The sequence below is a fragment of the Trachypithecus francoisi genome, unplaced genomic scaffold (assembly GCF_009764315.1).
Source record: "Trachypithecus francoisi isolate TF-2019V2 unplaced genomic scaffold, Tfra_2.0 Lachesis_group17, whole genome shotgun sequence".
NCBI lineage: Eukaryota > Metazoa > Chordata > Mammalia > Primates > Cercopithecidae > Trachypithecus > Trachypithecus francoisi.
The window spans coordinates 12,106,195-12,663,053 of NW_022681462.1; the positions used below are offsets into that span (position 1 = coordinate 12,106,195).

The 556,859-nt window shown below is 43.3% G+C and overlaps 3 protein-coding genes, 2 long non-coding RNA genes and 2 other non-coding genes across 15 annotated transcripts in view; 6 read left to right on the forward strand and 1 right to left on the reverse strand.

Moving 5' to 3' along the window:
• LOC117063069 (WD repeat-containing protein 35-like) overlaps window positions 1-2,143 on the forward strand; it is a 20,333-nt gene extending 18,190 nt beyond the window's left edge. Inside the window, exons 8-9 of the mRNA XM_033176835.1 lie at window positions 1,342-1,582; window positions 1,917-2,143. Coding sequence (XP_033032726.1) covers window positions 1,342-1,582; window positions 1,917-2,067 — 392 coding nt within the window. The 3' untranslated portion in view covers window positions 2,068-2,143. The remainder of the gene's footprint in view (window positions 1-1,341; window positions 1,583-1,916) is intronic.
• Window positions 2,144-26,944: 24,801 nt separating this feature from the next.
• COMMD1 (copper metabolism domain containing 1) lies at window positions 26,945-268,852 on the forward strand. 7 transcript variants are annotated; one of them, XM_033239186.1, is made up of 4 exons: window positions 27,044-27,157; window positions 100,617-100,633; window positions 127,929-128,210; window positions 268,619-268,852. In XM_033239186.1, the coding sequence occupies exons 3-4, from the start codon at window positions 127,947-127,949 to the stop codon at window positions 268,727-268,729; spliced, it is 375 nt and encodes a 124-aa protein (XP_033095077.1). In that variant the 5' UTR covers window positions 27,044-27,157; window positions 100,617-100,633; window positions 127,929-127,946; the 3' UTR covers window positions 268,730-268,852. The 7 variants fall into 7 exon arrangements, with proteins under 7 accessions (XP_033095073.1, XP_033095074.1, XP_033095075.1 ...); XM_033239189.1 differs by lacking the exon at window positions 100,617-100,633 and adding an exon at window positions 53,910-53,974 and having other exon boundaries at window positions 27,045-27,157; XM_033239182.1 differs by lacking the exon at window positions 100,617-100,633 and having other exon boundaries at window positions 26,945-27,157.
• LOC117063209 lies at window positions 152,657-152,764 on the forward strand. The gene has a single exon (XR_004428808.1). It is a non-coding gene; the product is annotated as a U6 spliceosomal RNA (small nuclear RNA).
• A 59,750-nt stretch (window positions 268,853-328,602) lies between the features above and the next one.
• B3GNT2 (UDP-GlcNAc:betaGal beta-1,3-N-acetylglucosaminyltransferase 2) lies at window positions 328,603-365,195 on the forward strand. Of its 2 annotated transcripts, none has more exons than XM_033239191.1 (2): window positions 328,603-328,731; window positions 362,682-365,195. In XM_033239191.1, the coding sequence occupies exon 2, from the start codon at window positions 362,691-362,693 to the stop codon at window positions 363,882-363,884; it is 1,194 nt and encodes a 397-aa protein (XP_033095082.1). In that variant the 5' UTR covers window positions 328,603-328,731; window positions 362,682-362,690; the 3' UTR covers window positions 363,885-365,195. The 2 variants fall into 2 exon arrangements, with proteins under 2 accessions (XP_033095082.1, XP_033095081.1); XM_033239190.1 differs by lacking the exon at window positions 328,603-328,731 and adding an exon at window positions 335,484-335,752.
• A 35,556-nt stretch (window positions 365,196-400,751) lies between these two features.
• Window positions 400,752-459,738, forward strand: LOC117099711. Its single transcript, XR_004443962.1, has 3 exons — window positions 400,752-401,141; window positions 411,698-411,761; window positions 459,693-459,738. It is a non-coding gene; the product is annotated as an uncharacterized LOC117099711 (long non-coding RNA).
• On the forward strand, window positions 403,984-404,087 carry LOC117063171. Its single transcript, XR_004428784.1, has one exon. It is a non-coding gene; the product is annotated as a small nucleolar RNA U13 (small nucleolar RNA).
• Window positions 419,795-430,872, reverse strand: LOC117099710. Of its 2 annotated transcripts, none has more exons than XR_004443960.1 (2): window positions 430,727-430,872; window positions 419,795-420,004 (listed from the first exon to the last, which is right to left on the reverse strand). It is a non-coding gene; the product is annotated as an uncharacterized LOC117099710 (long non-coding RNA). The 2 variants fall into 2 exon arrangements; XR_004443961.1 differs by having other exon boundaries at window positions 430,619-430,872.
• Window positions 459,739-556,859: the final 97,121 nt, after the last annotated feature.

The window sequence follows — 556,859 nt, forward strand, 5'->3', positions numbered from 1 at the left end:
TTCTTCTACTAAACTTTGTTGTAAATACTTGACCCCAGAACCAGTTTATAGGATTCTGATTGTAAAACACACGAATATATTGTTTTAAGCTTGTTTTATGAAATTTTTGATATACTATAACGAAGTATTTTTAAGATTCCAAGGTCTAGAGAAGAAAAAGATACAATTGATTATGAATCTAATGTCAAGTCTAATACTGTCTTAATATTAAATCGAATATTAAGTCTGCATTTTTTTATTATACTTTAAGTTCTGGGGTACCTGTGCAGAACGTGCAGGTTTGTTACATAGGTATACATGTGCCATGGTGGTTTGCTGCACCATCAGCCGTCATCTACATTAGGTATTTCTCCTAATGCTAACCCTCCCCTAGTCCCCCACCCCCAACAGGCCCAAGTCTACAGTGCATTTTTTTTTTTTTTTTTTTTTTTGAGGCGGAGTCTCACTCTGTCGCCCGGACTGGAGTGCAGTGGCCGGATCTCAGCTCACTGCAAGCTCCGCCTCCCGGGTTTACGCCATTCTCCTGCCTCAGCCTCCGGAGTAGCTGGGACTACAGGCGCCCGCCACCTCGCCCGGCTAGTTTTTGTATCTTTAGTAGAGACGGGGTTTCACCGTGTTAGCCAGGATGGTCTCGATCTCCTGACCTCGTGATCCGCCCGTCTCGGCCTCCCAAAGTGCTGGGATTACAGGATTGAGCCACCGCGCCCGGCCGCATTTTAAAGAAAGATTTTTATCTCCAGTATAATTGCAAATAAGATGCTGTAACTCGAATTGTCTGAACTGACAACTTGGAGACTCATTTTCACAAAATCCTATTGTTTCAGTGAGACAAACGACAAAATCAGTAATACAAAAGCAATAATCTGTCCAGAGAAACACAAAGAAAAAAACATATTATTTTATACTGTTTTGCTTATATTGTTTTGTTTTTTTTTTAACAAAAGGAAACCTGGTATTATCTTGCAGTTTATGATTAACATAGTGTAATACTCATTTGCTGTTTCTGAAGTGCCACAGAAATTTCTAACATAAATTGAAGAAAAATTGACACCAAAATTTGTGTGTGTGTGTGTGTGGTGTGTGTGTGTTTCTGAGCTGGCACAGCCATGTGTAGCATTTGGTAGCATCTTTTCACAGGATGAGCTGTTAGCCAGCTTCACAGACCCTTGGATATCATGTAGCTTAGTTCCTCCTCCTGGTGCTCCCATCTCTCAACACTGTTTGCTTTCAGTTTGTTCATGCAAGTTCAACGAAAACACCTTAACTTAGATTCTTCCTTATGCATGTTCATAATATCATAATAATTATTTTTAAAAACCCAAATTGTCCTGTTTTTCTTAGCTCTTCATCTGAAAGACTATGAAGACATCATCCCTCCTGTGGAGATCTACTCTCTGCTAGCACTCTGCGCATGCGCCAGCAGAGCCTTTGGGACTTGTTCAAAAGCTTTCATTAAACTTGAATCTTTAGAGACCCTCAGTTCAGAACAGAAACAGCAGTATGAAGACCTCGCTTTAGAAATATTCACCAAACATGCTCCAAAAGATAACAGAAAACCTGAATTGGGCAGCCTTATGGAAGGGTAGGCTAATTTTAATTAGTGGATGTCATTCTACCTTATTAGAAGCTTGGGTTTCTACGTGTACAATGTTTAATGTAGGAAGTAAAGCGCTAAATTTTGAAGCAATTCACATTACCATTATACCCTATTTTATTTATTCTTACAAGTGTATTCATGCTTTTATTTTTTCATTGTAAGAAAGGTTTTTTCTTGAAAAAACTTTTTTAAATAAAAGTATTTGACATTAATCTTGGAATTTTTATTCTTTAGGTTTTTTTAAGTGCATTAAATAAATTAAGTTAGACTAATGAGAAGTTTTAAAGTATAATGAATTGTGTCTCCCCTTGTTTTACAGTGGAGAAGGGAAACTGCCAACATGCGTTGCCACAGGAAGCCCGATCACTGAGGATCAGTTCTGGATGTGCAGTGTATGCAAGCATGGTGTCCTTGCTCAGGAAATAAGCCACTACAGCTTCTGTCCCTTATGCCATAGTCCAGTGGGATAAAGGAATGATAAACGGTATATAACCGTAAAATATAGGTAACATCAATAAATGGCTATATGCTGTATGTGTAATAAGGTTTATTTCTACGAGTTTTGTATGAAAATAAGCCTCATTATTTATAGTTGAATTTTTGCACAAAATACATGTTAATAAAATAATTTTTTAAGGCAATACAACTGTGAAATAATAAGGCTGATTTTCATATAAATGTATGAAAATCAACCATATTTTCTGTCTCCCTCTCTCTTTTGTCTATCTTGTATTTGGTTACATGATACCATGGGAATATTCCAAATAAATATTTTTCTCACAGTGTCAAGGTAACTGAATTCGTTAAAAATGTTGAAGGGAGTGGAGAGTGGGGGAGGCATGGGAGTGAGGCAAAGTTGAATTTAGAGAATTTTTATAACCCATGTTACAAGGAAGTTAAACAATTGTAATAGTGAAATGAGCTTTCTCTGTAGCCATAGTTAATTAAATAAGCGTTGAATGTCTTCTTTTTTTTTTTTTTGAGACAGAGTCTCGCTCTGTCGCCCAGACTGGAGTGCAGTGGCCGGATCTCAGCTCACTACAAGCTCCGCCTCCTGGGTTCACGCCATTCTCCTGCCTCAGCCTCCCATGTAGCTGGGACTACAGGTGCCCGCCAACTCGCCCGGCTAATTTTTTGTATTTTTTAGTAGAGACGGGGTTTCACCGTGTTAGCCAGGATGGTCTCGATCTCCTGACCTCGTGATCCGCCCGTCTCGGCCTCCCAAAGTGCTGGGATTACAGACTTGAGCCACCGCGCCCGGCCGAATGTCTTCTTTATTATATATTCAGAAGTGAGGCGATGGCATTTTAAGACATTTTTTTGCAATCTAAATTGTTTCTAATAGCCCTATTCTTCTATTTTAAAACCTGTCCTTTTAGTTTCATTCAAGAGATGGCATTTGGAATTTACACTTTCATATGATTGTGCAGAAAACTTGGCTCTATTTATAATGAAAATAACAAACAAAAATATCCATTTTGTAGTTATAGCTTCTATTGAAACATTGTCACTAAGCTGGACCCTTCATTTACACAAGTATTGTTGAGGGAGTGATTCTTTCTTGATACGCATCTGTTTTCATGGATTATTAATTTAGAAGATAAACAGTTGTGATCTGTAATGGACCATTTCTTATGTCTTGTATATAGCTAATAATGTTCTCTGTTTATTTCTCATGAATTCCCATTTTGTGGCTAAAGACAGAACTTTGCACTATTTCATCAAGATTATTTTATTGAGGTTTGGCTTACCTTTAGTAGAGGCAATACATAGAGAGATACGAAACTTTGTTATTGCAGCTGCAATGCACTTTCTCAATCTGATGTTTTTGTCTTGTAGAGACCCAGGCAAGTTCAGCATGTTGCAGATTGGGAATGGTGAGCTATGAGATTTAGAGCCTAGATGAGCTTAAGATAGATAGTGGGCTCTATATTATGTCTTTATAATGAGAGCTATCAGCTCCTAAGATATTTCTCTAAAGTTAAAAAAAATTAAATTATACCTCCAGCTGATTGAAGTCCACCCTTTCCACACTGATGTGCAATTATATGAAAAAAAAAAAAAACAAAAAAAACAAAAAAGCAAGTCCATATATGCAGGTACCAATTTCTGGTTTCTTTTTCTGTTCCATTGATCTGTTTGTCTTTCTTTGGCCCAAAGCAGAATGTCTCAGTTATTATAGTTTTTAAAATAGGTCCTGCTATCTGGTACAAGTCCTACTTTGTTTTTCTTCTTCAAAAATGTTTTGTCACTCTCAGTCCTTTGCACTTCTTTTCTACATATACAACCATATAACCGTGCTTAATGACTGCTTTTTTTAAAAAAATACTTCTCAATTGTCATATCTGTTATTTTTTTTTATCATCTTATTGCATTGGCTAGGATACCCAAAACAATGCTGAATAATTAAAGTGATGATACTGGGTATCCTTGTCTTATTCTTAATCTCAAAGGAAATTTTTCAATATTTTAAGAAATCATTGCTTATTATATTTTCTGTAGACATTCTGTTGGTAGGTTTTAATAAGTATGTCTTCTTGTCCTAGTTTGCTAGGGAGTTGAATTTTATTAACTGAATTTTCTACATCTGTTGAGATTTTTCTTCAATTTGTTGATGTGGTGAGTTAAGTACTACAAGCAAGAATACTTGATAATGCTAAAAACTGCTATTCACAATAACAATGTAACATGTAAGAGTATCTGTAGACATAACACCTAATATCTATGCTCATAGCAGCCACTTTTATAAAGCAGAAACTGCAGTGGATGCAACAAAATCAATTAATAGAAATACAGTAATAATGACTTCAATGCAATGTTGCTGTGACGATCTCTTCTAGAAAACACACTTGCCACTTGATTTTTCCCTATTTTTTATGTGATGAAATACACATAGCATAAAATTTACTATCTTAACCATTTTAAATTGTTTTTAAATTTAATATTTTACAAGACATGGTCTAGCTCTGTCGCCCAGGCTGGAGTGCAGTGGCACAGTCATAGCTCACTGCAGCCTCAAACTCCTGAGCACAGTAATCCTCCCACCTCAGCTTCTCAAAGTGCTGGGATTACAGGCATGAACTCTTGCACCTTGCCTATATTAATCATTTTAAGTGTACAGTTAAAGTGGAATTAACTATATTTATTAAGTACATTCATATTGTACATATTTCACCACTACCACCACCACCACCACCATCCATCCATCCATCTCCAGAATTCTTTATCTTGCAAAACTGAAACTGTATGCTCATTGAACAATAACTCCCTATCCCCATTAAAGCTGTCCCTGGCAACCACATTCTACTTTCTGTCTTTATGAATTTGACTACTCTAGGTACCTCATAAAAATGGAATCATTCAGGCTTTTTGTGGTTGGCTTAATTCACTTCATGTAATGTCCTCAAGGTTCATCCATGTTGTAGCATGTGGCAGAATTTCCATTCTTTTAAAGACTGAATAATATTCCATTGTATGAGTATACCACATTTCGCTTATCCACTCATCTGTTGATAGACACTTGGATTGCTTCCACCTTTTACCTAGTGCAAACAATACTGCTATGAACCTGGATATGTAAATATCTCTTTAAGACCATGCTGTCAGATATTTTGGGTATATACTTAGAAGTGGAATTGCTGAATCAAATAGTAATTTTATTCTTAGTGTTTGAAGAAGTGTCATACCATGTGATTGCACCATTTTACATTCTCACCAATAGTGCACAAAGATTCCAGTTTCTTCACATTCTCACCAACACTTATTTCTTCTTAATAGTTTCCATCCTACTGGAATGGTGAGAAGTGGTATTTGATTGTAGCTTCGATTTGCATTTTCCTAATTATTAGTGACATTGAACATTTTTTCATGTTCTTATTGGCCATATGTGTATCTTCTTTAGAGAAAAGTCTATTCAAATCCTTTGCCCATTTCTACATTGGGTTGTTTTGCTTTGTTGTTGTTGTTTTTGGAAGTTCTTTATATATTCTGGGTATTAATCCCTTATCAGATATATGACTTGTAAATATTTTGTTTTATTCCGTGGGTTGCTTTTTTACTCTGATGGTGTTTTTTTTTTTTTTTTTTTTTTTTTTTTGAGACGGAGACTCGCTCTGTCACCCGGGCTGGAGTGCAGTGGCCGGATCTCAGCTCACTGCAAGCTCCGCCTCCCGGGTTTACCCGATTCTCCTGCCTCAGCCTCCCGAGTAGCTGGGACTACAGGCGCCCGCCACCTCGCCCAGCTAGTTTTTTGTATTTTTTAGTGGAGACGGGGTTTCACCGTGTTAGCCAGGATGGTCTCGATCTCCTGACCTCGTGATCCGCCCGTCTCAGCCTCCCAAAGTGCTGGGATTACAGGCTTGAGCCACCGCGCCCGGCCTCTGATGGTGTTTTTTATGCACAAAAGTTTTTAAATTCTCATCAAGCCCAGTTTGTCTAGTTTTTTCTTTTGTTGCCTGCGCCACTGATGTCATATTCACAAAATCATCGCCAAATTCAGTGTTGCTAAGTTTTTGCCATATGTTTTTTCCTAAGAGTTCGTAATTTTAATTCTTACATTTAGGTCATGATCCATTTTGATTTAATTTTTGTATGTGTTGTAACAGTCGACTTCATTATTTTGCAGTGGATATCCAATTTTCCTAGCACCATTTGTTTAAAAAACTGTCTTTATGCCAGTAACACACTTGTTTTGGGTAAGGTAGCTTTGTAGTAAGTTTTGAAATCAGGAGTGAGTACTTAAACTTTGTTCTTTTTCCAAAATTGTTTTGGCTATTTGAGAGCCCTTGTAATTCCATATGAATTTTAGGATGGAGTTTTCTATTTCCGCAGAAACATCATTGGGATTTTGATAAGGATTCCATAGAATCTGAAGATTGGTTTATATAATATTAACATCTAAACAATATTGTCTTCCAATCCATGAACATGAGCTGTCTTTCCATTTATGTCTTCTTTAATTTCTTTTAGCAATGTTTTATAGTTTTAATTGTACAAATCTTTTACTTTCTTGGTTAATTCCTAAATTTTTTTTTGTTTGTTTTTGATGTTACTGTAGACGGAATTGTTTTCTTTTTTCTTTCTTTTTTTGAGAGGGAGTCTTGCTCTGTTGCCCAGGCCGGAGTGCAGTGGTGCGAGGCACAATCTTGGCTCACTGCAACCCCCACCTCCCAGGTTCAAGTGAGTCTCCTGCCTCAGCCCCTTGAGTAACTGGGATTACAGGTGCCTGCCACATGTGATTAATTTTTGTATTTTTCATAGATACAGGGTTTTGCCATGTTGGCCAGGCTGGTCTCAAACTTCTGACCTCAAGTGATCCACCCATCTTGGCCTCCCAAAGTGCTGGGATTATAGGTGTGAGCCACCGTGCCTGGCTGGAATTTTCTTAATTTCCTTTTGGGATAGCTTCATCGTTAGTGAATAAAAATGCAATTGATTTTTGCATGTTGATTTAATATCCTCCTACTTTCATATCCTCCTACTTTCATATCCTCCTACCTTGCTGAATTCATTTATTAGTTATAACCATTTTTAAATGGAATCTTTAGTGTTATCTATATGTAAGAGCATATCATTTGTGAAGAGATAATTTTACCTCTTCCTTTCCAATGTGGATGACTTATTTTTAAATTATTTTCTCGCTTAATTACTCTGGCTAGAACTTCCAGTGCTGTGTTGAATAGGAGTACAAAAGTGAGCTTCCTTGCTTTGTTCCTGATTTTGTAGGATAAGCTTTCAGTTTTTCACTATTGAATATGATGTTCACTGTGTTTTATACACGTCTTTTATTATGTGGAGGCAGACCCCTTCTATTCCCTGCTTGAGTGTTTTTGTCATGAAAGGGTTTTGAATTTTGTCAAATGCTTTCTCTACCTAAATGGAGGTGATCATAAAGTTTTTTCCCTCCATTCTGTTACTGTGCCGTATTACATTGATTTTTTTTCCTCAACTGCTATTGATTGATTTTCATGTGTTGAATTATCCTTGCATTTCCAGGAATAAATTCCACCTGGTCATGGTGTATAATCCTTTAAATATGCTACTAAATTCAATTTGGTAGTATTTTATTGAGGATTTTTGCATCAAAGTCATAAATGATATTGATCTGCAGTTTTCTTCTAGTGTCTGTGTTTGGCTTTGGTGTCAGAGCAGTATTCGCTTTATAGAGTGATTTAGAGTTTTCTTTCCTTTTCAATGTTTTGGAAGAGTTTAAGGACTCGTGTTGGTTCTTCCTTAAACATTTAGCAGAATTCATCAGTGCAGCCATCAGGTCCAGGGCTTTTCTTTGTCAAGAGGTTATTTTTAGATTACTGATTGAATCTCCTTACAAATTACAGGTTAATATGGTTTGTCTGTGTCCTCACCCAAATCTCATCTTGAACAGTAGCTCCCATAATTCCCACATGTTGTGGGAGGGAGCCGGTGGGAGATAATTGAATAATGGGGCAGTTTCCCCCATACTGTTCTCGTGGTAGTGAATAAGTCTCACAAAATCTGATGGTTTAATAAGGGATTTCTCCCTTCACTGTTCTTTCATTCTCTCTTGTCTGCCGCCATGTAAGACATGCCGTTTGCTTTCTGCCATGATTGTGATGCCTCCCCAGCCACGTGGAACTGTGAGTCCATTAAACCTCTTTTCTCTTTAAAAAAAAAAAAAACAAAAAAAACCCAGTCTTGGGTATATCTTTACTAGCAGCATGGAACAGAATAATACACAGGTCTATTCATATTTTCTATTTCTTCATGATACAATCTTGGTAGGTTTTGGCCGGGCGCGGTGGCTCAAGCCTGTAATCCCAGCACTTTGGGAGGCCGAGACGGGCGGATCACGAGGTCAGGAGATCGAGACCATCCTGGCTAACACGGTGAAACCCCGTCTCTACTAAAAATACAAAAAACTAGCTGGGCGAGGTGGCGGGCGCCTGTAGTCCCAGCTGCTCGGGAGGCTGAGGCAGGAGAATGGCGTGAACCGGGAGGCGGAGCTTGCAGTGAGCTGAGATCCGGCCACTGCACTCCAGTCCGGGCGACAGAGCGAGACACCGCCTCAAAAAAAAAAAAAAACAATCTTGGTAGGTTTTTTGTTTCTAGGCATTTGTTCATCTAGTTTGTCCCATTTTTCGGCACACAGTTGTTCATATAATCCTCTTTATTTCTGTAGAATTGATGGTAATGTTCCCATTTTCATTTCTGATTTTAGTAATCTGAGTCTTTTTTTCCTTAGTCAATTTAGCCCAAATTTTATTAATTTTTGTTAATCTTTTTAAGAACCAACTTTTGGTTTTGTTGATTCCATTTTTCTGTTTTATCTCTGTTTTGATTTTTTATTATTTTATTCCCCTGCTAGCTTTGTGTTTGCCATTTGTTCTTGATATTTAATGTTAATGTTTTACTTTTTTATAAATCTGTTAATATTCCAACTTTTTTAAATATAATTGCTTTCCTTTGTAATCCTATGTTTTAAAACACTTGAAAACACTGAAACGACATAGGTTTCACCACACTTGCAAAGGTGCCATAGCACAAAAAAGGTTAAGATTCTTACTCCTATTTAGAACCCCTTCCCAAACTCCCAATTTTCATTACATATACTGCTATTTTCCTCTTAGATCCCTGGTTTTTAGACACATAAATATCCCTGTTGTTCCTTGAACAGAACAAAGCATAACTTCTACTCAGGTGCGGGGGCTCATGCCTGTAGTCCTAGCACTTTGGGAGGCTGAGGTGGGCAGATGTCTTGAACCCAGGAGTTGGAGATTAGCTTGGACAACATGGGGAAACTCATCCCTACAAAAAATACAAAAATTAGCTGCCAACCACTTCCACCCAAGTTCAAGGGATTCTCGTGCCTCAGACTGTGGAGTAGGCTGTGATTACAGGCACCTGCCACTACGCCCGGCTAATTTTTTGCATTTTTAGTAGAGACGGGCTTTTGCCATGTTGGCCGGGCTGTTCTCGAACTCCTGACCTCAGGTGATCCGCCCGCCTTGGCCTCCCAAAGTGCTGCGATTACAGGCATAAGCCACAGCGCCCGGCCATCTCCACCTTTTCTTATCTCCCAAAAGAATTAACATCTCTGGCTTTATGTAGAATAGTGTATACTGCCACATTAGTGTTTGAGTCATTCCCCAGAGGAGAGGGGAACTACCCCTCCATTTTTTTTTTTTTTTTTTGCAACATCTCATCTTCCTTTTGCTGTTGCTTCTCCCCACACACACACTTGGTTTTCTTCTATCCTATACTTCAGATTTCTGTTTCGTGTTTTTTTTCATATTGAAAAGATGACACTGCCCCAAGAAGCAAAAGTAAATGGGAACTGAAAAAAATTTTCTTAAAAAAAATTTTCTTATTCATTTAATCTCTTAAATCACCTGGAATGAATATTATGTCAACTGGGAGCTTAAATGCTTAAATGTATTTTACTCCAAATGGTTAACGAATCCTCCCAATAGCACTCATTTGAATAATCTGTCCTTTTCTCCATATATGTTACATGTCTTTTACAAAATACAGCCTATGTGGGGCATGTTTCTGGGCTTTTGTTCTATTGAGCTGTCCATTTGCTTACACCAGAAATGCCAGTTTATTTTTTGTACTTTTCCAATCTTTTAATTTCTATCAGTGTTTTTTTTTTTTATTTAACATTAATCCACTGTATCTGTCTTTTTTCAGTGGTGGTAAATGGAAAAAATTAAAAATCTAATGAAAGCAGCCAAAAAGCACACAATTTATGTCCTGTTAAGACTTCTGCATGCAAGTATCATGCTCCAAATATATTTTTCATCTTTACTTTTTCTGACGGAAAGGGCGCAAGTACTTTGGGAAGCAAAACAGAATTGACAGACCCCGAAAAGATACACAGCAGGCATGTAGGGTAGCGTGGGTGGCAACTGTTCTTACATAATTTTAATTTGAATTAAACGTAATGTAAGTAATAAATTACTTTTTGGATTTCCCTTTGCCACAAACAGGGAATATAACTAAGATCAAAGATTCCAGACTCTCGACACAATATACTACTAATCGTAACACAGTTCTAGAGAATCAAAAAAGGTAGAGAAGTTTGGACCGCGGAACAGACCTGGTGGAATGTCGACCCAAAGCGTTTCAGGGTAGACAAAGCCTACTGAGAACACCCTAAACGCGGAGTTTTGCTAAGTAGGGACGCTGAAAGGCAAGGGAGCGACAGGAAGCCCGCAGGCTAATTCGCTATTAAGAAACAGAACCCTGGCCTCTTCCACCTCCAGCGTCATCGGCCCCAATCCACTGTAACAAACGGATAGTGTCTCGCAGCATCAGACAACGGACTTGGAAATCAGTTACCGACCACGCATCTGCGCCTCTTCTAAGAAACGAGGAAGGCGGGTCCAAGCGCGGTAACAACATACTTCATAGAGCCCACTGCAAACGCCCTCCCAGCAGCGGAACAGTTATCTCGCGAGACGACGGGTCCCCAGAAGTCACAAACCTAGCGCCAAGATTGGCTGTCAAGGTAGAGTCCAGGGTGCGGAAGTGGCTTTGTGGTGCCACCTTCAGCCGCTCAGAGGTCAACCCCCATTCTACACCGAAAACTAGGCCTTGCCTGCTATGGAAGGACAGCAAGGGCAAGAAAGCCGCGCAACCCTAACACTCGCCCAGACTCATTTCAACAAGGGCGAGTAGGCGGAGTCCGACACGCTGTACTCCGCTTACATTCGCCAGTGCGCCTGCGCGGCCTCCAGCGGCGAGAGTCCCGGGAGGTAACTATCGCGAGACCTGGGGCCGCAGCGACCCCGGGTGTAGGCGACATTGCGGCTCTCTGGGCTCGTGTTTTCGCTGCTGGAGCTCACGGGCGGCGCGTGTCATAACCCAGCACTACGACGTGCGTCTTTCTAGAAAGGCCTAGGCGAGGCCTAGGATGAGGGCGGCAGAGAACGCGGGGAGGGAGCCCAATCGCGAGGAGCCGTCTGCGGGGAGCTTCAAGGAACCGAACTCCCTGAGGGCTCCTCGGGCGCGGGCCGCCGCTTTTCACCCCGCCGTCTCTCATTCCACGTTCCTCATTCAATTGTACAAAAAAGGCCTGCAGTCTACATTTGCTGTCTAGCAATAAGCTGTCTAAATTTTTTATTCCAAATATGACTCAGCAAAAAAGACCGTTTGTTTAAAACATGCATAGAAGCGATACGATGAAGATACTTTAACTCGCTTGCTAGTGCTGTAAACTTTTATGACTTGTGTAATGTATTATTTCCTCAAGCACTGTAAAAACCCACCCAGAAACCTCAAATCACTAGAAATACCGCTGCATGGATTTCTGAAAATAAATAGGAACATTTCTGTGGATTTAAAAAACGTTTTAAAAATATTTGGTCTTAGGTGAGAAAATGCTTATCTATTAAATATTCTCTAGTTTCTCCGAAAGGTACTTCCTAGGCATTTTTTAATCAGTTCTAAAAAGGTGGAGCCATGGTCACTAGTCTTTTTTTTTTTTTTTTTTTGTCAAACTTAAGAAAACAAAGTCAGTAGTCTTATCTACCAGAATTTCTTTTCTTTTTTTTTTTTTGAGACGGAGTCTCGCTGTGTCGCCCAGGCTGGAGTGCAGTGGCGCGATCTCGGCTCACTGCAAGCTCCGCCTCCCGGGTTCCCGCCATTCTCCCGCCTCAGCCTCCGAGTAGCTGGGACTACAGGCGCCCGCCACCTCGCCCGGCTAGTTTTTTGTATTTTTAGTAGAGACGGGGTTTCACCGTGTTAGCCAGGAGGGTCTCGATCTCCTGACCTGGTGATTCACCCACCTCGGCCTCCGAAAGTGCTGGGATTACAGGCTTGAGCCACCGCGCCCGGCCATCTACCAGAATTTCTTTGTTTTTGTTTTTGTTTTTTTTTTTTTGAGACGGAGTCTCGCTCTGTGGCCCAGGTTGGAGTGCAGTGGCGCGATCTCAGCTCACTGCAAGCTCCGCCTCCCGGGTTCCCGCCATTCTCCTGCCTCAGCCTCGGAGTAGCTGGGACTACAGGCGCCACTGCAAGGCCCGGCTAGTTTTTTTTTGTATTTTTAGTAGAGACGGGGTTTCACAGTGTTAGCCAGGATGGTCTCCATCTCCTGACCTCGTGATCCACCCGTCTCGGCCTCCCAAAGTGCTGGGATTACAGGCTTGAGCCACCGCGCCCGGCCCTACCAGAATTTCTTAAAAGAACCTAATCAAAAAAATACAGTTTTCAAATTTCCTTGTCCATTCATTCTTTTCTCTTTATTCACTTTATTCTGTGCTAACTTTGTCTTATTTCTCTTTCTATTTATCATATCGCTCACAAATCTGTGTTCTTTCTTAACCCAGATATTCTTAAAAGTATGCAAGTGCAGGCAGTGATTAATCTCTCTTTTGGGTATGAGGAAGCCCCCTCTGTTCTTATTTTTAAGGTTATATTTTGATTTTCTGCTTGTGACCAGCCTGGCCAACATGGTGAAACCCCATCTCTATTAAAAATACAAAATTAGGCCGGGCGCGGTGGCTCAAGCCTGTAATCCCAGCACTTTGGGAGGCCGAGACGGGCGGATCACGAGGTCAGAAGATCAAGACCATCCTGGCTAACACGGTGAAACCCCGTCTCTACTAAAAAATACAAAAAAAAACTAGCCAGGCGATGTGGCGGGCGCCTGTAGTCCCAGCTACTCGGGAGGCTGAGGCAGGAGAATGGCGTAAACCCGGGAGGTGGAGCTTGCAGGGAGCTGAGATCCGGCCACTGCACTCCAGCCTGGGCGACAGAGCGAGACTCCGTCTCAAAAACAAAACAAAACAAAACAAAATTAGCCAGGTGTGGTGGCGCACACTTATAATCCCAGCTACTTCAGAGGCTGAGGCAGGAGAATCACTTGAACCCAGGAGGAGGAGATTGCAGTGAGCTGAGACCGCGCCATTGCACTGCAGCTTGGGCAAAAAGAGTAAAACTCCATCCCAAAAGAAAAAAAGGAATACTAAAAAATGCTCAAATAAAACATGGAAGAATGCAGAACAGGGGAAACAAAGGAATGGAAAACAGAGGCACCAAATAGAAAACAAGTAATAAAATGGTTGACTGAAACCCATATATCAGTAGTTATATTAAATGTAAATTACCTCAATGCACCAACTAAAAACAGAGATTGTCTAAATGAACCTCAAAAAACCCATGACCCAATATGCGCTATTCTAAGAAACTGGTGTCACATATGATATAGAGATTAAATGTAAAGGAATGGAAAAAGGTATAACAGGCAAACTCGAATCAAAAGAAAACTTGGACGGCTTTATGGATATAGGACAAGATAAACTTCAGAGCAAATAAAGTGGCCAGGGATAAAGAAAGTCATTTCGTAACAATAAAGGAGTCTGTCCATTAAGAGGACATAAGAATTCTAATTGTTTTTGCACCTAACAATGGAGCTTCAAAATACATTAAGCAAAGCCTGTAAGAAGTAAAAGAATAGACAAATCCACAATTATTATTGGAGAGTTCCACACTCCAGTCTTGGAAACAGATAAAACAGACAGAAAATCAACAAAAACATAGAAGATACAGATATGGAAGAATTAAACTTCAAGGTCTAATACAATATAACATTTCACCCAACAACAGAAGAATACATATTCTTTTTAAGGGCACAAGGAGGATTAACAAAGATAGACGATGTACTGGATCATAAAACAAACAATAACCAATTAAAAAGAACAGAAAATAATACAAACTATGTTGTCTGACTGTAATGAAATTAGAAATCAATAACAGAAACAAGATAACAAGAAAATCTCCAAACAGTTGGATATTATACAATGCACTTTAAAATAATCCATGGATCAAAGAGGAAGTCTAAAAGAAAATCAGGAAATGTTTTGAAGTTTTTTTTAAAGAAGAAAATAGAACATATCGAAATTGTGAGATGCAGCTAAAGCAATGTTTAGAGGAAATTTTATAGCATTAAAATGCTTATATTAGGCCAGGCAGGGTGGCTCATGCCTGTAATCCTAGCACTTTGGGGAGGCCCAGACGGGTGGATCGCTTGACCTCATGAGTTTGAGACCAGCCTGGGCAACATGGCAAAACCCCATCTCTACAAGAAATACAAAAATTAGCCAAGCATGGTGGTGCATGCCTGTGGTCCCAGCTACTCAAGAAGCTGAGGTGGTAGGATGCTTTGAGTCCAGGAGGCAGAGGTTGCAGTGAGCTGAGATAGTGCCACTGCACTCCAGCCTTGGGGACAGAGCAAGACTCTGTCTCAAAAGTAATAATAATAATAATAGTAAATGCTTATATTAGAAAAGAAAGCTCTCAAATCAATTACCTCAGTTTTCATCTTATGAAAACTAGGAAAAGCAAGAGTAAAATAAGCCCAAAGCAAGCAGAAGAAAGGAAATAATAAAACTAAGAGCATAAAAATCAATTAATTGGAAACAGAAAGATAGAGAAAAATTAATAATCCAAAAGTTGATTTTTTTAAATGATCAATGAAATTGACAAACTTTTAGCAAGACTGACAGAGATAATACAAATTACCCATATCCAGACTGAAAGAGGCCGTATCACTACAAACTCTACAGACATTAAAAGAATAATAAGAGAACAATATAAACAACTTTATACACATAAACCATATACACATTAACTCAACAACTAAGATGGAATGGACCAATTCCTCGCAAACCACTGTTAAAAGAAAAACTTCAGCTAAATTAAATTTAAAGGTGTTTAACTGAGCAAGGAATGATTCGCAAATCGGGCAGCCCTCAAAATCACAGCAGATTAAGAGAGACTCCAGCGCAGCCATGTAGTGGAAGAAGATTTATGGACAGAAAAAGGAAAGTAACGTACAGAAAATGGAAGTGAGGTACAGAAGCAGCTGGATTGGTTACAGTTCAGCGTTTGCCTTATTGGAACACGGTTTGAACAGTTGGCTACATTTGTTTGGCCAAAACTCAGTGACTGGCACAGGTGTGGGCTATGTTCGGTTTATACCTCCACTTGTTATAGTTCACGATGTACAGAAAAACCTTTAGGTGGAATTTAAATATTCAAGGAGGCAGCTTTAGGCTAAACTTGATTTAACACCACAAACTACTAAAATTCACCCAAAATTAAATAGGAAGGGATGAAGAGGGAACAAGCCCCACCTCATTTTATGATGCCATCATTAGGCTGATATTAAAATCAAAGACATTACAGAAAGAAAGCTACACATTAATGTACCTTAATGACAGAAAAATCTTCAATAAAATTTAATTCAGTAACAAAAAATTGACCACATCATGACCAAGCAAGGATTATTTTGGGAATGTGAGACTGGTTCCATATTTGAAAATCAATGTCAGCCAGGCGCAGTGGCTCACACCTGTAATCCCAGCACTTTGGAAGGCTGAGGTGGGCGGATCACCTGAGGTCAGGAGTTTGAGATCAGCCTGGCCAACATGGTGAAACCCTGTCTCTACTGAAAATACAAAAATTAGCCAGGCATGGTGGTGGGCACCTGTAATCCCAGCTACTCAAGAGGCTGAGGTAGGAGAATCGCTTGAATCCAGGGGGAAGAGTTTGCAGTGAGCTGAGATCTCGCCATTGCACTCCAGCCTGGGCAACGAGAGCAAAACTCCCTCTCAAAAAAAAAAAAAAAAAAAAGAGAGAGAAAATAAAATCAATGTCATCTACTATCTTAACAGCCTAAGAAAGGAAAACTACATGATTGTTAATTGATACATAATTACCAATCGTGTATCAATTGAGAAAAATAGAAAAGGTAAATGCCAATTTATGACTGAAAGAAATAAAACCTCTCAGCAGACTAGGGATACAAGGGACTTCCCTCAACATGATAGAAGGTATCTTCAAAAAAAAACCTACAGCTAACATTATCCTTAGTGATGAAAGGCTGAATGCTTTCCCCCTAAGATTAGGAACAAGGCACAGCTGTCTACTCTTACCACTTCTACTCAGCATGGTTATGGAAGTCCTACCCAGTTAGCAAGAAAAAGAAAGAAAAAGCACACAGTTTAGAAAGAAGGAAAACAACACAACAACAACAGCAACAAAACCTTTCTTTATTTGCAGATGACATGGTTGTTTACAAAGAAAATCCTAAATAATCTGTCAAAAAAAAATCTAGGACAAATAAGTGAGTTTAGCAAGGTTGCAGGATTCAAAACTCAATTGTATTTTTTTATTACTTCTTTTAATTTAAATTGTTTAAGTGCTTAGTTATTTTTTAAAGCCAGGGTCTCACTCTGTTACCCAGGATGGAGTGCAGCGGTGCAATTATAGCTCACTGCAGTCTCCAACTCCTGAGCTCAAGTGATCCTCCCACCTCAGACTCCCAAGTAGCTGGGACTACAGGCATCCACCACCATGCCTGGCTAATTTTTTTATTTTTTGTAAAGACAGGATCTGGCTATATTACCCAGGCTTGTTTCAAACTCCTGGCCTCAAGTGCTCCTACCACCTCGGCCTCCCAAAGTGCTAGTATTACAGGCGTGAGCTTGAGGCCAGGGGTTCAAGACCAGCCTGGGCAACACAGCAAGACTGTCTCTACAGAAAATTAAACCTTAAAAAAAATTTTTTTAAAAGAAAATTCTAGGAGAATTAGTGAATATTATTCCAATCTGAGGGACTAGGCAATATAATAGAAGACACTTTGAGGCAAATAGTTTTTAGGTTTAGGAGCAGGTCAGAAACCTAATGACAAGGACGTCCATCTGGGTGACACAGGGAGCAGCCAGACATTGAAAGACAATGGGAAACAAGCAAATCTCTGAGTAAAGTACTGGCAAGATTTCCAAGGCTGGGGCTCGAGCCAGGCTCCTGGCCCAGCAGGGTGCTGCGACTGGAATCCAGAAACAAGGATTGAAAGTCAGACTGGTCCTTGAAGGAAAGCGACGGACTGACTCATTGTTCTTGAATGTGCACAGGGTCTCAGTTCATCTCCAGGATGGAAAGTACTGTTCTGAGTCCCTCACTAGTGCAGAGAGAGAAAGCAGTGTACCTCCAGGGATGTCTTGGAGATGGGGAGTGGAGGATTGGGACGGTTTTCATTGTAAAATGTGCCGTGAACAAAGAAATGCCTCCATAACATGAATGTTATTGAGTATCTGAGTTGTGATGTAGAATGTCATGTTTCTGAGATTTCTCGGGGACAATCCATACCATCTGTATCAGTCAGGATCCTGGAAACAGACAGGACCATCACAGTGGGTGAGGAGAGTTTATTAAAGGGGATATTTATAAAGGCAAGGCTTAGACAAAATAAGGTGGATGGATGCTGGGCATAGTGGCTCACACCTGTAATCCCAGCACTTTGGGAGTTCAAGGTGGGAGTCCAGGGGTTCAAGACCAGCCTGGGCAACATGGTGAAACGCCGTTCTACAAAAAATACAAAAATTAGGTGGGCCTGGTAGTGCGCGCCTGTGGTCCCAGCTACTCAGGAGGCTGAGGTGGCAAGATGGCTCGAGCCCGGGATGCAGAGGCTGCAGTGAGCTGAGATCTTGCCACTGTACTCCAGCCTGGGTGACAGAGCAAAACTCCGTCTCAAAAAAAAAAAAAAAAGGGGTGGGGGATGCTGTAGTACCCGCAGGCTAGTAACAGCAGGGAGCTATGACCCCCCTAATGCTTGAAGGGGGAAAGAGTAGGGGTGGTTGCTAAACCCTTGAGGGAGAACTGGGTTGTGTGAGTCCTTGACAGGAGCCATAGCTTTCGCTAGAAGAAAAGCCAACGTGTGGCTATGTGGCAGTGGGGGAGCCAGGGAAATAAGCACCCCTTCCTCACTGTCTCACCAACTTTCTGTCAGGACCAGCACCCCTCCACATGTGTTGAACCCACTAGAAGTGGGGAAGTAAGGGAGCCCAGTGATGCAGTCCAGGTGGGTCCGCCTCTCAGGGCACAGAGCTGGCTAAAAAAGGCTAGAGAATGAATCTGAAGGGAAAAATAGAAGACTGTCTATGGCGTGCACATTGTTATTAATTTGACTCAAAGAGGGTGTCCAGGCCTGAGTATTTTGGCTTTCTCATCTACTTTTGCCTCTGTTATTACATCTTGGATTTTAGGCTTACCATAGGCCCTCTGTCCACTAAATTCACACACTCTCAGGGAGGGTCAAAGCTGAATCATCTCCGAACCCCTGGGTCGCTATTAATTTCAATCAAAGCCAGAAAAGGAAAGCTGGGACAGGAGAGAATAACTGGGAGCAAGCGCATAACTGGAGCTCTTACTCCTCTGAGCATGGTGCCAGTTGTTTAGCTGAGGGAGCAGGCAGCCCTACAGTGCCCTGTGAGGGAACAGAAGCACAGCCCTAGGAGGCAGCCTTCCCTGGCTGGAGGAAGGGGCTGAGCATGAAGCAAACCTCTGTGAGGGGGTTGTTATCACTCTGCCGGATTCTGCCCAAATAAGTAAAGGCTTCATTCCAATTTCCACTGGAGCATAACTATCAGAAAATAATGAAAACTGGCCCAATGAAAGGAATACTCTGTTGGCAGCTTTCTGCTGCTTTTTTTTTGGACTTTTACCTTCTTGCTTTTTAAGTTTTTGCCACTGGCAGAATGAGATATGGTTCTTTTTTGCAAGAAAAAGAACCATAAATTTTAGCGTAGAGAGACAGATGTAAAGAGAGACGTCTACAAAGAAGCTAAGTGTGTTACACTTAAATTGCCTTCTACCAATGCATTATTTCATTAACATTAAAAATGAACAGTTGAGGCCCGGCGCAGTGACTCATGCTGGTAATTCCAGCACTTTGGGAGGCTGAGGCAGGCAAATTGTTTGCACCCAGCAGTTTGAGACCAGCCTAGGCAACAACAACAACAAAAAATTAGCCAGGCATGATGGTGGGCACGTTTAGTCTCACTATTCAGGAGGCTGAGGCGGGAGGATCATTTGAGTGTGGGAGGCAGAGGTTGCAGTGAGCCAAAGGTTGCAGCGAGCCGAGCTCGCACCATACCACTCCAGCCTGGGCGACAGAGCAAGACCTTGTCTCGAAAAAAAAAGGGCGAGCGCAGTGGCTCATACTGTAATCCCAGCACTTTGGGAGGCAGAGGCAGGTGGATCCCCTGAGGTCAGGAGTTCGAGGCCAGCCTGGCCAACATGGCGAAACCCCGTCTGTACTAAACATACAAAAAATTAGCCAGGCGTGGTGGCGGGCGCCTGTAATCCCAGCTACTCAGGAGGCTGAGGCAGGAGAATCACTTGAACCCAGGAGAAGGAGCTTGCAGTGAGCCCAGATCGTGCCACTGCACTCCAGCCTGGGCGACAAAAGGGCAAGTCCGTCTCAAACAAACAAACAAAGAAAAAACAGTTGTTATGATTGTGGAACATGCAGTGGAAGTGAGATGTAACTTCTTTGTAGTAATAGCCTATGTGCACATTTTCAATGAAAAGTATGTATGGCTTTTATAATTATTTTCCTTTTTTCTATGTTATGTTTGCTCTGATTATATTTATTGAAATGTAAAAATAAAAATCAGCAATTGATATACAATACATGAGAATCAAAGGAAAATCTGGTGGTGTTTCTGATGCCTCTTGAACATTTCGAGATGTTTGAATAGGTGTCTGTGAATTTTCATTTACAAAGTTAGACTATTAGTCCAAAAATAGATTAGATTATTATTCCAAAAATAGAGAAATACCGTATTTTCAAAATGCGGTATTTCTAGTGATTTGAGGTTTCTGGGTGAGTTTTTAAAGTGCTTGAGGAAATGATACATTACACAAGTCATAAAAGTTTACAGCACTAGCAAGCGAGTGAAAGCATCTTCATCGTATCGCTTCTATGCATGTGTTTTAAACAAACTGTCTTTATTTGATTAGTCATATTTGGAATCAAAATTTAGACAGCTTATTGCTAGACAGCAAATGTAGACTGCAGGCCCTTTTTGTACAGTTGAATGACATCAGAGCAGATTATTTTATCTATAGATCAAAAACAGCAACAACACCCTTTGCAGGCTGAATTTGTTTGTGACAGGGTCTCACTCTGTTGCCCAGGCTGGAGTGCAGTGGAACCATCTCGGCTGGCTGCGTCCTTCGCCTCCCGGGTTCAATCCATTCTCCTGCCTCAGCCTCCCGAGTAGCTGGGATTACAGGTGTGAGCCACTGCGCCTGGCCCAGGCTGAGCTTTTAATTCTTTCCCTTTTCTGCACTAGCAAAGAGGCAAGAAAAGGTTGGTTTTTCTTTGTTTGTTTGTTTGTTTTTGAGACGGAGTCTCGCTCTGTCACCCAGGCTGGAGTGCAGTGGCGCGATCTCGACTCACTGCAAGCTCCACCTCCCGGGTTCACGTCATTCTTCTGCCTCAGCCTCCTGAGTAGCTGGGACTGCAAGTGCCTGCCACCATGCCCCGCTAATTTGTTTTTTGATTTTTAGTAGAGACAGGGTTTCACCATATTAGCCAGGATGGTCTTGGTCTCCTGACCTCGTGATCCGCCTGCCTCGGCATCCCAAAGTGCTGGGATCACAGGCTTAAGCCACCATGCCCAGCCAAAAAAGGTATTTTGTTTGTTGATGTTAAAGTATGATTTAAGACATATTCAAACTTCCCTTTATATTATCTCTACATATTAATAAAAATCTTTAAAATTAATAGCAGATATTGCAATTTGTAAAAGCATCAATTATGTCTTTACTTTGGTGATTTTAAATGATAGTTTCCCTGAATACTCAAATATGTAGCACAGATAGCTCCATGGAGATGACAAACTGCAGCTCAAACACAATTCAATTCCTTTATTCTCCAGTGTGTGTGATCTGTTTCCATGGAAATTACATGTTGACCAGGAATTGTAAAAATACTATATGCAAACATATCTTAGAAGCAGACCTTTTTAGAGAATAATTGTGATTTACTTTGAGTCACTCCATTGAAACTGTTCAAATAATAGAAAATAAAACTGTATTTTTCTTCAGCAGAGACCCTTCTGCAATTTCCCTTAGTTCTGTATGTTAATCTAACAGTATTGGAGATTATAGAGACTTTAATTTGCCTTTTGGTGAGAGTAAAATTAAATCTTAATGATTTAGGTAAATTTATTCATCCAAAAAAGATTAAGAACTTAGTCTGAGTGAGCAAGGTGTTGTTCAGGGTACTAAAAAGAACACAGAGCCATATACCAATACCATAATGGTGTAAAATGGGATGACTATGGTAAAGCTGATGATCAATGTGCTCTGGAAGTGTGAAGGAGGAAGGGAGATAAAGGAAGTCTTCTTGCATGACATGACGTTTGAACTGGGTCTTGAAAATGAGAACCTGAGGCTGGGCACGGTGGCTCACACCTATAATCCCAGCATTTTGGGAGGCCAGGGTGGGCAGATCACTTGAGGTCAGGAGTTCGAGACCAGCCTGGCCAACATGGCGAAACTTCATCTCTTCTAAAAATACAAAAATTAGCCAGGCATAGTGGCACATGCCTGTAATCCCAACTACTTGGGAGGCTGAGGTACAAGAATCACTTGAACCCAGGAGGTGGCAGCTACAGTGAACCGTGATCTCCCCACTGCACTCTAGCCTGGGCATCTGAGTGAGACTCTGTCTCAAAAAAAAAAAAAGAAGTAAAAAAGACTTGAGTAGAAGATGCTTCCTGGTGAGGGAAACCATCTAAGCGAAAGCATGGAGGTGGGAAAACCGAAGGCATGTTTGCGGAATGCTGAGAAATCCAACTGGCTGATATGTAAAGGACACTGTGGGAGATAAGATGAAAATTCAAGCCTGTGGCTAGGCCTTGAATGCCGTGCTAATTTGGATATTACGCTCAAGAGCAGTGTTGTTCTATTAGGGGGACTATAATCTGGACTGTCGGAAGTTGAATGTTAAAAGATGAAAAAGTAAGGGAAGGAAAGAGATCAGTACATTGAGAAGAGTGGCCCTGAAAGGAGGAAGAGAATGGAGAAATAGCTTGAAGGACTAGCCGCCTTGAGAAATGGTTTATTTGAGACATATGGTGGTTTAAAAATATGTCCACAAGTTTTTTAAAATTCCTTTCTTTAAGAGGCAGTGATGAATTCTGCTCCTTTAAATGTGGGCTGAATGCGGCAACTGGCTACTAGCAAATAGAATGAGGCAGAAGTGACAGTGTGCCACTTCTGAGACTAGGTCATAAAAGGCACTGGGACTTCCTTCTTGCTTACTTTCTCAGATCACTCGCTCTGGGGAAGCCAGCTGCCATGTTGTGAGGATGCTCAACCTTGGAAGTGGATTCTTCAGCCCCAGTAAAGCCTTCTGATGATGACAGCCCTGATTGTAGCCTCGTGAAAGATGCAGAGCTGGAACCAGCAGAAGCTAAGCTGGTCTCCTATTCCTGACCTACAGAAACTATGAGATCCTGTGTTTGTTGTTGGATCTACTAAACTTTGCGGTAATGTGTGATGCAGTAATAGATAACTAATGCAGGAGGTTGGAAAAGGAGAGTCTTTTTTTTCTTTTTCTTTTTTTTAGACAAAGTTTCACTCTTGTTGCCCAGGCTGGAGTGCAATGGCATGATCTTGGCTCACTGCAACCTCCACCTCCTGGGTTCAAGTGATTCTCCTGCCTCAGCCTCCTGAGTAACTGGGATTACAGGAGCACACCACCACACCTGGCTAATTTTTGTATTTTTAGTAGAGGCAGGGTTACACCGTGTTGGCCAGGCTGATCTTGAACTCCTGACCTCATTGATCCACCCGCCTCCGCCTCCCAAAGTGTTGGGCTTAGGGGCGTGAGCCACCACGCACAGCTGTAAAAGGAGAGTCTTAAACATGCTTGTGGATTGAGAAGAAGGAGCCAGTGGAGACCGAGAGTGAAGATCACACAAGGAGAGGGGAAATCATAGTTAGGTCAAATTCTGGAGGAAGTTTCTAGGGGGTAGGATCATCAGTAAAGAGTGAAGTTATTTTTGGAAAGGAAGAGTGAGGATCAGAAAAATTTTCAGATTGGAAAAATGGAAGATGACATCAAGTTCTTGATTCCTTCATCAAAGGAGGAGATCAGGTCTTCTGCTGAGATAAAGGAACCTCTGGGATCAAGAGCTCCAAGAGCAGGAAAAATTGGAAGAACTACTGTTCGATATCACATAGACAATCAGATAAAGCAAAGAACACAATTCTCTCCAGCTAGGCTTAGCACCCTGGGAGAGGAAGCTGAGAAAGCAGACAGTGGAGCTTACCCAGGGGTAGGGATTAATAAGGCAGATATGAAAGATCAAGTGGGCAGAGGATTCTGAGATGCTAATGTAATTAAAGTGGCTGGGCATGAAGTCTAGACAGGGTACAAGGGCATCTGAAATTATAAGAGGAGTAATGAACCGAGAATATAAAAGGGCGGAACTTCCACAGCAACTATAATCTGTATAACACATCTCACGCTTTATTCATAAACTCCCTTAGTATCATGACCTTTTTAAACATGTATGCCTAATTGCCCCAGTGAGATAATAAATTCAGGGTAATGACCCGAGTTTACACATTTTGTACCATCTTAGAAGCTAGCACTTTGCTTCATAAGGATTCACATATTTGTTGAATCAATGAATAAAATCATTCTAGCATTGTGTGTGTGTGTTCTACTGTTTTTTTCTTCCTTAACAATAAGCATCTGATTGAAGATAAAGATCTGCTCCTGTTAGAGAGTCAAAGTATTCCATCCTTGTCTTTAAGAGCCGGGGTTTCGGGATGTTTTTAAGAAGTATTATATAATTATTTAAAAAGGAACAATACCCGATTGGCTAAAGACAATAAGCCTAATTATGCCGATGTGAAGCAACCTTGAAATAAACCTTCGGTGATTTCTTTTCAATCTGACAAAAAACAGAATAAAAGTGGAAAGGTTTAGAGGGAAATAAGAGACCAGCATTCTCCTGGAAAATCAAGGGAAGTAGAGGCCTCCGTTTAGAGGAATCTTGCAGAAGCTAGATCCTCAGTGGGGGCTCTGAGAAGGGTGTCTGGTTTTGGAAGATTACTAGTACAAATGGATCCTTAGCTTCAGTGGACATTGATGTATCCTTTACCTGGCACACTCTTCTGTCATTGCTTCCCTGGGAAAAGTAGGCTTGTAAAGTCTATTAAGAAAAAGTTGAAAAATAAGCTTTTAAACTACTAGATAGAGTCATTGACTGTAATGATATATAGGTAGTCCTTCCAATTTTACCACCTGCTCTTCTATGTATTATACATTCTCACTCCAACCCACCTTTCATTCAGTTCGGGTTTTTCTATATCAGCTGATGAATTGATATTTTGAACTACAGTCTGGTGATACAGCCAAGAGTTTCAGTTCAGTTTTGGCAGTCACTACCTTTCGTGATGAGTTTGTTTATGCAATTATTTGAATGTTCGATTGCATTTTGCTCCTATTTTATTAATAAAATGAAGGGAAGCCAGCAGGCACAATGGCTCATGCCTGTAATCCCAGCACTTTGGGAAGTTGAGGCAGGTGGATCACCAGAGGTCAGAAGTTCTAGACCAGCCTGGCCAACATGACAAAAACCCATCTCTACTAAAAATACAAAAATTAGCTAGGTGTGGTGGCAGGCACCTGTAATCCCAGCTACTCAGGAGGCTGAGACAGGAAATTCACTGAAACCTGAGAGGTGGAGGTTGCAGTGAGCTGAGGTCACACCACTGCACTCCAGCCTGGGTGACAGAGGGAAACTGTGTCTCAAAAAGGAAAAGAAAATAAAAGAGAAAGAAAGAAAGAAAGAAAGAAAGGAAGGAAGGAAGGAAGGAAGGAAGGAGAGAGAAGGAGGGAGGGAGGGAGGGAAGGAAGGAAGGAAAAACCAAAAGGTTGATACCAATGATGGCAAGTGTAGTTTTCATACACTTAGTATGATTGAGACAAAGATAGAAATCATTTGGCTATTAAAAAGAAACAATTCAGCTATAATCAGATGCTGATTTTCCTCATTGAAAAGGAAAAAAGTCAATAGAAGAACACATGTAAAGTGCTGGGATTAAGTTACCAAAAATTGTACCTGAAACTGAGGTGTAATGAGAAATTTTATGCTGGGCACGGTGGCTCACACCTGTAATCCCAGCACTTTGGTAGGCCGAGTCAGGAAGAGCATTTGAGCTCAGGAGTTGGAGAGCAGCCTGAGTGACATGGCGAAAACCTGTCTCTACAAAAAAAAATACAAAAACTAGCTGAGCTTGGTGGCATGAGCCTGTATTCCCAGCTACTTGAGAGACTGAGTGGGAGGACGGCTTGAGCCCAGTCAGAGGTTGTAGTGAGCCAAGATCATGTCACTGCACTCCAGCCTGGGCAACAGTCTCAAAAACCCAGTCTAAAAAAAAAAAAAAAAAAAAAAAAAAAAAAAGGTTGAACCCTCAAGGCTACTTCCAAACACAATACCTTAATCATATTCAAGAGAATAATGATTTTTGTATGTGGCACAACAGAGATTTCCATAATGTAACTTTAGACAGCTGTTCTCTCTTCATTAGTTTAGTTGTCCAAATATAAAAGAGTTTGTTTATACAAACATTTTACTAATCTTTTAAACTGTACAATTCAGTGGGTTTTAGTATATTCACAAGGTTGTGCTTCCACTTCCAGAATGTTTTCATCATGCCCCAAAGAAACTCTGTACCTATAAACAGTCACTGCCCATTTGCTCCCTCTTCCAGATTCTGGCAGCTATTACAGTACTTTCAGTCTCTGTGGATTTGTCTATTCTGAACATTTCATATGAATGAGATGTCCAATATTTGGCCTTTTATGTCTGACTTCTACTTACCCTGTTTTTAAGTCTCATTCATGTTGTAGCATGTATCAGTACTTTATTCAATTTTATGGCTGAATAATATATTGATTTTTTGAAATTATATGGGTGGGAGGTTGTATTAGCTATGCATTTAATATCAGGATAGTAAAAAAGGTGTTAACAAAATATTTGTTATATAAAAGAACATTGGATCAGAACCACTGATCTAGCTGGAAAGACAAGTGTATATAAAAAGGCAATTAACAACCCACACAAAAACATTATGTAATCAGGAGATAGTTAAATTTTCTGGAACAAAGGATGACAGGTAAGGATTAGGCAGAGATTAAATCTGAGTGATCGATCCTATTCAGCTAATGGGTTGGCAAGGCCTGGAATGAGATGCAGCCATCTAAAAATTAAAACTGCCAACCTTCTAGGCTGCTACCCCATCTCCAATAATCTCTGCGAGCAATCTTTCTTTCCAGTAGGCTCTGCAGTGATGAAGGGGATCAGGGGAAGCAAAGTGACCCTCCTGGAACCAAACGGATATTTCCGTGGAGGTATCCTAAGCGGATGGGTTTTGCAGAGCAAAGCTGTAAGCTGCCAACTCTGACCCCTGGGGAAGCCTTGCCTCCAGCTTTCCGGTGGTGCTTTTGCACAGGCTGTTTAGGCACATCTCGGCCGCCGTGGCGGGGCACGGCTCAGCTGTTGCGGGGCGGGGCTTTCGCAGAGCATGGCGGCCGGCGAGCTTGAGGGCAGCAAGCCCCTGAACGGGCTGCTGAATGCGCTAGCCCAGGACACTTTCCACGGGCACCCCGGCATCACAGAGGAGCTGCTACGGAGCCAGCTGTATCCAGAGGTGCCACCCGAGGAGTTCCGCCCCTTTTTGGCAAAGATGAGGGGGATTCTTAAGGTACTGCTCTTTTCTATAGTCTCCGGCTTGGAGCAGAGCCCCTTGGCCGCTGGCTTCAGACTCGCCCCCTCGCTTTCCCCCGTCCCCACAAGCTGAAAGGCTTTTCCTCCTCAGATCTCTACTCCGTGGGCTCCACATTGGGCTCCTTCTGATTTGCTCGTTCCGTCGCCCCTTCTCACTTTCCTAAGGGTGAGCTTTTTATGCTGAAGTTCCCAGTCCCCCGGTAGGACTGACTGACACCCACGGGGGTTTTTCCTTCAAGACATGTCTTCTGAGTCTCTTGGTAACAGTCGCGTTTCCTCAGCAGATCTGTGGGATCTGGATTTTTTAAAATTAAGAGTTTTAGGTCGGTAGCTTTCCCCGGTTGTGGAAGTTGGGAGCGTTAAAATGAGTGTCTGCTGGATAAGGGGTGGCTTTAACCCGAGTGGCATCTGTCAAGCAGTCCACTGCATGGTTAAGAGAGCATAATTTCCAGCTTGAAGTCAAAGTATAGACTAGACCGTCCAATAGAAATATGTGAGCCAAAAAGGTGAAATTAATTTTAATAATCTATCTTATTTAATCCAGAATATCCAAAGTATTATCACTTCACATATAATCAATATACAGAATATTGACAAGATTTTCTGTTACCTTTTTCACTAGGTCTTAGAAATCCAGTATTTTACACTTAAAGCTCATATCTCGGACTAGCCACGTTTCAAGTGCTCAGTAGCCACATGTGGCTAATAAACATCATATTGGACAACTCTAGTTTTTATTATTATTATTATTATTTATTATTTATTTATTTTTTTGAGACAGGCTAGAGTGCAGTGGCGCAATCTCGGCTCACTGCAACCTCTGCCTCCCAGTCTCAAGCGATTCTCCTGCCTCAGCCACCCGAGTAGCTGGGACTACAGGCACCCGCCACCATGCCCAGCTAATTTTTGTATGTTTAGTAGAGACGAGGTTTCACCATATTGGCTAAGCTGGTCTTGAACTCCTGACCTTGTGATCCACCTGTCTCAGCCTCCCAAAGTGCTGGGATTACAGGCATGAGCCATGGCACCCGGCCTTGGACAACTCTATTTAGATCGAGAACTAGTTATAGGACTGAAGCTAGTGTCAATGTACTCTAGAGACAGACTATAAAAAGAATGACTGACTTTTGTAGGTCTCCTATGTGTTGGAACTGTGCTGAGATGTTTTACATGTTGTTTCATTTGTTTCTTGAAAAAAACCTTATATAGTGGACACCCATTGTAAAGGTTTAAGAAACAGGCCCAGGGAATCTAAACAGCCTAAAATTACATTTTGATTAAAGTCAATGTTGAAATTTAATCCACTATCCTTTTGAATTTGCTGTTTTTTCGAAACTGTTTATTATTTAAAAAGGCACTTCTGTATTTTTTAAAACTGATTTTGCCTACAAGATTTGAATGCAGAAAAAAAAAGCAAATGAAATGTAAGGAGTTATATCTCAGGTGTGATTCTAGACTTTCTAAGTAATCTTAGTTGATATCAATCATAAATCACTAGTGAATGCTTCCTATTTACTTTCTTTTTTTAGAGAGTCTTGCTTTGTCGCCAGGCTGGAGTGCAGTGGCCCCATCTCGGCTCACTGAAATCTCCGCCTCTCGGGTTCAAGCCATTCTCCTGCCTCAGCCTCCCGAGTAGCTGGGGTTACAGGCATGCGCCACCACACCCAGCTAATTTTTGTATTTTCAGTAGAGACTGGGTTTCACCATGTTGGCCAGAATGGTTTTGATCTCCTGACCCTGGCCTCCCAGAATGCTAGGATTACAGGCGTGAGACACGCCGCCCGGCTGAATGCTTCCTATTTCTATCACATTTTACTCTTTGAGCAGTCGGAGAGAGTTTCCTAGAAAATTTGACATCTGGGTTTTTGAGGTGTTTGGTTTCTTATGGGGATGAGGCCTATAGCTCTTCTTCTGCAGGCTAAGAGACAACAGCACATGTGTGGGTAATGCCTTAGAATCCCCAAACATTGGGGAGTACTTCTCCTCTCTAGGTGGACCACATTTTGATTCATTTGTTTTGTTAGGAGATAAAACAGCAGGATACCCAGAGAAGAATTTGCCTGAAAACTCTTTCTCTTAGTTTATTTTTATTTTGAGATGGAGTTTTGCTTTTGTTGCCCAGGCTGGAGTGTAGTGGTGTGATCTCCGCTCACTACAAACTCCGCCTCCCAAGTTCAGGTGATTCTTCTGCCTCAGCCTCCTGTGTAGCTGGGATTACAGATGTCCACCACCATGCCTGGCTAATTTTTTTATTTTTAGTAGAGACAGAGTTTCACCACGTTGGCCAGGCTAGTCTTGAACTCCTGACCTCAGGTGATCCGCCTGCCTCGGCCTCCCAAAGTGTTGGGATTACAGGAGTGAGCCACTGCATCCGGCTTTACTTTATTTTAAATACATTGCTGAATAATATCCAGGATACTTGAAGTTTTCGAGTGGTTCTGTGTTATGGAGCTGGCATGGCTGTCTTGGTGTTGGGAGTAGGCAACAGAAGATTTGCAGGTGCCTCGCAGCACAACCTCTGCATAGCCGATTAGTCTGAGGAACGAAGGGATATGCCTTTGATTGTTTTACTTAGGGCTGAAACCCTGGGCTCAGGATGACATTCAGTTCCAATCTTTATTTAACTCTTTTTTTTTTTTTTTTTTTTTGAGACGGAGTCTCGCTCTGTTGCCAGGCTGGAGTGCAGTGGCGCAGTCTCGGCTCACTGCATCCTCCACCTCCTGGGTTTAAGTGATTCTCCTGCCTCAGCCTCCCGAGTAGCTGGGACTACAGGCATGCACCATCACGCCCAGCTGATTTTTGTAATATTTGTAGAGACGGGGTTTCACCATGTTGGCCAGGATGGTTTTGATCTCTTGACTTCATGAGCTGCCTGCCTCGGCCTCCTAAAGTGCTGGGATTACAGGCATGAGCCACCGCATCTAACCTTTATTTAACTTAAAAGCAATACTGAGGGTTAAATTTCTCTAATTATTATTATTTTTTTTGAGATGAGTCTCGCTCTGTTGCCCAGGCTGGAGTGCAGTGGCGTGATCTCGGCTCACTGCAACCTCTGCCTCCTGGGTTCAAGCAGTTCTGTACCTCAGCCTCCCGAGTGGCTGGGATTACAGGCGCCTGCCACCATGCCTGGCTATATTTTTGTTTTTTAGTAGAGACGGGGTTTCACCATCTTGGCCAGGCTGGTCTTGAACTCCTGACCTTGTGATTCACCCGCCTCCACCTCCCAAAGTGCTGGGATTACAGGCGTGAGCCACTGAGCCCGGCCAAATTTCTCTAATTGTTATGGAAACAAAAAAAAACATGATTTTTATTTATTTTTATTTTATTATTATTTTTTGATATGGAGTTTTGCTCTTGTTGCCCAGGCTGGAGTGTGAGTAATGGCGCGATCTCGGCTCTCCACAACCTCCGCCTCCCAGGTTCAAGCGATTCTCCTGCCTCAGCCTCCTGAGTAGCTGGGATTACAAGCATGCACCACCACGCCTGGCAAATTTGGTGTTTTCAGTAGAGATGGGGTTTCTCCATGTTGGTCAGGCTGGTCCTGAACTCCCGACCTCAGATGATCTGCCCACCTTGGCCTCCCAAAGTGCTGGGATCACAGGCGTGAGCCACCGTGCCTGGCACAAACATAATTTTTACACTGAAAGGTTTTGCAGATAGAACCTCTGTCTGCAGTGAGAGGGAACATACACAAATAAGCATGATGCAAGGATGTGATTGTATTTGTAAATAAAATTGTGAGTAAGCACCTGAAGATAGATTAAGAGATCTCAGTTCTTTCTGGCAGGCTTCTTGGAGATGCCATTTTTGCTTCTTTTGAAGAGAGTATAGCATATTTTAGACTGAGATGAAGGGTAGCGTATACAGCATTCTGAGTTAAGAACAGCACAGGTAGGGCAGGAAAAGAGCGGGTTCAGGAAATGGTGAATAGTCCAGTTTGATCACAATATGTGGAGTCTTGGTGGAGGAGGCAAGAAAAAAATGAAACAACCTTCTATTATAATCTTTCTAACTTTTATTCCTGCTCTTAAGCAGGATGTACATTTTTTGTATAAATGACAACAGAGTTCATACTTTCAATTATCTATGTAATATCATGGTCTGTGAAGAAAGTGAAAATGAAGGGTAACAACAGGGTAGAAGCAAAGGAAGGAAGGACGGGACAAATAACTCTCAGCAGTGGATACAGTGGACACACGTGTTAACAGCCTCCTTATTGCCAACTGCCTGGCAATATATTTCATAGCCCATGTTTCAGGTTCAGGTGCTCCCTGAGCTGTGTAGCCCTTCTCTCTGACTTTCATGTTGTGTGCCAAGGTGTTATGTAGTGATTCCTGGCATTTGTACTGGTTCTGTTTTCTGTTTAGAATGGAACTCTCCTATCCTACTTGACTGGGACATTGACTCTCTCTAGCCTTGCCTGTTAATCACAAAAGGACAAACCTTTCATCTGCTTGTAGATACATGAAGCTAGCCATTCACTTGCTCTAGTTTTTATTTTTGGGTAGACCCTAACAAGCAATGAAGTCAATTAATTGGGAATGGTGTGTTTATTTAGGGAGATGACATCCTATGTATAAATACTCTTGTTGCTAAACGCTGCCTTTTTTTGTTTGTTTTGTTTTGAAACGGAGTCTCACTCTGTCTCCCAAGCTGGAGTACAGTGGCACGATCTCGGCTCACTGCAACCTCCACCTCCTGGGTTGAAGCAATTCTGCCTCAACCTCCTGAGTAGCTGGGATTACGGACACCTGCCGCCACACCCAGCTAATTTTTATATTTTAGTAGAGACAGGGTTTCACCACATTGGCCAGGCTGGTCCCGAACTCCTGACTTCAAGCAATCCACCCTCCTCGACCTCCCATAGTGTTGGGATTACAAGCGTGAGCCACCATGTCCAGCCCAACACTGCTATTTTAATCTACTTTTTTTGCTCACATTATAATTCGACTTCTTATAGGTATGAGTTTGCATGATGTTTATTTTTATTGCTGTTAAGCTTGTGGATATGCTCAATTCCAGTAAATCCCAGTTTACTGAAAGAGCATAGTCTAACTGTGAAGATCCATCACCTTTTGTATACCTTAGTCTGTATTCACTACTGCCTTCTGGTGATGATTTTGCACTTCCTCATTGGAACTTTAAACCAGAAATTTTAGGCTGGGTACTGTGGCTCATGCCTGTCATCCCAGCACTTTGGGAGGCCAGGGCGGGCGGATCACCTGAGGTCGGGTGTTCGAGACCAGCCTGACCAACATGGACAAACCTCGTCTCTACTAAACATACAAAATTAGCCAGGTGCGGTAGCGCATGCCTGCAGTCCCAGCTACTCGGGAGGCTGAGGCGGGAGAATCGCTTGAACCTGGGAGGTGGAGGTTGCGGTGAGTCGAGACCACACCATTGTACTCCAGCCTGGGCAACAAGAGCGAAACTCCATCTCAGAAAAAAAAAAACTTTAATGAAAATTCTCATTACGTGTTGTCTGTTACTAATTTATATACTCTGGTACTCAGTTATAGCAATCAAATGTTAATTTATTCAGGTCGGGCTCAGTGGCTCATGCCTATAATCCCAGCACTTTGGGAGGCCAAGGTGGGCGGATCACCTGAGGTCAGGAGTTTGAGACCGTCCTGGCCAACATGGCGGAAACCCATCTCTATTAAAAATACAAAAGATTGGCTGGGTGTAGCGGCAGGTGCCTATAATCCCAGCTACTTATGAGGCTGAGGCAGGAGAATGGCTTGAACTTGGGAGGTGGAGGTTGCAGTGAGCCGAGATGGCACCATTGCACTTCAGCCTGGGCAATGAACAAAACTCTGTTATTTATTTATTTAGAGACAGAGTCTCACTCTGTCACCCAGCCTGGAGCACAGTGGTGCAATCATAACTCACTGTAGCCTTGAACTCCTGACCACAAGTGATCCTCCTGCGTCAGTCTCCCAAAGTGCTGAGATTACAGGCATGAGCCATCCTGCCTAGATCCTATTTTAGAAGTCTAGAAATACTTGCAACAGCGTATAGTGGCCTTCCTGTTCCACTCCTGCCCTCTACAATTTGTCCTCTGCATAGGTACCAGTGATCCTTTAAAAAAGTGCATTATACCTCCTTACTCTCCTGCTCTCAACCATTTCATGTTCCTGGCTTCACATCAAACTTAGAATAAAATTCAGTCCTTTTGCCCTAGGCCGCAAGTCCTTACATGATCTTACCCTTACTCACTTCTCTGATGTCATTTTCTCATTTCCAGCACTCTAATCTTGTCCTTATTTAAACACGTGAAATGTTTTTCCTATAGATATTTGTATGGCTTGTTCATTTGTTTAATTCATTCTTTACCTGAACGTCATTTCCTATGAGTTCTTCCCTGACTTATAAAGACCCTCATCCTTCCTTCCTCTTTCTTTTTACCTGGCTTTACTTTTTCTTCATACTTAGTATTACATGAAATTATATTATGTATTTATCAGCTTATTTATTTGTTAACTATTCTACTAGAATGTAAGTATTAAGAGGGCAGGACTTTATTATTATTATTGTTTCTCCTTTATTCCTTATACCTAATACTGTGTCTGGCATGTGGTAGGCACTTAGTAAAAGTTTGTAGAATAAGAGAATGAATTGAGAGTGTTTAAATGTGGAGATTGCTATTAAGATTGGCATAGAGAGAAAGCATATACCACTTACTATAAGAGGAAAGCTAGGAAATGTACTCTAAACCAGGGGTCAGCAAACTGTGTCCCGTGGGACTAATCTGGCCTGTTGCCTATCTTTAGAAATACAGTTTTATTGTAGGCCAGGTGTGGTGGCTCACGCCTGTAATCCCAGCACTTTGGGAGACCAAGGTGGGCAGATCATGAGATCAAGAGATGGAGACCATCCTGGCCAACATGGTGAAATTCCATCTCTACTAAAAATACAAAAATTAGCTGAGTGTGGTGGCATGCCCTTGTAGTCCCAGCTACTCAGGAGGCTGAGGCAGGAGAATCGCTTGAACCTGAGAGGTGGAGGTTGCAGTGAGCCGAGATCACGCCACTGCACTCCAGCCTGGCGACAGAGCAAGATTCCATCTTAAAAAAAAAAAAAAAAGTTTTATTGTAACATGATTACATACTGATTTATTTACATCTTGTCTGTAGTAGCTTTAGCCACTCTAATAACAGAGTTGAATGACACTGATAGAGGTCATGTGACCTTCAAAGCCAAAAATATTTACCATCTGAATGTTTACAGAAAAAGTTTGCTGACCTGCGTGGTGGCACAGGCCTGTAGTAGCAGCTACTCCAGAGGCTGGGGTGATAAGATTGCTTGAGCCCAGGAACTCAAGGCTATAGGGCATGCATGGTCATGCTTGTGCATAGCCACTGCACTCTGGTCTAGACGACAGAGGGAGACTCCATCTCTAAAAATTTAAAAGCAAAGAAGTGGCCGTGCACAGTGGCTCATGCCTGTAATCCTAGCACTTTGGGAGACCAAGGCGGGCGGATCATGAGGCCAGGAGTTCGAGACCAGCCTGGCCAACATAATAAAACCCCATCTCTACTAAAAATACAAAAATTAGCCAAGCATGGTGGCACGCGCCGGTAGTCCCAGCTACTTGGGAGGCTGAGGCAGGAGAATCGCTTGAACCTGAGAGGCGGAGCTTGAGGTGAGCCAAGATCGCGCTACTGCACTCCAGCCTGGGCAACAGAGCGAGACTCCATCTCAAAAAAAAAAGAGAAAAGTGGCCGGGTGTGGTGGCTCATGCCTGTAATCCCAGCAGTTTGGGAGGCCGAGGTGGGCAGATCATGAGGTCAGGAGATTGAGACTATCCTGGCTAACGTGGTGAAATCCCCTCTCTACTAAAAATACAAAAGATCAGCCGGGCATGGTGGTGGGTGCCTATAGTCCCAACTACTCGGGAGGCTGAGGCAGGAGAATGGCGTGAACCTGGGAGGCGGAGCTTGCAGTGAGCCGAGATCGCGCCACTGCACTCGAGCCTGGGCAACAGAGGGAGACTCCATCTCCAAAAAAAAAAAAAAAAAAGTGTGGTGTGCTAACCTCTGCTCCAAACATCTGTTCTCAAACTCATAATGTTTATTAATATTTGGAAACAATATATATAAATTACTTGGTTACTTGGTAAATATCTAAAAACTGGAAATGGGCATTGTTTGCTGTTTGGTCCCTTTGAGAAATTTCACTAGCTTGTTCTGTAGACTTGTGAGATCTGTAGTAAATTAAAAATGACCTCCAGCCTGGCCAACATGTGAAACCTTGTCTCTACTAAAAATACAAAAATTAGCTAGGCATGGAAGCATGTGCCTGTAGTCCCAGCTACTCGGGAGGCTGAGGCAGGAGAATCACTTGAACCCTGGAGGCGAAGGTTGCGGTGAGCCAAGATTGTGCCACTGCACTCCAGCCTGGGCAACAGAGTGAGACTCTGTCTCAACACAAACAAAAAATAGTAATAAGATATTAATGATAATAAGAAAATATTATAAGAAATAATTGTGGTTGGGCGAGGTGGCTCATGCCTGTATCACAGCACTTTGTTTTTGTTTTCTGGGGTTTTTTTTGTTTTTGTTTTTTGAGACAGAGTCTCGCTTGTTGCCCAGGCTAAAGTGCGGTGGGGCAAACTGGCTCACTGCAGCCTCTGCATTCTGGGTTCAAGCGATTTTCATGTCTCAGCCACCTGAGTGGCTGGGATTACAGGTGTGCACCACCACGCCTGGCTAATTTTTGTGTTTTTTGTTGAGACGGGGTTTTACCATGTTGGTCAGACTCCTGGCCTCAAGTGATCCACCCGACTGGGCCTCATGTTTGAGATTACAGGCATGAGCCACTGTACCTGGCCGAATTCCTTTCTTTTCTTTTCTTTCTTTTTTTTTTTTTTTTTTTGAGATGGAGTTTCGCTCTTGTTGCCCAGGCTGGAGTGCAGTGGTGCGATCTAGGCTCACTGCAACCTCTGTCCCCCAGGTTCGAGCAATTCTCCCACTTCATCCTCCCACGTAGTTGGGATTGCAGGTGTGTGCCACCATGCCTGGCTAATTTGTATTTTTAGTAGAGAAGGGTTTCATTATGTTGGTCAGGTTGGTCTCCAACTCCTGAGCTCGAGTGAACTGCCTGCCTTGGCCCCTCTAAGTGCTAGGTTTACATGTGTGAGCCACCACGCCCAGCCCGGATTTTTTTTATCTGTTTTTTTTTTCTATTCTCTTTCTTCCACTCTGATTTTTCAAATGTTAGACCTCCTAGACAGATTATTCTAATTTTCTCTTATTTTCTACCCCATTTTTCATGTGTTTTTTCCCCACTTTTTGATTGACATCCTTAACTTTATCTTATAGCCTTCAAACAAATTTAAATATTGATTAAAAGTTTCTTGAGAGACATAGTCTCACTCTGTCACCCAGGCTGGAGTGCAGTGGCATGATCATGCCTCACTTGCAGCCTTGACCTGTTGGACTCAAACAATCCTCCCACCTCAGCCTTTTGAGTAGCTGGAACTGTAAATGCTCACCACCATGCCTGGCTAATTTTTTTATTTTTATCTTTTTTTTAGAGACAGGATCTCCCCGTATTGTCCAGGGTGGTCTCAAATTCCTGGGCTCAAGCAACCCTCCCTCTTTAGCCTCCCAAATGCTGGGACTACAGGTATAAGCCACTACACTTGGCCTTTTGTAGCCTTTATGTAACTTATTTATTTTATTTAGTTTTTTGATTATTACAAATAAAATAGAGATGAGACAAGGTCTCACTCTGTCGCCGAGGCTGGAGTGCAGTGGTGTGCACATGGCTTACTGCAGCCTTGATCTCTTGGGTTCCAGTGATCCTTCCACCTGAACCTCCTGAGTAGCTGGGTCTACAGGTGTGTGGCACCACACCTGGCTAATTTTTTTGTATTTCTTTGTAGAGACGGGGTTTCATCATGTTGCCCAGGCCGGTCTCAAACTTCTGGACTTAAGTGATCTTCCTGCCTTGGCATCCCAAAGTGCTGGGATTACAAGCCTGAGCCAGCACACCTGGCCTCTTTTGGCCTTTTAATTGAATTTTTCATTTGATCATGTTTTAAATTTCCAAGAGTTATCTTCTCACAAGAGCAATATACTACTATGTTCAGCCAGCAATCTCTTCTTTATTTCAAACACAAGATGGAGTATACTGTACATAACTTTCTGCATTTTGCTTTTTAAATTTTATTTATTGATTAAAGATAAGGTTAAGCTCTGTTGATCAGGCTGGAGTGCAGTGGTGCGATCATAGCTCACTGCAGCCTTGACTTCTGGGGCCCAAGCGATCTTCCTACCTCAGCCCCCTGAGTAGCTGGGACTACAGGCGCGTGCCACCATGCCTGGCTAATTAAAAAAAATTTTTTTTAGCGACAGGGTCTCCCTATGTTGTCCAGGCTGGTTTTGAACTCCTGGGCTCAAGTGATCTATCCACTTTGGCCTCCCAAAGTGCTGGGATTACAGGCATAAGCCAACATGTCTGGCCTGTATTTAGCTTTTTAGAAATTTAATCGTCTCAACTGTGATTTTTAAATGCACTATTAGGAATGTAGTATTAGGAATTTAGTCCATTTGTACCCAGCACTCGAAGCTCTTTTTAGAGGCTTTTGAGAAACATTGTATTGCTAAGACATTTTGGGGTGTGATGTAAATTATGAAGAAATTAAATGCCTACAGAGGAATATACCTCTTTATATTTTAAATATTCCAGTGGTTTGATGTTTTGCGTGTTGTAGTGTGTATTATTTTAAAAGCAAAATTTGATCCTACCTGCTAAATACCTGGAAAATTTTTATGGAAAGCATTTGCAGTAAAACAGAAGCTTAGAAGTGCATTTAGGGCTGGGCACAAAGGCTCACTCCTGTAATCCTAGCACTCTGGGAGACTGAGGTGGGTGGATCACTTGAGGTCAGGCGTTTGAGACCAGCCTGGCCAACATGATGAAACCCTGTGTCTACTAAGAATACAAAAAAATTAGCTGGGCACGGTAGCATGCATCTGTAATCCCAGTTACTGGGAAGGCTGAGGCAGGAGAATCGCTTGAACCCGGGAGGCAGAGTTGAGATTGTGCCACTGTACTCCAGCCTGGGAGACAGAGCCAGACTCCAGCTCAAAAAAAAAAAGGGCATTTGGTATCAAGTTTACGAAATGGCTGAAGTTCACTATGCGTTAGTGATGAGTTTTTTAAAATCAAAGAATGGCGTTATTAATGGTATTACATGTATAACCTTTTTGATATTTTAGAGTGAATTTAAGGAGAAACTTCGCTCATACATTTTGGATAGCATATGTTAGTAAGAAGTTAACTTGAGTATAAAATAATGGATGTAAAATATATAGTCTTAAAGTTTATATTAGGAAACAGAAGAGACTGGTGGTAACTTTTGACTTCTTAGGTCATACTTTTTTAGGTTTCATTTGTATTCTGTCTACATCCTTACCTATAAGCAGTAATTCTGTTTTTCTACTGTAGGTGGCAGTGGAATATCGGCTTGCCAATGTACTGATAAAATATGCTAGAAGCAACATCATGTTGAAATGTTCTTTCTCTGGAATGTTTCTAGTTCAGAAAATGCTGAAAAGTTGGCTACTCAACAATAAAAATTTCTTATCCAAAAAGATGTCTAAATATTTGACTTGATTTTTTAAATTTAGAAATACCATTTTCTGGAAAATTTAAAGTTCTATAAATATATTCCTTTTAATTCTCTAGTTTTTAAGCAACTAAGTTTTGCTAATTTCACTGAACATTTTTGAGACTTTAGATGGTAATACATGAGACATATTCTTCATTCTCTGAAGAATAGACAAATGACTGATGTTACTGTATCACTGGACATCACATGATAAAGCAGCAATTGCAGATTACCCAGCTGGGATTTGTAGAGTATTTTAATAGACGCAGGTGACCTGTAATGAGGCCAAATGTCCTGTAAATCTTTTTTCTTAGTTTAGGGCAAAACCCATTTAATTAATCTATTTTTGGTTTTCCTTTTCTCAAAGCAACTATTCTGGGCCTGGAACCTTGACTTGGGTTAAAGGAGTGGCTGGGTTAGGAGATTTTAAAGGAAATGTTTATCTTTGATTTACCTATTAAATGCATACTAAACCCCTAATATTCTGAACCTTGCTGTATACACAGGTAAATGTCACTGTCCCTATCTTATATATGATAAATGCCAAGAGAAAGATATAAATGATGCAGTCTGGTGGAGTGGATCCTTAAACTGCAGAAACATGAAAAAAAAATCATGATTTTTTTTATCTTAATAAAACACCCACATTTTTAGCTCTATCTTAATTTAGAATATAGTTTTTATAAATTTGGACTTCTATTATGCTTCATCTTTGACAAAAATTTATGTTTCAAGTAAATGTTTAAAACACTAATTTAGGCCGGGCGCGGTGGCTCAAGCCTGTAATCCCAGAACTTTGGGAGGCCGAGGCGGGCGGATCACGAGGTCAGGAGATCGAAACCATCCTGGCTAACCCGGTGAAACCCCGTCTCTACTAAAAACACAAAATATTAGCCGGGCGTGGTGGCGGGCCCCTGTAGTCCCAGCTACTCGGAGGCTGAGGCGGGAGAATGGCGTGAACCCGGGAGGCGGAGCTTGCAGTGAACCGAGATCGCGCCACTGCACTCCAGCCTGGGCGACACAGCGAGACTACGTCTCAAAACAACAACAACAACACAACAACAACAACACTAATTTTAGAAATTTGGAGATGGTTTCTGTTACCTGTGCTTTATTTGTAAGATTAGCTTTTCTTTTGAGATGGAGTTTTGCTCTTGTTACCCAGGCTGGAGTGCAATGGCTCCATCTCGGCTCACTGCAACCTCTGCCTCTCGGGTTCAAGCGATTCTTCTGCCTCAGCCTCTAGTGTAGCTGGGATTACAGGCATGCGCCACCATGCCCAGCTATGTTGGTCAGGCTGGTCTCGAACTCCCAGCCTCGGGTGATCTGCCTGCCTTGGCCTCCCAAAGTGCTGGGATTACAGGCGGGAGCCACCGTGTCTGGCCTTGGCCTCTTTTTCTTGTTTTGCTTTTTTTTTTTGAGGCAGGGTCTTGTTCAGTCTCCCACGCTGGAGTGCGGTGGTGCCATCGCAGATCACTGCAGTCTCTGCTGCCTGGGCTCAAGTGATCCTCCCACCTCAGCCTCTCAAGTAGCTGAGACTCCAGACATGCACTACCACACCTAGCTAATTTTTGTATTTTTTTTTTTTTTTGTAGAGATGGGGTTTTGCCATGTCGACCAGGCTTCATCGCATTTTTTTTTCCCATTGAGTAGAGAACCAGTTTTTATCTATTCACAGACAGATTGATTTTACAAGTTTTACATAGTTTAATTTGGCTCTGCTTTGTCCATACAAATAGATTGTGAGGTAGGAACTGGTGCCCTGAGTTTTGCTTCTTTTAAATGCCTTTATAACGGAGAATTGTTTTGTTTTGAAGCTGCATAGCACATAATTAAATAAATTTGAATATTTTCCTCCCTAAGTTGTATACCTCTACTATCATTTGTCTCATCTTTTACAGCTTCTCCAATAGTTCTTTTTTTTTTTTTTTTTTTTTTGAGACGGAGTCTCGCTCTGCCGCCCAGGCTGGAGTGCAGTGGCCGGATCTCAGCTCACTGCAAGCTCCGCCTCCTGGGTTTACGCCATTCTCCTGCCTCAGCCTCCCAAGCAGCTGGGACTACAGGCGCCCGCCATGTCGCCCGGCTAGTTTTTTGTATTTTTTAGTAGAGACGGGGTTTCACCATGTTAGCCAGGATGGTCTCGATCTCCTGACCTCGTGATCCGCCCGTCTCGGCCTCCCAAAGTGCTGGGATTACAGGCTTGAGCCACCGCGCCCGGCCGTCCAATAGTTCTTTAAAGGTCTAGTACAGACTGGGTGCATTGACTCATGCCTATAATCCTAGCACTTTGGGAGGCTGATGTGGGAGGATTGCTTGAGCCCAGGAGTTCGAGACCAGCCTGGGCAACATAGGGAGACCCTGTCTCTACAAAAAATTAAAAAATTAGCAGGCATACTAGCCCACATCTGTGGTCCCAGCTACTCAGGAGGCAGGAGGCCAAGGATCACTTGAGCCCCAGAGGTCGAGGATGTGCAAGAGGATCACTTGAAAAAGATCTAATACAGCTAGTGCAGTATTTTTCTGTCTTCTCTTTTTTCTTTATTATTATGTCACTTAAATTTCCACAGGCTCAGGAATTATTCTCCTGTTGTAGACCTATGAATTTCAGCTGGTAGTAGGGCTATGGTTATAAGAGATGACCTCTAAGCAATTCTGATTCTTGAGCAATAATTTTTTTTTACACAAAAGTGTTAATTTGTGCAATGAAGTTGGATACTATGCTAATCAAGTACTCTTTCCCAAGAGAAGGCTCCATGGACCATCAACAGTACTGCAGAGAAGGTTCTAAAAATAAAGAGGGAAAGAAGGAACATACATTTTTTTTTAAACTTTGTAGTTACTTCTGGAGACTCTCTCATACTTACATTTCTGAGCTGGCCAAAAGTGTTCCTCTAGAAAAGGCTAAATTCTTTCCCCATGAAGTTAAAGGCTAAGGTGTTGCGTAGAGTGTTTAATAGGAAATATATATGGTGCTTCATTATGGGTTATTTTTTCCTTTTGCTGATGAAGAAAGGAGTCCTATTTAAAATGATGAGAACTGAGATGGTAAGTAAGTTACTGGGTAAAAGTAACCTGGCAGAATAAAAGCCAGTAACAATGAGCTTCTAGTACTGAAGGGTGTAATGTAGAAGCATCTTGAACATTTAGCGCTCTGCTTGTGTCATAAATAGCCACTTGACAGCAGATCCAAATTTTTTTTGATTTTCCAGTGAGTGTAGAAGGAATCCTAACCCTTAAAGATTTTTCCTAGAGAAAATCCTGGAGATATATATGTTTATATATATATATATATAAATGTGTGTGTGTGTGTGTATATATATGTATGTGTGTATATATGTGTGTGTGTGTGTGTATATATTTAATTTTTTTTTTTTTTAATTGAGATGGAGCCTTACTCTGTCACCCAGGCTGGAGTACAGAGGTGTGATCTTGGCTCACTGCAGCCTTCACCTCCCGGGTTCAAATGATTCTCCCGCCTCAGCCTCCTGAGTAGCTGAGACTGCAGGTGCGTGCCACCATGCCTGGCTAATTTTTGTATTTTTAGTAGAGACAGGGTTTTACTGTGTTGGCCAGGCTGGTCTCGAACTCCTGACCTCAAGAGATCCATCCACCTCAGCCTCCCAAAATGCTGGGATTGCAGGTGTGAGCCAACATGCCCGGCCTAAAAAATATATTTTTGATCTTCAATTATAGTACTATAGAAGTAAACATTTGTAACCATTTAAAATGTGTTAAATTCTTGGGTTTAGTCTTTTACAGAAATATTGAATATTGAATCTGAATATATACTGTTGGTCATTGTTTCTGAGAACTAGACCAACCCAGTATTATTTTGGGGGAATAGTGATTGACAGTTTGCTTTCACCTTTCTTTAACTGCCTGTTTGCATGATTAAAAAAAAAAACCTTGATCTCTAAGAAACAGCCATTGTGTTTCTTAGAGGTGCAAACCAGAAGATCGGTTTTTTAAACCATTATTTAACTTTACAGTTATTCTTGTTCTTTATTTAAATTTTTTTTTCCAGGACCACTGATAAGAAGACTGTTTTTCCGTCAATGTGTTCTGTAGAGTATTTTGGATTTGAACATATTTCTTACCATTTTATTATAGTAACAGATTATACAAGAAAAATTGTAGAAAATAATTAGTTTTATAGCCCTTTTAATACAGAAAATGACTAGGTCTTGGTTTTATAATGTTTTGTATTATGATATTAGAAAACTTGGTGATTTTTGACATTTAACTGTGATGTGGAATTATGTTTTGGAGAAATCTGGGCCAACGCAGGGAAAATTCTTTTTTTTTTTTTTTTTGAGGCGGAGTCTCGCTCTGTTGCCCGGACTGGAGTGCAGTGGCTGGATCTCAGCTCACTGCAAGCTCCGCCTCCCGGGTTCCCGCCATTCTCCTGCCTCAGCCTCCCGAGTAGCTGGGACTACAGGCGCCCGCCGCCTCGCCCGGCTAGTTTTTGTATTTTTTTTAGTAGAGACGGGGTTTCACCGTGTTCGCCAGGATGGTCTCGATCTCCTGACCTCGTGATCCGCCCGTCTCGGCCTCCCAAAGTGCTGGGATTACAGGCTTGAGCCACCGCGCCCGGCTGAAAATTCTTAAGTTTTACCCTAAAAGCAGACTTTTACCTTGTTAATCTGGTTTTGAAGATTGTGCTTCCATCCTATTTTTATAGGATTGTGGCAGTTTTTTTTTTTTTGTTTATTTGTTTTGAGATGGAGTTTCACTTTTGTTATCCAGGCTGGAATGCAATGGCATGATCTTGGCTCACTGCAACCTCTGCCTCTTGGGTTCAAGCAATTCTCCTGCCTCAGCCCCCTGAGTAGCTGGGATTATAGGCATGAGCCACTATGCCCGGCTAATTTTGTATTTTTAGTAGAGACGGGGTTTCACCATGTTAGCCAGGCTGGTCTCAAACTCCTCACCTCAGATGATCCACTCTCCTTGGCCTCTTAAAGTGCTGGAATTCCAGGTGTGACCCACCATGACCGGCCTAGGATTGTGGCAGTTTTATTATAAAAATTTGCGAGGTTTAGTTCTTTCTCCCTGTGCAACTTTATGCAACTTGAAATTGATAAAAATAGACAAATGTGAAGTAATTCCACAGAGACTATTAGTTGTAATTACTTTTAAAGACCCCATACAGGCTTCTGGCCAAAGATTGTATATCCAATATTTAGGAGAAAGATAACAAAGGGGGATATACATCTGTTTGGAGAAAATAATTAAGTTGATTATTCATAGAACCACCATTGACTTTGCTTTGCATGGTTTCTGGGTTAGCATGTAAATTTGTTCTGGAGTGACTAAAATTGTAGATCTTTTTGTTGAATAACAGTGTAATTTAATATAATCCTAATGTAATGTTCTATAATCAGACTTGGATAATGTGGAAGGCAGCAAATTGCTTTCAAGATATCTAGCCTCAAGAGATTTTGCTGAAGCAGATACTAAGCTGTTCTTTCAGGCATTTGGAGTATGAAGATTTGGAAGCTTACTTGATTAGTGGACTCAAAAACAGAAACTGCCACTTTTTATGGGATATCTGTCAAGATTTTTAAATTATTAAATTATAAACCTTTAATATTTCATTAGATTCAGTGTAGTCATTAATTTTCTTCTGTCTGGGTGGGTAAACTAAATGATGGGTGATGCAGAATTGTATTCCTTTTAGTCAGGTGGTAAATAGTGCTTAATTCATTCCTATATACATTAAACTATATGTAAAATATAGTACTAGGTATTGAGGGGCATATACAGATGAGGAAAACATTGTGAATTTCTCAAGGAATACTAAGAGAGATGCACATCTAGCTAAATGATTAGAAAATTGAAAGCAGGCCGGGCGCGGTGGCTCAAGCCTGTAATCCCAGCACTTTGGGAGGCCGAGACGGGCAGATCACGAGGTCAGGAGATCGAGACCATCCTGGCTAACACGGTGAAACCCCGTCTCTACTAAAAAAATACAAAATTAGCCGGGCGAGATGGCGGGCGCCTGTAGTCCCAGCGACTCGGGAGGCTGAGGCGAGAGAATGGCGTGAACCCGGGAGGCGGAGCTTGCAGTGAGCTGAGATCTGGCCACTGCACTCCAGCCTGGGCGACAGAGCGAGACTCCGTCTCAAAAAAAAAAAAAAAAAAAAAAGAAAATTGAAAGCAAAATAAAAGCCTAATGAATGAGTTGTAATAGGATATAGCAGTTACTAGGATATAACAGTTACTAGACTGTAACAGCTTTTAAGTTAGTATTAGGAAATATTTCAACAAACAGAATAAGGGGTTCTGTATAGGAAGAACAACGTTAAGACGTGTAACTGTAGAAATGTGTGTTGAGTTCAAGGATACCAAGGTCACTGTGAACTATGTGAGATAAGATGATAAAGGGGACCTGATAGTCAAGAAAGCTGACACATTTGGACTTTATTTCGTGGGGAGCAGGGAGCCAGTAAAAAAGTTTTAATTGGGCAAGTGACATAACCAGATTTATATTTAGAAAGAGAATTTCTTTTTTTTTTTTTTGAGACGAGGTCTGGCATTCCCCAGGCTGGAGTGCAGTGTGGCTTGATCTCGGCTCATTGCAACTTCCTCCTCCCAGGCTCAAGCCATCCTCCTGCCTCAGCCTCCTGAGTAGTTGAGACTGCAGATGTGCACCAGCACACCCAGTGAATTTTTGTATTTTTTGTAGAGATGGGGTTTTGCCATGTTGCCCAGGCTGGTCTTGAACTTGTGCTCAAGCCATCCACCCACCCTGGCTTTCCAAAGTGCTGGGGTTACAGGTGGAGTCTAGAAAGAGAATTTCTTGAATAGTGTGAAGCGTGAACTGTTTAAGTGTAGCTGCCAAACCATGTCACTCTGCAGTGTTCCAGGTGGGTTTACTTACTGGTGAGGAGACTGTATGGAGCCACCCACTCTTACCCCTTGTAAAGTTTGATTAAATTTCTGATTTCCTTAGCCAGCTATACAGCATCTCTCTCTGAGGGGAAAGTGGACAGGAGAAAAATGGGAGGAAGCAAGGGAGTGGGCTGCTGGGCGTGTTGGGCTTGAGAACGTAAGTGGTGGAGATGGGGAGGACTCAGAGTCGGAGGCGGGATGATGGGAGAGAGGGGGAGAGAGAGGTAGAGCTGGAGCGGAGGCATAAGGTAGGGGGTCATGCTGTTCGGTGGAGGATTAGGATGTTGAGGAGGGGAGAAATCGGCGGGATCAAAGGAGGAGAAGTCGTTGGCTAGGGCTATTGGGGTGAGGGGAGCAGGAGGCGAGTCAGGTTTGGAGCGGGTGAAAAGAATTTGGAAAGTAGAATCGGACTGACAGAGGAAACGGCAGTTACAGTGAGTTAAGAAAGCCCGAATATAAGGAATCTCAGACCATTTCCTATTGCAATGGCGAAAGTGGTAAAGTGCCATTTTCGGGCCATTGGGAGCCATTGTCCAATTGATATTGAGGCCATGCGGTATTGCAGTGAAAGATAAGCCTTTTAGAACAGATCTCTGAATGGAGGCTGAGAGCATTGAGGTCACGGAATGGAGGAGAGGCGGGTAGAGGAAGAAGAGACTGTCGTTGACACGGATGACGGGAGAGGGTGTCCCCCTAACCTGCCGGCTGCTCCATCACAGACAGAGGAGGCAGCACCAAGTTTACAGAATGAGGGGTTTATTTGGGGAGGGGAGTTTGAGGGAGGTCTTTGGTATGGCCGTATCTGGGGTTTGTTTGCTGGTTAATTTTGCCACATATCACCTTGTGACGTTTATTACAGGAGAGTGTAGGTAAAGTTTGTTTATGCTTCCTATGACCTCCCCCATGGGGTCTGGATGGTTTGTAATTGGGGTTTGCTTATCGCAGCAAGGTCTTATAAGTGAAGTCTGCTGGCTTCACTGTGGAGCCTAGACAATGGCTTTTTTGTATTTTTTAGGAGAGATGGGGTTTCACTGTGTTAGCCAGGATGGTCTCGATCTCCTGACCTCGTGATCCACCTGCCTTGGCCTCCCAAAGTGTTGGGATTACAGGCGTGAGCCACTGCGCCTGGTGAGTTAGTGTTTTTTAAATTAAACGTATTAATTTGTGTAAATAATGTACAAGTAAGACTGTCCCCTTTATAAGGTTAGATTTTAGTTATTTCTCTTTGAGAGCCATATCCAGGTACAGTGGAATATACTTTCAGACACGATGATAATCTGTGAAAATACAAAATTATAGCTAATTTGGTTTAAAGATCTTAAGAAAGAAAAATAGAATCTTGGAACCCAAAACTCATTGTGCAAAAGGGAAAGTTAAACTTGGGATCTGAGTCATCAATACAATTTTCCTTTTGTTGCCAAATCGATAGCTATAATATCACAACCCCATGTCATAGCTTCATTTCTTCTACTCTCTTTTCACGTTTATCTTATGTAAAATGTAGATTTACTGAGCTTGAGACAATACATAGTTGGCTTTTTCCTTTACTCCCTCTTTTCTCATGTAAAATATAGATTTTTCTGAGACTAATTGGAGCTTCACAAGAATGTAACCATCTGCCTCACTGCCTGCCTGTTCTTTCTTTTATTCCCCCCTCCTGCTTACTCTTTACTCTTTAAATACCAAAGTTCACAAAACCTCCTTTGGAAAAAGTGTAGGTCACAGGTGCCTCTGTGTTTTGTTTTTCCCCTGGGCACATCTTCAACCTTAGCTAAATAAACCTCTAATCTATTGAGACCTGCCTCAATCACTTTTGGTTTAACAATGTCAATTGTGGCCGGGCGCGGTGGCTCAAGCCTGTAATCCCAGCACTTTGGGAGGCCGAGACGGGCGGATCACGAGGTCAGGAGATCGAGACCATCCTGGCTAACACGGTGAAACCCCGTCTCTACTTAAAAAAAAAAAAAAAATACAAAAAAACTAGCTGGGCGAGGTGGCGGGCGCCTGTAGTCCCAGCTACTTGGGAGGCTGAGGCAGGAGAATGGCGTAAACCCGGGAGGCGGAGCTTGCAGTGAGCTGAGATCCGGCCACTGCACTCCAGCCCCGGTGACAGAGCAAGACTCCATCTCAAAAAAAAAAAAAAAATCTCAATTGTGTATTTGCAACTCTAAAATTGGGCAACACTTCATTCAATAAAATAGAATAAATGTTACCATGAATTGAGCAGAGGGGGTTGGTTTTATAGGCAGAAAGTGCTGAATAAAGCAGAAACAAAGAATAAAATGCAGAGTGATCATTTCAAAAAGTTACTTTCCTTGTAAGGCAGTGATGGGGAGATAGAACGTAGAAAAATAATTGACATCAGGTTACTTCAGGCTACCTTTTTTGTGTAGGGATTGAAGCAAAGAAAACTTCATTCTCATGCTAATTGAAGACTGAAACTGGCCTTTTGGGGAAATTGGCTGTTATGGCTCTGTCCTCATTCCTTGGAAGGTCAGATAACAACTTAGTTTTAGTAGTGGTGATGTGAACTTCAGCCTGGGTGACTCCATTTTGATTTTTATTGTTGTCTGTTGGGACCTAGTGGAGTAGATTAGTCCAAAACAGTGGCCTTCTGAAGGTTTTATTTTGTTTTGTTTGAGACCGAGTTTCACTCTTGTTTCCCAGGCTGGAGTGCAGTGGCTCACTGCAACTTCTGCCTCTTGGGTTCAAGTGATTTACCTGTCTCAACCTCTCAAGTAGCTGGGATTACAGGCACGCGCTGCCACGCCCCGCTGATTTTTGTATTTTTAATAGAGACGGGGTTTCATCATATTGATCAGGCTGGTCTCAAACTCCTGACCTCAGGTGATCTGCCCTCCTCAGCCTCCAGCCTCCTAAAGTGCTTGGACTACAGGTGTTAGCCACCCCGCCTGGCCAGTTTTTTTTTTTCCTTAAAAACCAGTGTGATAGTAACCTTTTATAAATTTTAATTAACAAATTCTGTAAGAAGTAATATAAAGCAGGGAGCTATTTATTTATTTATTTATGTCGAGACAGAGTTTCCCTCTGTTGCCCCACCTGGAGTGCAGTGGTGCCATCTCGGCTCATTACAACTTCCGCCTCCTGAGTTTGCAATTCTCGTGCCTCAGCCATCTGAGTAGCTGGGATTACAGGCGTGCGCTACCATGCCTGGCTAATTTTTGTATTTTTGGTAGAGACGGGGTTTCACTTCGTCACCCAGGCTGGTCTCAAACTCCTGGACTCAAGAGATCCGCCCACCTTGGCCTCCTAAAGTGCTGGGATTACAGGTGTGAACCACTGTGCCTAGCCCAGGGAGCTATTTAATATCTATTTTCAGTATCCTAAAGAGCTAAGCATACATTTTTCAGTTTTGGAAAAGGAATTTGTTGCATATTGACATTTTCAGGAATACAACCTTTATAGGATCCAGGACACGCTACCCCAAAATGTTGTACCTTGACATATTTTTTTTTTTATTTTTAAGACCAGTCAGGTGAAACAGTGGGAATGGAGAAGGAACAAATAAATTTGTAACTGGTTGTGATAAGCTATAAACCTGCCTTGAACATTTTTTAGGCTGAAGGCATTTGAGAAAGTAGCCAAACAGGAAGGTCTCTCACACCTTTTCCTGCCCTAGTCCCCTGAAGCAGGTCATAAAAACCTTGGAAGGATTTTCTGACCTCTTGAAGCAGGTCCCAAGATCTTCATCTGAGATGTCAATCTTAAAAAAAGGATGCTAGAAAAAACTATGTCTATACATGTTGCGTTTACTGAGGAGTAGAAATAAGGATTATAACTTGGAATGCATGGAATGGCAAGCCACCAGTGCATTCCATGAGGGAAGGGTAAGGGAAGCTTTTATTAGCAAAAGAGATTTACATAAGCTGCTTAGGAACGGAGTTCATTGGTTCCAGAGGTTCAAAGCCAGAGTTGTTATCAGTTCATTGGTGGAGATGCCCTTACTGGGCAAGTGTTCTTCTGAAAACATTTTATCTGAATTACATGTCCGAGATAACTGTTTCCAGTTCAATAATTATTTGAATTACTGCAGTCCTAAAGAATGTCTAGTGATAAACCTTATCAAAGCAGGAGATGTGTGAAGGACACAGAACGACTTTTAGAAAGTCCTTGGAAACTGTTCTTATCTGACAAGCATGGGCCTCCTCTTCTTTGGGCGTTCCCGGCTCTATTTTGTCTGGGTCTAGCAAAAGTTAATTTCATCTTGCTATCTGCAACTTTCACAGAGAGGTGCCCTTCTTATACATAGAAGAAAGGAACATCTCTAACTCTGAAGACACATAGATACCAAGAAAAGTCTCAGCAAATGGACCTTAATACATTTCCCCTAGTTTATTACCATTAGATCATACTTTTTTTGCCCTATCAGATTTCTCCACGACTCTCCTCTCTCCATCAAACCTAGCATAACAATATTCAGGTTCAACTGTTTCTTCAAATCTACACTTATGAAAGCTCCTGTGTCATATACAACTTAAATTTGTAAGGCCAGGAGGTGCACTGGCTCACACCTGTAATCCCAGCACTTTGAGAGCCCAAGGCAGGAGGATCACTTGAACCCAGGAGTTTAAGACCAGCCTAAGCCACATACCCAACTAATTTTTTGTTCTTTACAAAAAATTAGTTGGGTATGGTGCTGCATGTCTGTGGTCCCAGCTTTTCTGGAGGCTAAGGTGGGAGGATCAGCTGAGCCTGGGAGGTCAAAGCTGTAGTGAGCTAGTGAGCTGTGATTGCACCACGGAACTCCAGCCTGGGTGACAGAGCAAGACCCTGTCTCAAGAAAAAAAAGAAAAAAAAATTGTGTGCTTTTCTTTTGTTCACCTGTTTTTTATCATAAGGGACTCAGCCGTAAACCTAAGATGGGGGAGGGAAAGATATTTTTCCTCCCCTACAACCTTTTCTGTGTAATTATGTCCAGATGTTATGAAAAGTCCAGGTGACTGCTATTGAGGTTCAGGAAAAGGAGAAATTCTCTGAGAAGGGGAAGCCAGCTGACTGCCAGGACAGTCAGTCTTTGGTTGGCAGAACTTGTAAAGTGACCAGGATTCTGCACTGATACTTTATAAACCTCTTTTGCTCTGGCATCCAGAACTGATTAGTCTCTAAGAGAATGATCCAAAGAGACTTCTAAGGCTGGTCATGGTGGCTCATGCCTGTAATACCAGCACTTTGGGAGGCCGAGCTCGGCAGGCGGATCATGAGGTCAGGAGTTCGAGACCAGCCTGGCCAACATGGTGATAATCCATCTCTACTAAAAATACAAAAATTAGCCAGTCATGGTGGCACACACCTGTAATCTCAGCTACTTGGGTAGCTGAGGCAGGAGAATTTCTTGAACCCAGGAGGTGGAGGTTGCAGTGAACTGAGGTAACGCCACTGCACTCTAGCCTGGGTGACAGAGCAAGACTCCGTCTCGGAAAAAAAAAAATAAATAAAAAATAGCAAGAGACTTCTAAGAGACTGTTGGATAAACCAGAGGGTTGTGTGTGTGTGTGTGTGTGTGTGTGTGTTGTTTGAGCTCACCTATCCATCAGAATTATTTGTATCCATTGTTTAAGATACCTTTTTGAAATGTTAAGTCACCTGGAATACTAAGATAATAGCTGGAAGGTTGCTTGATAGGCATGGAATTGAAGCATTGAAGCAGAGGCAACTGAGGCAGTGTGTGTCTTTGGGGTTCTTGGGGGAAGAAACAAGTTTCAGGTACGTAAGTGTTACATTAATTAGGTTCACACTGTGTAGGTATGCTAGCTCATACTGAAGCTGTGAGGCATCTCAGTGGCTCCATAACCAATTATATGTGCTCGAACTCGTGGCTTATTGTGACTGTCAAATATGTAATTAACATTCAGCATACACACAGGCAGTAATTAAAGGAGGATAGGCTGGGTGTGGGGGCTCGTGCCTGTAATCCCAGCACTTTGGGAGGCTGATGCGGGAGGATCACTTGAGGTTAGGAGTTCGAGACCAGCCTGGCCAACATGGTGAAACTCCATCTCTACAAAAAATAGAAAATTAGCCAGGAGTGCATGCCTGTAGTCCCAGCTACTCAGGAGGCTGAGGTGAGAGAGGCGCTTGAATCCAGGAGGTGGAGGTTGCAGTGAGCCAAGATCATGCCACTGCACTCCAACCTGGGTGACAGAGTGAGACCCTGTCTTAAAAAAATAAATAAAAATAAAAATAAGGGAGGGTAATGGACCACAGAGATGGCTTGGGAAAACAATATGCTGACAGACAAGTTGAATGGGTCTTGGAAGTCCTTTGGATGCTGATCACATAGTAGGGTTGCTGCTTCTTTTTGGCAAAGCCTTCAGTGGCAGCTGCCAAAATTGGAAGAAGTCCTCGAAGTTCTCATGGGCAGAGCCTCTAAAGGTGTCTTGGACTAGCCTTATTCTTGCTGCTTTTATGATCCTCCTCAGATTGGTCTATTCTTCATTATCTCAGCTTTGTTTCACTTTTTATGAGTTCATTTCAGGTGTTGGATGGTAATGGGCAACAGTAGGTGCTATATTATTACCTCAGTCCATTATCTATATGTTTATGGCTTTGAGGGGGTGAACAGCTTTACTGTGGGCTCAATGCTACTTGACATAAGTGACTTCATTTTCAGACATTAGGATAACAAATTATGGTATGTCAGTAAGGCTGTTGGAGACTTGGTTGACAATTGGGTAAAATTCCAGAAGGCTTAGTGAAAAATGTTAGTTTCAGTTAGGAAAGACAGCTTTGAGAAATTAGAATTTTGAGAAGATACGTACCAAAGGAACTTTGCATTTGAGGATGGTAGTTGGAGGATTTCTATCCCAGTTGTGTGCCTGTGAGACTTTGAAAGACTCCATGGTCTTTGTTGTTGTTTTTTCTGAGACAGGGTCTTGCTCTGTCACCAAGGCTGGATTGCAGTGGCGTGATCTCAGCTCAATGCAGCCTCGATCTCCTGTGCTCAGTCGACACCCCCATGTTGGCCTCCCAAAGTTCTGGAATTACAGGTGTGAGCCACCATGTCTGGCCTTTTCTTCCCTCTCTGCTTACATTCTTAATTCTTCTCTAACAGTAATGTCTAAATCTGCAAAGTTCTTTGGATAAAATGTACACAAAATGCACAAGTGGATTTATAAAGTCAGTACTTCCATTCATGGCATTTCCTTGTGGTTATTTCAGTCATCTGAATTGCCAAGAGATTTGGATACCACCTATGTTTTACAGGCCCCTCAGTAGTAAAACAGGCAGCTGTATTCTGTGCTTGGAGCTCAAATGAGAGGTGTATATAAAAGAACCATTGGCTTTATATTCTTTTTTTTTTCTTTTTCATTTCTTGATTCACCATAAACATAGGAGAGGTTGGCACTATGTCTAAGAAGCGAAGAAAGACCAAGTGAATAAGTGCTATGGTTTGAGTGTGTTCTCCAGATTTTGTATGTTGGAAACTTAATTCCCAAATTTATGTGTTGATTGGTGGTGGGGTCTTTGGGTGGTAATTAGGATTAGGAAAGGTCATGGTGAGATGGGATAATTCCCTTGACCTCCTTGCTGTACTTGTGACAGGGGTATGGCTTGTTTACTTGGCTGCCGTGTGCCGAAACCCCTTGCATGAGGGAGCATGTGAGCGAGTGCGGGAATGAGAGCAAATGAATGCTGGAAGCAGCTGGTTGCTCCTCTCTGGCGGGAGTAGGTTCTGTGTGGACCCCGCAGCAGCATCCAAGCATGTTACAGCCAGTGCTCTTTCAGCTCTCCTGTCCAGGGATGACCAAGTGCCAACCAGCTTAGTGGAGGGTCAGAATGGCAGCCCCTGCCCTCTTGGCACCTGTGTTCTTGTCTGGCATCTGGGAAGAATCAGGTCACATGAACAGATTGAAGGGTAGTATATGTGGAGGATTTTATTGGTCAGTGAAAGTGGCTCTCAGCAGGATAGGGAGTTGGAAAGGGGATTGTGTGGGAAGAAGGTGATGTTTCCCTGAAGCCCAGCTGTCTCTGGCTGGGCCCCTCTCCAAAGCTGCACATCTGAAATTAGCCGCATCTGTCCACAGTCTCTATTGCTCAGTTTCTTCTCTGCTTGCCAGTCAGCTGCTTGTATCCACAATGCTCAGCCCTTGTATCCCCATTGCTCAACCGCTTGTATCCCTGATGCTCAGCCGCTTGTATCCCTAACAGTCAGTTGCTTGTGTTGCTCTGCCAGCTGAAGTGTTTTTTTTTTCAGGGCGGTGGAGGTGTGGGGGCTAAGGACGTGGCAGGCCAAAAAGTAACATTTGGGCAGAAAACCAGGTCAGCTGTTTTCACTTAGTGCTGTGGTTCCAGGCTTAAGGGTGGGGGTTTAGCCAGAACCCAACCCTTCTGTATCAATGTAGGGGTGAGCCATGATGGGACTGGTGGCTTTATAAGAAGATAAAGAGAGACCTGAGCTGCCGTGCTTTTGACCTCTTCCCACTTGTGATACCGTCTGCCATAGTAGTAAGAAGGCCCTCACCAGATACGGCCCCTCAACCTTGGACTTTGCAGCTTCCAAAACTGTGAGCTAAATACTCAGTCTCAGGTATTCAGTTATAGTAAAAGAAAATGAGGCTGGGCGCGGTGGCTCATGCCTGTAATCCCAGCACTTTGGGAGGCCAGGGTGGGCAGATCACAAGATCAGGAGATCGAGACCATCCTGGCTAACACGGTGAAACCCCGTCTCTACTAAAAATACAAAAAAAAAAAAAAATTAGCTGGGCATGGTGGTGGGCGCGTTTAGTCCCAGCTACTTGGGAGGCTGAGGCAGGAGAATGGCTTGAACCCAGGAGATGGAGCTTGCAGTGAGCCAAGATCGCGCCACTGCACTCTAGCTTGGGTGACAGAGCGAGCAAGACTGTCTCAAAAAAAAAAAAGGACAACGACAACAAGCAACTTTTGTTTTTGTATTTCTTTTTTCTTTTTCTTTCTTTCTTTTTTTTTTTTTTTTGAGATGGAGTTTCGCTCTTGTTGCCCAGGCTGGAGTGCAATGGTGTGATCTTGGCTCACTGCAACTTCTACCTCCCGGGTTCAAGCAATTCTCCTGCCTCAGCCTCCCAAGTAGCTGGGATTACAGGCATGTGCCACAACACCCGGCTAATTTTTTGTATTTTTAGTAGAGATGGGGTTTCTCCATGTTGGTCAGGCTGGTCTCAAACTCCCAACCTCAGGTGATCTGCCCACCTCGGCCTCTCAAAGTGCTGGGATTACAGGCGTGAGCCACCGCGCCTGGCCTTTCTTTTTTGGTATAATCCAAAATACCTAAATCCAGTTTAAGCATCCACAGCTATACATGTTTAAATACAAAATTAATTTGAGATAGGGGTGTGTGTCTGGGGGTGGTGGGGAAATGCGAGAGGTAGTATAGAATGAAAAATAAGTTCCAGTTATTAGTATCTCTTGAGTGGGACAGTTGGGACAGCTGTCCTGGAAGGGCCGTGGGGATGGGTTTTCATAAAGAATGAACCATGGGATGTCCACAGTAAATGAATTTTGCCGCAGGCTTGAGGGAAAACTCATTTGAAGCCTTGAATGCTCCTCTAGAGTATCAAAATGAAGGAAGAAACTTGTAAGTAAAACTTATTTTTGTCTTTTAAAAGGCTTAATGAGTGGCCCTGTATGATGGCTCATACCTGTAATCCCAGCACTTGGGGAGGCAGAGTCAGGAATATTGCCTGATCCCAGGAATTCAAGACCAGCCTGAGCAACACAGGGAGACTCTCCCTCAAAAAAAAAAAAAATTTTTTTTTTATAAAGACTTAACAAGTTTAAGTTACGGAATGAAAAAAATTTCAATTAATTCAATGGTAGGCTGTCATGAAAACAAAACAGATTTCAATTAAGCAAGAAAGGGATGTGAAATTGAGAGGTAAACAAAAAGGAAAAGGGGCTAGTTAGTACAGCGGTCACTGGTTTATCTGTATAGAGAGGGAAAACTGTTTTTCTCTCAACCCTCATTAGTTCTTTTCTTTTTATTTAAATTGAGACAGGGTCTTGCTATGTTGTCCAGGCTGTTCTCATACCCCTAGGCTCAAGCAATCCTCCTGCTTTGGCCTCCCAAATTGCTGAGATTACAGGCATGAGCTACTGTGCCTGGCTGCCTGATAAATTCTTTTTTTTTTTTTTTTTGGAGGCGGAGTCTTGCTCTGTCGCCCAGGCTGGAGTGCAGTGGCCGGATCTCAGCTCACTGCAAGCTCCGCCTCCCAGGTTTACGCCATTCTCCTGCCTCAGCCTCCCGAGTAGCTGGGACTACAGGCGCCCGCCACCTCGCCCGGCTAGTTTTTGTATTTTTTTTTTTAGTAGAGACGGGGTTTCACCGTGTTGGTCAGGATGGTCTCGATCTCCTGACCTCGTGATCCACCCGTCTCGGCCTCCCAAAGTGCTGGGATTACAGGCTTGAGCCACCGCGCCCGGCCGATAAATTCTTAATTGGAATAGATTCCGGTAACAAAGGACAGATTAACAGGAGAAGAGCATGGAAGATGTGGGTGTTCAGTGAACTTCCTGAGTGGCCAAAATGGTTGTATGAATAAGTTCTTTTAGTTTATATCAAGTCATACAGCTTCAGCTTGTAGGGCTTTGGGACAAGAGAAGGTAGAGTCTCAATAAAGATCCCGGCAGTCAGGTTTTAGTTCCTAGTGACTTCAGGTCAGGAGGGTGGGAGAAAAATTAGAAACATTAATTACTGACAAGATATGCAAGACAGCAGGATCCAGTTTACAGAGTGGTGAAAAATAACTCAGAGACGAATAACAGAACTACAGTCTGATAACCCAGACTGGTTGTAGTTTTCTATTGAAATGTAAAATTTCTGGCCTGATGTGGTGGCTAATGCCTATAATCCCAGCACTCTGGGAGGCTGAGGCAGGTGGATCACTTGAGGTTAGGAGTTAAAGACCAGCCTGGCCAACATGGCGAAACCCCCTCTCTACAAAAGTACAAGAATTAGCTGGGCATGATGGCAGGTGCCTGTAATCCTAGCTACTCAGGAGGCTGAGGCAAGAGAATTGCTTGAACCTGGGAGGTGGAGGTTGCAGTGAGCCGACCGAGATCACACTGCTGCACTCCAGCCTGGGTGACAGAACAAGACTCTGTTTCAAAAAAGAAAAAAAGTAAAATTTCTCTGTACAGTCATCCTCAGTTTGATCAAAGATAAAAGACTACTCTTGTTTACAAAACAAGTCTAATCTCATTAAATTTGGTCTAATTATTTATATAAGTGCAGCAAGAATGATAATTGAACATATGCTTGATCTTAGGTTATCGTTTTGTTTTTGTTTGTTTGTTTTTTTGAGACAGAGTCTCACTCTGTTGCCCAGGCTGGAGTGCAGTGGAGCTATCTCAGCTTACTGCAACTTCCTCCTCCAGGGTTCAAGTGATTCTCCCACCTCAGCCTAAGTAGCTGGGATTACAGGTGCATGCCACCACGCATGGCTAATTTTTTGTATTTTAGTAGAGATGGGGTTTCACCATGTTGCCCAGGCTGGTCTCAAACTCCTGAGCTTAGGGGGATTCGCTGACCTTGGCCTCCCAAAGTACTGAGACACCATGCCCAGACCAGCCCATTTTTTTTTTTTTTTTAATTTTAATTCCCATGTTACAGATGAGGGTTATCAGTTTGGATGCACCTATTAGCTTCTGTAGTAGGGTTCTGGAAATTCCTACTCAGTCCAGTGGTATGATTTCAAAGTTATGTAAGCAATGCGATGAGAAATCTATACCCCAAAGTACCTGTATAATTCTTTCCATGGGTCTCTGAGGCACTTATGTTGATTATGAAGCATTCTGGCTTGTAGCTGATTGTGAGCTTTCAGGGAAGCATTTGAATATAAGAGTAATTATGGCCGGGCGCAGTGGCTCAAGCCTGTAATCCCAGCACTTTGGGAGGCCGAGACGGGTGGATCACGAGGTCAGGAGATCGAGACCATCCTGGTCTACACGGTGAAACCCCGTCTCTACTAAAAAATACAAAAAACTAGCTGGGCGAGATGGCGGGCGCCTGTAGTCCCAGCTACTCGGGAGGCTGAGGCAGGAGAATGGCGTAAACCCGGGAGGCGGAGCTTGCAGTGAGCCGAGATCGCGCCACTGCACTCCAGCCTGGGCGACAGGGCTAGACTCGGTCTCAAAAAAAAAAAAAAAAAAAAAAAGAGTAATTATATGTGAATGACAGAAGACCTACAATGGCCATGGTTAAAGATTTTATTAGAGTTCATTATCAAAATAATGGAGTTGACAAATAAATTTGGTTGTTTCTGTGCCATACAACATTTTAAGATAAAAACTGAAATTATGATTGATAACATTATGTCAGAATATATTATGGACAGTGAGTGCATTGGCAAATTTCTAAAAACTTCGTGTAGTTGTTTTAAAAAGGGGACAGGGTCTTGCCTTATTTTCCAGGATGGTCTTGAACTCCTGGGCTCAAGCAATCCTCCCACCTTGGCTCCCGCCATCCTCCCGCCTTGGCTCCCAAAGTGCTGGGGTTTTAGGTGTGAGCCACCACACCTGGCCTTCCATACAGGGTTTGGAGTACTTATATTAATAACATTTTCTCATACAGATATGAACCCAAAATATGAGATGGGTCTTAGTCAATTTGGAAAGTTTATTTTGCCAGGGTTAAGGACCCGCCTATGACATAATCTCAGGAGGTTCTGATGACATATGCCCAGGGTAGTCTGGGTATAGCTTGCTTTTATACAATTTAGGGAGACATAGCAGTCAATACATGTAAGATTTACATTGGTTTCATCTGGAAGGGTGGGGCAGCTCGAAGTGGGGGCTTCCAGGTCATACGTAGATTTAAACACACTCAGATTGGCAATTGGTTGAAAGATTTATTGTCAAAGAAAGGAATGTCTGGGTTAACATAAGGGGTTTTAGACACCAAGGTTTCATCCTGCAGATGAAGGAAGCCTCCTGGCAGCAGACTTTTTAGAAAATAGATTTTAAGCTGGGCGCGGTGGCTCAAGCCTGTAATCCCAGCACTTTGGGAGGCCGAGACGGGCAGATCACGAGGTCAGGAGATCGAGACCATCCTGGCTAACATGGTGAAACCCCGTCTCTACTAAAAAATACAAAAAACTAGCCGGGCGAGGTGGCGGGCGCCTGTAGTCCCAGCTACTCCGGAGGCTGAGGCAGGAGAATGGCGTAAACCCGGGATGCGGAGCTTGCAGTGAGCTGAGATCTGGCCACTGCACTCCAGCCCGGGTGGCAGAGCAAGACTCTGTCTCAAAAAAAAAAAGAAAATAGATTTTAAATGTTTCTTATCAGACTTACAGTCTGCATTAATGTTAGTGCTGGAGGGGTATGATAATTACCCCCACTTCCCCTTCATGGCCTGAACCAGTCTTTCTGGTTAAATTTTAGAGTGCCCCGGCCAATGAGGGAGTGCATTCAAATGGTTGTGAGAGCCTTTAAATTTTCCCCCTTTTGACCAAGATTTGCCAGAGGCAACATCAGTGGCTACCAGATTTTAATTTTGTCCCACAGTGTTGCTGGGATGGCATGGCTGCCTGCCCCTGGTCTATCCTGTCCTTCAGTGGGACTCCCTATGACCGAGAAACTTAGAGTAAACAAGACTTATGGCCAATTAATTATTCTAAGCCAGATAGGAATAGACATGGACAGACATTCATTTACCTTTAAAATTACTATTAATTTTTTTTTTCTTTTTTGAGACAGAGTCTCGCTTTGTCGCCCAGGCTAGAGTGCGGTGGCGCGATCTCGGCTCACTGCAAGCTCCGCCTCCTGGGTTCACGCCATTCTCCTGCCTCAGCCTCCCAGTAGCTGGGACTACAGGCGCCCGCCACTACGCCCAGCTAATTTTTTTGTATTTTTAGTAGAGATGGGGTTTCACCGCGTTAGCCAGGATGGTCTCGATCTCCTGATCTCGTGATCCGCCCGCCTCGGCCTCCCAAAGTGCTGGGATTACAGGCGTGAGCCACGGTGCCTGGCCAATTTTGTTTTTTAAGTAGAAGGTCAACAAACAAAAAGCCAAAGGTGAGGTTACAAAACCGACTTATACTATGCATTGAGCCATAGTATGCTATACTATGCATTGAGTCCTAGCTCAATCTTGTTTTTAATTTTAGTATGTAATCTTGGTTTTAGTTACAGACTTATAGCAATTAGCTATACGAAACATAAGCGTTGTTCTGAAAAAATTAAAAAAAAAATGTATATCTGTACAACTCATACCCAGGAGGCTTTGTCATAAGGTATCATTATCCTGTCAGTAATTATTTTCTTCTTTTACCAGCTGTTCAGGCATCTTTGTACACATCCTTGACTTGGAGGGTCTGACCTTGACATAATTGTATCCCTCAAAACTTGCCCTTACACTCTCATGTAACAGTCCCTGGGCCTAGAGGGAGGGTGCTTATATAGTCTTAGTAGTAAGGCATTTGCAGTGAAAAACAGATTGGGCCCAGTGGGATTGTTACAGGTAGTTAGGCATGAGCTGGGCAGCAGAGAGAGCTGTCCTCTACCAACTAGAATGTCAGGTAGGTGGTTCAGCAATTATTGCATTGCCTGTCTAAAAATGATAATTCGGCAGCACTAGGGAGAGGCCATTTCCTGATGGTCCACACCTGTTAACATCATCAAAATGTTAATTGAATGCAGGCCCCACGGAGGAGCAACTTCCTGGGCATGCATGTTGAGACAAAAAAAAAAAAAAAAAAGTTGATGAGGTATGATCTTCTGAGGCGCACACTTCACCGGAAAAGGGAAGGAAGCCTCAGATGGGTGTGTTTATAACTCCCTAAATACATTGCGTGTGTTCAGTTCCAAAGGATAAGGAAAGCACTGGACAAGTGGAAAGCCCGCTCTAAAGGAAGAAACATGGGAAAGAGGCGAGCTTATAAAATTCCTAGGATCACGGTTGAACAGGGCACTTGACCTTTTCTCTTTAACCTTCATGTGCCCACCTGGGCCTCTTCCAAGCACACTTGCTTTCCTTTTCAAATAAACTTCCATTCCTGCTCTGGAACTTGCCTTGGTCTCTTTTTCTGCTTTATGCCCCTCAGTCAGATTCTTTCTCGTGAAGAAGCGAGGACTCAAGTTGCTGTGGACCTGTACAGATTTGCTGCCGGTAACTTGGATTTCTTCCACTGGTTAACAGGATGCCAAATGAGAGAGGCTGGCATCTCTGGTTTTGAGAATACCATAATTTTGGTTTCCTTTTAAGTAACGAGAAATAAATAACATTAATATTGTGACAATCAAAACAGTATTTGTATGTCAGAACAGAAAAGGGAACCTCTTTCATTAGGGCACCAACTAAAGATATGAAGAAAAATTATAATCTGGTACTCTCTAGAGGATTATTGTGTCCAAGAAATAATTCATAATTCAGTCTACACTCAAAAAAACAAAAGTTAGTGTCAAGTATTATACTTTTCCTTTGAAATAGTTTCTCTCTCTAGACTTCCTTTTCTATTAAAGAGAAATTATAGTAAGATCAATTTGTATGTAAATTAAGTTTTAGGCTTATTATACTTTGCCTGATTATTCACATAAAGTGCAGCAAGAATTGATTGGCTTGGCTGGGCGCGGTGGCTCAAGCCTGTAATCCTAGCACTTTGGGAGGCCGAGGAGGGCAGATCATAAGGTCAGGAGATAGAGACCACCCTGGCTGACATGGTGAAACCACGTCTCTACTAAAAATACAAAAAAAAAAAAAAAAATTAGCTAGGCGTGGTGGTGGGCGCTTGTGGTCCCAGCTACTCGGGAGGCTGAGGCAGGAGAATGGCATGAACCCAGGAGGCGGAGATCGCGCCACTGCACTCCAATCTGGGTGACAGAGAAGACTCCATCTCAAAAAAAAAAAAAAAAAAAAATTGATTGGCTATATAGGCTCCTTTCAAGTTGACTTTGCTGAACTTTACCTAAAAATACACTATTTTAGTCAAAGTCTTGGTAAAATAACCAGTGTCTCCAATTGTTTTGTTCTAAAAGACTCTTACTGAACTTATGCAAATAACTATATTTTCATAAAATCACAATTTGAATTTTGGATAACTCAGAGAGAAAGGTAAATTTGCTTACAAAAACATATTTCACCCAAATGCTCTAAACTATAAATAACTATAAAAAAATTTTTTGGACCGTTCTTTAACCAGAGCAGCAGCCTTCCAAACAAGATGTTTGTTCAACTCAGAACTGCCATTCATTCACAAGCCAAAACAGGTCATGGGAGCTATCAGGTACTGTAGAATCTACCAGCTCCTCAGATAGCTAGAATCAGTACTAGGGACAAAAAAAAAGGGTCCTTGCTTATGAGTATCTCCTTTTTGTATTCCCAGGTAGCAAGAGCCTGTGTAAACCATTTTAATTTTATCATGGAAGTCTTTTGAACACCTTTATTTCCATTAGCATAGGGGTAGCTCCAGCCAACATTCCATAACAAGGCAGTAAATATCCCTTAAGTAGAAATTCTGTAGTCCAGCAGTTGTTATTGGGAAGTACTCACAGTTTTTTGTCATAAGTCCCAATAAATGCTCCACAAAAGGCTAAAAAGTGGAGGATTTGTCCTGTCTAGTACTCCAGCTTCTCCCCTATGTTTTGTGGGCTAAGGCAATCTTTCTAGTTCCCATTTAGTAAGTTCAGTTAATATTTGTCAATGAGCAGATTTACCTGCCTTCAGTTTTATAGTACTAGATAGGGAAAACACCCCCCAGTCACATACAGTACCCATTTTCATAAGACATTTAGGTAAAAGGAGTCACAACTACCTTACATAAAGTCTATTTAAACATCTCAGATTTCTTAATTCTGTGAACCTGTATGTTTTTATGTTCTGGTCCTGGGAACTTTCCTACCCCCAGACCATTTTACCTTTTCTGGTAAAAAAAAAAAAAAAGGGGGGGGTTTGGGTTCCCAGCAGGGAGTTGAGCCAAGGGACTCAGGCCTTTTTGTCAAATTTTTATCTTAATTTGCCTCAGCATTGCCCCAGACAATGTCAGCTTTCTCATGATAACCTTTGCCTTCTGATTTTTTAAAAAACATTTTCCAATCTAGGGCAAATAGTGAATAAGCATCCAAAATTTCTATCACTTTTCTGGGGTGAATTCTTTGACTTCCCTTTTCCTTTCCCATTGTTTTTTGTTAATGACCCCCATTTTTTTTTTTTTTTTTTTTTTTTGAGATGGAGTCTCACCCAGGCTGGAGTATGGTGGCGTGATCTCTACTCATTGCAACCTCTGACTCCTGGGTTCAAGCGATTCTCCTGCCTCAGCCTCTCGAGTAGTTGGGATTACAGGCACTCGCCACCATGCCTGGCTAATTTTTGTATTTTTAGTAGAGACGGGGTTTCTCCATGTTGGCCAGGCTGGTCTTGAGCTCCTGACCTTAGGTGATCCACCTGCCTCAGCCTCCCAAAGTGCTGGAATTACAGGCATAAGCCACCTTGCCTGGCCTACTCCAGTGTTTTATTAAGCATGGGTAAGACCACGAGGGACAGCAAATTTGATAAGGCCTCTCAAGCAGTCATATGATTCTGTGGGAGTGGTACCCATGTAAAAGGGGCCCTGTTAACCTCCAGATTTACCATGACCTGCGTTGTGGACATACTAGGTAGGAGAATATCCCGGTCATTATAAAGCCAGTCCTATGTGGCTTGCATATGAAGCATATCAACTGTTTCATCTGCGGTGCTCCACTTGGTATTTTATAGGGAGAGGCAGGAAGTCCCCTTCTCGGGGCAAACCTTACAGTGGCATTTATTTGGTCCACTAGGCTGGCTGTTCTCTCAGGAATAACTTCCTGTGCATTTGGATCACATACATTCATCAGTGATTGTTTAATAGTGAGCTGTAGGCCCTGCATTAACCCAAACAAGCTCTTTCATTCTGTAGCATTTAAAATTAAGGATTTTGTCCTTAAAATGGTCATTTTTACAGTCCATTATTATAAAAGTTTCTCCAGAAGCTGATGATACCAATCTATGAAACAGTACAGTTCCTTTACATTATACCCTCTGGTTTTAATAGTTACTTGGTTTTGCCCTTCCCCAATATTGACTATCTTCTTGGTAACCACAGGCCTCAGAGGTAACTTTATTTGCCCTGGCATACTTTTTCTTTTTATCCATTTAGTTTTATTTGTACAATTTTTCCTTTAAAGTGACGCTTAAATAGTCTCTTAACTAGTCTCTTAACTAGGGAAAAACTTACATTTTCTTTAGCAAAAAACACATCCTTGTGTGTGTTTGTTTATTTATTCTCAGCTCACTGCAACCTCTGTCTCCCAGGTTCAAGCAGTTAGCCTCAGCCTCCTGAGTAGCTGGGATTACAGGCATGCGCCACTATGCCCAGCTAATTTTTGCATTTTTAGTAGAAATGGGGTTTCACCATGTTGTCCAGGCTGGTCTCGAACTCCTGACCTCAGGGGATCCACCCACCTCTGCCTCCCAAAGTGCTGGGATTACAGGCGTGAGCCACCGTGCCTGGCTGTTTGTTTATTCTTGAGACAGAGTCTTTCTCTGTCACCCAGGCTGGAGTGCAGTGGCACTCATGATCTGCCTGCTTCCGCCTCCCAAAGTGCTGGGATTACAGGGGTTAGCCACTGTGCCTGGGCTTTTTTTTTTTAAATGAAGTCTCACTATGTTGCCCAGGCTGAAGGGCAGTGGCGTGATCTTGGCTCATTGCAAACTCCACCTCCCAGTGGATTCTCGTGCCTCAGCCTCCCAAGTAGCTGGGATTACAGGCATACATCATCACGCTCGGCTAACTTTTGTATTTTTAGTAGAGGCGGGGTTTCACCATGTTGGCCAGACTGGTCTTGAACTTCTGACCTCAAGTGATCTGCCCATCTCGGCCTCCCAAAGTGCTGGGATTATAGGCAGGAGTCACTGTGTCCGGCTGTTAATTTATACTCTTTATCTTTTTTTTTTTTTTTTTTTTGAGACGGAGTCTCGCTCAGTTGCCCAGGCTGGAGTGCAGTGGCGCGATCTCGGCTCACTGCAAGCTCCGCCTCCCGGGTTCACGCCATTCTCCTGCCTCAGCCTCCCAAGTAGCTGGGACTACAAGCGCTCACTGCCACGCCCGGCTAGTTTTTTTGCATTTTTAGTAGAGACGGGGTTTCAACGTGTTAGCCAGGATGGTCTAACGCCTAGCTGAGTACTCTTTATCTTTAAGCCAATCTGGTACCTTGTGGCCAAAAACACATAACAAAGTATGTGTACATACACCTAAACACATATATATATACACTCATACAAAGTCCTTCTAGTTTATGCTTCAGAACTCTAGCCATGAGATATTAATAGAGACTTACCAGTTTGCAAACAATAGCAAAAAGGATGGTTGGATGCAAACAGTGGATTTTATCTCAGTAGAAAAGTAACAGCAGACTTAAAGCAGGCTGAAAAGAAAGCAGAGAGGGCCGGGCGTGGTGGCTCAAGCCTGTAATCCCAGCACTTTGGGAGGCCGAGATGGGCGGATCACAAGGTCAGGAGATCGAGACCATCCTGGCTAACACGGTGAAACCCCGTCTCTACTAAAAAATACAAAAAACTAGCCGGGCGAGGCTGGTGGGCGCCTATAGTCCCAGCTACTTGGGAGGCTGAGGCAGGAGAATGGCGTGAACCCGGGCGGCGGAGCTTGCAGTGAGCTGAGATCCAGCCACTGCACTCCAGCCTGGGCGACAGAGTGAGACTCCGTCTCAAAAAAAAAAAAAAAAAAAAAAAGCAGAGAGATAGAGAACTTAGGAACTTTATAGTTGCAGATTGACCTTCGGGCTCTGCATTTTTCTTGATGTAATTTTCCCATCAATTTAAAATGTGCATAAGAACAGACCTTTAATGTGTAACCGGCTGCAGTATTAGAAAACGTGGCATGCCGTTCCATTACACAACCACTTTCAAGTAGAGGGGTCATAAAACCAAACAGCGTGCCTGAGAGAGACCACTCTCCTTGTGTTTTTTCATTCCTAGATTGTTTCCCACATTTTTTCTTAAAAGGAGGAACTGAGCTGTGCCTTAAGGTTTTGTGGAGTGGGTCAAAGTGTGCTGGTTGTGGGTGGGACTCCATAGTATGTCACCAGTGAGTCATTTCTGCCCTTTTATGTGTCTCAGTTTCTCTTTCTAGACGTCCAGCACCAGTAGGAGGGCTCAAAGTGAGGAATGAGGCTGGGTGCAGTGGCCGACACCTGTAATCCCAAACTGGGAGTCCAAGGCAGGTGGATCACTTGAGGTCAGCAGTTCGAGACCAACCTGGCCAATATGGTGAAACCCCGTCTCTACTAAAAATAAAAAAATTAGCCAGGTATGGTGGCACGCACCTGTAATCCCAGCTACTCAGGAGGCTCAGACACAGGAATTGCTTGAACTTGGGAGGCAGAGCTTGCAGTGGGCCGAGATCCTGCCATTGCGCTCCAGCCTGGGCATCTCAGCAAGACTTCGTTTCAAAAAAAAAAAAAAAAAAAAGCAATGACCAGCTCCTGTATGTACGTCCTGGACAAGAATTTTTTTAAACTAATTTTCTTGGGCGTTCCCTCTAGGGCTGCTGCACGTTGTAGGGCGTCAACCCTGCAGACACTTCCACTTGGTCCCCAGTCACCCAGGGGTGCTTTTTGGTTGGAAGGAGCAAAATGCCCTTTCTTTTTGGAGCTGAGGAAACTCAGTCTGTCATCTATGAAAATGATAGTTCAGTTCCTCACACAAACATGCACACAAGCCAATCGAGATTAATTTCAGGAGGAAAAGCAATGAGAAGACTCTTTAGAATGCACCCCTGGGCCAGGTGTGGTGGCTTATGCCTGTAATCCTAGCAGTTTGGGAGGCCAAGGCAGGTGGATCACTTGAGCTCAAGAGTTCAAGACCAGCCTGGCCAACATAGCAAGACCCTGTCTCTACAAAAAGTACAAAAATTAGCTGGGTATGGTGGTACACATCTGTAGTCCCAACTACTCTGGAGGCTGAAGAGGAGGATCTCTGGAGCCTGGGAAGTTGAGGCTGCAGTGAGCCATAATGGTGCCAGAGGACTCCAGGCTGGGTAATAGAGCAAGACTCTGTCTCAAAATAATAACAACAACAACAATAATAATAATAATAATAGGAGTGTACCTCTGAACTAGAATTAGGATCCTAGATGACAACTTCCTGGGAGCTTAGCTAAACCAGCTAAGACCACTTCCTGTAAACTGTCTTCAGCCACTCTTAACTTTGTAGCTCTCATCTGCCATTACACATGCCAAAGCCAAATCCTTTCATGGTACAAGGTAATTTCTGGTATCTCCAAAAGTCAAAGAATCAGGTAGTACAATACAGGAAAGCAGAACTGTAGACCTATAAAGAAAACAGGACATCCCAAAAAGCGGCAAGTGGTGCTTTTGTTCTGACTTTTTTAAGGGGTTCGGGTTATTAGAAGGCTTCTCTAGATTTTTTTTTTTTTTTGGTAGCAAAGATGGGGAAGGGAAAGGGGAAGGAGGAGTAAGGTGGAAGAAAAGACAGGAAGCAAAGACAGAAACCACGTGCATGGTTTTGTTTTGTTTTTCCTTTTTGCTGCTGCAAGGAGTTTTAGCCAATTCAGATGTCTTGTTCCCCATAATTTGGAATTCTCATTCAGATTTGGCCAAGTTGGTTAGAGCTGGAGCTGGTCAAACCCTATGGGAGAAAGACCAGAACAACAAAAGCCCAACAATATGATTACTGAGTGCTCTAATGGTAAGGCGAAATTAAGACTAGCTGATTGGGCCGGGCGCGGTGGCTCAAGCCTGTAATCCCAGCACTTTGGGAGGCCGAGACGGGCGGATCACGAGGTCAGGAGATCGAGACCATCCTGGCTAACACGGTGAAACCCCGTCTCTACTAAAAAAATACAAAAAACTAGCCGGGCGAGGTGGCGGGCGCCTGTAGTCCCAGCTACTCCGGAGGCTGAGGCAGGAGAATGGCGTAAACCCGGAGGCGGAGCTTGCAGTGAGCTGAGATCCGGCCACTCCACTCCAGCCCGGGCGACAGAGCGAGACTCCATCTCAAAAAAAAAAAAAAAAAAAAAAAGACTAGCTGATTGTTAATTGTAACTTTAGCCAAATGAAAGCCCAATTCAGCTACTTACCTAGGAATGGTTCTCAGGTGGAAGACTGCTCTCTACTATCCCAGAAGCAGGAAAAAACTCAAGCTCCAGAAAGGAGTTAGCCGCTGTCACGCGCGTCCGTGTGAAGAGACCACCAAACAGGCTTTGTGTGAGCAACATGGCTGTTTATTTCGCCTGGGTGCAGATGGGCTGAGTCCGAAAAGAGGGTCAGCAAAGGGAGATAAGTGTGGGGCCGTTTTATAGGATTTGGGTAGGTAAAGGAAAATTACAGTCAAAGGGGGGTTGTTCTCTGGCGGGCAGGAGTGGGGGTTACAAGGTGCTCAGTGGGAAAGCTTTTTGAGCCAGGATGAGCCAGGAAGAGGAATTTCACAAGATAATATCATCGCTTAAGGCAAGGACCCGCCATTTTCACTTCTTTTGTGTTGGAATGTCATCGGTTAAGGCGAGGCAGGGCATTTGCACTTCTTTTGTGATTCTTCAGGCCATCTGGGCATATATGTGCAAGTCACAGGGGACGCGATGGCTTGGCTTGGGCTCAGAGGCCTGACATTCCTGCCTTCTTATATTAATAAGAAAAATAAAACAAAATAGTGTGAAGTGTTGGGGCGGTGAAAATTTTTTGGGGGGTGGTATGGAGAGAGAATGGGTGATGTTTCTCAGGGCTTCTTCAAGTGGGATTAGGGGCAGTGTGGGAACCTAGAGTGGAAGAAATTAAGCTGAAGGAAGATCTTGTGGTAAGGGGTGATATTGTGGGGTCATTAGAAGAAACATTTGTTGTATAGAATGCTTGGTGATGGCCTGGATGCGGTTTTGTATGAATTGAAAAACTAAATGAAGACACAAGGTAAGAGGAGAAAGAACAGGTATTGAAGGACTAAGAATTGGGAGGACCTAGGACATCTAATTAGAGAGTGCCCAAGGAGGTTCAGCATAGCCTTGCCAGCAAAGATCATTTATTTAAGAGGGAATTTACAGTGGCGGTTTGGGATAGCACTAGGAGACATCAGCTGTGATGGCTTGGAGAAACAGTGTAAACCGGCAGTGTAAACACGAGCAGGGCATTTATGAGTAGTTGATAACGGTGAATAGGAGTAAGACTAGACAGAATACAGTAGGGATGAAAGTTTTTTGGGGTGCAGTCTAAGTTGGTCTGGTGTCTGGAATGAGACTGGGACCTAATAAAAAGGAGTGTCCACACAGGAGCTCAAATGGGCTGGAACCTGTAGCATTCCGAGGACAGGCCTGAATTGAGAAAGGAAAGTGGTAAAAGTATTGTCTAGTCCTTTTTAAGTTGGTGACTGAGCTTGGTGAGGTGTGTTTTTAAAAGACCATTAGTCCATTCTACCTTTCCTGAAGATTGAGGATGGTAAAGGATACAAAGGTTTCACTGAATACCAAGAGCCTGAGAAACTGCTTGGGTCATATGACTATTAAAGGCTGGTCTGTTATCAGACTGTATAGAGGTAGGAAGGCCAAACCGAGGAATTATGTCTGAAATGACCACGGTGGCCTTCTCAGACCCTGTGGGAAAGGCCTCTACCCATCCAGTGAAAGTGTCTACCCAGACTAAGAGGTATTTTAGTTTTCTGACATGTGAGTCAAGTCAATTGGCCAGTCCTGGGCAGGGGCAAATCCTTGAGCTTGATGTGTAGGAAAGGGAGGGGTCCTGAACAATCCCTGAGGGGCAGTAGAATAGCAGATGGAACACTGAGAAGTGATCTCCTTGAGGACAGATTTCTAGGATGGAAAGGAAATGAGAGGTTCTAAGAGGCAGGCTAGCGGCTTGTGACCTACATGGAAGAGGTTATGAAATGACGACAGAATAGAATGGGCCTGTGAGGCTGAAAGGAGATAATTTCCTTGGTCTAAGGACTATTTACCTTGTGTGTGAAGAGATTGATAGGTGGAAGTTTCAGTGGGGAGTAGGTGGGAGTGGCCGAGGTGAAGGAGGAAAACTGCCCTGAGGGATAGAAGTTGTAATGCTAGCTGCTTTTTTAGCTAACTTATCAGCATAAGCATTGTCCTGAGCAGTGGGATCTGATGCCTTTTGATGGCTGCTTTTTTAGCTACCTTATCAGCATAACCCTTGTCTTAAGCAAAGGTTGGGGGAAGAAAAATAGATTTTGGAAGTTATGAGAACTGTAGAGAGTTGAGCAAATTTTGTGATTTTTAGGGCCTCTAGCAGTATTAAAGCGGTGGCAGCTGCTGCTCGCAGACATGAGGGCTAGGCTAAAACGGTAAGGTCAAGTTGTTTGAACAGAAAGGCTACACGATGCGGTCCCGGCTCTTGTGTAAGAAGTCCAATGGCACTAACCATGCCTAGCAAGGAAAGGAGTTGTTGTTTTGTAGAAGGGATTGGGGTTTGGGAGATTAGCCGGACACGATCAGCAGGGAGAGTGTGTATTTATGAAAATTATGCCGAGATAGGTAACAGATGAGGAAGAAATTTGGGCTTAACTGAAGTGATGGGAGCTGTCTGTGAAACCTTGCAGCAGTACAGCCTAGGTAATTTGCTGAGCCTGATGGGTGTCAGGGTCAGTCCAAGTGAAAGCCAAGAGAGGCTGGGGTGAAGGGTGTAAAGGAATAGTAACGAAAGTATGTTTGAGATCCAGAACAGAATACTGGGTTGTGGAGGGAGGAATTGAGAATAGGAGAGTATATGGGTTTGGCGCTATGGGGTGGATAGGCAAGACAATTTGGTTGACAAGGTACAGATCCTGAACTAACTTGCAAGCCTTGTCTGGTTTTAGGACAGGTAAAATGGGGGCATCGTAGGGGGAGTTTACAGGGTTTAAAAGGCCATGCTGTAGCAGGCGAATGATAACAGGCTTTAATCCTTTTAAAGCGTGCTGCGGGATGGGATATTGGCATTGAATGGGGTAAGAGTGATTGGGTTTAATGAGATGGTAAGGGGTGACTGATCAGTCGCCAAGAAGAGGTATCCTATACTTGTGGGTTAAGGTGGGGGATACAAGAGGAGGATGCAAAGGAGGCTTTGAACTGGGGGAAAAGGTAGCAATGAGATGTGGCTGTAGCCTAGGAATAGTCAGGGAAGCAGATAATTTAAAATGTCTCGACCTAATAAGGGAGCTGGGCAGATGGAGATAACTAAAAAGGAATGCATAAAACAATGTTGTCCAAGTTGGCACCAGAGCTGGGGAGTTTTAAGTGGTTTAGAAGCCTGGCCGTCAATACCCACAACATTTATGGTGGCAAGGGAAACAGGCCCTTGAAAAGAAGGTGATGTGGCGTGGGTAGCCTCTGTATTGATTAAGAAGGGGACGAACTTACCCTCCACTGTAAGAGTTACCCAAAGCGTCTGTGATGGTCCAGGAGGCTTCTGAGGCGATGGGGCAGCGTCAGTCTTCAGCTGCTAAGCCGAGAAGATCTGGGAAGGAGGCAGAGAGTCTTGGGCCAGAATTCCAGGGGCTCTGGGAGCGGCTGCCGGGCGAGTTGGGCAGTCCGATTTCCAGTGGGGTCCCGCTCAGATGGGACACAGCTTAGGAGGAATCCCGGGCTGCGGGCATTCCTTGGCCCAGTGGCCAGCTTTCTGGCACTTGTAGCAAGCTCCTTGGGGAGGAGGTTCTGGAGGAACTCCTGGCAGCTGCGGTTCAGGCGTTTGGAGTTGTGTGCTGGAGATGTGGGTGGGGTTTGTCTCACAGTGGAGGCAAGGAATTGCAACTCGGAAGTAAGTTGCTACTTGCCTGCCTCTACTCTATTATTGTACACCTTGAAGGCGAGGTTCATTAAGTCCTGTTATGGGGTTTGAGGGCCGGAATTTAATTTTTGGAGCTTTATTTAATGTTGGGAGCAGATTGGTTAATAAAATAAAATGTATATTAAGAATAAGACAGCCTTCTGACCTTTCAGGGTTTAGGGCTGAAAAGCGTCTCAGGGTTGCTGCTAAATAGGCCATGAACTGGGCTAAGTTTTTTATATTTGATGGAAAAGAGCCTAAACGCTAACTGATTTGGAAGAGGTCAGATAAAGAAAAAGGAACATTAACCTTGACTATGCCTTTAGCTCTAGCCACTTTTTTTTTTTAATTTTTTTTTTTGAGATGGAGTCTCGCTCTGTCGCCCAGGCTGGAGTGCAGTGGCCGGTTCTCAGCTCACTGCAAGCTCCGCCTCCCGGGTTTATGCCATTCTCCTGCCTCAGCCTCCGAGTAGCTGGGACTACAGGCGCCCCCACCTCGCCCGGCTAGTTTTTTGTATTTTTTTAGTAGAGACGGGGTTTCACCGTGTTAGCCAGGATGATCTCGATCTCCTGACCTCGTGATCCGTCTCGGCCTCCCAAAGTGCTGGGATTACAGGCTTGAGCCACCGCGCCCGGCTCTAGGCACTTTTTTAAGAGGAAATTTCTGGGCAGATAGGGGAGGGCTGGTTGCGGAATGAAACTGTAAGCCAGACCGGGTATGAGGAGGGGAGGTAATAAAAGGACTATAGGGTGGGGGAGCAGAGGCTGAGCAAAAATTGGGACCTAGCTCAGCCTGGCGAGGAGGGGAGAGGTTAGATGGGTCTGTAGAAAGGAAGATTAGAAGGACTTAGCGTCACTTGCGGTTGGGGCTGAGGGGACAGGCGGGAGGGAAAGAAGGAAGATTTGGGACGAGTTGCATTGGGAACAGAGACTAGGGAGGGACTGATGTATAAAAGAATGCCTGGACGTCAGGCACCTCAGACCGTTTGCCCACTTTACGACAAGAATTATTTAGCTCTTGTAGGATGGAAAAAAATCGAAAGTGCCGTTTTCTGGCTATTTGGAACTACTGTCGAGTTTGTATTGGGGTTAAGCGGTATTGTAGAAGAAAATACGGCATTTAGGTTTTAGGTCAGGTGTGGGTTGAAGAGGTTTTAAGTTCTTGAGAACACAGGCTAAGGGAGAAGGAGGAATGGAGGGTGGAAGGTTGCCCATAGTGAAAGAGGCAAGCCCAGAGAAAAGAGAGAGTAGAGATACGGAGAGAAGGAGTTCGGGGGTTCTTGCCCTCCGGAAAAGCGGGAAAGGGGTCGGGGCGCGGAACTAAGGTATTGGGGTGCAAAAATAAGGTCAGGGCGCAAAAATAAGAGGTCGGGGTTCTTGCCCCTCCCCCAGAAAAGCAGAGAATGGGTAGAGACAGGGAGGGTTGGGGTTGGGGTGCTTGCCCCTCCCCCAGAAAAGCGGGCCTTGCTGCTTAGGGTGAAGGACCAAGGCAGGCATCCCTGCAGCATGGTCAGACACCCCTGAAACGTGGGTGAGTAATCAGAGAGGCGTGCCTGCAGTGATTAAACACCAAGGGAAGGCTGCCTTCCCCAGTCCGTGACCGGCGCCGGCGTTTTGGGTTCCACAGATAAAACGTGTCTCCTTTGTCTCTACCAGAAAATGAAAGGAACTGAAATTAAGGGAAGGGAGAGATTGAAGGGTGGTGCCAAGATTGAAAGGAGAAAGAGGTTGAGAGATAGTGAGAGAGGTTGGAGAAGAGAGTAAAAATGGGGCCGCTTACCCGATTTAAAATTGGTGAGATGTTCCTTGGGCTGGTTGGTCTGAGGACTGGAGGTCATAGGTGGATCTTTCTCACGGAGCAAAGAGCAGGAGGACAGGGGATTGATCTCCCAAGGGAGGTCCCCTGATCCGAGTCACGGCACCAAAATGTCATGCGTGTCCATGTGCAGAGACCACCAAATAGGCTTTGTGTGAGCAACATGGCTGTTTATTTCACCTGGGTGCAGGCGGGCTGAGTCCGAAAAGAGAGTCAGCAAAGGGAGATAAGTGTGGGGCTGTTTTATAGGATTTGGGTAGGTAAAGGAAAATTACAGTCAAAAGGGGCGTTGTTCTCTGGCGGGCAGGAGTGGGGGTTACAAGGTGCTCAGTGGGGAAGCTTTTTGAGCCAGGATGAGCCAGGAAGAGGAATTTCACCAGATGATAATATCGCTTAAGGCAAGGACCGGCCATTTTCACTTCTTTTGTGTTGGAATGTCATCGGTTAAGGCGAGGCAGGGCATTTGCACTTCTTTTGTGATTCTTCAGTTACTTCAGGCCATCTGGGCATATACCTGCAAGTCACAGGGTATGCAATGGTTTGGCTTGGGCTCAGAGGCCTTACAGCTGCCTTCCGTCATTATGGAAGCAGGAAAACTTGCCTTCCTTGTTGGAACAAGTAAAATTTCAGAAAAAGGAGTTGTATAACAAAATAAACTTTAGATCTTGACCAAATTTTGGGAGATCAGGGATTCTCTGGCATGGGGCCTCCCAGGCCTCAGCCAATTATCCTCTTGCTTTGAGCAGTAAAGATAGCTCAAGCTGGTACCAAGCACAAACAGGCGATTTGTCAAAGGTCAGGGGCACTTCCACTCAGAAGCCCTTTCAGGTTGCCAAATGTGAACCCAAAATATCTGAGACAGGTTTCAGTGAATTTAGAAAGTTTATTTTACCGGGGTTAAGGATGCAGCCACGACATAGCCTCAGGAGGTCCTGATGATATGTTCCCAGGGTGGTGAGGGTACAGCTTGCTTTCGTACAATTTAGAGAGACATAATACATCAATCAATATATGTAAGATTTACATTGGTTTGATGTGGAAGGGTCAGACAACTCAAAGTGGGGGCTTCCAGGTCATAGGCAGATTTAAACACATTCTCATTGCCAGTTGGTTGACTGTCAGTAGAAAGGAATGTCTGGGTTAAGATAAGGGGTTGTGGAGACCAAGGTTTTATCCTGCAAATGAAGATTGTAAATGTTTCTTATCAGACTTAAGGTCTGCATTAATGTTGCTGCTGGAAGGGTGTGATGAGGCATGTCCTACCCCCACTTCCCTTCATGGCCTGAACCAGTCTTTCTGGTTAAATTTTAGAGTGCCTTGACCAAGGAAGGAGTGCAGTCAGATGGTTGTAGGAGCCTCTGAATTTTATTTTTGGTTTACACAGATATAACTTAGAGAAGGTTAAGCATCACTTCTACAGTGTTTCCCATGCAATTTAACATATCAAATAAACCTAATTAAAAAAATTAATCAGAGATAAGTTCAGGAAAACCTAGTTATTTTTAACATCTCTTTTTAAAAGATGAAAAACCCAGTGCCGGGCGCGGTGGCTCAAGCCTGTAATCCCAGCACTTTGGGAGGCCGAGACGGGCGGATCACGAGGTCAGGAGATCGAGACCATCCTGGCTAACACGATGAAACCCCGTCTCTACTAAAAATACAAAAAAAACTAGCCGGGCGAGGTGGCGGGCGCCTGTAGTCCCAGCTACTCCGGAGGCTGAGGCAGGAGAATGGCGTAAACCCGGGAGGCGGAGCTTGCAGTGAGCTGAGATCCGGCCACTGCACTCCAGCCCGGGTGACAGAGCGAGACTCCGTCTCAAAAAAAAAAAAAAAAAAAAAAGAAAAACCTTTGAGATTTTCCAGGCGCCCTTTGGAAAAATCCCAAGTTTGATATCAAGATTTTATTTAGGATTTGATTTTGAGAAGGCAAAATATCAAAAGGTTCGAACGTTTGATTAAATAGGGTCCCAGGTCACATTTTTAAAAGACTTGGTTCTCTTAAAGAGGGATATGATAAAGCACTGGAAATTACTCCAATAAGACACAGAATCTTTGTTTCCTAGGCAGATTACTTAAAAAGTAAAGAAAAATCTTTTACACAATCTCTCATAAAGAGCAGACTAGTAGTCCAAGAAATTTAGTCCCTTGAGAGAGAAAATTGAACTCTAGTTTTACATCAATACACTATTGATATTAAAGCTTTCATTTTAAAACTTCATAAATCCGGCCGGGCGCGGTGGCTCAAGCCTGTAATCCCAGCACTTTGGGAGGCCGAGACGGGTGGATCACGAGGTCAGGAGATCGAGACCATCCTGGCTAACACGGTGAAACCCCGTCTCTACTAAAAAATACAAAAAACTAGCCGGGCGAGGTGGTGGGCGCCTGTAGTCCCAGCTGCTCGGGAGGCTGAGGCAGGAGAATGGCGTGAACCCGGGAGGCGGAGCTTGCAGTGAGCCGAGATCCGGCCACAGCACTCCAGCCTGGGCGACAGAGCGAGACTCCGTCTCAAAAAAAAAAAAAAAAAAAGAAAAACCCTTTGAGATTTTCCAGGCGCCCTTTGGAAAAATCCCAAGTTTGATATCAAGATTTTATTTAGGATTTGATTTTGAGAAGGCAAAATATCAAAAGGTTCGAACGTTTGATTAAATAGGGTCCCAGGTCACATTTTTAAAAGACTTGGTTCTCTTAAAGAGGGATATGATAAAGCACTGGAAATTACTCCAATAAGACACAGAATCTTTGTTTCCTAGGCAGATTACTTAAAAAGTAAAGAAAAATCTTTTACACAATCTCTCATAAAGAGCAGACTAGTAGTCCAAGAAATTTAGTCCCTGAGAGAGAAAATTGAACTCTAGTTTTACATCAATACACTATTGATATTAAAGCTTTCATTTTAAAACTTCATAAATCCGGCCGGGCGCGGTGGCTCAAGCCTGTAATCCCAGCACTTTGGGAGGCCGAGACGGGTGGATCATGAGGTCAGGAGATCGAGACCATCCTGGCTAACACGGTGAAACCCCGTCTCTACTAAAAAATACAAAAAACTAGCCGGGCGAGGTGGTGGGCGCCTGTAGTCCCAGCTGCTCGGGAGGCTGAGGCAGGAGAATGGCGTGAACCCGGAGGCGGAGCTTGCAGTGAGCCGAGATCCGCCACAGCACTCCAGCCTGGGCGACAGAGCGAGACTCCGTCTCAAAAAAAAAAAAAAAAAAAAAAAACTTCATAAATCCATTCAGTCGTAGCCAGCTCGACCATATAAAATATGGTTTTTTTTCTCTTGTTTTTTTGTCCCACATTTCCTTTACAACTTCATATATTCCTTCAGGTTTTTGTCCTTTCCTCTTTCACATTCTGGAACAACCTTTCAACACCTCTTAAACAACTACAAAAACTTATTTTGCATTCCTTGGATACTTTTAATAGAGTTGTTTTCCTTCACTGTTATTGCTTCTAGTAGTTTTGTTTACATACATACATTATTTTTAACAATCTTTATTTTACAGGGAAATCTAGGCAGTAGACAGTCATGAATTGTCTGTCGTATACCAGCATTTTTTTTTAGCAGATTAGTAAATTTTATGAATATAGCATTTCACATGTTCTAGAAATATAAACTTTTTCATAATAAAGCTTCTCAATGTGGTCAAAAGTAGATGTTTACTAAGAGACCCAGATATCTTTAGTTTCTCTATAAAAATAAGTAGCTAAAAGCATGTATAATTTAAACATGTTTAGTAACTGTGTTACTGGGGGTCCTTGCCCCCAGAGCTCCCAAGATGGTGGAGGGCCACTTCCACAATGGCGGCAGGCCGCTTTCAAGATAGTGGCAAGCCTCATGTTCTCTGACCTGGGGTTCTTGGTCTCACGGATTCCAAGGAATGGAATCTTGGTCCATGCAGTGAGTGTTATAGCTCTATTAGAAGCTGTGGGTCACAGAAGGGAACCGTGGAACCTACTGACTAGTGTTCAGCTCGATTAGCATGAACCCAGGCACTTAGCCATGCAGGAACAATGGCAAACCTTTAGCCTGATGGGGAGTGGCAGTGGGCGCCTCGCTTGATCAGGAGCACAGTGGACACCCTGCGGGATCCAGAGGGCTGGAAGTCAGCGGCGGGTCTGTGCCAGCGGCAAACACTAGTGGTGACCTGCGAGCAAAAAGCTCAGCTCGACCAGGAGAGCATGCAGTTTTAAGATTTAATAGAGTGAAAACAGAGCTCCCATACAAAGGTAGGGGACCCAAACAGGATAGCCGGTTCGAATGCCTGGGTTTATATCCCGATCATCGTCCCTCCTGCTGTGCTCTCAGGCAATAGATGATTGGTTATTTCTTTACCTCCTGTTTTTGCCTAATTAGCATTTTAGTGAGCTCTCTTTCCTACCTGATTGGTCAGGTGTTAGCTAAGTCATAAGCCCCGTGTTTAAAGGTGGATGCGGTCACCTTCCCAGCTAGGCTTAGGGATTCTTAGCCTAGGAAATCCAGCTAGTTCTGTCTCTCAACTGTTTCAGCATTTTTTTTGACTTAGAACAATCTATATACTCAGTGAATACCTGTCACTTAGTATAACTTAAGGTTTCAAATTACCAAACAGATTTTGGAAAGACTTTTATTTATTTTTATTTTTTAAACAACCTTTGAGCAAATAATTTTTTCTTTTAAAAATTTTGTACTTTTAGGCTGGATGCGGTGGCTCATGCCTGTAATCCCAGCACTTTTGGAGGCTGAGGCGGGCAGATCGCCTGAGCGTCAGGAGTTTGAGACCACCCTGGCCAACATGGTGAAACCCCCTCTCTACTAAAAATACAAAAATTAGTCGGGTGTGGTGGCGGGCGCTTGTAATCCCAGCTACTCAGGAGGCTGAGGCAGTAGAATTGCTTGAACGCAGGAGGCAGAGGTCGCAATGAGCCAAGATGGTGTCACTGCACTCCAGCATGGGCGACAGAGTGAGACTTTGTCTCAAAAAACAGCAAACAAAAAAATTTTTTTTTGTACATTTTTTTTTTTTTTTGGAGATGGGGTGCTGCATGTTGCCCAGGCTGTTCTCAAAATTCCTGGGCTCAGGCATTCCTCCCGCCTCAGCCTCCTGAGGTAGCCGGGCTTATAGGCATGCACCAGGGCCCATCTTATTTCTACTTTTAAGACTTATGAAACACAATTATTTTTGAAATAGTTTGTCAGAACAGATTCAATTTGATTAAAATCACATCTGTACATTTATGATCTTAAACATCTAATAAATATATTAGCTTATTTTATGAGTAAGCCCAATAAAGTTACTATAAATAAATAAATAAAATAAAATAAGTTTAAATAAATAAATAAATAAAATAAGTTACTCAGGATGTGGAGGCAGGAGGATCATTTGAGTCCAAACCCAGAAGTTCGAGACCAGCCTAGGCAGCATAGCGAGACCCTGTCTCTTAAATCAGAATTTTAAAAATGAAGCCATTGAAGTTCTAAATTATGCTTAGTAAAGTTATGCCAACAAGAAAGGAAGGGAAAGAGCTAGGGCTGCAGTGGCAGAGCAGATAGTCAGCAGGCTTTTAACAAGGAAGGGGGTTTCAGTTGACTGAGAAGTTCCCATGAGAAGAGCAGGATAAAGTATAGAGAACAGAGAAGCCTTAAAACAAAGAGCCCAGGGAGAACTAGCCTGAGACGAGTATAGAGAAGCTCAAAACCAAAACTCGGAAGAAGAGTTCCAGCCCAATGAGTTCCTTCCAAAAAAAGAAGCCTTAGATTCTAACCCAGCTTCAGAGAGCACAGTCATTCAAAATGTGACTGAAATTATAAGCCTTTTTATGGCTTACCCATGGAATCAATAGGTGTTCCCAAAAAGTGTGCAGAAGATGGAGCCCCTGATCCAAAGTCACTCCCAAAGATATCCAAAGAGAGAAGAAGTAAAAATCTTTTTCGCTGCAGGAAATAAGAATAGTGTTTGTCAATTCCAGATCAAGGCAGATTCAGTTAAAAGAAAAAAAAAGAATGGTGTTTGTGAAAACCTGTGTCTGTGGCCTCCAACAAAAGTGAGATACTTTTGACACTGGGTAGGTGATGCTGAAATGGGATTTCTTAGTACTAGCAAGGCAGCAAGGAAAGAGATGACGCAGGCCCTTATGGACTGAGATCTTTTATTTAGACAGACTCCCTTGAGAGCTGGCATGGTCCATAGGAAAGTATCTCAGACCCCCAGGCCACTGGCTGCCTGCCTGCAGACATAGACCCACTGACAGGTAGAAAACCAATAACAGAATGCGGTCACTGGATCCAAGCCAAGGTCTCAGGACACAAACTGAAACAAACAGGACACTGTCGCTGTCCCTGAGAAGGAAAGGATCTATTATAAGAGTACATGAACCAAGTGCGACAGCACCTAAAGAACTAGTTCCTAAAGTGTTTTATTGTGTAAATCTAAATTTTGGAAAATCCCTTTTAGAAAAGGAAAGCAGAACCTGTTAACATCCTTGCTCAGCTGGACCCCGAGATCTACGGTCTGACAGGTAAAATGTTTATTTTCACTGGCTGGGTCATAGGTCCTGGGATGTCAGTTGCAGTTTTCAGAACAAGCAGAGAATCCCAACCATCCCAACCTCACTGACAAATCTGTTGGGAGGAATACTTTCCCTCCTCCAATTTGAGTTTAGTTGTTGGAGACCTGCACGTTATCTGATAATAGGCAGGTTGATAGGAGAAAAGACAGATTTATTTATGTTTGTCATGGGAGTGCTCAGTGATGAGTAATTCACTCAATAGTCAGATAAAAGGTTTATATAGTAGTTCCCCCTAATCCTCTAGGGATTAATAGGGGATTTCCCCTATGTTCCAAGAGCCCAGTGGATGACCAAAACCACTGATAGTACTGAACCCTGGCCAAGGAACGCTAAGGTCACTTTTTCACTTAAAGGAAGCACTTTATGACTTCTCTTTGGCATATCCAAGTTGCCAGCATCACTATTCTTGTGCTTTGGGAACATTACTAAGTAAAACAAAGATTACTTTAACACAGGCACTATGACACTGAAATAATTGACCTGATAACTGAGAAGACTACTAAGTGACCTTGGGTAGCATATACAGCATGGGTACCCAGAACAAAGGGAAGATTCATGTCCAGGTCAGGAAGGAGTGGGAGGGTGCAAGACTTCATCACACTACTCAGATGGTGCACAATTTAAAACTTATGAATTCTTTCTGGAATTTTCCAATTAATATTTGCAGTTCTTCACTGACCATAGGAAACTGAAATCAGGGAAAGCAAAACTGCAGATAAGGAGGAACTACTGTTTACCAACTTAAAATGGAGGAGAGGGATTTAGGGCTTCAATCAGAAGGTGTAGATGGTTCTGTTGGCCTTTTTGCTGCCAGTGGCAATGGGCAGACTGTCTCTATGGCAGCTGAATTCCAGGAAACTCCCATGGAGACAGAGTTAATGACAACTGGGTTTTCCAGAGGGAAGTTGGATAAGGGAAGTTCAGGTAATATTTCTTTCTGTGGCTGGGCACAGTGGCTTACCCCTGTAATCCCAGCACTTCGGGAGGTGGAGGCGGGTAGATAGGTTGAAGCCACGAGTTCAAGACCAGCCTGGCAAATGTGGCAAAACTTTGTCTCTACTAAAAATACAAAAATTAGGCATGGTGGCGCATGCCTGTAGTCCTAGCTACTTGGGATGCTGAGGTACAAGAATCACTTGAACCTGTGAGATGGAGATTGCAGTGAGCTGACATTGCGCCACAGCACTCTAGCCTGGGTGACAGAACAAGACTCTGTCTCAAAAAAAAAAAAAAAAAAAAAAACTTTCTGCATCTTCAGTTCAAATTACTTTTATTTTAAAATAATCTTTTTTTTGTTTTTTGAGACAGAGTCTCGCTCTGTTGCCCAGGCTGGAGTGCAGTGGCCGGATCTCAGCTCACTGCAAGCTCCGCCTCCCGGGTTTACGCCATTCTCCTGCCTCAGCCTCCCAAGTAGCTGGGACTACAGGCGCCCGCCAACTTGCCCGGCTAGTTTTTTTTGTATTTTTTAGTATAGATGGGGTTTCGCCGTGTTAGCTAGGTTGGTCTCGATCTCTTGACCTCGTGATCCACCCGTCTCGGCCTCCCAAAGTGCTGAGATTACAGGCTTGAGCCACCGCGCCCGGCCTAAAATAATCTTTATTCCAACTCTGTGGATCTAAGTAGGTCCCCTAATATTGAAATCTTTCTAAACTATATTAAAACTCTTACCTGGAACTTTCATTATTTTAACAGCTTTATTGCCGTATAATGGGGATACAGTAAACTATACATATTTAAAGCATATAATTTGATAAAGGGACATATGAATGTACCCACAAAACTATCAACATGATAGCAAACATGTCTATCACTACTGGAAATTTCTCCAGTGTCCCTTTAAAAATTTCTTCTTCTGATTCTCCCGAAACCATTCCTGTCAGGAAACCAGTGATCTTTTTTTCACTATAGATTTGTTTACTTATTCTACAGTTTTATATAAATGGAATTGTACAATACTCTTTTTTGGTCTAGCTACCTTCACTCAGCATAATTATTCTTGATATTCATTCATGTTTCTTCTATCAATAGTTCATTCCTTTTTATTGCTAAGCATTAGTCCATTGTATGATATAATAAGGCTTATATGACTATTTGTGTATGTCTTTGTGAAACTGCCGTGGCAAAATTGTGACATTAAAAGCAGTTTGACATGGCTGACTCTGTCTTGGTTCTAACCTCAAAGCTGTCTTTGCTCATTCCTGGGTATGGCCAAGCTAACCGTGGGAAGAATTTAGTTTATAGTTTAACTTGAAAGCAAGGATAATATTCCTTTCCTAAAACTTAACCCCTTCCTTGCTCAGGGACCAAAAACCACTTTTGTCAGACTAATGAAAGGACACAAGATTAGGATTATGGGAGGGGTCTCAATTCTGCTAAAATATAGGCATAATTTTTATAATCCTTTACTGCTCAGGAGTCCTGTGGCCAGAGGCAATAGGATTTGTGACTTTCCCAAGTGCTCCTGTAGATAACATCACTAATGTAGAACCTAAGATTGGTCTTTTGAGATTTTTTCAAACTTTCTGGCTACCGACTGACCCCCACCCAGAACCATGACTCTTAACTCAGCTGGTCTTGTGGCCCCACCCAGAGGCAGACTCAGCCCATAAGGAACGTTTTCCCTAAATCTATGATTTCATCCCTAACCAGTCAGCAGCACTCATTCTCTAGCCCCCTGCCCACCAAATTTTCCATAAAAACTCTACCTAGCCTTTGGAGAGACTGATTTAAGTGATAACTTCGGTTCCCCTGTGTGCTTTTGTTTTTCTTTTTTTTTTTTTTTTTTTTTTTTTTTGAGACGGAGTCTTGCTCTGCCACCCAGGCTGGAGTGCAGTGGCCGGATCTCAGCTCACTGCAAGCTCCGCCTCCCGGTTTACGCCATTCTCCTGCCTCAGCCTCCTGAGTAGCTGGGACTACAGGCGCCCGCCTCGTCGCCCGGCTAGTTTTTTGTATTTTTAAGTAGAGACAGGGTTTCACCATATTAGCCAGGATGGTCTCGATCTCCTGACCTCGTGATCCGCCCGTCTCGGCCTCCCAAAGTGCTGGGATTACAGGCTTGAGCCACCGCGCCCGGCCACTTTTGTTTTTCTTAGGTAGATACCTAGGAGTGAAACAGTGGAACATATGGAAAGTGTATGTTCAACTTTTAAAAAAACTGATAAACTGCAGGAGTGATGGTGATAACTGCACCATTTTGCGTTCCTAGCAATAGTTCATAAAAGTTTCAGTTATTTGAGATCCTTGCCAACACTTGCAAAACACTGGGGTTAGTTTCTTTTTTTTGAGATGGAGTCTTGCTGTGTTGCCTAGGCTGGAGTGCAGTGGCATGATCTCGGCTCACTGAAACCTCCTGAGTTTAAATAATTCTCCTGCCTCAGCCTCCTGAGTAGCTGGGATTACAGGGGCGTGCCACCATGCCCAGCTAATTTTTGTATTTTTGGTGGAGACAGGGTTTCACCATGTGGATGGACTAGGCTGATCTCAAACTCCTGACCTCAGGTGATCCGCCAGCCTCGGCCTCCTGACATGCTGGGATTACAGGTGTGAGCCACCATACCCAGCCTAGTTTTTATGTTTCTGAGAGAGTTTTAGGATTATTTAATTTATGTAAGCATTTCTTTTTCTTTTTTTTTTTCTTTTAGAGACTGAGTCTTGCTCTAATCTCGGCTCACTGCAACCTCCACCTCCCAGGTTCAAGCGATACTCCTGCCTCAGCCTCACGAGTAGCTGGGACTGCAGGCGTACACTGCTATGCTGGATAATTTCTTTTGTATTTCAGTAGAGGCGGAGTTTCACCATGTTCCCCAGGCTGGTCTCGAACTCCTGAGCTCAGGCAATCCGCCCACTTCAGCCTCCCAAAGTGCTAGGATTACAGGTGTGAGCCATTGTGCCCGGCTGCATTTATTTTTCTTTGAGCCATTTAGAATAGAGCTCTTATTAATTGGTTAATACCATTTGGAGGTAGGAAAATACATATACATACTATCTATACACACAAACCAATATTCTAATAGATGTGCAGTAGTACCTCATAGTTTTAAAATAATTTTTTTTTTTTTTTTTTTTTTTTTTTTTTGAGACAGAGTCTGGCTCTGTCGCCCAGGCTGGAGTGCGGTGGCGGGATCTCGGCTCACTGCAAGCTCCGCCTCCCGGGTTTACGCCATTCTCCTGCCTCCGCCTCCCGAGTACACTACAGGCGCCCGCCTCGTCGCCCGGCTAGTTTTTTGTATTCTTTAGTAAGACGGTCTCACCGTATTAGCCAGGATGGTCTCGATCTCCTGACCTTGTGATCCGCCATCTCGCCTCCCAAAGTGCTGGATTACAGGCTTGAGCCACCGCGCCCGGCCAATTTTTATTTTTAATTTTTGTGGGTTCATAGTAGCTGTATCATTATAGTTTTTATTTGCATTTCTCTAGCAACCTGAAATAATCAAAATCCACTTTAAAGAGTTTATTTAGGCCGGGTGTGGTGGCTAACACCTGTAATCGCAGCTCTTTGGGAGGCGAAGGCAGGTGAATAACAAGGTCAGGAGTTTGAGACCAGCCTGGCCAACATGGTGAAACCCTGTCTCTACTAAAAATCCAAAAAATTGGCTGGGCGTAGTGGCAGGCACCTGTAATCCCAACTACTTGGGAGGCTGAGGCAGGAGAATCACTTGAACCCGGGAGACAGAGGTTGCAGTGAGCCGATATCGTGCCACTGTACTCCACTCTGGGCGACAGTGAGACTCTGTCTCAAAATAAGAAGAGTTTGTTCAAGTGAAAAGCTGGGAATGGCTGTCCAGGAGACTCCAGAGAAATGGAGTCAGTGCTCTGAAGTAAGTTTTTGCTTATATAGGCAGAAAACGAAGTTTGGTAGAGTATAGTATTTTCTATACAAGGCTGGTTTATGAGTTATAGCAATTTAATTAGTTACATTTTGCATTTTTCCCTCCCATGGCTTGTTTTGTTTTCTTTATAGCTGGTTTTCATTTTCCTTCCAATTTAAAATAATGTATTTAACATTCTCTCTTAGTGTGATAGTCATGAATTTTTTGTGTGAGAAGGGTAAGAGGGAAGTTAATCTATAATGAAGATCAACAGTGAAGAGAGGAGTCTTCCTTGGTATCTTTTAGTCATTTGCAACATTTTATAAACTGTAGGTAAAGATAAAGGATAGTATAATCAAAGAAACAGGTTTGCAGCTGCCTCTGTTATAGCTACTTGTCATGTGACTTAAGCCCTATAAATCACATGACTTTAAGGCTCAAAATAATTTGGCGTTCCAGCAGCTGAGATTTTGAATTACTTATTTCCACATCTCTAATGACCGAGTTCTGTTTATGTGCTTATTAATTATTCCCATATTTCTTTGGTGAAATGTCTGTTTAAATATTTTGCTGCTGGGCGTGGTGGCTCATGTCTGTAATCCCAGCACTTTGGAAGGCTGAGGCAGGAGGATTGCTAGAGTTGAGGTTGAGGATTGCCAGGAGTTCTCAACGAGTCTGGGCAACATAGTGAGACACGGATCTACAAAAGATAAAAGATAAAAAATAAAAAGTAAATGTTTTGCCTATTTAAAATTAGGGTCATTTGCATTGTTATTAGAGTTTTATTTTTATTTATTTATTTTTTTGGAGACAGGGTCTCACTCTGTTGCCCAGGTTGGAATGCAGTGGTGCAATCATGGATCACTGCAGCCTCAACCTCCCTAGGCTCAGGGGATCCTCCTATCTTAGCCTCCTGAGTAGCTGGGATATTAGGCATGCACCACCACGCCTGGCTATATTAAAGCTTTTTAAGAAAATATATTCTGGGCCGGGCGCGGTGGCTCAAGCCTGTAATCCCAGCACTTTGGGAGGCCGAGGCGGGTGCATCACGAGGTCAGGAGATCGAGACCATCCTGGCTAACACGGAGAAACCCCGTCTCTACTAAAAAATACAAAAAAAAACTAGCCGGGCGAGGTGGCAGGCGCCTGTAGTCCCAGCTACTCGGGAGGCTGAGGCAGGAGAATGACGTAAACCCGGGAGGCGGAGCTTGTAGTGAGCTGAGATCCGGCCACTGGGCTACAGAGCGAGACTCCGCCTCAAAAAAAAAAAAAAAGAAAAGAAAAGAAAATATACTCTGGATATTAGTCTTTTATCAGATTTGTACATAATTTACAAATATTTTCTCCCTATCTGAGGCTTGTCTTGTCTGTCTGCCTTCCTTTCCCTCCTTATATTCCTTCCTTTCTCCCTCCCTCCCCTTTCCTCCCCTCCCTCCCTGCTCTTTTCTCCTCCCTCCCACACCTCCCCTTCCCACCCCTCCTCTTTCCATCCCTCCCTTTCTTCTCCTTCCTCCCATCCCTTCCAACCCTGCCCCTCCCCTCACTCCCTCTCTTCTTTCCCATTCCTCTCTCTCTCTAGTGATCCTCCCACCCAGCCTCCCTAGTACCTAGTAGCTGGGACTACAGGCATGTGCAACTGTACCTGGGTTTTTTCATTTTTTAACTTCATCTTTTCTTTTGAACTGCATAAATTTTCAGTGTTGACGAAGTACAGTTTATCAGTTTGTCGTTTTATTGGTTGTGCTTTTGGTGTTGTATCTAAGTATTCTTTGCTAACCAAAGCTTTCAAAGAGTTCTCTTTTTTTTTTTTCTATAAGCTTTAGAATTTTAGCTTTTACTTTTTGTCTTTGATTCATTTTGAGTTTGTATGTGTGTGAGTTACAATTTTCTTGCATTCTTAACAGGGACAAGAATTGATTTTTTTTTTTTTTGAGATGGAGTTTTGCTCTTGTCGCCCAGGTTGGAGTGTGATGGCACGACCTCAGCTCACTGCAACCTCCGCCTCCCGGGTTCAAGTGACTCTCCTGCCTCAGCCACCTGAGTAGCTGGGATTACAGGCGCCCGCCACCACGCCCAGCTAATTTTTTGTATTTTTAGTAAAGACGAGGTTTCACCGTGTTGGCTAGGCTGTTCTCCAACTCCTGACTTCAGGTGATCCACCCGCCTTGGCCTCCCAAAGTGCTGGGATTACAGGTGTCAGCCACCGTGCCTGGCCTGATTCTTAGGGAATGAAAGAATATTACTGTTTTTACATATAAATCCTGAGTATATCTATCACATAAACAGATACACAGTTTATCTGTGATATTACCGTTTCATGAGGGAAGGCAAAATTAGGTTAAAAATGTCTAGAAAGATTTCTTAGGGTTGCAACAATGAAAAGTTGAGAAACAAGGTCTAATTTATACTCTTCGAATGTTGGTACACAGTTGTCCCAGTCCCATTTGTCCAAGAGACTATCCATTCGCCCATTGAATTGCCTTATCAGCTTTGTTGAAAATGGGTTGGTTATTTCTTGACTGAATTCCATTCCACAGATCTGTATCAGACAACTTGGTTATAGTATCACATATAGTAGATAAAATAATTGTACAGATGCATTAAATATTAGCACCTCAAAATTCCTTGTGTTTTTTTTTTTTTTTTGAGATGGAGTCTCACTCTGTTGTCCAGGCTGGAGTGCAGTGGCGCAATCTTGGCTCACTGCAACCCCTGCCTCCTGGGTACAAGCAATTCTCCTTCCTCAGCCTCACAAGTAGCTGGGATTACAGGTGTGTGCCACCACGCCTGGCTAGTTTTTTGTATTTTTGGTAGAGACGGGGTTTCACCATGTTGGCCAGGCTGGTCTTGAACTCCTGACCTTGTGATCTGTCGCCTTGGCCTCCCAAAGTGCTGGGATTACAGGCGTGAGCCACTGTGCCCAGCCCCATGTAACTTTTACTTGAAAGAAGGTACATACTTTTTTTTGTTTTGTTTTTTTGAGATACTGTCTTGCTCTGTCACCAAGCTGGTGTGCAGTGGCGCGATCTCAGGTCACTGCCACCTTCGCCTCCTGGGTTCAAGCAATTCCCCTGCCTCAGCCTCCTGAGTAGCTGGGACCACAGATGCATGCCACCATGCCCAGCTAATTTTTTGTGTTTTAGTAGAGATGGGTTTTCACCATGTTGGCCAGGATGGTCTCGAACTCCTGACCTTGTGATCTGCCCGCCTCGGCCTCCCAAAGTGCTGGGGTTACAGGCGTGAGCCACCACACCCGGCAAGAAAGTGCATACTTTTAACTGAAGGAAGATGGATGTGTGTGTGTGTATGAGTGTACATGTGTGTAAAATTTTTTTAACAGATGTAGTCTCGCTTGTTGCCCAAGAGCGCAGTGGGGTGTTTAAAGCTCACCTGAGCCTTCCGAGTAGCAGGGATTACAGGTGTAGGTTTTATGACCTGCTTCATTGGAGACTTTGGGCGTGGTTTATGAGAGTGGTCTTTCTGCTTCTGTTTTCTAAAATGCTTAGATGACATATTTTGGGGTAGCACTTCCTGTACCTCATCAACTCCATGAAACTGTATAGCTTTATAACTAAAATATTGCCATCTAATTTGAGTAAAGTCTTATCTTTTCTTTATAAGAATAGAATTTTCAGTCTTTTTTGTGGCTGTGGTTTTCTGTTTTTTGCCTAAGATGCTTAGTTCAGTTTTTGGATTGACCCCATTGCTGGTTAAGTTGGAATCTGCAGAAATTAATGTTAGCTGGGATCTTTATCTCCTTTTTTTTCATTAAAAAAATTTATGTGCAATAGTCTATAAAATCTTTGTCTTAAAGACAAACCAACAAGAGGAAACTTACAAAGAAAGGAAAAGGGCATGCCATCTGCCAGTGTTTTATTGAGTTTCTTTGACATAAAAACACAAGCAAACTATTCTTTCTATTTTAGGAATTTGAGTTTATTGTTAAATCCGTTCTCTAATAATCCAAACTCTTTTCTTCATTCCTGTTAAGAGTTATAAATAAAGATTTGCAAAGCATTATTTGCCCTTGGAAAAGCAGAGAACTGCACATGGAATAACCCTAAGTGAGGGAAAGGAGAAAAAAAATGTTTCTTGAGTGCCTACAGTGTGCTTAGTACTATTGCATGCTTTAGAATATTTTCTCATTTGAATCTTGTGATTGTCATTTAAGATGAGCATTATTAGCTGCATTTGAAAACAGATGAAATATTTCTCATTTTAAGTTCAGGGGTACATGTGAAGATTTGTTACATAGGTAAACTTGTGTCATGGGGATTTGTTGTACAGATTATTTCATCACCCAGGTATTAAGCCTAGTACCCTTTAGTTATTTTTCCTGATCCTCTTCCTCCTCCGGCTCTCTACCATCTGATAGGCCCCAGCATGTGTTGTCTTCCCCTCTTTGTGTCCACAAACCCCGTTTTCTGTATTGTGTTTTCTTTCTTTTTTTTTTGAGATGAAGTTTTGCTCTTGCTGCCCAGGCTGGAGTGTAATGGCGCGATCTCGGCTCACCACAACATCTGCCTCCTGGATTCAAGCAATTCTTCTGCCTCAGCCTCCCGAGTAGCTGGGATTACAGGCATGCACCATCATGCCTGGCTAATTTTTGTATTTTAGTAGAGATGGGGTTTCTCCATGTTGGTCAGGCTGGTCTCGGACTCCCGAGTTCAGGTGATCACCTGCCTCGGCTTCCCAAAGTGCTGGGATTACAGGCGTGAGCCATTGCACCCGGCCTATATTGTGTTTTCAAATGCTTGGAAAAATTTGAACAAAACGAATGCAGACCAGTAGGTGTTTGCTATTGAGAGCACCCTCAGGTTCATTGGTAGATGCAAGCTTTTCTAGCCACTTTGGAAGTTACTGTTGGTTGCTTTGATGAAGCTGTGAGGGCATCTAAAATCTGAATATTTTCCCCCTCATCACTACTGCTTGTACAGAACACATATTTCTATGTTTGTTGGTTTGTTTTTGTTTCTTTAAGCCTTTTGGAGCAATGAGGATACCTTGCTTTCTTTTCCATGGAAAAGCCACCCACATATGTATACACACGTGTGCACAATGCCCTACATCAACTGAGTAGCAACAAAATTAAATTGCTGAAAATCATGAAGACTGGCTTATACTATAGTTGGAAGCACGCAGACCTATAACAAACGCATTTATGACCATTTTGGTGAAAGATTAGATATCCAAAATTCCATTTTCCTACCAAAATAATTTTCATTTTAACAATTTTTTTCTAGTCTTTGTTAATACCTATGTTATTTTATTATTTTTTGTTTTTTGAGATGGAGTCTTGCTTTGTCACCCAGGCTAGAGTGCAGTGGCACGATCTCAGCTCACTGCAACCTCCACTTCCTGGGTTCAAGCGATTCTCCTGCCTCAGCCTCTGGGGTAGTTGAGATTACAGGCGCCTGCCACTGCACCCGGCTAATTTTTGTATTTTTAGTAGAGACAGGGTTTCACCATCTTGGCCAGGCTGGTCTTGAACTCCTGACCTCGTGATCCACACACCTTGGCCTCCCAAAGTACTGGGATTACAGGCATGAGCACCACACCCTGTCCCTGTTTATTTTATTTTATTTTTTGAAACAGAGTCACTCCATCACCCAGACTGGAGTGCAGGGGTGTGATCTTGGCTCATTGCAACCTCTGCCTCCCAGGCTCAAGCGATTCTCCTGTCTCAGCCTCCCAAATAACTGGGATCCACGCCACTACCGCCCAGCTAATTTTTGTATTTTTAATAGAGACAAAGTTTCACCATATTGGCCAGGCTGGTCTCGAACTCCTGATCACAAATGAGCCACCCACTTTGGCCTCCCAAAGTGCTGGGAATACAGATGTGAGCTACCTTGCCCGGCCACATATGTTTATTTTTATTTAGTAAACAGTCATAATGTATGAATTATCTGATTTTTATACTCACATATAGACAATTCTGTCATAGGTTTTCTGGGAACAGACCTTATTTTCATTATCCTGCTGTCAGAATGTGTTAGATCATAAATGTTTGGTTTTAGAAATTTACGTTTCTATAGTTTTAGTAATTTTTTTAGAGAAAACTTTTTTCATAGTATTTATTTATGATGACTTTAATATTATATTGCCATACCATATTGTTTAGAACACAATTGGATTGTTTCTAGACTTTCTTGTAGATAATACTTCAGTTAGTGCTTTTGTACACAGTTTTTGCATCCCTTGAGTTTTTTACTGGGGCCTTTTCTCAGAAGTGGGGTTATTAGATTAAAGGCTATGAACACTGATTTTATTTTGTAATGTTGCTTTCCATGCAGATATTTCACTTTATACTTAACTCATTGTACTAGTTTTAGTGCTGTTGGTTAGCATTGTTTGTTTATTTTTGCTCATTTAGTTATAAATGGTGACTTAAGAGTGTTTACATCTCCTTTTGTTTTATTACTGTTTATGATTGTTTCACCACTTGTTTATTGTTTGTACATTCTCTCATGTGAATTGTCTTTTCATATCATTTGTGTATGTATGCATGGAAATCTTGATGTCTTATATAAAAATAATGATATTAGCCTTTTTTTTTCGGTAACTTGTAAAGATTCTCAGGAAAGGAAATAATGCTAGGACAAAGAAAGGAAGGTCCATGTTCAACGGAAACCTTAATAGTATATATAACTATGAATACTGTAAAAATATTATTTTTAGGAAATAATACATGAGTAACAGGAATAAAAGGGGAGGCAATTAATATCTATTGAAACCCTAGTTAGTTTTAAACCTTAGGGTAGGCATTTTATAAATGTAATTTAAAAAAATTTTTATAAGACTACTAGCTAGTTATTTCCCCATTTTATAGGTAAGTAAACTGAGACAGAAAAATAAGCAACTTTTCCAAAGATACACATCTTGTTCATAAAAGCCCTGTTACTGAACTGGCTAATTTCTTCATGGCTGTGACATCATACCCATAATCACATAATTTGAATCTGGAAACTCATGTGCTTTATTTCTGTTGGGAATGAAGTTTTTGGTGTCACAAAAAAAAGAATTAATGTTGGAACAAATGATATCTCGGCAAGGTGAGCTTTACTTTCTGCAGAAAGGGTGCTACTCGAAGCTGTCCATCCATGAGAGCACACCAGAGGAGACAGAGTTATTTATAACCTGACATCTCTACCCTACTGCTGTGTCCAGTTTCCATTGGCTGGAATAGGACATCACATTTTACACTTTACCCGATTGGCCATTAGTTTAAAATTTTTTAATTGGGTAAGGGTAACAGAACAAAGAAAGAAAAGGAAGTTGCCCAGGGATAGTTAAGGAGGCATCTATCTGGCTGGGACTTGTCTAGTTCTGTCCAGGCATGCCAGAGTAAGCTAGGACGGCCGATTTGGAGTGTGTGTGTGTGTGTGTGTACATGCTCACGTGTGCGCGCACACCATATTTTTCCCCATTCTAATTTTGAAACTCCTATTATTCATGGTTGGGCCTTCTTGCTTGATTTCTTTAATTTTCTTCCTTTTTTTCATTTATTCTATTTTTATCTTTTTGCCTTTTGGCTATCATTCTAGAAATTTTCTCAACTACCCTGCTGTGTTAATTTTTCATTTCTGCTGTTTTATTTCCAGATACTAATTTCTCATTTGTCTTTAATGTTCCTTTAAACAAGTAGGGAGTTGGTACTTGTTACGTAGGTGGTCTCTTGTTTATTTCTGATAATGTTAATTATAGGTCATATTTTGAATTTTAAAAAACTCCCTGAATTGTTTGTTCCTGTGAATTTCTATTTTTTTCCCTATTATTTTGTTCTGTTTCACATTGGAGTCTTCTTCAAATAGTGCGTCTTTACTGTCATTTATATTAAAGAGTGATACACTAAGAGGTTGATTAGAGGCCTTGGGAGTATGGGCATAGCTTAAGACCTACTGAACTTAGTCATATGATGCTGAGGTGTGTACCTTACAGTCAGTATCTGTTAAGTTTATTTTCCTGGTCAGATTGCTCCTCAGAGAGGAATTTTCCACTACTCCTGCTTGGAAGTCCAGCTGCCAGTGTTCTTGGAGCCTGTTGTGTAATAAAGAATGTGGTTGGCTTTTGGCTCTGGTTCCTAGAACAGAGGCTTTAAATCGTGGAATTTCTTCAGTGATAGGAGTGACTTTATTATTGACACTAGGCCCCTCATATCATACTTGATAGTTTTTGCCAACCAGGTGACTGATAGCGGGCCCCTAGATAGTTTATGCTAATGAATGACACAGGATGGTGATTGGTAACTCCAGAAAGACTGTGATTAAGGAATTGGGGCTTTCACCCATGCAATATCACCCTGACCTCCAGGGAGGACAAGGGGTAGCTGGAGATTGAGTTAAATCATGTCATTCATACCTACGTAATGCAGCCCCAATAAGATCTCTGGGCACTGAAGTTTGGGTGAGTTTCCCTGGTGAACAGAACTCTGTGGGAACCCCTGAATCCCTGGTGAACAGTACTCTGTGTATATTGTTACTGCATCTGTGTGCCAGCTGGGTGATTTGTCCTGACTCCACAGGGAAAGGCCATAGAAGCTTCACATTTGGGCTCCTCCCAGACTTTGCCCTAGGTATCTCTTATTGTTACTTGTCCTGATTTTTGTCCTTTTTGCTATAATAAAACTATAATTGGGCTGGGCGTGGTGGCTCACGCCTGTAATCCCAGCACTTTGGGAGGCCAAGGCAGGTGAATCACTTGAGGTCAGGAGTTTAAGACCAGCCTGGCCAACATGATAAAACCCTGTCTCTACTAAAAATACAAAATTAGCAGGGCGTGGTGGCATGCACCTGTAATCTCAGCTACTCAGGTTGCTGAGGCAGAAGAATCACTTGAACCCAGGAGGCGGAGGTTGCAGTGAGCCGAGATCATGCCACTGTGCTCTAGCCTGGGTGACAGAGTGAGACCCTGTCTCAAAAAAAAAAAAAAAAAATATATATATACACACACACACACACACACACACACCACACACACACACACACCACACACACACAAGTATATTTGTAAGTATAGGACTTTCCTGAGTTCTATGAGTTGTTCCACCAAATTATTGAAACTGAGAGGGTTGTGGGAACCCCTGAATTTATAGCCAGTTTTTTGTTTTGTTTTGTTTTTTTGAGATGGAGTCTCGCTGTATTGTCCAGGCTGGAGTGCAATGGCACCATCTCGGCTCACTGCAACCTGGGCCGCACCAGTTCAAGCAATATTCCTGTCTCAGCCTCCTGAGTAGTGCACACCACCATGCCCGGCTAATTTTTGTATTTTTAGTAGAGATGGGGTTTCACCATATTGGTCAGACTGGTCTTGAACTCCTGACCTCAGGTGATCCACCTGCCTTGGCCTCCCAAAGTGCTAGGATTATAGGCATGAGCCACCGTTCCCAGCCTGGCCAGTTGTTTAGAAGTGAAGGTGGCTTGGGAACCCTCAAGCTTGTGATTAGTGTCGGAAATGGTATCTTCTTTTAGGAGGATATACTCTTAACTTGTAAAGTTAGGCCTGAGTCTTGGTAGTTTGTATCAGAATTGCATTGCAGAGTCAAAGGAGAAAAGAGGCCCAGGCATCCTGTCATCAGCATGTAGAATTGCACTTTACCTACCAGTTTTCAGAATGAGTCTCTTTCCCTCAGTTGTGCCTGAGATCCTTGAGTCCAGAGCCCTCTGCTTCACTCTCCAGAATGGAAAGCTACAGTCTTCCACCAGGGGTTGGTGATGGGATGGTGGCTGGGCCAAGTAAGCCGATTTTCAACCTCTTCTTTAGTTTCCAACCTGTTTTCCAAAATCCAACAGATTTTTGACCTGTTTCCCTACTTTTAGTCGGAAATAGTGTTTCCCATTTCTTATTTCTATAGTTATCCAGTGGGAATTGCTTCCTTCTCAGCTGCCATAGCAATCATCTTACTTAAATGTTGCAACAATTGGTTACTCTTTTCTGTTCTTTCTCTCATCTCTTTTCCCTATATTTTCTTTTTTTCTCTTTTTCTTTTCTTTTCTTTTTTTTTTTTTTTTTTGAGACAGGGTCTTGCTCTGTTGTCTAGGCTGGAGTGCAATGGCCTGATCATGGCTCACTGCAGTCTTGACCTCTTGGGCTCTAGCAGTCCTCCCATCTCATGCTCCCTAGTAGCTGGGACTAGAGGCATGCAACCAGCATGCCTAGCTAATTTTTTGTAGAGATGTGGTTTTGCCATGTTGCCCAGGCTTGTCTCAAACACCTGGGCTTAAGCAGTCCTCCCCACTTGGCCTCCCAAAGTGCTGGGATTATAGGCGTGAGCCACTACACCCCGGTCTTATATTTTTCATTTTTGTGTTTGTGATAAAGAATTGAGGCTGGGCGTGGTGGCTTACACCTGTAATCCTGGCACTTTGGGAGGCCGAGGTGGGCAGATCACAAGGTCAGGAGCTTGAGACCAGCCTGACCAACATGGTGAAACACTGTCTCTACTAAAAATACAAAAATTAGCCAGGCGTGGTGGCTCAGGCCTGTAATCCCAGCTATTCAGGAGGCTGAGGCAGGAGAATCGCTTAAACCTAGGAGGCGGAGGTTGCAGTGAACTGAGATTGCACCACTGCACTCCAATCTGGGTGACAGAGTGAGACTCCGTCTCGAAAAAAAAAAAGAATTGAGAGATTTGAGAGATTGAGCACTTTTTCTGTACCCTTTGTTACCTGACTTTTATGTTTTTAACTAGTTGACTTTAGAGTGTTTAAGATCTACATAAATATTCTGTTGATATTTAGAATAGCAGGTGGCTGGGTGCTATTCATTTTGCTATAGATGAGTTATAATTAAAAATTTTGAAATTACTGTGATCAGGTTTTTATTAATATGGAAGCATAAACATGGAAATAAAATTTTATGTAAAATTTTTCTGAAAAATTTTTTTATTTTGTAATTTCAAGATGGCAATTTCTGATAAAATATGTTATTTATTAGAGGAGACTATTTGGATTAACAGTATGATCTGTCTGCTAGGCCTAGATACCAAATACAACCTTCACAAAAACCAGAGCTAAAACTATTTCAAAAGAGAAAGTCATAGATGTCATATGTAGGCCTCCCACTAGACTGTAAGCACATTTTAAGAGTGGGTATCTTATATAGGGCTTTGTGGACACTTAGTAAAAATTCGGTGATCAAGACCAACTCTTGGCTGGGCGCGGTGGCTCAAGCCTGTAATCCCAGCACTTTGGGAGGCCGAGACAGGCGGATCACGAGGTCAGGAGATCGAGACCATCCTGGCTAACACGGTGAAACCCCGTCTCTACTAAAAATACAAAAACTAGCCGGGCGAGGTGGCAGGCGCCTGTAGTCCCAGCTACTCAGGAGGCTGAGGCAGGAGAATGGCGTGAACCCGGGAGGCGGAGCTTGCAGTGAGCTGAGATCTGGCCACTGCACTCCAGTCTGGGCGACAGAGCGAGACTCCGCCTCAAAAAAAAAAAAAAAAAAAAAAAGACCAACTCTTTCTAATCTGTATGAAATCTTGTACATGGCCAAGAAAAACCTTAAGCAGTTAGAGTTAGGGATAAAGGTTTACAGATGTACTGGAGTGGTTACTAAATGTGCAAAAATGGTTGTTGCAAGGGGTTGAGTTATCAAGGGCAAGATAAATCTCAGGAGCAGGATTTGGAGTCTCAAAGTCCAGCTACTCTTCTTACATGGAGATTCTCCCTCAGTTGTCTTGTTTTAAGTTAATATTTTGTTAATTCTTCGCTTTTAAGAAAAAACTTTTTAAAGGATTTTCAGACATACACAAAAGTGTTACTGATATTGAAGTATCAAGGCTTGATTTCATTAGTGATGCAAGTTGATTCTATAAAGCTGCCTTGAATATGCTGGGAAGTTGGCTAGGTTTATAGCTAAACATACCTCCTAGTACACATGATTCAAATTTATATCTGAGCACAATGGTCATTTTCTATACGTCAGAGCTGTTCCCAGTTGCTTGAGACTATTTTGAAATTGTGAATATTCAATCTTCAGTTGTCATAGGTGTTCTGTTACATGCTATGGATATATTTAACCAGAGTCCACACCAAATCTAATACTGTGTACTCCTTTTTTCCCATTTCCACCTATCGCCAGATTTGGGGCTTGGTTTACTGTTAAACTGCCTGTCCTTCATAGGTCATTACAGCATCCAGTAAACTGGAAATTTCTTTACATGATGATTATTACATAGTAGGTGCACATGGAATCATTGAGCTTTGAAAGCCATCCAGAGGTGAGTCTGTCCTTGGCCAGATTTTACTTATGAAACCAAATAAATTTCTTTTTTAAAATTATGTGAATTTGTTAAATTAGCATGCAGAATATGGCAGTAATACCCAGTTGAAACACCAGTTGGTTGTGTATTAAATCTAATAATAGGAAATATGAATTTGCCTTTAAAATGTATTTCATTTCACTTCTATTTTTAGCTGTGCCAAATGAAACAAAGTTGGACTTCATGTTAAAAGGCTCCAGTAATGTCCTAGGTCATCAGATAAATAGAAGCCTTATTATTTTATCACGGGTGGCAAAAACAGGACTAATTATACAGACTTGTGAGAAATGAAGTTGCCTATGTACTCCATAGGCCTTCTTTTGGCTACAGTTTCCTTCTTTTGGTATTTTCAAATTGTTAAATTATGTAAATTGAGAAATTTAAAATATTAGATCGTTGTTTTGTTTTTCCATCTATGAAGACCCAGGCATACACAACAGTGGTTTTTAAAAATTTACTGTCAACTTGAAGTATTTTCCTTTCTCTTCCATGAAGGGCAGTAACATTTTTTCTCTTTTCTTATTTTTGGTAACTTTTATCTTCCTGACTTCCATAGCTAGCATCTTATTTTCTTCTTGATGTCCTTTTTCCCTTATCGAAATATAACCAGGATCTTTATTATAGCGGAAATGGGGCCAGTTGATGAAGTCTAATAGGAAACGAGTGTTTTAACTTTCAAATGCAGAAGACCTAAGTTGAAAAGATAGCAGAAGCTTCCAATCTGTCTACCCTCACAGCAGTGTTTCTTACATTTAAGAAGCTGTCTGTTGAGGACCAGTTTTGTTTTTTTAAAAAATGTTCAATTCCTCACCAGAAATACATAAAAACATACATTCCGATTATTAGGTTAATTGACGTAAAAATAGTCATTTTGCCACAAAAGGTTCTAAATGTTTACTTTCTATAATTACCTCATGGTGAACTGGTAGTGAAAGTTTGTGGTCTGGCACTGATATGTAGACCATACTTTGGGTAGCATTGCTCTAGATTTTCTAGCAAATCAGGAAAGCCAAGGATGTTGAGCTCTTGGTTACATAACCAAATTGAAAGCTCTTCAAAAGCAGGTCCATATGCTGTTCATCTTATTTGAGGGATTGGGACAGGGCCTGATACATAGTAGGCAGGTGGTGAAAACTACAATTTAGGCCACAGACTATAAGCTGAGAATAAGTGGGGTTATAAAGCTGAATGGACTAGTACAAATTCTGCGAGTATTCCAAAATATGAATTGTGAAATATTAATAGTGATTTAGGAGGGTTTCCATATCAGAGTATCATCTTTTTCTTTGCTTTAAAAAATATCTAATAAAGTACATTCAATCCTGAATGTCGGTTGAGAACTGGCTCTCATCGCTGACTTTCATAATAATGTTAAACATTTTGCTCTATTTTAAGAAAATAGGCTGGGTGCTATGGCTTATGCCTATAATCCCAGCACTTTGGAAGGCCGAGGCAGGCAGATCATCTGAGGTCAGGAGTTTGAGACCAGCCTGGCCAACACGGCGACACCCTATCTCTACTAAAAATACAAAAATTAGCTGGGTGTGGTGCCTGTAATCCCAGTTACTTGGGAGGCTGAGGCAGGAGAATTGCTTGAACCCAGGAGGCGGAGGTTGCAGTGAGCCAAGATTGTGCCACTGCACTCCAGCCTGGGTGACACAGTGAGACTCCATCTCAAAAAAAAAAAAAGAAAAAGAAAACAAAAGCCAAGTGATGACAAAGATAGTCTATACGGGAAAATAAAATTTAAGAGATTTAGTAAGGTTGAACCATTTGGAATTACCATACTTGTAAGTCCAAAACAGTTGAATACTGTTGTATTTATGTGGCTCAACCTATAGATGTAGCAATATGGAATATAATTGCTTGGGGGTACATGCAGCTCATATAGCAAATTCCCTTTGCTTAATTTTAGGGAAATTGAAGCCCAGAGAAATACATTTGAAACAGTAAAACCGTATTATAACTAATTGTACAGTAAATCACATTTCACGAATTTACTGAAGGTGAAAAGAAAGGACAAAATCAGTTTGCTTTTCTTTTTGGACTATTATCTACACTGAGTTTTAGACCATTTGCCTTTTCTTGGTGTGGGGAGGGAGGGAGGGTATCACTCTGTTGCTGGGCTGGAGTGCCATGGCATAATTTTGGCTCACTGCAGCCTCGACCTTCTGGGCTCAAGCGATCCTCCCACCTCAGCCTTTCCAGTAGCTGTCACCACAGGTGTGCGCCACCATGCCCAGCTGATTTTTTGTATTTTTTGTACAGTTGAGGTTTCTCCATGTTGCCCAGGCTGTTTTCAAATTCCTGAGCTCAAGCAATCCACCTGCCTCTGCTTCCGAAAGTGCTGGGATTACAGGCATGAGCCACCATGCCTGGCCTCAGTTTTTACTTAAAATAATGGCATAAACAATTTGAGATTCGATTCTCAGTAAGGAAGCCAATTTCAAGGGAAGTCTTTATTTAGTCTTTTTTTTTTTTTTTAAAGACAGGATCTTGCTGTGTTGCCCAGCATAGAGTGCAGTGGGTATTCATAGGTACAGTCATGGCACACTGTGGCCTTGAACTCCTAGGCTCAAGTGATTCTCCTGCCTCAGCCTCCTGAGTAGCTGGGACTACAGGTACATACCACCACATCTGGCTTTGATATGTAGGTTTTTTTTTTTGTTCCAAACAAGAAAATGTTTAAGAGCTTTATAAAATATTTATTTATCTAAACTCTTTTGGACAGTTTCACTTGCTTTAGATCATTATATAATTTTTATTCTGGAGGCTATAGAAATATAATTAAGTTTTTTTGACCTGGCATTTGATCTTTAATTGTATAAATTTATATTTTTCGAGGAAGAAATTCTGATGGAATAAATCAGGATTTAAAAAAACATTCTCTTTAAGATTCATTACTAACAACTTAATAGTCACCAGAGGCAAATTGCTTTTACTTTCTCAAGGTCTTAATTTAATTGTGCTCTCAAATTGGCAGTGCTGTGTATTTTATAGGCTCCACTAAAGAACACATCTACACATTATGACATAGCGCGTTCTTGGAACCTTGACAGAACTGTTGACAACTACAGATTTGTTTTTGGTTACTGTGAGAATTTTTTGTAGTAATTGAACTGTTGTTAGTTCCTGGTAGCTTTATATGCTTGTCAGTCTGTTTTCTTCATAAGTCATGATGAATTTAAATCTGTGTGATGTGTTCCAGTTTACTTGATGGGAATTGGAGAAGCACATAACTTTCTGATATTCTTAGTTACTGGTTCCCATTAAGTGACTGGAGAAGCAAATATTTATGTCTCATGTATTATCTTACTTAATTTCCAGTCATTTTTTCTTCCTGGCTAAAACTTAGTAACTGAAGAAACAACCTTGTTTTTTTTTTTTCCTTTTTTTTGAGGTGGAGTTTCACTCTTGTTGCCCAGGCTGGAGTGCAATGGCACGACCTCGGCACACTACAACCTCCACCTCCCAGGTTCAAGCGATTCTCCCGCCTCAGCCTCCCTAGTAGCTGGGATTACAGGCATGTGCCACCACACCTGGCTAATTTTGTATTTTTAGTAGAGACAGAGTTTCTTCATGTTGGTCAGGCTGGTCTTGAACTCCCTACCTCCGGTGATCCTCCCACCTCGGCCTCCCAAAGTGCTGGGATTACAGGCATGAGCCACTACACCCAGTCATGTAACTATCCTTTATTCAGACAACTTCCTTGGTACAATCCAGCAATATGTTTTTTTTTTTTTTCTTGCAGTGTTAAAAACTTCCTGTGTAAGTGGAAAAAGAGTTATTTCCAAGCAGAAGGAGAATAATGATAACGCTGGGCACAGTGGCTTACGCCTGTAATCCCAGCACTTTGGGAGGCCAAGGTAGGTGGATCACCTGAGGTCAGGAGTTCGAGACCAGCCTGGCCAATAGAATGAAACCTCATCTCTAGTAAAAATACAAAAAATTAGCCGGGTGTGGTGGTGGGCGCCTGTAATCCTAGCTACTTGGGAGGCTGAGGCAGGGGAATTGCTCGAACCTGGGAGGTGGAGGTCTCAGTGCGCTGAGATCGCACCACTGCATTCCAGCCTGGGCAACAAGAGTGAAATTCCATCTCAAAAAAAAAGAAAAAAAGAAGAATGATAAATATATTATTTGTGTATAAGAGTTTTCTGCATTTAAAAAAATTATTAAAAAGGATATGCAGTTGTCCCTTAGTGTCCATAGGGAATTAGTTCTAGGACTTCCAAAATCCTCAGATGCTCAAGTCTCTGATATAAAATAGTGTAGTATTTGCATATAACCAAAATACAGTCTCCCATATACTTTAAATTATCTCTAGATTACTTACAATACCTAAAACAACAAATGCTATGTAAATACTTGTTATACTGTATTGTTTAGGGAATAATGATAAGAATAAAAGGTTGGTACATGTTTATTATAGACACAGATTTTTATTTTGACTATCTGGCCGTCAGATGGTTGAATTCCTAGATGTGGAATTCACAGATGCAGAGGGCCAACTGTGTATGACTTACTAGAAATACTGACCATGATAAAGAATATTTCCTGAGATTAATTTTTTTTCTTTCTTGGAAAAATCGGATTACTTAAACTCCAGGTTGTTTTGTATTTGGATCAATAAGATACTCTAGAAGTTATTTATTTGACAATATTTTATCTAGTTTGTTAAAAAAAAAAACAGCTACAAGTTATTAGGCTGCATTAATTTATCTGTTATGTTTGGTGTATATTTAAGAACTATTGCCTTTTAGTCATAGAATTCATGTCTCCAGTATTATTTTTTTGTTTGTCTGTTTCTGACAGGGTCTCTGTTGCTCAGGCTGGAGTTCAGTGGTGCAGTCACTGCTCACTGTGGCCCCTATCTCCCGGGCTCAAGCAGTCCTTCCACCTCAGCCTCCCGAGTAGCTGGGACTACAGGCATGTGCCACCATGCCTGGCTAATTTTTGTATTTTTTGTAGAGACACAGTTTTACTATATTGTTGTTAGGGATAGCGCTCAAAATCCTAAGGAAATTGAACACTTGAACAAAGGATTCTTAGCAAAACAATTTTACTTCTGCACAGAGGCGTGCCTCCTTGGCCAGTTGCCGTGAGAGCACATCTGAACAAAGGGGCACGAGAGCCTTTATTCCTGACACAAGTCCTGCCCCTGTACCCTTTCCTTATTGGCCAGGGTCGGGTCGTACAATCTAAACTAATCCTAGTTGGCTAAACATTTGATTTTTTAAGATAGGGTGGGCACGTAAAAGAAAGTGGAGAGGAAGGGGAAGGGTGTCTGTAATGAGCTAGAAAGTTAGTCCTCTTTCCAAATAAGGAAAGGAATGTGAGCTGGTACTGATAATGCCTGGTACTGTGATGTGCCTGGGCATCTAACAAAAAGGAAAAAAAGTAGAAAAAGGAGAAAAAAGGTGTGGATGGGGGTACTATGAATTAAAGAATAAAAGATTGATCAGATTATTTGAAGAGAAACCTCATCATATCCCACAATTGTCCAGGCTAGTCTTGAACTCCTGGGCTTAAGTGATCCTTTTGCCTTGGCCTCCCAAAGTACTGGGATTATAGGCATGTGTCATTGTGCTCAGCTCCCAGTATTTATTCTTGATCATAAGAACCAAGATTTTTCAAAATAAGCTAAATTTATTAGATTAGCAAGTTTTCTTTACGTTTTTGATGTGGAGCAAAATTGGAGAGAGAGAGGCCGGGAGCAGTGGCTCATGCCTGTAATCCCGGCACTTTGGGAGGCCAAGCAGGGAGGATCGCTTGAGTCCAGGAGTTCGAGATCAGCTTTGGCAATATAGTGAGACTTCGTCTCTACAAAAAAATTCAAAAATTTAGCCAAGTGTGGTGGCACATGTCTTTAGTTCCAGCTGCTCAGGAGGCTAAGGTAAGAAGATTGCTTGAGCCCAGGAGGCGGAGGTTGTGGTGAGCGGAGATCGTGCCACTTGTACTCCAGCTTGAGTGACAGAACAAGACTGTTTAAAAAAACAAACACGCAAAAATCTGCTGAGATAAATAATTCTAAGATTATAATAACTGTAGACATAGTTTAAACAAATCTCATTATCTAAGTAGAAAATTCTCATTAAAGAAAATTTGGGGACTGACGAAAAATGAAGAAAATAAAAATGATCTCTAATTATACTGCTGCTATTATTTTTCTTTCCCTTTTTGTGTGGAGGTGGGAAGCAAGAAGTCTCAGATCGTTTTTGCTTGTTTTAATATATTATAGACCTGAACAAAATAATTTCAAATAATTTATGTAGATACTTTGCCTCCAAGGAGGTGGTGCATAGCTCCCTATTCTTATGGGTGGGTTGTGTGTAATGACTTCCTTCTAAGAAGTAGGGTATGAAAAGGGGAAAAAAGCATTTTATAGCAGAGAAACCTGACAGGCACTGCCTCGGCCAGGTGATCAAGATTAACAACCATAAGCCATGTTGATAGCACATATCCTTGATGTGGTGGGATGCGAATGGCACTTTATCTCTGTGCTCTTTCTCCCCAAAACACATAACCTTAGTCTAACCAGGAGGCAAACATCAAGCAAATCTCAGTTGAGGGACCTTCTTCTACAAAATACCTGGTCAGCACTCCTTAAAACTCTCATGAATTAGGTGCTTATCAGTCTTATGCATAATTTCACATATTTGTTATGTATATGTTTATAGTATTTTTCATCTTACAAAATTTCTTTGGTTTGTTTGTTTTTTAGTAGAGATTGGGTTTCATCATGTTGACCAGGCTGGTCCCAAACTCCTAACCTCAGTTAGGAGTGATCCGCCCACCTCGGCCACCCAAAGTGTTGGGATTACAGGTGTAAGCCTCCACGCCTGGCCCTTATAAAATTTCATTTAAGTAGTATACTTATAGGAAATACTACTTTGTGTATTTGTCTGCAATTTGCTTTTTTTGTTATTATTGTTCAACTTTGGTGTTTGTGCTTTATCCATGCTGATAGATACAGTTCTGATTTGTTTAGTGTATTCTAGTTCATTGTTTGGCTGTCACTATTCACTTTTTTGTTTTGGACATTTGGGTTAATTCTAATTTGTTGCTGTTATCAACATTGCTGCAATAACCATTTTTGTACAGGAACTCGTAGTCCCTAGATACAAGAGTTCCTCTAAGGTTTTTACATTGCAGAGGAGTTGCTTTGTTCTAAAATATATAAATCTTTTTTTTTTTTCTTTTTTGAAACGGAGTCTCACTCTGTCGCCCAGGCTGGAGTGCAGTGGCCGGATCTCAGCTCACTGCAAGCTCCGCTTCCCGGGTTTATGCCATTCTCCTGCCTCAGCCTCCCGAGTAGCTGGGACTACAGGCACCCACCTCCTCGCCCAGCTAGCTTTTTGTATTTTTTAGTAGAGACGGGGTTTCACCGGGTTAGCCAGGATGGTCTCGATCTCCTGACCTCGTGATCCGCCCGTCTCAGCCTCCCATAGTGCTGGGATTACAGGCTTCAGCCACCGCGCCCGGCTAAAATATATAAATCTTAAATTTTTATAGTTAATGCCAAAATTTGGTAGATAATCTCCAAAATGTTATATTTCCAACAACAGTATTTGAGAGATGCTGGTGAGAATGTGGAGAAACAGTATTTACTACTGTGGGGCATTTTATTTTTGCCAGTATAATGGAGGGGAAATTATATTAATTGTCATTCTCTTGATTATTAGGCTGAGCTAATAAATATTTTCACTTATCATTTAGGTTTCCTCCTCTATGAATTGTCTGTTCATATGTTTGGTCAGATTTCTATGTTGTTGTTTTTCAGTTTGAAGGAGTTCCTTATATATTTTTCTTTTTCTTTTCTTTTTTTTTTTTTGAGACGGAGTCTCGCTCTGTCACCCAGGCTGGAGTACAGTGGCATGATCTCGGCTCACTGCAAGCTCCGCCTCCCGGGTTCACACTGTTCTCCTGCCTCAGTGTCCTGAGTAGCTGGGACTACAGGCGCCCGCCACCACGCCCGGCTAATTTTTTGTATTTTTAGTAGAGACGGGGTTTCACTGTGTTAACCAGGATGGTCTCGATCTCCTGACCTCGTGATCCGCCCGCCTCGGCCTCCCAAAGTGCTGGGATTACAGGCATGAGCCACTGCGCCCGGCCTTCTTACATATTTTTCATAGTGTTTTGTTAGCAGTATGCTTTGCATGTCAGTAGTATGTCAGTATGTAGTATGTCAGTAGTATGTATTTTGCTTTGCAAAATCTCAGTCTTTGATCTGAATTTGAAGAATGGTGTTCTTTTGTGTAAGAGGTTATTTTTATTTTTTGCTATTTAAAAAATCAAGTGCCATTTGTATATGATAGTGCTTAAGTCTTCAGTTTGAATTCTAAAAATGTGTATATCTGTATAATCCACACACCTGTTATCCCATCATCCTATCAACACCCCAGAAAATTCCTTTGTACCTCTTCCCAGTCAACCCCACCACTGCCTCAAGTAAGTACTCTTCTGATTTCTGTTCTCATAGGTTAGTTTTACTTGCTCTAGAACTTCATATAATGGGGCTGGGTGCAATGGCTCAAGCTGGTAATCCCAGCACTTGGGAGGCTGAGGTGAGCAGATCACTTGAGGTCAGGAGTTCAAGACCAGCCTGGCAAACATGGTGAAGCCCTGTCTCTACTAAAAATGCAAAAATTAGCCTGATGTGGTGGCACATGCCTGTAATCCCAGCTATTCAAGAGTCTGAGGCAAGAGAATCACTTGAACCCAGGAGACAGAGGTTGCAGTGAGCCACTGCATTCCAGCCTGGGCGACAGAGTGAGACTATCTCAAAAAAGAGAACTTTATATAATGGAATTATACAGTAGATACTCTGAATCTATTTTCATTTAGCATTGTATCTATGAAATTCATGTATGTTGTATCTATTAATGGTTTTTTTTGGCCGGGTATGGTGGCTTATGCCTGTAATCCCAGCACTTTGGGAAGCAGAGGCAGGTGGATCACAAGGTCAGGAGTTCAAGACCAACCTGGTGAAGATGATGAAATCTCATCTCTACTAAAAACAACAAAAATTAGCCAGGCATGGTAGTAGGAGCCTGTAATCCTGGCTACTCAGAAGGCTAAGGCAGAGAATTGCTTGAAACTGGGAGGCAGAGGTTGCAGCAAGCTGAGATCATGCCATTGCACTCCAGCCTGAGCAACAGAGCGAGACTCCATCTCAAAAAAATAAAAAAAGTTTTTTAAAGTAGGCTATTTTTTAGAGTAGTTTTAGATTTATAGAAAAAACTGAATGGAAAATACAGAGAGCTCCCATAAACCCTCTCCCCTTCCTCCCCCTTGCACCGTTTCCCTATTAATATATTGCATTGATGTGGTAGATTAATTATAATTGATAACCCAATACTGATATGTTATTATTAATTAAAGTCCATTTTTTACATTAGGGTTCACTCTGTGCTTCAGCTATTTTTTTCCCTCCCTCCTCCTTCCTGAACCTCTGGCAATCACTGATCTCTTTACCATCTTCACAGTTTTGCCTTTTCTAGATTGTCATCTAGGTGGAATCATACAATATATAGCCTTTTTAGAGTGGCTTCTTTCACTGAATTATATGCATTTAAAATTCTTTCCTGGCCTTTCATGCCTTGATAGCTCATTTCTTTCTTTTTTTGTGTTTTAATTATTTGTCACTAATTTTTCTCTTTGGGAACTCTTAGATAAGCTCATTTCTTTTTAGTACCAAATAATATTTCTTTGTCTGGATATACTCCAGTTTTATTTATCTGTTCACCTACTGAAGGACATTTTGGTTGCTTCTAACTTTTGGCAATTAAGAATAAAACTACTATCAAAAATCATGTACACGTTTTTGTGTGGATGTAGTTTTTCAACTAATTTCGGGAGGCACCAAGGAGAGTGCTGGATCGTGTGCATATGGTAAGAGTGTGTTTAGTTTCTTAAGAAACTGTCAGAGTTTTGTCCAAAGTGGCTATTCCATTTTCCACTCCCACCAGTAATGGATGAGAGTTCCAGTTCCACATTTTTGTCAACATTTGGTGTTGCTTTTTCTGCATCTATTGGTAGAATTGTATGATTTTTCTTATATGATCTTTCCATAAATTTCTTTATAAGCACTGCTTTTGATGCATTTTACAATTTAAATAGGTTGTATTTTCATTTTATTTAGTTCAAAATATTAAAAAATTTCTCTACACTTCTTCTTTGACCTATATATTATTTTAAAATGTGTTGTTTAATCTCCAAGTATTGTGTGGTTTTTCAGCCATCTTTCTAGTTTAATTTCATTGAGGTCTAAGAGCATACTTTGTATGATTTCTACTCTTTTACAATTGTTAAGAGGTGTTTTATGGCCCAGAATGTGATCTGTCTTCGTCATTGTTCTATGTGAGGTTGAGAATGATGCATCTTCTGTTACTGTTGGATGAAGTATTTTGTATATATGAATTAGATCCAGGTGATTAGTAGTGGTGTTCATTTCAGCTATGTTCTGCCAACTGGATCTGTCAATTACTGATAGAAGGGTATTGAATTCTCCAACTATAAAAGTGGATTTGTCAGTTTTTATTTGCAGTTCTATCGTTTTTTGCATCTCATGTGTTTTATACCAGTTAAAATGCATACTAGGGTAGCTTAAAAAAAAAAGGAAAATAAGTCAGTTAATAGAGTAACTAAAAAAAGAAAAAAATGCATATTGTCAGAGTGAATCAAAAGACAAATACCCAACTAACTATATGTTGTCTATAAATAACCCATTTTAAATGCAAAGAACATAGATATAAAAAAGATAAAGATACACCATGCTGACACTAACCAAGAGGAAGTGGGAGTAGCTACATTAATTTCAGACTGAACAGACTTCAGAGCAAGAGAAGTTATAGTTGAAGTCTTCAGCACTCCTATAAGTAATGGACCGATGTAGCAGGCAAAAAATCACCAAGGATATAGCTGAACTGAAGAGGATGATTAATCAACTAAATCTAAGTAACATGTACGTACTACTATAGTGGGAGTAGAAGGGAGAGATGAAGAGGTGGAACACAGGATTTTTAGTAGTAAACCACAATATAAACTATAGGCTTTGGTAAATAATGATGTGTCAATATTGGTTCATCCATTGTAACAAATGTACCACAGTGATGTGGGATTATTATTATTATTATTTTTAGTCAGAGTCTTGCTCTGTTGTCCAGGCTGGGGTACAGTGGTGTGGTCTTGGCTCACTGGAACCTCTGCCTCCCAGGTTCAAGCGATTCTCCTGCCTCAGCCTCCCGAGTAGCTGGGATTACAGGTGCCTGCCACCACGCCCAGCTAATTGTTTCTATTTTTAGTAGAGATGGGGGTTTCACCATGTTGGCTAGGCTGGCCTTGAACACCTCACCTCGTGATCCGCCCACCTTGGCCTTCCAAAGTCCTGGGATTACAGACGTGAGCCACTGCACCCACCTGGCCATGATGTGGGATATTAATGGTGGGGTAAGCTGTGTCTGTGTGTGTTTGGGAGGGTCTTTTGGAACTCTGTAGTTTTGAGCTCAATTTTATTATGAGTCTAAGATTGCTGTAAAAAATAAAGTCTGGCCGGGCGCGGTGGCTCAAGCCTGTAATCCCAGCACTTTGGGAGGCCGAGACAGGCGGATCACGAGGTCAGGAGATCGAGACCATCCTGGCTAACACGGTGAAACCCCCGTCTCTACTAAAAAAATACAAAAATCTAGCCGGGCGAGGTGGCGGGCGCCTGTAGTCCCAGCTACTTGGGAGGCTGAGGCAGGAGAATGGCGTAAACCCGGGAGGCGGAGCTTGCAGTGAGCTGAGATCCGGCCACTGCACTCCAGCCCGGGCTACAGAGCGAGACTCCGTCTCAGAAAAAAATAAAAAAATAAAAAATAATAAATAAATAAAGTCTGCTAATTTTTTTTTTTTTTTTTTTGAGACAGTTTTGCTCTTTTTGCCCAGGCTGGAGTGCAGTGGCATGATCTCGGCTCACCACAACCTCTGCCTCCTGAGTTCAAGTGATTCTCCTGCCTCAGCCTCCTGAGTAGCTGGGATTACAAGCATGTGCCACCACGCCTGGCTAATTTTGTATTTTTAGTAGAGACAGGGTTTCTTCATGTTGGTCAGGCTGGTCTCGAACTCCCGACCTTAGGTGATCTGCCCGCCTCAGCCTCCCAAAGTGCTGGGATTACAGGCGTGAGCCCCTGTGGCTGGCCAGTCTGCTAATTTTTAAAAATGCATTTGAAACCCAATTGTTCCTAAAGATATTCTGTAGTTCCTTTTTTGTAGAGATATTTCCATTAGGTCTGTATTATTGATGTATTACTACTAGGTAAAAATGCAGAGTTGTTTTGCTTTGATATTAAAGTTGACATTGGGCCCGGTGTGGTGGCGCATACCACCACCCCCGGGCTAATTTTTGTATTTTTAGTAGAGATGGGGTTTCACCATATTGGTCAGGCTGATCTTGAACTCCTGAGTAGCTAGGACTACAGGTGCGTGCCACCACACCTGGCTAATTTTTTGTATTTTTAGTAGAGACGGGATTTCACCATGTTAGCCAGGATGGTCTCCATCTCCTGAGCTCGTGATCCGACTGCCTCGGCCTCCCATAGTGCTGGGATTACAAGTGTGAGCCACTGCTCCCAGTCTATCACAGCTTTTAATGCATGCTCATCTTGTTACTTGTTATTGGTGTGTTCAGGTTTTGGATTTCTTCATTGTTCAGTCTTCGTTGGTTATATGTGTCTAGGAATTTATCCATTTCTTCTAGATTGTCCAATTTATTGGCATATGGTTGTTCACAGTAGCCTCTAATGATCCTTCCATTTCTGTGGTATCAGTTGTAATGTTTCCTTTTTTATCTCTGATTTTATTTATATGAATCTTGTATTTTCTTAGTTTGGCTAAAGGCTTGTCAGTCTTATTTATCTTTTCAAAAAACCAACTGCATTTTGTTGCTCTTTGGTATAGTTTTCTTCATTTCAACTTCATTTATTTTTGCTCTGATCTTTATTATTTCTTTGCTTCTACTGACTTAGGTTTTGGTTTGCTCTTGTTTTTCTAATACTTTAAGATGCATCATTAGATTGTTTATTTGAAATTTTTCCTCTTTTTGACATGGGCACTTACAGGTATAAACTTCTTCCTTAGTACTGCTCTCACTGTAGCCCGTAGATTTTGGGTTGTTGTTGTTGTTTGAGACAGAGTCTCGCTCTGTTGCCTAGGCTGGAGTACAGTGGTGTGATCTTGGCTCACTGCAACCTCCGCCTCCCAGGTTCAAGCGATTCTCCCACCTCAGCCTCCTGAGTGGCTGGGATTACAGGTATGTGCCACCACACCCAGCTAATTTTTTGTGTGTTTAGTAGAGACGGGGGTTTCTCCATGTTGGCCAGGTTGGTCTCGAACTCCTGACCTCAGGTGATCCACCTGCCTTGGCATCCCAAAGTGTTTGGATTACAGGCATTCGCCACCGTGCTCAACCTGTTGTTTTTCCATTATTGTTTCAAGAAATTTTTAAATTTCCTTCTCTTTATTGACCCAGTGGTCATTCTGCAGCGTATTGTTTAATTTCTGTATGTTTGTATAGTTTCCAAAATTCCTCTTGTTACTGATTTCTAGTTTTTTTCCATTGTGGTTAAAGAAGATACTTGATATTATTTCAGTTTTTTGAATGTTTTTTAGACTTGGCTTGTAGCCTAACATGTGATCTGTCCTGGAGAATGATTCATGTGCTGGGGAAAAGAGTATGTATTCTGTAGCTATTGGATGAAATGTTCTGTAAAATCTATTAGGTCCATTTGGTCTATAGTGCAGATGAAGTCAAGTGTTTCTTTGTTGAGTTTTGTCTGGATGATCTGTCTGATGCTGAAAGTGGGATGTTGAAGTCTCCAGCTATTACTGTATTGGGATCTGTCTCTTTAGCTCTAATAATATTTGCTTTATGTATCTGGGTGCTCCAGTGTCCGGTGCATATATTTTTAAAATTGTTTTATTGTTTTGCTGAATTGGCTCTTTTTTTTTTTTTTTGAGACGGAGTTTCGCTCTGTCGCCCAGGCTGGAGTGCAGTGGCCCAATCTCAGCTCACTGCAAGCTCCGCCTTCCGAGTTTACGCCATTCTCCTGCCTCAGCCTCCCGAGTAGCTGGGACTACAGGCGCCCGCCACCTCGCCCAGCTAGTTTTTTGTATTTTTTAGTAGAGACGGGGTTTCACCAGGTTAGCCAGGATGGTCTCGATCTCCTGACCTCGTGATCCACCCGTCTCGGCCTCCCAAAGTGCTGGGATTACAGGCTTGAGCCACGGCGCCCGGCGGAATTGGCTCTTTTATCATGTAATGACTTTTTTTTTTTTTGTCTCTTTTGTAGTTTTTATCTTGAAATCCATTTTGTCTGATATAAGTATAGCTACTCCTGCCCCTTTTGGTTTCTATTTGCCTGGAATATCTTTTCCTATTCCTTTATTTTTAGTGTGTGTATGTCTTTATAGGTGAAGTGTGTTTCTTTTCCGCTACAGATCATTGGATCTTGTTTTTTTAATCCATTCAGCCACTCTGTGTCTTTTGATTGGAGAGTTTGGTTCATTTACATTCAATGTTACTATTGATAAGTAAGGACTTACTCCTGCCATTTTGTTATTTGTTTTCTGGTTGTTTTGTGGTCTTCTCTCCCTTTTTTTCTTCCTTCTTCTTTTTAGTGCACGTGATTTTCTTTGATGGTATGTTTTAATATCTTTTTATTTTTTCTGTATCCCTTATATCACAGTTTTTAGATTTGAGGTTACCATGAGCTTGCAAATAATATCTTATATCCCATTATTTTAAACTGATGACAACTTAGCATTGATAGCATACGTAAACAAGCAAAAAGAAAACTAGTAAAAACTCTTTGTCTCCCTGCTTTTTAGCTGTTTTTTGTTTCTATTTTATATTTTATTGTACTATGTCTTGAAATGTTGTTGTAGTTATTGTTTTTGATTGGCTCATCTTTTAGTCTTTCTACTGGCATTATGAGTAGTTCATACACCCCAATACAGTATTATAATATTCTGTGTTTTTTCATATACTTATTACCAGTGAGTTTTGTACCTTCAGATGATTTCTTATTGCTCATTAACATCCTTTCCTTTCAGACTGAAGAATTCCCTTTAGCATTTCTTGTAGGACAGGTCTGGTGTTGATGAAATCCTGCAGCTTTTGTTTGGGAAAATCTATTTCCTCTTCATGTTTGATGGATATTTTCTCCAGAGATTACTATTCTGGTATAAAGTTTTTCTGTTTTTATTTTTTCCTTCAGCACTTGGTCATGCCAGTCTTACCTGGCGTGAGATTGTAAGGCTTCCACTGAAAAGCCTGCTGCCAGATGTGTTGGAACTCCATTGCATGTTATTTGTTTCTTTTCTCTTGCTGCTTTTAGGATCCTTTCTTTATTCTTGACTTTCAGGAGCCTAATTACTAAACGCCTTGAGGCAGTCTTCTTTGTGTTAAATCTGCTTGATGTTCTGTAACCTTCTTGTTCTTGCATAGTGATGTATTTCTCTAGGTTGGGGATGTTGTCTGCTATTATTCCTTTGGATAAACTTGCTACAGCTGTGTCTCTGTTTACCTTCTCTAAGGCCAGTAACTCTTAGAGATGCCCTTTGAGGCTATTTACTAAATCTTGTAGGCGTGCTTCATTCTTTTTATTTTTGTTTTTTCTTTCTTTCTTTTTTTTTGGAGTCTTGCTCTGCCACCCAGGCTGGAGTGCAGTAGCATGATCTCAGCTTGTTGCAGCCTCTGCCTCCTGGGTTCAAGGAATTCTCATGCCTCAGCCTCCCGAGTACCTGGGACTGCAGGCGAACGCCACTATGCCTGGCTAATTTTTTGTATTTTTATTAGAGACTGCGTTTTGCCATGTTGCCCAGGCTGGTCTTGAACTCCTGAGCTCAGGCAGTCTGCCCACCTTGGCCTCCCAAAGTGCTAGGATTACAGGTATGAGCCACTGTGCCCAGCCTCGTTTTCTTTTTTGTGTCCTTTGACTGTGTGTTTTCAAATAGCCTGTCTTCAAGCTCACTAATTCTTTCTTTTGCTTGATCAAGTCTGCTTTTAAGATACTCTGATCCATTCTTCATTATGTCAATTGCATTTATCAGCTCCAGAATTTCCTTTTGATTCTAATTATTTCCATTTTGTAGTTAAATTCATCTGAAAGATTCTGAATTCCTTCTCTATGTTCTCTTGAATTTCTTCAAGTTTCCTCAAAACAGCTATTTTGAATTTTCTGTCCTGAAGGATTACATATCTCTGCCTCTCTGTGATTGGCCCCTGGTGCTTTATTTAGTTCATTTTGGGAGGTCATGTTTTCCTGGATGGTCTCGATGCTTGTGGATTCTCATTAGTGTCTAGTCATTAAAGAATTAGATGTTTATTATAGTCTTCACCATCTAGTACATCTTGTTTTTACTCATCCTCTTTGGGAATGCTTTCCAGGTATTTGAAAGGACAGGGGTGTTGTGATCTAAGTTGTATCTGCATTAAGGGCACCCCAAGTCCAACATCATTGAAGTTCTTACAGACTTGTAGAGGTACCACCTTGGTGGTCTTGAATAAGATCTGGAAGAATTCTTTCTATTGCCAGGCAGAGACTCTTGTTCTCTTCCCTTTTTCCCAAACAGTCTCTTTCTCTGTGCTGGACTGCCTGGAGCTGAGGGATGGGTAACACAAGGACCTCTGTGGCCACTACCACTGGCATTGTGCTGGGTCACCTGAAGTCAGCATGGCACTGGGTCTTGCCCAAGGCCCACTGTAACCACTGCCTGGCTACCTCTCAGGGCCTAGGACTCTACATAATCAGCAGATGGTGAAGCCAGCCAGGCTTGTGTCCTTCCATTCAGAGAGGCGAGTTCTCCTGAGCCCTAGTAGGTTTCAGAGATGCTGTCTGGGAGCCAGGGCCTGGTTTGTAAACCTTAGGAATCTACCTGGTCCTCTGTTCTGCTGCAGCTAAGCTGGCACCGAAATCACAAGACAAAGTCTTTCCCACTCTCTCCTCCCCTTCTCCCAGGCAAGAGAGCCTCTGCCTATGACTGCCAGCATCATAGGCCCATAGGAAGTATTGCCAATGTTCACTTAAGGCCCAAGGACTTTTCAGTCAGCTTGTGGTGAATGCTTCCAGACCTGCAACTCACCCTTTCTGGCAGTGGGCTCCTTTCTGGCCCAGGATAGGTCCAGAAATTTCATCTAAGAGCCAAGGTCTGAAATTGAGGACCCTGAGTCTGTTTGGTGCTCTTCTCCACTGTGGCAGAGCTGGTACCTAAGCTGGTACCTTTATTTTCCCCTCTACTTTTTTCAAGCAGGAGTCTCTCCCCATAGCCACCATAGCTGGGAATGTGGTAGGTCACACCTGAAGCCAGGATGTTTTATAGTCTCACTCAAGGCCCACAACATGTTCTACCTGGTTACCACTGCTGATTATTCAAGGCTGAAAGGCCCTTTAGTCAGCAGGTGATGAATCCCACCAGGAGTGGATCCTTCCCTTCATGTCAGCTGGTTCCCATCTGGCCCAGGGTTTGTCTAGAAATGTTGTCCAGGAGCTAGGGCCTGGAGTGGGGGCCTCACGACTCTGATTGGTGCACTGTTCTACTTTGGCTGAGCTGGTGTCCAAGTTGCAAAACAAAGTCTTCTTTACTGTTTTCTCTCAAGTTGAAGGAAGGAGTCTCTTTTGGAGCTGTGAGCTGTGAGCTGTGCTGCCTGAGGTTGGCAGAGGAGTGATGCAGGCATTCCCTTAGCCACCCCAGCTGGTGTCTTACTAGGTCATGTGTCCCCTGACTCTGCTGGCTCTGATCCCAGCACAGCTTTTAGACTTTCCTATAAGTTTCAGTCCTTGTGGCCTAGAATGCCTTTTGTTTATTGAGGACCCCAGAGCTCTTTAGCCTTCTGTGGTGAGGCTTGCTGAACTCAAGTTCTGGCTTCTGAGATGAGCAATCCCGCTTTGACTAGAGCCAATCTAAATGCACCCTCTGTGGACATTGGCTGAGTTCTGCCTGGTGTTGGCAGCACCAAGTTCCAATGTAAAGCCCCACAATTGCTACACTCTCCCTCTCCCAAACATACAGATTCTCTCTAGTTGGCTGCTGCTGGGGGATGGGGGAAGGGTGGTGTCAGAAATTCAAGGACCTCTCCTACCCACTTCAGTTTGTTTTTCTGCAATATGAAGTTAAAACCAGGTATTGTGATCACTCACCTGATTTTTGGTTCTTGTGAAAGTGCTTTTTTATGTAGATGTCATATTTGGTGTTCTGACAGGGAGGATGACTGGTGGAGGCTTCTGTTTGGCCATCTTGCTCTGCCTTCCAGGGCCTAGACTGGTACATTTGTTAAACAATGGGTGAACCAAGATTGGCATATGATGACTACCCAAAGTCTATAATTTATCTTAGGGTACACGCTTGATATTGTAACTTCTGTGGGTTTTGACATATGTATAATGACATGCATCTGGCATATAGTATCATACAGATTGGTTTCAATGTCCAAAAATCTCTGGGATCCACCTATTATCTCTCCATTCCCCTGCCCCCAAACCCTGGCAGCTATTGATTTTTTTTTTTTTTTTTTAGATGGAGTTTCACTCGGTCACCCAGGTTGGAGTGCAGTGGCACAATCTCGGCTCACTGCAACCTCCGCCTCCTGGGTTCAAGCGATTCTCCTGCCTCAGCCTCCTGAGTAGCTGGGATTACAGGCGTACACCACCATGCCTGGTTAATTTTTTGTATGTGTGTTTTTAATAGAGTCGGGTTTCACCATGTGGGCCAGGCTGGTCTGGAACTCCTGACCTCAAGTGATCCGCCCATGTCGGCCTCCCAAAGTGCTGGGATTATAGGCATGAGCCACTGCACCCAGGCAACTATTGATCTTTTCACTGTATTCCATAGTTTTGCTTTCCCTTCAACATGTATTTATAGAGCACCTACTATGTTCCAGTCAGTTTTGTAGACCTTGGGGATTAAATATTAAATAAGAAGGCAATGACCTTTGGAGCAAGATATAGGCCTGGCAGCTACCCTGAATTTTAATAAATACCACTAGTTTACTAGGCAATCTAGAAGGAGGCCCCTGTCCCAGATTTGGGAGTTAAGGAAAGACTTCATGTAAAAAGTAAGATCTATATCGAAGCCTGAAGAAAGAGATGGTGTCAACAAGGTAAGGGGATAAAGGAATAGCAACTAAGATTTTCTAGGCAGAGAAAACAGCCTAGGCAAAGGCCAAGAGGATAGAGATAGAATGCACACTTAGGAGCTAAAAGGAGCTCAATAGCGATGGTAGGAAGAACAAATGATTGGAAGATTTTAAGAGGTAGGGGGATATGAAGAGAAATGAAGCTAGAGAAGGGGAGAAGTTTCCTGACTGTGAGTCTTCTTGTAAACCATATCGAAGACTTAGAATTTAAATCTAGAGGTCAGAGAATTTCTTATAGATTTTTTTCTTAAATTAAGCTCTTTATTTAGAGATAATTATAGTTTGACATAGAGTTGAAAGAAGTAATTCAGAGAGACTGGGCACACTGCCTCACACCTGTAATCCCAGCATTTTGGGAGGCTGAGGCGGAAGGATTGCTTTGAGTCTAGGAGTTCGGGACCAGCCTGGGCAACATAGTGAGCCCCTGTGTATTAGTCAGTTTTCATGCTGCTGATGAAGACATACCTGAGACTGGGTAATGTACAAAAGAAAGAGGTTTATTAGACTTACAGTTCCACGTGATGGGGAGGCCTCACAATCATGGTGGAAGGTGAAAGGCAAAAAGGCATGTCTTACGCGGTGACAGACAAGAGAAGAGTTTGTGCAGGGAAACTCCCATTTTTAAAACCATCAAATCTCATAAAACTTATTCACTATCAAGAGAACAGCACGAGAAAGATCCGCCCTCATGAATCAGTTATCTCCCACTGGGTCCCTCTCACAACAAGTGGGAATTATGGCAGCTACAAGATGAGATTTAGATGGGGACACAGAGCCAAACCATATCGCTTTGTCTTTACTAAAAAAAAAAAAAAGATTTTATATATATATATTTTTTCACTGCCTAGAAAATAAATAAATATATATATATGCCAGGCATGGTGGTACACACCTTTAGTCCCAGCTACTCGGAAGACTGAGGTGGAAGATTGCTTGAGCCCACGAGGGCAAGGCTGTAGTGAGCCATGATTGTGCCACTGCATTCCAGCCTGGGTGATAGAGCAAGATCCTGTCTCAAAAGAAAAAAAAAGTGATAAATTATATTTTCATTTTTTATTCAAAGTCTTTTTTTTTCTTTAGTATCCTAGCCTAAATTTTTTTTTTTTTTTTTTTTTTTTTGGGCTCTGAGCTCCTTGCTAATTTGCTAGGCTAGATTAGGCAAACAGAAATCAGCACCCTGAATTATTTTCTACTCTTATCTTAAAGAAGTTTATGGTTTGTGAATGTATGTGAGAGAATTTTGTAAAGCAAGAAGTTGGTAGCTTTAAATAATTCTGGACCTAATATTGATCTGCAACATTTAGAATTTTTGATTTAAAATGTTATTGATACAATATGAATGCTTGTTGGAATATGAATTCTACTTCAAGGTGTTAGATGATATATTTGCAGAGATACATAGACCCTGCCCTCAAAGTTTAGATTCTGTTGGGTCGAATAGACTTTTTGACATAATTTCGTTTCATTGAGGTAAGTTCAGGGTTAGAGATATTAGGGCATTTTTGGAAGAGAAAGGGGGCACTTATCTTACTAGGAGAGGAGGAGTATTGGAGAAGCCATACTTGAACTAACTCTTGAATGGTGAATAGCAATTAATCTGATGAAGGTGATGATAGGACATTTCAGAATATTTAGAACAGCACGAACAGAGGCACATAGAAGCATCATACTGGGATTGCTAGTCGGGAAATTACAAACAGGTTAGTGCTGTTTGAGTCTGTCCAGTGTGGGAGGCAGAAGTTATAAAATAGACACTAAAAGATAAGCCAGGGCCTGTTGCGTTGAGTTTGAACTTGATGCTCAGTGGTTCTCAAACATATCCAGTCCAGTGTTTCTTTTTTTTATAGTAAATATTTTCTAATGCTTCTTGATGATCCTTAAAAGGAACTCTTTTAATTATAATTCACATATAATAAAATTAACACATAATTTCTTTTTTTTTTTTTTGAGATGGAGTCTCGCTCTGTCGCCCAGACTGGAGTGCAGTGGCCCAATCTCGGCTCACTGCAAGCTCCACCTCCCGGGTTCACGCCATTCTTCTGCCTCAGCCTCCCGAGTAGCTGGGACTACAGGCACCCGCCACCGTGCCCAGCTAATTTTTTGTATTTTTAGTAAGACAGGGTTTCGCTGTGTTAGCCAGGATGGTCTCAATCCCCTGACCTTGTGATTTGCCCTCCTCGGCCTCCCAAAGTACTGGAATTACAGGTGTGAGCCACCGCGCCCGGCCAACACATAATTTCTAATGTGATGTCATAAATGTAACACAAAGGAAAAGTATAAGAAATCTAAAACAACATAATTTGAAATATATAGTTTAAAATATAAATGTTTAAGCATTATATCCTTAGAACGTGTAATGAATTAATCAGATGCTTGTACCTGTACATAGAATTACTGTGAATACACAGCAAGAAATGCAGGTATATAAAATGTGTTGTATTGGTAGGTAAGATATTTTAAATGGTATTGTCACTGGTAATGAGATTTTTCAAAATACTTAACATCCTCTTTGCTAAGTTCCAACCAAGTCAAAGTACAAGTTGTATTAATTGCATTCCTGGAAATTTTGGTGTTTATTAAAACCGTGAAAAAATACTTTTTTATGTAAAACAAAATACATACTTTCTAGGCTCAAGTAATTATAAACAGGTTTTTCCATACAGTGTCAGATGGGACATTGCAAAGTCATGTGAGACCCAGGTCTGTTTGTCCTGTGGGATGTTCTTGGTCAGGGGTCTGCAAACTTCAGCCCACAGGTCACACTGCCTGTTTTTATATAGCCCATGAGCTAGGAATAGTTTTTACGTTTTTAAAGAGTTGTACAAAAAGGGGAGCAATATGCCACAGATGGCTACAACTTTTACAGAAAGCTTGCCAACTCCTATTTCTTGGGCATCGAAGGATGCCAAGCATCCCTAGCTCCTGCTCACTTAATGCCAACAGCACTCCTTCCAATCACTGTGAAACCAAATGTAGCCTCCACCATTTCTCAGGTGCCTTTGGGAGGGCAGTACTACCTGGTTGAGAACCACTGTTCTGTTTTATCAGTTTTCAAATTTTTATTCCTCTGTGACACGTTTAACATGTGCATGACAGGAATACATGCATGATATAGTTCCCTGCAGAGTTCCTGTGTTTGTAATTTTCTTTTTTTCTTCCATTCAAGTAAACAATTAAAATGAGGGAGGTAATTGTTTAATATAAGGATACTTTGAAAACCCTCTGATTTATACTTATAAAAATCTTTACAAACTTCAATACTTGTACTACTACTACTGCTAACTATATTATGTACAACTTATCTTATACCTCCTAGGAGAGTGCTTCACATCATCCTGCCCGACCACCACTGAAGCAGGTAATAGGCAGCCATGGGATAACTTTAAACAAGCAAGTGCCAGCATCCTATATTTATATTTTAGATATATCACTTTGATGGTGGTATAGAACATAGACTGGAGGGAGTCCACACTTAGTTTAGGTTCAAGATGGTGAGTGCTTCTACCAGCTAGTAGGGACAAACTAGAGGGGACATATTATTAGAGAATTATTTCAGATGTAACAATCAGTAGAACTTGACAATTGAAAGTTGCAGGCATTTGTTTTTCTTTTTCTTTTTTCTTTTCAAACTCATTTTACTGCCAGCATTTGTTTTTAACACTTTGTTGCCTGCCAGAATCACTTTGGAAACTTTTAAACAATACCAATGCTTAGGCTTCACTCTGTAATTCCTAGAAATCAGAATTTCTGGGATAATAGCTGGGCACTGATATTTTAAAATTGTACTTCAGGATTCTAATGTGCAGCCAGTGTTGAAAACCACTGATTCAAGATGTGGAAGAGAGAGAAGAATAAAGGATGAGTACCAGGCTGTCAGCTTAGGCTGCCAGTAGATGGAAGTGGTGTGCTGTGAACAGTATCTGTTTTATGGTGGCTATTCAAGCATTTTTTAAATGAAAATTGATGACTTTGAACCCAAACCAAAATCAGTTTCTCATTTAATTTTTAATTGTTCTAAATTTGGATGAATTGACCCTAGTTCAAGATATTATTGACTGGAACCCAACCAAAATAACTTTTGTCACAGATGAAATTATATCAGAATGGATATCTCTTGATATTATTTGAGAAGAAGAATGATACAAATTACCTGAGTTGTGACATAATATTGTGAAGCAAGGTGCCAGTGGAAATAATTTTACTTAATTATAAGTATATTATACAAAATAATACTTTTCTTTCTTTCTTTTTTTTTTTTTTTTTTGAGGTGGAGTCTTACTGTGTCCCCCAGGCTGAAGTGCAGTGGTGCAATCTTGGCTCACTGCAACCTCCACTTCCTGGGTTCAGACGATTCTCCTGCATCAGCCTCCCGAGTAGCTGGGATTACAGGCATACGCCACCACACCCGGCTAATTTTTGTATTGTTAGTGGAGATGGGGTTTCTCCATGTTGGACAGGCTGGTCTTGAACTTCTGACCTCAGGTGACCTGCCCACCTCAGCCTCCCAAAGTGCTGGATTACAGGTGTGAGCCACCATGCCCAGCCTGTATTTGTATTGATAGGCATAGCCAGAGGTTTGGGGTCCTGCTTTCTGGTAAATAGGCAAAGATTCAGTAAATGTTTATTGAATTGTAATGTGAAATATCTTTAATGTACCAGAAAGTTGTAATATTTGCCATACAATTTTTTATATTAATGAAGAAATGAAAGACAGATTGTTTTTCTTTCAGCTCCAGTCTCACTTGCTCTACCTGTATTCTACCTTGTGTTGTCTACCTTTACATTCTTCTGTTCCCACTGCCACCACCCTCTTTTAGTCAGAACTCTTGATTCTAAATTATAGGAATACAGCTTAAACTACCTTGAATAGTTGATGGAATATTGGGTTGTCTGTAGGAAGGATACTGAGATAGCATTATAGAATTGCAGGAAGGCCTGCAGGAACCAGGCTCTTGGGAACTGTAAAACAGGGATATCGGCCGGGCGCGGTGGCTCAAGCCTGTAATCCCAGCACTTTGGGAGGCCGAGACGGGCGGATCACGAGGTCAGGAGATCGAGACCATCCTGGCTAACACGGTGAAACCCCGTCTCTACTAAAAATACAAAAAAGTAGCCGGGCGAGGTGGCGGGTGCCTGTAGTCCCAGCTACTCGGGAGGCTGAGGCAGGAGAATGGCGTAAACCCGGGAGGCGGAGCTTGCAGTGAGCTGAGATCCCGCCACTGCACCCCAGCCTGGGCGACAGAGCAAGACTCCGTCTCAAAAAAAAAAAAAAAAACAGGGATATCACCCCATTAAAATCCACTCTCATCTCTCCTTGGCTTCATTCTATTTTCTTGCAGACATGCTTTTGCCAAAAGGTTCAAGAAAATGCTGTCTGTAACCCCAGCCTCATGTCCTTCTTGTACTATGACCCAAAAAGACAAGACCATTTCTCCTGCCCTAAATTAGGAAATTCATTTAGACCAGTCAGTGTGCCCAGAGAAAGGAGGACATTGTGATCTGTCTGGTTTGGAGCTTATGCCAGTCCCCATGGCCACTAGCAGATAGGGGCATAGCAAAGAAGAGGCAAGGGGAAGCTTACTCTTGGGACTAAGTTATTAACTGCTGCTGTTCTCTCCGAGGCTCCATTGCCTTAGCCCTCTGATAATTTCCCACTTTAGTCCAACTACTTACTGTTACCAGATTCAGTTTAGAAAAAATTTTTTGAATTAAAAACATTTTTAAAAGAGAGACAGGGTTTTGCTGTGTTTTCCAGGCTGCTCTCAACCTCCAGGGCTTAAACAATCCTCCTGCTTCAGCCTCTGGAGTAGCTGGGACTGCAGGCATGTGATACCACACCTGGCCAGATTTGGCGTTCTAAACCACATGTTGCATCATGATTTCCCAGTTACCTAGCCCTTAGTGGCCCCTCATTGTGTATATATAACAATGTCTAAACTTGATACACTTTAATCTGGCTGTAGACTGCCTTCTCTATCTTATCTCTCTTATTCACTGTTGGCCCTCTAAGCTCTGATAACACTTAAATGTTCCTCACTCAAACATCTAAACCTTAAGTTAAAAATTTGTGGTAATACTCTTCAAATCATTGATGTCTCAGGATCTCTGAAGGCCAGCAACTGAAGCATTGTAGCTACTCATTAGGGACTGGCATCTCTGTATCATTGTTGGCAGAATGTACCAGTTTACATTTTTTTCAGTGGTGGTGATACTGAGTCTACTTCTCTATGTAGTCACTTGTGACAACTAATCAGAGGGACACCTGGCTTAACAGTTGAGGCTGTCCCTGCACTTATCTCATGGTGCTTTCAGAAAAATCAGTTGGCTGCTTGAAGCTTCAGTTTCCTTTTCTATAAGTTGAGAGTGAAGAGCACTGTAATACTATTATCTACCCCATTGCCTTTGAAAATTGATTATGAGGGTCAAGTGTAGTAATACAGACATACCTCGGAAATACCATGGGTTTGGTTCCAGGTGGCCACAATAAAGTGAATAATGCAATTAAGCGAGTCACATGAATTTTTTTGTTTCCTAGTGCATCAAAGTTGTGTTTATGCTGTACCATACCATATCATACTACACTATATTAAGTGTATAATAGCACTATGTCTTTAAAAGCAATATACATTCCTTAGTTAAGGGATACTTTATTACTATTGAAGAGGCCCAAGTGAGAGGATTACTTGAGCCCGGGAGTTTGAGGCTGCAAGTGAGCTATGATTGTGCCCCTGCACTCCAGCCTGGGTAACAGAGACCCCCATCTCTCCCCCTCCAAAAACCTAAAAACTTTATTGCTAAAAAGTGCTGGCCGGGCGCGGTGGCTCAAGCCTGTAATCCCAGCACTTTGGGAGGCCGAGACGGGCGGATCACGAGGTCAGGAGATCGAGACCATCCTGGCTAACACGGTGAAACCCCGTCTCTACTAAAAAAAAAACTACAAAAAACTAGCCGGGCGACGTGGCGGCGCCTGTAGTCCCAGCTACCCGGGAGGCTGAGACAGGAGAATGGCGTGAACCCGGGAGGCGGAGCTTGCAGTGAGCTGAGATCCGGCCACAGCGCTCCAGCCTGGGTGACAGAGCGAGACTCTGTCTCAAAAAAAAATAAAAAATAAAAAATAAATAAAAAAAAATAAAAGTGCTAATGATTACCTGAGCCTTCAGCAAGTCATATTCTTTTTGCTGGTGGAGGGTCTTGCCTTGATGTCTTGTTTTTGTTTTCTAAATATGTGTGCCTGTGTGTGTGTGTGTGTGTGTGTGTGTGTGTCAGAAGTGGGATTTGAATTGCCTTGATGTCAGTGGCTGCTTACTGATAGAGTGGTGATTGCTGAAAGTTGGGGTGGCTGTGGCAATTTCTTAAATAATACAACAATGAGGTGGTTGCATCTGTGGACTCTCCCTTTCATGAAAGATTTCTCTGTATCATGTGATGCTGTTTGATAGCATTTTACCCAAAGTAGAACCTCTTTCAAATTGGAGACAGTTCTCTCCAACCCTGCTGCTGCTTTATCAACTAAGTTTCTGTAATGTTCTAAGTCCTTTGTTGTCACTTCAGCAATGTTCACAGCATCTTTACTAGGACTATATACCAAGAAACCACTTTGTTTACTCCTCCATAACGAGTAACTTCTTATCCATTCAAGTTTGATCATAAGATTGCAACAATTCAATCACATCTTCAGATTTCATTTCTAATTCTGGTTCTCTTGCTATTTTCACCACATATACAGTTACTTCCTCCACTGAAGTCTTGGACCCCTCAAAGTCATCCATGAGGGATGGAATCAACTTCCTCCAAACTCCCGTTAATGTTGATATTTTGACATTCTTCTATGAATCATGAATGTTCTTAATGGCATCAAGAATGGTGAATCCTTTCCTGAAGGTTTTCAATTTATTCTGCCTGGATCCATTAGAGTAATCACTGTCTATGGCAGCTATAGCCTTACAAAATGTATTTCTTTCTTTTTAGACAGGGTCTTGCTGTGTCGCCCAGGCAGGAGTGCAATGGTGCCATCTTGGCTTATTCAGCCTTGACTGCCTGTGCTCATGTGATCCTCCCACCTCAGTCTCCTAAGTAGCTGGGACCACAGATGTGTACCACCCCGCCTGGCTAATTTTTTTGTATTTTTTGTCAAAACGTGGTCTTGCCATGTTGCCCAGAATGGTCTTGAACTCCCAGGCTCAAGCAATCTGCCCACCTCGGCCTCCCAAGTGCTGAGATTATAGGCTTGAGCCACTATGCCTGATCACAAAATGTATTTCTTAAAAAAAAAAAAAAAAAAAAACTTGACGGTCAGAATTACTTCTTGATCCATGGACTGAAGAATGAATGCCGTGTTAGCAGTCATGAAAATAACATCTCTTTGTACGTCTCCATCAGAGCGCTTGAGTGACTATGTGCATTATTTGTGAGTAGTAATATTTTGAAAGGAATCTTTTTTTCTGAGCAGTAGGTTTCCTTAAAATATTAAGCCCACTGTGAGTATTTTAAATTCAGCTGAATATTTTAAATTCAGCAAGCCATGCTGTAAACAGATGTGCTGTTTAGGCTTTGTTGTTCCATTCACAGAGCATGGGCAGAGTAGATTTAACATCATTCTTAAGGGCCCTAGAGTTTTCTGAATGATAAATGACCATTGGCTTCAACTTCAAGTCACCAGCTGCATTGGCCCCTAACAAGAGAGTCAGCCTGTCATTTGAGGCTAGGCATTGACTTCTCTAGCTGTGAAAGTCCTACTTTATGAGAACTCACAAACAAAAAATAAAGTCCTAGATGGTATCTTTTTCCAATACACAGCTATTTCATCTATATTGAAAATCTTTTGTTTAGTGTAACTACCTTCATCAAATAGCTAGATCTTCTGGATAACTCGCTGCAGCTCCTACATCAGCACTTGCTGCTTCATCTTGTACTTTTGTGTTAATGGAGACAATTTCTTTCTTTAAATCTCATGAACCAACCTTGCTTCAAACTTTTCTTCTGTAAGTTTTCTCACCTCTCTCAACCTACATATAATTAAAGAAAGTTAGGGCCTTGCCCTCGATTAGGTTTTGGCTTATGGGAAGGTTGTGGCTGGTTTGATCTTTTGTCCAGACCACCAAAACCTTCTCCATATCAGCAATAAGGCTGTTGTGCTTTCTTTTTTTTTTTTTTTTTTTTTTTTGAGACAGAGTCTCACACTGTCCTCCAGGCTGAGGCTGGAGTGCAGTTGTTGCAGTTGTTGCAGTTGTGCAATCTCGGCTCACTGCAACCTCTGCCTGCTGGGTTCATGCATTTCTCCTGCCTCAGCCTCCGAGTAGCTGGGATTACAGGTGTGCACCACTACGCCCAGCTAATTTTTGTATTTTTAGTAGAGACATGGTTTCACCATGTTGTCCAGGCTGGCCTCAGACTACTGACCTCAAGTGATCTGCCCGATTCGGCCTCCCAAAGTGCCAGGATTACAGGCGTGAACCTGTACTGCGCCTGGCTCTGTTTTGCTTTCTTGTCATTTGTGTGTGCACTGGAGTAGCACTTTTAATTTCTTTCAAGAACTTCTCCTTGGCGTTCACAACTTGGCTAGCTGTCTGGCACAGGAGGCCTAGCTTTCAGCCTATCTTGGCTTCCTCTCTAAGCTTAAACATTTCTAGCTTTTGATTTAAAATGAGATATGTTTGACTCTTTCTCTTGAATATTTAGAGGCCATTGTAGGGTTATTAATTGGCCTAAATTCAATATTGTGTGTCTCAGGTCATAGGGAGGCTTGCAGAGAGGGAAACAGAAGGAACGGCCAGTGGTTGGAGCAGTCAGAACACAAGACATTTATCAATTAGTTAGTTTATCTGTCTTCTATGGGCATGGTTCATGGTGCCCTGAAAGAATTCCAATAGTAACATTGAAGATCTCTGATCACAGATCACCATAACAGATATATATAGTAGTGAAAAAGTTTGGGGCCAGGCGCGGTGGCTCAAGCCTGTAATCCCAGCACTTTGGGAGGCTGAGACGGGCGGATCACGAGGTCAGGAGATCGAGACCATCCTGGCTAATACGGTGAAACCCTGTCTCTACTAAAAAATACAAAAAACTAGCCGGGCGACACGGCGGGCGCCTGTAGTCCCAGCTACTCGGGAGGCTGAGGCAGGAGAATGGCGTAAACCCGGGAGGCGGAGCTTGCAGTGAGCTGAGATCTGGCCACTGCACTCCAGCCTGGGTGGCAGAGCAAGACTCCGTCGCAAACAAAAAAAAAAAAAGAAAAAGTTTGAAATATGAGAAATTTCAAAATGTGACACAGAGACACAAGGTGAGCATATGCTATTTGAAAAATGGCACCAATAGACTTCCTTAGTATAGGGTTGCCACAGACCTTCAATTTGTAAAAAATGCAGTATCTGTGAAGTATAATAAAGTGAAGTTCAATAAAGTGATGCACAATAAAATGAAGTATGCCTGTAGATGTGAAAATGCTATGGTATGCTAAAGAGTACTGTGCAAATTTAAGGCATGTTACTATGCTTGAGCTTATATTTAGTTACTGTGTTTTCTTGGATAGTAGAATAGAGAACCCTGATTCAATGGCAATTAACTTTTGAAAATTTATGGGAAAGTATAAAGTAGTAAATAATTTCACAGTACTATTATTGTGAATGAGCTGTTTGGCTGAAGATGGACTTCAAAGCTAAGATAATACATTCACTTAATAATTTACTTAGTGCATCATATGGATAAGGCATTATACAGTTGAAGTATATCAAACCAAGCCTGGCTATAAGGCACTGTGGAATTATGTAAGATTTTTATCAGACAACCAATTAATTTAATTCTTTTGTTTTATTCTTATTATTATTTTAGAGACAGGGTCTTGCTGTGTTGCTCAGGCTGGACTTGAACTTCTGGGGTCCAGCTGTCCTCCTGCCTCAGCTTCCCAAGTAGCTGGGACTACAGGCACACACCACCACACCTGGCTTGTTTTATTACTTCAAAAAAATGTTCGTTTTATCTCCCCACCATAGAACTGGATATTTAAAAATTATATTCTAGTTATTGATACCAAATTGAGTGACATGGAATTTTTAACAGTAGCTTTTCTGATATTTGATGTTTCCAAAGGGAGTATTTTTGCTATAAAGAGCTTATTCTCATTACTGTCTGCCCCCTCCTCCACCCACTTTTTTTTTTTTTTCAGTGCAGTCTTGCTCTGTCGCCCAGGCTGGAGTGGAGTGGTGTGATCTGAGCTCACTGCTACCTCTGCCTCTTGGGTTCAAGCAGTTCTTCTGCCTCAGCCTCCTGAGTAGCCGGGACTACAGGTGTGTGCAACCACACCCGGCCAATTTTGTAATTTTAGTAGAAAAATGGGGTTTCACCGTTTTGGCCAGGATGTTCTCAAATTTGTGACCTCAAGTGATCTGTCCACCTCAGCCTTGCAAAGTGTTGGGATTATAGGTGTGAGCCACCGTACCTGGCCTCCTTACTGTCCCATGATGACCTTTTATGAAAGTTTATTTCAGTGACTTTTTTTTTTTTTTTGAGACAGTGTCTCTCTCTGTCACCCAGACTGGAGTGCAGTGGTGCAATTTTGACTCACTGCAGTCTCCGCCTCCTGGTTCGAGCGATTCTTGTGCCTCAGCCTCCTGAGTAGCTGAGATTACAGGCATGTACCACTATGCCTGGCTAATTTTTGTAGTTTTAGTAGAGATGGGGTTTCACCATGTTGGCCAGTTTGGTCTCTTAACTCCTAACCTCAAGTGATCTCGCCTCTGCCTCCCAGAGTGCTGAGATTACAGGCGTGAGCCACTGTGTCTGGCCTGTTTCAGTGATTTAAGAGTCACTCAAAATATGATCTGTAGTTAAGAAGCTATCCTTTTTAGTTACTTACTAAATTCAAATTATTTGCTTTTTCTGTCATCTTTATAGTCTATTGCGTCTGCAGACATGGATTTCAACCAGTTGGAAGCATTCTTGACTGCTCAAACCAAAAAGCAAGGTGGGATCACATCTGACCAAGCTGCTGTCATTTCCAAATTCTGGAAGAGCCACAAGACAAAAATCCGTGAGAGCCTCATGAACCAGAGCCGCTGGAATAGCGGGCTTCGGGGCCTGAGCTGGAGAGTTGATGGCAAGTCTCAGTCAAGGCATTCAGCTCAAATACACACGCCTGTTGCCATTATAGAGCTGGAATTAGGCAAATATGGACAGGTGAGTTAAACTTAAGTCAATTTTCCTTTGTAAACTATATTTTTCATTACATGTTAGCTTGTTCATTCAGATTGATTTTATGCAATAACAGCAACAGGAAAAGACACTGTTTCCTAGAATCCTTTTTTCAGAGGTAGAATCATCTGAAAATTTGGGTACTCTTTTTTTTTTTTTTTTTGAGACGGAGTCTCGCTCTGCCGCCCAGGCTGGAGTGCAGTGGCCGGGTCTCAGCTCACGGCAAGCTCCGCCTCCTGGGTTTACGCCATTCTCCTGCCTCAGCCTCCCAAGCAGCTGGGACTACAGGCGCCCGCCACGTCGCCCGGCTAGTTTTTTGTATTTTTTAGTAGAGACGGGGTTTCACCATGTTAGCCAGGATGGTCTCGATCTCCTGACCTCGTGACCCGCCCGTCTCGGCCTCCCAAAGTGCTGGGATTACAGGCTTGAGCCACCGCGCCCGGCCGGCAATTTGGGTACTCTTGTGGACAGAGTCTGGAAACTAGCCTCAGGTCCTGGCAGCTGTCTCAGAAGAACAGAATGGGCCAATAACGTGATTGCCCGGAAGCTGACCACTACTGCATTTGGTTAGATCTCAGAATCCTTGGCATTTGGTTAGAATTTCCAAGGCAATAATAGAGATAATAAATAAAGACCAAGAATTCGGATTAGGCAGCACAATCTCATCCAGTCATCTTTAATAATCAGTCAGGGGTAGGAGGCAGTGTATCTTAATTTAGATTAATACATTGTTCCTAAAGACCCCTAAATGTACTGTCTCTGTCTTTGAGGTCACAAATAATTCTCAATTTAATCTTATGTACAGTGCTTTTTTTCACAACAGTTTCAGCAGTCATTATGGCAGATAATTTTAATGTCTATATGGTTTTTCTTGACGTCATTCACTTTGTGTTCCAGATGACTGTCAGCTCAGACTTTTAATGATCTGGCTTATGTCTTTCGGGGGGAAAAAAATAAATTGGTAATTAGGAAGAGAAAACCCAGGTCACTGAATTAGCTAATCACATTTATTTTCAGATAAATAAGTAAGTGCTTCTACTATATCCAATAGAAATTTATTTATTCTTAATGATGAGAGTATTTTTGAGCTTGTCAGATTTTCTCACATATTTTCTTTTATAGTTTCTTTAGATTTTTCAGTGTTTGCAGTTCTGTACTGACTTTAATTTTAATTTAAAAGATAATTCAGGGCTGGGCACGATGGCTCATGCCTGTAATCCCAGCACTTTGGGAGGCTGAGGTGAGGGGATCACCTGAGGTCAGGAGTTCGAGACCAGCCTGACCAACATGGAGAAACCCCATCTCTACTAAAAATACAAAATTAGCTGGGCATGGTGGCACATGCCTGTAATCCCAGCTACTTGGGAGGTTGAGGCACGAGAATCGCTTGAATCCGGGAGGCAGAGGTTGTGGTGAGCCGAGATCATGCCATTGCACTCCAGCCTGGGCAATACGAGCGAAACTCTGTCTCCAAAAACAATTTTTTTTTAATAATAAAAGATAATTCAGCCCGGGCGCAGTGGCTCACGCCCGTAATCCCAACACTTTGGGAGGCCGAGGTGGGAGGATCACCTGAGGTCAGGACTTTGAGACTAGCCTGGCCAACATGGTGAAACCCTGTCTCTACTAAAAATACAAAAATTAGCCAGCATTGTGGCAGACACCTATAATCCCAGCTACCTGGGAGGCTGAGGCAGAAGAATCGCTTGAATCCGGGAGGCGGAGGTTGTAGTGAGCCGAGATCGAGCTACTGCATTCCAGCCTGGGCTACAAGAGCGAGATTCCACTTAAAAAAAAAAAAAAAAAAAGATAATTCATTAAAAAATTTTCACCGGGCACATTGGCTCTTGTCTATAATCCCAGCACTTTGGAAGGCCAAGGCAGGTGGATCACTTGAGGTCAGGAGTTCAAGACCAGACTGGACAACATGATAAAACCCTATCTCTCCTACTAAAAATACAAAAACAAAACAAAACAATAAAAAAACAAAACAACAACAACAACAAAAATTGCCGGACATGGTGGCAGGCACCAGTAATCACAGTTACTCAGGAGGCTGAGGCAGGATAATTGGCTTTAGCCTGGGAGGTGGAGGTTGCAGTGAGCAGAGATCACGTCACTGCACTCCCTGGGTGGGAGACCCTGCTGCAAAAAAAGAAAAATTTTAAATTTGGAGTACCTTTTTACGCTACTTGTACTTGTTGACTAATTTGTCTGATCCTAAAGTGAGTTCTCTTTCTGGGCTCGGTGGTTCACACCTGTAATCCCAGCACTTTGGGAGGCTGAGGCAGGTGGATCATCTGAGGTTAGGAGATCGAGACCAGTCTGGCCAACATGGGGAAACCACATCTCTACTAAAATACAAAAATTAGCTGGACATGGTGGCAGGCACCTGTAATTCCAGCTACTCAGGGGGCTAAGGCAGGAAAATCACTTGAACCCAGGAGGCAGAGGTTGCTGTCAACCAAGATGGTGCCACTGCACTCCAGTCTAGGCAACAGTGAGACTGTCTTAAAAAAAAAAAAAAAAAAAAAAACCAGGCTGGGCGCGGTGGCTTACGCCTCTAATGCCAGCACTTTGGGAGGCTGAGGCGGGTGGATCACGAGATCAGTAGATCGAGACCATTCTGGCTAACACGGTGAAACCCCGTCTCTACTAAAAACACAAAAAAATTAGCTGGGCGTGGTGGCGGGCGCCTGTAGTCCCAGCTACTCGGGAGGCTGAGGCAGGAGAATGGTGTGAACCTGGGAGGTGGAGCTTTCAGTGAGCCGAGATCGTGCCACTGCACTCCAGCTTGGGCGACAGAGCGAGACTCTGTCTCAAAAAAAAAAAAAACAAAAAAAAACCACTCATCTGTTCTCTTAACCATTATGTTATGTGACAGATATTTTTATACACACACACACAAATCCAACAGATTAGAAAAGTGTAATAAGTACGCTTGGATATCTAAGTTTTACCAGCCGTTTATATCGGCTATTTAGTTTTTATCCTGCCAGTAGTGCTTATTTCATTTTGTCTATATTTAACATTTGGGAAGGAATATGAAAACATGTCTATTTTAAGATTCCTAGACAGCTATGATATTATTTCATTAATACTATCATAGGTTTTTAGGTTACAGGTTGCTTACGTCTGTAATCCCAGCACTTTGGGAAGCTGAGGCAGGCAGATCACTTGAGGTCAGGAGTTTGAGACCAGCCTGGCCAACATGGTGAAACCCTGTCTCTACTAAAAATATAAAAAATTAGCTGAGCGTAGTGGTGTGTGTCTGTACTCAGGAGGCTGAGGTACAAGAATCACTTGAGCCTGGAAGGCAGAGGTTGCAGCAAGCTGAGATTGGATCACTTTACTTTAGCCTTGGTTACAGAGTAAGACTGTGTCTTGGGGAAAAAAAAAAAAGAAGAAAAAAAAGTGTAGCAATGATTGTATACATATGTCAGAACTTATAAAATTGTATCCTTTATTATGTGCAGTTTATTGTACATCACATACTTCAAAGTAGGAAAGAAATGGTCACAATGAAAATGATTGATATTGCACTTCAGCCCATAAAATCCTTTTTATTTGTTTTTTGAGACAGAGTCTCATTCTGTCGCCCAGGCTGGAGTGCAATGGCGCAATCTGGGCTCACTGCAAGCTCCGCCGTCTGAGTTCAAGTGGTTCTCCTGCCTCAGCCTCCCAAGTAGCTGGGATTACAGGTGCCTGCCACCACGCCTAGCTTATTTTTTGTATTTTTAGTAGAGATGGTGGTTTCACCATCTTGGCCAGGCTGGTCTTGAACTCCTGACCTCATGATCCACCCGCCTCGGCCTCCCAAAGTGCTGGGATTACAGGCGTGAGCCACTGTACCCGGCCTATAAAATCCTTTTTATAAAAATATATGAAGTCAAGAAAAGTTGTAAAGAATAAAGTAAACAATAATAGAACCTAGACTGGCAGTAAAATATACAGCCCACATCCTACAGGAAATGTTTTTGTGAGAACTGGATCCTTGGTTAGTACTTAGGCCAGCTTCTAGGTTAGTGTTATTTATGAAATACTCCACTAACTCAAGTGCCCAATTTTTAGAACACCTATAGGCACCCACATCAAAGTTGTTTTCACACTGCTGACATTGGATGAGCTTGTGAGAGAATTAACGATCCTAGGATATCAAGAAGTTGCTTCCAAGAAGGGTGACCAGTTTTTTGTTGAACTCTGATGTGTGTGTATGTCTATTTGTGTCACCCAGGACAATTAAAGTACTGTCTTCAGTTTATGTCATTTTAAAGCAGTAGTTCTCAACCATGGTCACACATAAGAATCACATTCAGAGCTTTAAACATTTTGATGCTCAGGCCTTACCCCGACCAATTACATAAGAATCTGTAGGGGTGGAACACAGGTAACGTTATTCTTTAAAGCTCCCCAGATGATTTCAGTATCCAGGGTTGAGAACCACTGTGTTCAAGGTAGCTGAAATAATTGGATTTGATGTGTTAATAGAACTTGGTGTCATAGTTTTACGTCATTAAGTCAATATATGTTGGCATATTGCTTCTACTTGACGTAATTTGTAGAGTGCTTGGGATTATTTATTCAGGAACTAGTGAAGGTGGATTTCTTTCGTTTCCCTCACTCCTCATTTAAATTTCTCTCTCCTGTTCAGTTTGTCTGTATTACTTTTCTTTGGTCTAAAAAGTACATTTGAAAATCAGCAGCTGAGTACATACATAACCTTGTTTTCTAAACTACAGTATATATTGCAGTATCCTTTGATATATGAGGAAGCCAAAGAAATAGAGAAATAACTAAGGCAGTATACCTTAATGGAAATCTGCAAAGCTAGAGAAAATGAGTAGGAACTACTGACGCAATTACTTTGCTTGTAGTGAATGTTTTTTCCAACAGAAGTAAAAATTTTGCAAAAATAAAACATGATTCAATTGTAAAAACATGCAGAAAGCTTTAAGGTGAATATTTTATATCCAAAAGATGAACATCAAGTGCTTTGCTTATGAGACTGAAATCCTGTCATATTTGGCCATAAATCACTATGAGATCTGAGCCATGAGGACTGTTGGAATTTGGCATATGTCTTTAGAAATGTTTTGTATTTGCTCACCTAACACCTTTGTTGTGTTTTCCTTTCCTGGAACTTCAGTAGAAATTATAATAGAAGTGTTTTCTTTTTCTAAACACTAACTGGGGAGAAGGGATGGTAATTTATACCATTAGTGGAGTCTCATTTATGCTTATTTCTTCTTTTTAGGCTTGAATTTGGGTATTTTATAAAGATGTGTTTTCTTTTATGACTTCTTGTCCTTCAAGGCCAAAGGGACATTTTGTGAGGAAACATTTAGACTCAGTCTCAGTACTGAACCATTTAGTACTGAATTGTTCTTGCACATACATTTTAAGATGCTCTGCATGTAGAGATCCCAAAATATAAAGCTCTTTTCATTATTGTTTTTTAATGTATTTATTAATGGCAAATGTTCTTGCCTTTTCTCAAGTAAGTTTTAGTTCAAGTACTTCTCTAGTTTTGGGTTGAGTTTTCAGCAGACCTATAGAGGAAGACAGATTTTTATATTTTCTGATCTAGTTGTTTTTTCTAACCAACTCATATGTTCACTCCTGTCATTTATAAGCAATTAGATGAGGGGGATATGCACTGATCATACATTACAGAATCAAAATAGGTTGGACTCTATATTAAAAACCCAGCAATTTTGTCTGAAACATAGATAAACCTCTAATCTCAAGGGAAGGTATTCGTTTGTTTTTAATTTATAAATTTCTTTTGAAATAAATACAATAATGCTCTGCATAATGACATTTCAGTCACTGATGTATCACATACAGGATAGTGGTCCCATAAGATGATATGCTGTATTTTAAAGGTACCTTTTCTATATTTAGATATGTTTAGTTACACAAATATAATACTTATCATTGTGTTGCAGTCGCCTACAGTATTCAGTACAGTAATGCCCTGTACAGGTTTATAGCCTAGAAGCAATAGGCTATACCATATAGTCTAGGTGTATAGCAGGCTACACCATCTAGGTTTGTGTAAGTACACTCTATCATGTTCAGACAATAAATCACCTAATGGCACATTTCTCAGAATGTATCCTCATCGTTAAGCTACACATAACTGTACACTGATCTCCTTTTGTAATTCTAGCTAGTAAATAAGGAGTAAGAATCTGCTAAAACCTATAATTGGCTGGGTGCGGTGGCTCAAGCCTGTAATCCCAGCACTTTGGGAGGCCGAGACGGGCGGATCACGAGGTCAGGAGATCGAGACCATCCTGGCTAACACGGTGAAACCCCGTCTCTACTAAAAATACAAAAACTAGCCGGGCGAGGTGGCGGGCGCCTGTAGTCCCGGCTACTCAGGAGGCTGAGGCAGGAGAATGGCGTAAACCTGGGAGGCGGAGCTTGCAGTGAGCTGAGATCTGGCCACTGCACTCCAGTCCGGGCGACAGAGCGAGACTCCGCCTCAAAAAAAAAAAAAAAAACCTATAATTAATAATCTGTTTATGTCTGGGCAGAGTGGCTCACACTTGTAATACCAGCACTTTGAGAGGTTGAGGGAGGCAGATTACTTGAGCCCAGGAGTTTGAGACCAGCTTGGTCAACATGGCGAGACCCCGTCTCTACAAAAAACTTGAAAATTAGCCAGACATGATAGTGCACGTCTGTAATCCAAGCTACTCGGTAGAGTGGGGATCCCTTGTACCCAGGAGGTCGAGACTGCAGTGAACTGTGATTGCGCCACTACCCTCCAGCCTGGGTGACAGAGAGTGAGACCCTGTCTCTAAATGAATGAATGAATGAATGAGTGAGTGAGTGAATGAATGAATGAATGAATGAATAAATAAATAAATAAAATCAGTGTATACTGAGCTTGATCATGTACTATTGTAGCTTCACAAGCCTGAGGAACGTCCACAGCTATCTGCTTTGTGTCATAGGGGAAGCAGCAAAGTCACGTGCGCATGCACACACACACACACAATCTTTCTCTCATACACACACACACACATATATATTTGTTTATAACTGTGTATGTGTGTAAATATATGGAGGGATTTGTAAGGGTAGGATATAGGGATTAAGTAAAATGCCATTTTATTTTATCAACATTCAGTCACCATTTCGAGATCATGTTGTCTTACTCCAAATAGCTACCAAGGGGAACAGATATCGTGTTTGGTTATATAAGCTATAATGCAAGCAATACAAATTTGTTTCTGATCATTCTTGTATTTAAGGTTGATTTTTACTTTTAATAATGTACTAAAGGAAAGCCTCCAAAGAAATTAGTGAAACTAGTTTTCTGATAGACAGTCAACTATCATTTGTCAGCAGGGATTGGTAAAATGTAACAGCTTGAAGATACTTAAATCAGTTTAGAATACATTTTTTATTGTTTGTTTGTTTGTTTACTTACTTACAGAGTCTCCCTCTATTGCCCAGACTGGAGTGCAGTGGCAAGCTCTTGGCTCACTGCAACCTCTGCCTCCCGTGCTCAAGTGATTCTCCTGCCTCAACCTCCCAAGTAGCTGGCACTACAGGCATGCACCACCACACCTGGCTAATTTTTGCATTTTTAGTAGAGACAGCATTTTACCATGTTGGCCAGGCTCATCTCGAACTCTTGACCTCAAGTGATACGCCCACCTCGGCCTCCCAAAGTGTTTGGATTACAGGCGTGAGCCACTGAACCCGGCCTAGAATAATTTTTTAAAAACAGATAAAGGAATTTTCCATTTCGTATTTTATATCAGATTTAGAACATGGAATTTACTTAAACTTTAATTCTGAATGAGTCAACTGTTTTCGTAGCTCTAAGACGTGTTCCATAATAGTTTGTGTTCTAAAGTTATGGTCTTCAACTTACAGTTGAATTTAAAGGTACAATTTATAGAAGGCAGTGCTTAAAGTTTATAACAGAAAAAAGAATAAGACTGGGCGTGGTGGCTCATGCCTGTAATCCCAGCACTTTGGGCAACTGAGGCGGGCGGATCACCTAAGGTCAGGAGTTCGAGACCAGCCTGGCCAACTTGGTAAAACCCTGTCTCTACTAAAAATACAAAAGTTTGCCAGGCATAGTGGCACATGCCTGTAGTCCCAGCTACTTGGGAGGCTGAGGTAGGAGAATCGCTTGAACTGAGAGGCAGAGGTTGCAGTGAGGCAAGATCATACCACTGGGATTACAGGCATGCACCACCACGCCCAGCTAATACTGTATTTTTAGTAGAGAGGGGGTTTCTCCATGTTGGTCAGGCTGGTCTGGAACTCCCGACCTCAGGTGATCTGCCTGCCTCGGCCTCCCAAAGTGCTGGGATTACAGGAGTGAGCCACTGCACCCGGCTCCTTTGGCAGTGATTTAGTACAAGTCCCTGGTGATTGCCATTTCTTTCTCACCACCTCCCACAATGTTGGTTTTCCATTTTTTTAGCCTGCTGTCAGTAGGAACTAGCAAGAAGTAAATTGGCAGAAAAGCTATTATAAGCAAAATGAAGATTCACTTAGCTAGTGATTCAAAGCATCACTATATGTCAGACTCACCTGAGGAGCTTAAAAAGAAATTAAGATGCCCAGACCCCACCTCAAAGTAAGTGGCTTTACTTTAATTTGAGTGAAGGAAGATTTCTTCTCTGAGGTGAGCTGAACTTTGAATGACAAGAAGGAGGCAGCCCCAGAAGATCCGGGGGCACAAAATACAGGCAGAGGGAGCAGCCAAGGCAAGAAATTAGCCTTGTTAAGAATTTTAAGTGTAATGGGAAGCTATTAGAGGGTTTCAAACAAGGAAAGATGTGATGTGACTTATGTTCTAATAGGATTGCCTTGATTCACCTATGGAGAATGGATTACTGGGATCTCAGTACTGGGATACTGAGATCCTAGGGGGAAAATACCACTAAGGTTGAAATTGCTTTTCTGCACATTAAAAGCAATTCTCTTTTGCCTCAAAACCTCCATGTGATGGTAATTAGGTAAAATGGGATTTCAAGGAAAAACAAAATACAAAACAACAAAAAGAAAAACTGTTATCCTTCATTCTCCTAATAAGATGAGGTGTTCAGAAATGAATGGAGCCAATATTAATATTCCACTCCAAAAAAATAGTAGAAATGACTTTATGTGAACTTCTCACAATCTCCATTGCACATTTCCATCTCTGTTTCTCATTTATGACAGGTCTCTTCTTTTACAAGCTTTTTTTTATTAATAATAATATGTTCCAAAACTTGTTTGTCAAACCCAAGGATAACTAATAAAAATCAATATTGTAGGGGGAAAAAAGTGAAAGCAGGAGTCCACTTACTGGGCTCTTACAGTGGTCCAGGTGAGATAACAGCAAGGAAATAAAGGTAATTTTAACGAAGTGAAGTGAGCAGGTAGAGTATATGTTTTGAATATGGGTGAGTTGCTTTGAGTTGACTTGGAAGGGATGTGGAGAATTAGAGAAAGTGAGGAATCACAGATAACAATTTGTTTTTTCTTATAAGACTATGTTAACGTAATTTGGTAATCCTAGTCATTGTTAAACAGTCTTATTGCAGTGTTGACTGTCTAATATACAACTTGAGTTTTCTGATAGCTAAATTACCCCTTCCACTTGGGGAAAAAATATAAAAGAAATCATTTAACATTTGGCAGTTAAGAAGATGTTGTTTGTGCTGAAGTAATTTTATTTTTAAAACTCTTAACTTACAAAGAGATAGATGCACTTGAGATTACTGAACATAAATTTTTTATAGACTTTAAAAGAAAATCATTTTTTCTTATGATGTATCCTTTCTTATGTACACTATACTCAATAAAATGATTTAAAGAGGAAGAGAGAGAAAGATGAATGTCTTCGCAGATTCCCTGACCCTGTGAGAGCAGGGCTTTGACACTGCTGAAGTCCTCAGCCTCTGACTAGTAGCTCGCCAGCATGCAGCCCCTGGTGTTGGACTTCTTTCAGCTGTTCAGGCTGTCTGTTTCTATTCTTGTGGACAGATGGGGTGCTTGAGAGGAAGCCAGGAAGCCAAGCCTTAAGAGGACTTGGAAGCAATTTTTGAATGTAAGTCCCTTGTCCTAAACTCAGGGGTAACAGTGTATCCTGCCCAGCAGTGTTGAACTGCCTGTGTTTGTCTAGTATGTGTGTACTGGCTGGTTGGCTCTGGGCTTCATTCCATGTATGCCACTGCTCTATTGCCAAGATAAATGTAGAAGGCCTCTGGCCCAAGCCCATCCTTAGTACTTTAAAAAAAAATTGTGGTAAAATATACATAACATAAAAGTTTACCATTTTAACTTTTTTTTTTTTTTTTCCGAGACGGAGTCTCACTCTGTCACCCAGGCTGGAATGCAGTGGTGCAATCTTGGCTCACTGCAACCTCTGCCTCCTGAGTTCAAGCGATTCTTCTGTCTCAGCCTCCCAAGTAGCTGGGACTACAGGCATGCACCACCATGCCAGGCCAATTTTTGTATTTGTAGTAGAGATAGGGTGTCACCATATTGGCCAGTATGGTCTTGAACTCCTGACCTCATGATCCACCCCCCCTCAGCCTCCCAAAGTGCTGGGATTACTGGTGTGAGCCACTATGCCCAGCCAGGTTTGCCGATTTTCAAAAATCTTTTTTATTTTTTTTCTTTTCTTTCTTGTCTTTCTTTTTTCTTTTCTTTTTTTTTTTTCGAGGCAGGGTCTTGCTCTATCGCCCAAGCTGGAGTGCATTCGAACCATTCATAATGTTGTATAACCATCACCACTATCTATTTGCAGATTTTTTTTTTAAAATCCCAAACAGAAATTCAGTACACATTAAATAGTAACTCACGATTTCCACCTCTCTTCAGCCCTGGTAACCTCTTTTCTACTTTTTTCTCTATGTATTTGCCTATTCTAGGTACCTCACATAAATAGAACCATACAATATTTGTCCTTTTGTGTCTGGTCTATTTTACACATAGTGTCTTCAACTTTTATCTTTATTGTAGTACATATCAGAATTTCATTCCTTTTAAAGGCTGAATAATATTCCACTGTGTGCATATACCACATTTTGTTTATCCATTTATCTGCTGATGGATATTTGAGTTGTTTCCACCTTTTGGCTCTGTAACTAATCTGCTGTGAACATGGGTGTACAAATATCTATTTTAGTCTCTGTTTTTAATTATTTTGGGTATATGCTAGGAGTGGACTTGTTGGATCACATGGTAATTCTATGTTTTTACTTTTTAAGGAACTGCCAAACTATTTTCTATGGAGATTGCTCAATTTTATGGTTTTTTTCCAGCAGTACATGAAGGTTCCAATTTCTATACATCCTCACTAACACTTGTTAGTTTCTGGGGTTTTTTTTTTTTTTTTTTTTTGATAGTTGTCATCCTAATGTATATAAAGTGGTATCTTATTGTAGTTTTGAGTTGAAGTCCTCAATAATTAGAGATGTTGAACATCTTTTTTATGTGCTTATTGGGGTTGCCCTTTTTGTTTGTTTGTTTGTTTGTTGAGACAAGAGTCTTGCTCTGTCTCCCAGGCCGGAGTGCAGTGGTAAGATCTCGGCTCACTGAAACCTCCTCCTCCTGAGTTCAAGCGATTCTCTTGCTCAGCCTCCTGAGTAGCTGGGATTACAGGCACACACCGCCACGCCTGGCTAATTTTTGTATTTTTAGTAGAGATAGGGTTTCACCACTTTTGGCCAGGCTGGTCTCGAATGCCTGACCTCAGGCAATCTGCCTGCCTTGGCCTCCCAAAGTGCTGGGATTGCAGGTGTGAGCCACCATGCCCAGCCAGGTTTGCCCATTTTCTTTTTTTTTTTTTTTCTTTTTTTTTGAGACGGAGTCTCGCTCTGCCACCCAAGCTGGAGTGCAGTGGCCGGATATCAGCTCACTGCAAGCTCTGCCTCCTGGGTTTACGCCATTCTCCTGCCTCAGCCTCCTGAGTAGCTGGGGCTACAGGTGCCCGCCACGTCGCCCGGCTAGTTTTTTGAATTTTTTAATAGAGATGAGGTTTCACCGTGTTCGCCAGGATGGTCTCGATCTCCTGACCTCATGATCCGCCTGTCTCGGCCTCCCAAAGTGCTGAGATTACAGGCTTGAGCCACCGCGCCTGGCCGGTTTGCCCATTTTCAAAAATCTTTTTTATTTTTCTTTTTGCGTCTTTTATCTTTTCTTTTTTATTATTTTTTATTATTTATTTATTTATTTTTGAGACAGGGTCTTGCTCTATCGCCCAAGCTGGAGTGCAGTGGCCCAATCTCGGCTCACTGCAACCTCTGCCTCCCAAGCTCCAGTGCTCCTCTCACCTCGGCCACCTGAGTAGCTGGGACTACAGGTGCAAGCTACCATGCCTGGTTAATTTTTTGTATTTTTTGTAGAGACGGGGTTTTGCCATATTGCCCAGACTGGTCTTGAACTCCTGGGCTGAAGCAAGCCACTGCATCAGCCTTACAAAGTGGTTGGGTTACAAGCATGAGCCACTGAACCCATCCTCTTTTTTTTTTTTTTCTACACCAAACACCTGAACCCATTTTACCCACTTTCGTTGTTTTCTTGGTGGTGTTGAATTACAGGAGTTTTTAAATATATTCAGGATATCAATCACATACCAGATATATGGATTTGCAAATATTTTCTTCCTGTCTGAGTTTTCATTCCCCTCCAGATCATATCCTTTGATGCATGAAAGTTTTAAATTTTGATGTGGTCCAGTTTATTTTTACTTTTGTTGCCTGTGCTTTTGGTATCCTATCCAAGAAGTCATTGCCAAATCCAATGTCATGAAACTTTTCCTCTGTGTTTTCTATTAAGAGTTCTATAGTTTTCACTCTTAGGCTTTAGGTCCTTGATCCACTTGAGTTAATTTTTTCATATGACATGAGACCATTCTTAAAATTTTGTATGGATTTAAAAAAAATAATTTATGCTACTAGGGAAACAGAAAATAGGACTTCTGAAATTGAAGCTGATAAGTTTTAAGTTTATCGTGTTTCTGAATTTTCTAGATAACTCTGTGTAATTAATTAAACAGGGCTCTTATCACCCAAGATGTTAATGAGTGGTAGTCGCTAGTAATCAGCTCGTATTAACTGCCAAATAAGCTAAACTTCCTTTTTATTGCCAGAGTTATTAACCTAAGTGGATTATAAGTCAATAACAGAGGAAATATATCTGAATTTTATTTTTATTTTTATTTTATTTTATTTTTTTTGAGGCGGAGTCTCACTCTGTCATCCAGGCTGGAGTGCAGTGGCCGGATCTCAGCTCACTGCAAGCTCCGCCTCCTGGGTTCCCGCCATTCTCCTGCCTCAGCCTCCCGAGTAGCTCGGGACTACAGGCGCCCGCCACCTTGCCTGGCTATTCTTTTTTTTGTATTTTTTTAGTAGAGACAGGGTTTCACCGTGTTAGCCAGGATGGTCTCGATCTCCTGACCTAGTGATCCACCCGTCTCGGCCTCCCAAAGTGCTGGGTATATCTGAATTTTAATGAGCCATTTTATAGTCTTGTGGATACAGTACAAAAGCCTGAACTGAATTATGATAAACCTAGTGAATGCAACAGTGTTGATCACAAAATGAGTTTGATCTTTGATCCCGTGATACTGGCCTCCCTCCACGCACACACTTCCTTAGTCTAAAGAAAACAACCTAGTCTTCTTAGAATATCATTTAAAGGCTGGGTGCAATGGCTCGTGCCTGTTATCCTAACACTTTGAGAGGCCAAGGCAGGCAGATCACTTGAGCCCAGGAATTCAAGACCAGCCTGGGCAACATGGTGAAACCCTATCTCTACAAAAAAAAAAAAAAAAAAATTAGCAGGGCATGGTGGTGCACACCTGTAGTCCCAGCTGCTTGGTAGGCTGAAGTGGGAGGATTGCCTGGGCCCAGGAGTTCGAGGCTGCAGTGAACTGTGATCATGCCACTGCACTCCAGTGCAGATGACCGAGTGAGACCCTGTCTCCAAGAAAAAAAAAAAAGAAAGAAAAATGAAGATATCTCTTGGTTATGTGGCTCTGTTCATGTAATTATTTAAAAACGATGACTTCAGGCTGGGCATGGTGGCTCATGCCTGTAATCTCAGCACTTTGGGAGGCCAAGGCAGGAGGATTGTTTGAGGACAGGAGGTCAAGATCAGCCTGGGCAACACAGGAAGACCCCTTCTCTACAAAAAAGTTTAAAAATTAGCTGGGCATGGTGGCATGCACCTGTAGTCCCAGCTACTTGGGAGGCTGAGGTAGGAGGATCACTGGAGCCTGGGAGGGGAGATTGAAGCTGCAGTGAGCCATGATTGTACCTCTGCACTCCAGCCTGGGTGTCAGAGCACGACCTATCTGAAAAAAAAAGTCTGACTTTATGCGGAGGTAAGATCATGGGTAGCAGGCCCATATCCATCTTTTCAGGTACTTCCGTCTTCCCAACACGTGTATATTGATGAAAGGTGGATTCTTATTTTCCCTGCTTAGGTCACATGGCACATGGCTACCCAGGAGAAGTCACTGTTTATTGGAATTAGGGTAATTTAGGGAAGGTGTAAATTGACAGCTGATACCACAGGGAATAAGTGAGGAGCAGTTCACAAAAGGAATTAAGCATGCTGGACAAACAAAACCAATATGATACAAAGGTACTTTTGTCAAAATAAGAAACTAACAGTAGTACTTTGTTACTAACTAAACTCCAGATTTTATTTCTATTTCAGCATTTTTTCCATTCATACTCCCTTTCTGCTCCAGGATCAAATCCAAACTACCACTAAATTGCTAACTAACTAAATTGCGCTTACTTATCATGTCTCCCAGTCACGGCAGATCACTGTTTCAGTTTTTCATGAGCATTATGGTTGTTTATTTCCCAGCTTTATTGGGATATAATTGGTAAATTCAAATGGTATATATTTAAGGTGTAAAACTTGATGTTTTGATATATATGTACATTGTGAAATGACCTTTACAATCTTAAAGAATACTAGCCAAGTACCTATAGTGTATCCTCTAACCTGTGCTTGTCTGTTTTCTCATGATTAGATTGGTTTATAGGTGTCTTAGTGTGTTTTGTGTTGCTATAACAGAATACCTGAGCCTGGATAATTTATTGAGAACAGAAATTTAATTTCTCATAGTTCTGTAGGCTGGGAGTCCAAGATTGAGGTGCTAGTAGGTTTGGTGTTTGGTGAAGGCCTGGTCTCTGCTTCCAAGAGGGTGCCTTGAATACTGCATCCTCCAGAGGGCAGGAACACTGTGTCCTCACATGGTACAAGAATAGAAGAGAGCAAACTCACTCCTACTAGCTCGCTTCCTCCCTCCCTCCCTCCCTCCCTCCCTCTCTCCCTCTCTCCCTCTCTCCCTTCCTTCCTCCCTCTCTCCCTTCCTTCCTTTGTTTTTTTCCTTCTTCCTTTCTCTTTTCTTTTTGAAGGAGTTTCGCTCTTGTTGCCCAGGCTGGAGTGCAGTGGCGTGATCTCAGCTCACTGCAACCTCTGCCTTCTGGGTTCAAGCAATTCTGCCTCACTCTCCCAAGTACCTGGGATTACAGGCACCCATCACCACACCCAGCTAATTTTTTGTATTTTCAGTAGAGATGGAGTTTCACCATGTTGGCCAGGCTGGTCCCAAACTCCTAACCTCAAGGGATCTGTCCGCCTTGGCCTCCCAAAGTGCTGGGATTACAGGCGTGAGCCACTGTGCCCGGCCCTACAAGCTCTTTTCATAATGACATTAATCCATTCATGAGAGTGCAGCCCTCATGATCTAAACATCTCCCAAAAGGCCCTACCTCCCAACACTGCTGCACTGGGGTTGAAGTTTCTAACACATGAATTTTGGGGGAACACATTCAGACCATAGTAATGGATTTTGGGAAAGAACACAACAGAGGTGAAGTAGCTTTCTTGTCACACCATGTTAGGCAATAGATGCAATCCACATGTCGTCACTGTTGATGTTAACCCTTACCACTTGGTTAAGGTAGCATTTATCAGATTTCTGCAGTGAAAAGTTACTATTTTTCTCTCTCCCTACTCTCTTCTTCAGAATTTGCTTTTTTATTATTGTAGAAACAAGTCAGTCCAGCCTGCACTCAAGAGGAGGGAAGATTGGGTCTACATTTTGAAGGAAGTATCAGAGAATTTGTGAACATATTCTAAATCTCCACAATACACTCTTCAGCCACAGATTATTTACATTCATCCTATGTGCAGAATATACTCACCCGTTCCTAATATTCTGCAGAATTCTCATTTATAGCGTCAGCTTACAGTCCAGGATATTGTCATCTAAATTAGGTCCAGTTTTGGATGAGACTCTTCAGGTGTATGTAGTTTCTTCAGCTCCTTGAGTACATTACTTCTCTATGTGAAGACCTGTGAAACTAAAGAAGCAAATTGTTTGCCCCACACATAACCAAGATGCAATGGTTGGCCAGGTATGTGATAACTAGTGTAGACATTCTTGTTCAAACAGAGGGAAAATGTTGGTACAAAGGTGTCGTTATGTCACACCATTTTTGAAATTCAGCTGGGCACAGGTTGGTAATTCCTTGATTAAAATTAAGATCTGGAAATAATTCTTTATGGCTCTTAGCTCGACCTTCTGGGGCTTTTGTTTTCACACTCTGAGTTTTCTTTTCTGTGAAAACTAGGAAAGTAGGCTTTTTTTGCCAGCTGTGTACATTCCTCTATCCACTTCCAACCTGTAGATGTTTGGGAGTCCAAGGCCTTCTTTTCATTTTGTACTATTTCTGTCTCTTTCAGTTGAAATGGGCAGTGTTTCTGCCAATATAACTTTCTTCAAAACATTATGGGTCTCCCATTAATATTTGGGCTCACTTCATTAGACAAAAGTCACACCCAAAAATCTCTTTGAGATAAGCCATTCTCATTCTTGAAATTCTGCTGAGGGGCAATAGCTTTTAGCTTCTTAGAAACTCTACTCTTTGGTTAAAATAATCTGTAAGTCACACCTTTAAAATCTTTAGGAGGCCTTTTGTCTAACTGAATAGTACAGAGGCATCATCTTGGATCTTACCAAGGTTGAATTTTGTAGCTGTGTCCTCAGCCACATCATGTTTTCTTGACAGTGCTTGGGATTTGAATTTTGCTGGGAAGCCATTTTTTATTTTAGTATTTTTTGCATGTGAGAGACTGGGAATCTTCAAAACCAGCAAGTGCTGGCTCCTTTTTGTTCTGCTCTTGAGATACTTATTGTGGAAATTTGAATATTTGTTACAGTGGTGTAAACTTGGCAAAATGAGAGGTCTGGGAGTCTTGAGCATTTGTTCAGTGGAAGTTGAAGAGATTATTGAGGAGCAGAAGGAAAGCTAAGAGTGGAGCTTTGAGAAATGTGTATCTTTAATAAGCAAATGAAAAAGACTGAGAGAGACAAAGTTGGAGGGGGTCAAAGATTGGAGAAATGGAAAGGGATCCGAGAAGTATTGACAGTGGCCTGGCCTCCTCACTTTCTTAACATGGTTGGTTTGGTGGAAAGTTTTCCAGTTTCTCTTCATAATAAACTCTTTGAGTCAAGCAGATTAATACCTTTTATATCTTAATGTTTATGTCATTAGCTTTTGTATTAAGCTGAAGAATGAAAACACCACACAAGGCCGGGCAGAGTGGCTCACGCCTATAATCCCAGCACTTTGGGAGGCTGAGGTGAGCAGATCACCTGATGTCAGGAGTTTGAGACTCAGCGTGACTAACGTGGATAAACCCTGTCTCTACCAAAAATACAAAATTCGCTGGGCTTGGTGGTGTGCGCCTGTAATCCCAGCTACTTGGGAGGCTGAGGCGGGAGAATCACTTGAACCCAGGAGGCAGAGGTTGCAGTGAGCCGAGGTTGCGCCATTGCACTCCAGCCTGAGGTCGCACGATTGCACTCCAGCCTGGGCAACAAGAGTGAAACTCCGTCTCAAAAAAAAAAAAAACACCACTACAGAGGCAAAGTTGAAGGGCAAGTCTGTGTAACTTTGCCCTGTATAAGCATAAAGAATGCCATGGTAAAGAATGTTGCATGCTTAAAGTCATACATTCTTTCAAAAGTTGGCTTGTCTTGTTGTTGAAGTGTCACAGTGTTTTAATCTACTGTGTACATTTTTGTTTGTTTGTTTGTTTGTTTGAGATGGAGTCTCGCTCTGTCGCCCAGGCTGGAGGGCAGTGGCACGATCTCGGCTCACTGCAAGCTCCGCCTTCTGGGTTCACGCCATTCTCCTGCCTCAGCCTCCAGAGTAGCTGGGACTACAGGCGCGTGCCACCATGCCTGGCTAATTTTTTGTATTTTTAGTAGAGACGGGATTTCACCGTGTTAGCCAGGATGGTCTCAATCTCCTGACCTCGTCATCCGCCCACCTCGGCTTCCCAAAGTGCTGGGATTACAGGCGTGAGCCACCGCGCCCGGCCATCTACTGTGTTTTTAACATCAAGGTTTTTAAACACTCTAACAGATACTTGATTTGTGTTTTCTTCTGTAGAGTGTCTTTTCACTTTCTTGATAATGCTCTTTGATGCACAAAGGTTTTTAATTTTTATAAACTCCTATTTTTCTTGTTTGTGCCTTGGTGTCAAATCTAAGAATCCATGGCCAAATCTGATTCATGAAGATTTATCATTATGTAGATCTTGTATTTAGATTGTTGATCCACTTGGAGTCAGTTTTTATATAGGCAGTAAGGTAGGGGTTGAGTGAATTTTCTTGTTTTATTTTATTTTAGAGTATGGGAATCCCAACTGGTGAATATATGTCTGTTCTTAGGCATTGAGGACAGATAGTATACAATCGTATACAATACAGGTTTTAGGAGATTTTCTATAATATAGTTTTTAACTCCTCTGTCAGACTCAAGACAATTGTTTGACCCTAGTTCCTGGAAATTGGTTTTGCTTCTTTTTTTTTCTTTTAAATTTTTGATTATAAAAGAGGATAGTTCTAGAAACTATAAGTTAGATATTTTAACATGAATCTTCTAATGTTATTTACTGGTGCTTCATTTTTTATTTATTTATTTTATTTTATTTTATTTTATTTTATTTTTTGAGATGGAGTCTCGCTTTGTCGCCCGGGCTGGAGTGCAGTGGCCGGATCTCAGCTCACTGCAAGCTCCACCTCCCGGGTTTATGCCATTCTCCTGCCTCAGCCTCCCAAGTAGCTGGGACTACAGGCGCCCGCCACCTCGCCCGGCTAGTTTTTTTGTATTTTTAGTAGAGACGGGGTTTCACCGTGTTAGCCAGGATGGTCTCGATCTCCTGACCTCGTGATCCGCCCGTCTCGGCCTCCCAAAGTGCTGGGATTACAGGCTTGAGCCACCGCGCCTGGCCCATTTTTTATTTTTTACATGAAGCTGAGACCAGTGTATGTTGAGGCACTTGGTGAACAAACAAATCATAAGAGTGAAGTATTTTTAACAATGTTTGGATATAGTCTTTGGAATGTGTTTTAATTCTAGTTTCACCATATATATATATATATTTTTGGCCAAATCAATAGCTGCATATCACTTAAAAAAAAAAAAGAAAAACAGTTAATTGGAGAGTACTTCTGAATAAAATGATTTTTGTAAATTCATACTTTGTACCCCCTCTACTTTAGTAGAAATGATAGGTAAATGTAGAAATTTAAAAGACTTAGCCACATTAAGGAAAGATCAACATGTCTATGAACCTGAAATGGAATCAAAGAGTGAGGTGATGAGTGAGGCTTAAAGCCAGGGATCGTTTAGAGTCCAATGTAAATGCTAGTCGCTGAGTTTCATTCCTAAGTAGTAAGGGAAGTAAATGTACTTCGTGGACACCATTTATAGAAAGCTTTTCAGAATATCCAGTTCACTTAAAAAATCTCACACCTGTAATCCCAGCATTTTGGGAGGCTGAGGCGGGCTGATCACCTGAGGTCAGGAGTTTGAGACCAGCCTGACCAACATGGTGAAACCCCGTCTCTACTAAAAATACAAAATTAGCCAGGCGTGGTGGCACATACCTGTAATTCCAGCTATTCAAGAGGCTGAGACAGGACAATCGCTTGAACCCGGAAGATAGAGGTTGCAGTGAGCCAAGATCGTGCCATTGTACTCCAGCCTTGGCAACAAGAGCGAAACTCCGTCTCAAAAAAAATAAACAAATAAAAATTTAAAAAAGCATGAGAATGCAAACACGAAATTTAGAATAGTAGTTACCCCTGAGGAGTGGAAAAAGGAAAATGGAATAAGGAAAGACATAGTAGCCTTTAACACTGTATGTAAACATTTGTTAAATCCAAAACAAACAGAAAAACTGAATGTGTGTATTGTGAGGAAGAAGAGGTACCCATAGGAATTTAGCCTAAATAAACAACTCAAGATTCTACAAATACTTATATATGCAAATATTTATTGTGGATTTTTAAATTTTTTTTATTTTTTTATTTTTTATTTTTTTATTTTTATTTTTTTTGAGACGGAGTCTCGCTCTGTCGCCCAGGCTGGAGTGCTGTGGCCGGATCTCGGCTCACTGCAAGCTCCGCCTCCCGGGTTCACGCCATTCTCCTGCCTCAGCCTCCCGAGCAGCTGGGACTACAGGCGCCGCCACCTCGCGTTTAATGCAGAGTTTCTCTCTTGTTACCCAGGCTGGAGTGCAGTGGAGCAATCTTGGTTCACTGCAAGCTTCACCTCCTGGGTTCAAGCAATTCTCCTGCCTCAGCCTCCTGAGTAGCTTATAGGCGCACACCACCACGATTGGCTAATTTTTTGTATTTTTAGTAGAGACAGGGTTTCACCATGTTGGCCAGGCTGGTATTAAACTCTTGACCTTGGGTGTTCCGCCTGCCTTGGCCTCCCAAAGTGCTGGGATTACAGGCATGAACCATGGCCCTCGGCCTATTGTGGAATTTATGTGGTAGAAAATTAGAAACAACTGAATGTCCAAAAATAGGGGAATGAATGGGAGGAAGGGGAAGAACAGGAGAATACTATACAACAGTTATATCTACTCTTTGTAATACTCTACAGTCATTTTTTTTTCTTTTTTCTTTTTTTTTTTTTTTTTGAGACGGAGTCTCGCTGAGTCGCCCAGGCTGGAGTGCAGTGGCGCGATCTTGGCTCCCTGCAAGCTCCGCCTCCCGGGTTCCCGCCATTCTCCCGCCTCAGCCTCCGAGTAGCTGGGACTACAGGCGCCCGCCACCGCGCCCGGCTAGTTTTTTGTATTTTTAGTAGAGACGGGGTTTCACCGTGTTAGCCAGGAGGGTCTCGATCTTCTGACCTCGTGATCCACCCGCCTCGGCCTCCCAAAGTGCTGGGATTACAGGCTTGAGCCACCGCGCCCGGCCTAAACTGGAATTTTGTATTGAATCTTTCAGGGGGAACTTTGAAGCTGTTTATGAATATCTCCGCATATCTTTTTCGGGGCTTATATAAAGTAAAAGTTACACAAGACCTTTTTGACCTAGTTAGTTTCTTAAGAGTGTTGTTTGTTTATAGGCTTCTGTAAATATGTAATGTAATGTTACCTTATGTAATTAATGTGAGCTACCTTATTTTGAAAATTCAGAATATTTGCCTTATAAGATTTTTTTGCTACACAAATTTATCTGATGCCATTGAATCTATAATTTCTTTTTCTCTCCACTCAGGTTTAAAAATTCAAAATAATTGGTACATATGGGTAGTTAACAAGAAGCAGTCATTAATGGTATTGTAAGTTCTGTTCTGTTCTGTTCTTTCTTAGCAAACTACAATTTTCCTGTTTCCTGTGCAATCTTGATGCTTTAAAAAAAAGGCCAGGCAAGGTGGCTCACGCCTGTAATCCTAGCACTTTGGGAGGCTGAGGTGGGCAGATCACCTGAGGTCAGGAATTCGAGACCAGCCTGGCCAAGAACCCTGTCTCCACCAAAAATGCAAAAATTAGCCAGGCGTGGTGGTGCACACCTGTAATGCCAGCTACTTGGGTGGCTGAGGCAGGAAAATCACCTCAACCCAGGAGGTGGAGATTGCAATGAACCAAGATTGCACCACTGCACTCCAGCCTGGGGGACAGAGCGAGACTCTGTCTCAAAAAACAAACAAACAAACAAACAACAGCAACAACAAAAAACAGGCTGGACAAAAACCAAATGCCACTGCATTCCAGCCTGAGTGGAGGCAGGCTGAGTGAGACTCCGTCTTAACAAACAAACAAACAAACAAACAAACAAAATCAAACAAACTCAACCCCAAAGGCCGAAAGTAGAGAAGGGATGCTAAGTCAATAATAAAAAAATACTAATGTTATTTGCTTTCTGACAGGTAAGTAAAAGATGAATGGGGATACGTTGTTTTTTGTGTGTGTGTGTATGTTTTAAATTATTTTGTTTTGTTTTTGGAGTTAGAGTGTCGCTCTGTCACCCAGGCTGGAATACAGTGGCACGATCTTGACTCACTGCAACCTCCACCTCCAGGGTTGAAGCCATTCCTCTGCCTCAGTCTCCTGAGTAGCTGGGATTACAGACATGTGCTACCATGCCTGGCTAATTTTTTTTTTTTATAGTTTTGGTAGAGATGGGGTTTTGCTGTGTTGGCCAGCCTGGTCTCAAACTCCTGGCCTCAAGTAATCTGCCTGCCTTAGCCTCCTAAAGTGGTGGGATTACAGGTGTGAGCTACCACACCTGGCCAGGATACACTGTTCTTTTTTTTTTTTTTTTGAGACGGAGTCTCGCTCTGTCGCCCAGGCTGGAGTGCAGTGGCTGGATCTCAGCTCACTACAATCTCCGCCTCGCAGTTTCACGCCATTCTCCTGCCTCAGCCTCCCGTCAGCTGGGACTACAGGCGCCCGCCACCTCGCCCAGCTAGTTTTTTTTTTGTATTTTTAGTAGAGATGGGGTTTCACCGTGTTAGCCAGGATGGTCTCGATCTCCTGACCTTGTGATCCACCCATCTCGGCCTCCCAAAGTGCTGGGATTACAGGCTTGAGCCACTGCGCCTGGCCGGATACACTGTTCTTTTACCTACTTTGCACTTAGGGAAACAGGCATGGAGAGGTGAATTATCATACAACTAGTAGAAGGTAGAGCCAGAATTCAGACACAGGCCTGTCTGATTCCAGTAAGACTTTTATAAAAACTCAGCAACCCATCCAGCTACCTGTTGCTGTATTAGGCCGTTCTTGCTTTGCTATAAAGAAATACTTGAGACTGGGTACTTTATTTTTTATTTTTTATTTTTTTTTATACTTGAGACTGGGTACTTTATAAAGAAAAGCAGTCTAATTGGCCTACAGTTCTGCAGGGTGTACAGGAAGCATGGCGCTAGCATTTGCTTGGCTTCTAGGGAGGATTCAGGGAGTTTTTACTCGTGGTGGAAGGCAAAGGAAAAGCACGCACTTCACATGGCGAGAGTAGGAACAAGAGAAAAGGGTGGGTGGTGCCACACAATTTTAAATAACTAAATCTCTAGAGAATTCACTCATTATGGTGAGGACAGCACCAAGCCGTGAAGGATCTGCCCCCTCAACCCAAACGCCTCCCACTGTGCCCCACCTCCAACGTTGGAGATTACATGTTAACATGAGATTTGGGTGGGGACAAATACCCAAACTATATCACTATGTGATTAGTAATCGCTCTCACTTTTAGCCATTCCTCTCTTGGAGCTATACCTTACCCCTTGATACCAAAGCCACTGTATTCTTTAGGGAGATGACATTGTCACAAAAGGTATAGGACAAAGATGGTAGATTCTGGATCCTGACATTTCTAGACTTAAATCCCACTTCTGATAGTAATCAGCCATGTCTCCACACCATTATGATCCTCAGATTTCTCATTCCTAAGACAGTATAGTAACATATACTGTTAAAGATTGTTCTGAAAATCATATGTATATGTATATGTGTATTCATTCTTTCCAAAGCTTGTCTAGTATCATTGTAACTTATTCTTTTTTGGGTTTCTAGTTTCATATTTGCTTTTTTGCTACTTATTTTGATACCACTTGGTTTTGTATATACTTGAATCCTTTTTGTATTTAGTGATAACCATTATCTTAGTACTATTAAGATATCATGTGAAATTTTTGTTCAGTTTTGTCAAAAAATGACTAGCCTAAAAGTGTAAATCCCAATCATGAATATAGGATAGTGTAGCAGTTTCTTTCTTAATATTGCTTATTGTGTCTTGCCTAAGTTCTGAATTATGTGGACTGTATAGGTGTAGCATTCTACATTATGAGCTTGTTTTTCTCTTATGGCTAATACAAAAATCAAGAGTTGTAAGAGTTTATAAAATCATGGTTCTAATATTTACCATCTCTGTAGTAATTTGATCTAATGAGTTGACTCTGTTATTGCTAATGTTTATAACAGCATAGGCAATTATTCTACCAAGAACAATTGTTTTTAATAACATGCCCTACATAGGGCTGTTTTCACTCATAATTTTTTTGTCACACTTGTCAAGTAGGTAAAAGTTAACTGGCAACACTGGAACATCTCTTTTAGAACCATATTGAGTGCTCGCTTCGGCAGCACATATACTAAAATTGTGAACGATACAGAGAAGATTAGCATGGCCCCTGCGCAAGGATGACACGCAAATTCGTGAAGCGTTCCATATTTTTGCGTAGTCTGCGAAAGTCATTTCAGTATCTGCTAACTAGCACTAAGGAAATAGTGTGAATCTAAGCAAAAATGGGTGGCACCCAATGACGAAATTGTGGTTTTCAATACAAAAAAAAAAAAAAGAACCATATTGAATATGGGCATTACTCTGCATATTCTGGAGACATTTAAATCTTCAGTATAATTTTGTGACAGTAAAGGACAGCAATGCCTGCAAGCCCCTATGCCTTAATTTATTTTATTTTATTTATTTATTTATTTTTTATTTTTTTCGAGACAAGGTCTCGCTCTGTCACCCAGACTGGAGTACAGTGGTACTATCTCATCTCACTGCAGCCTCCACTTCCCTGGCTCAAGCGATCCTCCCACCTCAGCCTCATGAGTAGCTGGGACTAACCACACTTGGCTAATTTTTGTTGGTTTTTTAAAGAGACAATTTCTTGCCGGGCGCGGTGGCTCAAGCCTGTAATCCCAGCACTTTGGGAGGCTGAGACGGGCGGGTCACGAGGTCAGGAGATTGAGACCATCCTGGCGAACACGGTGAAACCCCGTCTCTACTAAAAATACAAAAAAAACTAGCCGGGCGAGGCGGCGGGCGCCTTGTAGTCCCAGCTACTCGGGAGGCTGAGGCAGGAGAATGGCGTAAACCCGGGAGGCGGAGCTTGCAGTGAGCTGAGATCCGGCCACTGCACTCCAGTCCGGGCGACAGAGCGAGACTCCGCCTCAAAAAAAAAAAAAAAAAGAGACAATTTCTTGCTATGTTGCTCAAACTCTTAGGCTCAAGTGATCTGCCCACCTTGGCCTCCCAGAGTGCTGGGATTACAGCCATATGCCACCGTGCCTGGCCTTCTATGCCTTCTTTTAAAAATGGGTAATAATAGCAACTAAATTTAGTTCCTGATTTTTATAGTCCCTGTTAGCCTGTTCAGTGCATTAAAGAAAACAATTGAATAGAAAGTCATCTTCACTTTAGAAGTGAGACTCAGTGACTACTGTATTTAGGAAGAATACAGTAGCAACTAACTGCCACTGTGGAGATTTCTGCTACCTAGCTGACTTCAGTGATTGTGGCTTTGTGTAAGAATATTTGCAGAGGACAGGTTGTTAGCATGATTACTCTGTCTTTAAGCTTCTGCATAGATTTGCAGTAAGGTCTTCTTTTTTCAATATAAAAGGAAAGTATGTTGTTTTCTGAGAGAAGATAGATGATAGCTTCCTCTGAACTTTCGCTGGGTAGGGGTGAGTCTTGATACACTTTAATATTTTGTAATAATTTAGCAAAACATTTTTTTAAAAATTAGTTTTCAATGGTTTATCCAACTGTAACTATGTCTTTTGTAATTCAAAAGCAGTACTATTTTCCTTCTAACTGAAGATTTTGACAAAAACTTGAATCTGGGAGGTCATGAGCCATGTTTGCCCCACTGCACTCCAGCCTAGGCGACAGAATGAGAGCCTTTCTCCAAAAAAAAGGAAAATAAAAAGGATTAAAATAATGATGCTAATAAAGCTATTGGATGGGTTTTTTCCCCCAAAAGGATGTTATATTCTACTACATTGGATGGATTATAAAATTTAATATTACAGTTGTCTTTGGTGACTGTTCTTTGAATACATTTCACTAATGAGATATAGTCAAATTATTTTATTGTAGTCACTTAAAGTATTTCCTGATTTTGTTCTAAATGTATGAACACTTGCTTGTTGAGTAGTTCATTTCAGTTATTTAAGTTCATTTTTATTGTGAGGGTACTGATGTCCTATAAACTGCCAGTTTTTGTCTCCAGGCTACTTTTATCTAAATGGTCTTTCTTACTAGTAGCATTCTGGTTGCCAGAAAATAGAGGAAATTGGCTTCACTATCAATTTATGAGATAGGTAGGAAGATATGGTTGACTCTCCAAAGGGATGCTAGAATTCTCTTTAGCTACCATATGATTATTTTGTAATGATTGTAAATGGTTATAGATAGAAGATTCATATATATGAGATACTGCTAGATATCCACTGTACCTAAGAATAGAAATGCTAATAATATTAGGAGATGTACATATTGTTTTTTAAATTCATATTATTTTTTAAATTAAGTACCCAAATCTAATTGTTATACTCTTTGGGCACAGTTACCAATTGGTATCAAGGTTACAAACCCGAGAATACAACAGGATATGTGTATGCATAAAGTTCACACATTTAGATAAATCTAATTTCACTTTATTAGATTCTAATTTTGTCTTGATATATGGAGGCTTTTTTTTTTTTTTTACCCCCTTTTAAATTTTGTATTATGGAAATTTAAAACAAAACAGAAAAAATATATATAATATAATGTATCCATTATATGGGCATAAAGAAAATAATATAATGTACCTATATTTGTGTTACCCAGCTTCAACGGTTATTAACCCATATCCCTTCTTGTTTTCATCTATATTTCTTTGCCCATTGGATTATTTTGAAGCAAATTCCAAAAATCATTTAATCATTAAAAGAGAAACTTTGTCTCTTCACATATATAACCACGATATAGTAACCATTACCGCATCTAAAAAGAAAATTAGAGTTTCCTGTGTTCTGGATTTTGCTGTTTGCATCCCCATGAAGTTCTGTAGCATGTTTCTCTGACCCCTGTATTTCCTGTTAGATCTAGAAAAAGTTCTCTCAACTTCTCAGTGTTGGAATTTTGTATTGGATAATTTTTTTGTTGTGAAGGACTGTCCTGTGCATTGCAGAATGTTTGGGAGCCAAGCCCTTCAACCCCAGTGGTTTGCTGAAAAATTGCTGACAAGAAGCATATTGATTAATAGGAAAAAAAGGCATACACATTTGTTTAAAGTGTATACACGGGAGCCTTCAGAACAAAGACCCAAAGATATAGGGAAATTGTCCATTTTTGTGCTTAGGTCCAACAAAGTATGGACAGCCATGTAGAAATATGATTGGACAAAAAGAGTATGATCTAATGCTAATAGACTTAATGGGGAAACCCAGCAAAGCCTGTCTGTTCAGATTCTTCTTGCCCTCTCAGAGCATGCATTTCCTCCTTCTGGGTGTGGGCAGGGCCCCCTCTGGGATGGGGGTCTTATGGCCTACAGTCAAACAAGGTAGGTCATTTCATTTCTTTATGGCCAGTTTTTACACAGGGTATTGTTAGGCTTTATGGTTGGCTTTTGAGGAAAGGGGTTCTGATTTCTTTTTTTTTTTTTTTTTTTTGAGGCGGAGTCTCGCTTTGTCGCCCGGACTGGAGTGCAGTGGCCGGATCTCAGCTCACTGCAAGCTCCGCCTCCCGGGTTTACGCCATTCTCCTGCCTCAGCCTCCCAAGTAGCTGGGACTACAGGCGCCCGCCACCTCGCCCGGCTAGTTTTTGTATTTTTAGTAGAGACGGGGTTTCACCGTGTTAGCCAGGATGGTCTCGATCTCCTGACCTCGTGATCCGCCCGTCTCGGCCTCCCAAAGTGCTGGGATTACAGGCTTGAGCCACCGCGCCCGGCCGGGGTTCTGATTTCTATGACCCACCTTGGGGAAGGGAGATTCTGGTTTCTGTGGCTGACCTCGGGGGAGAATGGGACTGAGAGATAGGAGAGCAAAAGTGAGAGAAAAACTTAGCTTCTGCAGCTGCTTCTGAAGCCTACAGTTTGGGAATTGTTTTCTGAGCTCCAGTAGATGTTCAGCAGGACTGCAGGTCTCTAGCCGCCAGTCAACAGCACCCCTCCACCAATTATGACAACTAAAAGTGTTCCAGACATTGCCAAATGTCTCCTGGTGGCAAAAATTGCCCCCTGTTGGGAACTCTGCTAATCTAGATGCTTACGAGATTCACGTTCCGTTTCTTGGCAACAATTCTTCATATGTTGTTGTGGTATTTTCTACCTTTTCTAAACATCACTTTTTATCTCTTTTCTTGTATTCAGTCTCTTAACAGACTGTATACTTAAAATGTTTGCTGAAGCTTTAGAAGCCTCAGCTTTAACATTTATTTGAGTATTTGTATGATAATATCCAAAATATATTAGTTATCTTACCATTTATTTTGTATTTTAGAAAGAAACACAATATATTTTACAATTTGGTAAAAATACAATACTCTAGGTGACTGTGTAACCTCTTAAAATTTTTTCATTTACATCCCCCGGGTTTGGATTTAGGGTTACCGTTTATAGATACAGGTGCTTCTTGTTTTAGTATTAGTTTGATAAAGTACCAATTATTTTTAAAAGGGATGATACTTAGTGTCATTAAATAGAATTCCAAATGATTAATAAGAGAGAGAATGTAGGCAAAGTAAACCTTTTAGATTTTGTGAAACATCCTCTGAATTCTCTATATTCTGGCCATACTGATCATTGCCTCACTACTCTTTTATCTCTCTTGGCAATTGACCTTAGTCTCCAGCCCCTTAAGTTCTCACATTAGTTAGACACAACCAGCCCCAATTCTAATGAGCCAGGCCTCTGTATAACAGAAGACAAAATATAATTAAATCCTAAACAAATGATACTACATTTATTGAGTGCTTTTTCTTCTTAAATTAAGTTTACTTAGAAATTGGAATGCATTCAGTAGATACTGTTTTGTGTTTGATCCTTTAAGTGCCCAACTCTGTTGCTACAGATCATAGATACTTTTTCTATCCTATTAATTGGCTTGATTGAAGCTGTTAGGAAGCATAATACTTACTGGTAGGATACAGACTAAAAATGCTGCTTGTCTCTAACTGTGCTTCACCAGTGAAAGTTGTTGGTGATTAAAATGGATTAACTCATATCTGGTTTTTCGTTTCACATTAAACTGAGGAGCCAGGGTTATCTGTCATCTTACATTGGGCTCATCTTTTCTCTGGGGGCCTGCTGTTTATGTTAAAGTAAATTTTGTTTGATTACTTGTTTTCACAATGCTAGATTTGCATGAATTTCATTTTGAAGACCTTTGTGGTTATCAGTGACTTTTAAAATAAAAATAGTTCCACATTCTCAGGAATGTGATCAAGTTGGAATTTGATCTCTAATGAATCATACAGGGAAAGGCTAGTATGATGGGATTCCAGTGATCTTTACTCAGATTATCTCTGACATCTCAGAAACTGGGTAATTTTAGCTCCCTTTAAATTTGCTTTTGAGAACATCTACTGTCACATTAACAACACTTAGTTGATTGTTGCTTCTGTGAAACGGTCTTTTCTGCTACATTGGTCTTTCCTTTATATGCCTTTAGCACTTTAGTATGTATAACACAGTCTAGCACTTCATAGTTTTTTATTTCCCTAGTTAAATTTCTGAAAAGTTTTGAGTATAAAATTGTGTGTTAAATATCTTGTACTGAACATGTAGAAAAGACTCAGAATATGCTTGTGATTGATTGTCAGGTAATTAAGAACTATCCAGAATATATGAATTTTGTAAATATGCTCACAGGAAGAGTTACTTCAAATCTGACTGAGAGAGAAACCACTGACTCCTGACCAGGTGTGGTGGCTCATGCCTGTAATCCCAGCACTTTGGGAATCTGAGGCAGGAGGATCACGTGCGCCCAGGTGGCCAAGATCTCCCTGGGCAATGAAGCAAGACCTCATTTCTACAGAAAATGTAAAAAAAAAAAAAAAAGGTTGACAGGGTGAGACCCTGTCTCTAAAACAAAATAAAATTAAGGGAAAAAACTACAAACCATTGACTCATGTATATAAAAAATCATATCTGCTGTTCAAAGCTTCAGGCATGTTCTTTGAAATTGATAATTGTTTACTTTGGTGGAACCTCATACATCCCTATAGATTTCCCCCTTGCTGCTCCTTTTCTATTGGTTTAGCTTCTTTCTCTCCTTCTCTCCTTCTCTGTCTCTCTCTCTCTCTTTCTTTCTCTCATTCATTCATTCGTTATTTTTTTGATACAGAGTCTCACTCTGTCGTCTAGGCTGGAGTGCAACGGTGTGATCTTGGCTCACTGCATCCTCCACCTTCTGGGTTCAAGCGATTCTCCTGCCTCAGCCTCCCGAGTAGCTGCGATTATAGGCATGTGCCACCATGCCCGGCTAATTTTTGTATTTTCGTAGAGAGGAGGTTTCTCCCTCTTGGTGAGGCTGGTCTTGAACTCCTGACCTCAGGTGATCGGCCCACCTTGGCCTCTCAAAGTGCTGGGATTACAGGCGTGAGCCACCATGCCCGGCCAGTTTAGCTTCTTTAAAACAGACATAAATAAATGTACCTTAACTTACACCTTATGTTTAGATTTTTGAACCATTTATGACTTAGCTGTATTTGGTTACTGTTTTGTACTAGCCTAAAAAAAAAGAAAGTAATTTTACCAGACCTGATTTACTTCTTTTTTTCTTTGGAAACAGGAATAGCTGGCATAAAGAGTAATATGCTACTACAGATGAATGAGGAAACCATAGTTTTAAGATGATTTCTGCTGATACAGGACATGCTTTCATTATGCTTTTATTTACCTTTCTCCTCAGTTAATGAACAAAGGCAAGTCTGACATATTTTTTGGAATGAAAATGTTGAATTAGGATAGCCTTGAGAGAGAACAGAAAAATATCTTTTTTAAAAGTTACTTTTTGGACACAGTGGCCCACACCTGTAATCCTAGCACTTCAGGTGGCTGAAGCAGGTAGATTGCTTGAGCCCAGGAGTATGAGACCAGCCTGGGCAACACAGCAAGACCCCATCTCTAAAGGTAAAAAAAAAAATTTTAAGCTACTTCTTAAAAAGAAGTGCCTTAGGTATAAATAATTCAAATATTTGTTTGATTTGACCTGCTCTCAAGCCACTACATTTAGTTGTTAAATTTGAACTCCAGGTTTCAGCTAGTGGTTATATTAGATAGCGTGAAACCCATCAAATGATGTGACTGCCCACCTTGTCCTCTATATTTATGATGAAAACTGAAGTTAAAAAGGTATCAAAAGAGGCTGGACACAATGGCTTGTGCCTGTGATTTCAGCACTTTGGGAGACCGAGGCAGGAGGATTGCTTTAGGCCAGGAGTTCAATACCAGCCTGGCCAACATAGGGAGACCCCATTTCTACAAAAAAGGAAAAAAAATAGCCAGGCTGGTGGTGTGCACCTGTAGTGTCAGCTACTTGGGAGGCTAAGGTGGTAGAATTGCTGGAGCCTGGGAAGTCAAGACTGCAGTGAGCCAACCTCAGCAACAGAGCAAGACCCTGTCACAAAAAAAAAAAAGAAAGAAATGTATTAAAAGAGATTATGGATGTAGAAATTCAGTCTGTTGGAGTGGAAATGTTAGGTAGGAGACTGTTTTAGTTTGGTTGTTTCCATTAATAGTCACACTTGGCCGGGCATGGTCGCTCACGCCTGTAATCCAGCACTTTGGGAGGTCAAGGCGGGTGGATCACCTGAGGTCAGGAGTTGGAGATCAGCCTGGCCAATGTGGTGAAACCCTGTCTCTATTAAAAATACAAAAATTAGTGAGGTGTGGTGGCAGGCACCTGTAATCCCAGCTACTCAGGAAGCTGAGACCGGAGCATTGCTTGAACCTGGGAGGCGGAGGTTACAGTGAGCCGAGATCACGCTACTGCCCTCCAGCCTGTGCGATAGAGTGAGACAGTCTCAAAAAAGAAAAGAAAAGGAAAATAGAGTGAAGACTCATGTACCTACCACTAATTTCAATACTTGCTAAAATTTTGCCATTTTTGCTTCAACTATTCATGAACATCTAAATGTTTTCAGATTTTTTTTTTCTTTTTTTTTTTGTTTTTTTTGAGGTGGAGTCTCGCTCTGTCGCCAGGACTGGAGTGCAGTGGCCAGATCTCAGCTCACTGCAAGCTCCGCCTCCTGGGTTCACGCCATTCTCCTGCCTCAGCCTCCCGAGTAGCTGAGACTACAGGCGCCCGCCACCTCGCCCGGCTAGTTTTTGTATTTTTAGTAGAGACGGGGTTTCACCGTGTTAGCCAGGATGGTCTCGATCTCCTGACCTCGTGATCCGCCCGTCTCGGCCTCCCAAAGTGCTGGGATTACAGGCTTGAGCCACCGCTCCCGGCCTTTTCTTTTTTTTGAGACGGAGTCTCGCTCTGTTGCCCAGGCTGGAGTGCAGTGGCCAGATCTCAGCTCACTGCAAGCTCCGCCTCCTGGGTTTACCCCATTCTCCTGCCTCAGCCTCCCAAGTAGCTGGGACTACAGGCGCCGGCCACCTCGCCCGGCTAGTTTTTTGTATTTTTTTAGTAGAGACGGGGTTTCACCGTGTTAGCCAGGATGGTCTCGATCTCCTGACCTCGTGATCCGCCCGTCTCGGCCTCCCAAAGTGCTGGGATTACAGGCTTGAGCCACCGCGCCCGGCATGTTTTCAGATGTTTAGGGCTCAACTCATCATTTTATAATTGGGCCACATTTACGTTGACCAGGAAGTTGTTATAGTATAAAACACACAGTATAATTGCCAGTCACTATGTGTATGGATGACTGGTAAGGTTTTCTCGATGTACAAAATACCTGACTTGCCTTTGCCCTTTGATTTCTAAGGGGAAACAGTTCAAAAAAAAAAAAAGTCTCATCCTATGTTTCTGAATACTAGATTGTGAGAGCTTCACTTCAGACACGTATTAAGGAGAACCAAGCGATAAGTGAAACTGTTAGCAGCATGAGACTCAAATTACTTGCTTCATCATCATCATCTTTGCTCTCCTGACAGCCAAAAACTGTTATCCAATGACTATTCTGTGTAAGACATAATCATTTCACATGTTTAATTCTTATGTTTCCTCCTGTGAGGCATGTAGGAAGTTTGGGACATGATTTCAGTATTTTTTTTTTTTTTTTTTTTTGAGACGGAGTCTAGCAGACTCTGTCACCCAGGCTGGAGTGCAGTGGCGCGATCTCGGCTCACTGCAAGCTCCACCTCCTGGGTTTACGCCATTCTCCTGCCTCAGCCTCCCGAGTAGCTGGGACTACAGGCGCCCGCCACCTCACCCGGCTAGTTTTTTGTATTTTTTAGTAGAGACGGGGTTTCACCGTGTAGACCAGGATGGTCTCGATCTCCTGACCTCGTGATCCACCCGTCTCGGCCTCCCAAAGTGCTGGGATTACAGGCTTGAGCCACCGCGCCCGGCCAGATTTCAGTATTTGATTTAGATAAAAATTTGTGCAGGTCTAAGCTTGCAGGTCCACACTACTACAGCACAAACCTCTGCAGCACAGGGCCTTGGATAGAGTGAAGTAGGCATTCACTATAAGTTTAACTGAATAGTGCTTTTTTGTATATTGATACTTAAAGAAAAAAAATGGCACCTCTCATTTAATGGTTTATCTAGACGTTTTCACAATATACTTCTTTTCCCTTTATTCCAATACATATTTATTAGGCTAGAATTCAAAGCTCAACTGAAAACTGCTCAGGCAATTGAAATAAGTTTTTATTGATAGTGACCTCCGATTGGTGAGGATTCCCAGTTCTGTGTTTGTGTGTTGACAGAGAGCCAGAGTATGCATATAAGCTATAGCAATCAAGGTAGGATGGTTTTTTGGCCAGACGTGGTGGGTCATGCCTATAATCCCAGCACTTTGGGAGACATAGGCAAGTGGATCAGTTGAGCCGGGAGTTCAAGACCAGCCTGGCCGACATGGTGAAACACTCTCTGCAAAAAATACAAAAATTAGCTGGGCATGGTGGCGTATGCCTGCAGTCCCAACTACTTGGGAGGCTGAGGTGGGAGGATCTCTTGAGCTCAAGAGGTTGTGACTGCAGTGAGCTGTGATCATGCCACTGCATTCCAGCCTGTGCAACAGAGTGAGACTCTGTCTCAATTAAAAAAAAAAAAAAAGGTGCTGGCATGGTGGCTCATGCCTGTAATCCCAGCACTTTGCGGGGCTGAGTTGTGCAGATCACCCGAGCCTCAGGGGTTCAAGACCAGCCTGGGCAACATGCTAAACCTCTGTCTCTACAAAAAAATACAAAAAATTAGCTGTGTGTTGTGGCGTGTGCCTGTAGTCCCAGCTACCCAGGAGCCTCAGGTGGGAGAATGTCTGGTTCCTGGGAGGTGGAGGCTGCATTGAGTCGAGATTACTCCACTGCACTCCAGCCTGGGTGATAGAGTGAGACCCTGTAACAAAAAAAAAAAAAAAAAAAAAGTTAGGATGGTTTCTTAGAAAAAAGGTGTAGGAATTTTTCTTCTTGAGACAACAAAGCTAAATTAATATGGAATCTTTTCAAGTTTAGTCAACGAAGATAAACCTTGTTATGATTGGTTGGTAAAAATGAATATCTTTCACAGTGACAAATTACATGATAATGCTTTAAATTGTGTTTTATGGACACTGTTTTATCATATCCTTGCAACAATATTGTGAAGTAAGTAGGGCAGCTGTTAGAATCCCTTTTTTCAACAAACGAAAAGGCTGAGAAAAAAAATACTTGCTTTTTAGCTCACATGGGTAACTTGTAGCATAGGCAAGGAGAAAACAAACTTACATTCCAGTTTGCTGTTCTTTTTGAAGACCACATAGTCTTTAAATTATTGTGTATTACAACTGAAGGATATGGTTTTAGGCATAACAGCTAATTTATTGGATGGTATGTCTTTGGTAGTTAGAAGTGTAGCTGATAGTGCCTCCTCTGGAGCTGATGTAAGGGACTTTGTTTTGTTTTGTTTTGTTTGTTGTTGTTGTTTCCTGACCTTATATGATTTAAACTTTGACATCAGTTCTAATGTTCCTGATGCTTTGTAGACGTAGCCTCTCATTGGTGGTTGTATACATAGGCCATCCATCACTTCCACTTTGGTTTTATTCTGAATTTAAGGTTTATTTTCAGAGATAAAGTAAGATTTACTTTCTGTTTGGCCCCTAGGATTAATAAACTTAACCTGCTTGTTGACTACTGCTCATACTCTTGTGGTAGGACTTTTTAAAATAATACTTTCTTCTTCTTGTTTCATGAGCCATTTGTAGAAGAGTGACATATAGTGGTTTATTGGGCTAATTGGGGACAATGAGTTTTTGTTGTACTTTGCATTCAGGTATATTTACTTATGCCTATAAATCAGGTATTATTGCCTCTCCTTTTTCAGATGTCAGTCCATCAACAGTGTATATGCTCTTCACCATTTGCATTTCAAGAACCACTTTGAAACTTGGAAATAATCCTTTATTTTTGCTAGTCATGCCTCTGTCGTAATGTAATGTTCCAAGAGGCTTGGGCTGCTTTGGAGAGGCTTGTCTGGCTTTGCCTGCTCCCTGCCTCATTTAACTACAATAGAATAGCTCATAAGATGCCCTCTGCATAAATTTTATTTGAAGGAAGGTATCTATATTTAACTTGAGAAACAAATAGCTTAGGTAGAATTGTAAATGAGATGGTAATATTGCCAAATAAATGGAATCACCCTGCCCAGCTCCTTCCCATTCTATCACACAGTGCATAGGAGCAGTTTTGTAATTAGTAAACTCCATGTGGCCATAATCTTTGGAATGGTATATATGGGATATAACTTTTGTTTCCATTAATATATATTTATGATTATGAAAGTCTTAGATATGGTAGCTGCGAGAGGTACCATTTTACTGGTTATTAGTCTTATTCATATTTGGATTAGAACTTTATGGATTTCCTTAGGCAATTAGGGAGATAACTTTTAATGGTTTACATTTTGCTCCTTGGAGTTATGATGTTACCCAGAAATCTCAAAGCCCATCATGGGGGAGGGAGGAGCCAGCTGAAATATACATGGCTCTGGCCCTAATAGCTATTTTAGTTGGAGGAGCTCCAATTTTATCTGTTAAATTAGTGGGATTCTACAAGAAAATAATTTGAAAGAGGATTCTGAGGCTAAAATAAAATTTGAAGCCACTGCATTAGTAGAAAGATCTAGGAGTTAGAAGACCTATGTTCCAGTTTTGGCTGTCCCATTAAATAGTTTTGTAGTGTTAGATAAGTCACTTAACATATCTTTCTCTTTTTTTCGCATATAAAATAGAACCAATTTTATCTACCTCACAGAATTGTCTTTGGATAGTGGTTTTAAAAACCAGTGAATCAGGCTGGGCATGGTGGCTCACTCCTGTAATCCCAGCACTTTGAGAGGCTGAGGTGAACAGATCACCTGAGGTTAGGAGTTCAAGACCAGCCTGGCCAAAATGGTGAAACCCCATCTCTACTAAAAATACAAAACTAGTCGGGCATGTTGGCATGCACCTGTAATCCCAGCTCCTTGGGAGGCTAAGGCAGGAGAATTGCTTCAACCCAGGAGGCGGAGGTTGTAGTCAGCTGAGATGGTGCCGTTGTACTCCAGCCTGGGTGACAGAGTGAGACTGTCTCAAACAATAACAACAACAACAACACAACAACAACAGAAATAAGCAAAAAGCGATGAATCAAAATGTATTAAGTAATGAAGATATTGTTAATAATAGCAGCAATACTCCAATGACTGAGAAATTGAAAATGGCTTTGAATTTTGTCATAGAGTTTATCATAATAACTTATGGCTTTCTTTTTTCTAATTTTCTGTTATCTAGGCATGATTGTTTCCTTTTTAAATGTTTTATTTTTTGATATTTTATTTTTTATGTTTTATATATTTATTTATTTATTTTTGAGACAGAGTCTTGCTCTGTTGTCCAGGCTGGGCACAGTCTTGGCTCACTGCAACCTTAGCCTCCTGGGTTCAAGCAAATTATCATGCCTCAGCTTCCCAAGTAGCTGGGCTTACAGGCATGCATCACCATGCCTGGCTAATTTTTGTATTGTTAGTAGAGATGGGGTTTCACCATGTTGCCCAGGCTGGTCTTGAACTCTTGACCTCAAGTGATTTGCCTGCCTTGGCTTCCCAAAGGGCTAGGATTACAGGCGGGAGCCATCACTCCTAGTCTGTTTCCTTATTTTTTAAATGTTAGATTTGTTGGCCACCTTCCTTAAAATTTCATTGCTAATGAAAGACAGTTTATGTATACTCATACACAGCATATATAGTTGTGTGTATGTATTTTGAAAAACTTATATTGATTTTCCTTTACAGTTTCTAAGAACATAAGTAGATAAATGAAGCTTAATTTGGAGAAAACTTTAACTTTCTCTGCCATTCCCAAGAGAAATCAAGTTCAGGATGCTTGCATTGATTTCCAGCCTTTCTAGCCTTCCAGGGCCAGAAGATTGTGCCTGAAAATTGGGTTAGCACATTTTCTGAATCTGACTGCTGTTAAGTTACTCTGTAGTTGGGTTGGATGCTATTTCTTGTCTCCTTTCCTTCAAGCAGAGAATATGCACTACACATTTTTTAGGGAAACCATCCCTAGCTCGTATATTCATTTACATTCTACATCTTATGATTACAAGGATACACATAAAGAGTAGGTCTTATTCAGAAAAGTCCTGGCAGCTGTCCCAGCCTTAAAGAGAACAAGCCTGTGCTCTTCCCTTTTACCTGATGGAGTATCACTATGGCCTTTCTTTGAGGAGTTGATTAGCAAACTTGACTCAAAGAGAGGAAGTGAGAATAGCACCTTATGGTTAGGTGGTGCTGGCTGATTTTCTAGCTCTTGCACAGCATATGCCTCTTAAATATCAGGGGGAGTAAGCTGCTCTAGCATCATACCACCAGGGTTGGATAGCCCAAGTTGCAATTTCAAGTTTTGCTGGCCAGTTTCTGGTACGTAATTATGGAAATAGAGGAAAGCACAATTCTGTCTGACGAAGGAACGTATCTGCTTGTGGAGTATTAGATGTGAGATATGCCAGGTAGTATTTTCTATCTTTTGGAAGTTAAGAAAATTAAATACCTGAAAAGAAGTGTTCTTTTTTTCTTATTTAAAGCTCTTTCTACTAAACACAAATATCCTTAGAACCAGGAATTCCATAGGAACTATGAAATCTAACTGGTCAAGTATTTTCTGGCATAGTAACATTAGTTTTATTGCCCACAGGCCCTCCTGGGAAAAATGTATGTAGTTAGCAATCCCAACAATAGCCATTTGTTAAGAGTACCTCTTGGCTGGCCACGATGGCTCATGCCTATAATCCCAGCACTTTGGGAGAGCAAGACTTGGGGGATTGCTCGAGACCAGAAATTTGAGATTAGCGTGGTCAACATAGAGAGACCCTGTCTCTACAAAAATTACAACAATTAGCTGGGCATGGTGGCACGCACCTGTAGTCCTAGCTGCTTGGGAGGCTGAGGTGGGAGAATGACTTGAGTCTAAGAAGTTGAGGCTGTAGTTAGCTATGATTACATCACTGGCACTGCAGCCTAGGTGACAGAGTGAGACTCTGTCTCAAAAAATAAAAATAGAGTACCTCTGATGTGCCACTTCTTAAAAAACATATTTTAAGGTAAATAAATGAAAACAAAGGTCATACAAGTTAGTAGCAGGGCTAGAGGGTTGAGTACAGTTCTCCCTGGTGTAAAACTCATTTTCTTTCCCTATGTTCTCTCTCAGTAAAAAATCATTAATAAAATATATCTTTTACTTTTCAGAGTATAGTTTCTTTTTAAAACAATTTGCCGGGCGCGGTGGCTCAAGCCTGTAATCCCAGCACTTTGGGAGGCCGAGACGGGCGGATCACGAGGTCAGGAGATCGAGACCATCCTGGCTAACCCGGTGAAACCCCGCCTCTACTAAAAAAAAAAAAACTAGCCGGGCGTGGTGGCGGCCGCCTGTAGTCCCAGCTACTTGAAGGCTGAGGCAGGAGAATGGCGTAAACGCGGAAGGCGGAGCTTGCAGTGAGCTGAGATCTGGCCACTGCACTCCAGCCTGGGCGATAAAGCGAGACTCTGTCTCAAAAAAAAAAAAAAAAAAAAAAAAAAATTTATGTCAAGTGAAATCTACTTGTATTTTTCATGGTGAAATTAGACATAATATCCCTAAAAATGAAAACCCAAAACACAAAATACTTCAGGAAGAAAATTAAGGTTGGAGTTCTTAGAATTATATATCACCAAGATCAATTTGCCTTGCTGAGGGTTTTAGTATACCCCTGTCAGTTTACTTTTTGCTTGTGTTATAGTCTTTAGTACAGGAATTTTTCTTTGCCCCCTTCTCCCCCGCTTTTTTTTTTTTGAGACAGTCTTGCTGTGTCACTCAGGCTAGAGTACAGTGGCGCGATCTCGGCTCACTGCAACTTCTGCCTCCTGGGTTCAAACGATTCTCGTGCCTCAGCCTCTTGAGTAGCTGGAATTATAGGTGTGAGCCACCACACCTGGCTAATTTTTCTATTTTTAGTAGAGTCAGGGTTTTGCCGTGTTGGCCAGGCTGGTCTCAAACTCCTGGCCTCAAGTGACCTGCCCACCTTGCCTCCCAAAGTGGTGGGGTTGTAGACATGAGCCACTGTGCCCAGCCTTTTTCTTGCCCATTGGTCACTATTTTCCTTTTCACACTGCTGTACTCTACCCCTAGAATATTTTGAGGATCTTATTGGTCCATGCCACCAGAAACTTTGCTCTTCCTCTAGATATTCATGACCTATATAGGAATGCAATATTACATTTAGTCAGTAGATGCCATCATCTAATATATGATATGTTTCAGACTGAAACTTCTTTAATTCATGGCTTTAGTTTATTTTAAATTAATCCATTTTTACTCTCTAGATTAAAAATTATGAATCTCTTGATTTGTTAATAATGAAAACTACTTGTAGTTTTTTTGTTAAATAAATTACATTTGTAAAGTTAATGTGTGTTTTCTTTTGCCAGTTTTATTAATAGAAAAGTAATTATTGAGGCGTTTTTATGCATTTTGTTAGTTTTTTGAGATAGGGTCTCACTCTGTTACCCAGGCTAGAGTCCAGTGGTGCTATCATGGCTCACTGCAGCCTTGACCTTCCAGGCTCAAGCAGTCCTCCTACCTTAGCCTCCCGAGTAGCTGGGCACACTTGGCCAATTCTTTCTGTATTTTGTGTGGAGATGAGGTTTCACCATGTTGCCCAGGTTGATCTTGAGCTCCTGAGCTCAAGCCAGTCTGCCTGCCTGTCCTTCCAAAGTGCTAGGACTACAAGCATGAGCCACCACACACCCGGCCTCTTTTATCCATTTCATATGCTGCCATTGAGGTAATGGTGCAACCCTTTGATGCAGATGAGATAGTAGGTCAGTTAAAGCCTTTGTCTCCGAAGGTATTTATAAGAAATTGAAATAACGTCTTTTATTTTTAAGGCCAAACAATACTTCAAACCTATTTTTCTGTGAAGTTTTAAACAGTTGAGAAGATTGTCAAGTATCCTCTAACTTTGGACTAAGGAACTCTGAGTCTACAGTCTTCCACCCATTAAATACACATTGTTTTATTCAAAGATACCAAGCCCTATCATCATCTTGAGATTTGTCCATGAGTCAGACTTTGGAAATACCAGCTAAGCCAGTGACACTGGATATAGCTTTGGGCAAAGGTAATAGTTCGTACCTTGGCCAGTTGGAGATTAAACGAGAACAGCAGTTACTATTCACTGAAGATGCTTCTACTTACTAATGGCTAGGGAGTCTAGGGGTATCTCTTTCAAATATCAGACTTGAGTTCATTGCTATTTCATATTTCTTTGTTAGCTGCCCTTCCTTCAGTTATTTATATTTTTATTTTTTAGGACCAAACCTTGTTGGGAGTCGTTTTTCAGTCTCATAAGGAAGAAAGAAAAGTGTTTAAATTTTTGTTGTTGTTACAGGTATGAGCCACCAAGTCCAGCCAAGTCTTATTCCTTTTTGCGTCACAGGTGCTTATGACAGTAGTAGGCTTAGTGGTGCCAAATATAAACTTGTTGCGTTAATGGACAAACTGAGGGTCAGGTGTTATGAGAGGCAACTGATTCTGGGTAAGGATTTGCCTAACTGATTCTCTCCAGAATGTTAGTTCCCCAAACTAATAACTCTCCTCTAAAATCTTACTAACTACCTTGACGAAGTACAGATCGAAAGAAGAATGTTAATGATGAATATGAAGAAAGTTAGCTGTTCTGAGAGAGGATCCTGTATACATTTATAAGACCAGTGGTAATTTGCTTTTTGGTAACCATGAGAACATTAAGCCATTTGTTTCTGAATGTATCATGCTGGTGTTTTTGGTATGTGTATTTCATTGTTTCTGGTTAGGCTCTGTATCTGTTTTTTCCTGATGCTATTTCAGTTTATAATAGTCCTGTATCACTCACTGTGGCATTGAGGAATATCTGTCATATTGTTTTTGTTATATTTTTGTTTTTCAGTGAGGTGGGGGAGGGGGCAATCCATATATTTTCTGCACAAAAATCGTGATCCTCATGTAGTACAGTTTTATACTTTGCTGTTTTTATGACCTTCTTGCTGCTAATCTCCAGGTGGTGTTTTTGTCTTTTGGCTTCCCTCTTGTTTACATTAAATATGTCAGTAACTGAATTCCAAAACCCTTGCAAACTTTGGCAGCCAATTTATAATCAATTTGTTTATTCTTTTTCTTGATTATGATTAACCAAGACTAGATTTTACTTTGCAGGTTTACTTAAGTTTGTGGCTGTTTAACAACCCTTCATTCTGCTCAATTAGTCTTCGTAACATTAGGTTAGAAGAGAGATGTCATTTTGAAGGAGAGATCTTTATGTTATGTCTGATAACCTAATCTACCTCCTGGTTTATCTCTTGCATTTGCTGTTTGTGTATTTCTGTGTTCTGCCTTGATCCTTTTACTGATTTCTCTGTTGACCTCTGTTTTTTAAGCTACCAGTTTAAACTGGAAGTTAGGCACAGAATTTAGAATGTGAAAATAGTTCTTTAATATATTTTGCTTTTATAGTGCCTTTCCTCCAAAAAAACTTCCTGCTTTTATAAGTAACTTATTTGTCTTCCTGGCATCTTTGCAGAATAGATTTAAGAATTGAGATTAGTGTTTCTTTTTTACATTTGTTTTCTAGCCCAACCAAACATTGTGGGCTAGCAGCCAGTGTCAAAGAAAGGTGAAAAGTTACATTAACGGGATGCATTCCATTCCTTCTCCCTTCACCTACCAAAGAAACGATTCTTTGGTGAGAATGAGATTCTGATCATTTGTAGAATCTTCAAGGAGCAAGCTCCTAACTTAAAAAAAAAAAAAAAAGACCTGTTTTCTTCCTGAATAAACTATCAAAGAGCTTCTATCGTCATAGTTTTGTTAATTTGATCTGTGTTACAGACATTGGGGAACTAAGATTGTAATTGCCCGATGGGTTCTTCCCCACTGCTGAACAGACAAAAATCAATTCACTGAGACCATGGCATTGCAGTAGAGAAAGGATTTAATGAGGTTGGCCATGTGGGAAAATCAGAGTTATCACTCAAGTCAGTCTCCCCAAAGGCCTGCAGGTTAGGGTTTTTGTGGACAATTTGGTGGATGGGGGCTAGGGAGTGGGTGCTGCTGATTGGTTAGGGATGAAATCATAGGAGTGTGGAAAAACTGTCCTTATGTGCTGAGTCTGTCTCTGGTAGAGCCACAGGACCAGTTGAGCTGTGAATCACAGGTCTGGTGGGGTAGATCTGAAAAACGTCTTTAAAAAACTAATCTTAGATTGTACAGTAGTGATGTTATCTATAGGAACACTTGGGGAAGTTGCAAATCTTGTGACTTCTAGCCACATGGCTCCTGAGCAGTAAAGAGTTATGGAAACTATACCTACATGTTAGCAGAGTTCAGGCCCCTCCCGTAATCCTATTCTTGTGGCCTTTGATTAGTCTTACAAAGGCAGTTTTTGGTCCCTGAGCAAGGCGGGGGTTCATTTTAGAGAGGGACTGTTATCATGCTTACTTTCCTTCTTCTTTTTTTTTGTATTTTTAGTAGAGACAGGGTTTCACTATGTTGGCCAGGCTGGTCTCAAACTCCTGACCTCAAGGGATCTGCCTGCCTCAGCCTCCCAAAGTGCTGGCATTGCAGGCAGGAACCACCAAGTCTGGCCTCCTATTATCATCTTTACTTTCAAGTTAATTTTTTTTTTTGAGACAGAGTCTCGCTCTGTCTCCCAGGCTGGAGTGCAGTGGTGCCATCTCAGCCCACTGTAACCTCTGCCTCCCGGTTCAAGCAATTCTCCTGCCTCAGCCTCCTGAGTAGCTGGGATTACCAGTGCCCACCACCATGCCTGGCTAATTTTTGTATTTTCAGTAGAGATGGGGTTTCACCATGTTGGCCAGGCTGGTCTCGAACTCCTGACCTCAGGTGATCCACCTGCCTTGGTGTCCCAAAGTGCTGGGATTCCGTGCATGAGCCACTGCTCCTGGCCTCAAGTTAAATTATAAATTCCTCCCAGTGTTAGCTTGGCCTATATCCAGGAATGACGAGGACAACTTGGAGGTCAGAAGCAAGATGGAGTCAACTATGTCAGTTTTCCTTTACTGTCATAATTTTGCAAAGGTGGTTTCAAGATTATTAATATAGTTTTTACAGGTAAAGAAATCGAGTCCTGGTTAATATAACTTTATTCTAACTGTCCTTCAGCAAGTGCTAAAAATAGTTCTACGCTATAAAGGTACAGAAAAGTAAAGAACTTGGTCTGGCTATGGATAAGATAGGTGCTTGTATGTGCAATTCTGATCAATAAAATTTATGATATTGTGGACAAAAGTGCTAAGTAACTAAAAGTCAAGGTAAATGTGACTAGTCAAGCAAAAGAGTTCATGAAATCGTGACTTGAGATGGGTAGAATTTATCCAGAGCCCTATGCCTTGTAAGAGAATTGGGATTTGTGTACATCGTGGTGTTCATTATATAGTACTATTTTCTGCCTGAAAATTAAAATTAGAGTAGAATGTACCATGAAGCATTCATTGAAGAAGTTAAAGAGAAGAGCTTATGAATCCTTATGCCTACTATATTGTCTTGATCCTCTGAACACAGTTTATTTTCCTTCAATGAATTTTGACAAGATGATTCAGAGAATTTAGCAGATGGCAGTTTTTAATGAGGAAAAAAAACCAGATGCATTTTTTTTCTCTCTCCAATTTATGTTTTATAAAGCAGTCACATTATTTAGTTGTTTAACTCTCTGCAATAGCTACAGCATTGGAGTAGGTGAACTAATATATGATTTACAAAGATAAGACTAAGCAAATGAAGTTCTTGTGAAGCAAATAAAATGTTTGGTTTCTCTCTGGTATCTTTGGATGCAAAGTAGTGGTGATTATTCCTACCACCACCCCAAACTGCAGAAATGCGCCAGAGTTCCTTGCTTGAGAAAGAAGACATTAAGAAACATTTATTCAGTTTTGCTGGATACCAAAAAGTATTCAGGAGAGTTACACAGTCCCTACTCCCAAGTCCCTTACAGTCTAGTTGGGAAGACAGAAATGAAGAACATACCTTAAGTCTGCATATTGCTAGTCCTTTACAATTTATGAACACTTTACTCATATGCAGTCATGTGTCCCATAATGATCTTTTAGTCGATGACAGACTGCATATATGATGCTGGTCCCATAAGACTGTAATGGAGTTGAAAAATTCTTACTGCCTAGTGACACTGTAGCTGTCGTAATGTTATAGTACAATTTATTTAGTGTAGTCTAAGTGTAGAATATTTATAAAGTCTACAGTAGTACACAGTAATGTCCTAGGCCTTCACATTCACTGACCACTGACAGACTCACCCGAGCATCCTCCAGTCCTGCAAGCTCCATTTATGGTAAGTGCCCTTTCTTTTCTTTTCTTCTTTTTTTTCTTGAGACGGAGTCTCGCTGTGTATCTTTATCTAGGCTGGAGTACAATGGTGAGGTCTTGGCTCACTGCAACCTCCGCCTCCTGGGTTCAAATGATTCTCCTGCTTCAGCCTACTGAGTAGCTGGGACTACAGGTACCGGCCACCATACCCGGCTAATTTCTATTTTTAGTAGAGATGGGGTTTCACTGTGTTAGCCAGGCTGGTCTCGAACTCCTGACTTCGTGATCCACTTGCCTTGGCCTCCCAAAGTGCTGGGATTACAGACATGAGCCACCTCGCCTGGCCGGTAAATACCCTTTCTTTTTTTTTTTTTTTTTGAGGCGGAATCTCGCTCTGTCACCCAGGCTGGAGTGTAGTGGCCGGATCTCAGCTCACTGCGAGCTCCGCCTTCCGGGTTTACGCCATTCTCCTGCCTCAGCCTCCCGAGTAGCTGGGATTACAGGCGCCAGCCACCTCGCCCAGCTAGTTTTTTGTATTTTTTAGTAGAGACGGGGTTTCACCGTGTTAGCCAGGATGGTCTCGATCTCCTAACCTCATGATCCGCCCATCTCGGCCTCCCAAAGTGCTGGGATTACAGGCTTGAGCCACCGTGCCCGGCCAATACCCTTTCTTTTATATCATTTAAAAATCTTTTTATACTGTGTTTTTACACTATATTTTTTGTATTCTTATACTGTATTGTACCTTTTCTATGTTTAGATACATAAAATACTTACCATTGTGTTCCAGTTGCCCAAAGTGTTCAGTAGAGTAACATGCTGTACAGGTTTATAGGTAGGAGCAATAGGCCATACCATATACCATATAGCCTATACCATCTAGGTTTGTGTAAATACACTCTGTGATGTTAACACAACAAACAGATTGCCTAACAAATGATTTCTCAGAATGTATACTTGCAAGTGACACGACTGTATTCTGTTTCAAGAGAGTCTTGGAGTCACCATCCAAGTTGCCCAGTTGACAGACTAGAAGCCACATGATTTTTAAGTTGATTTGAATGAGGAACTAAATTTCAATACTTGAGTTGCTAAATGTTATGCTATGGACTATGGACAGTAAAATATTAATGGTCATGCAAGAATGAGAGAGACCATTGTCCATTGATAGATTTTAGAGGGTTTACAAACTCCCTGAAATTATATGATAAAGTTTATACGTAAGTGTGTTTTTCTAAAACGTTCATAGTTTTCAGCAGATTTTTTTCCCGTTTTTGTTGTTGTTGTTAATTGATGTATAATTGGCATTCATGTAATCAGATTTTGAAAATAAGTCTCTGAACTTAGAAAAAAGGTTTCAAAACTACTTGTCTTGAGTATTTGGAAAACATTTCTTAGAACATGAGATCTTGGGGTGATTTCTGAAAAATAAGCCAAGCAAAGAGAGAGCAACCTGGATGTACAGCTGACAGCACCTCTACTTTTCTTTTTTTTTTTTTTTTTTTTTTTTTTGAGGCGGAGTCTCGCTCTGTCGCCCGGACTGGAGTGCAGTGGCCAGATCTCAGCTCACTGCAAGCTCCGCCTCCCGGGTTTACGCCATTCTCCTGCCTCAGCCTCCCGAGTAGCTGGGACTACAGGCGCCCGCCACCTCGCCCGCTAGTTTTTTGTATTTTTAGTAGAGACGGGGTTTCACCGTGTTAGCCAGGATGGTCTTGATCTCCTGACCTCGTGATCCGCCCATCTCGGCCTCCCAAAGTGCTGGGATTACAGGCTTGAGCCACCGCGCCCGGCCGCACCTCTACTTTTCACAACAGTGTCCTTTCTTCCCTTAACTATGCCTCCTGTTACAAGAGTCCTAATTGATTTGGATATAGTGGTTACTGGTCACATCATAGTCTTAATAATTTTTAGATGTTATTGAACTAGTATTTTTCTAGTTAAAATGGGTGAGGGAAATACATTTAAGAAATCACATTACATGCAATAGAAATGCAAGTTTAACCAGAAAATTGAATAATAATTAATTGCCTGATACTAAGGATATGGTATCTACATATTTTAACCCAGATGCTTATCATGGACCAGAAATTTCTGAGAATATAATTACCAGGGGAAAAAAAAAAAAAAAAGACCTAGCCCTTGCTTTCCTGGAGCTTTCAAAAGGAATCACACAAATGTGTGTATAATTTTTTTTTGTTTTTGTTTTTTTTTTGAGACGGAGTCTCGCTCTGTTGCCCAGGCTGGAGTACAGTGGCATGATCTCAGCTCACTGCAAGCCCCGCCTCCTGGGTTCACGCCATTCTCCTGCCTCAGCCTCCGGAGTAGCTGGGACTACAGGCGCCCGCCACCTTGCCCGGCTAGTTTTTTGTATTTTTTAGTAGAGACGGGGTTTCACCGGGTTAGCCAGGATGGTCTCGATCTCCTGACCTCGTGATCTGCCTGTCTTGGCCTCCCAAAGTGCTGGGATTACAGGCTTGAGCCACCGCGCCCGGCCAACTGTGTGTATAATTTAAAAAACTCAGCTATGCTCTTAGATGTCTCTTTTTGGGAAAATCCCAAATAAGATTATTGACCTATATTGGCAGGCCTACTGTCAGATAGTTGTTCTTTTTTTAGGTGAGTGGATTATCCTGGGGGTTTGGGAGGAGGGATTGTCCCCTAGGGGATATTTGGCAATGTCTGGAGACATCTTTGGTTGTTTCAGCTCAGGGCATGCTACTGATATCTAGTGGATAGGGGACAGGGATGCTGCTAAACCTCCTATAATGCACAGGACAGCCCCACCACAAAGAATTTTCCAGCTCAAAATGTCAGTCTTACCAAGTTTCTCAGAAACTCTGCCCTAGGTGGACATTTCAAAGTAACTGAAAAATTAATATTGTTGAACAGGCCTTTATAAGTTAGAGGCAGCACTTACTCAGGTATTCCAGTACTGCAATATCATACCATCTTATGGTTCTAGTGTTTCCTCATTAGTAGGTTTCAGACTTTATGAAAAGTTCCTCTGGTATACTGAATTTATATTCTGCTTTTGGTCCATTTCAATGGAGTGATTAATGTAGTAGGGGATAATGGCTAAGGTTTGAAGTTGGAACTCTGTTTTGTTTTTTTTTTAAATTGCCCTAAATTTAGTGGTATGATTAATATATTGTTATTATCTTTTGTCAATTTTACTGAAATTGCATGAATATATCTAACAGATAAATCAAAAAAACATGATCAGTTTGGACTGACATATAGGAAGGACTTAGAAAGGAATCAAGATAGGTATTTCTGGATGAATCTCTATAACAGTGCTTCACTGGCTTAACATGCAGAGGAAACACCTGGAAATCTTATTAAAATATAAGCTACTGGCCGGGCGCGGTGGCTCAAGCCTGTAATCCCAGCACTTTGGGAGGCCGAGACGGGCGGATCACGAGGTCAGGAGATCGAGACCATCCTGGCTAATACGGTGAAACCTCGTCTCTACTAAAAAAATACAAAAAACTAGCCGGGCGACGAGGCGGGCGCCTGTAGTCCCAGCTATTCGGGAGGCTGAGACAGGAGAATGGCGTGAACCCGGGAGGCGGAGCTTGCAGTGAGCTGAGAGCCGGCCACTGCACTCCAGCCTGGGCGGCAGAGCAAGACTCCGTCTCAAAAAAAAAAAAAAAAAAAAAAAAAAATATATATATATATATATATATATATATATAAGCTACTGATTCTGTACATCTGAGGGGTGGTCTGAAAGTATGAATTTTTATGAAGCTTCTGGGTGGCAAGTCCAGATGAAGCATTAGATCATTGCAAAAATAAGTATGCTTTAAGTATCACTTTAACCAAAAACAAGACAATAATTTTTAAAAGATTTTCCTGCTTTTTATTTATTTGTAATTTCATTTTTTAATTATAAAAGTGACAAAACTAATATTGGAGAAAATTTTAAAAGCAGAATAGAAATCTCTAGTACTAATAATGTCTGCCATCTCAATGAAGTTGCTAGTATTTTATGTATCTTTCAGTTATTTTATCCTAAGCACCAATTAAAAATGTTCTTAAAACACTGTATGCATTATACAACTTTTTATTTGCTTTTGTTAGGGAAAAAGGGAAGAAAAAAATTCTCCTTTATAGTTTTCTCACTTGTCTTCTCTACTACTATGTTTTGTTATTCAGCCTTGAATAATTCATTTCAGGAAAGAATTTTTTACTCCTTTAGGAAGAGGCTTGCTTAGAGAGATCGAGGATCACATGCCTTGCTGTAGAAACTTCATTTGTAAGCTGACTTATGCCATGTGATAGTTAAAAATATATTTCTTATCATTGGGAAAAACTAAAATGAGAAAAGTCTGTCCCTTTAAATTTGATTTTGTTTCTCCTTGAAGATGCATGACTGATGTTCTGAAACTTGACCTAGTCGAAGTACATGAACTTTTTTTTTCTTAAAGAAATACCTTTTCAGAAGAAGATCAGCACTCGTGAATCAAAAACAAAAACAGAAACAAACAGAACCCCTTTTCTTCCTTAAAATTGGCAGTTTTTTTAACAAATATGTAGTTAAAGTACAAGTTTACTTTGATATGTGCAGGTACTTAAAATCTGTAGGTGAAATTGTTGTTTTGAATTCTATTTTCCATTTACTTATTAATTCAGAAATACCCTCTAATGAGAAGACTGTAAAGAAGTTTACAGATTGTTAGAGAAAATTACCCTTTGCTCTATACTTTTAAATGCAGCTTATTTATATTTTATTTAATTATATTTTATTTATTTATCTGCTCACCTTAGACAGGCTCAGTGTATCTCATGATAGGCTTCTAGACTGACAAGAAATTAACTTACACTCTGGTGGGGTTACTATTATTATTATTATTTTAAAACTCCATGTAACTTATAAGCCATCTGAGATCTCTGAGGGTTCAGTAAACCATACATACTTCTCTAATCTCAACTCATAATTTGTAGAAAGCATCATGTTTAAAGAAAAATTGTAGAGTCATTTTATAAAGTAGGAAATGTTATTGCTGTTCTGAAAACTAATATTTTTTCACATGTGCATCTTAATTATCAATCTAAAAGGTCAGTGACTGATGACAGACTTTCTTCTCCTCATCTTTGGTCTTTGTCTTCTGATACTTTACTCTTTCAAGCGTCTTGATAGTTTCTTTAATTTGACAGATTTCTGCGGTAGATTACATAATGTATCCCATTGGTTAGTTAGCCCTGTTGCACTGATGAGTGATTGTTTTCTGGATTTTCTTAGGTCTGACTCTTTCAGGAATTAATTTTTAAGTTTCCTATAGTTATATCATAATTGGTTCCATTGGGACCTCCTGGAATTGATTGAAAGCAACACTGTAAATAGTCCAAAGGTTTTAAAAGCTGTATGTTCAGTAAAGCATGTTAATGGTTTAGTAAGCTCACGTATTCTATCCAGTTATCAATGTGATTAGGCTTTATAGCAACTATTAGCATTCAGTGACTATGCCAAGGACTTAGCTCATTTACTAAGCCAGTTCACTCTGTATACAAACGGCTCTTCAGACTTGCCACATTATATTGGAGGAATAGTAATAAAAAGTTCTGCATCTCCTTTCTCAGATAATTATCATCCACTCTTTCAGTCTTCTTCAATGAGATGACTCTACAGCTCACTCAAAAGGAATCTCTTAACCATCCTGTTTCTCCTTACCTACTGTATCAGTTGGGATTAAGTTCAGCTGCAAATAATAGAGAGCCATATTAACAAAGGCTTTAAAAAGATAGAAACTGGCCCAGCACGGTGGCTCATGGCTGTAATCCCAGCACTATGGGAAGCTGACACTGGTGGATCGCTTGAGCCCAGGAGTTTGAGACCAGCCTTGGCAACATGGTGAAACTCTGTCTCTACCAAAAATACAAAAATTAGCCAGTCTTATAACCTGGTCTTTAAATAAATACATATATTAAAATTAGAAGAAAAATATAGAAGTTTATTTCCCTTTTATGTAAAAGTCCAGAGATAGGCTCTGTTCCACACATCTTCAGGGTCCTAGACTTTTCCATCAGATTGTTCCATTGTTCCTTGGGTATGGTCCTTGTCCTTGTAACCCAAGACACACAGGTCAGGTAGTAGGATGCAGGAAGGGTAAAGGTACATATCTCCTGATACGAGCTATGTGTTAGCATATTCACATAATCTGTCTTCTCTTTTTGAATTTCCATACACCACTACAGAGTTTATTTTGTCACTAATCACTGCAGTTTCTTTATCATTTGGGCCAAAGGGACAGCTAACTAGTGGTCATGGTTTATGGAATATTCTTCCAGTCTTCAAAGTCCTAGGTATAAAACCTACCCTGATCAAAAAATACATTCTTGGCCTGGGTGTGGTGGCTCACACCTGTAATCCCATCGCTTTGGGAGGTTAAGGTGGGTGAATCTCTTGAGCCCTAGACACCAGCCTGAGCAACATGGCAAAACTCCATCTCCACAAAAAGTACAAAAATTAACTGGGTTTGGTGGCATGCACTTGTAGTCCCAGCTACTTGGAAGGCTGAAGTGGGACACTTCAGCCTTCACTGAGCCCAGGAGGTTGAGGCTGCAGTGAGCTGTGATCGTACCACTGCACTCCAGCCTAGGTGACAGAGAGACCCTGTCTCAAAAACAGAAAACAAAAAGTATCATTCTCAATACTTTTTATAATTCTGATGCCTGTCTCACCCCCTGAATACATCAGAGTATTAAAATGTGAGACACAAAATAATGAGAGGAAGATGAGTGTAGGAGCAGGATACTATCCATGGAAACAGAACTTGGAACTTTAAGAAATTGGGGTCTCTGGAAAATAAATGAAGACCAAGACCAGCTAATAGGAAATAGTTTACTCAATATTTTTGGAGGTACTTATCTTGATTTATTTATTTGTGGGTTTTTTTAGTGTCAAATTTTTATTAATAGGGTTTTATGCAATAAAAAAAATAGGGCAATACTTCCACCTTGCTTTCTTAGTGGATAGAAGAAACAATATTACTTCTCAACTTTGATCTATGTAATGGTTTTTGAGGCTAATGAGCTGAAGTCTAAGGTTAGAACTGTAAGAAAAAAGAATGAAGAGAGCCTGTTCCTTCTTCTGAGGTGTTCAGATGAGCTCAAAATTAGGGCTGACTTACCTCAGCAGTGAGATTTTAGGGATGACTGGAATGATTGGATTGACGATAATCATCCAGCAGAACATCTGGAAGCACATTTGACCAAATTCTAAGGATCAGTGGCCATAGAATACCACATTGATGTCACACCAGTTACCCCAGAGAAGAAGAGTTTTTGTGCATAATGTATTACAGTTGGCATAGGTACATGGAGTATTTACATATGACTGAATGTTTCATTTTGTTTTTGTCAATTTAAAATGAGGCCTGGAAACAACCCCCAAAATAGACAAATGGGACTTAAAGTTTCTGCACAGCGAAAGAAATAACTTACAGAGTAAACCTGTTGAATGGAAGAAAATATTTGCAAACTATTCATTGAACAGGGGTCTAACATCGAAAATACACAAAGAACTTAAACAGCTCAACAAGATCCAAATAATCCTACTAAAAATTGGGCAAAGGACATGAATAGACATTTTTCAAAAGAAGATATGTAAATGGCCAACAGGGATATAAAAAAATGCTGAACATCACTACTTATCAGAGAAATGCAAATCGAAACTGCAACGAGATATCATCTTACCCCAGTCAGAGTGCCTATTACTACAGAGACGTAAAATAGCAGATGTTACATAAAATAGTAGATGTCGGCAAGAGTACAGAGAAAAGGGACTCTTGAGCACTGTTGGTAAGAATGTAAATTAGCACATCCTTGGAGATAATGCCAAGATAGTATGGAGTTATCTCAAAGAACTAAAAATGGAACTACCATTTGACCCAGCAGTGCCACTACTTGGTATCTAACCCCCAAAAAAGAAGTCAGCATATCAAAAAGATACCGCATGTTTATCACAGCACCATTCATAATGGCAGGGCTATGAAATCAATCTAAGTGTGCACCAACAGATAAATGGATAAAGAAAATGTAATACATATATACAATTGGATACTATTTAGCCAGAAAGCAGAATGAAATCGTGTCAGGGACAGCTGACTAATGGTCATTTGCATCAAGAACTGGAAGTCATTTTGTTAAGTGAAACAAGCCAGGCACAGAAAGACAAGTAGCACGTGTTCTCACTCATAAATAGGTGCTAAAAAAATGTGTTCAGGTGAATGTAGAGAGGTGGATAGATAATGGAGACTTGGAAGGGAAAGCAAATGGCAGTGGAGGAGGGGAGGATGATGAGAAATTGGTTAATGGGTACAATTTACGTTATTTGGGTGATGGATACCCTAAAAGCCGTGACTTGACCACTATGCAATCTATGTAACAAAATTGCACATGTATCCCATAAATTTGTACAAATAAAAAGGAAAAAAGTAGCTTATAGGAGCATAAACCCTATTGTGAACTTCACATGCAAGGGATCTAGGTTGCAAACTCCTTAGGAGAACCTAATGCCTGGTGATCTGAAATGGAGCTGACATGGTGATGCTAGCACTGGGGAGCGGCTACAAATATAGATTAACATTGGCAGAGAAGTTTGCACAGAGACTGTAATCAATTGCTTGCAGACTCATATCAAAACCCTATCAGTGAGTGGCAAGTGACAATTAAGCTGCATCTGGTAGCAGGTTTTATAGTGGCAAGGAGCTGCATCTGGTGGCAGGCTTTAAGTCAGGCTTTATTTTAGTCTGTTCATGGCCTGCCCACTATTTACCACTTCCATCTGGGCCTCTTTTCCTGCACTGCGCACTTGTCTCACTGACAGTTTTGTTAGCCCACAAGCTAACTCTAGCCAACATAAGTAAAAAGCAAGAGTTTGTTTGAAAAGAGGGAAAGACCTAGTGATGAGACAGCAGAAGACTCTAGGACTGCCAGCAAAAAAGAAAGCTGCATTTAAAAGAAAATACCAAGAGTTCTACTTAAATTACAGGTTCCTTGCAGCAGGTGATTCACATTCTCCAAGCCCACTTTGTATATGTGGCGACCGGGGCTATCCATTGAAGCCATGAAACCTTCAAAACTGCTTTGCCACGCGGAGACCCAGCACCCTGCATTAAAAGACAAGCCTCTGGAGTTTTTCAAAAGAAAAAAATGTGAACACAAAGAACAGAAGCAATTATTGAAGGCCACCACTTCAAATGTGTCTGCATTGAGAGCATCATTCTTAGTAGCTAACCGCATTGCTAAAGCTAGGAAGCCCTTTACTATTGGTAAAGAGTTGATCCTAAGGACATTTGTTTTGAACCTTCAGGAGAGGACACAGTTCAGAAGTTGGCACGTGTACCTCTCAGCTAGCACCATAAGTAGTTGAATTGATTAAATAGAGGATATTGAGGCACAATTGTTAGAGAGCATTAATGAGTCACTGTGGCATGCCATCCAGGTTGACAAGTCTACTGGTGTTGACAAGGCAACAATGCTTGTTTTTGTGTACTATATTTTTCAGGAGGATGTGCATGAGGATATGTTATGTGCACGTTTGTTGCCAACCAACACCATAGCTGCAGAACTATTCAAGTCTTTGAATGATTACATATCAGGAAAATGGAATTGGTCATTTTGTGTCAGCATATGCACAGACACAGTGGCTGCCATGACTGGACAGCTTTCTGGTTTCACTACTTGGGTCAAAGAGTTTGCTTCTGAATGTGAGTCTATGTACTGTGTCATCCATAGAGAAAGGCTAGCTAGCTGAAAAATCTCACCTGAACCTAACGTTTTGCAGGATGTGATTAAAACTAGCATCCACATTTAAGTACATGCCTTTACATGTTGACACAGCTCTGTGAGGAGATAGATGCAGAGCACACACATCTTCTCTTGTGCACAGAAGTGAAGTGGCTTTATAAACGTCCCTCACTGGCCAGAGTTTTTGAGTTACGAGAGTCACTCCAGATATTTCTTTTAGAAAAAAAGTCACCACTAGCAGCACATCTCAGTGACACAGAATGAGTGGCAAAACTTGCTTGTGTGACATTTCAACCTGCTCAACGAACTCAAATCTGTCACTTCAGAGGAGAATGATGACAGTGTTTAAATCGGCAGATAAAGTGGCTGCATTCAAAGCCAAACTGGAATTATGGGGGCGATGAGTGAACATTAGGATTTCTGACATGTTTCAAACATTTGCAGAGATTTTGAGAGAGACTGAGCCAAGGCCTTCTTTCTCCCAGCTGGTGCATGATCACCAATCTCAGCTTTCAAAAGAGTTTGAGCATTACTTCCCAAACACAAAAGACCCCTGAATTGGGAAGGAATGGATCCGCCACCCATTTGTGAATAAGCCAGGTGAATTGACTGCTTGAGATTGAGGATTAACTGCTTGAGATTGCAAATGAGAGATGCCTTGAAAGTATGTTTGAGACAACTTCAAATCTCCATACATTCTGGGTTAAAGTCAAGGCAGAATATTCTGAGATTGCCACAAATGCACTCAAAAGCCTGCTTCCGTTTCCAACATTCTTTGTGAAGCAGCGTTTTCTGCAGTGACAGCAACCAAAATGAGGTTGTTACAGAGTAGAATGGACATAAGCAACACACTTCAGGTGTCACTGTCTCCCACCACCCCCAATCCTGCAACTAAATGGGACCATCTAGTTGCAGGAAAACAAGCTCAGGGCTCCCACTGATTCTACATTATGGTGAGTTACATAACTATTTCATTACATATTACAATGTGATAATAATAGAAATAAAGTACACAAATGTAATGCACTTGAATCATCCTTAAACCAGTCCCTGGTGCCAAAACAGTTGGGGACCACTGACCTGGATTATATAAATGATCTCATAGCCAAAAATGATAATGTAATATCCATATATATGTGTATGTGTGATGTTATTAAACTACCTTGCATTCCTGGGGTAAACCCTATTAGCTCAAGATTTATAATATTTTTGATATATTAATGGATTTGATTTGCTAATGTTAAGATTGTGTGTTTATGAAGAATTTTATTTTATTTTTTTTTAAGACGGAGTCTCGCTGTGTCGCCCAGGCCGGAGTGCAGTGGCCAGATCTCAGCTCACTGCAAGCTCCGCCTCCTGGGTTTACGCCATTCTCCTGCCTCAGCCTCCCAAGTAGCTGGGACTACAGGCGCCCCCCCACCTCGCCCACCTAGTTTTTTTGTATTTCTTAATAGAGACGGGGTTTCACCCTGTTAGCCAGGATGGTCTCGATCTCCTGACCTCGTGATCTGCCCGTCTCGGCCTCCCAAAGTGCTGGGATTACAGGCTTGAGCCACCACGCCCGGCCTTATGAAGAATTTTTTTTAAAGCTTTTCTCTTTGAGCACTGCTTTAAAATTTAGCACATTTTCATGTGTTGCATTTCATCATTCAGTTCAAAATAATTTATTTTTTTTTAAGTTTTTTTAGAGATAGGGTCTTACTCTGTTGCCCAGGCTAGAGTGCAATGGCATGATCATAGCTCACTGCAGCCTCAAATTCCTGGGTTTGAGCTATCCTCCTGCTTCAGCCTCCCGAGTAACTGTGATTACAGGTATGCACCACCATACCTGGCTAATTGTTTGTTTTTCTGTAGAGACAGGGTCTCCCTATGTTGCCCAGACTGGTCTCAAACTCCTAGGCTCAAGCAATCCTCCCACCTTGGCCTCCCAAAGTGCTGGGATTACAGGTTTGAGCCACCACAGTCCAAACTATTTTCTAATTAACTTCGTGGTTTCTTCTTGACCCATGATTTATTTTGTTTTTATTTTTATTTTTTTTCCAAACCCTGCATGTGGCATTCGAGCATGGTTTATTTTAAAATATTATGTTAAACTTCCAAATACTTGGGGCTCTTCTAGGTATCTTACTGATGCTTTCTGATTTAATTTCATTATGCTCTGAGAACATACTCTATATTAAAGTTTACAATACATCTTTTGAGATTTATTGAGACTTACTTTCTGACTTAGCATTTGATCTGTATTGGTGAATAGACCATGCACACTTGAAAAGAACAATTTTGTGGAGTTGTTAGTGTAGTATTTTACAAATGTCAATTAGATTAAGTTGGTTAATAGTGCTGTTCACATGATCTATGTCCATACTGATTCTTTTTTCATCTATTTATTATTTCAGTTACTATGAGAAGGATGTTAGTTCACAATCATAGAGATTTTTAAAAAATCTGTTTCTGCCTTTAATTCTCTCAAATTTTCTTCTTTTTGTTTTGAGACAAGGGTCTCACTGTATCGCCTAGGCTAGTCTCAAACTCCTGCACTCACACAGTCCTCTCACTTCAGCCTTCAAATTTTTTTCTTAAGACCAGGCATGGTGGCTTATACCTGTAATCCCAGCACTGGGAGGCTGAGGTGGGAAAATTTCTCGAGCCCAGGAGTTGACCAGCCTGGGCAACATAGCCAGGCATGATGGTGCACTCCTGTGGTCCCAGCTACTTGAGAGGCTGGGGTAGGAGGATTGCTTGGACCTGGGGGGTCAAGGCTGCAGTGAGCCATTATCGTGCCACTACACTCAGCCTAAGTGACAGATCAAAACCCTGTCTCAAAAAAAAGGAGGGGGTATTAAATAACAACAAATTTTCTTTTCTTTTTTTTTTTTTTTGAGATGGAGTTTCCCTCTTTTTGTCCAGGCTGGAGTGCAATGGCACAATCTCAGTTCACCTCAACCTCTGCCTCCCAGGTTAAAGAGATTCTCCTGCCTCAGCCTCCTGAGTAGCTGGGATTACAGGCATGTGCCACCACGCCCAGCTAATTTTGTATTTTTAGTAGAGACAGGGTTTCTCCATGTTGGTCAGGCTGGTCTCGAACTCCTGACCTTGTGATCCACCCGCCTCAGCCTCCCCAGAGTGCTGGGATTACAGGCATGAGCCACTGCACCTGGCCACAAATTTTCTTCTTAAAGGTTGAAGCTTTATATCAGACATATCTATATTTATGATTATATTTTTCTGATAAATTATCTGTTTTATTTTATTTTATTTTTTTTGGAGACAGGGTCTTACTCTGTCATCTAAATAGGAGTGCAGTAGTGTGATCACATGACTCACTGTAGCCTCTACCTCCTGGGCTAAGGTGATCCTCTCACCTCAGCCTCCCTAGTAGCTGGGACCACAAGTGCAAGCCATGGCACCCGGCTAATTAAAAAAAAAAATTTTTTTGTTTTTTGTCTCATTGTGTTGTCCAGGCTGGTCTCCAACTCCTGGACTCAAGCAGTCCTCCCGCTTTGGCCTCCCAAGGTGCTGGGTTTACAGGCATGAGCCACTATGCCTGTCCTGTTTTATCATTAGAAATGTCAGTCTTTATTTCTGGTAATACTCTATCTTGGAGTATATATCTGAGAATAATATATTCTCTCCCCATTTTTTTCCCCCTGAAACATTATGCCATAAGAAGCTTTTTTAAAGGAACTAAGTTGCCTGGCTGGAGTGCAGTGGCTGTTCACAGGTATGATTATAACCCACTACAGCCTTGAAGTCCTGGGCTCAAGAGAGCTTCCTGCCTCAGCCACCCCAAGCAGCTAGGACTATAGATGCAAGCTAGCCTTTTTATACTTACGTTTTCATCAAATGTCTTTTTCCAACCGGTTTCCGACTTGTCTTTGTATTTGAGATGCATCTATTGTAGATAATTCAGCGTTGCTTTTAAAGTGCTTTCTCCATTTATGTTTAGTATGTTGACATGGTTGGATTTAGGTCTACTATTTTGCTTTCTGTTTTTATTATTGTTTATCCTTTTTTTTACTTCTTACAGCTTAATGAATTTTTTGGGGGGGAAATTCCATTTTAATTTCTCTCGGGTTTTTAGCTACAGCTACATCTTTCTTTAGGATTGCACTAGAGATTACAATATACATTTTTTTTTTTTTTTTTTGAGATGGAGTCTTACTCTGTCATCCATGCTGGAGTGCAGTGGCTCAATCTAGGCTCACTGCAAGCTCCGCCTCCCGGATTCACACCATTCTCCTGCCTCAGCCTCCCGAGTAGCTGGGACTATATACCATATACGTTCTTAACGTCTCACAGTATACTTAGAATTAAAACAATACCCTTTTGCCTGGGGTGGTGGCTCATGCCTGTAATCCCAGTACTTTGGGGGGCTGAGGTGGGTGGATTGCCTGAGCTCAGGAGTTCCAGACCAGCTTAGGCAACATGGTGAAACCCTGTCTCTATGAAAAATACAGAAACATTAGCTGGTTGTGGTGGCACACACCTGTAGTCCCAGCTACTTGGGTGGCTGAGGTGGGAGGATCCCTTGAGCCTGAGAGGTTGAGGCTGCAGTGAGCTGAGATCATACCACTGCATTCTAGCCTGGGTGACAGAGTGAGACCCTGTCTCCAAAATAAATAAATAAAACCATACCATTTAATTTAAGCTTCAAGAATTATACAACCACAGAATTCTGTTTATGACTCTTCTTTTATGCAGTAGTTGTCATGGTTTTTTCTCTTAATGTGATAACCCTGTATTTCAGTATTACAACTTTTACTTTAAGTAGTCATGTATTTCCAGTAGATGAGGCGAGCATGAAACATAGTCTTATATATTTAATTACATATTTGTCGGTTCCACTGCTCTTCATTTCTTTCTGAAGATCTGTTTTGCCATCTAGTTTTGTTTCCCATTAGTTTGAAGAATTTCCCTTAGCATTTCTTGTTGTGCAGGTATGTTGGGCAGGGAGTTGGCTTCGTTTTCGCTTATCTGAAAATCTCTTTATTTCGTCTTTATTCTTGATGGATATTTTTGATGAATATGGAGTTTCAGCCAACCAACAGTTTTGTTGTTTGTCTTCAGCAAAAGACAGTTTTTTGCTCTTCCCTTTCTTTTTCTTATGAGAGTCCAATATGCAGATGTTAAATTTTTTAATATTGCATCCCACATGTTTCTCAGGCTCTATTTTTTTCCCCCAATCTTTTTTTCTCTCTTTTCAAACTGGATAATTTCTTTCCATTTATCTTTTAGTTCACTGACCCTTGCATCATTGCTGTTTTCACCTTTTAGGGAATTTTTTCTTTTTTACCTCAAATATATTTTTTAGTTTTAGAATATCGTTTTGGTTAGTTTATAGTTTTTATTTCTCTTTTGAGATTTCCTACCTGTGTGTTAATTTTCAACATCTTTTTTCTTTACATCCTTAATCATAGTTATCACTGTAGCTTTCTCTGCTAATTCCGACACCTAGGTAATTTCAAGTTTGGTCTCCAACTGTTTCTTTTGAGTGTGTGTCATATTTTCCTGTTTATTTATATAGCTAATAATTTTGTATTGTATACTGGACATTGGGAATGCTGCATTATAGATATTATGGATTCTGTTATGATTCTCTGAGAAATGTTGATTTTTTTGTGTTTGCAGGCAGTTAACTTGACTGAGTCTTAACTCCAACCTCTCTCTTGCCTGCAGTGGGTACCTGCTGAAACTTCTGTTCAGATATTTTAACTTTATCTGGGCTTCTTAGAATCTGTCCTGTACATTCAGAGTTTACTTGTCAGCCAGAAATCTCAGTAGAGTTTATATGCAGAGTGTGGGTTTATGTGTGGCTGGCTTTCTTTCTTTCTTTCTTTTTTTTTTTTTTTTTTTTTGAGGTGGAGTCTAGCTCTATTGCCCAGGCTGGAGTGCAGTGGTGCAATCTTGGCTCACTGCAACTTCCACCTCCTAGATTTAAGCAATTCTCCTGCCTCAGCCTCCCGAGTAGCTAGGATTACAGGCACCTGCCACCACACCCAGCTAATTTTTGTAGTTTTAGTAGAGATGGGGTTTCACTGTGTTGGTCAGGCTGGTCTCAAACTCCTGACCTTGTGATCCGCCTGCCTCAACCTTCCAAGGTGCTAGGACTACAAGCGTGAGCCCCCATGCCCAGCATGTGTGGTTGTCTTTCTTCAGAGGATTTCCTTTCCTTTTCTATCTGATACAGTGTCTCAAACGCTGCACTCTTGTTTCCTCAAGCCGATAAGACTGGAGATAGTACTACCTGACCCAGCACTCACTGAAGCCTGCCATTGGCAAAAAGCTGTTTAAAATTTTTTAAAGTCGGGGACGGGTGGGGGGGGTGCGGAGATCAGTTAACTCTCCCAGCTGATGCCATTTCTAGGTGTCACCTCCGCAGCAGTTTTTATCTGCTGTTGTTTTTCAGTGCCTTCAGATAGTTTTTGTTCTTGTTTTGTCCAGTTTTTGTAATTCTCATTTGTGGGATGATAGGCTAAATATAAGGTACTCCATCATTAGTGAAAGTAGAACATTTTCCTTTAACGTTTAAAGAAAAAAAAAGCCACCTACACCTGTTCTTGGAAAAGGGAATGGAGAAAGATGACTTCAAACAATGCCTTAGAGTTCCTCTCCTTGGGTATTTTAGACACCAGGGACATAGCTGTCATTGATATTCTATATCCATTACTAAAAACTGGACATAAAAAAGCAACATGATTAAGAGGCGAAATCTGAGTGTGTCAAGAGACCTAAACTGTAGTCTCAACTCTTGCATTAACCAGATTCCTCTGATTCCAGCATTAACTTTTTCCTTTAAAAAATTAAGAAATAAATATCTTTGATGCTAAAGCATCACAGGAGGGCATCTAACCCAGATTGGGGATGTCATGGAAGGCTGACATCCTGAGTTCAATCCTGCAAATGTAAAAATCAGTAGGCAAAGAAGAAGAACAGAAAGTATTCCAGGAAAAACTGAGGTCACATCTTCTATGATCCTTGACTTTATTGTGTCTTTTTAAAGTATCTACAGTAGCCTGTATCAACTTAGTTTGTCAATGTATTAATACTAAATTTAGCTCCTTCAAAGCAGTTGGAACTATGGCTACATAAATTTCAGCTTCACCCAAGGAAGGGAAGGAGTGAAATTAGTGAATAGACAGTTACAGCAAAAAACAAAAACAGAAACAAAAAAAAAATATATAAAAATTAAATAGCTGGCTCTAGTGAAATGAGCAAGGATTTTGGAGTCAAACTGACTTGGATTTGAATCCTGATCCTACTGCTTGTAGCTGTATGATCTGGACAAATGACATTAGCTCTTTCTAACCTTGATTTTCTCATCTATAAGATGCCAATTGTAACTCCTAAGGATACTGAGGATTTTTTTTTTTTTTTTTTTCGAGATGGAGTTTCACTCTTGTTGCCCAGGCTGGAGTACAATGGCACGATCTCAGCTCACTGCAACCTCCCCCTCCCAGGTTCAAGTGATTCTCCTGCCTCAGCCTCCCGAGTAGCTGGGATTACAGGTGCTCGCCACCACACCTGACTAATTTTTTGTATTTTTAGTAGAGACGGGTTTCACATGTTGGTCAGGCTGCTCTCGAACTCCTGACCTCAGGTGATCCGCCCAGCTCGGCCTCACAAAGTGCTGGGATTACAAGTATGAGCCACCATGCCTGACCTAGATACTGAGGATTTTTAAATATGTACCTACAGTTCCTGACCAGTGGTTTGTGCCTAATAAATACTTATTACAAATTGTTACCCTGTAAAAACCCTGAGACAAGAGTGAAAAAATAAAACCAATTAATCCATTACTTGCTAGTGAGAAAAAAAAAGGAACAACTATCTCTGTTCATTTATGTCTTAAGATTTATCAGTATCTCCATATAGCTTTCCATAGTATTATTATTATAGGAGGTGCTTTTTATAAAATGTCAGATGTTAGACCAGACACAGCAGCTCACACCTGTCATCTTAGCACTTTGGGAGACCAAGGCAGGAGGATTGCTTGAGCCCAGGAGATCGTGACCAGCTTGGGCAACATAGGGAGACCCTGTCTCTACCAAAAAAAACTTTATTAGTAGAGTGGCCAGGCATGGTGGCTCACGCCTGTAATCCCAGCACTTTGGGAGGCCGAGGTGGGCAGATAATGAGATCAGGAGATCGAGACCAACCTGGCTAACATGGTGAAAACCCGTCTCTACTAAATATACGAAAATTAGCTGGGTGTGCTGGCAGGTGCCTGTAATCCCAGCTACTCAGGAGTCTGAGGCAGGAGAATCGCTTGAACCCAGGAGGCAGAGATTGCAGTGACCCGAGATCACGTCACTGCATTCCAGCCTGGCAACACAGCAAGACTCCGTCTCAAAAAAATAAAAAAAATATTAGCAGGGTGTGGTAGTGCACACTTGTAGTCTCAGCTACTAGGGAGCCTGAGGTGGGAGGGTCACTTGAGCCTAGGAAGTTGAGACTTCAGTGAGCTGTGATCTCACTACTGTACTCCAGCCTTGGTGACAGAATGAGACCCTATGTTAGATGCTGAAGTCTTTATTAGTACAGGAAGGCCAAAAAAAAAAATAAAAGTTAGATGCAGCTTACATTAGTATTGAAAACATCCTTTTGAACCTATAGAATTTGAGTTAGAACAAAAACTCAATGAAAAATATAAAGCAGTACTTAATGGGAAACAGAGGCTACTCGTTGAAGGAAGAAAATAGAACAATGTGCTAGGTGCTTACAGTCTTATATTTCCAAGATGTGTGTATGTACACACACACATATTTGGATACTGTTAATATCAGTAACATGTATCTCTATATAATTAACTCAGTTTTTAGAAAATTACTTGATTCTCATCAAAGGTTAACAGAGGTATATTGCAGTTTGTTTTTGGATTATTTTGGTCCTAGGGAGCTTGTGAATTTATGAGATTTGTTAAGGTCTTTAAACATTGTCCTGGCAGGGTGCTGCTAGTAACACATCTGCTACTTGTAATATTGTGTCATCATCAACTAGTAGTAAAATAATACATTGCCTACCAACTGTACTCAATTTATAAGACACAGAGCAACAAGCCACAAAGGCACACCTGTTTAACCAGCGGTTGTTGAGTAATGACAAACTATTAACACGTCACACCTGAACCATCCCTGGGTAATAACTAATTGAGTTCTGCACTTTGGGTTGTTTTTCCATTAGCAAGCATGCATTTATATAGGTCTCCTCTAGACCTTTTTGTGCCTGTTGGCATGTGTTTATGAGGAAAAATGTCTAGATAGTAAAATGGTTTAGAACTGACAGTGTTTTCAAATATACATGGTTGCTTTACATTTTGATTTTTGCTTTTCATTGTGCTGGTTTTTTTCCTGTTCTTACAACTCATATTCATTCTATGGATGCAAAATGATGTTTCAAATACTAAGTTGCATCTAACATAAAAACATTTCCTTCAAAAGGAGTGAAGGAAAGCCAGGAATGAGGAATTTAAGTCCTAAATGTATATACTTTGGGGCATGTAATATTTTACATATTCATGGAGTACATGTGATATTTTGTTACAAGCATAGAAGGTGTAAAGATCAAGTAGATATTTGAGGTGTCCATCGCTTTGAGTATTATCATTTCTGTGTGTTGGGAACAATTCAAGTCCTTTCTTTTAACTACTATGAAATATACAATACATTGTTGTTAACTGTGGTCACTCTGTTGTCCAAGGAGAGAGCTTATACTTTTTATCTGTGTGTTTGTACCTAATAACCAACCTTTTTTCATCTCCTCTCCCTCCCACATACCCATCCTTCCTAACCTCTAGTATCTATCATTATACTCTCTACCTTTATGAGATCAGCTTTTTAAGCTTCCACATATGAGTAAGAACGTGCAGTATTTGTCTTCCTGTGCCTGGCTTATTTCACTTAACATAATGACCTCCAGTTCCATCCATGTTACTGCATATGACATAATGTTCTTTTTTATGACCTAATAGTATTCCATCGTGTATATATACCACATTTTCTTTATCTGCTTATGGACACTTAGGTTGATTCCATATCTTTGCTGTTGTGAGTAGTGCTGCAATAAATAAGTTGTAAATATTTTTGTGAGGAAATAATGACTGTTGGGTTGGCTCTGCTGAAGTGCCCTGGTAGATATTAATATTGAGCTGGAAGGCCACCGAAGACCATCTTGGAGCAAAAGAATACAGATATTTGAATAAACTGTTTACTATGATGACCTCATTGGGTTGTTAAAGAGTTCCTAAGCTTAAAACAATATGTTCCCATTTACTTAATATGTTATGCTAAAGATAAAGATGAATTGCTATGGTTCTTATCTCAAGAACTATGAAGCATCTGAGTGTGTACCCTACTTTCAAGCTAACAAGTTAGTTTTCCATGGTTTTATGGATGTTGGCAGAAGTTCCAAGATTCCTGGGTCAGCTCTGCAAGACTTTATAACCCACAGTAATGACAGTAGCCAGAACATCAGTATTTGTGCCTTTTGCCTGAGCCCCAATTCTACCAAAGTGGTGCATAAAGGTCCAGGTGATACCTGCACATGCAGTTGGGTACATTATTGGACAGGAATCCTGACTCCTGGTCAGGGATGTTATTATAGTAGACAGTAAGTACACCTGACCTCTGCTCTGGAGGGTGACACTTGTTCTGTCTTCCAAGGCTGCTCACTCTACTAACATTATTGAAAACATAGATTGGAAGAAAGGCAGTCTGTGATTCTGCTCACAAAATTTGCAGAAATGTGAGAGCCCTATGGAAAATTGTCTCAATGCTGTCTGATGTGGTTTGGCTGTGCCCTCAGCCAAATCTCATCTTGAATTATAATGTCCATAATCCCCACATGTGGAGGGAGAGACCCAGTGGAGGTGACTGGATCGTGGTTGTGATTGCCCCATGCTGTTCTCATGATAATGAGAGAGTTCTCACGAAATCTGATGGTTTTATAAGGCCGTTGTCCCTGCTTGTGTTCTGTCTTGCCTGCCACCGTGTAAGATGGGCCTCTTCCCCTTCTGCCATGATTGTAAGTTTCCTAAGGCCTCCCCAGCTATGTGGAACCATGAGTCAATTAAGCTTCTTTTTTAAATAAACTACCCCGTCTCATGTAGTATCTTTATAGCGGTGTGAGAATGGACTAATACACTATCCTTTCCTTTAAGATTTTCTTTTAAAACATAATATTCCCAGATCAGCATGTACAGGACAAATCACATAAATGTGTTGGCTTTTTGTTTTCCTTTTTAAAACATCATTTGGCTAATACCTTGTATCTCTGTAGCACATTTAAAGCCCATTCACAACTGTTTTTGTGTTTTCCTTACAATTTCTCTATGAAGTAAATATAGCAAGCAATGTCAGCATTTAATAGATGAGAACTTGAGACATAGTTTATTGGCTACATAAATATTCCGATTTCCAGTCATACTTTTTTTTTCTAAGCATAGAAATAGAAATCTCCACAATCTTGGCAAATTTCTTAGTCGTTTAATCTGTTTGAACCTCGACATAAAAATCAAATTCTTCTTTATAAAGTAAATATCACCTCTCAATTTAGTACTGATAGATGATAAATATTTCTTAATTTTATTGAGGTCTAACACATAGAGGTGCTCAATAAATATTTATTTATTTATGTATTTATTTTATTTTATTTAGATGGAGTCTCACTCTGTTGCCCAGGCTGGAGTGCAGTGACGCAGTCTCTGCTCACTACAACCTCCATCTCCCGGGTTCAAGCGATTCTCCTGCCTTAGACTCCTGAGTAGCTGGGACTACAGGTGCGTGCCACCACACCCAGCTAATTTTTTTTTTTTTTTTTTTGAGACGGAGTCTTGCTCTGTTGCCTGGGCTGGAGTGCAGTGGCCGGATCTCAGCTCACTGCAAGCTCTGCTTCCCGGGTTTACGCCATTCTCCGGCCTCAGCCTCCCAAGTAGCTGGGACTACAGGCACCCGCCACCTCGCCCGGCTAGTTTTTTGTATTTTTTAGTAGAGACGGGGTTTCACCGTGTTAGCCAGGATAGTCTCGATCTCCTGACCTCGTGATCCGCCCGTCTCGGCCTCCCAAAGTGCTGGGATTACAGGCTTGAGCCACCGCACCCTGCATTTTTTGTATTTTTAGTAGAGACACAGTTTCACCGTGTTAGCCAGGATGGTCTTGATTTCCTGACCTCATGATCCACCCACCTCGGCCTCCCAAAGTGCTGGGATTACAGGCATGAGCCACCGCACCCGGCCTAATATTTCTTAAATGAGTGGAAGAGTGAACAAGACAGTGTAGTCAAAATACAAATTCCAGAGCATGGGACTGTATTTCTTAGAGTAGTGTTGCTACATTAATTAATTACTTTTGGGTACTTTTGACTTGCATGTTTCTAGAATTTTCTATGCAGAAATTAACTTAAACTCTTTTGTATAAACAACAGTGTGGGCATTTTTAGCATTTTTCTTTGAGATTAGAGACTTCAATTTAGTGATTATATTTTCATTTCAAGAAATTCTATTTGGCTTTTTTTCATATCTGGTCATTTAAAATAATATATTCTTCCAGACTAGGCAACATAGTGACACTGTCTCTAATATATATATATAAATTAGCCAGGCATGGTAGCATACACCTATAGTCTTAGCTCCTCAGGAGGCTGAGGTAGGAGGATCATTTGAACCTGGGAGGTTGAGGCTGAAGTGAGTGGTGATCACATCACTGTCACACCACTGTATGCCAGCCTGAGTGACAGAGTGAGACCCTGTCTCAAAAAATAAAACAGAATAAAATAATTTTTATTCTCTATCTGATTATTCCATTTTGTGAAGTTCTTACAGTTCTAAATGCTGTTATTTGTTTCTGTTTATTATCACACATAGTAGCTTTTTTATTTTTATTTTTTAACATTTTATTTATTTTGAGACAGAGTTTTACTCTGTTGCCAGGCTGTAGTGCAGTGGCATGATCTCAGCTTACTGCAACCTCCGCCTCCTGGGTTCAAGTGATTCTCCTGCTTCAGCTTCCCAAGTAGCTGGAATTACAGGTATGTGCCACAATGCCTGGCTAATTTTTGTATTTTTAGTAGAGACGGGTTTTCACCATTTTGGCCAGGCTGGTCTCGAATGCCTGACCTCAAGGGATCCACCCATCTTGGCCTCCCAAAGTGCTGGGATTACAGGAGTGTGCCACCATGCCCAGCCCATAGTAGCTTTCTTATTCCTGTGTTTTATAATTTTTAATTGAGAACTCATGTGATCTCTTTGTTATCTTCTGAGTAGATTTTTGACTTGTTCATTCTTTTGCTGAGGAGAAAGCTCTCTGAAGGTTACAGTTTCATACAGAAGTCTCAGTTCCCTCTCTGGCTTGTATAGCCCTCAGGCATTGTCTTCTGTCTTGTGTAATCAGTAAAATCCATTGATTTTTAACTCCCTCTTTGTTCTTGGCCCTCTTGCTTTTTTTGTGAGCTTAGCCATTTATTTAAAAAGATGTATTTATTTAACCTTTCTAAATGTTTTTTAAAAAGTTTTTTTTTAAAGAATATTTGCGTACCATGTTCTTAGAAACTAATGTCTCCATCTACTTTAATTCAGATAGTATTGTTAAAGTTACTCTGCATGGATGGATGCAAATATATAAGTCAAAGGAAAGCAAATATATAAGTCAAAGGAACACAGCCTTTTTGTGTCAATATTTGTCGTCATAAAAATATATGCTGCGCCAGATACAGTAGTTCATGCCTGTAATTCCAGCCTTTTCGGTGGCCAAGCAGACAGATTGCTTGAATCCAGGAGTTCCAGACCAGCCTGGGCAACATGGCGAAACCCCATCTCTACTAAAAAATACAAAAATTAGCTGGGCATGGTGGCAAGCACCTGTAATCCCAGCTACTTGTGGGATTACAGGTGCTGAGGCAGGAGGATGGCTTGAGCCCGGGAGGTTGAGGCTGTGGTGAGCCAAGATTATGCCACTACACTCCAGCCTGGGTGACAGAGCAAGACCCTGTCTCAAAAACATATATATGATATATTTTCCTGGGTAAGTGGGCGATGAAACTTGAAATTCTATCAATAGCATGCAGAGATAGATTCAGAACATATGAACAAAACTAATTATAACTCCAGGCCACCATGACTCAGTAAAGTACAATAGTGACATTTTATACATACTTTTTTTTTTTTTGAGATAGGGTCTTGCTCTGTTACCCAGGCTAAAGAGCAGTGGCATGACCTCCTGGGCTCAAGTGATTCTCCCATCTCAGCCTCCTGAGTAGCTGAAACAACAGCCGTGCACCACCATACCTGACTACTTTTTGTGTGTGTGCATAGAGACACAGTCTCATATGTTGCCCAGCATTGTCTCAAACTCCTGGGCTGAAGCCATCCCCCTGCCTCAGCCTCCCAAATTGATGGGGTTACAGGCATGAGCCACCACACCTGGACATTATATATACTTACTTTAAAGATAACTTGGAATTTAGTTGTTGCTTTCATTTCCAATGCTTTATCAGAAATAGTACCATTTAGATCGTGAAGGTATGATGTTTATTGTAATTGTTCATTTGTTTTTAGTAAAAGTCTTCAGGGTGAAACTTTTGATAGATTATACATACCTCAAAGCAAAAATTAACGTAGATGTTTCTATGTAATTTAGGAGGAAATTAACTGGAAAGCTCTTTGTGATGATTTGAATTCTGTTATGTGGTTTATTAGAATTTTGAAAGCTATGAAAGAAAAATAAGAGAAAAAGAAATAAGAATGGGAAATAGCTAGTCACAATGGAAGGAGTGTGAGACAGACCCAGATGTAGAAATTGGGTCTTTCAGCTTAGCACCCTAGAGGTACATTAGAATTTCCCACTCAATCTGGCTGTTTTTAGGCATGAAACTGGCATTACTGGGGTTTAATTTGAATTGACTAAGGATACTTGTCCTTATTTCTTCTGAAAGATAAAATTGGAGAGAGGACAACTGGATTCTTGAATTATTTGTCATTTCTAATCTTACAGTTATTTCTTAAAATGACCCACAGATACTCCCTACCCCACGTCCCCCCCCCCACTACTGTGCTCTAGCTCTTAAAATGATCTTTGTTTAGCATTCAGATACCTATACTTAGGTTGAGGGAGGAAAAGAGGGCAAAATGTCTGCATGAAAGTGATAATGAAAATGCCTAAACTCCCAGGGAACAGTGAGGGGAAATTTTGACTACAGCTGCTTCACTTCTGTAATGACTGATCAGGGATGCAAAGCAAGATCAAATTTTTTTTTTTGAGACAGAGTCTCGCTCTGTCGCCCAGGCTGGAGTGTAGTGGCGCGATCTCGTCTCACTGCAAGCTCCGCCTCCCAGGTTCATGTCATTCTCCTGCCTCCCGAGTAGCTGGGACTACAGGCGGCCACCACCAGGCCCGGCTAATTTTTTGTATTTTTAGTAGAGATGGGGTTTCACCATGTTAGCCAGGATGGTCTCGATCTCCTGACCTTGTGATCCGCCCACCTCAGCCTCCCAAAGTGCTGGGATTACAGGCGTGAGCTACTGCGCCCAACCTAAAGCAAGATCAACTCTACATAGTTTTTTTTTTTTTTTTTTTTTTTTTTGAGACACAGTCTAGCTCTGTCGCCCAGGCTAGAGTGCAGAGGTGGGATTGCAGCTCACTGCAACCTCCACCTCCTGGTTCTAGCAATTCTTGTGCCTCAGCCTCCCGAGTAGCTGGGGTTACAGATGTGCACCACCATGCCTGGCTAATTTTTGTATTTTCAGTAGAGACAGGGTTTCACCATGTTGGCTAGGCTGGTCACAAACTCCTGGGCCTCATGTGATCTGCCCGCCTCGGCCTCCCAAAATGCTGGGATTACAGGCTTGAGCCACCGTGCCCGGCCCAAAGCAATATAGATTGATGGGCTATTTGTTATTGTTAAAATCCTAGGTTTAGGCCAGGCTTGGTGGCTCACGCCTATAATCCCAGCTACTTGGGAAGCTGAGGCAGGAGAATCGTTTGAACCCGTGAGGCGGAGGTTGCAGTGAGCCGAGATGGTGCCACTGCACTCCACCCTGGGTGACAAGAGCGAAATTCCATCTCAGAAAAAGAAAAAAGGAAAAAAAAATCGTAGGTTCAAGTTTCAATATCAGATGTGGAAAAAAATACGGAACTTGGTCTTTATAAATACTTAAAATTAGTCTTCTAAATGAAAAATCGGGACAGATCTTCTATTTGTGTATTTCATTCTAGGTGTTTTCCTGTTTGCTTACTTGACCTTCAACAGTCTTTTGTTGTTAGACATTATTTTCCCCAAGCCCCATGGAGTTGTATGACTTCAAGTTAAAGGGGAAAAAAAGTTTATGACTGATGCCTCATAACAAGACAGATTAACAAGAGAAAAGCTTGCAAATTTATTTAATATGAGTTTTACATGACATGGAAGCCTTCAAAAATGAAGACACAGAGACCCAGGGAAAAATATTTTTTATGCCTAGGTTTGATGAAGAATGGACAGTTACTTAGAAGTATGATTGGACAAAAGTGGACATATGATCCTGTGGTAATAAACTGCGGGTAACTAAGCAAGGTCTGTTTGCTTGGATTCTTCCTGACCTTTCTGTAAGATTCCTTTCCTTTGCATATAGGGTAGGACACCTGTCACTTTGAGGATCTTCTAGAGAGAGGTCAGAGACCTTTCTGCTTCTAAGCTTTTCGCTGTTTCTTTCAGCTTAAAATACTCAGTATGCCAAGGTGCCATATTTTGAGGTATAGTGTTGTGTGCCCTGACAAAGTCATTGTTGATGGGACTTTTACTAGAATTGATCTTTATTAATTCTTAATCCCATTTTCTATGCTGATTACCCTATCAAATTCCTGCCAGTGAAGAAACACACTGATCACAATGTAGCCACCAGATAAAGCCATTCAGTTCGTGGTCCCAGTTAATGTAATATAATATTATATAGAGTCCAGAACTAGACCTACAGATATTTGGTCAATTGATTCTCAACCAAGATGATTAAACGAAGAAAGGATATATTTCTTTCAATAAATAGGGTTGGGACAGTTAGACATCTGTATGTGTTGAGGGGAGCAGGAGACCTTGAACCACATACGAACATTGACTCAAAATGGATCATAAAACTATAAAACCTCTCCCAAATATTTTCTCCCAGTTTCTGGCTTTTCATTCTCTTAACAGTATGCTTTGCAGAACAAAATAAGAAAACAGAAAATGTTTGTGATTTGGAGTTAGGCAAAGAATTCTTAGACATGACACCAAAAACGTGATCCATAAAAGAAAAGTAATAAATTAGACTTCATCAAAATTAAAAACTTCTGCTGGAATTCAAAATGACTGCTGACAGTTACTACAAGGAGAGTAGTTACCTCTAAGGGTAAGATTGGAGAATGCAATTGGGAAGGAAGGTGCAGCAGCTTCAAAGATAGTGGTATTATAATCTTAAGATAGGTGAAAAGATACTAAAGACCTTTTTGGAGAATGGGAATACCACTGTCAGTCAATAAATCCAACTATATTAAATAATTTTGTCTAGAGCTATAATATAGGGGATTTAGGAAAACTTTGCTTTGTATAACAAAGGCAGATATTTTCTGGTTCTATTTTTACTTTTTCTGGTGTTAACATCAAATTTTTTGTTTTGGCGTTTTTTTTGTTTTGTAGAGACAAGGTCTCACTGTGTTTCCCAGGCTGGTCTCAAACTCCTGGGCTCAAGCTCTCCTCCTGCCTCGGCCTCTCAAAGTGTTGGGATTACAGGCATGAGCCACCATGCCTGGCCAACATCAAGTTTTAACATGATGTTAACTCTATGTGTTTTAGGACTTTGTAGAATAAGGAAAGAGGCAAATATGGGAGATTTTAAGATTTTCAGTAAGACAGCGAAAATAACAATCTGATAGGAAATAATGTGACAGAAGGAGAGGTTCTCATTGATTAGGGCCAGGCACTTTATTTGACTTAAAATAATTACAGCTCAGATAGTATTAGGAGTAGAAACTCAGGTGGGATATTAATTGAAGGGAACAGAATCGATGCAGGTGGTGGGTAGGACAAGGACTTAAAGTTGACCAAAAATAAGTAACAGTACATATTTCTGGGACCTGAAGGACAAATCCTCACTGGTTGTATTTCTTGGCTGGCAGACCTATAACAAGAAGTTTTCAAGGGAGACTAAATGTCAGTTTTTTATTTTGCTTTAAGAGAGAGATCATTTCCAAGTTGACTTTGTCTTCTCAGTGTAACATTTGGCACTTCTTTTCCTAACATTATCACTTGTGGCTGAGATACAAGCTGTTGAATTCAGACTATAAGCTAAATTGTTGGCTCTCGATTATTCTTGAGATTGAAAATCTTTCTGGCATCAACAATTTAGATCTATCAAAATGTGTTAATAGCAGTAAGTCTTCAACTTAGAGACTTAGAATATACTGCAATATTTCAATTCTGATACTAACCACTCAAAGTTAGCATAGACCCTGTAAGTTAGAGGCACAGTTCCCAACAAGACTGCCCTCACTTCAGATGCCTGTTGCAAGTTGGGGTCCCAGGCCATCTTCATTTCTGACCAACTGGCTATAAATTGGAGGGATCCCTCAAGCCCCCTTCGGGCTCTATAATTAGAACAACTCACAGAACTCAGGAAAACACTATACATTTGACCCTTGAGCAACATGGGTTTGAACCGCACAAGTCCACTTACTAGTGATTTTTTCCCAACAAAAAGTAAATCAAAAATATAGTTGGCTGGGTGCAGTTGCTCACGCTTGTAATCTCAGCACTTTGAGAGGCTGAGGAAAGAGGATTGCTTGAGGTCAGGAGTTTGAGGCCAGCTTGCACAACATAGCAAGACCCTGTCACTAAAAAAAAATATTTAAAAATTAGCCAGGCATGGTGGTGCTTTCCTGTAATCCCAGTTACTGTGGAGGCCGATGCAGGAGGATCACTTAAGCTCAGGAGTTTGAGGCTTAAGTGAGCTATGATCATGCCACTGCAACCCAGCCTGGATGACAGAGCAAGACCCTGTCTCTAAAAAAAAAAAAAAAAAAAAAAACTAAAAGATAAAAGGAAACAAAGTGTTTGCAGGATGTGAAACCCATGTATATGTGTTACTGGAAAGGGCTCCTGATCCAGACCCCGAAAGGGTTCTTGGATCCCAGGCAAGAAAGAATTAAGGATGAGTCCATAGAATAAAGCGAACAGGTTTATATGTAAAAGAATAGGCCAGGCACAGTGGCTCACGCCTATAATCCCAGCACTTTGGGAGGCCAATGTGTGCAGATCAATTGAGGTCAGTGGTTAAAGACCAGCCTGGCCAACTTGGTGAAATCCCGTCTCCACCAAAAATACAAAAAATTAGCCAGGTGTGGTGGTGCATGCCTGTAGTCCCAGCTACCTGGGAGGCTGAGACAGGAGAATCACTTGAACCTGGGACATGGAGGTTGCAGTGAGCTGAGATTGTGCCATTGCATTCCAGCCTGGATGATAGAGCAAGACTCCATCTCAAAAAAAGAGAAAGTAAAGGAATAAAAAATGGCTAATCCATAGGCAGAGCAGAGCCATGGGCTGGTCAGCTGCTTATTCTTATTGTTATTCTTGATTATATGCTAAACAAGGGGTGGATTGTTCATGAGTTTTCTAGGAAAGGGGTGGGCAATTCCTGGAACTGAGGGTTCCTCCCCCTTTTATACCATATACAGTAATTTCATGACGTTGCGGTGGGATTTGTAAACTGTAATGTTGCTGGTGAGAGTATCTTTTAGTATGCTAATACATTATAATTAGCACATAATGAGCAGTGAGGATGACCAGAGGTCACTTTTATCATCATCTTGGTCTTGGAGGGATTTGTCTGGCGTCTTTACCACTTGCTGTTTTATCAGCAAGGTCTTTGTGACCTGTATCTCCTGCCAACTTTCTTTTTTTTGTTTTTTGTTTTTTTTTTTTTGAGACGGAGTCTCACTCTGTCACTCAGGCTGGAGTGCAGTGGCTGGATCTCAGCTCACTGCAAACTCTGCCTCCCGGGTTTACACCATTCTCCTGCCTCAGCCTCCCGAGTAGCTGGGACTCCAGGCGCCTGCCACCTCGCCCAGCTAGATTTTTGTATTTTTTTAGTAGAGACGGGGTTTCACCGTGTTAGCCAGGATGGTCTTGATCTCCTGACCTCGTGATCCGCCCATCTCGGCCTCCCAAAGTGCTAGGATTACAGGCTTGAGCCACCGCGCCCGGCCGCCAACTTCCTATTTCATCTCATGACTAAGAATGCCTTAACTTCCTGGGAATGCAGCCTCGTAGGTCTCAGCCTTATTTTACCCAGACCCTATTCAAGATGGAGTTGCTCTGGTTCAAATGCCTCTGACATATGGAGGGGCCAGTTCTACTTAGGATTACAGTTTAGTTATAAACTATTGTGATCCATTCACTGGAAGAAAATTTTTAAAAATGAAAAAATAATTATAAAAATCAACTATTATAAATCAAAAATAAAATCCTAGGCCTCCCTCACCCCACGGTTGACTGAGCAGACCCTCTTTTGGCCGTGGGAACCCCAGAGCCACCTGAAAAACTAAATTCCCAGCCATGATAGGAAGGAAGGTTGAACATGCCTCATTATATGCCCTCCCTTTTAGAGTTTAGGCACAACTGATAAGCATTAAGTTTAAAATAGAGATCATAAGACTGATAAAATGACTCTTTATGGCAGTAAGATACCAAATTATAAATAAGACCTAAGCCCATGCAAGGCAAGTGTTCAGTCACACCCTCAAACCATAAACATCTTGTTAAATGTTTTTTTTTTTAATTAACCCAGTATAATGTGGCTTACTTTCCAACCTCACTGTAGTATAGTATCACATGACAGATAGTAGACCCTGAAGAAAATAAAAATATTTTACTCCACTATATATATATATATTCTTTTATGAGCCACCTCCCCATGCTGCTGATAGTGACAGGAAGTAGACAAATTCCTAGGCAAACAGGGGCGGGTCCCTGGTGAAACCCAACCTTCAAACCAAAGACAAATTTAAGCCTGAAAACCAAGCTGCCAGTTCTGGGTAAAGTCCCTGACCAGAGTGAGAACTTCCTCGATGCCTTTTAACCAATCAAATGGTGCTTTTCTAGGCCCATCCATGGACTAATCAGCACTTACTCCCCCATTCTGAGCCCATAAAAACCCTGGACTCAGCCACACATTGGGACTACCTGCCTTCAGGTAGGGGTTACCCAGTTTAGGTCCGTCTCCACTGAGAGCTGTTCTGTCACTCAGTAAAACTCTTCTCCACCGTGCTCACCCTCCAGTTGTCCACATAACCTCATTCTTCTTGGACGTGGGACAAGAACCTGGGACCTGCCGAATGGTGGGTACGAAAAGTGCTGTAACGTGTTCCTGGCCAGCTCACCAAGCTGCAGGCAGTGACACACTCTCATCTGCCAGACCACAGGAGTGAAGAGCAGCAATGCTTCTGCTCCCTTGGGGCTCCACATTTGCTGGCATCACTGAATTTTCAGGCACCACTGCATTCCCCACATCTAGATGCTAGTGCCCAAGGCAGAAGCTGCTTGAGGCACGCCTGGTCCAGCCATAGCCTTGTACGGAGCTCATGCCTGTGCCGGAGTCTGGAGCTGTCTGTCCTGCTACAGCAGCCAGTGTGCCTGGCCGTGCACCATGGATGGTCCCTGTGCTCACTCGCTCACACACCCCTTGCCACTCCATGTCTTGCTCACTTGTGGTGGGCATGGGATCCAGGCTGATAGTGCTAGCTGAGTGCAGTCCACCAGGCCGAGTGGGGAAAGCAAGCCCAGTGGCAAGCCCAGCTGGCAAAGTGGCACTGAAAGAATTCTGTGTCACTGCCCTCTGTGGACCACCAGATGGGTTCCCAGGCCCAGCAGCACAGACAGGAAACAGCCCCACAATATATTTCTTTGACATATTTTCAGATGGCTGCCACAGTGCTAACCTATTGAAATGGCCCTGCAAAGCCATCTTTTGTGGGGCAAATATGCGTTTGTAGAGAATCTGTTAATACAACTGGGACTTCCCTTTCTAGGGCTTTCCTGCATCTAGGAGAGATTAACTGAGAGTCTGACGCCTTTAAGTTCTAAAAACAGACATTTACCATCCATTTTCTCTGAGGCCTGCTACCTATGAGGCTTTATCTATATAACAAGAACCTTGACCTCCACCATCCTCTTATCTTCACCTAAGCATTCCTTTCTACCAACCTCAAGTCTTTAGACAATAGCTTTACTCTCTCAACCCATTGTCAACTAAAGAATCCCTAAAACCCTCCCATGACTTGTAACCCCTCACTTCGAGATGTCCTGCCTTTTTGGGCTGAACCAATGTATACCTTACCTGTAATTTCCATTTCCCTAAAATGTTTAAAACCAAACTGTAACCTGACTGCCTCAGGTATACATTCTCAGGATGTCTTGAGACTATACCCTGAGCCATGGTCACTTAAATCAGCCCAGAATGAATCTATCTGTCTATCTATCTATTTATCTGTCTGTCTGTTTGTTTGTTTATTTATTTATGAGATGACATTTCACTTTTGTTGCCCAGGCTGGAGTGCAGTGGTACAATCTCGGCTCACTGCAACCTCTGCCTCCTGGATTCAAGTGATTCTCCTGCCTCAGCCTCCAAGTAGCTGGGATTACAGGTGCCACCACCATGCCTGGCTAATTTTTGTATTTTTAGTAGAGTCAGGATTTCACCATGTTGGCCAGGCTGGTCTTTAACCCCTGACCTCAGGTGATCCACCTGCCTTGGCCTCCCAAAGTGTTGGCATTAAAGGCATGAGTCACCATGCCTAGCTAGAATAAACCTCTTTAAAATACTTTACAGTTTATTTTTTCTCTTAACACTGTACAAACCAGGGCCAGCCAAATGAGGAAACACATAGGGTGAAGTCTAGAAGAATTCCAAACACAGAGCTTCCATGCACTCTTCCTTTGGAATCAGGGCACATCACCCTCCCATCACATCGATGTGTTAATTAACCAGGAAGCTCCACTGAGACTCTCATGTCCAAAGATTTGTATTGAGGTTCCATTATACAGGCATGATTGATTGAAGGCTGGCTGTATGATTTAACTCAGTCTTCAGCCCTCCTCTGTCCCGAGGTTGGGCTAATATTAAGTGGCTCAAAGCCCCATCCCTGTAATCACTTGGTTGGTCTTTCTGGCTTGGCCCACCCCTCATCCTGAGTTATCTCATTAGCATGAGCTCCTGGGGGCCCACAATGAATTGCCTCATTAGTTTACACTACCAGGGCCCACCATGAATGACAAACACTCTCCTGGTCACTTGGGAAGTTCCAAGGTTTAGATGCTTTCTACCAGGAACCTGGGACAAGCCAGTCAAATTCTGTATTATACAACACTCTAAACTCAGGAGGCTAAACAGTATGCAGGGTTGCTGCTTTCTGTGTTTGGGATTGTCTCTGAACAGCAGTATCTAGTTCGTCTTCTCTATCTTATCTATTATCCTTTTCACAGCACAGGAAAAAACAAGAACTAAGTGGTAAAATCATAACTAGGCATTAACTTCCACTCTCACCAAGTCTTTGGAGCTTCTAGCAGGGGAACTATTAATATATTTGTCATTTCTCCCTTCCCTCTTAGCCATTAAGGCATAGATTGCAAGCTGATGGCTTACACTTTTAGGCTGACAGATGCTTCATTTGGTGCACATTTTGTTTGTGTTGTTTTTGTTTTCGTTTTTGAGACAGAGTCTCACTCTTGTCCAGGCTGGAGTGCAATGGTATGATCTTGGCTCACTTCAACCACTGCCTCCCGGGTTCAAGCCATTCTCCTGCCTTAGCCTCCCTAGTAGCTGGAACTACAGGTGCACGCAACAACACCCAGCTAATTTTTGTATTTTTAGTAGAGACAGGGTTTCACCACGTAGACCAGGCTGGTCTTGAACTCCTGACCTCAGGTGATCCGCCCACCTCGGCCTCCCAAAGTGCTAGGATTACAGGAGTGAGCCACCATGCCTGGCCTGGTGCACATGTTTTTCAAAAATTTCAATTACATGTCAGTGTTCAAAAAAACAGAATTCACATTAATGTGAACTTTCCAACTTCTCTTTAAAAAAAAATAAAAACATCACTGGGCCTGTGTTCCTCTATAGCAGTAATTGGCTAAGGTGGAATAGTGGCTGTTCCGTTTTAAATGCAGTTTAGAATGTCTCCAGTTTATCACAGTCACTACCCCCACTTCCTCACTCCCATCCTGCAACTTTATCTTTAAGGAATCTGAGTTTACGAGAAAAATTTTAAAAGCCCATCTATAATGTATCATCCTCTGGCTAGAGCCTCTTATTTATGCTGTCTCAATTATCTCTGGATATAATCATATGAGGTAAGCATTGTAACTCCTCTTTTGTAGTTGAACAGAATGAAACTGGATTCATGAGTTTCCCAAATGAATTTCCCAAGGCTTCATAATTCATGAGGAACTAGAACTCAAATCCCATTCATAGTTCTGCTACCCTGGCCCCAGACCTCTGGCTCCCACCCCATTCTGAGAGCTACAACTCACGATTCAGACACTAACACACATGTTTTAAGTGTGTGGCACAACTTCTTGCTCAGTGTAGCAGCTCAGTAAATGCTAACTGACATAAAAACTAAGCAAATTTCTTGACATCTGATTTGTATGAACCATATGTTGTTACATGGCAATATAATGGTTTGGAAGTCTTAGAGAAAGAGGTTTTCCAGCAGAATTGCTAGACTATCTCAGTCTGAGACCACTCTGTTGTAAGTTCTCTAGACCTTTTTCTCTGAATTCTGTAGGGGGAGAATATAATAAAGGGAATGGAAAAGACCTTGCTGTTGCAATATTCCTTTCCCATTGTCTTAGCCACCCTGGCTGCATCTGCGAGCTTTGCAAAAGGACTCGGCTTCTCTCAGTTTCTCTGACTCTGCCTTACTGTGGTACAAAGTCTCATCCTTTTATCCCTTAACAGATCAATAATTTGTTGAATGCTTACTATGTTCACAATACTGTGTAGATGCAATAATGAATCAGATTCCTGTTGGTGGAAAAGAGCTGTGATGTACATAATGTTGTCTTTGTTGGGAAAGGATGATTGCCAGGAGAGTGGACAGATAAAATGCTGAGAGGGACTAAGATGAGGCAAGAGGTGGTGAGATTGGCATCTGAGAGGGATGCATAAAAGAGGATGTCTTTGGCCTAAGCCTTGAAGAATAGGTAGATAGGAGACAACAGAGATGGGGAAGAGGTCAAGTTGAAAGAGTAGTAAAAACAGTGGCCGGGTGCGGTGGCTCACGCCTGTAATCCCAGCACTTTGGGAGGCCAAAGCGGGTGGATCGGTTGAGCCCTGGAGTTCGAGACCAGCCTGGGCAACATGGTGAAACCCCCGTCTCTACTAAAACCACAAAAACTAGCCAGGCATGGTGGCGTGCACCTGTAATCCCAGCTACTCAGGAGGCTGAGGCACGAGAATCACTTGAACCCAGGAGGCGGAGGTTGCAATGAGCCAAGATCACATACCACTGCACTCCAGCCAGAGCGAAAGAGCAAGACTCTGTCTCAAAAAAAAAAAAAAAAAAAGAGTAGTAAAAACAAAGGAAAGGAATGAGAAAGCAGGGGCATATACTGAGACAAACAAGTGGCTTGTTGAGTATTTATTAAAAGTATTTAGGCCGGGCACAGTGGCTCCCGCTGGTAATCCCAGACTTTGGGAGGCCAAGGCGGGAGAATAATTTGAGCCCAGGAGGGGTTTGAGACCAGACTGAGCAACATGGTGAGACCCTGTCTCCATAAAAATGAAAAACTTAGCCTGGCGTCATTCCTGTGGCCTGAGCTACTTGGGAGGCTGAGGTGGCAAGATTGTTTGAGCCTAGGAGATTGAGGCTGCAATGTGCTATGATTGCACCACTGCCCTCCAGCCTGGGTGACAGAGTGAGACCCTGTCTTAAAAAAAAATTATTAGAAGGGAAAGATTGATGTAACTTGGCAGAGTCAAATGGAAGGTGTTCAGTTACTTACTGTAAACAGATTTGCTCTGTTTAATTTGGTTTAAGAGAAGGAAGAAATATTATTTATTCCAATTTGTAATAAAATTGCACATTTATTTTGTTAGTTATACTTGTTAGAATTAATATTATAAAAGGAACAAATAGTGAATATTAAACACAGCGTTAACCAAATTAGTCTCCTCTTTCTATTTTGAGAAGTGACAGGTGGAAGGGAAAAACACTTCAGTTGAAGGTATTTTTATCTCTCAAATTGGGATTTTCTTTTTCTAGAGTCTGCCAACCAAACAGCATTGACATTGTTATGCATGTCATAGGCAACTTGTATAGCCTCCCACACATCCCTGTTGTCATACTTTACTTCACATTATGGACAGGATCTATTTATGTTTCTCTCTCTTCTGTGGGATTGCAAATTCCAGGACAGGGACCTAATCTTCGTAACAAAAAGAGCCAAACTCTGTAAAATATTATAAGAGATTTATAAATAAATAAATATATTTATTCTGAGCCAAATGAGAGTGGTCACAGCCTTCAGGAGGTCCTGAGAAGCCACGGTGGTCAAGGTGCAACTTGGTTTATACATTTTAGGGAGACATGAAGCTTCAATGAAATACATTTCCAAAATACATTGGTTTGGTACAGAAAGATGGGACAACTTGAAGTGGGTTGGGGCTTCCAGCTTAGAGGTAGATTTAAAATTCTTCTGTTTGACAATTGGTTGAGTTTATCTAAAGACCTGGGATCAACAGAAAGGAATATCTGGCTTAAGATAAAGAATTGTGGGGCTGGGCACGGTGCCTCAGGCCTATAATCCCAGCACTTTGGGAGGCCGAAGCGGGTGGATCACAAGGTCAGGAGATCAAGACCATGCTGACTAACATGGTGAAACCCCCTCTGTACTAAAAATACAAAAATTAGCCGGGCATGGTGGCGGGCACCTGTAGTCCTAGATACTTGAGAGGCTGAGGCAGGAGAATGGTGTGAACCCAGGAGGCAGAGCTTGCAGTGAGCTGAGATCGCGCCACTGTGCTCCAGCCTGGGCTACAGAGTGAGACTCTGTCTCAAAAAAAAAAAAAAAGGTGGGGCTGTGTGCAGTGGCTCACGCCTGTAATCCCAGCACGTTGGGAGGCTGAGGTGGATGGATCACAAGGTCAGGAGTTCAAGACCAGCCTGGCCAGCATGGTGAAACTCTGTCTCTACTGAAAATACAAAAAAAAAAAAAAAATAGCCGGACATGGTGGCATGCACCTGTAGTCCCAGCTACTCGGGAGGCTGAGGCAGCCTGGGCAACACAGCAAGACTCCGTCTCAAAAAAAAAAAAAAAGAATTGTGGAGACCAAAGTTCTTATTTGCAGAGGAAGCCTTCAGGTGGTAGACTTTAGAGTGAACGGGTTGTAAAATGTTTCTTTTCAGACTTAAAAGTCTGTGTTGATGTTAATGCCAGAGAGGTATAATGAGGCATGTCTGACCCCCACCTCCCATCATGTCCTGAACCAGTCTTTCAGGTTAAATTTTAAAAGTGCCCTTGTTACAGGAAAGGGGTCCCGATTCAGACCCCAAGAGAGGGTTCTTGGATCTCACGCAAGAAAGAATTCAGGGCGAGTCCACAGTGCAAAGTAAAAACAAGTTTATTAAGAAAGTAAAGTAGGCCGGGCGCGGTGGCTCAAGCTTGTAATTCCAGCACTTTGGGAGGCCGAGACGGGCAGATCACAAGGTCAGGAGATCGAGACCATCCTGGCTAATACGGTGAAACCCCGTCTCTACTAAAAAATATGAAAAACTAGCCGGGCGAGGTGGCGGGCGCCTGTAGTCCCAGCTACTTGGGAGGCTGAGGCAGGAGAATGGCGTAAACCCGGGAGGCGGAGCTTGCAGTGAGCTGAGATCTGGCCACTGCACTCCAGCCTGGGTGACAGAGTGAGACTCCGTCTCAAAAAAAAAAAAAGTAAAGTAGTGAAAGTACAGCTACTCCATAGACAGAGTAGGGTGTTCCTGAAAGAGGAGGAATGCATGGAATGCATCCACCCTGGGTACAGTGCTTGTTTATAGACAGGATAAAAAGATCATGGGGGGATGTGATCTTGCTACAAGGGTTTGTGATAAAAGATTAATTTTCTTAATTACTGTATTTTGCAAGAATCAGTATTATCTTTAAAGCAAAATTTGGAATGCCTTTGCTCTCCATATATTGGGATATTAGAACACTCCCAAGTCTGGGTCTGTTTAGTGAATATTATCAATCTGTTCCCTTAACTGGAAACATCTGGAGGCTAGATGCTAGGAAGGCAGCCCAGCAAGTCCCAGCCTCATTTTCCTAGCCCTCACTCAAGATAGAGTTGCTCTGGTTTGAACACCTCTGACACCCTGGCTGAGGAGGAAATCCATTCAGATGGTTAGAGGGGTATTCGAATTTTATCTTGGGTTTACATTTTTTGTGTTTTTTAGGTAGCATAGTGAATGGACATAGCACGTACTTAGAAACAAACCACTTTTCCTTCAGACTTTATTCCTGGAGACATCACTTTAAGCAAGAACTTTCCAAGCTTAAGGCAAAATTCTCTCTGCTGGTGTCTGTCAGATGTCAACAGAAAAAAATGGATTGAACTGGAAATTCACTGAGAATTGCTATATGGGGCTTTTATGTAGCTTTTAAATAAATAGGGAGAGGTGGAATGTGAAGCACTGGAAAGCATTATCTCTGAATATAATCTTTCCAAAAGGTCTGAATATAATCTTTCCAAAAGTTAGCATCTCAAAGAATTATACTTCCTGGAAAATGTGAATAGTTTTGCACCTCAGAGTTCCTCCTGTAGTAATGGCTGACATCTGTGTGGTTTGCTCTTGTACCTACCTATGGTATGAATCATATAAACAATATGCTTCCAAAGAATGTCCATAAAGGAAACCAGAATGAAGATGAAGACTTGGGCCAGGAGTAGTGGCTCATGCCTGTAATCCCAGTACTTTGGGAGGCTGAGGCAGGAGAATGGTTTGAGCCCGAGAGTTTGAGACCAGCTTGGACAACATAGGGAGACTCTGTCTCTATAAAAATAAAAGATTAAAAAAGAGATGAATACTAGCACTGTGCCTGCCTTATTCACTGCCCTGTCCCTAGTACCCAGTAGAGTTGGCTGAAAATAAGTATACTTTGAGTAAGTGGATAACCTGTATACTTGATGTTTGTTAATTGGTGCCTGAGATGTACATTTGGGCCATGTTGTGGTCAGGGGAGAAATCATTGGGGAAGTTGTTGAATGGAATTGACTTCCAGCAGAGGGACAGGAGTTCATGGTCCCAATTCTCTTTAAATAGTCACTAAATGGGATAAATAACTCTTAAGTAAATTTTATTTGTCAAACTCCTTTTCAAAAATTACAAAAGAATACATATTCGTAAAACTACTGAAAAATACAAAAATACACAAAATTTAAATAAGATATCCCCAGTTCTACCAATATTAGTATTCTTTGACATCATTTCTCCTGCAAATACAAACATAATCATACTTACGGAGTTTTGGATGATAGTTGGAATTTTTTTTTACCAAAATTGGCTGTATTATATATATTAGGCAAGTTGCTTTACTGAATAGACCATGGGCAACTCTCCAACTCAGTAGATACAAGTATAACATTGTTTCTTTTTTAATAGCTGCATAATACTTATTCCATGTTCTGGGCAAGATGTTAATGACATTTAAGATGTTTCTACCTTGTTGTTTTTTTTAAAAAAAAGTCTTATATATGTATATATACCCTTATATACTGGTGCTTTTGTTTTCTGATTTTAGGATTAGGATTTCTGTTGCAAAGTGTATACATGTGTTAATTTTAATAGCTACTGCTGGATCACTTTTCAGAAGGTTGTAATAGTTCACACGTCTGCCAGCAACATATCAGATTGTTCCTTTGTCTACATCTCTACCATCCCTGAACGTTACGCTCTAGTTTTTCTCAATCTAGATTTTTTTTTTTGAGACAGTCTCACTGTCGCCCAGGCTGGAGTGCAATGGTGCCATCTTGGCTCACCGCAACCTCTGCCTCCTGGGTTCAAGCAATTCTCCTGCCTCAGCCTCCCATGTAGCTAGGATTACAGACATGTGTCACTACACCTGGCTAATTTTGTATTTTTAGTAGAGACTGGGTTTCTCCATGTTGGTCAGGCTGGTCTTAAACTCCCGACCCAGGTGATCTGCCTGCCTCAGCCTCCCAAAGTGCTGGGATTACAAGCGTGAGCTACTGCGCCCGGCCCAATCTAGATTTTTTTTTTTTTTAATTATATCCCTTGTTGCTTTACTCTACATTTCCTTGTCCACCAGTGAGGTTGAGTCTGTTGTCATGTCTACTAGCTATCTAGATTTCCTCTTACGAATTGCCTGTACACATCCTATGCCTCTTTTTTCTCTTGGATGATTTATGATTTTCTTATCAATTTATAAAAGCTTTTTGAATTATAGGAATTTAAAATCTACTATGTATCATAGTTTATTGCTTTTTTTACTTTGTTAATGATTTTTCTTCAGAAAAAATTTCAATTTTTATATATTCAAATATGTCAATCTTAGGCTTTTATTTGAGGTTTCCTGCTTCTTTTTAGATCTCTAGAACCATTCTGTTTTGGGTTTTTCTGTTTGTTTTTGGCATTAACATTAAATTTGTGGCCGGGCGCGGTGGCTCAAGCCTGTAATCCCAGCACTTTGGGAGGCCGAGACGGGCGGATCACGAGGTCAGGAGATCGAGACCATCCTGGCTAACACGGTGAAACCCCCATCTCTACTAAAAACTACAAAAAAAAACTAGCTGGGCAAGGTGGCGGCGCCCGTAGTCCCAGCTACCCGGGAGGCTGAGGCAGGAGAATGGCGTAAACCCGGGAGGCGGAGCTTGCAGTGAGCTGAGATCTGGCCACAGCACTCCAGCTTGGGTGACAGAGCGAGACTCCGTCTCAAAAAAAAAAAAAAAACATTAAATTTGTAACCTACTAGGAATTTGTATAGAGTGTAAGTCAGGAATCTAATTTCCCTTTTTTGGTAGTTAGAAAATGTCACTGAAATGTATCTACTACATTTATCCTTGGACCACAAAGTTAACCTTGTATCCATTAATTTGATATTTATCACTGGATGGAGGGTTAGGAATTAGATATAGGACCTCTCTCACCTGAAAAGTGACCAAATTACAAAAGCTTGTATACATTTCTGATTTGCGATGTTGAATTTTTTATGTCTCTGTGATGTTGAAGAACGGAACATAGACTTTTTTCCAGTTCTAAAGGCATACATGCTTTGCTGATGCCTGAACCAGAATCTCATAAATGTTCTCATACTGCATTGTTTCTGTATCCCTTTAATCTCTGTTAACTTGAGGTGGGGAGACCTTAGAACACTTGAGTGGCAATCCTGGCACCAGCAGGAACTAGGAGCTGCTAGAGGACCTGGAGCCAGGTTGTCCCCCACACCTCTGTGTTTCCTTTAGATGGCGCCCCGTGGTCTGTGGGCAGTGGACTGGCTCTCCCAGTCAAGTTGGAAGCTTTCATTTCTTCACTTTCTGTCCCTGTCCAGCTTTGTGACCATGTGTAACCAAAACAGTTTAAACTTTTTAAGCTGTATTGGCCGGGTGCAGTGGCTCATGCCTGTAATCCCAGCACTTTGGGAGGCTGAGGCGGGTGGATCACAAGGTCAGGAGTTCAAGACCAGCCTAACCAACATGGTGAAACCTCATCTCTACTAAAAATACAAAAATTAGCTGGGTGTGGTGGTGCGTGCCTGTAGTCCCAGCTACTCAGGAGCCTGAGACAGAAGAATTTTTTTGTTTTGATTTTGAACATAGGTTGGTTGGTTTTAAGCTTTAGCTTTTTAAATAGGTAACATATATGCACATGTAAAAAAATCAACAATTAGAAAACCATATACAGTAAAAAAAAAAAAGTTTCCTTCCCTTCCTTGATAGCAGCTATCCAATTCCCCTTTTTAGCATCTCCCATTTTTAGGAGACATCGTTGTTAAATTTGGCCAGGCACGGTGGCTCACACCTGTAATTCCAGCACTTTTGAGAGGCGGAAGCAGGAAGATGGCTTGAGCCCAGGTGTTTGAGACCAGCCTGGGCAATATACTGAGACCCCATCTCTACAAAAAATTTTAAAATTAGCTAGGTGTGCTAGCACATGCCTGTAGTCCCATCTACTTGAGGCAACACCTAAGGTGGGAGGTTTGCTTGAGCCTAGGAGGTTGAGGTTGCAGTGAGCCACGATTGTGCCACTGCATTCCAGCCTGGGTGACAGAATAAGACCCTGTCTCAATTGAAAAAAAAAAAAAAATCCTGGATAATAAATATTTCAGGCTTTGTGTGCCACATTGCCTCTGTTGCAGCTATGCAACTTTGCCATTTTAGCCTGAAAGCAGCCACAGATTTATGAAAATGAATGAGCCTTGCCATATTCTGATAAAACTTTAATGAAGAAGAAGATAGGAGCAAGCCACACTTGCCCACGAGCTGAAGTTTGCCACAAACTTCTGATCTAGAATAGTCCTACTCATCTACAGTAATCTTTTCTCTGTCTCTCTCTTTCTCTCTGTCTCTCTTGAAATATCTAAGTCAGTGTTGTTATAGAATGCCTTACTTCCTACTTACTCATTTTGTCATTCAACTTTTTTTTGTTCCTCTGTTTCCTGTAAGATGAAAGGTAAGTCTAGAGATTTCATTAGATTCACATTAAACATTGTTGTCAAGAATTGTTTGTAAGTGAATTTTTTAACAAGTTTTGCCCAAGGGGAAGAAGGAGAGATTTTTAGAGTATAGAGATTTGTGGATGATACTCAAGTATATAAGGGATCCAGCATCTGAGAAAGGTGTGACCAAAACAAAGGGAGTGACAGAAAATATTCTTAGGTCCTAGAGACTAGAAGAATTTTAGTTTTCATGGAGCTATTCCTGTCTGTTGACCACTCATCAATGAACACATTGCACTCAGAGTACTCAGTCTGATTGGCTACTGAAATTCTGGCTTCTAAAAAATTTAATTAAACATCTTTCTGTTTTCTCCTAATTAAAGCAATTCTTAAAACTTTGGTTCCTGGGTTGTTTTTGTACTGTTTTGTTTTTCTTCATAGGGTCAGCTCTAAACACAACTTCCATTGTCATAAGTCAGGGGAGCACATGGCTTACTTCTCAATTCATTATTAAATACAGTTGACCTTTGAGCAACAAAGGGGCTAAGGGACACCAACTCCCCCACCCCAGCATAGTCAAAAATCTACATATAATTTTGACTACTCAAAAACTTAACTACTACTGTTACTTAACTACTAATAGCCACAAGTAGTTAAGTTCTAACCTGAAGCCTTACATAACAGATGATTAACACTTATCTTTTATGTATTATGTATTATATATACTATAATAAAGTGAGCTAAAGAAAATGTTATTAAGCAAATCATAAGGAGGCTGGGCATGGTGGCTCACGCCTGTAATCCCAGCACTTTGGGAGGCTGAGGCGGGCGTATCATAAGGTCAGGAGGTCGAGACCATCCTGGCTAACACAGTGAAACCCTGTCTCTACCAAAAATACAAAAAATTAGCCGGGAATGGTGGTGGGCGCCTGTAGTCCCAGCTACTCAGGAGGCTGAGGCAGGAGAATGCCGTGAACCTGGGAAGCGGAGCTTGCAGTGAGCTGAGATTTGCACCCACTGCACTCCAGCCTGGGTGACAGAGCAAGACTCCGTCTCAAAAAAAAAAAAAAAGGAGAAAATATATTTACTATTCATTAAGTAGAAGTAGATCGTCATAAAGCTCTTTATCCTCATCCTTCACATTGAGGAGGAAGAAGGGTTGATCTTACTGTCATAGGGGTGGCAGAGGGGTAGGAAAATTTGTGTATAAATGAACCTATGTAGTTCACACTCATTGTTCAAGGGTCAACTGTATTTCATTTTGTGACTTCTCAAAAAGGCTCATTTGGTCTTTTTTTGTAATGAGGTAAAAATATGTCACCATCAGTTGCTTTCTGAATGGTTTTTTGTTCTCTACATGAGGACCATTATTTTTATAACATGTCTTGTCTTAGTGGTATTCTTTGAAATGCTTTACATAGGCTCCATGACTGTTATAAGTGGCCTACATCTAGATTAGACAAACCGAGACTTATATTTAAAGGGTTGTTCTTTTGGTATCCTTTTCTAAGCACAGACTTTAGGGAAACCTAAGTAGGAAAAATGACATCAGAATAATTCCACTAGTCACCTGCCAGAAAACAAAAGGAAAGGGAATAAGTCTACTGGTCATTAATAATTAGGGCCTTTCATCTGTGCAGTTAAAAGAGCTATAAAAACATTATCTCATAATTCTCAAATGGCCCTCTGAAGTGAGCAGGCAAATAACTATAACCCTAATTACAGAAGTAGTTTGTGGTCTTTAAGAGGTTAGAAGCTCCTTCACATAGAGTTAAAAGCAAAGGTGGGGACAAATTTTAAAAACTTTCTGAATCTTTCTAGCCCTCTCTAAGTCCACAGTTGCTGTTCTTAGAACTATAAGGACTGTTGCCTGGCGCGGTGGCTCAAGCCTGTAATCCCAGCACTTTGGGAGGCTGAGACGGGCGGATCACCAGGTCAGGAGATCGACACCATCCTGGCTAACACGGCGAAACCGCATCTCTACTAAAAATAGAAAAAATTAGCTGGGCGTGGTGGCGGGCGCCGGTAGTCCCAGCTACTCGGGAGGCTGAGGCAGGAGAATGGCGTGAACCCGGGAGGCGGAGCTTGCAGTGAGCTGAGATCACGTCACTGCACTCCAGCCTGGGCGACAGAGAGAGACTCCGTCTCAAGAAAAAAAAAATTCCCTTCTCTTCCTGTTAGTGCCGTTCATGTTTGACTAAGCATTTCTGGTAGGTGCTTGATAAATACTTAATGATAATGGCCCGTCTCATCAAAAATATTTACGACTTTACAAAAAAAAAAATGGACACACTACCATTTATTATTTATAAACTAAATAAATGTCCTCAGTATGAATAGTGCTTTGTTCTTAAATGTTCCCCAGAACTAGACAGTGAACCTAGGATCCAAAACTTACTTTGGGTGCAGGTTGCTTACATTGTTAACTCTTTAATAAAGATAATTTCTGTATATAAAATAGCAATCTAATATTGGAAGAATTTCTTTTTTGTTTTTGCTTTTTTTAAATTTGAGATGGAGTCTCCCTCTGTTGCCCAGGCTGGAGTGCAGTGGTGCGATCTCAGCTCACTGCAGCCTCTGCCTCTCAAGTAGCTGGGATTACAAGCATGTGCCACCATGCCCAGCTAATTTGTGTATTTTTAGTAGAGACAGGGTTTCACCATGTAGGCCAGACTGGTCTCAAACTCCTGACGTCAAGTGATTCGTCTGCCTTGGCCTCCCAAAGTGCTGAATTACAGGTGTGAGCCTGCACGCAGCCTAATATTGGAAGAATTTCTGAATAATGTTCTCCAAACAGCAAAATGTGTTTTTAAAGCTTCAACAAAATTACTGAATGAAAATAGATGTCAGTCTTTCTGAAATTCTTCATAATTGTTGTTCACATACCCTAAAGTTTTAATGATTTGGAGGTAGAGTCTGTCAGGGTCATGGCTGCTTCAGGATTTATCAAAGAAAGGACTGAATGTAAATAGAGGGTAGATAACAAATCCTCATATTAGAAAACTCTACTTGGCATACTTGTAGAAAAACAGGACCCAATGTTATTTTCAAACACTCTTCTGAGATAAAGGTATTTTCCTATTAAAAACCTTGATAAGCAGGGCATGGTGGCTCATGCCTGTAATCCCAGCACTTTGGGAGGCTAAGGCAGGTGGATCACCTGAGCTCAGGAGTTTGAGACCAGCCTAGCCAACATGACAAAACCCGTCTCTACTAAAAGTACAAAAATTAGCTGGGCGTGGTGGCAGGAGCCTGTAATCCCAGCTACCCGGGAGGCTGGGGCAGAAGAATCACTTGAACCTGGGAGGCGGAGATTGCAGTGAGCTGAGACCCTGCCATTACACTCCAGCCTGGGCAGCAAGAGTGAAACTCCACCTCAAACAACAACAACAACAACAAAAAAAAAAACCTTGATACATTTCATAAAAATGCCTTCTGATGCATCCACCAGATGTTAGTAGGGAGATAATATCCGTGTTTTCTAATGAGAAATTGGAGACCCTTTGCCTTACTCTCAAAATTCATTAAAATATAGTCTATACTCACTATCTCTACTTTTTCACTTCCCATTCACTCCTGAGTCTCAGGGGTAACCATCTTCTTCCTCGCACTGTTTTCCTTGAACTGTTCTGGCAAAAGTCATGAGTAATATTTTAACTACCAGAGTCCACATCCTCTTTTATTTCTCATTCCAATTCACTTATATTTGAAACTTTGATCTCTCCTTCCTCCTTTGACTTTGACGCTGCTCTCTCCTGTTTCCCCTTCCTTTCTTTTTTCTGTCTCCTTCATTGATGTCTTCCTCGGTACTTCATTACTTGTCTTATAAATACACTTCCACCCTCCACGCCCCACTATCTTTGCTTTCAGTTCTTGTGAGCTGCTTCCACATTCATGTCTTTAGCTCTCCCTTTTTCTCAAAAACTCAGATCTACATGTTTTAAGTGCATCGTAAGCACTGATACATAAATGTACTGTGGGCACTTTTAGCTCAATATGACATTTTTACTTCACATATGTTTTTCCCTGTTTCTTGTTTCAGTTAATGGCATTGCTATCAAACTTATAACCCAGGCTGGAAATGTAAATGGTCTTCATTACTTCTCTCTCCCTCATTTATAGTTCATTTGGTTACCTAGTCCTATATGTCTACAGTATTTTGTGTACCAACCTATTTACTCCCATGGCCACTACCCTAGATCAAGTCCTCTTTTTCTGGTTTCTAATCATTTACCTCTAGTCCTACATATTGCTTTCTGAAATATATACCTGACCATTTGACAGCTCTTTAATGATGTCCATGAAAAGAGCCAAACTCTGTAAAATATTTGAAGAGATTTATTCTGAGCCAAATATGAGTGATCATGGCCTGTGACACAGCCCTCAGGAGGTCCTGAGAACATGTGCCCAAGGTGGTGGGGGTATAGCTTAGTTTTATGTATTTTAGGGGAGGCATGAGACATCAATCAAATACATTTAAGAAGTACATTGGTTTGGTTCAGAAGGGTGAGGCAACTCAAAGGAGTGGGGGAGGAGGAGGTTGCAGGCTATAAGTAAATTTTAACATTTTCTGGTTGACAATTGGTTGAGTTTCAGGATCTAGGATCCATAAAAAGGAAATGTTCAGGTTATGATAAAAGATTGTGGAGACCAAGGTTCCTTTGAAGTCTTATAGTTGCTGCCCTTAGAGACAATAGATGAAAAATGTTTCCAAAAGGTACTAGACTTTTAGCTAATCTCTTCAGGATTGGGAGGTCTTGGAAGAAAAAGATCTAGCTATGTTAATAGAGATTCTTTACAGATGCAGATTTTCCCCTACAAGGATGACTTTGTAGGGCCATTTTCTCTCTCTCTTTTTTTTTTTAAGATGAGTCTCACTCTGTTGCCTAGGCTGGAGTGCAGTGGCGTGATCTTGGCTCGTTGCAACCTAACCCTCCCAGGTTCAAGCGATTCTCCTGCCTCAGCCTCCCAATCCGGCTGCCTCACGCCACCACATCTGGTTAATTTTTGTATTTGTAGTAAAGACGGGGTTTTGCCATGTTGGCCAGGCTGGTCTCGAACTCCTGATCCTTAGGTGATCACCTGCCTTGGACTCCCAAAGTGCTGGGATTACAGGCATGAGCCACCGCACCTGGCCTGCAGGGCCGTTTTCAAGATATGACAGGGAAACATGTCTTGGGGTTAAATATTTTTTGTTTTTTTCCTCGTCTCATGTTATGCCAGAGTCAGATTGGAAATTAAGTCACAATATATAAGGTTAAATAAAACCCATCTGATGAGAATTTATGGTTTGTAGGGCGTGACTCCCCAGACCTCTTAGAAAGGAATTTGGGCAAGATAAAAAATGAGAGCTTTGTCCTCAGTCCCACTTCTTGGCCAAAAAGCATTCCTCAGAATGCATACGAAGGCCGACAAACAGCGGCAGATCCCACGGCGCTAAGAAGGCTCATTCCTAGAGTTGTCTGATTTGGTCATTTGGCAAAGTCCCACGGCACTAGGAAGACTCATTCCTAGAGTAGTCTGGTTGGTAGCAGTAGTTTTAAAATACCTGTGATTTGGATCACTGGGGGATGACACAGTCTAACCTGATGTAATAGCCAATAGTTTAAGGGGTGAGATGGAGTCAGGCCTAGGGTTTAGTCTAAAAAAAATCCCAGGTCATGTTTATTTTGTGAGCTATCATGATCCAGTTCTTTAATTGTGCCTTTTCCTTTTGCTGTATCTGGCATAACATTTACAAGAGATATTTAATCCTAATACAGTGACAAATACCATAAAGATAGCAAAGATTAGGCATCCAAGAAGGTTATAGGTAGAGTCAGAGGGCAGTAAACAACCTAACCAGCCAAAAAAACCACTGCATGCATTGTCATATTCTTTGATCAGGCTCACAGTGTGTTCACCCTCCTTATCAAGGGTCATTTGAACCTTATGATAGTAGATCTTATTTGAGGATTGTAGGACTGACAATAAATCAGAATCTAATAAATTTAATGTCTCTTCTGGCCAATTTGTCTCCATAGATATAACATCCTGAGGAGGGTATAAATCACATGCAAGGAACGCCTGGTCCTCAATGTCTAAATTGTCGTAGGACTTGTTAACAGTGGACAAGTCTATTTTTCCAACCACTTTTGTGTTGCACTATATACTGGTGCTTGGAAGAGAAAAGGAAGTTTTGTTACAGGAGAAGTCATATAATTCTACAATGTTGTTTTTTTGTCCCTCCCAACAGAAGCAGCCCTTCCCCATGTACCAGATGTTATGTCCCATTGGGGTGGATATTAGAGGCCAAGTTTGGGAAAAATCAAGGTTCCAAGTAGTTTGAGGGCATAGCCATTCTCCTTTTCTTTTTTCACAATCTGAAAGGGAGATGGGATGCCATGTGTTATTACCAGCTAAAATAGCCCACCTGTTTCCCAGGGGGAGTTTTTGTATTGTTTATAATAGTCCCAACGCCTGCCAGTTGGACAACAGAGTACCTTTGAACCTCATTTAACTTCGGTGCCTGTGCTCTGAGAATACAACGTTTAAGGTCATATTTACCATCCAAAAATCTCCATAAGTTTGGTGGACCATATGTTTTCCACAGGTGTTTGGATTGTGCCTCAGAACTGAGGATTGTAGGCCATTGCTTCATAGCCACCTCAGATTCCATTTGTAGTAAAATAGACATGAGCCCCTGTTGGGTAAGAGTACATGCTTGTTCCCATCTTTGGGTTTGGAAGTATGTTTTCATGGTTTGTCTGGTTTCTTCTATCCATTTGATGAGTGCTGTATTATCTTTTAAAGCAGCTTCCCATCCTTTTCCCTCTTCCTGGAATAGCATTCCTTCAATGTGGCCTATTTTTGATAGGGAATTTTTTTCTAAAGAATGTCTGTCTTCATTAGTCATGAATTCAGCTTGCCCCAATATGCCTAGCCCAGCTCCAACTCCTCCAGTGAGGTCACACTTTAGTTTTTTGGGTGGCCAATTTTGGTGTATCCACCAGGAATGTTGTTGCCATTGTATACTGATGGCATTTGTACAATTTGGATAAATGGAGTCAATCCAGAACCGCTGGGTATCCCAAACAATTGTTAGGTGAGTGGAGGTTACACCTAAGTAAGCCCATGTCTGGGTATTCCATAATGCTTCCCAGAGGCGCCCTGGTCTTAGGGTGGAATTTGTGCTGTCAGGGACCTCTGTCCACCACTTGACCATAAATAGTTATTTAAGGGTAGTGTCAGTGTAGTTGGTGCTGGATAGGAGGATCCAGCCACAAGCACAGGGCTGGTGGTTATTTGGGCAGGCCATGCTATGGCAGTTTATACAGGAGGCAGCTAGATTTTTCCCATTGTAACCAGGCAATTTCCTCAACTGATAATCCCCAATATCTATTGTTATGCAGTGTTCTACCTGGTTAGACCCTCTCAATGATCGTCCTGAGGCATTATTAGGCAAGTATTCCTGCAGGGCGTCATATTTGGTTGCAGCCCTATAATAGAGGTACCCTAAAAACTGGACATCTCGGGGAATGTTTAGAATGGTGCTGTTCCATATAACACTCTTCACTGCATCCTGATCTATATCATACCAAATGATGTGGGCTTTGCCTGCAGGGAGATTGCTGAGGTTGCAGAGGACCAGGAGAAATTTTCAGGTCTGAAGAGAGGAGTGTGGGGTAGGCAGACGGAGGAGATTGTGGGAATGAGAATGAACAAGTAAAACATTTTCCTGGCTTTAGCAAGGGAATGTATAGCTGCACCCATTTAGAAAGTTATACCAAGGAAGAGAGTGCATCAACCCCAAACAGCTTCTTAGGGGTCTCAGTTAAAACATTCAGGGTTTTAGCAATATTCTATAGCAAGCAAAGTAAGAATGAGAATTATTTTAGGGTTCATGAGGACTGGCCTGGTCCAGCGTCTCTGGAAATGTGTCTGCTTTCATTGTAGCTCTAGAGACTGGCTGAGCCTCCAGTGTTCTCTTGATTCACAGGCAGGTGTCAGAGACTGGTTCAGAAGTCCAGAGGTGGTCAGGAATGTGGTGCTCGTTTTAGGAGTGAAATGTGACTCCTAAAACTTTGAGTGACTCCCTTTAACTTTGTAGTGCAGGGGTTGAAAGTCCCTGATAAGGTCCTTTCCAGTGGGGTTGTAGGGAATCCTTCAGTAGGAGTCTTTTCCAATATACAAAGTCACCTGGCTGTAATCCGTGGTCTTTGGTGTCATCAGCCCCCGGGAGCTCACTGTGGAAAGATTCTGTTACCAGCTTTGTTTTATTTGTTAGGTCTCCCTGTTATGATTTCACAGAGCCATAAACAATGTTTTTGAAAAGGAGTTGATCTAAGATTAAGCAAGACCAGTGGGAGGGGTTTTGGCCAAGGGCGGTTAAAAGCCTCTGTCAGCTTAGCTAATTGAGTTTTTATTGTGCTATTTGTCCGTTCCACCAACCCAGAGGATTTGGGATGGTAGGCACAATGGAAATGTTGTGTTATAGGCCAGATTTTGCAAATGGATGGAACAACTTGTCCAGTAAAATGAGTCCCATGATCACTGTGCAGTTCAGAAGGAATTCCCCAAACTGGAATGCTTCTAACAAAATTTTCCCTACTATTAAGGTGGTAGCCCTCCAACAAGGAAATCTTTCTACCCAATGAGAAAACATACAAACTAAAACCATCATATATTTGAAATTTTGCAATGGTGGCATCTGGATAAACTCCAACTGCCATACTTCAAAAAGTCCTATTGGCAAAGGAAAATGACCTTGGGAGCCATGTAAGGGCTTGCTAGGGTTAGGTTTTGGGCATATAATACATCAAGAGTATACTTTTTGGGCTACCATGGGGGATGGTTTCCAAAAGTATTGTGTTCCCATGATACTATTTTTTCAGAGGCCCAATCAGTCATTTTGTGAATAAACTGAAGGAAAGACAATTGTGCACCTATGGGAACTATGGTTTTTTTGTTAGGCCCTATCCATAATTTTTTACTTGGGTCAAACATACCTCCCTTCCATTTCTCTTGAGGGGTAGATGCTTATTGATATTGTAAAAGAATTGTAGTGAGGGTATTTGTAGGACAAAAATTACATTGCCATACAGGACAGGCCATCTTTCCTAGGGCAGCATTCTTTGCTGCAGCATCAGGTAGATTATTTCGTTTTGTTTTTTGAGTGTTATCCTTTGAGTGCCCAGAAATTTTTATGATTGCAAGTTGCTTTGGCATCTGAATTGCTTCTAGTAACTCCAAGGCTTGGTGCCCATTTCATATGGGCTATTCGTATGAGGTAAGAAATCCTCTCTGTTTCCATAGCATGCCAAAATCATGGACTACTCCGAAAGCATATTGGCTGTCAGTATATATATTTGCCACTTTTCCTTTAGCTAATTTACAAGCTCTAGTTAATGCTATTAATTCAGCCATCTGGGCTGATTTGATTCCTTGGAGTTGGGCACTTTTGATTATATTTGTTACGGAAGTGATGGCATATCCTGCCTGGTAATGCCCCTGGTTGTCCCTTAAATAGGAACCATCCATGAACCACATTAATTCAGCATTCTCTATGGGAGTTTCCTCTAATTTTTCCCTAGGGGAGAGTAAGATATTGGTTAGTAGATTGCAGTCATGTTCCTCTTCCTCTTGTTGTTCACCTGGAAGCAGGAGGCAGGTAGCACGGTTAAGAGTGTTACAGTGCTTCAAAATGATGTTGGGGGCAGAAAGCAGGAGTACCTCATAAGAGGCAAAGCAGCTAACAGAATAGTGTTTAGTGTAGTGAGAGCTTAGAAGAGATTTCACAGAGTTGGGGGCACCCTAGGGTCAGAGGGGACCCTAGGACAAATTCTTCGATATTTTTGCATAAGGTGGCTGCAGCCAGTATAGCCCTCAGGCAAGGAGGGTATCCCCTTGAAACTGGATCTAACCGTTGACTGAAATAACAAGTTGGGCTGTGATTGTCACCATATTTTGTTGTTGTTGTGGTTGTGGTTGTTTTACAAAAGGAAACATTTCAAAAGCATGAGGGGACATTTACATTTAAACAAGGTGATAAACAGGTGTGTTGCAAAAGAAAAAAAATCCATGGCATTAGGTTTTTTATTCAAATTCGGAAGCAAAAATAACCTAAATGGTGCACTATTTTCTTAGGAAAGGGAAGCGGAAGAGTGAGGGGTAAGGGAGCAGTCAATCAACTCAGTATTGAACTTGAGAGAATAAAATCACTTCTGCTCAGCTTTGAGTTTACAAATATGCTTATAAAGAGGAAAAGTGGAAAAATTATACTTAATGTTCAAATTTATTTAGCTGTAGTCTCAATACAATTTCTGTACTTGAAATGGCTTTGGGCCACTGGCTGGTCTATCTCTGAGGTCCAGATTAGCTGGTCAGTTTTCAAATGGCAATTTTATATGCCTTTTCTGTTCAGATTCCAAGGGAATTTAGGTTCAGCTCATGGTCTTTTGGAATGTTTAGAGATTATTGCCACTACTCCATAGTCAAGCTGACCAACTTCTTTTGCTCACTTGTATCATTCTAGCCTTTCAGAACTATTTTCCCCATACACATGTGCAGTAATTCTCACAAAGGAGTTTTGCTTCTTCTGCAGTGTAGAGGAAATGGTAATGAAGACACCTGCACTGGAATCACAAACTTCCTCAAAAAATACATCAGACTACCAGAAATGTCATTCAGGCATTTGATTTGAATAGCAAACTTGGGAGGGAAGATTAGCTGTGACAAAAATATGCGAAATATTCAAATGCAGAAAAAGGGTCTATGCTACTAAAAATGCCCATGACATTAAACACTCCACAAACCCCCCATCTGTTGTTTTAACCTAAGAATTCTATTGGCTAACTTACACAGTACTTTTGATTGATGACCTGAGAAGTTAAAATCTTGAAAGTAGCAAACTCAAACCGAGAGAGCATCCCTTACTTATTGGTACCATGTTATCGAGTCACTTTTTCTGGGTAGCCCTGGTTATTAAATCTCCAAATTCTAAATTACACTATATCTTCCTGTAGAAACCTATATGTATATCAGATTCAGTATTTTGGCTGTATTTCACCAATAGCAATCTCCAATTTATCTTTGAAAATGCAGCCTTTATTTTTAGTTTTAAATAACAATAATCATATGAGTGCAACTGACTCAGAATGCCTTGCTACTGGGAGTAAAAACCTACATAACAAGATAATAATGGATTTAGCCTCAAAAGGATAATCACTGGATCAGACTACCCATTCCTGGAATTTTAAAAAATGATTTATGTTGTCTAGTCGAGTTTCACAGTATGCATATATATATATATATATATATATATATATATGGACACACACACATATATGCTTATGTATGTATCTGTATCATACATGCACATTTCTATTCAAATAGTAAGATTCCATATTCAAAAGTTTGTATCACAATATATGGAAAAGAGTTAAGTAAGTAGTGCAAAGCAACTGTCTCCTAAAAATGTAATATCATTCCTACATTTTAAGAAAGCTATGTAAGTATTTTGCTTTTATGACACTAGGTAGGAATGCCGCACCACTGCCTAGCAGCTTTATTAAAAAAAAAATCAGTAACCTTTCAAAACTGATGATCTTTATCAGCAGAACTAGACTGAATTTCACTACATTTTAGAATGAACAGGTCTCAACAACAAGTCACCATGATTTTGAGTTAATATTCCTAGAGCATTCTCATTTATTTCATGTTCAAAGAGAGTAAAAAGAAGACTGTAATTGGGGTGGCCTAGAGCAGGTGCTTGGGTGAGAGCCTATTTTAGATCTTCTATGTGTTGTTTTTTCCCCCCTTCCCAGTGGATTGGGTCCACCTGGGTCTGTTTTAGATTTTTATATAGGGGTTGGGCCATTAAGGAGTAGTTTGGATTCCAACTCCTGCAATCGCCTGTTAACCCTAAGAATCCTCTTAATTGTTTTTTTAGTTTTGGGCAGGGGAAAGGTCATAATAGCAGAGTTTATTAATCTCAGAGTTTATTAATAGCCCCCTTGGGGAAATATTTAACTTGGGGAGGTAAAATTGTAATTTATCTTTTGACACTTTGTGTCCCCTAAAACCAAGCCATTGTAATAGGTGGACAGTATCTTCTCTGCATTTTGGTAGGGAGAATGAGCATAACAATAAATCACATACTAGATTCATTTGGAAATTCAGTGTCATCTAAATCTGCCTTTAGTATTTGAGAAAAATAAGTAGGACTTTCTGAGTAGCCCTGGGGTAAGACTGTCCACGTGTGTTGGTGATTTTCCCAAGTGAAAGCAAAATGATACTGGCTATTTTGCTCCACAGGTATGCTGAAGAATGCACTACATAAATCAATAACAGAGAAGTGGCTGGCAGTGATAGGAATATTGGACAATAAGGTGTGGGGGTTAGGAACAACAGGGTGTCTAGGAATTATTATTTTATCTATAGCTCCTAGGTCTTGAACAAATTTCCATCCAGCCTTTCCCATTTGGCTTTTTAACTGGGAGAATTGGTATATTGCAAGGGCTGGTGTAGGGTATTATGAGTCCTTTGTCTAAATCGTCCTGAATGATTGGTTTGATTCCTAGTAAGACTTCAGGTCTTCGGGGATATTGCCTTATGTTTGGCAGGGGTTTGGATTTACTTAGGGTTATCTCTTTTTTTTTTTGAGACGGAGTCTTGCTCTATCACCCAGGCTGGAGTGCGGTGGCCGGATCTCAGCTCACTGCAAGCTCCACCTCCCGGGTTCACGCCATTCTCCTGCCTCAGCTTCCCGAGTAGCTGGGACTACAGGCGCCCGCCGCCACGCCCGGCTAGTTTTTTGTATTTTTTAGTAGAGACGGGGTTTCACCATGTTAGCCAGGATGGTCTCGATCTCCTGACCTCGTGATCCGCCCGTCTCGGCCTCCCAAAGTGCTGGGATTACAGGCTTGAGCCACCGCGCCCGGCCATACTTAGGGTTATCTCTATAGGGACTGCTGACTGAATTCTCCCAGTATCTATGGAAGAGTTTGCCCATAGGGAGTCTGGTACCTTAGATAAGAAAAGCTCTAATTCATCCTGTCCAGAATCTTGATTAACTTTCACAAGCATAATATACATGTGGGCTTTTGTAAGTCTTCTGCGTCTCCCAAGTTGAGAATCATTTCTCCCTTCTGTGGAAATGAGATGTGAGCATTATGGGTCTCTAGGAAATCCCATCCTAGTATGTGTATGGGGGCACTATCTACTATAAGAAAAAGGTGATGCCCCCCTCGTTCTCCTAATTAAGATTGAAGGGGATTTGATTTAAAGGCTATAATAAGAGTTTGAAACCTCTACCATTTGGACTTTTTCTTTACTCTGAGGGAGAGGGTTTTTAATCAAGGTAGGCGTGAGGACCCACAGTGTAGCGCTGGTGTCGACAAGGGCTCTGGTATTTTCCCCATCTATGGCTATTTCTACTTCTCCTAAAGCATTAGTTAGAAGTAGGGGGAGGCCGGGTGCGGTGGCTCAAGCCTGTGATCCCAGCACTTTGGGAGGCCGAGACGGGTGGATCGCGAGGTTAGGAGATCGAGACCAACCTAGCTAACACGGCGAAACCCCGTCTCTACTAAAAAATACAAAAAACTAGCTGGGCGAGTTGGCGGGCGCCTGTAGTCCCAGCTACTTGGGAGGCTGAGGCAGGAGAATGGCGTAAACCCGGGAGGCGGAGCTTGCAGTGAGCTGAGATCTGGCCACTGCACTCCAGCCTGGGCGACAGAGCAAGACTCCGTCTCAAAAAAAAAAAAAAAGAAGTAGGGGGAAAACCCTCTCTATTCCCTCAGAGCATCCCTCTTCTGGTTTTTGAGTTGTTCTGGTGCCTTCCTCTGGGGCTCTTAGCTCCCTTTGTGCAAGAGCCCATGTAAGTTTTTTGCATTCTTTTTTAAAATATTCTTTCTTTTTGCAGTAGTGGCAAATTGCTTCCTCTTGGGGGTCGCTTAGATCTCTGGGGACCATGGGACTTGCAAACTCCCAACTTGGTTGCTAAGTTTAGTTGTAAACTCATGATTTTAGAGACTGTTTCCTTTTCTTTCTTTCCTTCCTTCCTTCCTTCCTTCCTCCCTTCCTCCCTCCCTCCCTCCCTCCCTCCCTTCCTTCCTTCCTTTCTTCCTTTCTTCCTTTCTTTCTTTCCTTTCTTTTTTTTTTTTTTTTTTTATAGAGTCTCACTCTGTTGCCCGGGCTAGAGTGCAATGGCGCGATCTTGGCTCACTGCGACCTCTGCCTCCTGGGTTCAAGCAAGATTCTCCTGCCTCAGCCTCCCGAGTAGCTGGGATTATAGGTGTGCACCACCACATGCAGCTAATTTTTTACTTTTAGTAGAGACAGGGTTTCACCATATTGGCCAGGCTGGTCTTGAACTCCTGGCCTTAAGTGATCCACCCGCCTCAGCCTCCCAAAGTGCTGGGATTATAGGCATGAGCCACCATGCCTGGCCTCCTTTTCTTTCTTAACGATTGTGACAGCTAGCTCAGCTAGGGTTGACTAGGTGGCTGGTGGGTAAGGAAGCCCAAGCCACATTTATTCCTCTTTATTAGGTTTGCAAACTCCTTATCTAAACTTTGCATAAACCCAAAATTTAGTGAGGTGTCACTTACTTTCCCCAGGGGTATTCCTGAAAACTGTTTGAATGTCTTTTCAAACCTGATATAAAAGTCAGACACGATTTTGTTTGGGTGTATTTTACATTGTTTCACCTTTGCCCAATCTATAACCTTGGGGAGTATCTGTGCTATAGTTTCACAGAGGCGATTGCAAAGCTCTCTGCATTTCTGTCTTCCAGCAGCATCTATTTTGTCAAAATCTTCTAAAGGCTGTTTCCAATCTGCTACTCTAAACCATTCTTCAGCTTTGTTCTGGTGACCAGTAACTCAATCAGCTGATACAGGTCAGAGAACCCTGGATCATAAGTCTTAAGTGTTAATTGGAATTCCTTAGCAAACCCAAATGGATCTTAAGTCCGATCGGGGAATCCAGGTAGCAGGGCCTTTAACTCTGATTTGGTCCAGGGGGTATACATTATGCTAGGATCCCCTCTGCCTGTAGGTTTTCCCCTAAAAGGAGCAACTACTATATTATTTTCTCCAGCTATTTCTGGTCCCCCTGTGGCTTGAGGCAAGGGAGTAAGTAGGGGAGGGAGAAGGAAAAATGAAATTGGACAAGGAAGTTCATAGAGAGCGGAGGGTCAGGAGGAGCAGAAGGGGAGACAGTTTCTGGAGCCTTCCTGATTTCAGAAGTGGCGAGACAGTTTCAAAATTTTTTTTTGCTAACTTCCTGAAGGGAGGCAAGCTCATCGTTTCCTCTTTTTGATGATTCTCGGTGCCAGCTAAGTATGATTCCCATTCATTTTCTTTGATTTGGGAGCCAATGTTTCTAATCTAGCACACAAGAAAACCAATTTAGGGATATCAAAAGTTCCCCATTTTGGAAACCTTAGACCTAGGTCATCTTTAGTATGATCTTCCCATTTACATAAATACTTGCAAGTCAAAGCACCATAATTATTAAACATAAACCCAGCTGGGGTGCCTGCTGGGGACCACTCTCCTTGCCTTTCCTCTCTTTTGGAGGGTTTATTTGCCATCTCTCTCTCTCTCTTTTTTTTTTTTTTAAGAGCAACTGACCTGTGGCCTAAGGCTTTTGTGTGGTGGATGATATGTGCTGCTTGTGGGCAGCACTTTACAGTGTTTCAACACTGAGTCGTTTCTTTTTTTTTTTTTTTTTGAGACGGAGTCTGGCTCTGTCGCCCAGGCCGGAGTGCAGTGGCCGGATCTCAGCTCACTGCAAGCTCCGCCTCCCGGGTTTACGCCATTCTCCTGCCTCAGCCTTCCGGGTAGCTGGGACTACAGGCGCCCGCCGCCATGCCCGCTAGTTTTTTGTATTTTTTAGTAGAGACGGGGTTTCACCATGTTAGCCAGGATGGTCTCGATCTCCTGACCTCGTGATCCGCCCGTCTCGGCCTCCCAAAGTGCTGGGATTACAGGCTTGAGCCACCGCGCCCGGCGTAACACTGAGTCGTTTCTACCCTCTTACGTGTCGCAGTTTCTCTCTTCAGAGGTCTGTCACCTCTGAGAGGGCTCAAAACACTGGCTGACCAGCCCTTATATGCATTTTCTGGACAAGCCTTCTTAAATTAATATTTGTTGGGGAGTTTCCTATCGGGCTGCTGCATGTCACAGACAGTCAACCCCGCAGACACTCCCACGAGGTCCCCGGTCACCCAGGGGCGCCTTTCGGCTGGGAGGAGCAAAATGCCCTTCCTCTTGGAAGCTGAGGAGCTCACTCTCTCATTTACTTACGAGAAGCATCAGTTCAGTTCCTCACACAAAGTGCGCACAGACAAGCCAATTGAGATTAATTTTGACAGAAAAGGCAGTGAAGAAAGACTGTTTTGAATACACCTCTGAAACCAAAATTAAGATTTTAACCAACTTCCTAGGAGAAAAGAGAGAGAGAGAGAGAAAACAAAACAAAAACAGCTCAGAATAAATCAAGGAGCATCAACAAAAATGGGAGGTCTAGGACTCAGGAGGACTTACCAGTTTCACCAGAGGAGAAGCTAGAACTGGGTGAGGCTTCAGTGGGCCCCTGCTAGTACCTTAGCTCCGGTTTCAGGCAACTCCTTCAGGGTCCTGAGTCTTCTCTGTGGCTCCACATGTTTGGGCACCAGATTATTGTCAACGAAAAGGGTCAAACACTGTAAAATATTTGAAGAGATTTATTCTGAGCCAAATATGAGTGACCATGGCCCGTGGCACAGCCCTCAGGAGGTCCTGAGAACATGTGCCCAAAATGATCAGGGCACAGCTTGGTTTTATACATTTTAGGGAGGCATGAGACACCAATCAAATGCATTTAAGAAATACTTTGGTTTGGTTCAGAAAGGCGGGGCAACTCAAAGGCAGGGGGCGGGGAGAAGGGCAGGGGGCTCAGGGAGGTACTTCCAGGCTATAGGTAAATTTAAACATTTTCTGTTTGATAATTGGTTGAGTTTATCTAAGGACCTAGGATCCATAGAAAGGAAATGTTCAGGTTAAGATAAAAGATTGTGGAGACCAAGGTTCCTTTGAAGTCTTATACTGGCTGTCCTTAGAGACAATAGATGAAAAATGTTTCCTATTCAGATCTTTAAAAGGTACTAGACTTTAGCTAATCTCTTCAGGATTGGGAATGCCTGGAAGAAAAAGATCTAGCTGTGTTAATAGAGATTCTTTACAGATGCAGGTTTTTTCCCCCCACAAAGGATGGCTTTTGCAGGGACATTTTCAAGATATGGCAGAGAAACATGTTTTGGGGTTAAATATTTTGAGTTTTTTGCCTGTCTCATACGTTATGCCAGAGTCAGAATGGAAAGTAAGTCATGACATATAGGGTTAAATAAAACCCATCTGATAAGAATTTATGGTTTGTAGGACATGACTCCCCAGATCTCTTAGATAGGAATTTGGGCAAGATAAAAAAAAAAATGAGAGCTAAGTCCTCATTGGCTTTTCTTGGCTTTTATTCACAACACCTCTGACACCAAAAGTATAGGTTTTTTTCTCCCCTGCATGCCAACCAATTCTCTAATTCTCTGAATACCAACTGGGTGTTCTACAATTAAATTCTGATACTACCCAGAGTTAGTGGAGACCCCACAGGTCTTAACCCCATTTTGGATGCCAGTAAAAAGTATTGAGTTCCTGCCAGGCATGGTGGCTCACACCTGTAATCCTAGCACTTTGGAAGGCCAAGATGGGAGGATCACTTCAGCCCAAAAGTCAAGACCAGCCTGGGCAACATAGCAAGACCCCATCTCTACAAAAAACTTAAAAAATTAGCTGGGCATAGCGACAGGCACCTGTAGTTCTAGCTATTCAGGAGGCTGAGACAGGAGAATCACTTGAGCTCAGAAGGTCTAGGCTGCAGTGATCCCTGATTGCACCACTGCACTCCACCCTGGGTGACAAAACAAGACCCTGCCTCTCTCTCTCTCTAAATATATATGGTCCCCAGGTTACCCACACTTGTATCTAGCTACAAATTGGGCATTCTCATAATCCCTACCCCAGTTCAGTAATATGCTAGAATAGCTCATGAAGTAAAGTTCTTTACTTACCAAGGTATGGATGAGGAATGCAAAACTTGAATGCCCTCTCCAGGTACACCACCCTTCCAGCACCTCAGTGTGCTCACCACTTTGGTAGCTCTTTAAACCCTGTTGTTTAGGGTTTTTATGGAGTCTCTCTTATGTAGGCACCATTTATTAAATCATTGGCCATTGGTGATTGACTTAATCTCCATCTCCTCTCCTCTCCCTGAAGGTCAGCCTATAGGACTGAAATTTCTAACCCTCAAATCATGCTTTGGTCTTTCTGACTACCAGCCCCATCTTGAAGCTATCTAGGGGCCTCCAGCCACCACTCATCTCATTAGCGTACAAAAGATACTCTTATCATGAGATTCTAAGGATTTTAGGAGCCATAAAACAAAGACCATGTATATTTCCTATTGTATCATAGCTTCCCATCACCTGGAGTATGAAGTCCTAATGACATCTCACGTTGACTATAAATCACCTGAACTCCTCTTCCATGAGACTAGACTTTAAAAATTTATATAAACACCCTCTGTACTATTTTTGTACTTTTGATATTCCCTCTGCTTCAAAATATTCCTATATTTCTTATGAAAATCCTAGTACAGATGCCATTTCCTTCATGAAACTCTTAATTCCTCCAGTCAGACTTAATACGCACTCAAATACTTAAACTAAACCTTTTCCCTTTTTTCTGTATTACTTGGACTGTCTGAACTAGAGCTTTTCTCTTATATCTTCGACCTTTTACTTCAAATTGTAGTTCATTGTGTATTGCTGGGTCTCAGAAAACAATACCCCAAAATGAAAGCTTCAAAAGCAGAAGTTTTTCTGACCTCCTGCCCCCCTGCTCTCCTGTCTCTCAGTCTCATTCTACCCTAAGGCTGACCATGGCAACTAGAATCCCTCTTCCCCAAGGCAGGTCATTGAAACCAGAACTCCTTGTCCCCAAAGCCAGCCATAAAACCTAAAAGTATTACTCTAACATTCCCTCTGCCTTTCTGTGTAAAAACTGGCCATAAAGAAATTATCTGACCTCCCTTATTTGACTGTAGGCCATAAGACCCTGGTTCCACAGAGAGTCCTGTCCCACACCCAGAAGGAAGGAATGCATGCTCAGAGAGGCCGAGAAGAATTGAGACAGACAGGCCTTGCTGGGTTTCTCCACTCAGTTTTAGATTCTTTGGTGTTAGACCCTTTTTGTTCAATCATATTTCTGTACCTCTTCCATACTTTGTTGAACCTACGCACAAAAATGGAAAATTTCCTCTGTATCTTTGGCTCTCCATTGTAAAGGCTTCTGTGAATACAGGTTAAATAGATTTGTCTGCCTTTTCGATTAATCTGCCCCATGTCAGTGATTTTTTTCAGTGAACTTTCAGAGGGCTCTTGGCCCCTACAGTATATACATCTCTTCCACACTATCATGAGTTTGTTTGTTTTGGGTGTACACCATATAGAGAACTTAGCATGTAGTCATCTTTGCTTTCAACTGTTAAATTTTATAATTCACTGGGCAGACCAGTTGAGCAATTTCAAAAATTGCTCAGTTCATCTTTATACTACTCCTAAAAAACGACTAGAATAATTTTGCTTCACAGGTCATAAAAGCACAGGAAAAAGTTGCTTCTTTATACATGTTTCCTGAAATCAGCAACATAAACAGAAATGGAACCTTGTATCATCTATAGTAAATTATTCTCAATAATTAGAATTGTAATGTGTGCCATCAGTATTTCTTTTTTTCCAAGACAGGGTCTGGCTCTCTCACCCAGGCTGGAGTGCAGTGGCATGATCTCGGCTTACTGCGACCTCTGCCTTCCAGGTTTAAGTGATTCTCTCACCTCAGCCTCCCAAGTAGCTGGGACTGCACACACATGCCACCACACTCAGCTCATATTTGTATTTTTTTGTATAGGCAGGGTCTCACTTTGTTGCCCAGGCTGTTCTTGTACTCCTAAACTCAAGGGATCCACTCGCTGCAGCCTCCCAAAGTGCTAAGATTACAGGCATGAGCCACTGCCCAAACCATCAGAATTCTTTTTGATGAAGCTTGTTATAGGATAATAATATGGGTTAGCAATATTCACTGCATCCATTAGGCTGGGCACAGTGACTTACGCTTGTAATTCCAACACTTTGGGAGACCAAAGCAGAGGATCACTTGAGGCCAGGAGCTCACAGTGAGCCTGGGCAACATAGTGAGACCCCATCTTTACAACAAGTTTAGAAGAAAACAACAGGCCAGGTGCGGTGGCTCATGCCTGTAATCCCAGCACCTTGGGAGGCCAAGGTGGGTGGATCACCTGAGGTCAGGAGTTCAAGACCAGCCTGACCAACATGGTAAAACCCCATCTTTACTAAAAATGCAAAAATTAGCTGGATGTGGTGGTGGGCACCTGTAATCCCAGCTACTTAGGAAGCTGAGGCAGGAGAATCACTTGAACCCGGGAGGCAGAGGCTGCAGTGAGTCAAGATCACGCCACTGTACTCTCGCCTGGGCAACACAGTGAGACTGCGTCTCAAAAAAGCAACAACAACAAACATATCCCTTACTTTGTTCCATTCTTATGTTCTTCTCACAAGCCAGTCATCATTTAGAAGTGCCTGCTATGTGCCAGGCACAATGCTAGGTGCTAGAGATAAAACTGTAAACAAGGCCGGGTGCGGTGGCTCAAGCCTGTAATCCCAGCACTTTGGGAGGCCGAGACGGGCGGATCACGAGGTCAGGAGATCGAGACCATCCTGGCTAACACGGTGAAACCCCGTCTCTACTAAAAATACAAAAAAAAACTAGCTGGGCAAGGTGGCGGGCGCCTGTAGTCCCAGCTACTCGGGAGGCTGAGGCAGGAGAATGGCGTGAACCCGGGAGGCGGAGCTTGCCGTGAGCCCAGATCGCGCCACTGCACCTCCAGCCTGGGCGGCAGAGCGAGACTCCATTTCAAAACAAAAAACAGACACACACACACACACAAAAACTGTAAACAAAACAATATGTCTTCTAGGTTCAAGAAACAGCCATGTAAAGAAAGCAAATTTATGACTGGGCTCAGTGGCTCATGCCTGTAATCCCAGCACTTTGAGAGGCCGAGGTGAGCAGATCACCTGAGGTCAAGAGTTTGAGACCAGCCTGGCCAATATGGAGAAACCCCGTCTCTACTAAAAATACAAAATTAGCCAGACATGATGGCGCATGCCTGTAATCCCAGCTACTTGGGAGGTTGAGGCAGGAGAATCGCTTGAACCTGGGAGATAGAGGTTGCGGTGAGCTGAGATCGCACCATGGCACTCCAGCCTGGGCAACAAGAGCAAAACTCTGTCTCAAAAAAAAAAAAAGAAAGAAAGAAAAAAGCAAATTTATATAACATAATAGTAGATTGAATTGTAAAAAAATGCTAAGAAAACAGAAAAATCTCTTATTATGGTTGTCAGAATCTGGGCTCAATTGCTTGCTATGAGTTTTAATTTCTATTGAAATCCTTGCTTGTCTGTCACCTTCCTTGCCTATACTAATTTTTGGGGTTCATATTTTGGGTTTCAGATTATTTAGCTATATATAATTATTAAAAGTAAATAGCATTTATTAAACTTAAATATTTATTAAAATGTGTTATTAATGCTACATAATATGTAAATTCTTAGAAAATCATAAGAACATCAGATCTCTGAAACTTCAATTTTTATGAGTGAGAGGGAAGGGGAGGGATTGCCACTTTTTTTTTTTTTTTCTTTTTTGAGACGGAGTCTGGCTCTGTCACCCAGGCTGGAGTGCAGTGGCCGGATCTCAGCTGACTGCAAGCTCCGCCTCCCGGGTTCACGCCATTCTCCTGCCTCAGCCTCCCGAGTAGCTGGGACTACAGGTGCCCGCCACCTCGCCCGGCTAGTTTTTTTTGTATTTTTTTTTTTTTTTTTAGTAGAGACGGGGTTTCACCGTGTTCGCCAGGATGGTCTCGATCTCTTGACCTCGTGATCCGCCCGTCTCGGCCTCCCAAAGTGCTGGGATTACAGGCTTGAGCCACCGCGCCTGGCCGTTTTTTGTATTTTTAAGTAGAGACAGGGTTTCACCGTATTAGCCAGGATGGTCTCGATCTCCTGACCTCGTGATCCGCCCGTCTCGGCCTCCCAGAGTGCTGGGATTACAGGCTTGAGCCACCGCGCCCGGCCCAGGGATTGCCACTTTTAAATGACCAGATTGGGCCAGGTGCGGTGGCTCATGCCCGTAATCCCAGCACTTTAGGAGGCCGAGGCAGGTGGATCACCTGAGGTCAGAAGTTCGAGACAAGCCTGGCCAACATGGCAAAACCCCGTCTCTACTAAAAATACAAAAATTAGCTGGGCATGGTGGCAGGCTCTTGTAATAGCAGCTACTCGGGAAGTTGAGGCAGGAGAATCGCTTGAACCTGGGAGGCAGAGGTTGCAATGAGTCAAGATTGTGCCACTGCATTCCAGCCTGGGCGACAAGAGTGAAACTCTGTCTCAAAATAAAATAATAAATGACCAAATCTCTCAGTAACTCATTTACTGCTGCAAAGACAGCACCAACCCTCCAGCATTGGGGATTACAATTCAACATAAGATTTGGGCAGGGACACATGTCCAAACTATGTCAGGGATTATATTTAAAATACCTTTGAGGCCGGGCGCGGTGGCTCAAGCCTGTAATCCCAGCACTTTGGGAGGCCGAGGCAGGCGGATCACGAGGTCAGGAGATCGAGACCATCCTGGCTAACACGGTGAAACCCCGTCTCTACTAAAAAATACAAAAAAAAAAAAAACCAGCTGGGCGAGGTGGCGGGTGCCTGTAGTCCCAGCTACTCGGGAGGCTGAGGCAGGAGAATGGCGTAAACCCGGGAGGCGTAGCTTGCAGTGAACTGAGATCAGGCCACTGCAGCACTCCAGCCTGGGCGACAGAGCAAGACTCCGTCTTAAAAAAAAAAAAAAAAAAAAAAAAAAAAACCTTTGTAATACGTTAGAGAATGAACTTTTTTTTTTTTCTTTTGAGACAGGGTCTGCCTCTTTCACCAGACTGGAGTGCAGTGGTGTGAACACAGCTTACATCCAGCCTCAAAATCCTGTACTCAAGCGATGCTGTTAACCTCAGACTTCCAATGTGCTGATATTACAGGCATGAGCCATCGTGCCTGGCAGAAAATGAACAATTTTCACTTGGGTGAAACTAATTCTTTGTATATGGCACTTTGCTTGGACCAAGGGCACATATACATCATTTTTAGTCAAATAGTCAATTTGTTTCTATCAGTACCATTTAATCTTATATATGTATTTGCTAATCTTAAATGGCCATCACTTCTAACATTCTTGGTTTTTAACATTCTCTGTGTTCTACTCAGGGTAGCTTTATTTTCCGCTTTTTCTGAGCTATTGCAAAAGATATGTATCTTTGTCTGTCCTACCCTTTCAGCTGACCTACAGGAAGCTGCTTTCCCTATACCCTTGCTGTGTGAATGGTAGAGCATGCCAGCTTTTCAACCCTACTACTGGCCTCAGCTAATTAGATCAGAGGAAACCCTGAATAGGGGGTGACCTGTCCACACTCTAAACAAGTATTTCATGGTTTGGTGTGATGAGTTTCACTCAGACAGAGAGAATAGTTTTTGAGACATAGAGTCATCTCACGATTTTCAACTTACAGACTTAGGGAAGCTGCCAGGTGGTGATGAGCACCAAAACAGAGGTCGCATAGAATTTGAGTTAGGGTATTAATTATTGGCCATCTGTATACTGCAGAAGTTTTCTGGAAGGGAGAAAAGAAAAGAATTGGTAAACAGAAGCAAGACCATGTGGAAAGTGCACATTCGTGTGTGTGAGAGACTGTAAATCAAGAAACAAAGGAAGGGTGGAGAAAAATATTGATCTACATGCTTGCAAGAGTAGCAACAGTTCCTGGTAGGTCCCTAGGCCCTGTGAGACCCAGACTTGCCTCCTCACTATTCTGCAGGTCTACCATGCTCATTCATTGCCAGCTCTACATCTGCTTACGTTGGTCTTCCTGCTTGCTTCTGATCTTTCTTACCACTTCAAGCCATATTGAATATTACCACCAGGTTAGTGTTCCTTAAAATCCTTAAAATTTTAAGGATCATGTTATTTACCTAGGCAAAATTCATTAATGGCTCCCTCATTATCTTATAGGAAAGTTTAAGTGATTTAGTAGTGTGTATATTGCTTTTTCAACTCTGTCCTCTAGGATTTTTCTGTAAAAGAACAAAGTTCATTTAATTTGGAATTTTAGTGTTGCAGGTAAAGGTGAGTTTGAGGGTCAGTAGCTCTATTCTCCTGGCCATTTGTCTCTAGGAATTTTTACTGAGAGTATCAACTGGACTGGTAGCCCCAGAATCATTTGTTGCAGAAGAAAACAAAAGTGGCTCTGAGGTTGAAACGTGAGCTGCTGGAGGCATGTCTCTACGTGGTGAATATGGATGGCAATGCATTCTGGGGCTGTTGTACCTGGTTGAAGACCTTTATGAGGCCGGTCTTCTCCATCCAGCTTCTTGCCAACTTTCAGGCAGGTTGAAGAGAGCTCTGCTTGATGATGAACCTGACAAAATGCCAAACTGTCCAGTAGTCTTTTCTTTGGGTTTTGAATTCTAAATGTTTTTATTGATTAGAAAGAAATAGCCTCTTCGAGATCATTTAATTTTTGCTTTGAAAGCCTTGACTACCACATTGCCAACAGCATTTACTTATAATGTGGTTGGTTAAACCGGCATTCATTTGGGAATTTTTTAGAACTCTAAGTTTTATGTGTCAACATTCAGCTTTATCTTCTATTTTTGAAAAAATGGAAAGAACAGTAACACATAACCCTCGACAAGATATGAAATATAGTGATCCCTTCCTCATAATGGCTCTCCATTATCTACAGACTTTCCTTTAAAGGTTATAAAAAACTCTAGAATTCAATGTCTTTCACATTTTTTCCCACCTATGCCCTATTCCTTCTCAAAAGGAATCCTATCTTTCAGCAAAACAAGTCTGTTTATCCCCCTAGCATGCCAGCCATATTTCTTACCTCAGTGTTTTTGCATATTATGTTTGCCCAGCCTGAACTGTCTCCCATCTCTAGCTTGCAAAGCCCTGCTTAATATTTACTTCCCCATATCAGAATGATAAAGTATACATTGGCATCACATATATTGGCATCACAATGCCTAAAAGTATTTTAGGCAAAATACTTTTTAAATACATAACTCATCCTTTCACAGCCAGAGAATTCTGCACTATAATTTTTGTAGGAGAGGAGAAAACTTTTCTCTGTCCTGTAGTTTCAGTGTCTGGGGTCCTGCCAATTAAATGGACAGAAGACAGATTAACAGGAGAAACAGTTTATTACATGTGCATATGGAGGACTTCATAGAAAAAAAATGAAGACCTAAAGTGTTTAGGCCTGAGATCTTATGTACCATTTTTAACAAAAAGTGGTAAATTGTGGAGATGTACAAGACAAAAAAGGGGTTTGAGCTTTCTAGGAAAGGTAAATATAGGGGTTGTTTTAGGGAGGTTTGTTAGGCAGATTTCTTTCTTGCCATCTTTGAGCTAATAATAAGACTCTAGAATCATCTCAGGTGATTAAGAGTCATTTTGCCCTTCCTGTATAAAAGGTAGGGACACTTCCACAAAGGAGATTTGTGTTCTGCTTTTAGGCAAAGCATTTCTCCTATTTATCAATTGCCTTCAATTCAAAAAAATCATTCTGCGAAGGTGGTATATTTTGGGGTGGTATGCTCTTATATCCTTCCATTTGTAGTAGACCTAGATAACTGTAAACATTGTGCAAATAAAATAAAATTGGGTGTGTGACAAAATGTAGTTTCTGTAATCTTTTGAAATAACAAAGATCTGTCAACACTGGGCCCACTTTTCTATAAATAACAGGCTAGAGCTGAGAAGTTATTATCCTTTTAGATGATACTGTACTCAGCACTTCAGTCCCACCACTCCTCACTCTCCCCATATTGCCCCAGCCAGCTTTAACTCTCTACTTGGCCTGTCTGTCCCACAGGCAATTGAATTTAAGATAGAGATACCCAAAAGGGCAGTATTCCAAGAAGAACAGAGATTATCAAGGTGCTTGATAATGACTTAATAGCTAAGAGAAGTGATTTCATACTTATTTCCTATCTCTTAATTGAAAGTAATTAGCATACCAAGAAATGAAAAACCTTTTAGAAAGTAATTTTCTGATCTGGGTTGGTGAGGTTGAGGGTAATCACTAAAAAGCATTCTGTAAGCCCTGATATCATTTTTTGGGCTCCATTTCCTCCAAAGCTCTTGGGGACAATAGAATGGAAGCTAAAGTTTTAAAACAGCTAATATACAGGAGCAGGAACTCATTTTGGTCTTAAATGTAGCTACGCCCATCTCTTCTCATTTGAATCTTCTTATAAACATTTTGATTAGTCAGTTATAGTTAGCATTTGTCCAGTGCTTTAAATATTTTCAGGTGCTTTTATTCTATTGCCTTCTTAAAACTTTCTAAAAACCCTATGAAGTGGGATAGAATAAATGAAGAAAGTCAGGCTCCAAGAGTTTTAAGTTAATTATGTAAATTCCCATGAGTATTAAGTGATAGAATTGGAAGTAGATCCTATAACTTCAGTCTTCTGATTTCTGGTCTTGTGCTTTGTAATTTTATACTGTCTAGGTCTTCATGATCTCCCTATAAATGATGTCATCCTGTTTTTGTATGTTATCAAAGGACAGAGGTGACTCCACTAACCCTAACAACTAGATAAGAATGTGAGAATTGAATTGTGGAACTGGGTCAGCCTCTATCTGTAATTTATTCAGTTGTCTTTATTCCCTTGAATAAACTGCCTGGGAGGTGGCTAATAGTTTTCTCATGACATGAAAAGTGTTAATCTACATGATCTTGATCTTTTTTTTTTTTTGGTAGAGATGATGAGGTCTTGCTATGTTGCCTAGGCTGGTCTTAAACTCCTGACCTCAAGTGATCCTCCTGCGTCCCAAGGTGTTGGGATTATAGGTGTGAGCCACCACATCTAGCCCTACATAATCTATTGAAATTGCCCTTTTCTGGCAGGGGTGGGAGACAGGGTCTCTGTTGCCCAGACTGAGTGCAGTGGCACAATCACAGCTCACTGCAGCCTTGACCTCCTGGGGTCAGTCTCCCACCTCAGCCTCTTGAGTATCTGGGACTACAGATGCTGTAGCAACATGCCTGGCTAATTTTTGATTTTTTTTATAGGGATGGGGTCTCACTATATAGCCCAGGCTGGTCATCTACTCCTAGGCTCAAGCGGTCTTCCTGCCTCAGCCTCCAAAGTGTTGGGATCACAGGCATGAGCCACCACACCTGGCTGAAGGGCAGACACTATTATTTAAAGCTGAATCCCCATTGTCTACGACTATGCCTGACAGGTATAAGACACTTAGTTAGTTGTTTATGCCTAATTCACTGACTTACAGTTTTGTGATTCTTACATTGACAACTGACTGCCCCAAGTCAAATGTTGGCTGCTTTTCTGACATCGCCTTTCTCCTTGAGGTCTGACAGAAGTGAAGACTGATCAGCCCTGTGAGGCAGTGTGGACATTGACCCTGAGCGACATGAAGTTGAGACAATTATGTTTATGTGATTAAAGTCTCCGTGTTAGGTGGCAAATATGTTTATCTTTGTACACCTTTCTCTCAATTCTGCTTGTACTTTAACCTTTTGTAGTATAGGGAGGAAAAATAATTTTCTCCTCCACCATTCATGCGTTCTTATCTGCGATACCCTTCAAAAAATACAGATTAACAAGAGAAAAACAAATGGAAATTTAATAACATATACCTCTTGTATATATAATCAATAACCCAGAGAGATGAGTATATCTTTAGGGTAGATCTCAAAGGGGTAAACATCAGGCTTAAATACTGTCATTCTCTGAAACAAAAAAAGAGTGGGGAAAGGCCCAGCTAAGATGGCCACAAAAAGCACCATAAAACAAAGGTAAGGTTTATTAATGCAGGTTTAAATCTGTGTATTCTCTATTGATTGAGTCTCTAGTGATTTAGTCATCTTTCTTTCCTGGTGCAGAGAGGGAGATACCTTTACGAATGGAGATTTCTTCTATAGATGTGCATTTCACTTACAAATTTCTCAAAATAATCCTTATGCTAATGAGGCACATTTTGGGGTGGCATATCCTGAGCCTTGTAAAGATGGAGCTTTTCTCACCCATCATAAGGGTCACAGCTGACACTCCAACAAGGACAGGTTAATAAGAGAAAAGCATAATAAATTTATTTCATCAAAGTTTTATGTGACAGGGGAGGCTTCAGAATGAAGATCCCAAGACATAGGGAAAACTGTCTGTTTTTATGCTTAGGTATGATAAAGAATGGACAGTTGCGTAGGAATGTACATAGGGTATATTCTAATGGTAATAGACTGAGGGGGGAAACCCAGCAAGGCCTTTCTGTTCAGATTCTTATTGGCCTGTCTGTGTAGCATTCCTTCCTCCCAGATATGGGGCAGGACCCTCTGGAATAAGGGTTTAGAAGGGAGAGAGTGACCTTTTTAGGCTTTATGGCTTGCTTTGAGGGAGAGGGTTTCTAGTTTCTGTGACCCACGCTGGGGAAGAAGAATTCTGGTTTCTATGACTTGAAACGGGAAAGAGGGGAGGGAGACAGGAGGGCAGGAGAAAGTCAGAGGCTTGGCTTCTGAGGCTACTTCTGGGGCCATCCAGTCTCTTTTAGTTAAAAGTACTCAGCATGCCAAAATGCCATGCTTTGGGGGGAGGGTGTTGAGCCCCAATAGTCCCATTAATAGTCATCAATACTTTCAAGTCCCTTTAGTTCAGAGCTTTCAAAGAGGTGCCATTTTTCAAGGTCTGTGTGTACCATGAAGTGAGAGAGGTTGGGAAGCACTGCCTTATTAAATTGTATTCATAGTCAGATTCAGGACTTCAGTAAGAAGCCTTCTACATGGTAAGTTCTTTGGTAATGTAGGTGAGGAAGATACACTGATGTGTTTGAACCAGTACATCAACAAGTCTACTATTTTCAAGAAAAGCAAATGCAGAAATCCAGATTTTAAAAGGTTAAGAAGGGCTTACTGTTTAGTCCTGAGACTTTGCCAGTTTCTTCATGGTCGAACCTGGCCTTTTCTGATTCCACATATTTGAGTGCAGTGGGTGGTCATGTTGAATAAAGACCTCTCTTAAGACAGGAAAAGAGGGCAAACAGTGTGCCTGGTCCTTACAGGGAGAAAAAGACTCTTGGAAGAGCACAAAGCTCTCAGGATGTTAAGTAACACTGTGAAAACATGCAGGAAGGGATTTATGTTTTGGGGCTTGTCATAGCCTGAAGCAGTTGGTGCTGTTCCCTAACGTGAGAACTCTTTTGTTTCTCCAGAACAATGTCAGGCCCCAGGAGTCTTTCACATCACTATTAAGAGCCAAGTACCTGTTTTGAAGAAAACAGAGCTGGTAGTTAAAATGTTTAGCAGAACAGCATTTACATGCAAAGACTCTTTTCTAACCCTAATCTTCAAAATGCTCTAAATATACTGAACTTTTAAGCATTGTATTAAGATCTCATGAGTGAGGCAATGGAGTGAACTGAGAAGAGATTTTTCTCCTTGAATTAAAGATGTCTACAAAAGCATATATGGGCTGGGCAGCCCATGCCTATAGTCCCCCTACTTTGGGAGGCAGAGGTGGGAGGGTCGCATGAGGCCAGGAATTCAAGACTAGCCTGGGCAACATAGCAAGACTCCATCACTACAAAAAAATAAAAAATAAAAAAATTAGCTGGATGTCGTGGTGAGTGCCTGTAGTACTAGCTACTCAGGAGACTGAGGCAAGAGGATTACTTGAGCTCAGGAGATCGAGATCGTGATGAGCTATGATTGTGCCACTGCACTCTTGCCTGGGCAGCAGAGCAAGACACTGTCTCAAAAAAAAAAAAGTATATATGATTTTCTGGAAATTTACAATAGAGCCATTATGGTTTTTATTTTTATTTTTGAGACAGAGTCTCTCTCTGTCACCCAGGCTCACTGCAACCTTCGCCTCCTGGGTTCAAGCGATTCCCCTGCCCTAGCATCCTGAGTATCTGGGATCACAGGCATCCACTACCACACCCAGCTAATTTTTGTATTTTTAATAGAGATGGGGTTTCACCATGTTGGCCAGGCTGGTCTCAAACTCCTGACCTCAGGTGATCCACCTGCCTTGGCCTCCCAAAGTGCTGGGATTACAGGCATAAGCCACTGTGCCCTCCTGGCCTGAACCATTATACTCTAAGAAATAGATGCTAACATCCTTCAGGGTATAGTATGTTCATTGTCATCACATTGATTTAGCCTGCAGTTGTTTAATAAGTATTTCTCAGGGGCAGACTCAGACTTAGGGCCTTTGCTCTATAAATGGCAGAATTATTGGAAGTTTCATTTTATATTTGTGTTACAGTATTTTTACTCTTCTTTGATGAAGAGAAATATAAAGGCTTTGCTTTAGAATTTTCTTTTCTCTTTTCAGATGGCAAATGTAAACCCTCATTACAGCCCATTTATGGGGATATAATTTTCCATTAGCTTTGCTGGAGGCCTGTCCTCTCAGTTTGAAATGAAGGATTCAGGGATTTTTCTGGTTTGTTTCATGTTATATTTTTACCCCTAGGTAGCATTTTACTCTCATTTGAAGTTCTTATTGACAGAAGGAAAAACAGAAAAATGATAGAATATTTGAGTAATAACATGGAAAACCCCAAATTATATTTGATCCCAAATCTCGAGGTGGGTTTGTACTTCTGTACTTTGAAGAATTGATTCAGCTGCTGTAATTCTTGTTTTGTTGTATTCTAATCTCTTACATAGAGGATTGACTGAACATAAGTAGAATAATTTTATTGGTATTTTCTCAGAGGTGGAGAGGATGAGATTATGATACTAAAACAATAGATTGGAAATGTTCTGCATACCACCTCCCTGGCTCTTATCAAGAGGGCAAGGGAATTATGGAAATGAAGTGTGAGTGGCGTCTTAACTGTGGACTTCCTGGTTTTTCAGTGTTATTTTTGAATATTAAAATTATCTCCCAATTTGATTATAAGAAAATTGCTTGATTTGAATACTGTCCTCTTCTTTCTTAGGATTGCCAGTGATGGGTAGACAGGAAAGACAGAGTTTGCACCCGAGCTCTGGACCCTGCTTTTAGTCTTTTAGTCAGTGCTCATTAGCAGTCCCCTAAGCAGGCTCACGTTCTCAGCTGCTCCAAACTGGAGTCTTGTTTGTGTTTGGTGCCCTATCATACTCTCCACTCTGCTGCACTGGCCAGTGTCATGCCCAGAGCTTGGAGGAAAGGAACATACTTGACTCTGATGCCTCTGGTATTCTTCCACTAGCCAATGCATGTGTTGTACAGGCAGAAGCAGGATATCAGGAGGTAGCCATTAGGAACATCCAGGAAGCAGGATACTGCTGCAGATTTCAGGCTGGCAGCGAGGTTCCTTGGTCAGACTAGATTGCCAGGGGTGCAGTGCATTAGTGTCAGAGTGAAGCACTTATTTTTCCCTTTGGGAAAGTAAACAGAGATAGTGCTTAACTGGCCAATATTTTTTAATATTGTTGAGTATGAGATACTGTGGTAAAAAATCAGAGGTGTAAGACACAGTTTTACCACCAAAAGAACTGTGAAGTTGCTTTAAATTCATTATCATTAAATTCTCACAACAACTTTATTTGTTAAATCAGTTAAAACCACTCTTTTGCAGATTAGGAAACTAAAACCTAGCCAACCACACAGCGAGAAAGCGGTGGAGTCTTTATTTAGATTTCCGTTTAGGTCTGTACGATTTCAAAGCCCATGTTCACTAATCACTGGGAAGAGGAACTAGTCAATAGATTAGGCACACACACAGTGTGTGCAATATTTCTCACGTTTATAAGATCATTAAATTTTCCACTAATTCAGAGGAGGGAGAGGCCTGTTTGATTGGAGTATCAGGAAAATCTTCATTAAGAAAACGGAACTTAATCTAGACCTTGAAAGATAAAGAAGTAGTGAGGACATTCAATGTGGGAATAATAGTGTGAGTAAAAGATAAAAGAGTTATGACATCTAAATCCAGTGTGTGATTATAGATTTGATTCTGGGAAAAAGTCTATTTAGGGTAATACTGAGGCATTTGATAAAATTTGAATATAGACTGGATTAGATAGTATTTGTCAATATTATATAACTGTGGCTATGTAAGTTAGGACATATGTACTAAGCTAATTAGAGATAAAGGGGCATGACATCATGTACTTCCAAGAGGTTGTGTGTGAGAGAATGATTGACAAAGCAAATATAGTAAAATGTAAACAATTGAACAATTGGTGAATCTGGGTAGAATATAGAAGAGTCATAATTTTGGTGGGGTTTTTTTTTTTTTTTTTGGGTTGTTTGTTGTTGTTGTTGTTGTTGTTTTGAGATAGGGTCTTGCTATCACCCAGACAGGAGTGCGTGATCTTGGCTCACTGCAACCTCTGCCTCCTGGGTTCAATTGATTCTCTCACCTCAGCCTCCCAAGTAGCTACAGGCATGAGGCACCATGCCTAGCTAATTTTTGTATTTTTTTGTAGAGATGGGGTTTGCCATGTTGCTCAGACTGGTTTTGAACTCCTGGGCAAGCAGTCCATCGCCTTGGCCTTCCACAGTGCTGGGATTACAGGCATAGCCACTGCACCCGGCCCTGTTGTATATTTTATGTGCTTGAAATTATATAACAACAGTATTTCAGATGTGTTACACTTTATAAGTGCGGCTAAAATTCTTCAGAAACCAGCAAAACCCAACTAAGGCATCTCAGCCAGGACCATATTCTGTTCTTGCTTCCTCCATTGGTAAAGAAGTTGCCAAACCAAGTTGGTGAGATAAACAGAGACTATAATTTTACAGAGAAACTATGTTAAGTTGTAGTTAAGATGTTTTTGTTGGAAGATGTTTTTGTTGGCCCGGTGCGGTGGCTTATGCCTGTAATCCCAGCACTTTGGGAGGCTCAGGCAGGCGGATCACCTGAGGTCAGGAGTTCAAGACCAGCCTGGCCAACATGGCAAAACCCCGTCTCTACTAAAAATACAAAAATTAGCTGGGCATGGAGGCATGCACCTGTAATCCCAGCTACTCGAGAGGCTGAGGCAGGAGAATCGCTTAAACCCAGGAGACAGAGGTTGCAGTGAGTGAAGATAGCGCCACTGCACTCCAGCCTGGGCAACAGAGCGAGGCTCTGTCTCATAAAAAAAAAAAAAAAAAAAAAAAAAAGGCCGGGCGTGATGGCTCATGCCTCTAAATTCCAGCACTCTGGGAAGTTGAGGCAGGTGGATCACCTGAAGTTGGGAGTTCCAGACCAGCCTGACGAACCTGAGCAACATGGAGAAACCTCATCTCTGCTAAAAATACAAAACTAGCCGGGTGTGGTGGCACATGCCTGTAATCCCAGTTACTCAGAAGGCCGAGGCAGAAGAATCGCTTGAACCCAGGAGGCGGAGGTTGCGGTGAACCGAGATCATACCACTGCACTCCAGCCTGGGCAACAAGAGCGAAAACTTTGTCTCAAAAAAAAAAAAAAAAAGAACGACAAAAATGAACCTTGCCTCCAGTTCTGCTGCTGATGGTAATAAGTAGCTATATACTGGATCCTCCCTGCCTCCCTCTTTGCCCCCACACATACCCACAGAAAGAAGGAGTAAGAGACTACCTTGCCTCATAATAGGAACTGAGTCTCTTTATAACATGCTTCTCTGCCTGGGTCTCATGCACATATTAACTCATCCGGGCTGCTGCCATCACACTGCTACATTCATGCTAGAAATCTACCAAAATGGATGTACTCGTTGCCTGTCCATAAAGTGGTTTTTATAGGCTACTTAAGGTTGACTCTGAGTGTTAGACTGGCAACACCCTGCTTTCCTTTGAGTCTTTCTTAAAGTTAACTGAATCTTAGAATAACATTTACATGTGTGTACTTAGTGACTATTAATGGTGGCGTTTATGTTCTATATGGATATGAGTCAGGACTGTGAAACAGTTAAGTGCTCGGGTCCTGAAGCCAGATAGATGTGGGTTTAAAACCAGCTCTGCTACTTACGATTTGTGTAGCTTTGAACAAATTACTCCTTATCTTTCCTCACTTTCCTCATCTGTAAAATGGGATAAAATTATTCTCACTAACTGAAATAACACATGTACAGCACTTCCCATAATGCTTGACATTTTATATGTGTTGAATAAATGTTAACCATTGTTAGTTATCATTATCATTATTTTTTGTTATTTTATGTGATTTCTGGCTCCCCCTGAATTTGCTAATGTCTTCTGATTTGTCAGACTTTTCCAAAATCTCTCCTACTTCTGTCTTCCATGCTGATTTTTCTTTAGTGGCTTTTCATTTTTTAGGCATTTCGTTTTTCCCAAGGGTCCAGAAATGATTCCTGCACCCTGCCCCCCACTCTCTGCCCCCTACTCGTGCCCCCAACTTTTCTATTCTCTCTACTGCTTTCAAAGAATGAGTGGTGTCCAAGTAAGAAAGTCTGTTTCTTCCCTAGTTAGGACCTGACTACCTACTCTGTCTTTTGTAAAGGATGGAACTTTTAAACCAAGTTTATAGAATTGTGTGCAATTTTAAGTAAATGAGGTCTTACTTTCTTTTCCTCCCTAACTTAGATTAGAAGTATAGCAAAGCCCTTAAAGTCCATTGCATTTTCTGTTAAAACCTTTCTGCCAAATATGACTGAAAGAATGTGCTTTGGGTTAGATGGGAAAATTCTGTCATTTTTACAGTTATTCAAAGTGCCTTACCTTCTGGCTTGATCTCTTCCTGTTTAACAGTTCTGTTCTAAGGATCAAATGAGATCATGCATGTGAAAGGGCTTTCTAAACTGTGAGGCACATTGTTAATGTGAGGGATGATTATTGCATTTGAACAAAGGCCCCAGCAACCCAAGTGATGTCAGAATTCAACTTTAGATAATAAAGCAACCTCCTATCTTCCTGTCTGCCTAACACCACCTCCAGAAGTTTGCACGAAGCTATTTGAGCTAGAGAGATTGGTGACTAACTTCATGCATGACTACAATCCTTTCTCCTAATCCCTCATTCCCATATTATTCTCTCTCAGGATGCTGTGCCAGATCCTAAGTTAGTCTTCAGGGCTAGACTTTGGGATACAGCATGGCAAGCAAGGCACTTAATAGGATCTCGTTGTAGGGATTAGGAGAGATTTCTTTTGTGCCATTTTCTAATCCCCTTCCTCACAGGTTTTATCCTGGCAGTCCCCATAAATTAAATTACATTTCAAAATCAAGTTCAATGAGGGTGAGACCAGATATGGCTTCTGCCAAACTGGGCTGGCAGACCTGGGCAATTAAGCAGATAGCTTTGGTCTGTGTGTGTTTTTCTTATTTCTGGACTAAATACCAGAAATTATTATTTGTATCATATGGGCAGCAAATCAGGAAATAGGTGTGAGATCATCACCATCAACCACAAACACTTACCAGATGCTTGATAAGCACAGGACCCTCTAAGCACTGGGGAATATTTTGTTGCATCCCCCCAAAATTCATATATTGAAATTCCAGCTCCCAGTACCTCAGAATGTAACTGTATTTGGAGATAAACACATAAAGAGGCAGTTAAGTTACAATGAGACTGTGGGGCAGGGGGAGAGGGGCTCAAATCCAAAATAACTTGTGTCCTTAAACACACACACACACATGACACCAGCTGTACCTGCACACAAAGAAAAGGCCATGAGAGAAAAAAGCTATCTACAAGCCAAGGAGAGGCCTCAGGAGAAACCACACCTGCTGACACCTTGATCTTGGACTTCTAACCTTCAGATCTATGAGAAAGAAAATTTCTGTTGCATGAGGCACCCAGCCTGTGATATTTTGCTGTGGCAATTCTAGCAAACTAATACAGAGAATAAGAGGCCACCTTGCCTCATATATAAACAGAGATATAAACACATAGGAAGAGGTTTTGCAGTGGGAAACCCAATAAAATTAATGCTCACAACCCATACAACTCCACCCCAGCCAAAACAAAAACAAAAACAAAATCCAAAACTTTTTCCCCCAAAATCAGCATTTTCTGAATTGGAAAGTCCTCTTATCCTTGGTCATTTCAACATTTGCCCTCCTTACATAGCTTTGTTTGCTTTCTTTAGAGAAGGGTCAAGAGAAAGGCTACTTTCTGACTATGCCTCTTTCTGCCTAATGGTGCTGTCATGAGTTAACTTCGAGAAACCACACTGAGAAAACCGGGAATAGATAGATGGCAGAACAAGTTGGTGATCCATTTTGTTGGAGAAGAACGGCAATCCCAGAACTGGTTTGATTAGTACCACTTCTGCTTTCCTCCTCTGCCAAGGAGTTTCAAATTCATCGATGATGCTGTGTTCCTGTTTTCGTATTAGATGTATTATGATGTTTCCCCGACTTAATCTGTAGATTATCATCCTTAGAAAGCAAGTACTATTGCATATTTTGTTCAGCCTATAGTGATGTGCATCTGTTCAGGCAGCTCTGGATGACATTGTTTATTTTTTTTTATTATTATTCTTTTTTCTTTTTTTATTTCCTTTCGAGACAGCGTCTCACTCTGTTGCCCAAACTGGAGTACAGTGGCCCGATCACAGCTCACTACAGCCTTGACCTCTGGGCTCAAGTAGTCGTCCTGCCTTACTCAGCCCCCTGAAGAGCTGGGATTACAGGCGTGTGCCACCACATTGGCTAATTTTTGTATTTTTAGTAGAGACTAGGTTTCACCATGTAGCCCAGGCTGGTCTTGAACTCCCCAGACTGAAGTGATACACCTACCTTGGCCTCCCAAAGTGCTGGGATTGCAGACATGAGCCACTGCACGCAGCTGTGGATTTTTTTTTTTCTTCAATTCCTCTCTGTTTCTTTCATGTAAATATATTGTAGTTTGTTTATCAAAGTTGTTTGCAAATGAGTTGTTGCAAATAGAATGAACCTCATCAGGAATAATGAGGGGCCCTAATCTGAACTTCAAACTAAAATCAACAACACTCTCTTTTTAATGTGCTGAGTTTTGTCATTTTGGTTTCTTTGAGATTTAAGTGAAATTTATTTCTCGTTCAGTGTGATTTGCCTTTCAGCTCTTCAGTGGTTGTTCTTCAGGTATGCTGTCCATTGTCATATGGGAACTAGTTCTACTTAGCCAAAAATAAGATGATTTCCCACACACAAACCAGAGCACCTAAAAATAATTTTTTAACCAAATGTCTTTCGGCCAAAGTTTTTCAAAATACAGAAAATTCTTTTTTCTTTTCTTTCTTTTTTTTAGAGATGGAGTCTTGCCCTGTCACCCAGGCTGGAGTGGAGTGGCGCAGACACAGCTCATTGCAGTCTTGACCTGTGCTCAAGCAGCCCTCCTGCCTTAGCCTCCCAAGTAGCTAGGACTACAGGCATGTGCCACCACATCTGGCTAATTTTTTTTTTTTTTTTTTTACAGACAGGGTTTTGTCATGTTGCCCAGGCTGGTCGTGAACTCCTGAGCTTGGGCAATCCACATACCTTGGCCTCCCAAAGTGCTGAGATTACAGGTATGAGCCACCACGCCCGGCAAAATACAGAAAATCTTAACAGGTAATCATTAAACCCTCCCTAAAGGCCAGGCACAGTGGCTCACACCTATAATTCCAGGACTTTGGGAGGCCGAGGCAGTCAGATCACTTGAGTTCAGGAGTTCGAGATCAGCCTGGCCAGTGAGATGAAACCCCATCTCTACTAAAAATACAAAAAGTAACTGGGTGGGGTGGCATTTGCCTGTAATCCCAGCCACTTGGGAGTCTGAGGCAGGAGAATCACCTGAACCTGGGAGGCGGAGGTTGCAGTCAGCCAAGATCATGCCACTACACTCCAGCCTGGGCAACAGAGTGAGACTGTTTCTCAAAAAAAAAAAAGAGGCCGGGCGCGGTGGCTCAAGCCTGTAATCCCAGCACTTTGGGAGGCCGAGACGGGCGGATCACGAGGTCAGGAGATCGAGACCATCCTGGCTAACACGGTGAAACTCCGTCTCTACTAAAAAAAATAGAAAAAAACTAGCCGAGCGATGTGGCGGGCGCCTGTAGTCCCAGTTACTCGGGAGGCTGAGGCAGGAGAATGGCGTAAACCCGGGAGGTGGAGCTTGCAGTGAGCCGAGATCGCGCCACTGTACTCCAGCCTGGGCGACAGGGTGAGACTCCGTCTCAAAAAAAAAAAAAACCCCTGCCTAAAATGAGAAGTTGTAAAATGAACTAGGATGTGATGATGTTTTGAAAAAACACAGGACTGGGCGTGTTGGCTCATGCCTGTAATCCCAACACTTTGGGAGGCCAAGGTGGGTGGATCACTTGAGGTCAGGAGTTTGAGACCAGCCTAGACAACATGGTGAAACCCTGTCTCTACTAAAAATACAAAAATTAGCCAGGTGTGGTGGTGCGCACCTGTAGCCCCAGCTACTTGGGAGGCTGAGGTAGGAGAATTGCTGGAACCAGGGAGATGGAGGTTGTAGTGAGCCGAGATTGTGCCACTGCACTCCAGCCTGGGCAACAGGAGTGAGACTTCATCTCAAAAAAAAAAAAAAGAAAAAGAAAAAACGTAGAAATTAGCCATTTGTTTATTTATTTATTTTGAGACAGGATCTCACTCTGTCACCCAGGTTGAAGTGCAGTGGCACGATCACAGCTCACTGCTGCCTCGATCTCCCAGGCTCAGGTGATCCTCCCACCTCAGCCTCCTGACTGGCTAGGACTTCAGGTGCCCACCACCATGCCCAGCTAATTTTTTGTATTTTTTGTAGAGACGGAGTTGCCATGTTGCCCAGGCTGGTCTCAAACTCCTGGGCTCAAGTGATCCACCTGCATAGGCCTCCCAAAGTGCTAGGAAATATAGGCATGAGCCACCGCACCTAGCCATATTTATTTATTTTTTACAGCCCTTTAATGCATGAGAAATTAGCCAGTTATTTAATTGTATTTAACTTTTAGTATTTATATAACTTGGCTACATTTTGTTTTATTTTGTTGGATGTTTCTAAAATCCCTTTGTAAATACTGAAGTCCTGGTGCTTATGTAAATCAATACGGAATCAGGTATTTCTAATTAGTTCCCATTCTACCCTGTTAAATGTATACCATTTGGGTTTGAAAGTATCAAAACTCAGGAGTCAGATGTGAGTCAGGAGTTAGCTGGTGACAGGTTGAATCAAAGAGCTGGGAAATTCTGGGCTTCACATAATTGGGGAAAATCTCTAGGTTTCTTTTTTCTTTTTCTTTTTTTCTAGTAGTGAAACAAAGATTGGTGGTATCGGCCGGGCGTGGTGGCTCAAGCCTGTAATCCCAGCACTTTGGGAGGCCGAGACGGGCGGATCACGAGGTCAGGAGATCGAGACCATCCTGGCTAACATGATGAAACCCCGTCTCTACTAAAAAAATACAAAAAATTAGCCGGGCGAGGTGGCGGGCGCCTGTAGTCCCAGCTACTCGGGAGGCTGAGGCAGGAGAATGGCGTGAACCCGGGAGGCGGAGCTTGCAGTGAGCTGAGATCCGGCCACTGCACTCCAGCCTGGGCAACAGAGCGAGACTCCGTCTCAAAAAAAAAAAAAAAAAAAAAAAGATTGGTGGTATCTCTACCTTTTCTTATCCACTGGCCTATAACAGGGAACAGAGTGTATGTCAGACTACTTTGAAATCTCTAGGGGAAAAAGAATAGTGATTACTCTTGGTTTAGCTGTACATAATTCATCCAACCAAAGAACCACTCATTCTTACAAGATCAAAACTATTTTCTCCCTTTCAGAAACAAGGCAGGGTGGCCTGGGCCAAAATACATGTTCCTTTTGACCACATATTGGCAGGACAGGAATATCTATCTAGCTTAATTATGGCTCTAGCTTTTTTCTAACCAAGAAATCTCAAACCAAAAGAAGAACCTCTGGGTCCTATTCTTGGCACAGTCCCACTTTCTCTCTTCTTGGAAATTTAAACAACTTTGAATGGATAGTGTTTTTAGAGTTTCATTGCCTTGTTAGCACACAGGCCCTGAGCCTGCAGATAAAAATGGAAGCACAGCAGCAGGAGGGTATGTGTGTGTATGTGTAAATTCAGACTTCAGTTTTTATTGAGATTATCTTGCTAATGCCCCCTTTGTAAGGTTCCCTAGGTTTTCTTGATGCCTAGCAGCCTTGGTAACTGAGTGATTAGAAAGGCATGGAAGCCAGGTGTGTTGGCATGCACCTATAATCCCAGCTACTCGGGAGGCCAAGCCAGGAGGATTGCTTGACTCAAAGAATTCAAGACTAGCCTGGGCAACATACCAAGACCCCATCAGAAAAAAAATTTTTTTAAAAAGAAAGGCATGGGCCGGGCATGATGGCTCACACCTGTAATCCCAGCACTTTGGAAGGCTGAGGCATGCAGATCACAAGGTCAGGAGTTCAAGACCAGCCTGGCCAATATGGAGAAACTCCTTCTCTACTAAAAAGTACAATAACTAGCTGGGCATGGTGGCTCACACCTGTAGTACCAGCTACTTGGGAGGCTGAGGCAGGAGAATCGCTGGAACCCAGGAGACGGAGGGTGCAGTGAGCCAAGATTGCACCACTGCACTCCAGCCTGGGCAACAAAGCGAGATGTGTCAAAAAAAAAAAAGGAAAAAAAAAAAAAAAGAAAAAGAAAGGGGAAAGGAAAGGAAGGGAAGAGAAGGAGAGAAAGAAAGGAAGGAAGGCAGAACATAATCTAGGCTGATAAGGACTACTAACAGTAGTCCTAGTCATCGAAGGAAGGAAAATATTTGGGAATTAAAATATTTTTCTGCCTTAATTGCACCATAGGGTATGATTTTCCAAAGTAGTGTGAAGTCACAGTTAAAGTTCCTCCCAGCCGGGCACGGTTGCTCACACCTGTAATCCCAGCACTTTGGGAAGCCGAGGCGGGCGGATCACAAGGTCAGGAGTTTGAGACCAGCCTGGCCAACATGGGCAAACCCTGTCTTTACTAAAAATACAAAATTAGCCGGGCATGGTGGCACACACCTGTAGTCCCAGCTACTTGGGAGACTGAGGCAGGAGAATTGCTTATGCCTGGGAGGCGGAGGTTGCAGTGAGCCGAGATTGTGCTACTGCACTCCAGCCTGAGCAATGGAGCGAGACTCCATCTCAATCAATCAATCAATCAATCAATCAATAAAGTTCCTCCCAATAGCTCCTATCTCCTTTACCGGAAAATGTTTTGCAGAGCTGCTGTGATATGGTCAGATTAACCAGTTTAAGTTCACTTTGTTTTTCCATCTTGTGGAAATATCTAAAAGATGAACCAACAAAGGAGGGGGAAGACAAGCAGCAGAGGACCTGGCTAATCTCTGAATAATTAAGATCTGATGTTATTTTATTTTAAAAATGCCTTTTATTTGTTTGTTTTTGAGACAGAGTCTCACTCTATTGCCCAGGCTGGAGTGTAGTGGCACCATCTCAGCTCACTGCAACCTCCGCCTCCTGGGTTCAAGTGATTCTCGTGCTTCATCCACATGAGTAGCTGGGATTACAGGTTTGTGCCACCAAGCCCAGCTAATTTTTGTATTTTTAGTGGAGTTGGGGTTTTACCATGTGGGCCAGGCTGGTCTCAAACTCCTGGCCTCAAGCAATCCACCTGCCTTGGCCTCCCAATTTTGCCATTTTATATTAAACCTGTATGTGTCCCTTGGAAAGCTGATCATTTAGATTTGTTTAGCAGTAACTTACATCAGTGGTAGATCTGAAATTTCCTAGATACCAAATGTCTCTTTCTTCCTTGAGTTTCTAGTAAGCCATTTGAAAGTTCATGTTTCTTGTAAAGTTTATTTTTGAATACAAGAATTTATGGGAATGCAGGCTTTTTAATTTTTAAGCGTTCTAACACTGTCATCAGTTGTCCTCACAAAAATCCTTTGAAATACCTGTATGACATCTCCAGAAAGATCAGTAATTGTCCAGTGATGATTAATGTTTTTATATTACACTAATACTGTAATACTTAGCCCTTTTCTGGGAGATTGTGAGAATATGGATAAACACTTCCTCCAGAAGATTCTGTGGCTCTGAAAGCACCTGGTAGGTGCTGAGGCACTGCTCTGTTCATTTTGTAGAGTAAATTCTGTTACTTCCTGCAGACTCTATCTTAGTCCCACATGGCTCTCAACATTATGTGGGTATCTATTGAGTTTGGGGGTGAGTTATTTTAATTTAATTGCTCAGTAATTAAGTTGCAGTCCTAGACTGACTGATGTCAGTCCTTTTTCAGCCTCAGTAGGATGACTTGCATTGTGATTTGCAGTATGATTTTTTTTGTCTTTTGTTAGCATGCTCTCTGAACATAGTAGATGTGGGACTTATTGGCTGTTGTGTTTGAAATGAGAATGCAACTAGATAAAAATGGCCTCAATAAGGACCATTGGTAGTAATATTTATTGGTTAAAAGAAACTTTGTCAAAGGCCAAAGAAAAAATATTATGTCACACATTTTCTTTCTGTTAAGTATTGTTTTAAGATACAGCATAAGCTATCCATTGTATAAGAACAGGTTATAGCAACAAGGCCATGTTTCAGTTGTCCAGGACTTTTGATGCAAATGCTCTCTTTTTTTTAAGTTTTATTTTAAGTTCTGGGGTACATGTGCAGTATGTGCAGGTTTGTTACATAGGTAAACATGTACCATGGTTGTTTGCTGCACCTATCAACCCATCACCTACATATTAAGCCCAGCATGCATTAGCTATTTTTCCTAATGCTCTCCCTCCTCCCGCCTCACCCCTGACAGGCCCCAGTGTGTGTTGTTCCCTCCCTGTGTCCATGTGTTCTCACTGTTCAGCTCCCACTTATAAGTGAGAACATGTGGTGTTTGGTTTTCTGTTCTTGGATTAGTTTGCTGAGGATAATGGCTTCATTTTCTGTTCCTGCATTAGTTTGCTGAAGATAATGGCTTTGAGCTCCATCTATGTCCCCTGCAAAGGACATTATCTTGTTTCTTTTTATTGCTATGTAGTATTCCGTGGTGTGTATGTACCACACTTTCTTTATCCAGCCTATCATTGATGGGCATTTGGGTTGATTCCATGTCTTTGCTATTGTGAATAGTGCTGCAGTGAACATATACATGCATGTATCTTTGTAGTAGAATTATTTATATTCCTTTGGGTATATACCCAGTAATGGGATTGCTGGGTCAAATGGTATTTCTGGTTCTAGATCTTTGATGAATCGCTACACCATATTCCACAATGGTTGGACTAATTTTGCATTCCCACCAACAGTGTAAAAGCATTCCTATTTCTCCACAACCTTGCTAGCATCTGTTGTTTCTTGACTTTTTAATAATCGCCATTCTGACTGGCATGAGATGGTATCTCATTGTGGTTTTGATTTGCACTTCTCTGATGATCAGTGATGTTGAGCTTTTTTTCATGTTTGTTGGCTACATGAATGTCTTCTTTTGAGAAGTGTCTGTTTATGTCCTTTGCCCACTTTTTAATGGTTTTTTTTTTTATTATAAAGTTAAGTTCCTTGTAGATTCTAGATATTAGGCCTTTGTCAGATGGATAGATGGCAAAAATTTTCTCCAACTCTGTAGGTTGCCTATTTGCTCTGATGATAGTTTCATTTATGAGAGCCATTTATGACAAACCCACAGCCAATATCATACTGAATGGGCAAAAGCTGGAAGCATTCCCCTTGAAAACCGGCATGAGACAAGGATGCCCTCTCTCACCATTCCTATTCGACATAGTATTGGAAGTTCTGGCCAGGGCAATCAGGAAAGAGAAAGAAATAAAGAGTATTCAAATAGGAAGAGAGGAAGTCAAATTATCTTTGTTTGCAGATGACATGATTCTATATTTAGAAAACCCTATCGTCTCAGCCCAAAAGCTTCTTAAGCTGAAGCAACTTCAGCAAAGTCTTAGGATACAAAATCAGTGTGCAAAAGTCACAAGCATTCCTGTACACCAACAACAGGCAAGCAGAGAGCCAAGTCAAGAATGAACTCCCATTCACAATTGCTACAAAGAGAATAAAATACCTAGGAGTACAGCTAACAAGGGAAGTGAAGGACCTCTTCAAGGAGAACTGCAGACCACTGCTCAAGGAAATCAGAGGACACAAACAAATGGAAAAACATTCCATGCTCATGGATAGGAAGAATCAATATCATGAAAACAGCCATACTGCCCAAAGTAATTTATAGATTCAATACTGTTGCTGTCAAACTACTATTGACATTCTTCACAGAATTAGAAGAAAGTATTTTAAAATTCATATGGAACCAAAAAAGAGTTTGTATAATCAGTACAATCTTAAGCAAAAAGAATAAAGCTGAAGGCATCATGCTACCGGATTTCAAACTATACTACAAGGCCGCAATAATCAAAACAGCATGGTACTGGCACAAGAAAAGACACATAGAGATGAATGGAACAGAATAGAGAACCCAGAAATAAGACTGCACATCCACAACCATCTGATTTTCAACAGACCTGACAAAAACAAGCAATGGGGAAAGGATTCCATATTTAATAAATGGTGCTGGGAGAACTGACTAGCCATATGCAGAAAATTGAAACTGTACCCATTCCTTGTGCCTTATATAAAAACTAACTCAAGATGAGGCCAGGGGGCCAGGTGTAGTGGCTCACACCTGTAATCCCAACACTTTGGGAGGCTGAGGCAGGCAGATCATTTGAGGTCAGGAGTTTGAGACCAGCCTGACCAACATGGTGAAATCCCATCTCTACTAAAAATACAAAAAAAATTAGCCAGGTGTAGTGGCACATGCCTGTAGTCCCAGCTACTCAGGAGGCTGAGGCAGGAGAATTGCTTGAACCTGGGAGACAGAGGTTGCAGTGAGCCAAGATTGTGCCACTGCACTCCAGCCTGAGAGACAGAGTGAGACTCCATCACAAAAAAAAAAAAAAAGAATGAGGCTGGGCATGGTGGTTCATGCCTATAATCCCAGCACTTTGGGAAGCTGAGGGAGGCAGATCACTTGAGATCAGAAATTCGCGACTAGCCTGGCCAAAATGGTGAAACCCCATCTCTACTAGAAATACAAAACTTAGCCAGGCATTGTGGCATGTGCCTTGTAGTCCCAACTACTTGGGAGGCTAAGGCATGATAATTGCTTGAACACAGCAGGCAGGGGTTGCTGTGAGCTGAGATGGTGCCACTTCACTCCAGCCTGGGCGACAGTGTGAGACTCTGTCTAAAAAAAAGAAGAAAAAAAAATCTCAAGATGGTTTAAAGACTGTAAAACCCAAAACTATAAAAACTTTAGAAGAAAATCTAGGCATTACCATTCAGGACATGGTCACAGACAAAGATTTCATGACGAATTCACCAAAAACAATTGAAACGAAAGTAAAATTGACAAGCAGGATTGAATTAAACTAAAGAGCAAATTCTTTTTTTTTTTTTTTTTTTTTTTTTTTTTTTTTTTTTTTTTTTGAGACGGAGTCTCGCTCTGTCGCCCGGACTGGATGCAGTGGCCAATCTCAGCTCACTGCAAGCTCCGCCTCCCGGTTTACGCCATTCTCCTGCCTCAGCCTCCGAGGAGCTGGGACTACAGGCGCCCGCCACCTCGCCCGGCTAGTTTTTTGTATTTTTTAGTAGAAGACGGGTTTCACCGTGTTAGCCAGGATGGTCTCGATCTCCTGACCTCGTGATTCGCCCGTCTCGGCCTCCCACATGCTGGGATTACAGGCTTAGCCACCGCGCCCGGCCAAGAGCAAATTCTTAATGAAATCTCGTCTTAGTTGTTGATGTTGTTGTTCTCCTCCTCCTTCTCCTACTCTTCTGCCTGCCTCCCTTCCTCCCTCCTTTCCTTCCTTTCATTCTTCAGATATCAAAGTGCTACCATATTAGATATTTCAAGGCCAGGCACGGTGGCTCACGCCTGTAATCCCAGCACTTTGGGAGGCTGAGGCAGGTGGATCACGATCAAGACCATCCTGGCCTACACTGTGAAACCCCGTCTTTACTAAAAATACAAAAAATTAGCTGGGCATGGTGGCATGCACCTGTAGTCCCAGCTACTTGAGAGGCTGAGGCAGGAGAATAGCTTGAACCTGGGAGGCAAGGATGTAGTGAGCCGAGATCACGCCACTGCACTCCAGCCTGGATGACAGCAAGACTCCAACTAAAAAAAAAAAAAAAAAATTCAGTATCAAATGATAATAGAAAATCAAATATTGGTTCTAGCTTCTCCTATTATTTAATACTTGGAGGGCAACCTTCTTACCAACCTAGGCATGATGACAATCTGCTGTGCTCAACCTTGGAGTTTGTATTTGGTGATTCTGTTTCAGCAGTCTAAAGAGACTTAGCTTTATGTGTGTACTGTTGGCTTTGTGAACCAGAAGAAATAGTGATTGAGACCAGTAAATAAAATAGGAAATGAAGAAACGATACCCTACATAGAAAATATTGGAAATATCAGAGGAATTAATATAATAACCTCTCTTTCCTCTTGCCTGAACCCAACTGTAAGGGGTGACACAATTTTTTGAGAACAGCCTCACAGGACATGGAATAAGACAGAGACAGGAAGATAATGAATATGAAAGGACAAATGGAGAATAATCAGCACAGTTTTCAGGAAAATATAAAATTTTAATTGGGGCCAATGGTTCCTTAGGAAGGAAGTTGGATGATCTTTTGCTACAGAGAAGCTATTTCTGGGATTCAAGGTCTCTTGAAGTAAAGGAGCAGTATCAATGATCATTGTGAGAAAGCCACAGAAGTGTGGGAATGAGTGGTGAACACGGGTTTACTTATGAAGATGTTTTGAACTTCTCTGGCAGGCAATGTTCAGTGCTACTGGGTTTCTTATTTATTATATAATTGCCCTTCAAGGAGCCATTGCCAATTTTAATGTCTCCCATATGTGTTCTTTCTTGAGTGCTTGCTCTCCCTCTTCCTCTTTCTCTTTCTCTCCCCTCATTCCGCTGTGGTTAAACACAGAAGACAGTTGCAGCGTTGTGGGTCAAAGGGTTATTTTAAGCTTATGAAAGGACAGTCCAAACAGAGGATATAGGCTTTATGGCCAAAGTTTGTGCTCAGTAAAGAGTCCCTTTATGTCAACAAATGAAATTAAAAGAAAAATCTGGGGTAGTAAGCTTTATGAAACATAGCCAGCTTTATGTGGCTTTTTTTTTTTTTTTTTTTTGAGATCAAGTCTCGTTCTGTTGCCCAGGCTGGAGTGCATTGGCGCAATCTCAGCTCACTGCAACCTCCTTCTCCCAGGTTCAAGCGATTCTCCTATGTCAGCCTCCCAAGTAGCTGGGATTACAGGTGCACATTTATGTGGCCTTTTTGAATCAGTATTGGTTAATGAAATTCTAAGGCATCCTTTCCCACTCTAACCCTCCCTCCCCCAACTTTTACCCCCAACTTTTATCATTTTTGAAAGAAAACACAAGACATTAGAGCCAACATTGCCAATGTTATATTATAATCCTAAATATGATCCATAAATTAGGGGATAAAGCTTTGTGAAAATTTTGCATAGAAAGTAGTATCACTGTAGAAAATATAGGACTGTTGTTTTATTTTATGTTGAATTTGTTCTAAATGGTTCTATTTAAGTATTTAATATGTGATAAGTCTTTTTTATTTTCTGTTTTAAGCATTTTGTCACTGTAGTATTGTTTTGCAGAAGAATTGCTCAGGACCTAGATAAGGAAGTTTTTAAAATGGACAGTTATACACAAAGAGGTTATGGTGTGTAGGTGGATAAAACCAAACATTTGCTTACTAACAGCCTTCAGTTATTCTGTAGACTAATAATCAATTCTACTCTCTAACCTTGCTAGGAAGTGAGTTTAAACTAAAGCATTCAAGATTTAGGCTTGACCAGTAAGAGTTCCCTGAGGAGTGCTGAGTGGTTAGCAGGGAAGGAGTTCCTTAGGAATATGTGAGATGGCCTTCTCAGGAAGTGTTAGAGCTAGCTCAGTTTTTTTGTTGGTTTGGAGAGAGAATCCTCTCAAGGATTTTGTCATAGGATTTTGTAGCTTTTTAAAATTTCCACTTGGAGAGACAAAAATTTGAATATTTTGCCTTTGCTTTCCATTGTAATTTGGAATGGCTATTTAAACTGTTGAGTTTAATACACTGCTGTACTCCCCAGGATCACAAAGTACATGTTCTTGATAATGATGTGCTTGCTTATCTACTAACCACATTCTGACTCTACTCCGTACTGCATCCTTTACTGAAAAGAAGCAAGTTTGATTCTTGACTCAGATGCTTAAATACAGGAATTTTAGTCGAATCATCTCTTATTTTTATCGCCATTTAAGCCTAAGATGACCATGAAAAAAGTAACAGGTGTTTCAGATTGCTTTTGTACCTTCTGCCTCTGGCTTGATAAGCATCATATCTGCCTTCCTTTCTTTTCTTTCCTTTCCTTTCCTTTCCTTTCCTTTCCTTTCCTTTCCTTTCCTTTCCTTTCCTTTCCTCCCCTTCCCCTTCCCCTTTCCCTTTCCCTTTCCCTTCTTTCTTGAGATAGGGTCTTACTCTGTTGCCAAGGCTGGAGTCCAGTGGCATGATCTTGGCTCACTGCAGCCTTGACCTTCTGGGCTCAAGCGATCCTCCCACCTCAGCCTCCTAAGTAGTTGGGACTACAGGCACATGCCACCATGCCCAGCTTATTTTTATACTTTTTGTAGAGATGGGGTTTCACCATGTTGCCCAGGCTGGTCTGAAACTCCTGGCTCAAGCAATTCACCTGCTTCAGCCTCCCAAAGTGCTGGGATTACAGGCATGAGCCACCACCCCTAGCCCACATCTGCATTTGTGAATATATATACACACATATATATATATGTGTGTGTGTATGTGGTGTGTGTATATATATATTTTTTTTTTTCTTTTTTTTTTTTTTGGAGACTGAGTCTTACTCTGTCGCCCAGGCTGGAGTGCAATGGCACGATCTCGGTTCACTGCAACCTCTGCCTCCTGGGTTCAAGCAATTCTCCTGCCTCAGCCTCCTGAGTAGCTAGGATTACAGGCACCCACCACCACGCCTGGCTAATTTTTGTAGTTTTAGTAAAGATGGGGTTTCACCATGTTGTTCAGGCTAGTCTCGAACTCCTGATCTCCTGATCCGCCCGCCTCGGCTTCCCAAAGTGCTGGGATTACAGGCGTGAGCCACCGCGTCCGGCCTCTAAATATATTTTCAGGTGCATCAGAGGTATTTTCCGTAGGGTACCGCAGCCAAATGCAAAATGTGAAGAAATGTCTACATGTTAAGCCCCAGTTTAAAGGCTCTTGAATTCCTTATAAGATATTTTGATAGCATAACTAGATGAAAGTAGGCCTTGGTAATACAGTTGTAAGTTAACAATTTCAAGTGTCATGTATGTTTATGTGTTGCTTTTGAAGGCTAATATGTTATTATTTCAAGGGGAGGAAGGTGAAGATTGGGATGGAAAATATATCTATTTAACTTTGGACTTCTTTATTTAGCCCACTCTTTCTCTCTAGTATTTGGCATCCCTCAAAAATAAAGTGAGCTTCATTCATACATAGAGGTCCAATCACAAATGAGTCCTGAAACCTACAACAAACTAATAATCCCTTAGTCAGAAAAGATCCTGGCTATTTATAAACAAGCTTTACTCAGTTGCTCCTATCTCTATGAATATTGTTCCTGGTAATCTCTTTACCTTTAAATAGAAAACCAGGTGATTTATTACTGTAACTTACTTTCACTGAGGTGAAATATAAGCTACATCTTCTTTTTTATCAATGTCCTTAATATATATGTTAGTTACTGGTAATCACTAATTTCTGGACCATTGTGTCCAAGGCCAGATGTTTAAAAAATTGTTTTAGGCCAGATGCAGTGGCTAACGCCTGTAATCCCAGCTCTTTGGAAGGCCGAGGCAGGTGGATCACTTGAGGTCAGGAGTTTGAGACCAGCCTGGCCAACATGACGACACCCTGTCTCTACTGAAAAAAAAAAATACAAAACTTAGCCAGGCGTGGTAGTGCATGCCTGTAATCCCAGCCACTCAGGAGGCTGCGGCAGGAGAATTGCTTGAACCTGGGAGGCAGAGGTTGCAGATCAGGCCACTGTATTCCAACCTGGGTGATGGAGGAAGACTCTGTCTCAAAAAAAAAAAATATTGTTTTAAAGTCAAACTAAAGGCCTCAGTGAAAATGAACGAAGAACAGGCTTTCACATCTGAGACCTGTTCTGAATTTTGCCAACTGAACTGCCTAATTTGTCATAAATTTGCTTTTCTTTCCCAAAGGAGATAACCCCTCCTACAGCTTGAACACTTATCAGTATTCTTTCTTTGTTTAAACTTGGTTTTTGCTTTGGACTAAGTGAAAACTTGTCAAAGTTTCTAAGCTCACGTATGAGACTGCACTTCTCTCCTATCCAAATACATGTTTGAGGACAGGACTCCTGTAGGCGAGGAGAGCTGCCTTCCCTATCGTTGGAAGCCTTTCATCCGAGAGGCCCCTTCTTTCCCTTTGTACTTATTTCTCCCTGGGGGATATTCACTGCCATCCATGTAGATTCAGCTTAGCAGCTTAGCAACAGCAAAATCAACTCCTGAATATTATTCTAGCTGATGGCAAAGTGACACCCTCCTTCTGAAGAAGCTTGTTGGCCTTCCTTTCCTACCCCCATCGCTTTGGAGATGGGGGTAGGAAATGTCATAGTATTGTAGAGGAGGAAAAACTTTTTCTCTGCCTTCTTAGGTTCATGTATAAGGCCTGCAAATTAAACTGACAAAAGTTTCACAGGAGAAAAAAAAATTACAAATTTTACTGATGTCAGTATTTTTAATTTTGTATGCACACAAGCTTAACAGAAAAAAAAGAAAATGAAAACCCAATGAGGCAGTCAGACTTGAAAGCTTGCATACCATTTTAACAAAGGAAGATAAATTGTGAAGAGAAGTGACTGTGACTAGACAAAGGAAAAAGGGTTTGGTCTTCTAAAGGTGGTAAATTATGGGAATTAAATATATGGTGAATCTAATGGTATATAAAGAGTTATTTTACTAAGGTTTGTGCAGACTCATCATGGTGTCAGCTTTCCATCTTTTTCATGCCCACAAAACTTCCCTAGAGAGGGATTTATGGCAGTTCTCACTGTCTCTTTTTTTTTTTTTTTTGAGATAAGGTCTCACCCAGGTTGCTAGGCTCACTCCACCTCTTGGGTTCAAGCAATCCTCTAACCTCAGCCTCCCAAGTAGCTAGGACTACAGGTGCACACCACCATGTCGGACTTTATTTTATTTTTTATCTTTAGAGATAGGGTTTCATTATTATTGCCCAGGCTGGTATTGAACTCCTGGCTTCAAGTGATCCTCCTGCCGCAGCCTCCCAAAGTGCTGGGGTTACGGGCATGAGCCACCATGCCTGGCCTGGCAGTTCTCATTTTTTAGAAGTTTCTGCTCTTGGCCAGATAAGGGAAATCTCCAAGACTTCTTTTTCCATCTGTTGAGTCTCGATTGCCTTCAGCGCAAAATAACCTATATGCCAGAGTGGCATAGTTGGGGCTGGTATATTCTGATACTTTTCAGTAGTTAGAGAGGAAAATACAGAGAAAAGAACATTGACTTGGTGACTGTCATCAACAGAGGTACATTAATTAGCCACATCATTTAACATGCCTGGGGCTTAATTTCATTATCTAGAAAACAAGGCAATTGGATTATATGCTCTGTAAGGATTCATACTGCTCTAAAATTACTTTATTATTGTTCTTAAGGATTTTGAATGTAGTTGTTCTTAGATACATAAAATATATCCTTGTCTCTCAAGATAATGCAGATGTAGAATTTGTCCAGTGTACATGAAATTCCTGCTACCATAACTCAGAGATCTTACGACTGGGCAACATACTAAGCCCCGCCCCTCCACCGTCTCTACCAAAAAAAAAAATTTTTTTTAAATTAGCTGGGTGTGGTTGTGCATACCTGTAGTCCTAGCTACTCAGGAGGCTGAGGTGGGAGAATCGCTTTAGCCCAGGAGTTTGAGGCTACAGTGAGCTATGGTCATGCCACTGCACTCCATTATGGAGGGCAAAAATAATAGAGGGGAAAAACAAAATCTTATTTTTTGGTATCTACCATCTACCTAACCTCAGATTGACTGACGAAGCCTCACAGAGGGAATGTATTTAAGGGAGCTGTGAGGAGGGTTGGCTTGCAGCAAGTGGAAGGGCCCCAGAAATGTTTGTTGCTAGTTCAAGATCTGGTTATCTCTCAGTTATCTGGCTCATGTTTCCCAAGCAACTTGTCACAATTTCCAGCATAACCACTAAATCCAAGTTAGCTCACTTCCCAGACTAACTCAAGAGTCCATCAGAGTAAGTCAAAATTCTCTTCATTTTTGTAATCTAAAGTGCTGTGGAGACAGTATAGACTTCGGAGTCATCCAGAGCTGAGAGTTCACCGTCCGATTCTGCCTTTTTATGCCATTTATTTTTGGTACAGGTTAACCTCTTTGTGCCTCAGGGTCCTCATTTTTAAAACTACTCAAGTTCTTACCTTAAAAATTATTAGAGGATCAAATGAGATGACAAAGAGGAAGAGCTTCTCATCTGTCTCCTAGTGAGAACATCTGACATTTGTACGCCTCTTATTTATTAATACGAAACACCATCATAAAAGCACTTTTATTTAGAGCATTATGTGGATATGCTTTGCTGGGTAAAATATCACTTCGATATTAAGGTCTGAGCTGGGCTTGCTGGATTGGGACCCTGGGTATTTTGAGTTTGGTCATGCCAGATGGCCTTGGCTATCTTGTGGTTTCCCTCTAAAATATCCTTTTATGTTTTCCAGGAATCTGAATTTCTGTGTTTGGAATTTGATGAGGTCAAAGTCAACCAAATTCTGAAGACGCTGTCAGAGGTAGAAGAAAGTATCAGCACACTGATCAGCCAGCCTAACTGAAGATGACGTATGAAGGAGTTGGAGTTGTTGAAACCAAGGTGTTCATGATCCCTCCCCACTGACCTTTTTTAAAAAAATTCTTGTGCCCGCATTGGTATTAAATCCTCGCATTCAATCTTCCTGCCTCTGCTTGCTGAGATTTCTTTTTTTCTAGCTTTCATTTACTCTTACAGTCGTTCTAGTGCAGAGGTTCTCACTCTTCAGTGTGCATAAATGTTATAAGGGGTACTTGTAAAAGCATTCACTTTTTTGTTGTTATTGTTAAATTCAGAGTCTTGCTCTGTCACCCAGGCTGGAGTGCAGTGGTGCAGTCATGGCTCACTGCAGCCTCAAGCTCCTGGACTCAAGCGAGCCTCCCATCATCTCAGCCTCTCAAGTAGCTGGGACTACAGGTCCATGCCACCACACTTGGGTAATTTTTTTTTTTTTTTTCTTTGAGACAGAGTTTTGTTCTTGTTGCCTAGGCTGGAGTGCAATGGCACGATCTTGGCTCACTGCAACCTCCGCCTCCCAAGTTCAAGCAATTCTCCTGCCTCAGCCTCCTGAGTAGCTGGAATTGCAGGCATGCACCACCATGTCCGGCTAATTTTGTTTTTTTAGTAGAAATGGAGTTTCTCCATGTTGAGGCTGGTCTCAAACTCCTGACTTCAGGTGATCCACCCGCCTCAGCCTCCCAAAGTGCTGGAATTACAAGCGTGAGCCACCACGCCCAGCCTGATTTTTGTATTTTTTGTAGAAATGGGGTTTCACCATGTTGCCCAGGCTGGTCTGGAACTCCTGGGCTCAAGCAATCCTCCCACCTTGGCTTCCCAAAGCCCAAAGTGCTGGGATTACAGGCATGAGAAAAGTATTTACATTAAAAAAAAAAAAAAAAGCCGGCTTCCAGGGCCCTATCCCCAGAGACTTGGATTCAATAGGATTGGGGCGAGAGGGATCAACAGTGGAAATCCTTGATATAGTGGTTTGTCCTGGGTGGGGTTTTAAGAATTTATACATGATAAATCATGCAGGAATTATTTTTAAAGTAGAAAAAAAGCTTTTATCATGTAAATATAGGGCTGACCAAAGTGCTATGTCCTTAGCTGAGGCATAGGAGCACCTACCTAACCTAGAAAAGATATACCTGACCCCAGTTAAAACCTGAGATGCTTCTGAAACTGATTTGGGCATTTGGATTAGTTCTGCTTAAATCTGGGGCAGCTGATTTGATCTGAACTACTGAGAGACTCAGGTTTTTCTGGAACCTAGAACTAAATTGGTCTCACAACAAAGGGACTCCCTTCACTTGCCTCAAGTCAGGATCGTGGGAAGGGGCAGATGTCTGCTGAGACTGACGTGAGGTCTTTTACCTCAGAAAATTTTACCTGAGTCATTAAAATAAAACCCCTTTCAAAAAATTTCTTTAAGGAAAACGAGTGTAGCCGGGCGCGGTGGCTCAAGCCTGTAATCCCAGCACTTTGGGAGGCCGAGACGGGCAGATCACGAGGTCAGGAGATCGAGACCATCCTGGCTAACATGGTGAAACCCCGTCTCTACTAAAAAGTACAAAAAACTAGCCGGGCGAGGTGGTGGGCGCCTGTAGTCCCAGCTACTCAGGAGGCTGAGGCAGGAGAATGGCGTAAACCCGGGAGGCGGAGCTTGCAGTGAGCTGAGATCCAGCCACTGCACTCCAGCCCCGGCGATAGAGCGAGACTCCGTCTCCAAAAAAAAAAAAAAAAGAAAGAAAGAAAAACGAGTGTAATAAAAACTAGGTCCTACTAGAGAAGTTACCAAACACCAAGAATATTCCAAAGGAGGAGGCTGTCAACCAGCATATTGAGGCTATGGTCCTTGTTGAACAGGTTTTGTCATCTGATACTGATAATATTTAGAAATCTAAGATGCCTTTGGGGTATAATATGTTCAAAAAATGTGGTTCTCTTGGTCTGGTTAGAGCATATGTCCATGCTAATGAGTTTGTTTCAGGACAGGAATAAGTCCTCTTCTGTTAAGCAGTTTCTCCTAAATCAGTTTGGAGACATTTCAGAAGCTCTTCCAACACCCAAGCTGAAATTATTGACTTCTTCTCTGATTAAAACCATCCCAGCAGTTAGCAAACAATAACCAGCAGGTTTTCAATGTGGCCCCTGTGGACCCTTCAGAAAACATCTTGAAACAGTACTGTAAATAGTTTCAAGAAAGGAATGTGGTTTGGAAAAAAAAAAAAGAAAACTATTTTCAACTTGCCTTCTGTTCCCAGGGCTGCTGCCATGTAATCTAGGAGAATTTTGATAAGGTTTCCTGCTGTAAAATGGAGCAATAGAATATCTCATCAGATAATCGGATTCCAGATGTCCTTGGATGGAATAACTAGAGCTACCTAACCTTAGGATTGACTCACATATCCCATGGAAGTCTGTGGAAGTGTGCAGGAACGGCACATGGGCCACAAGGAGAGGAAATCATTGTCATAGTTTGAAGCTCTGTTTAGGTCATCCCATGAAAGTAATAGCTACAAGAGTGGCCATGGGCTTTTAAAATTGTATTCCCAAACCCTAGGTCATTGGAAGAACTATAGTTAATGTATACTGCGTTTTCAAGAATTAAAAAGAAAACCAAAAAACTGGTTGTTGAAGGTGGTCCCCCTATTTAACACTAAGCACTTCTGAATGCAAGTTGTTTCTAACAGGATATATTTTATATTTACTGATGATTTTTAATTTTTTATTATCAAAGGTATATATGTTTATTATAGTCTATTATGAAAATACAGAAACCTACTAAGAACAGTTAATGGCCCATCAATCTAATGTACAGAAAAAAGGCTAGAACTAGGAGAAGAGTTGACTTTCCTTAAATAAATTCCCAAATGTATTTACTCCAAAACTGTGGAGTACACAGTTTTATTTATTTATTTAGAGACAGAGCCTCAGTCTGTCACCCAGGCTGGAGTATAGTGGTGCAATATCGGCTCACTGCAACCTCCGCCTCCTGGGTTCAAGTGAGTCTCCTGCCTCAGCCTCCTGAGTAGCTGGGACTACTGGCACCTGCCACCATGCCCGGCTAATTTTTTTTTTTTTTTTTTGTCTTTTTAGTAGAGACAGGGTTTCACCATGTTGGCCAGGCTGGTCTCGAACTCCTAACCTCAAGTGATTCACCTTCCTCGGCCTCCCAAAGTGCTGAGATTAGAGGCATGAGCCACTGTATCCGGCCTAGTACACAGTTTTTAACTTTGATAAACATTGTCAAATTCCTCTCCAGGAAGGTCATATTAATTCGTATTCCCTCTGAGAAAGTATAAGACTAAATTACCACCTGTCTTGCCTAATTGGCTATCATCATTTTTTGTATTTTCTGGGACTAAGTTCTTAGAAAGTTTTGTAAGGGACACATACATCAAACCAGGACATCTCCCTGGTAACAATACAAGCATGGAGAAAGGACCAGGGAAGGAGAAAACAGGCATAAAGTTCCCAGAGACCCCACTAGGTTTTCTACCTCTGTGATCCTAGATTAAAATCACTTTATTTTGATTTCAGGAAATTAGGGACAAAATAAAAATCTCAGCCTGAACTGGACCTTGTAGACATTATCCCTGCTTGAGCAATAAGCACTCTAAATTCAGTCTGTTTAGAAACATTCCTGTCAGTTAGCCGGAGGTTGTAGCACAGGCCTCAAGTCCAAGCTACTCAGGAGGCTGAGGAAGGAGGACGCCTTGAGCCCCGGAGTTTGGGGCTTCAGGCAACAACAGCAAGAGCCCATCTCTAAAAGAGAAAGAAAAGGAGAGAAAGAGAGAGAGATGAGAGAAGAAAAGAAAAAACAGTCTAGCCAAGCTAAAAGTTAGCTTTTAGAAGAAAGTCAGAAAGTAACTCCAGACTTTGGTAGCGTTGTGTTGATAAGAAGCAAAAGATTTGGCCTTATTCTTAGGTCAGGCTTTCCTTGGAAGCTATAGTTCTTCTCAGCTGTAACAGCAAAGGCCTGAATTCCATTATAGACTCTATTTCCTTTATATAACCTCTCTTCCCCCAGTTTTATTTTAATAATGATTCAAAAAGTTGCAGCATTAAAAAAAAGTAGTTTAACTCTTCGCCCCCAAATGCAAGAAGGTGGTGAAAAGCAGTGGATGACATTGAGTATCTTAAATAGCTGACATCATGTCAAACTATTAATTGAAGTTATTTTTTTACACCTGAGTGAACATTTAGAAAACAATATACATAGAAATTAAAGGGAAATTAATGCTAAACAGATGTTAGAAAATACTGTTTTCTGAAGTGTACAGTAAGTATCTTTTTGTGTGGTTTTTTTTCTTTTATTTTCTTTTTTTCTTTTTTTAATTTTTAATTTATTTATTTATTGAGATGGAGTCTCACTCTGTCAGCCAGGCTGGAGTGCAGTGGCGCGATCTTGGCTCACTGTAACCTTCGCCCTTTGAGTTCAAGTGATTTTCCTGCCTCTGCCTCCCAAGTTCCTGGGATTACAGGCACCTGCCACCGCACCTGGCTAATTTTTTTTTATTTTTAGTAGAGACGGAGTTTCACCATCTTGGCCACACTGGTCTTGAACTCCTAACCTCATGATCCACCTGCCTCAGCCTCCCAAAGTGCTAGGATTACAGGCATGAGCCACCATGCCGGCCTTTTTTTTTTTTTTTTTTTTTTTTTGAGAAGGAGTCTCACTCTGTCGCCCAGGGTGGAGTGCAATGGTGCAATCTCCGCTCACTGCAACCTCCACCTCCCAGGTTCAAGTGATTCTCCTGCCTCAGCCTCCTGAGTAGCTGGGATTATAGGCATGCGCCACCACACCCAGCTAATTTTTGTATTTTTAGTAGAGACAGGGTTTCACCATGTTGGCCAGGTTGGTCTCGAACTCCTGACCTCAGGTGATCCACCCGCCTCAGCCTCCCAAAGTGCTGGGATGACAGGCATGAGCCACCACACCTGACCTCAAAGTGTATAGTAAATATCTAAGCCAATGAATGGGGCAAGATATAGAAGGAATCCTAGGATCAGCTGAGAAATAATTGAATACTTTCCTAAAAGAACAGGATACTGGAAGGGATGGGGCTTTGTGGGACAATTGCTATTTTGAATTCTTAGGTGTCCAACTTTACAACCAAGGTTTTCAAATATTTTAAATGGTGATTTAGTCAGCAGAAGGGAAAACTAAAATAGAACATAATTAGCTTAAGCTTTCCTCTAGTTGTAGAGTATACAGGTTTTGACCGCAAAATTTGAGAAATTGCAATTTTTATCTAAGTGCAGTCAAGTTTTCCTTATTTGGGGATGGTCATAATTGTCTCTCATGGCAACCCAACTGTGTGCAACATTGAACCATCCTTTGTTGCAAAGGAACCTGCCTGGGCATGCTTCCTGTTAGATAAATGGTCCCAACTGGCATAACTTACAAGTTTGGTACACAAACTATCTGATTACAATACTAATGCTATACATGAGCAGGTAGTAAAATATGGGCATTTACATCATTTATTCACCAAGTACTGTGATTAGGCATTTTCTTTCTCTTTTATTATATTTTAAAATTTTAGGCTGGGCGCGGTGGCTCACGCCTGTAATCCCAGCACTTTGGGAGGCCGAGGCGGGCGGATCACAAGGTCAGGAGATCGAGACCATGGTGAAACCCCGTCTCTACCAAAAATACAAAAAATTAGCCGGGCGCGGTGGCGGGCGCCTGTAGTCCCAGCTACTCCGGAGGCTGAGGCAGGAGAATGGCGTGAACCCGGGAGGCGGAGCTTGCAGTGAGCCGAGATCGCGCCACTGCACTCCAGCCTGGGCGACAGAGCCAGACTCTGCCTCAAAAAAAAAAAAAAAAAAATTTTATATAGAGACAGGGTCTCCCGCTGTCCCCCAGGCTAGAGTGCAGTGGTGCAACTGTTACTCACTGCAGCCTGAACTCCTGGGCTCAAGTGATCTTCTCACCTCAGCACCACCACACCCGGCTTGTTTCTGTTTTACATGCTTTTGGCTAGTTTCTGTTTCCCGCTGGTGTTAGGGTTTTAACTTCTATTGATTCACAGGATGCAGGTGGGGGAGAGATGGCAAGGGGGAAAATATGAATTTGATTACTCAAGCGTCACAAGGTGAAACTGTTAGTTTAAAATAATTTTCGGCTGAAAAATTAAAATCATTAAATTATTTCCTTCATGCTGTTATTACACTGTTTTTATATTAAAGAAGTAAGCACAAATATGAGGATTGTATATTATTTCTTTTTTTTTTTTTTTTTTTTTGAGACGGAGTCTCGCTCTGTCACCCAGGCTGGAGTGCTGTGGCCGGATCTCAGCTCACTGCAAGCTGCATCTCCCGGGTTCACGCCATTCTCCTGCCTTAGCTTCCCGGGTAGCTGGGACTACAGGCGCCGCCACGTCACCCGGCTAGTTTTTTTTTTTGTAGTTTTTAGTAGAGACAGGGTTTCACTGTGTTAGCCAGGATGGTCTCGATCTCCTGACCTCGTGATCCGCCCGTCTCGGCCTCCCAAAGTGCTGGGATTACAGGCTTGAGCCACCGCGCCCGGCCTATTTCTATTCTGGCTATTTTTAGAATCATGGCTAACAATTGGCATGGATTTCAGAATGACTGATTTGGAGTCTTTAGCATCTCGTCAAAAATGAGGAAACATCTGGACAGACAGGGCAGAGAATTTATAGAAGGCTGTGGTCAGGAAGGAGTTTCAGGTCTACTGTCTTCCATCTCTATGTTCTACCTTTCAGACCCTTCAAAAGAATAAGTACTTATTTTAAAAATCTGTGTCCTTGCTCAAGCATTTAAATAATGACAGTTCCTGTAGTGAGGATCTTTGTATGCAGATGTGACCTAGGACTAGGCCCAATGTCACTTGCATCCTGCATCCATGTTAGACCTGTCTCTGTGCTTCAGGTTGCTGTCACTCTTTGTAGAGCCTGATGCTGTTTGTGATGACCTTGGCCTCACTTTCCACTCAGTGCCACCCTTCTCTGGGTGCAGTGTGCAAAATGAGTGAGTTGGCTGCCACGTGGGGCTTCCAGGCTGTCCACAGTACCCAGGTCGCCAGCACATTATTCTCATCCTAGCTGGACAACCATTGACCCAAGCTTGGGTCTCGGGTTCTTGGTGCCAAGTTATTATAAATGGAGAACTGATACCGGGGCATGATGGCTCACACCTATAATCCCAGCACTTTGGGAGGCTGAGGCAGGAGGATTGCTTGAACTCAGGAGTTCAAGGCCAGCCTGGGCAACACAGGGAGACCCTGTCTCTACTAATAAAAAAATTAGCCAGGCATAGTGGTGCATGCCTGATCCCAACTACTCAGGAGGCTGAACTTGGAGGTGGAGGCAGCAGTGAGGCTGTGTTTGTGCCACTGCACTCCATCCTGGGTGACAGAGCAAGACCCTCTCTCAGAAATTAAATAAATAAAAAATTTTTGAAATGGAGAACTGAGAAAAGGAACACTAATGCAGTTGTATTCCCATGGAAGATAGTCAAACAAAGCTAAACATAGCTGGCGTAAGGAAACCAGTGGCTGCTAACAGTCGTGGAACTGTGCAACTGAACTAACCCCAAGTCTTACTCCCTCCCTAGAGAGTTGAGGCCAGAAGCATTTTCTGTAGCATCCGTGGCAGAGCTGTGGGGCCTTTCTGGCTCAACTGGGAAGGAAGGTGACGGCTGTTGTTCTTCAAGGAATCGCTTTCCTGCCTCCTGAAGGGAATCACCAGGTCCTAGATTCTGGAAAGGGAAGGGAAAGTGGAGAACACAAAAAGGAAACGTTTTCTTGTTCTCCCATGATATTCATGTGCATGTCCCCAAGCAGATTGCCAGAGGAAATGAAGGTTCTTTTTAAAAAATAATAATTAATTAATTAAATAATTAATTAATTCTGGCCCAGCACGGTGGCTCACACTTGTAACCCAGCACTTTGGGAAGATGAAGCAGGAGGACCACTTGAGCCCAGGAGTTAGAAACAAGTCTGGGCAACATAGTAAGACCCTGTCTCTACAAAAATGTTGACCAATTAGCTGGGTGTGGTACACATAGCTGTAGTTCCAGCTACTCAGGAGGCTGAGATGGGAGGATTACTTGAGCCCAGGAGTTCAAGACCAACCTGGGCATGATGGTAAGACCTCATCTCAATTTAAAGAGGAAAAAAAAAAAAAAAATCCCTCCCATGCCTGTAATTCCAGCACTTTGGGAGGCTGAGGTGGGTGAGTCGTTTGAGCTCAGGAGTTCAAGACCAGTCTAGGCAACATGGCAAAATTCTGTGTCTACAAAAAATACAAAAAATTAGCCAGGCATGGTGGTGCACGCCTGAAGTCCCAACTACTTGGGGAACTGAGGTGGGAAGATCAATTGAGCCCAGAGGTCATGGCTGCAGTGAGCCGAGATCATGCCACTGCACTCCAACCTGGGTGACCTTGTCTCAAAAAAAAACACCACCAAAATCCCTTAAAACAGAGTTCAGTGAAGGTTGTCATTCTGTGCAAAAATGAACTTACCCAGTGGGTTTATATTTACTATCAACCAATATCATCCTATGAATAGCAGAAAAAGGCAAGTGAGGCCACGTAACATTTCATTTTCTCCTGGAGCCCCAGGCTGACCTGGTTTGGCTGGCCAGGGTGGGACTAGAGGTGAGGCTTCAAATCATCTGGGTGCAGGCAGACCACCTAGACCAAGAAAGTACCTTTCAAACCGCTACACTTGTCATCCTAGTTACTCAGGAGGCTGAGGCAGGAGGATCCTTGAGCCCAGGAGTTCAAGACTGTCCTGGACAACATAGTGAGACCCCATCCTGAATGAATGAATGGTGCCTTTCCCCAGACCTCCTTTGAATTGAAAGAAAACAAGTCACTTTGTAAGTTACTTTATATGAACCGTTAAAACTGTGGCTACAGCCGTTTGCTGGGTGGTGTATCACCACTTCAAATTATCATTTATAGGGAATTTAGAGAAAAATCTTTCCCCCTAAAATCGGGAAGTTTAAAAATAAGTAACCAGATAATCTGGAGCCAGGAGCATGTAGTGGGAGAGTTATCAGGCCCACCCAGTTCCCTGAGACAGATGGAAAAACTGACACTTCTCTTCATCAGTTCTTATAGATATAATTTCAATAAACGGGAAGAGATAATGCAAAACCCTTCCTTGTCCCTGTACACATGGGGAAGAGTTGAACAAAATGCTAGGGGAGTTTGGCTCTGAAGATCCCTGAATAACTTGAGAGCTCTCACTGGTGACCCATTCCTGGGAGAATCAACTTGCCGCCCCTTTGGGCAACCACTCCTGGAACCATAACGGAAGGGACAGGACCAAGCAAGTCCCTTGCCTTGAGTGAGTCCTGGGAGAAAGTGGTTACTGGGGTAACCACAGCCTGTGCCATTCTTCATAACCCAAATGCCATCCCTAGTTTTGCACCTAAAAGTTTAGCCAATTAATTGTGTTCATGGTTGTTAAGATGCTGGTTTGAGAAAGCTAGTAGTGCTTAAACTCGTCTTTCCATTCTTTTATCTTGTCCTTTTCTTCTGTTTAGGGAATGACTGAAAATTGCTGGTTCCATTTTTACCCTTACAGTGCCAGGTTCTAAATTACCCAGTAAGTTAGAATTAGGCATGTGTCTCCAGCTAAGCCAAAAATTTTTGAGAAACTTAATATACTTTTCAAATATCCAAAGATTAACAAAGTTATGGGATGGGAAAAATCAGAACTTTGTAGGATTTCTTTACTTTCACAGAATTTTAATTTGAATTACAAATGCAAAGGAGAGAGGAGAGTCATAATCTTTTCAGGGGCTTCTAAAGGGTCTTCATCTGGCCTGATATACTACAAAGGGTCCAGAGTGCCCTGGAGAAGAAGTGTAGGGCTGTCCACAAGGCCCACTGGAGAAGGGAGGATTGTAATCCAGGCGTAAGAAAGTGATTCTGGCCAGGTACGGTGGCTCACACCTGTAATGCCAACACTTTGAGAGGCTGAGGCAGGAGGATCACTTGAGCCCAGGAGTTCCAGACCAACCAGGGCAAGAAAGTAAGACCGCCATCTCTACAAAAATATATATATATATTTTTTTGAGATGGAGTTTTACTCTTGTTGCCCAGGCTGGAGTGCAATGGCACAATCTCGCCTCACCACAACCTCTGCCTCCCGGGTTCAAGCAATTCTCATGCCTCAGCCTCCTGAGCAGCTGGGATTACAGGCATGTGCCACCATGCCCGGCTAATTTTTGTATTTTTTTAGTAGAGACAGGTTTCTCCATGTTGGTCAGGCTGGTCTTGAACTTCTGACCCCAGGTGATCTGCCCACCCCAGCCTTCCAAAGTGCTGGGATTACAGGCATGAGCCACCACGCCCAGCCTACAAACAATTTTTTTAAAAAGATTAGACGTGGTGGCACATGCCTGTGGTCCTAGCTACACGGGAGGCTGAAGCAGAAGGATTGCCTGAGCCCAGGAGGTCACAGCTGTAGGGAGCCATGTTCACACCACTACGTTCCAGCCTGGGTGACAGAGCAAGACCCTGTCTCAAAAGAAAGAAGGTGCCTTCATCTCAGGAGCTCACAACCCTGACCATTTTCTTGATCTTTTAGGTGGAGGCTTATGGACATTGTCTTCAAGGAGTTATTTTGATTTCACTTTACACAAATAATATACATATATATTGTCCTTAAGAAGCATTTAATTTATAATTAAAGCTAAAATCTCCTTTGACCAATGCTATCAATCCTGGGTTTCTCCTCCACTTCCCAACCTCTGTTGTCACTTTGTGTCTCCTTCTAGTTTTGTTTTGTTTTGTTTGTTTGGTGATTTACCTGTTTGCATATATGTCCGTATTTATAGTATTGTTTTCTGTATTTCTGTAACATCAGTGCAGTCATTATGTATTGTCCTGCAGATTGCTTTTCCCCCCAGCAGTACGTCTGGAGACTTTCATGTTAGTACTGGAGACAAGCAACCCACCAAACTGGTATACAGAATACTTCAAAGTAGAAACATTTGAGCTACAGAAGATGCAGAAAAATATATTATCTGAACTTCCCACATCTGACTAAAGCAGAGCTTTACTCACGTCATCTGCCCCAACCCTCCCCTTCCCAGGAGGTCTCTAGTCAGGGAGGCATTGACCTTGGGCACTGGGATATTTAAAAAAAAAAAAAAAAGTGTAAACAGCCCCAACAGATAGAACTTTCCATCATTTGAAGCCCTAAATTCCCCCCCGTAGTAAGCTGTTCCATATATATATGAAATATGTTCCATATATATATGAAATATGTATATAATATGAAATATATATATATTTTTTAACTTTTATTTTAGATTTAGGGGTCCATGTGCAGGTTTGTTATTTGGGTATTTTGTGTGATGCTGACATTTGGCATATGAATGATTCTGTCACCCAGGTAGTGAACGTAGTACCCAGTAGTTAGTCTTTCAACCCCAGTAGTCCCTAGTAGCTATTACTGCCATCTTTATGTCCGTAAGTATCCACAGTTTAGCTCCCACTTGTAACGTGGTATCTGGTTTTCTGTTCTTGCATTAATTGGCTTAGGATAATGGCCTCCAGCTGCATCCATGTCACTGCAAAGGGTATGATTTTATTCTCTTTTAATGGCTGTGTGATTTTTTTTTTTCCCCTAGCTATTCTGGGAGCTACTCTGTTTAGGGTACTTTTGCATATGTAGTACATTTTTCTCCTGTTAATCTGTCTATTGTCAGTTGATTCACAGGCTGCTGACCAATTGGACCAAATTGGTAGAGAAGTTTTTCCTCCCAACAGTTTATATAAATGTACTTTATTAATTTTAACTGCTGCATAGTGTTCCATTTAGAATAGGTTGGAGGTTCTTGTTTGTTTTTGAGTTTCCTATTATAAACCAAAAATAAAATTCGAATCTCCCCAACCAGCTGAATGGACCCCCTCCGCCAAGGGGATCCCAAAAAAGCCTGAAGAAGTTCAGGCCATGACAGGAAGAGGGGTGGTTAGAAGTTCAGGCCATGACTGGAAGAGAGGAGGAAGGTCTCATTATATACTCTCCTCTCTTTGGAGTTTAGACCCAACTGACCAGCATTAACATTAAAACAGAGATTTTTAAGACCGACAAAACAGACTCTTTGTAGTAATAAGATCAAATTCCAACCTGACTGATATAACATCTCATGACAGACAGCAGGCCCTGAAGGAGATCGAAGTATTTTACCCCAAAATGTATGTCTTTGACATATTTTGAATGGCCCTGCAAAGCTGTCCCTTGTCGGGGAAATTTGCATTTTTTTAGAGAATCTCCTTCCTCTACTAGGTTTTTCCAGGGAGTTTGACACCTTTTAGGTCAGATAAGAGACTGTCACATCTATTATCTCTGAAGCTTGTTCCTTGGAGGCTTCATCTACATGACAAGAACCTTGGCTTCCAAAACATTCCCCCCTAACCATAACTCATGCTGACTTCAACTCTTCAGTCAGAGCTTAACTCGTTCAACCAATTGCCAGTCAGGAAATCTCTGAATCCACCTGTGACCTACAAATAGCCCCCAACTCCCACTTTGAGATGTCCCCCTATTCCAGGCCAAAACCAATGTATACCTTCCATGTATTGATTTATGTCTTTACCCATAACTTCTGTCTCCCTAAAATGTCTAAAACCAAGCCGCAATCCAACCATCTTGGGCACATACTCTCAGGACCTCCTGAGGCTGTGGCATGGGCCATGGTCCTTAACCTTGGCAAAATAAACATCTTAATCAGTTGAGACCTGTCTCAGATGCTTTTTGGTTTACACTATCAATGAGTGGGTTTTTAGGTTGTCTTCAGTTTTCCATTGCAGACAATGCTGCTGTGAACGTCCTTGAACATGCCTCCCTGTTTACATGTACAAATATATCTTAGAAAACAGGAATACTATATCATGAGTTATGTGCTTTTCTTTTCTTTTCTTTTCTTTTTTTTAATTGTAGACACTGTCAAATAGACTTTAGAATACGGATAAATGTTTAACAACCTGTCTTCCAAAAAGAGGAAGTGGGGCTGATTTGTAGCATTTACCAATTTCCATTGTGTGAATTCTACCACCATGGCTGATTTCAAACTACTAATGAGACATTAATACACAATCAGCTCTGCTAGCTGGTATGAAGTGGCTCCAGCATAGTTCTCAGAATCTCTCCAACTCAGAATGCATATAGATATTAGCAAATAGCCCTCTAAAGTAGCCCAACCAATGTATACTTTCACAAGCCGTGTATGAGAGTATCTACAGTCATGCTCTGCATAACGATGTTTCAGTCAATGACAGATGACGTGTGACAGTGGTCCCATAAGATTATAATGGAGCTGAAAAATTCCCTCACTAGTGTCTAAGATGTATTTGTACATAAACACATTATTCATGTGTTTATGGTGATGCTGGTGTAAACAAACTACTGTACTGCCAGTCATATAAAAATATAACACATACAATTATGTGTAATACATAATACTTGATAATAAGTGACTGTGTTACTGGTTTATGTACTTACTGTACTGTGCTTTTTATCATTTATACTCTCTACTTATAAAAAAAAAAAGTTCACTGTAAAACAGCCTCAGGCAGGTCCTTCAGGAGGGATTCCAGAAGAAGGCGTTGTTATCATTGGAGATGACAGCTCTATGCTCATGTTGCCCCTGGAGACCTTCCAGTGGGACAAGATGTAGAGGTGGAAGACAGTGATATTGATGATCCCAGCCCTGTGTACACCTAGGCTAATGTGTATTTGTGTCCTGGTTTTTGACAAAAAAATTTAAAAAGTAAAATAAATTTTTAAAACTTTTAATGGAAAAAAGCTTATAGAATGAGAATATAAAGAAAATATTTTTGGCCGGGCGCGGTGGCTCAGCCTGTAATCCCAGCACTTTGGGAGGCCGAGACGGGCGGATCACGAGGTCAGAGATCGAGACCATCCTGGCTAACACGGTGAAACCCCGTCTCTACTAAAAATACAAAAAACTAGCCGGGCGAAGTGGCGGGCGCCTGTGGTCCCAGCTACTCGGAGGCTGAGGCAGGAGAATGGCGTGAACCCGGGAGGCGGAGCTTGCAGTGAGCTGAGATCCGGCCACTGCACTCCAGACCGGGCGACAGAGCAAGACTCTGTCTCAAAAAAAAAAAAAAAAAAAAAAAAAAAGAAAATATTTTTATACAGCTGTACAGTGTGTTTGTGTTTTCTGGTAAGTGTTATTACAAGAGAGTCAAAAAGTTAATTACAGTGAACTAAGGTTAATTTATTGAATTAACCTTATTGAAGAAAAATTTTTTAAATTTAGTGTAGCATAAGTGTATAGTGTAAAGTCTACAGTAGGGTACAGTAATGTCCTAGGCCTTCACATTCACTGACCACTGACACAGTGACTCAGCCAGAGAAAGTTCCAGTCTTGCAAGCTCCATTCAGGTAAGTACTCTATATAGGTATACCATTTTTTATCTTTTACGCCATATTTTTACGTATCTTTTCTGTGTTTAGACAGACAAATACCATTGTGTTACAGTTGTCTACAATATTCAATATTCAGTACAGTAACATGCTGTACAGGTTTGTAGCCTATAAACTATACCATATAAGTAGGTTTTACCATCTAGGTTTGTGTAATTACTCTGTGATGTTCACACAATGATGAAATCGCCTAATGATGCATTTCTCAGGATGTATCCCCGTCGTTAAGCAAAGATGACTGTATTTCCCTTTATCCTTGTCAGTGCCTGGTAATATCATACTGTTTTGCCAGTATGATGAGTCAAAAACTCATTTTTGCATTTCTCCTAATCATTAGTGAGATTGAGCGTTTTATGTCTTTGCTATTTTTATTTCCCTTTCCATGAAATGGTCTTTGTCTTTTGCCTGGTTTTCTTTTCTTTCATTCTTTCTTTTTGAGACAGGGCCTCGCTTTGTCTCCCAGGCTGGAGGGCAGTGGCATGCGATCACTGCTCACTGCAGCCTCAACCTCCCTGGGCTCAGGTGATTCTCCCATCCCAAGCCTCCCAAGTAGCTGGGGCTACAGGTGTGTGCCACCATGCCCAGCTAACTTTTTGTAACTTTTGTAGAGACGGGGTTTCATTCTGTTGCCCAGGCTGGAGTGCAGTGGCACCATCTCGGCTTACTGCAACCTCCACCTCCCAGGTTCAAGCGATTCTTCTGCCTCAGCCTCCCGAGTAGCTGGAATTACAGGTGCACACCACCATACCCAGCTAATGTTTTGTATTTTTAGTAGAGATGGGGTTTCACCATATTGGCTAGGCTGGTCTCAAACTCCTGACGTCAGGTGATCTGTCTGCCTTGGTCTCCCAAAGTGCTGGATTATAGGCGTGAGTCACCGCGCCTGGCCCTGTTTTTCTTTTGGTATTTTTATGTTGATTTATCGCAGTCCTTGATGTGGCCTGGAAATAACTGTCCATCAAGAAGTTTTCAATCTGTTCTAGAGAGTGTAGTGGGAGGAATGTTCCCAAATGTTATTGGGCACCTGCTATGTGAACATACCTTTCAAGAACTGGGACTGAGAGAAAAGAGTATACATTGTGTACATCAAACGCTATTACTGATTTAACACTGTGGTAGGGTCAGTTGAACACACACACACACACACCAGTGATACAAATAAAAACTAATTACTAGGAGTAGTGAAGAAAATAAATAAATTGCATTTTGGCTCAGTCTGCCTATTCATCATTTTTTTCACAAGCATCCTATTGGTCCTCATCTCTGTTGGGACACTGAGGTCACTGGATTATTTTTCTGGAGGGAATTCATCAGCACTTCTATTTTCACTGAGGTTTCTAGGGAATCTTCCTGTGAGGTTTATCCCTCATCTCCCCACCTGTCACGTTGGCCCTGATATCAAAAGGTGGAGTGGTTTCTCTTCCCAGGCTGTTTCTTCCTGAAAATGACTGGCTGCCCCACCAGCTGACTATCCTTTGGGATGAGTTAAGGATGCACTATTTTTCTGGGGTGTGGACTATTCCCAGAATCCCTCAAATGCAGAATGCAGGAGATGGCCAGTTTTTACAAAGGCCGGGCTGTGTAGGAGGAAACATAACATAGGTGTCATCTTAGATGGGAGTGATTATCTGCTAAATGCAATTTTGACTGCTTCTAATTTGCTGCTCAGAGATTCCATCCTTGAACCAAACACAAAAATTTTTAAGTTGAAAAGACTGAAATGTATCACATCAGGTAGTAATGCAGATGTTAGGGAGGACAACTGTTGCATCTTTGAATTCCTTGGTAGTTTTGCCACCCCCATCCCTCATCCTGTACTGGTTTTAGTGAATTCTGAAAGGGGACTTTGATTCTCTGAATTGCACCAAGATAGAAAATGGCTTTGGTAACATCTTAGAGCAGTGAGTAGTTCTTAAGCAGGGATGGACATCAGAATCCCCCAGGGAGTATCTGCTGAACACCAAGCCTGCTGAATCAGAGTCTGAGAGAAGGGCTGGCACATGTAGTTAGGAAAAACTCTGGAAATGATTCAGCTGTGCCTTCATGAGTAACAGCCACTGCTCTGTTTTACTGCCATTCTGTGATAAGATCAGTACAAACCTTCAGGGTAAGTGTTCAGAAACATTTACAGCAAATTCACAGAGTATGTCTATTAAATGTAGTAAGTTTGGGCTTGTATTTTACATGTATTTAACTTTGTTTTGTATTTTACAAAATTACCGGTCTGTGATGAATTGCAAATGTTAAAAATCAACCTTACTCACAGTTTGAGAAGCACTGTTCTTGGCTTGTTTAGTTGTATCCAAGTCAGATGGGCACAACTAAAAATTACCTGGTATTGGCCGGGCGCAGTGGCTCAAGCCTGTAATCCCAGCACTTTGGGAGGCCGAGACGGGTGGATCACGAGGTCAGGAGATCGAGACCATCCTGGCGAACACGGTGAAACCCCGTCTCTACTAAAAAAATACAAAAAACTAGCCGGGCGAGGTGGCGGGCGCCTGTAGTCCCAGCTACTCGGGAGGCTGAGGCAGGAGAATGGCGTAAACCCGGGAGGCGGAGCTTGCAGTGAGCTGAGATCCGGCCACTGCACTCCAGCCCGGGCGATAGAGCGAGACTCCGTCTCAAAAAAAAAAAAAAAAAATTACCTGGTATTAAAGTAAATAATTAAGGCCAGGCACAGTGGCTTACGCCTAATCCCAGCACTTTGTGAGGCCGAGGCAGACTGATCACTTGAGGTCAGGAGTTTGAGACCAGCCTGGCCAACATGACAAAACCCCGTCTCCACTACAAATAAAAAAATTAGCTGGGCATGGTGGTGGGCACCTGTAATCCCAGCTACTTGGGAGGCTGAGGCAGGAGAATCACTGGAGCCCAAGAGGCGGAGGTTGCAGTGAGCTGAGATCACGCCACTGCACTCCAGTCTGGGTGACAGAGCAAAACTTGATCTCAAAAATAAAAATAAATAAATTAGAGGCCATTAGACTGAGACTTCTCTAGTGCCTTAGGTTCCTTACTAAGCAAATCAAAACCCAACTCAAAGTGAATGGTTATGGCCTAGGAAAACAAAACTTAAGCATAACAGTCAAAACCTGCTAACCTCTAACTAGAAACTACCAATCAGAAACCAACTAGCCTCTAACTAGGGACTTCCACTTCAATGAATCAAATTGTGGTTTGGCAATGTCCAATTCATGAATCGCGGTCTCAAACCTTTTAAAATTTTAATGTGCCTCAGTTTATCTAACACTGGTTTGGTAGCCTTATGATCCTGGCAAGTAACTCTCTAGGTATCAGTGACCTCCTCTGGTGGGTCCTTGAGAGGATTAGAGATAATGAATGTATCCCAAGCACCTAGCACCATACCTGGCATCATAGAAGTTATTGGAAGCCCATCATAAAACCAAAGTCCATCCTAACAAAACTGTCTTCCAATTAGTTGTTGAAAAACACACAGAATCCTAGAGGGTGGTAACTGCTGCATCATATTCTAACCAACCCAGAGCGCACAGGATGACAGATTTGTGCAGCCTCTCTAAACGGTTTAACTTGGAGTTCAGCCATGGGGAAGGAAGCTTAGTGGCTATGGCACTACAGGACAACCCTGGTTAGCAGACCTCTCCCCAGTCTCTCCTTCCTGGCTCCTCTCTCACATTCCTCTTCCCCTTCTCTTTCGTACCCCACTGGGCCTTCCCCCAAGGTCTCAGCTGTTTTTATTTCTTACCTCTAGCACAATCATTTTCTGTTCCTGGTGGAAGGGTGAGAAGGGTGGGGGATGAAAATTTCTGGCCACTGTGGTCTGGCCTCCTGTCCAAGCATCTAAAAATAAGCAGATCATTCATGCTGGGCCAAATGACCTCTTGCTGGCATACTCCTGTGCCCTTATTGTGCTAAAAGAGAATCTATCTCTTCCTTTGACTTTCATTACAAAAAGCCTCTTTCTCTAACCTTTGCCTTACGTAGGTGCCATTATTATTACTGGGAGCAGTGTTGTGTGATAAATACAGGTGCTTTGGAGCCAGCAACTTTGGGTTGGATTCCGACTCTGCCTCTTACTTGTGTGGCTTAGGGAAATTTTTATTTTTTAGAGACAGGGTCACACTCTGTCACCCAGGCTGGAGTGCAGTGGCATGGTCATAGCTTAAGTGATCCTTCTACCTCAGCCTCCTGGGTAGCTGGGACCTGCAGGCACGTGCCACCACGCCCAGATAATTTTTTTTTTTTTTTGTCTAAGTGTTTTTTTGTTTTTTTTTTTTTCTTTTTTTATTTTTTATTATACTTTAAGTTCTAGGGTACATGTGCATAACGTTTATATCATGTATAACTCCCCAATGCGTTGTCTAAGTGTTTTGTAAAGATGAGGTCTCGCTATATTGCCCAGGCTGGTCTTGAGCTCCTGGGTGTAAATGATCCTCCTGCCTCAGCCTCCCAAAGTGCTGGGATTACAGAGATGAGTCACCATGCCTGGCCTTAAGAGTTTTTCATTCAAATGAGTATGGAATCCCCACTATTTCCTGTAAACCAGAAGTTAGATCTAGAATCTTTATTCATATTAATTTTTGGCAAGAAGACTCATAGTTTTCTTGAACCTAAGTTCCTACAGAGATTTAACCCTAGCAACTAACTGGCTGCTTTGCTTCTCCATCTTCCCTCTGCTTGCCTCCACTGAGTCATCCTTCAGGCCTTCCGTTGAACGTCACTCTCTCAGGGAAGCTGCCCTGACCCTCCAAGTTTAGCATGCAGGTTCGTTCCTGCCATGGCGTCACCACAGGGGATTGTAATTGTCTGTCTGCCATTTGGTGAACTTCTTGTAGCTCACCTCCCTTGCCCTGCCTTCCACTAATCCTTTCCTCCCACCACATACATCCCCCTGCTTTTCTGTGAGAGGTATGCTGCCCATCCTTCAGTCCTCACCTCACATGGCACACCCCTAGGTTAGGTTTCCCATGATACAGAGCCATACTCTCCTGTCCTTTTTTTTTCCCATAGCATTTATCACAAGTTATTTCTGGATTTTCTTTGTTACGAATATTTGCCTTGTACTTTAGACTGTAAACTTGTTGGCCTTTGCTTAATGCTGTATCCCCAGCACCTAGCATGGTGCCTGGCTCCTCATGGCACTTACTACATATTTATTGGATGATAAAGGGTGCTGTTGCATTCATTTATCTCCTTTAGGACAGGAGCTACTTTATTGATGTTTGCGGCCTTGGTGTCTAGCTGGTACACCAGGCCCACCACAAGATGTGGTTGCCCAGGTACACAAGTCCTTCATCGTATGAGAGAGATGTAGAAAAGTAGGCCAGTAGGGAGGCCAGTAAGAAGGAAAAATAAGTGTCTATCACCTGTGAACTATTCTTGCCAAAAGCATTTAACCAGAATCTAATCAAGCCTTTAGACCTAATTTCTAGTTTACAAGAAATACAGGGATAGAAGAACATATTTGGTAACACCATGAAGAAGCAATTAACCACATCCAGAATGTCGGACATTCTGCAGTACAATGTGTTTGGACAAAGGTCATAACAAGAAAAAAGATGCTAGCCAGGTATAGTGGCTCACACCTGTAATCCCAGCACTTCGGGAAGCCAAGACAGAAGGATCACTTGAGGCCAGGAGTTTGAGACTAGCCTGGGTAACACAGCAAGACCTTGTTGCTACAAAAAAATTAAAAGTAAATAAATTACTTTAAAAATTAAAAGATGTAGCTGGGCGTGGTGGCTCACGCCTGTAATCCCAGCACTTTGGAGGGCCGAGACGGGCCGATCACGAGGTCAGGAGATCAAGACCATCCTGGCTAATACAGTGAAACCCCGTCTCTACTAAAAATACAAAAAATTAGCCAGGCGTGTTGGCAGGCACCTGTAGTCTCAGCTACTCGGGAGGCTGAGGCAGGAGAATGGCGTGAGCCCGGGTGGTGGAGTTTGCAATGAGCCAAGATCGGGCCGCTGCACTGCAGCCTAGGCAACAGACAGAGCGAGTCTCTGCCTCAAAAAAAAAAAAAAAAAATTAAAAGATGCAAAGATGGCCGGGTACGGTGGCTCATGCCTGTAATCCTGGCACTTTGGGAGGCGGATCACCTGAGGTCAAGAGTTTGAGACCAGCCTAGCCAATATAAGTAAACACTGTCCCTACTAAAAATACAAAAGTTAGCCGAGCATTATGGCAGGCCCCTGGAATCCCAGCTACTCGGGAGGCTGAGGCAGGAGAATCGCTTGAACATAGAAGGAGGAGGTTGCAATGAGCTGAGATGGAGCCACTGCATTCCAGCCTAGGTAACAGAGGAAGATTCTATCTCCAAAATAAATAAATAAATAAAAGATGCAAAGATTATTCTAGATTAGGAGATTGTAGAGACACACCATCCAAATACATAATATTATCCTTGACTGGATATGGTTAGAAAAAGACAATTACAAAAGACATTTTGAATACATTCGAGAAGTTGAAATATGGGCTGTAAATCAGATGATATAATAATTAGAGTTATTGTTACTTTTCTTGGATATGTAGAAAATTGTCCTTATTCTTAGAAGATGTATAATGAGGGCCGGGCGTGGTGGCTCACGCCTGTAATCCCAGCACTTTGGGAGGCTGAGGCGGGTGGATTACCTGAGGTCGGGAGTTTGAGACCAGCCTGACCAACATGGAGAAACCCCCTCTCTACTAAAAATACAAAATTAGGGTGTGGTGGCACATGCCTGTAATCCCAGCTACTAGGGAGGGCTGAGGCAGGAGAATCACTTGAACGCAGGAGGCGGAGGTTGTGGTGAGCCGAGATTGCGCCATTGCACTCCAGCCTGGGCAACAAGAGCAAAACTCCATCTCAAAAAAACAAACAAAAAAAGTGTATAATGAAATATTTAGGTATAAAATGTCCTGATGTCTACAACTTATTTTCAAACGATTCAGGAAAAATCACATTCATATATAGATAAAGCAAATGGTCAAATATTAGCAGCTGTTGAATCTGGGTGGAAGGTATGCAAGGTTTTTTGACTGCTGGTTTTGGGTTTTTGGAAATTATTTTTGGTCAGATTTATTAGGTATAATTTACAGAGTAAAATGTAATTTTAAAAAAATTGAATTGTAAAGTTTTATGAATGTTGACAAAACTTGCAATTGTATAACGACCATCATAATCAAGAGATAGAGCAGTTTATCATCGCTAGAATTCTCCCTTGTCCCTTTGTAGCCATCCCCTCACCCTACCCCCTACCCCTTGTACCACCGATCTATTCTCCATTTCTATAGTTTTGCCTTTTCCAGAATGTCATACAAATGGAAGCATATAGTATGTTGCCTTTTGAGTCTGGCTTCTTTCACTTATATATTAGTTTGCTAGGGCTGCTGTAATAAAACACCACAAACTGGGTGACTTCAAACTATAGAAATGTATTGTCAGCCAGGTGCGGGTGGCTCATGCCTATAATCCCAGTACTTTGGGAAGCCGAGACGGGTGGATTACCTGAGGTCAGGAGTTTGAGACCAGCCTGGCCAACAGGACAAAACACCATCTCTACTAAAAATACAAAAATTCGCTGGGCATGGTGGTGTGTGCCTGTAATCCTAGCTACTCGGGAGGCTGAGACAAGAGAATCACTTGAACCCGGGAGGCGGAGGTTGCAATGAGCCAAGATCATGCCACTGCACTCCAGCCTGGGGGACAGAGTGAGACTCTGTCTCAAAAAAAAAAAAAAAAAAGAAAGAAAGAAAAGAAGAAAGAAACATACTGTCTCATTCTGGATGCTATAAGTCCAAAATTAAGTTGTCGGAAGGGCCACGCTTTCCCAAAGGCTCCAGGAAGAATCTGTTCCATTCCTTTCTCTTAGCTTCTGGTGTCACCAGCAATCTTGGCATTTTTTACCTTGTACCTGCCAATCTCTGCCTCTGTCACTGCATGGCATTCTTCCTGTGTGTCTCTTTATAAGGACATCAGTCATATGGGACTAAGGGCCCACCTTATTTGAGTATGACCTCATCTTAAGAAATTATACCTGCAGTGACCCTATTTCCAAATAAGATCACATTCTGAAGTGTTAGAGAGTTAGGACTTAATAGTTTTGGGAGGACACAATTCAACCTTTGACACTTAGCAAAGGCGTTTGAGATTAATCCATGTTTTTGCACGTGTCAGTTTATTCCTTTTTATTGCTGTGTAGTATTCCACTGTTTGGATGTATTGCTCTTTGTTTATCCATGTATCAGCTGAAAGACATGCAGGTTGTTTCCAATATTAGGCAATTATGAATAAAGCCACTATAAACATTTGCCTGTGGATTTTTGCTTAAACATAAATTTTCACTTCTCTTGGGTAAATATTGAGGAGATTGTGTTTAACTATTTAAGAAAACTGCTAAACAGTTTTCCAGAATATTTTCAGTTCACAGTAGCGATATATGAGAGTTCTAGTTCTTCATGTTTTCACCAACACTTGTATTGCTGGCTTTTCTGATGATAGCCATTTTAATGGGTATGTAGTGGTATCATGTAATGGTTTTGATTTGCATTTCCCTAGTGACATGACGTTCAGCATCTTTTCATGTGCTTATATGCCATTTGTATGATTTCTTTTTTTTTTTTTTTGAGACAGAGTCTCACTCTGTCGCCCAGGCTGGAGTGCAGTGGTGCAATCTCGGCTCACTGCAAACTCTGCTTTCCGGGTTCACGCCATTCTCCTTCCTCAGCCTCCTGAATAGCTGGGACTACAGGCCCATGCCACCACGCCCAGCTAATTTAAAATACAATTTTTAGTAGAGACAGGGTTTCACTATGTTAGCCAGGATGCTCTCGATCTCCTGACCTTGTGATCTGCCCACCTCGGCCTCCCAAAGTGCTGGGATTACAGGCGTGAGCCTCCACGCCCGGCCTGTGTGTCTTCTTTAGTAAAGTGTGGATCTTTTGCCCATTTTTATTAGGTTATCTATGTTCTTACTGAGTTTTGTGAATATTAAAAATAATCTCCATATAAGTCCTTTATCAGATATGTATTTTAGTTTTATTTATTTGTTTATTTAATTTATTTTTTTGAGATGGAGTCGCACTCTGTCGCTTAGGCTGGAGTGGAATGGCACCATCGTGGTTCACTGCATGCTCCACCTCCCGGTTCAAGTGATTCTTCTGCCTCAGCCTCCCGAGTAGCTGGGATTACCAGTGCCCGCCACCACACCCAGCTAAGTTTTGTATTTTTAGTAGAGATGGAGTTTCATCATGTTGGCCAGGCTGGTCTTGAACTCCTGGCCTCAGGTGATCTGCCCGCCTCGGACTTCCAAAGTGCTGGGATTACAGGCATGAGCCAGTGCGCCCAGCCAGATATGTATTTTAAAAATATTTTCTTCTAGTCTGTGGTTTGTCTTTTCCTTAACAATGTCTTTCAAGGAGCAGAAGCTTTTAATTTTGATGATGTTCAATTTATCTTTATGGATAGTTGTTTTGATGTCATTTCATTGTCTGTGTTTTTCAACTTTTCTCTAAGTTTGAAATCTTTCATAATAAAAAGTTGAGAGGAAAAAAGGCGGAAATAGCTATTTTGTTTTTTTTTTTCTTCAAAGCAAACAATCACTAAAAGGCAAACAATAACATCCTCTTTAGTTACCCTCCAATTCTGCTCCTTTCACAGAGGCAATCACTTTTAAGTCCTTTAACTGTTTCTTCTTCAACTCCTTATTTAATCAATCTTTGAGGGGTGGGGAGACACATCCAGGACATACCAGGGTTCTTGACAGGGAGCTTTGGATCTGCCCTGGGAGTGCCCTGAGGCTAGAGTGGGCAGTGACCCAGACTCCTCAGCAAGTAGGTTGATTCTGGCTGTGAAATGAGCACACAGCTCTTGTTAAAAGCAAGCTCTGAGACTGCAGAAGTCCCCTGTTGTCCTTGGCATCTGACTTGGTGCTCCCTCAGCCATTAGCCACACTCCAAACCTCAGACAGTTGCCAGGCCTCCCTTCTTCAGCCAGATTTGGGTGGGAAGCCTGCTGAAGCTGCAGAATGTGTGGCCTGAGAGGGGCCCTCAGCAAGGCAGGTAACTGTGTCATCTTGTTGCATGTCAAACTCACCCAAAAACAGATGAACAATGGGAATTCCAGCTTCCGAACTGGCTTCCTCTCTGCCTGCTTCCCTCTTCTCTGTCCTGGGCAAAGATTTGCCTATCACGTTCTATTCAGAGACCTCCTCACTCACCACCTCTACAGTCTTTGAAGTTGTTTTAAAGGACAATGAGAGAATAGGACAGGCTCCCTGCAGGACGTTTTCCAGGTGGTAGCCTAGGTAGAGAAAGGCTTAAGACATCTTTCTAACTCCTTGCCCATCCCCTCTGGTTTGTCTTACTGCTGTCTCACTCATTCTGCCTGAAAAGGAAAAGTTGGAAACAGATGCTAACTCAATCTGGGTCCTAGTTTCCTGGCTGAGCCTGTGTCAGATCTCCTGGGTTGGCCCTGTCGTAAATTAGGCTCTGCATGAGTTTTGGAACAGGCCCTTCTAGATGGTCTTCAGAAGACCCCAACCCGCTCAAGTCTGTTTTGAGTTCAACTCAACATTATCACTGGTCCAAAAGTGGGCCTCTTCCTGGGAGAAGGTGCCTCTCTTTATCAGCTAGCCTTGAACCCTGCTGCATTTCTTTGGTACATGGACAACAGACAGATGGAAAGGTTCTCCCACCACCTCCAGGGTAGTTTTTGTGCATCACTGGCTTCCCACAGTTCTTTCCTTGCTAGCCTATCAGACCCTGTTTTATGCTGACTTTAACTGTATTAGTTTCCCTGTGGCTCGTGTTCTCTCTCCCTCAATCAGCTTCAGGTACTTCCCCAGGACTAATTCCTGATTTTGGAGAACCTACTGAATACAGTCAATCTCCATCTCACTATTGCTACCTGGTCGCTGCTCCCATGAGAACAACAGCTGGCAGTGGCACACTACTTTTCTATTTAGAAAGCACCATTTAATAGGATTTTACTTAATGTGCACCCTAACCTTGTGAAGTAGGTGCTGTTACTCCCATTTTTCAGATGAAGAGCCACCCAGCTGGTAAGGATTGATTTAACTCAGGCTTCCTGGGGTAAATAAGAAACATGTTTTTTATAGAGCATATCCCTGCAAGGATACAGAGGAACTGAATTTCATGGGTGGCCTATCAGTAGAGGAGGACTGAGTGGCAGGGGGACAGGAGTGGCAGGAAGACTTCCTATCATATGCCATTAGGTGAACTGTATTATCCATTTAAAACAAACAAAAGTACTTGTGCCTGCCCTATTTCTTTAGTCTGATCTACTGACTCCTCTGTCCGGGACCAGCTTAATGAGCCGCTCAGCTAAGTGCACCAAGAAAACATGACTGGAACGGGCAGTATTTTTGGTGTAAAATTAAACTACTAGCTTCGGTCTTCCATCACAAGTCCGCTTTACGTTACTAGACATATCCAGTCCCCTTTAGGAGAAAAAAGAAGTTCTATTTTTCTTTTCAAGGCAGGCCAGCACCCAAGTTGTCTGGGCAGGGTACTTCAGCCAGCCCAGTAGGCAGGCAGCCAGGACTGTGGGGTCAGGAGAACTTCCACTCTCAGCCCCGGGAGGACCTGGGCCAATTATACTGCTAGAGGACTTTACAGTTTTTTGACAGGATGGGGGATTTTTCCCTCTATCAGATTCTTGGTCACATCAAGAATCAAACTTGAGAAGCTGGGACTTCCAGAAGGGCAGAGTCAGAAGCTCAGTCGATCTCTCCCCAGCAAACAACAATTTGGTGAAAATTATTTAAAAAAAAAAAAAAACTTTAAAAATTTCTGGCCGGGCGCGGTGGCTCAAGCCTGTAATCCCAGCACTTTGGGAGGCCGAGACGGGCGGATCACGAGGTCAGGAGATCGAGACCATCCCGGCTAACACGGTGAAACCCCGTCTCTACTAAAAATACAAAAACTAGCCGGGCGAGGTGGCGGGCGCCTGTAGTCCCAGCTACTCGGGAGGCTGAGGCAGGAGAATGGCGTGAACCCGGGAGGCGGAGCTTGCAGTGAGCTGAGATCTGGCCACTGCACTCCAGTCCGGGCAACAGAGCGAGACTCTGCCTCAAAAAAAAAAAAAAAAATTTCTGAGAGTTGTCGAAAGGCGATACAGCAAACGAAGAGACGTTCAAGGAAATCTACTAAATCTCAATAAGAATGAGGAGAGTCTATGGCATGTGAGATAGGAACAAGCTTCTTTACCCGTTGCCCCAGCTTCATGTTCTGGAAATTCTACCTCAGGAATGATAACACCATGCAAGTACCAGACAAGGAGACTGGGGCCCCCTCTCCTGGAGCGCCCAGTCTGGACTCCCAGTTTAACCCCAGGAGGGGAGGCTGCCAGTGTTTCTCTCTCCCTCCCCCAGCCCTAGTTGCAGAGGTTCTGTGACAGACAAGTGCGTCAGAGGGGACCAGGTGTCCCCTCCCCTGCTCAGCCTTCAAAAGGCAGAAGATCTACTCTAGTGCAGCAAAGAGACTGGATCACTCATTCATTACTGGAGGGAATGTAAAATGGCACAACCATGCTGGAAATCAGTTTGGCAATTTTCTTAAAAAATTAAATCTACAACTACCATACAACTCAGCAATTTCAACCCCAGGCATTTAACCCAGATAAATGAGGACATATTCAACCCCAAACCTGTACACATATGTTTATAGCAGCTTTACTTGTAATAACTCAGAACTGGAAACAGCCCACATGTCCTTCCACAGGGAAGTGGTTAAACAAACTGGCCCATCCCAAGGAGGGACTGCTGCTCAGCAATACAAAGAAACACTGTCACTTAACAACCTGGATGAGTCTCCAGAGAATTTTGTTGAGTGAAAACAAGAATAATCCCAGAAGGTTACATACTCTATTGTTTCATGTATATCACATTCTTGAAATGATACAATGTTAGAAATGAAGAACGGATTAGTGGCTGCCAGGGTTGAGGAGGGGTGAGGGAAGGAGGGAAGTGGATGTGGCTTTAAAAGGGAAACATGAGGGATCCTAGTGGTGATGGAAATGTTCTGTACCTTGACTGTATCAGTAGCAATATATTGGTTGTCACATTGTACTAGTTTTGAAGGATGTTACAATGGGGAAAACTGGGTAAAAGATACACAGGATCTCTCTGTATTATTTCTTAGAACTGCATGTGAATTTATAATTACCTCAAAATAACAAGCTTATTTAAAAAAATAGAAAAAGATTGGAATAGACATTTGTCCAAAGAGGATATACAGATGGCCCATAAGTACATGAGAAGATGCTTAACACTGAGTCATTAGGAATATGCAAGTAAAGCCACAGTGAGATAGGAGAGCTATAATTAAAAAGCCAGACAATAACAAGCATTAGGGAAGCTGCAGAGAAATTGGAACCCTTATACATTGCTGGTGAGAATTTAAAATGCTGCAGCTGATATCAAGCAACAATATGGCATTTCCTCAAAATCACAAACATCGAGTTACCTCATGACTCAGTAACTCTACTCCCACATATATACCCCCCAAAATGAAAACGAACTTTCACCAAAACTATTTTTCAGCAATGAAAAGGAATGAAGTATCAATACATGCCACAACGTGGATGAACCTTGAAAACATTATTCTTGGTGAAAGAAGCCAGTCACAAAATATTGAATTATTATACTTATATGAAGTGCTCAGAATAGGCAAATTACTATAGAGACAAAGTAAATTAGTGGTTGCCTGAGGTCAATCTGTGTGACTGCTAATGGGTATGGGATTTCTTTTAGGGGGAATGGATGTTTAAAATTAGATTGTGGTAATGGTTGCACAACTCTGAACTTACTAAAAAAACATTGACTTTAAATGGAATGCTAAAGTGGACTTAAAGTAAGAACATTGACTTTAAATTAAATTCACCCCTTAAATGGATAAACAGTTAGGTATGTGAATTGTATCTCCAATGAAGCTATTTTTAAAATTATTTTTTATTATTTTATTTTTTTGAGACGGAGTCTTGCCCTGTTTCCCAGGCTGGAGTGCAGTGGTGCAATCTCGGCTCACTGCAAGCTCCGCCTCCCGGGTTCATGCTATTCTCCTGCCTCAGCCTCCAGAGTAGCTGAGACTACAGGCGCCCACCGCCACCACGCCAGGCTATTTTTGTTTGTTTGTTTTGTTTTTGTATTTTTAGTAGAGATGGGGTTTCACCATGTTAGGAAGGATGGTCTCGATCTCCTGACCTCATGATCCGCCCGCCTTGGCCTCCCAAAGTGCTGGGATTACAGGCATGAGCCACCGCACCCATCAAGCTATTTTTTTTAACAAAACAACTTTGAATCCAAGCTATGTCTTTCTCTCTTCTCTCTTTTCTCTTCTCTCTCTCTCTTCGTCTTCTTCTTCTTTTTTTCTTAAGAGATAATGGGGTCTTGTTCTGTTGCCCAGGCTAGAGTGCAGTGGCATGATCATGGCTCACTGCAGCTTCGACCTCCTGGGCCCAACTGATTCTCTTGCCTCACCCTCCCGAGGAGCTAGGACTATAGGCATGGACCACCACGCCCCACTAATTTCTATCCAGAGACAGGGTTTCACCATGTCGTCCAGGCTGATCTCAAAGTCCTGGGCTTAAGTGATCCTCATGCCTTGGCCTCCCAAAGTGCTGGAATTACAGGCATGAGCGACCACACCTGGCCTCTCTCTTTTTAGAACTTTTTATTTCGAAACAGTTTGAAGGTTGCAGAAAGTTGCAGGCTTCACCTCTTACTGACATTTTGCCTCTTTTTAAGGACGAATTCCATCAGCTTTGGGCTGATGCATTCACTGGCTTTTTTTGTAGTCATGTATTTCAGATTGTATTGCTTACTCTATCCCAGTGATTCCTAAACAGGACATCTGGAAATGTTAGGAGATATTTTTGGGTGGGAGTGGCACCTCCCTGCACCTAGTGAGTAGGAGCCAGAGATGCTGCTAAACACCCTACAATGTGGAGGATAGCACTCTCAGCAAAAAGTTATCTGGACCAAAATGCTAATAGTGCTAGGTCTCAGAAACCTGCTCTATGCACTATATTTATCAAAAAGAGAAGTTTTGCCAGTCGTGGTGGCATGCACCTGTAGTCCCAGCTACTTGGGAGGCTGAGGCAGGGGATCACTGGGTTCTGGACAAGGCTTTTCAGAGCTAGAGTTTGAGGCAACATAGCAAGACCCTGTCTCTAAAAAAATAAATTAGAGAAGTATAGTCTGATTAAACAGATTGGGGACTTTACTCAAAGATTAGAGTTTTGGAACATGTGGAGTGTTATCTCCCATGATTTATTTATTAGTTTGTCTCTTAGTCATCTCTCCTACCCTGAACATTGCCTGTTCCCTGAGGGGCTGGGCTTAAAGCGCTACAGCATCTGAGTAACTAATGGGCACTTAAGCATTAGCAAAAGATGATAGGGCAGCAGCTAGGAATTCAGGCGGCCACATTAACTTGGCCCAGGAGGTCAGTGGCTTGGGAGATCTGGTCCCAATTTGAGGCAGCCCTGTCACAGCACTGGAATAAACCACAATCACAGAACTTAAAGAACTCAAAGGGACATTTCACATGTGACGTTTTGTTACTGTGTTTCCCTCAGAAATGGTAGCTCTATGGCCATTTCCAGAGGCTGAACAGCTGAAGGGATGACTGCATGCTAGAGTATCTCTACCTGCAACTAGCCAAGGCTTTTCAGAGCTGCATTCCCCACCTTATCTGGTGAATATGCCCCTCCCAACTCTGCATAATGGGCCTATGCAAGGTTTCTATGGCCTCCAAGGAGATGGTTACCACAGGGGGAATCTTGGCTCTTCCAAAAGGCCTTCGCATAGGAAGTCAACGCTTTCACCCACCATTAGATAGGTGTATGTGTCTTGACAGGCCTTGGGTGGGTAGAGGGGGGCACTAGTCAGGAACCCCTGAATCCTTTATTTCTGCAAATTCCCAGAAGGTCTAAGAATAGTATCCTGCTCAGGGAAGGCACTCAACAATTTTCAGCAATATTTGAGTCTCCACTATGTTCCAGGAATTGTATGAGGACACAGTAGTGGACAAGAGAGACAAGGCCCCTACCCTCAGATAGCATATATTAACAGGAGTACCTCAATATATATTTATTCATCAGTTGATTTGGCTGTCTCAGCTTAGGCTACTGTATCAAAATACCAGAGATCGGGTGGCTTAAACTGCATTTATTTATTTATTTTAGTTCTGGAGTCTGGGAAATCCAAGATCAAAGTGCCAGCTGATTTAATTCCTGGTGAAGGCTCTCTTTCTGGCTTGCAGACAGTGGCCTTCTCACTGTGTCCTCACTGGCAGAGAGGGAGAGGGAAAGAGAGAGAGATCTGATTTCTCTTCCTCTTCTTATAAGGACACTAATACCATTAGGAGGGCTTCACCCTCATGACCTCATCTAAACCTAATTACCTCCCAAGATGCTGCCTCCAAATACCAGCACACTGGGGGTTGGGGCTTCAACATATGAATTTAGCGGGAGGGACACAATTCAGTCCATAGCACTGGCTTTATCACATTTTGCAAGTTATCATCAGAACGTTTTTGAGATGAATAATGTTTGTGTGGGGGAGTAATAGAAGAGCCATCTGTATTGTTTTCTAGAAGGGGGTAATAGCTATCAACTGGAGTCTTAAGACTACTGGAAAATCCTTCTTAAGATGTTTAAGTGGATAAGCCACTAAGAGCTTAGTAATTGAGAAGCAAGGAAATAGTGAAATGGAAAATATGGGAGTATAAATTGAACTTTGAAGACGTCATATTAGAGAAGTCAGAAGATGGCTTTCTAAAACAGTGTTGTTACATTTGAGTAACAGAAGCTAAGAGCCAGGCATGGTGTGCACCCTGTAGTCCCAGGAGGCTGCAGTGAGCTATGATCATACCACTATTCCCCCGCCTGAGTGACACAGCAAGACCCTCTGTCTCTCTCTCTATTTTTAATAAGAAAGCTAAGCATATTCTTTAAAGTACGATTGTTGCAAATGATAAATGCACATTTGGCCATGTATATTTTTCTGCTCCTTTCAACTAGTTTTGGTTCTGTTTTCCTTTTTCTTGTCCTGTTTTATAGAAGAAAATATTTTAATTTTAAATGTCTTCAAAGCTTTTTTGGAGTAGGGTGGGGTGTAAAAAAATACTTAAAAACAATCAGACTGGTATGTGAACAATAGATACGCCCTGGGGTGAAAGGCAGGAACAGCTGGGGTGGAGAAAGGTATGCTGGGAAGGACAGAAAGTCCCCTGATAGCATTATTTCTCTATATGGTTCTGAGCACAGTGTTCTGTGCCATTCCAAACTCTTTAACTAAAGAGTTCTAAAGGAAGTAACTCTTTAACTAAAGGATTCTTTTTTAAAAAACGAGTACTTTTGATACATCAAGGCCTTCTGCTCCTTAGATAACTGAGATCCCTTAATTGGACAGTAATATGGTTTAATCCATATTCACAACTCTCAGGAAAAGGAATGTATTGTCTTAGACTTGATACAATAGATCAAAGTGGTAGAAAATGAGTTAGACTTGGGCGACAACCTAGGAATCTCCTTGAACACAATCCCCTGGGGAGGGGTAGGGTGCTGTTCTCTCAGGTTGAAAATCAGTTCCATTTTGGCACAGGTGGGCAAGGGCTTTTGTTAGCTTTGTCCTGCTTCTTTACAAAACACAGGCAGAATGTGAACCCCTTTTTGGAGACCCAGAGAGTAAATACTCTTCCTTTCACCTGAAGCTTCAAACAGCTGACTCTGAGCCTCTGCTGGATCCAGACAGTAATTTCCTTCTTTAATGCTTCCATAAAGTTGTTTTTTCGCTCTGAGCTAGGTGGTCCACAGAGAAGCTTTCCCTGACACAGCTTCCTGTTAGGGGTGAGCAGGGGTCATCATCCAAAATGCATCCTGACTGCTGAGCCTGCAGGCTCTTAGGGCTAACTCCGGAGGAACGGGCTCCCTCTCATGCTCTAGTCCTGCCTCTCCAGTCCCCCACATACAGGAGCTGGGTGTCCTCCACGTTCAGAAAGCCTAAATTGGAGCCAGGCACACAGGAAATGTTAACTAGTTAGCATTGGCTCTAATACTTTAATGTGTATATAGCTTTCCAAAAGAAAGTATGAACACAGCTATCAGAATGGCTGAAACAAAATTAGTGATAATTCCAAATGCCAGCAAGAGTGCAGAGAAACAGAATCACTCATATATCACTGATGAGAATGTAAAATGTTACAGGCGCTCTGGAAAAACAGTCTGGCAGTTTCTAACAAATTTAAACATGCACTTACCATATGACCTAGCAATTACACTCCTGAGAAATAAAAAACCTAGGCTCACACAAAAACCTGTATATGAATGTCTGTAGCAGCTTTGTTCATAGTAGCCCAAAGTGCAAAAAAGCCAGATATCCTTTCACAGGTGAATGATCAAACTTTGGTACATCTATACCATAGAATACTACACAACAATAAAAAGGAATGAACTATTGGACAGGTGCGGTGGTCACACCTGTAATCCCAGCACTTTGGGAGGCCGAGGCAGGTGGATTGCCTGAGGTCAAGAGTTCAAGACCAGCCTGGCCAATAGTAGACCGTTGTAGAAGGGGTACCTGGCCATAGTAGACCAGGCAAAACCCCGTCTCTACTAAAAATACAAAAAAGTAGCCAGGCATGGTGGCAGGTGCCTGTAATCCCAGGTACTCGGGAGGCTGAGGCAGGAGAATCACTTGAACCTGGGGAGCGGAGGTTACAATGAGCTGAGATCGCGCCATTTATGCTGAGTCCAAACAAACAAACAAACAAAAAAGAAAAGCCCATCCAAAAATCATACAGGTACATACTGTATGATTCAATTTATATGACATTTTTTAAATAACAAAATTCTTTATGATACTATAATAGTGAATACAAGAATTATCAGACATTAAGCATCTTTCAAAACCCGTAGAGCTTCACATATTAAGGAGTAAATCTTTTTTTTTTTTTTTTTTTTTTTTTTTAAGACAGAGTCTTGCTCTGTCATTTAGGCTGGAGTGTGCAGTGGTACAATCTTGGCTGACAACAACCTCCGGCTTCTGGGTTCAAGTGATTCTCCTGCCTCAGCCTCCCGAGTAGCTGGGATTACAGGCATGCATCACTATGCCCAGCTAATTTTTATATTTTTAGCAGAGATGGGGTTTCACCATGTTGGCCAGGCTGGTCTTGAACTCCTAATCTCAGGTAATCCACGCACCTCAGCCTCCTGAAGTGCTGGGATTACAGGCATGAGCCACCATGTCTGGCCAGGGGTAAATCTTAAAATGCAAATTTAAAAAATAATTTAGGAAGTCAGTAAATCCCAGGATAAAAGGCAGAATATGACCAAAGAATATAAATATAATCCAAAAATAAGAAACAACCTCATGGGCCGTGTGCACTGGCTCATGCCTATAATACTAGCTACTTGGGAGGCCAAGGCAGGGGGGTATCACTTGAGCCAAGGAGTTGGAGTCTGCAATGAGCTAAAATATGCCACTGTACTCCAGCCTGGACAACAGAGTGAGACCCCACTCTGAAGAAAAAAGAAAGAAGGAAAGAAAAGAAACAATAAAAGGGTGTAGGAATAAGATGCTGACCTAAGTAACTTTGGAAGTGAAAGGGGCCTATACGACTAAAAGCAAATGAAATTGTATAAAAGTCCCATACTCTAGTTGATAAAGTTGTTTTCTATGGCGATATGGATTCAGAGCTAGCAATTCTGAAAACCACTATACATGTTTACTGGAAATAAGCAATTAAGTAAATGAATGGACGATGGGAGTGATTGTTGGAGTGGGAGGTTACAGATAAGAAGGGAAAGAAGCTGGAATAATCTTCGTGGCAATGGATTCACGTTGGAGACATGAGTGTGAACTCATATTTAGCTTGATACAGGCACACATGGTTACATCTAGAAATATTTACAGATATGTGTGTATCTAGATGGGTTAGTATACACACCGCTAATTGTCAACCAAGAGGGTCTGTAAGAAATGACAGCCTAGCAGAAATGAACACACCTACAGCCTATTCTCCAGTTAAAGGAATCAAGACTTCTTAGAGAAAAAGGCTGATTCTAAAAATGAGCATGAAACACACAATTTGGGCCGGGCGCGGTGGCTCAAGCCTGTAATCCCAGCACTTTGGGAGGCCGAGAAGGGCGGATCACGAGGTCAGGAGATCGAGACCATCCTGGCTAACACGGTGAAACCCCGTCTCTACAAAAAATTACAAAAAACTAGCCGGGCGAGGTGGCGGGCGCCTGTAGTCCCAGCTACTCGGGAGGCTGAGGCGGGAGAATGGCGTAAACCCGGGAGGCGGAGCTTGCAGTGAGCTGAGATCCGGCCACTGCACTCCAGCCTGGGTGACAGAGCGAGACTCCGTCTCAAAAAAAAAAAAAAGAAACACACAATTTGAGCCTAGAGGATGTTGTAGTGCCAGGAGGTAAAAAAGTGCTCAAAAAAGAAAACACAAAAACCCCACATATCAAAAGGATACAGGAATCATCTCAAAGAGCTCCTAATGGCCAAAACTGGAACAATTTGAGCAACAAAATGAGTAAAGTAGTATGGGATTATAACCCTAAGTATAAAATAATACTCATGAATCTGCTGATACAAATAAATGATTGAATAAAAAAGTAGATTGGGGAGATTAGACATATCTCTATACATGATGAGGATCATTTGCAGAAAAATAAAAAATAAAAATGAATAAAAAGACATATCTCCACGCAGAATTCCAAATAATTGATGTTGATATTCTGCCCTTAAGAAGTTAGAACATAATTCCCTAACTCTTAAATATGAGTTGAACGCGGTGACTTTCTTCCCAAGAGTACAGTATGAAATAGGATTAAAAAAAAAAAGAGTAATTTTACAGTGGTGAAACCTGACAAACACTATCTCAAGACAGGTGGTCGGTGGCCGGGTGCGGTGGCTCATGCCTGTAATCCCAGCACTTTGGGAGGCTGAGGCGGAAGGATCACGAGGTCAGGAGATGGAGACCATCCTGGCTAACACGGTGAAACCCCGTCTCTATTAAAAATACAAAAAATTATCTGGGCATGGTGGCGGGCGCCTGTAGTCCCAGATACTCGGGAGGCTGAGGCAGGAGAATGGCGTGAACCTGGGAGGCGGAGCTTGCAGTGAGCCGAGATCGCACCACTGCACTCCAGCCTGGGCAACAGAGCGAAACTGTCTCAAAAAAATAAAAATAAAAAGACAGGTGGTCAAAGTCACAAAGTCAACATCAACAGTGATGTTGGCCAGGCGCGGTGGCTCATGCCTGTAATCCCAGCACTTTGGGAGGCCTAGGTGGGTGGATCATTTGAGGTCAGCAGTTTGAAACCAGCTATGAGTAACATGGTGAAACCCCATCTCTATTAAAAATGCAAAACAAAAAATTAGCTGAGCATGGTGGTGGGTGCCTGTAATCTCAGCTACTCTGAAGGCTGAGGCAGGAGAATCGCTTGGACCTGGGAGGCGGAGGTTGCAGTGAGCAGAGATCGAGCCATTGCACTCCAGCCTGGGCAACAGAGCAAGAATCTTGTCTCCAAACAACAACAAAACCAGTGATGTCAATGTGATGACAATGGCACTTTACCTCTCTGGTCTTCCTCACATTACCCCAATCTGATCATAAGGAAATCATTAAACAAGTCACAGTTGAAGGACATTCTATAAAATACCTAATGTGTATTCCTCAAAACTCTCACCGGGCATGGTGGCTCACACCTGTAATCCCAGCACTTTGGGAGGCTAAGGCAGGTGGATCACGAGGTCAGGAGTTTGAGACCAGCCTGGCCATGATGGTGAAACCCTGTCTCTACTAAAAACTATAAAAATTGGCCGGGCACGGTGGCTCAAGCCTGTAATCCCAGCACTTTGGGAGGTCGAGACGGGCGGATCACGAGGTCAGGAGATTGAGACCATCCTGGCTAACACGGTGAAACTCCGTCTCTACTAAAGATACAAAAACTAGCCGGGTGAGGCGGCGGGCGCCTGTAGTCCCAGCTACTCGGGAGGCTGAGGCAGGAGAATGGCGTAAACCCGGGAGGCGGAGCTTGCAGTGAGCTGAGATCCGGCCACTGCACTCCAGTCCGGGCGACAGAGCGAGACTCCGCCTCAAAAAACAAACAAACAAAAAAAAAAAAACAAAACAAAAACAAAAACAAAAAAACTATAAAAATTAGCCAGGCGTGGTGGCGCGAGCTTGTAATCCCAGCTACTCGGGAGGCTGAGGCAGGAGAATCACTTGAAACTGGAAGGTGGAGGTTACGGTGAACTGAGATCGTGCCATTGCACTCCAGCCTGGGTGAGTGAAACTCTGTCTCAAAAAAAAAAAAAAAAAAAAAACAGAAAACAAAAACAAAACCAAAACAAAAAAGTTCTTAAAGTCATCAAAGACAAGGAAAGTCAGAGAAAGTGTCACAGCCAAGAGGAGCCTAAGGAGATATAACTGCCAAACAAAATATGGTATTCTGGGTGGGATCCTGATACAGAAAAGGGACATTAGGAAAACACTGAGGAAATCTCAAGTATGAACTTCAGTTAATAATAATATATCAAGATTGGTCCATTCATGGTGACATACGTACCCCACTAATGTTAGATGTTACTAAGAGGGAAAACTGGGCATGGAGTATGTGAGAACTCTACTATCTTAACAGTCTCCCTGTAAATCTAGATAATTCTGTAAATCTAAACTGCTCTAAAATTAAAATTTTATATTAAAATAAAAGGAATGGGTAGGGTTGTGGTTTGCCTGGGCCAGGGTGGGGATGATGCTATCGTACTTTCCCCTTTTCTTCACACCATCTCCCTGAAACCCCTGGTGCAGCAGCTGCTCAGAAGATCCTCTGCTGAGATGGTCTAAAGACCTGGGGACACAGTGGAAAATTCACTATCATCATTGCTTCCCAGAAGGAGTGATTTGTACCTGTCTTCCTAAGTTCCCAATTTGGTTTCCCATTCCATCTCATGCAGGCTTTTATTTATTTGTTTGTTTTTAATTTGTTTTTCAACCGTTATTTCAGGTTCGGGGGTACATGTGCAGGTTTGTTACATGGACAAATTGCATGTCACTGGAGTTTGGGGTACAAATAATCTCATCCCCCGGATAGTGAGCATAGTACTAGACAGGTGCTTTTACTTTTTCTTTTTCCTTTTTGAGATGGAGTCTCACTCTGTTGCCCAGGCTGGAGTGCAGTGGAGTGATCTCGGCTCACTGCAAGCTCCGCCTCCCGGGTTCAAGCGATTCTCCTTCCTCAGCCTTCGGAGTGGCCGGGATTACAGGCATGTGCCACCATGCCCGGCTAATTTTGTATTTTTAGTAGAAACGGTTTTCTCTGTGTTGGCCAGGCTGGTCTTGAACTCCCAACCTCAGGTGATCTGCCTGCCTCAGCCTCCCAAAGTGCTGCTATTATAGGTGTGGGCCACAGCACCTGGAGACAGGTGCTTTTTCAACCTTCCCTCTCCTTTCACCCTCCACCCTCAAGTAGACCCAGTGTCTGTCGTTCCCCTCTTTGTGTCCACATGCACTCAATGTTTAGCTCCCACTTATAAGTGAGAACATGTGGTATTTGGTTTTCTATTCCTGTTGTTAGATATGAGTTCTAAATTTCTTTTCAAAAAATTAATATGTCAGTATGTTCAATTGTTTGCCTTCTACTTTCTGACTTCCTCCTAAAGCAACCTTTTTCAATTACGTACTCCACCCTAACTCATCCCGATTACCTACTCCACCCTGACTCTTTCCGATCACCTGCTCCAGGCTAACTCATTCCGATCACCTGCTCCACCTTAACTCATTCCAATTACCTGCTACCTGCTCTGCCCTGACTTCCGCCAAAACATTCACTCTGTCATTGTCTTTAAATTAGCCAATCAAAATTAGTTTAGCCTGTACAGTCTTACCCTAGCCAATAAAAAAAGACACAACAACAAAAGCCACGTGCGTCAAAAATAAAAACCCCTTCCCCTCCCTCGTCCAAGTGTGCACTCATGGAACCATTGTTCCGTCTATAAAGGTGCACCTTCTGGCCGGGCGCGGTGGCTCAAGCCTGTAATCCCAGCACTTTGGGAGGCCGAGACGGGCGGATCACGAGGTCAGGAGATCGAGACCATCCTGGCTAACACGGTGAAACCCCGTCTCTACTAAAAATACAAAAACTAGCCGGGTGAGGTGGCGGGCGCCTGTAGTCCCAGCTACTCGGGAGGCTGAGGCAGGAGAATGGCGTAAACCCGGGAGGCGGAGCTTGCAGTGAGCTGAGATCTGGCCACTGCAGTCCAGTCCGGGCGACAGAGCGAGACTCCGCCTCAAAAAAAAAAAAAAAAAAAAAAAAAAAAAAGGTGCACCTTCTATATAAAAATACCTTGCTTTGGCTGAGCGTGGTGGCTCATGCCTGTAAACCCAGCACTTTGGGAGGCCGAGACGGGCAGATCACCTGATGTTGGGAGTTCGAGACCAGACTGACCAACGTGGAGAAACCCCAACTCTACTAAAAATACAAAATTAGCTGGGAGTGGTGGTGCATGCCTGTAATCCCAGCTACTCAGGAGGCTGAGGCAGGATAATTGCTTGAACCTGGGAGGCGGAGGTTGCGGTGAGCTGAGATCACACCATTGCACTCCAGCCTGGGCAACAAGAATGAAACTCTGTCTCAAAAATAAATAAATAAATAATAATTGCCTTACTAAAAAAAATTTATATTCGAGTGCTATTTTGCAGCACTGAAACTTTATATATAACACCGTATTAATTTGCTTAGGATATTGGCGTCTGGCTGCATCTATATTGTTGCTAAGGACATAGTGTTTTTTGTATTTTTTATGTTGTGTGGGGTTTTATACCTCAATTTTTTTTTTTTTTTTTTTTTGGAGACAGGGTCTCCAAAGGCGGGAGTGCAGTGGCATGATTATATGATTATAGCTCACTGCAACCCTGACCTCCTGGGATCGACTGATCCTCCCACCTCAGCCTCCCAAGTACCTGGGACTATAGGCATGTGCCACAGTGCCTGACTAATTTTCATACTTTTGTAGAGATGGGGTCTCACTATGTTGCCCAGGCTGGTCTTGAACTCCTGGGCTCAAGCAATCCTCCCACCTTGGCCTTCCAAAGTGCTGGGATTACAGGTGTGAGCCACCATGCCCAGCCATACCTAATTCTTGACGCAACTGCTTCAGCTCAACCAATTGGCCTAACATATATTGGGCAGTTGCATTACCTGTCTACCTCCTTATTATTGCGATAATCAGCTATGCACACTTATTTGAAATTAGCATAATTAATAGCCCTCCACTTGACTCCATTCATACAATCACAGATAAATGTGGTAAAAATCAGCAGCAGAAAAATACCAAGAAGAGGTTCTCTCAACATTGAGATATTCCTATTAGTGAAGTAAACTAAATATATTTTTCTTGTAGCCAAAGTACATTATACCAAAAATTGAAATTTATGTCGACTTTTTTTTTTTTTTGAGACAGAGTCTCACTCTTTTGCCCCGGCTGGAGTGCAGTGGCATGATCTCGGCTCACTACAACCTTTGCCTCCTGGATTCAAGCTTTTCTTGTGCCTCAGCCTCCCTAGTAGCTGGGATTACAGGCATGTTTCACCACACCTGGCTAATTTGTTTATTTTTAGTAGAGATGGGGTCTCACTTTGTTGCCCAGACTGGTCTCAAATTCCTGAGCTCAAGCGATCCACCCGCCTCAGCCTCCCAAAGTGCTGGGATTACAGGCGTGCACCACCACACCCAGCCAACACATAACAATTTATATTAAAATTTTGAAATAACAAAATTACAGAGATGGAGAACAGATTCATGGTTGCCAGGGATTAGGGATGTGGAATAGGAAGGGTGGGAGTACAAACGGGTACCATAAAGAATCCTTTGATAATGGAACTGTTATGTATCTTGACTGTTGTTACAGTCATCTACACATGTGATAAAACTGTATAGAACTACATACACACACGAGCGGTAAAAATGGCAAAATCTGAATAAGCTTTGTGGATTGTACCAATGTCATTTATTTTCCTGGTTGTGATGTGGTACCACAGTTATGCAAAATGTTACCACTGGGATAGTCTAAATACAAGGTAAATGGACTCTTTCATACTTTTTAAAGGCATTAGCTATTATTTTTATTCATTCTTTTAACATTGACATATAATTCATATACCATAATATTTGCCCTTTTAGGGGTACAATTCAGTGGGTTTTTTTTTTTTTTTTAGCATATTCACAGTTGTGCATCCAGCATAACTATCTAATTCCAGAACAATGTCATCATCCCCAAAAGAAACCCCATACCCATTAGTAGGCACTTACCATTCTCCTGTCCTCCCACCCTCTTGATATTTCATGAAAGTGGAATCATACAGTATATGTTCTTTGGTTTCTGGTGAACATTTTCAAGATTCGTACACATTGTAGCATGTGTCAGTACTTCGTTCCTTTTGGTGGGTAAGTACTATTCTATTATACAGATAGGCCGTATTTGGTTTATTGATTGGTTTGGCTTACTGATTGATTGGCATCTAGGTTGTTTCCACTTTTTGACTATTATGAATAATGTTGCTATGAACATTTATGTACACATTTTTGTGAACATATGTTTTCAATTCTCTTGAGTATATATCTATAAGAGGAATTTTGGGGTCATATTCTAACTCAATATTTAGTTTTTTGAAGGACTGACACAGTTTTTCAAGATGTACTATTTTACATTCCCATCATCAATGTGCAATGGTTCCAATTTCCTCACATCCTCAATAACACTTGTTATTATCTGTGTTTTAGATTATAGGCATCCAAGTTGGTATTCACTGGTATCTCATTGTGGGTTTGATTTTCTATTTTTCTTGGCTCTGTTTCACTAGCTTTTGTCATTCCGGGAATTTGTCTGTTTTATCTAGGTTATCCAATTTGTTGATACATACTTAATCCGTTATAATCCCCTCTATTTCTGTAAGATTGGTAGTAACACCCCCTTTTTCATTTCTGATTTTAGTAATTTGAATCTTCTCTTCTTTTTTCTTTATCAATCTAAGCATTTGTCAATTTTATTGATCTTTTTAAGGAACCAACTTTTGGTTTTATTGATTTTCTTTATTTTTTTTCTTTCTTCTTCTTTTTTATTTTTATTTTTGGAAGAGACAAGGTTTTGCTTTGTCTCCCAGGCTGATCTTGAACTCCTGGGCTCAAGTGATACTCCCACCTCAGCCTCCCAAAGTGCAGAGATTACAGGAATGAGCCACTGTGCCCAGGCGGTTTTCTATCCTTTCTTTCATTTATTCCTTTCTAATAGTTTTTCTTCTTCCTACCATTTGCTTTAATGCAGTTTGCTCTTCTTGTTCTAGTTTCTTTAGGTGAAAAATTAGGCTACTGATTTAATTTTTTTCCTTCTTTTTAAATATAGGCACTTATAACTTCTGTATATTCCAATTTCATGTGAATCTATAATTATTTCAAAGTAAAACCGTATGAAGAAAGTATGTACTGGGGCCGGGCGCGGTGGCTCAAGCCTGTAATCCCAGCACTTTGGTTGGGAGGCCGAGACGGGCGGATCACGAGGTCAGGAGATCGAGACCATCCTGGCTAATACGGTGAAACCCCGTCTCTACTAAAAAAAAAATACAAAAAACTAGCCGGGCGACGAGGCGGGCGCCTGTAGTCCCAGCTACTCGGGAGGCTGAGGCAGGAGAATGGCGTGAACCCGGGAGGCGGAGCTTGCAGTGAGCTGAGAGCTGGCCACTGCACTCCAGCCTGGGCGGCAGAGCCAGACTCCGTCTCAAAAAAAAAAAAAAAAGAAAGTATGTACTAGGGTAGCCATGTACGGTGATGACTCAACCATTATACTTACCCTCAAGTAGGTTAATTTAGTGGAGAAAGATATAAACAGAGTGATACGGAAGATGGGACGAGGAGAAGATGGCTGGCTGCTGCAGAGATGAGAGAAAACACTAAGCGATATCCAGGAAAGTCACGAAGGCACAATCAAGGGCTTATTTGAATTGAAGAGTGATGCTTTCTATCTCGTTTTTTTCTTTCTTCCTGATATCTCCTTCCAGATGAAGAGTGATGCTTTTATCATGAGAGTTCCATACTCAGAGGCCCAGCCTCTAGGGAGACTGTCACTTATTTCTCCTCAGATCTTTAGAGACCACAGCTGAAGCCATTTGGGACAGGGCTGGACCTACACTCTGATTAAGGCTAATGTTCCTAGCTGAGGGCTGTTCTCTGCAGCTCAAAATGTTCAAAGACACCCCATCTCGTACCAAGTCACTTATGTGTTCTAAATGTACAGACTGACTTCCTTCACAAAATATAGCAAGAATGGTATTTAAACAGCAAAAGAAAACTGTAGAAAATTTGTTCAGGACCAGGAGCGGTGGCTCACACCTGTAATCCCAGCACTTTGGGAGGCTGAGGCGGGTGGATCACTTGGGGCCAAGAGTTTGAGACCAGCCTGGCCAGCACAGCAAAACCCCGTCTCTACCAAATATACAACAAATTAGCTGGATGTGGTGGTGCATGCCTGTAGTCCCAGTTACTCAGGAGGCTGAGGCATGAAAATCACCTGAACCCAGGAAGTGGAGGTTGCAGTGAGCCGAGACTGCGCCGTTGCACTCCAGCCTGGGGACAGAGAGAGACATTGTCTCAAAAAAAAAAGAAAAAAAAAGAAAAGAAAAAATTTGTTTGGGTTGTTAATGCTGAAAACATTTAACTTTTAATTTTGAAATAATTCTAGACTCACCAAAAAAAAAGTTGCAAAAATAGTACAAAGAACTCCTTTGTACCCTTTAGTCAACTTTTCCAATGCTCCCAGACACTAACAACTTGAATTGGGTTGCTAACACTTTTTTTGATGCTTATTTTTAATTTGCTTTTTTTTTTTTGGACTAGGTTTTTGCTTTTAGTTTATAAAGCAAAACAATATAAAGACATGCACAAGTGAGAAATCTTGTTCTTGCCCTACCCTTTATACTCCATCACTCTCACCTCTAATAAACACAGGTGACCATCTGTCTTTTTCTTTATGCAAACATAAATTTAAAAATATTTTTTTCACTACCCCTGTCTCTGTACACATACAAAAGCTAGCATCTATGGATACTGTTCTGGATCTTGCATTTATTGTTTAACAATATAGCTTAGAAATATTTCCCAAATCGCCAGAGGTGGTGGCTCATGCCTGTAATCCCAGCACTTTGAGAGGCCGAGGCAGGCGGATCACCAGAGGTCGGGAGTTTGAGACCAGCCTGGCCGACATGGTGAAATCCTGTCTCTACTAAAAATACAAAAATTAGCTGGGCATGGTGGCAGGCGTCTGTAATCTCAACTACTAGGGAGGCTAAGGCAGGAGAAAATCGCTTGAACCTGGGAGGCGGAGGTTGCAGTGAGCCGAGATCGTGCCATTGCACTCCAGCCTGGGCAACAAGAGTGAAACTACATCTCAAAAAAAAAAAAAAAAAGAAAGAAAAACATTCCCAAATGAGAATGTAGCAATGCTTTTTAAATTTTTTATTTTTAAAGAACTTTAGTGGTCGGGCACTGTGGCTCATGCCTGTAATCCCAGCACTTTGGGAGGCCAAGGCAGGCAGATCACCTGAGGTCAGGAGTTCGAGACCAGCCTGGCCAACATGGTGAAAGCCCATCTCTACAAAAATACAAAAATTAGCCGGGCATGATGGCGATGCCTGTAATCCCAGCTACTCAGGAGGCTGAGGCGGAAAAATTGCTTGAACCCGGGACGTGGAAGTTGCAGTGAGCCAAGATCGTGCCATTGCACACTAGTCTGGGCAACAACAGCGAAACTCTGTCTCAAAAAAAAAAAAAAAAAAAAGAACTTTAGCATTTACTCCATCTTAGCCCCACAACCCTCCAGCAACATCTCAGACATTGCTCATGGCTCCCTCTTTTCTGTCTAACCTGGATTGTTCAGATCTCAAATTCTCCAAGCATATTTCCTGTTCTGCACTGTGTAGGCTCAGGGCTTACACAGACCTCAGGCAGTATGACTGGAGCAAAGCCATCAATCCCTTGTGCCATCAGGACTACAGGGACACATTCAGAAACAACACCAACAGGGTGATGATTGCTTAGCCTGAGCGACACCCCGAAGAGATCACTCTGGGCCAAAGAGAGGAGATGGTCTGGAACAAGGCCTTGTTGCCAAGCAACCCCAGAGGGGATGAAATTAACGCAGTCTGTTTTTCATGTAACTGCATCTCAAATGAAAGCTGAGGCCAGAGTTGATCCTATGCAAAATTAATAATTACCATATGATTCTTTTAAATGGCTGTTGCCAAAAGACTGAGGACTAAAGAAACCAGTATATTCTTTATTTAAAAAGGATGAGGGAAAAGGAAAAAAAAAGAACAAGTATATTCAGATCCTGTGTTTTTCCAGTTGCGTCTTAGGTAGGAAATCAGACATTGCTGTCTTAGACTGCTGCTGAATCTGCCTGGTGGGAAACCTGCTTTGAAAGCAGATCCGAAGCAGACAAGATAATATGTACCAAAGAGCTCAGAAAAGATATTTTTTAGGGACAAGAAAAAGCTTAGGATCATTTGAGACCCTTTTAATGTCCTTTCTAGAAGATCTAAAATGTACTCTTCCCCATTAGTACGTTTAGAGCGGGCAAATTGTCGTAAACATAAAAATAACCCTACTGCTTCCACTCCACTCTCCCTAACCTCATACTTAAAGACTGAAAAAGCACAGGTTGAGATACCCAGTAACCCTTGCTTCTTGAGAGGTTATTAATATTTTTTAAAATGCAAAAATGAGATAGAAAAGAAGATTCTACCCCCACCTGCTTTTGCTGCGTTGCCTTGAGTAAATTAACTGTGTGGTCAGAGCAGAGTGATGGCCTTTCTCACCAAGAGAAATTTTTGAGTATTATTTTGTGGTTGTGCAATAAAACATAATTCAAAACAAAGCATTTTTTAGCCAAAGAAACTAATTTTTTCTGAAAAGGAAAACTTTCTTGCCTAATGGAAGGTTGGATCCAGACTTTGTTCTGGGGAAAGGCGGCCACCAAGTTCAGTGACTTCTTTTTGACATTTATGCAATGCAATTATTGGCACTGAGGGATGACTCTCTTCCCTCCCTCCTGCCACCCCACCACCCTCACCTCATACTGGGCCATCAGACTGGCAAACATCCTCCCAGCCAGCTTTCCCCTGTGAAGGCGTGAGTATTTGCTGATAGGGTTGAGCAGAGCGTACCAGTACAGAGAGAAAACCAGAGAGCAAAAGGTGCATGCTTGATGTGGGGGACCTCTTATTCAGAGTCTTAGTAAGAAACACATGGTACAGTCAAATGGAATGGGGAAAGGGTGTTACGTTGGGCTGGTAACATGGGTTGGGAGTCATGACCATATCTAGGCCTGAAAAAATGAGAGAATTGGGAGGCAGAGGGGTTGTAAGGAGAGGGCGGCCTCACAATAATGTCAGGCTCAGGGGGAATGAATATCCCAGTGTCACTTGCCTTCTTCCCTCTGATGTCTGGCTAGGACTCCCCATTTGGCTGAACTCCACTGGAATCCAGAGGACAGGGAAGCCCTTTAAGGTAGTGCCCCCAGAGCAGCCTCCCCGGGCAGGGAGCAGCAGGGAGATGGTGACGCACAGACAATGGCCAACACTGAACCATAAATAACCTTTTTCATTCCCAGTCTATTCATCACTCAGCCAGCACTTATTGATCACCAAGCTATTGATCAGCCAGTACTTATTGATCACCAAGCTATTGATCAGTCAGTACTTATTGATCACCAAGCTATTGATCAGCCAGTACTTACTGATCACCAGACAGGCACTGAACTAGGAGATACAGTGGCAAACTGCAGCCCTCATGGCTCACAATTCTTGTGGCTGTGTTAGGCCCCAGCAAGCTTCAAACCACATCCAGACTGAAGGTATATAAAGTATGCGAAACTACATCTCAAAAAAAAAAAAAAAAAGAAAGAAAAACATTCCCAAATGAGAATGTAGCAATGCTTTTTAAATTTTTTATTTTTAAAGAACTTTAGTGGTCGGGCACTGTGGCTCATGCCTGTAATCCCAGCACTGAAGGTGTAACATCACAGCTCTCCAGCTTGTACTGTAGTTATCACATGACTTCTCTTATCTTCTTCCTGCCTGTCAGGAAAGAGTATGGTCTCTGGTTACACTTAATAGTGGTGATAATGGTGATATGTACTTGGTGGTGTATGTTAAGGTGTGGATATTGAAAGGGTGCATATACAGAAGAACCCAGAAAAAAAAAAAAAAAAAAACTGCTGGGTCTCAGGAAAGGCAGGAACAGTGGTAAAGCCAGGTCACAGGAGTTTCTCTCCAGCACTTGGCCCTTCATGTGACCCAGCTCCTACCCATGCATCTGGCCCTCTGTCTTCTCCACACACACCCAGCTTCAGGCTGCACTTTCCATAAATGTGGCCCAGCTGATCTGTCCATGCTAGCCTCACTTGAGCTCACTACCTAGTCTATGTGGGGTGGTCCTTGAGCTGGCCCCCCTGGTCCTGGCCCAATCAGTGGCTATTCCTGGGCATAGAACAGCTTGGTGCTATCTCTGAGCAGGGGGCTGTAGGTGGGGCAGTTTCCCCCCTCTATAGGAGATACTGGGCATGGCAGAGTCCAAAGCTGACATGCTCAGAGCCCCCTACTAGGAGACGATAAATTCCTGGAGGCCAGGGACCTAGGACTTACACTGGTTTTCCAGTAGCATATGGCATCATTTCCTGGAAGTCAGCCACTCAGTTGACATTAAATTCGACTGGGCAAAATAACTCCAAAGCTAAAAATTGGATCCCTCTATCACATCCATCATAGGAATCTTTTAAAGCACAAAGACACTTGACATTTGCTGAGAAGGACATTGTTGATCCACAGGCAGAGAAGCCAAACTGTGTTTGGGATGACAAGGAGACAGGCTGGCAAGGTGCACATCCTGCTGGGGACAATGGCTCCTTTCTCCTGAAATACCTCCCAGCTGTGTGTGGCCAAGCTAAGGTGAGGCAAAGCTCAATTCCTTGCCCTAAGAAACCTCCTGCAGCAGCAGGAGAGTAAGGGAGGTGCTGCCTTTGTGCTATGGTGACCTGCTTATTCTGTTTCAGTGACACAAGCTCACTGACATTGTATGGAGAGACTGATGTCATTGATCCTTCCCAGAGCCAAGCTGGCCTTTCTGATGGTGCACATGGTGCTCCAATGCTGCGTACCATAGAGATGTTTTCCTCCGGGGTGGATGTGGGGAACTGAATTCCTTTGGCTGAAAATGAGCTATGAACCATAGTAAAAGCTGCTAGTAGGAAGGCCTTTGGACTTTTCTGGCTTAAAATTTCTGAGGCAGAGAATAACTGTTTCCCTTGTAGGCAAGGGAAACAGTTTTCTACATGGCAGTTTTCCAAATCAAATTCTTAAGTCCAGAGACTTAGCTGGAGAGCATCTTGAAGGTTCCCCATGAACGGTAGCAGTTGACCCTTGGGGGAGGGGAAGGTTTTAATGAACTTTGTTGGAGAAGTTTCCAAGCACTCTTCAGCTGTTTTGGAATGTTGCATTCCAAGTTGTAGAGGTTATGACTTTCTCTTTCTGGAACCCAAAAGCGACTTGTAGAAGCAAAATGAGAGCAGCTTTTGGCCTCCGACACCACAGTACATCAGCCAGGCCTGGATGCTGCCACTAAACCAAGGAAAAACTGTCTCTGGTGTCTCCTTATGGCCAGAATGGCATGTTCAACTTTAGACATGAAGATTTGGCAGTTTTGGAGCCGCTTGTTGACCCTCTGCTAGGGTCTGGGTCTTCTCCCAAAGCCTAGGAATTTGAGAGACAGTCAGCTAATGGAATGGCCAACTGTACAGTGCTGAGTACCAGGAGAGGGGAAATGGTGGCTCTTTGGTACTATGAGGCCTGACATCTTGGAACAGATGGCACCTGTTGGGATTAATGTATCTAAGAATGTCAAGGAAAAGCATGTGAGAACTTTTCTCAATTGAAAGGATATGCTGAATATTTTCAAGAATGGGCATCCCATTCTCCCATTCAGGGAAGACTGAGCCCCTTTTGTCCAGCAGGTACCATGGTGGGTGTTAGAAGCTAGAGCAGTGAATCAGTCACACATTTTAAGGGCAAGGACCATGTTCCATTCTTCTTTGTCTTGCTTGTAACAGTTACTCAGGCAACACTGCACTGAAATAGTTCTTTTTTTTTTTCTTGGAGATGGAGCCTCGCTCTGTCACCCAGACTGGAGTGCAGTGGTGCAATCTTGGCTCACTGCAAACTCTGCCTCCCGGATTCAAGCAATTCTCCTCCCTCAGCTTCCCGAGTAGGTGGGACTACAGGCACCTACCACCACACCTGGCTAAGTTTTGTATTTTTAGTACAGACAGGGTTTCACCTTATTGGCTGGGCTGGTCTCGAACTCCTGACCTTGTGATTCGCCTGCCTCGGCCTACCAAAGTGCTGGGATTACAGGTGTGAGCCACCGTGCCCAGCCAGAAATGGCTCTTTCAAAGTCCCCTGGCTTCACCCCATCCTTCAGTGTCCATTTTTTTATCCCCTTCCCCACTTTGGTCTCCTATCTCACCAAATTAAGGAAAATGCAATGTCTTCCCTATGCAATTGCTGCCTTGCACAGAAATTCACCTTTAAGCCAAACCAATAACCTACAAACCAAAAGAAAACAAGAGGGGAAGGGACGAATAACTGATTCCCCTGTGAGCCCTACCTAGTTTTCATCTGGCATAGTCTGATTCTAAGTGGTTGTTGGTCACACTGGCAGATAGCCTGTTTCTCCTTAGACTCTTCCTCCTCAACCACCTACTCTCTCATTAAAGAAAGAATTAACGAAAATTTCCTGATTATAAAAATGATAAATACATTTGGAAAAGAGAACACATTGTCCCACCCCCACTTCAATTTTGTTTTTTTGTTTTGTTTTTTAGAGACACGGTCTCACTCTGTTATCCAGGGTGGAGTGCAGTGGCATGATCATGGCTCACTGCAGACTCAACTCCTGGGCTCCCTACGACAATTAAAAAATGATTTTCAGGCCAGGCATAGTGGCTTATGCCTGAAAAATCAAAGTTTTCAGTGCTTTGGGAGGCTGAGGCAGGAAAATTGCTTGAGCCCAGGAGTTTGAGACCAACCTAGGCAACTTAGCAAGACTCTGTCTTTACAAAAAAATTAAAGAATTAAGTGGGCATCTTGGCATGTGCCAGTAGTCCTAGCTACTTAGGAGGCTGAGGCGGGAGGATGACTTGAGCACAGGAGTTTGAGGCTGCAGGGAGCCATGATCATGCCACTGTACTCCAGCCTGGGTGACAAGACAAGACTCTGTCTTAAAAAAAAAAAAAATGTAGGGTGGCTTTCTGAAGCCATGCTTGGCCCTCCCCTCTCAGGGGTTTCCAGAGGAGGCAGATGAGCAACCCTTGATCTCTGACCCTCAACCCCATTGTTTACCTGCTGCCATGCAAAGTGCCTCAACCGCAGGGTTTGTAACTTCGTGCAGATGATTACAGCTGCCCAGATGTTCATTTTAACTGAATTTCACTCATATAAAAGTAAAGGAAATGGCCAGGAAATCAGGAGAGAGGCCTAGTAGTGAGATTGTATGTTTATAATGGAAATAGCACCAGCCTGGGGGTTGAGCTGATAACTTTAGATAAACCTTTGCCAATGACTAGCTGACCCTTACCCAAGTCTCCCAGCCTCTGTAAGTGTTTACTTTATCATTTGTGAAATAATACAATTGATTTTATTATCTCTAAGGTTCTTTAAGTTGCTCTTATTCATAGAGTTTAAGAATAAAATGTGGCAGCCAGGCTGGGCTTAGTGGCTCATGCCTGTAATCCCAGCACTTTGGGAGGCTAAGGCAGGAGGATCACTCAACAATTGAAACCAGGAGTCAGAAACTAGCCTGGGCAACATAGCGAGACCCTGTCTCTAAAAAAAAAAAAGAAGGGGCTGGGCGCGGTGGCTCAAGCCTGTAATCCCAGCACTTTGGGAGGCCGAGACGGGCGGATCAAGAGGTCAGGAGATCGAGACCATCCTGGCTAACACAGTGAAACCCCGTCTCTACTAAAAAAAATACAAAAAACTAGCTGGGCATGGTGGCGGGCGCCTGTAGTCCCAGCTACTCCGGAGGCTGAGGCAGGAGAATGGCGTGAACCCGGGAGGCGGAGCTTGCAGTGAGCTGAGATCCGGCCACTGCACTCCAGCCGGGGTGACAGAGCGAGACTCCGTCTCAAAAAAAAAAAAAAAAAAAAAAAGAAGGAAAAACATAATAAAATGTTTATTTGGCTAATCTACTTTCTCCCCTACCATGTTCTTCCTCTTTTCACCTCAAAGACCTATCAGTTCTCACTGTTTCTTGTTACCCAGCTCTGCCGCTGTTCTTGGTAAGGAGTGAAATGTTTTTTCCAACTGTTCATGCAACGGGCAAACTTGTCTTGCTTCTCAGTCATTTTGATGCTTTTCTCCGTGCCCTCTTTGTTGTCTTCTTAGCCTTTTATCCCAAACTAGTCACACAAGCAGGTTTGCCTCTCTGATCTGCGGCTTTAATTAACATAACGAATGAGCGAACAAGGCTTTGTTGGGCATTTACAATGAACAAAGCACAGCTTGGTGCTGTTAAAGATAAAATAGGTTTAAGACATGTTCTCAGCCTTCAAGGAGACAAGACCTGTGGGGCTTCAAATCCCTTAGCTGCCTTATGTTCTACCACTAATCTCTGGGTGCCAACACTGATACCCTCCCCCGAACACCCAACACCACTGTGCTGAAACCAGCTCTTCTGTGGGATGCTGTCTCTCCACACTCTGGTTTTTTTCCTTCTCTCACTTCTTCCTGGCTTCCTTTTGCTGGATTCTCCCTCTGGGTCCATCCACTAAATTGGATCCTCAGAGGCTCTATCCTAGGCCCTCTTCTTCTCTCAGTCTCTTTTCATTCCCTAGACGAGTTCAACCATACTCATGACTTCAGTTACCATCTATATGCAGATAATTCCCGTGTGTGTTGTGTGTGTGTGTGTGTGTGTGTGTGTGTGTGTGCATTCCCGGTTGCTATGGTTTGTCTCCACCAAAACTCAGGTTGAGGCTTAGTCCCCAAAGTAATTACATTGAGACATGGTGAGGCATTTAAGAGGCATTTGGGTCATGAGGGATCTGCCCTCACAAAGGGATTAATGCAGTTTTTTGAGTATGTGAGAGCTGGTTGTTATGAAGTAAGACTACCTCTCATGTTTGCTCTTCTTGCCTATGCCCGCCTCCCCTTTTGCTTCTCTGCAATGTTGTAACACAGCATGAGGCCCTTACCGGCAGCTGGCCAGATGGGCCACCCAATCTTTCACCTCCTGGCCTCCAGAATTGTGAGCTAAATAAACTCCTTAATAAATTATTCAGCTTCAGGTATTTTGTTATAGCAACAGAATATGGATGAAGACACTAGTCTTTCTTTGGGTTCCAGACCTGTATATCCAGTTGCCTCATGAGCAGCTCCACTTCGACATCACATAGACACCTCATACTCCCCAAGGTCACCACAGAGTGTATCACCTTTCCCACCACCCTGCTCCTTCTCCCTTCCCAATGTTCTCAAACTCAGTAGATGGTACTGCTACTGCCACCTAGGACTCCTTCTCATTTCCACAATCTTCCTGTCCCTGCCCCCAAATCCAATCAAATTGCCTTATAAATATCTTGAAATAAGCCAGACATGGTGGCTCATACCTATAATCCCAGCCCTTTCGGAGGCCAAGGTGAGAGGATCACTTGAGGCCAGGAGTTTGAGACCAGTTTGGACCAAACTTGGAGGTTTGGATTAATATACATATATACATATATGGACTAATATACATATGTATACTAGTTCAAACCTCCAAACTTCCAAACATTATCTCAGCCAGAATAGATAAAGAATGCCTACAAATGAATAAGAAAAAGACAACCCAATTTAAAATGGATGAAAGACTTAAATAGGCACTTTACAAAAGAGAGCAACCAAACAACCAATATGCATATGAAAGGGCATTTACTGTCATGATCAAGTTAAATGCAAGTTAAAACTGCAATGGGGTACCAATGCACCTCCACTGAAACAGCTAACATTTTAAAAAACCTGATGATACCAAGTTTTGGTGGGGTGTTGGAGCAGCTAGAATCTTCATACTGATGGAAGTGTAAACTGGCACAACACTGTTGGAAACATATTTGCCTGGAATTACTAAAACTAAACATACGCATCCCTTGTAACCCAGCAGTTCAATGCCTAGGTACAAAGCCAACAGTAACGGGTGCTTCTGTCCACTGAAAGATGTGACCTGGGTTCATGATTTTGTTGCTTTTCCAGCATACAGGTGGCTGGATGTGAAGGGCTCGCTCACATCCTCATCAGCCCCTCACTGTGCCCAGAAGTGGTAGCATGCACTGCTTCCCTGCCAACATGAGTCCTTCAGCTAACCCTTGGTCCCCAGTCCAGATGACCCAGGGTTCTGTCCTGCACACTGGCCTCAACTGGGATTAACTCCATCCATTGGATTCTAGTGCAGGCCCACAGTCCTTATCCAGGAGTTAGAATTTTCCAGATTTTGGGAAGTAATGGCATATATATACCATAGTCTGTCTAACACCCCATGTTTCACTGCAGATATATGAATGTGTTTGGAGCAGCTCCGTGATCAAACTCCTTAACATATTTGTAGTGAAACATAGGATAAATAAAAACTATACCCTCCCATAAGTTCCAGTCAGATTTTGCTGCCATGTTAGTTTTAGTGCCACCTTCTGAAAAAAACTCTTTCATTTTCCAGACCTTTATGGACTTTGGAATTGCAGAGAAGACTGTGGGCCTGTATGAGGAGGGGTGGCCTTTGTCAACGCGGGGAGGGAAAAAAAGAAAACGAAACTGTTCATTTCCATTTCCCCAAAACAACCAACAGCCCCTGGACTTATATCTACATAACCAAAGGTCCCTCCAGTGGTTTTTTTCCTAGGAGAGTCAGTGTATCTACTGCTAGAATGAGGAGTGACAAGAAACTTGTAAATAGTTTTTCTTGTTAAAAAAAAAAAAATTTCTACCACATCTGGCTCCACACTACAGTAGGTGCTGCCCGAAGTATAAGATTCAAGTTCCTACTCTTATTCACTTAGCTGAAGTGCTTGAGGTTTCTATAACACATATTCCCTGTGCTTCCTTAATAGACACACAAACATCCATGTGTATGGCTTTAATTTTGAGGTATTTAACTAGATATATAACAATGCACAAAGTAATTTCCCCAGCTCCTTTCCATGACAAATATTTACATACCCTAGCGTAACACTTCCTATGAATTGGCCCTACAGCCAGAGTAGGAATACAGCCTGTGAGTTTTCAAAAAATGGTGGGATGTGGTGGAGAAGGCAGGGCAGCGTGGAGAGGCTGGATAAAGTGATATTTCAGTATTTTTAGTGAGACAGAAAGAAAATCACGCAAACAGTTCTATTCCCTCCCCCTCTTTTTGTTTTGTAAAGTCTTTCTTTCTCCAAAGCTCAGTTTTGGATTAGACCCTTGTTGACCATGTCTGCTTAAGTCCTAGATAAAGACTTATTTATTTGACCTGCATATCCATAGTTGCTGGAACTGCTCATTTTAATTTTCCTATTGTGTACACTGTGTTGGAAAGCTTGGCAGGAAGCACACTATGGAAATGTGGAACCGAACAGTTGAATGTGTGTGATTTGGGAAGTTCAGCAGATGCCAGGGCTTTGCAGGCTCCCAGCTTGTTCAAGACTAATCCTGTGGATTTTCATTCTTGTGGGCCTTGTGCCCCTTAAGTCTGAGGGCTGGGTCCCGCTGGGTCTCACCCAGACTCAGTCCACACAGCCATCTCTCAGCTGTCCTACTCGCAGCGACCAAGGTAGTGCTGTGCTGACTCTTGGAGGCTCTCCTCTTCCCTCTCCCCAAGGAAGTGGAGGATTCCAGAAATGGCCCTGGTCAAGGCTGCAATGTTTTCTCTGGACTTCAGGTTGGATTCTAGAAGACCTGAGGGACTGCCCTTGCAAATTCATCTTCCCTATAGTGGATGACATGTGTCACCCAGATCCCCCCTCCACGACTGAAGCACTCATGCCCCCATCTACTGGGAGTGCTGACGGCGGCAACTGTCTGCTGAGTTCCTCTCTGACACTTGTCCTCTGCTGCAGAGAGAGCCACCTTGCCTAAGATGAAGCTCACATTGACCACGGGCAGCCCACATCTAATGACTGGCAGACGCAGGAGTAAAAACGCTTCGTCCTTTCACCCCAGTTTGTAATAACTCTGAGCCATCCCACCACCAGAGCTCACCGAAAGATCAGCTGAGGCCTCTACTGTGATTGCACTGCAGTTCAACTTCTCTCTTTGTCCATTACTGCCCACCTCACTTCCCCTCAGGCGTTGATGCTGTACCCTTCAATAAACTTCCTGCTGGCCAACCTCTGTGTCCGAGCTTGGAAACCTTACCTATAGCACTCCCTTTTAAGGGGGGGGGGGGTGTAGAGCCCTGTGTCTAGGGGACCACGCCTTCTTCATGCGATTCCTGCTGCCCTCCCCTTCCACCCCATCCCGCCATCCTTTGAAAACTCAAATTGGTCTAAACGATTCAGGATGGCGCTATACACTCTTGCCAGTGATTGGCTTAGGAAGGGTCATGTGACTGTGTTCTAGCCAATGAGACGAGAAGGGAACTTGGGTAGAGAACTGTAGGAAGGGTTTTCTGGGTCATAACAAGAGACAAGGGAAGAAAGAGTCCCTCTTCTGTCGGATGTTGGCTCTGACTGAGATGCCTGAAATAGCTGTAGAAAGCAATAGATGTGAGAAGAAGATGGAGCCAAGACAACAGCAGAGAAGTCAGACTGAAGCAGAGCCACGACGTGCTGGGCTGGAGCCTACTCTGCCTGTGATTTTCTTGTCATGTGTGATACATCCCCTTTGACAGCACAGAAGGGATTTGTCACACAAGTACTTAATGATGAAGTTGCATCAAATTTGCAATTTTTGTTCCAGTTCCAACTGCCCATTTCGTTTTCCCACCCTTTGGGGGCCTTTGTGTTTTGAAATCCTTGGTTGTCAGGATTCTTTTCTTCTTGGAAGTTTTCTAGTGATCCAAACTCTTGTTTTTTCCTGATTTTTGATGACCGTTAACATGTCTGATTGATCAACTAAACTGCTTCCTTTTTCCATGGCCTTATGGGTGTAAAATTTATAGGGCCAATGTTATGAAATGTGTATGCAGTGCTGGGGGTGGAGGGCTGCTGACTCTGAAAAATCCTTTCCTGGGATGACCTTAGATTAGAAAAGAAGGAAATGGTGATGAAAAGCTTTCAAAATGTAAGGGAATGGGGCTTGGACCTAAATGGTTAGTACAGACTAGGATATTCTTAGAAAATGCCTCCCGCCTCTCTGTAGTTGATTTTGAAATGTCAGTTCATAACTGCCGTAGATTTGGCACTGGGAAAATTGCCTAACACAGCAGTGGGACTGATGGATGGAGAAGCCTTTTCTTTTTTCCCACTTGCCCATACTCCCCTCTGCCTAAAGACTGCTGCTTCCTTTTTTTTTTTTTTTAAGTGGATGTACAATTTACAAATAAGAAAATGCACATATTTCGAGCAGTTAACTAATAAAAAATTCTTTTTTTCCAGAAAAGAAAAGCACAAATATGAAGTTTACAGCGTAAAGAGTTGTGACAATGGTATGCTCCCATGTAAGCAACATTCCAGTTAAGTGGTAGAATCTTTCTCTTCTCCCAGAAAATTCCCTCATGCCTTTTTTCCAGTTAATTCTCTCTTTAACCCAGAAGCAACTTGAGTTCTGACTTCTGCCACCGTAGATAATTCTTGCCTGTTCGTGAACTTCACATGTTCTCGCATATGACTTCTTTCACTCAGCATAATGTTGGAAGATTCATCCATGCTGTCGCATGGATCCTGCTTCACTTTCAGACTATTTATGGGATCTGTTGCTCTCTGATTTCCCTGACTGCCGACTGTCGTGTTTGAGGAGGAGGCCCTGCCCTTCCTGGCAATGGTTTTGCTGTGAGACGATTTTGCCAAGTGAGTTTCGTAAGTCACTGGATCCTAAAGATCGAGCAGGTGGCTCCTTCCAGGGACAGCCAATTGATTTTTCCATTCTACATGATTATATTGATGATGATGATGATGATGGCATCAGAACCCTTTGGAATGAGGACAGAATGGCACTTCCTCCAGTGGGGGACCCAGGATGAATGTTGAGAATGCCAAGCATTCTATGCCAAGATACCACTCGTACTTATCCCGATGGGGACTTGGTTCCATGGTCAAGACTGAGGAGGGAAACAAACATTTATTAAGCCCCAAAAGTTTACAGGTACTTGGTCATAAATTACCTACTTTCCTCTTCCTGAGAACTCTTTAGATGTTACTATCCCCATGGGGCCCACACTTGGCTTCTTCCTACGGTGGGATTTGAACCTGGAATTGGGGATTTCCATACCATGGTTTTTCACTAGCAGCAGCCAAGACCTAGACCACTGTATCCATCTGAGTTGTTGCATGCATATCTCCACGTGGTGGTTAAACCTCACAATTATGTCCACAGCTGGATTGCCACAAAGCTAGATAAGACTTGGAGCCAGATACACTCCCTTTCTTCCTCTGTCAATAGGAGCCACCTAGAGTTGGCAGATTGGTCTTCATTTTCTAGAAATATTCTCTTTCTCCGTAGCCAGGCAGCTTTGACCTTTGGTAAAGGTCGGGAGATCTTTGCTATGCCCCCTGGAAATCACTGTTTTGTAACAGTTATGTTTACAAGTGAGATGGTTTCTAAACCCTGAGAAGCATAACAAAGGGTGATGCCAGCAAAAAGGCATTAAGTTCTCTAATAGGCTTATGTCCTGATAATCATATTAATGGCACTGTCTCATGCTTGATGCTGCCATTATGGGCCTCTCCTCTTGAATATAATTTTTCAGTTTGATGATAATTAAGACTATGATTTTGCATTTCTCCTTAATGAGAATTCCATTCCCAAAACAATATGATCGTAATAGAGACAGCTGTTCATGCTCCTCCAAATTGTGGGCCATAGGTACTACCACAATGTCCTACACACGCTGGACTTGACTAACCTGGGAATTTTAAGTTCTTTCAGCATCAGGACTCTGTGGGATATGGAGCAAGTCCCCTGGGAATCATGACATTTGTTTCTATATCTGCATCTGATAATGAGGCTTTATGTTTTTCTACTGTTACAAAGTCCAAAGTCATGGTAACCTTGGGAGCAAAGGGCCTGCTTTAAGAGCCAGGTGATTTTTAACCTGTGATTTAATTGTCCAACGTTCAAAATATTATCTCTGGTATTAGGTATTTGGCTTCCAGAAAGCTACTTTTGGGGACTCATTTGCGAGGTCCAAGGGATTGTACTAGAATTCTAAGAATTCCAGTGCCAAGCTTCCACACTTTCCATCAATAATTAATATTTTGACCACGGAGAGAGGTGGTTGTTGTTTTCATAATTACACTTCAGACTGATTAACAGACTAGGAAACATTGCCATCTTTCTGTGACAACCTAAGTTGGAGGATATACAAAGTTTGGGGATTTCTGCTGCTGATGCTATGTGTGTGTGCCTGGCCCTTAGACAGGCTGGGAACTTTTCTAGATCTGTGCTGAAAGGAGGAGGGAGATATAGGGCTTAGGAACCCATCCGTCCATGGGGCTTGCCACCGAGGAAGGAGGCTTTTATTCTGAACCATGTCCAAAGGGCTGCAGGAGTTCATTCCAACAGAACTAAGAAGGTGGAGGCCAGCTCTGGGCTTATAGATGTTTGAGCTCTGGGGTGGCAGCTCCATGGGGTCTGTACCTGAATGGCAGGTTGTTGGGGTGCTCCTGGTTAGTGAGGCAGAGGCAGTAAAGAACAAAGGAGGTGGGTGTGGACCACGGTTGTGGCTCTGTGGGCATGCAGTTGTCCTAGGCTGGCCAGGTGAAGTGAGGCAAACCGCAGACCTCGAAGGCTGAAAAGGAGGGCCATTCAGGTCTGCTTGCTCAAAAGCTTGCCGTCTGGCTGGGTAAAAATACCAGGTGGATGCTGGCACCAAAAGGGACACAGGAAACTTACTAAGATTAGCCCGTTTCCTCACCAGAAAAACAGGTGACAAGGCTGGATGCTGTGACTCATGCCTATAATCCCAGCACTTTGGGAGGACAGATCAAGGCAGGCGGATCACCTGAGATCAGGAGTTCCAGGCCAGCATGGCCATGATGGTGAAATGCTGTCTCTACTAAAAATACAAAAATTAGCTGGGCGTGGTGGTGCATGTCTGTGATCCCAGCTACTTGGGAGGCTGAGGTAGGAGGATCACTTGAACCTGGGAGGCAGAGGGTGCAGTGAGTTGAGATTGTACGTTGAGATTGTACCACTGTACTCCAGCCTGGGAGACAGAGTCTTGCTCTGTCTAAAAAAAATAAAAAATAAAAAAAAAAGAAAGAAAACAAAAGAAAAATGAGTGACATGGAAAAGCCAACCATGAGAGGCCCAGGGCAAAGCACACAGGATTCACTGTGTAGCCTGGGCTGCCTGTCCACCTGGGAGGAGCACATGAGAGTGACTGAGAGGGGCCAGAGCTACAGGAGTGACAACACTCTGGGAAGCAGGAGTGCTAAGGGAGAAATCTATGACCTAGAAACTTTTTGTAGACCTACTTCAGACTGTCAGATCAACAGTATTCACATTCACAAAGAAGTGGGCACATTCACAAATGTCCTTAGGATAAAGGAGCAGTCTGGGTGCCTTCCACTCCACCTTCTCCAGGAAGCCTCCCAGGCTTTCCCAACCCTGGCTCATCAGTCCCTTTTCTCCTTTTCTGAGCTCTTATTGTCTGCTCCTTATGATTTAGCACTTAATCAGACACAGCTGTGAATTCCTCTGTAATTGTTTTGGGTTTGTTTGTCCCTCTGGGGCAAGATTACAACTTCCTCTGGGACAGGGACTACAGTCTTCTTGGGAGGGCTCCTGAGAGGGATGTGGGTATATGTGGGGGTCTCTAAAGAAGAAAATATCTTCCATTCTTACAGGGCCTTACAGTTTAGAAAGTGCTTGTACTTATCTCTATTCCTTACAGTAGCTCTGAGAGGTGGCCTATTTTACAGATAATGAAACTGAGACCGAAGAGGTCAACAACCTGTTTAAGAAGAAGGAAGATGAGTAGCAGAGGTAGGATAAGCCTGGGATTCCACGCAGGGCCCACAGGGGCTCATTTGGTGACAACAGAGCGCCCAGTGGAGAAGAGGGGGAGGGGAGAAGGAGGCTTCCACATACCCTTCCCTGATGGAAATCTTGGGAAGGAAAAGAAAGCAAGGGGGATGTGGCCCTGGTTTGTAGAGCTCGTGGGTCAGGCTTCATAAAGAGACAACTGAGGCAAAACCCACGGTACCACTCATTTGTTTTTGTTGTTGTTGTTATTCCCTTATAGATCCTCTGTCGTCCCACAGTGCTCTGCTCCTCCTGACACCTGACCTACCCCCTCTACTCACCTACCCCGCTCCAAATACTTTTACATGCTCCTCTGGAACTGCAGACTTCAACAAAGAAACTCAATCAAAGGTCAGTTCATCAACTTGTGCATCTGTCTGTCTGTCCATCCATCCTTCACCTTTGCTCAGAATGAAATTCCCACCTTCTTTGCTTTCCTTGAAGCACTGGGATGACACTGCTGACTGTGTCCCTCCAGTCCCAGTCTTTGCAGCCACAAAGGAATGGGCATAATTTAAAATGTGTTTCTTGGGATAAAGGAGCAGCCTGGGTGCCTTCCACTTCACCTTCTCCAGGAAGCCTCTCAGACTTTCCCAACCCTAACTAATTTTTCCTCTACCTGATCACTTCTCCTCTACCTCCTACAAATGCTGTTGTTCCTTTGGGGAGACTGCTGCCCAGCCATACTGCCTCTCCCCTGACTGGTGCTTTTTATCTTCTGCTCTCCTGGTCATTCCCTCTTCCCCACTCTCTTAAAACTTTAGCTCCTGGCTCCATGGCCTTCACACCATAACTACCATTCCTCTTCACATCCTGTATGCCTTTCCTGTTCACACAGGTGATCTAGCCAGTGCCCTCTTCATCTCTTGACCTCGTATTCTCCAATGACTTTCTCCTCTATGCCACCCCCATCATGTCCTGGCATTATCATGGCCCTAAACTTCTCTACCTCCTGAACCCCTTACTTCAGATCCAGATCTCTGACCCAACCTCCTCTCCTTCTGGTGTGACTGAGTCTTGACCCCTTGACTTTTCCAGTCCTTTGGCTCCTGTCCTTTCTCTCTGATCATTCACCGTGCTACCTCACTTTTGCCAAGGCTCTCAATTCCTTTGCTCCTCTGTCCTAGTAATCTCCTCGTTTGAGCCGGCACCACAGTGGGCAGCTGAGCTGTTGGAAGAAACCACACAGGAGGGCCAAAGGGTACCTTAGAAGTCCACAGGCACCAGCCTCAAGTGGACTGCCATGCTGCCTTGCTCTCTGGCTGTTTCTCTGGTCATCACGACCCTCCCAAACTCCTGCAATGACTGTGTCATACCTTCTCCACTCTCTTCAAATCTGTCATCTCTCCTTGCCCTATCACTAGCCTCCTTTATGTCACAAAGTTAAGAGGAAGTCATCAGGTGGAAAGATTCAACTACCTCTGTGAAAGCAGCCTGGCTCAGTCCTCCTCCAGCCTCCTTCCTCCTGTTATAATAGAGAAGATGGCCCCTGCCTGAGGTCAGCCTTTCCACCCACACTCTAGTTCCATCCCTCCCATGGGCACAGGAGACTTTGTGCTCCATTGTCCTTTCTCTACTGTACCTTCATCTTCCTCTTCTCTGTGGGATCCTCCTTATTTACATTTAAATATACTCAAGTAATTCCATCCTAAAAATAATTAAAATACATAAACCAAAATAAACCCACTGCTGACATAACATTCCCCTCCAGCTATTTTTCTGACTTTTCATAGTCAAACCTTTCAAGAATTGTCTGCACCTTGTGCCTTCCGTTTCTTCCCCTCTCGCTCACGCCTCCATCCACTCCAGTTGATTTCCCATCCCCTTCACTCCACCAGCTACTGCTCTGTAAAAGTCCCAATGACATCAGGTCATTAACTCCAGTGGACGTTATTCAACTTTCACTTCACTTGGGTCACTTAGCCTTTTTTTTTTTTTTTGAGACAGAGTCTCACTCTGTCACCCAGGCTGGAGTGCAGTGGCGCAATCTCAGCTCATTGCAAGCTCCGCCTCCCAGGTTCACGCCATTCTCCTGCCTCAGCCTCTTGAGTAGCTGGGACTACAGGCACCTGCCACCACGCCCGGCTGATTTTTTGTATTTTTCGTAGAGACGGGATTTCACCGTGTTAGCCAGGATGGTCTCTATCTCCTTACCTCACGATCCACCCACCTCAGCCATCCAAAGTGCTGGGATTACAGGCGTGAGCCACCGCACCCAGCCAGCCATTTTTTAAAAAAGAGATGGGGGTCTTGCTATGTTGCCTAGGCTGGCCTCAAATTGGGCTCAAGTGATCCTCCCACCTCTGTCTCCTGAGTAGCTGACACTACAGGTGTGTGCCACTGGATGCATCTTTTGTCAGCCATTTTGAGTGCTGTTGACTACTGCCTCCTGCTTAGTGCTTTTGTCCCTGGATTCTGTGACCCCACCTCTCCAAGCTCCTTTCAGTTTTTTCGTTTTTTCTTTTTTCTTTTTTTTTTTTGAGGCAGTCTCACTCTGTCACCCAGGTTGGAGTGCCTGGTGTGAACTCAGCTCACTTTAACCTCCATCTCCTGGGTTCAAGCGATTCTCCTGCCTCAGCCTCCCAAGTAGCTGGGATTAATAGCACCTGCCACCATGCCCGGATAATTTTTAGTAGAGATGGGTTTCACCATGTTGTCCAAGCTGGTCTCAAACTCCTGCTCCTCAGGTGATCCACCCACCTCGGCTTCCCAAAGTGCTGGGATTACAAGCGTGAGCCACTGCACCCAGCCAAGCTCCTAGTTTTCTTCCTGCCTTCTTGGCTCCTCTTCTACCTCCTCTGCCAGAGGTTTGCCTCTGTCTGGCCCTTAGATAAGAGTTCCTCAATGTTCAGTGGTAGGTCCTCTTCTGATCTAACTATACACTCTCATGGTAGCCCACGTGCCTTTGGTGACTTCATTACCACTGCCACACCAGCTATTCCAGCCCCAGCCTCTCCTCAGAGTATCAGACCCTGCAGCCTGTTCAACATCTCCACCCAGGCACCTCAAACCTACTTTGACCAAATGTGAACCTTGAGAGGGTTCCCCAACTCAAAATGGCACCACCATCCATCTTTTTAAAGAAGCAGAAATCTGGGAGTTTTCCTTGATTCATCCCCCCTAAGCAATTACCAAGTCTTGTTGGTGTCTACTTCTCTACATTTGCTCTACTGCTTAGACAAATGGCCTCTCTCATATTATAGCAACAGCCTCCTAACTGTCCCTCCACTCCACTCCTCCCATTTCCCTATTCCTTCTTCACATTGCAGTCAGAATGATCTACTTCAAAATGCAAAATCGAGGCCGGGCGCAGTGGCTCAAGCCTATAATCCCAGCACTTTGGGAGGCCGAGATGGGCGGATCACGAGGTCAGGAGATCGAGACCATCCTGGCTAACACGGCGAAACCCCGTCTCTACTAAAAATACAAAAACTAGCTGGGCGAGGTGGCGGGCGCCTGTAGTCCCAGCTACTCGGGAGGCTGAGGCAGGAGAATGGCGTAAACCCAGGAGGCGGAGCTTGCAGTGAGCTGAGATCCGGCCACTGCACTCCAGTCCGGGCCACAGAGCGAGACTCCGCCTCAAAAAAAAAAAAAAACAAACAAAATGCAAAATCGAGTGTATGACTCTTGTTTCAAATGTCTCAGGATAAAGTCCAAACTCTGTAACGTGGTGTACTGGCCCTGCGTGATCTAACCCCTGCCTGCCTCTCTAACTTCCTCGTCAACCACTTCTTCCTTTGTAGTCTGAACCAGCCAGGAACTCCTCATGGACTCCCCAGATGATCTCACCACCTTGCACTCCCTTTGGCCCATATCACAACTGTAATTAATTGATAGTGCATTTAATTGTTAAGCCCCTCTCTCCAGCTAGACTGTGAGATCCAAGCAGGGAGTGTGTTTGCCATGTTTACCACTCCAGCGCCTAGTCCTGCGCTGCATCTAGAGGATGGCCAGCCCATTTTTGTTGAATAAGTGAATAACACATCTCTGCCTACTGATGATGGACCTGGGCCCCAACCTAACAGTAGGGACTATAGCCAAGCAATGTGGAATCTAGCATTGAGTTACTCCCCAAAAGACACAATGTAACTGTTGCAGATACACTCCCAACTGTGTTAAAGCTACCATGGAGAAAATGCCCTTATTTATTTATTTTAGATGCAGTCTTGCTCTGTCACCCAGGCTGGAGTGCAGTGGCACGATCTCGGCTCAGTGCAACCTCTACCTCCCGAGTTCAAACAAGTCTCCCGCCTCAGCCTGCCAAGTAGCTGGGACTACAGGCGCCCACCACTACACCTGGCTAATTTTTTTGTATTTTTTGTAGAGACAGAGTTTTACCATGTTGGCCAGGCTGGTCTTGAACTCCTGACCTCAAGTGATCCACCCACCTTGGTCTCCCAAAGTGCTAGGATTACAGGCATGAGCCACTGCGCCCAGCCCAAAAATACCCTTATTTTTAAATTTCATGGCCTGGGCAGCCTTGGGCAGCTGCGAGGGACACAAGCTTAATTTCCCAGTTGGTGGCCAGCTGACATTGTAGCAGTTCCTTTACTAAAAACTCCTTGGCTGGCCATCCTTGCAAGCATATCTGTGGCTACAGGGAGTGCATTTAAAGGGAAGACACATATGCATGGAAAAAATATACCAATCTGATGGCATAGAAAATCTTCCTTAGATGTCGCTTGGTCTCATCACTGCATTTAAATATCAGACAGCAGCCTAGAGATATCTTTATTTAAACCCAGGAACATGGGCTCAAGATTATTTTGATACAGAATGAGGACATAGACTTCATTTATTAATTTATACTTCCTAGAATTTTTTTTTTTTTTTGAGACAGAGTCTCACGCTGTCACCCAGGCTGGAGTGCAGTGGCACGATTTCGGCTCACTGCAACCTCTGCCTGCTTGGGTTCAGTGATTCTCCTGCCTCAGCCTCCCAAGTGACTGGGATTACAGGCACATGTCACCACACTCGGCTAATTTTTGTATTTTTAGTAGAAATGGGGGTTTCACCATATTGGCCAGGCTGGTCTCGAACTCCTGACCTTGTGATCCGCCCGCCTCTGCCTCCCAAAGTGCTGGGATTACAGGCGAGAGCCACCGCGCCCGGCCTATACTTCCTAGAGTTCTTAAAGAATTTCTAGCTTCTGTTTCTTTAAACATTTTTTTTTTTTTTTTTTTTTTTTGAGACGGAGTCTCCCTCTGTCACCGGCTGGACTGCAGTGGCCGGATCTCAGCTCACTGCAAGCTCCGCCTCCCGGGTTTACGCCATTCTCCTGCCTCAGCCTCCCGAGTAGCTGGGACTACAGGCGCCAGCCACTTCGCCCGGCTAGCTTTTTGTATTTTTAGTAGAGACGGGGTTTCACCGTGTTAGCCAGGATAGTCTCGAACTCCTGACCTCGTGATCCCCCCGTCTCGGCCTCCCAAAGTGCTGGGATTACAGGCTTGAGCCACCGCGCCCGGCCTAAACATGTTTTATTAGCTTTCTAAATTATGAAAGTAAATATAACTGGAAAAATACAAAATCCAAAGTCAATGGAGTAAAAAAATGTAACTCCCTTGCTTCCCCTACCCGTGAAACCGTGGTTAACAGTCGGTGTGCACCCTTACAGATGTTTTTTCTATGAATATACAAACATTCGACTTGTTTCTTGGACTTCACGTCGCAGTCCAAGGAGAATCATGTGAACGGCATAAAAGCAGCATGTTCTGAAGACTGCAAACCGTAACATTTCCATAACTACTGACTCAGAATTCCTGTTTCTAAAGGACCGCACCCACGTGGCTCTGTGCATCCTCAGCAACTTGGTCTTTCTTCCTTTGCTGAGTTTGGTTAAGAGTAAGGGCCGATTGTTGAGTAGGCTCAGTTCACAGGTGCCTGAAATTCCTACTTAGCAATGTTCCTTTCCAGCTGATTCCGCCTCCGAGAGCTTTAGGAAAAAATGCTAACAGTTGGGAGTGAAGCGTCCTTAATTGCTCAGTCCAATTATCTAGATGTGTCCAGGTTCGGTTTCGATTCAGAGATAAGGACCAGGGGGCGGGAGCGCTTCCAGGTGCGCCCCTGGGGAGGCTTGCTTCCCCGCGGAGCGCACGCGGGTCTCGCTGGCTTAGCTGGGCCTTTCAAAACCAGGTAACGTCTCCATCCCGTAGCGCCAGGGTTACCTGGGGGCCTCAGAATTGTCAGCTGCGTCTCTGAGTCACCTCGGAACTCCCCGAAGGAGCGCGGGGCTAGGAGGGCGGATCGGTGGGCCCGGGGGCCCTCGCTGGTAGGTGTGGTTGGCGCCAAGGCCGCCTCTGGCCGGCAGAGCCCTGCAGTGTCCGGAGGGGGTGGTCAGAGTCCGGCCCTTTAGGCCTCGCCTGGGTATCCGCCTTGCCCCTTGGGCCGCGGCACGGGTTCGGGCCGAGCGCCCGGCATCTTGCGTTTCCGGCTTCCTGAGACGGGCGTAGGACCTCGAGGAAACCACTCTGCATGACCCCACCAAGAGAACTAAGGACCACTACCCCCCAATCCTGTCCTGGACGGCTTCATAAGCCAGAGGATCCAGTGGCAGTGCCAAGCAGGGCACCACTCTAGGTCGTGAGCACCAAAGAGGTGGAGCAAAGGTCAGGCCCCACAGTGGCCCAGGCTTCCGTCCCCCGCCTCCCCGGCGTGGCCATTCCTCACCCGCTCCAGCACTGGAGGGGGCGGTCGGGGTCGGTTTAGTTCCGGTTACAAACTGGCCAGAAAGGCCACTGAAGTCTCGCTAGGCGATGCGCCTAGTGCCCTAGCCTCAGACGAACCGCTAAGAGGGGCCACCAGCAACTGGAGGGGCGGAGGCTGGAGCTGAGTTTCATTCGTGTTTTTGGAGCTGCCGGGCTTTTCCAGGGGGGTCTCCTTCCTAAAGGCCCCCTTTCCCCAGCTTAACCCTCGGCTTTGCAGGCGGGTGCGTGGGGGCTGCAGGGTCCCTGAAAGCCGCGGGGAGCGCGGGCCCGGTGGGTCCTGGTGCCGGGTGCGAGAGCGGAGCCCTCCCAAAACTTGGGGTGCGGGGCGGGGCCGTCAGGCGGTGACGTGAGGGGCGTGGCCGGGCCCCATTGGCGGGCGGGCAGGGACGGGGCGGGGCCGGGCGCTCCCGGCGGCTGCTGCGCCTGGAATCCGAGCGGGGAGTGAGGCGCAGCGGCAGCGGCGGCAACAAGTGCCGGAGGCCAACAGAGCCGAGCCAGAGCCGTCCCTGCCGCCGACGCTGCCGGCCCGCCCGTCCGGGGCGCCGCGCATGGAGCGTGAGCTGCGGCGGTCGCCGGGCTGAGCCGCGCGGAGCGGCCGGGACGTGGATGTGGCCGCGATCTCCCGCCCTTGCCCCCGCCCCGCCGAACTGGAGCTGCTCCCGGACAAGGTAGGGCCCGGGCGGCAAGCACCCCCACCGGCTCCCTCCCCGCTGCCCTCTCCCCGCCAGGCCCCTCTACCGGTCCCCTCCCGCCTCCCTGCTCTCCGGCTCCGCCCTCCGGACCCCCTACTACCCCCGCCCGGTTCCTCTCCGGTTCCGGCTTCGTACCCGCGCCCCGGTGGAGGAAGCCGTCTCTAGGTGGCTTCTGCCGCATTTAAGCCTCCCCTACCTTCCCGCCGTCCCAGCCACCCAACCCCAGTCCAGAGGGAGAGGAGAGGGACACCGCCCGCTGCGGGGCTTAGGAGCCTCCCAACCCATTCCGTGCCCACCTCGCCCGGGAGCCCGGGGACCTTCCCCCTCCCCGCTGCACCCCAACTTCCGGGGGATCCGGTGCCGGGGCGATGCGGGCTTTGGCAAGGGGCATCTGGGGCCGGGCCTCATCCGGGGCGCACGGGCATTTCGGGGAGGGGGACGCGCGTGATTCCTCGCTCGCACCCTCGCACCCCACCCTCGCACTGCGCCGGCCTCCCGTGCCGCATGGGGAGATCAGGTGTTTTGTGAGCCAAAGAGCCGCCGGCAGCCGCTCCCCACCCCCAACCTCTGCCACTTCTGTCTCCGGCTCCCCCAAAACTGGTTTCTGCCAAACTTAGGGAGAATCTTTCGCTCTGACCTTTAAAAAAATATTCCACGCCGCCTGTGTTGAATGATTAACCAGGCTGCTAGCCCGAGTCGTGGGGGTGGGGTGGGGCGGGGTGGGGTGGGTGCTGCCAGGCCAGGAGCGCCTGAAGCCGGACTCTGCCAGACACCCCTCGTGGGAAGGTGGGCGTGGGGGGCCCTGCCACGGCTGCGGGCGCGGGGCTGGCGGCTACTCCAGCACGGCAGGCGGACCCTTCTGGAGGCGATAAACCGAGTCACCTGGCTAATTTCCAGGCCATGGTATTTGACACTCGGGGCTGGGGAGCCGCAGAACTCCCTGTCCCCCCATCAAGTGGAGGAGCAGTCGGGAGACTCCCCACAAGTGTCACAGCGTCGAAGCTCATCTTTAAAAATACGTACGTTTATAGCCTGGGTTGGCGAGGAGGCGCTCTCCTGCCCAAAACGTAGGGGTGGTTTGTTGAGTGTACTTAGCTCACAGGTGCCTGAGCTGTATCACCCCCGTGGCCGCCTCAGCCACCCCAACTTCGCAGAAAGATTATTGAGAACAATTAAACCATATTCTTCTGCCCTTCTCTTGTTGGAACCCTACCGTAATATCTGATTGCGAAGCCAGTTGGTGAATATAGAATTCTACTTGTTAGAACAAATTCTTCCGGTGTAATTATTTGTGCCTCTGGAGGTGGTAAACGAAGTGGCCGACAGGGTCAGGACTGGGAGTGGAAAGGCGGGGACCCTGGCCGAGCCAGTCCCGGGGATCCGGTGCCGGCTTATGGTCGCACCCATGCGGATCTGACAGTTGACCTGGAGGGAGGACCGGCAGGGCAGGGCAGGGCAGTCACTTCCCACTGTCCTAGCTCCTGCTCGTGGTTCTTTTGAGTAGAGAGTGGTTAAGCCTGGAGGAATTTGGGAGAGTTTTACTCAGAGTCCTTGCGCTCTTAAACCAGATTAGTTTATAAGAACGGAGAAGTGCAGGAGCCCCACAGGGCTGTACTTGAGTAATTTGAGTAATCATTTTCCTCCCTGCCCAGCCTTTACAAATGTGTTTATCATTAGATCTTCTGTTTTTAGTTCGGAATATTGCTTTTTCTCCCTACAGCAAGAGTTCACTCTTTTTCATTTAGTTTTTGTACAGATGACATTTGTATGATGAAGGCCTAATTCTCTGTGAAACTGACCAGTTCTCACCCTTACCATTCATTAGATTTGATTCTGCCACATTTAGTTCAGTGGTCTTGGGCAAGTTATTTTTCACCTGAGCCTCATTTTACATATCTGATGGTAGTGTCTACTCTACAAGATTGTGTCTGAGGACAAATAGGATGTTTGTCAAAATCCTCGCACTGCACCGGGAAAGTTAAGAAGTGCTTAGTAAGTGTTGGTCATTGCTGTAATCAGTAGAGAAGTTCCTACTGGCATCGACTTCCCCTTACCAAAAACAGTAACCCTGTGGTAGCCGTTTACATTTGCCTGAGACTGAAATCGGCCATATTTGGCAGATGCACATCAGAAGATTCTTGAAACCTAAGTAATGAGGTAGTATTTTGAGGCAAATAAACATGATTTGCTTGTTGTTCAAAAATTATGAAGTTTTTTCTGGGCTTCTGGTGAAGGGCTGAGTAAATGAAGGGTTTGTATTTTTGAAGATTTTCTTGTTTTAAAGAAGTCAAGTTTTAGGTTTCTGATACACCAAAGTTATGCTGAAAATCGCAAAGTGGAACTGATAATTCATAGCTGATTTTCACTATACTGTTCAAATGTGTGTGTGTGTTTTTTTAAAATAGTTGCATTAGTGAGGCATCGTTGGTACAAGCTAAGATGTTCTGGAGAGAAATATGTGGGACTTTGTCAGCTGATGCAGGAATAAAAGAAAAGGTGAATCCTCTGTTTCTCAAACTTTGAAACTTAGCTTAAAAAAAATTTTTTTTGAAATGGAGTCTCACTCTGCCGCCCAGGCTGGAGTGCAATGGCGCAGTCTCGGCTCACTGCAACCTCTGCCTCTCGGATTCAAGTGATTCTCCTGCCTCAGCCTCCTGAGTAGCTGGGATTACAGGCATCCGCCACTACGCCCGGCTAATTTTTGTATCTTTGTAGAGACAGGGTTTCACTATGTTGGCCAGGCTGGTCTCGAACTCTTGACCTCGTGATCCCATCTGCCTCTGCCTCCCAAAGTGCTGGGATTACAGGCGTGAGCCACCACGCTCGGCCTTAGCTTTAAATGTTTTCTAGCAATGCTGGGGTTTCCTGAAAATCCTAATTTAGGGATGCTGATCCACAGCTGTTAATGTTCCTGACATACTGGGTCAGTGCTTTTCATTCTTTCTAACTTGGTTAATGGATGCAGTATCTGACTCTATTTAGTTTTCTGTATTTTTTTTTTTTGACGGTTTTATTGGAAAGTCTGTTAGAGACTTTAAAAATAAATGCCTATGGTTACTTTTATAAACATTGAGATCTTGAGATCTTGCAACTAGGATAATACTTGGTTATGTAATCTATTGGCAACATCCCTGATGGTGGTACATACATTAACAACACTGAAAGATTCTCATAAAGGCCTTTTGGTCTTTTATGTAAGTGCCCAAGGGAAACTAAAGTCATTTGGTTGCTTGGTATTTTTGGTGTGTACAGAAGATTAAAAGATGAATTAAACTAGACTCTGAAGTGGTAAATGTTTCCTGGCTGCATCCAGTAAAGAAAACAGCACAAACACCCAAAAGTTGTGGACCCAGCTGTCTTTTTTCTCCACTCTCTAAGGTGGGATTGCTGTTCCTAGGTACTTGCCAAATATGTCTGCAAATGATAGAGTGAATACATTCCTCTCTCTGGAGAGACAATTACTGTTTGAATAAGAGGTGTATGTGTGTGTGGGATAAGGTTTTGGGAGAATTGATGTAATGATTTCATCATCACTCACTGGTAAGAAGGCTTTGCCAGGCTGAACAAAGCTTCAGCAAGGAGAACTTGATACTTGGTGGAGAATTTATGAGGGCTTGTGTGGCACAATTACTTTGCTGCTAGAAAAAGTTACTTGTACTGAGTTTTCTATTTGTTACAAATTTTAAGAATTGAGATTTTGCCCTCTGTGTTGCCCTGTGAGTATTAACGACCTCTGCCTACCAGCTTTGTCTTTTTGCCTTGTCTTAATTTTGTAACAAAATTCAGATGTCTTTTGAGAGTCATAACATGTATCTTGTGCAATTTTAGCTTTAGGTATTTTCATATATAACTTTAAGAATATGTTACACATTATTTTCTGTGCATCTATAAGTTAAATTTAAAAAAACATTTTCTGATGTGGCTACAGAGGGGGAAATTCCCAGTAGCCAGGAAATTGATACTTTTTACTTTTCATTCTGTGGCATTTTAAAACAAAGCGTTCAGGTGTCTTCATTCTGATATGAGTAGGATGTACTTTGCTTACCAGAATGTTTGAAAAAAATTGATAATCCAAGGTAATCAATTCTAGCATGTGACTAGGTTCTGTCTGAGTGCCATGTGGTGGTTTAGTGGTTAAGAGCATAAACTTGGAGTCCATAAGATGAGGATTTTTTTTAACTTCATGTATAACATGCAGTAAAGTGTGAGAAGTGTTAAGCATGAGCTCATGTATGTAAGCTCTCAGATGAAGAAATAAACATTTTCAGTACTGCAGAAGGTTCCTGTGCCCATGTCTTGTCTGTGCTCCCACCCTCTCACCTTGAAGGAACTGTTATTCTTTCTTATATTATCATAGATGTGACTTCTATCATCATAGATGGGTTTTACCTGTCAAACTTAATGTAAGTGGAGTCAGTCATGCAGTGTGGCATGTAGTCTTTTGTGAAATAGACTTGAATTCTATTTTTACCACTTCCTGTGTGACTATGGACAAGTTATTTAATCTGAGTCTCAGTGACGTATGGGAATGCCTAAAGTTAAAATTACACGAACTATTTCAGGATAAATTTTCTCAGTTGTAAAATGGGGAAGATAAAGCCCTATGTCAGATTAACTGGGGAAAGGGATATAAAGCTACCCCTGAAATACCTAGCATTGTGCATGACTGCAGTTTCCTCTTCCCCTTTTTATTTCTTTAAAGCAACTAGATCTTTTGTGTTTAAATGAGCTATTTCATTAGCAGTTCTGTAGGTCTTTTATTGAAAGAAGACAAATCTTTATGTAATACTTTGTTGATATAGCTTTAGCTTTAAGATGTATTATTTGTTAGTTGATTGCCTATTTTTGACATTTCCTCTCTAAAGACAGTCATTGAAATGTCCCATCAGAGCTGTTTGTCCACCTGTGTAACATGAGCTAGGATGCAGTGATGAGAACTGGTCTATGGTTGATGATGGAGCTTGTGGAAGAGTTTAGTTTGGGTGAAGAGTCATCGATAAGTGCCCAAGATGCTCCCAATATCTGCTTTGTTTAGTGAAATAATTATTTCAGAGGTGAAAGCACAGGGCCAATTATTTTAATTGCTTGCTTCAGACAAGCCACTTAAAACATTTTCAACTCTTGTAATCTTACCGTGTAAGTGGTATTACATAATTCCATGGCCTCATGTCTCCTTGTTTGGTACGTTTCATTTTTGGACCCATTCTTAAAATGTAAGTTGGGTAGTACTTGGCATTCTTTCTAAATGACTTTCATTAGATGTTTATTTAGAAAAAATATTCAGGATACAGTAAAGGAAAATAATTCCACCCTCTCTCACCACTATAACTACAGTTAACTTGATGTGGGTCCTTCTAAGTGCTTGTTTCTTCTTTTGTGCACTTCTAGAATGACCTTGGGAAAAACATACTTCCAATACTTTTATGGAAATTTAAAACGGAATATGGGCCTGCTTAGAGATGTCTAGCAGAGAAGGCAAGAGTCTTGGCAGGCCTCAGTTCAAATCTGTCCACACTGTGGTCCCTACTTGTGGTTGTACCTTTGTTAGTGCTGAGCAGACAGTCCCCCGAGGCTCCATCAGAGGGTCCCCTGGTCTCCAGATTACAGTAGCCAAGATGGAAAACCTGCCCTGGAATACTTCTCCCTTAAGACCTCAAGGTGTTTGGCGAAGTGGGCAGTTTGTTCTCCGACCGAACATGCATTGATTGAGCACTTGGTGTATGCCTAGCACTGTGCTTGGCCTGTGCATGTTCATAGATGGGTCAGGCATGATTGCTGCCCTCAGTGGGCAGTGTGGTGGAGACAGCCAGGAACTGGTAAGATTGCCTTGGTAGAGGTGTAAGCAAATTATGTGTTAGAGGCAGCCAAGAAAGGCTTCTTAAGGAGGTGGCCTTTGGGCTTGGTCTTGAAGGATGTGAATAACATTTCAGGGGCAGAGAAAGGAAGGTAGAAGTGCTCAAGGGATTGTAGGCTGAGAAAACAGGACACAACGGAAAGGCTCATAGAGGTCTTTTGGGGAAACAGCAGGTGATCCCTTGGGTTTGGAGTGCATGGTGCTTAGAAAGGTGTAATAGGCCATGATGCAACCTCGGGAATCGTGCAGAGATGGGGCAGTTAATAGTTATGGAGGTAGTGAGGAATCAGTGAAAGTTCTTGTGGTCAGGCGGGAGAGAGAGACGGTGTGCTAACAAGTTATGGCCGGGCTTGCATTGAGGAAGATGGGCTTGAGCGTGAATGAGGCTAGCCTGACCCGGGGCAGGTCATGGCAGTCCCTCTGTTCTCTGCTTCCCATTTGCCCCCTACCAGTCTCTCAGAAAGAAGCTGGAGGGATCCTTTAAAAACTGAAATGACTTCTCTACTCAGAATCCTCCAGTAGCTCCCTGTCTTCTTCAGAAGAAAGCCAGAGTTCAGATGTCACCTACTAGGGTTGGTGATCTGCCCTTCTTTCTCTCCTATCCTCTCCTACCTCGCTTCTCCCGCTCATTTCACTCCAGGCACAAGGCCCCCCGCTTTCCTGCCTCTGGCCTTTGTGGTGACTGCTCCCCGTGCCTGGAACTATCCCTCACCTCTTCTCCGAGAAGAGAGGCTTTCTGTGATCACCCTGCATAAGGCAGCCTTTCCTTATCCCCTGTGCAGTGCTTCATATTTCACCTAAGTTTATCAACCTTACAACAATCAACTCTGACTTGATTCTTTGCTGCCTGTTTTCAATACTGCTTGGTTTAAGTAGGCGTTTGATATTTGAGTTAGGCCACTTCATTAAAATTAGTCTTAGTAGAGAGGAAACTGAGGGCTCAAACCAGGGCAGGGATGGTACAAGATTGAAATGTGTGTGTGTGTGTGATTTGGAAGAGGTGGGAGAGAGAAAAAGACTTATGGTGGGTGTAAAGGAATTTGGAAACCAATTACGGGAGGTTAGGAGAAGGGCCATGACACAGGTACATTGGGGCATTTTTTAGCATATGGGATATGGGAGTCTGTGGTGATGTCTAGGGCACAAGAATATGGGGTAAGGGAAAACCCAGCAGTAGACTTGGGCTCAGAACTGCCGAGAGAGTCCATTTTGTGGGATGGGGCCAAGGAGCAAAGGCTGCCAAGATGCAGGAGAACCCTGGGGGTTCCTGAGGTTGGGGTGGGGTAGACATGGTGGCCAGCAGTATTGGGTACCCTAGAAAGTCAGGAGGGTGCAAGGACTGTGAAGATTCTAGAAGGTGAGGGGGATTGGGAGGGTCAAGGCAGGACAAATGGGCATGACAAAGAGCATGTGCCTGGAACCATTGGAGAGGGGAGAGGCTCAAGATGGGGGAAACAGTGGAGATTGCTATTGGTGCAAGACCCCAGAAGCAGCAAGAGCTGTCACAGGGAGTGGAGATCTGGGAGTTGGGGGGTTGGGGACTGGCTGATGTGGATGGAGAACTTGAAAGTAGGTTTTGGTCCCAGAGCTGACATCAAATGTCTTTGTAACTATGGCAACCTACTTAGCTTCTGTTTCCCACCTCCCTGCAAAATAGCATGAAACCTGCACAGCCAACTTCACATGTTTATTATTGGAATCCATTGAATTCATGAATATGAAAGTGTTAATACTCTGGGAAGATACTTCTATGGACCATAAACTTGCTGCAGTTTATTTGTGCTTCAGAATCCCCCCCCTTCCCCCCCCCCCGCCACACACACACACACACACACACACACACACACACACAGAGTTTCCCTCTTGTTGCCCAGGCTGGAGTGCAATGGCATGACCTTGGCTTACCGCAGCCTCAGCTTCCCGGTTTCAAGCAATTCTCCTGCCTCAGCCTCCTGAGTAGCTGGGATCACAGGCATGCGCCACCATGCCTGGCTAATTTTGTATTTCTCCATGTTGGTCAGGGTGGTCTCGAATCCCCAACCTTAGGTGATCCGCCTGCCTGGGCCTCCCAAAGTGCCTGGTAGAAATTTTTAAAATTATTTTCTTTGAGAAGCACTTAACATCCAACTGGTTCTCCAAAGTACTTCTTTTTTGAGTCTTGATCAGGGAATAACACAATTGTGGGGAGTTTTATGTGCACATGTGTGTTTTTAACCCTTCAGGTCTGGCTCTAGATTGTTCACTGGTAAGCCGGATGATATTTTCAGATTCAAATATATTTGTCTAGTAATGAAAGGGTCAAAGTGTTACAAATGCTATCCTTTCTTTTTTTTTTTTTTTTTTTTTTTTTTTTTTTTTTTTTTTTTTGAGACGGAGTCTCGCTCTGTCGCCCAGGCTGGAGTGCAGTGGCCGGATCTCAGCTCACTGCAAGCTCTGCCTCCCGGGTTTATGGCATTCTCCTGCCTCAGCCTCCCGAGTAGCTGGGACTACAGGCGCCTGCCACCTCGCCCGGCTAGTTTTTTGTATTTTTTAGTAGAGACGGGGTTTCACCATGTTAGCCAGGATGGTCTCGATCTCCTGACCTCGTGATCCGCCCGTCTCGGCCTCCCAAAGTGCTGGGATTACAGGCTTGAGCCACCGCGCCCGGCCACAAATGCTATCCTTTCTAAGCAGTCAACATTTGGAACTAGTGAGATGTGTTTTTACCTTTATTATTTTATGGTTGTATTTGAAGCTTTTTTATAAGGAACTTAATATAACTTTATTCTTGAGATGCAGCCATTATATTTTTCTTCTCTTCCTTTACCACATAAGGAATTATTTTCTTCAAATGAACTTAAAATATCTCTCATGAATACTCCTATTTTTAACTGAATGTTTCTTTTTTTTTTTAAACTTTTATTCCTCAAAGTTCTGATGGATCGTCTTTTTTTTAACTCTTTATAATGGAAATTTTGAAATCACTGCAGATACAGAGAATATCATGAAGCTTCAGGTAGCCACCAGCAGCTTCAGGGTGATGATTCTCTATTTTCATCCCTACCCCACTCACGACTAGGGGCCCATGGGCACCATCCAGAGAGAGAGGAAGATCACACTGGACCACAGAGGGGGCAGCTCTCAATTTAGAGATAGTGGAGGCTTGGGGGAGAGGGTTGGACGCCCCCAGGGAGAGTGAGACGCAGACCAGGGGAGATTTGGAAGCCCGAGGCACTGGGATTGCTGTGGTCCCTGGTCCCTCCACATATGTGATCACCTATGCAGAGACTCGCTGAAAACTGAGGTGAAACTTAAGTTTTACTTGCTTAAAACTTAAATTGCTTGGTAAAAGAGGCCCAGTTTCTAAGCAGTTCAGTAGGGTGCCCACATATCGAGCAAGCATATTCTCTTTTAATGTGGCCACAAAAACTTTTCTTGGCAGGTGGCCGGAGAAAGCTATGTTACTATTGCACTTCTTTAAATACGGAAACAAGTCTTGGTTGAAGGCCTGAGTGATGCCTCCTCTTTTATAGAGCACTTGGATAAAAGGCCAAGTGTTACTTTTTTGAGGACATGTATTTTAAAATGGATATGGTTTATTTTGATATTTAAAAAGAAACAACCTGAAAACAACAGTCCTGAAACACTCGGCAGTAATGTGCTGGGATTTAACGTGCCTTTGAGGAAGGGAGAAGAGGCGGGACAGGAATCCGAGACGGAGCAGGGAGCTGCTTTGCTTGTTTGCCACCTTGCTCTGAAGTTGCCACCCAGGGTCACTCGTCACTAGAAGTGTTGTCCTCTGGGAGGAGGATGATCTCTGACTGTGGAGAAGAGGCAGCATCCCAGAGGGAGCCCAATTTAACTGGATGCTCAGTGTGAGAGGAGGGGCGCTGGCACTTAGTGGTGGGTGCTGTGGGCGGGGCCTGCCAGCCCTTGGCTGTCATTTGCCACTTGTGGGACAGGCTGCTTAGTTCCAGCCTCCCGGCTCACCTGGAACCATTTCTCCTGGGAAGCATCGAAGCTGAGAGTGGATTCCAGGCGATGAGGGCTTGATACTCCTTTTGGGGGTTCCTGAGTGCCAGGAGGAGAGGATGAAATCCATGGACTTGGGGAATCGAGGCTGTCCTCATGGAGGAGGAGACAGGATTTGAACCTGGGCCTTCAAGGATGGGGGTAAGGATGGAGAGAAGCAAGATAAGGGACGTCTTTTTTTTTTTTTTTTTTTTGAGGCGGAGTCTCGCTCTGTCGCCCGGACTGGAGTGCAGTGGCCGGATCTCAGCTCACTGCAAGCTCCGTCTCCCAGGTTTACGCCATTCTCCTGCCTCAGCCTCCCGAGTAGCTGGGACTACAGGCGCCCGCCACCTCGCCCGGCTAGTTTTTTTGTATTTTTAGTAGAGACAGGGTTTCACCGTGTTAGCCAGGATGGTCTCGATCTCCTGACCTCGTGATCCGCCCGCCTCGGCCTCCCAAAGTGCTGGGATTACAGGCTTGAGCCACCGCGCCCGGCCAAGGGACGTCTTAAGCCAGGAGAAGCCAGGCTGAGCAGAGGTATGGGTGAGGAGGACAGTAGTTGTTTTTAAGGGGTGCTGGTGGTCATGAAAGTTTGTCGAGTACCTATTGGAAGTGAGGTAGATCAGTGGTCCCCAGCCTTTTTAGACCTGGGGACCAGTTTTGTGAAAGATCGTTTTCCACGGACTTCAGGGTGGGAGGACACGCGAGATGGTTTCGGGATGAAACTGTCTCACCTTAGATCATCAGGCATCAGATTCTAGTAAGGAGCATTCAACCTAGATCCTTGCATGCACAGATAACAATAGAGTTTGCCCTCCTATGAGAATCTAATATCAAGCTGATCGGACAGGAGGCAGAGCTCAGGTGGTAATGCTTGCAGGCCTGCCCACCCGCTGCTCACCACCAGCTGTGCGGCCCATTCCTAACAGGGCATGCACCGCTAGGGGTCCATGACTCGGGGTTTGGACACCCCTGCCATAGATGATTTTTTTTTTTTGAGACGGAGTCTTGCTTTGTCGCCCAGGCTGGAGTGTAGTGGCCGGATCCCCGCTCACTGCAAGCTCCGCCTCCTGGGTTCACGCCATTCTCCTGCCTCAGCCTCCCGAGTAGCTGGGACTACAGGCGCCCGCCACCTCGCCCGGCTAGTTTTTTGTATTTTTTAGTAGAGACGGGGTTTCACCATGTTAGCCAGGATGGTCTCGATCTCCTGACCTTGTGATCCACCCGTCTCGGCCTCCCAAAGTGCTGGGATTACAGGCTTGAGCCACCGTGCCCGGCCCATAGATGATTCTTTATGCCAGGGAAAATAGTGGATTGAATTTGATTGCCCGAGTGCTTAATATTAAAGTGCTTATTTTAACATTTAAAATTCCCACTTCTCTCTGTGTGGCCTGTTATCACAGCAATGGAACTAAGTAGTGGGGAGTGGTGTACTTTTGAAAGTCGATCTTACGAGTTTGAGAGGGGTCATCTTTAAATTTTATAAATTGGTCATTGGTTGAATTCTTGTGCATTTTACTATGTAAAATGACAGTAATCACTTTCTCCTACCTATGTGAAAATAGTTTCCTTTTCTGCATATGTGTCTGTAAACATGTGGAGCCCACATAACAGATAACAGATCTCCCCTCCCTTCCCCATCTCTGTACACCAAGACTGCCAAGACAGGGCTGATGGCCTACTTATTTCCAGAAGCACTTGTACAAGGTCACTTTGATAACTTAGTTTATGTAATGGGATTCTGTTTCTAGTCCAGTAAATGTAATTTATGCTTGTACATTTCTATTAATTTTTAATTGCCTTCTTTCTCACCTCCCCCATCCCTGAGGCCTATGTTTGTTTATAGATTTATTTAATTGTATGTGTTTCCTGAGCCATGTTTTTAGGTGATGTACTGCCTTGAGATGACACCACGTAATTCTGTCTTGAGTGAGGCCTAGAGGGGAAATCTCGGGAATTGATAGATGCTTAGGATACTTATGCTAGAGCAGTGTTTAAAATGTGTGATCAAAATGGTCAAAGAATACAAAATGTCCTTAGGTTAGGTCCTGGTTCCTTTACTGTCCCTCCCCTTCTTGTTCTCAAATTGTGTGTTGAGTGGTAGGCACTAGAGATCCAGTAGTGAATATGGCCCATTCTGCCCAGAAGTCCTTGGTGTGTCAGACCTGTTAATCACACTGTGTGCTAAGTCAGATAAATGTGGGCGAGGTGGTGTTGACAGCAAGGGGGGAAGTAATAAAAGCAGCCAAACCTGGGTAGGGGCTGTGGGGTGGGAGGAAGAGGTGATGCTTTGGCTCTTTTTTTGTTTGTTTGTTTTGAGTCAGTCTCTCTATTGCCCGGGCTGGGCTGGAGTGCAGTGGTACGATCCCACTGCAGCCTGCTCACTGCAGCCTCTGCCTCCCGGGTTCAAGCGCCTCAGCCTTCCTGGTAACTGGGATTACAGGCATGAGCCACCACACCCGGCTAATTTGGGGCCATTCACTCTTTTTTTTTTATGTTGATAGCCCAGAATGGAACCTACAGACTGTGAGAAAAAGACTTTGTTACTAATGATAATTTTGACTGCTGGACTCCCCAGTCCTCTGGGACACATGGTAGAAATTCTGGTTCTCCTCCCCAGGGCAGCCTTGGGCAAGGCTCTGTCTCCCTGTGCCTTGGTCTCCTCTGCTGTAAAAGAGGTATTAGAGTGGATGGTCTGTAAGGCCCTGGGAAAGAAATTCTTGGAGCTTCTTTCTGGTAATGAAATTGGGTCGCAATCTGTGTATGAATTCGTGTGCATGTTGTTGAAAAAACAAGTAAAAGAATGAGGTAAGCCAGGCGTGGTGGCACACTTGTAGTCCCAGCTACGAGCTGGTGGCTGAGGTAAGAGGATCACTTGAGCCCAGGAATTCAAAACCAGACGGGGCAACACAGAATACAGGCAGACCCTTTACCCCCCCACACCCCCACTCCCCACACCCCCACTCCCCCACTCCCCACACCCCCACTCCCCACACCCCCACTCCCCACACACACCAAGAGTGAGATGGTACAGTTGGTGGATAATGCTGGTTCTTTGATCCCTTTTCTGCCACAGGCTCTTCCTCTCAGAGCCAGGAGAGCTGGGGTCTGGGGCAGCCCTGTGCCACTGTCCCAATCCTGTGGCAGGTTGTAAAGCTGTGCTGGTTTCCCTTTACTTCAGGCTGTGATGCTGGAGGGAAGGAAAGGCACATTTTCTCCACCTGTAGCCGGCTCTGACAGGTGTTTTAAGATGAGGCTAGTTTAAGCCCCAGCAGTCTCTCATCCTTTCATACGAATAACTAATTAAAACTAACTCATCACAAAACATATCTGCAGGGGATTCTGCCTATGGTGCGGAAGTATTACCAGACCAGGGCCCCTGGATATGTTAACCCATTGAGTGGTTCCCAAGCGGCCATTTTGTTTACATTATTACTTTCTCTTACCAATTTGGGAAAAAAAAAATTTAATTTCCCGTGGCTTTCCTTGGAATGGCTTACATCTTCCTGGGTGGGTATCCACAAATGCAATAATTTTGGTACCTTAATTTTTTAAAAGTACAACCTTATTCAGGGATTCTCAGTCCTCCTGGAGCAACAGTGTTGTGTGGTAGAAAGTATAAGAGATTAGACCCAAGGTTGGGGCCAAAGTCCAAACGCTGGCTCCACCCGGATTAGCTCTGTGACCTCAAATTATAATTGCCTCACATATTTTAGCTTGTTGTGAAGATTAAATGAGATGAGAACATCCCAGCGTTAAAAATGGGCAAAGGGCATGGGGGAGTAGGAAGACCAGGAAGGAAGCATGTGAAAAGATGGCGCCAATTAAAACAGGGAGATGTTCTTTTTTGGTAAAGATTAAAAAGGAGGATGGTGGCTGGGTGCGGTGGCTCAGACCTGTAATCCCAGCACTTTGGGAGGCTGAGGTGGGCAGATCACTTGAGGTCAGGAGTTCAAGACCAGCCTGGCTGATATAGCGAAACCCCGTCTCTACTAAATAATACAAAAATTAGCCAGGCATGGTGGTGGGTGCCTGCAGTCTCAGCTACTTGGGAGGCTGAGGTAGGAGAATCGCTTGAACCTGGGAGGCAGAGGTTGCAATGAGCTGAGATCGTACCACTGACTCCAGCCTGGACAACAGAGCGAGACTCCATCTAAAAAAATAAATAAATGAATAAAAGAGGAGTATAGTATTCACTGTCAGTGTGGATGACTCTGTGCCTTTGGGTATACAATGAGAGGATAAATCAGTCTGACCTTTTTGGTGGGAGGTTAAGGGTGAGAGTGAGGGGGATAGCTTGATTCTCTGCTAAATGACTTTAAAATGTTGGGTTCCCTTCGTAATGTTTCCTCCGGAAATAACCAGATGATATGCCTAGGTGGGTGTTTATGTATTTTCAGTTACAGGAAAAATCAGAAACAACTCCTAATCTCATTGATTAGCAATTGGTAAAGCAGTTGGGTTGGGTGGCTCATGCCTGTAATCCCAGCACTTTGGGAGGCCGAGGCAGGTGGCTCATTTGAGGCCAGGAGTTTGAGACCAGCCTGGGCGACATGGCGAAACCCCATCTCCACAAAAAATACCAAAATTAGCCAGGTGTGGTGGCGTGCCTGTAGTCCCAGCTACTCAGGAGGCTGAAGTGAGCTGTCAGGGATCGATTGAGCCCAGGAGGTTGAGGCTGCAGTGAGCTGTGATTGCGCCACTGCACTTCAGCCTGGGTGACAGAGTAAGACCCTATCCCCCCGCTCCCCCCAAAATTTGATAAGGCAAATCACATCTACCTGTATCCTGTCAGAGGTGAGTTAGAGATCTGATGACAGAAGACAAACCACTCTTCCCCCTGTGAACTGAATCTGCTTTAGAGAAATTAAGTCTTTGGGACTACAAAGCCAACTAAAGTTGTAATAATGGGCATCCAACTTGGAGTTCTTCATTTTTTCCCTTATTTCATGTTCCTATGTGATGTGGTCAGTTTTCTGTTTTAAGTAGATGGGATATGAAAGAAAGCACATTCCTCTGGTCCATCCAGCAGCAACATTGTCCACTTAGCCGCAGCTTCACTGGCCGTCTGGTGAGCTAGCCACCTGATCTTTGTCCTGAGCACAACCCTAAGCTGCTCTGGCCTAGGGTATGCATTGATGTGGCAAGCTCCTACAGAGGGAGGCCTCTTCACTCCGGGTCCAGCAGCACCCGATGACTCCCTGTGTGTGCCCCTCCTTCCTTCTGCCTGCTTGACTGTCTGTATACCCAGCCTTGCTTGCCTGCACCCTAGAGGATTGCTCCTGCTGCTTGGTGACTGTGGGTGATCTCTGACCTAGGTACCCAGGAATTTTTCTGCCATCTATACTTTCTTCAGCAAACTCAGAAAAACCCCCTGCCCTACCTAATTTTGGGGGATATTTTTCATCTGTTCCAGGGCATTCTTTAGATTGTTATTCCATCTTTATAGTTACTCAGGTATCATATTTGTTGTATTTAACTTCCCTTGCTTAGATTACTGCCTGGTTTCTACCTGCTAGTTGAACCCAGACTGAAAAACATTCTGTGCAGCTCACCTAAGCAGGCAGAAGGATGAATCTGAGAGAAGTCTTTAGAAATTTCTCTGAGGGCTCACTGAGAGCCTGCCAGAGTACACTTGCTTGTACACAGGTCCTAGAGGTTGGAGTGGAAGCATTTACCAAGCCATGTACAAGCTCTTACCAAGGACTTCCAAAATGCATTAAGCTCCCCGGGAAGGGACTGCTTGCATTCCAGCATTTCTTTTCTTTTCTTTTTTGTTTTTTGAGACGGAGTCTTGCTCTGTTGCCCAGGCTGGAGTGCAGTGGCGCAATCTCGGCTCACTGCAAGCTCCATCTCCTGGGTTCACGCCATTCTCCTGCCTCAGCCTCTCAAGTAGCTGGGACTACAGGTGCCCACCACCGCACCTGGCTTATTTTTTGTATTTTTTTTTTTTTGAGACAGAGTCTCGCTCTGCCCCTAGGCTGGAGTGCAGTGGCCGGATCTCAGCTCACTGCAAGCTCCGCCTCCTGGGTTCACGCCATTCTCCTGCCTCAGCCTCCGGAGTAGCTGGGACTACAGGCACCCGCCACTTCGCCCAGCTAGTTTTTTGTATTTTTTAGTAGAGACGGGGTTTCACCGTGTTAGCCAGGATGGTCTCGATCTCCTGACCTCGTGATCCGCCCGTCTCGGCCTCCCAAAGTGCTGGGATTACAGGCTTGAGCCACCGCGCCCGGCCTATTTTTTGTATTTTTACTAGAGATAGGGTTTCACCGTGTTAACCAGGATGGTCTCGATCTCCTGACCTTTTGATCTGCCCGCCTTGGCCTCCCAAAGTGCTGGGATTACAGGCGTGAGCCACTGCACCCGGCCCCAGCATTTCTTTTCTAAAATGACTCAGCTGGGGTAACATGAGGAGACCTTATCTCTACAAAAAAAATTTAAAAATTGGGTGTGGTGGTGCATCCCAGCTATTCGAGAGGCTGAGATGGAAGGATTGCTTGGGCCTGGGAGGTTGAGGCTGCAGTGAGCCGTGATCGGGCAACTATAGTCTAGCCTGGGCGACAGCGGAGACCCTGTCTCAAAAACAAAAAATGATTGTCCCACCTTAGTTAAGTAGATGCCCCCAGGTTGGAAATCTGTACTAAGGGTCTTCCTCTAGATATGCTTACCATGACTGTCATGGCCTTGTAGGTAATAATTGCTAGAGGTCCATCCCTCTCCAGAAAGGAGGTAGAGATGCCCCATTTTGGGATAGGGTGCAGGAGGGATAACGGGTCTGCTGTGGAGGAAGATGGCACCCTCACCCGGAAGCCCTGCTGAATCCCACACACCTGCACTGCTGCACACCCATGTGTCTGCTGCCTTTGGTGGTCTGGGGCTGACTGTGGGAAATGAGGGGGCAGCTGTACTTCTCACACCAGTTTACCTCTTCAGATCTTGTCCCCACCCTCATGTCTAATACGGAGTCAGCACTGCTGAAATTCTTGTCTCCCCTAAGGTCTAGCAAGTTCTTTAAATGTTTCTGTTACCCTTTAGTTCTTAATAAGTGAGAGTTTTGTATAAATATGTCTGTAATTCAGCACACGTGATTTTTCCATTGTCATCTCTTAGGAGAAAGGGTGTATATATATTTAATTAATCTGGTTTCTACTGAACACTGTGTTCAGTAAACTTGTCCGGATGACCAAAGTGTCTGTTCCTTTAGCAAATGCTGGGGGAGTCTCAGGTACCATGTGCTGGAGTGTAATGGTGGTGCAGTGTGAAGACCTTAATTGTGGAGGGTGTCCAGGTAGAGGCATCCTGACCAGGAGCAGACAGCCTGACTCTGCGCAGTGAGGCTGGTGTTTAGGCTGGGGCATACCCTTGGGCAGGAAATCTCTTAGAAGAGAGAGAGAAGTGATAAAGCCCTGAGTTCAACCTCTGGGAATGGAGAAGAAAGGAGTTCTAGAAAACAACAGACACGTAGCTAGAGTTAGGTTCTCAGGGAGCAGTAGCATATTGGTGGTGGTCTGGGGGAACTGGGGGAACAGCATGAGCAGGGAGGGTGTGTCCAGGGGACTGAAGACTTGGGAAACAGGACATATTTGGGAGCATAGTGGGAAATGAGGGTGTAGGCTATTGCAGGCTCTGTGGAATAGAGGAAAGATGAGGAGGGAGCTACCAGTGGCATTATAGAAGTAGGAACCCGGGACCTGGCTCCTGGCTGAATGCGCAGAGCAGGAAGCAACTCAAGGTAATGTGGGGTTTTCACCAGGTGCCTGGGAACTTGATCCATTGCACAGAGGGGCCTGAGGAAGAGGGACTCCGTAAGGCATGTGAAAGCTAATATCTGGAGTTAGATGGTTGACCCGTGAACCCTCCTTTTGGAGGTGATGCTCATGGCATTGGATGGATGAGTTTGTAGAGAGAAGACTTACTAAAGAGGCAGTGAAGGACGGAACTTTGAGAAATGTGCTTCATTTAGGGTTTGATGGAGAAGGCAGACCTCTGAAGAGCTATTGGAGGTTGTATCATCCCGTTTTACAAAGGAGAAAAGTGAGGCTTAGAGAGGTTGGGTAACTTGCCTAAGGTCACACAACCAGTAGGTAACATAACCAGAATTTAATCCTGGTCCTCTCATTCCAGATGCCAAACTGGTTTTCCAGTCTGAAAATGTATCTGGGACATCTCCATCCTCAAACATCTGCTACCCTTATTTTTAAATCATATAATCTGAGGACCTAAAACCATTTTCAGTTTTACTAAAGGCAGGGCAGGATGGCCTCTGGGAAGGTTAATTCCCTTTTCCTTTTTTCCCAAAAGTTCTGTATGTGTTTATTTGAAGAATACATCTGGTGGCTAATTTGATTTGAAATGATGAATATCATTTGAGAAAATCGGCCACACCGGGCTTTTGGGGGATTGTAATCAGTGGGGACCAGAATGTGTCCTGCCAGATGCTTTGATCTGTAATGTCGCCTGTGGGACTGTGTAGGTAAGTAGATTCATTATAAATATGCTTCCCCTTTAATTTTGAACATGAAGGCTAAAAGTATTGGCTGGGAATCAAATTGCTTAAATCTAGCTGACAGTTGTTCCGTGACTTAGACTGGAGAGCAGAGGGGAACCATCAGCTTAGTGCCAGCCTCTTGGTGAGGGAGTCTGGGGAGTTCTGAGGCTTCCTTGCCCCGGAGAGAACCCAAGCCAGGCCTCCTTCTCCAATCAAGGAACAAGCTCTAGCTGTGGCCCAGCTCTTCTGGTCCCGCTGAGCTGCACCACTCACACCCTTATCACCCCACCATCTGCCAGCAGTGCTGGGAGCTGTTCTCTCCCCTAGAGCCACTTAGGTGCAAACTGTCTCTGTCTCTGTTTACCCAAGCAAAACCTGGAAAGGGCTGGCAAGGACCAGGCAACAGATGGGATAGCCAGAGAGGTGAGGACTTAGGTAAACCACTCTTGCCAGACTCCCAGATGTGGAGGGGGAGGGCAAAGGGCAGAGCGAACATGCTCCTCTGGTCTCACGATATGACAGGGGGCTTGGGCTCTTTCCCTCTGAGGATTCCTGTGTCCTGTTTGAGCAGGAAAGTGATCAGGAACCAGGATGCCCCCTAGACATGGAGGCTGCTAGCTCTGACACTCCTGGGGTTTAGTCAGAAGCTTGGATTTCCAGCCTCTTTCTCTCAGCCTGAGTGGGTAGGGGTGACTGGTCATTTTATTTTATGGTTACAAGGAGGCCTTGCTTTTCTTTCATCCTTAATCTTGGTAGTAGGAGAAAGTGCAGGGCAGTCTTGGCACAGGTCTTGGGTCTGGCTTGGACGTATTGCTCGTTCTAGCCCTGGCTAGTTACTGTCGGGCATCTCTTTAGCTTGCCTGAGCCCATTGGTGGGGGAGTCAGACCCTGCCTGAGTTCTGGGAGAGAGTCCTCATGGCTGTTGGTGGCCACATTCATATGTTTTCTGGCCAGCAACTTTGCTTCAGTGCTACAGGGCTCTCAGAATTGAAGGGAACCTTTTTAGGGTTATTGGGTTCTGCGATTCCCAGTCTAGTGTCTATGAATGAAACATTGGAATTGTTTCAGTATTTGAGTCCTAAGGAAAATAGCCTGTGTGGGCTAAGTAGGTATTGAAGACCTTTGCTTTGGTCAGAGTTAAAGTAACTGAAGGTCATCTCATGTGGATGGGTGGGAGGGAGGCCTGGGGGAGGAGGGATCGTAGCTTCTGATTTTTATTATTATTTTTATTTTAAGAGATATGGTCTCTATCACTCAACCTGGAGTACAGTGATACAATCTCGGCTCACTGCAGCCTGGATCTCCTGGGTTCAAGCAGCCCTCCCACCTCAGCATCCTGGGTAGCTGGGACCACAGGTGCATGCCACTATGCCCACCTCAGCATCCTGGGTAGCTGGGACCACAGGTGCATGCCACTATGCCCACCTCAGCATCCTGGGTAGCTAGGACCACAGGTGCATGCCACTATGCCCAGCTAATTTTTTTTAACAATGTAGACATGGGGTCTTGCTGTGTTGCCCAGGTTGGTCTCGAACTCCCGGGCTCAAGCAATCCTCTCACCTTGGCTTCCTAAAATGTTGGGATTACAGGCGTGAACCATGGTGCCCAGCCCATAGCTTCTGATTAATAGAACAGCAGGACAGTAGGAAAATGGGTGCCTTTGAAAACGATGGTTTTGCATGGAGGTTAAAACAAAAACAAAAAAAACAGCCTCTTAGCCAAGAAACTAAGGTCTTGAGAAATTGGCTTCCCCAGGGTCACGGAGAAAGTCCATGTGAGTCACTGTCTGTTTTCACAGCTTGGTAATCTTTCCCATGTTCCAGTGCAATGTGTAGAAGAAACCAGAACTAAAAGGCCTGGGCGCAAGCCCTGACTCCATCACTTACTGGCTGGGAACCTGGGACTCTCAAAGCCTCATTTGTTCTCATTTTCTTTTAGGAGAGAGATGAATGGAGGCTGCATTTTGCCCAGAGTGTAACCTGTAGAGTCACTAATGTTACTTAGGATAGTGTAATGCCTCCCACATCTGACTGTTGACTCGTAGTTTTGTGGGTTAAAATGTATAAATATAGAGCTTTTAAAAAATTACCTCGAAGAGGATTAACCATGGAAAGTAAGCCCCAAATCCCTTCAGTTCCTGCAGTCATAATCCTGCGCAGCAGCATTTGCTTCTGTGATTGTGTGATGCTTGAAAAGTCACACTCTGGAGCTATCATTGCCTGGGTTTGAGTCCCGGCTCTATCATTTACCAGCTGTGTGACGTTGGACAAGTTCAGTTACTTGTCCACCCATCCCCTGTCCCCCACCCCATGCCTCAGCGAAATAAGTAGTGGGAGTTTAGAGTATCTGCCTCAAAGGATTGCTGGTGCCTGGGACATATTTGTTAGGGCAGGTGTGTTCATGTTTCACTATTTCATGTAGGAGCCCTTAGGAGGTGGCACAGGCACAAGGGAAGGTGTGCAGGTAATAGGGATAGGTGTTGTGACAGAGCCTCTGTGCAGCACTGCAGGAGTCGAATACAGCAGTGCTGGCACAGGCCGGGGTGGGCTGTGGAACAGGGAACCCCTCATGGGGCTGTGTGCTGTGTCCCAATCCCTAGCGTGCGGAAGAGGCTGCTTACAGGGCAGACAGTTGGGCAGCGTTAAAGGATGTGAAAACGCCCTCTCATCCCACCACCCTGAATAAACCCACTTTGTTTTTGTGTGGTATTTTATCTAGATTGTCACATAGTTTCGGCATCATGTCTGTACTGTTTTGTAAGCCATTTTTCAGCTAAGGTTTTCTGTTATGCTGTCTTTCTAAATATTTTAATTTCATTAAACAAAACCAACTGAAGTTTGAAAACTGTTCCGTCCCTGTTGGGGACAAGGTAAAAAGCTAAAGTCGCTTTGTGTTTGTATATGGGGTTTTCTCTTATTTCTGTTACAATAAAAACTGTGTTTCACAGCAAGAGTTTATAACATCTTCCCCCAGCTTTGGGGTAAGTTTTCTTAAATTCTTACGCAATGTAACTTCCTGCTGAAGAAAGACATTGGAATTGGGTTTTCTGTCTGCGATGGGAATATTTAGTCAGATATTTAGAGAGCTTTTTCCCACAGATATTTTTATGGGGGTCACTGCTTTATCTTCCCTTCCATGAACTTGGCTTTATTCTAAGAGCCTACTGGAAGCCGAGTTCTCATGCAAGACACTGTGCTCAGGTCACAAGTGCACGATGACATTTAATCTTGATGGAAATGTGCAGTTGAGAATCTTGTGTTTTCCACCTTCTTCTTCAGATTGGCTTGAAAGAAATACCCTTTAGCAAGTAATGGGAAGAGTTGCCTCAAATTGAGCCTTTGGGAATCTTCAGTCTTTTACAAGAAAGGCTGATCGGCCGGGCGCGGTGGCTCAAGCCTGTAATCCCAGCACTTTGGGAGGCCGAGATGGGCGGATCACGAGGTCAGGAGATCAAGACCATCCTGGCTAACACGGTGAAACCCCGTCTCTACTAAAAATACAAAAACTAGCCGGGCGAGGTGGCGGGCGCCTGTAGTCCCAGCTACTCGGGAGGCTGAGGCAGGAGAATGGCGTAAACCCGGGAGGCGGAGCTTGCAGTGAGCTGAGATCTGGCCACTGCACTCCAGTCCGGGCGACAGAGCGAGACTCCGCCTCAAAAAAAAAAAAAAAAAAAAAAAGAAAGGCTGATCTGTTTCCTGAGGGGGAACTGGGAGCTCGTAGGTGACCCCATTTCCCTTATTTTGGAGCCTCTTAGTAACTATCAGTGTACCATGATCCCATGCCATAGTCAGCCTGTGGGACTTCACTGTTGACCTGGACCAGGTAACTAGAATGTGGCTGAGCCTCATAGAAAAAAGAAGAGATCCAGAGAGTCCTGGATTGGGATCCAGAAGGCGGTCTTGTCTAAGCCTTGTCACTGAACTCTTCCATAATATTCAGGCAAATCATCAGTCCCCTCTGAGCTTCCATTTTCTCCTGGTAAAGTAGTATCCCGTCTGCTTCCCTTAGGGGGTGAGAATGAGAAATGAGCAGGAAAATGGCCTGCGGGCTGGAGGCCTTGAGCACTTAAAGGTGAGAGTGGTGTTCCCGGGAAGGCCATTGATTAGTCCCTGTGTCTTGAGCCAAGGTGATATGAGAACTGTACCTTGGCATGGCCTTGACTGAGGAAATACAAGGCTGAACTGTAGCAGGTGAAGCTGGAAATCTTGCCAGGGATCAGCAAGCTTATTCCTCAAAGCATCCTCAAAAGAAGGATTGGTGTTTTTTAGAGGCTTCAAGTGGTTGTGGTTGGATTCCAGTTATTCATGGCCTCCCCTATAATCTAGATGTATAAACTTGTTAAATTACCTGGAGTCATTTTTACATATTATTCACCCTGTGTCTTTCCTAGGAGAATTAGCTCTGGAAGTTTACAACCTCCTATGTAAAGTACTGTGCTTCCCTTTTTTCTTCCCTAAGCTGTCCTCTTTTACTCTAGAAATTTTGGTAAAGGTCTATTAATGTTTTAAATCCCTTTACTGAGTTAAATTTTTCCGGGTATTTAGCTGTTCATAGTATGTGCTGTTTTTTCCTGAGTAGTCTTGCTCTGTCACCCAGGCTAGAGTGCAGTGGCATAATCTCGCCTCACCGCAACCTCAGCCTCCCGAGTAGCTTGGACTACAGGAGTACACCAGCATGCCCAGCTACTTTTTTGTATTTTTAGTAGAGGCAGGATTTTGCTATGTTGGCCAGGCTAGTCTCAAACTCCTGGCCTCAAGTGATCTGCCCACCTTGGCCTACCAAAGCAAAGTGCTGGGTTTACAGGCGTGAGTCACTGTGCCCAGCCCCTTTGCAAATCTTTTTCTTTATTGTAGTTTTTCACCACCATCACATATTTCCTGCTGCCCTCCTTCCAGCCTAGGAAGGGCCTGAGACCTAGAGACAGCAGTACTGGGTCAAGGGCTCACTTTAGCATTAGGAGAATTGTCCCAAGTTAGAACCTTTTCTTTTTGAGAAGTATTTGAGAAGTAACTGGAGTTATCACCGAAATCTCCAAAGGTATGAGGTTAGGTCTTTCAAGAATAGTTTCGTGGGCAGGGGACCAGGAAGTGGGTGCCGTTGATTGGCTGCAGATGCAATCAAGGCCGTGTGCTGAGTCTGTGGGGGTCGGGGGAGTCACCAGTCTCTAGTCTGGGTGGGGTAAGTCTGCAAAACATCTCAAAAGACCAATCTGAGGTTCTATAATAGTGGTGTTAACTACAGGAGCACTTGGGGAAGTCAAAGATCCTGCGGCCGCATGACTGCTGAGCAGTAAGGGATTATAAAAACTGCTTACATTTTAGCAGAATTCAGGCCCCTCTCAATCCTAATCTTGTGACCTTTCATTGGCCTCAGCCCCCTGAACAAGGAAGGGGTCAGTTTTATGGAGGGACTGTTACCATCTGTGCTTCCAAGTTAAACCATAAACTAAATTTCTCCCGTGGTTAGCTTGGCCTATCTATGCCCAGGAATGAGCGGAGACAGCCAGTCTGTGAGTGTAGATGCAAGATGGAGTCAGCCATGCTAGATTTCTCACTATCCATAATCTTTGCAAAGGTGGTTTCAGCAGTAGCAAATACAAGCAACCAGATTAAGATCTACTAGACAGATCTTTAGAGACAAACAATAGCTTGTGAATTCCTTGTTGATCTCATCTGGGCTCTCTAATATGTAATAGTTTTACAGCATTCTCAGCATGACAGATATTCTTCTACTTTAGTAATGTTTGTTAGAATCCAGTGAACCTAAAAATCTTCTTTTAAAAAGCAAATACTAGATTAAAATAGTCACAAAACTTTCTTCTAGAGGTTGGAGAAGTGTAGTTACCTTTTGGCATGGTACAGTCTTGGAATCTGTTTGCCTTGGCTGGTATTCCAGTCTGCCCTTCTTTAAATGTGTACCTCCTCAGGTATAAAATGGGAATGAGTAATAGTACCTAAGGATAAATTCCCAGTTGAATTAACCTGATAGGAAAATCTTCAGCTGTTTATAAAACATTGCCATTCCAGTTTTTTGGGCTGTCTTTTAATGTCACCTTGGCTTAAATGTTTTCTTATATAGGCCATCCATGTCAATAGTGTTAGAACCTGGGATATCCCCAGCAAACCATCTCATTACTCATTCTTTATTCTTCCATTGCCCACAGCCTGAAATCCTTTGATATTTCACTAAAAGAGCATTTATATTTCCCTTTTTCTTTTTGCTACAAACAATAGATATCTTTTTTTTTTTTTTTTTTTTTGAGACGGAGTCTCGCTCTGTCGCCCGAGCGGGGAGTGCAGTGGCCGGATCTCAGCTCACTGCAAGCTCTGCCTCCCAGGTTTATGCCATTCTCCTGCCTCAGCCTCCCGAGTAGCTGGGACTACAGGCGGCCGCCACCTCGCCCGGCTAGATTTTTGTATTTTTTAGTAGAGACGGGGTTTCACCATGTTAGCCAGGATGGTCTCGATCTCCTGACCTCGTGATCCACCCGTCTCGGCCTCCCAAAGTGCTGGGATTACAGGCTTGAGCCACCGTGCCCAGCCTAATAGATATCTTAAGTATACACTTGAGGTTTTGACAAATGTATACATCCATGGAGCCTTCATCAGGATCAAGACCTATATGGTACATTTCTGTACCCCAGGAAGTTCCCTCCTATCCTTCTCCAAGCCCACCACCTCCATCACTTTCAGATTTCTAGAACCTAAATTAGTTTTGGCTGGTCTTGAAGTTAATATAAGTGAAAATTTGGGTCTGGCCTTCATTCACAATGTAATGTTGTAGTGTTTCATTCACTATAGTTTCCCTTTGTGTTGCCAAGGGGTATACCATTGTATGCAGATGCCACAGTTTGCATCAGTTTGCATCAGTTTGCATCGGTTCTGTTGATGATACTTGGGCTGTTGCCAGTTTTTGGCTATTGGGATAAAGCTGTCCTGAATCCGCTTTCATTTTCTCTCTCTGAGATGCTCTGTGGTTCCGTGTCTCCTGCTTCCTAGCCCTGCAACCCTGGGCAAGTGTCTTAATCTCTCTGATTGGGTTTCCTCATCTGTAAAATGGTAGGTTGGAAAATAACTCAGGGTTGGGACTAGCATTAAAAAAAGAGAGATAGGGTCAGACACGCCTCTAATCCCAGCACTTTGGGAGGCTGAAGTGGGAGGATCACCTGAGGTCAGGAGTTGGAGCCTAACCAGTCCCTGTTTCTACATTTAAAAAACTTGAAGTTTTTCAAATGAAACAGAACTTGAGAGTGAATGACACGGAACTGCACACAGTGCATCATACATGTAAATAGAGTTTTGTGTGTGTATGTGTATACTAAACTGTAAAATGTATTTGTTATGACTTAGGCAAATCGGTTTGCCAAGCACTATATGTGCCTTTGTAAGCAAGGAAGTTGAACTCTCCTGAGGTTATTTAGTAACAGGTATTTCTAGCTTCAGCATGTCTAAAGCAATCACTTTCATAGTGCTTGCTGTGAGCCAGGTACTATTTTAAAAGCTTTCCGTGATGAAGGGGTGGCCTGCCCCTCCACACCTGTGGGTGTTTCTCGTTAGGTGGAACGAGAGACTTGAGAAAAGAAATAAGACACAGAGACAAAGTACAGAGAAAGAAAAGCGGGGCCCAGGGGACCGGCGCTCAGCTTACAGAGGACCCACGCCGGCACTCAGCTTACAGAGGACCCACGCCGGCGCTCAGCTTCCAGAGGACCCACGCCGGCACCGGTCTCTGAGTTCCCTTAGTATTTATTGATAATTATCTTTACCATCAAAAAGATAAGGGAGTAGCAGGACAATAGGATCATTTTAGGGAGAAAATCAGCAGTAAGACATATAGATAAAGATCTCTGTGACATGAATAAGTTCAAAGGCAAATGCTGTGCCTTGAGATGCATATGCAAACATCTCCATAAACCTTTTAGCAGCATTGCTCCAGCAAGTCCCACCTTATTCCTAAAGGCGATTTTCTCCTTGCTCAGTAAACAAAGCATACAATCGGGTTTTACACAGAGATGTTCCATTGCCCAGGGACGGGCAGGAGACAAATGCTTTTCTCTTACTTGAGATTAAGAGAATGGTGATGACCTTTAACCAGCAAGCAGCCTTTAGGCACTTGTTTAACAAAGCACACCCTGCACAGCCCAAAATCCATTAAACCTTGAGTCACCACAGCACATGTCTCTTGCAAGGACAAGGTTGGGGGTAGGGTCACAGATTAACAGCATCTCAAATACAGAACAAAATGGAGTCTCTTATGTGTGCTTCCTTCTATATAGACACAGTAACAGGCTGATCTCTTTCTTTTCCCCACACATATAACAACATATACTCCTCACAACCATTCTTTGAAGTGGACTTGATTCCCATTTTATATATGGAGAAGCAGAGACATGGACTATCCCACTTGCCCATGGTCACAAAGCTGGAAAGGAAGGGCCAAGATTTGAACCTAGGCAGTGCAAGTGTAGAGTCTTTGCTGTAAACCACTATTCCTGGGGAGACAAGTAAAATAAATTGTATGTGCAAATGCGTATTGATAGTTAATTGATGCAATACTCCACCCCTTTATTCCAGATATGAGAAATGAGTGTTGGACGTCGAAGAATAAAGTTGTTGGGTATCCTAATGATGGCAAATGTCTTCATTTATTTGATTATGGAAGTCTCCAAAAGCAGTAGCCAAGAAAAAGATGGAAAAGGGGAAGTAATAATACCCAAAGAGAAGTTCTGGAAGATATCTACCCCTCCCGAGGCATACTGGAACCGAGAGCAAGAGAAGCTGAACCGGCAGTACAACCCCATCCTGAGCATGCTGGCCAACCAGACGGGGGAGGCGGGCAGGCTCTCCAATATAAGCCATCTGAACTACTGTGAGCCTGACCTGAGGGTCATGTCGGTGGTTACAGGTTTTAATAACTTGCCAGACAGATTTAAAGACTTTCTGCTGTATCTGAGATGCCGCAATTATTCACTGCTTATAGATCAGCCGGATAAGTGTGCAAAGAAACCCTTCTTGTTGCTGGCGATTAAGTCCCTCACTCCACATTTTGCCAGAAGGCAAGCAATTCGGGAATCCTGGGGCCGAGAAAGCAACGCGGGGAACCAAACCGTGGTGCGAGTCTTCCTGCTGGGCCAGACACCCCCAGAGGACAACCACCCCGACCTTTCAGATATGCTGAAATTTGAGAGTGACAAGCACCAAGACATTCTTATGTGGAATTACAGAGACACTTTCTTCAACTTGTCTCTGAAGGAAGTGCTGTTTCTCAGGTGGGTAAGTACTTCCTGCCCAGACACTGAGTTTGTTTTCAAGGGCGATGATGATGTTTTTGTGAACACCCATCACATCCTGAATTACTTGAATAGTTTATCCAAGAGCAAAGCCAAAGATCTGTTTATAGGTGATGTGATCCACAATGCTGGACCTCATCGGGATAAGAAGCTGAAGTACTACATCCCTGAAGTTGTTTACTCTGGCCTCTACCCACCCTATGCAGGGGGAGGGGGCTTCCTCTACTCCGGCCACCTGGCCCTGAGGCTGTACCATATCACTGACCAGGTCCATCTCTACCCCATCGATGACGTTTATACTGGAATGTGCCTTCAGAAACTCGGCCTCGTTCCAGAGAAACACAAAGGCTTCAGGACATTTGATATCGAGGAGAAAAACAAAAATAATATCTGCTCCTATGTAGATCTGATGTTAGTACATAGTAGAAAACCTCAAGAGATGATTGATATTTGGTCTCAGTTGCAGAGTGCTCATTTAAAATGCTAAAATAGATACAAACTCAATTTTGCATAGAAAGGTGAATTTTGAATAGTTTCCATGTTGTGTTCTCACATTAGAGTAACTTCTATATTAAACCATGAAAATTGCCTTTACGAGTGATATCCATTTGAGGGCCTCTAAACCCTTCAATGTGGTACTCACGTGAAGAGGGAAAGTAGAAGATGGTCAATTTTTTACGGATAATATGGCAGGGTGATTGGTTCTGATCTTACCGGCTAGTGGTCATTTTTGAAAAACTTGTACCCTCTTATCTGAAGTCATGTTTCTGGAATTTGACCATTTTAAGTTATTTTGCTTGCCCTCTTCTATAATATTCCTACTTCCCGTAATAATGACTGATTTATTTGTAATTCAGGTGTTTATAAACATATTGGCTACAAAGACTTTGTTAAACATGATCCGGTGATTTTTGTGAAATGGAATTATGTTTATTGTTATGGGATTTGGGTAAATTTTAAATTGTGCAGAAAACTGAACTTTCAGTTGTCAGTTGTAGAATTCAGTTTTTCAATTGTGGAAATTTCCTGCTACCCAAACAGTATTTTCGTGTGTTAATTAATTTTGCAAAATAAGAATCATTGTGTGACACTCATCTAATTTATCTTGTTGTGATCTTATGGTCATAATAAGGAGAAAGAGGGTTTAATTTTTCTTGTATTTGGTTTGCTGGGTGGTATCATAGTCTAATTTTAGTATTTGAAAATGAGTATGATTCCTTAATGGCCAGCTGAAGATTGAATTGCCCCTAACAACCGTATTGTGTTAGTGAATTTTCAGTGTGGACCAGGAAGGCATATATAACTTTTGAACTTGAGTGAAAAGATTGAAGTTGCAGACTTTTGCATAGATGGTTTGTCAATTTAAAACACCAGAATTTATTATTGCCATATTTCCACATGCTGCTTATACAAGATGATTATTCTGAGTAGTAATTGCTTCCCTGTCTATGTAGAAGTGCCTGTTTTTATTTATTGTTCAGATCAAAGACCAAAACATTTTCTTAAATATATTTTATGTAATATTTTATTTGTATACAGTGTTGGTGAAATATTTAACTAGAGCATGATATTTTAAATGTTAAGATATAACATATGTTAAATAAAACTGTTATTTTTGAATTTTAAAACTTGTTTTTTGGGGGTCTGAACTACTAGAGTTTAAAATTCTGCCAAACTATTATATGTACTATTGTGTAACATACTTTCTTGAAATATTTTTGTTTATAGAATTGAAGGTTCTTATCAGATGGGATACTGGGGACTATAAACAATGGAAATAAAGCCACTGTATTTTTAATTGTTTGTGTAATGTGTAATCTATAATCCTTTTGTTTCCCATATTTGAGAACATTTTCCCTGAAAGAGGCCAGTTTTCCCCCCCAAAAACCATTACAGTGGTGTTGAACTATCACTGTCTCTCAGTGGGTCATCTATCTTTGCATTTAAAATCCCCAAAGTCCTTTCCCATTTAAAGTCTTTAAAGAAAAGTGAGAATATTTATTGATGCTTCCCTTTTCAGTGAGTATGAGTAATTTAATTAGGGAGTGGTGTGGCATTGTAAAGATTGTGTTATCCTAAGCCATGTCTATTTTGGAGTTTGTAGCCGCAAAGATGAAATGCAGAGGCAGCCTTGACTACTCGATTTCCTTTCATAGACCCACGTTGAGAAGACACTACTAACGTTCAGTGGGAAACGAGTAGACAATTGATGAAGCTGAAAAAACAGAAGGGTTAGTGTTATAAGAGCAAACTGTCTTCTCCTGTTTGGAATATGGAAGCCATTTCTGAGCAAGTATGGAGGACACAGGTACTTGATTTGAGATTGAAGACTATTTTCAGCCTGGTCTTCCTGAAGGTTTCCTGGGGCCTGCATCTGCCTTCTACTCCTGTGGCTGCTAGCACACACCGCCCAGAGGGCCACATTGCCACATTAGGGTTAGAGAAGAGTCAAGAAGTAAAGAAGCTCTGAGAACATTCACAGGTAATTGGATCACATTTGCATTTGTCCATATAACCTGACCGTGCATTCTCAGGTAATAGATTCCTCCTCTCAGAGGAATTTCAAAGTCTCTTGGAGAGAAAGAAGAGATGGAGCAGGTTTTTGAATGAGGTGTGGAAGGCCACTGGGGGGCCTTTTCTGAGACTTCAGTCCACGTGTGTGCTGTTATTTGAATATGAGTTCTTGGTGCTGATGACATTTGGATGAGATGATCTCTGGCCTTTCATTTGGCAGAAGTTCTTGTGCAATGGCTGCCCCAGCCCACCACCCTGGTCATTGCTGCCCTGTGAGATGGACCCCATGGACTTTTCAGCAGAACACATTAGGTTTTAGAGCGTTACACATGCTTGGGCTCCGTTATGGCGCTGACCCTTAAATCTAGGAAGGCCTCTCTTGGTGCCCACAGTATGGGTTCTCACCTGATCCCCCATCTCACGGGTGGAACTGCTATAAGTCTAACTTCTTCTTTGAGAACTGCTTAACAATTTAGGCCTCAAGGGAAACTGGCATTTTGGGCCCTTTTCTTGGCTATTCCCAAGTCATGTTGATTTTCAGTTTGAAGGTCACGAAGGCTGAAAGAGCATTGCCGGGGTTTGGACTATTCATAAACCCAAGCAGGTCTTAAGAAAAGGATGCAAGAGACAAGAATGGCTCATTCCCATTCCTGATCCTGGTTATACCTGTCTCCTTTCTTGAGATGGTCAAGAGAGGCCAGAAAGAAGAACAGGGGGCCGGGTGCGGTGGCTCAAGCCTGTAATCCCAGCACTTTGGGAGGCCCAGACGGGCGGATCACGAGGTCAGGAGATCGAGACCATCCTGGCTAACACGGTGAAACCCCGTCTCTACTAAAAAATGCAAAAAAAACTAGCCGGGCGAGGTGGCGGGCACCTGTAGTCCCAGCTACTCGGGAGGCTGAGACAGGAGAATGGCGTAAACCCGGGCGGCGGAGCTTGCAGTGAGCCGAGATCCAGCCACTGCACTCCAGCCTGGGCGACAGCCAGACTCCGTCTCAAAAAAAAAAAAAAAAAGAACAGGAAGTTGCGGGAGTGACTTTGTTACACTTGGAAGTTGAGTCAAGAATTAAAGACACCCAAAGTGGGCCATCTCCTACTTGTCAACTCCTGATTGGTGGTGATGCGGAATATTTGATGTCCTGGGTCATCTTGACTTTCTCAGATGCAAAAAGGGAAGGTGACTTTACTAATGCAAAGGATGGGAAGCTGAGATGAAGCCTTCACTTGGGTCAAAAGTTTAACTTCCCCATGATTTGCAAGATGGAGTGAAAATTCTTGTTTCTTGCCTGGAACAGGAAAATACATACTTTACCTGCTGGGCTATTGAGGCTATGAAATTAGGTGTTCCTTAATGTAAATCCAATTGCTAGAAATGTTTGCCAAATAAGATTTCTTGAACTGAACTTCATTTGCATTAATAGGAAAAATTGAAGTATTCCGACTCATGAAGGTCTGAAAGTAATACACTAAAAAAAAAAGTTTTGCCCTTAATATCATATCTTGAGAGGTAGAGGCCAACGATGAAGGACTTTTGTCTTTAAAGAGCCCTAAAAAAGCTTGTTTGCTCACATGATATGAATTACCATATTTGTTATAAATGTGCAGCTTTCTATACACTACTAAAAGCACTGCCAATATGATTTTTATCAATTGTGCCTCAATTACAGAGATACTAAAATGTGACATCTTAATTAAATATTACATCGTAGAATAATTGAAATACAGCATGAGCCTTTATGTACTTTTTTTTTTTCCTTTCTTTTGAGATGGAGTCTCGCTCTGTCACCCAGACTGGAGTGCAGTGGTGCAATCTTGGCTCACTGCAAGCTCCGCCTCCCAGGGTCACGCCATTCTCCTGCCTTAGCCTCCGGAGTAGCTGGGATTACAGGCGCCCGCCACCATGCCCAGCCAATAGTAGAGACGGGGTTTCACCGTGTTAGCCAGGATGGTCTTGATCTCCTGACCTCATGATCCGCCCGCCTTGGCCTCCCAAAATGCTGGGATTACAGGCGTGAGCCACCGTGCCTGGCCTGTCTTTTTATGTAGTTTTTTAAGCCCTTAAATTGAAAGATGGAGTCCTGTTCAGGTACATTTCCTGCTTCTGTCACTTTGACCTGTATTTATGAATTCTTATCCCAAGCAACCTTGGTGGCTTTTGAGCTTTGCCAGTTGCTTTCTTCTTGGTTGTTCATGGTGAAAGGGGATATATTAACTGTACTGAAGCAGCGAGAGTAGTTTTAATTTGATTGTAATCCAAGGGCTTATTTCTAAGTCAGGGGCCTGGCAGTTGAACAAAGGTGTTACAGCTTCCTGACAGCTGCCCCACACGAGATTGAAGGGTGGGCCTTTGAGGCTCCTCAGGCAATAAGCCACATGGAGAACTTGCATTGTAAGTGCTAGTAAGGGCTCACCTCACTGCTTTGGAAACCTACCATCCGAAACCTACCATCCTGTGACTCGCCCTTTCCCAACCTGTCTTCAGCTCACATCCTGTCTTCCTGCTCATCACCTCAGCCCTTCCTGAAGTTGGCTTTCCTAGCTCTTCTACTGGGCACCAACTTCCACCACCTCTTTAAAAAAAATCTCAAGTACAAAATAAACATTATCCTATCCTTGGTTTGGGTTTTTCCAGAAAACAGTCTTTAAGACAGGGATTCTAGTGCGGGTAGATTTTTTTGGGGGGAAGTGCAGGTACAAAGTTCAGCAGGAGGTGGCCCTTGGAAGGCAGCAGATGAGGAATGTGAAGCCACCGCCACTGTGGGATTGGAGCTCAACCCCGCAGGGAATCTGGAGGACAGTGCAGAATACATGCCTCAGAATGCACCTGTCTGAGGCTTGAAGGAGCTGAACTCTTTTTTTTTTTTTTTTTTTTTTTGAGATGGAGTCTCTCTCTGTCACCCAGGCTGGAGTGGGCGCAATTAGTGGCACGATCTCAGCTCACTGCAACCTCTGTTTCCCAGGATGAAGCAATTCTCCTGCCTCAGCCTCCCGAATAGCTGGGACTACAGGCGCCCATCACTGCACCCAGCTAATTTTTGTATTTTTAATAGAGATGGGTTTTTGCCATGTTGACCAGGCTGATCTTGAACTCCTGACCTCAGGTACTCCACCCACCTCGCCCTCAACAAAGTGCTGGGATTACAGGCATGAGTCATCGCACCCAGCCTGAACTATTTTATTTTTTATTTTTTTATTTTTTTTGAGACGGAGTCTCGCTCTGTTGCCCAGGCTAGAGTGCAGTGGTGCAATCCCAGCTTACTGCAAACTCTGCCTCCTGGGTTCAAGTGCTTCTCCTGGCTCAGCCTCCCAAGTAGCTGAGATTACAGGCATGTGTCACCTGTCCGGCTAATTTTTGTATTCTCAGTAGAGACGGAGTTTCACCATGTTGGCCAGGCTGGTTTTGAACTCCTGACCTCCAGTCATCTGCCCGCCTTGGCCTCCCAAAGTGCTGGGATCACAGGCAAGAGCCACCGTGCCTGGCCTTAGTAGATTGTAGAATTCTACTGCAACCATCACTCCACTCTACTACAAAGCCAATTTGGTTTTAAGTCATGATTCTACCTGCCCTCTAGAAATTTTTTATTTTGGTCATCTTTTTTTCTGTATAAAATTTCCTAAACAGGTTGTTCTCTGATTGCTTCTCTTTCCATAGGAGCCTGTTCTTCATGGATGTAAGGACTGTTCATAAGAAAAGGAATTAGAGGTTTTTTGTTTTTGTTTTTTTGTTTTACAATTCTTAATTATCTCAGGGATTAGGTGAGTTGTTGTTCACCCTAATTCTTATGGAGAAGAACAAATACTAAGTGATGCTTGGTCCTTTAATGAAAGACTGAACTGATTTGTAGAAGTTCCTAGGAGGTGTTTCTTTTTTTGGATTGTTAACCCATAAGGCCACTTTCTACATTGGAAGGTTGCGTGAGGGTCACTGTGGCTTCCTTTCAGGGACTGAGAAGGTGGGGGGTAGGTAGACTTGACCCCAAATCTTGGAGCTGCCTTTCTTCCCTTTGCTTTGGGTCTGTTTCGCGGTGTTCTACTCAGTTGCTTCAACCTGAACCCTGTACCTCCCCCTCAGTTTAGGGAACATTCCTTAGCAGGTAAGCATCTGAGCTCATGCTCACTTAACCTGTGTGTTTGCGTGTGCGCATGTGCGTGTGCATATGAGTTTTAGAAGGATGAGCTGGTGAAGCCAGCCCCCCTGTTAGTCACCCCTTCTGCCTCCTCCAAGCTGGGAGCCTTTCCAGGGAAGCCTTCCTATAACCCACATCCCACGAAGCCTTCTCCCCGTCATGTGCTGGGCTGCGGTTTCCTTTTCCAGTTTGGCCATTAATACGATGCCGGATGTTTCCCATCTTTCACAAAAGGAATTCTTTCTCTTGGTGGTATTGTCTTCACTGCCGGTGCTACCTTGGGCTTCTTTATTATATCCTTTGTTATTTAGGGAAAGAGACAAACATTTTTGACCATCCACTATTCTGACCTGGGATCCCCCAGCATTTTAAATGTATTAATTTAATTTAATTTAATTTTTTATTTTGCGACAAAGTCTCACTTTATTGCCCAGGCTGGTGTGCAGTGGTGCCATGTAGGCTCACTGCAATGTACACCTCCTGGGTTCAAGTGATCCTTGTGCCTCAGTCTCCCGAGTAGCTGGGACCACAGGTGTGCACCACCACACCATGCCTGGCTAATTTTTTTTTTTTTTTTTTTGGTATTTTTAATAGAGATGGGGTTTTGCTATGTTGGCCAGGCTGGTCTCGAACTCCTGGCCTCCAGTCATCCACCTGCCTTGGCTTCCCAAAGTGCTGGGATTACAGATGTGAGCCACTGTGTCTGGCCTATTTATAATTTTTAAAGATAGGGTCTCTGTCACCCAGCCTGGAGTGCAGTGATGCAATCACAGCTCACTGCAGCCTCAACCTCCTGAGCTCAAGTGACTCTCCTGTCTCAGTCTCCTGAGTAGCTGGGACTCCAGGCATGCACCCCCATGCTTGACTCCCCAGCATTTTTTCTGGTCTTCCCTGACCTGAGGCCTTCACCACATTGATCTCCACACCTGGAAATTCTCCTTCCTGCTGTGGGTATGGCATCCGTTGCCCAGGTTCTTGAATTTCTGCCTGAAAGCTTCCTTTGGCTGCTAAGTGCTGGGCCTGAGCCTCCCACGCTGCCCCCACAGCCTCTTCCTAGGCTCCTTCCTTGGCCTCCCTGCTCAGTCCTCAGGGTTATCTCTGTGGGCGCTCTCCCCGAAATATTTCCGCCTCTCGTTCCTTTCTGAGTCAAGCCCACTCTTGAGTCTACCTCCTTGAAGGGGCTGTTGGCCGTTCATACCAAGAGAACCCTTCCAGGTTTACTCCTCGCTCACCATTCCCAGCGTCGGTGCCCTCGCTCTTCTCTTTCACTGGAGTCGAATCCGCCCTCCCTTTCAAACAGTTCTGCCTCTCCAGCACCTGCTTGCAGTGTCTCCCTGGATGTGCAAGTCCCCCTGTCCTTGAAGCCAGCACAGACTCTCAGGGTCCCCTTTGCCCATTTGTGTACACTTCTCAGCTTCAAACCCAGCAAGTCTCCTGCCCCATCCCCTTCCTGGGGAAATGGGTCTCTTTCGGAGGCCCCAGGCCTGAGGGAGGTCCGTTTTGTAGAAATGGAAGGGGTTCCATTTTATGTTTTCTAAGGTGTATTTTCCACAGATTTAAAAGGATTGTCAACTGGGTGTGGTGGCTTATGCCTGTCATCCCAGCACTTCGGGAGGCTGAGGCAAGAGGATTGCTTTAAGGCCAGGAGTTTCAGGCCAGCCCTGGTGACTTAGTGAGAACGCGTCTCTATTGCAAAAAAATAAAAGGACTGTCCCTTGGCTCGATCCTTTTAAGTGCTTTTAGCTGTGGGACAGGCCCTCAGTTCCCTTCCAAGTGGCTCTGGGTTGCCCAGGAGTGTGACGGAGGTAAGAATGTCCCTCATATCGCCGGGCGCGGTGGCTCAAGCCTGTAATCCCAGCACTTTGGGAGGCCGAGATGGGCGGATCACGAGGTCAGGAGATCGAGACCATCCTGGCTAACACGGTGAAACCCCGTCTCTACTAAAAAAATACAAAAAACTAGCCGGGCGCAGTGGCGGGCGCCTGTAGTCCCAGCTACTCCGGAGGCTGAGGCAGGAGAATGGCGTGAGCCCGGGAGGCGGAGCTTGCAGTGAGCTGAGATCCGGCCACTGCACTCCAGCCTGGGCGACAGAGCGAGACTCCGTCTCAAAAAAAAAAAAAAAAAAAGAATGTCCCTCATATCAAGGCAAGAACGTGAGTATCTAAGGTCGGTGCCTCCATCGTCATTAGGATCAGTGCATTCTATTTTGCTTGTCCTTGTCGATATCTGTCCTGTGCTCAGAGTCAGCTTCCCCACATTCCTGCACTCAAATGTAGAAGCTTCCCCTCCTCTGACTGCCTTGGGGTGAGGCCCCTGCCCCTTGTCTACGGGAATAGAGTGGAAAGGACCCGAGACAGAGCTGTCTCCCTCTGCCCTATCCTCCTCCTTTGCCCCTTCTGCCGAGCTCAGTAGTGGGAAGGTGGCCTTGGGAAGGGGCCTCTGGGGCTTGTCCACAGACACTCAACATGCCCAGGTAGCATCCCTTTAGCTGTCAAAATTCCCGGGGTAGGTGGGTAGGAAGCAGCCAGGCCCTTCCAGCCTCAGTTTGGCTCTACCCAAGACCTCCCTGGACACTAGAGAAAGTCCCAACTCTCACCTCCTTTTGACTCAGTGACCCTCTGGGGCTCTTCTCCTCTCGTTCAAGGGTTCAAGGCAACTGGGGTCAGAGTACCTTTTTCTACTTTTCCCATCTCATTGCAAAATGTGGCATAGTAATGAGGTGTTAACTCATCAGTGGATAATTTATAGTCTGGCATGGACAGAGGGGAATGAAAATGTCGACTTTTATTGACACAACGTGAAGACTGCAGTGGGAAAAGCTTGCAGGAAACCTAACTGGGCAGAGATTCGGGAATCAGGCAACAGGTGCCAAGGCGCTGCACAGGGACCCAGCCTGGGTCCTGCCTTGTGGTTTCAGCTACTGGAAACTTTGAGGACAGACCTACCTGCTTCCGAGTTGCAGTCAACCAGGAGGCCAGAGCTGTGACTGCCTCAGCAGCAGCTGCCAGCTGCTGTTTTCCTAGCTGGGGAGGTGGGAGAACCCAGGGAAAACCTCAGAAAAACAAAGACAAAACTTGAATGTGGACAAGCTCAAATGTCTTAAATAGCAACAATATCACATGAATCTTTCCTCTTGCGGGATATGAGAAATGAGTGGTAGACACTGAAGATAAAGTTGTTGGGCTTAAAGTTGGTGGGAAATGCCTTTATTTAATTGCAAAAGTCTGTAAAAGTGAGTCACCATGGAAGGAATGAAGAAGGAGGGGTTGTGATGGACTGTCAAGAAAGCTGGGAACTTTCCCACTCACTGTCTTGAAGAACAAGACAAACAGAAGATGCAAAACCACCCCACTGAGGCTGGCTCTGGAGGCCGAGGGAGAGCATTTCATTGTTGAGGGCAGCCTGTCTCACTGGTCCCTCCTCCAGAAGTTGGAGAGACGCTTATCTTGCTGAGTGTTTAGCACTTGTCCCTGCAACTGAGTACCTGCTCAACAAATAGGGGCTGCCATGGCAATAAAAAAACCCTAGCTGGGCCGGGCGCGGTGGCTCAAGCCTGTACTAGGGGAGTGCAGCGGCACGATCTTGGCTCACTGCAACCTCTGCCTCCCGGGTTCAAGCGATTCTCCTGCCTCAGCCTCCCAAGTAGCTGGGATTACAGGTGTCCGCCACCACGCCCAGCGAATTTTTTGTATTTATAGTAGAGACAAGGTTTCTCCATATTGGCCAGACTGGTCTGGAACTCCTGACCTCAAGTGATCCACCCACCTCGGCCTCCCAAAGTGTTGGGATTACAGGCATGAGCCACGGTGCCCAGCCTCACTTAGAAAGCTTTAAATTAAAAAGTAAACATTTTCAGTTTTGAATTAATTTTGACTTACTGAGAAGTTATAAAAATAGTATGCAGAGGCCAGGTGCGGTGGCTCACGCCTGTAATCCCAGCACTTTGGGAGGCCGAGGTGGGCGAATCACAAGGTCAGTGGTTCAAGACCAGCCTGGCCAACATGGTGAAACCCTGTGTCTCCTAAAAATACAAAAATTAGCCGGGTGTGGTGGTGGGTGCCTGTAATCCCAGCTGCTCGGGAGGCTGAGGCAGGAGAATCGCTCAAACCCAGGAGGCGGAGGCTGCAGCGAGCCGAGATCATGCCATTGCACTGAAGCCTGGGGGACAAGAGCGAGACGAAGTCTCAAAAAAAAAAAAAAAAAGTATGCAGGGTACCCATATGCCTCTACCCAAGTATTCCTAATGTTAACATCTTACATAACCATAGCGTAATTATCAAAATCAACATTGGACCAACCAAGAACAATGAAATCAACATTGCTATTATTCTATTATCTGCACTGCAAACCTGACTTGAATTTTACCAATGTTTTTCACTAATGTCCATTTTCTTTTTTGTTCTTTCTTTTATTTGACATAGGGTCTTACTCTGTCACCCAGGGTGAGTACAGTGGTGTGATCACAGCTCGCTGCACCCTTGACTTCCTGAGCTCAAGTGGTCCTACAGGTGTATAACATCACACCCAGCTAAGATGCCCACTTTCTGTTCCCAGATGCTATTTAAGGCCCTACATGGCATTTGGTTATTTTTCCTTGGTCTCCTCCCATCTGTTTCTCAATCTTTCCTTGTCTTTCATGACTTTAACACTTCTGATGAGTACTGGTTATTTGTAGAATGTCCTTCCATGTGGGCTTGTATGGTGTTTTGCGTGATTAGAATGAGGTTATATATTTTTGGCAAGAATACCACAGACATGATGTTTTGTCTGTCTCGAGGTCTCACAGTAGGGGCTTGTGATGTCACTGTGTCCTATTCCTGGTCATATTAACCTTGTGCACTGGGTTCCTCCACAGTAAGGTATTGTCTTTCTCTTTGTAGTTAAAAAATATCTTGGGGGACATTTGTATATGTTAAAAAATATCTTGCAGGACATTTGTATATGTAAATTGTACAAATGCCAGTTCTGTCCCAGCCTCCCTCCTTTGCTGTTCAGTCCTTTGACTCTCTCTGTTCATTGTCCTCTGCCTCTTGGGCTGATCCTCCTTGGGCTGGTCGCTTCCTTACATGAGGATTGACTGTCTTACTCAAAATGTCTGTGGCCTTAAGAAGGGCCCAGAGGAGCTCCGTGCTTCTCATCAGCGTATGGGGTCGGGTGGAGGAGGAGCCTACTATTACTCAAAGGTAAGGGACAAAGCTGTGCTAACACAACAGATGCCTCTGTCTTTGCAAGTTGTGCCTACTTCCAAGGTGACCTTGCGGGGGACCCCACCTGGCCCACATCCCTGGACCAGAACGCATCCTGGAGGGACAGGTCAGAGGAGCAGCCCACCTGGCTGAGGCCTAGAGGCAGAAATGAGCCAGAGGTGAAACTCCTCCTGGGGGAGGTGGTGGAGTTTTCTTCAAGGAGCAGTTGGGTTGCTGCGCTGAGCAATCTCCAGGGGCAGAAGAGCCGGGGCGGGGGCAGAGGGAGCATCAGGCCTACTGTGGGAGGCCTCCCCTGCCCGTGATGGGCAAGGTGGTACCAGTTAAAGCAACCTTAGTTCCCTCTGTAGATGAGAGCAGAGGTTCCCTCCTTCCTCAGTCGGGGTTGGGAGATGCCAGTGTGCTCCAGGCCCACCTGCTTCCAGTTGCTTTCCGGGGCTCTCATGCCCTGCTGTAGCACACAGAACTCTATCTGCAGAATGGCTGCTCTTGGCAGCAATCTCAGCCTTCCAGACTCCTCTCCAACTTTGGATCATTTGAGCTCTATTTTTATGCAGAGAGGAGAAGTTTCCCATGTTTGAAAATAGCTGCCATGCAGAGGACTATGGTAGCTCCTGCTGTTGCCTGTCCTTCCATCCTCCTTTTTCTGGAGATAGGCCGTGCCCCGGGGCTGTGGGGTGATAAACAGGGCCTGTTGGAACCCTCCCAGGGACTGGGAGAGGGAAGCTCTTCTTCCTCTGGTGTCGCTAAATGGGCATGGTGGAGTTGCCTGGTCCTCTCCCTAACTACCCGAAGTAAGCTTCCCATTGCCACAGTGAGAGTGAGGGCAACACATGTGGAAGGAGGAGGGGCCAGGAGTGGTGCCAGCGTCCATGAGCCCCTTCCACCTGCCTCCATCCCGGCCTTCCCAGCCACGTGAGCCTTTTCTTTTTTGCTTAAGCTGACTGGAGTCAGTCCTGACTGATACCATGAAGGCCTGCTTCCTTCCCGGAGTTCTAGGGTGAGCCCAGCTGCAGGTGCCTCCAGATTCCTGCCCTGAAACACCCATTTTTTAAGACTGTGATCATTGCTTCCAGTAGGCAGCTGGGAAAGAAACTTGGTGTACCTACCTTTGGCCAAAAATCTAAGTGGAAAGACTTAGGAAGCAGGGAACACCTTTCTCCAGCTGTTCTGTGTTCAGTGTGGGTCCGAAGACTCCTGGGTGAGAGATGACAGTGATAACATATGAAGGTCCTGTCTGTTACTGATATTGGAGGGGCAGTCTGTTCAATGTGTTCTGGTTATTACAAGATTTGGAATGGAGGCCCTGCCTACATTTTTTTTTAGGTTGAGTGAAAATTTTTTTTTTTTTTGAGAAGGAGTCTTGCTCTGTCACCCAGGCTGGAGTGCAGTGGTGTGTTCTCAGCTTACTGCAATTCAGACTGCCCCTCCAATATCAGTGACAGACAGGACCTTCATATGTTGCGCTAATAGGCTTACTGCCTACCAGAAGTCTCCTTTTAATGTCCTCCTCTCCCCTACCCACACCCAGGGTGGGGGTGGACCTTCCCTGAAGTGTCCTTCACAGTTCTGATGATGAATAAAGGCCTAGGGACTCTGCTGATACTGAAATTTTATCACTGATTCATGATTCCATGAGCCCCCTCCTGCTTGTGAGCTGGTTGCTTGGAATCCAGGGTGCAGTCTGGGGTGAAGGACTGTTATTTACTGGGCACAGTCACTCCCCTTCCTCACATGTCATGCCATTGGATTAGGTGCTCGCACAGGGTAGAGACCTGTCTACTCACTCCCGAGTCCCGGTGCCTCCTGTCCTGCTACTGCACTCAAAGGGTGTATTACTTTGTACATTGTCTCCCACTCACTAAAAGTTCTGCAAGGCAGGGGCGCGTTGTCTCTCATGTTCACCTCTGTGCCTTGCCCAGTTGTAAGCTGGGCACAGTGGCTTTTGCCTGTAGTCCCAGCTACTTGGGAGGCTGAATGAGGAGGAAAGATGTTTTTTTTTTTTTTTTTTTTTGAGACTTGCTCTTTTTTTTTGTTTTGTTTTTTTGAGTCTTACTCTGTCACCCAGGCTGGAGTGCAGTAGCGTGATCTCGGCTCACTGCAAGCTCTGCCTCCCAGGTTCAAGCGATTCTTGTGCCTCAGCCTCCCAAGTAGCTGGGATTACAGATGTGCACCACCACTCTTGGCTCACTTTTTTTGTATTTTAAGTAGAGAAGGATTTTCACCATGTTGGCGAGGCTGGTCTTGAACTCCTGACCTCAGGTGATCTGCCTGCCTCGGCCTCCCAAAGTGCTGGGATTAGAGGCATGAGCGACTGCGCCCTGCCTGAAAGATGACTTGAGACCAGGAGTTTGAGGCTGCAATGAGCTCTGATGGCACCACTGCACTCCAGCCTGCAGCTTGGGTGACTGAGTGAGACTGCATGTCTTAAAAAAAAGAAGTAGTTGTAGAATGTAGTTGTTGAAGAAGTATGTGAGTGAATAGATAATAGTTTCAGATTCCCACAGTGTTTCTGATAAGATTTTGTACTCATCAAATCGACTGACAATATAAATGTAATCTTCATTCTCTTCCAGTGTTTATGTGACAGTAGGTGATAAGTTCTGCAAAGGCAGGGCTGTTCCCTGTTGCGTTCACCTCCACACCTTGTCCGTAATAAGTGTCCAATAGATAGTATTTGAATGAATGGATAAATGAACCGAGTAACATTTGTCATAGGAAAAAAAATCAGAGTGGCAATCAAAAATCTCCAGAGAGGGGAGGCAGAAAGAGCAGGGAAGTGTTGTTCCACACAGTTGCTAACTCTTTATTACATCCTTTATGTCTGTCCCATCCTAGCCCCTCGCCTGGGCCCAGACTGCCCATGCAGTGACAACCTGGAATAAGCGGCCACGGGTGCTCACTTACCTCGAGGGAGTTGCCTCTTGTCCAGTCTTCCAACTCCTGTTTGCCTCTGCCGTTACATTTCCCTCAAATTTGCAAAAATCCTAACAATATACATGGCATTACCAGTAATGCATTGTGAAGCCGAAATAGACTTTTCTAAACTGTCAGTGAAAAGCAAATTTTGATCAAACATGCTAGAGGAAAGATTGAATTATCCCTTCTGTTCTCTCTGTAGAAAACCATATCATAAGATTGTTACATGAAGTAGCAATCAATGTGCAGACCCTACTCTCTGGTCTGAAAAAATATTATAGAGGTGTGTCATAGTTTATGAAAATATTCTGTAGGCCGGGTGCGGTGGCTTACACCTGTAATCCCAGCACTTTGGGAGGCCGAGGTGGCAGATCACAAGATCAGGAGTTCGAGACCAGCCTGACCAACATGGTGAAACCCCATCTCTACTAAAAATACAAAAATTAGCTGGGCGTGGTGGCACAAGCCTGTAATCCCAGCTACCTGGGAGGCTGAGGCAAGAGAATCGCTTGAACCCAGGAGGCGGAGGTTCGGTGAGCTGAGAGCGCCATTACACTCCAGCCTGGGCAACAAGAGCGAAACTCTGTCTAAAATAAATAAATAAATAAATAAATAGCAACAAAATTGCATAAGCTTTAGGGTCCACACAGCCTGGATTTATTCCAATCCCCTCTGAGCCGAGAGCGCCATTGCACTCTAGCCTGGCAACAAGAGTGAAACTCCGTCTAAATAAATAAATAAAAGAGGAACAAAATTGCATACACTTTAGGGTCCACACAGCCTGGATCTACTCCAGTCCCCTCTGAGTAATGGTGGGGAAATCTCCTGATGCAGAAGTCACAGTTCCTTCTTTCTGCTTTTCTACCTCTCATTCCAGCTGTGTCTTATGTCCTTAGGAGAGCTCACTGGGTTTTTTTTGTTTTGTTTTGCTTTTTTCTGATTTTCATTCGCTTTGAGGAGAGAGGCAGAGGGGACACATGACCCAAGGTGTCCTTCGTCAGAAAGGCGGCCAGGTTGAGGGGGACGTAGGGGAGTCCTGTGTGAATTCAGATGTTGGAGCCGGAACTGTGGTGGAAGTCACATGTAGAGAGACTTCGGTTAATTGAGAGAAACACCTTTCTCATAGTCGACCTTCTGTTGGCAACACTGCCTGGGTAGGCAGGTGGATTCCATGGTACCTGAAGTCTCCCCTCTCAGCACCTAGATGCTGAGGGGAGCAGTTAAGGCCCCACAGGAGAGACTAGTACCTGGAGGTCGGACTTGACACTGGGGCAGGACGGAGCCTGGTCTCACAGACCCTGTGCCTTAGATGTTCTGCTAATATTAACAGGAACATATCATAAGTTCTTAGATGATATGTGAAATTGTATAATACCATTTGGAATTTGACTCTGATAAGTTGGATGTATACTATAAACCCTAAAGCAACCATTAAAGAAACAAAGAATTATAGCTAATAAGCCAATAAAGAAGATAAAATTGAATCATAAAATATGCTCCATTAATCTATAAGTAGGCTGAAAAAGAAGAGAAACAGAAAACATGTAGGACCAATAAAAAACAAATTTCAAGATGACAGACTTAATCGTAATTATATCAGTAATCACATTAAATAAAAATGGTCTAACACTCGCAATTAAAGGCAGACAATATCAGATTGGATATCAAAGCCAGACCCAACTACATGCTGCCTTCTTGAGGTGCGCTTAAATATAAGAACACATAAGGTAGGCTGGGCGCGGTGGCTCACGCCTGTAATCCCAGCACTTTGGGAGGCCAAGGCGGGCAGATCACCTGAGGTCAGGAGTTCAAGACCAGCCTGGCCAAATGGTGAAACCCCGTCTCTACAAAAATACGAAAATTAGCTGGGCATGGTGGCTGGTGCCTGTAACCCCAGCTACTCAGGAGGCTGGGGCAGAAGAATCGCTTGAACCTGGGAGGGGGAGGTTGCAGTGAGTAAAGATTGTGCCATTGCACTCAAGCCTGGGCGACAGAGGGAGACTCCGTCTCAAAAAACAAAACAAAAAAAAACCAAAAGAACACATAAGGTAGGCTGGGCTCAGTGGTTCATGCCTGTAATCCCAGCACTTTGAGAGGCCAAGGTGGGTGGATCACTTGAGGTCAGGAGTTCAAGACCAGCCTGGCCAACATGGTGAAACCCCATCTCTACTAAAAATACAAAAAAAAAAAAAAAAAAAGGCCGGGCGCGGTGGCTCAAGCCTGTAATCCCAGCACTTTGGGAGGCCGAGACGGGCGGATCACGAGGTCAGGAGATCAAGACCATCCTGGCTAACACTGTGAAACCCCGTCTCTACTAAAAAAATACAAAAAACTAGCCGGGCGAGGTGGCGGGCGCCTGTAGTCCCAGCTACTCGGGAGGCTGAGGCAGGAGAATGGCATAAACCCGGGAGGCGGAGCTTGCAGTGAGCTGAGATCCGGCCACTGCACTCCAGCCGGAGTGACAGAGCGAGACTCCGTCTCAAAAAAAAAAAAAAAAAAAAAAATTGGGCGTGGTGGTGGCTACCTGTAATCCCAGCTACTCGGGAGGCTAAGGCAGGAGAAGCGCTTGAACCTAGGAGGTGGAGGTTGCAGTGAGCTGAGGTCGCACCATTGCACTCCAGCCTGGGCAACAAGACTGAAGCTACATCTCAAAGAAAAAGAAAAAAAAAAAGGTAGAAGTAAAAAGGATGGAAAAAGTCAGAGAAAGCTGGAGTGGCTAGATTAATATTAGACAAAGTTGATTTCACAGGGATAGTGCATTTCACAATGACAAGGGGGTCAATTCACCTGGAAGACATAAAAATCCTAAATGTTTATGCACATAGATCTTCAAAACACATGAAGCAAAAACTGATAGAATGATAAGGAGAAATAAAGAAACTTCCAATTATGGCTGGAGATTTCAATACCTCTGTTGCAATTAATGGTAGAGCGTGAAAATAGAAAAATCATTAAGGATATAGAAGATTTCAACATTATCAACCAACATGGCCTAAAATAGGCCACCCAAGAACAGAACACACATTTTCAAGTGCGTGCCCATGGAAAGTTTACCAAGATAGATCATATTCTGAGTCATAAACCAAGTTTCAATAAACTTTACAAGATTAGAATCATGTTAAGTATTTGCTCTGGCCACAATGAAATTAAATTGGAAATCAATAATAGACCTCTGGGAAATCCTCAAATGCTTATAAACTAAATAACACACTTCTAAATAAGCCATGGGTCAAGAAGAAATCAAAGGGACATTACAAGGTCTTCTTTGAACTGAATGAAAATGAAAACACAACATATCAGAATGTCGGAGGTATCGTTAAAACAGCCATTTGGGGAGAATTTATAGCATTAAGTGTCCATATGAGAAAAAAATGGAGGTCTCAAATCAATGGCCTCAGCTTACACCTTATAGAGAAAATGAATGAAACCAAAAGCTGGTTATTTGAGAAGATCAATAAAATTGATAAACTTACTACCAGATTTTTTTTTTTAAAAAAAGAGAGAAGACTCAAATTATCAATGAGGAATGAGAGAGGTGACTTCCTTAGACATTCTGCAAATATTAGCAGGAACATAAGGAACATTATTGTGGTGTTATGATGTATATTGGTTTTCATCCACAGTTTCTGGCCCATAACTCCCATAGTCCTCGTTACAGTCTTTTGTTGAGTGTATTAGGCCTCAGGGACAGGCCTCTGACCTGCTCTCTTCACCTGCTCCAAGGCAGGACTCTAATGTTCCCCTGCCTCTCTCCTTGTGGGTCTTAAGATCCTCCTATACGAACTTGCACCCTGTACTCTGGGGGGAGGAATGCTTCCATTCAAAACCGAGAGGACAGGGTTCAGGGAGCTTCCGGATAGCTAACATGCGAAGGTTCCTGCACAGTGGCACCCAGGGAGGGCATGGAAGCTCCACATCCCTTTCCCCATACCTCACCCTATGCGTTTCTTCATCTGTATCCTGTGCCTTATGCTTTATAATAAACTGGTAAACTAAATAAGTGTTTCCCTGAGTTTTGTGGGCCACTCCAGCAAATTAGTCAAACCCAAAGAGGGGGTCACTGGAACCCTGACTTGAAGCCAGTCAGAAGTTCCAGAGGCCTGGATTTATGACTGGTGTCTGAGAGTGTGGGACGCCAGGTAGATGGTGTCAGAACTAGATTAGAGGACGCCCGGCTGGTGTCTGCTGCTTGGTGTGTGGAGGAAAACCCCCACACATTTGGTCACTGAAGGCTTCTGTGTTGATGACTGTCATGGTGTGAGAGCAAAAGAAAGCACGGATAGAGTTTCCCCTACACAATTGTGAACAACTTTATGCCAATAAGTTTGACAACCCAGACAAAATGGACAAATTCCTTGAAATATACAAACTACCAAAGTTCTCTCAAGAAGTAGATTACCTGAATAGTTCTACATCTGCTAAAGAAATTGAATGTGTAGGCCGGGCGCGGTGGCTCAAGCCTGTAATCCTAGCACTTTGGGAGGCTGAGACGGGCGGATCACGAGGTCAGGAGATCGAGACCATCCTGGCTAATACGGTGAAACCCCGTCTCTACTAAAAATACAAAAACTAGCCGGGCGATGAGGCGGGCGCCTGTAGTCCCAGCTACTCGGGAGGCTGAGGCAGGAGAATGGCGTAAACCCGGGAGGCGGAGCTTGCAGTGAGCTGAGAGCCGGCCACTGCACTCCAGTCTGGGCGACAGAGCGAGACTCCGCCTCAAAAAAAAAAAAAAAGAAATTGAATGTGTAGTTAAAAACCTTTCCAGTAAGACAGATCTAGGCCCAGGTGGCTTCACTCATGAATTCTACCAAACATTTATAGAAGAAATAATACCAATTCCACATACATTATTCCATAAAATTGAAGAGAAGGGTACATTTTCCAACTCATTTTATGAAACCAGCATTATTCTAATATTAAAGTCAGATAAAGACATTATAACAAAACTACAGGCCGGGCGCGGTGGCTCAAGCCTGTAATCCCAGCACTTTGGGAGGCCGAGACGGGCGGATCACGAGGTCAGGAGATCGAGACCATCCTGGCTAACACGGTGAAACCCCGTCTCTACTAAAAATACAAAAACTAGCCGGGCGAGGTGGCGGGCGCCTGTAGTCCCAGCTACTCGGGAGGCTGAGGCAGGAGAATGGCGTAAACCCGGGAGGCGGAGCTTGCAGTGAGCTGAGATCCGGCCACTGCACTCCAGTCTGGGCGACAGAGCGAGACTCCGCCTCAAAAAAAAAAAAAAAAAAAAAAAAAAAAAAAAAAAAAAAAACTACAGACCAATACTCATAATGACCAACAAATTTAAACAAAATTTTAGCAAAGTGAATTCAATCATAAATAAAGAGGGGATTTATCCCAGTGTTGCCAGGTTGGTTCAACATTCAAAAATGAATCAATCTTCCAGAAATCTTTCTAGATTAAAAAAAAAAGAATCGAGCTGGGTGTGGTGGCGTGCACCTCTAGTCCTAGCTACTTGGGAGGCTGAGGTGGAAGGATGGCTTGAGGCCAGGAGTTTTCTGGCTGCAGTGCACTGTAATCATGCCTTAGAATAGTCACTGCGCTCCAACCTGGGCAACATAGCAAGGCCTCATGTCTGAAAAAAATAAAAATAACTGAATCAATATAGTCATTTTAACAAAACAGAAAACCTAGATGATAACCTCAATCGATACAGAAAACACATTGACAAAAATCCAACATCCACTCTTTTAGCAAAGAATAACTAGAAGGCAACATCCTCAACCTGATTGGTGAAGGATGTGTATGAAAAACGCGCAGCCAAAATTATACCTAATGGTGATAGACTGATGATTTCCTCCCATGCTTGGGAATAAGACAAGGATGTGAGATCTCACCTCTTCTAGGCAACATTGTATTGAGGTTTCCAGCTAGTGGGGTTAGGCAAGAAAAAGAAACAAAAGATAGCCATCTGATAAAAGAAAAAGTAGGCTGGGTGTGGTAGCTTATTCCTGTAATCCCAGCACTTTGGGAGGCCAAGGCGGGAGGATCAATTGAGCCCAGGAGTTTGAGATCAGCCTCGGCAACATGGTGAGAACTTGTCTTTATAAAAAATTAGAAAGTCAGGCTGGTGTTGTGTGCCTGTGGTCCAGGCTACTCAGGAAGCTGAGGCAAGAGGATCACTTCAGCCCAGGAGGCTGAGGCTGCAGTGAGCTGTGTTCACACCACTGCATTTCAGCCAGGGTGACAGAGCAAGACCTTGTCTCAAAAAATAAACAATGAAAGAAAGAAAAAGTAAACTGTCTATTTGCAGACAATATGAGCATCTATACAGAAAGCTGACAAATCTATTAAAAGCTACTAGAACTGAGCCAGGTGCAGTGGCTCACCCCTGTAATCCCCGCACTTTGGGAGGCCGACGTGGGCAGATCACGAGGTCAGGAGGTTGAGACTAGCCTAACCAATATGGTGAAACCCCTTCTCTATTAAAAATGTAAAAATTAGCCAGGCGTGGTGGCACACACCTGTACTCCCAGCTACTCAGGAGGCTGAGGCAGGAGAATTACTTGAAGCTGGGAGGCGGAGGTGGCAGTGAGCTGAGATCGTGCCACTGTACTCAAGCCTGGGTGACAGAGCGAGACTTCGTCTCAATCAATCAATCAATCAATCAATCAATAAACAAAACAAAACACTACTAGAACTAATGAATGAGTTTAGGAACCTTACAAGATACAAGACTAATATATTAAAATAAACTGGCTAGGCATGGTGGTTCACGCCTGTAATCCTAGCACTTTGGGAGGCCGAGGCGGATTGCCTGAGCTCAGGAGTTCGAGACCAGCCTGGGTAATGTGGTGAAACCCTGTCTCTACTAAAAAAAAAAAAAAAAAAAAAAAAAAATTAACCAGGCGTGGCAGCATGTGCCTGTAGTCCCAGCTACTTGGGAGGCTGAGGCAGGAGAATTGCTTGAACCTGGGAGGTGGAGGTTGCAGTAAGCCAAGATGGTGCCACTGCACTCCAGCCTGGCGACAGAGTGAGACTCCTTCTCAATAAAAAACAAAAACAAAAACAAAAATAAATTGCTTTTCTGGGTAAGAACAATGAGCCATCGGAAATAAACAAAAATTTAAAAATATGCCACTAATAGCAACATCAAAAAAATACTTATGGATATATTTATCAAAAGATATAAGAAGACCTGTACATTGAAAACTACACAACACTGATGAGCAAAATTTTATTTTATTTTATTTTTTATTTTTATTTTTTGGAGACAGAGTCTCACTGTCATCCAGGCTGCAGTGCAGTGGCATGATCTCGGCTCACTGCAACCTCTGCCTCCCAGGTTCAAGTGCGTCTCCTGCCTCAGCCTCCTGAGTAGCTGGGATTACAGGCACCTGCCACCACACCTAGCTAATTTTTGTATTTTTGGTAGAGATGTGGTTTTACCATATTGGTCAGGCTGGTCTTAAACTCCCGACCTCAAGTGATCTGCCTGCCTTTGCCTCCCGAAGTGCTGGGATTGCAGGAAAGAGCCACCGTGCCTGAACTGATGAGCCAAATTTTTTTTTTTTTTTTGAGACAGAGTCTCGCTCTGTCGCCCAGGCTGGAGTGCAGTGGTGCGATCTCGGCTCACTGCAAGCTCCGACTCCCGGGTTCACGCCATTCGATGAGCCAAATTTTAAATGACCTAAATTAATGGAAAGATCAAATTGATCCATAGATTCAGTGCAATTATGAATCCCAAGAGGCTTTTTTGCAGACAATTACAAACTGAATCTAAAATTTACATGGAAATTCAAATGACCTAGAATAGTAAGAACCATTTTAGAAGAGAAGAACAAAGTTGAAGGACTAACACTACCCAATTTCAAGACTTATTTTTTTAAAATTTGGTATGTAATAATAAAAAGTAAAAAAAAAAAAAAAGAATGACATGAAAATATATGATCCTTGAAAAGATGAAATAAAAATACTAAATATATATTTTTAAAAATCGATATATAATAGTTGTATGTATTTAGGGGGTACACGTCATTTTGTTACATGCATACAATGTGTAGTGATCAGATGGGGCAATTGAGATATCCATCACCTCAAACATGTATCTTTTCTTTATGTTGAGAATATTCATTATTCTAGCTATCTTGAAATATACATTATTGTTAACTATAATCACCCTAGGGAACTATTGAACACTAGATCTTATTCCTTCTACCTAACTATATTTTTGTACCCATCAATCAATCTCCCTTCATCCCTCCCTTCCCATCCTCTCAGCCTCTGGTCACCATCAGTCTACTGTCTCCATGAGATCCACTTTTTTAGCTTCCAAATATGAGTGAGAACGTTCGATATTTGCCTTACTGTGCTTGGCTTACATCACTTAACATAATGATCTCCAGTTCCATCCATGTTGCCGCAAATGACAGGATCTCATTCTTTGTTATGGCTGAATACTATTTTCAATTTTGACTTCTTATGCAAGTGCAATAATCAAGACAGTGTGATACTGATGTTAAGAAAGAAAATGGATCAATGGAATAGAACAGAGAGACTGGAAATGGATTTTCAATGAAGATACAAAGGCAATTCAGTAGAGAAAGCATCATCTTTTCAACAAATGGTGCTGCAACAATTGGATATTCATAAGGCAGAAAAAATTAACTTCAACCCATACATTGCACCATGTATCAAAATTAACTCAAAATGAATCATAGACGTCAATGTAAAACCCAAGATTATGAATCAACTTCTAGAAGGAAACATAGAAGAAAACCTTTTTGACCTCGAGTTAGACAAAGATTTCTTAGAAACAGTACAAAAAGAACAATCTATAAAAGAGTAAATTGATAAATTGAATTTCATCTGTTGGGGCTCAGCAAACAATACCCCAAAGTGTAGACCTCAGCAGCAGCCTCAAAAGCAAAAGTTTTTCTCTGACCTTCTTCTTCCCTCTTATCTCTCAGTCCCACTCTCTCCCAAGGCTAGCCATAGAAACTAGAAATCTCTTCCCTAAAGCAGGTCGTAGAAACCAGAACCTCTTCTCCCCAAAGCTACTCCTAAAACCTAAAAATATACTCTAATTTTCCATCCACCCTTCTGCATAAAAGCTGGTCATAAAGAAACTATCTGGCCTACCTTGTTTGACTATAGCTCATAAGACCGCCCCCCGCCCCATCCCAGAGAGGAAGGAATGCATGCTCAGAGAGGTCAAGAAGAATGTAGACAGACAGGCGCTACTGGGTTTCCCTAACTCAGCCTATTAGTATTAGATCATATTCTTCTTGTCCAATCATACTTCCTCACAGCTGTCTATACTTTGTTGAACCTAAATATTAAAATGAACATTTTCTCCTGTATCTTTGGGTCTTCATTCTGAAGGCTCCTGTATATACATGCTAAATAAATTTGTGTGCCTTTTCTCCTATTTATCAATCGGCTTCATGTCAGTAATTTTCAATGAACCTCAGAAAACAACAAAAAGGAAACACTTTGGCTCTTTGACACGCTGTTAAAAGAACAAAGACAAGCTACAGACTGAGACACAACCTTTGCAAACCATATTTCTTTTCTTTCTTTTTTTTTTTTTGAAATGGAATTTCGCTCTTGTTGCCCAGGCTGAAGTGCAATGGTGCAATCTCGGCTCACCGCAGCCTCCATCTCTTGAGCCCAAGAGATGGAGGTTGCAGTGAACTGTGATGGTGCCATTGCACTCCAGCCTGGGAGACAGAGTGAGACCCTGTCCTAAAATAAATAAATAAAAAGCCCAAAAGGAGGTATGTCCTGAGTAGCTGGGATTACAGGCATGTGCCACCACACCTGGCTAATTTTGTATTTTTAGCAGAGATGGGGTTTCTCCATGTTGGTCAGGCTGGTCTCGAACTCCTGACCTCAGGTGATCCGCCCGCCTCAGCTTCCCAAAGTGCTGGGATTACAGGCAAGAACCACCATGCCCAGCCTGCAAGCCATATTTCTAATAAAGGACTTGTATCTAGAATATATAATGAACTCTCAAAGCTCAACAACAAGAAAATAAAATACCCAAACTTAAAATGGGAAAAATTTAGCCTGTGCATGGTGGCTCATGCCTGTAATCCCAGCACTTTGGGAGGCCTAGGCGGGTGGATCACCTGAGGTCGGCAGTTCAAGACCAGCCTTGCCAACATGGTGAAACCTTGTCTCTACTGAAAATACAAAAATTAGCTGGGCATGGTTGCATGCACCTGTAGTTACAGCTACTCAGGAGGCGGAGGCAGGAGAATCTCTTGAACCTGGGAGGTGGAGGTTGCAGCGAGCCAAGATCACACCACTGCACTCCAGCCTGGGAGACAGAGCGAGACTCCATCTTATAAATAAGTAAACAATGGAAAAATCTGAATAGACCCCTCACCAAACAGGATATATGGATGGCACATAAGTACAAGAAGAGATGCTCAATATTATTTGTCATTTAGCTCACTAATGAGACAACAAGCATTATGAAGAAGTCAGTTCCAAGGAGAAAAACTGAAGTATATATAGTCAGTGAAGGTATATGCATGTTATTTAGGTATGTAGAATAAATACAAACATTTGGGTGGTTGCCTCTGAGAATGGGGTTGGTTGGTAGAGAGTGATAGGGCAGGTCCCGCTATTTTTTGTTGGAGGTCTTATAGTATTATTACTATACTTAAAAACAAAGCAAAACTATGTATATGTATTACTTTCATAAGAATAAAATTTTAATTAAAAGAGAAAAATATAGCAGGTGAATGTGAAAGTGTAGCAATATTACTATCAGATAAATAATATCAAGGCAAAAACATATAATTAACAAAGAGGGATGTTGTATATTGGTAAAAAATACTATCCATGAAGACGCTAACAAATTTCCATAAACACTTAGGTTTCTAACAACATATCTTCAAGACATATAAAGCAAAATGATAGAAATATATATTCACAAACTTACAATCACACTATGGGGAAATCAACATACAAACAAACAGGCCTGGGGAGGAATCACCGCCTGTAATCCCAGCTCTCTGGGAGGCTGAGGCAGAAGGATTCCTTGAGGTTAGGAGTTTCAGATCAGCCTGGGTAACGAAAAAGAGATTTCTGCCCTGCCCTGCCCTTCTCTAAAAAAAATTGAAAAATTAGCCAGTCGTGGTGGCAAGCACCTGTTGTCCCAGCTGTTTGGGAGGCTGAGGCAGAGGGATCGCTTAAGCCCAGGAGTTGGAGCCTGCAGTGAGCTGTGATTGCAGCACTGCACTCTTCTGGGCAGCAGAGCGAGACCAATAGATTTCACAATAACAGTGTACAAAATATTCATTGTTAGGTTTCAGATTCCCCATTGCAAATAACTTTTAAGAAACTACCACTTGCACTTAGAAGTTTAGTATCAAAGAAGAATGTATACAATTATTGGAAAAGGCTTTTTTTGGTTTGCTTTTTAGAGATGAGGAGTCTTGCCAGGCAAGGTGGCTCACGCCTGAAATCTCAGCACTTTGGGAGGCCAAGGTGGGTGGATCATGAGGTCAGGAGATCGAGACCATCCTGACTAACATGGTGAAACCCCGTCTCTACTAAATATACAAAAAATTAGCCAGGCGTGGTGGCGGGCGCCTATAGTCCCAGCTACTCGGGAGGCTGAGGCAGGAGAATGGCGTGAACCCGGGAGGCAGAGCTTGCAGTGAGCCGAGACTGTGCCCTGCACTCCAGCCTGGGCAACAGAGCTCAAAAAAAAAAAAAAAAAAAAAAAACAGAAAGAAAGAAAGAAATCTGAATTGCTTGATTGCATCATCAAGCTATCAAGAAAACTGAAACAAATTACAAAAACAAATTACAGGGACTCCATTACACCATGATACAATAAAGTTAAAAGAGAACAAGCAGTAGAATAGCCAAAAAACAAAACAAAAAACAAAACCCACCCCTACTCTCTTAGAAAACTAGAAACACCCTTTAAATAACTTTTGGGTTAAATAGATAATCAAAACTACAGTTACAAAGTACTTAGAAAATTAATGACAATGAGAATGCTTTTTATCAAAATTGGTGGGAGGCAATTAAAGACCAATTGGAAGACAATTAGTCATTTCAAAAGCTTTTCACAAAAGGGCAAGAATTGGAAACAATTGAAAAAAACAACTGAAGATGGAGAAAAAGATGACAAAAAGTCTCTAAAAAGTTATTTTGATCTCACTCCAAAATCAAACAAAAAATTTTGAGGAAAATATGTAGAAAACCCAGTCTTCTATAAAACTAGAAAGTGTGCACAATCTCAAACCTCAATCATGAAGAATGCTTGGCATCTACCATGAAATCAGGATCAATTTGAAGGCTCAGCACTCACTGATTATTTGGCTATTTGGAGAAGTAAACATTTGTGGATGGAGTTAATGGGGCGGAGGTGGGGCTTAAGATTTTGAGGTCTTAGGCCCTGTGCATTTTTCTCCCCCCAAAACAGGGACTCACTGTCACCCAGGCTGGAGTCCAGTGGCACAATCATGGCTCACTGCTGCCTCAAACTCCTGGACTCAAGCTAACCTCCCACCTCAGCCTCCTGAGTAGCTGGGACTGTCTATAGGCATGTGACACCATGCCTGGCTAATTTTTTTATTTTTGTAAAGATGTGATGTTCCTGTGTTGTCCAGGCTGATTTTAAACTGCTCTATTCAAGCGATCCATCCACCTCTGCCTCCCAAAGCATTGGGATTATAGGTATGAGCCACCTTGGCAGACCAGGCCCTGCGCTTTAATCACACCCTGCCCGCTCTCCACTCCACGGATAATCTGTCTCAATGCGACTCAAGACCGCAGAGGGCGCATCCTCAGGCTACATTGCCCCTGGTGACTTGGGAAGGGGCTTATGGTTAGTTTGAGGTAAGTGGGGCCGGGCGTGGTGGCTCACACCTGTAATCCCAGCACTTTGGGAGGCCGAGATGGACGGATCACGAGGTTGGGAGATCGAAACCATCCTGGCAAAAATGGTCAAACCCTGTCTCTACTAAAAATACAAAAATTATCTGGGCATGGTGGTGCGTGCCTGTAGTCCCAGCTACTCAGGAGGCTGAGGCAGGAGAATCACTTGAACCCGGGAGGTGGAGGTTGCAGTGAGCCGAGATCGAGCCATTGCATTCCAGCCTGGGTGACAGAGCGAGACTCCGTCTAAAAAAAAAAAAAAATCATAAGTGGAGAATGGTGGGCTGTTCCCAAACTTTATTGCCAAGAGGTTTACAGTATTTAGGAATTTAAGGAATCAAGAAACTTTGGATAATGTGTTCATCCCAGTGAAGAGATCCACTTCAGTGTGGCCCAATTCTGACCCATGAATGATGGATCCAGGTCAGCAAGTGACAGAACTTGCACTGGTCCATTTTTAATGACACTGCGTAGATAGCCACCCTCCAGGCCTGGCCAAAGAAGAGTCTTAGCCTGTTTAAAATTGGAAAGGATCTGGTCTTAACATATCCCCTCTCATCATCTCTCTCAAAGCTGCCAGGGAAGAGCCGGGGACGGGGATGCCCCTCTTTCTGTGTCTTTTACCTCCATGTCCAGACTGTCAACGCTCACACTGCTTTCTCAGAGCAGGAGCGTTATGCAGGCATCTTGGTGTAACAACACTTTGTATGCTACATCCAACCGGTATCACAATGAGGTCACATTTTACTTCAGTAGCCAGCTAAGATGGCCTTAAGCCACCACTCGGGATGTCCCTTCAGGGGTTCTGGGAATGCCTAGGGTTTGTACTCAGATAACTCAGGAACCAGTCTGCTTGGATTCTTCCACTTAGTTTGAAAAAGCTTCCAGATATGGTGCCCCTGTGATACCAGTGAGACTATGTACAGGCGCCCCTGTTGTCCATCTCTACCAGAACTTGCATGAGTTTTCAAGCACAGAGAATTTTCAAACCATATTTAGGCAACACGCACAACCCCCACCCCCAACACCCACACACACCCAAAACAAAAATCACTGCCTAAGGAAACAAATTCTGAAGAGATTTGACTCTGCAAAGCATAGACACCCGATTACATTATATATAGAAAGCAATTTAGCTCAAACATATCCTGCTTAATATTTGCATAAAATTAATGAACCAGGCAGGTTTTTTTCCCAAGTACAAAGGGAGATTGAGTCTTTGGTTTATTGCAAAACAGAAAACCGTTCCCAGCTTTGAAATGACAGCTTTTTAAATTTTTGTTTTTCTGGCTTTACCAAGCTGTGGGTAGCCTCCCCCAGCAATCTCTAAAAGGAGGCAGCTCCTTCCAAGCACTTAGAGTGTGTCTGGGAACTTAGCCTGAGGCATTGGCAGGGGAAGCTGTGTTAGCCCTCAGCACCTGCTCCAGGGATCTCTCCTGCCTTCTCTCGGGCCTGCAGGGTCTCCATTTCTCCAGAATAGTTCATTAGAGGAAGTATCTTGGTGAGGTTTGGGTGCTTGTGCTCAATCATAGTTTGCCAAGGTAGAAGTCATTCGTCTACTGGGTATGGCCTCTGCTGGGAACTGAGGGCTGCAAACAAGGCAGAACAGGATATTTGCATGGTGCCAACATGTCACTCCATGAGTTACTTGTTAATTGCAAAGGGAGATATCTGGTGATCAGAACTTTAACCATGCAATCAAATGTAGGTTACTGAGAGTGGGACACCTGACATGACATGGTATGCCCTAGGAAGTATAAAGCATCATCTATGAAATCATTTTACCAAAATGGCTTAACCTGAATCATCCAACCTTTATCTATTTATTTTATCTATTCATTATTATCTTTTTCAGACAAGGTCTCACTCTGTTGCCCAGGCTGGAGTGCAGTAGCACAATCATGGCACAAATGATCTTCCCAGACTCAAGCCTCCCCACCTCAGCCTCCCAATATCTTCCCCACCTCAGCCTCCCAAGTAACTGGGACTACAGGCACGAGCCACCATGCCCAGCCCCAACCTCCAGTTAATAGGAAGCACAGGTGATAAAGGAACAAAGTAAATTGCATCACACACACACAAGCTGAATCAAGCTTACTTGGGTTGGAATCTTGGCTCTCCATATATTAGCTGTGAGCCCAGAGGTAAGTAACTTAGCTTCTCTGAGACTCAGTTTTCTCTTCTGTAAAATGTGTGTACTCAGATATAACAGAGCTTTCCTAGGCTGCTCAGATTTGGCCTTAATAATTAATGATGTGTTAAGAAACAAAACAAGCCGGGTGCGGTGGCTCACGCCTGTAATCCCAGCACTTTGGCTGAGGCCAAGGCGGGTAGATTACCTGAGGCCAGGAGTTCAAGACCAGCCTGGCCAACATGGTGAAACCCCATCTCTACTAAAAATTAGCCTGGTGTGGTGGTGCATGCCTATAATCCCAGCTACTAGTGAGGCTGAGGCAGGAGAATCACTTGAACCTGGGAGGCGGAGGTTGCAGTGAGCCAAGATCGTACCCCTGCACTCCAGCCTGTGTGACAGAGTGAGACTCCATCCAAAACAAACAAACAAAAAACAAAACAAAAGGCATAAACACACACACAAACACACACAGAGACAATGTGACACTTTAGAAGGCAAATGGCTTGAATTCTTCAAAAAGTCAACATCATAAATTACAAAAATAGTTGAAGGATTGTTCTTGTAGGGGCCAAGGCAAAACTTATCCTTCACCCTCTGAAGATTCACAGAAAATCAGCTGACAAAAAGCAGATTAACAGGAGAAAGGGCATATTAAAATTTTTTTTAACATGCATAGCACCAAGGAATCACAGGAGAGAATGATTATCCAATAACCCAGTAGGGTACAGAAGCTTGTGTACCCTTCTTCATAAGTGAGTGGGGAGACAATTCTTTTGAGGGGCAGTAAATGATTTTCAGGGAAGATGAATGAGTCCAAAGACCAGTGGCCTGGGACCAAGTTTCGCTGGGCTCTGTGGGAGGTGACAGCACAGGTTATGGAAGAGGAATGTCAAGCAAAGGCTGTCTCATTATGCAGATGGAAGTATCTCAGGTCGTCTCTGATGTGGTTTAGCTCTGTGTCCCTACCCAAATCTCATCTTGAATGGTTTATCCCCATAATCCCCACATGTCGAGGGAGGAACCAGGTGGGAGGTGATTGGATCATGGGGACATTTTCCCTTATGCTGTTCTCATGACAGTGAGTGAGTTCTCATGAGATCTGTTGGTTTTATAAGGTGCTTTTCCCTGCTCTTGCTGGGTCTCTCTTTCCTGCCACCATGTGAAGAAAGTCTTTGCTTCTCCTTCACCTTCTGCCATGATTATAAGCTTCCTGAGGCCTCCCGAGACATGTGGAACTGTGAGGCAATTAAACCTCTTTTCTTTATAAATTACCCAGTCTCGGGCAGTTCTTTATAGCAGTATGAAAATGGACTAATACAGTCTCGGAGCTGCCCTCAGAAAGGATAGATGGTAGTCTGTGGTAGACATAATCTTTTCTAGATCTGGACAAAGGATGGGTGGAGGCACTCAGAGGAAGTATGACTGCTCATTTCACTAACCTAGATTTTTCTCTATAAATGCAAATCTCTCCTACAAAAGGCAGCTTTTCAGGGCTATTCCTTTCTGCAGGTCCTCTGAATAGCCATCTCAAAATACGTCAAAGAAGTATATTTTGGGGCCAGGCGCGGTGGCTCCTGCCTGTAATCCAATCACTTTGGGAGGCCGAGGCAGCCAGATGACAAGGTCAGGAGTCACCAGCCTGCCCAACATGGTGAAATCCCGTCCTACGAAAGATACAAAAAATTAGTCAGGTGTGGTGGCACACACCTGTAATCCCAGCTACTCGGGAGGCTGAGGCAGAGTCACTTGAACCTGGGAGATGGAGGTTGCAGTGAGCCGAGATTGCGCCATCACACTCCAGCCTGGGCCACAGGGCGAGACTCTGTCTCAAAAAAAAAAAACACACACACAAAAAAACAGAAGTATATTTTGGGGTGAAATATGGAAATATGTTTGGTTTCTTTTAGTCTCCCATTTGAAACTTTATTTTCAGGAAATTTTACCTATTAAAATAGGATTGGTAGTTATGGAGAGAAAAATCAGGTTAGTAATTGAGTGGCAAGGAATTTGCAAAGGGAGAAAATAACACAGATTAGGATGAGAATAAGCACATAGAAAAGAACAAACCTAAGCACTTTCCCCCACACGCAATTAAACCAGTCCCACGTTTCAGGGAATAGGCCAGTTCAATTAAGCAGTGGTGTATCATTCTAGAAGAGGGCATTGCAGATGGGTTGTCAAAGCTATGCCTCTATATGATGCAGCCCAACAGGTTGTTAATAAGAGGCATTTCTGTGGAAAAAGAAGAACAAAGGTTAATGTCTGGAGTAGTCTATAAACTAGTTTTTCCAGAGTTTGGAGGGCAGTCCATCACAAAGATTAGCGGCAATCTCAAGATTTTTCTGGTTTGCAGTTTGCATATGCAACATTTGTCCAAATATAAGCTGTTGTGGTGATTTTTCTTCAAAGCCAGGCTGACTAGCTTCAGCTTGTACGCCATTAGGGAAAAGATGGTTTTAATTTCTAGTGATTCCAAGTCAGAAGGATGGGAGAACAATTGGTAACATTAGTCTGGAGAGTTGCAGCCAGATATTGGAGAAAACTAAAATTCTGGATTCAGCCCAGATAACAAAAACAACAACGACAAACTCCTCAAAAACAAATGGACAGGGCTAGAATCTAATGCACTATAGTTTTCTTCTGAAACGTAAGCTTTCTCTCGTCATTTTAAAATTTTTACCAAAGATATTTATAGCAAGATTAATTTGCTTGTAAAATAAGTTTAGTGTTATTAACTTGGCCTGGTTATTTGCATAAAATGCAATAATGATAGGGATTCATCATATAGATTCTTGTTAAGTTGGCTTTGCTGAAACTTCATAAGAAATGTCAAATTAGTCTTTTAAAAGCCACTTGAGGCTTAGGAGTTACGCCAAAGACTGTAAGACCAATACAAATTGAGTAAATTTCACTCTTCCTGAGGTCCCCCAAATAACTTGAGGTTCCTAGGCCTGTCAGAAAGTGACATTCTTTACTTACTTCAAGGTTAGGAACCTATTAGAGTACTGTGTAGACAAGGTACCGAGCCAGTCTTTCCAAGAGGCTTTTTATTGGCTCCATACAAGTCAACCTCAGTTCCTCAAAGCAGTCTAGTCATATCTCAAAATAGGATATTCTAGTTAAAACCTTGGTAAAATAACCAGTTTTTCCAATTGTGTTTTGTGGCAGATGAAAACAATCTTACTGAACTTACACAAATAACTATACTGTCATAAAATAAGAATACTCATAAATAGTTTCCAAATTCTAGAGAGATTAGGTAGAGAGAGAGGTAAATGTTTTAAATCTGTTATGAAAGTACACTTTACTCAATTGCTGCAAGCTGTAAATAGCCTTAAATAAGAAGAAAAAAGTTTTCTTAATTCTAGAAAACAATCAGTTGCTGTAAGCTATAAATATCCTGAAATAAGAAGAAAAGAGTTTTCTTAATTCTGGAAAACAAAACATAAAAATCAGCAATATGACAAACAAAAAAAAGTCGTAAAAAATCATTTCAGTCTTCTACCAGTTCAATCCCATCTAATTAGTTCTCGTTCTGCTAGATGTTAGGTGGGCGGTTTTATGAGTCCAGGTTTTCTAGTTTTGTTTTGTTTTTTAGTGTTTTGAAACTTTTTGCCTAGTCTAATGGTATGATCTCAATGTTGTCAGAAACCTGTATTTGTCAGAGTTCTTTCCATCCTTTCCATAAACCTCCTTGAAGACACAACATCTAGGATTTGCAAAGAGCTTTCAGGAAAAAAAGTATCAAAGTAAAGCAATTAACTGTGGACAACAGGACTTAAAATGGCCATACTTAAATAAACAACTGATTTTTAAAACTTAGTTATTTTCTGTGGTCTACAACAATTTTACATAATCGCCATAATGATGATGAGTTGACAGCATGTCAGATTTTTAGGATTTGCATACAAATTTGGAGCACATTAATGACCTGTTCTTACATATATAACTCAAAAAAAAAAAGGCTGAACATCATTGTTTATTTGACACTGCTTCCCATGTAATTTAATGTACCAATAGGCCTGCTTATGATCTCTCTTTCGGATGCTTCAGGGGTCCCTTTGAACATCCCAAAGTTAGTTTGAGGTTGAAAACACTTAATTTCAAATATAAAGTTTGATTTGAGGAAGCCTGTGAAATATGTAAAAGGTTGAAAACACTTGATCAAAATAAGAAAGGTTTAAAAGGTTTAAAACACGTAATCACAATAGGATCACAGGTCACTGTAAAACAATAGTCATTTAGCCAGTTATAATTTATTTATAAAAGATTTTAAAAAGCAAAAATCTTTACTTTTTGATGGAGAGGAGACAAATATTCAAATAATTAAAAGATCTAATAAAGTATACAGAGTCTGTTTCTCTCCTTCCTTTTTTTTTTTTTTCTTTTTTTCTTTTTTTTTGAGATGGAGTCTTACTCTGTTGCCCAGGCTGGAGTGCAGTGGTGCAATCTCGGCTCACTGCAACCTCTGCCTCCTAGGATCAAGCAATTCTCCTGCCTCAGCCTCCCAAGTAGCTGGGATTATAGGCACTTGCCACTGCGCCCAGCTCATTTTTGCATTTTTAGTAGAGACAGGGTTTTTGTTGGCTAGGCTGGTCTTGAACTCCTGACCTCAGGTGATCCATCTGCTTTGGCCTCCTAAAGTGCGGGGATTACAGGCATGAGACACCGTGCCCGGCTTACTATCTTTTATTAGTAGTACACAAAAATTTTGTTCAAAGAGAAAACCAAAATTTACCCATGTTTCAGTGTATTGATACTAAAGCTAAATTTAATAAAACTTTATAAGCTCATCTTTATGAACTTTATAAGTTCATCTATTCTTAATTAGCTTTGGCCACACAAGATTTCCATAAGCCTTTTATAACCTAACCTGGTATGAAATTTTTTATATTCTTTCTTTTCCCAACTTTCTATATTCACTCAATTTTATGTATATCATTAAAATTTTGAAATAGGACGGGCACGGTGGCTCACGCCTATAATCCCAGCACTTTGGGAAGCCTAGGCAGGAGGATCACTGGAGCCCAGGAGTTCAAGATCAGCCTGGGCAACATGATGATATCCTGTCTCTACAAAAAATACAAATATTAGCCAGGTGTGGTGATGTGTGCCTGTAGTCCCAGCTACTTGGGAGGCCGAGGTGTGAGGATCACTTGAGGTCGAGAGGCAGAGGTTGCAGTGAGCTGAGAATATGTCACTGGACTCTAGCCTGGGTGACAGAGTTAAGACCCTGTCTCAAAAAAAGGAAAAGAAAAAAGAAAGAAAGAAAGAAAAAGAAAGAACGAACTTTTAACCGCAAAACTAGACAAAAGTATTTTTTAAAAACAAAAACACATGTCCTTATGCCTTTTTATAACTCTTTTCTCACCAAAAACATCTTGGGTTTTTTCATATACTTAGTATACAGGATTGCTTTCCCTTATTTCTAGTAGCTTCAATTACATATACTTAAATCAATATTATTTTTATTCACCAAAGATTACTAAAAAGTCATATGAACTTGAAAAGCATTTCGTTTTATTTACTTAATTTATGAGCATTCATTTATTTACAAGTCAACTTGGTACCGTGTAGACAATATAGAAACAGATATGTACACATGTATACATAAAAACACAAACATAAAGCCTTTATAGTTTGATTTTAGTTGTTGTTGTTTTTTGGTGTGAAATGGAGTTTGTGAGACAGAGTCTTGCTCTGTCACCCAGGCTGGAGTGCAGTGGCACAATCTTGGCTCTCTGCAACCTTCACCTCCCAGGTTCAAGAGATTCTCGTGCCTCAGCCTCCCAAGTAACTGGGACTACAGGCGCCCGCTACCATGCCCAGCTAATTTTTGTATTTTTAGTAGAGATGGGGTTTCACCATGTTGGCCAGGCCGGTCTCGAACTCCTGACCTCAATTGGTCCTCCTCTCTTGGCCTCCCAAAGTGCCGGGATTACAGGCGTGAGCCACCACACCAGCCCTATAGCTTTGATTTTTAAAACTGTAGCCATGAGACACATAACATTCACTAGTTTAAAAGGATAGTTGGATTCAAACTGTGTCTTGTAAATAGAACATGTTAAAGCTTATCTGTCCCACATAAAGGGAGCCTTTATTGAGTTTTAGAGGAAACAGGATAGCAAATTTACATCTCAAAGCCCAGAGAGAGAATTTGAGCTTTTTCAAGGAGTTTGGATGTGTTAGAGGAAGATTAAAAATGGATGTCAAGGGCCGGGTGCGGTGGCTCAAGCCTGTAATCCCAGCACTTTGGGAGGCCGAGACGGGCGGATCACGAGGTCAGGAGATCAAGACCATCCTGGCTAACACGCTGAAACCCCGTCTCTACTAAAAAATACAAAAATCTAGCCGGGCGAGGCGGCAGGCGCCTGTAGTCCCAGCTACTTGGGAGGCTGAGGCAGGAGAATGGCGTAAACCTGGGAGGCGGAGCTTGCAGTGAGCTGAGATCCGGCCACTGCACTCCAGCCTGGGCGACAGAACGAGACTCCGTCTCAAAAAAAAAAAAAAAAAAAAAAATTGGATGTCAAAGCCAGGCTCAACACTTGGGGAGACCGAGGTGGGTGGATCACTTGAAGGCAGGAGTTCAGGACCAGCCTAGGCAACATGGTGAAACCCCGTCTCTACAAAAAATACAAAAAATTAGCTGGGCCTAGTTGTGTGTGCCTGTGGTCCCAGCTACTTGAGAGGCTGAGGTGAGAGGATGGCTTGAACCTGGGAGGTGGAGGCTGGAGCGCACCGCACTTCAGCCTGGGTGACAGAGCCAGACCCCATCTCAAAAATAAAATACAATAAAATAAAATATGCCAAAGGTAACACAAAAAGCACAGGAATTTGCCACAGGATTGAATAAGAATACCAGTTTTAGTTAGAAAGGTAGCTTCCTATTGTCTTTTTGAGCTGGATGACTGAGCTCAGGGTGGAGGCCACTGAGGAGTAAAACCAAGCATTTGCAGCCTCTAGGGCCCAACACTCACACATGGAAAAGGCAGGTGAAGCTTGCCTTTTTCTCCTTTGTAAAACGGGTGTAATTGAAGTATAACAGACCCTTCCTGGGCAGCTCAGATCTGGCCTTGCCAGATAATGACACATTAAAAAACAAAACAGGCCGGGCGCGGTGGCTCAAGCCTGTAATCCCAGCACTTTGGGAGGCCGAGACGGGCGGATCACGAGGTCAGGAGATCGAGACCATCCTGGCTAACACGGTGAAACCCCGTCTCTACTAAAAATACAAAAACTAGCCGGGCGAGGTGTCAGGCGCCTGTAGTCCCAGCTACTTGGGAGGCTGAGGCAGGAGAATAGCGTAGACCCGGGAGGCGGAGCTTGCAGTGAGCTGAGATCCGGCCACTGCACTCCAGCCCGGGCGACAGAGCGAGACTCCGCCTCAAAAAAACAAACAAACAAACAAAAAACCAAAAAGGTATAAATCTGACTGTGAAAGGATTAAAGTATAATATATTGTATTTCTTTGAAATTGGGACACATTTTGAACTGATGGGCACTTGTAATTGGTAATTCTCTTCCTTCATACCTTTCTTCCTTCCTAAAATGTGATGTGTATTTCTTTCTTTCTTTTTTTTTTTTTTTAAAGAGATGAGTTTTCCAGGCTGGGGTGCCTGTTTATTCACAGGCATCATCCCACTACTGATTAGCATGGGAATTTTGACCTGCTCTGTTTCCAACCTGGGTTCACCTCTCCTTAGACACTCTGGTGGTCCTCTGCTCCTGAGAGATGACCATACTGATGCCAAACTTAATGCGGACATCCAATCAGCATAGCACACTATATGCCAGAACTCCTGGGCTTTGTGAGATCATCCTCTCTCGGCCTCCGGAGTAATGGCACTACAGGCGTGTGCTACCATGACCAACAATGATGTATCTTGCCATCGATTCTATCTTACAGTCATTCACAGCTTGGATTAGATAAAATACGGCAGATTCAATGCTGAGATTTTCCTGGAGATATTGAAGAAAGAGTAAGTAATACTTCATGTACCAGAACTTTGAAAAATCCTCTCCAAAGATCCCACTGTTTCCCCAAATCCGCCTCCCCTCTGTTGTGACCATGACACCTTCCCCTCCTCTTGAGCCTGCCAGTCCTTGCCAGGTTCCTCCCAGCTCCTCATCTTTGCCTTCACTTTCTCCTTACCCTCCTCTTCTACCCCTTAATCTGACAACCTCCGCCAGCCCTTCTGGGTCTCCATCTCCTTATTCTAATTTAGCCTTCTCTCGCTATCTTCACTTTTCCACTTCCTGTCCCCAGCAGCACCCCATCAAGTAAAATAAAGAACCCTCCAAGGAATCTACCTTCTTAGAAAGTGAAGAGCAGAGGCCGGGCGCGGTGGCTCAAGCCTGTAATCCCAGCACTTTGGGAGGCCGAGACGGGCGGATCACGAGGTCAGGAGATCGAGACCATCCTGGCTAACACGGTGAAACCCTATCTCTACTAAAAATACAAAAACTAGCCGGGCGAAGTGGCGGGCGCCTGTAGTCCCAGCTACTCGGGAGGCTGAGGCAGGAGAATGGTGTAAACCCGGGAGGCGGAGCTTGCAGTGAGCTGAGATCCGGCCACTGCACTCCAGTCCGGGCGACAGAGCGAGACTCCACCTCAAAACAACAACAAAAAAAAGAAAGTGAAGAGCAGAGAGACAATTATACGTACTTAACATTTAATATTTTTTTGTGTTTCATGGATAATAATAGCTACCTCATGAGGCTTTCGTGAGGATTAAAAGAGAGAGGGAATGTAAAACACTTGGCAAGTGGCTGGCGTATGTTAAGAATTCACCAAATGTAGGCTGGGCGCGGTGGCTCAAGCCTATAATCCCAGCACTTTGGGAGGCCGAGACGGGCGGATCACGAGGTCAGGAGATCGAGACCATCCTGGCTAACGCGGTGAAACCCCGTCTCTACTAAAAAATACAAAGAACTAGCCGGGCGAGGTGGCGGGCGCCTGTAGTCCCAGCTACTCGGGAGGCTGAGGCAGGAGAATGGCGTAAACCCGGGAGGCGGAGCTTGCAGTGAGCTGAGATCCGGCCACTGCACTCCCCGCCCGGGCGACAGAGCGAGACTCCGTCTCAAAAAAAAAAAAAAAGAAGAATTCATCAAATGTTAGCTGACATTATTTACTATTGTTCTGTAAATGATTGTACAATCAACACTGTAACAACACAGGGAAGAGGAAAGAAGAAAAAGACCAAAGGAATAAGAATCACCTAGAGAATCAAGGCCATATATTTTTCTAGTAGTAATCATAAACATGCCATAGTGAATTTGAATTTTGTGCTTTTCCAGTGACGGAGCATTCTTATGAATCATAGCTCATAAATGAAAATATCAAAGGGTGGAAAGAAAGTCGTGTATTTTTAATGTATTTTAACAGGTAGCATTTTGTGATGTTTTTAGATCGTGACAAAGAGGAAATTACTGTCATCTTCATCCTTAATCTAGTATGAAGCTCTTTTTTTTTTTTTTTCTTTTTTTGAGACCGAGTTTTTGCTCCTGTTGCCCAGGCTGGAGTTCAATGGCACTGTCTTGGCTCACAACCTCTGCCTCCTGGGTTCAAGTGATTCTCCTGCCTCAGCCTCCTGAGTAGCTGGGATTATGGGCACCCGCCACCATGGCTGGCTAATTTTTTTTTTTTTTTTGAGATGGAGTCTTGCACTGTCGCCTGGGCTGGGGTGCAGTGGCGCGATCTTGGCTCACTGCAACCTCTGCCTCCTGAGTTCAAGCAATTCACCTGCCTCAGCCTCCTGAGTAGCTGGGATTACGGGCGCCTGCCACCATGCCTGGCTAATTTTTTGTATTTTTAGTAGAGACGGGGTTTCACTATGATGGCCAGACTGATCTTGAACCCCTGACCTCATGATCTGCCCGCCTCAGCCTCCCAAAGTGCTGGGATTACAGGCGTGAGCCACCGCACCTGGCCCACCTGCTAATTTTTTTTTGTATTTTCAGTAGAGATGGGGTTTCACCATGTTGGCCAGGCTGGTCTCGAACTCCTGACCTCAGGTGATCTGCCCGCCTTGGTCTCCCAAAGTGCTGGGATTCTAGGCATAAACGACTGTGCCTGGCTCGAAGCTCTTTTTCTTGAGAAGACCATGTTGCAGAAACTTCAAAATACAAAAGAATGGTACTATCTACTATTCTGGTAAAGTATTTTAAGAGGACTGCAAAAATCTAGGGTAATAGTTTGTAAAATGCCTCCTTGTTTCTAGGAATGGAATGTAAGAGGGAAACTTTGCAGAGTTTAAATCGTAACTTGTGGTCTTGGTTGTCCATTCACATCATGTGATTGGAAATTGAAGATACTGCCCGAAAGGCTGAGACTGGGAAACAGACCCTATGCTGTGGACTGAATTGTACCCCCTACCCCAAATTCACGTGTTGAAGCTCTAACCCCCAATACGGTAGTATTTTCTTTTGGAGATAATTAGGGCTAGATGAGCTCATGACGGTGGGGCCTTCATAATGAGACTGGCGTCTTTATAAGAAGAGACACCAGAGTTTGCTCTCCTACCACAAAGACTTCATGTGAGCCCACAGCAAGATGATGGCTGCCTGTGCGCCAAGAGAAGAGGCTTCAGACTACTTGCTGGCACCTTGATCTTAGACTTCCAGCCTCCAGAGCTATGAGAAGTAAATTCCTGTTTAAACACTCAGCCTATAGTATTCTGTTACAACCGCCCAAGTGGACTAATTACAGTCTGGTGGCCTCCGTTATCAAAGTCAGCAACAAAGTTAACAGAGCTTTCTTAGGCCAGCTTTTCCACGCAGAGGGCAATCTCCTAAAAATAGTGTGAACATTGGGACAATGTGATCCTTCTGTAGTTCATAAGCATCATGCCTGGGTTTTCGCATTCCTGGGTGAGCTGTGCGTCCCTCAAACCTTGTTATGGCATCGGCATATTACTCATCTGACGTGAAAAAGAAGAAAAAGAGGAAGAAAAAAATAATTAAAGGGAGAAACAATGTGAGAGGGAAGGACATATGCATAATACTGTAAAACCAGTGGAAGGCTTGATGAAACTCAAAACTGGGAAGTTCTATTTTAAGAAATTGCAACGTGCAGCTTAACTGTTTCTGGATTTCTTTGCCGGCTGAAAAGTGGGGATGATGAATTGACACCCACTGCAGGGGCATTTTGCTGCCTCAGCAAGTTTCGTGCAGCTGCTTCAGTACTGAATACTGCAGTAGCTACTGACAGCGTCTCCCGAGGGTCCCCAGCTAAGAGCCCTTAGACTACTTGAGTGGACTAGGACACAAATTACCTGTCTCAAAAAGGTTTGCTTTGCCTTTGGGAAAACTTTGTCTTCCCTAGAGGGAAATTCTTTTTTTTTTTTTCTGAGACAGCCTTACTCTGTCACCCAGGCTAGAGTGCAGTGGTGTGATCTCGGCTCACTGCAACCTCCACCTCCTGGGTTCAAGCAATTCTCATGCCTCAGCCACCCAAGTAGCTGGGATTACAGGTGGGTGCCACCACACCCAGCTAATTTTTGTATTTTTAGTGGAGATGGAGTTTCACCATTTTGGCCAGGCTGGTCTCAAACTCCTGACTTCAGGTGATCCGCTTGCCTTGGCCTCCCAAAGTGCTGGGGTTATAGGTGCAAGCCACTGCGTCTGGCCATGGGAAACTCTTAATCCAGTTCTTTTTGGGGCTCTGAGAGAGAGTATAAATATGGTAAATTAAAGCCAGTTTCCCGGGGAGCTATGTGACACTTAAAAAAAAAAAATTCTTCTTTGCTTCCTCCATTTTGCCATATATTTGTATTGTTGTCTCACGTGTGATGGGAGAATATTTTGCTTCTTACTAAGAGACATGTCTTACGTTGAGGGGAAATGGTTCTTAGTTTAGAAAAATACTTTGCTGGCCCCTAGGGCTGCTGACGGTGAGACTCAGCTTTGGGGCAGAATGGGTTGCAGAAAGAGGGTATTTGGATGTGAGACCTTTGGGAGATAATTGGAATTGTCCTGCTCAGTAAGGTGGGACGAATATTGAATTCCTGGAGATAGCTCTGGAAAGAGGGTCAGGGAAGAGAAGGGAGGGACTGTGGAAAGGTTTGCAGGGGTGTCCAATCTTTTGGCTTTTCTGGGCCACATTGGAAGAAGAAGAATTGCCTTGGGCCACATATAAAATACACTAACACTAATGATGCTGATGAACTTAAAAAAAAATCTCAAAAAATCACATAATGTTTTAAGAAAGTTTATGTACATTTTCACTACTGTTCAGTTCTTGAAGAAAAAGAAAAAATAAAAGAAAGTTTACGAATTCGTGTTGGGCCACATTCAAAGCCATCCTGGGCCACGGGTTGGACAAGCTTGGTTTAGAGGAAGGAAGGTAGAGGAGCTGACTTAATGTGCAGGTAGCCCAGTGTGAGGCCTGAGAAGGGAGAGCCAGCAAAACATCCAAAACGGCAGGGAGGCTTCTGGATTCTAGCAGTCAATGTGAAAATGGTGGCTGTGCAGTGCTGCAAAGAACGTCTCTCCAAAGCTTTATAGAGATCTGCTGCATACAACTGCTTTGGGCAAGTTATGGCTCCAAGAAATCAAGAGGGATCTGGGGTCCAGTGGTAGGACCAAGAGAAGGGAACAGTCACAGTGCAAGGCACAGGAATTCAGTGGGAATAGGAAATGGGAATGGGAGCTCACACCAGAACAAAACCCCAGGAATGTACAGCTTGAGCTATTTAGATGCAAAGGTTAACAGAAAGGGCAACTTGCTGAGGCTGAGGATTTCCCAGCTGTCAAATGAGTCACGTGGAGGAGTAAGGGTGAGGTTATACTCTTGGGCACTGGAAGAGATCAAGTCCCATGCAAGTAGGGGATGGGGGTGGGGGTTTGGGGGGCAGTAGGGGTGTCCAGAAGAGGGAGGACATGCCCACAGCTATCCTCAAGAGTCCTGCCCATCCTCTGGGGAAAAGTCAAACCCCAGATTTCAAAATGGCTTCAAAGCAAATTCTGATCTGCTTCATAGTCTAACTTTAGAGATGTCTGAGGGTGTGAGTGGGCAGCTGGAAGGATGAGATGGTTGTTTTTATACTTTTAACATTTCTTCTGTTTATTCCCATTCTTTCATATTTAGCAGAGTCATTTTTGAAAGCCTGCTACAACTGTGTTATGGATGTCAAATATAATTTTCAAATAGTTAAGAATGTAACATAAGTAAGCCCTTGTCAAAGATGTGTTTAGCTCACTCATGAGGACACCAGCAAGATAGCAACACCAGTTCAAAGGTTATATGTAGTCGGTGAAAAGAAGAATGCAGAAAGATGGCAGAGTCAGATATAAAACAGGTCCTGACAGAGCAATAACTAACTTTTGGGCTTATCTTTTCTACCAGAGAGAAATCATTTACCTCTCCACCAGAAAAAAAAACTTTGCAAAACTTATCAATATTTTATAGATTAAATCTAGCTTTTCAGAACCTAGTCTGATCAACTGTAAATAGTAAGTCAAGAGGCCAGGCACAGTGGCTCACGCCTGTAATCCCAACACTTTGGGAGGCCAAGGTGGGAGGATCACTTGAGCCCAGGGGTCCAAGACTGCAGTGAGCTATGATTTTGCCACTGCGCTTCAGCTTCGGTAACAAAACAAGACCTTGTCTCTATTAAAAAAAAAAAATAATAAATAGGTCAAATAAAGGTATATCTTAGAAAATCAGATAAGTCTTAGGAAGGTTGTTACACAATAGTCAGTCATGTGGCTTTGAAAGGGCATGTGGTAATCTTTGTGCTGAATTTCCAATTTTTGGATGATTTTTCTTAAGGGAAAGCAAAGGACAAGATTATTGTCCTCACTTAAGTCACAGAGCTAAAGGGGAGCAGCAGAGTCTTGGAGCCACCATGATGGGGTAGAAGTAATAAAGGGAAAGGGACATGGTTGAAACTCAAGAAATAAAAAGAAGACTGCCTGCTCATCCCTCCCCTCCTGGAGAGTCTTCTTTTGCTTCTAAAACCAGATTTTTCTGCTACTGATCTAATAAAGGGACTACTGGTCTCATATCCATCAATACCTTCTATGTCACCAGTTGGGGACCCTTGAGTTTGCACTGGAGTCAAAACATTATAGGGAACCCAGGCACTGCCCTATCCACTAGGGGTGAGAGAGTTGAATGTTAAAATCTCTTTGGGACATTTTTGCAATATCTAGCAACATTATTTTTTTAATCGTGGTAAATTTATACATAAAATTTACCATTTTCACCATTTTAAGCATATGGTTCAATAGTATTATGCACTTTCACATTGTTGTGCTATTATTACCATCATCCATCTCTAGGACTTTTTCATCTTCTCAATTTCTTCTTCGCATAACCACTGGCAGTCACGATTCTACTTTCTGTCTCTTTGAACTTAACTATTCTACTCATGTAAGTGGAAATTTACAATATTTGTCCTTTTGTATCTGGCTTATTTCACTTGGGGTAATATCTTCAGTCTGTCCATGTTTGCATGTGTCTGAATTTCACTTCTTTTTAAGGCTGAATATTCCCTTTTATGTATATACCACATTTTGTTTATCCATTTGATATGGTTTGGCTGTGTCCCCACCCAAATCTCACCTTGAATTGTAGCTCCCATGATCCCCACATGTTGTGGAAGGGACCCAGTAGGAGGCAATTGAATCATGGGGGCGGTTTTTCCCATGCTGTGCTTGTGACAGTGAATAAGTCTCACAAGATCTGATGGTTTTTTTTTTTTTTTTTTTTTTTTGAGGCGGAGTCTTGCTCTGTCGCCCGGACTGGAGTGCAGTGGCCGGATCTCAGCTCACTGCAAGCTCCGCCTCCCGGGTTCACGCCATTCTCCTGCCTCAGCCTCCCGAGTAGCTGGGACTACAGGCGCCCGCCACTTCGCCCGGCTAGTTTTTGTATTTTTAGTAGAGATGGGGTTTCACCATGTTAGCCAGGATGGTCTCGATCTCCTGACCTCGTGATCCGCCTGTCTCGGCCTCCCAAAGTGCTGGGATTACAGGCTTGAGCCACCGCGCCCGGCCCAATCTGATGGTTTTATAAAGAGCATTTCCCCTGCACATGTTCTCTTGCCTGCCACCATGTAAGACGTGTCTTTGTGCCTCCTTCACCTTCTGCCATGATTGTGAGGCCTCCCCAGCCATGTTGGGAACCTCTTTTTTTTTGTTTTGTTTTTGTTTTGAGACGGAGTTTCCTTCTTGTTGCCCAGGCTGGAGTGCGATGGCTCAATCTCAGCTCACTGCAACCTTTGCCTCCCAAGTTCAAGTGATTCTCCTGCCTTAGCCTCCCGAGTAGCTGGGATTACAGGCATGCACCACCACCACGCCCAGCTAGTTTTGTATTTTTAGTAGAGAGAAGCTTTCTCCATGTTGGTCAGGCTGGTCTCCAACTCCTGACCTCAGGTGATATGCCCACCTTGGCCTCCCAAAGTGCTGGGATTACAGGCGTGAGCCACTGTGCCCAGCCAAACCTCTTTCTCTTTATAAATTACCCAGTCCCAGGTATTTCTTCACAGCCATATGAAATACACCATTTCATACTGCTACATTCATCTAATATGTACACCTAATACACCATTCATCCATTGATGCCTGTCAACATTTAAAATGAACATACTCTTTTGATCCAGCGAGTCTATTTCAAGGACTTTGTCCTATGCATATACTTATAAATATACACAAAGATAGTATGTGTAGAAGACCCTCTTGGTTGCTACCCAACAGACATTTCATCCTTTCTTCTGGCCAACAGGACCTTGAGTTTCTTCAGGTATCAGGATGCACTGTGATCAGGAGAAGCATGTTCTTTCCCAGCTCCAGGGGATTAATCTTAACTGGTCTAAGCCAATAAGAGTAATTATTTCCCTCTTTAACAGTGATTGGTTTATGGATGGGTATGTTCTAGCTAATGATTTGTGAAGGGAAGTCTGTGGCAGGGCTTCTGGGAAAAGTTTTCCTCCCTGAGAAAAAGAGATGTGCAAGGAGAAATTGATTTCTTGCCTTTGAACAGAGCTGAACCATGATGGGATGACTGGAACAGTACATCCCATCTTACTTCCAAACCCAGGGCAAAAAATCAAACACTTTGAAGATGGCAAGAGAAATATGGAAAACACTTGGTCCCTTAATGACATTGTTGGACCACTAAATTAACTCATCCTGGGACCACCTAGCTGTAGATCTCTTGTTATGTAAGATAATAAATCCTTATGGTTTACTTATAGTTGGGTGTTCTGTTATTTTCATTCTAAAACACTAATTGATACAGTGTTTATTGCAGCATTGTTTATAGTAGTGAACACCCTAAATGTTAATCAATAGAGGACTCATTAAATAAATTGTTACATCTATACAGTAAAATACTATGCAGTTGTAAATAAAAAGAAGTGGATTTATATGCAGATATGGAATAAGTTCTAAGAAATAGTGAATAGGGGCCAGGCGTGGTGGCTCACGCCTGTAATCCCAGCACTTTGGGAGGCCGAGGCGGGTGGATCACGAGGTCAGGAGATCGAGACCATACTGGTTAACACGGTGAAACCCTGTCTTTACTAAAAAATACAAAATATGAGCCAGGTGTAGTCCCAGCTACTCTGGAGGCTGAGGCAGGAGAATGGCGTGAACCCAGGAGGCGGAGCTTGCAGTGAGCTGAGATTGCGCCCTGCACTCCAGCCTGGGCGACAGAGCGAGACTCCATCTCAAAAAAAGAAAAAAAAGAAAGAAATAGTGAATAGGAATAGCAAAATACATAAACATGTCTAAGTAGGCTGCTGTATGTGTGTTAAAAAATATACACATATATACGTTTGTGTAAATACAGAAAATTTATGCAAGTGTATGCAACAAATTTTTAATAAGGTAACTCTGGGGAGTGAGGCTAGGAGTACCAGGATGGAAGGGAGACTTACTTTTTATTTTTTGCTTCCCTTTAAAGTTTGTATTTTTATACCAAGATAATGTATTACTCTTTCAATTTAAAAAGAGTTCAAAACCACTACCACCAGAGCAAAAACATTAATATCAGTTCAGGGTGTAAGCTGCCAACTTCCAGGCACTGTCTTTTGCAGTGGGCCAGCCACAGATCTGCATAAAGCTGATAGAGGCATGGCTTCAGAAGGCAGAGGCAGGACTTTGGAAAGAGACACATTGTAGGTGGAATCTGGTCCAAGAAAATTTATCCCCAAACATAGGGTTAATTGAGCCTCCTGTTTTGTCTTTTGTAACTACCCTAGGGCTGATATTCAGCTAGGATACATTGGCATGTACATATCATTTATAACTGGGGTCCATTCTGACTGGGCTGGTCCCCTTTCAGAATATTTTGTGCCCATGAGGGACCAGCTATTAAATATGTTGAATATCATCTCTATCCTGTTCCACTCAGTATGCCTAACTCTTCTTGTGCCTTCAACCATCTGAGTATGTCCTTAACTCTTGGTTAGTAACCTTGTCTCCTGATAGTGAATATTTTGGGGGATGTATTTGGCAGCAGGTAATATAATATCAACTACAATAGCTTCAACAATATACAGTTATTGGGCTGGGCATGGTGGTTCATACCTGTAATCCCAGCACTTTTGGGAGGCTGAGGCAGGAGGATTGCTTGAGTCCAGGAGTTTGAGACCAGCCTGAGCAACAAAGTGAGACCGTGTCTCTATAAAAAGTGAAAAAACTTAGCCATACATGGTGGCATGTGCCCATGGTCCCAGCTACTCAGGAGCCTGAGGCAGGAGGATTGCTTGAGCCCAGGAGGTTGAGGCTGCAGTGAGCCGTGATCACACCACAACTTGGGCAACAGAGTGAGACCATGTCTCAAAACAAACAAACAAACACACACAGTTATTTTGTATAACAAGTCTGGTTAGTAGTGGGTGGTTTTGGGGTTAATTAGGTGGCTCAATAGTGTCACTGGAGACCAAGAGCCCTTCTCACTTTTGTTTCTGCCATCTTAGCATGTTGGCAAATCTCCCCGGTGGTCATCAGATGGCTGCTATAGCACTGAGTAATGCCTTCATATGACAGCACACTAACAAGATGGTTAAGGAGGAGGATATAGTGGACCTTTTCTTCTTGTGATTCTTTCTTTCTTATTTTTAACGAATGAGTAAAATCTTCCCTAACAGCCATGAATAGGTGTCCACTTGTGTTTTTTTGTTTGTTTGTTTTTTGTTTTAGAGACAGAGTCTCGCTCTGTGGCCCAGGCCGGAGTGCAGTGGTGCGATCTTGGCTCACTGCAACCTCCACCTCGCAGGTTCAAGCAACTCTTCTGCCTCAGCCTCCTGAGTAGCTGGGACTACAGGTGCACGCCACCACGCCCCGCTCATGTTTTGTATTTTAATAGAGACAGGGTTTTGCTGTGTTGCCCAGGCTGGTTTCGAACTCCTGAGCTCAGGCAATCTGCCTGCCTCGGCCTCCCAGAGTGCTAGGATTACAGGCATGAGCCACCGCGCCTGGCCCCACTTGTGTTTTACTAGCTGGAACTAAGTCATGTGACTACCCTTAGCCCAACCAATTACTGACAATGAGGATGAACTTTGGACTAATTATGATTAATCTTTTTCAGTTGTGCATACTGACCCTGAATCAAATCAGGTTTTTGCCTACAAGAAAGAAGAAATGGCAACTAGGTAAGTAATCAGCTATGACTGGCACTCATACCCCTTGAGTTTGTGTTCTCTTTAATTTGGAATTTCATCAATAGTCTGTTGTTCAGCAGGACACGGTGGCTCACGCCTATAATCCCAGCACTTTGGGAGGCCGAGGCAGGTGGATAGCTTGAGCCCAGGAGCTTGAGACCAGCCTGGCCAACTTGGTAAAACTCTGTCTCTACAAAAATTAGCTAGGTGTGGTAGCTTGTGTCTGTAGTACCAGCTACTTCGGAGGCAGAGGTTGCAGCAGTCAGAGATGGTGCCATTGCACTCAGCCTGTGTGACAGAGTGAGACCCTGTCTTTAAAAAAAAAAAGTAGTCTGTTGCTTCTTTTTTTCTGGTTTGAAATAATGTTCATGTGTTTCTTATTGTAAAAGTAATGTATGCTCATTGCTAATTAAAGGGAATATAGAATACACGGAGAAAATAAATCAACGTGTGTGTGTGTGTGTGTGTGTGTGTATGTGTATTAGAGTTCTCCAAAGAAACAGAACCGATATGATATATATGTTAATTAATTTATTTCTTTTTGAGATAGAGTCTCACTCTGTTGCCCAGGTTGGAGTGCAATAGCATGATCTCGGCTCACTGCAACCTCCACCTCCCAGGTTCAAGTAATTCTCCCGCCTCAGCCTCCCGAGTAGCTGGGATCACAGGCACTCACCACCATGCCCGGCTAATTTTTGTATTTTTAGTAGAAATGGGGGTTTTACCATGTTGGCCAGGCTGGTCTTGAACCCTGACCTTAAGTGATGTGCCCTCTCAGCCTCTCAAAGTGCTAGGACTACATGTGTGAGCCGCCACGCACAGCCTGAACAAATATGATATATATGGATATATAGAAAGATATATATTGTGACGGATTGGTTTGAGTGATCATGGAGGCTGAGAAGTCCCATAATCTGCCATATGTAAGCTGTAGATTGTGACATTGTGGTAAAATAAGAAATACATATTTGTTTTCTGTCCCTGGCTCCTGGTACAGAGCCCCCAATCCCTTGGAATTCCTGGGTGATGGGAGGATCTTTTGTTCTAATGAGGTAACCCTTGGTGGGCTTCTGGATGGTAGCTGGTCACCAGAAGACCAAGCCATGATTAGAAGTTTGGAACTTTCAGCTTCAACCCCTATCCTCTGGGAAGGGGAGAAGGACTGGAGACTGAGTCAATAATCAATCATGTGATAAAGCTGCTATAAAAATCCCTGAACTATGGGATTCAGAGAGCTTCCTGGTTGCTGAACACATGGAGGTACTAGAGGGTGGCATGCTGACAAGGGCACAGAAGCTCCATGCGCCTTCCTGCATACCTCACCCTATGCATCTCTTTGGCTATTCTTCTGTATCCTTTTTAAGGTCCTTTATAATAAATAATAAATGGGTAAACGTAAGTAGTTTCGCTGAGTTTTGTAAGCCATGCTAACAAATTGATTGAACCTGAGGAGGGATTAATGAAAACTCCCAATTTATGGCTGGTTGGTTAGATGTATAGTCACAACCTGGAGAACTTGTGACTGGCATCTGAAGTGGGGGCACTATTCTGGGACTTCTTGTGAGACTGAGCCCTTAACCTGTGGTATCTGACACTAACTCCAGGTAGATAATGTCAGAATTGAGTTAAATTGTATATACCCAGTTGGTGCCTGATGGAGAATTTGCTGATGACACACATTTTGGAGACTAGAAGTGAAGTATTGTATTGAGTGGTGAGTGTGTGAGGGTAGGAAAAGCAATTTGGTTTTTCCTGTCTCAGAGACTGGGAGAGTTGGTGATATAGTTCCAGTCCAAGCCCAAAGGCCTGAGAACCAAGAAAGCCAATAGTATAAGTCCCAGTTCTAATCCAAAGACCTAAGAACAGGGTAGAGGGTGGGGTGTGGCAGATGGTATGTATCCTGGTCAGAGTCTGAAGGACTAAGAAGTGGGAGGCTGATGGTTCAAGTCCCAGTCTAAGTTTGAACGCCTAAGAACTGGAAGTATATCTTTAGTAGCAGCATGAAAATTCTACTAATAAACACCTGTATCTCCAAACAAGCTGATAGCTTCAACTGTTATATAAAGTATACACATGCTCAGTGTTGGTGAGAGGGGTTAATCTCTGTCTTCACGAAACATTGCTAATTCCTTCAGTGTGTCCTTGTGTTGGATTATAGGGAGCTGTGCACAGGAGTCTCTCTTGCTAAGCTGGACCTTTGGGAGCCACAGATAGGAAGCCGTTTGCCCGTAGCATAAGTTCCCTGATTATTCAATGTGTCCGCATTACACTGTCACTTCAGGAGGCCTTAATTTAGAAGAAACATTGTCTGTGATGGTGCTGTGGAGTATCTGTTTTTGTTGTTTTTTATTTGTTTTTTGAGACTGAGTCTCGCTCTGTTGCCCAGGCTGTAGTATAGGGGTGAAATCTCGGCTCACTGAAACCTTCTGCCAGGTTCAAGTGATTCTCCTGCCTCAGCCTCCTGAGTAGCTGGGATTACAGGTACCCACCATTGTGCCTGGCTAATTTTTGTATTTTTAGTAGAGACGGGGTTTCACCATGTTGGCCAAGCTGGTCTTGAACTGCTGACCTCAAGTGATCTGCCGACCTTGGCTTCCCAAAGTGCTGGAATTACAGGCTGTTTTTCTTAATGTGTAATTAATTAATTTTGGTTACCGAGTTGGCAGAGACAAATGCCTATTGGCAATAGGATTTAGAGGTATTATCTGAGGACAGTTCCTCAAAGCTCAAAGTGAAGGAAAAAGATAAAAGCAGATCTTTTCTTGCAATTCTATTTCTTCAGGCCATGAAACTTAAATGTCATCTTTTAGGTAACGGAGAGCCATGAAAGTCTTTAACCTTAACTCTATGAAGACCTCCTTGGCAACATGTGGCAGATTATATTTTCCAAAGATGGCCACAATGTCTCCCATCCCCCATACCTTTCTGCAATGTGACCTTGTCATTCCCTCATCAAGAGGTGGATTGAATTCTCCCATTGAATCTGGCTGGCTTTAGTGACTCCCATGTGAGGTTACCAGATTTAGTAAATGAAAATGCAAGATGCCCAGTTGAATTTGAATTTCAGATGAACAACAAATTACATTTGTTATATGTCTCATTAATATAGTTTGGATGTTTGTCCCCACCCAAGTCTCATGTTGAATTGTAATCTGCAATGCTGGAGGTGGGGCCTAGTGGGAGGTATTTTGGTCATGGGGGCAGATCCCTTATTTGTTGGTGCTGTCTTTGTGATAGTGAGTTCTCAAGAGATCTGGTCATTTAAAAGTGTGTGGCACTTCCCCCCAACTTTCTCTTGCTCCTGCTTTTACCATGTGAAGTGCCTGCTCCTGCTTCATCTTGTGCCATGAATAAAGCTTCCAGAGGCCTCCCCAGAAGCAGATACCAGAACTATGATTCCTGTAAAACCTCAGAACCCTGAGCCAATCAAACCGTTTTTCCTTATAAGTGACCCAGCCTCAGGTATTTCTTTATAGTAATGCAAGAATGGCCTAATACAGACAACTGGTACTGGGAGTGGTGCATTGCTATAGAGATACCTGAAAATGTGAAAGCAGCTTTGGAGCTGGGTAACAGGAAGAGGTTGGAAGAATTTGGAGGACTTAGAAGAAGACAGGAAGATAAGGAAAAGTTTGGAACTTCTTAGAGACTGGTTAAATGGTTGTGACCAAAATGCTGATAGTGATATGGGCAGTGAAATACAGGCTGACAAGGTCTTAGATGGAAATGAGGAACTTACTGAGAGTTGAAGCAAAGGTTATGCCTTAGCAAAGAGTTTGGCTGCATTCTGTTCATGCCCTAGGAATGTGTGGAAGTCTGAATTAAAGAGAGATGATTTAGGGTATCTGGCAGAGGAAATTTCTAAGGAGCAAAGCATTCAAGAGATAGCCTGGTGGCTTCTAACAGCCTATGCTACACTCCAATGTAGGAGCAAGTAAATGACTTAAAGTTGGAACCTATATTTAAAAGGGAGGCAGAACATAAAAGTTTAGAAAATTTGCAGCCTGATCATGTGGCAGAGAAAGAAAATGCTTTTTCCGGAGGGGAATTCAAGCAGGCTGTGGAGCAACCACTTGCTAGAGAGATTTGCATGAATGAAAAAGAGCCAAGTGCTAATAGCCAAGACAATGGGAAAAAGGCCTTGAAGGCATTTCAGAGACCTTCAGGCAGCCCCTCCCATCACAGGCCCTGAGGCCTAGGAGGACTAAATGGTTTTGAGGGCCAGGCCCAGGACCCTGCTGTTCTGTGCAACCTTGGGACACTCTTCTCCACATCCTGGCTGCCCTAGTTCCAGCCTTGGCTCAAAGGGCCCCAGATACTTCTCATGCCACCACTTTGGAGAATACAAGTCTCTATAAGCCTTGGTGGCTTCCACATGGTGTTAAGCCTACGGGTGCACAGAGTGCAAGAGTGAATGAGGCTTGGCACCCTCTACCTAGATTTCAGAGGAGGTATGGAAAAGCCCGGGTGTCCAGTCAGAAGCCTACTGCAGTGGCAGAGCCCCACAGAGAACATCTACTAGGGCAGTGTGGAGGGGAAATGTGGGGTTGGAGCCCCTACACAGTCTCCACTGGGGCACTGCTTAGTGGAGTTGTGAGAAGGGGGCCACTGCCTTCCAGATCCAAGAATGGTCGATCCACCAGCAGCTTGCACCTTGTACCTGAAAAAGCTGCAGGCTCTCAACAACCTGTTAGAGCAGCTTCAGGGGCTGGACCCTGTAAAGCCACAGAGGTGGAGCTGCCCAAGGCCTTGAGGGCCCAACCTTTGCACCAGTGTGCCTTGGATGCAGGACATGGAGTCAAAGGAGATTATTTTGGAGCCTTAAGATTTAATGACTGCCCTGCTAGGTTTTGGACTGGCATGGACCCTGTAGCCCCTTTCTTTTGACTGATTTCTCCCTTTTGGAAAGGGAGCATTTACACAATACCTATGCCCCCATTGTATCTTAGAAGTAAATAACTTGTTTTTAATTTTACAGGTTCATAGATGGAAGGGACTTGCCTTTTCTCAGATGAGAATTTGGACTTTGGACTTTTGAGTTAGTGCTAGAATGAGTTAAGCCTTTGGGGAACTATTGGGAAGGCATGATTGTATTTTACAATGTGAGGACACAAGATTTGGGAGGGGCTGGGGTAGAATGATATATTTTGGATGTCTGTCCCTGCTCAAATCTCATGATGAATTGTAGTCTGCAATGCTGGAGGTAGGGCCTTACGGGAGGTATTTGGGTCATGGGGATGAATCCCTCATGGCTTGGTACTATTTTCAAGATAGTGAGTGAGTTCTTGACACATCTGATCATTTAAAAGTGTGTGGCACCTCCCTTCCCACTCTTTCTTGCTCCTGCTTTTACCATGTGAAGTGTCTGCTCCTGCTTCGTCTTCTACCATGAGTAAAAGCTTCCTAAGGCCTCCTCAGATGCTGAGCAGATACTGGCACCATGTTTCCTATAAAGCTTGCAGAACCATAAGCCAGTTAAACCTCTTTTCTTTGTATTTCTTTGTAGGAATGCAAGTACAGCCTAATATACTCATGCAATATTTGTATTTTATCTGGCAATCCTACTGGCATGTAACCAATAGAATGTGGCAGAAGGGATGCACATGACTCCAGGATGGATTACAAGAAGCCTTGAGCTTCCACTTTGATCTATTAGAACTCTCACTCTCCTGATGCTTCTCTTAGGACACTCTCTCTAGCAGCCATGGTATGAGAAGCCAAAACCAGTCAAAGATCTCATCTCAGCTGAGTCCAGCCTTCGAGTTATGCCAGCCCAGGCGCCAGGCATTTGAGTAAGGAAACCTCCAGAGCAGGCTTTCCAAAAGAACTTTTTACAGTGATGGAAATGTTTAGTATCTGTACTGTCCAATATGGTACACACATGTGACTAGCAAGCCTTAAAATGTGATCAGTGCCACCTAGTAACTAAATTTTAAATAGTATTTAATTTTAACTCATATTTAAATAGCCACATGTGACTAGTGGCTACTGTACTGGACAGTGCAGTTCTTGATGATTTCAGCACCTAGCCTTTGGATTCACCCCTACCTGTCTGCATCTTTCTAGCTGAGGCCCCAGGCACTATGGTGCAGGGAAAAGATACCCAAGAGTGCCCTGTTCAAATGCCCAACTTGCGGAATCTGGGAGCATAATAAAATGACTGTTTTATGTTGCTAAGCTTGGGGTGGTTTATTCTGCAGCAATAGATAATCAGAACAAGGTGAAATGTGCTAAGAAGAGACTACGTAGAAGAGGGTTCCAAACTTAAAGGCCCCAGGGCCAGGAAGTGAGTTAATGAAGAGAACAGGCCTGGGGACTATAGCCAAGGCCCAGGTTGGTGGAAGATCTGAGATCTGGGCTCTACATCTTACTAGCAGGGAGATTTCAAGCTAGTTTTTCTTTCTTTCTTTCTTTTTTTTTTTTTTTTTCTGAGACAGAGTCTCGCTCTGTCACCTAGGCTGGAGTGCAGTGGCACGATCTCAGCTCACTGCAAGCTCTGCCTCCCGGGTTCATGCCATTCTCCTGTCTCAGCCTCCCAAGTAACTGGGATTACAGGCACCTGCCACCATGCCTGGCTAATTTTTTGTATTTTTAGTAGGGATGGGGTTTCACCTTGTTAACCAGGATGGTCTTGATCTCCTGACCTCATGATCTACCTGCCTCGGCCTCCCAAAGTGTTGGGATTACAGGTGTGAGCCACTACGCCTGGCCTTCAGGCTACTTTTAACTGGGCTCTACTTCTTACTAGCAGGGAGATCTCAAGCCACTTTTAGCTTTAACTTTCAATTTTTCTTTTCCTTTCTTTTTTTTTTTTTTTTGAGACGGAGGAGTTTTACTCTTGTTGCCCAGACTGGAGTCCAATGGTGTGATCTTGGCTCATTGCAACTTCTGCCTCCTAGGCTCAAGCGAGTCTCCTGCCTCAGCCTCCGAAGTGGCTGGGACTATAGGAGCACACCACTATGCCTGGCTAGTTTTGTATTTTTAGTAGAGATGGGATTTCATCATGTTGGCCAGGCTGGTCTCGAACTCTTGACCTCAGGTGATCTGCCCACCTTGGCCTCTCAAAGTGCTGGGATTACAGGCGTGAGCCACCATGCCTGGCCTAACCCTCAATTTTTTAAGCTACAAAGTAGGACTAAAATACCTACACAGGTTGGCTTAACATGTTGTTGGAAGATCAAGTGAACCTGTGATAGGAGAACACATTGTTTGTTCATCACACCAGAATCTACCTCTCTTATACTTGCTCAGTCCTCTATTGTGCAATAGCTTTGAAACCGGCCATCACAGCTCTCATTTCACTTGCAAGAATTCTAGTCTTAGGAGCCAAATTCTTACTACACACACATTGATCTTGAATTGAGTTGCTCTGGAAGATTGTCAACTGCACCAGAAAAACCAACATTTTTTGGGCACAATTTAGATGAAAACTCACTGTTAAAAGAAATCTCATTGTTTTTCTGTGGATTCTGTGCGCTCAGTTTCTGTGACACCTTCAGTTCTGATTGTGCACTTGGCTAAAGCTGGTTTCCAATGACAGTCATCCGGGTTGTCTTGGGAGGCAAAGCTCACTTGTCTGGATGGACTTGCTTCAGGGACTGGATATCTGTGTTTGGGGTCTCAATGCCCTCTTAGATGTTGGGAGCATCAAGGGAATTGTTGCTTGAAACTAAATTCTGGCTGAGAAGGAGGAGTGAGCTCACGTGTAATATCTAGGGAAAAACATGTGAAATGTTTATAGTCAGTACACACTAGACTTTAGGAAGGATGATTTCAAAAAGGTCAGGAAAAAGATAAATAGCAATAGGCATGATCCCATGTCTGAATGGAAAGAGTGGGGACTTTAGAATGAGGCAGCCTTGGATTTCAACTCTGGTTCTGCCACTTACAGCTTCAACGATCTCTGAGACAGTTTTCTTATCTGTACAAGGGGTATCATACCTACCTCCTAGGGTATTGTGAAGAGTAAATTAGGGCACAACAATACAGATATTTAATCATTTAAAATAAATATAAAAATATTCAATATACAATAAAATAAATCAGATATTCAATAAATACACAGACGTTTGGTAAATACAGATCTCCCTCCAAAGAGAAGGTGGCTCAGGAAGGCTGGGGGCTCTTGAAAATAAAGTGGGACAACACAGCAGCCAATCATCTTGGTGAGGAAGGACAAGGCAGTCCGGAAAAGCTGTCAGAAATCAAACAGGAATGTGGTTCCACTTTTCCACCTACAAAGAAGCAAAGATGAAAATGACTTAAAATGTCCAGTGTTGAAGATGATTTGGGGGCTTACGTTCCCTCACTCTTCTAAGTGGGCAGGTAAATCACACATACTTCTGGGGGCCAATTTGACAATTTCTTAATATCTTAAAAATCCAGCAGTCTTCTTTCTTGAAACGTATCTTAAGGGAATAATTAGAAAAGTAAACCAAAAGGAATATTCAAGGGTGCTGTTGATTAATACCAGAAAATTAGAAACAGCCTAAACATCTAACAATGATAAATTGGCTAAATAATTGCTTTAACTATATAACAGAATAATGTAGCCATAAATGTAGATGATATAGATATATATTTATTGACATGGGTTGATATTCAAAAAATGTGACAATGCAGGCTAACAAATAATATGAATAGTATATATCTAAAAGTACATATTTGTTTAATATGGACCTGGAAATATATCTGCTATATTTTTGAATGTATCCCCCAAAGTTCATGTGTTAGAAATTTAATCCCTAATGTAGAGGTGTCGAAGGGTGGGATCTTCAAAAGGTGTTTAGGTCATGAAGGTTCTGTCCTCATGAATGGATTTATTGCTATTACCACAGGAGTGGGTTCATTATTATTGGAGTGGGTTCCCTATAGAAGGATGAGTTCAATCCCTTTTTGTCTCTTTCTAACTCTCTCACCTTCCACTATGGGATGATGCAGCAGGAAAACTCTCACCAGATGCCAGCCCTTCAATCTTGGATTTCCCAGCCTCCAGAACTGTGAGCCAAGAAATTTCTGTTCATTATAAATTACCCAGTCTGTCGTATTCTGTTATAGCAACATAAAATGAAGACAATGTCTATCTTCGTATTAATTGCTTATGATTGGTCTGTGGATAGGATGTGCTTTTAGTTAATATATACCATAAACTTCACCACTTTAATGTACACAATTCAGTGGTTTTTAGTATATTCACAGAGTTGTGCAATGATCATCACTATCTCATTCCATTTTCATCATGAAAGAACATTTTCATAACCTGAAAAGGAAACCCCATATCCATTAGTAGTCACTTCTCTCCCAAGTCCTTGGAAACCACTAACCTACATGCTGTCTCTATAGATTTGCCTATTCTGGACACTTCATGTAAATGGAATCATACAATACGTGACCTTTCATGTCTGAGTTCTTTTAGCATAATGTCTTCCAGGCTCATCCACATTGTAGCATGTTAGTATTTTATTCCTTTCTATTGCCAAATAATATTACACTGCCATATTTTGTTTAGTCATTCATCAGATGATGGACATTTGAGTTGTGTGTACTTTTTGGCTATCATGAATAATGCTCCTATAAACATTTGAATACAATTTTTGTGTGAACATATATTTCAATTCTTTTGGGTTTATACTTAGGAGTGGAATTGCAGGATCATATAGTAATTCTATGTTTAATTTTTTGTCTAATCCTCAAACTGTTCTCCACAGTAGTTGTACCATTTACATTGTACCATTTTACAAGTGTTCCATCATTGCCAACACTTGCCATTTTCTGTATTTTTATAATAGCAACCCTGTTAATGGAAGATGTAATGTGACATCTCACTGTCATTTTAATTTGCATTTCCCTCATGACTGACAGTGAGCATCTTCTCATATCCTTATTGGTCATTTATCTTCTTTGGAGAAATGTCAAAATCCTTTGCCAGTTGGTCAGTTGGTAGGACTTTGTTTTCCTTTTGTTTTTCTGCATTTCTATTTCTTTTTCTTTTTTTTTTTTTTTTTTGAGATGGAGTCTAGCTCTGTTGCCCAGGCTGGAGTGCAGTGGCCGGATCTCAGCTCACCGCAAGCTCCGCCTCCCGGGTTTATGCCATTCTCCTGCCTCAGCCTCCCGAGTAGCTGGGACTACAGGCACCCGCCACCTCGCCCAGCTAGGTTTTTTTTTTTTTTTTTTTGTATTTTTTAGTAGAGATGGGGTTTCACCGTGTTAGCCAGGATGGTCTCGATCTCCTGATCTCGTGATCCACCCATCTTGGCCTCCCAAAGTGCTGGAATTACAGGCTTGAGCCACCGTTCCCGGCCTGTTTTTCTGCATTTCTTATTTGAATGCAACAGCAAGTGTTGCTTGTGTAAGAACAAATAAAAGAACCAGGATAGAGCCAGGTATGGTGGTACATGCCTATAGTCTCAGCTACTTTGGAGGCTGAGTTGGGAGGATTGCTTGAGCCCAGTAGTTCAAGTTCAGCTTCAGCAATATAGTGAGACCTTGTTTCATTTAAATGTGTGTGTATGTATGTATGTATGTGTGCAAAAGATTTGACCAGACTTCACAAAATAAAATATATGAATACCTAAGGCCGGGTGTGGTGGCTCATGCCTGTAATCCCAGCACTTTGGGAGGCTGAGGTGGCTGGATCACCTGAGATCAGGAGTTTGAGACCAGCCTATCCAACATGGCGAAAGTCCATCTCTACTAAAAATACAAAAATTAGCCGAGCATAGTGGTGCATGCCTGTAATTCCAGCTACTCAGGAGGCTGAGGCAAGAGAATCGCTTGAGCCTGGGAGGCAGAGGTTGCAGTGAACTGAGATTGCACAACTGCACTCCAGCCTGGGTAACGAGAGTGAAACTCCATCTCAGAAAAAAGAAAATATATCAATAAACATACTAAAAGGTGCTCAACATCATTATTTATTAGAAGAAAGCACATTAAAACCACAATACAATACTACTACCTCACCACTAGAAGGACTAAAATTAAAAGATTGACAGAACCAACTGTCAATCTTGCTGGTAAGGATGTGGAACAACTGGAACCCTCATACATTGCTGGTAGAAATGCAAAATGTATAACCACTTTGGAAAATAGTTTGGCAGTTTCTCAGAAAGTTAAGTTAAATATATACTTACCATGGAACCTAGCACTTCTAGGTATTTACCCAAGAGAAATGAAACATATGCCCTTGAAAAGACTTATGCATGAATGTTCATGGCCCCAATCTGAAAATGACCCAAATGTCTATGAACAGAGGAATGAATAAACAAACTATGGTATAGTCATACTGTAATTGCCTGACAAGTTCTTCCTGCCCACTGCACAGACAAAACGAATTCACTGAGACCATAGTATTGTAGTAGAGAAAGGATTTAATTAATGCAAGACCACCTAGTGGAAGGACTGGTGTTATCTCTCAAATCAGTCTTCCCAAGGGCTTGGAAGTTAGGGTTTTTAAAGAATAGTTTGGTGGGTGAGGGACTAGGGAATGAGTGCTGCTGATTGGTTGAGGATGCAATCGTAGGGGTATGGAAAACCGTCCTTGTGCACTGAGTCTGCCTCTGGGTGGCAGGCAGACTGCCACAGGACCAGTTGAGTCATGAGTCACAAGCCCAGGTGGGATCAGTTGGCTTCCAGAATGGAAAAGTCTGAAAAACATCTCAAAAGACCAATCTTAGGTTCTACAATAGTGATGTTATCTATTGGAGCAAATGGAGAAGTCACAAATCTTGTGACTTCTGGCCATGTGACTCCTGAGCAGTAAGGAGTTATAGAAGCTATACCTATAACTGGGCACAATAGCTCACACCTGTAATCCCAGCAGTCTGGGAGGCTGAGGTGGGAAAATTGCTTGAGCACAGGAGTTCAAGACCAACCTGGGCAACATGATGGGATGCCACTTCTACATAAAATACAAAAATTAGCTGGGTGTGGTGGTGCACACCTGTATTCCCAGCTACTTAGGAGGCTGAGATAGGAGGATTGCTTGAGTCTGGGAGGTTGAGGCTGCAGTGAGTTGTCATGGCATCACTGCACTCCAGCCTGGGTGACAGAGTGACATCTGGTTTCAAAAAAGAAAGGAAGGGAAGGGAAGGGCAGTGGAAGGGAGAGGTAGAGGTGGGGAAGAGGAAGGGGAAGGGGAGGGAAGGGATTACACCTATATTTTAGCAGAGTTCATGTCTCCTCCCATAATCCTAATCTCATGGCTTTTCATTAGTTTTTGGTCCCTGAGCAAAGGGAAAGAGGTTAGTTTTAGGGAGGGACTATTATCATCTTTGTTTCCAAGTTAAACTGTAAACTAAATTCCTCCCACGGTTAGTTTGGCCTGTGCACAGGAATGAGCAAAGATGCCAGCCTGCAAGGCTAAAAGCAAGATGGAGTCAGCTGTGTTATATTTCTCTCACTGTCATAGTCTTTAAAAAGGCGGTTTCAATACAGGGGTTACTACTCAATAATAAAAATGAACAAACTGCTGATGCATGCAGGAACATAGATACTTCTCAAAAACATCATGCTAAGCAAAGAAAGCCATACAGAAAAGAGTACATGCTGTGTGAGTCTATTGACACGAAATTGCCGGAGGCTTGGGGTGGGAGAAGGAATTGACTGCAAGGAGGCAGTCAAGGGAACTCAGTGGATGATGGAAATGTTCTCTAACTTGATTGTGATGGGGGTTCTGTGATGGAGTGAGCGTCTAAAAAGTAATAGAACCGCACAGTAAAGAGATACATTCCATTGTATGCAAATTATACCTGAAAAAGTTAATTTAAAAAGCAATAGAAGTAGAGGAGGAAGAGGAGTAGGGATAGGAATAGCAAGAAGATGAACGGTAGAAGAGGAGGAGGAGAATGAGGAGAAGAAAATTACCATATAGAAATGATAATACACTCCGAGTCAATCCATCGCCCACGATGTGCCTGTCACTGTTAAGTGCCAGGGACGGGGTATTCTATAAAAAGTGAAAGACCTGTCCCTTGTCTCTAGGAGTTTACAATCTACTGGAGAGGTGAAATATTCTTCAGAATCCCAAAGTGTGAGGAACGACAAATCAAATTAATCTGCTCCCCCCACTAGGGTTAGTGGGAAATCAGTCTCTGTCATTGTTTAGGATTTCCTCCCTCCTCTCCATCCACTCAGCCCAAGGCGTGCATGTGACACCCAGGTTTACACTGTCTTAGGGAAGAGCCCCCGTCTTCAGTCCAGCATTGGCTGCTTCTCCTCATGCCATTTGTCCACAGTCCTTGTGATCTCATTCATGCTCATGACTCCTCCTTTCAAACCAAGCTAGGACACTTCTTTGCAGAGGTTCTCGGGCCACTGCCTCTGGTGCCACAGTCACTGACCTTCAGGACGTGTCACTCCTGGGGTGCAGATCCCTGAGTCATGAGGCCTGCAGAGGGCTGATGGCTCATACACCTCATCCTTCCCTCTACTTCAGCGGCTTCCCTCTCTAGCTTCCTTCCAAGCCACCCCACTAGATCTTTATTCACTTCGTAAAAATAAAGGCTTCACCTCTCTGGGCAGGGGACTTGAGGCCTGGCTATCCAATAGGAGGAGAGGGATAGTTCATTTTTTTCATTGTGAGCCTACAGCCCAGAAAACAAGGGGCAGTTACTTTTTCTTTTTTGTTGTTGTTGTTGGGCCTCACTTTGTCACCCAGGCAGTGGTGCAATCTCAGCTCACTGCAGCCTCAACTTCTGGGGCTCCAGCGGTCCTCCTACCTCAGTCCCCCAAGTAGCTGGGACTACAGGCACATATTGCCATGCCCAGCTTTGCCATGTTGACCATGCTGGTCTCGAACTCCTGAGCTCAAGCAATCTGCCCGCCTCAGTCTCCCAAAAGTGCTGGGATTACAGGTGTGAGCCAGAGCGCCCAGCCTGGGGCAGTTAGTTTCTTAGCCTGGTTGTTCTATTAGACTGCTGCACGAGTCTGATTCTAAAAGACAAAGGGTGATGGATGTCTATTGTGGGTGAGATGGCTCAGAGGGTGATTAGTGCCTGTCAGTTGAGTGTGGTGACCTCATGAGGGATGGGGCTAGTGGCAGGGAGCCAGGAGCTCCTGAAACAGAGGACGCCTCAATGTCCTGGCACGGTGCCCAGTCTGTCTGGGGCCAGTCTCTCGCCAGCTAGAATGTATGTGGTTACAGGAGAAAGGGCACCATGTTGGGTGACAGAGCAGCTGGTTTTGGGAGGTGTGAGCCCAAAGGAATCCTGGCTTTGGGGAATTTGAGGGAGGTGGCAGTTTCAGAGAATCTGAAAGTCAGCCCATAATCCAAAACCAAAGAGAGAAGGCACCAAGCTCCACCCAGCCTCTGGCCACTGGCTGACTGTGAATGGGAAATGGGCCTACTATTTACTATGCATAACCTGTCCATTCCCCAGGATTTCTAAGAAGTGCTTGGCCTGTATTTCTTGGTTCTCCTGAGAGCCAGATGTTTAATAATTTGAGTACATTTGAACTTGAAAATGCAAAAACATCCTTCTAGCTGCATCCTCCTTTTCTTTCCAGGGCCAGAATGACATAGTGGGAGAACTTGATTCTGAAATCAAATGGAAAGTGCTTTTGTTTCTGGAGGTTAGAAAAAAAAAACTGTCAAAGAGCCAGGGCCTCATCTCTAAAAAGAAAACGTGAAATGGGCCATGAGTCCTGCTTAATAATTCAGAGATTAAATGGAGCCAACAAGAAGCTGGAGTGAATGATCAGATATACCCACACCTTTCTCTTTTTATCAGCTTGCAAATGTTCTTGTTGGCAGCTGGTTAAAGAGAAGTAGTCCTTGACAAATAAGTTAAACCATTCATTCGTTCACTTGTTCGACAAAATCTTCATGACTGCCTCTTATAGCAGACATTGCTAGTGCTGGGGATGCAATCCAGAACCAGCATGTGTCCCTCTGCCTCAGGGACCTCAGATTCTATATCATGGTTCTCAAACTTTCATGTCCATCAGACTCCCCTGGATGGCCTGTTAAAACACAGATTGCTGGGCCCTACCCCTGGAGTTTCCAATTCGATAGGTCTGGGATGGCCTGAGCATTTGTATTCCTGAACAGTTCCCAAGTGATGCTGATATTGCTGGTCCTAGGAACACCCTTTGAGAACCACTGGGCAAGGCAACCATGTCAGCCATCCATTTTCACCTCTCAACATTACATGGCTCACTGTAGGAAATTCAAAGCCCTGGATAGGTTGCTAGTGGCCTGAGCTTACCAGCCCAAGAGCTGTGGCCATCCCAGGCCCACACAGCAAAGGTAATTAATATTTTAAGGCATACTTACCTCTAGGGAGACTGCCCAGAGGCCCTGGCACCCTCCTGAGAGAGGAGGAGGTACAACTTTAAGAGATCTTCTGTTGACTTCTCTATGGAAATGGAGGCCTCACAGCACCACCATTTCACCACCAGCCCAGTGTGAGTCTATAGCTCTGGGAGCCTGAATCTGGGCTGTAATGCAAGGTGTGGTGCAAGGCTTCCTGCCTCCACCTAGAGCCTCTGCTGATTCCTTCCTGTCACATTCTTGACAACCCAAATAGCTCATTTCCCTTCCATGCTCACAGCTGGAGTGGGCAGGTGAGATCCCAGATGGGTATCTGAGGCCTTTTCCACCTGAGTGGACACAGAGACATCACATATATCCACATGTAATATGGGAAATGGCAGATCATCTTATGGGTCAAAATCTGCCAAAATCATGGGTTTTTCTTCTAACAGCCTTATTGACATATAATTTACAATTCACCCATCTAAAGTACACAATTCAGTGTTTTTTAGTACAGTCACAAAGTTGCCTATTCATCTTCATAATCAATTTTAGAACATTTTCATCACTTCAAAAAGAAACCCTGTACCCTTTAGGTCACCCATCCCTCAACCATCCCCCAGCTATAGGCAACAACTCATCTACTTTTTGTCTCTATCGATTTGCCTGTTTTGGACATTTCATACACATGGAATCATGCTATATGTGGCCTTTTGTGATTGGCTTCAAAATTACTTTTAACAGGGACATGGGGCAACTTACATGTGAGTCCAAAAGATCATTGGCAGAAAGACAAGGTGGAGACGAATGGTTTGGGTTTACTTAATCTTGGAGTTCCAGTTGTCCCAGGGTGCTAATTCCCACCTCAGGAGGCTATGGTAGGGAGCATGAAGGACCAGCACAGGCCTGGTCCCTAGGTGCTCAGGGTAGGGGAGCCTCTCTAGTGAAGAGAAGAGGCCTAGTATAATATTGTAAAATATATATTTGGGCCGGGTGTAGTGGTTCATGCCTGTAATCCCAGCACTTTGGGAAGCTGAGACAGGTGGATCACTTGAGGCCAGGAGTTTGAGACCAGCCTGGCCAACATGGTGAACCCCACCATCTCTACTAAAAATACAAAAATTAGCCAGGCGTGGTAGTAGGTGCCTGTAGTCCCAGCTACTCGGGAGGCTGAGGCAGGAGAATCACTTGAACCCGGGATGCAGAGGGGTGCAGTGAGCTGAGATTGTGCCACTACACTCCAGCCAGGGTGACAGAGCAAGACTCCATCTAAAAAAAATTATATCTATCTATCTATCTATCTATCTATCTATCTATCTATCTATAGAGAGAGTCTTATTCCGGCCTCCTAACACACAACTCCTAAAATCCTTGGGAACTCCAAAGTCTTTTTGTTTGCTCATGAGTTGACCCACGGCTGGCAGCCCCTACCTAACTTCAGGATGTGGGCTGATCACCAAAAAGACCAAGGCAGGATTAGAGGGATGGAACTTTCAGCCCTCCCCGCAATTCCTTGCCTTATGCATCTCTTCATTTGGAGGAGAGAGGGGCTAAAGGTTGGGTTAGTCACCAAAGGCCAATGGCTTAATCGTGCCTGTGTAATGAAGCCTCCATAATAACCCGAAAGGTTCTTGTTCCGAGAGCTTCTGGACAGCTGAGCATGAGGAGGTTCTGGGAGGGTGGTGAACACCGAGAGGGCACGGAAGCTCCACACTCCATACCTCAACTTATGTATCTCTTCATTTGTATCCTTTGTAATCAGCTTTATAAAAAACCAGTAAATGTGTTTCCTTGAGTTCTGTGAGCCACTCTAGCAAATTAATTGAACCCAAGGAGAGGGGCATGGGAACCTGGATCAACAGCCAGTTGGCAAGAAGCACAGGCAAAATAATGAATCACCTTTGCAAAGATGGTGACAATGAGAGAAATCTAACATGGCGGACTCCATCTTGCTTCTGGCCTCATAGGCTGGCTGTCTTCACTCATTCCTGGGCATAGGCTGAGCTAACCATGGGAGAAAGTTAGTTTATAGTTTAATTTGGAAGCAAGGATGATAATAGTCCCTTCCTAAAACATATCCCCTCCTTGTTTGGGGACTGAAACTGCCTTGGCAAGACTAATTAGGATTATGGGAGAGGACTGAATTCTGCTAAAATATAACCATAGTTTTTATAATCCTTTGCTGCTCAGGAGTCATGTGGCCAGAGGTCACAAGGTTTGCAACTTCCTCAGTTGCTCTTATAGTAGAACCTAAGATTGGTCTTTTGAGATCTTTTTCAGACTTTCGCATTCTGGAAACCAACTGACCCCACTGAGACTTGTAACTCATGACTTAACTTGTAACTCATGACTCAGGGCACGAGAACCGTTTTCCACACCCCTATGATTGCATCCCCAACCAATCAGCAGCACTCATTCTCTAGTTCTCTGGCCACCAGACTATCTTTGACAAACCCTGACCTTCGAGTCCTCAGGGAGACTGATTAGAGAGATAACACCAGTTGTTTCCTGTGTCTGGCCTTGCATTAATTAAGCTATTTCTTTATTGCAGGACCATGGTCTCAGTGAATTGGTTTTGTCTGTGCAGTGGGTGGGAGGAACCTGTCAGGCGATTACAATAATGGGGCTTGTGACTGACATTGGAAGCTGGGGGGCAGTCTTGTGAGGATGAACCCTCAACCTGTGGGATCTGACACTATCTCCAGGTAAATCGTGCCAGAATTGAACAGCTGGCATCAGATGTGGAATTGCTTGCTTGCCTGCTTATTGGTGGAGAGAAATCCCCACACATCTGGTCACCCAGGTTTTCTGTGCTGATACTTGTGGTGTGAGAGCAGAGGAAAAACTGTGTTTTTCCATTCATCCCTAGTGAGAAGAAGACTAGCTCTGGAGCACTCTCAGATCAAAGCAATCTCCTTATGTATCAGTGGCATGCTCTGGCTTTCGAAAAGTTGAGGTTATGTAAGAGGTATTTTCCCTGCCTCTTATCCAGGAGGTTCTGTCTGAGTGCCAAAGTCAGCAAAGCAGTCCTCTAGGCTCTTGCCACTGAAGAGGTAGAGAAACTTTCAGTCACTTTGAAACTTCAGCTCCTGTTGCCTAATCTGGGGTCCTTTAAGGACTGCTGTCTCCTCTACATTCCCATATTTCTCCTGGCTGTTGTCCGGGGCTCTCCAGCTTTCTCTGAAGGCCCTGAGCTGCCTGCCACCTACCAGAGTCCCTGCTACCTGGCGATTACATTTGCCAGGGCAGAAGGCTTCTTGCCTCCTCCATGTGAGCCCCACCACAGCAGCAGCCCTACTTCAGCTCCCCGTGAGAAGTTCCACCATCAGGGACCCCCTCTTGTTTTGTTCAGACCCTGCTTGTCCCCAGCTGGTGTACTGGGGGAAGCCCAGAACCCAGGGAGGGTGGGTTGCTGAACTGACCATCTGCCCTAGCCTGTGTCTGAGGTGGAGGCTCTTTCAATGGTCACTTTTTCTGGCTCAAGCCCATGACAGGAATGCCAGGAACCCACCCAGGGGGAATGAGGTCTCCCAGGATCCTTCTCTGCCCTGTCCAGACACTCAGGCCACAGAGCTGTCACCCAGGTTCTTACCCATACCATCATGTTAGTGGTCTGGAGCTTTCCGACAATCGTGAACAGAGTTCGGGGTCTGGAGCAAGAGGAGCAGCTGTATTCCTGCTCTCTGCCATGCTGGTCCCCACTTACCAGTGAGTCCAGGTCTGGGAGTAGAGGCACCTGGGGCACAGGATTGCAAGCAAAGCATGAGAAGGGCATGGAGGAGGGAGGGCAATGAGAGCTTCCCTTCCTTGAACTGTGCCCGGTGAGGTGTGAATCCAGCAGCCCAGGGCAGGGATTGGGCGGCTGCCACAGAACAGTAACCAGAGGAGCTGGGTGATACCTGCCCTCCCTGTGGGCGTGGGAAACAGGATGGGGCAGGCTGAAGGTCAGGCAGGATGTCCCCGCTGGTGGGTGGCTGAGGAGGGTCGTCTCGTTGGCAGCACTGTCGGCCTAGATAAGCTCAGAGTGTGGGGAGGCAGCCAGGGAAACAGAAACCACAGTTCACAGCCCTGACGCAGGCCCTGGGCCCACTGGCTGGAGAGGCCTGAATTATTAACCTCGGGAGAGGCCAGCTGGCATGAAGGCCAAGGGGACCAGATCGGCTCCTCCTGGCTCCGTTCAGTCACCTAGGAGGTGAAGAATTCAGCAGGCCCTGGTTCTGGTTGCCCCAGTGTGACCAGCACTGTAAACAGGGCGCCTGGCTGGTCTGGCACAGGCTGTAGCCAGTGCTGTTTGCGCCCCACCTCCTACCAGCCCTTCCTGGATTTCTCAGGACCGTGGCTTTTTGTTTACAGGCTCCCGCCTCACCTTCCTCTCCCAGCCCGGAGCCTCTCTGCTGAGCACATTTTTAGCATTCCCTCAGAGCAGCTTTGCTTTTCCCCTTCCCACAAAAGAAGACCCTGCAGCTGCAGACGTGCTGTGGTTTCCGGAGCTTCGGCTGTCATGGGGCGAGTCACCAGGGTCCACCTGCACTCAGACGCTGTCCTGGGGGAGCTGACTGGCGAGACCCCTTCCACCCAGCTGGAGGGGTCCTGAGGAGGCCAAATCCACTCCCACATCTGCTCTGGGCTCGCTTTGGAGTTCCCCTCTGAGCAGACAGGGCTAACGTGTCCCATTTCCAATGTCTGAAAAAGAAAGGCCAAGGGGCCCGGCACGGTAGCTCATGCCTGTAATCCCAGCACTTTGAGTGGCTGAGGCACGTGGATCACCTGATCAGGAGTTCAAGACCAGCTTGGCCAACATGGCAAAACCCCGTCTCTACTAAAAATATAAAAATTAGCCGGGCATGGTGGTGCACGCCTGTAATCCCAGCCACTCAGGAGGCTGAGGCAGGAGAATCTCTTGAACCCAGGAGGTGGAGGTTGTGGAGAGCCGATATCAACGCCACTGCACTCCAGCCTGGGCAACAGAGTGAGACTCTATCTCAAAAAAAAAAAAAAAAAAGGAAAGAAAGAAAGAAAAAGGCCAAGGGACCCCCCTGAAGTCATGGCGGTTGGAATAGTGCCTACGAAACCTAGAGGGAGAGGCCAGGTCCCAGGCTGTGCCACCTGCCATGGGTCTAGAACCCTGGGGCAAGAATGAATCTGGTGGGTCTGAGGATGATCTGGGTGGTCTGTGGATCCAGACAGCCCTGTCTGGTTTTCTTTCCTGCTGTCTGTTCTATGAATGCCTATATTTTTCAAAACCACTGATGTCCTGCTAGGATGCAGACCAGCTAGCTTCCTTAGGACCACAGGACATCCCCAGGCCTCTCCCTTCTTTGATAGCTCAGCTCACTGTTTCCTCCCTGGGCATAGTTGTGGGCTTCACATTCCTGTTTCCTTTCCCCTGGGAAATAGGAATGAGAAACTTGTTAGGAAAAATTGTCCAAGACTTGAAAATGGAGCAGAGCAGAGATTCCTGCAGGTCCTTTGAGTCATGTCGGCCTTGGGCATTGTCTGGCAGGGCTGTCCGGGGAATTACCTGACTTTCTAGGGGTGTAGACCTTTGTCTAACTTGCTATTTACTACTCATTAGGTTATTTTACAACTTTATGACAAAGGCATAGGAAACTGATAGGGTGTAGGCTTGTTTTATAGTGACACAAATAGAAGTATTTTAGTCAAAAGGCCAGGGAGGACACTCATTCTATTTTATGGAATAGAATAGAATTGCTCCATAAAAAATTGTAAAGAAAGAAAAAGGGAAAAAAAAGGCTAAGTCCAGGCACAGTGGCTCACACCTGTAATTCCAGCACTTTGGAAGGCCAAGGTGGGTGGATCACCTGAGGTCAGGAGTTCGAGACCAGCCTGGCCAACATGGCGAACCCCCCCCCATCTCTACTAAAAGTACAAAAATTAGCCGGGCATGGTGGTGGGCATCTGTAATCCCAGCTACTCAGGAGGCTGAGGTGGGAGAATCATTTGAACCTGGGAGGCGGTGGTTGCAGTGAACGGAGATCACGCCATTGCACTCCAGCCTGGGCAAAAGAGCAAGACTCCATCTAAAAAAAAAAAAGAGAGAGAGAGAGAAAGAAAGGCTAAGATTTTATACAAAGTGATTTAGCAATATTACTTTAGTATTCTTTACTTCAGTGATTATAACTATTTTGATGTCTCCTACATTTTTTTTTTTTTTTGAGGCGGAGTCTCGCTCTGTCGCCCGGACTGGAGTGCAGTAGCCGGATCTCAGCTCACTGCAAGCTCCGCCTCCCGGGTTTATGCCATTCTCCTGCCTCAGCCTCCCGAGTAGCTGGGACTACAGGCGCCCGCCGCCTCGCCCGGCTAGTTTTTGTATTTTTAGTAGAGACGGGGTTTCACCGTGTTCGCCAGGATGGTCTCGATCTCCTGACCTCGTGATCTGCCCATCTCAGCCTCCCAAAGTGCTGGGAGTCTCCTACATTTTTTTTTTAAACCTGCTCTACCATCCTGCTGGTTCTCTCACACATTAGTTAAATACTGTTTAGATACATGTTCATTCTATATTTATGTGAAAGCCATGTTTTAAAATTTTAATTTTGAAAAATTAACATCTAGCAAAATTGAGGGTTTTTTTTTTTCATTTACAGTTCTATGAATTCTAACCCATATATAGTTGCATACCTGCTACCTCAATTAGGATACAAAGCAGGTTCATCATCCCCCTAAAAAACTCTCGGGTCATCCCTTAGAACCATGTTTTTGACTTTTTGAAAATGCCTTTTTCACAGGATGCAGAGGGCTGTCAGTGACTAGGGAGTTGTGGGTACGCCCGTCTTATCAATCCCCACAGCCCTGCCTGTGGAGATGCCCTATCTGTCCCCCTCTGTCAAGCCCAGGGAAAGGCGTGGGGTCTGAGGATTTGGCTCTGTCACACCATTCACTGCCTGTCCTCCTTCCCCTTGCTTCCAAGATCTGGTTGAATTAAATACGAGAACGAAGAGAGGAAAATGCCTTCACCTGCAGTGTGCTCTGGGGACATCTCCAGGTGTGGGTGGTAGGGTCAGTCACAGGACGTAAATAACCGAAGGGAACATGGGCACCCAAGCCAGATGTCCTCTTGCTCCTTCCCTCAGGAGAACCTGCCTTTTCCTCACCAGGGAGCTGGTGACACCCAGGCTTCCCTGCAAGGACAGGAGGGACATTGAGGGGCCAGATAGCCAAGGGAGCAGAGGAGGAAGGGGCTCTTGAAGTAAACTTGTTGGGAATTAAGATGTGCTGCTCTCATCGCCTGGGTGTTACTTCAGTTGGAGAAAAAAGAGGCTTCACCATTTGTCTTTATGCAGTGTTATCCTCAGCAAAGAGGACTGGGAATGCGGTACATGGGAGGAGGGAGCCAGGGATGCGAGTGGCCAGCCACACCAAGTGAGGGGGAGCGAGGCACAGGGATGTCCCCAGACAAAACCCCTAAATCACGTGGAATCAGATACAAATGTTAGCTCTCTCTTTTTTACATTCTCTCTATCTCTCTCTCTCACTGAGGTATTTTTCACTCAGTGTTCAGAACCTGTGGTATATGTGGATAGCAAGTAGGGCTTCAGGTCTTCATAGGTCTAAAGCCCATAACGCTGTCTCTAGTGCCCTCCCTTTAAAATGTATTTTATAGCCTTTTGTTTGTCTTTACCAACAAATGGAAAAGCAATGAAGGCAGACTTTTTTGGGATTTGCTGCATCTAACCAGTGCCCTTGCCCTCTCCAGAAGCCTCCCTTTCCCTGATGTGAGAGGCGTGTGCAGGGCCTGGTAAGAAAAGGAGCCTTAGACACTGGCTTCAGGGGTCCCTAGCCAGCTTCGTGGGCTTTGTGACAATCCTAACACTTAATGGTGTGTTCTACTCTGACTTCCAAGTTCTCTCTTCATAAGAATGTGTCTTATCTCTAGGGTAATCATGTAACTTTTAGCCTCCAAACAATGACATTCTTAAGAATGAAAGGAGGTGGGAATAATAATTACTCTGGGACAATGTGTGTAAACTGAGACTATGGCAAGCAAGCAGCAAAGTATTGTCACTCTTATCTTTCAGAGTAGATTGGGAACTTTTTCTATGGAGGGCCAAGTCTATCCATCTGTGATAAGATATACTTGGCCTTTGTCCCCCAAGAGATGAGTGTCATTTGTATGCCAGTGAGAGGTCTGGTGGCTGGGGGTCCCTAGATAGCTTCAGGATGGGGGTTGCTCTCCAGAAAGACCAAGGCAGGAGTAGAGGGTTGGAACTTTCAACCCTATCCTGGACTTCCTGGGAGGAGAGAGGAGCTGGAGATTGAGTCAGTCACCAATAGCTAATGATTTAATCAATCAGGTCTAGGTAATGGGATCTCCATTAAAAACTCTGAACAGTGAGGTTCAGAGAGCTTCTGAGTTGCTGAATACATTGAGGTCCTGCGAGGGTGGCATTCCAGAGAGAGCGTGGAAGCTCCACACCGCCCCCTAGTACCTTGTCCTTTGCATCTCTTCCATTTGCCTGTTTCTAACTTGTATCCAATCTGATAAACTGGTAAGAGTAAGTAAAGTACTTTCCTGAGTTCTGTGAGTCCTTCTAGCAAATTATCCAACCTGAGGAGGGGGCTGTGGAAACTCTTGATTTATAGCTGATTGATCAGAAATACTGGGGACAACCTGCGACTTTTGACTGGCATCCAAAGTGGGGGCAGTCTCATGGGACTGAACCCTAAACCTGTGGTGTCTGCACTTACTCCAGGTCCAATCCAACATATAAATTAATCCTACATATTAATCAGGATGGAATGGAATTGTAGGATGCAATTCCTATGGCGAGTTGGAGACCTTCTTGGAGTCCTCTTCTGCATCTAAGAGCTTTGTTAGGAGATGCTTAGTTAACACTGACTGATGGCTGCTTCTTTAAGGTGCTCTCTTCCTAAGAAATTTAACCCAGTACAAGTTTAGAGGGAGAAACTTCTTGGTTTAGTTTCAAACACCCTGTTATAGGTTGGGCTGACTTTGGTTGTTAAATATCAACTGTTGTGAATGAACACTAAGAAACAACAGGTGACTTGTGATGGAAGGAGACTCTTTCAGAGAAGCCAGCCAAGGTCAGGCTGCTGCAGGCAGCATTTGTCTAATAAGTCACAATTGTGTGGCAGAGGCTCCTGCGACCCCAATTGTGCTGGAGGCAAGAGCTAAGCATTCGTATGCCCAAATGGGATTTCAGGTATCCATTTTGTGTGGAAACCCACTAGGACTCCTTGAAGAAATGAAGGTAATTTTAAGGACAGACTACAGGATTCTAAGAGAGCAGGTTTATGTGTCTAGGGGGAAAAAAAAAGACGAAGGTGACTTTAACGCCTGAAGAATATGCTTGGATGGGCAAAAAATATCACTCCATGGTAGAAGGCTGTGGTTTTTCACTGGGGGGAGTCTCTTGCACATATCCCTGGGTGGTTGATGGTGGTTGATGGTTGATGACTTCTGACCCAGCCCTGGTGGAAGAATCTAGGAGGCCCTAAGAAAATGAAAAGAGTAGGAGTGGTCCTTTTGGAGCCTTATAAACAAGCCATGAAACCTGATCAGGAGAGATATCTCTTCCATCTCAAAGGGTTAGAAACTGGGCAGGCTGTGCTCTACCACATCCCAGGAAACCCATACACATAATGGACACCAAAGAGAAATCTTTCCAGCAAATGGCAGCCAATTGTTGCATCCTAAAATCAGAATATCATGATGGTTTTCTGTTAGAGGAAGTCCAACGTCTTAAGGAAGGGCACTCTTTGGTCTAATTGGCACAGGGTCAATGGGGTAGTGTCAGCCCCAACATGGGGTAGTGGCAGCCGTGGTCAGAGTACATGGTGATGTCCTCACTGGGGAGTGACAGTGACTACACTGTATTGCTAGTGGCCAACACTAGCAGTGATGTATGGAGTTGGCAACATCACTGTTGGCCTTGATGATGGCCAGACTGGTGCTCCTGCAAAACCTGCTGCCAGTCCCACTGAAGCACAGTGGAGAATAGCCCAGAGAGAAGTCCAGGAAGGCTTTGTCAGTGGAGGCAGTGTTGATGAGATACTCGGGCCCTGCCAGGAGGAGGAGGAGGGGACCATGGGGAAGGGACCTGGAGTAAAAAATATTTCTATTCATACTGCAGTTGTGACTCAGTCCCTTAGGATGCTGTGACTGGGAAACACACATTACATTGTGTATACACACACATTACACCGTAACCTCCACTTCCTGGGTTCAAGTGATTCTCTTGCCTCAGCCTCCTGAGTAGCTGGGGTTACAGGTGTACGCCACAACACCCGGCTAAATTTTTTTGTATTATTTTTAGTAGAGATGGGGTTTTGCCTTGTTGGCCAGGCTGGTCTCGAACTCCTGACCTCAAGTGATCCCCCTGTCTCTGCCTCCCCAAGTGCTGGGATTACAGAGGTGAGCCACTGTGCCCGGCCCTGTGTGATTTTTCGTGTGCAACTCACATCCAAAATTACTGCTTGGCTTCTTTGGTGCAGAACCGCCCTTCTCTGCCAGGGCCTCTCACTGGGTCTCGGTGGTAGACACTCTGGAGGATGCCTGCCTCACTCTCTGAAGTGATTTATTTTGGGTATCACCTTGATCCTAAATAAGGTCAGATAATCCCAACATGCTCTAAACATTTGTTCAAATCTATTCGACTATTTTCATGTAGTATAATAAAATTTTATTAATATCTCTTGGTTTAATTCATGAACATTTTACATGTGGTGAAATTGAGCCCAAGCTCTACCAACTCTGTCTTCGTTTTTTCTTCCAATTTTTCATTTTGGGGGTACATAGTAGGTATACATCCCTCATCATTGTGAAATTAAAATGTGTCTTTAGCCTGAGCACAGTGGCTCACACTTGTAATCCCAGCACTTTGAGAGGGTGAGGTGAGAGGATTGCTTGAGCCCAGGAGTTTGAGGCCAGCCTGGGCAATATAGAGAAACCTTGTCCCTACGAAAAAAAAAAGTTAAAAATTAAAAAACAAATATGTCGCCGGGCACGGTGGCTCATGCCTGTAATCCCAGCACTTTGGGAGGCCGAGGTGGGCAGATCACAAGGTCAGGAGATCGAGGCTACGGTGAAACCCCATCTCTACTAAAAATACAAAATATTAGCCGGGTGCGGTGGCAGGTGCCTGTAGTCCCAGCTACTCAGGAGGCTGAGGCACGAGAATGGCGTGAACCCAGGAGGTGGAGCTTGCAGTGAGCCGAGATCGCGCCACTGCACTCCAGCCTGGGCGACAGAGCGAGACTTTGTCTCAAAAAACAAAACAAAACAAAACAAAAAAAACAAATATGTCTCTTAGTGATTTTTCTTTTCTTAATTACATATTCACTGTAACAAAAAAGTTTGAAGATAGAGGTTGGCAAAAAGAAGAAAATAAAAAGCACCCCTAGTCCCATTCTCAGAATTAGGTATCACTTACCACTTGATGTATTTCCTTCCAATCTTTTTCTGTGTATGTACATGTGAATGTTTGTGTGTAAAAAAACCACACACACACCTATAAAACATAAATGAGATGTCCAGCTACCTCAATGACTGCATTATTCGTTTCTAATACATATACTTTGTCATGTAGTTGCCTATTTTTATTTAATAACCATCTGTTCTTATTTGTGATGGCTATTCTTTCATTTAGTTCCCTGAAGTTGTATGTATACATTTTAAAACCCCCTTCAAGATTGTCTATCATCTCTAGTTCCTTAAGTATAAATTTTCTTGTTTGGGGGGGTCTGAAAACTGCCTTTAGTGTTGTTGATCTTCCTTATAGAGTGTGTAATTCTTGTCTATGAGCTTGTCTTTCATGGGAGCCATCTTTCTTGGGACTTCTCCACTGTGTGGTCTGGGTTGTTGAGGAAGGATTCCAGTGAGGAGGTTTCTGTTGCCCTGTGGAATAGAGCACTGACTTCAAACCAAGTCTATGGCTAGTGGACCAGGACTGTTGACTGTTTCCACTGGGCAGATGGCTTGTGTCCTGCTACAACCTTGGGTAGCCCACTTCCTGGAGGGGCAGCATGGTCCTGCCTCCTAGACTCATGGCTTCCTGCTGTATGTAGGGCTCGTGACTCATTGAAATCACAACCACAGCTCATCCAGTCTGAGTCCCCTGTGGGCTTTAGCTCCCATTTACAGGCATGCTTTATTTTATTATACTTTGCTTTATTACACTTTGCAGATATTGCATTTTTTACAAATTGAAGGTTTGTGGCAACCCTGCGTGGAGCAAGTCTATCGGTGCCATTTTTCCAACAGCACATGCTTACTTCATTAGCTTTTTTTAGCAACATTATCTTTTAATTAGGGTATGTACATTGTTTAGACATATGCTATTGCACACTTAATAAACCACAATATAGGGTAAACATACTTTTATATACACTGGGAAACCAAAAAATTTGTGTGACTTGCTTTATCATAATATTTACTTCGTGGTGGTATGGAACTAAACTGGCACTATGTCTGAGGGATGCCTGTATGACTTTGTTCCTACTCTGTCCCTGAAGATTTCCCTTTCTTGCTTGGAGCTTGGACATATCAATCTAAAATATATTTTTATATTTTATGAAGTTTTTCTATGCATTTGCAATAGGAGATGCCAGCAGTACGGGGAGTTCACCGTGTGCTCAACATGTTGACCTGAAATTCAATACCAATTATCCTTATGTTGATTTGTGTTTGTCCTCCAAACATCCAACATCTTCTTAACTACTTTAATTGCTTTGTCATTTTCTTCCATGTTCACTAGAATTATCTCAAGATTTTCCTGAGCTGGGAAAATTTCAAGCTTCCTTGATGTTTCAAACTTATCTAATAGCTCTACAAAGCTCTTGTTTTCATCCTGAATTTTTTTCCTTAGCTCTGAATTTCCTTTGCATTTCACTTGGTGGACTTACCAAGTCACCTTTGGGTTTTTGTTTTGCTAAATTTCAAAAGCATATTAAATATTTTTAAATGAATTATATACCAAGTTAATACAAAGTATTAATTGTTCAATTAATATAATTAACTATTAAATTAATACGATAATTAATTATTAAATATTCTTATTGGTTCTACAATGTGAAGCACTCTCAGGAGTTTTCTTCTGTACTTGGGAGAGTGATTTCTTCCAATCTAGGTATCTGGATATGTTTATCTTTTTCATGTTGTGTTTATTGCTTTTTTTGTTTGTTTGTTTTTGAGACAGAGTCTCACTCTGTCACCCAGGCTGGAGCTCAGGGGTGCAATTATGGCTCATTGCAGCCTCCACCTCCCGTGCTCAATCGATTCTCCTGCCTTATCCTCCAGAGTAGCTGGGACTACAGGCATGTGCCACTACACCCTGGTCATTTTTTCTATTTTTTGTAGAGACAGGATTTCACTATGTTGCCCAGCCTGATCTCGAACTATTGGGCTCAAGTGATCCTCCCGCCTTACCCTCCCAAAGTGCTGGGATTACAGGCATGAACCACTGTACTCAGCCTGTTTCTTGCTTAGTTTCCTTATTTTCTTTCTCCTACTCTGCCTTCTCCTTCTTGGTGTTCTTCTTTTTAAAATCTAGTATGTTGGCTTAGCCTCCATGCCATCTCTTTTAATTTTGCACAGGTAAGTCTGGTCAGATCATCTAATGCTGTGAGAGTGTGAGGACGAATTCTTTTTGACACCTTTTCTAGCTACCTGTCACTCCCTCAATACTAAAGTTTGGGGGCTGGGTGGTACTTCCTTCCTGCTTCCTGAGCTCTGAGAGTCACATGGACAGGCAAAGGACAGAGCTAGGCCTGGCTCCCTCCTGACGTGGGCTAGCATCCCACACCTGGGTCCACTCCACTCGGCAGGCACATGTTCCCTCCTGGGACTTCAGCTCATCCCCTTGGACAGCACAGAGTCCTGAGCAGCAGCAAGTCCAGCCACTCCTCCAGTTACTGCTGGCTTCTGTGATGGTCCTCAGGGGCTCCTTCTCTCTGGGGTTTCTCCTGGACTCCCCAGGCTGCCAATTTAGCCTCTTGGCCCTCTTTGTGCCAAGCTGAGAGGTGCTGGTGACCCTTCTTGGGATCCTGTTCTCTTACCTTCCCTCATTTGGCTTCAGCTGTGTGTGTGGGAGAGAGACAGCTAAAATTCCATTCTGAGACCCTCTATTTCTTCCGTCTTGACACCTTTTCAGTCTTGTGTCATAAGGTTGTACTATTTTCCATGTGTGATTGCCTCTGGTTAGCTTTGGACTTTTTTTTGTTTTTGTTTTGTTTTGTTTTTGAGATGGAGTTTCACTCTTGTCACCCAGGCTAGAGTGCAACGGCAAGATCTCGGCTCACTGCAGCCTCTGCCTCCCAGGTTCAAGCAATTCTCCTGCCTCAGCCTCCCAAGTAGCTGGGACTACAGGCGCCCGTCACCACGCCTGACTAATTTTTGTATTTTTAGTAGAGCCTATTGACCAGGCTGGCCTCAAACTCCTGACTTCAGATGATCCGCCCACCTCAGCCTCCCAAAGTGCTGGGATTACAGGGATGATCCACTGCACCCGGCCAGCTTTTGACTTTTTTCAAAAAAATTATTCTTTGATCACCTTATGATGTGCCAGGTAGAAGAAAGTGTGTTTCTGGCCTCACTTGTGCCACCTTTACCCAAAGTCCAGGCACATGTGCTGTTGAGGCTCCACGCAAGACCCCAGGAACTCCTGGGTCTTTGCTACCGCCAGAGGGTCACACCTGCTTCTCAGACAGAAGACCCCCATCTCATGGTTTCTCTCTCTCAGGCCTCCAAACCCCTGGTTTCTTCATCTTTGAAATGAGTGTTTCATATACAATTAACCTATGTTGAAACTTTATCAACTCTAAAGTGAAATTATACTTCCTTCCTACACCTAATTCTATCTAATCATAGAGTTCCCCTCCCGAATATTTCTGAAAGTTTGCCAGGGAGAGCTTTGCACAGCTCCAGAAAGTCTCTCTCTCTCTCACTCCACCCTTTTCTTCTTGCTGCCATGATTCTGCCTCTGTAGCTTATGGGACTGGCGACTTAGTGACTCTGCCAGGCCTTGGGAAGGAGACGTTGTCCTCCCCAACCCCCGGCAGCTCATCTGACCACAGGTTCCACTGAGTGGAGGAATAAAGAAAGCAGCGTTAGAAATGTCCATCTGCCTCCAGAGGAGAAGTGTCTTGTACCCAAAGGCCTCCATTTAGCAGGGGCCACTTTAGCCCCCACCAACAGCAATATACAGGTCCCCTTTCTCCACAGAGAGAGGAAGAAATCTCTCCCTTTCCAGCCCACAACACTCTTCCTTGCCTGCCTTGGGACGACAGACTGTGAGGGCATCCCTTTCTGTTAGGGGCAATCTCCCTCCTCCCTCCACACCTGAAGGTGTGGTCTGACCCTTTCCCCTCCGAGAAAATAAACAACCATCTTAGTGTTTTGTTGGCAGAGCCTCAGGCCTGTCTAGGCAGCGTTGTTCCCTCCCAGGGCATCATGGTAGCTTTTCCTCCAGCCTGAGATGAGGAGGGATCAAGTTTTCCGACCTCTGGTAACCCCATCTCCCAGGAACAGATGTTGGACAACAAAGCACTCATGTCACCCAGGAGCCAAAGGGCAACCTCAACCAAGATTTTAAAAAATGGACACCTTAGACCATGTGTTTAATTAGTTTGGGGGCAGTTCTACCCATAAACACAATTAATGTTTCCTAACAGGACTCATAATGACTTTGCTCAGAATCACCCCACCTGGGCTTCCTCCAGAACAGCGGAGGCGTCTTGCCTCACAACAGGTGGCCTGCGAGTGCTGCCCAATGTGGTTAAAATGTGAGCACACTGGCGGCTGACTCACAGGAAAGGGTTCCCAAGGCTGTGCCTGAGATAAGGAGGCCTCTTTGCAGAGGAACAAATCCCACCCCAACTCCCTGATTGGATAGTAAGACTCAGAAACTCCAGCTCTCCCCTTCCTATGTGGCTTTGCAGGTTCTGTGTCTGACTGGACTGCCACTTTTCTCACGTACCTGTGTTCTGTGCTACAGAACATCCTAGCCACACAGGAAAGGCGAGAGCAGTGGGTGGCTTGAGGCCAACTGAGGTTTCAATCCAGTTCCTCTCCCCTGCCACCTGCCTTACCTGGTGCTACCTCTGCAAACACCACCTGCTGGGACAGCGTGGGTGGGAGGGGCTGGTGAGGAGGATTATTTCCCGTTACTGCCTTGGGGATGCTGCTGAGGGCATTGCTCACTCCTTTGATCTGGGCAGAGAAGGAAGCCACCTGCCCTAGCCAAGGTTTTAGCGCAGTGACCAGATGAGAGGCTTCAGGTCACCTCGGGACCCTGAGTCTGGAATCCAGAGCCACAGAGGATGAGGCTCTGTGTGGAATCATTGGTAGAGACAGGATTGGAAACTTCTTGCAGCCAGAAAAATCACCATCGCAGAGGGAGACTAGGAACCATCTCTAGGCCTGAACCTATCTTTGCTCCCGCCTTTCTTATGCAGTTAGGTGGTTCTGTGACACTGACCTCAGGCAGGTGAGAAAAGTGGCAGTGCAGTCAGACAATTCACAGAGGCCAGACAGGATGAGGAGAACTGGAGTTTCTGAGTCTTATTATCCAACTAGCCAGGCAGTGGGGGTGGGCTTCACTCTTCTCTGCAGAGAGGCCTCCAGAAGCAACCTTATCTCAGACACAGCTTATGAAGCTCTTTCCTGTGAGCCAGCCACCAGTGTGCTCAAATCTTAACAAACATCATGACCTTTACTTAATAAAGGCCTGGGGGAAAGCCAGGGCAAGCGTTCCCACTTTAAAGTGCTTCATAAACGACGTGGCATCTGCAGTCACAAGGATGACATGATTAGCCCGCTGTCACCTGAGTCAGTTTTTCCAGATGTGGTGAGGGGCAAGGCAGCCAACTGGTGTAATGGAAAAAGCTCTGGATTCGAGTCTCGGTCAGATGTTGGCTACCCACTCAAACTGCTGCCGTGGCAGCCCTGCCTACTTGCACTGCCGTTTCACATCTCTGATGTGGGAGATGAAGAGGGGAATGATCCATGCCTGGTATTTTGCAAACAGAATGCATGCATTCATAGATATGAGAGCACTGACAAAACCCAAGCAGCTGATTCAGCACCCAGACTGTGTAGGGGGATGTCACTAGACTTGGTGTTTGAAGACTCTGGTTGGATCCAAGCTAATTCTTTTTTTTTTTTTTTTTTTTTGAGACAGAGTCTCCCTCTGTCACCCAGGCTGGAGTGCAGTGGTATGATTTTGGCTCACGGCAATCTCCACCTCCCGGGTTCAAGCAATTCTCCTGCCTCAGCCTCCCAAGTAGCTGGGATTACAGGCGTAAGCCCCCAGCCTGGCTAGTTGTTTTGTTGTTGTTGTTGTTGTTGTTTTTGTATTTCCAGTAGAGACGGCATTCACCATGTTGGCCAGGCTAGTCTCAGACTCCTGACCTCATGTGATCCGCCCACTTCAGCCTGCCAAAGTGCTGGGATTATAGGCGTGAGCCACCATGCCCAGATGGATCCATACTAATTCTTAGTCATGTAAATCTAAGCAAGTGACTTAGTGTCTCCGGATCTCAGTTTTCTCCACTGTCAAATGGAATGGGTATAATCACCCTGCACCTGGCTCTCCTGAGAGGTAGATTAAATGAGATGGGGATGCATGGGAAGTGCTGTGGGGTCGGCGTACTCAGATGTTATTTGATGCTGTCTAAGGGTAAGCCTTCTTATTTGGGCTACTAGGGCAGAGCACATCTGGGCCTCCATTCTCTTTCAAGAGAAGAGAGCATGGCCGGGTGCGGTGGCTCAAGCCTGTAATCCCAGCACTTTGGGAGGCCAAGGTGGGCAGATCACCTGAGGTCAGGAGTTCGAGACCAGCCTGGCCAACATGGTGAAACCCTGTCTCTACTAAAAATACAAAAATTAGCCAGGTGTGGTAGCAGGTGCCTGTAATCCCAGCTACTCAGGAGGCTAAGGCAGGAGAATCGCTTGAACCCAGGAGGCGGAGGTGGCTGTGAGCCAAGATCGTGCCATTGCACTCCAGCCTGGGGGACCAGAGTGAGACTCCGTCTCAAAAAAAAAAAAAAAAAAAAAGAGAAGAGAGCAGCTGCCAGTTGCCCTGGTAACCCGGACCAGCAGCAGGCTTCCTGCAGGGACTTTCCTGCCCCAGCACAGTTGTCAGTTTCTCTTCTCAACCTTAGCTGAGGCCGAAAGTGTGGTGGAGACACACAGGTTTCTCAAGCAGGGCCCTCCGCAGATCACACCGTGCCCACTGGCATTACTTGCCACATCTCCTTGCTTTGTGGAAGAGAACTTGGTTACACATCTTACTGTTTTTTCTGCTTTCTTTCTGTGACTCATCATGTTTGTGAGTATTTCAGGTAAACACTCGTAGGGGGCAGCCTTCTTGGCTCAGTTTTCTGTTCTCTGTAGTCTCTGCTCTGTGCCAGGCTGGTGACCCTCCTCTCTGTGTCCAGCCCCCCTCCCCTGGGAATAGGTCAGGGGTCTGAGATCGCCAGCTGCCTGGGCTGTCTTCAGCCAGGACCTGAGGGGTTTGTCTCTGTAGCAGTGGAGTTCATTCACTGCTATCCTTTGTGAAGAGTGGAAGCTGCCCGTTTCTCCCCTACCCTTCCTGACAGGAAACTAGCACTGGCTGAAATTTCTCCAGGGCTGACCTGCTTCTCGGTGTCCTGGTCCCATATTCAATATAAAAGTCCTATGAATCACCACAGTCTTCAGGAGTAACACGTCCTATTCCCAGAAAGTCAGGACCAGCCTGAAAGGACTTCATACCTTCCTGGGATTTGCTATTTTGACCATCCCCTATCTGTTTTCCTGTAATTACCTGCTGTGAAACTTACAAAACTAAAATGCCACTAGTGCTTATCTATGGGGCAACCAAAAAAGAGAAGGCCTTGAACCTGAGTCCCTCTGTACATGTGGGTTTCTATGAGGGGTGGGTAGGCACTGCCTGATGAGGGGGCAAGAAAGCTGAGAGCTGACAGGGAACCAGGCAGGGGCCGAGGAGCCTGCCCAGTGAGGAGGCCTGTGGGCGAGTCCCTGATTTGTGCCAGCCAGGAAGTTGTAGAAGGCAGGGAGCAGTTGCCATGCTTATATGATTCTTATAGGAGTGGTCCCTAAGATGAGTTGGAGAGGCCCTTTATCAAGGATCGGAGAGCTATCCAAACTCTCGGTCCACAGGGATAATGGAAGTGTAAAAGCATGTAACATCCCTGGCAGCTGTCCTTTATTGATGTTTTCTGTGTGCCCTGCCTTATCTCATACTCATGTTAAACCTGGGAGATGGTAGTTTTATCATCCCCATTTTACAGAAAAGGAAAACCAAAGGGCAACCATGTGGCTAGGAATGTCGCATCCGAGTGGCTTTTATGGAAGTGTGCTAGATGCCAGGCACCCTCCTAGATGCTTTCCCAAGTACCATCTTGAATCCTCAGAAGAGCTCTGTGGGGTAGGCTCTGTTATCCCTGCTTTATAGATAAGGCCCATAAGGTTCGCAGAAAGTGACCTGCCCAGGGTGTGAGTGCAAGTCTGTCTGTCAACCCCGCTGCAGCTTTCTGCAGCACAGAACTGGTCCAGCTCTTCAACTGATTAGAAGGCTGTTTAGGAACTAGCCACGGGTCCCTGTCACATCCCAGACCATCACAGATCTCCGTGCTGCTGCAGGGTGGCCACCTGCTCTTGTCTGGCTCTCCCACCATCTAATCCCTAAGCAAACCTGAGAGAGAGGAAGGAAAAGGGAACACATGGCCCAATAGGGAGCTTGGACCCAGGTCACCTGTACCTACCATGTTTACTTGCACAGTCTCCTCACCCTCTGCACTTATTCTGAGGGTGCATGAGCTTGGCCATTATAAACCAAGGAGATAAACTTATTTATTAGCTGCTGTGGGTCCTACTCTGTGCCTTTTCTGCTCACAAAATCTCTGTGAGGCAGAGAGCAATCCCTGTTCCACAGAAGCCGGAACGAGATAGAGAGGTCATGAATGCATCCAGCCACACAGCTAGTGGTAGTCAAGCCAGGATTCAACCCAAGGCTCCTGGCCTCCACAGCTCATGGGATTTCCTTCAAATCAGAGTGAATGGTTTAGCACTATCTTCTCTTGGTCCCTCACGAGTGAGTTCTCATGTCTGGTTGTTTAAAAGTGTGTGGCAGTGCCCGCTTCGCTCTCTCTCGGTCCTACTCCTGCCATGTAAGACACCTGCTCCTGCTTTGCATTCCGCTGTCAGTAAAACTCCCTGAGGCCTCCCAGAAGCAGACGCTGCCATGCTTCTTCCTGCACAGCCTGTGGAACTGTGAGCCAGTTAAACCCTTTTTCTCTATAAATTACCCAATCTCAGGTATTTCTTTATAGCAATGTGACAGTGGACAAATACACTTGTTTTTGATGACCTTGACAGTTTTGAGGAGTACTAGTCATGTATTTTGTAGATAACCCCTCAATTGGGATTTGTCCATTGTTTTTTCATGATAAGACTGGGGTTTTGGGTCATGGAGAGGAAGGTCACATCATGTCATTTCAACACATCATGTCAAGGGTACATACTATCAATATGTCACTGTTGACATTGACCTTGATCATCTGGTTGAGGTAGTGTGTCAGTTTTCCCACTGTAAAGTTACTTTTCCCCCTTCCCATACTGCATTCTTTGGAAAGAAGAGAACTATGTGCAGCCCACACTTAAGGAGTAGAGAGTTATGCAGTCTTCCTTGAAGGCTGGGTGTTTTGTTTTGTTTTGTTTTTAGATGCAGTCTTGCTCTGTGACCTAGGCTGGAGTGCAGTGGTGTGATCTCGGCTCACTGCAACCTCTGCCTCCCAGGTTCAAGTAATTCTCCTGCCTCAGCCTCCCGAGTAGCTGGGATTACAGGCGCCCGCCACCATGCCTGGCTAATTTTTTGTATTTTTAGTAGAGACGGAGTTTTACCATGTTGGCCAGGCTGGTCTCGAACTCCTGATCTCAAGTGATCCACCCACCTTGGCCTCCCCAAAGTGCTGGGATTAGAAACGTGAGCCACTGCGCCCAGCCAACGTTCATTCTTACACTTAATAAAAATGCACATATGGTGAAACCCCATCTCTACTAAAAACTACAAAAAACTAGCCGGGTGAGGTGGCAGGCACCTGTAGTCCCAGCTACTCGGGAGGCTGAGGCAGGAGAATGGCATAAACCCGGGAGGCAGAGCTTGCAGTGAGCTGAGATCCGGCCACTGCACTCCAGCCTGGGCGACAGAGCAAGACTCCGTCTCAAAAAAAAAAAAAAAAAAAGCACATATCAGACAGTCTGCTTGATGATTTATATTTTTTGTAGCTAAGGTCTTTTTTTTTGTTTTTTGTTTTTTTTTGAGGCGGAGTCTTGCTCTGTCGCAGGGGCTGGAGTGCAGTGGCCGGATCTCAGCTCACTGCAAGCTCCGTCTCCCGGGTTCCCGCCATTCTCCTGCCTCAGCCTCCCAAGTAGCTGGGACTACAGGCGCCCGCCACCTCGCCCGGCTAGTTTTTTGTATATTTAGTAGAGACGGGGTTTCACTGTGTTCGCCAGGATGGTCTCGATCTCCTGACCTTGTGATCCGCCCGTCTCGGCCTCCCAAAGTGCTGGGATTACAGGCTTGAGCCACCGCGCCCAGCCTGTAGCTAAGGTCTTGTCAGATCTGAGTAGAGCATCATGTTTTTTAATAATAACAAGAGCTAGCTAGCTTTTATTAAGGGCTTACTCTGTCCAGTGCTGTTCTAAGCATGTCACATACTGTATTAATTCACTTAATCCTCACAACTACCCTCTGAGGTGGCAACTGTTATTATCCCCATTTTGCAGATGAGGAAACAGAGCCCCAGGGAGTTCAGATAACATGCCCATATAGCTAGAGAGTGACAGAGCTGGGGGGAACCCTGGCGGTCTGGCTCTAGAGTCCATTAAATAGCAGCCACCCCTGCCCACCCTGGCCTGGCTAGGACTCAATGCCAGAAACACACCATTCTCTGATCTCCTGCAGGGTAACGGAGCTGCCATTATCCCAGGAGGCAAGGCTGTCCCAAGAGCACAGACCAATGGTAGGATTGGTTGCCAGCTTCTAGGTGTTGCTTCAAGGCTCCTTGCTGCTTCTATTATTATTCTAATAGTTCTGAGCTAGGCATGAGGTAATCTGAGCTTTTAGACCTTGGCCATTTCACTGAGGTTTGCTGTTAGGCTTCAGTTTTGTCATCTAAAACAGCACTGTCCTTCTAGAGTTGCTGTGAGGACAGGAGAGGAGTCTGCCAAGCACTTAGCAGGGGACTGGAGGGCAGAAAGCATTCAGTGATGGGGAGAAGAGGAAAACTCACAGAGCCTCGGTCCACGTGGCTCAGCTCTGTGCTGGAGCTGCGATGCAGTCAAAAGACCATGAAACAAAACGTGATTTCAAAATAACTCAAGTCTTTCACGTGCGTTTCTCACACACCAGTAAGTGAACATAGCCCTTCGGAAGACTGCACTTGATTCTCACGGTGGCCATTTGAGAGTCACAGTTCTTCTTGCACGTCCCCCTCTGTCTTCTCCCACACATGGCTCTCACTTGCTGCAGGGGCTCCCGGTCTGGCTCTCCGTTTCCATTTCCTCTGATTTTTATCTCACAGATGGCTGGCAGGGCGGGGATCCTTCCTTGGAGGGTGGGCTCCAGGAGGAACTGAGGAGAGGGTAACCAGGACCCTCATTAGGGACCACGGGGGTGGGAAAGGTTGGGAATTTGCCAGTCATTTTTATCCCATCACATGAATCATTCTTTCTGGCGAGGAGAAGGTGCCGGTGTTAGTACCACAAACTGTGGCTTAAAATGACAGAAATCTATTCTCTTACAATTCTGGAGGTTAGAAGTCAGAAATCAAGGTGGTGGCAGGGCCACACTCTCTCTAGAGCCTCTAGGAGAGGGTCCTTCTGAAAAAAGAAAAACTTCAGCTGAATTACATTTAAAGGAGTTTAATTGAGTTTGATTAAATGATTTGTGAATCAGGCAGCCCCCAAATCACAGCAGATTCACGGAGACCCCGGTGCAGCCACATGGTGGAAGAAGATTTACAGACAAAGGGAAATGATGTACAGAAATTGGAAGTGAGGCACAGAATGGCCAGATTGGTTATAGCTCAGTGTTTGTCTTATTTGAACGTAGTTTGAACACTAAGCAAAGTATGAATGGTTGAAGTATAGCCTGTGGGAATGGCCAAGAGTTAGTTATTGTTACAGGCACATACTCCTAAGTTAGGTTTTCAATTTTGTCTGACTATTAAGCTAGGTTACAGTTCATCCACAAGGACTCAAATATAGAAGTATAGAGTCCTTCTCAGGACATAGTTTGCTTTAACATTTCCTTGCCTCTTCTCAGCTTCTTATCATTTCTGGCATTCCTTGGTGTTTCTTGCCTTGTAGACCCATCATATTCATCTCTACTTCCATCTTTATGAGGTCTTTTCCCTGTGTATTTGTGTCCAAACTTTCCTCTTCTTATAGGGACACCAGTCATTGGATTAGGGACCACTCTAGTTGAGTATGACTTTATCCTAACTTGGTTACATCTGCAAAGACTCTATTCCCAAATAAGACCACATTCACAGGTTTGGGTGCCAGGATATACTCTTTTGGGGAACATAATTCAACCCAGGCTGTAACAGTGTCATATTATTCAGATTGATTCTGAGCTAGCCCATTCCCCGTCTAACATCTCCAAACCTGGTTCCCCTAAACCGTTGAGCTTGTCTGCAACTCTTATCCAAATTAAGCTGTGAGGAGAGCTGCCCTGCTGACCAATGACAGGGCCTCCCTTCTGGCTCCAGGCTCTGCACTGAAGTGCAGTGGCCCAACCAGGTACTTGCCCAGTGCCGTGGGGGAAGCCAAGGAGGGCATAGCCAGTAGGAAATATATTCTCCTCAAGTGATCACTTTTCAGTTTAAAAAAAAAAAGGTAATTAAGGGCTGGGCACAGTGGCTCACACCTGTAATCCCAGCACTTTGGGAGGCCGAGGTAGGCGGATTACAAGGTCAGGAGATTGAGACCATCCTGGCTAACACGGTGAAACCCCATCTCTATTTTAAAAAATACGAAAAAATTAGCTGGGCATGGTCACAGGCGCCAGTAGTCCCAGCTACTCAGGAGGCTGAGGCAGGAGAATGGCGTGAACTCGGGAGGTGGAGGTTTCAGTGAGCTGAGATCACGCCACTGCACTCCAGCCTGGGTAACAGAGCAAGACTCTGTCTCAAAAAAAAAAAAAAAAAGGTAATTGATATGTTTAAAGGTATATGTCAACTTAATGTTTTATTAAGATTATGGCCGGGCGCGGTGGCTCAAGCCTGTAATCCCAGCACTTTGGGAGGCCGAGACGGGCGGATCACGAGGTCAGGAGATCGAGACCATCCTGCCTAACACGGTGAAACCCCGTCTCTACTAAAAAAATATAAAAAATTAGCCGGGCGAGGTGGCGGGCGCCTGTAGTCCCAGCTACTCGGGAGGCTGAGGCAGGAGAATGGCGGGAACCCGGGAGGCGGAGCTTGCAGTGAGCTGAGATCCGGCCACAGCACTCTAGCCTGGGCGACAGAGCGAGACTCCGTCTCAAAAAAAAAAAAAAAAAAAAAAAAAGATTATGAAGGAAATTTTTTCTTCTATGAAGAATCAATGTGAAGTTATGGTTAAAATATCAATCGCTATGTCATATTAGGAGATAAAAGAGGAACTATTCAGTAACTGAAGCTAGGAAAACATCCATATGGAGAAGAATGAAACCAGGCAATGTCAAAGCATGTCTTCATTGTTTATCTTGGTAGAAAAGATAGAGGACTGTCTTTCTTGGAATAAAGAAGGGAAGAGGCCAGGCATGGTGGCTCGTAACTGTAATTCTAACATTCTTGGAGGCCAAGGCGGAAGGATCACTTGGGGCCAGAAGTCTGAGACTAGTCTGGCAACAAAGCAGACCCCGTCTCTCCAAAAAAAAGTTTTAAATTGGCTGGGCATGGTGGCATGTGCCTGTAGTCCCAGCTACTCAGGAGACAGAAGGATTGCTTGAGCCCAGGAGTTCCAGGCTGCAGTGAGCTATGATTGAGCCACTGCAATGAAGCCTGAGTAAGAGAACAAGACCTGTCGCTTAAAAAAATTTAAAAAGAAAGGAAGAATTCTTAAATTAGGTACAAAAAAGTACCAACCAAAAAGAGAACAGACATACACATTATATTATTATTATTGACTATATTAACTATATTATAAAATTGAATATTCACATTCTCTTTTTTTTTTTTTTTTTTTTGAGACGGAGTCTTGCTCTGCCGCCCAGGCTGGAGTGCAGTGGCCGGGTCTCAGCTCACTGCAAGCTCCGCCTCCTGGGTTTACGCCATTCTCCTGCCTCAGCCTCCCAAGCAGCTGGGACTACAGGCGCCCGCCATGTCGCCCGGCTAGTTTTTTTTGTATTTTTTAGTAGAGACGGGGTTTCACCATGTTAGCCAGGATGGTCTCGATCTCCTGACCTCGTGATCCGCCCGTCTCGGCCTCCCAAAGTGCTGGGATTACAGGCTTGAGCCACCGCGCCCGGCCGGGAATATTCACATTCTCTGTGACTCAATGTGTGCATCAAGATGTATCTATTGGAATACCCTTAGGAGCTCTGTAGATATCAGCAAAAACAAACCAAAACAAACCAGAAACATCCCAGATGTCCACTGACAGGTGAATGAATAAACAAACTGATATATTCACACTGTAGAATATTACACAATTAAAGCCATGAACTACAACTACATGCAACACTGTTCTTACAATGTAATTATATATAACTACCTACAACATAATACCTTTCTATCAAGTGTCCTTCATTTATTTATTTATTTTTTCTTTTTTTTTTTTTTGAGACAGAGTCTCGCTCTGTCACCCAGGCTGGAGTGCAGTGGCCGGATCTCAGCTCACTGCAAGCTCCGCCTCCCGGGTTCACGCCATTCTCCTGCCTCAGCCTCCCGAGTAGCTGGGACTACAGGCGCCCGCCATGTCGCCCGGCTAGTTTTTTTTGTATTTTTTAGTAGAGACGGGGTTTCACCATGTTAGCCAGGATGGTCTCGATCTCCTGACCTCGTGATCCGCCCGTCTCGGCCTCCCAAAGTGCTGGGATTACAGGCTTGAGCCACCGCGCCCGCCGGGAATATTCACATTCTCTGTGACTCAATGTGTGCATCAAGATGTATCTATTGGAATACCCTTAGGAGCTCTGTAGATATCAGCAAAAACAAACCAAAACAAACCAGAAACATCCCAGATGTCCACTGACAGGTGAATGAATAAACAAACTGATATATTCACACTGTAGAATATTACACAATTAAAGCCATGAACTACAACTACATGCAACACTGTTCTTACAATGTAATTATATATAAACTACCTACAACATAATACCTTTCTATCAAGTGTCCTTCATTTATTTATTTATTTTTTCTTTTTTTTTTTTTTGAGACAGAGTCTCGCTCTGTCACCCAGGCTGGAGTGCAGTGGCCGGATCTCAGCTCACTGCAAGCTCCGCCTCCCGGGTTCACGCCATTCTCCTGCCTCAGCCTCCCGAGTAGCTGGGACTACAGGCTCCCGCCACCTCGCCCGGCTAGTTTTTTTTGTATTTTTTAGTAGAGACGGGGTTTCACCGTGTTAGCCAGGATGGTCTCGATCTCCTGATCTCGTGATCCGCCCGTCTCGGCCTCCCAAAGTGCTGGGATTACAGGCTTGAGCCACTGCGCCCGGCCCATTTATTTGTTTTTTGAGGCAGGGTCTCACTCTGTCACCCAGGCTGGAGTGAAGTGATACAACCTGGGCTCACTGCAACCTCCACCTCCCTGGCTCAAGTGATCCTCCTGCCTCAGCCTTCTGAGTAGCTGGGACAGCAGGCACATGCCACCATGCCTGGCTAATTTTTGTATTTTTTTTTTTTTGTAGAGATGGGGTCTTGCCATGTTGCCCAGGCTGCTCTCTAACTCCTGGGCTCAAGCAATCTTCCCACCTTGGCGCCCAAAAGTGCTGGAATTATAGGTGTGACCTTCTGTGGCTGGCCTTCTATCAAGTTTGAAAACAACTAAAACTAAACATTTATTAAGCATTACATTAATCAAATATAATTTAACATTAATTAAACATTAATTAAGGATAACACTACTTTTTAAAGGAAGAAAATTATTAGGACAAAATCGAAGTAAAGGGGTAAAGGGAAGCACACAGGTAAATGTAAGTTATTGTTGACATTTTAGGCCAAGTGCAGTGGCTCATGCCTGCAATCCCAGAATTTGAGAGGCCAAGGCTGGTAGATTACTTGAGGCCGGGATTTTGAGACCAGCCCAGGCAACATAGAGGAGATCCTCCGCTTGCAGAAAAGGGTTAGTGTCCAGCTAGCAGAGAAACACTTGGCCAGGTACTTAACAGGTACTTAACAGGTTCTCCCTGATGTTAGTGGAGGCTCTCCCCAACATACATGCCCACTCAGCCAGGGGAGAAGGCAGCAGGAAGGAGGCCCCCTGAGTATTGTGACTACAGAGATAGCCTGCCCCTGCAACCACACCCACACACTGAGGTTTCACCAGGGCGTAGGGGAGTGGTGGTTAAAAGATAAGAGAACAGGCAGCTATTATTATCTCCAAGTGTTGCTCCAAAATAAGAGCTCTGAAAGTGAACGTGAGGTCCCATTTCCATCTGTCCCCTACGCCATTCTACTCCTAGGTATAAGTTGCTTACCAAGATGAATAATGAGCGTTCTTTGCAGCTTGTAAAATACTTTTTTAAAACATCGTCACATTTGGTCCTCTTTTAAAAAACCTAGTGGGGGTGGTTATCATGGTTACCTTTATTTTGCTAGACGAAAAAACCGAGGCTTGGAGAGGCTCAGTGACTTGTCTAAGGTCATAGACTTGGAGGCAGAGCTGAGAGGAAGGTTTCTGACTCCCTCTTATGCCATGTTCCTAGAGGGAGTGCTTAAAAACATGCTGTCTCAGCAGGAAGCAGCCACTACCCAAAAGCAGAATGAGAGGAAAGGAACAAGGGCCACATCTGGTCCTCACCAGCCAGTGGAGAAACGGTGGTATTGGAAGGAGATATTTAGAGAGTGGCCGTCCTGTCACCTGATCCAAAGGCCGGGACTGAAGGAGCTATGTCCTAGAGCAGCAGAGCTCTGTTAATTTGTTGTCTGTGCCTTCTGTACAATATCCCTTGGTGCCCCTAGATATGCTGCTTTCTCCAGTGAGTCTAGGGAAGGAACTCCGAGGGATCATTAAACTGTCATTAAACATCATTAAACAAACAAACAAACATTTAAAAGGGATACTTCAAAGGTTGATGCTCTAGTTGTTTTTAATCAAGTAGAGACTGCTCATTGTAAAAGTAATTTGGGATAATATAGTCAAATAAAAAGTAGGAAAAAGAGTCACACCACCCAGGGATAATCACTTGTCCATCACCAACTTATCCCTGGCAGGGAATCTGCAGACAACATAGCACTGTTACCTCCCTTTGAGGCCTCAAGTAAGTTCTAACAGAAAAAGGCTATTTTCGCTTAGGATGTAGAAAGCTGCAGAATAAAGAACAGAACTCCCATCCAAACAGTGAGAAAGAGATGTGTAATCTACAAATCATACCTTTTCTTGAACCCATCAGAGAGCTGAGGTCACAAGGCAATGAAATGAACTGAATTCCAAAGAGTAACTATCCACCTTGAGAAGAAATAGGGAACAGGGGCTATTTTACCTTTGTGTAGGACTGGCTACATCATTTACAGATTTACAGGACCCAGTGAAAAATATGGGGAGCTTCTGAGCACGGGGTACTGTGTGACTGCACAGCTCGGATACCATGAGGTGGGTCCTGTCTTTGGCAGAGAACAGAAGGAAGTGGCCACCATCAGTGCTGGTAAAAAGGAAGGAACTCAAATGTTTTGGATTCCCAAAGGCTGAGTATGAACTAACATATCTATCTATCTATCTATCTATCTATCTATCTATCTATCTATCTATCTATTTATCTTTGAGACGGAGTCTTGCTCTGTCACCCAGGCTGGAGTGCAGTGGTGCAATCTTGGCTCACTGCAACCTCCTCCTCCCAGGTTCAAGTGATTCTCGTGCCTCAGCCTCCCAAGTAGCTGGGATTACAGGTGTGTACCACCATGCCTGGCTAATTTTTTTTTTTTAGATGGAGTCTCACTCTGTCACCTAGGCTAGAGTGCAGTGGCACGATCTCAGCTCACTGCAACCTCTGCCTCCCAGGTTCAAGTGATTCTCCTGCCTCAGCCTCCCAAGTAACTGGGATTACAGGCCTGTGCCACCATGCCTGGCTGATTTTTGTATTTTTAGTAGAGACGGGGTTTCTTGGCCAGGCTGGTCTCAAACTCCTGACCTCAAGTGATCTGCCTGCGTCAGCCTCCCAAGGTGCCGGGATTACAGGTGTGAGCCACTGTACCTGGCGCGTATCAGTCTAGAATGACTGGGAGCCCCAGACAGAAGGGGAGTTTGTCACTACAAGCCCTTTTCCATGGGCCTCCACTAGGTGCTCACAAGAAATAATGGGGATAGGGCAAGAGCCCCATGCTTGATGGTGCAGGTATTCAAGATGATGCAGGCAGCCCTACACCAGGGTGTAGCCAAGAAGTGGATGGGGACTCACTTCCAAAGACTCCACTTTCATCAAGTAAAAGCATCAAACTAGAATGGCAGCACTTTCCACCCCAGAGCCACAGGTGTAGAAGCAGAGTCTGGCTGCCTTTGGGAAACAGTAGGAAACTCTCATTCTACATTGGCGAGGGCAAAGATCCACTGCTTCTGGGATAAGAGTCAAAGCAAAAGCCAACTTCCCCTGGGAAAACAGGGGTAGGAAAACCTTCTGGACCTAGGACTCTGCACCAATATACAGTGGAGACGTGTGAGGCTGGAGGAGGGGCTCTTGCTATGTTGCTCAGGCTGGTCTTGAACTCCTGGCCTCAAGCAATCCTCACACCTCAGCCTCCCAAAGTGCTGGAATTATAGGCATGAACCACGATGCCTGGCTGGAGGGGCTCTTTTACACCCAAGACCCAGCACAGATTCCAGGACAGAGTTTGGTTGCCATGGGGATGGGAAAGGAGCAGAAACTCTGAGAAGGCCCCAACCACAGGGCTCAGGCTCACAGCCTCTGCCTAAGACTGAGCCTGGACCAAGAGAACCAACAATGCCCTTAGACCCTACCATGAGCCTAACATTGAGTAACAAAATAACAGCAATCTATATTAGTCAAAACTTAACTGGGAGTGGTGGTGCGCACCTGTAATCCCAGCTGCTGGCGAGGCTGAGGCATGAGAATCACTTGAGCCCAGGAGGCAGAGGTTGCAGTGAGTGAGATCATGCCACTGCGCTCCAGCCTGGGTGACAGAGTGAAATTGTGTTTCAAAACACAAACAAACAAACATATTGGCTGTATTAGCAAGCTTTTGCTGGACTGGGCTATGGAAACCACCAAGCCCAGAAGCTCCACGGCTTATGAAAACAAAGGTGTGCTTCTTTGTGGTATCACATGGCCTTCATGAGTGGGTTTGTTCATTTTAGGATTCAAGTTCAAGGAACAGCCCCCCTATCTGAAAGAGAGAAAAAGGGGCATCAGAACCACATGAACACTCTTTTTTTTTTTCTTGAGACGAGGCAGAGTCTCATTCTGTTGCCCAGGCTGGAGTGCAATGGCGCGATCTCGGCTCACTGCAACCTCTGCCTCCCTGGTTCAAGAGATGATTCTCCTAATCCCAGCACTTTGGGAGGCCGAGATGGGCGGATCACGAGATCAGGAGATCGAGACCATCCTGGCTAACACGGTGAAACCCCGTCTCTACTAAAAAATACAAAAAAATTAGCCCGGCGAGGTGGCGGGCGCCTGTAGTCCCAGCTACTCGGGAGGCTGAGGCAGGAGAATGGCGTGAACCCGGGAGGCGGAGCTTGCAGTGAGCTGAGATCTGGCCACAGCACTCCAGTCTGGGCGGCAGAGCGAGACTCCGTCTCAAAAAAAAAAAAAAAAAAAGAGAGATTCTCCTGCCTCAGCTTCCCAAGTAGCTGGGATGACAGGTGCCTGCCACCATCCCCGGCTAATTTTTGTATTTTTTTAAGTAGAGACAGGGTTTCATCATGCTGGCCAGGCTAGTCTCAAACTCCTGACCTCAGGCGATCCACCCACCTCAGCCTCTCAAAGTGCTGGCATTACAGGCGTGAGCCACCGCGCCCGGCCCACATGAAGACTCTTAAAACTTCTCAGAAGTGGCCTATATTGCTTCTACTCACATTTCATTGGCTAAAGCAAGTCACTCGCCAAGCCTGACGTCAGCAGGGTGGGAAAGTGTAAGCATCTTGCAGAGAGGAGCAGCAAATAACTGAGGATAATGATAAAGTCTACCTCCTGAGCATTTAAGAAGCCTTAACTGTAGCATCAAAACATTTTTCCTGGAACTAAAAATATGATTTTCTGATTAAAAACTCAGTAGATGTATTCAAAGAGCTCATGGGCAAAGTGGTGATAAAAGAAAAACTTCAGCTGAATTAAATTTAAAGGAGTTTAATTGGGCAAGGAACCATTTGTAAATCAGGCAGCCCCCAGAATCACAGCTGATTCAGAGAGACCCCCAGGGTGCCTCGTGGTCAGAACAAATTTTTAGACAAAAAGGGTAAAGTGAAGAGGCCGGGCGCGGTGGCTCACGCCTGTAATCCCAGCACTTTGGGAGGCCGAGGTGGGTGGATCACGAGGTCAGGAGATCGAGACCATCCTGGCTAACACAGTGAAACCCCATCTCTACTAAAGATAAAAAAAAATTAGCCAGGCATGGTAGCGGGTGCCTGTAGTCCCAGCTACTCGGGAGGCTGAGGCAGGAGAATGGCGTGAACCTGGGAAGGCAGTGAGCTGAGATCATGCCACAGCACTCTAGCCTGGGTGAAAGAGCAAGGCTCCGTCTCAAAAATAAAATAAAATAAAATAAAAAGGGTAAAGTGACGTACAGGAATCAGAAGTGAGGTACAGAAACAGCGAGATTGGTTACAGCTCTGCCTTTGCCTTATTTGAAGGTAGTTTGAACATTCAGCAGTTTGAGTGGTTGAAGTATGACCAATGGGATTCAGCAGTCTATGAGTGGATGAGGTATGACCAATGGGATTGGCCAACACTCAGTTATTGTTACTGGGACATCTATTTTGTCTGACTATTAAGCTAGGTTACAGTTCATCCACAAAGACTTAAATACAGGAGTACAGAGTCCTTCTCAGGCCATATTTAGTTTGCTTTAACAAAGAAATATTAATTAGTAGCCTGGAAGATCAAATGGAAGAAAATCTCAAATCATAGCACAGAACTACAAAAAGGTGAGGGAATATAATCACTATATTATTATCAAAACTTACATATATTAATATAGTTAATTTATACTAACACCTATGAGTTAGCTATTATTACTCACTAACCCATGTCACAGCTGAGAAAACTGAGGCTCAGAGGGGTAAGGAACAATCCCAGGGTTGCACAGCTGGTGTTCAGACCCAGGTAGTCGGGCTTCTGTGACTGTGCTGTTAAGTGCTGGTTTGTTGTTGTTGTTTTAAATTTAACTTAATTTTATTTTAAGTTTCAGGATACATGTGAAGGATGTGTAGGGTTGTTACATAGGTAAACATGGGCCGTGGTGGTTTGCTGTGCTGTTGTTAATCATATATTTTTGCTTCTTAATGCCCATGCAATTTTGCCATGATAAAAGACTTGCAGGATTGATCCAGGAGACCTAATTTAAGAAACAGAAATTCGGCCGGGCGCGGTGGCTCAAGCCTGTAATCCCAGCACTTTGGGAGGCCGAGACGGGCGGATCATGAGGTCAGGAGATCGAGACCATCCTGGCTAACACAGTGAAACCCCATCTCTACTAAAAATACAAAAAACTAGCCGGGCGAGGTGGTGGGCGCCTGTAATCCCAGCTACTCGGGAGGCTGAGGCAGGAGAATGGCGTAAACCCGGGAGGCGGAGCTTGCAGGGAGCTGAGATCCGGCCACTGCACTCCAGCCTGGGCGACAGAGCGAGACTCCATCTCAAAAAAAAAAAAAAAAAATTCAAGAAGGAGAAAAGGAATTGTTGAAGGAAGTAGAGGAATTAAATAAACGATGAAGTTGAGGTGGGAGGAACACCTGAATCGGAGGTCAAGCCTGCAGTGAGCTGTGATCATGCCACTGCACTCCAGCTTGGGCAACAGAGTGAGACTCTGTCAAAACAAAGAAAGAGAGACAGAGAAAGAGAAAGAGAAAATGCTTCTGTGATTAGAAAAGACTTGTGATTTAAAAGGGCTCATTGAATTCCAGCCTGGATTGAGAAAAAAAGCACACATCTAGAAATATCCTGTAAAAAGCCCTCAACTCCCAGGATAAAGAGAAATTTCTATAAGTTTCCAGGCAAAATGAACAAATGACTTATAAAGGAGTATCAGACCTTTCTCAGGCTTTTCATCTACAACAATGGAAGCTAGAAGATTGCAGAATAAAATCTAATGACAATGAGAGTAAAAAGACCTTGGAATATTAGCCAGGTGTGATGGTAAGCACCTGTAGTCCCAGGTACTCGGGAGGCTGAGGCAGGAGGATCGCTTGAATACAGCAGGCAGAGGTTGCAGAGAGATCACGCCACTGCACTCCAGCCTGGTGACACAGCGAGACTCCGTCTCAAAAAAAAAAAAAAAAAAAAAGAAGACCTTGGCCTGAGGATCTGGATCTGACACCCAGGCTGACAGGCCTTACCTATCAGGGTGAGAGAATGTTTTCTGTGGATATGATATGGGTCAGAGAGTACCGCACCCACACACTCTACTTGGGGAATTTATTCAAGAAGAGCCTCGGTCCAAGCAGCACGTGAATCAATCCCAAAGGTAGTATGTGCTTAAAAAATAATAAAGGCCGGGTGCAGTGGCTCACACCTGTAATCCTGTCACTTTGGGAGGCTGAGGTGGATTGCCTGAGTTCAGGAGTTCGAGACCAGCCTGAGCAACACAATGAACCGTCTCTACTAAAATACAAAAGAAATTAGCTGGGTGTTTCAGTGTGCGCCTCTAATCCCAGCTACTTGGGAGGTTGAGGCAGGAGAATCACTTGAACCCGGGAGGTGGAGGTTGCAGTGAGCCAAGATCGCACCATTGTGCTGCCGCCTGGGTGACAGAGCAAGACTCCATCTCAAAAATAAATAAAAATAAATAAATAAACCAAATGAATCAAAGCAAAAATCTCAGCATAGTGAAATATGATAAAAAGAAGAAACAATAATAGTGAGACATAAGCCTAATACATATCTATTTACCTAAATTTAAATGAATACTGATAGAGCAACTAGGAAATTATTCTATAAATTTGGTTTTATGATTGTGGTGGGAGATTTAAAAACACTCCTTTTAATCAAATCTAAATAGACCCAAAAAATAGTGAAATCATAAAGAAATGAAATATTTCATTAACAGACCCAATTATAGTGTTAACTCAATTATAGTAAGTGTAAATATTAATGTTTACAATGATAATAAAGGTTACAATGATAGGAAATGTACTCTATGTGTGGCAGAGGCACCTGGCAGCCTTAACTTAAGCGTACCCTGAGAATGACTACAGTCTAAGAAGAAACTGTTTTTGGAGTTACAACCTGAGGAATCTGGGAGTGGCCAACCTGGAGATTCACTCCCTGTGGTTTGAAGGACATCTGAGCTCCTGGCCCATCCTGTGGAATGCAGGCCACATAGGGGATCTAGGCATTTTGTTTTGGGTTAAACGGAGGCTGCTAGGTGCATTCTTTTCACAAAGGGTAGCAGTCTTCCTGCAACCCACTGCCACTGGACTGTCCATATTTGTAAGTGCCCCCAGTAAACTCTTTGTCTCGTTCGCGCTCTCTGGATCTCTTTTTGGCCCCTCAGACACGGTGCCTTTCCTACTAGAGTCCGTCGGGGTCTGGCACAACACCCTATAAATAGAGAGAGTGAGAATAAGGCTGCTCTCCTGCGTAGAAAGAGATCCCACCATCTCAGGAACACCAAATGCTCCTCTCAGGGAACTTTCTTCTGTTCACTGACCTTTAAATCAAGATGAGAAATGACTCCTTTGGTTTGAGGTTTTGTTCTCTGTTCAGAGATCTCTCAGAGAAGTCTTTATTTTAAACTATGGCCATCACCTTCCCTTCAACAGAAGCCTGCTTGTTGAATTCTATCCTGAGAAGAGATTTGATAAGGGATAAATGAGGAGAGTATAAATTCAAGGGAAGGGTACCTAAGGGAGTGAGAGAGGTGGGGAAAAGACCCTAAAGCTATTAAAAAGGGTAGTTCTGACCCACCTCAAGCCCAGCTTGCCTGCCTCCCAGGCTGGGGTACATACTCCCGGCCCTTCTCTCTCTGCTCCCATTTCTTCCTGTTCTTCCCTATCTCTTCGTGCCTACATTTCAATTGTTAAGTTAATGGGGGATGGGACAAAGCATTTCTTGTTCCTTCAACCTAATTCCTGAGAGAAGCAGCTGCTACTTAAGGAATTTCTCAAGCTCAGAGCATAATTAAGTACGACTTTTAGCCCTGAAAAAAAAAAAATCTGAATTTCAATTTGGGAGCTCCTGAGCGAGCAGTCTCCTTGACATTTGAAAGCTCAAACCTTATCTGGAGCAGCCCTTTGGAGGCTGACAGACCTTGTTGAACTTGAACCATTTCAGAACCCACCATAGGGTTATTTTTCATTCCTGTTTCAATTACACAGCAGCAGAAGATTCCATTAGAATGTGAGGGCTTTTTTTCATTAATCCGTAGAAGCTTAAGTGACCATATTTTACAGAGAATACCGTAAACTAAATATTGCACTGGATCTCTTTCTTATGTTAGTTTTCTCTTGCTATTATTAAAATGCAAGGAACATCAGAATCCAGAAGGCTTAGGGTTCACTCAGGTGTCAAAACCTCCACAAGCGTCTCGTCCCACTGATTCTCTGCTCTGCTGTGACCTTTGAGAGCCTCGATTTTTCCCCAGCTGTATCTGTTTCTAGCCTCTTCCCCTAGCGCATTTGTGTATGTATTACAAGAATAATCTCACTGTGGATGTCAGTATTTTTCCATTATAACAATTGCTCCACTTGGGTGCATTTACACAGACATACCATTTTTAAAGTACAAAAGCATTGTGTCAGATATCTTGTACACATTTTTCTCTATCTTCATGCAAACATGTAAACTTAGTATTATTATTCCCATTTCTCAGATGATGTTCTGGTTATCTATTGTATCTGTATGTACCATCTTTTGTTTATCCGTTCATCTGTTGATAGATATTTGGGTTTGAGAAAGAAAACAACATTTTTGCCGGGCGTGGTGGCTCACACCTGTAATCCCAGCACTTTGGGAGGCTGAGGCGGGCAGATCACCTGAGGTCAGGTGTTCGAGACCAGCCTGGCCAACATGGTGAAACCCCATCTCTACTAAAAATACAAAAATTAGGCAGGTGTGGTGGTGCATGCCTGTAATCCCAGCCGCTTGGGAGGCCGAGGCAGGAGCATTGCTTGAATCCAGGAGGTAGAAGTTGCCGTGAGCCACTGCCCTCTAGCCTGGGCAACAGAACAAGGCTCTGTCTCAAAAAAAAAAAAAAAAGAAAGAAAAGAAAACATTTTTATATGAGGAATGTGAGCCCCCTTTAACTACCAGGCCCAGAGAGCACTGAAATGTGACAGTGTGTGACAGCAATCATTCTCACTCCCCGCTTAGGCCAAATAATTACCTCTTGAAGCCACTTACCATGCAGGTTCTAGACTAACTGATGCCAAGTAGCCATAAAATGCCCCATGCTAAACACCATAACTCATACTCTATGTTTCAACTACTCATAGGCAATTGATCAATGTTGTTTCTGCAAACCAGTGAGAATTCCTGTCAAACAATTTTGTATCAGCCCATTTCTTACTCTCTTTTGCCTTTAAAAACCTGCTTGTAACCAATGTGGAATGGACTACTCCCCAAAGCAACTTGGAAGCCAGCTACCCTCAACCTTGGCCCAGATAAACTGTCTACATTCATTTTGCCTCAGATTCTTTAGGTCAACGTTTTGTTTCCATCTCTTGGCTATTGCAAATAATTCTGCTATGAACATGGATGTACATTCAAGTCCGTGCTTTTAATTCTTTTGGATATATACCTAGAAGTAGAATTGCTGGATCCTAACAGTAATTCTGTCTAATTTTTTGAGGACCACCATGCTCTTTTCCATGGTAGCTGGACCATTTGACATTCCCACCAACAATGCTCAAGGATTCCAACTTCTCTGCATCCTTGCCATCCTAGTGGGTATGATGTGGTATCATCTGCTGCTGTTGAATGGTAAGTACCTAAGAGAAAAAGCAGCCCCCAATGTGAGGCTCACCTCCCTGGGCTTCCCTTCTCCCTGGGATCTTGGCCCATCAAGTCCTCATTGCCTTTGGTAGTTCCCTAGTACATTCACACCTATTTCAAGAACACTTTGTCCAGTTTAGAGTTGTACTCACTAGGAGTTTGGTTGAAACAAGCCATTGCTACCCCTTCCACACCTTCTGGAAAACAAATTAACGCTCTAACTCCTTGCATCATGGGGTTCTAAGAAACCTGTAAGGTCATTTTCTTGTGTGTGTGGTTTTTTGGTTGTTGTTGTTGCTTGTTGTTTGTTTTACATAGAGATGGGTCTGTTTCCCAGGCTGGTCTCAAACTCCTGGGCTCCAGTGATTCTCCTGCCTTGGTCTCCCAAAGTGCTGGGATTACAGGCATGAGCCACCATGCCTGGCCCTATATGGTCATTTATATGTGGTAATCATTAATGCTTTTGCCAAATATCCATTTTAGTTTTAACCCCTTCTGGGCATATGTCAGGATTGTATTTCTTGGTGTCCTTGTGATAGGGTAGAGCCACAAAGCGAGTCCTGGCCGGTGATTTTCTTTGACAGATGATGCTGGAGCAGCAGTGTAACTGAAATGTGTGCCAGTTGCTCACTACCTGCAGGGTCCAATTCACAAGAGTGAGGTCCGGTCTAAAGAAAGTGACTTTATTCCAATGTTTAGCTTAGGGGAAGTACAGGCTCCTGCCTTAAAGGGTACTGCTTCACTTTTGGGGCAGAAAGCAGGGAATTTTAAAGGGGATTTGGCATGAATGGCATGCATGGGAGGGAATGAGCAGGTGCAGGGTCTATGTGACTCACTTTGGTGCCTTATGTACCAGGTGGTCAAGCTGCTGCCACTGCAAGTTGTAAAGGGGCCATTGCCTCAAGATCCCCTCCGGGTAGGAGACAGTTCCCTCGCGGGCGTACTTTAGGTTGTAAATTGACTGTTGTCTCTCAGATGATCTCTTGATGGAAGAGAGCTCCCACTCTGGAGCTTCTAAGTCAGCACACAGGTAAGCTTGCTGTGAAGGGAGTGTCTTCAGGTCTGTGTCCTTCTGCACCCTCAGGGAAATCCATTTACCTTTTGTAGCTCCTGGAGGCTGCCACATTCCCTGGCTCATAGTCCCTTCCTTCTTCAAAGCCAGCCATGGCTGGTTGAGCCTTCCTCATATCACATCACCCTGACACCCACTCTTGTTAACAAAAGACCATGAGGTCCACAGAGAAAGGAAAGGAGAAGACTTTATTTTCAGAGGGAGAAGCAATCGTGGATTGAGGAACACAGCTTCCAGGGACAACGGAAGGTACATGCCCTGCAGAAGGAAGGGGGAGCTTGTGTATGTGTCTTACAGGGCCAGCCTTAAATGCATATTGAGCAGGGTTGGGGACATTCTATGAATATTCATGAGGGATGGCTGGCACATACACAGTGGGTAAACGTCTCTAACATACATTCTGTTCACTTTGGGATGGGGTTTTAGGCATTAAAATGAGGTAGAATTTGGCTCTTGATCTCAAAAGGTAAACTGTAGGGCACAAAGACAGTTTGTGCACAGTCTCTATAAGCTAAATGGCTACAACTGGCTTGAGGTCTGCAGCCATTTGTCAATAAAGAAAGTTTGTAAGACCAGTCCTCTGTCAAATCAGAGTTGTGATGGGGAGGGTGGGGAGACTGGGGACTGGGTATGCAGGAGGCGGGTGGGGGGGTTGGGTCGGCTAGAATCTTGGGGTCATTTGGGAAATTTTCCAGCTGTAGTTGTTTGGGCAATGCTTTTCAGGAGCTGGTTTCTGCTTAATTACAGGAAATAAACCTTATGGCCGTTATCGACACTGGGATTTGTGACTAATCCCCCATCCTGCTGGCCATGAGATTCTGTTTTTGGTGTGTCTCATTTTAGCCACAAGGAGTCTACTTTGTCTGTTTGTTGGGGGTATATTGTAACACTCTTTTGCCTCCCTCTTCCACATTTAAGGATCTGTTAGGAATGCAAAATGCTCATTCCCTGGTGCCATAAAGAAATAGCACTTGAACATAAATTTAATTCTCTCAGCAAGGCAATTTTTACTTTCTGCAGAAAGGGTACACTCGCCAGCCATCTTGCCATGAGATTACACCGAACAAAGGAAAAGCAGACATATTTATCCCTTATGCATTTGGGTCATCCTTACTGCTGTGTCCTGCATCCATTGGCTGGAGCCAAACCTCATAGTCTAAACTGTTACCTGATTTGCTAACAACCTAAAACTTTCTTAAATAGGTAAAGGCAAGGGAGAACAAAGGAAAGGAGGAAGTTGCTTACAAAAGATTTAAAGAAGCAATAACATTTCCAAATAAGGCAGGGGCATAGACTGTGAGCTGGAATGTGCCTGTGAGCATGTCCAACAGCTATATGGGATATATAACTTAACAAAGAGCTATTAGCACAAATCAAGGAGGTTTAAAGAAAGTTAGTCTTTAAAATAAACTATTCTTTCTTTTTTTTTTTTGAGACAGAGTCTCGCTCTGTTGCCCAGGTTGGAGTGCAGGTGATGCGATCTCAGCTCACTGCAAGCTCCACCTCCCAGGTTCACGCCATTCTCCTGCCTCAGCCTCCTGAGTAGCTGGGACTACAGGCGCCCGCCACTACAGGCGCCCGCCACTACGCCCTGCTAATTTTTTGTATATATATATATTTTTTTTTGGTAGAGACGGGGGTTTCACTGTGTTGGCCAGGATGGTCTTGATCACCTGACCTCGTGATCCGCCCACCTCGGCCTCCCAAAGTGCTGGGATTACAGACGTGAGCCGCTGCGCCTGGCCTGAAAGAAACTATTATTTCTAACACTTATGATTTATTTTTTAACAAGAAGGGAAACTTTGAAGAGGAAACTTTTTACTTTCTACAGATCTTATGATTACATTGGGCCCACCTGCATAATCTAGGGTGCCCTTTCTATTTTAAGGTCAGGGGATTGGCAACCTTAATTCCCCTTTGCTATGTACTGTAACATATTTTCAGGTTTTGAGGATTAGGACTTGGGCATCTTTGGGGGCCCATTATTCTACCTACCAGGGTCACTCAGCTTGGCCTGTGGTAGGAGATGGTGGTAATAACGATGATAGTAGTGGTGGTGAGGCTCATAGTCCTGATGAGTCTTGCTTGAAGCTATAGGCTAGTACCTTCCTGATTTTTATATAGTGGGTGTCCTACATTTTCCAACCTTCCAGAATTACCCTTTACTTAATTAATCAAAGAAAAGAACATGTTCTGCAGCCAGAGGAATTCTAGCCCCTTTCCAAATTGTCAAGAATTCCTGGAAGCACATCCACCCTCACAGTCACCGGTCTCCTCCCGCTTTGCTGCTCCCAGCTTCTCCTGGATCTTTCTGGCTCCTCCATCATAGGCTCTGCACACCTTCCACTGAAGTTTTTCCTCCCAAACAGGGACGCTCCCATCATTCTGGAGACAAGGCTACCTGGAGAGAACCAGGTTAGAAGGTTTGATTAACTCCACCGAAGGCCTGAAGATCCTTGTAAGGACTTTAAAGTACAGGAGGGGAGAACTTCTTGAATCTTTGGTCACACCAGTGTCAAGGGAGGCCTTTAAAGTCTTCCTCCTTGAGCCAAGCTTAAATTCTCTTCTCTGAAGCCCCAGGCCTCAAATTGCTCCTTCTAGAACCACCACCAAAGGAAACAGAAACCCTTAAATATTGACTTTATTATGCAGAGCATTATAGCCCCTTTGGTCTCCAAGAGCTTGCTTCAGCCTGATCTCAGGGACTTACCTTTGCATAACCAGAGGGCCCATTAAGATGTTTTTCCCAAACAAAAGATACATTCTTTACCAAGATGAATTCTTCTCCCACTCTTGGAATGCACAAATGCTGCAGTTGAAAAGTACAACAAAGCAAAAACAGCTCCCTTTATTTCTACTTCCATTATTTACCACAGAAACAAGTAGTGTTAGTATGTGTGTTGTGGTGCAAAAGACTTAAATTTTATATCACAACAGGCATACCAGTTGTATTAGTCCATGTTCATGCTGCTAACAGAGACATACGGGAGACTGGGCAATTTACAAAAGAAAGAGGTTTAATAGCTGCACAGTTCCATTTGGCTAGGCAGGCCTCACAATCATGGCGGAAGGCAAGGTGAAGCAAGTCGCATCTTCCATGGATAGCAACAGGCCAAGAGAAAGAGCTTATGCAGGGAAATTCCTCCTTGCTAAGCCAACAGATCTCGTGAGACTTATTCACCATCATGAAAATAGCATGGGAAAGACCTGCCTCCATGATTCAGTTACCTCCCATGGGGTCCCTCCCATGACACGTGGAAATTAAAGATGAGGTTTGGGTGGGGACCAGCCAAACCATATCACCCATGTGCACACATGACTTAAATAAAAGAGAAAATACCTATTTCTATTATTTGGGATACACACCTTGATAGTTTCCATTCTGTTCAAATTTTATTTTATTTTATTTATTTATTTTTTTTTGAGACGGAGTCTTGCTCTGCCACCCAGACTGGAGTGCAGTGGCCGGATCTCAGCTCACTGCAAGCTCCGCCTCCCGGGTTTACACCATTCTCCTGCCTCAGCCTCCCGAGTAGCTGGGACTACAGGCGCCCGCCTCGTCGCCCGGCTAGTTTTTTGTATTTTTAAGTAGAGACGGGGTTTCACCGTATTAGCCAGGATGGTCTCGATCTCCTGACCTCGTGATTCGCCCGTCTCGGCCTCCCAAAGTGCTGGGATTACAGGCTTGAGCCACCGCGCCCGGCCTCTGTTCAAATTTTAAAATGCTGAACATGATTCACGTAGGAGAACAAAATATGCCACCCCAAAATATGACCATAGGAGACCAGATTATGCCACTGTAGGGGACTGAAAATGACTTCCTTCCACCCTTCTAGGTCCCTTGGCTGGGCTATGAATTAAATTGGCATAAGACAGATTAACAGGAGAAAAATCATATTTAATTATGAACATACACACAGAGTCCCACAAAATATGACTCAATAAAGACTGATGATTGGAGCTTATATGGCATCCTGAGCTACAGAAGGGAACGGAGGCTTGCAGCTTCTGCGGGTGTGGTGGCCACACAAGTTATGAGAGAACGAGGGGAGGAAATGTATGGTAAATAAAGGTCTTCTTGTTATGCAGATAAAAGTCTCCCAGGTTGGCCAGGCAGCAGCTCACTCCTGTAATCCCAGCACTTTGGGATGCCAAGGTGGGCAGATCACCTGAGGTCAGGAGTTTGAGAGCCTGGCCAACGTGGTGAAACCCTGCCTCTACTAAAAATAAAAAAATTAGCCAGGTGTGGTGGCATGTGCCTGTAGTCCCAGCTACTTGGGAGGCTGAGGCAGGAGCATCTCATGAACCCAGGAGGCAGAGGTTGCAGTGAGCCGAGATCACACCCCTGCACTCCAGCCTGGGCAACAGAGTGAAACTCTGTCTCAAAAAAAAAAAAAAAAGTCTCCCGGGTAACAAAAGTTGGCTGGAGCAACCCTCAGGAGAGTAGGTGGTTTCTGTCTGGATGTGACATCCAGGCTCTCTTATGTGATCCCAGTTAATCTTCCCTGATGGATGAGATTCCTGGGGAAGAGAATTCCTGGGATTCAGGACCATTTGAGTTCCCTTTGGAGGATGGTCTTTAGGTAAGGGGAGCTCAGAGAAAGCCTCTGCCTGTTTCTCTCTTCCTCTGTTCCCCATGTACCCTCAGTTCAATATAATCAGTACACCAAAGCATCATATTCTGGGAATGGCACTCCTTGAACTCCCTCACCCCTCCCAAATATGCCATTTTGGCATAAGGATTATTTGAGCTTGAGCCTTTTTTTTTCTTTTTCTTTTCTCTTTTTTTTTTTTTTTTTGAGACGGAGTCTGGCTCTGTCGCCCAGGCTGGAGCGCAGTGGCCAGATCTTAGCTCACTGCAAACTCCGCCTCCCAGGTTCACGCCATTCTCCTGCCTCAGCCTCCCGAGTAGCTGGGATTACAGGCGCCCGCCACCTCACCCAGCTAGTTTTTTGTATTTTTTAGTAGAGACAGGGTTTCACCGTGTTAGCCAGCATGGTCTCGATCTCCTGACCTCGTGATCCACCCGTCTCGGCCTCCCAAAGTGCTGGGATTACAGGCTTGAGCCACCACGCCCGGCCTTTTTTTTTCCCTTGAGAGGATCTTGCTCTGTCACCCAGGCTGGAGTGCAGTGATGTGATCATAGCTCAGTGCAGCATCAAATTCCTGGGCTCAAGTGATCCTCCTGCCTCAGCCTTCGGAGTAGCTGGGAATACAAGTGCGTGCTACTGCATGTTTCTTCTATTTTTCTGTAGAGATGAGTCCTTGTTATGTCGCCCAGGTTGATCTCACACTCTTTAATTCAAGCGATCCTCTTGCCTTGGCCTCCCAAAGTGCTGGGATCACAGGTGTCGGCCACCATGCCTAGCTCTAAGCTGATTATTTTGAGGAACAGCAGACATAGGAGAGGCCCCATAACCAGTATAAGTTGCCCTTTCATTAGGGAAATTTACATTTCTAAAGTAACTCTCCATTTGTAAGAATGTCTCCCTCTCTGCACCAGGAAGAAAAAGAAGACTAAATCACAAGACTTTTATCAGTGGAGAAGGCACTGCCTTAAATCTGCACAGCAAACCTTACCCTTGTTTACTGTACTTTTCCTGGTCACCTTCCCATAACTTACCTTGCCCACACCCTTCCACTTTTGTTAGCTATAGTGTATTTAAACTCAAGCTTTAGCCACCTCTTTGAGTTACTCTTCCCCTAGTTTCTCCCATTTGTATATAAGATCTGCATATTAATAAACTTCTGTTTGCCTTTCTCTTGTTAATATATCTTTTGTAACAGGCGCTTGAGCTGAGAACATAGAAGAGTAGAGGGAAACATTTTGTTCTTCCCTTACACTCACTAAATATTTTTCATGACCTACTGATAGCTCATAACCTGCACATTTAAAATTATTGCACTAAGTAGAATACCCTTTTATCTCCCCTCCCAGGGCTAAGTATTTGTGTAATGCTTTAGTGTCTACAAAGCATGTTTTAAAGCATACATTATCCTATTTAATCCTTGCACAGCCCCAAAATGGAAATAACTTTCCTTTTATAAATGGGGGGAAACGAGGTCTAAAATGTTGGAGCAGCTTGTCAAAGTCATGCACCCAGAAATGCAGTTTGGATACAAATCTCTGAATCGAAATCCAGGGCTCTTTCACCAAAACCAGACTCCTAGTCCCACTTTATCAATACCTTCAACTCTTTTTTTTTTTTTTTTTTTTTTTTTTGAGACGGAGTCTCGCTCTGCCGCCCAGGCTGGAGTGCTGTGGCCAGATCTCAGCTCACTGCAAGCTCCGCCTCCCGGGTTCACGCCATTCTCCTGTCGCAGCCTCCCGAGTAGCTGGGATTATAGGCGCCCGCCACCTCGCCCGGCTAATTTTTTTGTATTTTTTAGTAGAGACGGTGTTTCACCGTGTTAGCCAGGATGGTCTCGATCTCCTGACCTCGTGATCCGCCCGTCTCGGCCTCCCAAAGTGCTGGGATTACAGGCTTGAGCCACCGCGCCCGGCCAATACCTTCAACTCTTATGGTTTAGGTTAAACTAGACAAAGTAAGCTCTTTTTGCGTAAACTAGATTCTTAGTGCTCACAAAACCTCAGCACTCTTTGTGAGCCTGGAGTTGGCGTACCTGTCCTGCCTTCCCTTCCCTTAGCCCAGGTGGTCTGGCAGAGCTGGGAAGGTCTTTGCAGAGTATAAGGTGTGCCTCTGGCTCCCCAGGGCAAGAGGCCTCTGCACCCACCTGGGACTTCACTATGGCTGGCCTTGGGTTTGAGCCCTTTGAACACAGCAGGGGGACACAGTCCCTGTCCTGGGCTGGGAGTAGTTCATTCAGACTGCTGTAACAAAATACCATAAACTGGGCAGCTTATAAACAACAGAAATGTATTTCTCATAGTTGTAGAGGCTGGGAAATCCCAAGATGAAGGTTCTGGCAGATTCAGTGTCTGGTGAAGGTCTACTTCCCGGTTCATAGATGGCGCTGTCTCGCTGTGTCCTCACTTGGTAGAAGGAGTGTTGATGAAAAGAGTCCAACTCTGTAAAATACTTGAAGAGATTTATTCTGAGCTAAATATAAATGACCCATGGCCCATGACACAGCCCTCAGGAGGTCCTGAGAACATGCGCCCAAGGTAGTCAGGGCACAGCTTGGTTTTATACATTTTAGAAAAACATTAGTGTATTAGTCCTTTTTCATACTGCTATGAAGAACTGCTTGAGACCAGGTAATTTATAAAGGAAAGAGGTTTAATTGACTCACAGTTCAGCATGGCTGGGGAGGCCTCAGGAAACTTACAATCATGGCAGAAGGTGAAGCAAGGCACCTTCTTCACAAGGCGGCAGGAAGAAGTGTTGAGTGAAGGGGGAAGAGCCCCTTATAAAACCATCAGATCTCATGAGAACTTACTCACTATCACAAGAACAGCATGGGGGGAACTAGCCCCATGATTCAATTACCTCCACCTGGTTTCTCCCTTGACATGTGGGGATTATGGGGAATACAATTCAAGATGAAATTTAGGTGGGGACACAGAGCCTAACCATATCAATGAGGCATCAATCAAATACATGTAAGATGTACATTGGTTTGGTCCAGAAAGGTAGAACAACAGGAAGGGCTGGGGGGCTTCCAGGTCATAGGTAGATTCAAAAATTTTTCTGGTTGGCAATTGGTTGAAAGAGTTAAGTTATTGTCTAAAGACTTAGGAATGCCTGGGATAAGATAAGGGGTCGTAGAGACCAAGGTTTTATCATGCAGGTAAAGCCTCCAGGTAGCGGGCTTTAGAGAGAATAGATTGTAAATGTTTCTTATCAGGCTTAAAGAGTCGTTCTATCAGTAATTCCAAAAGGGAGGAGGGCATAGGGAGGCAGTCTGACCCCTCCTTCCCATGATGGCCTGAACTACTTTTTCAGGTTAGCTTTGGAATGCCTTTGCCAAGAGGAGGGGTCTATGCAGATGGTGCGGGGCTTAGAATTTTATTTTTGGTTTGCAGGAGCAAGGCAACTCCCTGGGCCTCTTCTACAATGGCCCTAATCCCACTCATGAGGGCACAGCTCTCACAACCTAATCACCCCCCAAAGGCCCCCCAACCCACTTCCTAACACCATTTCCTTGGGGGTTAGGATTTGAACACAGGAATTTTGGGGGAACACAAACATTCAGACCTTGGCACTCAGGAAGCTGGGAAATGACACCAGGTATTGGAGAGGGAAAAATGGCTTTCCTCTACCCTTCTAGTTCATTGGCTAGGCTAGTAATTACATTGACATTAGACAGATTAACAGGGGGAAAAACATGTTTAATTACATGCATACACATGGGAGACCAACAAAAATAGGAGAGCCACAGAAGGGCCAAATGATTGGAGCTTATATAGCATCCTGAGCTACAGAAAGGAACAGGGGCTTGGGGCTTCTGGGGGTTACCTTACACAGATAAAAAACCTCTCAGGTAATAAAGCTTGTCTAAGCAGCTTTCTTCCTGACACAGATACTTTTACTAAGGTAGACTTCCTTTATAGATGTAGTTTTTTTTTTTTTTTTAATAAAAAGAAAGCTTTTCAGAGCTACCCCTCTGTGTGCAGTTTCTCAGAATAACCAGCTCAACATATACCAATGAAGTATATTTTGGGGTGGCATATTTGGTTCTCCTACAGTAATATTTTGGGGTGGTGTGTCCTGAGTGCCAACTCAGAAAGATAAATCATGGCGTCTGAGGACAGGTGAGCCAGCCTGAGGATGAGTGGCTTTCAGTGGGGGCCAGGGGAAGGTCAACTGAATGAGCTGAGGATAGGGATGGGGTATCACATATCCAGGAAATGCTGAGCACCCTGGGGGAAGGAAAGAAAACCTGGGGATTAGAAAGCATGTCTACCAGGTGGAGCATGGTGGCTCAAGCCTATAATCCCAGCACTTTGAGAGGCCGAGGCAAGTGGATCACCTGAGGCCAGGAGTTCGAGACCAGCCTTGCCAACACGGTGAAACCCCATCTCTACTAAAAATACAAAAAAATTAGCTGGGGGTGTTGGTGCGCACCTGTAATCCCAGCTACTTGGGACGCTGAGGCAGAATAATCTCTTGAACTCAGGAGGCAGAGGTTGTAGTGAGCTAAGATCATGCCACTGCACTCCAGTCTGGGTGACAGAGCAAGACTCTGGTGAAGAAGAACTTTTTCAGATGGGCTGCCAGGCTCTGCAAGCCGGTGAAGTGACCCCTCAGCTTAGAGAAAAGCTCATCAGAGCCGAGAAAGCACTCTTTCTATATCCCCAGGATCCAGCCCTAGGTACCCGGGATAGCATTTTCTTCCCACCCGGAGAAGCCAGGGTTCCACAGGACTGAGCCTCTGTCCGGCACTAGCAGCTGGTGGGAGTTGATGATTACCCATACTTCATTCAACCGGAGACACCATCCACTGTAAGCTGCGCTGTCATTTTATGTACCATCATGCAAGAAAAAAAAATGCCAAATATGGAGACACCACTTAAAAGCTGGGATGCTGTAAGAAAATAAGTCTTCCCGCGGGAGTGGCAGGCTGGAAATGCGTACGTCTCAATCTTGACACTGTGGAGGGAGGAACAATTGTCTCCTGAGAATTTGAACCACGAGCCTGTGCTCATGCAGATTTGAGGTCTGACTTCATACTGTCAGTGTGGTCTGAAAAAGTGAAGCTGAAAATTAATTTAAGGTGGTCTCAGGTTGGTGGTGATCTGGAAGTGACTGGCAGCTGTGCGTCATTTCAGGGAGAACTCAGCTTTGCATTGCAGGACGCCACTGATTTTAAAACATATCCTGGTTTCAGTGATGTTAAATATGAAGAAATGTGTTGCTTAAAATTAATGATGAAGGGGGACGGGCATGGTGTCTCACACCTGTAATCCCAGCCCTTTAGGAGGCTGAGGTGGGTGGATCATGAGGTCAAGAGATTGAGACTATCCTGGCCAACATGGTGAAACCCCATCTCTACTAAAAATACAAAAATTAGCCGGGTGTGGTGGCATGTGCCTGTAGTTCCAGCTACTGGGGAGGCTGAGGCAGGAGAATCACTTGAATCCAGGAGGCAGAGGCTGCAGTGAGCCGAGATTGTGCCATTGCACTCCAGTCTGGCAACAGAGCGAGACTCCATCTCAAAAAAATTAATGATGTATGGGCATGAAACAGATGTGACGTTGGCTGAGCTGATTACTAACTTTTCCAGGTTTGTCTGGAACTTTCCTGGTTTTAGCTCTAAAAGCCATGCTTCCTATAAAATCCCTCAGTCCCAGACAAACCACAAAGGTTGATCACCCCACCCATCTGATTGTCTTTTGGAGTTATCTCCTCTGGCCTTGGGGGCCTTGTTTTATACAGGGGTGGGATGATTGTACCCGGGCAGGGACACCTGACCTGAGGGAAGATAGGGGAATATGGAAATTTAAACTCGGGATTTTGAAGAAATGAGAACATTTTCTGAGAACGGTAGGCCTGGCCTAGTTATTCAGTTTCTCTTGGGTTCCTGTGCATTGAAATAATTTCAATAAATTCTCCCTTTTATTTATGTGCTCTTTGAGGGGTGGGGTAGTTAATTTCAGTATATCTTTGGCCTTTATAGCGAATGGGGCCCTGACTGAGGGAGGGAGGCAGCCCTGAAAGGCTTTCTAGAGGCTCCAAGACTGTCCTAGGCATGAGGCTTGCCACTTGGAAAGCTTCCAAGAGAAACCAGCGATGCCTGTCAGCGGGTCTGTGTGTGCAGGGGATGGGCTCTCCTTAGACAGATTTGTCTAAATGAAGCAGAAATACCATGAGCTCCATCCAACACTGTTGTTATTCTCACAACTCTGTAATTAGCAGAATGATGTGAATTATTCCCTAAACAAAGGCCAAGAGAATAGTTTATCCGTCTCTGTTTTACTTGTGTACTAAATAACTGTACTTGAAGTCATGTTTGTTTCCAAGCTCCTTATCACGTGTTTTCCTTTTTCTCTTCCCTGCCTCCTATACCAGTAAACTTCTTGAGGGAAGAGTAAGGTCCTCCTGCTCATACCTGCCCCTCCCAGGACCCAGCATAGCTGCTTGTTTTCCTTTAAGCTCCTCGAGGACAGGGAGTGGGTGGGTCTCTGTGTGTTCCTAACGCCGAGCAACATGGTGACACCTAATAAGTTCTCAGTGAGTGAGTGCTGAACTGAGCTGCCGCTTGCAGACTCACCAATAAATACCCGAGCCAAGGACAATGGATTTCCTCATCCATTCATTCACTGAGTGGTTAACGAATTTGTATTATATGTCTCCATGCAGCTTACATGCTAGTGAAAGGCAGACAAAAACCTAGTAAACAGACAAATGAAGTCAGAATAAGGGATGATAAATGCTGTGGGAAACAAAAAGGAGAAAGAGGCCCAGGTGAGATAGAATAGCCAGGGAAGAACCCCTCTGAGGAGGTGACGGCTGTGAGAAAGGAAACACTTTCTCCCCACTCTCTTAGGTTCAGTGTTGGAGGCCTGTGAATTAAACTAACAAAAGACAGATGGGCAAAACAAAAACAGAATTTTTATTCACATACATACATGGTAATTCACAGAAAAATGTGGCTCAAAGAGGTGAATAGAATTGGGGGCTTGAATTGGGGGCTTATATATCTTTTTCACAGGCTCTCAGATGAAAGACCTTTGTCTTTTGGTGGTCGCTCTGACATTTTATGACACAATATACACTCTTAATAGGAGGAGGGGATGGAGAGAAAGGGGACTGGAAAACCAACGACTTTTAGAAAAGATAAATGGGCCCTTAGGTAAATAGATATGAGGGAGATATGATAGTTTTGTGATCATGTATATTTAGGAGATACACGTATATTTCACTCTTGTTGCCCAGGCTGGAGTACAATGGCACGATCTCGGCTCACTGCAACCTCCGCCTCCCAGGTTCAAGCGATTCTCCTACCTCAGCCTCCCTAGTAGCTGGGATTACAGGCACCTGCCACCATGGCCAGCTAATTTTGTATTTTTGGTAGAGATGGGGTTTCTCCATGTTGGTCAGGCTGGTCTCGAATTCCCGACCTCAGGTGATCCGCCCACCTTGGCCTCCCAAAGTGCTGGGATTACAGGCATGAGCCAAAGTGCCTGGCCTAGGAGAGTTTTTATAGCCTTGTGGCTTCTTCTCTCTGGTGAAGGCAGTCACTCTTCCCAGGTTGGGAAACCTCTGGGAAGGGGATCTGTGATGGTTGCATTCTTTTGGGAGGCTCTGCTTTTAGGCACATAAGAGAAGTTTAGGAAAAAAACTCTCTTCACCATTGTATGTTCTGGATCTTTTTGCTAGAAAGTTAGTTTCGTTTTTTTTTTTTTTGAAACGGAATCTTGCTGTGTCACCCGGGTTGGAGTGCAATGGCTTGTGGATCTCCTTTTGCAGCTTTCTCTGTATTCATTGTTATGGACTGAATTGTGTCCCTCCAGATTCATACGGCGAAGCCCTAACCCCCGGTGTAACTGTATTTGGAGGCAGGGCCTACAAGGAGCTAATTAAGATTAAGTGAGGTCACAAGGGTGCAACCGAAAGCCAAAAGGACCGATGTCCTTATAAGAAGAGAAAGAGACACGAGAGGGCCCCCTTCTCTCCTGAGCAAGCACAAAGAAGGGGCCATATGAGGACACAGGAGAAGGCAGCTGTCCACAGGACAGGAAGAAAGGCCTCACCAGAAAGCAGCCCTGACGTTTTGATCTTGGACTTCTGGCCTCCAGAACTGAGAAAATAAATCTCTGTTGTTGAAGCCACCCAGTCTGTGGTATTTTGTGATGGCAGCCCTAGCCAACTAATAGACGTATTAGTATACACAAAGATCCGTGCACAGGGAGAGTGTGTTTTATTTGATGTTTATTTGAGCAAAAATGGGATTGGGCTATACTCTCTTTCCTCTGAAACTAGCTTTAGTCATTAACACTATTAAATGGCCTTCTGGCTTCTTGCTGACGCCCCACATCCAGTTCCATTAGGACATCCTGCAGGCTCCACTTTCAAAATCCATCCGGAATCAGACCACGTCTCCCCACCTCATGACTTCCACTTGGTGCAAGCCCAATCCTGTCTCTCTCACTTAGATTACTACAGCAGCCTCTACACCCCTCTCTGCTCCAATCTTGTCCCTTCAGTCCGTTCCCCTCACAGCAGCCAGAGGGACCTCTTGAAATCTGTCAGATCACGTTGCTCCTCAGCTTAGAAATCTTAGCTGGCTTTCCATTCTACTCAGAGTAAAAACCAGTCTTAGCCAGGTGGGGGGAGTGCACACATTGTCTCAGTTACTCAGGAGGCTGAGGCAGGAGGACTGCTTGAATCCAGGAGTTCAAATCCAGCCTGAGCAACATAGTGAGACCCCATCAATAAAAAACCAAAAAAACCAAAACCAAAGTCTTCACCAGGAGCTGCCAGGCCCTACATGGTCTGCACCATGTGTATACATCCCCCGCCCCAACACACCCCTGCTCTCCTTTCTGACCTTCCCTCCCATCCCCGTCTCCTGCTACCCTGGCCTCCTTGATGCTACTAGATCACACTAAGCACATTCCCAAATCAGGGCCTTGGCACTCAGGATGGAATGCTCGTCCTCCTGACGGCCACAACGTTCCTTCCCTCACTTCCTTCCAGGCTCCATCACCCAACTCACCGCCATTATTCTTTATAGCATTTCTCACCAACTGATACTATATACTTATTTATTTGTTTATGGCCTGTCTTCCTCTACTAACATGTGAAATGCATGAGCAAAAAACCTTGTCTTGTTCCCTGCTGTATCCCTAGCACTTAGAACAGCACTAGGTTCATAGATGATGCTCAGTGAATGTTCAATAAAGAAATCTCTCCAAGTCACTAAACATAAATATTATAACCTTTTCAATGGTTGTATAACATGTGCTAATACGAATAGATCACAATTCACGAAACCATCCCGTTAATGATGTATATGTTGTTTTTCACTTTTTTCCTATATTAAGTGATGTTTGTGACAAACATTTTTGCATAGCTACCCTTCTCTATTAGTTCTTTTGTTTCTATAGGATATTTTCTCTAAAGTTGGATTGATGTATCAAGAGATAGGCAGCGGCTGGGCGTGGTGTCTCACGCCTGTAATCCCAGCACTTTGGGGGGCCTAGGTGGGCAGATCATGAAGTCAGGAGTTCGAGACCAGCCTGACTAACATGGCGAAACCCCGTCTCTACTAAAAATACAAAAATTAGCCGGGCGTGGTGGCGTGCGCCTGTAATCCCAGCTACTCAGGAGGGTGAGGCAGGAGAATCTCTTGAACCCAGGAAGCGGAGGTTGTGGTGAGCTGAGATCACGCTACTGGACTCCAGCTTGGTGACAGAGTGAGACTCCGTCTCAAAAAAAAGAGAGAGAGAGAGAGATAAACATCAAGTTTCAATAGCCATCAGTGCTTTTCCTCAGTCACTATTCATAGACAAATCCCCGTGCAAGGCCTCAATCATTTCTGCGAACCTGGGGCCAGTGCAATATTGTCCTTAGACCAGGCAAGAGGACCTCTACTCTTTGGAGGGCCTTGCATATCACAAACACAAAAATTAAATTTACTGAAGACCACACAGGAGCTTTTGTCACCTGGAATCCTGGACATATCACTGGCACAGTGTGACCTGTGATTGTGAGCACCGATGCGTGAGATGAACACCCTCACTCTCCACATTTCCCTCCTGTGTTCTTAAAACAAGCCTGCTGAGCCCAAACACTGTGAAGGTCTACAGGTTGTGCCCCTGGTGACACTGGAGACAGACACTGCTTTGGAGGGAGAAGGAATGAAATTGGCTCATATGTGTGTCCCTTCTCTCAGCATGAATTCAAGAGGTCCTGGCATAACCAAATATTATTTCTCAATAGTGCCAAGGGCCTATTTTCTTTTAATTTGTCCTAATTCATGATTCTGGAGGCATTCAAGAATTAGCTTAGTGTTCACAGGAGTCGCACGTGGTGGCTGTGTCAGTTATCTATTCCTGCATAACAAACCACACCAAAACCGGGTGGCTTAAAACGACAACAATTTATTTACTTGTAATTCTAGGTTGGGCTCAGCTGGGCAATTTTTCTGCTGATCTCCTTTGGGGTCACTTATACAGCTGCAGTCAGCCAGCGGCTCAGCTGCCACTGGATGTTCCCAGATGGCTTTGTTTATGTGCTTGATATTTATGCTGGCTGTTGGCTGGGGCGCCCTAGTTCTCCTTCAGATGGTCTTTCCTCCTTTAGGAAAGGACGGGGCATTTTGACATCATGGCAGAAATGTGTAATGTTATTAAGGCCTAGCTGTGGGAGTTGCACCATGTTACTTCTGTCTCAGTCTATGGAGCAGATGAAGCCTTAAGGGGTGCCCAGATCCAAGGGTTGGAAGGATATAGACTCTATGTCTCCATGAGAGACGTGGCAAAAATTATATTGCAAAGGGGCTAGATGCAGGGAGGTAAGACGTGTTGGGGACCGTTATGTAACAATATACCACAGTGCCTGAGGAACATTTTGCCAGGCTGAAGAATTGATATTTTTCAGCCAGGCACAGTGGCTCACACCTGTAATTCTAGCACTTTGGGAAGCCAAGGCAGGTGAATCGCTTGAGCTCAGGAGTTCAAGACCAGCCTGGGCAACAGGGTGAAACCCTGTCTCTACCAAAAATACAAAAAATTAGCCGGGTGTGATGGTGCACACCTGTGGTCCCAGCTACTTGGGAGCCTGAGGTGGGAGAATCACTTGAGCCTGGTAAGTGGAGAGCCATGATCACACCACTGTACTCCAGCCTGAGTGACAGAGTGAGACCTTGTCTTAAAAAAAAAAAAAAAGAATTCATATTTGTCTTACATTTATATACATGTAGTTGTAGGATATTTGAAGCATGATACAGATTCTTTGCTTTGCTTATTAACCAGACATTAAAACCCAGAATTGTGAAGTTTTATTTATTTAGTTATGTATTTGTTTGTTTATTTTAAGATAGAGCCTCTCTCTGTCACCAGTCTGGAGTACAGTGGCACGATCTTGGCTCACTGCAACCTCCACCTCCCTGGTTCAGGTGATTCTCCTGCCTCAGCCTCCCAAGAAGCTGGAACTACAGGCACACACCACAATGCCCAGCGAATTTTTGTATTTTTAGTGGAGATGGGTTTTCACCATGTTGCCCAGGATGGTCTCAATCTCTTGACCTCGTGATCCACCCGCCTTGGCCTCCCAAAGTGCTGGGATTGCAGGTGTGAGCCACTGTACCTGGCTGAAGTTTTATTTTTATAATAATATTGAATAAGATTTAATTATCAAGTATTAAAAAATTAGCCTTATTTAAATAATTTTATTTTTAAAATTTACTAATTAAATTTTTGTATTTTGCTTTGTAATATTAATAATTCGGTCAGGCATGGTGACTCATGCCTATAATCCCAGTACTTTGGGAGGCTGAGGTGAGAGGATCACTTGAGCCCAGGAGTTTGAGACCAGGCTGGGCAACATATTTGAGACCCCTGTTGGAGCTGGGGAAAGAGCCACAGAGAGAGCTAAAAAAATTAGCTGGGCATGGTAGTGAGCACCTGTAATCCCAGCTACTTGGAAGGCTTAGGTGGGAGGATTGCTTAAGCTTGGGAGGTCGAGGCTACTGTTGCCCAGGATGGAGTGCAGTGAACTGTGATCATACCACTGCACTCAAGCCTGGGCAACAGAGCAAGATTCTGTCTCAAAAATAAAAGAAAAAAAAGTTGAATGTTTCAGAAGAAAAATGACTTTATTTTGTAAACTCTTAGATCGCTAGGAATGCATACAAGTTGAGTTGGGATCAATTTAGAAAATATGACAGTGGAGCTCAAAAAAAAAAAAAAAAAGCCAAAAAAGGAAAAGTATTCAGAAGGGCATCAGCTTAAATTTTTAAAAACTGGCAACACTGAAAATGAACAGTTTTCTGCTGAGGTCTCTCATAAAATTTGTAAGAAAGAGAACTTAACAAGTTCTTTTTCTTTTCCCTTTCCCTTCCCACCTTCCCTCCCCCTTCCCCTTCCCTTCCCTTCCCTTCCCCTTCCTTCCCTTCCCTTCCTTCCTTTCTTTTTTGAGACAGGGTCTTGCTCTGTTGTCCAGGCTAGAGTACAGTGGCACTATCATAGCTCACTGCAGCCTGGAACTCCTGGGCTCAAACAAATCTCCTGCCTCAGCCTCCCAAGCTAAGACTATAAGTGCATACACCTCACACAACTAATTTTTTATGTTTTGTAGAGATGAGGTCTAGCTATGTTGCCCAGTCTGGTCTTCAACTCCTGGCCTCAAGTGATTCTGCTGCTGCCCAGGCTGGAGTGCAGTGAGCTGTCATCACAGCCTCCTAAAGTGTTGGGTTTACAGGTGTGAGCCACAATGCCCAGCCACAGATTCTTTTTCAATGAGGTTTTAATGCTGATGAAACTGTAAAAATAAGCAAGAAAATTATTCTCATTATATTCATAACTTGAAGAGTTGAATGCAATTCCTGCAACTTCATATTTTTTACCAAATGAGGATCTAATCATAGATCCAAAGAATAAGAATGTATGTGGCCTCTGTTTGCACTTGCAAGTGTTGGGGGCGATGAAATTGTGTCAATCAGCCTTCTTCTCCCCAGAGTCTGTTTTCAGGTGAGGCAGGAGAACAGGGCAGAGTCATTCCGGGGAGCCTGGGCCTTGTCAGATTCTTCAGAAGGGACGGCCTCCTGGGACACTCTGGGTCCCTGGCAGAGAGCTCAACCCTGACAGCCTCCCTGAGTCATACCAGAGCAGTCACTGGGTCCTGATGTCCCTGTTTCAGATGCTCTGCTCCCTCCCCCTGCACCCCTGGAGTCATCGGGCGGCTGCATGCCCATCAGCCTGAGTAGTTGCAGGCTATTGGTGCCATTTCTGGAAAAGAAGGCAGCTGCTTCTCTGTTTGTTTTTCTCTCCCAACACAGTGCCCTATTTACCTACAGAACCACCACAAAGTGACAGCCCCGGCAGATCTGCTACCATTCAGCAGCTGCCTCAAATCATCCAACACAATGTTTGAGTCTCCAGTGAGAGGGAGGGAGACAAAGGCTGCATTCCACAGCCCAGGTGACGGAGGCCCAGAGAAGAGAAGTGATTTCCTCAATGTCACACTGCTTCTAGGTAGCAGAACCAGGATTCTCAATTTTCAGTTCAGATCTTTTCCATTGTGTGAATTAGGAATACTGAACTGTCTTCACTTTTCTTTTGTCTGTTTGTTTTTGAGACAGGGTCTCATTCCCCTCGCCCAGGCTGGATTGCAGTGGTACAATCACATCTCACTGCAGCCTCAACTTTCTGGGCTTAGGTGATTTTCCCATCTCAGCCTCCTGGGTAGCTGGGACTACAGGTGCATGCCACCACGCCTGGCTCATTTTTTATATTTTAGTAGAGATGGGGTTTCACCATGTTGCTCAGGCTGGTCTTGAACTCCTGGGCTCAAGCGATCTACCCGCTTTGGTCTCCCAAAGTGCTGGGATTACAGGTGTGAACCACATCTTGGTTAGAAGTTTGTTGTTTTGTTTTTTTGCCCTCCTTTGTAAGTCAGCCCTATCCTGATAAATTATCAGGATACAGACTTAGGGATTGGGTGAGTTTACCAATGAGATTGCAAGAATGCTAATTAAATTATCCCTTTCCCAGGAGCCTCTGCTTCCTGAGGCTGCCCCACTGCCAGCCACCAAATGCAAATGGACTTAACTGCATTAAAGTTTTGTTTACTTGGGGATGTTGGTTACATTTTCAACTGCAAAGATTTATTTATTTATTTATTTATTTATTTTTTGAGACGGAGTCTTGCTCTGTCGCCGGGGCTGGAGTGCAGTGGCCGGATCTCAGCTCACTGCAAGCTCCGCCTCCCGGGTTCACGCCATTCTCCTGCCTCAGCCTCCCGAGTAGCTGGGACTACAGACGCCCGCCACCTCGCCCGGCCAGTTTTTTTTTGTATTTTTTAGTAGAGACGGGGTTTCACAGTGTTCGCCAGGATGGTCTCGATCTCCTGACCTCGTGATCCGCCCGCCTCGACCTCCCAAAGTGCTGGGATTACAGGCTTGAGCCACCGCGCCCGGCTCCTGCAAAGATTTATAACCAAAGTTAAGGGGTTATAAAAAGACCTCAGCATCCTATTTATTATGACGTGAAAAGTAATATCCAGACTACCTTATTTGCAATAGCAAAAGTTTGGAAATAACTAACTTGCTCATTAAAAGAGGATAGATGAAATGACTTCTAGTACATCCACAGGACAGCATACTATGGAGATATAAAAAAGGAATGATGCAGAAATTTTCCTTTTTATTTTTTGCATAATAATCTACAAACAGAATACTGTATAATGAAAAACCTTCCTTCTATTCTGTCTCCCAGTCACCAAGTTCACCTTCCTACAGGCAACCAGCATGACGTATTTCTTCTGTAACCTTTTAAAGACATTTCATGCATATAGAAGCATTTATAAGGATAGTCAGCCCAGGAGCTTGAGGCCGGGCTCAAACGCCTCTGGCTTTTTTCATTTACTGTTTTCACGTCTTCAGGAAACACTTACCGAGCACCTACTATGTGTCAAGCACTCTTTTTTTTTTTTTTTTTTTTTTTTTTTGAGACGGAGTCTCGCTCTGTCGCCCAGGCTGGAGTGCAGTGCCGGATCTCAGCTCACTGCAAGCTCCGCCTCCCGGGTTCACGCCATTCTCCTGCCTCAGCCTCCCGAGTAGCTGGGACTACAGGCGCCGCCACCTCGCCCAGCTAGTTTTTGTATTTTTTAGTAGAGACAGGGTTTCACCGTGTTCGCCAGGATGGTCTCGAACTCCTGACCTCGTGATCCGCCCGCCTCGGCCTCCCAAAGTGCTGGGATTACAGGCTTGAGCCACCGCGCCCGGCCAATGTGTCAAGCACTCTTTTAGGCATTTGGAATTTGGTAGTGAACAAAACAAATACATTTCTTGCCCTCTTGGAGCTTACATTTTTAAAAAATTTTTTATTTATTTATTTTTTTCCAAGACAAGGGCTTGCTCTGTCACCCAGGTGGGAGTGCAGTGATGTGAACACTGCTTGCTTCAGCCTCGACCTCCTGGCTCAAGTGATCCTTCTGCCTCAGCCTTCCAAATAGGTGGGACTACAGGCACCCACCAATACCCCCAGCCAATTTTTAGATTTTTCTGTAGAGATGGGGTCTCACCATGTTGCCCAGGCTGGTCTCAAACTCCTGTGCTCAAACAATCCTCCCTCCTTGCCTTCCCAAAGTGCTAGCATTACAAGTGTGAGCCACTGTGCTGACCATGCTTACATTTTTGTGGAATATAAATAAACAAGTGATACATAGTGATCAGTGGTAAGTGCTATGGAGCAAAACAGGGTAAGGGGATAGATGTGTGTGCATGCATGCATGTGTGTGTGGTGAGGGTGGTGGTGAATGGGTTGTGGTTATTTTATGATAGGGTAGTGTGGGAGACCAGAATATGTCACCCCAAAATATGAAGGATTTTTGAGCTAAAGACAATAAGCAGATGCAGGAAAGCTCTCTGCCCTCCTTCTATTTGCCTAAAAGCAGGACATAGATTTACAAAGGCAAAAGGTATCCTGCCCTGCTACCCTTCTTCCAGGAAAAACAAAGATTAGCACTGAAGGTCTAACTTTGGACCCTTATCAGCCTGGAGATGGCACCAGAGGAAGCCGCATGAATAGGCCTTACTAGCCAGCCTATATCTGCCATTTATTTGCTTTCTTACAAGTTGCTGCCCCTAGAAACTCAAAATCCTTTCCCTTTGCCTTGCCACTTCTCTAAATATTCATTGTTCTTTGTTGACAATGCTACATAAGCTAGAATTCAAAGCCACCTCTTTGAGAACTACTCATTCTCTGGTATGTTCCATGTATACATGAAATATACATGTTAAACTTCAGTTTGTTTTTCTTTTTTTTTTTTTTTTTTTTTTTTTTTTGAGACGGAGTCTCGCTCTGTCGCCCGGGCTGGAGTGTAGTGGCCGGATCTCAGCTCACTGCAAGCTCCGCCTCCCGGGTTTAGGCCATTCTCCTGCCTCAGCCTCCCGAGTAGCTGGGACTATAGGCGCCCGCCACGTCGCCCGGCTAGTTTTTTGTATTTTTTAGTAGAAACGGGGTTTCACCGTGTTAGCCAGGATGGTCTCGATCTCCTGACCTCGTGATCCTCCCGCCTCGGCCTCCCAAAGTGCTGGGATTACAGGCTTGAGCCACCGTGCCCGGCCTCAGTTTGTTTTTCTCCCATCTTTTGCTACAGGGATCTTTTCCAATTAAAAACCTGTGAAGGTTGAAGAAAATTTTATTTTTATTCTCCTGTAGTGGTCAGTGAAAGATTTGCCAAGGCCTGAAGAAAGTGAGAGAGTGAGCCAGGTTTCCTCTGCTTTGAATCCAGATATCTGCATTTGAACCTTCAAAGCCTTCAAACCCTCCACATGGAGTGGAAGGAACTTGCTATGAGGAACAAAGCAGTTGTGGTTGAAACTGAGTGACTATATCTTGGAGATTTTCTGTATCATGAGAACTTGCTCATTCTTTTTACACCTGCATCTTATTCCATTGTATGTGTGCACCACGGTTGAATTAAGCAGGCTCTTCCTAATGGAGATTTCTGAGACATCTGTTCTTTTGTGATTGCAAACAATATTGCAGTGAGTAACCTTATCAGGTGGTTCTGTGCAATGTGCAAGTTTCTGTAGAATTAATTCCCAGAAGTGGAATTGCTAGGTCAAAGGTATGTGTGCCTGTATTTTCTTACAGATTATGCCAAACTGTAACTAACAAAGAAGGTGAACTATTTTTGGTCTGCTGCCAACTATATATTGATATATATATATATTTTTTGAGACAGAGTTTCACTCTTGTTGCCCAGACTGGAGTGCAATGGCACAAACTTAGCTCACTGCAACCTCTGCCTTCTGGGTTCAAGCGATTCTCCTGCCTCAGCCTCTTGAGTAGGTGGGATTACAGGCCCCCGCTAAGGGAGGAGACCACCCCTCATATTGTCTTATGCCCAATTTCTGCCTCCAAAGGAAGAAGAAGTAAAAACTAAAAGGCAGAAATGAAATCCACAAGCAGACAGCCTGGTGCCACACCCTGGGCCTGGTAGTTAAAGATCGGCCCCTGACCTAATTGGTTTTCTATAAATTACAGACATTGTATAGAAAAGTACTGTGAAAATCCCTGTCCTGTTCTGTTCCATTCTAATTACCGGTGCCTGCAGCTCCCAGTCACGTACCCTCTGCTTGCTCAATCAATCACAGCCCTCTCACGTGGACCCCCTTAGAGTTGTGAGCCCTTAAAAGGGATAGGAATTGCTTACTCGGAGAGCTCGGTTGTTGAAGATGTGAGTCTTGCCAAAGCTCCTGGCTGAATAAAACCCTTCCTTCTTTAACTCGGTGTCTTGTTATGCCCAGACCATTTGTTCCCCGAAAAAGACCACCAGAGTCCAGAGTCAAAGCCAAGCGGCAAGGATCTTTAATGCAAGTTCGAACTTGGTCCCTCCGTTCCACAACATACAGGAGGGCCCTGAACAATGCGTGCGCTTGCCTTTTATAGCCTAATGTAAACAGGACTTGTAAAGTTGCAGAGGAACGAGGGAATTCTCTAGGTTACAGCATTACAATTGGTTAACATTTTAAGTTTATACATTTAGCAGTTTTTTTATTGGTTCCCGCGCTCTCACAAACGGCTGTGTTCTTATCGGGGATTTTCCAGGTGGTGTCCTTCTAAAGTTGAGATATATGGTAGTCTTTGAATTGAAAGATATATGGTAGGGAGACATATGGTGGGATGAGCCCAGGAAGTTGAGGGATATATGGAGGGGAGACATATGGTGGGATATGTTTATACTGGGCTCAGGAAGTTGAGAGATATATGGCAAGCACTAGTAATTAGAACAGAAAAAGAACAAGACAGGGACTTTCACATTGCTTGTCTATACAACATCTGAAATCTATAGATAACATTATCGGTTAGGTCCGGCGTCAACTTTTAACTAGGCTCAAGGCGCCGCCCGGGCTGTCTGCCTGTAGGGTCAACTTCTAACTAGGCTCAAGGCGCCGCCCGGGCTGCCTGCCTGTAGATTTCATTTGGTTTCTTTCAGTCTGAGGGGTTTTGGTCTGCGGCTTGTCCTGCTACATTTCTTGGTTTCCTGACTAGGAAGCGAGGCAATTAACGGAAGGTTGAGGCAGCCCCTTAGGCCGCTTAGGCCTGCCTTGTGGAGCATCCCTGAGGGAGACTTCAGCCAGCTTGAGTGACGTGGATCCTGAGAGCGCTTCCAGGTAGGCAATTGCCCCAGTGAACACCTCACGGGGCAGCGCATGGCAGGCGCCTGTGGAGGATCATCGCAGTGGCTGAACACTGGGGAACTGGCACTTGGAGTCCGAACACCTGAAACTTGCTAGGACTAGTCTTTGGAACTTGCCCACTCCATTTGAGTGGAAGCGTGGCCTGATCACCCACGGCACGGCATGCCTGTACCGGCACTTTGGTTTTTGTTTTTGATTTGACTTGGATTGCTTGATATTTTGGTTTTGGTTTTGGTTTTGACCTGGCTTGGATTTCTGGATACTCTGATTTTGGTTTTGATTTTGGTTTGGTGTAAACTGTAAAAGTGTGTGTGTGCCCTTTTTACCCATTCTTTGTTTTGTGGTGTGCATGTGGTGTGAGCGTGGTGTTTTGTCTCGAAGAAGCATGGGTCAGGCACAAAGTAATCTCACCCCACTAGGAACTATGTTGAAAAATTTCAAGAAAGGATTTATGGAGTACTATGACACCAGGAAAACTTAAAACTTTGTGTAAGATAGACTGGCCAGCATTAGAGGTGGGTTGGCCATCGGAAGGAAGCCTGGACAGGTCCCTTGTTTCAAAGGTATGGCACAAGGTAACCTGTAAGCCAGGGCACCCACACCAGTTCCCGTACAGAGACACTTGGTTACAGCTGGTTTTAGACCTCCCTTGCCCCCCACAGTGGTTGAGAGAACAGCAGCATAAGCGGCTGGCAGAGGCAAGGAAAGACCAGCAGAGAGAGAAAGAGGAAGAGACAGAGAGACAAAGAGCGAGTCAAGTAAAGAGAGAGAGCGAGAGAGAGAGAGGCAGCGAGAGAGAGAAAGAAGCAGCGAGAGAGAGAAACAGAGGCAAAAGGAAAGTCAAAGAGAAAAAGAGACAGAAAATCAAAGAGAAAGAAAGAAATGCAAGTAGTTAAGAAAAAAAACAGTGTACCCTATTCCTTTAAAAACCAAGGTAAATTTAAAACCTATAGTTGATCATTGAAGGTATTCTGCATAACCGCCTTAACACTCCAATACCACTTTGTTGTCGGTGTAAACAAGGGTGTATCCCGAAAGCACTGAGGCCTTCCTAACAAAAATCCTTAACCCAGTAACCCGCAGATGGCCCAGATGCATTCGGTCTGTAGCAGCAACTTCTTTGCTAACAGAAAAAGGTAAAAAAATAACTTTTAGAGGCAACCTCATTGTGAGCACACCTCATCAGTTCAGAAGTATCCTAAGGGAGGAAAAAAAAAGGATGATTTAACATTAACCACTGAAAATTCCCTTAACCCAGCAGGTTTCCTAACAGGGGATCTAAATCTTAATTACCATACAAAGGTCCCACCAGACCTAGGAGGAACTCCCTTTAGGACAGGACAATCGATGGTTCCTCCCAGGTAATTGAAGGTAAAAAAAAAAAAAGCTGTCTATACCAATTCTAAGTTAATTTAGACAAAACAAGGTCTTATTAATAGCAAAGGATAATTAAAATCCCAAACTTAAAAGGTTTTCAACAAAAGTAAAGTTTGCTAAGAGTTAACAGTGTAACATGTATTACAGTAACTTCTTTTTTTTTTTTCTTTTTTTGAAATGGAGTCTCGCTCTGTCACCCAGGCTGGAGTGCAGTGGCACGATCCTGGCTCACTGCAAGCTCTGCCTCCTGGGTTCACGCCATTCTCCTGCCTCAGCCTCCTGAGTAGCTGGGACTACAGGCGCCCGCCACCTCCCCCGGCTAGTTTTTTTGTATTTTTTAGTAGAGACGGGGTTTCACCATGTTAGCCAGGATGGTTTTGATCTCTTAACCTTGTGATCCGCCCGCCTCAGCCACCCAAAGTGCTGGGATTACAGGCATAAGCCACCATGCCAGGCCATATTACGGTAACTTCTAATCTTGTGGCCTTAGACAGTCTAATCCACAGACATAAAAGAAGTTCGCTTTGGAAAAGAATGGTTATCATCTTTGAAAAAAAAGGGAAAAAAAAGTGGGGCAGAATTTATGTAAAAAGAGTGTTATATGGTAAATTCTTGACCTAAAATAAATTAACTGGTTGTTTAAAGAAAAGAAATGTTGGCCGGGTGCAGTGGCTCATGCCTGTAATCCCAGCACTTTGGGAGGCCGAGGCGGGCAGATCACGAGGTCAGGAGATTGGGACCATCCTGGCTAACACGGTGAAACCCCGTCTCTACTAAAAATACAAAAAAAGTAGCCAGGCGTGGTGGCGGGAACCTGTGGTCCCAGCTACTCGGGAGGCTGAGGCAGGAGAATGCAGTGAGCCAAGATGGTGCCACTGCACTCCAGCCTGGGCAACAGAGCAAGACTCTGTCTCAAAAAAAAAAAGAAAGAAAGAAAAAAAGAAATGTTTGTAATAAGTCAGAAAGTTGAGGCATGTCGAAGAATTGTCTGTGAAAGTCATGAAAGAGAAAAATGTTATAAAAAAAGAATTTATGCAAGAAATGTTATATAATTTAAAAGTAACTAGGCCTCCTGAATGTAAAACTATTGAAAAAAAAAAAACAGTTTATGTGCAAGGTATATAAGGAAAGTAAAATATACCTTTGTAAAAAGATTATAAGGAAGCATAAGAATGTAAACTTTTACCTACATTAAAAGGTTAAAAAACTTCTTGTTTTGAAAGTTTAAGCAAGTTTTAAAATGTTAATTATAAAAAAAATTCTGTGTATAAACATATTAGCTAAAGTTAAAGAGGTATCATCCAGTTTTTCGGTGAACTGGACATTAAAGTAAAAACACAATGGATTTTTCTTAAAGCACTAACCTGCTCCTTAATAAAGATTATAAAAGGTTAAAAAGAGTCTATAAAAATCTTACCTGATATTAAAAATTGAATAAATATGTCTATAAAGTTTTATTAAAACTAAGTTTAACATTAAAGCACACTAATATAAAGGTGAAATTTAGCTTATCTGGTATAAAAATCATACAAGAAGCATTATTAAATGTAAAATGGTGTTTGGCTTTCTTTGGTCTAAAAACTAATAAAAATAGGTGCTAAAGGAAATTTCTTAGTAAGAAGACACCACAGACTAAAAAGTCCACTGTGGATGTCCCCACATTTAAAACAAAAAGTTAATTTCTTAGAAATTATATATTTGGTTTATCTTCCACTTTCCTTTCCCTCAAAACTAAAAGTCTTTTAGCACAGGTACCACCCCTAGAATTTCCGGTAAACCAGCACCAGCCTGAAGATCACCTTATCAAAGGTGGAAAGAAGAAAAACTTGAGCTAGCCTAGGAAGGACCCTACCTTGTGCTGCCAACCACTGAGACTGCTGTTCATACAGCAGAAAAGGGATGGACTCCTCACACCCAAGTCAAAGCGCCACCCCCTCCAGAGTCGTGGACCACAGTCCCAGGGGAAAACTCTACCAAACTAAAGCTAAGAAAAATTTAACTCTTTCATCTATTCTATTACTCTTGTCCTCTTTCCTCACTCTATTGCTGACCATCTGGTTATTAACATAACCAAGTTGATTTCACCTCAAACTATTGCATTTAATGCTTGCCTTGTTATACCCTATGGGGACTTGCCAAGTCAAAGACAGCTCTCCACTTCAGAAAAGTACCTCTGTCCCTCCTGACTCTCCTCAGATTGGGCATTAATAAATTAGGACCATTTAATCCGGGAAATTTCAATAAAGACTCCAGTGTCAACCAGGAGTCTTGCCCCCTGACGTAGAGCTTTCATGCCATAGTTGGTCCAACATTCTGTGGACCACTAATGAGCAAGGATGGACTGCCCTAACCAGTTTTTGTAATTTCCCAAAATGATACATTCATTTTACTAGAGGCTCCTAGAAGTTAAAGACTTAATACAAACTTTGGCAATAAAGACAGCATACCAAGAGGCAAATGCCTGGTTGGAATGGGTCAAATATTCCATCTGCACGTTAAACATAAACAATTGTTATGCCTGTGCACATGGCAGGCCAGAGGCCAAGATCATCCCCTTTCCACTAAGGTGGTCCTCCAGTCGACCAGGTGTGGGCTGCATGGTAGCTCTTTTCCAGGATTCTACAGACTGGAGTAATAAGTCATGCCAAGCTCTCTGCTATATCCCAAAGTCCGGCACCCTGTGGGTCAGCCCCCAAGGGCCATCCAGCCTTGTCTAAGTTCACTTTGTGTCTCTCATGACAGGGAGGAAACTTAGCATTCCTTGGAGACCTGAAGGGATGCAGTAAGCTTAAAAATTTTCAAGAGTTTATCAATCAGTCAGCCCTTGTTCATCCCCTAGTGGATGTGTGGTGGTATTGTGGTGGACCTTTACTGGGCACTCTGCCGAATAACTGGAGTGGCACTTGTACTTTAGTTCAATTGGCTATCCCTTTCACCCTGGCATTTCATCAGCCAGAGGGAGGAAAAATAAGACATAAAGCGAGAGAAGCCCCTTTTGGGTCTTTCGACCCTCATGTCCATTTAGATGCAACTGGAGTCCCACGGGGAATACCAGATCAACTTAAAGCTTGAAATCAAATAGCTGCAGGATTTGAGACAATATTTGGGTGGGTGACAGTTAATAAAAATGTAAATTGGATAAACGACATCTTTTTAACTACAGACTGGAGTATTAAGTCTATTACAACCAACAGCAATGAGCTTTTCATGAGTTAAAAGAAAAACTCATGTCGGCCCCAGCCCTGGGGCTACCTGAACTGAAAAAACCCTTTACACCCTATGTGTCAGAAAGAGGAAAAATGGCAGTTGAGGTTTTAACCCATACCATGGGACCCTGGCCAAGGCCAGTGGCCTATCTCTCAAAACAGCTAGACAGGGTTTCCAAAGGCTGGCCCCCATGTCTGAGGGCCCTGGCAGCAACGGCCCTGTTAGCACAAGAAACAGATTAACCTTTGGGCAAGACCTGAATATAAAGGCTACCCATGCTGTGGTAAGTTTAATGATTACCAAATGACATCATTAGTTAGCAAATGCTGGATTAACCAAGTACCAAAGCTTGCTATGTGAAAATCCACGCATAACTATTGAAGTTTGCAACACCCTAAACCCCGCCACCTTCCTCCCAGTATCAGAGAGCCCAGTTGAACATAACTGTGTAGAGGTGTTGGACTCAGTTTATTCTAGCAGGCCCAACCTCCAAAACCATCCTTGAACATCAGTAAACTGTGAGCAGTACATGGACGGGAGCAGCTTTGCCAACCCCTGCAAAGTGACTCTGAAGAAGACAAGCCCCGCTCCAGTCATACCCAGAAACTGACTAGTTCATACACAGCTGAAGCATGAGGAAACTCATCGCAGAACTCATTTTCCTTAAAATTTGGACTTGTACGGTAAGGACTTTAACTGACCTTCCTCAGACTAAGGACTGTTCTCAGTGTATACATCAAGTCACTGAGGTAGGACAAAAAGTTGCTACAGTCCTATTATTTTATGATTATTGTAAGTGTGCTGGGACTCTAAAAAAAAACTTGTTTGTATAATGCTATTCTATGCCAGGTATGTAGCCCAGGAAACGACCAACCTGATGTGTGTTATGACCCATCTGAGCCTCCCATAACTACAGTTTTTGAAATAAGATTAAAGACTGAGGACTGGTGGGGGCTCATAAACGATATGAGTAAAGTGTTAGCCAAAACAAAAGAAAAAGGGGTGCCCAAGCAAGTCACCTTGAAGTTTGATGCCTGTGCTGTCATTAATAGTATAAGTTAGGAATAGGATGTGGTTCTCTTAATTAGGAAAGAGGCTATATGGCAGAAAATAAGTACATTTGTCATGAATTAGGACTGTATGGAAATGAATGTGGATACTGGTCTTGTGTCATTTAGGCTACTTGGATAAAAAATAAAAAGGATCTTGTCCACCTTCAGAAAGGGAAAAGTGGCCCTTCCTGTACCAGTGGTCAGTGTAACCCCTTAGAACTAGTAATAACCAACCCGCATGATCCTCACTGAAAAAAACGGGAGTGTGTAACCCTAGGAATCGATGGGGCTGGACTGGATCCTCGAGTAAATATCGTGGTTTGAGGAGAAGTTTATAAACGCTCTCCTGGGCCAATATTTCAAACCTTCTATGATAAACTGAATGTGCCAGTACCAGAAATTCCAGGATAAGCAAGAAATGTGTTTTTGCAATTAGCTGAGCATGTAGCCCTGTCTCTCAATGTCACTTCATGTTATGTTTGTGGAGGAACTGTAATGGGAGATCAATGGCCATGGGAAGCCCGAGAATTACTACCTGCACACCCAGTTCCTGATGAATTCCCAGCTCAAAAGAATCACCCTGATAACTTCTGGGTCCTAAAAGCCTCAATCATTAGACAATACTATACAGCAAGAGTGGGGAAGGACTTCACCCTTCCTGTGGGAAGACTCAGCTGCCTTGGGCAAAAACTGTATAATAATACTACAAAACAGCCACCTAGTGGAGTTCAAACCACACTAAGAAAAATCCATTTAGTAAATTCCCAAAGTTGCAGACTGTGTGAACCCACCCAGAGTCCCACCAGGACTGGACAGCCCCCACCGGATTATACTGGATATGTGGGCATAGAGCTTACACCAAATTACCCGACCAGTGGGCAGGTAGTTGTGTTATTGGCACTATTAAACAGTCTTTCTTCCTATTGCCCATAAAGACAGGCGAACTCCTGGACTTCCCTGTCTGTGCTTCCCGCAAAAAGAGAAGCATAGCTATAGAAAATTAAAAAGATGATGAATGGCCCCCGGAGAGAATCATACAATATTATGGGCCTGGTACTTGGGTACAAGATGGCTCGTGCGGATACCCAACCCCCATTTACATGATCAGCTGAATCATACAGTTACAAGCCATCTTAGAAATGATCACTAATAAGACTGGCAGAGCCTTGACTGTTCAGGCCTGGCAAGAAACTCAGATGAGAAATGGTATCTATCAAAATAGATTGGCTCTCGACTACTTGCTAGCAGCTGAAGGAGGGGTCTGTAGAAAATTTAACCTTACTAATTGCTGTCTACACATAAATGATCAAGGGCAAGTAGTTGAAGACATAGTTAGAAATATGACAAAACTGGCACATGTGCCTGTGCAAGTGTGATATGGAATTGATCCTGGGGCCATGTTTGGAAAATGGTTCCCAGCACTAAGAGGATTTAAAACTTATAATAGGAGTTATAATTAGTAATAGAAACCTTAATGCTCCCTTGTTTGCTCCCTGTACTTCTTCAAATGATAAAAAGCTTCATCACTACCTTAGTTCACCAAAATGCTTCAGCACAGATACTATATGAATCACTATCAATCTGTCTTGCAAGAAAACATGGGTAGTGAAAATGAAAGTGAGAACTCCCACTATTGAGTGAGATTCTCAAATGGGGGGAATAAGGGAGGAGACCACCCCTCATATTGTCTTATGCCCAATTTCTGCCTCCAAAGGGAGAAGAAGTAAAAACTCAAAGGCAGAAATGAAATCCACAAGCAGACAGCCTGGTGCCACACCCTGGGCCTGGTAGTTAAAGATCGACCCTGACCTAATCGGTTATGTTATCCATAGATTACAGACATTGTATAGAAAAGTACTGTGAAAATCCCTGTCCTGTTCTGTTCCGTTCTAATTACCAGTGCATGCAGCCCCCAGTCACATACTCCCTGCTTGCTCAATCGATCACGACCCTCTCAAGTGGACCCCCTTAGAGTTGTGAGCCCTTAAAAGGGACAGGAATTGCTCACTCGGGGAGCTCGGTTGTTGAAGACATGAGTCTTGCTGAAGCTCCTGGCCGAATAAAACCCTTCCTTCTTTAACTCGGTGTCTGAGGGGTTTTGTCTGCGGCTTGCCCTGCTACACCACCACCACGCCCAGCTAATTTTTTGTATTTTTAGTAGAGATGGGGTTTCACCATGTTGGCCAGGCTGGTCTCGAACTCCCAGCCTCAAGAGATCTGCCTGTCTCAGTCTCCCAAAGTGCTGGGATTACAAGCATGAGCCACCGCACCCGGTGGATTTATTATTCTTTAAGTAAATATGTATCGAGCACCTACCATGAACCAGGTACTAGTCTAAATGCTGACAATTGAGAATTGGAGCAGAAACCACAACTTGCCAAGCATGTCCTGACTCGCAAAACAGATTGACTTTGCCAGACCAGTCATGTCAGAAGCTATGATGTGCTTCGTACATTATCAAAACTCAATGCTCAACACCAATTTGTTCAGACCCATGATCCCAAGGTAAGACCACTGACAATTCCATTAATTATCTAGTTTTCAAAATCTAACCAATCCTTGCAAAGAGCACCTTCTAAATAACCTCTGGGACAAAATATACCCATTAGTGAAGACCATTTGACTTTGGGTAGTGCAATAGGAAGAACATTCATTAATGAGAAAGGTCTCAAAAAAGAGGAAACAAACTTGCGTTGGTTTTTTTTTTTTTTTTTTTTTAAGATGGAATCTCGCTCTTTCACCCAGGCTGGAGTGCAGTGGTGCCATCTTGGCTCACTACAACCTCTGCCTCCTGGGTTCAAGTGATTCTTTTGCCTCAGCCCCCCAAGTAGCTGGGACTATAGGTGCCCACCACTACACCCAGCTAATTTTTGTATTTTTAGTAGGAACAGGGTTTCACCATGTTGGCCAGACTGGTCTCAAACTCCTGACCTGAGGTGATCCACCCACCCAGACCTCCCAAAATGCTGGGATTATAGGCATGAGCCACTGTGCCTAGCCCAAACTTGGATTTTGATAAAACAAGGAAGTCGTTGAGGAAGAGTGGAGGTAAGTCTCATTTTGGACATGTCAGGGCAAGGTGGTCCTTTGTAGTTAGACTTTTCTCTGAACATAAGGGTGGTGGGATTTCCTAACCATTAAAAAGGTGCTATTTCGGCCAGGCATGGTGGCTCACACTTGTAATCCCAGCACTTTGGGAGGCTGAGGAGGGTGGATCATGAGGTCTGGAGTTTGAGACTAGCCTGGCCAACATGGTGAAACCTTGTCTCTACTAAAAATACAAACAAAATTAGCTGGGCATGGTGGTGCGCTCCTGTAGTCCCAGCTACTCTGGAGGCTGAAGCAGGAGAATCACTTGAACCCGGGAGGCGGAGCTCGCAGTGAGCCAAGATCGCGCCACTGCACTGCAACCTGGCAACAGAGCAAGACTCCGTCTAAAAAAAAAAAAAAAAAAAAAAAAAAGGTGGTATCTCAGCACAGCTTAAAATGACAGCTTGACATATGATTCACATATTATACAATTAACTCATTTAGAATGTACAATTCAATGGTTTTTGGTATATTCTTGGTAAATTTATGCGACCATCACTAGGATTAATTGTAGAACTTTTTCTTTTTATTTTTTGAGACAGAGTCTCACTGTCACCCAGGCTGAAGTGCAATGGTGCGGTCTTGGTTCACTGCAACCTCCACCTCCTGGGTTCATGCCACTCTTCTGCCTCAGCCTCCAGAGTACCTGGGATTACAGGTGCCCACTGCCACACCTGGCTGATTTTTGTATTTTTAGTAGAGACAGCATTTCACTATGTTAGCCAGGCTGGTCTCAAATTGCTGACCTCATGATCCTCCTGCCTCAGCCTCCCAAAGTGCTGGGATTACAGGCATGAGCCACTGCACCCGGCCAATTGTAGAACGTTTTCATTACCCCCATTAACAGTCATTTTCCATTTTCCCATTGCCTATTCAATTGCTAATCTGTTCTTGCCTCTATAGATTTGCCTATTCTGGACGTTTCATATAAATTAAATTATTCATTATGTGATCATCTTTTGTGACTGACTTCTTTCACTTTGCATGACATTTTCAAGGTCTATCCATTCTAGCATGCATCAATACCTCCTTTCTTTTTATTGCTGAATTATACTCCATTGTATAACATATTTTATTTATCCATTCATCAGCTGGTGGACATTTGGGTTGTTTCTACTTTTTTGTTATAATGAATAGTATTGCTAATAAACATTCAGGTACAAATTTTTGTGTGAACATATGTTTTCAGTTCTTTTGGCCATGGACCTAGGAGTGGAATTGATGGATCGAATAGTAACTCTATGTTTAATCTTTTGAAGAACTGCCAAACTGTTTTCCAAAGCAGCCGTACCATTTTACATTTCCACCAGCAATATGAGGGTTCCAATTTCTCCATATTTTTGCCAACACATGGGTTTTTAAACATTATAGTGTAGGAGCAGAAAGGTGTGATACCTTTCCTCACTCATCATAAGGCACATGGCCAACACTCTGATAACAAAAGAAAGGTTAACAAGAGAAAAGCATAACAAATTTATTTAATCAAAGTTTTATATGACACAGGAGTCTTCAGAAATGAAGGCCCAACAACTTAGGGAAAACCATTTCTTTTTTGCTTAGGTTTGATTAAGAAGGGACAGCCTTATAGAAATGTGATTGGACAAAGAGGTACAAGCGAATGGGAATAGACTGAGGGGGAAAACCCAGCAAGGTTTGTCCAGCTTCGTCTTGGCCTTTCTGTGGAGCATCACTCTACCCTTCCCAGGTGTGGGGCAAGACTCCCCTGGAATAAGGGCCTTCAAGGGAGAAAGGAGAGAGTGACATTTCTAGGTTTTATGGCTTGCTTTTGGAGAGAGGGTCTCTGGTTTCTATGATTCACCTTAGAAGAAGAATTCTCCTTTCTATGACTCTTTAGGAGGAGAAAGAAGGGCAGGAGACAGGAGGATGGGAGAAGGTCAGAGAGATCTTTCTTCTGAGATCCTTCCAAGTTCTTTTAGTTCCAAGTACTTGGCATGCTGTTGGGACTCAGAAAACAATACCCCAAGAAGAAGACCTAAGCAGCGAAGGGACATTGTTGTCTGGGGTAAACACCTGGGGTCTGTCATCTGGCATCAAGAAGATAAAGGACACAGACACACATGAAGAGTGAGTTTAGGAGCAGAGGTTTAACAGGCAAAAGAGAAAGAAGAGCAGCTCTTTCTCTTGTGAGGAAGAGGGGGCATCCGAAAGGGAAAAGTCGGCCCATGGGGGACTGTGCCGGATTTTATAGACAGGCTTGAGGAGGGGGTGTCTGATTTACATAGGGCCCACAGATTGGTTGGACCAGGTATGACGTTTGCATAGCTCGCAGGGAAGGCTTGTCACCCCACCCTAATTTTATTATGCAAATTGAGTCTTTCCCTGGCTGGCACCATATTATCTTTTCCTTACTGTACACATGGTTTGGCAAAGATAAGCTGCCATTTTGAACATGGCTAGTCCCAGGTAGCCTTTGCCTATTAGCACAACTGCTGGCACTCACCTGTGCAAGCGTCCATCTTGTCTATGTCTGCAGCTCAATTTTACAGGCTGCTCTTTGTTAGAAGAGAATGATTTGGGGGCTGCTTTCCATTAAAAGGAAATCCTTACTGAGGTTTCCTGTACCCTCACTATCTGCCTAAGTAATTTCTTCTTAACTTCTATATCAGCAGCAACCTTAGAAGCAAATAGTTTCTTCTGACCTTCTCATGCTCTCCTGTCTCTCAGTCCCATTCTCCCCAGAGGCCAGCCATAGAAACTAGAATCCCTCTTCCCCAAGGCGGGTCATCAAAACCAGAATGCTTTTCCCCCAGAGCTAGTTATAAAATCTAAAAATATTACTCTATCCGGGTGCGGTGGCTAAAGCCTGTAATCCCAGCACTTTGGGAGGCTGAGACGGGCGGATCACGAGGTCAGGAGATCGAGACCATCCTGGCTAACACAGTGAAACCCTGTCTCTACTAAAAAATACAAAAAACTAGCCGGGCGAGGTGGCGGGCGCCTGTAGTCCCAGCTACTCGGGAGGCTGAGGCAGGAGAATGGCGTAAACCCGGGAGGCGGAGCTTGCAGTGAGCTGAGATCCGGCCACTGCACTCCAGCCTGGGCGACAGAGCAAGACTCCGTCTCAAAAAAAAAAAAAAAAATTACTCTAATTTCCTCCAGTTATCACCAAAATAATTAGATAATATGTAAATTATCAAATATTACTCTAATTTCCTCCACCTTTCCATGTAAAAACTGGTCATAAAGAAATTATCTGGGCCAGGCGTGGTGGTGGCTCACTCCTATAATCCAAGCAGTTTGGGAGGCTGAGGTGAGACTGTCTCAAAAAAAAAAAAAAAGTTATTTTTAACATAGTTTTCTCCTCTACAAACTGTTTTAGCTATAGTCTATGGGTTCTGATACATATGGCTTTCATTAACATTATTGTCTACTTAGGGGAGAAAAAAGCTTTTCCTCTACCCTCTCAGTTTTAGTACCTGGCGACCTGTCAAAGAGTCGCATTCACAGGAGAAAAGGCATACAACCTTTTTTTTTTTTTGAGATGGAGTCTCACTCAGTTGCCCAGGCTGAAGTGCAGTGGTGTGATACTGGCTTACTGCAAGCTCCACCTCCCGGGTTCACGCCATTCTCCTGTCTCAGCCTTCAGAGTAGCTGGGACTACAGGCGCCCACCACTACACCTGGCTAATTTTTTTGTATTTTTAATAGAGACGGGGTTTCACCATGTTAGCCAGAATGGTCTCGATCTCATGACCTCATGATCTGCCCATATCAGCCTCCCAAAGTGCTGGGATTACAGGTGTGAGCCACCGCGCCCAGCCAAGGCATATAACTTTATTATGTTAATATTTGTACATGCACCTGGCTTCACAGAAAACAAGTGAAAAATCCAAAGAGATGATTGGATTTGAAGGCATATATACCATTTTAACACAAAGTGATAAACTGGAGAAATGACTAGAAAAGAAAAAGAAGACTTGGACTTCTAAGGGGTTAAATTGTAGGAAGGTGATGAGAAAAAGTCTGGGGGAAGCCAATGGCAGATAAGGGTTGTTTATGCAGACTCATTTAGTGCTATCTCCAGAGATAACATTAATTTTCCATTCTCCTCTTCCTGGCATGGGTGGGGGGACCTTTACAAATGGGAATTTTCTTTGCAGAAAGGAAATGTATGTCCTGCTTATAGTCAGATAGGAGGAGGGCAGAGAGATCCTGTGTCTGCTGCTTCAGCTCAACAATAATCCTTATACTAAAGTTATATATTTTGAGGTGCCTTTTCTGATCCCCTTCACTGAGATATTTTATACTTTCTTCTTTTGCTCTTCCTCCTTCTTCTTCCTTTTTGGACCTAGTGTTAAGTCAGGGAGAGTTATAAAAGTCCAAGTGGTAGGCCGGGCACTGTGGCTCACTCACGCCTGTAATCCCAGCACTTTGGGAGGCTGAGGCAGGCAGATCACGAGGACAGGAAATAGAGACCATCCTGGCTAACATGGTGAAACCCCATCTCTACTAAAAATACAAAAAATTAGCCAGGTGTGGTGGCAGGCACCTGTAATCCCAGCTACTCAGGAGGCTGAGACAGCAGAATCGCTTGAACCCGGGAGGTGGAGGTTGTAGTGAGCCAAGGTTGCGCCATTGTACTCCAGCCTGGGTGACAGAGCGAGACTCTGTCTCAAAAAGGAAAAAAAAAAAGTCCAAGTAGTGAAGTTTGTTTGTTTTCTGGTTCTATAATTAATTTTTAGTTTTATTACATCACGATTAGAGAATGGTGTCTCAGGCCAGGCGTCATGGCTCGTGCCTGTAATCCCAGTACTTTGGGAGGTCAAGCCAGGGGGATTACTTGAGCTCAGGAGTTTGAGACCAGCCTAGGCAACACAGTTAGACCTCACCTTTACTAAAAATAAAAAAAATTATCGAGATGGGTATGCTGGCACACACCTGTAGTCTCAGCTACTCAAGAGGCTGATGTGGGAGGATCACTTCAGCCTGGGACTTTGAGGTTGTAGTGAGCTGTCATCACCAATGCACTCTAGCCTGGGTGAAGGAGTAAGACCCTAGAGAGAAAGAGAGAGACAGGAGAGTGGGGAGAGGGAGAAAGGGAGAGGTGTCTTTATTCCTTTTGCAATGTAATTACTTTTGGGATTTATTGAAGTTTTTGTGACATAATTACTGGGCAGTCAATTAATTTTGAAAACGTTCCATAGATACCTAACAATAAAATAAGTTTTTGGTCTTTAGATTCTAAATTTGATATACAAAAAAAGCTCTATTGAAAAAAATATGTTATTTGGGTGTACCTTATGACCATGGCCTAAAAGAGAGGTAAATTAAACTCCCTAACTGGTGTGTTTCTATAAAAAGCAAGTACAAAATTGCTTTTTATAGTCTTAATATTAATTAGATAATTATTAATTAGTGGTAATGTAACCACCCAACAGGTTCACCTTGCCCACTGACAAGTATTGTTACTTAGATTTTTTTTTTTTTTTTTTTTTTTTTTTTTTTTGAGGCGGAGTCTCGCTCTGTCGCCCAGGCTGGAGTGCAGTGGCCGGATCTCAGCTCACTGCAAGCTCCGCCTCCCGGGTTTACGCCATTCTCCTGCCTCAGCCTCCCGAGTAGCTGGGACTACAGGTGCCCGCCACCTCGCCCGGCTAGTTTTTGTATTTTTAGTAGAGACGGGGTTTCACTGTATTAGCCAGGAGGGTCTCGATCTCCTGACCTCATGATCCGCCCGTCTCGGCCTCCCAAAGTGCTGGGATTACAGGCTTGAGCCACCGCGCCCGGCCTGTTACTTAGATATTAATAAGAATTAATAAAAATAGAAATTGTGTGAATTTCCCAACTTTATTATTAAAGAACTGTTGTCGCATTTAATGATTTTTCTTTTTGACAGAATTCACCCAAGTCTAGTATTAAGATCATAATCTCTGCTAAATGTTTTTTTGGGATGGAGTCTCACTCTGTCGCCCAGGCTGGAGTGCAGTGGCATAATGTTGGTTCTTCTGCCTCCCAGGTTCAAGCGATTCTCCTTCCTCAGCCTCCCGAGCAGCTGGGAATACAGGTGCATGCCACCATGCCAGGCTAATTTTTTTTTTTTGTATTTTTAGTAGAGATGGGTTTCACTGGGTTAGCCAGAGTGGTCTTGATCTCCTGACCTCGTGATCGGCTTGCCTAGGCCTCCCAGAGTGCTGGGATTACAGGCATGAGCCACTGTGCTCGGCCTAATCTCTGCTAAACTTTTACACTTGCTTGGTTAAAAACACATTTTCTCAGCCTTTTGTATTCAACCTTTCTTTCTTTCTTTTTCTTTTTGAGACAGGGTCTCACTCTGTCGCCCAGGCTGGAGTACAGTGGTACCAGCTGGGCTCACTACAACCTCCACCTCCCAGGTTCAGGTTATTCTCCTGCCTCAGCCTCCTGAGTAGCTAGAATTACAGGCATGCGCTACTACACCTGGCTAATTTTTGTATTTTTAATAGAGATGGGGTTTTGCTTTGTTTGGCCAGGCTGGTCTTGAACTCCTGGCCTCAGGTGATCTGCCTGCCTTGGCCTCCCAAAGTGCTGGGATTGCAGGTGTGAGCCACTGCACCTGGCCACAACCTTTCTTAATCATTTTGTTTTACTTTGTGATTTAATATGAGAATGTCTTTTAGCAGATGATGTGTTGGTCTATTATCTTTGCTTTATTATTGTTTGTGTTTTTAGTAATAATTTGAAAGGCGTGTTTTTTTTTTCTATTAGCTACCTTTTTTTAAGAAATAATTTTTTTAAGAAATAATTTTTTTTAAGAAATAATTTTTTAAGAAATAATTTTTAGAAAATGATGAAGACATAACTCTCATGTAGATGCAAGAATGAACATGTGTTGAAGATTTTATTTTTCTCCTTAATTAGCAGGGAACCAGGCAGGTATTATAACTGTTTCAAAGGAAAAAAAGGAACACAAATTTAAATGGACAAAGAGATTGAATTACAAATGGAGGCAAACTAGTTTTTCCACAAGGGAAAGAAATCAAAGGAAACTCTTCTAGATAATATAGTTTGTTTATCTGTTAGTCACCTACAATTTACAGAAATGCAAAATAGCTCAAAGACAATGAACAGGACCAGAAAATGCAGTTCTTCAATGAAGTACAAAATTGCTTTTTATATTCTTAATATTAATTAATTATTAATTAGTGGTAATGTAACCGCCCAACAGGTTCACCTTGTCCGCTGCCTAAATGGAGCTGATTTATCAAGACAGGGGCACTGCAAAAGAGAAAGGGTTTCATTTATGCAGAGCCAGCTGTATGGGAGACTGGAATTTTATTATTACTCAAATCAGTCTCCCTGAAATTCGAGGATGGCAGCTTTTAGAATAATTTGATAGGCAGGGGCCAGTGAATCAGGAGTACTGATTGGTTGGGTCAGAGATGAAATCCTAAGGAGTCAAAGCTGTCCTCTTGTGCTGAGACAGTTCCTGGGTGGGGGCCACAAGACCAGATGAGCCAGTTTATTGATGTGGGTGAAGCCAGCTGATCCATCAAGTGCAGGGTCTGTAAAATATCTCAAGCACTGAGCTTAGGTTTTACAATAGTGATATCATCCCCAGGAGGGCCAGAATCTTGTAGCCTCCATCTGCGTGACTCCTAAACCATAATTTCTAATCTTGTGGTTACTTTGTTAGTCCTACAAAGGCAGTCTAGTCCCCAGGTCAGAAGGGGAAGGGCATTGTCCTTGTTTGGGAAGGGACATCGTCCTTGTTTCAAAGTTAAACTATAAACTAAGTTACTCCCAAAGTTAGTTTGGCTTATGCCAAGGAATGAACAAGGACAGTTTGGAGGTTAGAACCAAGATGGAGTTGGTTAAGTCAGATCTCTTTCACTGTAATAATTTTCTCAGTTATAATTTTGTAACTACAGTTTCAGTAATACTCTTAATCTTCTGTTTCTTTAGACATATCTATCAATTTTCTTTATAGGATGAGCAGCTAATTCCAGTTTCCCTGGGAATTTCCTGGCTTCCACACTGAAAGTGCCTCATTGTGGGAAACCCCTTAATCCATGGAAAACCAGGACCATTGGTCACTGAACTTTTCTACTATAAGAAATGATAGAATTATTGTAGTTCCTCTTTGTTCCTTTTTTTTTTGAGACAGTCTTGCTCCGTTGCCAGGGCTGGAGTATAATGGTGTGATCTGGGCTCACTGCAACCTCCTCCTCCCGGTTTCAAGCAATTCTCCTGCCTCAGCCTCCTGAGTAGCTCGGATTACAGGTGCCCACCACCATGCCCAGCTAATTTTTGTATTTATAGTAGAGACAGGGTTTCACCATGTTGGTCAGGCTGGTCTTGAACTCTTGACCTCAAGTGATCCACCCGCCTTGGCCTCCCAAAGTGCTGGGATTACAGGCATGAGCCACCATGCCTGGCTCCATTTTTTTCCTGAGGAAGTTTTTATTATTTAACTATTTTAGAGATAGGGTGTTGCTCTGTCACCCAGGCTGGAGTGGAGTGGTGCAATCACAGCTCACTGCAGCGTTGACCTCCTGGACTCAAGTGATCCTCCTGTTCGGCCTCCCAAGTAGCTGGGACTACAGGCGCATACCACCATGCTCAGATAAATTTTTTATTTTTTGTAGAGATGAGATCTCCCTATGTTACCCGGGCTGGTCTCCAACTCCAGGGCTCAAGTGGTCCTCCCACCTCAGCCTCCCAGTGTGCTGGGATTACAGGAGTGAGTCACTGTGTCTGGCCATGCCCAGTTAATTAAAAAAAATTTTTTTTTTATGGAAGGTGTCTCACCGTGTTGCCTAGGCTGATCCAGAGCTCCTGGCCTCAAGTGATCCTCTTTCAGCATTGGAAGCTTTTTTTTTTAGATAATAGTGGTACAAAACCTTGACTATACCTGAATAAGTTTTTTAAAATTCAGATGCTTGGGGCCCAACCCCAGAAATTCTAATTTAATTGGTCTAGGATATGGCTTGGCCATCTAGGATTTTAATAGTCTACCCAGGTAATTCTAATGTTTAGCCAAGGTTGTGAATTGCCAATATGTAAAGATATGGAGCCATCTCCAAGATGTATTGAATGCAGAGTAGTGTATACAGATGGCCTCTGACTTATGGTGGCTTGACTTATTATGATTTTTGACTTTATAATGGTATCCATAAAACCATTCTGTTTTTCACTTTCAGTACGGTATTCAATAAATTACATGAGATATTCAACACTTTATTATAAAATAGGCATTGTGTTAGATGATTTTACCCGACTGTGCACTAAGTGTTTTGAGCACATTTAAGGTAGGCTGGGCTAAGCTATGTTTGATAGGTTCAGTGTATTAAATGAATTTTTGATTTAGGACCCTTAAAACTTACAATGAGTTTATCAGGACATAGCTCAATTGTAAGTCGAGAAGTATCTGTATAGCATGTCACCACTATGTAGAAAATGGAAAAGAAAAAGAAAATATTTATATATGTGCATAAACTATCTCTGCAAGGATGCAGAGGGAACTGTTAACATTGGTTGCTGCCAGGTATGTCAACTTAGGGAGTGGGAGGGAGGTTTTTCACTGTGTACTTTTTGGATCCCTTGTGAATCTATTATTAATGTTTTAAAGTTATTTTAGGCTGGGTGTGGTGGCTCATGCCTGTAATCCCAGCACTTTGGGAGGCCAAGGCAGGTGGATCACTTGAGGTCAGGAGTTCGAGACCAGCCTGGGCAACATGGCGAAACCCCGTCTCTACTAAAAATATAAAAATTAGCTGGGTGCAATGGCAAGCACCTGTAATCCCAGCTACTAGGGAGACCGAGGCAGGAGAATCTCTTGAACCTGGGAGGCTGAGGCTGCAGTGAGCTGAGATCACACTATTGCACTCCAGCCTGGGCTACAGAATGAGACCCTGTCTCAAAAAAAAAAAAAAAGGTATTTTAAAATTCTGCCTCTTTTAAAAAAAAAGTTAGTTTTCTGAAAAAGTAGGTACGTAACTAGACAATATGATCTCTTCTTTTTCTTATTTTCTTTCTTTTTTTTTTGAGACGGAGTCTCACTCTGTCGCCCGGGCTGGAGTGCAGTGGCCAGATCTCAGCTCACTGCAAGCTCCACCTCCCGGGTTCACGCCATTCTCCTGCCTCAGCCTCCCGAGTAGCTGGGACTACAGGCGCCCGCCACGTCGCCCGGCTAGTTTTTTGTATTTTTTAGTAGAGACGGGGTTTCACAGCGTTAGCCAGGATGGTCTCGATCTCCTGACCTCATGATCTGCCTGTCTCGGCCTCCCAAAGTGCTGGGATTACAGGCTTGAGCCACCGAGCCCGGCCTCTTATTTTCTAAATTTTTTTATTTACTTTTTTTTTTTTTTTTTTGAGACAGAGTTTCTTTCTGTCACCCAGGCTGGAGTGCAGTGCAGTGGCATGATCTCTGCTCACTGCACACTCTGCCTCCTGGGCTCAAGAGGTTATCCTACCTCAAGCTGTGTAGCTGGGATTACAGGTGCGTGCCACCATGCCCAGCTAATTTTTGCATTTTTAGTAGAGATGGGGTTTTGCTCTGTTGGCCAGGTTAGTCTTGAACTCCTGACCTCAGGTGATCTGCCTGCCTCAGTCTCCCAAAGTGCTGGGATGACAGGCATAAGCCACTGCACCTGGCAATCTCTTCTATTTTTTTAAATCCCCCAAACCACAGAAATTTTAAAAAGAAAAATGAGCTTTGCATAGAAAACATTTTTTAGGTAAGGAAATTAAAACATACAACATGCACACTCATGCACAACAAAGGGACTTTAGATGGTAAAACTATGTCTCTTTTTTTTTTTTTTTTTTTTTTTTTTTTTTTTTTTTTTTGAGACGGAGTCTCGCTCTGTCGCCCAGACTGGAGTGCAGTGGCCGGATCCCAGCTCACTGCAAGCTCCGCCTCCCGGGTTTCCGCCATTCTCCTGCCTCAGCCTCCCGAGTAGCTGGGACTACAGGCGCCCGCCACCTCGCCCGGCTAGTTTTTTGTATTTTTTAGTAGAGACGGGGTTTCACCATGTTAGCCAGGATGGTCTCGATCTCCTGACCTCGTGATCCGCCCGTCTCGGCCTCCCAAAGTGCTGGGATTACAGGCTTGAGCCACCGCGCCCGGCCTAACTATGTCTCTTTTATTTCTTATTTTCTTTTGAAAAATATAACCATATTCATTATTTTTATAACTGTTAAATATTTTATAATTTAGTATTTTTATAATAAAATAAAAAATAGAAAGAAACCTAACAATCCTGTTTTTATGTAGAGACAAACTTTCCCTCTACTGGAGGGAGTCGGCTGGTGTGGTGGCCTTTGTGCCTCTCCCTTCCTTGGCCACTTGGCATCCTCTCTTCTTGCTCAGGAGGAAGCCCGACCACTAAGCCGTCAACATCAGCCCCGCTGCCTCATGGGAGAGGCTTTGGGGGCTGCTACCACTGGAGCTGGGCAGCTGCCAGTGGATGCCCAGGCAAACTCTACTGATTGTCTCTCACATGAGGACACTGTAGGGGAGAAGAAAACTTTTCCTCTATCCCCTGAATGTTCCATAATTGAGGCTATGAAATAAACTGACAGTGGACAGATTAGCAGAAAAAAAGATATACAAATTTATTATGTGGACAGGGTATCACATGAAAGAAAAGTGAATACCTCCCAAACCCAGTGAAATCTAGAAGCTTATTTACTTGCTCTCTCTCTCTGTCTCTCTTTTTTTTTAAGCAGGGACTTCATCTCTTATTTATTTATTTATTTATTTTATTATTTTTTGAGACAGGATCGCACTCTGTAGCCATGGCTAGAGTGCAGTGGTGCAATCATGGCTCACTGAAGCCTTGATGTCCCAGGCAGCAATCCTCCCTCCTCAGCCTCCTGAGTAGCTGGGACCACAGGCACATACCACCACACTTGGATAATTTTTAAAATTTTCTGTAGTCATGGGGGTCTCATTATGTTGCCTAGGCTGGTCTTGAACTCCTGGGCTCAAGTGATCCTCCTGCCTCACCCTCCCAAAACGCTGGGATTACAGGCATGAACCATCGCACCTGGGTTGGAAGCTTATATACTGTCTTCATATGGGAGAGTGAGGGGTAATGTGGGCAACTTGGAGAGTAAATGATTTGATTTGGGGGGAAGAAGAATAGGTGATAGCCTGTGACAAAGTCCGCCTGGGCATGGTGGCAACCTCGTCTCTTCTGGGATGTTGTTAATCTTCCCTGGTTGATGAGATCCCCAGGAGGTGACTAATGACTATTGAATTCTTTTTGGAGGATAGATCTTTAGACAGATGAGGGAACTTCAGAGAAAGTCCCTCTCTGTACTTCGGGGAAGAAAGAGGGGTGAGAGGCAGGAGAGCAGAAGAAGACTTCGGGGAAGAAAGAGGGGTGAGAGGCAGGAGAGCAGAAGAAGGTCAGAGAGGCCTTGCTTCCTCTTTAGTTCAAAGCACTCAGCATGCCAAAGCGCCATACTTTGAGGTATGATTTTCTGATTTTCTGTTTGTTTTGTTTGTTTGTTTGTTTTTATCAGACAGAGTTTCACTCTTGTTGCCCAGGCTGTAGTGCAGTGGCACAATCTTGGCTCACTGCAACCTCTGTCTCCTGGGTTCAAGCGATTCTCCTGCCTCAGCCCCTCAAGTAGCTGGGATTACAGGTGCATGCCACCAAACCCAGCTAATTTTGTATTTTTAGCAGAGATGGGGTTTCAACACGTTGGCCAGGCTGGTCTCGAACTCCTGACGTCAGGTGATCCACCCGCCTCAGACTCCCAGAGTGCTGAGATTACAGGCATGAGCCACTGCTCCTGTCTGGGTTATGATTTTTTTTTTTTTTTTTAAGACATGGAGTCTCACTCTGTTGCCCTGGCTGGAGTGCAGTGGCGTCATCTCGGCTCACTCTCTGCCTCCCAGGTTCACGCCATTCTCCTCCTGCCTCAGCCTCCCGAGTAGCTGGGACTACAGGCGCCTGCCACCACGCCCGGCTAATTTTTGTACTTTTAGTAGAGACGGGGTTTCACCATGTTAGCCAGGATTGTCTTGATCTCCTGACCTCGTGATCTGCCTGCCTCGGCTTCTCAAAGTGCTGGGATTACAGGCGTGAGCCACCGCACCCGGCTGGGGTATGATTTTCTGAGCCCCAATAACACTGTGCTAGGCTTTGGGTGGTTGGCAAAAAGTCAGCAGATAGGACTCTGCCCACAGGTCTTCCCTGTCTGAGGTGGTGGCCAAGACATGTACACAGAAGCAGGCCTGTCCCTAACATTTATGGAGCCAGCATGAAAGTATCAGTGTAAGCTCGCTATTACATATTTAAATATTTGTTTATTTTATTTTTAATTAAAAATTTTTTTTAACCTTCCCTGTTTTTCTGCCTCATTTAAATTTCTTTTGAGACAAGGTCTCACTCTGTCACCCAGGCTGGAGTGCAGTGGCACAATCTTGGCTCACGGCAGCCTCAACCTCCCTGGGCTCAAGCAGTCCTCCCAATTTAGTCTCTCAAGTAGCTGGGCCACAGGCATGTGACACCATGCCTGGCTATTTTTTTTTTTTTTTCCTGTATAGAGATGGGGTTTCATCATGTTGCTCAGGCAGGTCTGAAACTCCTGGGCTCAAGCAATCCAAAAATACAAAATTAGCTGGGTGTGGTGGCATGCATCTGTAATCCCAGCTACTTGGGAGGCTGAGGCAGGAGAATCGCTTGAACTCAGGAGACGGAGGTTGCAGTGAGCCAAGATTGTGCTACTACACTACAGCCTGGGCAACAAGAGTGAAACTCTGAAAAAAAAAAAAACAAAAAACAAAATCAGAAAATCATACCCCGAAGTATGGTGCTTTGGCATGCCGAGTGCTTTGAACTAAAGAGGAAGCAAGGCCTCTCTGACCTTCTTCTGCTCTCCTGCCTCTCACCCCTCTTTCTTCCCCGAAGTCTTCTTCTGCTCTCCTGCCTCTCACCCCTCTTTCTTCCCCGAAGTCTTCTTCTGCTCTCCTGCCTCTCACCCCTCTTTCTTCCCCGAAGTCTTCTTCTGCTCTCCTGCCTCTCACCCCTCTTTCTTCCCCGAAGTCTTCTTCTGCTCTCCTGCCTCTCACCCCTCTTTCTTCCCCGAAGTACAGAGAGGGACTTTCTCTGAAGTTCCCTCATCTGTCTAAAGATCTATCCTCCAAAAAGAAATTCAATAGTCATTAGTCACCTCCTGGGGATCTCATCAACCAGGGAAGATTAACAACATCCCAGAAGAGACGAGGTTGCCACCATGCCCAGGCGGACTTTGTCACAGGCTATCACCTATGCTTCTTCCCCCCAAATCAAAATCATTTACTCTCCTGCCTCTGCCTCCCAAAGTGCTGGGATTGTGGGTGTGAGCCACCACACCTGGCCTTAATATTTTTAAATATTTAAATGTACACACTTTTAAATATTTATTTTTATTTTTATTTTTTTTGAGACAGAGTCTCGCTCTGTCACCTGGGCTGGAGTGCAGTGGCCGGATCTTAGCTCGCTGCAAGCTCCACCTCCCGGGTTTACACCATTCTCCTGCCTCAGCCTCCCAAGTAGCTGGGACTACAGGCGCCCGCCACCTCGCCTGGCTAGGTTTTTTTTTTTTTGTATTTTTTAGTAGAGACAGGGTTTCACCATGTTAGCCAGGATGGTCTCGATCTCCTGACCTCGTGATCCGCCCGTCTCGGCCTCCCAAAGTGCTGGGATTACAGGCTTGAGCCACCACGCCCGGCCACACCTTTAAATATTTAAAAGGTTTAACTCAGGAAACTGTTGTCTAAAATATTATCTATTCTATCCCCTTTATATATATAACTTCATAATGAATTAAGAAAGCCAGGTTTGAATGTAGAACTCTTTCTGATTCCTTGGAGTTCTGTGCTTGGATATGGCTGTGGCAGGCAGCTTCTAAGATGACACTCAGTGATCCCCACCTTTGACATTTACATGCTTATGTAATCCCCTCCTCTTGAGTGTGGGCAAGACCCATGAGCTGCTTCTAACCTACAGAATATGGCAAAGGTAATGACATGTTCCATCCATGATTAGGTTATATAAGACAGTGGCTTCTCTCTTCCTAGCAGACACCCACCCTTCCTGGCTTTGATGGAGCAAGTTGCCTTGTTCCAGGGACCCATATGACTAGTGAATGAGGGCAGCCTCCAGCCAATAGCCAGTGGGGAACTGAGGCCCTCAGTCCAGCAACCCTCAAGGAACTGAAATACTGCTAACAGCCACATGGATGTGGACGCAGATCCTTCCCCAGTTGAGCCTTGAGATGAGACTGCAGCCCCAGACAACACCTCCTGGGAGACTCTAAAACAGAGAGCCTGGCTAAGCCCTGCTGAGATTCCTAACTCACAGAAACTGTGAGATGATACTTATGTACCATTTTAAGCTGTAAATTGGTGGTCATTTGTTACGCAATAATAGGTAATTAATATAATGGCACTGCTGGAAAAGTGGCCACCAGTTAGTGGTCCAGCCATCTTCTCTTCCTACCTGCTCTTCATCCTGAACCTGGAAGGGCCTCATGTCCATCTCTGTGGACACCCCAGCTCTCATGTCAGTTCTGCCCACCCCCCACTCCACTCCACACTCCTGGACACAGGTCTAGAGGGTGTGCACATTTGGTGAGTGCTACCCATGAACCCAGTGTTGCTCTTGGGAAGGTGGGCAGGGGACAAACCCCAGCAAGCCCTGGGAATAGCTCAGGGACATTTGTGCAGGGAATTCTAGGGTCTCAGGTACCCAGAGCATTCTAGAGGAGGGGCTTCAGGTCCTTGGCCCTCCACAGACTCTCCACCCCACTGGAAAGGGTGGAGCAAAGCCCTCTAGAGCACAGGGTTGAGGCCAGGAACCCGTCACCCATGGAGGCCAGCGCTCCACTCAAGGAGCACTGGCTGAGGGCCAGGTGATGGGAACCGACCCAGAGGGCTGCCTGAGGAGGCCCAGAGGGCAGCACTGCAGCACACCTGACAGGAATCTTCTCTGGGAGCTGTAGGTGGAGCTAGGCCAGGAATGTGGGAGGGCTAAAGCACCAGCAATGGGAGGGCCTCCAGCAAGACAGCCCTAGTCACTGGCTTCCAACACCATAGGTTCTTCAGGGTGGAGAGGAGCTGGGGCTATTGAGTCATAGTGCATCTGTTCAAGCCCCGCCTCTGCACACTGGTACATGACTCTAGTCAAATTACCTAAACTCTGAGTCTCAGTTTCCTTCTCTGTAAAATGAGGATAATAATAGAACCTATCCCATAGGCTTGTGGAGAGGATTAGCGCATGTGAAATGCCTGATAAGTGTTAATGAATATTGGCTCTTATTAAGGATAATGAGACTCAAAGCAGATGAAGGGTGATCTTTCTGTTCCCCAGTGCTGCTTGTCTTACCTAATATATCAGAGGGAGATGTGAGGAGGGGAGCATTCAGTTCTAGGATACACATTGTCTCTACAAGCATTTATGGAAACTTTCTGACCATGATCCTAACTCATGCCGTCCTTCCTCAGACTCCCCGAGAGCTGGGATGACACAGTGGGAGGTGCTGCCTTGGTGTGCAGAGTGGGCCTCCATGGTGCCTATCCAGGAGGACTGAGACCACTGGGTGAGCACCTCAATCCCTGGTCCCTGTTGCCTCATCTGTGAAACGACGGGGATACCAGTGTGACTCTAAGCATAGACCACAGACTATAGCCTCATTTTTTGGTGCACCTGAAGGAAGTTAGAAATGCAAATCTCAGCCATCCCCCTCCAACTCCCCTCACAGACTTACTAAGTCAGAATCTCTGGAACAGGGATCTGAGAGCTTGCATTTCTCTTTTCTTTCTTTCTTTTTTTTAATTTTGTGTGTGTGTGTGTGTGTGTGGTGTGTGTGTGTGTGTGTGTGTGTGTGTGTGATGGAGTCTTGCTCTGTCACCCAGGCTGGAGTGCAGTGGCGCGATCTTGGCTCACTGCAACCTCTGCCTTGCAGGTTCAAGCGATTCTTCTGCCTTAGTCTCCTGAGTAGCTGGGACTACAGGCATGCCGCACCATGCCTAGCTAATTTTTGTATTATTAGTAGACACAGGGTTTCACCATATTGACCAAGCTAGTCTTTTTGTTTGTTTGTTTGAGACAGAGTCTGTTGTCCAGGCTGGAGTGCAGTGGTGTGATTCCAGCTTACTACACTCTCCACCTCCCACGTTCAAATGATTCTCCTGCCTCAGCCTCCTGAGTGGTTGGGACTACAGGCACCAGCCATCACGCCTGGTTAATTTTTGTATTTTTTTTTTTTTTAGATGGAGTTTCGGTCTGTTGCCCAGGCTGGAGTGCAGTGGCACGATCTTGGCTCACTGCAAGCTCTGCCCCCTGGGTTCATGCCATTTTCCTGCCTCAGCCTCCTGAGTAGCTGGGACTACAGGTGCCCGCCACCACGCCCGGCTAATTTTTTTATTTTTAGTACAGACAGGGTTTCACCGTGTTCGCCAGGATGGTCTCGATCTCCTAACCTTGTGATCCGCCCACCTCGACCTCCCAAAGTACTGGGATTACAGGTGTGAGCCACTGTGCCTGGCCAATTTTTGTATTCTTAATAGAGACAGGGTTTCACCATGTTGGCCAGGCTGGTCTTGAACTCTTGACCTTAAGTGATCCACCCACCTCAGGCTCCAAAAGTGCTGGGATTACAGGCGTGAGCCACCGTGCCCAGCAGAGTTTGCATTTCGAACATGCTCTCCGGGTACTTTTTTTGCTTGCTGAAGTAGAGAACCTCTGGGTTCTGACAGTGGATTGTCAGAGGTCTTCACAGACTTGAGTCCACAGACACCTTCAGGTGCCAGTGCAGGGGCTTCATGGCTGGGCTTCCTGGGTCCCCACCCCGGGTCAGTGCAGGCCTCAACCAGAGCAACTCCCCTGGGGTTCTAAGAAAACGAATGTTCCCCTTCTCACTCATTAGACGTTAGAAACTTCTGGGCTGGGGTCAGGGCCACTTTTGTAATTTGTGGGGTCCAGTGCAAAATGGAAATGCAGGGCCCCTTATTCAAAACACGGGAGGAAAGCTTTTTTCCTTTCTTCTGTGGCCTCCCATGTCACAGTGGGACATGGGATTTAATTTGTGATTTAATATCGTGCACCCTTCAGGCATGGGGATACAGACAAGGTGAGTACAGACCCTCACCAGCTTCCGGACCTTCCTGAAGAAGCTGTAGTTTACAGGAAACCTCTGAGTTCTTTTTGGAGCAAAACTGACTGCAGCAGGGAGAAAGCCGCACAGCTGGCAGCAAGCAGGTACTTAGGGTGATTAACGAATGCATTTGAAAATTTCCTCCTGCTTCAGCCTCAGCCCTGCACCTGAGCTCTGGTCTGCAGCAGTACATTTCCGGATAATCTCTTTTGACAACTGAGAGGGCAGCCAACCCACAAGACTAACCCAATTACAGCGAAAGAGAGATCTGGCTGCTCCCTGTTGACAAGGTGAACACAAGGGCATCCCCTTTCGGAGACTGTGGTGCTTCCGGACCAGTGGGCTGCCGATACGGGAAGTACTTTCCTGCTCCAGGGTCTTGAGATACTTTTGCTTTGTGACAAACGGTGGCTGTCACTCCTGGGCTGTGTCAATTCGGCACAATCTGCTTGCACCCCCATAACTGGGCCTGATACTTCAGCCCAGGAAGAAATAAGAGCCCTTATCCGGGATCAGAAAAGTTGAGGTCTCTGGTCCCCTATCTTGCTGTGTGGCTTTGGGTAGAGCATTCAGTCTCCTTGGGCCTCAGCATTCTCTTTTGTAACATAATAAGGCGTTAAAGTAGATTACCCCCAACTCTTCTCTCTTATTAACATTCCATGCGGGTAAGGATTTAAGAGAGAGTTTTCAGTCTATACTGTTAGTTTTACAGGTAGAGCTGTAAGAATGTAGGGCGGAGGGGTTATACACCAAAACAAGGGTTGGGGTTTCATCACTGAAGGCCAAAGTGTCCAGTTAAAGAGTTTGGCACTTCTTCATAGGCAATAGGGAGTCACTGAAGGCATCTAAAGAGGGAAAGGGATACGTTCAGAGCTAAGCATTAGGAAGAGGAAGGGGAAGCGATGTTTCAGAAGAGTTGAGGCTGGAAAAGAAGCCAGCTAAGTAGTGACCACATGTGCACACACCTTTTGCACTTCCTGGACAGCACCAGGCTGCCTCCCTAATTCACAGTCCCACCAGCAAGCTAAGGGAGTCCTTATTTCCTCATAATCTCTCTATCACTTGGCATTGTCAGACCTCTACATTTTTGCCAACAAGATGGTTAGGAATTGGCATGTCATTATACTAATTTGAATTTGCATTTCCTTGGTTAGTAGTGCAGTTGAGTTCACTATATTGCCTAGGCTGGTCTCGAACTCCTGACCTCAGGTGATCCTCCAGCCTTGGCCTCCCAAAGTGGCGGGATTACAAGAGTGAGCCCCTGCACCCAGCCCATTTTTCTTTTTGTTTTTTTTTTTGTTTGTTTGGTTTTTTTTTGAGACAGAGTTTCACTCTTGTTGCCCAGGCTGGAGTGCAATGGTGTGATCTCAGCTCACCACAACCTCCGCCTCCCGGGTTCAAGTGATTCTCCTTCATCAGCCTCCCAAGTAGCTGGGATTACAGGCATGCACCACCACACCTGGCTAATTTTGTATTTTTAGTAGAGATGGGGTTTCTTCATGTTGGCCAGGCTGGTCTCAAACTGCCAACCTCAGGTGATCTGCCCCCCTCAGCCTCCCAAAGTGCTGTGATATAGGTGTGAGCCACTGCGCCCGGCCTTCTTTATGTATTCTAAAATCTTTTTTATTCCCCTACAAATTCTGATACTCACCTTTTGTCAGTTATTTGCGAATGCAAATGTACTTTCCTAGTTTGTCTTTGCACTTGGGTTATTATGGTGGCTTTAAAAAACTAGTCATATGGCCGGGCACCGTGGCTCAAGCCTGTAATCCCAGCACTTTGGGAGGCTGAGACGGGCGGATCACGAGGTCAGGAGATCGAGACCATCCTGGCTAACACGGTGAAACCCCGTCTCTACTAAAAAATACAAAAAACTAGCTGGGCGAGGTGGCGGGCGCCTGTAGTCCCAGCTACTCGGGAGGCTGAGGCAGGAGAATGGCGTAAACCCGGGAGGCGGAACTTGCAGTGAGCTGAGATCCGGCCACTGCACTCCAGCCTGGGCGACAGAGCCAGACTCTGTCTCAAAAACAAACAAACAAACAAACAAAAAACTAGTCATAGATAACTGTAATATAGTTTAATTTTTATTAATTTAATTTACATTTTTGAGATGGGGTCTCTCTGTCACACAGGCTGGAGTGCAGTGGCACGATCATGGTTCACTGTAGACTCTACCTCCCAGGCTCAAGCAATCCTCCCACCTCAGCCTCCGGAGTAGTTGGGCCCTCACGTATATGCCACTATGCCTAGCTAATTTATTATTATTATTATTATTATTTGTAAAGACTAGGTCTTGCTATGTTGTCCAGGCTGGTCTCGAACTCCTGGGCTCAAGCAATCCTCCTGCCTCAGCCTCTCAAAGTGCTGGGATTACAGGTGTGAGCTGCCATTCCCGGCCATCAACATTTTTACTTATGGTTTGTTCTTTGGTGTCTTTTTAGGACTTCTCTACACTTAAATCATAAACCTATTCTATATTTTCTAAAAATTTCCTTTAAGTCTTTGACCCACATTGAATTTATTTTTGTGTATGGCATAGGTAAGGATGTAATTTTATCTTTTTCCACTTGGATACCCAGTTTTCCTGGCACTATGTATTGAATGGTTCATAGGTCAACTCCACTGCCCAGGGCGAGACAACAAAGCACTGGTTCTCAGGGTTGTGCAAGTTCATGGCCGGCAGCAGAGCGTGAGCACCTGCTTAAGTTTTGCACCCTGGGCACCTCGCTTGCCTCCCCCTGCATGCCTGGCCTGGCTGCTGCTCTCCGCACCTGGGAATCCAGCCCAAGGTGAGAGGGCTTCTCTTGTCATTGACAGTCCCCGACACACACAAGACTTTGTGTCTCCTGCTTAGGAGTGTTGGTTCCTGATACAGAAGGGGGTTTGTGAAGGAGGAAAAGGAACTCTGGAATTTCCTAGCAGCTCTGGAGGTGTTAGGAGGGGTGCCTGGGAATAGGGCAGTTATGGTGAGACTTTTCGGGGTGAGGGTCAGGGACCTTGTGTCCCAGAGGTGCTGTTTGAGGCTTCACAGTTTTCTGAGGCTTCTGGGGGCAGGACGCTGGTACTTACATGGCCTCTCCCCTCTGCGCTGTCAGGAACGAACCCTGGAGTGCCTGGTACTTGTGGTTCTGCCCCCTGCCTTCTCCATAGAATATGGAAGGCGCTTACAGAGCACCCTAGAAAGTTTAACCTACTGCACGGACGTGGACTCAGATAGCAGTAGAAGTAGAGAACATTTTTCCTCTTCTCATTCTCTTTTTTTTTTTTTTTGAGACAGAGTCTCTCACTGTCACCTGGGCTGATATGCAGTGGCATGATCTCGGCTCACGGCAACCTCCACCTCCTGGGTTCAAGCAATTCTCCTGCCTCAGCCTCCCGAGTAGCTGGGACTACAGGCGCGTGCCACCACATCTGGCTAATTTTTGTATTTTTAGTAGAGACGGAGTTTCACTATGTTGGCCAGGCTGGTCAACAAACTCCTGACCTCGTGATCCACCCATCTCGGCCTCCCAAAGTGCTGGGACTACAGGTGTGAGCCACTGCACCAGGCCATCTCATTCTCTTCTAATTGCACCTGGGAGAAAAGCTAACCTATAAAGCCCCTTCCCTGACAACAGTTGCTAATCTGCCTCTGTTATCCGCTAGAGACGGGACCTCAGGCTTGGGAGCCTTGGTGAGTTAAAGTATCTGACCAGATATTTAGTCAATTGTTTTGTTTTTTGAGATGGAGTCTCACTGAGTTGCCCAGGCTGGAGTGCAGGGGTGCAATCTTGGCTCACTGCAACCTCCGCTTGCTGGGTTCAAGCAATTCTCCTGCCTCAGCCTCCCGAGTAGCTGGGATTACAGGTGCCTGGCACCAGGCCCGGCTTATTTTTGTATTTTTTAGTAGAGATGGGGTTTTGCCATGTTGGCCAGACTGGTCTTGAACTCCTGACCTCAAGTGGTCTGCCCACCTCGGCCTCCCAAAGTACTGGGACTGCAGGCGTGAGCCACTGCGCCTGGCCACATTGTTTTGTTTTTGTTGTATTTATTTGGGAGGAGTTACCTTCTATTCTTGCAAGTGATGGCAGTTTGCTATTAATGATGCCAGTAGAGCATTTCCTTTTGAATACATTTATTTGAGCAAAAAAAGGATGCCTTATGTCTGTAAAATCACATTTGTGTGTGTACTTGGAGAAAGACATGTAGGAAAGGAGGAATCAAAATGTTGATGGTGGTTTTCCCTGGGTGATGAGATTTCAGGTGGTTTTTGGCTTTTTTGTGTTGTTTGCATTTGTTATAATGAGCATACATTGAGTTACATAATCAGAAAATAACTATGTTTATTTATTATTATTATTATTATTATTATTTGAGACAGTCTCACTTTTTCGCTCAGGCTGGAGTGCAGTGGCGTGATCTCGGCTCACTGCAACCTCCTCCTCCTGAGTTCAAGCAATTCTTGTGCCTTAGCCTCCCAAGTAGCTGGGATTACAGGTTTGCGTCACCACACCTGGCTAATCTTTTTGTTTTTAGTAGAGATGGGGTTTTGTCTTGTTTGTCAGGCTGGTCTCGAATTCCTGACCTCAAGTAATATGCCTGCCTCAGCCTTCAAAAGTGCTGGGATTACAGGTGCGAGCCACCATGCCTGGCAGAAAAAAAAGTATTTTTATTATGGAAAGAGGTATATGCACTTAAAAGAACATATTAAGTGAATAATAATACAAGGAATATATTTGTCAACATGTTGACTAAAGTTGGGAAACCCAACTCCCAAAATAGCAACTGAGGGAGAATGTGGGGCTTGCTTTGGGAGGCTGTGTGGGAGAAGAGGGGACAACTGAATGCAAGCACAGAAGGATCCACGATGGGCTTCCTGTCCTGGGACATTGTAGCTGCCGCCAACCAGCAGCTAAGCTCTGTCCTTTCAGTGTTGTTCACAGGATTCCATTTCAGAGTCTCGGTTACAACTTTTTAATCAGGGACATATCCATCATTTGGTGAGGTCAAGGCTGAGTTTCGGTGATGTGTTATTTACCTTGCCAGGATGGGGTAGACAAGAGGAAACTTCGTCAGGGGTCTTGCTATGTTGCCATTTTAGTCCATCCTCATACTGCTATAAAGAAATAGCAGTACGAGACTGGGTAATTATAAAGAAAAGAGGTTTAGGCCAGATGCGGTGGCTCACACCTGTAATCCCAGCACTTTGGTAGGCCGAGGCTGGTGGATCACCTGAGGTCAGGAGTTTGAGACCAGCTTGGCCAACATGGTGAAACCGCATCTCTACTAAAAATAAAAAATTAGCCAGGCATGGTGTTGCGCAGCTGTAATCCCAGCTACTTGGGAAGCTGAGGCAGGAGAATTTCTTGAACCCAGGAGGCGGAGGTTGCAGTGAGCTGAGACGTGCCACTGCACTCCAGCCTGGGAGGTTGCAGTGAGCTGAGATTGCGCCACTGCACTCCAGCCTGGGCGACAGAGTGAGACTCCATCTCAAAAAAACAAAACAAAGCAAAAAAACAGAAAAGACATTTAATTGGCTCACAGTTCTGCAGGCTGTACAGGAAGCATGGCTGAAGAGGCCTCAGGAAACTTTCAATCATGGCAGAAGGAGAAGAGGAAGCAGGCATGTCTTACATGGCTGGAGCAGAAGGAAGAGAGAGAGGGGGAAGTGCTACACACTTTTAAACAACTGGGTCTCGTAAGGACTCACGGACTATATAGGCAACAGCAAGGGGGAAATCCACCCCCATGATCCAACCACCTCCCACCAGGCCCCTCCTAGAGACTGGGAAGGGTTGGGAATTATAACTTGACATGAGATTTGGGCAGGGACACAAATCCAAACCATAGGAGTTACCCAGCCTGGTCTTGAACTCCTGGCCTCAAGCAATGTCTCTTGGTTGAGAGCACTGGCTTCTCCTCTTTGGGCTGTGTGGGTGACCACTGTGTGGCTCCTATCCCAGACACTTGGCAGCTGGTGCCAGGCCCATGGTACTGGCCTCTCCTAGGGAGAGCATAATTTAACAGGAGCCCTGGGGCAAAGGATTCCTGATGTGTAGCCTTGAGAACCCTAGGCTCACTGCTCTTAGGAAGAGCCTTTTTTCAGATCACAGCCTAAGTTACTGTTTAACCTTTAATAGGGCCAGCACCATAGTCCAGACGCAATAAGAAGCAGACAAGTAATCTCAGCTCTTCTTCCTTGGGGACTTACTTGGCTTCACATCTAATTCTGGTTCTGGGCATCTAATGTGGGACAGATGTGGGGTAGGAGACAGTATCTGCCAATCATGAGATAATAAGGACCAAGTAGCTGATACTAGCACTGTGGGAGGACCAGATAGTCACTGTCCCTGTTCTCTTGGAGGTGGCAGGAAGCAGCATGTGGCAGAGAAGTGGGGTTGCCACAGGACACAGTGTAGGGCTCTGGAGGCGGGGTGGGGCAGGGGCCCTGAGCAGGAAACCTTTATGCTGAGACACGAGGAGTTTGCCGGGTGAAAACAGGTAGGGAGGGGTGGCTCAGGAAGAGATCCTGTGCAGAAATCCTGAGGCAGGAGGGATGTGGTGTCCAGTTGAGAGACGCCCTTTAGGTGGCTAAAGAAGAAAGCACAGGCTGGGGACCCCTGGGGAGCAGATGAGCCCGGGGAGACGGACAGGGCCAGATCCTGTGGGACCGCCTAGGGCAATGGTTCCCAATGGAGGGCAATTTTGTCCTTCAGGGACATCTGGCAAGGTTGTCACAAGTGTGTTGGGGGATGCTCCAGGGATGCTGCTAAACATCCTGCAATGCAGAGGATAGCCCCTGACAATAAAGAATTTTCCACCCCCAAATGTCAGTAGTGCTGAGGTTGAGAAACCCTCTTCTGGGACCACTTGAAGGACTTTGTTCCTTATTCTAAAGCCAAGGGGAAGCCATAAAGGGGTTTTACATAGGAGACTGATCAGATTTCTGTTGTAGAGTATTCCGTGTGGCTGCTCTGAGGAATTTTGAGACCTAACTGTTCTAATTCAGAACCACTCTTGGTAGTTGTGGATCCATTCTCCAACTTGGGAATTTCCAGCCTCTCTGATTTTCTCTCCCCGATCCCCGCACCCACACCTGCAGGGCTAAGCTTTTGGCTGCTTTGTGACCATCTGGGTTTCTACCAGGGCAAGGAAACCAAAACAGATATTTACTAAGAGCTAAGCAGGGCAGGGGTTTTTCCACTCCACACAATAGGCGCAGCACTAGGGCCTACAAAAGTGTTTAAGGCCTATGTGGCAGGCAGAAAACTGCCCCTGCAAAGATGTGCATGTCCTAATCCCCAAAACCTGTGAATATGTTACCTTACATGGCAAAGGGATTTGGTAGAAGTGATTAAGTTAAGGATCTTGAAAAGTGGGAAGATTATCCTGGATTATCTGGGTAAGCCCAATGTAATCAAAAGAGTCCTAAGCAGAAGACAGGAGGGTCAGATTCAGAGGCAGTGTGATGACAGAAGTAGAGGACAGAGAGATTTCCAGATGCTGCTGCTGGTTCTAAAGACAGAGGAAGGGACCAGAATGCCAAGATAAATTTGGAATTTGGCACAAGAAAAATCTGTGTGCCACCAGATTTTTGGTAATTTGTTACACAACCACAGGAAACTAATACAGCCTAGAAAAAGTTTTTATTAACTCTGAAATAAAAGAGGAAAACTGCAAACTAGATATTAATAAATGCCATTTATTTTAAAATTTGTTTTTTAATATTTAATAAATACAAAAAGGTATAAAGATTAATACAACAGGCTGGGCACAGTGGCTCACATCTGTAAGCCCAGAATTTTGAGAGGCTGAGACAGGCGGATTGCTTGAGGCCAGAAGTTCAAGACCAGCCTAGGCAACATAGGGAGACCTTGTCTCTCCAAAAAAATTTAAAAATTAGCCAGGTGTGGTAGTACATGCCTCTAGTCCCAGCTACCTGGGAGACTGAAGCAAAAGGATTACTTGAGTCCAGGAGTTCAAGCCTGTAGTGAGCTATGATCAGGCTACTGCACTCCATTCTGGGTGATGGAGTGAGACTCTGCCTAAATAGAAAAAAAAAAAAAGACTAATATAACACACAAGTAGGTAGTATTACCACCCAACTTAAGAAATAAAGCATCTCTTTTTTATTTTATCTTTTTTTTTTTTTTTTTTTTTTTAAGAATAGAGATGATTCTTGCTACGTTGCCCAGGCTGGTCTCAAACTCCTGGGCTCAAGAGTCCTCCCACCTCGGCCTCCCAAACTGCTAGGATTCCAGGTGTGAGCCACCATGCCTGGCCGAAATAAAGCATTTCTAATACAGCCAAAGAACCTTGCAGACCCACATTGATTTCATTCCCCTTTGTTCCTTACAGAGGTAATCAGTATCCTAAAGTTGGCATTTCTTATTCTCATATTTTTAATAAATGTATCCCCAAACAATATGTAGTATTGCTTTGCAGGCAACTTTATATACATGGCATCATAGTGTGTTTTCTTATGCTGCTTGATTTTTGTGTCAAATGTGTTTTGAGAATCATTCTTGATGTGTACGGCAGCTATATTTATATTACCCTATTGCATGAATATGTCCTACTTTATTCTGCTGACAAACATTTAGGTGGTTACCAGTTTGGGGCTATTACAAACCGAATGGCCATGAACACATTTGTACCTGTCTCATTGTGAATTTCTGCAAGGGTTTCTCTAGAGTTAATTCCCAAGAGTGAAACTTCTGGTACCTTGGATAAATAGCTTCTCCAGAGAGTTCAAACCATTCTTCAGAGAGACTGGGCCAATCAAAATTCAACTGGTGATGCATACAATTCTTGGTGATGGTGGTATTGTTATATTTTTGCCAATATAATGAATGTGAAATCATATTTTATTGTGATAAAAACTTTTATTTTCTGGATCACTATGGAGTTGAGCATCTTTTCCTATGTTTACAGAGCATTCCTGTCTCTTCTGTGAATTGCCTGTTCATCTCTTTGCCCGCTTTTCTGTTGGATTGATGGTCTTTTTCTTATCATTTTGTAGAAATTCTTTGTATTGTTTTGGGTACTACTCCTTTGTAGCTATATGTGTTGCAAATATCTTCTCCCATTTTGTGGTTTATCTTTTCATGAACATATGTTGTCTTTTGATGAAGAGTCTATTGAGGCAGGAATATCGTCTTATCCCAAGGCAGGATTTGGGCAGAAATTCAGTTCCATGATCCACCTAGGATTATGTTTCAAGGCTTGACTGGTGAGGATAGTTAAGGAGTGTAACTGGCACTGGACCTCAGTGTTGGGAAGTAATGGGGCATGGTGTGGACTGTAGCAAGCTGGAGAGTGTTTGGAACAGGTGCTTGTGAAAGAACACATTCCTCAACACATCACAGCCTTGAGCACATCACATACCCCCATATGCCTCCACTTCCTGGGCCCGACACAAACACATCACAGCCTTGAGCACATCACATCCCCCCATATGCCTCCACTTCCTGGGCCCGACACAAACACATTACGAAAAACAACACCTAGAGAAGCTCCAATAAGGTTACAACCGTTTGTAAAAGCGCAGGAACCGATAAGAAGGCTGCTAAAAGCATAACTTAACATTAACATGTAAACCCATTGTAATGCTGTAGCCTAGAGAAATGCCTTGTTCCTCTGTAACCTGACAAGTCCTGTTTACCTCGAGCTATAAAAAGCAAGCGCACGCATTGTTTGGGGCCCTCTTGTATGTTGTAGAACGGAGGGACCAAGTTCGAACTTGCATTAAAGATCCTTGCCGCTTGGCTTTGACTCTGGACTCTGGTGGTCTTCTTCGGAGAATAAACGGTCTGGGCATAACACTTGGTGTCACAAAACTCAACACTGAGAAAAAGGATCTCTCAGCAAGGCTAGTTTACTTTCTGCAGAAAGGGTACCGCTTGCTAGCGGTCTTGCCAAACAAAGGAGACAGGGTCATTTATAACCTGAAGCGGCCACCCTGCTGCTGTGTCTGGTGTCCATTGGATGGAATGGGACCTCACATTCTGTACTTGTCCTGATTGGCTAGTAACTTAGAACTTTCCAAAAGAGGCAAAGGCAGAGAACAAAGGAAGGTGGAAGCAACTTGTGGAATGCTGAGAAAGGTAAAAACACCTCCCAATAAGGAAGAGGAACAGGCTGTGACCTAATGCTTGCTTGGACCAGTATAAGCACGCCAGGGCAAATATCTGGGCTAAAATATGGGAGCTAAGAACACAAAGTACATTGATTTTTTTATTACAGCTAGCAGATATCTAAGAATGTTAGCCCAGGTCTTTGAATAAATTTTGCTTCTAAGAGATGTTACTATTTATTCCTAATTAGACAGGGAGGAAAGTCCCTTTGAAGAGGAACCTCTACTTCACTTTCTACAATTGAAAATGCCTGGTATGGGATATAGTGATGACTCGATTCCGGCTGCCGTATGTCAGCAGGAAATGCAGACCTAATGTTGTCAGATCTTCTGATTTTTTTCAAGAGAAACCAGAAATCCAGATTTTTATGGGGATGGCAACTGATTTTTAAGTACTGGTTCAAATTCAATAATTTTACAAAGTTGTTCAGGCCAGATGGGTTCAGGCCACCCATTTGTCTGGGGTGCCACTTTGTGACCTTTGATTTAGCCCAGAATAAATTGTTTGTTTGCAGCCTGAACTACCTTTGAGATAACCAGTTCCTAAGAGCCACATGAAATATTTCCTTTTACTTGTACTGAAATAACCTCTGTTGAATAACAAGAATCTTTCCTTACTTGAATGCTTAGGAATTTGTAGTCCCCAGTACAATCTCACAGATTTCAGTTGTATCTCATATTAATTGTCTCCTTCTCAGACAGAAGTTGAATGAAATAGTCACAAAGCCGGAGACCAGTGTTCTGGTATTGACTTGCTTCCCACAGTACTTAATGAAAATAATTGTTTTGGCCGGGCGCGGTGGCTCAAGCCTGTAATCCCAGCACTTTGGGAGGCCGAGACGGGCAGATCACGAGGTCAGGAGATCGAGACCATCCTGGCTAACACGGTGAAACCCCGTCTCTACTAAAAAAAATACAAAAACTAGCCGGGCGAGGTGGTGGGCGCCTGTAGTCCCAGCTACTCGGGAGGCTGAGGCAGGAGAATGGCATAAACCTGGGAGGCGGAGCTTGCAGTGAGCTGAGATCTGGCCACTGCACTCCAGTCCGGGGACAGAGCAAGACTCCGCCTCAAAAAAAAAAAAAAAAAAAAAAAAGAAAATAATTGTTTTTTTCTCTTAGGTCTAAGTAAGTGTCTTAATGGCTGTAATTTACTTGTGTGAACCCAGAAAATCTGAGACAGGTCTCAGTTTATTTAGAAAGTTTATTTTGCCAAGGTTGTGGACAGCCTGTGACACAGCCTCAGGAAGTCCTGACGACATGTGCCCAAGGTGATTAATCGGCGGACAGCTTGGTTTTATACATTTTAGGGAGACGTGAGGCATCAATCAATATATGTAAGAAGTACATTGGTTCCGTCTGGAAAGGCAGGACAACTTGAAGCAAAGGCAGGAAGTGGGGAAGGAGCTTCTAGGTCACAGATAGGTGAGACACAAAGGATTGCATTCTTTTGAGTTTCTGATTAGCCTTTCCAAAGGAGGCAATCAGATATGCATCTATCTCAGTAAGCAGAGGGATAACTTTGAATAGAATGGGAGGCAATTTTGCCTTAAGCAGTTTCCAGCTTGAGTTTTCCTTAGTGATTTTGAGGGCCCAAGATATTTTCATTTCACACTTGTAAATACTGCAGCATTGACAACGGAATGCTGTGTACCTGCTAGTTAAATTAAGCTTCAATTCCAAGGGAAAGCTACACCTCAGGGGTGTCAGCTAGTGTTATATCTGAAAGACCCCTTAAAAGTTGCTTGAGTAATCTGTATTTTGATTCATAGCAGATACTTTGCTAATCAGCACATAAATATCAGAAATTGGTTTTATTTTGTGGTGAAATCAGTGGCTTAGTAATTAGCATGAGAAAATGATAGAAAAGGGCTCACTGATGAAATTAAAGAGAATCAAGATACGTGAATATGCTAACATATTTGAGAGGCTCTGCTCATTTGCCTGAACAGGGTGTAAGAGTCTATTGAGGCCTTTAGCAAGCCCCTGTAAAGATGGTGCAAGACCCTGGACCCTGAACCACTCCAGTATCCAGATGTTGCTTTAGAAGAATTTCTGGTTGCCTGATGCTAACCACAAAGATAATTAAATCCTGTCTCTAAAATGTTGGTTCTTTTCCTGCAGATCATTCATGTCATGTAGTCATTAAATCATTTAAAAGGACATAAGCTGGACCTACCGAGTGGGTTGTATAAAATGTTCTGTGCCTAATGGTCCATGAATATTGGTTTAATAAATGTCTTTGCATGGGGCAGAATTTGGCCTGGGGCTTGCTTTTATTACAAGTTGGTAGCAAGGTAGGAAATGAGCAGCTGAATCTTACCCACTACAAAACATCTTGAGCTACTGCCATAAACTGAAAGTAACAGGCTAGTTCCCAACAATGAAAAAATGGAGGAGCCAGAACAAAGCTGGGGGCATCACATTACCTGACTTTATACTGCAAAGTTGTAGTAACCAAAACAACGTGGGACTGGTATAAAATCAGACCCACAGGCCAATGGAAACAGAATAGAGAACCCAGAAATAAATGCACACATTTATAGTCAAGTCATTTTTTTGTTGTTGTTTTGTTTTTGTTTTTCAGACGGAGTCTCACTCTGATGCCAGGCTTGAGTGCAGTGGTGCGATCTCGGCTCACTGCAACCTCCGCCTCCCAGGTCCAAGCGATTCTCCTGCCTCAGCCTCCTGAGTAGCTGGGACTACAGGCGTGTGCCACCACACCCAGCTAATTTTTGTATTCTTAGTAGAGATGGGGTTTCACCATGTTGGTCAGGATGGTCTGGATCTCTTGACCTTGTGAGCCACTGGTCCTGGCCCAGTCAACTCATTCTTGACAAAGGCATCAGGAACATACATTAGGGAAAGGATACCCTTTTAATAAATGATGTTAGGAAAATGATAGTCATATGCAGAGCAATGAAACTAGACCCCTATTTCTTACCATATATAAGAATCAAATGGATCAGGCCGGTCATGGTGGCTCACGCTTGTAATCCCAGTACTTTGGGAGGCCAAGCTGGGTGGATCACCTGAGGTCAGGAATTCGAGACCAGCCTGGCCAAAATGGCAAAACTCTGTCTCTACTAAAAATACAAAAATGAGCTGGGCATGGAGGCACATGCCTGTAATCCCAGCTACTCAGGAGGCTGAGGCAGGAGAACCACTTGAACCCAGGAGGTGGAGGTTGCTGTGAGCCAAAATCATGCCACTGCACTCCAGCCTGGGTGAAAGAGCAAGACTCTGTCTCAAAAAATAAAACAAAATAAAATAAAATAAAATAAAATAAAATAAAATAAAGGATCAAAGACCTAAATGTAAAACATGAAACTACTAGAAGAAAACATTGGAGAAATGCTTCAGGGACAATAGGCTGGGCTAAGATTTCTTGAGCAAGACCTCAACAGCACAGGTAACCAAAGCAAAAGTTGACAAATGTCATTAGATCAAGGTAAAAAGCTTCTGCACAGCAGATAAAAGAATCAACAAAGTGAAGAGATGACTTACAGGATGGGAGAAAATACTTGAAAACAAGTCATGTGGCGAAGAATTAATAACCAAAATATAGAAATAACTCAAACAACTCAATAACAAAAAAACAAATAACCTCACTTAAAAATATGTAAAAGATCTGAATAGATATTTCTCAAAAGAAGACATAAAAATGGCTAACAGGTACATGAAAAAATGCTCAACAACACTAATCATTAGGGAAATGCAAATCAAAACCACAATGAGATATCCCAGTTAAAATGATTATTGTTAAAAAAACAGAAAATAGCAAAAGTTGTCAAGGGTGCAGAGAAAGGGGAATGCTCATACACTGTTGGTGGGAATATAAGTTAGTATATTTACTATGGAAAACAGTATGGAGAGTTGTCAAAAAACTAACAATAGAACTACCATATGATCCAGCAGTCATCCTTCTGGGTATATATTCAAAAGAAAGCACTGGGCATGTTGGCTCATGTCTGTAATCCCAGCACTTTGGGAGGCCAAGTCAGAAGAATCACTTGAGTCCAAGAATTCAAGACCAGCCTGGGCAATATGGCAAGACCCTGTCTCTACAAAATTTTTTTAAAGAAATTAGCCTGATATGGTGGCATGCACCTGTAGTCCCAGCTACTTGGGAAACTGAAGTGGGAAGATCATTTGATCCTGGGATCTTAAGGCTGTAGTGAGCCATGATTGTGCCACTGCACTCCTACCTGGGTGGTGAAGCAAGACCCTATCTCAAAAAAGAGAAATAAAGAAAGGAAATCAGTATATCAAAGAGATATCTCCACCCCCACATTTATTGCAACACTATTTACAATAGCCAAGATATGGAATCAACATAAGTATCTATCAACAGATGAATGAATAAAGAAAAGGTGTTATGTACACACAATGGAATATTATTCTACCGTAAAACAGAATGAAATCCTGTTATTTGCAACAACGTGGATGGAACTGGAAGATATTATGTTAAATGAAACAGACCAGGCATGGAAAGACAAATGTCTCATGTTCTAACTCATATGTGGGAGCTAAAATAATTGACCTCAAGGAGGTAGAGAGTAGAATGGCGGTTACCAGAGATTAGAAGGGCAATGGAGAGGGCAAGATAAAAAGGGAATGGTTAACGGGCACAAAAATACAGTTAGATAGGCTGGGCGTGGTGGCTCACGCCTATAATCCCAGCACTTGGGGAGGCCAAAGCGGGTGGACCACTTGAGATCAAGAGTTCAACACCAGCCTGCCCAGCATGGTGAAACCCTGTCTCTACTAAAAATACAAAAAATTAGCTGGGCATGGTGATGTACACCTGTAATCTCAGCTACTCAGGAGGCTGAGGCAGGAAAATTACTTGAACCCAGGAGGCAGAGGTTGCAGTGAGCCAAGATTACACCATTGCACTCCAGACTGGACAACAGAGCAAGACTCCATCTTAAAAAAACTACAGTTAGATACAAGAAATAAGATCTGGTATTTGGTAGCACAATAGGGCAGCTGTAGCTATCAATAATCTATTGTATATTTCAAAATAGCTAGAAGAGGAGATTTAGAATATTCCCAACACAAATGACAAATGTTTGTGGAGGTGGATATCCCAGTTACCCAGTTTGATCATTACACATTGCATGCTTCTGTCAAAATATCACATGTACCCCTGATATGCTTTGGCTCTGTGTCCCCATCCAAATCTCACATTGAATTGTAATCCCCATGTGATCACAGGGTCTCACTGTGTCACCCAGGCTTGAGTGCAGTGGCATGAACACAGCTCACTGCAGCCCTGACCCCCTAACCCATGTCAGCCTCCCATGTCAAGTGATCTTCCCATGTCAGCCTCCCAAGTAGCTGGGACCTCAGGTGTGTGCCAGAACACCTGGCTAAAGTTTTATATATTTTTTGTAGAGATGGGGTTTCACTATGCTGTACAAGCTGATCTCAAACTTGTGGCTTCAAGTAATTCTCCTGCCTTGGCTTGCCAAAGTGCTGGGATTACAGGTGTGAGCCACCATGCCTAACCTGTACAACTATTATGTGTCCATAAAAATTAAAAATAAAAAGTTTTTTGAAAGAAAGAAAATAGAACATGGAGGAGCCAGCCTCAGAGATGAGAACTGATTCCTGAAGGCCCCAGGAATACATCACTAACTCTGCTTCTGTAGGGGAGTAGAAAATAACTTTCTTATAGCCTTCTAGGTTCCTTGGCTGGGCTATGAATTAAATTAATGTAAGACTAATGAACAGGAGAAAAGCCATATTTAATTACCTATGCATGCACAGGAGTCTTACAAAATACGAGACCTGAAGAAAGGGCAGATGCCTGAAGCTAATAGAGCATCCTGAGATACAGAAAGGAATGGGGGCTTGGGGCTTCTGGAAAGTGGTGGCCACACAAGTTATGGGTGAGGGGAGGAAACGTGTGGTGAATAAAGGTCTTCTTGTTATGCAGATAAAAGCCTCCCAGGTAACAAAGGTTGTTGGGAGTCGCCCTTAGGAGGACAGGTGGTTTCTGTCTAAGCATAGTTTCCACCTCCAGGCTCTCTCCGGTGATCCCAGTTAATGTTCCCTGGTGGATGAGATTCCTGCAAAGGGGATTCAGGACAATTGAGTTCCATTTGGAGGAAGGTCTTTAGGCAGCTAAAGGGAGCTCAGAAAAAACCTCTGTCTGCATCCACTGTTCCCCACATGCCCTCGGTTCAATCCAATCAGCACACCAAAGCGTGATATTTTGGGGTGGCATTTCTTGGACTCCTTCAACTTCATCCTCCAAGCCAGACTTGTCAACAGGAAAGTCATCTGAGTGTCTACATACTGGTTGTCATTGTATTCATATTTTATTGTTCCTCTTCTATCTAGTTGTCCCCAATGGTTGGCAGGAAATTTATTTTTTATTACTTCTCTTCCTGTATTTTAACTGGAAACAGTGGTGTTTTCTGACAACATAGCACACAGGCAGCTGGGTTTTGTGGCATCGAGCACATAACAGAAGGGTCATGGGCTTTTGGCTTTACTTCCTGAAAGTTGGTGCTAGTGCCCGCTTTGATGTTTCTAGCCTGCGAAACACATCCGGTGTCCCAGGAGGAGATGCCAGCTCAGCTGCCATAGGTACAGAGACAAGTATGGGGCAGTGGCAGGAAAGTCTGGAGCAAAAACAGGATTGTGGCCTGGGCAAGCCCTTCCTTTGGGGTTTGAATCCTAGGGGAGTTATCTAAGCCTAAATGCAGGCCTGCAGGAGTGTAGCCTGTAGGACCTGCACACAGGGCTCTGCCAATTGAATCGGGATCAAGGTCGCCAGTGTCTCCAAGGCGCAGACCCACTAAACAGGTTGTCATCATAACATAGTAGTAGAGGCAGGTGGTGGGCCTTCAGTGAAGCCACAGGGAAACACAGCAGAAGCCTATCAGCACACCCTGTGCCAGCAGCCTGGGGGACCTTTTTGGAAAATGTTTATTTATTTATTTGTTTATTTACCAGAAAGATTAATATGAAACACAAAATTATTCATGAAAATATCCAGGAACTCAATTATTTCAAAGAAAATGCTACCACAAGCCGTAGGTTCTGCATGTTTGGAATCTAAGTCCTGGAATTGTCTGTTGCTGTTCACCTGTCTCATTTTTGCTCTCCAGTTACACTTAAGATTGGTGCTCATTTAAATATTCAGGGAGGATGGGTGTCTAAGAGGTCCTGTCCATTTGGAAAAGGCAGCAGAGACTATCCTGTCACCCACTGCCCTAACCTGTGGATTCTGTTGTGAAGGTAGGACCTCATGCCTACCCTCGTAACACTTGCAGTTCTTTGATTTGCGGTCTGCTTCCTGTGTTTCACTGGGCCTGGCAAGGCCATCTCTTCCCTGCGAGTTCTAATTTGGGCAGATGGTTATTGCTTTTCTTTTATATGCCAACTTTTCCACACCAAAATTTATATCTCTAGGGAGCTACTTCTGTTTATTAACAATGGGATTTTATTCCTTCAGTGAACGTAGACTATGAACAAATAGCAAAATGAATATGTATTTCACCGATCTCTTCCAGCTGCCTCTTACCTCACCAGAGGGACTGAGAGGAGCCTCTGCCTTATTCAGTCTTGAATCTTGGGTGACTGTGTGTGGCCATTTTTACATGAGCCACTTCTGCTGACTCTCTCCTCAGCTTGTCAGCAGAAGCTCCTCAATCAAGCTTCTGGCCCTTCTGCTGCACTGATATGCTCCTTCCACACCTACCCGTGAAGCCCTGTCATGCTAAAAAGAATTCACATGGTCCACCTGTCATTTACCTAATGCCTCCGCTTATACTTGCATGTGAAATTAACATTCCCTTTTTGTTTATATTTATATTTGTAAAAATACAAATAATTATATTTCTATTTTAAAAATTTAATCCTGGCTAGGCACGGTGGCTCATGCCTGTAATCCCAGCACTTTGGGAGGTCGAGGCAGGTAGATCACCTGAGGTCAGGAGTTTGAGACTAGCCTGGTCAACATGGTAAAACCCTGTCTCTACTAAAAATACAAAAATTAGCTGGGTGTGGTGCCTCACGCCTATCATCCCAGCTACTCAGGAGGCTGAGGCAGGAGAATCACTTGAACCCAAGAGGCGGAGGTTGCAGTGAACTGTGATCATGCCATTGCACTCCAGCCTGAGCAGTAAGAGGAAACGCCATCTCAAAAAAAATAATAAATAAAAAATAAAAAAAATTTAATCCCTTGTCTGTGGATTTCTCTCACATCTTTCCCAGCTCATCTCACAGCCTCTCCTATCATTTTCCTTCACTCCTTAAGGGACTTCTCTTCCTTCCCTATTTATAAGTTTGCAAAGGTCGTTCCTCAGCGAGCTCATGTTTTAACTCCCAAAATGTCTCTGAATGCAGACCTCTTCCTGAGTTCATGTATCATATACCTAACCCCTAGGGGATGTCTTAAAAATTCTCCAAACTAAATTTTCTTAAAAGTTCTCCAAACTGAATTTCCCCCAAATTGAATATACCATTATGCCCCCAAGTTCTGCTTCTCTTCCTAGGTTATATTTCCTGACGCGTCTTCTGCAGCCCAGGGAACAGTGCTCAGGAACACAGATCCATTCTGGGGTTCCCAAAGGGGAAGTTGACTCTGAGAATTGCAATTATTATACTTTCGTTGGTTGGATCAGAAAATATGGCCTTGAGGATTTAGCAGATACTAACTTCAAACGCAAGTTTGATGGCTCTCTCTCCTATGTCTGTGTCCGCTTAGAGGTCTTTATCTCCGCTGGTAGAAAATGGAGAGGAATCACTGTGCTTCTCCTTTGCACATAATGTCAGCCTGGAGATGCGTATGTGTAAAAACAAAGTTGGAGGTGGCTCAAGTGGATGAAGAATGAACTCAGCAGGATTCTCCCAAATGCCCTACTGTGTCTGGAGAATACAAATGAAGCCAACACATTTAGCTCTAAACCTTGGAACTTTAATCTTTCAAGAACACATTTCCTTCCTGTATTTCTAGTAACTACTGTTTCTGACTTTTCTGGAAATCCCACCAATTTCCTTGACTCCCTTTTCCATAAGAATTCAGTCATAAAAATAGAACCATGAGAAAAGTTAGTTTGACCCCTTTGCCCTCTGAAATGTGCTGGTGGAAACAGCCTGGGGGAATTGGGGGTGGGGGAAATGCCTCTTTAATCAAACTGGTTCTTCCATCTCAAGGAAAAACAAACTGAAGCAAAGAATAAAAATTACTTTACATTAGTCTTCCACAGGAAAGAGATTTTTTTTTTTTAAGGAAAGAATTTACATGTGGACTCTTCTAGTGTTTGGAGAAGGAATTTTTAACCTGAGATCTGTGAATGGGCTTTACTGGGATATAAGATTCTCCAGAAACCGTGAGCTACATGATTTTGTTTCCGACAGTTTTCTTAAGTGAGGGTCTATAATTTTTATCGGATTCTCAAAGAAGTCCCTGTCCCCCCAAAATGTAAGAACTACTCGTTTAGACGATAACCTGTTAAATTATTTATTGCTGTGTAACCAATTACCTCAAAATTTAGCAATGTAACACAACTACTTGTTATCTCACAGTTTGTACGGGTCAGGCATTCAAGAGTGGTTTAGTTGGATGACTGCTCAGGGTGTCTTACGATGTTGCAGTAAAAACTCAGTTAGGGTTGTGGTCATCTGAAGAATGGGGCTAAATAATCTGTTTTCAAGATGGTTCACTCACATGGCTGTTGACATAAGGCGCCAGTTTCCTGTTGACCATTGGCAGGTGATTTCAGTTCCTTGCCACATGGACCTTGCCATTGAGCTGCTTGAGTATTCTCACAACATGGCACCTGGCTTCCCCCAGAGTGAGTGACTAAGAGAGAGCAAGGAGAAAATCACAATGCCTTTTATAACTTGGTCTCAAAAGTCATACATTGTCAGTTCTGTCACATGCTATTCTATAAACAAGACAGTCCACTTTATTTTTTATTTTTTATTTATTTTATTTTATTTTATTTTATTTTATTTTTGAGGCGGAGTCTCGCTCTGCCGCCCAGGCTGGAGTGCAGTGGCGCGATCTCGGCTCACTGCAAGCTCCGCCTCCCGAGTTCACGCCATTCTCCTGCCTCAGCCTCCTGAGTAGCTGGGACTACAGGGGCCCGCAACCGCGCCCAGCTAATTTTTTTGTATTTTTAGTAGAGACGGGGTTTCACCATGGTCTCGATCTCCTGACCTTGTGATCCGCCCGCCTCGGCCTCCCAAAGTGCTGGGATTACAGGCGTGAGCCACCGCGCCCGGCATCACTTTTTTTTTTAAATTAAGAGACAAGGTCTTACTCTGTCACCTAGGCTAGAGTGCAGTGGCACAATCACGGCTCACTGCAGGCTCAACCTCCTGGGCTCAAGTGATCCTCCCACCTCAGCCTCCTGAGTAGCTGAGACCACAGGCACATGCCACCACGCTTGGCTGATTTTTATATTTTTGTTTTTAAAATTTTATTTCCCATACTACACGGAAGTATAATTTTTGTATTTTTTGTAGAGACAGGGTTTCACTATGTTGCTCAGGCTGGTCTTGAACTCCTGGGCCCAGGTGATCCACCTGCCTTAGCCTCCCAAAGTGCTGTGATTACAAGTGTGAGTCACTGCACCCAGCCTACAGCCTACTTTTTTTTTTTTTTTTTTTTTTTTCTGAGACAGAGTCTCATTCTGTTGCCCAGGCTGGAGTACAATGGTGCGGTCTTGTCTCACTGCAAACTCTGTCTATGGGTTCAAGTGATTCTCCTGCCTCTGCCTCCTGAGTAGCTGGGATTACAGGCGTGAGCCACCAAGCCTGACTGCCCACTCTTTTTTTTTAGAGACAGAGTCTCGCTTTTGTAGCCCAGGCTGGAGTGCAACGGTGGGATCTCAGCTGACTGCAACCTCTGCCTCCCGGGTTCCAGCAATTCTGCCTCAGCCTCCCAAGTAGCTGGGACTACAGGCGCACACCACCACATCCAGCTAATCTTTTTGTATTTTAGTAGAGATGGGGTTTCTCCATGTTGGTCAGGCTGATCTCGAACTCCTGACCTCAGGTGATCCACCCACCTCAGCCTTCTAAAGTGCTGGGATTACAGGCATGAGCCACTGTCCGTGGCCGGCCCAGTGGGTTCTTCCTGCCTGCTGCACGAACAAAATCAACTCACCAAGACCATAGCATTGTAGTAACAAATGTTTAACTGATACGAGGCCAGTCACTCCCCATAGGAAATGGGGTTATTACTCAAATCAGTCTCCCCAAAGGCATGAGGTTAGGAGTTTTTCAAAGATAGTTTGGTGGGCAGGAAGCATACTGATCGGTTGAGTCAGAGATGAAATCATAGAGAATCAAAGCTGTCCTCTTGTGCTGAGTCAGTTCCTGGGTTGGGGCAACAGGACTGGTTGGTGGGTCCAGATGGGGTCATGTGGTTGTCAGAAAGGCAAAATCCTGAAAAGACATTTCAAAAGGCCAATCGTAGGTTATACAATAGTGATAATATCTGCAAGAGTAACTGGGGAAGTTGCAAATCTTATAATTTCTGGAATAATGGCTGGTAATTATTTAGAATTCAAGACCCTCTCATCCTCCTAATTTGGTGGCCGTTTATTAGTTTTACAGGAGCAATTTCATTTTTGGGAAGGGCTATTATCATTTAAACTATAAACTAAATTTCTCTCACACCAAGGCATAATAAGCAAAGAGTCAACTTGAGAGGCTAGAAGCAAGATGGAGTCAGCCATGTAGATTTCTCTTACTGTCATAATTTCCCAAAGGTGGTTTCAGTATGAGGGTTACATGAAATGCTGAATTAATAACTGCTAAAAAAATGTTAGCAGTAACAATGGTGACCCCACCCCCAATCTAAGGATTTCCGTTTCCATTCAATAGAATTATACATTTATGAATTATAAATCTCTACATGTGGTCAGAAGTGATTACTTATTGAGAATTACTTTGTAGAGCAGGTGCTGTAAGGCAGGGAGATAAAAAAGAAATTAAAAACAGACCCTGTTCCCAATAATTCTACATTTTAGTTGGGGAAAAAAGATACATATGCGTAGAACAGAGGAATGCTTTGGAAATCCATTGATACCCATCTCTTTGTTGAAAATAGAGGAAGTCCTTGCCTTGAGTGTAATTTTGAAGGTTAACGTGGGAACGTGAATGAAAATTTAATTGGAAAGGGAAGCTGAACTTTGAAGGGAGACCACAGAAGACATTTCAGGACCATACCAGAAAAAATAAAAAGGGAAAAGAAGAGGATTTATAAAATCAAGAGTTCACAAAGGAACAGACTTAAAGAAAAAGCAAAAGCCACTGGGCATGATGGCTCATGCCTGTAATCCCAACCCTTTGGGAGGCCAAAGCAGGTGGATCACGAGGTCAGGAGTTTGAGACCAGCCTAGCCAACATGGTGAAACCCTGTCTCTACTAAAAAATGCAAAAATTAGCCGGGTGTGGTGGTGGATGCCTGTAATCCCAGCTACTTGGGAGGCTGAGGCAGGAGAATTGCTTGAACCAGGGAGGCAGAGGTTGCAGTGAGCTGAGATCGCACTATTGCACTCCAGCCTGGGCGACAGAGTAAGACTCAGTCAAAAAAAACAAAAAACAACAAAAGCCAGGCGCTTCTCTAAGGGAAGAAATGATCTGTGCCGTGGTAATTCCTGAAGGAGCACTTTATCATATTTATCCAACTATTTATTGGAAGAGAAAGATATTCTATTAACCCTTCAATAACAAGGAAAGTATCTATTAGGCTTCTGTAATCCAGCATGGAGGATACTTTAAAAAAAATACTGAAAAACCAATTCTCTGACCGATTATAACTTTAGATTAAAATGTTTGCTGACCAGCATCTCATGGAGCTGGTTCCCTGCAGCCCAGCTTTTTGGCTCGTCCCCTGTTGTGGGAGAGGTCAAATTAGGGTTTCCAACAGCTCTCTTAGGCAATCTCATAGGCTGGGGAAGAGACAGAGGAGAGGCCTCTCCAGGCTGGCCTCAAAGAGCATCTGCAGCATGGAGGGCATGGAACGGAAGGAGTTCAGGAAAGTCCACTTCAAAATATGACACTTTGGTGTGCTAATTACAGTGAACTAAGGGCACTTTGGGAACAGCAGATTCAGACAGAGGCTTTTTCTGAGCTCCCCTTAGCTGCCTAAAGACAATCCTCCAAATGGAACTCAACTGTCCTGAATCTCCTTTGCGAGAATCTCATCCACCAGCGAAGATTCACTGGGATCATAGGAGAAAGCCTGGAGGTGGACACCATGTGATATGGTTTAGGTGTATCCCCCACCGGATCTCATCTTGAATTGTAGCTCCCATAATCCCCATGTGTCATGGGAGGTACTTGGTGGGAGGTAATTGAATCATGGGGGTGGGACTTTCCTGTGCTGTTCTCATGATAGTGAATAAGTCTCATGAGATCTGATGGTTTTATTTATTATTATTATTATTATTATTATTATTTTGAGATGGAGTCTCACTCTGTCGCCAGGCTGGAGTTCAGATCTTGGCTCACTGCAACCTCTGCCTCCCAGGTTCAAGCGATTCTCAGCCTCCTGAGTAGCTGGGACTACAGGCGCACACCACCATGCCCAGCTAATTTTTGTATTTTTAGTAGAGATGGGGTTTCACCATGTTGGCCAGGATTGTCTCAATCTCTTGACCTTGTGATCCACCCACCTTAGCCTCCCAAAGTGCTGGGATTATAGACGTGACCCACTGTGCATGGCCTGATCTGATGGTTTCGTAAAGGGGAGTTTGCCTGCACAAGCTCTCTTGCCTGCTGCCATGTAAGATGTGACTTTGCTCCTCATTTGCCTTCCGCCATGATTGTGAGGCTTCCGCAGCCATGTGGAACTGTGAGTCAGTTAAACCTCTTTCCTCTATAAATTGCTCAGTTTCGGGTATGTCTTTGTTAGCAGCGTGAGAACAGACTAATACACCACACCCAGACAGATATTCTCCTGAGGGTTGCTCCAGACAACTTGTATTACCTGGGAGACTTTTATCTGCATAACAAGAAGAACTTTATTCACCATACATTTCCTCCCCTCACCCTCCCATAACTTGTGTGGCCACCACCTCTCAGAAGCCCCAAGTCCCCATTCCTTTCTGTAGCTAAAAATGCTATACAGGTTGCATATCCCTAATCCAAAAACTCAAAATACTCTAAAATCCAACATTTTTTTGAGTATTGACGTGAGCCTTCATGTCATGAGTGGAAAATTCCACACCCGAACTCATGTGATGTGTCACCGTCAAAACACATTAAAAACTTAGTTTCATGCTCAAAATCATTAAAAATATTATATAAAATTACCTTCAGGCTGTGTGTATAAGGTGTATATGTAACATAAATGAATTTTGTGTTTATACTTGAGTCCTAGCCCCAAGATCTCTCATTATATATATGCAAATATTTCAAAATTGGAAAAGATCCCCAATCTGAAACATTTCTGGTCCCAAGCATTTTGGATGAGAGATATTCAATCTGTATAAGCCTTTAATCATCTGGCCCTCCTTTGAGTCTTGTATTTTGAAGGACTCCTGTGCCTATGTATGTAACTAAAGATGGCTTTTCTCCTGTTAATCTGTCTTATGTCAGTTTAATTTGTAGCCCAGGCAAGAAGCCTAGAAGGGCAGAGGGAAGCGATTTTTCACTCACTTTCAATGTGGAAGACCTGGTCACACAGCTGAGCTCAGGACAGTCATATAAGGCAGCTCTCTTGACTGGGGATTGAGAAGAACACAGCCATAATCCTGGTTGGTTCCCAGGAGCATTGGCTTCTTTGATGTCACAATAAAGCAAATGTTGGACTTTCTCAAAAGTTAGAAGGCAGGTGGCCAGGCACAGTGGCTCACACCTGTTATCCTACCACCTTGGGAGGCTGAGGCGGGTAGATCACCTGAGGTCAGGAGTTTGAGACCGGCCTGGCCGACTTGATGAAACCCCGTCTCTACTAAAAATACAAAAAATTAGCTGGGCATGGTGGTGGGCGCCTGTAATCCCAGCTACTCAGGAGGCTGAGGCAGGAGAATCATTTGAACCAGGGAGGCAGAGGTTGCAGTGTGCCGAGATTGTGCCACTGTACTCTAGCCTGGGGAATAAGAATAAAACTCTGTCTCAAAAAACCAAACCAAACCAAAACAACAACAAAAAAAGAGGTGGAAGGCAGAGGCAGGTCCGATTCATTTTGCTGACCTTGGAGGCCATCTGATTTCTATGGGGTTTGGGTCTGACTGTGGAAAGTTCTTAATACTTGTGGTAGCATCTGCGATCGAGGGACTTTTTTGTCACAGCAGCTATGAAACAGCCCCCTACCACCCCCCACCCCAGTTTGGGAAGGGCCTCTGTGTTGTGTTGGCCATCACAGCACCCTCAGATCCTACCCTCTGCCTCTTGGACAGATCTCCTGCTAGCACCTAATGTTGAAGCAACCTCTTGGCTCCTAGCACTCTCATTTTTTTCCCTTGAGACAGGGTCTCTATCACCCAGGCTGGAGTGCAGTGGTGTGATTGTGGCTCACTGCAACCTCCGCCTCCAGGCTCAAGGAATCCTCCCACCTCAGCATCCTGAGTAGCTGGGAACTATACCATGTCTTGCTAATTTCTGTATTTTTTGTAAAGATGGGGTCTCACCATGTTGCCCAGGCTGATCTCAGACTCCTGGGATCGAGTTATCTGCCCCACTTGGCCTCCCAAAGTGCTGGGATTATAGGTGTGACCCACTGTGCCCAACAGGCTCCTAGCACTGTCAATGCCTACAGAGAAGTCTTTTAGGAAAAAAAAAAATAGAAAAGGAAACAATGATTTTATTGTTTTTGTTCAAAATAACACATATTCATCATAAAAATTTAAGTAATATAGGAAAGCATAACAAAGAAAGTTAAAAAAAAATTACACACACACACTATAATCCCACTGCTCCGAGATAACCATCCCCCAACATTTGCAAAACATGTGATTCAGGAATCTGTAGGTAGGTGAGTAGACAGAACAACAGAAATAATTTTATAAAAATAAAATCATACTCTGCATGCTATTTTAGATGGAAAAAGTTTAATATCATTTAACTTAAATTTAGCAGTACAAAAACTGAAGCACAACTTACTTGTCTTTTTTCAAGATGAGGAAGCTCTGTTACCCAGGCTGGAGTACAGTGGTGTGATCATAGCTCACTGTAGCCTCCACTTCCCAACCTCTGGAGTACCTGGGACTCTAGGTGCTCACCACCATGCCTGGCTAATTTTGTTTTATTATTTGTAGAAATGAGCCCTGGCTATGTTGCCCAGACTGGTCTGGAACTCCAGGGCTCAAGCAATCCTCCTGCCTGGAATTACAGGCATGAGCCACTGTGTCCAGCCAGCAAAACTTAAAAATTACTAAATTGGCCAGGCACTGCGGCTCATGCCTGTAATCTCAGCACTTTGGGAGGCTGAGGTGGGTGGATCACCTGAGGTCAGGAGTTCAAGACCAGCCTGACCAACATGGTGAAACATCATCTCTACTAAAAATACAAAAATTAGCTGGGTGTAGTGGCAGGTGCCTGTAATCCCAGCTACTAGGGGGACTGAGGCAGAAGAATTGCTTGAACCTGGGAGCGGAGGTTGCAGTGAGCTAAGATTGCGCCATTGCACTCCAGCCTGGACAACAAGAGCAAAACTCTGTCTTTAAAAAAAAAAAAAAAAGGCCGGGCGCGGTGGCTCAACCCTGTAATCCCAGCACTTTGGGAGGCCGAGACGGGTGGATCACGAGGTCAGGAGATCGAGACCCTCCTGGCTAACACGGTGAAACCCCGTCTCTACTAAAAATACAAAAAAAAACTAGCCGGGCGAGGTGGCGGGCGCCTGTAGTCCCAGCTACTCGGGAGGCTGAGGCAGGAGAATGGCGTAAACCTGGGAGGCGGAGCTTGCAGTGAGCTGAGATCCGGCCACTGCACTCCAGTCCCGGCGACAGAGCAAGACTCCGCCTCAAAAAAAAAAAAAAAAAAAAAAAAAAAAAAAAAAATTTACTAAATTGACTGCTTATTTATCACAAGATATAGTAACTCTTAAGAGATTGATCTAGAAAAAACACAATGCAAAACATTAGGAAATTAAATTTGCTTTTTTAAAAAAAAGCCATGTTTCAATTTTAAGTTGTATCTATTGACTTCCTGCTACAAAAGATGAGGAATAACCTGCAATTACATTTAGCCCAATGCCTGACTCTACCTCTTGATTTTTACTACAGTTGACCCTTGAACAACACAGGGGAACGTTATGAGTCCACTTATACATGGGTTTTCTTGCACCTCTGCCACCCTTGAAACAACAAGTATAACCCCTCCTCTTTCTCCTCCTCCTCAGACTGCTCAAGGAGAAGATTATGAAGATGGAGACCGTTATGATTTACTTCCACTTAATGAATAGTAAAAATATTTTCTCTTCCTGATGATTTTCTTTTTCTTTTTTTTTTTGAGACAGAGTCTTGTTCTGTCACCCAGGCTGGAGTGCAGTGGCATGATTTTGGCTCACTGCAATCTCTGCCTCCCGGGTTCAAGTGATTCTCCTGCCTCAGCCTCCCAAGTAGCTGGGATTACAGTTGCGTGCCACCACACCCAGCTAATTTTTTATATTTTTGGTATAGATGAGGTTTCACCATGTTGGCCAGGCTGGTCTCAAACTCCTGACCTCAAGTCATCTGCCCACCTTGGTGTCCCAAAGTGTTGGGATTACAGGCGTGAGCCACCATGCCTGGCCAATGATTTTCTTTTTTTTTTTTTTTTTTTTTTTTTTTTTTTTTTGAGACGGGGTCTTGCTCTGTCACCAGGCCGGAGTGCAGTGGTGCAATCTTGGCTCACTGCAACCTCCACCTCACAGGTTCAAGTGATTCCCCTGCCTCAGCCTCCCAAGTAGCTGGTATTACAGGCACGTGCCACCACACCTGGCTGATTTTTTGTATTTTAGTAGACACGGGGTCTCACCATGTTGGCAAAGATGGTCTCTATCTCCTGACCTCATGATCTGGCCACCTCGGCCTCCCAAAGTGCTGGGATTACAGGCATGAGCCACTGTGGATTTTCTTAATAACATTTTCTTTTTCTAGCTTACTTGATAGTAAGAACACAGAATATAATACATATAACCTACAAAATATGTGTTAACCAACTGTTTATGTTATCAGTAAGGCTTTGGTCAACAGTAGGCTATTAGTAGTTAAGTTTTGGGGGAATCAAGAGCTATATGTAGATTTTTGACTGTGCAGGGAGGTCAGCACCTCAATCCCCCACGTGCAAAGGGCAAGTGTATAATCCATTGTCAATGTTTCCCTCATTTCATTTTTTTCTAATTTTTATTAAAAAATTTTTTACAATATGCTATTAGTTACATTTTTTTAATTTTAAAAATATTCTTAAATTATTTAAAAATTTTCTTGTAGGTACAGAGTAGTTGTATATATTTAGGGGGTATATGAAATGTTTTGATACAGGCAGGCAATGTGAAATAAGCACATCATGGATATTGGGGTATGTATTCCCTCAAGCATTTATCCTTTGAGTTACAAATAATCCAATTACATTCTTTAAATTATTTTCAAATATATAATTACATTATTATTATATAGTTCCCATATTGTGCTATCAAGTTGTAGGTCTTACTCATTTTTTCTAATTTTTTTCTTTATCCATTAACCATCCCTACCTCCCCCTCAACCACTCACAGCCCTTCCCAGCCTCTGATAACCATCCTTCTACTCGCTATGTCCATGAGTTCAATTATTTTGATTTTTAGATCCCACAAATAAGTGAGAACATGTGATGTTTGTCTTTCTGTGCCTGGCTTATTTCGCTTCACATAATGATCTCCATTTCCATCCATGTTGCAAATGACTGAACCTCATTCTTTTTATGGCTGAATACTACTCCATTGTGTATATGTATCATATTTTCTTTATCCCGTCATCTGTTGATGGACACTTAGGTTGCTTCCAAATTTTAGCTATTGTAAACAGTGCTGCAACAAACATAGGAGTTTGTTTCTTTAGGGTGTATATCCAGCAGTGGGATTGCTGGATCATAGAGTAGCTCATTTTTTAGTTTTTTGAGGAACCTCCAAACTGTTCTCCATAGTGGTTATACTGATTTACATTCCCACCAACAGTATACAAGGGTTCCCCTTTCTCCACATCCTGGCAAACATTTGTTATTGCCTGTCTTTTGCCTATAAGCCATTTTAACTGGGGTGAGATGATATCTCATTGTAATTTTGATTTGCATTTCTCTGATGATCAGGGATGTTGAGCACCTTTTCCTATGCCTGTTTGCCATTTGTATGTCTTCTTTTGAGAAATGTCTGTTCACGTCTCTTGCCCATTTTGGATCAGATTGTTATATTTTTTCTTATGGAGTTGTTGGAGCTCCTTATATATTCTGCTGATTAATCCCCTGTCTGATGGGTAGTTTGCAAATATTTTCTCCCATTCTGTGAGTTGTCTCTTCACTTTGTTGATTGTGTACCTTGCTGTTCAGAAGCTTTTTAACTTGATGTGATCCCATTTGTCCATTTTTGCTTAGGTTGCCTATGCTTGTGGGGTATTCCTCAAGAAATCGTTGCCTGGACCTATGTCCTGGAGATGTTCCCCAATGTTTTCTTGTAGTAGTTTTGTAGTTTAAGGTCTTAGGCTTACATCTTTAATCCATTTTGATTTGATTTTTGTATATGATGAGAGGTACAAGTCTAGTTTCCTTCTTCTGCATATGGATATCAAGTTTTCCCAGCACCATTTATTGAAGAGACTGTCTTTTCCCCAGTGGATGTTCTTGGCACCTTTGTCAAAAGTGAGATCACTGTAGGTGTGTGGATTTGTTTCTGTCATCTCATTTTGTTCCCTACCCACACTCCTCACTGTTGTTTAGTTTTGGATATATGTGTGTGTGTGTGTATGTTTTGTTTTGTTTTTTGAGACAGGGTTTTTTTTTTTTTTTTTTTTTTTTTTTTTTTTTTGAGACGGAGTCTCGCTCTGTCGCCCAGGCTGGAGTGCAGTGGCCGGATCTCAGCTCACTGCAAGCTCCGCCTCCCGGGTTCACGCCATTCTCCTGCCTCAGCCTCCGGAGTAGCTGGGACTACAGGCGCCCGCCACCGCTCCCGGCTAGTTTTTTGTATTTTTTTAGTAGAGACGGGGTTTCACCATGTTAGCCAGGATGGTCTCGATCTCCTGACCTCGTGATCCACCCGTCTCAGCCTCCCAAAGTGCTGGGATTACAGGCTTGAGCCATCGCGCCCGGCCGAGACAGGGTTTTTGCTCTGTCACCCAGGCTGGAATGCAGTGGCATGATCTTGGCTCACCGCAACCTCCGCCTCCCAGGTTCAAGGGATTCTCCTGCCTCAGGATCCCGAGTAGCTGGGATTATAAGCACCCACCACGTCGCCTGGCTACTTTTTTGTATTTTTAGTACAGACAGGGTTTCACCATGTTGGCCAGGCTGGTCTGGAACTCCTGACCTCAGGTGATCCACCCACCTTGGCCTCCCAAATGCTGGGATTAAGGCATGAGCCATCATGCCTGGCTTGGCCCTATATTTAATGGGCTCAGTGCTCACCACCTCTATGTTACCCAGTGGTATGGATTAAATTGCGTGCTGTACCCCTGCAACCGAGAAAAAGGTATGTTGAAGTCCTTACCCTCAGTACCTCAGAATAGGACCTTATTTTGGAAACAGGATTTTTACAGAGGTGATCAGATTAAAATGAGGCTAGTAGGGTGGGCCCTAATCTAATATAACTGGAAATTTGAACACAGACATGCATGGAGGAAAGACTCTGAGAAGAGGCATAGGGAGGACACTGTGTGAAGACCGCAGTTATGCTGCTGCAAGCTGAGGCATGTCTAGGGCTGCAGAACCTGGAAGAGGCAAGAAAGGATCCTCCTTCATGATCCTCAGAGGGAGCATGTCCCTGCCAACACCTTGATTTCATACTTCTACCTCCCAGAACTGTGAGACAATGACTCTGTTGTTCTAAGTCATCCAGTTTGTGGTCCTTTGTTATAGCAGCCCCAGGAAACTAATACACCCAGGTCCTGTATTGTAGAATCCATTTTGACTCATCCCTGGGTTGGATAGATTTCATTTTTTTTTTTTTTTTTTTTTTTTTTTGAGACGGAGTCTTGCTCTGCCATCCAGGCTGGAGTGCAGTGGCTGGATCTCAGCTCACTGCAAGCTCCGCCTCCCGGGTTTACGCCATTCTCCTGCCTCAGCCTCCCGAGTAGCTGGGACTACAGGCGCCTGCCTCGTCGCCCGGCTAGTTTTTTGTATTTTTAAGTAGAGACAGGGTTTCACCGTATTAGCCAGGATGGTCTCGATCTCCTGACCTCGTGATCCACCCGTCTCGGCCTCCCAAAGTGCTGGGATTACAGGCTTGAACCACCGCGCCCGGCCCCTAGATTTCATTTTTAAGTTGCTTTTCAAGAAAGATCCTGGGTCCTTTATTCCCTGAGGTTTAGCATGCCTGAGAGTGTCTGTTTATTGCCATTATACTTGAAGAATAATTTGGTGTGTAGAAAATCCTTGTGTCAATCAGAAATGACAAAGGAGATGTTACCACTGACCACAGAGAAATAAAAATAGCCATCAGAGACTACTACGAACACCTCTATGCACACAAACTAGAAAATCTGAAAGAGATGGATACATTCTTGGGCACATAAACCCTCCCAAGACTGAACCAGGAAGAAACTGATTCCCTAAACAGACTGGTAATAAGCTCCAAAACTGAATCAGTAATAAATAACCTACCAGCCAAAAAAATCCAAGGACCAGACAGATTTGCAGCCAAATTCTACCAGATGCAAAAAGCTGGTACCATTTCTACTGAAACTATTCCAAAAAACTGAGGAGGGATTCCTCCTCCACTCATTCTGTGAGGCCAGCATTATCCTGATACCAAAACCTGGCAGAGATATAACAACAAATAATAAACCTCAGGCCAGTATCCTTGATGAATACTGATGCAAAGATCCTCAATAAAACACTTGCAAACCAAATCCAGAAGCACATCAAAAAGCTAATCCGCAATGATCAAGCAGAAATAAAGCCTACTTGATCATGAATACCCCTACTTGTATACCCCTGTGATACAAAGTTGGTTCAACATATGCAAATCAATAAATGTGGCTCATCACATAAACAGAACTAAAGACAAACATTACATGATAATCTCAATAGATGCAGAAAGTCTTTCAATAAAATTCAACATCCCTTCATGTTAAAAACTTCCAATAAACTAGGTACTGAAGGAACATACCTCAAAATAATAAAAGCCATCTATGACAAACTCACAGCCAACATCTTACTGAATGGGCAAAAGCTGGAAGCATTCCCCTTGGAAACCAGCACAAGACAAGGATGCCCTCTCTCCCTATTCCTACTCGACATAGTATTGGAAGTCCTGGTCAGGGCAATCAGGCAAAAGAAGGAAAGAAAGGGCATCTAAATAGGAAGAGAGGAAGTCAAACTATCCTGTTTGCAGATGACATGAATCTGTATCTAGAAACCACAGAGTTTCAGCCCCAAAACTCTCTCAGCTGATAAATAACTTAGCAAAGTTTTAGGATACAAGATTCATGTACAAAAATTACTAGCATTGCTATACACTAACAACAGCCAAACTGAGAGCCAAATCAGGAATGCAATCCCATTCACAATTGCCACAAAAATAATAAAATACCTAGGAATACAGCTAACTAGGGAGGTGAAAGATCTCTATAATGAGAACTACAAAACACTGCTCAGAGAAGTCAGAGATGACACAAACAAATGGAAAAACATTCCAGTTCTCGTGGATAGGAAGAATCAATATCAGTAAAATGGCCATACTGCCCAAAACAATTTATAGATTCAATGCTATTCTTATCAAACTACCAATGACATTTTTCACAAAACTAGAAAAAAACTGTTTTAAAATTCATATGGGGCTGGGCGCGGTGGCTCATACCTGTAATCCCAGCACTTTGGGAGGCCGAGGTGTGCGGATCACCTGAGGTCAGGAGTTTGAGACCAGCCTCAACATGGAGAAACCCTGTCTCTACTAAAAATACAAAGTTAGCTGGGCGTGGTGGCACATGCCTGTAATCCCAGCTACTCGGGAGGCTGAGGTAGGACAATTGCTTGAACCTGGGAGGCGGAGGTTGTAATGAGCTGAGATTGCACTGTTGCACTCCAGACTGGGCAAGAAGAGTGAAACTCTGTCTCAAAAAATAAATTAATAAATAAAAATAAAAAAATAATAAAATTCATATGGAACCAAAAAAGAGCCCAAATAGCCAAGGCAATCCTAAGCAAAAAGAACAAAGCTGGAGGTATCACATTACCCAACTTGAAACTATACTACTGGTATAAACTATTTCTGGTTAATGGCTACATCAACCAGAAAAACATGGTACTGATACAAAAACAAACACATAGGCCAATGAAACAGAATAGAGAGCCCAGAAATAAGGCCACACATCTACAACCATCTGATCTTCAACAAAACTGACAAAAACAAGCAATGAGGAAAGGATTTCCTATTCAATAAATGGTGCTGGGATAACTGGCTAGCCATATGCAGAAGATTCAAACTGGACCCCTTCCTTACACCGTATACAAGAATCAACTAAAGATCAATTAAAGACTTAAATGTAAAACCCAAAACTATAAAAATCCTGGAAGACAACCTAGGCAATGCCATTCTGGACACAGGAACAGGTAAAGATTTCATACAAAGATGCCAAAAGCAATCACAACAAAAGCAAAAATTGACCAATCTAATTAAATTGATGATCTAATTAAATGTAAGAGCTTCTGCACAGCAAAAGAAACTGTCAACAGAGTAAACAGACAACCTAGAGAATAAGAGAACATTTTTGCCAACTATACATCCCACAAAGGTCTAATATCTAGCATCTATAAGGAACTTAAACAAATTTACAAGAAAAAAACAACCTCATTAAAAAGTAGGCAAAGGACATTAACAGATGCTTTTCAAAGGAAGACATACATGGGGCCAACAAGCATGTGAAAAAAAGTTCAGTATTACTGATCATTAGAGAAATGCAAATAAAAACCACAATGAGATACCATCTCACACCAGTCAGAATGACTATTATTAAAAAGTTAACGCTGGCCACGGTGGCTCACACATGTAATCCTAGCATTTTGGGAGGCCGAGGTGGGTGGATCACGAGTCAGGAGATCGAGACCATCCTGGCTAACATGGTGAAACCCCGTCTCTACTAAAAATACAAAAAATTAGCCAGGCGTGGTGGCAAGCGCCTGTAGTCCCAGCTACTTGGGAGGCTGAGGCAGGAGAATGGCTTGAACCTGAGAGGTGGAGGGTGCAGTGAGCTGAGATCGCACCACTGCACTCCAGCCTGGGCAACAGAGTGAGGCTCCATCTCAAAAAAAAAAAAAAAAAAAAAAAAAAAAAAAAATTTAAAAAATAACAGATGCTGGTGAGGTTGTGGAGAAAAAGGAGCAGTTATACACTGTTAATGGAATGTAAAATTAGTCCAACCATTGTGGAAAGCAGTGTGGTGATTCCACAAACAGCTAAAAACAGAACTGTCATTCAACCCAGCAATCCCATTACTGGGTATATACCCCAAGGAATATAAATGGCTCTATCATAAAGAGACATGCATGCATATGTTCACTGCAGAACCACTCACAATAGCAAAGACATGGAATCAACCTAAATGCCCATTAATGGTAGACTCAATAAAGAAAATGTGGTATCTATGCATCATGGAATATTACATAGCCATAAAAAAAAAAACAAGATCATATTCTTTGTAGGAACACGATGGAGCTGGAGGCCATCATCTTTAGCAAACTAATGCAGGAACAGAAAACCAAATACTGCATGTTCTCACTTATAAGTGGGAGCTAAATGATGAGAACACATGAACACATAGAGGGGAACAATAGACACTGGGGTCTACCTGAGGGTGAAGGGTGGAGGAGGGAGAGGATCAGAAAAAATAACTATTGGGTACTAGGCTTAGTACCTGGGTGACAAAATAATCTGTACAACAAAGCCCTACGACGTGAGTTTACCTATATGACAAACTTGCACATATACCCTTGAACCTAAAATAAAAAGTTTTTAAAAAAGAAAATTCTTGTGTAATGTTTTCTTTCCTTCAGAACTTTAAAAATGTTGGTCCTCTGTCTTTTGGCATTGTGAAAAAACCTGAGGAAATTTGATCTGGTTTTTCCTTTTGTAAATGCTTTTTTGCATGGTTAACCACATGAGGGTTTCTTTTCCTTGGTGTCTCATAACTTCAGTTGGATATATCTTGATGTTGAACAGTCTACGTCAGTTTTTCTTGGAACATCTATGCCCTTTTGATCAGCAGATTGAAATCATCCTTATTTCAAGAAAATTATATTATTTTTTGAAATAATTTACACTTAATTTCATTCTCTTTTTTTTTTCAGAAATGTTTATTCTCCTTCAGAAATGCTGGAGATCTCTCTTTTTTTTTTTTGTTTGAGATGGAGTCTCGCTCTGTCACCCAGGCTGGAGTGCAGTGGCGCAGTCTCAGCTCACTGCAAGCTGCTGGAGATCTCTTTTATTGGTCTCCCATAAGAATAGTAATTTTCTCTAGAATCATTAACAAGTCTTGAGATTTAGTGGGTTTTTTTTTTTGTTTGTTTGTTTTGTTTTTGAGACAGGGTCTTGCCCTGCTGCCCAGGCTGGGGTGCAGTCGTGCTGACTCCCAAGTAGCTGGAACCACAGGTGTGTGCCTCCATACCCAGCTATTCATTTCGTTTTGTGTGATTTCCTGGTTTCTGCCCACCAGATACTGAACTAGAGTCAGTTTTTTCTTTTTTTCTTTTTTTTTTAGACAGCATTTTGCTCTTGTTGCCCAGGCTGGTACAATACTGCCATCTCGGCTCACTGCAACCTTCGCCTCCTAGGTTCAGGCAATTTTCCTCCCATAGCCTCCCGAGTAGCTGGGATTACAGACATGCGCCACCACGCCTGGCTAATTTTGTATTTTTAGTAGAGACAGGGTTTCTCCATGTTGGTCAGGCTGGTCTCGAACTCCCGACCTCAAGTGATATGCCCACCTTGGCTTCTCAAAGTGCTGGAATTACAGGTGTAAGCCACTGTGCCTGCTGTCAATTTTTTAACTGTTTTTTTGGTTTTTTTGGCTTCTAATGTAGCTTCCATCTCTATCAGATTTTATTCTTCCATTTTTATCCTGAACTTATTAGCTCGCTTTTTATCTTCTCTCATTTTAAAATCTCTTTTTTGAATTCTTATGTCTTGTCTTTGCAGCCTTTTTCTAGAAATAGTGTTGTCTGAAATTTCTTTGAGAATATGGAGAATTTATCTGAACATATTTTCTGTTTCCTTGGGTAATTATTCTTGCAGTGTTTATTTTTTTAATCAGGCTTTTGTGTATATTTCCTTCCTCTGCAATTTCTATGTGTAAATCCAGTATGGTTCCCTGGGCGATTGTTTATCTTTGAATGGGATCCACTACTGGCTGAATAGCAGTATAAGGAGTGGAGAAAGGGCTAGGGATGTTGGAGAGAATCTAGGATCCTTCAGCTTAATAGGTTTTGTTATCTCAAACACCCTTTCATTTACTTCCTTTTTCTTGGGGGTCATCTCCCCATAGCTTTTGGTGTTCAGGAAGTCCATGTGGCCTAGACTTACAGGTCCCTGGGTGCAACCCGGTGGTCCCACCTCCACATCCTCCTTCCCCACTCATCCTTCTCGCATGACTGCCTTTCTGGAGGCGAGGTTAGCAAGGTAGTTCCTGCAGGCCCACCTCCCCTGCCATTCTGCAGTGCCTGTCAGCTCTCTACAGGACTTCCCCAGTCTCTGGGGACCAGCCTGTGCTACCACAGTGCTGAGATATTAATAGATTCGAAGCGTTAATAGCCAAGCTTCTATCACGGACTTTTGGAGTAATCTGTGTCCTACCCTGGGTCCAAGGAGGCACCTGGCATCTCTTTCCCGTTACAGTTCCCATCTTACAGTAACAGCAGGTTTGCTTTATGGGCTCTGGTTTGGTTCTGTAGTTATTTGTCTCATTGAAAACAGAGGCCTCAGCCGGGCGCAGTGGCTCACACCTGTAATCCCAGCACTTTGGGAGGCTGAGGTGGGCGGATCACGAGGTCAGGAGTTCAAGACCAGCCTGGCCAGCACGGTGAAATCCTGTCTCTACTAAAAATACAAAAAATTAGCTGGGCATAGTGATGCGCACCTGTAGTCCCAGCTACTCGGGAGGCTGAGGCAGGAGAATTGCTTGAATTCAGTAGGCGGAGGTTGCAGCGAGCCAAGGTCACATCACTGGACACCACACACTTCAGCCTGAGTGCCAGAGCGAGACTCTGTCTCAAAAAAAAAAGAAAAAAAAAAAGAAAACGGAGGCCTCTTTCCCTATTTGTCATTTGTTTTGCTGTGATCAGTAGGCTTCATAATAGGAGAGTGGAGTAAATATTTTAACAGGAAGTCTTTTGTTTTGAAAGGCTAATTGATATTAATTGATCTATGTATAGCCTGGGAATGTTTACCTTTGTTATGTCTTATGTGAATATACTATAAATTATAAATAGGAACACTATTTTTGTGCTTGTTTATATTCTATTTCTCCTACTTTCTTTTTCCTTTCTTTATTTTTGGAGATGGAGTTTGGCTCTTGTTGCCTGGGCTGGAGTGCAATGGCACAATCTTGCTTCACTGCAACCTCTGCCTCCTGAGTTGAAGCAATTCTCCTGCCTCAGCCTCCCAAGTAGCTGGGATTACGGGCATGCGCCACCATACCCAGCTAATTTTGTATTTTTGGTAGAGATGGGGTTTCTCCATGTTGGTCAGGCTGGTCTCGAACTCCCAACCTCAGGTGATCCGCCCACCTTGGCCTCCCAAAGTGCTGGGATTATAGGCGTGAGCCATTGCGCCCAGGCTTCTACCTTAGTTTTAAAAGTGTAGATGGTCATGAACTGCACTCCTTAGTTTCTGTTTGTTTCTTTTCAAAATAAGAATGTCTTCATAACTTTTTATTTATTTATTTATTTGTTTATTTAGTTTTTGAGACAGGGTCTCACTCTGTCACCCAAGCTGGAGTGCAGTGGTGCGATCTCGGCTCACTGCAACCTCTGCCTCCTGGGTTCAAGTGATCCTGCTACCTCAGCCTCCCAAGTAGCTGGGATTACATGTGTGTCCCACCACATCTGGCTAATTTTTTTATTTTTTGGTAGAGATGGGTTTCACCATGTTGGCCACACTGGTCTTGAACTCTTGACCTCAGGTAATCTGCCTGCCTCCCCTTCCTAGAATGCCTGGATTATAGGCGTTAGGCACCACCCCTGGCCATAAGTTTTTTTTTTTTTTTTGAGATGGAGTCTCGCTCTATCGCCCAGGCTGGAGTGCAGTGGCCGGATCTCAGCTCACTGCAAGCTCCGCCTCCCGGGTTTATGCCATTCTCCTGCCTCAGCCTCCCGAGTAGCTGGGACTACAGGCGCCTGCCACCTCGCCCGGCTAGTTTTTTGTATTTTTTAGTAGAGACGGGGTTTCACGGTGTTAGCCAGGATGGTCTCGATCTCCTGACCTCGTGATCCACCCGTCTCGGCCTCCCAAAGTGCTGGGATTACAGGCTTGAGCCACCGCGTCCGGCAACTTTTTTATTACAAAAATAACACCTGCTCATTATAAGACAGCAACACTAAAAAAGAAAAATCACAGTGAAAGCCATTGAAATGCCACCATCTGTACATAATTGCTATTAAGTTTGTTTGATAATCTTTTGAGACGTTTTCACATCAATGTGTCAATAATTTGAGAAAATGAAATCATATGCTTCTTTGTAAAGGTTTTGTTTTGTTACATAAGTACTACATGAACACATTAGCATGGAAAAAATTTCAAAGGAGGCAGACAAGCTCTCCCTTACTTTCCCTTCATCCTCTTTCCCTTCCTTGGGAAAATCACTTGTCTCAGATTTCCAGGCTTTTTTTCTATTCATTTACATACATATTTGTAAACACACAGAAACATATACAATTAAAAAAATTTTTTTTGAGACACAGTCTTGCTTTGTCACTCAGGCTGGAGTGCAGTGGCACAATCATGGCTCACTGCTGCCTCAACCTCCCAGACTTAAGTGATCCTCCCACTTCGGCCTTCTAAGTAACTGGGATCACAGGCATAGCCACCATGCCCAGCTAATTTTTAAATTTTTTGTAGAAACAGGGGTGTCACTATGTTACCCAGGGTGGTCTTGAACTCCTGGGCTCAATGATCCTTCTGCCTAGGCCTCCGAAAGAGCTGGGATTACAGGCATGAGCTGCTGTAGCTAGCCACATATAGTTCTTAAAAAAAAAAAAAATTAGATCACTAAATATGATTGAATTTCTTTTTTTTTTTTTTTTTTTTTGAGGCGGAGTCTCGCTCTGTCGCCTGGACTGGAGTGCAGTGGCCGGATCTCAGCTCACTGCAAGCTCCATCTCCCGGTTTACGCCATTCTCCTGCCTCAGCCTCCCAAGTAGCTGGGACTACAGGCGCCGCCACCTCGCCCGGCTAGTTTTTTGTATTTTTAGTAGAGACGGGGTTTCACGGTGTTAGCCAGGATGGTCTCGATCTCCTGACCTCGTGATCCACCCGTCTCGGCCTCCCAAAGTGCTGGGATTACAGGCTTGAGCCACCGCGCCCGGCTGATTGAATTTCTTATTCAGTTTATTTTTGGTTACTATTGAGAAGGGGATCTTATTTTATTTATTTATTTTTGAGACGGAGTCTCAGTCTGTCACCCAGGCTAGAGTGCAATGGTGCGATATCTGCTCACTGCAACCTCCACCTCTCGGGCTCAAGCGATTCTCCTGACTCAGCCTCCCGAGTGTCTGGGATTACAGGCATGCACCACCACACCCAGCTAATTTTTTTTTGTATTTTTAGTAGAGACGGGGTTTCAGTGTGTTGGCCAGGCAGGTCTCAATCTCTTGACCTCAGGTGATCCACCTGCCTCAGCCTCCCAAAGTGCTGGGATTACAGGCATGAACCACTGGGCCCAGCAGGGATCTTATTTTTAATTAAAATTTCTCATCAGTTTAAAGGAGTTGAATTGTGTTTTGAGTATACACTATCTTATATTCCTCTACTTTGCTCAACTGTTTTATTAATTCATATGAATTATAACCCCTGCCTTGGATTTTTAAAGTTCCCAATTATGCTTGAATTACTGATATTTCTTGCATATTTTGTTCTAATATTTACTTTTCCAGCACCATATTTAAGTAACAGGTGTGAGGTAGAGACATGATTCTCAACTTTAAAACGTGAGTGCATCAAACTCACCTGGAGGGCTGGTTTGGGATAAACTTGACCAAAGATGGACAAGACCTGTACGTTGAAAACTACAAAACATTGCTGAGAGAAATTAAAGAACTAAGTACGTGAAAAGATACTATGAATTCGCGGATCAAAAGACTCAATATTATTATGATGTCAATTGTCTCCATATTCATCTGCTGTTTCAATGCAATCCCAACCAAAATCCCAGAAGGTTCTTTGTAGAAATTGAAAAACTGATGCTAACATTTGTCTGTAAATTCCAAGAACCTGGAATAGCCAAAACAACTTTGGGAAAAAAAAAAAAAAGTTGAAGGGCTAACACTACCTGATTTCAGACTAAAAATCAAGCTACAGAAATCAAGACAGTGTTGTATTGCTGTAAAAACTGACAAATAGATATCACAACAGAACAGAACGGAGAGTCCAAAAATAGACTCACACATATATGGTCAATTGATTTTCAACAAAGTTGTCAAGGCAATTCAATGAAAAAAAGGTATAATGTTTTTAAACAAATGGTGCTAGAAAAATTGAAGAGATATATGCAAAAAACAAATCTCAATCTTTACCTCACACCATACATAAAAATTAAGATGAAAGACAGGATAGACTGGGGAACTGATTGAAGAAGACTAAGGGGATACAGTAATGGATGCAATATGAGATCCTGGATTGGCTCTTGGAACAGAAAAGTACATTGTGGGGAAACTGGCAAAATTTAAATAAAGTCTATAGCTTAGTTAATGTTGATTTCTCAGTTTTGATAATTGTACTATGGTTATATAAGTTGTTAACATTAGGGGAAGCAGGATGAAGGGAATATGTGAATACTTTGTACTATATTTGTGGCTTCTTTTCAAAGCTAAATTTATTTCAACATAAAGCTTCTTAAAAGTTAATTTTAAGGCTGGGTACAGTAGCTGTCACCTATAATCCCAGCATATTGGGAGACCAAAGTGGGTAGATCACCTG

Coding starts and splice junctions, on each gene's coding strand:
- COMMD1 (XM_033239182.1), top strand. CDS start 26,978: ATGGCGGCCGGCGAGCTTGAGGGCAGCAAGCCCCTGAACGGGCTGCTG. Junction 27,158..127,928: donor AGATGAGGGGGATTCTTAAG/GTACTGCTCTTT, acceptor TCATCTTTATAG/TCTATTGCGTCTGCAGACAT. Junction 128,211..268,618: donor AATTAGGCAAATATGGACAG/GTGAGTTAAACT, acceptor TATGTTTTCCAG/GAATCTGAATTTCTGTGTTT.
- B3GNT2 (XM_033239191.1), top strand. CDS start 362,691: ATGAGTGTTGGACGTCGAAGAATAAAGTTGTTGGGTATCCTAATGATG.